Consider the following 541,231-nt stretch of genomic DNA (forward strand, 5'->3'; position numbering starts at 1 on the left):
TCAGTGGTTAGCGCACTCACCTTGGATGTTTGGAGACTCATGTTCAATTCCCTTCTCTGCCTGCTGGAGAGAAAGGATTTGAACTGGGGTCCCACATCTCTCTGTACTAGCACACCACTGTGCTATGAGATATTCTGGTGTGAGGTTTCCTCAATCTCTCCTATTGAAGCTGTTCCACTGTGCATAAATAATTAGAGTCATAGCAGCAGGAAGTCTGGGTCTCCCACTTTCCAAATGGGTGTCCTAAACCCAGGCTATAGAGTTGCTCTCTTTCTGGCCTAAAGACTAAGTATGTATTCACTTTGCAGCAGCTGCAACAGGAGAAACTCATCAGAATATCCCACAGTTCAATAGCTAGCCCACTCTCCTGAAAGATGGGAAAACCCTGTTCAAATCCTTTTTCACCCTCAGACAGAGGGGACATTGAACATGGGTCTTGTATATCTCAGGCCAGTGCTCTAACAGCTGGGATAAAAGTTATATGGTGGACACCACCACTGGATTTTGAATGGGACCTGATCCAGTAGGCAGCCTCTGAGCACACCTTCCAGATCTGGCTCTGCAGGTGAGACCGGTGCACTTCTGTCTATCTTCCCCCAATTCGTGGATCACACTGGGGCTTAGGAAGGAAGAGGCATCCCAATGCCTAGAGTAAGGCAGCAGTGTGTCTGCCCTGAGGAGAAACTTAGGCAGCTAGGGGACTTTACAGCAAAAGGTAGGTGCCGAATGAGTTTAGATGCCTACAGTATTAGGTGGAAGTCAAGTGGGGGCTGTATAAATTGCAGTGGTCCCTAAAACTGGGATTTAGATGCCTAAATATTTGAGTTAGCCATTTTGTGCTAAAATTAATATTTAAACAACCAGGAAGAAATGTTAGAGAGACAGGCTGAAATGAGGGATTGGACAGGAGAGACAAATGAGGAGTGAACAGGCATCATAAATTTGTAAGCTCTCAGCACAGAGATGATAGGTGAAACTAGGAGAATGGATGAGGTCTTTTAGAGATAAGATTGGGGGCCAGGAAGGAAGAGGAGTTGCTCAAGAACCAAGTTCTCCTGCATAGTGAGGGTAAGAGAAGGATGCACCAAATATGAAGGATCAATCAGGGACGTAAGAAGAGACTCATGAAAGACCAAGCAGAATGCAAAGCTGATGATACCAAGTAGTGGACAGATGGCAGAGGAAGCAGATGGACTATAGCTCTCAGAATTGGCCAGGAAAAAGTAACTAATAACCTTGGTGAGAACAATGGAGGGTGAAACTCAGTTGGAAAAGATCCAGGCTGCCAATAGAGATAAGAAAGCGAGGGCAACAACTGTAAAGGTCTGATTTGTTGAACCGAGAGGTGAAAGGATGAACAGAGTTGAGGGAGTAGCTGAAAAGACAGCAAGGACAAGAGTGATGTTTTTGACTATTGGGAAATCCATTGTATGTTTGTACTTTGAAAGGAAGGCGCTAAAGGAGAGGGGGTGGTTCAGAGCTGCAGAGAAAAAAATACTGTCTTTGTTATATTACCTTTTTTAAAGTATTGGTTGTTATGCTGAAATTCAGTGTGAAAGTGTCTGTATGCGTGCCTGGGAACACTCAGTAAAAATAACGACAGCATGCAAATTTTATATGTTCACTTTACTTTTTAATGACCTTCCAAGCTCTCTTTTGCTTTCAAGTCTTTGAACGTATATTTTCATTGATCTCTTACTCTCGCTTTCCTCTTCTGCAAAAGGCCTTTACAATGGGAAAGAATTTAAAAAAAAGAAATATTTACTAAAACAAACACAACTGGACCAAATGCATAAATATATTCCTGCAGGAGCCAACAACTTTCAGATTTGCCACTAAAGACTCATTAATTTATACAAAGAGGCCTTCTCAGAGGAAAGAAAAAAATCAATTCCACATGTCAAGAGCAAGAACTCAGGACAATTTTTTGTTAGTTTTGCCATTCAGCTAAAAATGTCACTTTCAGATTTTTATTAGCCATTTAACCCAAAGCAGTGAAACCTGCTGTCTAAATTTGATCTTTTGATCAGTTTGTCTTGAGGTCAACAAAATGCCAAACTCAGCCTATGATTTGGTTTTTCATGTAAATTTCATGTGAATCCGGAGTGCTCCCAAACATCATTTGAAATCCCAGAAGCCTTGGAGCACTCAGTAATAATCCTGGTGTTAATATGTAAATTGTTGGGGAAATATCACACACAAATATTTTGTGTTAATTGCTTATTCTTCCGAGGCTCTTTACATGGCTTTATTATGGTGAATTATGCCAGCAATACAAGAGTGGTTCATTTATAAATGATGGTCTGGGAAAAACAGTTTTTGTTCTGGTTGATAAAACTTAATCAAATGCAAAACAGCTAAACTCATCATAAATTTGCCATGGAAAGTAACTAACTCCATTTAGGTAGGAAAAATATTTATCTGGATATTTCGAACTATTCCTACAAATATTTAAGGCAACCCACTCTAAGAAATTGACTAAGATATTATTTGTATAGTTGTTTTAGTAAATAAAGAGAGGTGTAGATCTAGCAGTCAGCACACAGGAGTGGGAACTAGAAAAGATGGTTTCTAATCCAAGTTTTGAAACTGACACCTAAGAACATAAGAACGGCCAAACTGGGTCAGACCATTGGTCCATCTAGCCCACTATCCTGTTTTTCTACAGTGTCCAGATGATCAGAGGGAATGAACAGAATAGGGCAATTAGCAAGTGATCCATCTCCTGTTATCCAGTCCCAGCTTCTAGTGGTCAGAGGCTTAGGGGCACCCGGAGCAAGGGATTGCGGCCCTGGCCATCTTGGCTAATATCATTGATGGACCTATTCTCCATGAATTTATCTAATTCTCTTTTGAACCCAGTTATACTTTTCCCCTTCACAATGTCCCCTGGCAATGAGTTCCACAGGTTGTCTGCATTGTACGAAGAAGTATTTCTTTATGTTTGTTTTAAACCTGCTGCTTATTAATTTCATTGGGTGACACCCTGGCTATTATGTTATGTGAAGGGGTAAATAACACTTCCTTATTCACCTTCTCCACACCATCATGATTTGATAGAACAATATCATATCCCCTCCTTAGTTGTCTCTTTTCCAAGCTGAACAGTTTCTGTATTTTTAATCTCTCCTCATGCGTAAGCTGTTCCATACCCCATAGCCATTCTCAGTATTATTTTTTTTTTCAATTCTAATATAGCTTTTTTGAGATGAGGCAACCAGAACTGCATGCAGTGTTCAAGGTGTGGGTGAACCATGGATTCATATAGTGGTATTATGCTATTTTCTGTCGTATTATCTATCACTTTCCTAATGGTTTGCTAACATTCTGTTAGCTTTTTGGACTGCCACTGCACATTGAGTGGATGTTTTCAGAGAACTATCCACAAAGACTCCAAGATCTCTTTCTTGAGCAGTAACAGCTAATTTAGACCATATCATTTTATACATATAGGCAGGATTATGTTTTCCAATGTGCATTACTTTGTATTTATCAACAGTGAATTTAATCTGCCATTTTGTTTAATGAGATCCCTTTGTCAGTCTTCACAGTCAGCTTTGGACTTAACTCTCTTGAGTATTTTCGTCTTGTCTGTAAACTTTGCCATCTCACTGTTTACTACTTTTTCCAGATCATTTATGAATATGTTGAAAAGCAATGGTTACAGTATATATCCTTGTAGGCCCCACTATTTACTGCTCTCCACATTGAAAAGTGACCACTTATTTCTACCCTTTGTTTCGTATCTTTGATCCATGAGAGGACCTTCCCTTTTATCCCATAGCTGCTTACTTTGCTTGAGAGCCTTTGGTGAGGACCTTGTCAAAACTTTCTGAAACTCCAAGTACATTATATCCCCTGGATCACTGTTGTTCACATATTTTTTGAATATGCAGTTATGTTTTCATGGAAATCATGTTTTCAATTCTCAGCCTTGGTTTCTCCCATAATATGAGGATGATAATAATATATGATTCACATTGGCTTTGTAAGGAGTAGTTTGCGTGAAAACCACTCAGAAGCAAAGAAGTGCCAAGTTTGAGCAATAAATGTATGGTGAATAACATTTTGTCTGGATCTATATGCTATAAAAGCACATTAAAATCCTATTTGAAAACCAAAAGTGAGTCAGTGGAACACAAGCTTGTTTCTATGTCAGTAAATAAACAAATCCCTCCCTGAACTTCTTGATCTAAATACTAGAGAGCACCATTCTGCTATAGGCATTAGGCAGACGGTGAGCCAGAGTTGGGGGGGGGGGGTCAAGAGGGGGCATTGGTTGTTTTTGTTTTTTGCTTTGATTCTTTTATTGTGTAACATTTCAAAGCAATCAAGATTTTATTTCCATTTCAGCTGCATGGGGGGATTTGTATAAATGAACATGTGCTTGCAAACAAGATAGGAGAAGAATTATAGCTGTGACAGTTGGGCATGCAGCAAAGTGTGGAGAAAAAGCAGTTGGGACCAAACATACTTAGCAAAACACCCTTTTCAGATAGATCCAGGTTTAACTGGAAAATAAACTGGCAACTGTGCACGAAAAGATGGGCAACATCATTTCAGTTTCAGTAAGCAGTTTGCAAGTATACACTAACATGGGGAATATTTCATAGGCTTATTGCAATTAGAGATGAAAATGGAAAGGACCTAGAACACATTGTTCATTTCTCCATCAAGGAAAGCATTCTGATTCTGGAAAGCATTTAAGTGCATGCCTAAAGGTAAGTGCTTTCCAGGATTGAGGCCCAAGGAAAGATTTTTATCTTCAGTATATTCTCAAATGCATTGGCCAGTATAATTTTCTATCTTTAATTTAATCCCTTCTCCCCCATCCCAAACTCAAGATATTCCCTCGACTCTACCCAGGTTGTTCTTAAAAAAAAAAAATGAAAACTGATATCTGAACTAAAGGTGGCTCCAACTCACAAATTTCAAGACTGGCTTTTCCCATGATTCATAAGCATTGGAGCTGGTGATTCAGTTTATGAGTAATCTGTATTTTACGCTTGACTATTTTGCTCAGTTATCCATTCTTACAATGCACCTCTTTCACTGTATTTAATTATTTTCCAATTTACATTTTTAAGCATTTGTATGGACACACTCAAAGAGGGGATAAAATATACACATATAATTAGGGCCAAAATCTATCTATCTAACCTAGACTATAATAGAATAGAGGGCGGAACTCATAACAACATACTCGTAGCTAAAAGCCCATACTGGTGCATGGGTGTAATTCGTAAAATCTTATGTATAAAATAAAGGAGAAAATGGCTGAGAACTTAAAAATTTGATAGTAATAGAGAGCAAATGCTAGCGATGATTGAAACTGGTGATATTCTAAACAAAAAGAGTGTTCAGCCATGTTTGAAGCTGTTTCCATTGATTCACAATGAATCACCAGGCTGTCTAGGTGTCAAGGGGACACACGGAATGGTGACAATCCTGAAATCTTATTATATTGGTTACTAAATGGGGTAAAGATGGCCTCTTTTTACACTTGTTCGGCACCTAGCACATTGTGGGCCTTATCAGGACCGATCTAAACAATAAATAATAATACAGTGTCCCATGCCAGCTGGTATCTTAAATTAGCATTTGTTTGACAGCAGTACTTAGAGTCCACCCTCTGCTAGCAGATGAACAGACATAGTTAAAAAAAAAAAAAAGGCTGTGCTCCAAAGAGTTTACCATCTCAATTTAAGAAATGGCACAAGTAGTGAGTGAAACAGAGAGGAGGAAGACAAGAAGTCTGCGCAACAGTGATATTGACTTTTTCTTAAAGAGCCTAGCTGTACACATAACTTGAAAGCACAGAGGGTTTTTTTAAACTGACAATCAATTAAAATGACTGTATGTCATATTTTACATTAAATATACATCTCTAAGATGGAAGGCAAGATTTCTTGAAATTTTTGACTCTTTTTTAGTTCCAAATTGCCTCAGACATGTAGGCCCACTGGGCAAAATCCTGAACCCATTGAAGTCAATGGCAAAGCTCCTACAGACTTCAATGGGACCAGGATTTCACCCACTGTGTATATCATTCTGCCACTAAGTTCTTCTGCATATTTTCATGGCTAGAGGATTAACTGTTTTGCAGTTATATTAACTCTCAGCAGAAATTCCTTTTGTTCTTTTGTTAATATTTAATGTGAAATTTAAATCTTCAAGGACAAAGATCTTTTGATTCATGGGCAAACCTAAAATCATTATCATATTTATCCTCTTCATTACTGCTTCTCTGATAAGCATGTACATATGCACAGTTCCATAACAAGTGGGGCTGTTTCCCACAGCTCCAGTTGAGGGCAGCTTTTATAATACAAGATGGAGCCCTTCATTTCAGACCTGAATTTACCTTCTCCCAGACCTTGTGTTACTTTTTTTCTCCCCCCATCTTAAATTATCTACATCACAATTACAGAATTGGGAAACTGAGGATATAGAAAATATTACAAGTGCTTAATAATTTAATCTCACACAACATTTCAAATCTCATAAATGATTATTTTTGTTTTGCCACTGTCGGATCATTGCTCCTTATTTAGTTCAGAGGTCTCAATAGGGTAAATTCCATCCAAAGCTTCACAGGAAGGGCTTTCTCCTGCACCAACTAATAAGAATGGTAGTGAGACATAGCCTGTAGATCTGTTGTCCCCACTACCTTAGTAACTGAGCACCTTACAGTCTTGAATGTCTATAGCTTCACAACAGCCTCCTGAGGCAAAGAGACCTTCATTTTACAGATGAGGAACAGAAGCAAAGAGAGGCTAAGCAATTTGCCCAAGGTCACAGAGCATGTCTTTGGGGGAAGCAGTGATTTGAACTAAGGTTTCCCAAGTCCCATACTAGTGCCCTAACCATTGGGACATCTTCTTTCTATTCATGTGTAGATCTCAAAGTACTTTATAAAGGAAGGTAAGTATCATTGTTTCCATCTTACCAACGGAGAAATTGAAGCACCAAGAGGAGCAGTGACTTGCCCACTGTCATAGGGCAGGGCAATAGCAGAGCTAGAAAGAGCATCCAAGTCATTGTCTCCCAGGTTCATGTCAGCAGAGAATGTGTTATATTTCTACCTCTGTCATTCAGATGGACTCCACCAGTGATTAGGTTTCGTGTGTAGGGTCAATTTTTAAGGGGTGTTACCAGATTTGCCTGTTACTTTGGGGTATGCTCATTATTAGGATTACTCTTCTGGAGGGCGGAGGGTTCTGTAATTCTATCAATGTACTGTTTGTGTCACTTGTGTTCTTATACGGAGCTCTACTTCTCCCTTCTGCAAGTTACATCCCAATGGAGCTATCCTGCAGGACCTAGGTTTCCCAGGGTTGGGCTTTTCCAGGCGAACACACACACACACACACACATTAACAGAGTGCATCTGAGAGGACCGGGTAAATCAGCACTCCCAAGCTGACCCCTTATATGTCCCTGGACTCAATAGGCTGGGTCAAGCAGCATTTTCAAGCTGTCACCTTCATATGCCCCTGAACTCAGCAGCCAGGGTTGAGCAGCACTTCCAAGCTGACATCTTCGTATGCCCCAGGTTTAGCACATTCCTATCCCCACTTTCACGTTACAATTGTTCTGATAGTAACCTACTTGATGAGCAAACACCACAGGAGTTTTGGGCACTGCAGGGATCTTTAGCTTAGGTACAAGGAGCGTTACTGCAGAGCGAATGGGAAAGCCAAAAAATCACCCACAAGGGAAAGAGAGAGAGAGAGAGAGAGAGAAGCAACCAGTTTAGCCATGAAATTTATTTATTGCCAGGTAATAACCATACAAGGGGAGCCAAACAAACAAAACAGTTATAATATTAAATGTAACTTAAATTTGATTATAAAAGTCAGGTTTAGAAAACTATAACTGATCACACTAGTCAGGGTCAGAAGGCTATACCGAGAGAGAGAGCTGGGTTCTCACCATTCCATGAAGTTTGAATCAATCGGGGTTCCCAGGTGGTGGTGGCAGATGAGGGGCCAGAGTGCTGGAGACAGGCAGAGCCCCCAGCACAGTCAGTCAGGCAAAGATGAAGTCCCAATGGAACTGATGCAGATTTTGGATCCAGGCATCAGAGCATTTACTTGAGCATGGGTAGGGGTTTTCGTAGGAAAAGAACAATGGTTCAAGGGAGAACACTAGATCTGTTTGTGGGTAAACTGATGGCTCAAGGGAGTATACCAAAGTTGTTTTGTTCAGGCTAGACAATAGGAACTGATTATTCCTGGCTATGGGCGGTGCTCCTTCGAGGGAGCTCACAATGCAATTAGGCAGCTTCAGTATTTTGGATACCAGTAAAGCATTTATTACTAGAATTGGTCTGATAACTACTGAGCTGGGGGTGTACAGGCATGGATTCATTAACATCTGGAACAGAGATTCCCCATCATGCAATGCTTTCCTGCTTTTCTGGTCCCAGAGTTCAGTGAGGTTCTTGCCTTGAAATCTCTGTTCTCCTCTGTTCTGTATGTTAAAGGAGATACCTCCCTGTCCCATCTTTGATGCAAATGGGGCCTGAGGAGTTTCCTTAATCCTGTTACCCTTGTCCGAAGGGATTTAGGTGTGTCTTCCTCTGCCTTTTTGTTGCTTTTTGTAAGTCTTGCTTCTGGTTGGCTTTGGTTCAAGCAGAGGCTGGTGGGAGGGGAAGATCTTTTGTGAGTCAGACAGGCTGGGTATTGCACCCTAGTTCCCCAAAAACACAGAGCTGATAAGTAACAGGGGGGCCACCATGACTGGAGCTATGCTGGTGGATGACTCAGAGGAGCTGCACATTAGTGAATCCTGACTTCCCTGGTCATACGCCCTTTTTTGGGTGCATCACTAACTTCTAGTACTGCCAGTCAGGAAAGTTGAAGCCCTCTTTGCATAGCTACCGCCTGCCATGAATTTTTGCCACTGTTAATGCCAGAGTATCACTAACAGTAAATTAGCCCATAGTGTTTATATGCCAACCTATCAGGGTTCATTGATGATGAGTGTTCCCCACAGGTAAATCATTCATCAGATATTAATTCCATTATATTCCTTTTCAAGAGGTTGTCAGCATAAAAATAATCCCATCCGCAATAAGAGAAAACATGCACTTTGAGCTATGGTACTTCTAACAGAAACAGAAACAACTGTCTGATTGAATCAGGATTTAAGAATGCTTGGGGAAACAACTGAGTTAATCCATTGTGTTGCCTTACAGGCTTCTCCAACATGCACTTTTGTTTCAGGAGAAAAAAAGAATCTGAAAGAAGAGAGGCACTAATAAGAGAAAACTGAGCATATCTGAGAGGCAGAAAGGAAAAGTTGGGGCAGGTCCTCAGCTGGTGTTAACTGGTTTACCCTCATTGATTGCAGTAGAGCTACACCAATTTACACCAGTCAGAGATCTAACTTTGTAGTTTTTCCACCCCTTTATTGCCTTTTCTCATTGCAAAGAAAGAGGGGTCTTGAGCTTAAGGCATGGGACAGAAAATCAGATGTTTTGCATTCTATTCCCAGTTTGCTTCAGACCTTGTGAGACCCTCAGGTAAACCATGAGCCCACTCTGGCATCAGTTTTACTAGGGGTAAAATAGGAATAATAATATTTACCTAATGACAGGTTTCAGAGTAGCAGCCGTGTTAGTCTGTATTTGCAAAAAGAAAAGGAGTACTTGTGGCATCTTAGAGACTAACAAATTTATTTGATCATAAGCTTTCATGAGCTACAACTCACTTCATTGGATGCATTCAGTGGAAAATACAGTGGGGAGATTTATATACATAGAAAACATGAAACAATGGGTGTTACCATACACACTGTACCGAGAGTGATCAGGTAAGGTGAGCTATTAACAGCAGGAGAGCAGGGGGAAAAAATCTTTTGTAGTGATAATCAAGGTGGGCCATTTCCAGCAGTTGACAAGAACGTCCGAGGAACAGTGGGAGTTGGGGGGGCAGGGGATAAACATGGGGAAATAGTTTTACTTTCTATAATGACCCATACACTCCCAGTCTCTGTCCTGTAGTAGGTGACTTCTGGGTACTCTTCTGGCTCTGTCACCTACTACAGAACAGGCCCAACAAAGAAAATAACAGAACGCTACCAGCCATCACCTTCAGCCCCCCAACTAAAACCTCTCCAACGCATCATCAAGGATCTACAACCTATCCTGAAGGATGACCATCACTCTCACAGATCTTGGGAGACAGGCCAGTCCTTGCTTACAGACAGCTCCCAAACCTGAAGCAAATACTCACCAGCAACCACACACCACACAACAGAATCATTAACCCAGAAACCTATCCTTGTAACAAAGCCCGTTGCCAACTCTGTCCACATATCTATTCAGGGGACACCATCACAGGGCTTAATCACATCAGCCACACCATCACCGGCTCGTTCACCTGCACATCTACCAATGTGATATATGCCATCATGTGCCAGCAATGCCCCTCTCCTATGTACATTGGTCAAAATGGACAGTCTCTACGTAAAAGAATAAATGGACACAAATCAGACGTCAAGAATTATAACATTCAAAAACCAGTTGGAGAACACTTCAATCTCTCTGGTCACTCTATTACAGACCTAAAAGTGGCAATACTTCAACAAAAAAACTTCAAAAACAGACTTCAAAAACGAGAGACTGCTGAATTGGAATTCATTTGCAAACTGGATACAATTAACTTTAGGCTTGAATACAGACTGGGAGTGGATTGGTCATTACACAAAGTAAAACTATTTCCCCATGTTTATCCCCCCCGATCCCACAGGGTTCCTCAGACATTCTTGTCGACTGCTGGAAATGGCCCCCCTTGATTATCACTACAAAAGGTTTCTTCCCCCCCGCTTTCCTACTGGTAATAGCTCACCTTAAGAGATCACTCTAGTTACAGTGTGTATGGTAATACCCATTGTTTCATGTTCTCTATGTATATAAATCTCCCCACTGTATTTTCCACTGAATGCATCCAATGAAGTGGGTTGTAGCTCATGAAAGCTTATGCTCAAATAAATTTGTTAGTCTCTAAGGTGCCACAAGTACTCCTTTTCTTTTTGCAAATATTTACCTAGGTCACAGGGCTCCTGTAAAGTGTAATTCACTAATAATGTTTTCAGAGCCTAACCCAAAGCCCACTGAATTCAGCAGGAAGTGGGTTCTATTGACTTTAGTGGCCCTTGGATCAGGCCCACAAGGATATGTCTATACAGCCCACAGATCTATGCAGACTGGGTTGACAGACTTGAGTTAGCAGGGCTCGCATTGGTGCTCTAAAAATAGCTGTGTAGACAATGCTCTGAAGTTGCAGCCCCCCCTCCCTACGCTTCAGAGGCTGAGCTTCAGCCTGAAACACAACTTCAATGTTGGGCCTAGTAATTGATGAGGAGATGTCAATACCAAGAGAGGGAAAATTGCTTTTGTAGTGAGCCAACCACTCCCATTCCCTATTCAATGGTGTTAAGTTTGCAAATGAATTGTAGCTCTGCAGTTTCTCTTTGAAGTCTGTTTTTGACGTTTTTTTTGTTGAAGGATGGCTACTTTTAAAGCTGTTATAGAATGTCAGGGAGATTGAAGTGTTCTCCTACTGGCTTTTATATGTTACCATTCCTGATATCTGATTTGTGTCCATTTATCCTTTTACGTAGAGACTGTCTGGTTCGGCCATGTATATGGCAGAGGGACATTGCTGGCATTTGATGGCATATATCACATTAGTAGATGTGCAGGTGAATGAGCCTCTGATGGTGTGGCTGGTATGGTTGGGTCCTATGATGGCGTCGCTAGAGTAGATATGGGGACAGAGTAGGCAACGGGATTTGTTACAGGGATTGGTTCCTGGGTTAGTGGTTCTGTGGTGTGGTGTTTAGTTCCTGGTAAGTATTTGCTTCAGGTTTGGGGGCTGTCTGTAAGTGAGGATTGGCCTGCCTCCCAAGGCCTGTGAGAGTGGGGGATCATTTTCCAGGATAGTTTGTAGATCACCGATGATGCACTGGAGAGGTTTTAGTTGGGGACTGTACGTTATGACCAGTGGTGTTCTGTTATTTTCCTTCTTGGGCCTGTCCTGTAGTAGGTGACGTCTGGGTACCTGTCTCACTCTGTCAATCTGTTTCCTCACTTTCTCAGGTGGGTATTGTAGTTTTAAGAGTGCTTGATAGAGATCTTGTAGGTGTTTGTCTCTGTCTAAGGGATTGGAGCAAATGTGGTTGTATCTTAGGGCTTGGCTGTAGACAATGGATCATGTGATGTGTCTTGGATGGAAGCTGGAGGCATGTAAGTAAGTATATCGGTCAATAGGTTTCTGGTATAGGGGTGGTGTTTATGTGACCATCACTTGCCTGCACTGTAGTGTCCAAGAAGTGGGTCTCTTGTATGGACTGGTCCAGGCTGAGGTTGATGGTGGTGTGGAAATTGTTGAAATCCAGGTGGAATTCTTCATGGGCCTCCTTCCCATAGGTCCATATGACGACAAACTGGACTTCTACATAGAGTGCTTCTGCAGACGTGCACAGGTTGAAATTGTGAACAAACAGGATCACTTGCCCCATAACCTCAGCTGTACAGAATTCAACGCCATCCACAGCCTCAGAAACAACTCTGACATTATAATCAAAAGGGCTGACAAAGGAGATGCTGTAGTCATCATGAACAGGTCGGATTATGAACAAGAGGCTGCCAGACAACTCTCCAACACCACATTCTACAGGCTACTATCCTCTGATCCCACTGAGAGTTACCAAAAGAAACTACATCATCTGCTCAAGACACTCCCTGCTACGGCACAGGAACAAATCTACATGGACGTATCCCTAGAGCCCTGACCAGGGGTATTCTATCTGCTACCAAAGATCCATAAACGTGGAAATCCTGGATGCCCCATCATCTCAGGCATAGGAACTCTTACAGCAGGATTATCTGGCTATTGGGACTCTCTCCTCAGACCCTACGCTACCAGCACTCCTAGCTATCTTTGAGAGACCACTGACTTCCTGAGGAAACTACAGTGCATAGTTTCAGAGTAGCAGCCATATTAGTCTGTATTCGGAAAAAGAAAATGAGTACTTGTGGCACCTTAGAGACTAACAAATTTATTAGAGCATAAGCTTTTGTGAGCTACAGCTCACTTCATCGGACGCATTTGGTGGAAAAAACAGAGGGGAGATTGATATACACACACAGAGAACATGAAACAATGGGTTTATCATACACACTGTAAGGAGAGTGATCACTTAAGATAAGCCATCACCAGCAGCAGAGGGGGAAAGGAGGAAAACCTTTCATGGTGACAAGCAAGGTAGGCTATTTCCAGCAGTTAACAAGAATATCTGAGGAACAGTGGGGGGTGGGGTGGGGTTGGGAGGAGAAATAACATGGGGAAATAGTTTTACTTTGTGTAATGACTCATCCATTCCCAGTCTCTATTCAAGCCTAAGTTAATTGTATCCAGTTTGCAAATTAATTCCAATTCAGCAATCTCTCATTGGAGTCTGTTTTTGAAGCTTTTTTGTTGAAGGATAGCCACTCTTAGGTCTGTAATTTAGTGACCAGAGAGATTGAAGTGTTCTCCAACTGGTTTTTGAATGTTATAATTCTTGACGTCTGATTTGTGTCCATTCATTCTTTTACGTAGAGACTGTCCAGTTTGACCAATGTACATGATAGAGGGGCATTGCTGGCACATGATGGCATATATCACATTGGTAGATGCGCAGGTGAACAAGCCTCTGATAGTGTGGCTCATGAGATTAGGCCCTAAGATGGTGTCCCCTGAATAGATATGTGGACAGAGTTGGCAACGGGCTTTGTTGCAAGGATAGGTTCCTGGGTTGGTGGTTCTGTTGTGTGGTGTGTGGTTGCTGGTGAGTATTTGCTTCAGATTGGGGGTTGTCTGTAAGCAAGGACTGGCCTGTCTCCCAAGATCTGTGAGAGTGATGGGTCGTCCTTCAGGATAGGTTGTAGATCCTTGATGATGCGTTGGAGAGGTTTTAGTTGGGGGCTGAAGGTGATGGCTAGTGGCATTCTGTTATTTTCTTTGTTGGGCCTGTCCTGTAGTAGGTGACTTCTGGGTACTCTTCTGGCTCTGTCAATCTGTTTCTTCACTTCAGCAGGTGGGTATTGTAGTTGTAGGAATGCATGATAGAGATCTTGTAGGTGTTTGTCTCTGTCTGAGGGGTTGGAGCAAATGCGGTTATAGCGTAGAGCTTGGCTGTAGACAATGGATCATGTGGTATGATCTGGATGAAAGCTAGAGGCATGTAGGTAGGAATAGCGGTCAGTAGGTTTCCGATATAGGGTGGTGTTTATGTAACCATCGCTTATTAGCACCGTAGTGTCCAGGAAGTGAATCTCTTGTGTGGACTGGTCCAGGCTGAGGTTGATGGTGGGATGGAAATTGTTGAAATCATGGTGGAATTTCTCAAGGGCTTCTTTTCCATGGGTCCAGATGATGAAGATGTCATCAATGTAGCGCAAATAGAGTAGGGCATTAGGAGACGAGAGGTGAGGAAGCGTTGTTCTAAGTCAGCCATAAAAATGTTGGCAAACTGTGGGGCCATGCGGGTACCCATCGCAGTGCCGCTGACTTGAAGGTATACATTGTCCCCAAATGTGAAATAGTTATGGGTGAGGACAAAGTCACAAAGTTCAGCCACAAGGTTAGCCGTGACATTATCGGCGATACTGTTCCTGATGGCTTGTAGCCCATCTTTGTGTGGAATGTTGGTGTAGAGGGCTTCTACATCCATAGTGGCTAGGATGGTGTTTTTAGGAAGATCACCAATGGACTGTAGTTTCCTCAGGAATCAGTGGCGTCTCGAAGATAGCTGGGAGTGCTGGTAACGTAGGGCCTGAGGAGGGAGTCTACATAGCCAGACAATCCTGCTGTCAGGGTGCCAATGCCTGAGATGATGGGGCGTCCAGGATTTCCAGGTTTATGGATCTTGGGTAGCAGATAGAATACCCCAGGTCGCGGTTCTAGGGGTGTGTCTGTGCGGATTTGTTCTTGTGCTTTTTCAGGGAGTTTCTTGAGCAAATGCTGTAGTTTCTTTTGGTAACTCTCAGTGGGATCAGAGGGTAATGGCTTGTAGAAAGTGGTGTTGGAGAGCTGCCTAGTAGCCTCTTGTTCATACTCCGACCTATTCATGATGACGACAGCACCTCCTTTGTCAGCCTTTTTGATTATGATGTCAGAGTTGTTTCTGAGGCTGTGGATGGCATTGTGTTCTGCACGGCTGAGGTTATGGGGCAAGTGATGTTGCTTTTCCACAATTTCAGCTCGTGCACATCGGCGGAAGCACTCTATGTAGAAGTCCAGGCTGCTGTTTCGACCTTCAGGAGGAGTCCACCCAGAATCCTTCTTTCTGTAGTGTTGGTAGGAAGGTCTCTGTGGGTTAATATGTTGGCCAGAGACCCAAGAGTGGCTATCCTTCAACAAAAAAGCTTCAAAAACAGACTCCAACGAGAGACTGCTGAATTGGAATTAATTTGCAAACTGGATACAATTAACTTAGGCTTGAATAGAGACTGGGAATGGATGAGTCATTACACAAAGTAAAACTATTTCCCCATGTTATTTCTCTCCCCCACCCCACCCCACCCCCCACTGTTCCTCAGATATTCTTGTTAACTGCTGGAAATAGCCTACCTTGCTTGTCACCATGAAAGGTTTTCCTCCTTTCCCCCCCACTGCTGCTGGTGATGGCTTATCTTAAGTGATCACTCTCCTTACAGTGTGTATGATAAACCCATTGTTTCATGTTCTCTGTGTGAGTATATCAATCTCCCCTCTGTTTTTTCCACCAAATGAATCCGATGAAGTGAGCTGTAGCTCACGAAAGCTTATGCTCTAATAAATTTGTTAGTCTCTAAGGTGCCACAAGTACTCCTTTTCTTTTTACAGTGCATTGGTGATCTTCCTGAAAACACTCTCCTGGACACTATGGTGAGCTGATGACCAAAATCCTTTGTGTTTGCCATCATGTATCCTCTGATTTGTGTGTTTAGTTTTTTGGGTCAAAAATCCTGCCACATAGTAGTCTTGTAGCTTCCTATGTTTTGCTTCAGTAGAAAGCAGCCTGTGCTCTGAGGACTTTGCCCTTTACCCGAAACTTTACAGAATAACCATGATGGCTACTCATCTTGTGGACTCCATTTCTCAGGATAGTTTTTCCTACATCAAGATGTTGTAGGTATCCCGATACATGAATCTCTGCACATCTTCCTAGCAAGCCCTCAAAACAGTGGTCACACACAGCATTGTGCTAGGAGTTTTTTATTTGACTGTGTGACTTCTTTGGATTACAGGAAGTTTAGAACTGAGAGACCCATCCAATGAGACTGTCCTCACCCCATTTGCTGCCTTTTTTGACATTATCTGTTTTACTTTGCCTTCTACCTACAACCCCATCATCTATGTTAGATGGCGCGAGTTCTTGAAGCTGCTGAGGAGGCAGTATCTTCTGGATGCCTCTTCTCTTGTTATGGGGACCAAAGTGCAAACCATGACTTCCATTGGTGCAGCAGCAAATCAGAAAGGCTTGAAAAGGGCACATAATGGCTTCTTGCATATGAAGCCACTTGACCATAGGGCTTAGGGTAAAAAACCAAACATTACATGTATTTGTTTAGAGCTGCATGTAAAGAACTGCACACAAGAGATCATTTCCAATGCAAAACCATGACAAGTTTCATTCGTCCTATAAGGCCTGTGGTAAACCCAGGACAAACAGTGACAAAAGGGGGGTAGTAAATAGTCCCAGAGGTTTAAAAGACCCCTCCCTATCCACTGAGGAGAGAGAACCGCGGGGCAATAAGGTTCAGCTGAAAAAGGGGTTACTAGGGAACCAATTAGGTTCAGCTGACTCCAACTACTTGGGACCTTTTAAAATCCTCCCCTGGGTGGAAGGAGGGGGAGAGTGAAGGAGTGAGAGGAGCAGGGAAGCTGCCAATAGACTGTTTGCAGCTCGACACCAAACCTTCCCAGTAGGGCATATCCTGTATGCATGGGGATGTCAGTTACTACCCGACCATCCCCTTAAAAATAAAAGTTCTTGGAAACTCCCACTAATGTGGGAGTAGTTCCAAAACTCCCCAGGAGGGAAGGAAAATAAGCACAAGGGACTGACTGAGGAGAGGAGTAGCAGGACCCTGTGCCACCTATAAGGATTCGCCTTGCCCCAAACCTGAGTCTCCAAGGCTAAAAAGGACCGAGCCTACTGAGGCGAACAAGGTATTTTGCCAAAGGCCCAATGTTAAATATTCTTCAGTGACATCTACTAGCACTTGATTAACTATTTACATAGAGAGAGCATTCCCATAACAGTTATCATGCTGGCCCACCAGGGTTTATAGAGCCCTTTCTTGAGATTGGGTAGAGTAAAAAATAATGAGTGAAGCAGTGACAGCCAGTTAGATATGTCTGAGCCTCGTCTGCAAGATGCTAAAGCCATTAGTTTCAAAGGGGAGTTTATGGGGGTACTCAGAGTGCAGCATGCACCTTGTCGGATTGGGTCCCTGAGAGAAGCCCTCTCAAGAAATAGCCCACAAAACAGCAAAGATGGAGAGCCACTGGAGAGCTATAAAATGACCACAATATCTTCATTTTGTGATTTAAAGAGGAGCTGAAAAGAACTAGAATACAGGTCTCTCTCCTCCCTCCAGCAGGGATAATCGACATACAGTATTTGCTACTTCCTTTTGTTTTCTATTCTAATTTTCATAATAGAATCATATATTTTAAGGCCTGAAAGGATCATTTTGATCATCCAGAGAAAACAGATTAGAACTCATTGAATTCCACCAAGCAATTCCTTCATCAAGCTCAACAACTTCTGGTTGAACTGGAGAGTATCTTTTAGTAAGACAGCCAATCTTGATTTAAAGCCCCTAGGTATGGAGGCTCCACCCCCACCTAGATAATCTGTTACAACAGTTAACTATCCTCTATGTTAAAAATGTGCACCTTAACACTTAACATTGGCACTGGGTTTTGATTGGGTTGCAATATACACGGAGAGTGAATGCTATAGTTTAGATTGATTCTGGGCCCCTCCTTCCAGTTGCTCATTACTATTTCAAGTTATATGCATATGGCTGAATATACTTTACACATACAGGAGGGAAAAAAAGGAGAAATAAAGACATTTAGAATAAAACATTAATTGAATAAATCATTATAGAACAAATACAACATTTATAAGGATTTACTTGAATTTTTATTCTAGCAGATCTATTCTGTTCTAGATAGTGTTTATCTTCTATACAAACTCTACTATTTATTAAATATTTACCTTTAGTCACTATCCAGCAGAAAATGGTAACTATGGTCCAGGTACTGTAATATGATAAACTAACAAAGACATTGCACTCATAAATTTCCAAGAAAGCTGCCTACACATCTTAACAAAGTTTAGTTTATTAATTATTAGACATGTTATCCTTCTGAAGCCAGATAATTCACTTACATTGAACCTACCAATGTGCTAGGTTCAGCTGAGCAAGGGACTTCTAGTTTTGTAGGATTTTGCTTTTGGCAGCTAATGTTGCTGGTAGCTGGATTTTTCTTTGAATGTGAGTTACCTAAATCCTTGAGATTCTTAATATGTCCTAGAATATAAATCAGTGGGTCTCAAGGCAAATCTGGTTTCTTTATAATTATATTGAGTCTCTCTATAACTTAACTCAGAAATATTTAACTAGTTGGAATTTACAGAGCGCACTGAGCAGTGTGTCAGTTTGCTATATCACATTTCAACCATTTATGGGTTAGATGCACAACTGGACCGAATTTAAAGTTGGCACAGCTGAGAGGAGCAGAGGGGAAAGTCAGCTCTGTACCCCTGATATGCTCCATATGGTGACTGGAGGGCAGGAAAGTGTGGAGTAAAAGGCTCAGCTTCCCCTTTAGGACAGTTTTCTGCCTGCTTTGTGTTTCCTAAGATAGCATTAGGCAGGTGCAGAACAGGGTGGGAAGATGATATGTCTCAGCTCTCTCTTCCAAATCTTTTTTGGTGTCCAGTAAGTGTGTGTGAGAGACTATATATGTCTAAATAAATGGATTCATATCCACGTGCGTGCACATGTGTGTTCCAAACGAGGCTCATTGGGCAAGGAAAAGGGAACTTGGATGAGGAGTCTGGAGGGTCGATTGATTGGGGCGAGGAGCCAATGGTGGGGAAGAGACAGGAGTGGAACATGGACAGACTGGAGGGGACAGGGCAGAAAGGATTAGGTTAGGGTGAACAGTGACAGAAAGGTTTGCTAGTACTAGAACACAGTCCTCTCCAGAACCTGGAATGGACACCAAGATTTCTGAGATTCATCATTCATAGAATCACAGAATATCAGGTTGGAAGGGACCTCAAGAGGTCATCTAGTCCTGGTCAAAGCAGGACCAATCCCCAATTTTTGCCCCAGATCCCTAAATGGCCTCCTCAAGGATTGAACTCACAACTCTGGGTTTAGCAGGCCAATGCTCAAACCGCTGAGCTATCCCTCCCCTCATTCCTCTGCTGTCAGGAAATGTCTCGGAACCCAATTGGTAAAGGGTGTGTGCTTGAATTCAATTGCCAAATCTGGTACAAAAACTATCCAGGGGATAATGGATTTTTCAACGCAATTTTGCAGTGAAAGATTTCATTTCTGCTCTCATGGTTGAGAAGAAATCTTTGAACATGTGACCTGACTGTAACAAATTTATTTCTCAATCATCAGAGCCTAAAAGAACACCAGTCCCTTAGCCATGACAATTTACATCAGCTAAGAATATAGCTCATACTAAATATAAGAGCAAGATCCTCAGCTGGTACAAATAAAGAAGTTCCATTAAGTCAATAGAGTTATGCCAATTTACCCCAGCTGAAGATCTGACTCAAAATGAATAAAAAACTATCCATATTGCAATTAAACATTCACATAACTACATATCCCACAGGTACTTGTAGTTGCAGTTTTACCAACAAAAAAAAAAACCCCTAAAACTGAAGATGCTATGTATGGACTTTTTTGCTTCTTAGTGGGATAGATATCCCCCAAACCTTAAAATTGTTTGAAACAGTTCTAAGTACTGTATCACAATCAATGGACCAAATTCTACTCTCAGTTACACTGGCGTAATGTGGAATAACCCCAGTAGTCCACCACCTTCAGCCATGTACACACTTTCTCCAAAAGTTCTGGGCCAAAGCCCAAAACGTGGCCCAGTGCTGTTGCAGTCTACTGACTATTCTGATTTTTGTACATTGCATCAAAACCAGGGAAGAGAGAGGAGTAATGGAAAAGGAAAAGTGAAATATTTTTCTTGGTGTATATGCGCCTCCACTGCTTAGGGGTGAAGCCCAAAGACTTTATTTAAAACTTAGTGGAAAATGAATAGATGTTAACTTTTAATCTTCTGAGATTTTCAAAGGCAGAAAGGGGAATTAGGCACCCACCTTCCATTGTAATTCACCGGGATTTAAGTTCCTAAAACTCTTAGTCCCCTTTAAAAATCCCAGGATTGAGGTTCATTTCCCATTTTAAAGGAAGTATTTTCTAATGAAAAAGAAGATTGATTTCAAAAGGAAGCTCTAACTATTCTATATTCTTTATAAAAAGAAAAAAAAAAGTTTCAAGAATAAGAAAACCTGATATTCAACCAAAAATTGATCTTTCTTAACTTAATACTTGTCAGTTTGAAAACACCCACACACTATACAGCTTTCTGAATCTTCCACCTGGTCCCATCCAGGAGGTTGTAGCAATTTCTAAGGCAGAAATCTATTAGGCACTCTGACAGGTTTCAGAGTAGCAGCCGTGTTAGTCTGTATTCGCAAAAAGAAAAGGAGTACTTGTGGCACCTTAGAGACTAACAAATTTATTTGAGCATAAGCTTTCGTGAGCTACAGCTCACTTCATCGGATGCATGTGAGCAGTAGCTCATGAAAGCTTATGCTCAAATAAATTTGTTAGTCTCTAAGGTGCCACAAGTACTCCTTTTCTATTAGGCACTGTGTATGACTCGACTAAGTCCCATGATCTTGTAGCAACTTTTCCTACAAAGTGCACAGTTGTAACCTTATTGATTACAGAAGTCACAGCCAAGGAAGAAAGGTTGGAAGGAGACCACATGTCAAATCTGCAAATGTTGCTTCTCCAAACCAAACATATATATTAATGGAGAGCAGCCCAACAGTTTCCCTTTTCAAAAATAAACAGGATGTGTGCTATTTCTGGAGACACACACAGAAAACACGCAAGCAATTTGCAAAACTAAGTGTTTTCCTCCAAATTACACAGGACACACCCCATAGGGGGAATTTCAAATATATAAAAATGTCATCCTTTTTTGTTCACAAATGCACAACCATATGTTGGGAGGAGTAATAGTCTTGGTGAATAGGAAAACCTGAAGGGATATTTATAACTGCAGCCACCCATTTTAGGTGCACTTCCCCCCCCTTTGCAGACTGAATATACAAGGCCACTAACTAAAATCAACCAGAAATTCATAGATGTTACAATTTAAAAATTCCAAAGATTTTTCAAAGGCACAAAGTGCACTGGGGCACCCAAAACCTAGACACCCTCTGGAGAAGGGAGGGAATTAGGTCTCTAAGACACAATGCCTCCCAAAGCGATCACTGGGGTGATACAGCTTGCTGAAGGCACAGTGACAGGTTTCAGAGTAGCAGCCGTGTTAGTCTGTATTCGGAAAAAGAAAAGGAGTACTTGTGGCACCTTAGAGACTAACAAATTTATTAGAGCATAAGCTTTCGTGAGCTACAGCTCACTTCATCGGATGCATTTGGTGGAAAAAACAGAGGGGAGATTGATATACATACACAGAGAACATGAAAAATGGGTTTATCATACACACTGTAAGGAGAGTGATCACTTAAGATAAGCCATCACCAGCAGCGGGGGGGGGGGAGGAGGAAAACCTTTCATGGTGACAAGCAAGGTAGGCTATTTCCAGCAGTTAACAAGAATATCTGAGGAACAGTGGGGGGGTGGGGTAGGGTGCGGGGGAAAAATAACATGGGGAAATAGTTTTACTTTGTGTAATGACTCATCCATTCCCAGTCTCTATTCAAGCCTAAGTTAATTGTATCCAGTTTGCAAATTAATTCGAATTCAGTAGTCTCTCGTTGGAGTCCGTTTTTGAAGCTTTTTTGTTGAAGGATAGCCACTCTTAGGTCTCTGGCCAACATATTAACCCACAGAGACCTTCCTACCAACACTACAGAAAGAAGGATTCTGGGTGGACTCCTCCTGAAGGTCGAAACAGCAGCCTGGACTTCTACATAGAGTGCTTCCGCCGATGTGCACGAGCTGAAATTGTGGAAAAGCAACATCACTTGCCCCATAACCTCAGCCGTGCAGAACACAATGCCATCCAAAGCCTCAGAAACAACTCTGACATCATAATCAAAAAGGCTGACAAAGGAGGTGCTGTCGTCATCATGAATAGGTCGGAGTATGAACAAGAGGCTACTAGGCAGCTCTCCAATACCACTTTCTACAAGCCATTACCCTCTGATCCCACTGAGAGTTACCAAAAGAAACTACAGCATTTGCTCAAGAAATTCCCTGAAAAAGCACAAGAACAAATCCGCACAGACACACCCCTAGAACCGCGACCTGGGGTATTCTATCTGCTATCCAAGATCCATAAACCTGGAAATCCTGGACACCCCATCATCTCAGGCATTGGCACCCTGACAGCAGGATTGTCTGGCTATGTAGACTCCCTCCTCAGGCCCTACGTTACCAGCACTCCCAGCTACCTTCGAGACGCCACTGACTTCCTGAGGAAACTACAGTCCATTGGTGATCTTCCTAAAAACACCATCCTAGCCACTATGGATGTAGAAGCCCTCTACACCAACATTCCACACAAAGATGGGCTACAAGCCGTCAGGAACAGTATCGCCGATAATGTCACGGCTAACCTTGTGGCTGAACTTTGTGACTTTGTCCTCACCCATAACTATTTCACATATGGGGACAATGTATACCTTCAAGTCAGCGGCACTGCGATGGGTACCCGCATGGCCCCACAGTTTGCCAACATTTTTATGGCTGACTTAGAACAACGCTTCCTCACCTCTCGTCTCCTAATGCCCTACTCTACTTGCGCTACATTGATGACATCTTCATCATCTGGACCCATGGAAAAGAAGCCCTTGAGGAATTCCACCATGATTTCAACAATTTCCATCCCACCATCAACCTCAGCCTGGACCAGTCCACACAAGAGATCCACTTCCTGGACACTACGGTGCTAATAAGCGATGGTCACATAAACACCACCCTATATCGGAAACCTACTGACCGCTATTCCTACCTACCTGCCTCTAGCTTTCATCCAGATCATATCACACGATCCATTGTCTACAGCCAAGCTCTACGCTATAACCGCATTTGCTCCAACCCCTCAGACAGAGACAAATACCTACAAGATCTCTATCATGCATTCCTACAACTACAATACCCACCTGCTGAAGTGAAGAAACAGATTGACAGAGCCAGAAGAGTACCCAGAAGTCACCTACTACAGGACAGGCCCAACAAAGAAAACAACAGAACGCCACTAGCCATCACCTTCAGCCCCCAACTAAAACCTCTCCAACGCATCATCAAGGATCTACAACCTATCCTGAAGGACGACCCATCACTCTCACAGATCTTGGGAGACAGGCCAGTCCTTGCTTACAGACAACCCCCCAATCTGAAGCAAATACTCACCAGCAACCACACACCACACAACAGAACCACCAACCCAGGAACCTATCCTTGCAACAAAGCCCGTTGCCAACTCTGTCCACATATCTATTCAGGGGACACCATCATAGGGCCTAATCACATCAGCCACACTATCAGAGGCTCGTTCACCTGCGCATCTACCAATGTGATATATGCCATCATGTGCCAGCAATGCCCCTCTGCCATGTACATTGGTCAAACTGGACAGTCTCTACGTAAAAGAATAAATGGACACAAATCAGATGTCAAGAATTATAACATTCAAAAACCAGTTGGAGAGCACTTCAATCTCTCTGGTCACTAGATTACAGACCTAAGAGTGGCTATCCTTCAACAAAAAAGCTTCAAAAACAGACTCCAATGAGAGACTGCTGAATTGGAATTAATTTGCAAACTGGATACAATTAACTTAGGCTTGAATAGAGACTGGGAATGGATGAGTCATTACACAAAGTAAAACTATTTCCCCATGTTATTTCTTCCCCCCCCACTGTTCCTCAGATAATCTTGTTAACTGCTGGAAATAGCCTACCTTGCTTGTCACCATGAAAGGTTTTCCTCCTTCCCCTTCCCCTTCCCCTCCCCCCCCCCCCGCTGCTGTGATGGCTTATCTTAAGTGATCACTCTCCTTACAGTGTGTATGATAAACCCATTGTTTCATGTTCTCTGTGTGTGTATATCAATCTCCCCTCTGTTTTTTCCACCAAATGCATCTGATGAAGTGAGCTGTAGCTCACGAAAGCTTATGCTCTAATATATTTGTTAGTCTCTAAGGTGCCACAAGTACTCCTTTTCTTTCTGAAAGCACAGTGTATTCCATTGAGAGATATTAGGCTCATAAAAAATCCATTATGCCAATCAAATCAGGGTTTTGATCTGTGCCCTTTAGACTGCCAGAGAATAGAACACCACCCTACAGAATACTAGTTAGGAGCATTTATGCTGCACTCATGCCCTTGCAATTTTTTGCAGACACTGCAGCTAGCTTCTATTTCTCAGGGGCCATGCTCAACGAATTCATCTGTAGGTGCTTCTCTGGCTCACTTTTCAGGACATTTGGAAGGGAGGAGTAAGAAGAAAGGAGTTGAGTACAATCAAAACCGAAGAGCTGGAAAACCCATCATAAATTGTTAAAGAAATTAAGCACAGCTGGGAATGCTGGAACTGCAGGCCTCCTAATCAAGCTCTGCTTTTTATTAATAATTCATTAATTTCACCAATGTGTGGGCTAGTTGCTCAATGGCTAAATGAAATAAGTTCTGTTCCAGGAATTTAGAATCCAATAAAGTGCTGAGACAGGGAAGCATAGTTTGCAGAGGGAATGGCTAAGAACACAATCCTTCATGCCTCCAGTCCCCCCCCCCACACACACACACACGATGAGTCACACAGAAAAACGTTGACTAGGATCATTACCTCCAAATAAAAGTATGCCTGTTTTATACAGTGGAGGTTCCTGAGGGTAGGTTTGAGTCTGAGAAAGCATGCTTTATTTGTATGCATCACTGCTGTAAACTATCTCTGAGCATACCTCATCTACATGCCCCCAAAGTACAATGCTGTTCTGTAGCTGCAATGTTTGCTACAGAATCTATCCCTTGCTACCCAGTCATTTTCCAGAATCTCAGTTTTCATTAGAAAAGAATGTTTCTAGCCCTTGTGGCTTACCCTGAAAAGGCGAACAGAGAGTAATTGATGGTGTGGTTGAATCTGCAGACACCCTGCAAAAATAGCTCTGAGGGTGCAGAGTTCATGGCAGCATTAACCCAGGCTCTTAGGCGGTTTTGGACTAAAACCCAGGTAACATCCACATACAAAAATCTTTTGCCCATGTTTATACATGCTTTGAATCCAGGCTTACTTACACAGTTGGGGATGTAGGTTAGGGGTTCGCACAATTTTTTTGGCCGCTTCAGAGTGTGGCCATTTTAGTTTTCTAACTCTTGCTGGTGGTCGCCCAGACAATTTTTCCTAAAATACTTAATTAACTTTAGGAAAAACAGATAAATATGCACATATACGTGTCCAAATCATAGTAATTTATTTATGGAGGATTGGTGGGGTTTTTTGCAGACTCCATAAAAATTGTCTCTATTCTTTACTAGACCGAAACAGACTAGAAACACAAATAAAGTGCTTTGCATGTTCTTGTCTTTTTATTGTCGTTGTTTATTTTGCTTTTTTGGTTACATTTTTTTAGACTTGCTAGCTAGTAAGACTGCTTCTGTGAAAGTGATATCTGTAGGTTTGTTAATATCACTTTTCACAGCCCCAGACTTGTTGACTAACTGGGAGGCAGTGAAAAGTGATATTTACAAAATACACAAGTATCACTTTTCACAGCAGACTTACTCAGCCCTGGAAAGCCGGGGGACAATTAAGCCTTGGATGGAGAGGTGGGTAGGGAGGCAGCAGAGATGATGAAGGGAGTGGTGAACCTGGGGAAGGCAGCGGGTTCAGTGGTGATGGGGAGAGGGCGGGGGTGAGCCTGGGGATGGAGTCCTGCGATTGGGGGATGGATCCCACTGTTGCACAGCCAAAGCCCAGAGCCCAAAGCCCCATAGTTAGAGCCCATGGCCGGAGCCCACTGCCGCCATCAGGGTCCAGGGCTGAAGCCAGAAGCCTGAGCCCCACAACCCCCAGAAAGGTGAGGAACTCACACTGTCTGCACCTTCGGTGTTCGTGGCTCCAGAAGGGGGCAGGGCCCAACTCCTCCTGGAAGCCCCAGAAGAGGGGCTGTTGCTTTGCCCCCTTCTCCCAATCACCAAGTAGGAGGCCGTGGCCACAAGAAAAGCCTCTAGCGGCCGCATTTGAGAAATGCTGGGTTGGTGCTAGGATTTTGCTGGGTTGGAGCTAGGGCTCTAATCCACCCCACATTGCAGTGTGAATGCAGGATGAAGCCCAGGTTACAGAACATGAGTTCTGATAGACCTCCAATGCCTTCCCACGATTCCCTGCAGGCTGTATTTTCCTGCCCTTCTACGTCACTCATTTTCTTTGCACCAGAAGTCACCTGCTAATTTATATACAACTGGGCAGTGTTCAAGATAGTGCAGTGGACTGGGACTCAGGAGCCCTGAGTTCAATTTCTGACTCTGGCACTGGTCTACTACTAGGTGATGTTGGGCAATCACGTCTTGTTCTTGCCTCAGTTTCCCCATCTGTAAAATGGGGATAACGACACTGGCTTCCCTTGTAAAGTGCTTTGAGGTCTTAACATGAAAAGTGCTATATAACAGCTAGGTAGTATTATATTCTTCTGCATAACCTGCTGCATTTCTGCACAGTTCACTCAAACACTGCTAGAACAATAACGCCTTATCACCATTACCACCTTATCACCATCCACCATGCTATTAGTTGGACAGAGGTGCACACCAAGGTTCTGGTGGACCGTGGTTAGAGCAGGACAAAACTCAGAAATTTTGATTCATGGAAAATTTAGACTTTTGGAAATCTCCCACGAACCGTAAATTTTAAAAAAAATCATTTAGGAAACACCACCATATGATTTTTCCACAATGAAATAAGTTCCCTGAGCCTGACAGCTGCTGACTGAAATTGACATGACATGACTGTCAGTTTCACCACTGCTATTCAGTTGTGGACAGCCATCAAACTGACAAGAATCACGTCTATTTCACTCAGTGGATTCCAGGGTCTATGGCTTCAGGGAAGTCCACAATGCAGACAGGCTTGCGGCTAGGGACCCCAGAGCTCCCACATTCCCTATCCAGCTGGTTTCCCAGGCTTCCCAATTCTCAAATCAGCTGGTTTACCAGGCTGCAGGAGTCAGACAGCACAGGGAAGTGGCTAGTCCAGGAGCCTGGAAGCCCTGGGATCCCCAACTCATGGCAGGACTACGCTGAAGCCACAGACCTGGAAGCCTGTCCCAGGACTACCGGGCTCCAGGATCTATTGCAGGAGCCTGGAGGACCAAAAGCCTCCCTGAGAGTTCAACCTAGGGCACTCAGGACTTCCAGGCTCCTTGCTGTGGAGCCAGGAATTCCAGGGCTTATATGCTCCCTATTGGCTCCTTGTTGGCCTGTGGCCTGAGGAAAGTTCTTTTAACCTGACATGTTCCTGCAAGCAGTCCTATCTCTGGTGTGAGTTCAGCAAGCACCCACATTTGAGCGATGTATCCCAAATCGTCACCTGTACAAGAGCATCTATGATCTCCAAGAGACTGGCAGAGGAGGGGATTAAGTGGATGACAATTCAGTGAAGGGAGAGAGTTAAAAACCTAACAGGTGCATGTCGCAAGGCAACAAACAGCAACAGCAGGTCTGCAAATGAAGGGCATGTCTGTACCGTGAGTTAGTGTGTGGCAAGCTGGAGTGTAAATCTATAGCACTCTCATGAACTTTGCAAACCATTGTTTCAAATACTTTTAATGCACGTCAGCAGAGTCCATAAGGACATTTAGTCCATGACACGCTACAGCACTGTAGATTTACACCCCAGCTTGCCACAGACTCACTCACTATATATAGAAGCCCTAACTTTTAACCCGCCCCACTACAAGGAATTTGATCAAATGCTCAACACTGCTTCGAACACAGAGCCCAGTGTCATGCATGATGGGCTTTTGAGACTAAATGGTCTTATTTTTGGACAGGGGGAGGAATTAGCAGAGCTGAAAGAGACCTTGACAGCAGAGGAACCGGCGAAGCTAGAACAGATCCTGAAGCTACAGCAGACCCTGTAGGCACGGGGACCGCAAGATGTCCTCAGCCTGGAGTCCAAAGACTTGTTCAGGGAAGGGGCCAGAGAACAGAAAGGAAGGAATATCAGAGCCACAGCCAGGTAAGAGGACATTGGTATCTTTATTACTGTTTGGGGGGGAATTGCAGCATGAGTGGGAGGGTTTCACTGGTTTATGACCAATGCAGTTATTGTTGGGGAGGATATTGTGGGTTGTGGAGAGGCTTTTGCTTCAGTTGAGGGCAGAAGCTATGGCATTTCCCTGTCCCATCTTCCTTCCCCTCCTGACCATGTGTGATCCACAATGGATTACAAGCAGGGGGAGGGGGAGACATTGAATTGTCTTGGGGAGGGGCGGTGGAGGTTGAAAAGGCACATCTGTGGAAACGGAAGTTTCTGCATCTGTAGTCAGCATCCTACATTGGAATAGAATCATAGAATATCAGGGTTGGAAGGGACCTCAGGAGATCATCTAGTCCAACCCCCTGCTCAAAGCAGGACCAGTCCCCAATTTTTGCCACAGATCCCTAAATGGCCCCCTCAAGGATTGAACTCACAACCGTGGGTTTAGCAGGCCAATGTTCAAACCACTGAGCTACATTGGTGGCACATTTACATTTACATTTACATTTACCTGTTTACATTCACCTGAATTTCACTAACCCTCTTCAGTCACTGAGTTGCTGATCAGTCTTCAGGCAGCAAAAGATCACCTTGTCACAGACAGAAGGTCTTCTACCAGAGGCCTGGAAAATTTCCAATCTCCAGTAGATCTAACTTCTATGTCACCACTGTGCCAACTACTGTTAAGATCATCGCTGGTAAAAATTCCCTGGCCGGTGGATCCCAACATCCACACACACACACCCCAGCCCCAGTAAATAAATAATAATAATGTCTTGATATTTTTCCAAGAGACATATAAAATATTTACCATATTCTTGGTGGGCTAGTGGCCTCCGATTCAGCCAGCGTGGAGCAGACAAAAGTCGAGAGATGAAATAAAGACATTCCAAGGAGATCAAAGTACCAATTTGTGGCCTTACTGTGACTCAGAATGTTAAATGGGAGAAACTTTTGTCTTTCTTTCTCTGGACAAAAAAAAACGGGGGGGGGGGGCTCTTTTGTTGCCTTTGCAGCACCTTCTGCCGCTTTTGGACCAAACACAGCCACCCCAGGCCTCTTGGAAAGAGGCCCCTGAACCAGATGAAGAAAGTAAAAAGGGTCAGGGATGACCTGCTGCAGGACATGCTGAATGACTTTGGCCACAGGTCAGATCTTCAGCTGGAACTCCAGAGGCAGCTGTTGGAGCAGGACAGGGAGAGGGAGGTGAGGGACAGGAAAGAGATGCCAGACTTGTGTGAGACTACTTTGTGCATGACAGGGCAATGAGGCAGCATGACCAACAGTAGGACGCAAAGGAACTCTTTGAGCACATGCTTAGTCTGATGGCCGGCGAGCAGCCAAGCCCAGCACCAGTACCTGCTTCATCGCCAGTGGAAGTTGCAGACAGAAGTGAGGAACAAGCAAGAGCCGAAAGAGCTTTACTTGACTCTATTGACAGGCTAAGAACACTTCTACACAGTTGCCCAGGAAGAACAGACAAGTTCTCCCACTATACACAACAAAACTATTCCTAGAGCAGCTCAACTTAATGCAGTTCTAAGAACCATGGCTATGAACCCAGAAATTCCAGTGTCTAACTCAGGCTTTGGCAGCATTAGTGTGGAAGTGGCTACCTGGGTATGAGAAGTGTCTAAAGAATGTGGACACTTGCAAATGTTCATGGCTAACTCAGTCACCCATATCTGAGTGCCCAGACCTGGGTAAACTCTGCAGTGAAGACATACCCTGAGAGACATGGCCCCATTCACCTCAATGGGGGTTTAAATTTGACAGTTTAAATGCCAACATTGCCAACTATTTCACAGCTGATCATTTTAGCAGAATCCCCAAGCTAATGTGCATATGCCACATTCCCCAACTGCCTTTCAAGGTACCAAAAGCTCTAACTGTCCTGGCCACTGCCATGATGTTCTATTTATTTAGATTTATGAATATCTTCCTAGGCACCCATACTATGCACTGCGTACCCATCCGATAAATTAACATACATAAATACAATAGAAAGAGTTCTTCTCATATCATCAGTAAATAGTCACCTACTCCCTATAACCTTGAATCCACATCCATCTCAAAAGTCTGGAGACATAAAGCGTACCTGAATAGTTAACAAATCTGGCCTGTGGCTGACTAATGGCACAAATGAGTTCCAAAGCTGAGGACCCCCCACATAGAACATACTGCTGACTCCCCTTTATAGTGAGGAACTCCAACTCAAGCACTCCCATCTGGAACCGTCTGGCACTGGAAGGGACAACCCCTTAGATAAGCAGATACCAAACCATTCAGGACTTTATAGGTTAACATCAGTAACTTGAAATCCACCTGGCAATTTACTGGCAGCCATTGCAGATTCCAGGGGCCAGGTGTAATTTGCTCCCAACATGGAATTCCACTTAACAATCAAAGAATCACAATTTATACCAGCTTCACTTTCCAATTGTCCTCCAGGTGTAACAGCTATGATGCAGCTGTACATTGTCTTTACAAAAGTATGCAAAAGCATAATGAAAACTGAAAATGGCAGGAAGGAGCAACATAAAATAAATTGAATTAAATATCCAAATAAATAACCTAGGGGCTACAGGGAAGATAGTAATATTCATATGCAGATTTAATATATTAAAAACCTAAATTTTAAAATGTAAATGAACCTGCCACAGAATTTTGTCTGCCACACTGTAGTGCTGCTGAATCCAGGAAACTTGTCGCTGGAATCTAGCCGGTTATGAAAACATGGAGGCTTTGGCCATGTGTCCCTTTCAGATGTCACAAGTTTTCATAAACAAGCATATATCAAGTCTAACACTCAGCCTGCATAACCTTGCAATCCTCTTCATTTGGCTGTATGTGTCAGACCAGTGTTCTGACAATGAATCCAGTGTTGAATCTGGCAGTACTACAGAGACACCCGCCAAAGACCAGGCCAGGGATGATTTCCCTGATGTCCTTATTTCATCTGCAAATTCCTATTGCTGGCTTCTTTCTTATTTTTCTCACACTCTCATTTTTTTCCAAAGAATACCAAGCATCAATTCTTACACTGCTGTATCATCTCAATTCCTTTCCCCCTTATTTTGCTTCTTTGTTCATTATTTATTAGCTGCAATGTTTATGGAATATCTTTGGAATAATATTTCTCCCTCTTTTCCTTTTTCCATGCCTCATTCCTCAAACATGAGGAAGCCTGGATGCTCTCTGATATGTATAAAGTAGGAGCTGTTACAGTTGGCTGTTTCCAAGGAGTACAGTTACTTCTCCATGTGAGAGAACACACATCCCGCTATATTATCTCATTATAATTTTAAGTACATTCAATTCCTATGACCAATGGATCTCCCACTCACCTTACAGCAACTTCCAAAATACAATGGAAAACACTTGCATGAATTGTGTCATGGCCACTTACATTCAATTGCATTTTTGTCATTCAGGTCCAGATTCTGATCTCTCTTCTTACCAGGAGGATCTTATATGGCAATTAGTGCCACAGAGAAAACTCATAGAGTAAGGTCCTACTTGATATAAGGGTAGCAGAATCTAGCGCATCATGATCATTTTAGCAGCATCTCTGATTTACTGACCTAGGAATAAAATGCTTATTGAAATGCTAAAGAAATGTAAACGTTACTACCTTTAGTCTCATTTAAACTAAGCCTCCTTTACAGTATTTGGGCAGTGTGAAGCTGGTGTAAATGGATCCTAATGTAATAGAGAATCAGGTCCTAAGCTTCTTATTCTATCTCACACGTTAAGCAAGGTTGGACCTGTTAGCATGGGATGGGAGAGCCCTAAGATCAAATCCAGGGTGCTGCAGAAAGACTGACAGTTCAGTAGGTAGAAAAGAAAAGGAGTACTTGTGGCACCTTAGAGACTAACAAATTTATTAGAGCATAAGCTTTCGTGAGCTACAACTCACTTCATCGGATGCATCTAAGGTGCCACAAGTACTCCTTTTCTTTTTGCGAATACAGACTAACACGGCTGCTACTCTGAAGTTCAGTAGGTGTCACTCTTCCTTCTCCTCAGGATCAAAGCAGTGCTTCAAAGCTGTGCTGCCAGAAGTGTTGTCTTTCAGGTGTGACATAGGTTGTAAGGTCTTTGGGACAGAGATGATCTTTTTGTTCTGTGTTTGGACAGTGCCTAGCACAATGGGGCCCGGATTCCCAACTGCAGTTCCAAAAAGTGCTACTGCAATACTGCAATATAAATAATAAATAGCAACAACATAACAACCACATCCCATGGCATGTTCAACAACAGCACACTTTAAGCAAATGCATGGGCATAAGTGTTTGCAGAACTGGAATCTTGGCTTGAAATTGGACTTGGGATCTTTAGGCTTAACAACCTCACATAAATGTCAGATGATATAACTATTTATTGTTTGCAGACATTGTTCTAACACTTGACAAGCTGCTGAGTGCATGCAGGCGGCAGGATTACTTTGCAAGGTAATTTCTTGCACCTTATCAACATTTGACAACAGAACAGTTACCGATACTAATCAAAAGCAGATTGTAACTGAAAAATGAACAAAATGAAAGTTTTCACTATTCATGTATTTTAAACATATTATTGCATGTTCAGGTTACAGCTCTCACTGAAAGGCAAATGAAAAGGCTTGGTAATTACAAAGTTTTAAAATTTAAACATATGATTCATGTATCTGTGTCTTCTTATGTGTATGCACAGTTCCTGTCACGAAGAGGTCCTGATCTTAGGCAGACCCCATAGGTGCCATTTTAGGAAAAATAATAAGTAATATGCATAAAGATAATATTTCTACCCTTCCCCATCCCCAAACAGCAAAGCACTTAAACACAGGTGTAACTTTAAGCATCTGAGTAGCCTCAATGACTTCATGTGCTTAACATGCCGACATGGTTGCTGAAATGGAGCCTTAGTTTGTATATCTCACTTCAGATTGTGAGGTCCGAGGCACAGGATCATGTACTCTTGCCGAGTGCATCGTGGGTAATACCATAACAACAAAGAGAGATCACAGGCTCTCACCTTGGTATATGTGGAGAAATTAACAAAACAAAAACATTAGAACAGAAATAGCTGTTTTAGCTTATAAAACCCTATATGAAGTGTTTTCTCCTCAACTTTTCACTTTAACAGTTCATACAAATGAAATTTTGGACATCACAAGCCATATTTAGCATGCTGTAGTGTCACCATGGTAACGGGTTTTGCTTAAACATAGCAGTGTATGTAAGTATGGTCTAAATTAGCTGAAGGAAAGAGAGGCAATACTGAGAGCTCACAGAAAGATTGCAATTACAGCTTACCATACAATGAGATTTCAAGTATGTGTATTTAAACATTTCATTCTTTTCAAAAATAATTTCCTGGACTTTTTGACGGTATAATTGAAAAACAACTGGAGTCGTTAACAAAATGTGTATGCACATATGCACTGTAGTTTAACAGTGCATTTCTTTGTACATACACTGTACTGCTTGTTGACACTGGGACTATCTTACCCTTAGAAGGGTAAATTCTTCTAGTGCATCTTGGATCACTCTTTCAACTAATCTACAGGTTGAGAGTCACTTAGAAGTTGTTGCAATTGTATTTCCTAACTAAGGATGGGTTAAATTAATTTGGAAGAATTTATCCAGAAGCATGGGGATAAACACAGACCCTTACCTTATATAGACCATATGTAAACTGAAGCAATAACACCACATACCCTGTAACTTAGCCCTGGTCTACACTACAAACTTATGTTTATATAACTACGTCACTCAGGGGGGTGAATTTGCTGACCTAACTCCTGGTGTAGACAGCTCCGTGTCGACTGGGGGCGGGGGGCTTCTCCCATTGACATAGCTAGTGCCTCTCGGGGAGGTGGAGTACCTACACCAATGGGAGAAGCTCTCCTGTTGGCAGAGGTAGCGTCTTCACTAAGAGCTATAGTGGTGCAGCTGCGCCACTGCAGCACTTTAAGTGTAGACAAGCCCCTAATTCTATCCAAATAAAAATAGCACTTTTAACCGGCCCGCTGTGCCTGAGCCCGTTTCCTGAAAGTGTGCTGTAAATCATGCCCTACTAGAACGAAATTCTAGGTTAATCTCTGATCACGATTGGCTCTGGCACTGAGCAAATTCAGTCTTCACTTTGCACTAAAATGAATTTGACCTGGAAAATAAAACTTCTTTTTTTGTTTTCTTCCGAAAGGCCTATACTTAGCAAAACACAGTCATAGGGAAGATGGGTGAACAATGCAGCACAGCGTTCCTGTAGGACACACTATGGGATTATAATGGTGATTTCACAGATTTTGCAAATCTGTCCTACAGTCCCAGCATAGAGATTGTTGTTTTAAGACTGACACGATGAAAAAAAAATTGGGAGAGGGGAATAAATGGTAAAAAGGAAAAAAATAAAGCCAGCAGAAACAGAGAAATGCGACTACCAAGATTGCACATGCTTTTGTGACTTGAGCATTTACTCTCACAGTATTTGCCAAGGCCTGGAATACTTTCCCTGGAAGTAATATAAAGCGTGTGTGCGTTGTGTGGGGCGGGAGAGGGAATGGACTAGATGACCTCTCGAAGTCCCTTCCAGCCCTACATGTCTATGATTTAGTCTCCAATACCACTCAAATCATGTTTAAATTCTACTGAGTTTTCTTTTTATAATGTTTCCATATTGGAGCTGATGGCATGTACATATCCATGCTTTCCCCAGTATAGTTACTGTTCCTTTATTCAGTATATAAAAGTATGATTATGGTTTCCATAAACAATATGATGCTAAGATACCAGATAGGACGATAGGCAGACAGGCAGATTAGAACAGATCAGATCTACCTTGATCTTGTTTCCATTTAGAACAATTCTTCCTCGGCTTTTCCGGGCAAGCTCAGATTTTCCATCTGTTCTGCTTCTTATGGGATATGGATTCTTCATAAAAAGCAACAAAATGCTCCCATATGCCCTTCAACTGTCTTTAAATGAGAAACATGAGAGGGAGGCAACTACCTCTAAATTACTGGGTATACTTCCAAGGACAGTATTCCTGCGTTTGGCAAACACGGGGCCAGGAGAGTAAATAAAACAAAAAAATCCTATGTGGGGGAGGCAGAGTACTTGATTGCCTTTTCTTATGCCCTTTCTTTATTCTGGCTTTTTTAAAAAAAGTGTCATTTTGCAGCCTAAGAGGTTTGCAGTGAGTGGATTATCTGTTACTCTGCATCTTGGGCAGGTCATTTACACCAATGTAAAGCGGGTGTAAAAAATTAAGGTACAGGGCAACAGAAGAGAAGGAACCAGTGATCCCAAACCTCCAAGGCTGCAAAACCAACTGGCCCAGCAAACCAAGGACATGTGGCTGTTATTCTCCAGAACTGGCAGACAAAGACCCAATGCTTTATGTCATCAGAAACCTTGTAATCCCAATATAGCGATGTCCTTGGTTGGGACAAACACATGAACATCTGCTGCTTGGACTAAAGGACTAAAAACTTAGAGGCAGCAGCAGACCCATTAAGCTCTTACATGATTCTGCCACCCGAAGAGGCCAGTGATCAACTCTGTTTTAATGGGGCTTGCTTACCGCAGCTTTCAAATGGTAAAAAAACATTCACCTCAGCTTCAGAGAGTTTGGGTTCATGCTACTGGATTATAATGAGCAGAAGGAAGCAGGGGAGAGGGATCGCTGCTAAATTTAAAGCTCCATTTAGTTCTCAAATGACCGTTTCCAGTATTTTCAATGTTGGTGCATGTTAACTCCGTAGGTGACATTTTTTCAGTCATTTCACCACACATAAAGACAAAGTATTTTCCCCCTTGGCTATGTGGTTCCTGGTCTCAGCACAAGCTGAGAAGTGCTGACATTAAAAGCATTTCCTGTTTTCATATGCAAGAGGGGCTAAAACTGCCCAATGAAGTTAGGAGGAGAACAGCCCAGGGGAGAAAATGTTAATGAAGTGTAATATTTTCTCCAATTGACTCCCATAGACATGAAATCGCTTGTTATGTCTGCAGCGCGGGACTCAAACAGGCTCTCCAGCTTGGCTAGGAAGCACAAATCACAGCAGAAGTACAAATCTTAACAGGATTTTAAGTTTGAATGAGCTACTGAGGAGAGTGACACCCGCCCGTCAAAGTTCTGGTGCTCAGTTTGGTATTTTGGCGTAGCTCTGCTCACTGCTGAAAGGCCTAATTGACTTTGAAGTCTGTCTCATTTTTGGATGTGACTTACGCATTGACTTTCAATGAGACTCAGGCCTGATCTGTATTAAAAAGTGGGGGGATTGGAGCGGATTATTTGCCAGTATAACTTACTCCATTCAAGGAACTGGTATAAACTCTCCCCCCCTGCTAATTTAGCCAGTCTACTCTTCCAGTACATCTACACCAGCAAGCCTTTCTTATATAGACAACGCCGCAGGCTCCCAAGTGCCCAAGTCAATTTTTGAAAGGGAGATGGGCTCCAAAGTCACCTAGGCCTTGAAATGCTGAGCTGAGTAACCTTAAATACCTTAAAAATTCAGCACCCTGGGGGTCTGAAAGAGAAGAGAACCACTTTGGCAGAGTAGTACAGATGCTTTCAGGAGCAATCAACTTTTCTAAGCATGGGAACGGAGCCAGTACTCAGAAGGAACATTTGTTGATACCCGAGTCTCATTTTTCCACCCCCACTCACTGCCCCGCCACCCCCACCCCAGCACCTTAGCCATCTGTACATAAGACCCGTCCTTGGGGATGTTGTCTCCTCACACTGAGATATAAACTGGGATGGATAAGATTATCAGCCTATGATGAGGACGTGAAGGAATGTATGTTGTCTGCAGTAGGAAGGACCCATGTCTAACAATAATACTTGGCTGGTTTTTGATAGTGCTTTTCATCTGTAGAGCTCAAAGCACTTTACAAAAAAAAAAAAAAAGGGTGTCATTAGCCTCATTCTGTAGATGGGGAAACTGACACAGACAAGTGAAGTCACATACCCATTGTCACCAGCAATCAGCAATAAAACCCAGGTCTCAATTCCCAGTTGTGTGCCGTATCCTCTCACCCATTCCTTCCTTCCTCCCTTTGTGCCCTAAGTTTCTGGAATAGAATCCTGGTACGTGACCAAGCCAGTCCACCCCTGGTTCTTTTCCTAAAGGGTTAAATATCCAAGCAAATCCTTTAGCTTTTGGGTTTTACTAGAACATAAAATGTCCATATGGGCATAGTCTAATTAAATTTTTAGCCTTCTGTAGAATATATTTTTCTCTGTTCTTTAGCTGCAGCAAGGAGATAAATTATGCACTGAGACTTTTGACAATTTTATTAAAGTTTCATTCCCATTTGATTTCTTTCAAATAATCCATATTTCAGGGATTTAAATCTTAGTTAATCTTGGTGATGGTAAGAAAAATGGGAATGTGGCTTTGGAGAAAATGATTTCTAACATCTATTGAAATCACATTCCCCCATCCCCCTAGCTTTGGTCTTTCACTGAACTTGGAAACTAGAAGGATGACACAGACACTCTAACACTTGTGACACAGTAATTATAGAAGCCTAGCATCAATTCTGCTCCTGATAATAACTACAATTATCTCATTAGATACAAGTTTATATCTAGGAGCTGCCTAGACATGGACTGGAGCTATCCTACTCCTTGCAGCCCAAGAGAAGGCTCAGGTTTAGGATCAGGTCTCAGAGAAGGTAAGAGAGAACTAATGGGAATTTGAAAGGAGCTTCCCAAAAAGGGAGAGTCCAAGATTTTCAGATGTGGGTGACTAAAGTCCAGTAAGTCTTTTGAGTTGCTGTTTAGGCAAATAAATGGTCTAACTGCTTAACATCCAGCTGACCCAATGGGTGCTCAGCAGTTTACAAAATCAGACCATTATTTCTATGACTAAATGTAATTAAGCATAACTAATAGCCTAATTTTAGTCACCCTGTTTTGAAAAGTTTTGCCTCACTTTTTTCCTTTATCAGAGTAAACAAACTTTATAAGACATATATTATGAACCATATCCTTTAGCGGGCACAGCTATTAAATCTCTGGCCTTCTCATTTTAAATCTTAAAAGTTGCCTGTTTTAAACTTTAGTATAATGAATCATCTCACTCAGTTTCTATGAGTCTAGCTTACACCTGCTATCAAAGTTAGGTGTATTGTTTGTCTCCATAGAGTAAGGACAAAAATATTACTGGAACAAACACAATAGATTTAAAACACTGGTTCAAATACAGTTTGATCAACTCCCCCAAGTGTCATATGAGCATAGTTAGGCCAGAGAATACACAAAAGGGACAATGAACAGAATAATGGAAAAATCTTTTGGACTTTATGGAAAAGATATCTCCTGTGCTCTCTTGCTTATTATAAATCTCATTGGCATAATATTTCCCAGGAATAACTTGAGGTGCTAGACTCTGGGTTGTGGCTAAAATCCAAATCAGGTACTGTAATTATATTCTGTGACGGGGCAAGGCCAGATGGCTATGGAAAAGTAGTGGGAGATAGATATATTAGCTCCAGGCTAAACAAATCCCTGGTACCAGGTAAGTGAAATGGCAGCTGCTCCAGGTCAATTAAGACACCTGGGGCCAATTAAGAACTTTCCAGAAGGCAGGGAGAAGGCTAGGGACTAGCCTGAAGGGACACCTGAAGCCAATCAGGGGCTGGCTGAAACTAGTTCAAAGCCTCCCAGTCAGTCAGGTGGGTGTGCATGTCAGGAGCTGTGGGAGGAAGTTGCGCGGTTGGAGAGGCTGAGTAGTACACACCATATCAGGCAAAAGGAAGGAGGCCCTGAGGTAAGGGTGAAGTGGAGCTTGAGGAAGTGAGGGCTGCTGTGGGGGAAGTAGCCCAGGGAATTGTACATGTCATGTTTCTAAAAGGTCAGCTACCATAGCTGATACTATTAGGGTCCCTGGGCTGGAGTAGAGGGTGGGCCCGGGCTCCCCCCCACTTTTGCCCCCTGATGAATCACTGAGACTGGGAGACAACAGAGACTGAGCAAGGAAGGATAACTTCTCCTCACCTCCCTCGCTGGCTTATGATGAAAATGGCTCAGTAGACTGTGACCCTTGTCTCTAGAGAAAGAAGGGTTATGTGGAGGGTCACAGTGAGCTGCTGAGGCTAGCAAAATCTGCCAGGAAATGCGGGACCCACGGAGGCAAGGACAGAGCTTTGTCACAATTCCCTAAAATCCCCCACATAGTTCCTGTTGGCTGAAATATTATTCAGCTGTTCTCACACCATGTTGTGTAGTGCTGCTGTGTACTGTTTAAATTCTCCTCCAGAGGTGGCTTAGTTTCAGCTAAGGTCTTGTAAAATATAGGTGACAGGTGTGCTGCTACATACATTGTGACTGTCACTTCAATGAACATAGAGTTCAGCCAGACTTCAGCGTGACCCAAAGAGGGGGTGTTTTGAAACATTCACACTCTAACCTATTCTTCCTGGGTGATGTAACAGTCATGGCTATTAGCTTTGGTACTTCTCCTACAGAACGCACCCAGCAGTGTTGCTATATATACACTGGACAAATTATAGCTTACCACTTCAGCTGAGTTCAGTGGAATGTTAATAGGGAATGGCAGCCCAGAAAGTGCAAGGGAGGAACAGCAAGTAAAAGTGAACAGGGCCCAGTAGCACTGTTGCTGGAGAAATGCTACCATCAGTCTTATTACTGAAATTTTGCTCACTGCGATAGCTTCTGGTTTTCATGAGGCTCTGACGCTTGGGACCGTAATACCTATGAGACCCAGTACAGCAAGGATGGCAGCAAACAGAGTAGGGGAAGAAGGTGGTAACAGTGAAAGATCTTGAGTTATGCTCAATGCCGCAGAGACACCTTGACTGAGATTCTACACTGTGTGTCTAAGAGGAGCAGCATAAAACTCACAGCCGAGCAGCAACTGTGAAGCCACCTTTGTGCCTTCCCCATCCTCAGCTGTTCTGGGGGCTGGAGAGGCCCTGAAGTAATTTAGAAAATGCTGGGTCCTATTCCTATCTAAGTTATGGGAGCCTCCCTGACCTGGCCTATGGGCTGCAGTGCCACCCAGAATCTCCACAGTGCTTCATCCTGCAGCCCCACACTTGGCCTGTGTTGCCATTTCTCCCAATTTCAGCGAGCAGTGCGATTTTGGCCCCTATTGGAGCCAGTTTCTAGATGAGAGGAGTACTGTAGCTGCAGTCCACAAAGTTTCCAGCCCTGTCCATGGGAAAGCCCCTCTGATTGGCTGCCTCCCCTTGTGCCCACCACCTGGGGAAGAGCAGCCAATCAGAGCTGACATAGGAAGTGGGTGACCTCTCCCCTAAGGAGCCAAGAGGAGTTTTTGGGGTAGGGGAGCAGCCAATGCCATTCTCACAAGGAGCGGGAGCACAAAAAAATGCCCGGGAAAGTCAGGGCAGGTCAGCTCCCTCCTGTGAAAAATGGGTCTGCTCTTTGTAATAGGAAGAGAGCCTGAAACATAAGCCCCTGTATTAGAAGCCTGGTGTGAGACAGGATCTGCTCACAGAATCTGGCAAGAACAGGACTGATACTGCAGAAATACACATTCCTAAGAAGTGCTAAGCACAGAGTATTCACGCAAACACATCCTGATATCAAGTGGTACTAAAACGTCCCAATATCAAGGATGGCACAAAAACATTCCCCAAGGAAAACAGGAACACACTGACCCCTTCTAAAAGATAAGGTAAGGATGACAGTACATTATAGAGATGTTTTAATTGAATCAACGTGCACAAAGTGATAGATGATAACTAGCCACGTCAGGGGGCAGTAACTAATTTTATCAGAGGGGCAATACTAACTTGTTTGTTTTGGGATATAAAGATGTATTTCAGAGGGAGTATTTTTGTCCAGCCAAAGGGGAGAATAGAAAGTCCCACCATTCACTGAACTGCATCCATTGTCACGGGCACATGTTTTAGTATTCTTGTCGAGTCTGCCAGGTGCTATTACCATGCTTTGTCGACAATCAGCCTGGCCTGGTGTCCTCATTCTTTAATGGATCTTGTGATCATTGAGTGGTTCGCTCAAGGTCTACTGTGCTGTCTGTTTGCGCAGAGCTGAGGCAGCACTCAGGGAGAACACATACACACGGCCAAACCACTAACCACTCCTCTCTGTTCCCTCACCATCCTCATTCAATCCCTTCAACACCAGTCACAGGAAAGGGCAGGGGCAGGTGCGAAACCCTGGAGCTGCAAGAGGAGCCACTGAGGAACAAGGAACACATTTAGAGCTGGGAAGAGGTGCAGAATTGATGTGGGAGATGCATACACATTCTGTGCTGGACAGGGGAACAGGGAGATGTGGGCTTGGCAGGACACAGAATGAATGAATTATAATTTGGGGAGAAACTGAAAGCTCGACACCAAGAGGAGGCTAGCAAGAACTGTTACAGCAGCAGCCAAAAATCACCTGAGAAGTATAAATCGGGCAGAGCTGGCAATACAGGATAATATTTTGAAATAACCTCATGATTTTGGGGGGGTCTGACTCATCTTTTTTGGACATTTGCAATCCTGAATGTGTGTGCCGGTCCTAGCATGCCGCCTCTACCACACCTTGGGAGGGCAGGATTGCTGCCTGCACCAGTAGAATCCTCCCCCAGCTGGATGGATGGCTTCTCGGGCCTCTAAATGCTGCTCTAGACCTTCTGAATGGCATAAGGGGGCCTGAGGGGGGAGATCCACCCCTTGTTAGTTTTTTATTTTATAGTTCATTAAGGGGCTAGGTCAGGGATGGAAGGATAATTTGAAGTACTGACTTTTAAGGAAGGATTTGAATGAGAAGAATGAGACTGCATTGTGGGGTTGTGATACATTGTGAAGATTTGAGGTACGGAGCCTAATCTTCTACTCCATTACACCATTTTTAGGCTGGTGGGTAACTCTGTTTAATCAGGCCTGTTATTTCATTTAAACACCACACATACAACATGCAAACAAATAGATTTACTTTTTTGTTAGTTTTTAAGTTTTGGGGTCTGCTTTCCCTTCAATGTAGCCCATGCCCATTAATTCCCCTTCAAATTAATGAGAATTAGGTGCAGATTCCAAGAAAAGTCTAGAGACCTTTGGGAAATGTATGCAGGAAACTGAAGAAACAATGGCAAGAACCTTTAGATATTTTGATACTTTGGGCCAGATTCTTAGTTACACTGATGGAGTCACATTGATTTACTCCAGCTCAGACTCTTACCCCTCGTTTTTGGTTAAGTGACTAGAAAAGTCTAAATTAGTAGCGTTTAAAACTAAAAGACATTGTTAGATTTTCAGATGTGTTCTCTAGTAAGTTATTGTCAGTTCATAATATTACATGCCCTGTGCAACCACAGTATAGAACTATACCCTTTGGCAGTGAATTAATCACAGAAAAGGCTGGCCATCTCTGACACTCTGTATCTTGGGGGAACACCCTCCACCCCCATGTTCATCCTTATAAAATGATTCTGTGGTATCCAATGCAAAGTTTGTCATATCGGGTATCTTCGGAAGGCTCATGATGCACTGAGCATTGTTGTTATAGTAATGTTATGTTATAGGTTGTAATTTCATGTATACAGTTATGAGGCTGAAAATGTGTCCTTGTGGCTTAAAACAAGCCCAGGCAAAACTCTCCAGAACAGAGGGGCAGTTCACACCTCATCAGGGCATGTATAGGACAAACCCAGCCCAGCCTCACAGAAACAAAGGACACTGGCCTAGGCAGCAACAAAGGATCTGTTGGACTGTCCAGTGAGTCACCCCCTTCCCTTGGTCAGTCAGGGACTACGATGAGTAATGCTCACCTGACCCTGAAGGTGGGGGGGGGTCAAAGCCAAGAGGGAAGAAAGAACATGATAAAAGGGAAAGACATTTGCTGTGCTCTTCCTCTCTCTTCCACCTCCATCTACAGACATCACCACCAAGTGACTGAAGCGCTGATCAAAGGGGAGTACCTGGCTCAAGGGCAACCAGCCAGCCTGTGGTGAGAAACATCTAAGTTTGTAATGGCACTGAACGTGTTAAGATCAGCTCAGAATGCCTTTTGCTTTTATTTCATTTGACTAAATCTGACTTGTTGTACTTTGACTTATAATCACTTAAAATGTATCTTTTGTAGTTAATAAATTTGTTTGTTTATTCTACCTGAAGCAGTGTGTTTGGTTTAAAGCATGTCAAGTAACAAGCCTGATGCATATCAATTTCTTTGTTAAATTGACGTACTCATATAAGCTTGCAGCATCCAGTCGGCATAACTGGACACTGCAAGATGGAGGTTCCTAGGATTGTGTCTGGGACTGGAGATTCGTTTGCACAATCGAAGCAGTTTACATGCCAGAGGCTGTGCATGAGCAGCCCAGGAGTGGGGATTCTCACAGCAGAGCAAGGTAAGGCTGGCTCCCAGAGTCAAGGATTGGGGTGACCTAGCAGATCACCGGTCCAGATAACATCAGGGGAACATCACATCATCTTTGCAGGCAGCAACATTTTTAGGAACTTATGAGTGCAACACACCTAAAATAAAAGCATAGTGTAATGTAACACACAATTATCATCAGCCTGTGTCTATACAGAATTCTCAACTTGGAGTTTTATGGAAACCAAGGCGTTTCCTATAAATATTCCCCTTCTTCCACCCACTTTGTTCCTGCCAAAAAGCTGAAAAAAAATATAGCCCTTGAAATACTGAAATAGTTGTCATTTTTTAAAAAATCCTGGGAAGTGCAGCTTCTCTCTGGTTCTTACCCATTGCAGCTAGGACTGGGCTTTTCAACCTTTGACTCACAATGCTTCCATTAAGGCCCAGGAAACTGCTCAGGCTGTCCCAATTCCTCACTCTTTCTCTACAGAAGCATTCTATTGCGGGGGAGGGGATACGCTGGGATTTTTTTTCTGGGTGGGGGGAGGGAAGGAGGTTTAATATTGTAACCATAAGGGCAGAGGCAACAATCTGTTCCTTCTACTGCTTTGTTCCCTTTTAAAACTTTGCAAAAACAGCAATGCATCAACTGGATTTTCTATACACAAAAGACTCTTTGATCCCCTAAGGGAAACCAAGTAAGCAGGAGAGAAGAAAAAAAACATTTATTTTAATTTTCCCTTGACTTGCCGGAGTTGCTCTGGTAAGAAACTGTTGCCTCTCACTTTGTGGAGCACTAAGGCAAACCATCCCACTCATTCCCAAACGGGATATAAGCTACAGCACAGTGCATGGGAGCCAAGCCCAGGCTGTTTGGCTTAATGCAAAATACACCATTGAAAAACTATAAATGAGAAAAATTCTTCAGGCTGGTGCACATCCTGTTACAAAGACCGTTCTACTGTGAAATGATCAGAAGAGGAAGAAAACTGAGCAACCACAGCTCTGCTTTACACAGTTAATGATCTGGCACCCACTGCATCTTCATAACACACAAGTCTGAGAAGTTCAAGAGCTCATGTGTGCTAATACTTCTGACAGCAGGAAAGTACAAAAGCTGTCTGAAGAGAAACAGGCATGTGGCAGAGCTGACTGTGTGTGTGTTTATCATCAGACCAGTCTAATGTAGAAACTATTTTGTTTTCACTGTGCTTTCAATGGGATTACATGCAACCTTTAACTGGAGGTTTTAATTTGCCACATACATCTATAAAACTCATCAATCAGCAAAGCCAGGTAAGCTTGTAGAACAAGGAAATGTTATTATCCAGGGCCTACCCTTAGCCTCCGCTGAAGTCTAAATTTGCTGGCACTCAAGTGCTGCTTTGTATTGCCAAGTGTAAATGGGATTAACTGCAAGTTTCACACAGCTTTAAATGGCGAAGCCCTTTAGAATAGTCACCTGCTAACTGCAGTCACCTTTTCTACTGGCCAGTAAAAGCTCAATCCTCAAGAGAGTTTCTCCATATTAATAGCAGTCTTATGCTTCACCTTTTACAACAGCTACAAAAACAGCACGCTAATTGGTGACCATTATTAACAATGTTCTGTACAGAGCACACTGCTCTGTATAGTACATGCTGCTCTTTAATAGTGCAAGCTGGCCTAATGTGCTATTACTCTTTTAATACCTCTTATCTTGGCTTTGGCTGGTATTATGGGGGAAATAATTCAATAGGCTTCTACAGCTAACCACATGCCTGAGACCCTCATGCATCTCCCCTCTGCTCCTTCCCCATTGCCAACACAATTTCAGACTGGTAAGTCTCTTCTCCCACCACCAACACACACTGTGTGAGAGGGAGGGAGGGAAGAGACTCAAAGTCTCACACTCCTTAGTATAGCCCCATTGTTCAATTGTGTAGTAGTTACATGCTAAAAATATAGTCTGTACGAGAGCGTCGTCCTCCAAACTGGGTGCCTACCACAGTTCATGTCCTCTCTTACTCTCTCCTTTCACAGAAGCTTAGAAACTAGAGTTTATTTCTGGAAGAAAGGGAATAGTGTTACATCATCCTCTGGGTGTACTCTAAGGCAGAGTACACTGCGCCTGGGAGGTAGCTTTCTAGCCCAAGTCCAGAGACTTGTGGTAGAGGGCTCAAGTTAGCATAGTAAAAATAGCAGTGTAGATACTGTGGCCCAGGCTGGAGCTCAGACTCAGACACTCCATCCCTCTGTCCTTCCTTCCCTCCCCGCCAGCTGTGGTGCCCAAGGTGCAAACTCAAAGCACTGGTTTTCAAACTGCAGGTCGTGACCCAGTACAGGGTCACGGAATGGAAGGTGCTGGATCACAGCAGCTCTGCTCAGCACCGCCGACCGGGCTGTTAAAAGTCCCATCAGCGGTGCTGCCCAGCTAAGGCAGGCTAGTCCTTACCTGTTCTGACACCGCGCTGTGCCCTGGAAGCAGCCAGCAGCAGGTCCAGCTCCTAGGTGCAGGAGAGGGGGGCATGGGGCTCTGCATGCTGCCCCCTCCCCAAGCACTGGTTCCACTCTCCCAGCCAATGGGAGCCAGGAGGTGGGGGGGATGATGCCTGCGGGCGAGACCTGTGCAGAGCCGCTTGCCCGCCTCCGCCTAGGGCCAGACCTGCTGCTGGCCGCTTTCAGGGTGCAGCGTGGTCCATGGAGGACAGGCAGGAAGCCTGCCTTAGCACCCCCGCTGCACCGCTGACTGGGAGCCGCTCAAGCTCGTGCCCCAATCCCCTGCCCCAGCCCTGAGCCCCCACAAACCCAGAGCCCTCTCCTGCACTTCAGCTATTTTTAGTACAAGTATGTGGACTCAGGCTGGGAGACTCACTCCCAGACACACCCTGCCACTTTCATTGTTTGGCAAATGCTGCAAAACTATCTATTTCCATTTGAAAGCACATGCATGACTCACTCTTTGTAAAGCAGAGCTACAGAGGTTAAAGGATTGGAGTGTGTGGAGGCTGGAAAGAGGAGGAAGGGGAAATTAACCCAATTTATTTGTGTCCCCCCCCCAGTAACTGAAATCATTATGTAGACATTAGTGACAATTATTTAGGAGTTTGATCCTCTCCACTAAATCAATGCTATGGTTTATTAATGGTAGCTTTCAGCTAGGCTGACCTTAACATTTCTTGCCAGCAATGCAAAAATATGTTACTGATGCACCTTCCTTCCGTGCCAACAAATAAACAATTATAACTGCCTTGTCTAACCTTTCCCCATACACCTTGTTCCCAGGTACACACCCATATGGTATTATTGTGAACAAACAATACAATCTGACCATGTGTCCCTGAAAACTGGCAATGTCCCTGTTTTCAGGATCTCCACAGTGGAGTTAATAGAAAACTGTTTTGTTCCAGTTGTTGTAAAACCCCCACAAACTGATTTCCTGGAGGAACCACTGGTCACCTGAGTGGCTGACATCACACAGGCTAGGGGAGTTCATATGGAATTCAGGGACCGCTCACCAGTCTATCATACAATAATGTTCCTACCCTGCCTTCCATGAAGTCTCCCACAGAGGATTCCCCTTGAAATTGTCCCTCCCCCTCACACAATCAGATCTCTGTAGTTTCTGAGACTCTGGGCATAGTTGCATGTGGGGAGCCTGAATAGAGCTCCCTGCACCATCACCTGTTGGCAGATCCTGACTTACACTAGGAACCAGCATCCATGCTTCTGCTCATCTACCCCAGGCTGGGGGAACAAGCAACAAAGGGGAGCAAGAGGGAAGACAAAGGACCAAGTGGATGTGACAGCAGGAAGAGGAAAAGGGGACAAGACTGAAACAAAGGGTAGAAGGAAGGAGAACAGAACACAGGAGAAAGTGAGGAGACAGAAAAATTTAAAACAAAAGTACTTAAAATATAGAGGAAGAAAGGGCCCCCAGCTGGCAAAGGGCCCCCAGCTGTGTGTATCTCCATGCCCTAATTGAAACCATCTCCTATCAACATGTGCTCCTTCAGGAGAAGACTTCCAGCTTTTCATTGTGAGAATCTGCTCTCTCTCTCTCATATATACATATTTTCACTGTTTAAACCAACACTATTTCCATCTATTAAATATTTTAAACATTTGTAGCTGAAAGTTTCAAAGGGGCTATACTGATTGTTTTTAAGTCAATGGAAGTTGCAAGTGCTCCAGATTTACTTTTCACACTCAAGTGAGAAAATTTTGGCCTTTGCGACTTTACCAAGGTCAGAGTGGGTCAGCATCATACCCATTGTCAGACCATTCTGTCAGCCATGCTACTGAGCTGCTTGCCTTGCGGCCAGAGTTCACGCTGACTGTTCAACTGCAGACAGCCAGCTGACATGGAACATGCCAGAAGAAGAATGCCGTCAAGAGTAGTCCACCTGTAGTGGTGTAGCTGTCCTCCCAAAAATCAAGGGACCTATCAGTGTGATTTTACAAACCCTAAAGCCCAGTGGCTGTTAGGACACTGTGAGGAGCCTGTGATGTTTAGGAAAAATAATCAGTTTTCAACCCTGGTGATGGTCTTACATTGCTTTATAGTTACAAGTCTATTTTTGCTAGCAAAAGAGGTAGAAACTTTTTTTTTTACATGAGAATTTACTGGACATTTCTAAGTACCGCCAAATTAAGGAAGTTTGTAACCACAAACCTGCAGAAGTTAGCGCTGTCTTTATAGACAGGATAGTAGCCATTATGCTAGCTATTGGTATTGAATGAAAAAAATCTTTGCAAAATGTTGTCCTTAATTAAGCAAATGAAATGCCCCACAACCACCCTCTCATTTAGCATTTTTAGTGCCTTTGTAAAATAAAGCATCATATAGACTATCCCCACAACTCCCTCCAATGATGAGCCCATTCCTTTATCTTGGGGATCTCTGCCCCCTATGGCACTAGATGCCATCGGAGCCCTGAGAATTCTGAGTGTCTATACTGCTGTCCAAACAGCAGATGTCAGATATACAGGTCAGGAAGTCCATTGATTGGCCAGTTAAGCTGTGTAGACTCTGATGTCATCATGATTTGGGATTGAGAAGGTGCCACTGGGAATGGCCATTACCTTATCCTATATCTTTTCATACTCCTCCACTCAACAGTCAATATTCCAGTCTTACACAGCAGCTGTCATACAGCCTAAGAAATAATTATTCCCCCTCTCCCCCTGCAAAAAACCAAAACACCCAAATCGAGCTTCTAATAAAATAGTAGAGATCTTAGTAGAGATTTTAATCTTCAGCATGGCATCCAGAATCATTATTAGGGCCTTATCAAATTCACAGCCATGAGTGGCCCATTTCCAGCGTGGATCTTCCCCTTGAAATCTGGTCTTTTGTGTACTTTTACTCTATACCAGGGGTCGGCAACCTATGGCATGCGTGCCAAAGAGGCACATGAGCCAATTTTTAATGGCACGCTGCTCTCTGCCAGATCCCGGCAGACAGCAGTGTGCCATTAAAATTCCTGCCCGGCCCGGCCCGCAGTTTTCCGCCCACCACTCTCTCCTTGCAGGGCAGGCAAGCTTCCCACTCCCCCCGCCTCTTCCCCCAGCATGCTGGGTTCCTGCCCCTCCTCCCTTCCTCCCTGTGGCCGATCAACTGATGGCCCTTGCTATGGAGAAGGAGAGGGAAAAGTGGAACCGCAGCATGCTCTCTGCTCCTGGGACCTTGGGGAGGGGGGGTGGAATCAGGGCATATCGCCTCCAGCCCCTGCCATGAGCCGCTCAGGGCAGGGGCCTGGGAGCACCCCCACGACCCAAGCCCACATCCCCAGCCCTCTGCCCTGACCCCTGCACCCCCCTCACACACACTCAGCCCTCTGCCCTGACCCCTGCATTCCCTCACACACCCCCAGACTTCTGCCCTGACCCCTGCATCCCCCTCACACACCTCCAGCCCTCTGCCCTGACCCCTGAACCCTCCTCACACACACCCAGCCCTCTGCTTTGACCCCTGCACCTCCCACACACCCCAGCCCCGTGTCCTGACCCCTGCACCCCCCCCACATACCTAGCCCCCTGCCCCGAGCACCAAACAGGAGCTCTTGCACACACACACCCCCAGATTCCCACCTTCACCCCTTACAACAAATGGGAGCTGCCCAGGTAAGCACTCCATACCCAAACTTCTGCCACAACCCTGAGCCCCCTCCCTCATTCTAGCTCCTGGCCAGACCCTGCACCCCAACCTGCTTCTTCACCCCCAGCACTGGTCTCAGCACACTCCCACCCTCATCTCAGTGCAGAGAGAGGAAGAGAATGGCTAGAACCAGGGAGAAGGTAGGTACCTACTCTATGTGGACAGGGCCAGGACCCCAGACCGGCAGCAGGCTGAGCAGAGCCAGCAACCTGGACCCTGGCTGGCAGGAGCCAGCGGACGGAACCCCAGACCAGCAGTGGACTGAGCGGCAGTGGGCTGAGCCGCTCAGACCAGTGCTGGTCTGGGGTTCCAGCCGCCGGCCCCACTCAGACCACTGCCGGTCTGGGGTTCTGGCTGCCGGCCCCTTGCCAGCCGGGGTCCTGGCCGCAGGCCCCGCTCAGCCTGCTGCCGGCCTAGGTGAACAGAACCCCAGGCCAGCAATGGGCTGAGTAGCCGGCGGTGTAAGGTCAGTATTTTAATTTAATTTTAAATGAAGCTTCTTAAACATTTTGAAAACCTTCTTTACATACAACAATAGTTTAGTTATATAAATATATAGACTTATAGAGCGAGACCTTCTAAAAAACATTAAAATGTATTATTGGCACGTGAAACCTTAAATTACAGTGAATAAATGAAAACTCGGCACATCACTTCTGAAAGGTTGCTGACCCCTGCCCTAAACTATACAGATTTCACAGGGGAGACCAGCATTTCTCAAACTGGGTGTCTGGACCCAAAAGAAGGTTGGGGGGGGGGGTTTGCAATGTTATTGCAAGGGTGGTATTACCACCCTTACTTCTGCGCTGCCTACAGAGCTGGGTGGCTGGAGATCAGCAGCTGCCCAGCTCTGAAGGCAGCGCCCTGCCAGCAGCAGTGCAGAAGTCAGGGTGACAATACCATCCCATGCCACCCTGATTTCTGTGCTGCTGCCTTCAGGGTAGGGTCAGAACCCCTACAGCTATAACACCATGAAATTTCAGATTTAAATATCCGAAATCATGGAATTTACTACATTTAAAATCCTATGACTGTGAAATTGACTAAAATGGACCATGAATTTGGTAGGACCCTAATCATAATTCTATTATTTTACTCAGAATGTAAAAGAACCCTACAGCTTTAGCCAAAAGTGCAAAAATTAGGTAACACACAGAATCTAAGAAATCAATATCCAAAGGAATATTGCTGTTTCATAAACCTAATTAGGAATCTAAGTTCGTAAGACAGACTCTCACATCTTCTTAATAAAAAAAAGTACAAATTCGTACCTTTCCAGAGTCTCAGCTCTGCTAGAAACAAGACAGTCTCAGCAAAACCCAGAGAGACAAAATCATCATGCAAAGTAAGGCCTTGCCTATATTGGAGAGGTGCACAAGTATAACATATCAATATTTGGAACCCATTTAGTAAAACTATTGCAAATCCCAGTGTAGACGCTTGTATTTATTTAGGAGTAGCTTTTTATAACTTACCTTAAACACACTGTCAATTGGTTTATGCTAAATTAAAAAAAAATTAAGTGAAATAAGAGTGCCCACACATTGGTTTAACTACACTGGTTTAAATTCACTCTCCTCTGTAGACAAACTCCAAGTAATTTCTTTTTTTGTGAGTTAGAACAGCTTTGGACACTTCTAGGAAAACATACTTTTTGCCCAACAACAACTGCCCTTTCTATTTCTTGCTCAGGTTTTTATACTGCTGCCCATCACAGTAGTATCTGAGCTCCTTCTACATAAAAGCAATAACAAAGACCTTAGCGGACTTCAGAGTTTTCCCACTTTTCAGGATCAAAACTCTGCTTGGGTAGGGATTTTTGAGGGGAGGATTGGTGGCAGTTTAGGAATGGAGGGGTGTATTCATAGTTCGAGCGTCACTTACAGTGGATAGCCTTTCTCAAAATGTCCACACTGCCTTAGGGAGCCTGCAGAAAGATTTAAAGCAATAGATTTGAAAAGGGCAAGAACTGCTTCCATTCGACTAAAGCTGAAGTCCAATGATTACAGTTTAAATGTCAACATAATAAATTTCACAGAAACATTCTGCTACTTTGGGATTGAGGGCAGAGCTAAGTAGACCACCGCCGTTTAGAAAGCATTTTTCTGTATCTTCCTTCTTTTGCTTTCCTTACTCTTCATTGTTTTTCCCTGCCCTCCTGCTTCCTCCACTCTCCCTGCTCTCATCTATGGTCAAACCTGTGCTGTTGGATCACCATTTCTTTTGTCCTGTTCTAAGTATCTCTTGTAACATACCTTTTGGCCTTCTCAATTTCACACATGATGTCTTGCTCCGTTTACCAGCTCCCATAGCTTTCCATAACTGTGGATCTTAGTTTCCTCTTGCTCCTCTGTCATCTTGTACACCCTCATGGCTTTCATCTCATTGTAATCCCTCTGAGGTCAAAAGTGACCTAAAAGAAAAAAGACCTAAAAGTGGCAATTTTTCAACAACAAAAACTTCAAAACCGGACTCCAACGAGAGACTGCTGAATTGGAATTAATTTGCAAAGTAGATACAATTAACTTAGGTTTGAATAAAGACTGGGAGTAGATGGGTCATTACACAAAGTAAAACTATTTCCCCATGTTTATTCCCCCCCACACACACACACACTGTTCCTCAGATGTTCTTGTCAACTGCTGGAAATGGCCCACATTGATTATCACTCCAAAAAGCTTTCTCCCCCCTCACTCTCCTGCTGGTAATAGCTCACCTTACCTGATCACTCTCATTACAGTGTGTATGGTAACACCCATTGTTTCATGTTCTCTGTGTATATAAATCTCCCCACTCTATTTTCCACTGAATGCATCCGATGAAGTGAGCAGTAGTTCACGAAAGCTTATACTCAAATAAATTTGTTAGTCTCTAAGGTGCCACAAATACTCCTTTTCTTTTTGAGGTCAACGTTAGTCTGAGTTGTGTATTGCATCATTCAGATTGTTGTGTATTGAAACCAGTTCAAGCCCCTCCTTTCTTCCAACAGTAGGGTTAAATTTTAGCTTTGGGATAAGTAGGTAATGCTTTGCTAACTTCAGTAATATTGTACTTGCTTTTACCATAGCTGAATTTGGTACTAAATGCCTGAAACCATTAAAGCCAATGACAAAACTTACACCGACTTCCACAGTGCAGAATCTGGCCTTCAGGTTACTAAACCATAATACACCAGAAACAAGACCATTCAAAGTATAAGCTGAAACTCCTTTGCTATGTCTCTGTGCCCTCAACTCAAATTTCCTTGCTTCTAAGTGTTGTGAGGGAACCTTTAGGATATATTCTAAATTTTGAAACAAGAGGACTTGAGCATGCAAATCTTCATTCACCAAGATGACAAAAATCCATTTAATGGTACCACAATATTGTTCTATTTTTAAACAAATGGTTTTATTCTTGTTGTGCACAGGATTGGGTAGCTTCCCATTAAATAATTTGTGGGCGCTTTAGGGCATTGGCTTCTATGGTTTAGAAATCAGCCAAAGCAGCAGTGAAACTCAACCTTGCATGTTGTGTATTTAGTAAACATGGTCATTTGGATCCCACTGTTGTCCCTTTCGTTTCATTATATTATATTTTTTTGTAGAAAAGCAAACACAATAATCGGCAATGAGAATGGGATCTTACCCCAGAAATACAGTGAAACAAAATGACTGCAAGTACCTAGTGGAAGTGAAACTAAAAAGGAAAGCAAAAAAGAACGAGGAGTACTTGCGGCACCTTAGAGACTAACAAATTTATTTGGGCATAAGCTTTCGTGGGCTAAAACCCACTTCATTGGATGCATGCATTGGAAAATACAGGAGGAAAATATATATATATATATATATACACACACAGAGAACATGAAACAATGGGTGTTGCCATACCCACTATAATGAGAGTGATCAGTTAAGGTGAGCTATTATCAGCAAGAGAAGAAAACCTTTTGTAGTGATAATTAGGATGGCCCTTTTCCAACAGTTGATAAGAAGGTGTGAGGAACAGGAGGGGGAAATGGATGAGTCATTACACAAAGTAAAACTATTTCCCCATGGTATTTCTCCCTCCCACCCCACCCCCCACTGTTCCTCTGATATTCTTGTTAACTGCTGGAATTAGCCTACCTTGCTTGTCACCATGAAAGGTTTTCCTCCTTCCCCCCCCCTGCTGCTGGTGATGGCTTATCTTAAGTGATCACTCTCCTTACAGTGTGTATGATAAACCATTGTTTCATGTTCTCTGTGTGTGTGTATATAAATCTCTCCTCTGTTTTTTCCACCAAATGCATCTGATGAAGTGAGCTGTATCTCACGAAAGCTTATGCTCTAATAAATTTGTTAGTCTCTAAGGTGCCACAAGTACTCCTTTTCTTTTTGCGAATACAGACTAACACGGCTGCTACTCTGAAACCTGTAGGGGGAAAATTAGCATGGGGAAATAGTTTTACTTTTGTAATGATCCATCCACTCCCAGTCTTCATTCAAGCCTAATTTAATGATGTCCAGTTTGCAAATTAATTCCAATTCAGCAGTTTATCGTTGGAGTCTGGTTTTGAAGATTTTTGTTGTAGTATTGCCACTTTTAGGTCTGTAATCGAGTGACCAGGGAGACTGAAGTGTTCTCTGACTGGTTTTTACATGTTATAATTTTCGACATCTGATTTGTGTCCATTTATCCTTTTATGTAGAGACTGTTCCGTTTGGCCAATGTACATGGCAGAGGTACATGTATTGCTGGCACATGATAGCATATATCACATTGGTAGATGTGCAGGTAAACGAGCCTCTGATAGTGTGGCTGACGTGATTAGGTCCTATATGGAGTCCCCTGAATAGATATGTGGACACAGCTGGCAATGGGCTTTGTTGCAAGGATAGGTTCATGGGTTAGTATTTTTGTTGTGTGGTGTGAGGTTGCTGGTGAATATTTGCTTCAAATTGGGGGCCTGTCTGTAAGCAAGGACTGCCCTGTCTCCCAAGATCTGTGAGAGTGATGGGTCATCCTTCAGGATAGGTTGTAGATCCTTGATGATGCGCTGAAGGTTTTAGTTGGGGGCTGAAGGCGATGGCTGGTGGCGTTCTGTTACTTTCTTTGTTGGGCCTGTCCTGTAGTATGTAACTTATGGGTACTCTTCTGGCTTTGTCAATCTGTTTCTTCACTTCAGCAGGTGGGTATTGTAGTTGTAAGAACACTTGATAGAGATCCTGTAGGTGTTTGTCTCTGTCTGGGGGGTTGGAGCAAATACGATTGTATCTTAGAGCTTGGTTGTAGACAATGGATCATGTGATGTGGTCTGGATGAAAGCTGGAGGCATGTAGGCAGGCATAACGGTCAGTAGGTTTCTGGTATAGGATCGCTTATGAGCACTGTAGTGTCCAGGAAGTGGATCTCTTGTGTGGACTGGTCTAGGCTGAGGTTGATGGTGGGATGGAAATTGTTGAAATCATGGTGGAATTCTTCAAGGGCTTCTTTTCCATGGGTCCAGATGATGAAGATGTCATCAATGTAGTGCAAGTAGAGTAGGGGCGTTAGGGGACCAGAGTTGAGGAAGTGTTGTTCTAAGTCAGCCATAAAAATGTTGGCATACTGTGGGGCCATGCAGGTACCCATAGCAGTGCCGCTGATTTGAAGGTATACATTGTTCCCAATATGAAATAGTTATGGGTAAGGACAAAGTCACTAAGTTTAGCCACCAGGTTTGCCATGACATTATCGGGGATACTGTTCCTGACGGACAGGAAAGGAAAGGGTGTCCCTGCACCACTGAGACTGGAACTCAACTGCTCATTTCTGGGAACGGGGGTGAAGGGGGCAGAACAGGGGAAGGTTAAAAATGTCTCACTGTTTGGGGAAAAATGGACTTGTTTGATATCTCACCAGTATCGCGAGACTAGAACAGTACATAAGAGCAAATGGTAAGAACGAGGAGGCAAAGATGGTGATTTTGCTGGGAGTAATGGAAGCTAAAATTTCTAATCTGCCATGTCATTTATCACCTAATGAATGATGCCCGACGTTGTGCCAAAGCTGCTTGGCATGAAAGGCAGGAGCTGACCCCAGTTCTTTGTGATAAAAATATGCCACTAAAGTTAAGGTGTAGAATGTAGAAAACTATAATTTGACCCCCATCCTAAAGCACAGAAAAGAGACTTGACCAACCACAAGAAAATAAATGAGTATGCTCTCCACCATTGAAATGAAGATGGAGCCCTGAGAGTTATATTGGTAGGATGGTCCTTGCAATGATCATGGATGAAAGTTGACCAAGAAGAAGACCAACGACTTGGGGTACATGGCCTGGATTAAGCAAACCTCAGAGAGCAATTCAGATGACAGACAGGCATACAATCATGAGTTCTGGAGGAAGGCTATCAAATTACTGACCCCAAATAGGGAAATGGCAAGAAAGTATTAGTAGTGTAACACCACCTTTAAAACCAGCAGATGACAGAATTGCAGAATTGTGTAAATTCTACAAAATCACCTGCTCCAAAAACCACTGATTATGGAGCATTTCTGGTTTTATAGTCAAAAGCAAAAAGCAAATGGGAAAAGGTCTGCAGATGTGGCTACATTTTGGAAATTAACTGAGCATTGCCAATTTGGAGACAGCTTAGATGATGCATTAAGGGACTGGTTAGTTTGTGGATTTGCAAAGTGAAGCAACCCCAAACCAGTTATTAACTAAGGCTGATATAACCCTAAAACATACACTAGAAATCCCTGTATCAATTGAGACGGCTATTAAAGATGCCAGGACTGGCTGCAACATATAAACTGGGGGTCAAGCAGAAAGCACAGTATAGACAAAACTCAAAGCCTGCGTGCTTTCACTATGAGAAACAATTTTACAATGCAAATGTGTTTGTTTGTTCAAGGGCAAACTCTGTAGAAATGGCAACAACTTGGGACACACACATAAAATATTAAAACAAGTAAAAATGCACAACCCTGACGGCAATACCAGAGGACTTCAGATTCATTAGCTCACAGATGACATGGGACAACAGGGAATGTTGTAGAATCTCTTAAATGGTTTAATTTAGAAGGCAATACACGTGTTGTTTGGATTGCTTTACTAGTGGAAGGAGTATGACTTAAAGAGGAACTTCACACTGGGTGTGCTGTTTCTGTCCTTTCACAGAGGCTACTTAAAGATGTGATGTACAAAACCTCAGAGCCTTTAAAACCATAGATAGGAGAAATAATCATTTCCTTGGGTGTTGTTATAGTGAAGGTAACCTAATTGTACATAGCATATGTTAAACCTTTATTTTTTTGAAGCAAGGGCATCCTGCATTATTTGGCACTGAACGGCAGAGAGAAATTCAGCTGGCCGGGGGAAGCATAGAATGTCTGGAGGTATCATATATATATATATATATCAACTCCAGCCCAAAATAAAAATTAGCTTAGCTTGCTGTTTTTCCAGATGGCACAGGAACCTTAAAGCAAATGAAAGCAAAAATTGTGCTTGCAGGGAGAGCAGTTCTGAAACTTTGTAAAGCTTGTCCAGTACCATTTGTAATGCAGACAAAAGTTGAGGCAGAACTTCAGCACAATAGGATTCAAATTTTATTCAGGGTTACCTGGAGGAACTGGGCCAGCTCTATAGCGCCAGTAACGCAAAGTAATGGGGCTGTCCATATCTGTGGTAAGTTCAAGGGTACCTTTAACTCAGTATGGCATTGGATCAGTATCCTTTGCCTAGAATAAAGGATATATATGCTGGATTAGCTGATGGTCAGCATTTCTCCAAGATCAACCTCACTCAAGCCTACCTACAAATGAAGACTGAAGAGTGTGACAGGAAGTACCCAATGATTGACGCATATTAAGGCTTATTTCACTGTAACAGGCTAGTGTTTGGGATAGCATCCACACTCGCTGTTTGGAAGCAAGTCATGAGCTAAATATTACCAGGTGTTTTGGGGTATTTCTAGCACTTAGTGTTTCTTGGACAATATGCTAGCCACGGGAGCGATTGAGGAAGAGCACACTGAGTGCCTCTTTACTTGGAAAGCTGGCTGAGCTTGGACTTGGAGCAAAATGGAAAAATGTGAATGTGTCAAAGACTCAGTTACAGATTGTGACCACACAACTGATAAAGAGAGGTTGCATAAGTCACAAGGCAAAGCTGAAGCTAATCTCAGGGAATCCCAACCACAAAACATTTCACAATTATGTTGCTTTCTGGGGATGGCCTGTTACCCTGTGTTCTAACATCGTGACAGCTACGAACACAATCGACAGAAGTAGTGGTGGTTCACAAAGTATACTGTTACTTTTGTGGAGGTCAAGAGGTTATCGCATCTCTTACTCAATACAATGCATCTTTGCTTTTAAAGTTAGTTTGTGATGCTTCCCCATCTGGACTAGGAAAAGATGGACGGAAGATCATACTGAAAGGCCTAGTGCCTTTGCTTCTAGATCTCTTATCCCTGGAGAACATAACTTTGCTCAAATTGATTGGGAAGCACTGAGTTTAGTCTGGGGAGTTACAAAGTTTCACCAATATCTGTGCGGAAACTGATTTACTCTTGTTATAGGTCATGAACCACCAGTTTCAATTTTTAACCCAAAAAAAGGAGCTCTGACAATGGCTGTAGCGTGGTTAGAAAGATGGGGGATATTCTTGGATGCTCAGTATTAAGATACCACAAGTACCAACCAACAGGTGAATGCAGATTGCTTTGTCGTTGGAAGTAGGATGTAATATTATTGAAGGGGAACTGAAGACTATCACTGTGTTCTGCATGGTACAAATGAACCCTTGTCAATGACAAATGCCATAGTACAGTACAAAACTAAAATGAGCCAGTTCTGGCTAAGTGTGACTTTATGCGTAGTGGATGGTCTTATACATGCAAGCACCTGTTTCCACATTTCTTTATTCTAAAGCAATGGTGAAATGTATATTGATATTGCCTGATGGGTTGCACCAAACTGCTGATTCCTATGAAGCTCAGGTCACCTGTACACCAAGAATTACATAAAGGCCACATGGGAATTGTAAAAATGAAGGCCCTGGCTGAGTGTTGTGCGGCAGCCAGGGATAGATAATAAATAGAGAAAATGGCAAAACAAGCTCCAGGTTGTCAGCATATACAACATAAGCCTAAACATGCTCCTTTGCTTCTTTAGGAGTGGCCAATTACTCTGTCAGTGAATCTACAGCGACGCCGCTGGGCCATGTATGTGATCTTATGTTTTTGACTTCAGTATACTTCCATGGCCTGAAGTGTTCTGTGTGAATTCAGCTAATTCAGCACAAACAGTGGAAATGTTCAGACTATTGTTTTCAAGGACTGGGGTTCCTGAAAATATTGTCATAATTGAACTATTCACATTAAAAAAAAGTCAAAAGAAATGATACTGTACACATCAAATCATCTCTTTACTGTCCTGCCACAAATAGATTAATGGAAAAAAAAAATGTATCCAGACAGTCAAACAATTGATTCATGCGATGGGTCCAGACAAAGGTAGCTTGCAAACCAAGATTGTGAATTTTCTCTTGGTCTACTACAAATCAGATGCCAGAGCTATTTTTTATGGCTGCAATTTAAGGTCTTGCATGGACTTGTTAAAAACCACATCTACAGAGGGTCTTTAAGAAACAGTTTGATCAAATGGCTACCAATAGTCAAAATGAACTGGGAGAAAAATTTTGAGTAAGAGATTGCAGAGATAATTTGTGGAAACCTGGAGTGATTATGTCACTGGATAAGCGAATAGAAGTGGCAACACAATTTTCATGGAGAAAGTACATAGTCCAATTTTTAAGCACAAGTTCCTCAGGATGTTTTACCCTAGGAACGCCTACTGAAAATACTGAGTCTGTAAAAATAATGTAATTGCAGAGATGTGATGAGTGACCCTAAGACTACATAGCTGGAAGATGTTGCTGATACTGCTACACGAGAAAGTACAGACACTCTTCCAGATGCTATTGTTGGTATATCCACAAAGTCATCAACCAGAGTCAAGTTATAATCCCCCTCCCAGACCTAATCTGTAGCATGTTTTACATTTAATTATAGGAATGATTATGTAACGTTTTAACAATGTACTTTTACATTAAAGGGAAAAAGTTGCAGCATACAGGAATTGAGTAAAATCTCTTTAAATAATTTGTGAGCCCCCTCTAGTGGCACTCGGTGTTCTGTGTTTGAGGGCTCATCTACAGTGCTCCCTGTACATTTTAATTGGTTCTAGTGTTACGTGTGAACTGACCTGTGTGGATCCTGTTGATATGCACTAAAACTAAAAGATCCCTCGTGTGCGTTAACAATAGTACTGGTTGAGACAGGATTACATTAACAAGCCTTAGGGAACTCACACGGCCCAGAGAGTGCACTAATGTTAGTGCAGACTAAAATTTAAACCCTTCTGATGTAAACTAAAAGATCGTGTAGACAAGTCCTTAGAAGCCAGCCAGAGCAGCAGTACGTATTTGTAATTGGGCCTCACATATTGTATATATTTAGTAGTCATGATTATTTGGACACCGTCATGCCTGTGTGGTGGCTTCATACTATATTTGTGTGAAGGCCGTAAGAGACACCAGTTTTGTTCTGCTATATTAGGACATTTGAACCAATAAGAAAAGGAATAAAAACCAAATGAAAAAATAGTGGAAAAGATTAAGATGACCATGGGCAGAGGGAAAGAGAGAGGGGGGAAAAAAAGAGGAGAGAGAGGAATAAAATTATGCATACAGTATATGTTTCATTAAGCATTGACCACACACTTGGGCCAGCTTAGCATTAGAGGGATACTTCTAATGCTAATACACAGCTCCCATATTATCTTTTCTGACATCAGAGCAGCCTTGAGGAAAATAGGTTTAAATTACAGGAGAAGTGGTTTGTGGACTCATACTAGTTTTGTGATTCCAAAATTAGTTGATGCCAAGAATACTGAAAAAGTCTAACTGCAAAAAATTTCCCTGTCTCTCGTTTTCTATACTACAGTAACTGGACACTTCAATGTACTTTTAAAAAATGTTTAACAAAATGCACATTATCCCAGCTGTATCTGTTCTACTAGTAATTGTGTATTTCATACTGTTGTCCAGTAAGTTTGAACATGTGAAACTAATTGTCTTCAATTGTTAAAAATGAACTGTGAAGAAAAAAAAAACCCTCCATAAAAGTAACTTTATCCAAGAGAGCTGTAAACTATTTTAAAAAAAAGTTTTCTGCTTGCTTTTTAAAATTTGAAGTTGCAGGTACTCTCTGTGACAATTATTGCAGCCACATGTAGTATCTTTAGGAACTGTATTATATTAAGTTTATGAATGTTCCGTGTATCTCTGTAGATTAGGGATTATATTTCACTCCATGGAGCTCCTCCAAGAGCTAAAAATCTGTGGGTGGTGATTACTGCAGTTCCTGGGAAGTACCACTCCCTGTCGTGGTTTGCACATACTGGTCCAAAAAGGTACCAGAAGCCCCAGGAGACAAAGAAAGGACTTCTAGTATAAAAAGCTGAATTTAATCAGATACAAGGGAGTTTTGATTCAGCAAATGCACATAAGCTTTTGTCCAAGGGTGGACCCAGCCCTGTTGAAGGGTTGGAAAGACAAACCAGCCAGGATCTCCATAGGACCGATGAGGAGCTACTGATAAAGTGTTTAGATCCTATTATTTTTGTGTTTTCTCTGTATTGTTTTGTTTGTAAAGAAACATAACTCTGCTTTGAAAGAGTTGTAAGACACTGTCATTGTCCTAGGAAAGAAAGCAAAAAGCAGGGACTGGACTTAATTGCAGTAAAATGCAAGGAGTTGCAAACCTAAATCCCTGGTTGGGAAGTAGTGGGATCCAGGTCCCTGCCCAGAAAGAGGTGACAACTGAAGGCCTGACACTGGAAGGGGGCATTCCTTGAGTAGACAATGGAGGGGGATTAAAGGTGCAGCTATCCTGAAACTGAGACACTCACATCCTTCTCTTTACAGGAAGTGATACAATTTGGCAGTCTCGACTGTAAGCTGAGCTAAGGTATCATCTTGGAGAGGAAGGAAGGAAGGAAGGACACAGATTTTTAAGAAATCTCCAAGCTCCAGTAGAACCTCAGAGTGACAAACACCAGAGTTACGAACTGACCAGTCAACCATACACCTCATTTGGAACTGGATGTATACAATCAGGCAGCAGCAGAGACCAAAAAAAGTGCAAACAGAGTACTGTACTGTGTTAAACATAAACTACTAAAAAAAAATAAGAAAAGCAGCATTTTTCTTCTGCATAGTAAAGTTTCAAAGCTGTAGTAAGTCAAAGTTCAGTTGTAAACTTTTGAAAGAACCACCATAACATTTTGTTCAGAGTTATGAACATTTCAGAGTTACAAACAACCTCCATTCCCAAGGTGTTCAGAACTTTGACGTTCTGTCGTAATTTTAAATCATTTTAAAAATGTATATAGAAATCATCCTTAAAAGGATAGTTTCTGGGTTTGAACTTCCTCTTCGGTTTGCTTCCCAAGCAGCAAAGTTAGGCTCTCACCACATTGGAGCAGACCTATTTTAACAAGCACTGTTAATGCAGCTTTCCTGACCATGATTTGACTAGCATTAGGGTGACAAGATAGCAAGTGTAAAAAATCGGGACAAGGAATAGGGGGTAATAGGTGCCTATACAAGAAAAAGCCCCCCAAATTTGGACTGTTGCTATAAAATTGGGACATCTGGTCACCCTAACTAGTTCTCAGAAACTGTATCCACACTGTTCAGGGAACTCATACTGGGTCCTTGCTAGCAACAAAAGTGACCCTGCGCCAGAACACTCCAAATTCTGGAAAAGTTGGATGAGATGTTTGCAACTCTGGCCTAACAAATATGACTGTGGCAAGCAGAGTTCTGTGGGGCCACTGGACAAGGTTTAGAAATAGTTAACACCTAGTAGTGACCTCTCAAAATGCTGAATAATTTACAAAGCCTATTACTATGTTGTTCACAACATCCACATAAAGAGCATCAGGAGAAACAAACCCTTTTCCCTATAGAAGACACACGGTGGTTGGAAAAAAAAAATCAAATTTTAAATCTTGCTGTTTGCATGAGCCATTTGTTTTACTGTTTTATTATGGCTTATGCAGTAGAGATGAGGAGTACTTATGGCATCTTAGAGACTAACAAATTTATTTGAGTATGCTCAAATAAATTTGTTAGTCTCTAAGGTGCCACAAGTACTCCTTTTCTTTTTGCGAATACAGACTAATATGGCTGCTACTCAAACCTGGCAGTAGAGATGAAACTACACAGGGCCATACCATGGGTATACTGCGGCTGCTTTCTGCCACACCAACATAATTCAATCCTAAAGCCAGTGTAAACAGCCTGTCGAGAATCATTTCACCCTAAGGGAATCCTTCAGTGGCGCAGACCTCTTACTCCAGGCACTCCTCTGTGGCAGCTGGTGCAGCAGGGAAAAGAAAACATGGCTGGAGGGAAGGGGGTTGTCAGGCCGATATGTACCATGCTGATCTTTGAATGGCATTTTTAGCCCCTTGGACATGTTTGCAGGTGGCATATACTAGAGTAACTCTCAGACTGCTCTAACCTGGTGTGGAGGGGAACCAATCCTGCACAGAGCAGAAGCTATCTTTGTGTGAGCCTGCGCACATCCTGAGACTACACTCTATGCTTTGCTTTATGCCACATTCATTAATTTTTGTCTGCTTTTGATAAATAGCAAGAATTTAAAACACCTCCTAACAGAGAAGTGCAGGGTTTTTGAAATAAACCTTCACTACTCTACAGTTCTTGGTTTCCCTGTACTTTCATTGTTAGTTAGATAAGACTTGTAAACTCACTGACTGATTGGGGCATTGGCTGTTGAGATTAAGCTCACTGATAAGGTCCACAATCTGGTAAATAAGCATGACTAGTCAGGCCAAGAGCTATATTGCAATTTCATGCAAACTTTCATATAATTTTTTTGTAAAGACCATTTGATAATATTATTCCTTAGAACAGATGGATAACTACCCTCTGTTCCCATCTTCTTTGAAGGACTTATTTTTTTCTTATGATCTGCGAAAACCAATTATAGATTTATATTAGTCTCTTTACCTTCTTATCACCGAGTCCTGGATATCATGGAACAGCTGTGATTTTATCCTATGTTTTATTCTGCCAAATCAATAGGAAACATGGTGAATAGGGAAAAGACACTCATTAACAGACCTTTTAGTGTTAAGTGAGACACCAAATCAATGGTTAATAATGGCACCTCAAAGGAGAACCAATGCAATACTGATGACCATTGCTGTAGTGAGCATTTCCTGCTCGAATAAGAGCACAAGAGACTCGGAAGTAGAGGAAAGATGAAGGACACAAAAAGGAGTAAGAAGCCACACAGAAGGTGTTAAATTTCATGTTTGAACAAAATGAAGGTTTTAAATCTTAGCATCTCGAAGAGTTCTTAAGTGTCATTAGAAATTACGCTATTTCAGCTGTCTAAGTGCAGAATAGAACTGACTAGGAACATGTCCACGATTTGTCTGTTCCACTTGTTCATTTCTAATATGAGAGAGAAGCTCTTCACCACCTGCAATTATATCTTCACAATTTACAAGCCAGAACAAAAAACCAAAACCAAGAATTTAGGATTTCAACTGGATTTTTTTTTAAAATAATCAGAACAGAACAGAAGAAGAGTATCTCCATATTCTACTTCAGGGTTAATTCCATAAACTTTCTGTCAATGTGAATTTCTATTCAGAAATCTAAAAAAGAAGTGTTGCTTTGCTTCAACACAGAAGGCTTTGGAGACCTATGTCAACAGAGTGTAATCAGAACGTCCAGCCTGGATACAGTGCAGAAATACACTACCTGTTGCTGCAAGCTAAACCTGCAATTAGGGTGACCAGATAGCAAGTGTGAAAAATTGGGACGGGGGTAATAGGATCCTATATAAGAAAAAGACCCCAAAATCAGGACTGTCCCTATAAAATTGGGATATCTGGTTAACCTACCAGCTAGAAAGAGGAAAGTGTATGGGAAATATAAGACACTAGAAAGAGCACTTAAATAGGGCACACAGTCAGCTTTTCACATTGTTTGTAAGAATAGTTGCAGTACATGGTACACAGTGTAGGAGAAAAACAACTTGGCTTGGAATTTGGGGAAAAACAGAAATACTGGCCGTTTTCAGCTTTTTATTACAGTTGAAACATCCAATAACTCTGAAACAACTTGGTAATAAATTATTTTGTCTTTAGTAAAAGGATGACCTTTCACTAGAAGTTTCAAGCCATCCTGTGGCATTTATCTCCTAAATGGTTGTCTTTTCTCCTGTCTGAAAAAAGAGGAAATAATGAGAACAAGGTGTGTGTAGGAGCATGCATGCTTGAGAGATTCAGCCAGAGAGAGAAAAGCACCGTAAATTCATGCACATTTTTATTGAGTAGTAATATAAAATGCTTTTTTCATTGTTACAAGTGCATGCTTTGATTGCCAACATTTCAGAAGTCAAATTACAAAGGCAAGGCTGTAGGCTGTAGTGAATTACTTGGGCACTTATACAATTGTTAAAAAATATCAATGGACTGTTTTGTTTTTCTTTTTTAAAATGAACCAGTTGTAACCCGTAACTGATATACAAAGGGAAAAAAGTGAAAAAATTACACATTTTGTGGCACATGACAGAACATAACAAAATGACTAAACCATTATGACATTAACAGTTATCATGCATTTAGAGTTTCACATGTAACTACAAACTTATTTAAATTTCACAAGGTTTGCTAAACATGCTAACCATCTATATGTGCACTGACAAGCTTATGTTAAAAACTTTTTAAGAATACTCTCCCCCCTAAATTTTTCAAAGCTCTTTTTGATTACAAAATTTCAAAGGCATTAAGCATTTTTTTTTGTAGAGAATATAAAGTACGCCAGTATACATACATTTCCAGTATAAGTCAGACCACTAAGCGCATTACAGTCCCATACAGGCCTATACAGCCAATTTTTTCTTAAAAAACATGCATAGGCAGATTTTTACAGAATATAGATGCTTTTCACTGCACTTAATATGGTGTCTTGTTCACTATACTTAAAAATGCACCACTCATAAATATTTAAATTCAGCAAGCCACAACCAAGACTTGATTTACGAAAAACTGCCCCCCAAAACAAACAACCCCCCCAATATAAACAGCAAAAAAAAAAAGATAAATGTTAGCATTATTCCAGTTTTTTTTTAAGTTGAAGAAAAAGATACTTGCTGCCAAATTAGTAAGATAAGTGTTATATTTAAAGAAGGGCATTTAAGCACACTAAAGAAACCTGAGGTAAGCATAATCTGTACAAAATTAAACTGTCTTTTTTTTTTCTTTTTTTTTTTTCCTTTTTTGGCATTTTTAACAAATTTGCAACATTCTGTTTTTATATTTTTAAAGACTGCCTAATTTATTTTATAGCCATTGTCTGACAAGAGTAGCAAAACATTATCAATAAATAGTCCTTATTTAGTTTGTACATCATTTTGTTAAAAATGTTTTGATGTCATCCATATTTAGTGCTGCAACTGTAAACGTACAATAGTTAGTAAGAAATTAGACAAAGTTTTCATGTCCAGTAACATAATAAAAGGCCTTTCAGTAACATATCTAGAAGTTCCCAATGCAGTAGGAAAACATGTTCAATTCCCCTAACTTTGCAATATATACCAGCATTAGCTTTCATATTTCTATAAGCATTTTAAAGGCATATCCAAAGGAGGTGTTTAGCCCCCACCCCCCACCCACCAAAAAAAAGTTTACTATCTCCTCTTAGATGATATTGTAAACTGACTCCAACATCTGGCTCCCAGAGCAAGTAAGCTATTATCAGAGGCAAGAACATCCAACCGTTGATGTGCAGCAATCCCATCATGCCCTGCAGCTAAAAAAACAGGAAGTGGTCACTGAATATTACTGCTATTACTGCCATTGCTGTCAGTGCCATTAGTCTCTGAGGAGATTGCCTTGTTGATGGAGTTAAGGTTGGCATCAGATGGCATGGCATCTCTGCGTGGAGGCATCCTCTCATTAATTCGATCTAAGCCTTTGGCTTCTTCAAAACTAGTGATCTTATGCTGTGGTGAGAATCCTTTGATAGCTAAATAAAGGATTATTAAAAAAAAAAGAAGGAAATTAGCAAAGTCAAACTGTTAGTATTTTATCAATTTATCAACAGTCAATAACTGAGAAATTCCCTCATTGTGATGAACAAAATGACAAAATCTGATAGCACAATAGACTTCTTACCGTATTTGGAAAAAACTGAAAAATTAACAACCAATGTCTCTCGCAAACCAAATGTCTTTCAACAAGATTAAATTCTAATATCTTTTTGTCCACTTGAGTTTGGCTTAAAATATTATGAAGCTGACATGAAGCTACAATTTGTAATTATGAGCTGAGCTCAAGGCAAAATGACTATCTATCTATACTTTGTTGTAATAAATTAAAGCCTTACTAACCTTGTGTCCAACCTTAGCATCCTTACTCTGGCAAACTTTCAAGGACTTATTTTTGAAGTAAGGACTGAATAAAGACTTACATACTGTGCCAATCAGAAATCATGTATGGCACAGAGTGATCAATTTGATGGATACACGTTAAAGATATCGAACAGGGATAGTCCTATAATCCTTTTGGAATGCCTTACAATTTTTTAATCACGAATCAACTGCTCATGTGTTACTCAAGAGCAGTAACTTTCCCTGTCATCCCCTGGGTCCTAGAAAGTAATTTGGCTAAACTGGAGTAATTCAGTATGACATGGACTAAAAATATCATTCTTCTGGCATATTTGTTCCTCTTCACTTTGAAAATATATCAGCATAGGACCCAATAACTGAATTTAAAAAGTCAATGAATCTGTCCTTCAGCAATGACATTTTCATTGATCTCAGCAGGTGTCCACAGATTAGGCAAAACTATCTGTAGAATCTGATACAACTATTTTATTACAGGACTTATTTTTGAAGAGACATCTATTTAAAACAGAAGAAAAAAAGGCACTGTAGGCAAAGAGTTGACGACAGCCATTAATATAACTTTTTGTAGCCTTCCGTGCATTTTTCTCATCTATTCAAAAGCAAATCAATTTACCGTATTTCCAGAACGTTGGTTGCGTTTTTGTTATACTTCTACCTTAACATGCCACATAGCAGAGATGGTGTGTTAGTACCAGGAACCCGCAAACTCGCCGGAACAACAAGGTAAAGGAGTTTGAGAGATAAACATTTCTCCTCCCAATCTGACCCAACAGAACCACACCCTACCAAAAAGAAAAGTTTCTGTAAATTCAGCATCTTCTCCCTACTCTGAAGTGGCTAGCACTTTTCTTCTTAGTATCTCTTAAAAAAAAGTCCCTGGTACCAACATACCACTCACTGAATTTTGTGGGGAGCGTGGAAAGCAGCTGTCATGCTGAAATTTTGCCAACCATTCCTGTGCAAAGGTGTGCACTAATTTGTTCCTCAGGATTAATTTCTTTAACCAATTTAATGGATGTTTCATATTTCAAGTATACTTTGATGTGCATGGTTTTTTTTTTGCATATACTATTTTAACATATACTAATTTAACATAATGGTGATTACTCAATTGAAGGGGGAGGAGAAGTGGAAAGAGGGCAAGGCCCACAGCAAAGCTTCTTCTTTAATTCCACCCCTAAAATAAAGATGTCTAATGAACACCAATGCCAAACCCTTAAAGAAAGTTTAACAGATGGTGGCTGTGTTAAGCTGGAAATCTTGTCTCCTCTTCTGCAGGCTGACCCTTCAAGGTTCTCAGCCCATTGGAAGTTGTGGATGCTGATCATCTCACAGGATCAGGCTCCGGTGAACAACTACAGTGATGATAATTTTTAGCTTATAAGGGGAAATAACCTTTTATCTGGCATTTGTTTGCTTTATTTAGTAAAAATATGTATGGTTATAGTGGCTAACCAGTGATAATGGCAAATGAAGGAATAACTTGAAGAATGAATATTCCTGGAATGGGGCTTGCATTCAATCAGTTTTATTTCAAGCAGACATATTATAAACCTTAGTGCTGAAGAATGTGCTCTGCTGTAGTTGCTGGTCAGACAACAAGTATTAGCAGTTGACATTGAGAGTTTACTAAACACGACACATAGTCACAGAAATCACAGAAAACAGCCAAACTGTCAACGAGAATGCACACTGCAGATTAGAATTTGCCAATAGGAATAGATAATTCCAACATAAATAGCAGCTCACTCACTGCTATTTAGAAAGCAGTTGTATTTTCTCTTACTTATTTTGTTCTACAATTATGTTCACTGCTTTATACAGATCAAAAAAATTCAAATGGCCAAAAAAGGCACTTTTAACATCATACCAAACAACCATGACAATGACCTTTTTTTTTTTTTTTTTTTTTTTTCTAAAAAGTCAACTATTTTTTTTAGGGGGGCAAGAACAAAATACAACTGAAAAGAATTTTGTTTTAAAGGGGAACTTTGAAATTCTTCTTCCAAAACTTTACATTACTGATTGCATACTGTGTATATTTATTTAAATATAAAGTTAGATCTTAATAGTATGGTTAATAAAATTGCACGTGGATTAAATTAAAAGGATCATCAATAAAGCACCAAAGTTTGCAATACTGAGCATTCATAAATCTTCTGAGGCAGCCATTCTCTTTAGATCTGTAGCTTAGATGGTGCTGGGGCTAATGGTTGCTCTAATATAAATACCCAGCACGTTAACTGACACTACTAGAAGAAACGGACATCTTGCAGACAAATGTCTCATGTTTTACTTTTAGAGAGACATAAAAAACATGTTGAACTGTAACAAAGAACTATTCAAAATTACTTCTTTACAAGTGACTTCAGCCCCGCCACCTCCAACCATGTTTATAAAGTTGCCTGTTTTCTTCTTTATCAATGATAACTGAAAATGATTTGAGGCAGAGAAATGATTCAGCCCTAAGAATACAGCTTATGAGTTATGTGTCAAAGAGCATTTACTAACAGCTGCCGTGTCCCCTTCTCTTTCAGCTAAAAGTCCCCTCGTCCCCTTGTGACGCTACTCAGTACTTAGTTTAATGTACACAAATTAGAACATCATTGTACCTTTAAGAAAAAAAACAACACAACAAAAGACTTTCCCCTTTAAAGCAAGTATACTTTGGTTAATACCGAGCCACAACTGTTAGCCCAACACCCACACAATCTGTACAAGCTACAGCAAAATGAATACACCCAGCAGAGCCCTTATCTGTTGCAGCAACAACAGAAAGGGGACTGGCCAATTTACCTTCATCAGCCTCAATAGCCTCAACAGTCGCTGAAGGGAAGAAAGGGGGTAGCAAAACGAATGAGAAAAATGAGCAGAGGATTTTAACTCTAAGAACAAGTCAGTGAATAGCAAAGGAGCTAATAACTAATGTTACTGTAAGTGCTGGATTTCAGCACAGAAGACAACACAGAAATGCTACACAAGGAACAGAATAGGTCTAGTTTGCAGGCTGGTTTGAGTGGTAGAAAATGGTTTGGGAAGCTGAAGGATTCACAAATTAAACTTTAAGGAAAAAAAACAAATTTGACAAATTTTCTATTAACTCAAAGAAGCTGACAAAAATGTTTTCTGTATTGTGCATCTGACCTACACAGTGTGCTGTAAAACTACTGCAGCACTTACCAAAAAAGTGTCAAAAAGGGCGGGAGGGAAGTGGAATAAAGCCAGCAGAAGAAATTCACACCATTTATTATCTCAGTTTGGAGAACACTAGTTGCTATTAGTACTGAACAGGACTGAAAAGTCATTTAAGAGAAAAGGGCAAAATTTACAACTAGCAATATAAACATTCGTTCTCTTTCCTGACTTAAAAAACCAAAGAATAAGACAGAGGGTTAATACAAACTGTGTCTCTTTTACTTGCAAGTTAGCTCAGTATCAATGCAGCTGTATCTGCATACCTCCCTCATTATACCATCATCTTTGAAATCCAAGCATTTTTAACATTTTAAATCAGATGGTATTTAACACACGGAAGGGATAAATATGAGATTTAAAGCTGCTGGTAGCAAAAATATAACAGCTTAGTCAGAAACTTTTATGGTTAGGAGGTTGCTGCTCTGTAATGTACACCATTGTTGATCAATTATTTTAAAAAATATCCCTATTAAAAATAACCAGTCAGTTTGAATTTGTTCTTATAGCCAGAGACTCTGAAGCTGAAGGGGTCAGGAAATGCAATCGAACTTAATGATGGCACAGCCAAGATATTTATTAAGAAATTTTGATAAAAAACCTACTACTTTAGCTTTTAGCTTTTCTCCTTTTCTTCAACTTGAGATGATTTTTTTAAATAAAAAAATAAGTTTTTTGTAGTTATGTTAAATATAGATTGAGATCAATGCTAAAAGATGTATATTGTCATCCAGTAGCATGGAGAAGTCACCCATGGGAATCCACACACAACACAGTGAGCCTATATCTTGCAGGCTAAAAAGTAAGAAGATGGTAAATCAAAGGACTTGAAAAATAGAAAAAAATGAAACAAAAAACTAAAAGAAATATAATGACTGTGGTTAGAAATTAAGATGACTAACTGGATCCAAAGTAGCACTGGCACATTAGAAATAAATAATGACTACTGAAATGTATACTTCCACAGAACTTATTGGTCAAATTTTCTGTTAATACATATAGTGCTGTTAAAATGTGCTAACAAACTATGTAGATATCAGAATAGTTGGTGAATGGTGTACTCTGTGTTAACTAATGTAATGGGTTGTGTATAGGAATGTTTTACTAAGCCAGAATGCTGCAGTATGAGGGGATTTTCCTTTTAGTCATTTTAACTAGAACTTTTTGGCAACATTCTAAGTTAGTTCGGTTCCTAATTTTTTTGACTAGATGTCAATAACATTTTCCTTGGACCAAATTCTCTGACAAGTCTAAAGAAATGATAATGAGAAGAGTCTGGATAAATATCATAATTCTGCTGACACACTGAGATGGGCATTCTGGTGAATCGTATTGCAGCATTTTCAAAGCAGAACATTACTCTCTGTGTAATACACAAGTCACAACCTCCTCCCCTCCTCCCGCCCCCAAACAAACAAACAAACACAAAAAAAAAAACCACACCACAGAATATCTGAATCTTCTAGGTAAGAGAAAAGAGACAGTAAAGGGAAAAATACAAAGAGAAAGAATACTCCAGAAAGGAAACAGGAAAATAAGAGGCTGAGACTGTGTTAAAAATATAAAGTGAATTTCCATTTCTCACATGTATTGACAACAGAACTATACTACAGAAATATAAAACATTCTTGGCTGCCTGGCATATATTGAACAATAAACAAAAAAAAGAGAGCAAATAGTAATACAGTATTAAACACTCTTTTGCAACTCCAAATTCCAAGAGGAATATTACATCAAATGTATCCCTGCTACATACTTACAATATCCCTGTAACGTGTCTTACTACAAAATTGGAAAGAAAAAGTGTATTGTGCTTGCATACATAGCCACCAGAGTATTAATAAATCCCTTACTTCAGATTCATGCAGATTGTGAAATTGCTTTCTTTTATGTATCTCTTACATCATCATTTAGAATCGTCAGAAGATAAATTCCAATTCTAGAACTATTTTTGTTGGTGATTCTCAATGAGGAAGGAGAAGATAACAGACAGAATACAGTTTGATTGTCATTATTTATGCTGAATTTGCAGTACTGGGAATAGCAAGAGTTTGTATAGTCTCTATTTTATCATGTTTGTAAAGTTTATTTTCTGATTTCTCTCTCTGAAAATCAGTGGGACATAATAAGACTTGAAAAGTGGCCTTATAAGAACTACTCATACATGAGCAAATATTACAAACCATCTGTTTTATTTTGTACTTTAATTTTTTCCATTGGAAGATTGTGATTATTTTTCCTTGGCTTCTGTAGTTCAGTCTATTGTTTTATACATGGAATGGCACACAAACATGCTTACCGCTTTGCAGAGTTTGCTTCCCTCCAGAGAGTACACCACTGGGCAGCATTCCTGTTGGAGTCAAACCTTTCAGTGTCAGCACGCTCTCACTCTCTTCTCTGTAGAGAGGAAAAAGAAAATCAGTATTTTTTCTTTTCTAGGATTGGAACACAAGCGGTTGGATTGAGGAAAATACATTCAGCAATACGAGTTGCATCCTCATCTTAGTGCCGTTTTAATGTTTAGGCTGTTTTTGCAGGGGGCAAAATTCGTCCTTGTGCAAAGGGCCTGCATGAGGCACCACTGAAGTCTCACTTATGCCCTCCTTGAGGTTTCAAGTTGCCCAGGTCCTCTGCACAGAAGTGAGTTCCCCACTACACAGTACTGGATATGGGCTGTTATTCAGCTAATAATGCAACTTGGGCCTGTAGAAGTAAGTATGCAAATATATACAGACACTGTAATGTTGCTGTAAACCAGGTGCAACGCTGAAGCCCTGAGCCTTGGTAGGTGCCTCCCGCAGGGCAGAAGCCCCAAGCCCTAGCAGGCAAACCATGGCTCTCGAACGTCTGACGATTGTTGGATGTGGCTTGGAGAGTCAGTACATTTGGCCACCCCTGCTCTAAGCCATCAACATGGGAGCAGTGGGACCAGAGGAGTAATAGCATTTGTTAGCAACACATTTAACCCATTCCTATGTCACATTTTCCAAAATCGGGTTTTGTTTTTTTTTTAAAAACCCACCATCTAAACTAATAGCCAGGTACATAATTAGTTGATTGTCAATAATGATAAGGTACCCAGCAATAAGCAAAGCATTAACTTGATGGGAAGTTTGAGTCTTAACTTCACTACTGCTACTGTGAAAATGACAGTAAATTAGCTTAGTTCATGCCCTCAAGGAAAATCATTTTAGGAAATGTGAGGAGTAATTTTTGCAGGTTTCCAAATACAGAAGTGTAAAATGTATCATTTTGAATGCATGAGGAACAGCATACGGAAGAACAACTCATCACAATGACTGAACAGCTTGAAAAGAATCTCAATATTGCTTTAAAGAAGTATAATGTTGTTGGAGTTGATATTTGCTTTTCAGCAAAAACTGAAAACTGCCCCAATTTCTTTAAGAAAAACAAATGTTGATTATTTTTCTTTGAAATGTGAAATTATGTTAATCTGATTGAAGCCAAAATGCACACACACAAATGCAGAATTTGGCCCCAAGTGTACGAGATGGTAATGTATTTTTCTCCACTAACACCAAGAGCTGTCAGGTAAGTATTGTTTTTATTTAGTAATAATGCAAGGCCCATAGATTTCTGTATTTAAGAGCTTATCTCTTTCCCCTGCAGCATATAAATTTTAGATTCTATTTACAGCTTGAAGATTATGCAGATTGTTTTCATGATTTAAGAACCCAAGTCAGATTCTCTCTTCCTCTATACTCCAATCAGGCCACAAGCAAAAGGTCTGAATGTCAAGCAGTATTAACACTGCATTTCTATCACATTAGAGGTTATTAAACACCAAGCAAGGTTGAGAGCCCTTAGTTGATCTATTTCTGAGAGTAAATTCATAACCTGCATTTTGAATTGTCACTTCACCTAATTTGTGATTGATCTTGGAAAATGATTCCAATATTTCTTACGGATTTACCATTACAGGGTATTTGTAAACAGTATTTTTCTGCAATTTCTGTTTTGTTAAATTAAGAATGAATTCAGTATTTCCCAAGCACCTACTGTAACAGTTTTTTTTAAAATATATATATATTTGGCTAACCCTGAATTTCAGCATAGCTTTCTTGACCCTTTTCTTTTGCTGCTCAGGTATTTTATTTCCACCATAAAAATACGATCTCAAAAATATAGTTCACTTGAAATTATTTATGTAGTCCTATCATGAAGCACTGATGTCATGCAGAAATGGTGTCACTTGTGCCATTATGTGATGTATCCTAAACCTACCTTTGTATGATGACTTTTTCTTAGGGAAATTAGCAAAAGAGTGAAATGCCATTTTATCCCCTGATTTTGAGGTGTTAATAGCCAATGGATCTTATACATTATGAGCTTCACATATGTGGAAAGCAGCTTTCTATCCAAATTATGTCAAAATGGAAATGTGCCAACTCACCTTCACGGTGTATAGCTAAAGAGGTTATGGCTATTCTGGCTCAGAAGCTGATGATCTAGACGTGTTCATACTGTGAGTGAAGTGCAGTAGTATATGATTTTCTGGATGTCTAAAAAAGGCTTTTTTGGGAACAAGCTAAAAATAGTTTTTAGAGACAGCAGAGGCTTAAATAAGTAGAAGTGAACATCCCTATGCAAAAGACACCTGAAATCGGGGGTGGTTCCAGGTCCTAGTCTGACCTCTACCAACCCATGTCCACAAAAGTATGGCAAACCTGAGGCAACTAGGGAAATATGGTCTGGAAGACATTACTATAAAATGAGTACACAATTGGTTAAAAAAACATATTCAAAGAATAGTTATCAATGGTTTGCTGTCTAACCCGGGACAATGAATCTAGTGGAGTTCCACAGGGGACGGTCCTGGGTCCAGTACAATTCAATATTTTTCATTAATGACTTGGATAATGGAGTGAAGAGTCTATTTATAAAATCTGTGGATGACATCAAGCTGGAAGGGATTGCAAGCACTTTAGAGGACAGAATTAGAATTCAAAATGACCTGGACAAATTGAAGAATTGGTCTGAAAACAACAAGATTAAATTAAATAAAGACACGTGCAACGTAGTACATTTCGGAAGGAAAAAAAATCAAATGTGTAACTACAAAACAGGAAATAACTGGTTAGGTGGTAGTACTACAGAAAATGATCTTGGGGTTTATAGTGGATCACAAATTAAATATGAGTCAACAATGTGATGCAGCTGCAAAAAAGATTAATATCATTTTGAGGTGTGTTAACTGGAGAGTCATATGTAGGATGTGGGAAGTAATTATTCCACACTTCTCAGCACAAGTGAGGCCTCAGATGGAGTGTTCTGTCCAGTTCTTGGCGCCATACTTTAGAAAAGATGGGGACAAACTGGAGAGAGTCCAAATGAGAGCAACAAAAATTATAAAAGGTTCAGAAAACAATCTATGAAGATAAAAGAAGGGGTATGTTCAGTCTTGGGAAAAGAAGACTGAGTGGGGACCTCATAACAGACTTCAAATGTGTAAAGGATTGTTATAAAAAGGATAATGATCAATTGCTCTCCATGTCCATTGACGGTAGGACAAGTAATCAGCTTAATCTGCAGCAACTGAGATTTAGGTTAGATATTAGGAAAAACTTTCTAACTATAAGGATAGTTAAGTATTGTAATAGGTTACCAAGGGAGGCTGTGGAATACCCAGCACTGAAAGATTTTAAGAAAAAGGTTAGACAAACATCTGTCAAGGATGTCCCTGCCTCAGCCTGGAGGGAAGATTTAGATGATGTTTTCAGACCCCTTCCAGCCCTACATTTCTAGGATTCTATGCATACAGACAAATTGACTTCCATATGCCGTTTATTGCGACTGGGTTATCCTAACAGGACCTTAAAACACAAGGTGGTTGTTGTGTTCAGGGCTAGATTCGCAGAAGGATCTAGGTGCCTAACTGCCACGTTAGGTGCCTAAATCCCAGAATCAAGCCCTACTGATATTCACACAAGCCTTCTCAACTACTAAGAAACTATAGGCACCTAAAGTCACTAGCTGCCTAAATTTTTCTAGTACAAGATCCTCAGGTGCCTACGTTTCTGCCTGTGCACAGGAATGCTGCAGCCTCACTTTAGGCATCCAGATGCCTAAACCCCAGTAGGATGCATGGACTGGGGAAATAGGGGCATTCCTCTGCTTAACTTGCCTGTGGGGCCTGATCCGGTAAGTGTGCTCTCAGTTTGCTTACTGGATCTGGCTCCTGCAGGTGAGCTCACCCAAAAATGGCTGGTAGAAGGAAGCAGAGGGATTAAGAGGACATTCCTCGTAACTTTTTAGTCCAGTAGTTAGGGTACTCACCTGGGATGCAAGACACCTTCGGTTCAAATCCCTTCTCCGACTGAAGGGGAGAAGGTAGTTGAACAGGGATCTGCCCCCTCTCAGGTGGAGTGCCCTAATCTATAGGGTATTCTGATATCTCGAGCGGCTCCACTGTAAATAAATAATGAAAGAGTGGTTGGGGGGTGGGGGAAGAGCGCACACGTGTAAGCATGAGAACTCACCTGGGAGGTGGGAGACCAGGACCCAGTCCCTTTTGCTCCAATGACTTCTTAAATTATTTATCTGCAGTAGAACAGCTTCAACAGGAGAGTCTGAGGAAGCCCGAAATCAGAATACCCCATAGCCCAGTGGTTTGGGCTGCTCCAATATCTTTGCCCCCTCAGCTGCAGAGAGGAGGCTTGAACTGGGGGGGAGGTCTCCCATATCCCAAGTACGTACTCTAACCTCAGGGCTAAAGGTTATGAGGGAAATCATCGTTGTCCTCCTCCCCTTCGCTCTTGGCCAAGAATCCCAAGCAGAAGGAGGCACCTTCCTGCAGCTCAGACTTAGGCACCTATCTCCCTGAGAGGGGCAGGGCTTAGGACACACTACTCTCCTCGGCATCGCCCATGCCAGCTGAGGCAGGGAGCTGGCCAGCATACTGGTTTTTGTGGTATTCTGAAAGACCTACCTCTCCCTAACCATTGTATAGGGAGCCTAAGCACCTATCTCAGGTTTTGTGGATTACAGTGGTTTTCTACATGCCTAAAAACATTAGCTGAGAACCTAGCCCTCAGTGCTTAAGGTGCTTAACAACAGATCTGCTTTATGACGACTCTGGTTCCAATTGGCTGTGGATAACAGGAGCTTCACAGCACCCCACCCAGATTCTCTGTCTAGGAAGCTCAGCCCTTAAAGGCATAGTCCTCAATACCAAAGTTGTGTCTGCTTTTTATGGATATTAAAGGTCCCGTCCTGCAAAGCACTGAATTGCTCCTGCAAAGAGCTGAGTGCCATCAACATCCACTAACTTCAGCATGCTCAACAGCCTGAAGGATCAGGTACCATGATTTCCCACCCTTCTGTACCAGTATGCAGTGTGTTGTGATCTTCCAGAGATACAGAAATGCAACCATCTCTGATGCAGAAGGCAGTAGTAATGAAGGTTGGTCCTGCTTTGAGCAGGGGGTTCGAACAGATGACCTCCTGAGGTCTCTTCCAACCCTAATCTTCTATGATTCTGTGAAATCTCTTGTGGATATACTTCTTTTAAAGTAATTTGGAATCTTTGTGATGAAAGCTGTTGTACACATAAAGCCAGGATTTTCAAGGGTGCTTCAAATTTTGCCCTAATTGAAATACAGTATTTAAAAGGGGGCTGGTTTTCAGAAAGTGTTGAAACTGTGGAAGTCAGAAGTCTTTAAGGGGTCAGATTAGGTGCACAAGAATTGAACCACCTCCAACAGCACCCCTAGTTGCTCTTGAAGTCTGTGCCAAACAGTATAAATTGTTAGTGTATTATTAAATACCAAATAAATCAGATGAGCAAACTCTTTTGTAGGTTTTAGTCTAGATTTTTATTTAGCCTGTTCCATGTTAAAAGATGCTCAGAAACACTGGCTGCCACAGAGTCTACTCTTGGAGGTTATGGTATGAAGTCCTTTATCTCTATATGCTATTTAAGACCCTGATTCTGAAGTCTGCAACATGTGGACCACCAGCTCTGCCCACACTGCTCACTCATTGGAAATTGCAGTTGTCAGGTCACAATCAAGCGACTCCAGTGAACTTCATCTGTAATCTTGAGCGTAGCCTTCAAATAACGTTTGAATGTTTTTTTTGCCAATCATACTCCTTTTACTTGGAAAAAAAATCACATCAAATGACATTAAGAAACACACTTGAAAAAACTTAAACGTTTTGCATTAATTGCAGTAGCTGTGAAAGGATTGCAGAAGAGCAACATTAAATTACACGAGGAAAAATGCTTTCTGCTGAGAGGAAAAAAGTGAGTTTTCCAGAAAGAGCTGTAAGAATAGCACTGTACAGTATTCAGAGTAGCAGCCATGTTAGTCTGTATCCGCAAAAAGAACAGGAGTACTTGTGGCACCCCGAAAGCTTATGCTCAAATGAATTTGTTAGCCTTTAAGGTGCCACAAGTACTCCTGTTCTTGTAACTGTATAGTATGTTTTCTATTCTACTTAGAAACGTCCGTTAGAAAGTTCTAAACATTAGGCAGCAATTAGTTCCTCCTGCTCATGTGTTATTGGAGCAGTGGAGATCAAGGTTAACAAGTTGCTATTGTTTGTGTTAATTTCCTGGAGTTTTAGTTAAATGAACCTGATGCTTTCATCCTTAATCATATTCACAGTAGCAGCAACTGAAATGGGTGACAAAGTGTGACAGCAGGCTTCCTCTTTAATGAGACACGTGTTATGCCTCACATACTCTCGCCGCATTGAACTCTCATAGCCGAGCAGCTGACAGAGTGAACTGTACACTTGTAAGAAAGGTTACTAAAAAAACTCTGGATGTTGAGAATTTTCATTTTAAAGCAACTTTTTTTTAAAGGAAGTTTAACAGAAGTGCTGCGGAAGGGACTTAATATTTCAGAATATTAGCAATTGACTGTTCACAGATAACACTGTATAGCACTTTGCCAAAGGGCTCAGTGCATCTTGTTTAATTGGCATGCTGTAGCATCAAAAAGTTACTAATTGAGCAACGATACAGTGTTCTGGCAATTTAAACAAAGAAGTTCTACCTTAGGACAGAGAACACTCTGGCCATCTTTCCTATTGCTCGGATCTTGTTCCTAATAACCTCCTTTCGAGCTGCAGCTGTTGCTCCTATGTAAAAAAACAAACAAAACCATTAAAATAAATGGAAGTAACTTATAAGCACTATATCACCACTTTGTATTTTGAACACAAATCTTCTGCAAATCTGACACATTTCACTGTATACTGATAGTAATTGGCTCTATCTTACCACAGTTTGCCCAACTAAAGAGCCATCTCTGTAAGGGAAGTTTGAAATCCTGATTTTGGTAATTTACCATTGAAAATATTTCCATCACTTCTGGACATTCCAGCCATCGTATTATAAGTCCCCTGAGAAATGCATGTGATTATTTTCCTGCTACCTATGAAAGCAGCTTGGTTCTGACCCCGGTAAATTAATTTTGTGCTTCAAAAGTTGAGAACTTCATCAAATCATGGTAAAAACAAGGTCCTGAAAAACGAGTCAATCAAGGTGCTAAAAACAGCATTGAATTAATAACAGTATCTGCACCTTGAATTATCTTCAAGGTTTTATTTAGAAACGGTTAACAAATATGACACACCTGAAATGTAATTCTTAATCTTGCCACTTAAAATGAGAACAATAGACAATTCATAATTATGGCTTAGCTTTATTAGACATAGCAAAATATATCATACAATATTAGGCATATAGCACATATTTCAATTTGTGGCATCTGTCCCTGGGATAAAGTCCTTTCCTTTGCTTTTGGCCATCTATAACTCATTCACTCTCTATTCTCTTTCCTTCCTTGCTATATCATCTAATATGTTGCTACAGAATATACTTTTGGTATAATTTTGGTACTCCAAATCCTGTTGCCAAAACCTATATGCTCTCACAATACCAGGAAGTACTAAGACGGAGCAGGCTCATTCCATTGTTACATATTACAGCATATTACATTAAGGGCTTATCTACACAAAGAGTCCATTGCAAGCTGAGGTGGAACGGATGATTTCTTCTATAAGCGCACTTTACGAACAGACAAGACAAGAGGGATACAGGTTGAGCCTTTTGGGGCCTACTGATGAAGAATGGGGGAAGGGAAGCCTGTCTGCATTCATTGCCCTTCTCCTTCCCCACCCATCCAAAGTTGCACCCGCACTCAGAAGTAGTTACTGAGGGGAGCAGACCAGCAGCTTACACCTGAAGGCATGTTGGAGGGGAAGGAGAAGGTCACAAAGCCACCACACCACACAAGGTGCAGGAAGGAAGGTCTGAGTGTGCAGACGCGTTCAGTTCTCATGTAAGTGTGCTGGCAGCACCACTACAGTTAAGGTTGAAATGAGTTTGCCGTTTAACAGCAGATTTACCTAAGTGCTCTCACATCCATGTACATACTGAGATTGCCTGGAAAATAGCTGTTCCTCATTGGGGTCAGGTTAGGGTTAGTAGTACAAGTTAGGGGTAATTTGAGCAAAGGGACCCTGAGATACAGTGCCCCTAAAAAAAAAAAAAGACAGTATAATTTCCCGTTTGCTGCTGCTGCGGCTTTTCTTTTCTTTTTTTTTTTTGTGCTCCTCACACCTGCGGTTCAAAGTACAGCACTGGTCCACATCACCTGATACCGTCCTATTAGCTGTGATCTCCGCTAGCATCCAGTGTCACATTGAGGAAGCCATCTTTTAAAAGTTAAAGATAGCTCTAGAAACGGACACGAGCCTGGGTGATGTGCTACACCGAATGATTTGTGAACGCGCTGCAGGACTACTGCTCCAAGATGGACACATGTGTTTACAGGGGCCCTCATGTCGGAGTCACTTGGTGGCTGAAGGCAATGTGCTGTAGTCGCAGACCCCAAGCAGTACTCAAAGACTATGTATTTGAGTCCTGCCGTGGCAGAGTTCTGAGAATGTCTGCTGGGCACATTACTACTTTTTGCCTGTCTTTTGCTTTGGGTTACGATGTGTTAAAGAGCTTCTCTGGAAGTTTTGCCCCAAGAACAGCTGTCAGGGTTCCCTTCCCACTTCGAACTCTAGTGTACAGATATGGGGACCCGCATGAAAGACCCCAAAGCTTATTTCTACCAACTTAGGTTAAAACTTTCCCAAGTCACAAATCTCTATTTGTCCTTGAACTGAGGTATGCTGCCACCACCAAGTGATTTAGACAAAGAATCAGGGAAAGGACCACTTGGAGTTCCTATTTTCACAAAATATCCCTCCAAGCCTACAACCCCTTTCCTGGGGAGGCTTGAAAAATAAACCAGGTGAGCACAAACCAGACCCTTGGGTTTGTAGGACACTAAAAACCCAATCAGATTTTTAAAAAACAGAACTTTATTATAAAGAAAAAAAAGGAAAAGAAACACCTCTGTAAAATCAGGATGGAAGGAAATTTTACAGGACAATCAGATTTAAAACAGAGGATTTATAGATTCATAGATACTAAGGTCAGAAGGGACCATTCTGATCATCTAGTTCAACCTCCTGCACAGCGCAGGCCACAGAATCTCACCCACCCACTCCTACGAAAAATCTCACCTATGTCTGAGCTATTGAAGTCCTTAAATCATGGTTTAAAGACTTCAAGGAGCAGAGAAGCCTCCCTCAAGTCAACCATGCCCCATGCTACAGAGGAAGGCGAAAAACCTCCAGGGCCTCTCCAATCTGCCCTGGAGGAAAATTCCTTCCCGACCCCAAATATGGTGATCAGCTAAACCCTGAGCATATGGGCAAGATTGACCAGCCAGATACTACAGAAAATTCTTTCCTGGGTAACTCAGATCCCATCCATCTAATATCCCATCTCAGGGGATTAGTCCTATTTACCCTGAATATTTAAAGATCAATTAATTACCAAAATCACATTATCCCATCATACCATCTCCTCCATAAACTTATCAAGTAGAATCTTAAAACCAGATAGATCTTTTTCCCCCACTGCTTCCCTTGGAAGGCTATTCCAAAACTTCACTCCTCTGATGGTTAAAAACCTTCGTCTGATTTCAAGTCTAAACTTCCTGGTGGCCAGTTTATACCCATTTGTTCTTGTGTCCACATTGGTGCTGAGCTGAAATAATTCCTCTCCCTCTCCTGTATTTATCCCTCTGATATATTTCTAGAGAGCAATCATATCTCCCCTCAACCTTCTTTTAGTTAGGCTAAACAAGCCAAGCTCCTTAAGTCTCCTCTCATAAGACAAGTTTTCCATTCCTCGGATCATCCTAGTAGCCCTTCTCTGTACCTGCTCCAGTTTGAATTCATCCTTTTTAAACATGGGAGACCAGAACTGCACACAGTATTCCAGATGAGGTCTTACCAGTGCCTTGTATAATGGTACTAAAACTTCCTTATCCCTACTGGAAATACCTCTCCTGATGCATCCCAAAACCGCATTAGCTTTTTTCACAGCCGTATCACATTGACAGCTCATAGTCATCCTATGATGAACCAATACTCCAAGGTCCTTCTCCTCTTCCGTTACTTCTAATTGATGCGTCCCCAACTTATAACTAAAATTCTTGTTATTAATCCCTAAATGCATAACTTTACACTTCTCACTATTAAATTTCATCCTATTACTATTACTCCAGTTTACAAGGTCATCCAGATCCTCCTGTATAATATCCCGATCCTTCTCTGAATTGGCAATACCTCCCAGCTTTGTATCATCTGCAAACTTTATTAGCACACTCCCACTTTTTGTGCCAAGGTCAGTAATAAAAAGATTAAATAAGATTGGTCCCAAAACCGATCCCTGAAGAACTCCACTGGTAACCTCCCTCCAACCTGACAGTTCGCCTTTCAGTAGGACCCGTTGCAGTCTCCCCTTTAACCAATTCCTTATCCACCTTTTGATGTTCATATTGATCCCCATCTTCTCCAATTTAACTAATAATTCCCCATGTGGCATGGTATCAAATGCCTTACTGAAATCTAGGTACATTAGATCCACTGCATTTCCTTTATCTAAAAAATCTGTTACTTTTTCAAAAAAGGAAATTAGGTTGGTTTGGCACGATCTACCTTTTGTAAAACCATGTTGTATTTTGTCCCATTTACCATTGACTTCAATGTCCTTAACTAATTTCTCCTTCAAAATTTTTTCCAGGACCTTGCATACTACAGATGTCAAACTAACTGGCCTGTAGTTACCCGGATCACTTTTTTTTCCCTTTCTTAAAAATAGGAACTATATTAGCAATTCTCCAATCATTCGGTACTACTCCTGAGTTTACAGATTCATTAAAAATTCTTGCTAATGGTCTTGCAATTTCAGGCGCCAATTCCTTTAATATTCTTGGATGAAGATTATCTGGGCCCCCCGATTTAGTCCCATTAAACTGTTTGAGTTTCGCTTCTACCTCAGATATGGTAATATCTACCTCCATATCCTCATTCCCATTTGTCATTCTACTATTATCCCTAAGATCCTCTTTAGCCTTATTAAAGACTGAGGCAAAGTATTTGTTTAGATATTGGGCCATGCCTAGATTATCTTTAACCTCCACTCCATCCTCAGTGTTAAGCGGCCCCACTTCTTCTTTCTTAGTTTTCTTCTTATTTATATGGCTATAGAACCTTTTACTATTGGTTTTAATTCCCTTTGCAAGGTCCAACTCTACTCGACTTTTAGCCTGTCTCACTTTATCCCTACGTGTTCTGACCTCAATTAGGTAGCTTTCCTTGCTGATCCCTCCCATCTTCCACTCCCTGTATGCTTTCTGCTTTTTCTTAATCATCTCTCTAAGATGCTTGCTCATCCAGCTTGGTCTACAACTCCTTCCTATGAATTTTTTCCCCTTTCTTGGGGTACAGGCTTCTGATAGCTTCTGCAGCTTTGATTTAAAGTAATCCCAGGCCTCCTCTACCTTTAGATCCATAAGTTCTTCAGTCCAATCCACTTCCCTAACTAATTTCCTTAATTTTTGAAAGTCAGCCCTTTTGAAATCAAAAACTCTAGTTGCAGATTTATTTTTGTTAATCCTTCCATTTAGTTTGAACTGAATTAGCTCATGATCACTTGATTTCCCTCTAGGCAAAACTTAAAAGAACAAAAACCAGGGATAAACCTCCTTCTAGCACAGGGAAAATTCACAAGCTAAAACAAAAGATAAACTAAAGCATTTCCTTGCTTTACTTACAATTCTAATGGAGTTGGATTGCTTGCTTCCTTGATTTCTGTCTGGCAAGCACTCAGAACAGACAGACCAAAACCCTCCCCCCCCCAGATTTGAAAGTATCTTGTCCCCTTATTGGTCCTTTTGGTCAGGTGCCAGCCAGGTTACCTGAGCTTCTTAACCCTTTACAGGTAAAAGGATTTTGTGCCTCTGGCCAGGAGGGATTTTATAGTACTGTATACAGGAAGGTTGTTACCCTTTCCTTTATATTTATGACAACAATGCTTTCTCTTTATGAGTCAATATTTTAAAGTGCTCTGAAATCCACTTACAAACCAATGTTGTTTTGATAATTATGGTTCCGCCACCAGGCCAAGGTTAGTGTTAGTGGTGCATCTTTGGGGTCATTTAATCAAGTGGTTCCTGAGAAACAGCTCCCTCCACCAAGTAGCTGATTTTAATATTTAAATTGCTCTAAAATCCCCATACGTAGGGAGATTGTCTTGAAAACTCGTATGTAGCAACAGGAATTAATGTAGCTATTGTAGTGCAAATTGAGAGTCACTTGATCAACGGGTTCCAGAAATGCAGCCATTTGCCTCCTCTTCACTACCCCCTCCCATGAACTCTTCATAATTTTCAAAGTGCTCTAAAATCTACATGCAGAGGTATATTGCTTTAAAATTGGTATGCCACAATCAAGGCTGGAAGAGAGCTTGTGATACAAATTTGGGGTAATTTGATCAAAAGGTTCCCAAGACAAAGCCTCTAAAGAATGAACTTCTTTTGATTTTCCAAGTACTCTAAAATCCACACACGCAGTGAGATTATCTTGAACACAGGTAATACCACAACAAGGGTACAAGTATGCTATATGATTCAAATTTGGTGTCGTTTGGTTAACGAGTTCCTCAACTACAACTGCACTCAAAAGATCTGATGTTAATATTCTAATTGCTCTGAAATCCACATGCTTAGGGAGCTGGTCTTAAAATTAATATTTCACACCAGAGGCTTGTGTAGATTTTTGAAGATGGGGGAAGAGAGCATGCATTGAGATGAATGGGGCAATTCACAACTATGTTGCAGTGGGTCGTGTAAATTCCTGACCCCCTACAGTAGCCCATGAAGTAGATTAAGAAGTGTGGGGCTACCCTCCTGTCTTCCCTGGTATTTCCACCTGGCCAATGTGCTCTACAGCCCTTTGGTTACCACTTTCTCTCCCCCACCCATGACCCCTCCAGCTCCAGTAGGGGCATGGCAGAACCAGGAGGACAGAACTAATAGCTGAGTGGTGGTGAGGTGTTCCCAGGAAGAGCTTCTCCCTTAAGTCCCCCACATACAGATGCCACTCAGTTATGTCCCCCTCACCACCACTACTTCCTCAAAAGACAAGGGAAATTCACTGCTCCAAAACATCATTAAAACAGAGGTTGGTCGCCAATGCCAAGTACTGTTCCAGAAGCTGAGTGCACCTACATTAAAACTCTAATGACCTCATGAAGTAGTTAAGGTAAAACAAACTTAAACCTCCAAAATGGGGAAATACAGGATTAAGGCAATGTTTCCTACATCACCACACCCACACCGCATTCTGCCCCCTTTCAGCAATGCCCCAATGAGTCCCTAGGAAAGATCATATAACTGTACCCTTCCCAAATATTTGGAGGACAGTGTGAAATATACACAGGCATAATGTGGGGGAAAACTCTCAGAACTTGTCTTTGTGGCACCTTAGAGACTAACAAATTTATTAGAGCATAAGCTTTCGTGAGCTACAGCTCACTTCATCGGATGAAGTGAGCTGTAGCTCACGAAAGCTTATGCTCTAATAAATTTGTTAGTCTCTAAGGTGCCACAAGTACTCCTTTTCTTTTTGCGAATACAGACTAACACGGCTGCTACTCTAGAACTTGTCTTGATGAGGATAAAGATCAAGATTCGGTACAACCCATTTTCAACCACTTTGCCTGATCCAATCAAACCACCAAAGACTTGCCTGATGCTAGCACCTGTTCATCTTTGTCTCAGGGATTGCCTTTGGGACATCATCTTTGGATAGTCCTGACTGAGCCTTTGGCACAGGGTCATGTGTAACACCAGACAGCTAGAACTCCTCAGGGCAAATGCGCAGCAGAGGGAAGATAGGGTGCATGGCACTGTGTGAATATAATTGTAAAAGTAGGGTTCTGCTGAGCATTGACAACACAACACAGAAAATGGCAGGTTTTATCTCAGTGTTCCTATTGCTGATTGCAGAGGGCAGAGTTAAGGTTGCATGGCAGTAGCTGTGTGGTCCCATGGGACATTGTCTTAGCTCCATATTTCCAGATTTGTAGAGGCTTACGTACAGATGCATTTGACATTCTGGAACGACATGAGTCAATGCAGTCAACCCTAACGCTACCTTAATAAGTGACATTTATGGAAGTCTTGCACACTGAATTAGTTACAATTCAGCATTACCACAAAAGGACAAATACCGTATGCACTTCCAAGGAAAATAACCACTTGAGTAAGGCAAACAAAATTCCGGTATCTTAAAAAAATTACCTCCAGTTTATAAAAGTCCCACATTATAAAAAAGTACCAGCTCTTCAAATCATCATCATCATCTTAGGAGTTCACTCCTATAGAGCTCTGAGTGAAAGAAAAATTGAACTTGCTGAAAATCCGAGAAACAAACAGACAACTTCTATGTAAACTGAAGTCTCAGCTGTCCAAGCTCCGAATGCAAAAAGAAAAATACTCCATAAAATTAAATGCTGTTCTTTCAAGTCCCAGAATTCAAGAGGAAAACTAAATGGAAATTCCTATTTACAATTCACATTAAATTAATGAAATACCTATCAATACTTTAACCACCCACCTATTTCCTTCACAGATGCCATAACAGTGGTGGTGAGGGGAGGAAATAATGCAATTAGGTGGGAAAAGACAAACAGATACAGAGAACTTCTTGCAGTCACTTTTGTAGATGAGTAAAGTGCTCAGATACCATGGCGATGGGTGCGATAGATGGAAACCCAGCAAAACGCAATACACCCCTAGCCTCTAACATGTATCTTGTTTCTCTACAGTTTGAGCATATACAGTGACTACAGCTAAAAGCATTCAGGGTGAAATCCTGGCATCACTGAAGCCAGTGACAAAACTCCCATTAAGGCCAGGATTTTACACTCTTCTCTGTGTTGTTATAAGTATCCTATGGAGAACTGGAGAATTTTGATAAAACTACACAGAAGATTTGCTGAGCTCTTTACAGAGTCTGTAGGGAGATAATTCTCCCAATTTGTGAGTTTTCCACACATTTCAGTTGATGGCAATGCAGTTGTTATACAACCCAGCTCAGCTCCCTATCTTGTTTAATAAGCTAGTGCCAATTTCTCAATTGCAGCTAAACTCAGGATGGACTAAAAGCACCACTGAAAACACAAAGTTTTATAAAGATGGTGTTCACTAGTATTAATAAACTGTCTAGGTGGCAGGACTGTTATTTAGATGGGTTAGAAATTGTGACAAGAGTCTACAATTTTTTCCCATACTTGTGCTAGTCTATTTTATTTTCCATGCTCCTATGGACAATAGCTCAACGCTTTCAGAACCAGAAATAAGACCAACTCTTTCATCCTTCGTTAAAGAAAATTACATGACCTCAAGAACTGTACTATGTAATAACATAGACAAACTCAGTGTGATTGACACAGCAACATGTCATGCAGTAGGTGGAAATTAACCTTTTACCCCAAATACTGCAAAATTTCAAAAAATGTAGGCAAGGGATCCACACACAAAATATCATTCATAATTGGTGCATATAATTTCACAGTCATCAGGTAAATACATGTGCAAGTAAGTAGTTATGCACCCAACCAAATACATGTATTCAGTTACCACAGTTTGTGTGCTCAAGTGTGGTAACTGTATGAACAAGCACAGGTGTGCTTTTATGTACAGCCCCTGAGCCCCATCATCAATCATGAAAATGTTGCCTTTTACTGTTTTGGGACATCTATTAAAATGTTGCTCATTTTTTTTTCTCAAGTATTTTTAATAAAACAGAGTACCATTTGACTTGTCCTGAAATCACAAGTCTGTATCTTAAAATGAAGATGAATGTTTTAGAACTGTCTTTCCAATAAAAGACTACCTTTTGTACTGTTAAGTGTTAAAGAATCATTCTAAACAATAAGGAAGTGGGTTAAAAGTCATCATCATGAAACAAGGATGACCTAATATTAGAAATAGTTAAATGGAAGATTTAAATGACAATTTAACAGTAGTCAATTTCTCTTCTTCAGGAAGTAAAGGGGTTTATTTCTACCTGAACTACTACGTAATCTCAGTTTTATTCAACTAGAACTGAATTATCAAGAAAGACAGTTTTTATTCCTTTTTTTTCTTTAAGAAACAGCCTCCACCTACTCTCTTTTTGTCTTTAGACCTCTAATCACCGGAGAGTATCCCTTTTCTTTTGTGTTACAAACCTACACTACTTGATTTTACAAGTACATTTATTTCTTCAATCACTGTTTAAAATTCAATTTACAGAACAACTACTTTTCAGAACTAGAAAAAACAGCAAGAAATAATCTTATCTGTAAATATAAAAATAAGTATAAAATGTACTTAAACATACCAGATAATAGGCTCAAAGTAAAATAAAGTCATTTTGGTAGCACATACATAAAATAGTGTTAAAAAATATTAACTGTGAGAAGTTTCTGACTCAATCGCACCTTCTAATGAATGGTAAAGGCAAGCAAATAGTTTTAAAATGTATCTTTTTCTGTTTGCAAATTGTCTACAAGTAATTTATGTTTTTGAATATTTATTTGCCATTGAAAATTATTTCCCAAATACTTTCTGTGAATAATTCTTGTGTCTGTAGCTTATTCAAGAGCAGTTTTGAGTATATAATTGTAATTTAAGATTGTTTTGTTAATTTTGATTGGGCACCTAGGTCACATGGTATTATTTCTATTCCCTGATTAGAAAAGCAACTCTTAGAATCAAGTTTCTGGTGTAAATACATTGGTTTATGAGTTCCAACTTCATCCCTGTAAAAAGGGACACATCAAAACCTGTGTGTTACTTCAGCTGGACTTAAATCCATGCTTAAGTAGGAATTAAATGGTTCAGAGACTGCAAGTTAGCCATCTGCAGAGGTGAATTTCATCCTTTACATACATTCTCTAATATCACTTAAAATTTACTTGTTCTTTAGACATTCCTGCCAGAAAATTAATTTGCTAGAGTATTTGAATAAAGGGGGTCAGGAACACAGCTAAAGTTAAAATCTGTTTTTTTATTCAAACATGTTGAATATTATTTTGTAAGCAGCTATTGCTCCTCATATAGTGAACAGCAATCTGCACAGGTAGCTTGTTTGACAAGCTATGATATTTTACTTTGCCTGCATATGTGATTTATACCTTCAGACTTAGAAGCAGTGCAACGAAATATCAGTATAGTCTCTTAAAATATTCTGTGAGTGCAGGACTAAATGGATGGATAATGTTACTGAATGACAAAAAACCAATTAAGTCCCTCTTGATGTTATAGAAAATCGCAATAACTTAAAAACTGTATTTAGCACTAGGAAAATAATACAACAATTAATTAAATGTAAGCCCTTCTAACTAATTTAATACCTTTCTTCTGTGCATAAATAGGATCTTCTTATGAAATTCCAGGGGGAGGGGGAAGAAACAGATCAGTGAAGTTTGGAGAATGAAAAAAAATAAAGAACATTTGACAACATCAATGGAAAAGCAATATTTATGTAAAGTCTGAAAAACAGAAAAGAAACAAATTAGGTAGGGAACAGCCAAAACGAAAGAAGCAGAACTTAATGATGAGAAGAAAAGAAATACTGTGCAGCTTAATCTGAACTTAATGTTAGCAAATTGTGCAGTAAACTAAAATGCAGCTAGACAATCAGAAACTAATCCTAAATTTTGAACCTGCCACCCATACATGCAATAGTCACTTTTTAAATCCTCCTTTAATGCATCTGCTGATTTGATATTCTCATCAGGTTGAATAGGCTGGAGATGCCACTTCTGGGAAAGCCACATAAACCATCCCATGTATCAGACTAGCAGCCGTGTTAGTCTGTATTCTCAAAAAGAAAAGGAGTACTTGTGGCACCTTAGAGACTAACAAATTTATTTGAGCATAAGCTGTCGTGAGCTACAGCTCACTTCATCTGATGAAGTGAGCTGTAGCTCACGACAGCTTATGCTCAAATAAATTTGTTAGTCTCTAAGGTGCCACAAGTACTCCTTTTCTTCATCCCATGTATACCATGCTGAGATGTCTCTTCTCCGCAAGTACTGAGAGGAGATACGTCCAGTCTATATCAGAAATACATGCACACCCCAAAGGCTAAAGGCAGTTCAGGGAGTATTAAAATATGAGTCACCAACTGCCCTGTTTCTGAAATTTCAGAGTGAAAGCAAAGGTGATATCCCCCTGGTGAGCCTTCGGCTTTGATCAGCATGGGAGATGTGCCTATGCTATCTCCACCAAAGTCAATGATGCATGCTGCATTTATGGATTTCCCAGTATGGTCAGACCGGAGAATTTCGCACTAAGCAATTTATAGTAATCAAATAGAAGCAAATATTATGGATGCAAATATTTTAAATAAAAAACAGCTCATTTTTAATGCAATTTAGTTGTAGCCATCAGGTCCAGGCATATCATTTCCACTGGAGCACTCATTTGTCACATAGTTTAGGAACTGCTCTCTACACACCACTGCTAAATAGTCCCGTAGGGATAGCATCAATATTGTCAGGAAGAGGTGTGAAAATCTCAGTATTCCTCCAGTGAATATTCTTCCAGAAATGAAAATAAATACATAAAATTCTCCTTTCTCATTCACCCAAGGAGAATATTATGCAATATCTATTTTTTTCTCGTTTGCTTTTATGGAAAAAAATGGTCCTTTGTTACAGCTAAGAGACTGATTGACTTGTGATGCTGAGACTACTATATATGCAGCTAGTAATACACACTGTCTTACCAACAATAGGTTTAGCTGTGACATAAGATGGTGGCTTCTGCTAAAGGTAATTCAGTCTCCTTGTCAGCTCACTTCTGAGTCTGCCCCCAAATAACGATCACTGTGTTGATCAGTGTCCAGTGGGAGTGTTTAATAGATTACTGTCCACAGTGAAATGGAAGTTTGATCACCAAAATGCATTTTACTTAATAATTCAGTTTAGTCTTGAAGCACACTGCTTTATTCACCAAGCCCCATGGCTCCCAAATGATGACTAAATGCAGCACTTAAAATTATGACTGCTGCTTTTTCAGTGGCAGGGCTTTAAACCTGAGCTACAACATTGAAGGTGCTTTGTGACATGAAAATTAAACCAGGTAATTAAGAAACCTCTTTGTGTCAGATCATGAGTGTGCAGCACACAAAGCAAGCACTACGTTTGTGTCAAGTTGTCTATTATATTATTGCATCACTTTAATTAGTAGCTCATAAGGTTTTTAATTATTTCAATCAAATATATTAGTCCTGAAATGCTGCTAATTAAAATATGATGGTACTCTGGATGTATGCTGGTTAGGCAGAAGTACTCCTGTTGCTAGGTGATATGTATGATGTGCAAACCATACAACACACTAGTTAGCATTCACTGAAGACATTCTTTGATGTAACAGGTTACATACCAATTACCATGACAAGCAGGAAAGAAGGGGAAAAAAAGGATGGCAAGGGAAAATGATCCAAGTTTGCTATATTATATTATATATTATATTATAGATTTAACTTTTTTGTCTCTTTAAAGCAGATAAAATTAAAAAGCCAATGCAACCAGCCAATGAAACACAAGCACTTTGGAAGGGTATTAAAAAGATTATTTAGACCCCCCCCACACACACACACAATTAACAGACACTGCCTACAGTGAATGAGGATCAGGACTGGATAAATATCTCCTTTAAGCAAATGAAATATACTGCGTGCTATTTCGCATCAACATCCTCTGATGGCAGACTGGAACATGCATGACCCAGATCACTGTTGCTGATTCACAAGAACAGCATGCAGTCAAGTTGGGTGGGTTTGTGCTTTAATTTTGGAAGGGGCTGGTGATGTGGGAGGGGTAGAAGGTAAGAAAGGAGAATTATTGGATGCTGAGAGCTCAAATATTACAAGAGATCATTCTCCTTCCTCCTGCTCAGTGCTTTTCTGTCATTTTAGCTCTCAATGTAGATAATGAAAGTCAACGAGGAAATGCAAAGAAAAACACTGAATAGCCTATGTGGCTCTCACTTCAATTATGTGGGAACCAGGGACAGTGCTTGTAGAGATCAAATGGAGAGGAACAAAATCAGCAGCCCTGGAAATATGGCAGTAGTAGGCTCTGAAAACTACAGATGGTGCAAAAGAATTCTGAAGTAGTCATGTTAAAGAAAACTATTCCATAAACCAAAATGCATGTGTTATTTTAATGATTAGGCATTCTTTTCCAAGGCACAATTCTTTTAGGAGGCTGAACAGCAAATGAAGGAAGGAAGAAACAGAATATTCAGACACATCATAAGGGAATGAATGCAAAGACCCAAAAAAGTGTAGTAACAAGGGGCTAAAATAATCATCAGCTTACACCAAGGACACAAATGAAAGGAAAATACCTCCCATATTACCCTAGAGGCAAGGGTACAGCCTTTCCTAGGGATGGAACTCAAGATATTTCAGAATTAAAGACAGGTCACAATACAGTAGAAATCATTCAGAATGCATTGTGAAATCATTAGTAAATAAATAAACAAAACAAACAATAAACAAACCCCACACAAATGCACACATAAGCCCTGACCCTGCAAGCCACTCCACACCGGCAAACTCCCAATACCTACAAAAAGCTCCAGTGCCGTCACTGGGGCTAAGTACAGGCATACGGGTGTACCCAAGCGGAATAGCTTGCAGGATCAGGGCCATAGTTTGCATTTTACAACTTTGAATGGATAACAATTTCAATCAGACATGAGCTAATCTGTGTTTTAGTCTCATCTATACTTTCTTCCTGTGAATTTATTGGGTATGACATAGTATTTGATAGGGACAGAATTATTCTAATATTTCTGGGGCTCAGAGGGACTATGGCAATAGAAAGAAAGAAAAATCCTCAGTAAATTTAGACAATAACTTAAAAACCTATAGAAGTGGGAAGTATTTAATTGCTCCCATTTGGAAACTTAATATGAATGCAGAAAATAATTTTGCGTACACATCAGCAAGCCAAAAGACTTTCAACTTGTTTTCCCTGCTTAGACACTGATGCTGCTGTGAAATAGCTTAAAACGGGAAGGGTGGCAGGATATACCTCTCTGCAAAACAGATGCCTCACATTCCCACTTAAAAACCAAGTAATGTAAAAGAAACAGTGAACATAGAGCATTTTTACTTCTACAGTGAATTCATTTTTATAAGCATGGTAGAATTTCAGGTCACAAAAGTACTTGCACTGCAAGGCCTATGAAATCTCTCCCCTGTACTTGTGGCCATCATCTTGGTCTCTTTCTGTTAAGAAGTAACTTTTGCATAGACACTTTTAAACATTTAGGCTGAAATTTTCAAAAGCTCCCAGCATTGGTCTAACTCTGGTCTCGTTAAAGTCAGTTGGACCATTGACTTGACAGAAGCAGAGTTAGGCCAATGCTAAGTGTTTTTGAAAATCCCACCCTGAAAGGTTTTGTCGTTGGTGCTGAAGTCAATGGGACTTAGATATGTGCTTATGTGCTTTCCTGAACCAGAACCTACAAGAACACGGCTCTCCAACTACTATATTCATATTTGATATATCTGTAGGTCTTCATACATCATCACACACTGTTTTAACTGCAAAATAGCTGGTTATTTACATTTCACAAGCAAAAGATATCAAGTAAAATAGTCAAACAGGTGTTTCTTCTCTGCATGGATTACCAGTTTACATTGAAGCACTCTCCCTGCCTGATCCTCAAGGAGAACTATTGTGTAGCTGTTCCAGCAGTGGAATTTCTATTGGCTTCAATGGCAAAACAACTTTCAGAAAAGAGAGGAAATAAACTAATTCTTTTCCCCTTCCTTTGTGTTTGTGAAATGTAGAAGTCAATGGCATATTATCGTCATGTAAGAAAAACAGAAACTTTTTAAAAGATGCCTTTTTAACTGAGAACTGTTAAATTCATAAAATGTTTGTCTCAGCCTAATTTATTGATAAACTTTAACCCCCCCCTTTTGCTCTTCTCCACAATCCTATTGCCAAATTCCTTTCAGTTTATGTTCTGTAGTGATATATTTTTCATACTTTGAGTTCTGATTTTCTCTCTTTCCCTCAAGTTCTAATGTTTCCCTCTCTTTCTCTTTAGTGCCTAAGTTTGTGGTGTGTGTGTGTGTTTTTTTTAAGGAGATCAAGGAACCATGGAGCATTAGTTTGAAGATAAAAAGTAGTACAGTACAGGTTTGCTCAGTTGACAAGGACTGCTCTAGGGGATTATAAATATAATGCGAGTATTCACTTTCCATGCACTAGTTCTAACAGGAAACAATGGATAATAGAATAAGTTAATTTACTTCCATGGGACCAAATCCCAAAGGCACTGAGCACCTTTTACAATGTAGACAATGGGATCTGAGGTCACTCATCATCATATAGTATCAATTCTATGGAGCACTAATGGAGATTTTTCTCTTTTCTGTGCAGAAGGAATGGGTCAGCAACATGTCCCTTTTATATCTGTGTTTGCAATTAACCTTCCTAAGCCAGTGACTGTGTTGAAATTGTTTTCTAATGATTCAAGGATCCAAAGTAGAGTTTTCTGCAGTCCTGGGTATCATTCTTCCAAATCCGCAGTATCTAGCATTCCAGAAGCAGCAGAAAGTCACTCTGGGCCATATATGCCATTGATTCTAAGTAAAATCCCCATTGGAAACATTGGGTAGCTATGATTAAAAATCAATAGCACTACCTGGTCCCTTATATTCAGCAAAACTGGGTTTTCATGAAGGGAGTCAAATTATTATTTTCTTTCTTTAAAACGAGGACAAGTAAAATGATTTTTTCCCCTTTTGACTTGGGTGGGAAGTGGGCAAAGGGGAGAGTTTAATAAATTCTCTCCAAACCATGCACTATGCAAATCTATTGACATCTAGCACAAACTGTTGTTTTCAGCAGCATGACAGAACTTAAATGAGATCCAGAAAACCAGGACGCTAATGTTAGTAACTGAGACTTACAAATAATTTCAAAGCAAACAAACAAACAATCTCAGTGGAGGGCAGAAAGCTCTTACCATCAAAACCATCTTCCTCTGACCCTAATTCATCATCTGAACAGATGTTCAGCACATTTACCAGCATCTCTGTCACTAGAGAGGAAAAAGAAATGAGAAACATGAATGGTGAGTTTTCCTCATCAGTCTGAGAGCAGGCTGTAGCGTAGTAGTGTTAATGAATGTAAATAGTACCTCATCCAATTTTTCAACTGTTTGCACCTTATATTATATTTGTAGTAATATAAACTTGGGTCCAAAGATCCCATGTGATTAATAAGGGGTTGTTGATATGGTTTCCTGGTAAAAGCTGGTCAAATTTAAAGGCACACTGCAGCAATAAGACTCTCATATTTAAAAAAAAAAGCAAAAAAAAGCATGCTCTCTCTGAGTCACTAGCAGCAACCTAGATTACAACAAAACAAAATAAATTTTAAAACCCTGCTTTACTTTTCCCTGGTCATGGAGTTTTAGTTTTGTCTTTTCATTCAGGCTGGACAATGAAACTAGACTGGTCTGTTTTACTCTTCTTCTCATGCACTGGGTAAAACGCTGTAGTTTTGGGTTCCCAGACCTGGAGGTTTTATAAACAACTCAGATATCCATACCGAATAAATAATAAAATAGATCATGAAAATGTTCCTGTTCATATTAATGTTTTGTAATATTTATTTTATTTTAACAAAACCTAATGGTCTATGGCTAATGTAAATTGACAGTATCTTTAAGGTCAGGACTTATTATAGATATTTTATTATTGCTGAAAGAGCAATATTTTTAATTTCTTTATTTTGTAACTTGCACTCCAAGCAGTCTACCTCAAGCTGTTCCTAAACCACGCTTAGCCCATTTCAGACACGGTGGCACTGAAAGACTGACCAGAGAGTGTACAGTGTAAAAACAGCCAAAACTCACCCCGGACATGGGATTTAGAATTCTAGAAAAGACAGACTTACTACATAAAAATGTGAAATCATTACCAGATAGATAAGTGAAAAACTCCACTACATCTACATGCATTAAGCATCGTTAAAAGTGTTACCAGATATGTTTGGACTTGCACTAGCTATAAAGGTTGGAGATTTAATTTCAAAATGGGAGGTTACAAATAATTATCTTCTGTGATAGCTACAGTGGTTTGACACATTAAAAGGGTGAACAGAATTCTGTTGTTCATAAATTAATCAGACATTTTTCTTTTTCATTTAACACTTCCACATTGACAAGGACTGGTACAACTAACATTGTATAATATATACAGCTTCCTACCTTGGTTGGCCTTATAGGGGAAAATAATCTACTAAAGAAAACAAAACAAAACAAAACAACCCGGTGTAGAGCACAAAAACATGTTCAACAGCTTTATTTTGCTAGATTCGTCTAATACCCATTTTGGATTTTCAGGCAAAGTACCAGAAGTATCACTGAGGACTTGAACATGGAGTGGGACATGGAAAATAGGGGAGAGAAAACAGGAACAGAAGGAGAAATCCTGTGCTCAGTGTGGATCTTTACTACATATTCTGCACTCCTGCCTCAAATAGTTTCTTACGGTCAGTAGGAGTTTTCTGGGGGAATCATGTGCAGAATATGCAACAAAAGTCTAACATGTGACCCAGAAAGCATGATTTGCCTGAAAAATGGGTCTGGACACATTTATGGCTTAACAAAATGAATTTATTTTACGGTCTTTTAAAAAGCTTTAAAGACACATCAGCAAGGAGTAGAGAACTTCTTCTATCAGTGGAAACATGCATGGAGACAACAAATGCCTTGCTAGCACACCCTACAGCATCAATGAAGACTGTCCTCAGTATTGCCTGTCTTGTTCACACTCGCCTGGGGCATCCCACTATTGGCTTTACCTCAACCACTCTTTCAAAGAGCCACTGTTTAGAGTATAAATAAGTAACTGAAAACTGAGCTGATCATGACTGTAAGTAAAGCCATAGCAGGCTGCATTTTCAGTTGCCTATTAAGATAAAATTTACTACTCCACGCAGCTTGTAAGAGTTCATTTTAACTTTCTGGCAGTAACTGCTGTTGCAACTAGGCATTTTATCACATTGCAAGGATCAAAGCAAGTTTCATAGCTCTCTAGTTTTAAGTCAGATGAACTGGTGCGTTTTAAATACTCTGTCATTATATATGAGCTTCATGTTTTGGACCAAAGTGGTATCGCCTCCAGTTGTATACTTGCCAGTCACAGCTTAAAGTGGTCACAAAGCCCCTGTATCATTGTCCAACAATGACATTTCTGTAGTATGGTAAGGCACAAAACTAATGACCTTTTCAGGGCTGGGACAGCTTAGTGAGATGTCATATATTTCAGGGTATTCCCCTGCTCCCAGAAAACCAAATGAAAGAGAAGAGCACAGCGGGTACCAAAGTGTCATGATCTTAATTTACTGATCAAGGGAGAAATGTATGACTGCATCAGCAGGTTAGAGACCAGCTGATGAAGTATATATAACAGTGACACAATTGGTGTGGTCTTCTCTAACCAGCAAATGGCAGTATCACAATGCCCAAAGAGTTCAGCAAATAAATTGAAGAGAATCCATGACTTTTATCTCCAGCTGAAATGCAAACCTATTTCAATAGCATTCTGATCATGGCACAGCTGTTATTCCTGTGCTCTGAAAAAAGGAAAAATCTTCAGAGATGCAGAACGTGGGAATGATCAAGACTGCACTCCCTGAAGTGTTGCTTCAGATGTAGCCTCATCACTACCCCCTCAAAAAGCCTCTCTCTTAAATCTACCTCAAGCTATTTACAGCCATGCAGCCCAGCCTACTGAAACTGTTAATGGTAATGGTGCTTGGGTAACTAACTCTCAATCCCTATTCATGTTTTAGCTTCCACGAGCACAGCAAGTTACCAACCTTTCTCTCCAACAAATGGCAAGGACCAGGTAAACACATCCATGAAATTTGGAAGCCAATATGGGTGAGGGGAACAGTTGAACTGTCTGATATTCATAACATTGTTCTCATACTTCAATACTGCAGCTAAGAGGAAGGAAAGAAAAAAACATTAACTGCATGTGTGACAATCCCCACCAGAGGTCAAAAATAGCGATAGAACTTACGTTCTATAAATGTGCTACAGTATATAAAACAAAAAGGCCATTATAGAGATTTCTGAAATATAAAAGCTAAATGTTTCTGTGCTTGTGGAGGAAAAGTTATCTTTGAAATGGCCAATATAAAATAACTTGGTTATTATTAGCATAACACAATGACACACAAGCCCTGAACAATTAAGTTTAGAGGAGAACACAGATGAAATATTTATTCAATATGGGACTAAGATTCTACATATTATTGGAATCACCATTCATCACAATGATGACGCTGCGACACGTCCATTCTGATGGTGTATTTATATATATTTTTTTAAAATCAGGGCCACTTAAAATTGAATTTATAAAGAAAAAAAGAACAGGGTGTCTTTAAAAGACAACTAAAAGACCTTTTAGATAGATTTTACTTGTATATTATGTGCTAGCATTTAAGCATAGTTCTGAACGTAATCCTGCTTATGATGCTTACTGCTTGTGGTTAAAGTGGTTAAAACTACGTCACTTCAGTCTGTTCTGCTAACAGTAATCCACTTTCATGGTGTATTCAGTGGCATCAGTACAATGTCAGCAAACAATTATTAATCCGGTGACACTATATTGTACTCTGGTAATTGTGTGGGAAATAAAACTACCTTTATATGAATTAATTTCAATTTGCCTGAAAACCAGCTAAGTCTTTAGTGGTGAATTTTGTTCATAGTGGGCAACTTTGTTCCAATAGCCAGTGTTAACTTAGGGTAGGTCTACATTTAGGGTGGCATATAGATTACAGACACTGCATGCCCAGCTAGCATAAGTATAAATAGAGATGGTGAGGCACTGTTTAGGCAAGTGGAGTACAGACATGACAAAACCCCTAGTGTATGTATCCTATATGGCTCTTTACATGTCCGAGCAATGCCTCCCATGTGCACACTGCTATTTTATATTTTATTTTATTCCCCACTGCAGTGAAAGATTCTGTCTGAGGGGAAAGGCTCTGGCAGGGGAGAGGCAGCAGGAGGAGACTCCAGCAGCTCCCCACTGCCAGAGCATTTCACTACCACATGTAGCTATACGCTGCAGTGGGGATGCAGCGTGTCTTTCACTGTGGCACGTAGCTACACAGACCATACATGCTACCACAAGTGTGGACAAGGCCTTAAAGTATGTCTACGCAGCAGCTGGGAACAAGCCGCCCAGCATGGGCAGACAAACTCATACTAGTAGGGCTTGAGTTAGCATGCTAAAAGTAGCAGTATGGATGTTGTGGCTTGGTCTGAAGCTTGGAATCTCAAGCCTAGGGGGATCAGGTGAGCTTGAGAGCCTGAGCCATGACAGCCACATTGCTATTTCTAGCATGCTAGTTCGAGCCCCTCTAGTACCTGTCTATCCAGGTTGAGAGGTGTGTTCCTAGCTGCAATGTAGAGATACCGCTAAAGTCAATATTTGCACAAGATTTAATTACTATATTATATTTCAATGATATTTATAATTTACATCTGTCAAAATACAGTATGCAAGTGAGAAATAATTCCCCCTTGCCCCCCATTCACTTTCCCACACCTGGTCTGTATAAAGCAGATAAGGTATTGTTGCTTTAATACATTCTATCTTTATTTCCTCAAAGAAATCATCTTAAATCCACATTGTAAACAAGGGACTATGTGACCTTCAGATGTATTAAAAAGAACCCTTCTCTCTCTCAATCCCTCCATTTTGTGCCAACCAGCATGATACATAGGTGGCCCAGGACATTCCGGAGCCTAATCTCTCAGGGTTTAGAAGGCGGCTGACATAATTTATGTAATCTCCTTGCCCAATCAGACAATTTTCGTTTAACAAATCATGTTTGACTCTTGGGCATTCCAAAGTTACACAGTTGGCTACTCCGCTTTCCAGTAAAATGAGGTGGCTAAGCACTGCTTGTCTGACTTCAACAGAAATGGGACAGCTAATGGCTGTCCTTTCAATAAGCATTCTTCATATTTTGCCTGAGGTCACGAAAAGGAGATGAAGAGTCATTCTCTTCATATGTGGAATAGCATGCATTTCATGACTGGCTGTGCAGCAAGAATGAATCAATGCTGCTTTTGAAGCCAAATGAAAAAGGCGTATTTAATTATTTGAAGATGTATTTAATATTCTAATGCTCACAAATATTCATTTTGCTGGGTTTGGCTGGTTTCCCTCCCCCACTTTTCTTTTTTCCATTCATTAAGAAAATATTTAAAAATTGAGAAAGTTAAAGAAATAATTTTTACAAGTAACTTTGGGAAGAGGTCTCTAGAAATGCCTCTGATTCATTGACAGGCCAGTACGAGAAACATCCGCCAAAATATGAATGCTTTTTAGTATTCTTTTAAAAAAGTGAAGGAAATTAATAATTGATTTTGAGATCATCTAAATGCTACTCTCACTTACACCCCATTAATAATGTATCTATTTGAACTGCACATCCTTATGAATTAAATTTAAAATAACAATTGACACTTCATTTGAAACTTTTCCTCCTGGTTAAAGGCAGTGGTGAGCTGGAGCCGGTTCCCACCAGTTCACTAGAACCGGTCATTAAATTTAGAGGGTTAAAAGGGTAGTGAAGTTACCTATAAATTACCTGAACAGCAAACGAGAAACACACTGTATAACAGATACATGTCAAATAAAGTAGAAAAATTCCCTGAGGTAACATCATACAGTATTTACAAAAGAATAAAATACCACACAGTGGTTTCAAAGTGCCACACGAACTTTTCTGAATTTGTAATTTTAAATGTTTTCAATTTCCAAATGTGATAGAGAATATAATTAGTTTTTTGTGTTAAGCAACCAAGCAAGATGACTTGTAATGTAATCCCAATAAGAGCTGGTTTATTCATATAATTCAGACTACAGTTTACAAGATGGTAGTCTGCAATGCTTTAGGGAGGAGCAAAATTGCAGCTGCATCAAGAATACCACACTTCCTAGCAACATTACCAGTTTACCTGACCTTTTTAACCCTAGAGGGTTTCCCCCACCACCTCCAGCAATGGGTATTTTGTTTCTTGAAATGAGATATTTAGCCTCTTTCCCTATAGCTCTAATGGTACTTCCCTAATTGAAAGGAGAACTTCTGAACCAACAGAGAAGCTCTCACCTTACCTGATCACTCTCCTTACAGTGTGTATGATAACATCCATTGTTTCATGTTCTCTGTGTATATAATGTCCCCACTGAATTTTCCACTGAATGCATCCAATCAAGTGAGCTGTAGCTCACAAAAGCTTATGCTCAAATAAATTTGTTAGTCTCTAAGGTGCCCCAAGTACTCCTTTTCTTTTTGCAGTTACAGACTAACACGGCTGCTACTCTGAAATTTGTAATTTCAGTGTATCAGGAGAGATTCTGTCTCCCTCATTCCTCCAATACTCGGTGCCAAAAGTAGCGGGAACATTAGTCGCTGCAGGTGACCCAACTGTCCCGGAAGAACATTTATCTTCGGAAGTTTTCATGAGCACTAGTTTGCAGGGTATCTGATCACTGGGGTAAAAAAAAAAAGGGGGGGGGGGGAGCCACAGGATGCATTCCTTCAATTATAAAACAATCGAGGCAAAATAGAAAATTGAATCTCTTGAACATCAGCGATGTCACTAAGTGGAAATCATGCTGGTCCAAAGTTCTGGCATCTGATACATTCACTCCTGGATCAGGACCGACAAAAGCACTATTATATCAAGAAGCCAGTTGCAGTTTTAAGATCTATTATAATCAACCAGAGCAAGAAACTTATGGTTTTATTAATAGCCAATATGATTCTAATTCTAATATGAATTTTAATATGATTTTAGCAATCACTATCCTAAGGAACAAGGAGATTTAGGAACCAATATTTTATAACATCTTATATAATCTAACCATGTGGAATTGCAAATTGTGTAATATTGATTACTAACATTATTAATTTGTGAGACATCAACTGCTAATAAAGTAAAATATACTACATGTACCCTCCTCAAACTTTAATTCTGTTTTATGAAGACAGAATTTGTAGCCACCTGCAGGGATTTTTTTCAATAAATTATTTTTGGACTTTTTTGTCAAATGGATAAGAAAAACACGATCAATAATAAGAATAGGTTTATGGGATGAAATCCTAACCCCACTGAAATTAATGGAAAACTTTCCAGTGACTTCAATGGGGGCAGGATTACCAAAACTTATTCTTCATGCATGAAATCAGACTTGAGTATTTTTTTTGAAAGATCAACAATTACTGGATGAAAGGAATTGTATCTTGATTTTAGTATAGAATTTGATATAATCTCTCACAAAATTAATTCGTATTGATTTGAACATGTTAACATTGCCAATGTGGGCTGATGACTGGCAGCTCAGTAAGCAAACAGCAAAGATAAAACAGCAATGATTTGAGTTAAGGAGAGGTATCTAGTGCAGACATGATTTTTGGTGGGTTGGTAGGGTGTAATTGACAGCAATATCTAGTAAAATGCTGCAAGAACTGATGTAATATACTTGGCAGTAAACATCTCCATTTATGATATGGAAGAGGGGGTCAACAATACTAATGAGACTGGATTTGTGGATCCTGAACTGGGAGAAACTCTGACCACCAGTGAGGGGAAAGAAATGTAGAGAAGTTGTAAAGGGCAAAGCAAACAAAATGAGAATCAACTTGAAAAAACGCAGCTCCACAAAAGAGCAACAAAAGTCATTGGATGACCTGAGGTATTGATTTATGAGGAAAGACTCAAAGAGCTAAACTCTTAAAATGAGAGTTAAGGTTGCAAGTACAGTAAATTTATTGTAACATACATTACAGGGATGTAGCAATTATTCCAAAATCAAAAGTTATAAATCCAAGAAATGCAGAGTTAAGGTTACCCTTAAATTCACACATATTAAGGTACAGAAATGCAGAGTTAGGACATCCAGAGTTAGGACATCCAGATAACCTTAACTCTGCCCGGTAGCAACATCATGCAATAACCAAATAGATAAGATTAAGACATTTTAGAGTTTGTGGCCCCAGATTAGATTTAAATGATTTTTAAATATATATTAGATTTTCTCTTTTTTCCTTCATTGCATTACTCTTACAAAATGGTCACTGCTTCCTAGTATTTCCTAAGAGAGCGAAGCCAGCATCTTCTGGCCTCAGTGCCCTTTAGAACAATAGGAGACTGGTGGTGAAATTGAGACAGTCATCTAGTTGGGGGCAATCTATAATCTTGGTCCCACTGAGAACAATCAGGGATGGCAACCACTTTAAAATAAGGCATTTCTCAGTGGAAATCTCTGTAGTGGAGCATGATTCTTCAGCCCCCATGAAGGAGAATCTTTCAGTTATGAATAATAATGAGAAAATATGACCATTAATTGTAAAAGAAGTCTTCAGATGTATCCTATGCACAGAATTTCAGTGAGTTTTGCTATAAAGGACATCTGAAGCACCTGTGTAATTCGAACACTAAGATCATTCAGGAAAAAAGCAGTCTGACATTGGGTGCTAAATTTCTTAAAGGAAACGTTTTAAAATTAATTTTTATAAACTAATCAATCAGCCTGCTTGTAAATTATCAGAAAATTCATTCTGTGCTGAGAGAATAAGTTCTATAATTCTGGGGAGGATATACTGCATTCTACATACAAAACAAAGCATTGGAATCCCTGCTTTAAGTGCAAAGCTCACTCTCAACTTTAACAATGGAACCATGAGTTATGCTCCCACATAATATAACAGGTTGGCTACCAAGTGACTACATTTCATGCATGAGGTGACAGGCTGGGGAAAGGGGTTGGTAAAAATACTGAGGGGGTGGAAATAGTAACAAAGGGAAAGGAAATATTTAATGTGGTACACAGGGTTATGACTAGAGTAACAGGATGAATTGTAGAAAGGAAAAATTTAGGTTGAACATACCAGAAAAACCTTCCCTAAAAGTAAGTTCTATTTAAATCGTAGAATAATTTCTCCCAAAGAAATAGCCGAATTCCCAGTTCTTGGGACTTGGATCAGTAGATCAAAGAAGTCACTTGTAGTGAACATTCCTACATTGACAATGATACCCTAATTGTTTTATCATCTTTGTTGCTATGATAACAAGTGGCCTTTATATAAGTATAGTGAGGAATGCTAGAGAAAACTGATAGGTTTGATAAGATAAAACAAAGATGATAAACAAATCAGATTATTACATCATTCCTCTGTCCCTTATGGTACTATTTCCCAAGTATCTCTATTTTAAGATATGCTACTGGGCACTTTTCCAAGGTGAAATTAATTTTTGTTATTGTCTTTCTATATCCCTTTCGATTACTTATCTTACTCAGCTGGTGTCTACAACACATCCCTTTCCGCTGTCTTCTGCAAATTTCTTAAACACGCTATTTACCCCTTTTTCCTAGGACATTAATGAATGTCTCACAAATAATCAATGTAGAAGCTGTTTTCTTGCTTTTTATAGTACATTAGATCCCCTTGCATAATCTGTTGTTTCTCTCTCCTGGTCTGATTTTTTGTCTTAGCAAACACACTGGACTTTAAAGGGTATTGGCAGAGATATCCTGTTATTCTTGTCAAAATGTTCCAACTCCCCAGTGAATATATCAGCGTTATAAGATGTAACCTTTAAAACAAAAAACAAACGAACAAAAAAACCCACCAAGATGAGCATTTGCCTTCAGATAGCTAGTTAAATTGTTCATTCAGCCAAAAAACCTCCATTTTTAAAAGTGACAGACACTAAAATATAAACTTATTGACAATAATAAACAGAAGTAATTGACTACTACTGAGTAGTGTAAAGTTTTCCACTTCTGTATCCATTGTCCCAGCAAAAATAGCACTACTGTACATCCTGATGTCTTAAACAAATGTAAAAAACAAAAGTGAAAAATATTGTGATAAGTTAAAATACTTACATACTGTACATGGGCTACTGATCAGCGAATACTGTATTCTTTAGCCGCCGTATACTGATGCCATAGGGAATTTCAATATTGTTCAAAAATAGGCATGACTCTTCATAAAAGTTGTTATATAGTACAGCAGCACTGTTAAGTGCCTCATTTGATAAAATCTTAGCTTGGCTTCTGTGTGTGGCCTCGGGAAAAACAAATCGCGATAGGCTCATTGCGATTCACAGAAACAGCTGTATTCACCCATGCAACCTGAATGGAACTTTTGTTTCAATATACCTTGTCCTCAAGGCCTCAAAAAACCATCATATTTAAAATACCACTATCAAGTCAAAGTTTATTTTCTTGCAATTGGGGATCTGCATATCTTATCAAACAAGGGTTATTCATTAGAAAAACATGAACATGCCAGTATTTCCTATCAGAACATTTTTCTTTATATGCAACAGAATGCACTAAAGAGCACTATATAATTCACTAAAAAATTTACTTTTTTTTCTATCATGCTTCTCACCATAATATCTGGCACTTCAACAACCTTAAAGAATTCAACAGTATTTCTGTGAGGGAGGGTAGTCCTACAGTCCATAATGTTTATTCCCTTGCAGTAACTCTATATGGTAGAATACTACTTCTGGCACTGGCTCTGTCCTGAGAGCAGCAGTATCTTGCACAGTCTGCACTCTGGAGAACAATAAACTTGGGACACTCTTTTAGGGACTGATCCTGGAAAGTGATGACCTCTCCTGTGAGCTGTTGCATGCCCACAATTCCCATTGAGGTTGATGGATATTGAGGGTGCCAAACAGCTTGTAGAACTGAATCTTTGGTGTGGATTTTTTGTTTGGCAAAGTTCAGGTGAGAAAGGTTTAACCTTTTATAATAAAAGTGTGACTAGGTGAAGAATAAACAGAGGAGAAAATGCACAAGGGGACATCCTTAATATCCTTCTTCTCCACCAAGAGACATCTCTCTCCACTAAAAAAAAAAATGGTTACTCACTTTTGTAACTGTTGTTCTTCGAGTTGTGTTGCTCATATCCATTACAATTAGGTGTGCGAGCACTGCATGCCTGGCCGTCGGTAAGTTTTTCCCCTCGCAGCATCCATCGGATTGGCTGTGGAGCCTCCTCGAGTGGTGCTTCCACGGTGCTCAATATATGACCCTGACGACCCAGCGCCCACCTGGTTGCTTCAGGGATGCACCATAGAGCAGGTGCAGTCCGAACTCCACCTGGTCAGGCGTACATTCGAACGGCTGGGTTTCCTCCTCAATGTGGAGAAACCGACCCGAGAACCGACCCAGAGAGAATTCATTGGGACAGTGCTGAACTCCATTCAGGCGTGGGCCCTCCTACTGGACTCCTGCTTCCGGGCTATCGTGGGCATCATTCAAGGCCTTCAGCAATTCCTGACCTCGACAGCCCAAGGGTGCATGAGTCTCCTCGGCCACATGGCTTCGTGCACATATGTGATCTGACATGCCAGACTCTGGTTCAGGTAGCGGACAGGATGAAAGGCCTCCTTGCTTCCTCTCAAAGAATATCCTCCTGGTTTATGTCCTGTATCCGCACTTCCTATGAGCTGGCCAGAGTGCTGACCCCAACTCTCACCACACACTCCACTAGGACCCAGGCCTCGGTGGTGGCGTTCCTGGCCTAGGTGCCTATCTAAGAAATATGCAGGGCGTCAACTTGGTCCTCTGTGCATACCTTCACCACGCACTAGGCCATCATCTGGCACGCCAGAGATGACGCAACCTTCAGTAGAGCGGTACTTCAATCTGCACTCCTTCACTCTGGCCCCACTGCCTAGGTAAGGCTTGGGAGTCACCTAATTGGAATCTATATGAGCAATCACTCGAAGAAGAAAAAAACGGTTACTCACCTTTGTAACTGTTGTTCTTTGAGATGTTTTGCTCATATCCATTCCAAACCCACCCACCCACCTTTCCCTCTGTCAGAGTAGCCAGCAAGAAGGAACTGAGGGGGCGCTGGGTCATCAGGGCAGTTACGGTCTGACTGGCGGGGTCCCAATCCGAAGGCCACGACCCCATCTCTGAACCAGAGGAATGAGACTGGGACCACGAGGGCCAGGGTGGTGCTGAGCGAATCTGTGCCAACGAGAAGGAGAGCAGTGCTGCGAGGCTGGGGAGCGGTGCCGGGACCTGGATCAGTACTGGGACCTAGATCGGTACTGTGGCCGGGAGCTGCGCCAAGATGGTGAATTGTGCCAGGACCAGCGTCAGGTCCGGGATCTGCTTCACAAAGGCGACTGGCGAGCGGAGCAGTGCTGCGATTGGGAGCACTGATGTGATCCGGAACGGTGCTGTGAGTACAACCGGTGCTGCAATGGGGAGCGGTGCCAGGACTCTAAGCTGTACCGGGATCTCAAACTGTGCTGAAGCTTGCCCAACAGAGCTAGTGGTGCCGACGGATGGATCAGTGCCAGCTTGCCTCAAGACAGTGCTGTCCGCTGAGCCACCGCAGGTTTGATGTGGAGTGGATGAGTTCCCTCGCAGCCACAGACGTGTCCGGGGTAGACAGTAGTTGAACTTCCACCACGCTGAGGGAGAGGGAGTCCAACAACACTGGACTCAAAGGCTCCCCCAGTGGGGCTGAAGTCAACAGTGCTGCGTCCACGACCTGCGCTCCTCCGCAGGATGCACCACAGAGGTCAGCGCCAGGGGCCCGGGTCTCTGCTTAGGAGAGCCACTCTTCTCCGGCTTCCGGTGTTGCTTTGGTGCCGTGGTGCTGCAGTGGTGCTGCAGGTCCTGGCCAGAGTCCACCACCGCCGCCGGGACTCTGCGCACTGAGGAACTCAGTGCTGGGTCCTGCCGTGCTGAAGGAGGCTGGGGACTAAGTGCTACCTCCATAAGGAGCTGCTTCAAGCGAAAATCCCGCTCCTCCTTAATCCAAAAACGAAATCCCTGGCAGATCCTGCACTTCTCGGCTTGGTGAGCCTCCCCCAGATGTTTCAGACAATAGTCATGGGGGTTGCACTTTGGCATGGGCTTGGAGCAGGATTTGCATGGCTTAAATCCCGAGGATTTGGGCATGAAAGCCCCGAAGACAGCCAGTTAGGGTGGAGGGTAACCCCCCCCAACCCAATTGCTACTAACTACAACAAAACAAAGAAACTACCATCAAAAATCAGAACTACTATCTAAATGAAGCTAGGGACATGTGGAGAACTTGCTGAACAAGATGCCACAGTTCCATCATGGGTGGTAAGAAGGAACTGAGGGGGTGCCGGGTCGGCAGGGTCATATGTTGAGAGCCATGGAGGTACCACTCCAGGGGGCTTCACAGCCAACCTGACGGATACTGCTAGGGGAAAAACTTTCCGATGGCTGTGCACGCAGTGCGTGCACACCTAATTGGAATCAATATGAGCAATCACTTGAAGAAGAACACCCTATACTAGAGACAGCATGCACCTCGCAATCTTAATCCTGCCCCAGTACGAATGCAAACCTTCCAACCCCCCTTTCTCAATACCACAGTACCCCATCACATTCACTCATTAGAAAGATAAAAATATATCTGATCATTACTTCCAGTTTGCTGGCCAATCTCTTTAGTTTCTTCAAAATCTTACTGTATTCGTCTACAAGTGGCAAACAACAAACCACACATACACCCACACCTGCATATAAAACAGTAAGTCAAAACTGTGTGCAAATTTCTGACTTTATTACAGTAAAAGCTGTTATCCGGCAGTTTACCAACCAGAAAGCTCTATAAACTGGCATTTCTGATCTTCATTTAAAGTCGGGTTTATAGTCCAGTTGGCGCGGGGCCGGCAGGCTCCCTACCTGGCTCCGCATGACTCCCTACAAACGGCAATATGTCCCTGCTGCTCCTAGGTGGAGGAATGGCCACAGGGTTCTCAGTGCGCTGCCCCCACCCCGAGTGCTGGCTCCGCAGCTCCCATTGGTCGGAAACCGTGGCCACGGGCGGAGTCAAGGCGCAGAGCCGCCTAACCACGCCTCCACCTAGGAGCAGCAGAGACATGTCGCTGCTTGTGGGAAACCGCCCTAAGTGAGCGCTGCCCGGATCCCCAAAAACCCCTCCCGTGCCCCACTCCCTGCTCGAGCATCCTCCCACTTGCAAACTCCCTCCCAGAGCCATGCCCCACACCCCCTCCTGCTCTCCAAACCCCAGCCCTGATCCCCCTCTTACACCCAAACTCCCTCCCTCTTAGTTAACTGGAATTTTTGATTTACCGGCACCCCCCATTCCCCCAACATGTTGGATAACAAAGCTTTTACCGTAGTTTGTAATGTGTAAGCCAGAGGTGCCTGAAAAAAATCCTGTGATTCAAAATCTGAAGTTTTAAGGGCAATTTCTAACTGATTACAGCTAGGAAGCAAATTAGAATTTTCTGAAGCTCCTCAAATAAATTGATCATCTTTACTTAGAGATTACATGCTGTAAACTTGGGCAAAGACTAGGCTTGTAATTGAGAAGGTGTCCTCAGTCAACATGATCTGCTCCAAGAGAAAAATGGCATATGCCTCCTCGGATCCCAATCTCCTCTGATGTGGACCAGACATTCCCTCACGCAGTTTCTGTCCCTTGAGCGGACATGCTGGTAAGTCACTAGTGGCAGTTCTGTAGGAAGCCTTTACTAAGTCTTCTCTCACCTCTGACGAAATTGGTCAGTCAGAATCATTACATTATTAAAGGATGGATCTGCTGCATATCAAGCTACAATTTACAAACAATATCCCAAACCATAAAATTCAAAATCATGGCATTTTCTTTCCCTGGACTGAGTCAGCAGCAGATTGCAGTCAAGACTGAGGTGCACAAGCAATGCCCTGTGAAAAAGTTTCTATAGCACACTTGGAATGCCTTACCCAGTCATCTCAATCTCAGAAAAAAAGTTTTTTTCCCTTGCAAGAAATTCTGACAAAAATTCATTAGAAGGATATTTAGGGTCAGCCTTAAATTCACTAAAAGCAACACACTAAAGGGAGTGATTCTCTGTCATATTGGAGCTGATCTTAATCCATTGTTAATTTGACGTTAGCTCACTTGGCCCAAATAGGGAGAGGAACTGAGCACCTGAATGTCAACAGCAGCTATAGATAATCAGAATTTGCAGCAGTAGTAGTATTGCACATAAGGGTTCTTTATCAGAAAGGGTAATCTTATCTAATATATGGTCTGTCATACCTTGGAATCATGGAACAAATAAGATGACTCATTTCTGAGACTGATATGATAAGGGGCATTCTTCTGTCCATCCCCTGACATTTGGGGATTTAAAATTCAGATGCTGAGCTCTATTTTTATCATTGTTCTTGTGTGTCAAATGCTTGTCACAGTGACAAAAGCCTATACTGCCAACCCCCATATTCCTAATATAAACACTTTAAGAAATACAATTACAGGCAAATCTGAAATGCTGGTCCAACCTACTTTACTACTATGGACCTGCTAAGGGCAACTACTGGTATACGCTCAATCAGAAATCTCTCCCCCACAAACAACACTTTTCTTTCCCCTGAACTGTTGATGCTGCAAAACTGCCGTACGCTGTCTTTACTGCACTTGCAATTCCTAAGTCTCTTGTGCTGATCTATGTTGCTCGGACTCAAAATATATTTGCTTAAGCACAGTTCCTACATGCTTTACTTTCTGCATAAATAGATACTGGTAGCAAGGCTTTGATGTTGCTGGTATTGTACCTTTAATAATTTTTTTGCACGTTAACATGCATTTGTATGCCAAAATATGCTAAATCTAGCTTCTAGCAGTGAACCAATTTCTTCCCTCACAAAGACTAAAGCATTTGCATAATAGCTTTTTAAAGTGCTTAGAAGTTTTATACAATAACCTATTAAAATCATGCTAGTTCTGAAGTCTTTTTTTTCTTTTGCACATTTTATACCAAATACTTTCTTTGTCTGTGGGCAAGGACTGAAAATCCCATCTGTCCCCTTAGGAAAGCTAAACACCTTCTAATGGGTTTAATAGGTTGGGACCATAGAAATGGTAGTTTATAATGAAACTATCCTCATTAACAGGGTAAGGAAAAAGTAGTTATGGAGGTCTTTATATTCCTCATATTTTCTTTCACCTACCATAACATACTAGTTTTATTCAAACTGGAGTAGCAGAAAGCGAGGATATCCTGCTGTGTTTATTGGATTTAGCAGTAGGAGTTATTGGAATGCTCTGATTTAGAACAGTTTTTTTTCTGCAACTCATTAGGGAAACTTACAGTCACTGTAAGTGCTGTAGTGACTGTTGCAGTAACTTCATGTAAGCTGCATCCACTTGTATTTAGGTTGTGTTGAGTCTTCACAGAGTGGCTAGTATATTATTTAAGCAGCAGACTTTTTTGTTTATTTATGTATATTTCCCTCTCTTTGCACTACATGTAAAAATGATTAACAAAACAAAACATGAAATAGGATGCTCAGATTATTGGGCTGTATAAGAACCTAGATGATATTATGGCTGAGAGTTTGCCATATTACGCCCATTAATCTTACAAAGTAACAAAGGGCCAGACGGCCTATTTTAAAAAGTAGCAGAGGGCTTCGAAAATCTCAACCATAAGATTTTACAAAGTGCTTCCTTCGGTTATTAGAATTGTTGGCAATTTAATTCTCCAAATAAGTTTTACTTAACAACCAACACTCAAAATCCAAATGTATCCAAGGATATACAAGACAGAAACATAAAAGTATGTAGCTATCAGTATATATATAAAATGTGTGTATGTGTATACACACACACACACACACACACATACACACACACACCCCTGATTGGTATTCATCTCATTATATTTACATGGTGCAACAACATAAACAAGCATGAACTAATAAAAGGACAAAGTCAACGCAAAGAATCAAAAATGGAAAACTGCATAAAACGTTTGAGTAAAGAGATAATGCTACTACTGTGCATCAACAGAAGGAAGAGAGCTCTCTTACCTTTGTTATTGTACACATCTAGATAATTTGGTGCTGAAAAAATTGTAATTAGTGAAGGGAAGCCTGTTGTTTGGCTTTTCCTGTACATACGATACCTAAAGGAAATGACAGGTTATATTATTAATTGTACTATTAATCATTTGTACAGTGCTCTAAGTGTACAACATGTCACTGACTTATCTCAGGCCAAGAAAAGCAACAGGTCACTCCCAATGGTTTTAACATGTGAAGTTACAAGCCACAACAGAAATAAATTATCTTTAAAGCTATGCATGAAGGATTTGCTATAGATTTAGAACTTGCCTATAGTTGGGATTATGGTGATTTCAAGCAGAGGTAAACTCAAATGGCGCAAATTGTGACTTTCCATGTTGTTTGTACCAGTGCAGCTACACTGTTGCTGGTTCCTAACGATTGAAACCCAAGTGTGGTAGGAAAGAAAATACTAATGAGGAGCACTAGACCTTCCTGGTGAAATCTTGGGTTCCCTAAAGTCATTGGGAGTTTTGCCACTGACTTCAATGAGATCAGGTTTTCGCCCTTCATCTATTGATAGAGGGTTCTTCTCAAAATAAATTTGCAAAGGGATTAAAAAAATACTCAGAGATAGAATAGGTAAACTAATTCAGAGGTCTTGGAGCACCATGGGACACAGGCATTACTATAGTAACCTCCCCCCAACAGAGTGTTATGCTTCAAAATCAGTATTAATAAAGTATAAAGCACATTCATGAAATTACAAATTATATCATTTGACAACCATGCAAAGCAGTATCACCCAGGAATATACTTTCCTCTATGGAAAAAAAGCTTAGCTTCACAATGGAATGTCAAATCTTGTCCAGTCCATGGACTAGCATGCTAATGCCTATACATTTTCATTACTCAACCCCGCTGGCTTGTGCAGACCAAAGGCATATTGTCCCAGCAGAGCAATATTTAATCAATCAGTAACGGAATGGGACACCTGCAGAATTTGGAAGCAAACCAACAAAATGGAATTTTCCCCATAGCAAGGGCACAAGTAATACCCAATACAGCACACTAATTCTCTAATAATTTCTAATAATTGGCAATTGTCCACAAAAGTAAGGAAAAGTATCACACCGATTCATTGTAATAGCTTTTCGGAATTTCAGTGTGCATATTGCACTATGCTTTACGATAGCTTAGCTCTCTCACTCCTGCAGGCTTGTGGAGAGGTGGGGGTGGGAGTGGTCAGGGCTATGGGCTCACCCCACTCCCAGACACCTTGGGACGAATGATGAGAGTGGGCTGTGTGTAACAGGGTATGAGAAGGCTTCTCGTGCTATTCTCCCCACCCTGTGTACCAGTATAGGTGATTCCAAAAGGTTGCTCTGTGGTATAAATTGGAAACATATATTCTTTTATATATTCTTATAATATATATATTCTTATATAAAATATATTCTTTTCCTAATCAAAATGACACCATTTCCTCTTAGGGTGCAGTGATTTTATCTGATAAAATATGATCATGTAGAATAGATCATAGTTGCTAACACTGTTATATAAGTGCAACAAATCTTGTACAAAGTGCATCAAGTAAGGTGTCTATAGAAAGGATATGATTTGCTGGTTATGATTATGCTATTTGTATGCATGTATCATTTTTGTATCTGAAGTTATGAGTATTGGCTCTATACCTGTATTTCAAATATTTGCTTCTGGGTAGCACTCACAAGCCAGCACATTGTGAAGGACCTATTCAAGTTGAATGGCACATTAAAGAACACTTAACTCACAATGGAAGACGCCCATCTACACTTAATGGACTTTCCTGCTATGACTAAGTGAAATCATGCGTGGACATATGACTTGCCCATGTGACTCCAAACACCATCTTGTCACCTGTAATTTTACACAGTGAGAACAATGGGTTTTCCTTCACTGGAGAGAAGCTATAAAAGGCCCTGGAAACATCGCCATTTTGTCTCTTTCTTGCTCAAATCTCTGGACTATGAACTTATACTCATGGGAGCATTCTAACGAAGGGACTGAGGACCTTCTAATGGTTTGGAAGCATCAGAGACTTAACAAGCCAGCAGTTTATTCCATCACTGCTACAAGCCTGATCCGAGAACTTTCCATTTATTGTAATCATTTGATTCCTTCAACCAATTTTAACTTTCACCTTTCTTTTTATAAATAAACCTTTAGATTTTAGATACTAAAGGATTAGCAACAACCCGGTTATTTGGTAAGATCTGAGTTATCTATTGACCTGGGTATGTGGCTTGTCCTTTGGGATCAGAAGAACCCTTTTGTTTGATGAAATTGGTTTTAAAGAACCACTCATCTAAGTCTAGTTTCTGGGTGTTGAATCCAGGACTGGAATGCCTAAGGAGACTGCTTTTCCGACTTCTTGTTAGCTAGTGTGGTGAATCAGAAGTTTACTTTTGTTGCTGGTTTGGTAAATCTTATGGGAGAATAACCATCAGTTTTGGGGTGTGTTGGAGCTATTTCTCAGCAGTTTGTCCTGAATTTGGTATTCTCAGTTGTGACCTACAGTGACATGGTGATAGGTGCACACTGAAGTTTTAAGAAACCCATGCTGGAGTCTGAAGCTTCTCTGTCAGCCTGGACTTCCAGGCCATAGTGTGTCCCAATGTCATGACACATCTCTTTGTCCACCGTGATGTTTAGGGGTCTGTGACAGTATAAGGTAGTAGTTTTTAGTGACAGATGAGGCCTCAGGGTTTTTTTTCCTTTAGTCATGACTCAGAAGAAAGGTATACAAGGCCAGCTATGTTTGAACTGTTTTCAGGCAGGTCAGAGGAGGTGGTTTAGGGAATTAGCAGCAACAGTGAGATTTTTTTTTTCCAGGACTTTAATTAAAGAACATCACCCCTAAGTCTGCAGATATTTTTGTACACATAGGGGGCTTTGTTGCAATAGCCTTTGCAGAAAACCCCGGAAGCACACAGCTGCAGAGTAAGACTGATCAGAAAGTGCCAGCACTGCTGCAGACGATTTACAATTGCCGGCAACTGCTACATATTTTTCTCTCTTCCTGGTAGAGTGACCCCTCTTCCCTTATTTTAAAGAGACATCCCCTATTTGAAGTCTCATGTTCCACTTTCTGAAATAAGATCAAATGTGTCTGTCTTGTAATTCAGCTATGGTTGCATAAAAGATCAGACACTGTAATCCTAGTGTTTGTTTTTGTACCACTAATAAAATATTGTGGTTCCTGACACTTAAAAATAAATTTCCAAAGTCATGTTTCACACAGTTGTCCTTTGTCTTCTTGATATGCAGTTGATCACCTTCTACACTTCACTACTACTGGTGAAGTACAGCTGCTTTTCAACAAATTACTGCAGGAAAGCAACAATCTTACAAAACCATAATGAAATAGTCATTATGGAAAACATATCTGAGATGTGCACATTCTGGCTTTCATCTTGTGTTAAAATAGCTTATATTTTAAAAGGCCTATAAGTGCTAAATAACAACACTAAAAATATAAAATAATTGAGGGAATTTACCATTTTAATTTGGAAGACTGCTAAAATGGATTATTTTACTTACTGATTCAGGGAAACTCTTTCCTACAAAAGCCAATGGGTATGAATAATGTTTATTTATTAAGCAAGAGTCCCCCTCCTGCTCCACACACTTACCCAGCATCTTGAGCTTCGTGGGCTCTGAGTATAGATAACAAGTTATTGTGCTGGAGGAATTCACATACAGCCGGGTAACTGTTGGAGGAAAAGAAAAGCTCCTGTTATGGAATTATCAGAAGCAGTGCATTCATCTGACATTCAGAAATACCGTATTTGATCAAGCGTGATCAAACATGCATCATTCATGGAATTAACTTCTGCTCTGAAGACAGGTTTTTTTCAGTTTCACATTGGAAACAGTACCAGAAGCTGTACTTTTTACATAATTGGGTGGAGGCAAAGCATAGAAAAGCTGCAGTTCATTACATAGTAACAGCTACCTGTCAGAAAGAAAATAATTTACTTTATATTCTGAGCTTCAAAGCGCCCAGAGGAGAATAAATGAAACACAAGGATGGGCTGCACCAGAAAACTTGCCCACAAAGTACAGTATATATTGGTTGGTTAGGGAAAGCATGTATGGTGGTGGTGTACAAAGGAGATATAGAGGCAGAAGGAAGAAAGTGAACCTATACCCAAATTGAAATTGTTTCTAGGTTTCATCTCACCATTAAACAAGACTTCAATTATTTGTCCTCTTGGTATCTTCAAAATTGAATTCTAAAAATGTGTTAGTCAAACGTATTTCACATGACCTCTCTACTGAGCTGGGTGTTTTCTATTGCATTGGTGAAAACACAGTCATTAAAACAAAACAATGAGTTTTACTATAATTATATTTTTCACTTCCCATTGATAATGTTGCCTTAGAAGATGAAAGAGGACTCAGCTCTATATTTCTTTATATATAAAATTATCAGTCCTCTGAAAACAAGTTATAGCAGCTACTTCATTTGTAGAGGCACTGAGGGTTTTATTAAAAGCACAGACACAATAGAAGTACATAGACTGAACATGTTTACAAGATTTAAAAAGCTAACTTTTACCATGACATTTTTTAAATTCAAACCCTATTATATCTAAATATAGAAACCTGGGATACAGTCCTGTATTACGGAAGACTGGTCAGAATTCCATTGTGAAGGCTGAGGCTATGGCTTCACAAGACTTCTGCCAGCTCTTAGTGTGGCTGCAGACTATATCAGCAGAACTTGCCAGTCTAGCTTATTCCACCACCCCAAAGGAAAAAAAACCCGATTCCTGTGAAGAGCACATTTTCACTGGTATAAATGAGCCTATATCAGTCAGGGATTACACTTCTTTATGCCCTGACTGACAGCTGTGCCAGCAGAAGTCTGTAAGATGGACATAGCAATTTATGTATGAAGAATACAGTGTATGCTCCTCAAACTTCCAGAACTTAACTCTTTGAATTTTAAAGGGAATTTGCAAGGACATCTGTGAATTAGTTTATGAATTAAAATGAATTTAAAATGGTCCCTTTAAGGTCAGCATATAGAATTGAGATTCATTATCCTCTATACTTTTTTACAGATCAAGATAGCCCTAACATATACATTATATACTGTCCATACACAATTTCTCTTAAGTAAACAGTTTTGACTTTCAACAGGTTGGAATTCCCTTGCCCCATTTTCTGATTTCACTGGTGAGTGAAATGTCACCATTTCACTGGTGACTCGCCACAGCTATCAGTCTTCTCCAGTTTTAGATGATTGTATTCTCTATAGCTTTCATGGCAAAAAGCAAGAAACCTTCCCCAATGACATCACAGCCTCAGTATGGAAGAATAGGAGGCCCTCTAGCAGCAAATCACCTACCCCCTCATCCCCAACCACACCATCAGCGAAACGAGATTATTTCCTTGGCATAGGAAATTTGAGAGTCAGAACACAGTGGATCAGAACTAAAGAAATTGCAAATCTGACAACTTGGGCTATGTCTACAATAGGAGATTATATTGGCATAATTATGGTGCTGTAGCTATAACCTGATAGTGTAGTCACAGCCTACACAATGGAAAGGGTTTACCCATCTCTGTAGGAAAACAACTTTCCCGAGCAATTGTAGCTAGGTCAAAGGAAGCATTTTTCCTTCAACCTAGCTGCATCTACACTAGTTATGCTGCTCAGAGGTGTGGATTTTTTGAATTTTTTGGGTGCTGTACCTATGCCATCCTAAATTTTAAGTGTAGACCAGGCCTTTTACCGTCCCATATAAAACCTATAAGGGACCCTGAATAGACTCTTCATTCAGGTGCAGATTATAGAATCTCTGGTTCTCCTCTCAGTCTGCTCGTTTACAGTCTGGCAGTCTACTTCCCCTAACAGACTGATTTCCCACCCAGGTAAGCAAGGCGATCTTGGACTTAATTGGTTTGGCTTCATTATCTTTTCTCAGGGCAGGCAGGCCATGTCTTTTGCTCTGACACAATGTTACATATGGGCCCCACTACAACCCTATTGGTCCTGCATCCCAGCTAATGAACTAATACCGTACGTGGGAAAACAATTTTAAAACTACATTACTATAAACTTGCTAAAAATGATACTCATTGTTATAGGTACAAAATTATGATTGAAAAATCAATAAACCAACCAACCCTTTAATGCCAAGGGTCAGTCTGACACATACAGGCTAATATTTGGAACATACTCTGGGGCAAGAAATTTACCTGAATATTCTAAAAGTCAGAAATAGAGAAACTAAGTTGTTCAGGAGATTTGTCAAGAGAGATAAGCCTTAATTCTGCAACTTGATCCATGTGGGCAGAACCCTGTGCTCCATTGACCTCAGTGGAACTCCTTAAAGGCAGAAGAGTCAGTCCTTGCAGAGACTGTTGCAGAATTAGGCACTTTCATTTGTATGTGATCAGCACAAACACAACAAAGGTCAGCAACAGCAGAAAGCACTGCTTAGTGGCCCAATGGAAACGACTCCAACAGCCCTACTGTAGTTTCTGGTACTGAGTGGTCCAATGAAAACCATTTGCACATGTTGGCATCCTCAATGAGCATTTCAGGCAGAGACCAATTTATTCTCAGCAAGCGATTGTCTCCAAAATCAGGAGCGAGACAAATTGGCAGGGTAGTGAGAAGATGCTTGTACCAATCCTGTCTTGTGCTGTACTAATTATAAGGAAAACGAGACTACATTGGATTTAAGGGCTGTTAAGCCAGAACTTGTCTTAAACTCTAATTTGACACTTTAATTTTAAATACAAAAAAAGTGCCAGTAACTATGGCTTACACTTTAACTGGATATGTTTTAATAATTAAAGGAGCTGGGTTAATAAAAGTACATGTTTTTCTGCTGGTGCAATTGTAACAAATAAATGAGGTTCATTTTCATTTTCTAATTATATTTATACCTAGTCTTTCCAAATTTCTATGATTACATGAAACTGGCACTTCATAAAGATCACACTGTGCTGTCAACTTGAATTATTATAGAAAATCCAAATGATCTAAATTGTTAAACATGGCAAGCAGGCAGATATCTAGGAATCCAAATATACAAAGAAGAGTAAGTTTAAATAAATTACTCCTCCTCCGAAGGTGCTGTTAGCACTTCATCTGAAAATTCATAGAGTGGCACTATGGGTAACATTCTCTCTCAGCTCTTCCATATAGTCCAGTTAAGTATATGCGGAGAAGTGAAGTACGAGATAAATCAGCGGCTTTAACAGCAATTTTGGAGGAATTGCTGTTTAAAGCATGCTAGCAATCCTATTTTCAAACAATCAATCACAAAAGATTCTAAGAGTCTTTAAATAAACATATACCTTTTTGTACGACATTTACCACCTCTGGATGAGGAATTAGCCATTTCACAAAATTTAATGGAGAAGTGACATTTCAGAGATGCAAATGGCTCAGAATTTTGTGTGAGAGACATTTTGTGAAAAATGTCAGTTTCACTCAACTATATTTGTAACAGTTCACAATTTTTAACAAACTGGAAATATGTGTGTGAGATCCTTTGCTTTGTATTATACACTTGCTAACAGCTGAGTTTGTTGTTTAGGGAACAGCTTAATATTTGTATTGCACTTGAAAAATGTAAAATACAAGGGACCAGATTCTGCCACACTTACTCACATGGATTAGTACTTCAATCTGCCAGTAGTCCCACAAATTTTTATAACTTTCATCTGACTACCGGTGAGAGCGTCTGGTTTTATAAATGTAAGTATTAATTAAGTACAATGCACATACAACATTTCATCTGAAAATAGTTTAGTAATGCTAAGAATAATTCTCAAAATATATGAACTTGGGTCAGTAAAGTCACACAAACATTCTAGATGGCAATTTAAAGCCAAATCCTGCAACTGTTATTTAGTCAAATTTCCATGCAGTCACTTGGAGATTTGCTTGAATAAGGACTAAAGTACTGGATCTTTAACTGGGTGCTACTTTGTACTTGGATTACAATTACAATCTCCAATTAGAGAGGGAAAAAAAAGAGCACTCAATAAATGGAATTAAAATCTGTAACCTGGCTGTTACAGTCAAACACACTAGCTTTCACTCAAGGTGTTAAAAGTAAAATATCAGGTGTGGTTGATTAAGACCTACCAGCCAGATTTTAAAGATATTTAGGCCTCTAGGTGCCATTGATTGGGAGTTAGACACCTAGGTGCCATTTTCAAAAGTGCTATCTGTATCTTTAGGTCCCTAAATACCTTTAAAAATCTGGCCCTAAGCCATTATAGTTCACAGGCTTCTGTATGGAATCACAACAGACCCAATTCTGCCACCCTCATTTTTTTAGCAGTATGTTACTCCATGAACAGCCCCCCAAATCAGATGCTAAAAAAGTTAACGTATTACATTAGAATCTCTATATATGTGGAATACCAACTTTTTGGAACAAACAACATATAGCTGATATGGGCTTTCTATATCCTCACTGATGAATATATCTGAATAGGAAAGTTACACATGTCTATGATAAATCTGTTTTGGTCTGGGGAGAGATTAAGATTCCACCAGGCCTACTTTTGAGAGGAAAAAAGAAAGAAATATTTCTGTATTTCACAGACTTAAATCTGGTGGCCCTTTTGGCTTTAAATATTATGACTAACCATGGACAGAAATTCATTCCAGGTTTTGCATCCAACAAACAATTCTACTGTCTTTACATTTCTAACAACAATACAATGACAAACTCATTAGATTGCAGGGAATTTAATATGCTGTAATATATAGTAGACTTTCATTGTCTTTTCATATTATTATTATTCTATAAAAATATCTAGAAAACCCAATGAGGTCTGATTACCTACATAGCTCTCTTGTAATTATAACTCTACCAGAATATGTCTAGTCATCTCAGTGATGTAAACTCACCAGCTGGACAAAGCTGCCACTTGGAAGAACAAATCATATACTTTTCAATATAAAGCTCTTTACATAATTTAAATGCTCTAAAAGTGATTGACTTTGCTTTGGACTGTAAGCAAAACGTGTCATAGCTGATAGCAACATTTTCCTTTCTAAACTCCACAATAAAAATATGTTCCAAGCCACACTAGCGTGAGAATGGGAGAAAGAGAAATTCAGAGGATAGTATATGGTAATGAATACTGATTTTCACAAATGTGATTGCATATGTAATATTATAGAAACAGTTATTGGACTTTAATAAGATAACATGCTGATTGACACCATCTCTTTTGCTATTAAAACATGAAACAAAAGGGATGCATTCTAGGTGGTTGTTTTTTAAACAAGGGTCAATGAAATAAATCTTAAAATATATTAAAATGTTATTTTGGGTACCTTAATTTTATTAAAAGACATCTAAATTAGATAAGAAAAGAGGACTTAAACATTTACTCTTGCTAAGTCTTAGTTTAGTTCTAGAATCTTTTTTCTTTTTTCTCTCCAGACTGGATACACAATTTGATCCACGCAGATAGGACTGTCAAAAATAATAATACTTTGCACTTGTATAAAACCGGTCAACAGAGGATCTTGAATCCCTTCACAAAAGGTGGGTAAAGGTCATTTTAAAAATTTCAGTGTCACTTGGTCTCAATTAGTACAATTACTGAATTTTGTTAATACATTATTTGGATTAAGGAGAGTCATATTAAGATTACATACATTCTTTTAACAAAAAGAAAAGGAGTACTTGTGGCACCTTAGAGACTAACAAATTTATTAGAGCATAAGCTTTCGTGAGCTACAGCTCACTTCATCGGATGCATTTTCGTGAGCTGTAGCTCACGAAAGCTTATGCTCTAATAAATTTGTTAGTCTCTAAGGTGCCACAAGTACTCCTTTTCTTTTTGCGAATACAGACTAACACGGCTGCTACTCTGAAACCTGATTCTTTTAACAGTTTTGTTTCAGTTTTCAGTACACATATTTATATTCCATGGCCTAACTTGATCTGGGAGTTTGTACTGGACACTGGACTGTGCAATTTTCTCTTTTGCTCTCTTCTATGAGCTTCTCACACTGAGAACTGAACCTGCTTTTTATTCTTAGCTTAGAATCAATATTGGGAAGTTCAGGTGAAGAACCCTCAAATCCTTCTGCACCCAATGAATATGCAAAGGAACTAGTGTGAAAAAATTGTGAGTTAAATTAGAGGCCTACCTAAGCTTCCAACACAAATCACACCACCACATTCAAAAAGGAACCTGACACCAACATCTTCGCTGACGGATGTCATAATAACCAAGAGATGACTGCTTTGTGCCTTCTGGTCATGCGGTCATCATTTGGAACAGCAACTACTCATACTGGACCCCAGTGGTACAACACTCTGCTCCCACCTGAAATTCTGGTGAAATATAGCTAAAGATAGCAATATTTGGGGTCTATAAAGTACAGCATGCAACAGTACATATAGGATTGTGGAGCGAGTTCCTGGAGCATCAGAGTATCAACTGTCAAATAATCAATAGCAATGCTTGGCAAACTTTTTCAACCAAAATATTTTGTTGGAAAAAACACAGATACAGCAACACCAAAATGTTCTGTGAATTCAGATTGATTTTGCCAAATTGTTTTAGATAGAAAAAAAAAGTTAAAAATGCGAAAAACAGCAAAAGGTTTCATTTTGACATCTTTCTAACTAAACATTCCTATTTTTGATTCAACACAACTTTGACTTGAACTTTCCTTTTATTTTTAAAATGGTTAAACACATAACAATATGCTAGCAATCCAAAGAAAATGCTTCATTCAACCCACAACAAAATGTTCTTCATATTTCAATTTGTCAGAAATTTCATTTTTGGTTTGACCAGAACACTTTATTTATTTATGTGGAATTGCCAGCTTACTGAAAAATCTGTTATTTACCCATCTCTAGTCAATAGCTTAAATATCCAGTCTGTAGCCTGTATTTATTGCATTGTAATTTAGTCTGTAATGTGTTCTTCACTATTATTTGAATAAATAAGACCTTTTAACCTAAAAAAGAGAAGTGATTTTCAGCACATCTTTGCTTCTTAGCCCTAGTCTACACTGGGGGGTGGGGATCAATCTAAGTTACGCAACTTCAGCTATGTGAATAACGTAGCTGAAGTCGACATACTTAGATCGACTTACCGTGGTGTCTCCACCGCAGTGAGTCGACGGCTGCCGCTCCCCCGTAGACTCTGCCTGAGCCTCTCGCGGCGCTGGAGTACAGGAATCGACGGGAGAGCGCTCGGGGGTCAATTTATTGCGACTAGACTAGACGCAATAAATCGATCCCCACTGGATCTATCGTTGCCAGCCGATCCGGCAGGTAGCGAAGACATACCCTTACTGTCTTAAATGTCAGTATACAAACATACATATTTACCACTGCATGAACTGCATAAAACAACCAGTCATTCCAGAAATAAAGGCTTAAAAAGGGCACTTTTATGGCATCATTATTTATCATAAAATGACCTTTTCATTATGGCAATTATGGACAGTAACAAATAAAAATAAGGGAGACTAACTTTACAGAATAAACTTGAAATATTTTTTAGAAAAGCTAAAGAAACCCTTCACCTTAACTGTTGGAAAAACAAACCAAATAGAGTGAGCACTACTAAAAAGTGAACATTAGGCCTCCATACCAATTCCACTTTCCACAGTATTTCTCACTCTTAGTTCTCACTAACCCTTATTGCCATAGCAGGATGAAGAACACAAATACTTAGAAAAGTAATCATGAGGTGATGGGAAGGATAGGGTCAAAGAAGGGCATTCTAATCTGTTTGATTCCAATCCTGCAATGTGATATGCTCATGGGGAACCAAACTGAAATCACTCAGCCCACTGGGCCTCTACACGGATATCGGGGTTCACCCATGTGCATCACATTGCAGGAGCAGGTCATTATTGAGGGTTCTGGTAAGAGCAGAGTACTCTGCAGTAAGTTGGGGCAGGAAGCAGCTGGCTAACAGCACAGCTGGGTGAAATATTAATTCAAAATTTTTGTTTTTGTTAATTATGCAGGGGTAAAGTTCAAGGTACTTTTTCCCATAACATTGCCATGGTTTTACCAAGGTTACTCAAAATAATGTAGTCATAAAGTACACATTTTTGAGGAAGAGGCAGCAATGCTCTAGAGGACACATGACTAAGAAATCAGCACACAACTGGGAGCCTGGAACGCCAGAGTTCTCCTCCCACCTTTGACAATGACTGGCTTAAAAAAATATTTTGCAGTCATACAGCAATTAATAAACATTATTTATTTAGGCTTTACAGCATTCCTATTAAATATTATATGTAAATATAATTATCTCCTGTGGTCTAGTGCCAGGGTTCTCAAAACTTTTCATAGTATGGGCTATGAAAGAGATTGACTCATGGGACATCGCCTTCCATTGTGATTTTATGGATCTCTTCAGCTTCCATTTACAACAACAAAAGAGCCCATGGCAACTACAGCATTTTTTTCTCTAAACAAAAGTAATATAATGGGAAGCACTAATTTTTTTTTATTGTCTTTTGTCTTTTGCAATTTAGCAGCTGGAAACAAAGACAAGAACCAGCACAATATGGCTAGCCATTTATCCACATACAGCTAATTATTCAGGGACCACAGTTTCCAAACCTTTGGTTTGCTGGATTAAGCAAACACTAGCAGTAATACCACTAGTATTTTAATCCTGGTTCTGGCAGTGACTTGCTACATGACCTTAGACAAGTCAATTAATCTAGCTGAGTTTCACATTTCTTTCATCTCTATTATAAGCATATTTACCATTTACCTACTTCACAGGGTTGGTTGTGAGGTGAAGGTCCCTACATTCAAAGTATTAAGGGCACTGTGATGTGAATGGGTGAACAGGATTCAGATGTGTTCAACACCATAATTTCAAAAATTCATCATGCCCCTCCTAGTCAATATTTAATCTTCATAAGGGCTTTTTGAGTTCTCTCAGGTTTCACAGCAATGCATGATCAGTCTCCCATGATTTTGCGTATAGGAGACAGAGTGAAAAATCATACTGGTGAAAACTTACTCATCGTCTCCTTTCAGGTCTCCCCAAGGGAAACACTGATACCAGTTTCTAATTTAGTACAGAGGAGCTGATGGATCTGCCAGGAATCTTCAGCTACCTTGATGATGAGCAACTTCTGAGCTGAACATTCCTCGGATCTACTGCCCAAACAGAACTGGTACGTTACCTGCTTCAGACACAACTCTTGTGCCTTTCATTCCCCTCACAGAAACAAGTCTCATGTTTTGTATTTAAAAAGGTCTAAAAAGAGTACATTTATAAAGGAGCTTAAATTGCTGAAATCCAATAGGATTTGGAGAGTGAACTGCCCTATAAATGCTGACTGGCTGCCACTCAAACCAGAGGTGAGGGAATACATTTTGTTTATGAATTAGACATTAACCCCTGAAAATTGGTGTTTATAATGGAAAATCTGACAGTTGAATATGGTCATTATCAGTGCAGTTTATAATTTCTTGCCTTTTTATTTTTATAGTATTTCTTTCATCCTAGTATTAAATATTGCATTAAAAAGGATGTACTGAAAACAGTAAAAAGTAAAATAAAAATATAATATAAAAAGACAAAATAAACATGGTGGGTCCCTCCTTCCATTTCAATGACATTCAGAGGAGTTAAAAAGCTATAACTAATTCATTTAAAATATTAGCCTTTCATTAGCTGCATATGGCTCCTCATCAGTATCCACAGGGTCAAAAACTTACAGAGTGGTGGAGCTGCTACATTGTTAAACTGTTCACAGTGCTTTCCCTCTTGAGAGAGAAGCTTGTCTCCTTGCATAGTATACATTGCTAAGGCCCAGTCCTGCACTCCTTGTGAACTCAAAACTCCCACCAAATTCAATGTCCCTCAATACTAATGGGAAGGCTCATGTTGTGAACGGTTTTAGGGCTCATTTTCTCTGTGTCTATGAGAAGTCAGTACACAGTTCCTTCTGGGGAAATACCTTTTTGTCTTTGGTGAAGTAAGTGATTAGACCTATTAGATAAGTGATCACATCACAGAAGCCACTATCTGAATTAACACTACTGTTTTCTGTCTCAGGTCTATACAGAAGCTGTGACATGCAATCTCCCGCTCAAGAACAGGTTTCAGAGTAGCAGCCGTGTTAGTCTGTATTCGCAAAAAGAAAAGGAGTACTTGTGGCACCTTAGAGACTAAGAAATTTAGTTGAGCATAAGCTTTCCTGAGCTACAGCTCACTTCATCGGATGGCCACAAGTACTCCTCTTCTTTCAGCTCAAGAAGGTATCTCTGCATTAGTTCTCATTGAGTTAAAGCACAAAAAATAGAAGTGTTGTCGTTGTGGCATGAACAGTGGGAGGGATACGTACCTATGGGTTTGGACGGGATCACACTTGGGCATCTAATCCCTCCCTCTGCAAGTATCGTCAGAGCTACCCTTTTAATTTTAGAACGCTAGCTTGATCAGAGTTAGTGCAAGCACATCTACTTGAGCTGGACATTAGATGTTCCAACTGCAGTATAGACATACCCTTGAAATCATTCCATCACTTCTAGAGTCATCTTCTCACGGTTAAGGCACACTTGGGGGAGCAATATGTGGAAAAACTCTATAACGTGCTATATGGGACTTCAGTCGCCAGTACCAAATTGGCAACAATTTGTGTGTGTGTGTGTGTGTGTGTACACGCACGCACTTGTACACACACACACACACACACACACACACACACACACACACACACACACACACACCCCCTTAAATGTTTAGATTTCTATTGGTTTCAGGGCTACTCATATCCTGTCTTCATGTTAACAGAGTCTTCAGTTGTAAATTGAGGAGTATAAAAGTTTAGTCCCCAACAACAGAAAGTGTAAAGGTATGTTTCCCTCCCACAAATCCTATTTTAGATTCTATATCCTTTTCTCTGTCAAGAGGAATCTTGTTTCCTAGAACATACTGTACCACTCAGTAAGATCCCATCTGTATTCTTAAATTCAATGGAAATTTCCATAGACTTCTAAAAATCAATTTATACCAACTTCAAGAGGAATAAATTTATGCATATTCAGTGTCTACTTAGCGAAGATTTTTTTTTTGTTTAGCATGCTATTATGAGCTTTACTCTCTATGGCTATTAAGGTATAATTGACTTTTTTTGTTTGACTGAGAGAGAAAATTAATTTCCCTTGAGTGTAACCTTTGTTACTGATTACCAATGGAAGATAAGGCTCTGTAACCTTCTCTCTTAACAATTGTCTCATTGGCAATTCAAGAGGCCTAATTTTTCAGTACTGTAACCTTTCTTTCACTCTGTAGGATTAACTGACTGTGCAAATTTTCCCAAGTTAAGCAATGATCTCTAAAAGGAATACCGTTAGAATCATTCTCTCTAATGCTCACAAAAGGTGAACTAGAGAGATTTTGTTATCCTCAGAAGTTCAATTTCATGTTAACAGGTAACTTAACAATAACTCTGACCATTTTTCTTCTCTTTCTGAACACACTGCATGATATTAAATACAAGTATGTTGGAAAGCAGTTAATGTTGCAAAGTCAAGCACTCAAAAGTTAGGAAAATGCCAGACTTGAGGTTGCCATAATTTGTCCCCATGAGCATATGTATTAGGATACAGTCTTTAATTACAGAATCACATATTATTTTCCACAGATTTTCTGTCATTCAATGCACAGGATGTATGGTGTACATCACAGTTAGAAATTCAATATTTCTTTTAATCCTCATCGATCAATATGTGGCTCTAGACTTTATTTACCAAAAAACATCCAAACCCTGTAGTGAATATAGAATTATTATTTCCTCTTGGGCTTTTCTATGGTGCTCATCACCATAATATCTGAGTGCATCACAGACAAATTCATTTATCATCACAACACACCTCTGAGGTGAAGAGGTATTAATTATTACTACTTTACATATGGGGAACTGAAATACAGCATGATCAAAGCCAACAGTTGAAAATGCCCACTACTTTTGGGATTCCTACTTGCCTGCTATTTGCAATATCTCCAAAGGCCAGAGATGGGACACTACATGGGGAGAGCTCTGAGTTACTACAGAGAATTCTTTCCCGGGTGTCGCACTGGTGGATCTCACGTACATGCTCAGGGTGTAACAGATCACCATATTTGGGGTTTGGAAGGAATGTCCTCCCAGGTTAGATAGGCAGAGAGCCTGTGTTGCTTTTTTGTTGTTGTCCTTCTCTGTAGCATCGGCCACTGGTCACTTACTCGTTTCAATTAGAGTAAATGGTAACTTGAAGTATTTGTAACTTGAAGTCTTTAAATCAATGTTTGAAAACTTCAGAAATTCAGCCAGAGGTTATGGGACTATTACAGGAGTGATGGGTGGGTTTCTATGACCTGTGGTGTGCTGGAGGTCAGACTAAGGACAGAAGGGACCATCATAATTATCTAAAGCGTATCAGATACCTAGTGACTAGTTTTTCAGAGTACTTGGTATTTTTATAGCACTATGTATTGTGATACAGCATGGCCAGAGGGCAGCAGGAGAGTGTTAGAAGGGAGCCTTATTCCCTGTAGAGGGAAGAAAGTTTGCTATAAATTAAAGCACCTGAAGCCAATTAAAGCACCTGAAGCCAGTCACATGATTAAACCCACCTGCTTCAATCAGACAAGAGGAGGAGTTGAAGCAGAGTGGATTGGTGTTGGAGCAGGAGCAGTCTGGAGGAGTTGAAGCTGAGTGGACTGGCACTAGAGAAAAGAGCAGTTTGGGGGAGTTGAAGCAAAGTGGATTGGTGTTGGAGCAGAGAGCAGTTTGGAGGAAAGCAGAGGACAGTTTGGAGAAGTGCTGCAGTGGGCTAAGAAGACCAAGACCCCAAGTAAAGGGACACCTGGTTTGTGCAGAGGGAGGGCAGGAAGCCCCACAAGCTGAAGGGCAGGAGAGGGAAGAAGCCCGGGGAAGGAACTGCTAGTTCTAGTGGTTTACCGCTATCCCTAGGGCCCCTGGGCTGGGACCTGGAGTAGAGAGTGGGCCCGGGTCCCTCCCTCTCCACTCCTCTCCTCTAGGACACGAGTGGGGCAGTTAATACCCCAGTTCAGGGGCAAGAAACTGTGCCCTGAAACCCCCCCACCTGAAGAAGAGAAAGCACCAGACCCATCATAGTAGTGCCAGCAATTTGCCACAGTATACTCAACTCACAGCTCCCATTAATGTCACTTGCAGTTGTGCGTGTTCAACACTTCTGGAAATCAAGCCACAGATGTTTCACCTTGGGTTCTCAGAAAATGAAGTCAGTAGCCACTTGTGAAAATTTTTGTTTAAGTGACTTCCCCGTTACCCAGCATTACCTACTATACTCTATGGCAGAGAGAGGGAGAGAATCCAATTTTCCAGAGTGACATTCAACCTCTAATCCACAAGACCATTCCTTCTTTCCCTGCAGTCCCCCGCCTCATTTACTACACACCTTATACTTTCTGCCACAAAAGAGGCAGGGCTCGCTCGGACAACAGCTTCATTCACTACACAACCTTAATTCAGTCTCTGACCACCACCCGTCTTCTAATGAACGAGGCAGGCTCCTATGAAAAAGAAAGTGTGTGATCATATAATTAAAGACTAACATAACGCATGTGCAACCTTCATTTTTAGCATATCCTAAACTTCTCAGTGCTTCACTTTGCAACCTCAATATTCTTTTAACCTAGGTTATTTTTTAAAATATAATTGCTGACATTTTTAAGACTACAATGTGAAGAAACAAATTCTAAGGCCCTATGTGGAGGAATAGAGCTGGAAACTTTAGATCCACAGCACAGAAAAAAAGATCGGTTTTGAAAAACACTGTTGGTAAAAAAAAAAAAAAATTCTGTGCTTGGTAAACATTTTCTGTGAAAATTTTTCACTTTCCCACCAAGAAAACAGAACTTTTCTTAAAATTTCCTGTGAACATGTTTTGTTTTTTGTTTTGTTTTTTGGGTTGAAAAATGGCTTTTCATCAAAAATAATTTGCTGAAATTTTTTTTAGAATGCCTCTATTATAACCTCTACAAATTGCAATTAAAAAAAAGATTTCCACAAGCTAAATCCCAGAGTTTTTACTCAGGTACAACTCCTCATCCAACAACAATGTATTCCCTACCCTCTCCCCCGCCGGAAAGAATGTAGCACCCGGTCCTATAAATCTCTTAACATTTCTACTCTTTCCTCCATCCAGGAATAAAATGAAGGACAATGTGGATGAGGAGAACAAGAAGGCAGGAAATCATTTTAATAAAATAAAGTCTATGGGAAGGCAGTACCCCCTTCCTTTGCTACTGCAGCCTGATACATATTACTCCATTTCAGAAATGCTTTTTCTCTTTACCCTGCCTTGCAGAGTCCAACCTGAAATTTAATCAGCCGAACATAAAACCCAGTTGGTCAAGAGAAAAGCCAGCAAGCATGATCAAGCATTCTGACTGCATCTCATGTGTCATGTAGAATCAGGGAAGAGTTCTGTTTCCCTGGTGAGTCAGAACAGGCTAGTGACATGTTAGAAAGGATTTACTCTTCTTGGATCACATGACTATGATTTTCCTTTCTTTAAAACCTGTGTTAGGTTAAATCCTTTTATACAATTTATCTTAGTAGAAGTTAGATTTTGGATTACTATGGTCATCACCTTTATTTATGCAACTGTGACAGGGAAACCAGCACGGTTTACGTTAACTAAGAAGGAAACAATCTTCTCATTAACTGCACTTTGTTTCACCAATGTTTGGGAAAGCCTAAGAAATTCTGCAATAAATGCATGTTTCACATGTCTCCCATCTGGCTTTCCTAACTTGCCTATTGGAAGGATCAGCCATTCTAAAAGAAGAAATATAATATAGAAGAAGACAGAGAGAAGACCAGAATCTATGCATGATAAATGCTTTGATTTAAAATATTGTGATATTTAAGCTGTTTAGATAATATTCATTATCATTTAATATTGTTTAAATATAAACTATTGTAAAATGATATTGGACTTACAAATGTTTCTGTTCATTCAAACATATGTACTATGGGGATGAGCATCTTCTGGTCAGGGACCGTCTTCTGTTCTATGTTTTTGTCTAGCACAATGGGTCCTCAGTCCTGGTTCAAGCCTTTAGATACCACCAAAATACTTAACAGTAGCAGCTCCTGTGTCAGACTCTTTCAGACTCTCACACCCAGCATATGGGGTTTAATCATACATTCTTATGCCCTAGTAATATCCAGAGGCTGTCATGGCTTATGGGAACCTCTGGCAACCAGGCATAATTTAGAGAAGAGTTCAAAACCAGGGGAGTGAAAAGGTGGAGTAAAGCCATCTTCCCCCCTGCATCCTTGTCATGTGCCAGGCATAACTTAAACAGCCAAGAGAATCTGGCTCACAGATACTGAAAGGTATTAATTATATCAGGATTTTACTTTGAAGTTTATTCTACTGAATAAATTACTTTTGTGATACATTTGCACTTACAAGTTACAGGGGGCACAGAGGAAGAGATGACAATCAACCAAGGTAGCCTTTTAAAATGGCTTTATCTGGAAGTTACACAAGCTGTCTTCATTGTAGAACAACCACAGAAGTTATTAATGACCTTCTTAGCTCTGCCATCTGTCAGGTATTTACCCAGTTATGTTTACCTCGAAAGACAACGCAGGTAGCTTAGTGTCATGGTAACAACTTCAGCTAGATAGTTTACATTAAAATACTCAAACTGATTTGCTCAAATCTCTCTGGAATATTTCAGAATTCTCTGACTGATTTTTAAACTTAAAGTTCCTTGCAGCATATGAATGAGAAAGCAATTTTTAAATTAATGACCAGTACAAAAGAGCAGCTATACTCACATTAATGGCCTCTAGGCATTACTGGAATACAAATATTAAACAGTAATAATTACCAAATAATTAGGAGGTAGAGGTCAAACACTGGGGCAGGGGGAGAAGAGAAGGAAATCCCTGAGCATTTACTCAAATTCTAAATGACTTCTGTTCGCCCAGGCCCAGACCCCCTTTGTGCACTCTTCCACAGTCATTAAGTATAAACGAGTCTTACATGGCAAGACTCACAAAGTGAATTTGAACTTGCACACATATATACTTGCAATAGGAAACATTTGATATATTTTACATGGGATGGGACACTGCTTATTAAACACAGTGCAACAGAGCTCCCAATACTCTCTGCCAGACTGCTGGCACAAAGGCAATTAAACAAGCTGGGCAAGGATTCAGTGGCAATTTTCACAGCTAAGGCCACACACACTCTTAGTGGCTTTGTATGAAAGTGATGAGAGAAAAAAAATCATTTAAATTCTACCCCATCCAGTAAATGACACACATTTTAAAGGAATGCTGACTTGCAATGCCAGTGTGGACCAGAATGAGAAATTGTTTGAATTGTTCTAAAAATTTCCTAATGCTACTTATCTGCTGCACCTCTTGGTACCACTTGCTGAGAGATGCAAAAGTCAAGTGGCATCTTCAAGACAATTTAAGTACACGAGTCACTCTCAAGAAACAGGAACAACATATTTTCCTAGAGAATCACAGTATCATAGAAATGGAAGGGACCTAGAGAGGTTATCTAATCCAGTCCCTGTACTCATGGCAGGACTAAGTATTATCTAGACCATCCCTGACAGGTGTTTGTCCAACCTGCTCTTAAAAATCCCCAATGATGGAGATTCCACAACCTCCCTAGGCCATTTATTCCAGTGCTTAATCACCCTGAGAGGAAGTTTTTCCAAATGTCCACCCTAAACCTCCCTCGCTGCAATTTAAGTCCATTGCTTCTTATCCTATCCTCAGAGGTTAAGGAGAACAATTTTTCTCCTTCCTCCTATACGAACATTTTATGTACTTGAAAACTTATCTCCCCTCTCAGTCTTCTCTTCTCCAGACTAAACAAACCCAATTTTTTCAATCTTCCCTCACAGGTCACATTTTCTAGACCTTTAATAATTTTTGTTGGTCTTCTCTGGACTTTCTCCAATTTGTCCACATCTTTCCTTAAATATGGCACTCAAAACTGGACACAATATAGTAACTCCTCACTTAACGTTGTAGTTATGTTCCTGAAAAATGTGACTAAGTGAAACGATGTTAAGTGAATGCAATTTCCCCATAAGAATGAATGTAAATAGGGGGTTAGGAGGCACAGCCCACTGGCACTGGAGACAATGAGGCAGGCAAGGAGGCTGAAGGTGCTGTAGGTTAGGAGAAGCACATTGTGCAGCAGAACAGGCAGCTTCCCCTACTCTGCAAGCACTGGGGCGGGGGGCTCAACCCTCTGCCCGCCCATCCACCCCTTCCTCCAAGCCTCCACCCTTAACCCGCCTCTTCTTCCCCCACTCCCCCTTTACTCCGCAAGCCGCATCCTCGCTCCTCCCCCCTTCCTCCTGCCCATGGCAATCAGCTGGCTTGCAGCATTCAGGAGGGATGGGAGAGGAATAAGGACATGGCGCGTAGGCTCCCCCTCCCTCCTGAATGCTGCAAGACAGCTGATTGCCGCGGGCAGGAGGCAGGGGAGAGACTGCGCACCATGTCAGGGGGCAGGAGGGGGGGAGGAGCGAGGATGCAGTGTGCAGCCTCCTCCCTCCCTCCCCTGCCTCCTGCCCACGTCTATCAGCTGGTTTGCAGCATTCGGGAGGCAGGGAAGGAAGGAGAAGCCGAGTCCTCGCTCCTCCCTCCTGAATGCCGCAACCCAGCTGATTGCCGCAGAGTCTGCCGGCGGGCGGGAGGTGCTGGAGGGGGGGCATAGGGGAACTGATAGGGGGGCTGCCAGCTGTGGACAAAGCAGGCAGCCAAACGACTTATAGTGAAGCACTGCACAACTTTAAATGGAGCATGTTCTGTAATTGAGCAGGGACGTAAGATCGAAACAACGTTAAGCAAGAGGACTTTAAGTCAGGAGTTACTGTACTCCAGTTGAGGCCTATTCAGTGCAGAGTAGAGCGGAAGAATTACTTCTCATGTCTTGCTTACAACACTTCTGCTAATACATCCTAGAATGATGTTTGCTTCTTTTGCAACAATGTTACACTATTAACTTATATTTAGATAGTGGTCTACTATGACTCCCAGATCACTTTCTGCAGTACTCCTTCCTAGGCAATCATTTCCTATGTGTACAACTGATTTTGTATGTGTACAACTGATTGTACCTTCCTAAATGGAGTACTTTGACTTTGTCCTTATTGAATTTCATCCTATTTACATGAGACCATTTCTCCGGTTTGTCCAGATCGTTTTGAACTTTAATCCTATCCTCCAGAGCACATGCAATCCCTCCAGCTTGGTATCGTCTTCAAACTTTATAAGTGGACTCTCTGTGCCATTATCTAAAACACTAATGAAGTTATTGAACAGAACTGGATCCACAATTGATCCCTGCGGGACCCTACTCGATATGCCCTTCCAGGTTGACTGTGCACCACTGATAACTATTTCTGGGAATGGTTTTCCAACCAGTTATGCACCCACCATATAGTACCTCCATCTAGGTTGTACTTTCCTAGTTTGTTTATGAGAAGGTTATGCGAGAGAGAACCAAAAGCTTTATTAAAGTCAAGATATACCACATCTACCACTTCCCCCCATCCACAAGGCTTGTTACCCTGTCAAAGAAGGCTATTAGGTTAGTTTGATATGATTTGTTCTTGACAAATCCATGCTGACTGTTACTTATCACCTTATTATCTTCTAGGTGTTTGCAAATTGATTGCTTAATTATTTGCTCCATTATCTTTCCAGGTACTGAAGTTAAGAACAATCAAGACCAATCAGTTTATTTCCCTTTTTTATAGATTGGCACTATATTCGCACTTCTTCAATCCTCTGGAATCTCCCACATCTTCCTATGACTTTTTGAGGATAATTGCTAATGGCACAGAGATCGCCTCAGTCAGCTCCTTGAGTATTCTAGGATGCATTCCATCAGGCCCTGGCGACTAGAAGACATCTAACTTATCTAAGTAATTTTTAACTTGTTCTTTCCCTATTTTAGCCTTTGATCCTACCTTATTTTCACTGACATTCACTATGCTCGACGTCCAATAGCTAACAACCTTTTTGGTGAAAATTGAAACAAAAAAAGTCATTTAGCACTTCTGCCATTTCCACATTTTCTGTTGTTATTCCGGAAATGATAACAGAAGCAAGTCTTCTCCTCTTGCTTCTAATGTATTTGTAGAATGTCTTCTTGTTACCCTTTATGTCTCTAGCTAATTTAATTTCGTTTTGTGCCTTGGCCTTTCTAATTTTGTCCCTACATACTTGAGTTATTTCTTTATATTCATCCTTTGTAATTTCACCTACTTTCCACTTTTTGTAAGGCTCTTTTTTGAGTTTCAGACCATTGAAAATCTCCTGGGTAAGCCAGGGTGGTCTCTTACCATATTTCCAATCTTTCCTACGCAGAACCATGTGAATATAGATTCATAGATACCAAGGTCAGAAGGGACCACTCTGATCATCTAGTCCGACCTCCTGCACAGCGCAGGCCACAGAATGTCACCCACCACTCCTATGAAAAACCTCACCCATGTCTGAGCTATTGAAGTCCTCAAATCATGGTTCAAAACTTCAAGGAGCAGAGAAGCCTCCCTCCAGTCAACCATGCCCCATGCTACAGAGGAAGGCAAAAAAACCTCCAGGGCCTCTCCAATCTGCCCTGGAGGAAAACTCCCTCCCGACCCCAAACATGGCAATCAGCCAAACCCTGAGCACATGGGCAAGATTCACCAGCCAGATACCCAGGAAAGAATTTTCTATAGTAAATCGATCCCATCCATCTAATATCCCATCTCAGGGGATTTGGCCTATTTACCCTGAATATTTAAAGATAAATTACTTACCAAAATCCCATTATCCCATCATACCATCTCCTCCATAAACTTATCGAGTAGAATCTTAAAACCAGATAGATCTTTTGCCCCCACTGCTTCCCTTGGAAGGTTATTCCAAAACTTCACTCCTCTGATGGTTAAAAACCTTCGTCTGATTTCAAGTCTAAACTTCCTGGTGGCCAGTTTATACCCATTTGTTCTTGTGTCCACATTGGTGCTGAGCTGAAATAATTCCTCTCCCTCTCCTATATTTATCCCTCTGATATATTTATAGAGAGCAATCATATCTCCCCTCAACCTTCTTTTAGTTAGGCTAAACAAGCCAAGCTCCTTAAGTCTCCTTTCATAAGACAAGTTTTCCATTCCTCGGATCATCCGAGTAGCCCTTCTCTGTACCTGCTCCAGTTTGAATTCATCCTTTTTAAACATGGGAGACCAGAACTGCACACAGTATTCTAGGTGAGGTCTCACCAGTGCCTTGTATAACGGTACTAAAACCTCCTTATCCCTACTGGAAATGCCTCTCCTGATGCATCTCAAAACCGCATTAGCTTTTTTCACAGCCGTATCACATTGGCAGCTCATAGTCATCCTATGATCAACCAATACTCCAAGGTCCTTCTCCTCTTCCGTTACTTCTAATTGATGCGTCCCCAACTTATAACTAAAATTCTTGTTATTAATCCCTAAATGCATAACCTTACACTTCTCACTATTAAATTTCATCCTATTACTATTACTCCAGTTTACAAGGTCATCCAGATCCTCCTGTATAATATCCCGATCCTTCTCCGAATTGGCAATACCTCCCAGCTTTGTATCATCTGCAAACTTTATTAGCACACTCCCACTTTTTGTGCCAAGGTCAGTAACAAAAAGATTAAATAAGATTGGTCCCAAAACCGATCCCTGAGGAACTCCACTGGTAACCTCCCTCCAACCTGACAGTTCGCCTTTCAGTAGGACCTGTTGCAGTCTCCCCTTTAACCAATTCCTTATCCACCTTCTGATGTTCATATTGATCCCCATCTTCTCCAATTTAACTAATAATTCCCCATGTGGCACGGTATCAAATGCCTTACTGAAATCTAGGTAAATTAGATCCACTGCATTTCCTTTATCTAAAAAATCTGTTACTTTTTCAAAAAAGGAGATTAGGTTGGTTTGGCACGATCTACCTTTTGTAAAACCATGTTGTATTTTGTCCCATTTACCATTGACTTCAATGTCCTTAACTAATTTCTCCTTCAAAATTTTTTCCAGGACCTTGCATACTACAGATGTCAAACTAACTGGCCTGTAGTTACCCGGATCACTTTTTTTTCCTTTCTTAAAAATAGGAACTATATTAGCAATTCTCCAATCATTCGGTACTATTCCTGAGTTTACAGATTCATTAAAAATTCTTGCTAATGGGCTTGCAATTTCAGGTGCCAATTCCTTTAATATTCTTGGATGAAGATTATCTGGGCCCCCCGATTTAGTCCCATTAAGCTATTTCAGTTTCGCTTCTACCTCTGATATGGTAATATCTACCTCTATATCCTCCTTCCCATTTGTCATGCTACCATTATCCCCAAGATCCTCTTTAGCCTTATTAAAGACTGAGGTAAAGTATTTGTTTAGATATTGGGCCATGCCTAGATTATCTTTAACCTCCGCTCCATCCTCAGTGTTAAGCGGCCCCACTTCTTCCTTCTTAGTTTTCTTCTTATTTATATGGCTATAGAACCTTTTACTATTGGTTTTAATTCCCTTTGCAAGGTCCAACTCTACTCGACTTTTAGCCTCTCTGACTTTATCCCTACATCTTCTGACCTCAATTAGGTAGCTTTCCTTGCTGATCCCTCCCATCTTCCACTCCCTGTATGCTTTCTGCTTCTTCATAATCACCTCTCTAAGATGCTTGCTCATCCAGCTTGGTCTACAACTCCTTCCTATGAATTTTTTCCCCTTTCTTGGGATACAGGCTTCCGATAGCTTCTGCAGTTTTGATTTAAAGTAATCCCAGGCCTCAACTGCCTTTAGATCCATAAGTTCTTCAGTCCAATCCACTTCCCTAACTAATTGCCTTAATTTTTGAAAGTCAGCCCTTTTGAAATCAAAAACCCTAGTTGCAGATTTATTTTTGTTAATCCTTCCATTTAGTTTGAACTGAATTAGCTCATGATCACTTGAGCCAAGATTGTCCCCTACAACCATTTCTTCTATGAGGTCCTCGCTACTCACCAAAATTAAATCTAAAATGGCATCCCCTCTAGTCGGTTCAGCAACTACTTGATGAAGGAATCCATCAGCTATCGCATCTAGGAAAATCTGAGCCCTATTATTATTACTAGCACTGGTCCTCCAGTCTATATCTGGGAAGTTAAAGTCTCCCATGATCACGCAGTTTCCATTAGTATTTACTTTATTAAAGACATTAAAAAGGGCTCTATCCATAACCAAATTAGATCCCGGAGGTCTATAGCACACCCCAAGCACTATCGCAGGAGAGGCTTTACTAGTTTTCTTCCCCAATGTAATTTTTGCCCAGACAGACTCTGTCTTATCCATTGCATCGCTTCTTATTTCTTTACATTCTAACTCATCGTTGATATACAATGCTACTCCACCCCCTTTACCTTTGTTTCTGTCTTTCCTAAAGAGCACATACCCTTCAATACCTGTAGTCCAGTCATGACTACTATTCCACCATGTTTCTGTTATCCCTATAATATCTGGTTTCACTTCCTGCACCAGTAGCTCTAGTTCCTCCATTTTGTTACCTAGACTCCTCGCATTGGTGTATAAACATCTTAATTTTTGCTGTTTGGCCTCGCTCACATTTTGTACCCTATTAGGCACAGTCATTCTACAGCCAGTATAACCTATTAGACTAGTATCCACACCGCCCTCGCTCCTTATATACATTCTCCTACCCATGGCTGTATCCTTTCTTACTTCATCTTCTTCCCTCTCAATGCTAAAATCTGGCGTGGAGATTTTCTGGACATCTCCCATCCATCTCCCCCCAATTCCTAGTTTAAAGCTCTCTTTATCAGTTGTGCCAGCCTCGATCCTAGAAGTCTATTTCCTTCCCTACTCAAATGAAGTCCATCCCGAGAGAACTGACCTCTGTCCGTGAATGCCTCCCAGTGGCCATACATCCCAAAGCCCTCCTTATAGCACCACTGCCTAAGCCATCTGTTGACAGTCATAATCTTGTCACACCTTTGTTGCCCTTCTCTAGGAACAGGAAGGATCCCGCTAAAGATCACCTGAGCCTCAATTTCCTTAAGCGTCTTCCCCAGCCTAGCATAGTCTCCCTTGATACTTTCCAGCGAGAATCTGGCTGTATCATTTGTTCCCACATGAAGGATAATTAGGGGATTCTTTCCCGCTCCCTTGAGGATCCTTTTCAACCTCAGGTCTACATCCCGTATCTTAGCACCTGGAAGACAGCACACCCTTCTATTCTCAGGATCAGCTCTAGTTACAGGCCTGTCTATTCTTCTCAATAAAGAGTCCCCGATCACATAGACCTGCCTTTTCCTGGTGACAGTGCTATTCTCCAGTCTCTCCCCTGTTCCCTCTGGCTGCAAGTTCTTTCCATTCCTATTTTCCCTTACAATTCTCTTCAACCCATCCTGTATCCTCCTGGGGCTCATATTTGGTGTAGTCTCCCTTGACTCTTCCCCTTTTTCTATAGGGCTAGCCTCTCTTCTCTTCTTCCTTACCCTTCCACCTTCAGCGACTACCTGCTGAGCCCCTTCATTTTCCAACTCTGCAAACCTGTTCCTAAGCTCTATTTCTCCTTCACTAGCCCGTCTTTTCCTCTGCCTGGTTCTTTGAGTCACATGTTTCCACTGACCACTTTCCTCATCCAGTCTCTCCTCAAAATTCCCCAGCCCTGCTTCCATCCGTGAGTCTGAGCTTTTCCCTTCAGATACCTCATATCTTTGCTCCATCATCTGCTCAAACCCCTTCCTAAACTCAACCAGACTTTCCACCTGCATCTTTTCCTCCATCAGCTCTATCAGACGGCATTTCATGCAGACAAAACTCTTACCGGTTCCCCCCTCCAGGATCATGTACATACCACAGCTTCCACATCCAGTCATCCTCAATGTGTCTTTCACTGCAGGAGTCACTCCCACAGCTTCCTCTGTATCTGTCATCTCCTTCCCACCTAAATCCTGTTAATCTGGGAAACACAAGCCACACCAAAAAGACCACCCCCCCAGCAAAAGCAAACCCCAAACAAGCACAATCCAAACCCCCCTTCCAAACTCCCACTCAAACTCCCCTGTTTAGAGCTCTGTTTGCTAGCTCCTGTGCCGCTGCAAGACTGGCTGGCTACCTTTATAGGGCCCCTAGTCAGAAGCCCCACCCCCTAGGCAGGGCTCAGCTGCTCTCTCAGCACCAAGCCCCACCCCCTAATCAGGCTCAGCTGCTCTCCCAGCACAAAACCCCTACACACACACAAATACAAATACTAAAAATACAAAACCAAGTACAACTACCTTCTCCTCCAACAGAACTCCCACTAAAAGAAAAGGAGTACTTGTGGCACCTTAGAGACTAACAAATTTATTAGAGCATAAGCTTTCGTGAGCTACAGCTCACTTCATCGGATGCATTTGGTGGAAAAAACAGAGGAGAGATTTATATACACACACACAGAGAACATGAAACAATGGGTTTATCATACACACTGTAAGGAGAGTGATCACTTAAGATAAGCCATCACCCACAGCAGGGGGGGGAAAGGAGGAAAACCTTCCATGGTGACAAGCAGGTAGGCTAATTCCAGCAGTTAACAAGAATATCAGAGGAACAGTGGGGGGTGGGGTGGGGGGAGAAATACCATGGGGAAATAGTTGTACTTTGTGTAATGACTCATCCATTCCCAGTCTCTATTCAAGCCTAAGTTAATTGTATCCAGTTTGCAAATTAATTCCAATTCAGCAGTCTCTCGTTGGAGTCTGTTTTTGAAGCTTTTTTGTTGAAGTATAGCCACTCTTAGGTCTGTGATCGAGTGACCAGAGAGATTGAAGTGTTCTCCAACTGGTTTTTGAATGTTATAATTCTTGACGTCTGATTTGTGTCCATTAATTCTTTTACGTAGAGACTGTCCAGTTTGGCCAATGTACATGGCAGAGGGGCATTGCTGGCACATGATGGCATATTTCACATTGGTAGATGTGCAGGTGAACGAGCCTCTGATAGTGTGGCTGATGTGATTAGGCCCTATGATGGTATCCCCTGAATAGATATGTGGACAGAGTTGGCAACGGGCTTTGTTGCAAGGATAGGTTCCGGTGCTAATAAGCGATGGTCACATAAACACCACCCTATATCGGAAACCTACTGACCGCTATTCCTACCTACATGCCTCTAGCTTTCATCCAGATCATACCACTCGATCCATTGTCTACAGCCAAGCGCTACGATATAACCGCATTTGCTCCAACCCCTCAGACAGAGACAAACACCTACAAGATCTCTATCATGCATTCCTACAACTACAATACCCACCTGCTGAAGTGAAGAAACAGATTGACAGAGCCAGAAGAGTACCCAGAAGTCACCTACTACAGGACAGGCCCAACAAAGAAAACAACAGAACGCCACTAGCCATCACCTTCAGCCCCCAACTAAAACCTCTCCAACGCATCATCAAGGATCTACAACCTATCCTGAAGGACGAGCCATCGCTCTCTCAGATCTTGGGAGATAGACCAGTCCTTGCTTACAGACAGCCCCCCAATCTGAAGCAAATACTCACCAGCAACCACACACCACACAACAGAACCACTAACCCAGGAACCTATCCTTGCAACAAAGCCCGTTGCCAACTCTGTCCACATATCTATTCAGGGGATACCATCATAGGGCCTAATCACATCAGCCACACTATCAGAGGCTCGTTCACCTGCGCATCTACCAATGTGATATATGCCATCATGTGCCAGCAATGCCCCTCTGCCATGTACATTGGCCAAACTGGACAGTCTCTACGTAAAAGAATGAATGGACACAAATCAGACGTCAAGAATTATAACATTCAAAAACCAGTTGGAGAACACTCCAATCTCTCTGGTCACTCGATCACAGACCTAAGAGTGGCTATCCTTCAACAAAAAAGCTTCAAAAACAGACTCCAACGAGAGACTGCTGAATTGGAATTAATTTGCAAACTGGATACAATTAATTTAGGCTTGAATAGAGACTGGGAATGGATGAGTCATTACACAAAGTAAAACTATTTCCCCATGGTATTTCTCCCCCCACCCCACCCCCCACTGTTCCTCTGATATTCTTGTTAACTGCTGGAATTAGCCTACCTGCTTGTCACCATGGAAGGTTTTCCTCCTTTCCCCCCCCTGCTGTGGGTGATGGCTTATCTTAAGTGATCACTCTCCTTACAGTGTGTATGATAAACCCATTGTTTCATGTCCTCTGTGTGTGTGTATATAAATCTCTCCTCTGTTTTTTCCACCAAATGCATCCGATGAAGTGAGCTGTAGCTCACGAAAGCTTATGCTCTAATAAATTTGTTAGTCTCTAAGGTGCCACAAGTACTCCTTTTCTTTTTGCGAATACAGACTAACACGGCTGCTACTCTGAAAAAAGAACTCCCACTCAAACTCCCCTGTTTAGAGCTCTGTTTGCTAGCTCCTGTGCCGCTGCAGCTGTCTGATAATAGATAAGCTCTCCCAGAGTTACACTTGAAAGTGATATTGTAATTATGCATGAGATAGGAGATGTGATGGACCATCAACAGAACTGACTATACATATACGTAAAAAACAAACAAAACAAAAACAAAAAAAAACAACCAACCAAAGTAATATTTTGCTAAATAAACAGGAAATTGTTCTTCTCCCATAGGGACAATTGAGGTATATGTTTCCAAACAGCATCAATTCATCAATATTAATGCCGGATTGCATTATGTAAATTTTGTCACTGACTGACAGGTACAGAAAAGATATACAAACATAGAATACCAGGCTTTCATATAAACTAGGAACTCTAATATTGATGCTAAGGCCAGATTTTGTCATTTTTACTTAGTACTATTCACAGAGTGAGGTACTATCAGTGTGAGTAAGGGTGGTGAAATCTGGCCATGACTTATTCATTTTTAAAAACAATACTTGAATAAATTTTAGTCTGCATAGGTAACACCTCATTAAATCAGTACTTTCATTTCTCTTCAGCTGACATTAGCTAACTTGACAAGGCCTGAAGAAGACATATATGCTGAAAGTTTAGAAGGCACAGAAGAAAATAAATCACATTAGTAGCTGTTTTTTGGAGAAGGAAGAAGAGGGTGTTAAAAGATGCAAAATGCAACATATTTAACATTTAAGGGCTTTCTGTATTTGTGGCTACAATGTCACAGTAGCTACTTTCCATTCATGTTTCCACAGTTTCTAAAAACCACACATTAACCAACATACAAAAATTTGTTGGATGCAAAATATTTATTAAACGTCCCCTTTGCCGAGGGAACTGCAGGTGCTCAGCAACTCTGCAAAAAAGTCAACTCAACTTTGCCTTTTTCCACATAAGTGGATTTAAGTCCTGAGTTATAGACACCGTCGTTTGACAATGTTGGCTGGAGTGATTTTAAGATCTTTTACACTTGAGATTTTCTAAAGGAGAATGTTGAGCAGTTTTAACCATTTGTCCACTTAATAAATGTGGAAAGAAAGATTATTAGGCTACTGTAAATTTATCTCTTTCAACTTTTTCATGCGCATTGAAATCATTTCCTAAGATGACTAAAGGCTTGATAAGTGCACAGCGTTTGGCTGAATATAGTAGATTTACTGGGCTACAAAGCTACATTAATTGCTAAGGTCATCTATCTCATGTTATTTCACTGTGGGAAATAATCTTAAATCACAGAAAGGTCACTTGAAATTGACATTTTAGCAAATAAGTTGTAAGAAATTCACATTTATTTAAATATTATTTCCTATCATCAATGAACATTTCTTAATAACCTAGAAGAAATTATTGGGCTCACACATCTTTGAATTCTTCTTGACTTTTATTGTTCAATTTCCATCCCTGGCCTTTGCAGCCAAAGTGGAACTTTTGTACAAATTAGATTTACAATGAGGAATCCAGAAAACTAGTTCTGTTAAAAACTGATATTGAGCACTAGAACACAGTCACATTCTTCAAACACACAAAGAGGTTTAGAAAGGGACCTGGAAGGATATGTCTACACTGAGGCTCAGAGTGAGCCTCCCAACTCAGGTAGACAAACTCATACTAGCTCGGCTAAAAATAGCAGTGTGACTGTTGTGGCATGGGCAGCAACTCGGTCTCAAGCCCACCTGACCCTGGGCTTTGAGCTCTAGTGGCTAGCTCAAATCTTTGCTGAAGCTGCAACATTCACACTATATTTTTAGCATGCTAGCTTGAGTCGAGATAGCACGAGTCTGTCTACCTGGGCTGGGATGCTCGCTCCCAGATGCAGCATAGACATAATTGAAGGGTACAGACTCTTCTGAAATATGAATCTGTGAGATTGGGGGTAGTGACTACAGAATCTAAAACCATGTTTTTGTAACTGTGAAGTTGGTGTTTTGGAGAGATTCTCACTTCTTCTTGGAAAGCTGCAACAAAACACAGGTAAAATTTGACACAGCCCATAACTTTCATAAGAAATTTACTGCCACAGGTTATCACCGGGCTTAAACATCAAAAAAGAATTAAATGCTTGTGACAAAGTTACAGGAATGGTAACTACCATTACACTAGCTTGGATACAGATGACACCTGCTTGTGTTGGGAAGAAGTTTCCTTTCCATTGTATAGTACTGCACAATTAGGCACCGTATTAGTAATTTTCACCACTACTTAGAACATTTAGCATTGTTGAAGCCAGGATATCAGAGTAGCCAGAGCCTAGGTGTGTTCTTCTGCAACTTTATATTCCTAACAAGGCTGGGGGTTGGAAAGTTCAGCATGAAATAGGCTGAGTCCCAAGAAGAAATTCATAACCAACAAAGAAAATTAAAGAATTGCTCTTATAACATGTTGAAAGTTATCTTCCCAATTGGTACTATTTTTCTCTCTTCAAACAATAGGAGCAAGACTTTACTGAAATTTTAATAAATATATATCAATATTGTGACAAAGTTCCTCCTCTACCTTGATGGGTCTTGCACTTATTGGCGGATTTCCTCGCCTTGGAGCTTCATGGCACCCCTCAGTTTGGCTGTTTTCGTGAACCCACAATCCAGGTTAACTCTTCCTGTGTCAGACCAGGAGTTGGGAAGTTTGGGGGGAATCTGGGCCCGCCCCCTATTCCAGATTCCAGCCCAGGGCCCTGTGGAATGCAGCTGTCTAGAGTGCCTCCAGGAACAGCTTTGCGACAGCGACAACTCCCTGGGCTACTTCCCCATAGCCTCCTCCCAACACGTTCTTTATCCTACCATAGGACCTTCCTCCTGGTGTCAGAGAATGCTTATACTCCTCAATCCTCCAACAGTTCGCGTTCTCACTCTCAGCTCCTAGCGCTTCTTGCTCCCAGCTCCTTACATGCACACCACAAACTGAAGTGAGCTCCTTTTTTTTAACCCAGGTGCCCTGATTAGCCTGCCTTAATTGATTCTAGCAGCTTTTTGATTAAAACACCTGCAGCCAATCAGCCTGTCTTAATTGTCTCCAGAAGGTTCCTGATTGTTCTGGAACCTTCCCTGTTACCTTACCCAGGGAAAAGGGACCTACTTAACCTGGGGCTAATGTATCTGCCTTTTGTTACTCTCCTGTAGCCATCTGGCCCAACCTTGTCACAATATCTACATCTTATCCTAGGGGAGAAATTTTACATCAAATTTGAGAAATTTTGATCTGAAACAAAAAGTGAAAACTATAGATTGTTAATCTGCGTGACAGCTCGCTTACCCATGTGGAGTAACATTTCACAATTGTTTAAAAAGGTCAGTGTGACCCAGGGACCTCTTGGTGCCAATTGGCAGAGGGGTGCATAAGAGGATCGGTGTCTGAGAGTCTGGTATTTACATACTAGTTCACCACAAAGTGTCATGTAAGGTCTCTAATGAAAGCCTGTGTCACACTGGTCATCATAATAATTACGAAATGTATATACTAATACATGAGTTACGTATATACACTGAAAATCATGTTCTGAAGGTCTATGAGTTAAGGCAGGTCACCGTAAGATGATCCACCTACTCCTGTCAGGCAGGAGGGAAGAGATGCCTATCCCTCTTTGTCTGGTCATGTGCGTACTGTCTGCTTCGCAATGGAAGCCTGCCTAGAGTCTGAGCTGAATGTTAATCAAGAGATTGTAAAAAACAAGAAAGAACCACACAGGAAAAATCAACTTGCGGAGAGGGGGGAGGGTTGTCATCCTGTTTATAAGTCATCAGAATGGATTTTTGGATTAAAACTGTAGAGACAGAGACAAACTCTGCATCTTTCACCTAGGAAGTAAGCTGACAGTGGGGTTGCTTCATGAATGGAAAATCTCAGCCAAACCTGGTTGTAATAGAGCTTGATTAGGCCTGGAGGGATGTGATTTTGTTGCCAGTAGCTGGTGGAGTCAGGGAGATGACCCGGACAGGCACAGACAAGGTTTCCTCATGGTAAGGACAGGAGATGGTGAGGTGCCTCACAACCCTGGGTATCCCCAGGAACCATCACAGGTCACATGGGAATTATTATTATTCCTTTTGTATTGCAGTAGTGCCAAGGAGTCCAAGTCACGGACTAAGACCCCGTTGTGTTAAGCACTAATCAAACACAGAACAAAAAGACCCCAAAAGACCCAGACCCATCTGCATTTGGGCTGATCCTCTCTAAAAGCAAGACATCTGTATGAATATAGTAGTTCTGGGTAGTGTCAGAATTTATAGACATGAAGACTGCAGCATCAGTTAATCACAGAACCAGAACAGCAAGGGCAGCAGCAGTTCAACCTTTCTGATACTGGCCCACCCTGGCTCTAGGGTTACACACTGGGCGGGATTGGAATTTAGTTTCCATAGTGCAATCCATCTTTCACCTCTTTGCCACAAAGGATCCTGGCTGTGGCTTTTAGATATGGACTGAGGCTACCAATTCACTGCACAGCTGTGAGATGGGAATTATGTTTGAAAAAGGGTTTTCAAAGGAACTTATGGGAACTGAGTGCCAAACTCCCATTGAGCTTCTTTGGAAAGCCCAAGCTTGGACACTGCTAACGCTGGGGTGAAGTGAAACTGGTCAGCCAGGATATGGAACCTTTCATTTCAATTAAAAAAAGAAAAGGAGTACCCGTGGCACCTTAGAGACTAGGTGCCACGGGTACTCCTTTTCTTTTTGCGAATACAGACTAACACGGCTGCTACTCTGAAACCTTTCATTTCAATTAACAGTCATCTGAGTAGGGAAATCCCATCCATCTCCTGGTAAAGTTTAAATGAAATACACCATTCATACTACCACTTTCTCCTTCTGCCAAGTTTTGTCACTGATATATTCATGTTCTAAGCTGCACCTAGAGAATTAATGCTACTGGAGCACAACATGAGAGTTTCACAAAAAAGAAGTTCTCAGAATCGAAGCCCAGTGGTCATGGCATTGGTGACATGACAGAAAAATGAAGACCCAAATACCATGGATTACCCAGAGGCTTGAAGTACAGGGTCTTGAAAGTTTCAACAGGACAATCTCAAAAGCATTTCTTTAGACTATTTTCGGTAGAAAAATGCTTCCAAGAATACTCCATGCCATAAGGTCTGATGCTGAGAACAAATATATAGTTAGCAAAGCACCTGCTCTGACAGAGGATGTGGTATTTTTGTGGCCCATTACACACCATGGAAAGGGAAATGGAGAGACAGAACCCCTAACAAGGCACCCTTCTCTTCATAAGGAGAGAGAATAAGATTCCACTGGCCACCTTAAACAGGCTAGGAGTGGGGAAAAAGACACCCGCCCCACCTTGTGTAAGAACAGGAAAGAAGAACTCTCCAAGAAGGGAATAGGAGGATTAGAGCTGAGAAAGCACCGAAAATATTTTTCTTCAAATATTCACTCTGATTTTCAAATGAACTGGCTTTGGCTGCATTTGTACCCCTTTTGCAGTCACCTTCCAGGAATAGTTGCACACTTAAGTTTCACTGGCATGAACATTCCTGGAAAGCCAATTTCAAAGCTGTATGCACAGAAATCAAAATTTAAGTTCAAAACCATGGACAAGTGCACCAGAAGTGCTGGTGCACTCATTCGGCCAGGGAAGAAAAATAATATCCTGTACTGTATCTGACCAACCACGATTAACCAACACTCATATCATGAATTTCTCACAGAGAACTATTCACAATCAAATTGACAGTGTTAAAAGTTTGCAAAATATTTGAGAAAAATCACAATTGCTTATAGATATAGAGCAGATTCATTGACTAAATTATTTGCTCAGCTCAGAAGTTGACCAAAGCAGCAAAGTATTTAGTCCTAAACTTAAATTATCACAACTATGTCAGATTCCTAGTATAAAGTCTTAAGTTTAGGAGCCGCATGCATTTCGTATCAACTCTCTATCATCATTTCAGCACAGTGGATGGTGAGATCTTTCAATAACCAACATTCCTCATTCAAACCTATCTTAAAACTTCTCGAATTAAAAAGTCAACATTATTTCCAGAAATTGTAGAGCAATTCAACAATGGCAAACAAAGAACTGAAAATAAAAGAAAGCCCATGCAACAATATAGGCCCCACTCCCATACACACACTATTATGATGAGAAGAACGATGCAAATTGCAAGCAAGCACATAACATCCATGATTCCAAGTAGTTCATCTAGTTGGTAGAGAATCATTAATTAATAAAGTGACCCTACCTGTAGAAGTATGAACACCCCCTAACTGTGTTGTGAGTAAAATGTTCCTGAGTCTTCTCATTTCCAAAGTCCTCTAGGGGATCTGACCACAGGATATCACACATAGGTCCATATGCAGGTGGTTCCTTGAATCGATCTAACTAAGAAAAATAAGACAGAAATACTAACTTTTTACACTTTATTATTTAGGAAGTTAAAAAAATATACATAGATTGAATAGTAATTTGTTAATAGTAGGCATCCAGAAAACATCCATATAAAACACATTAGTGAAAGCCTGTATTTCAGGGGCTGCGAAATTGAGGCCCACAGCATACACAATTTGGGTCCCAGCTGCTCTCATCTTTAATATTGTGGATACTTGGATGACAATGGAGCTGGCACCTACACCATAAGTGAGTCATATCTCTGCATTTAAAAGAGAAGGAGGGCAGATACATTTTGATTTATTCTGTGCAATTGAAGTGCGACTCTTTCGTTCCTGCCCTGCCCTGGACAAATATTGGGTGACCTGCTGTAATTTAGGACCACTCATCCATCATGAAACTTGACTAAAGAAGCTAGGAACTTGTTAAGGGAAAATGACAATAGTCATACTGGAACAAATTTCTTTCAATTAAAATATATCTAATATCAAATTTTAAAGTACTGAGGCAATGTCTCTGCACTGTAGCATCTTGCTGCGATACTATCATAGCTTTCATTAACTTCTACTTTAACCTTATTTAACTGCAGCAAAGAATCCCTCTTTCTTTCAGACAATCTGTTAAAAATTAGAAAAATTATACAGTCATACTGCAAACAAGACAAAGCATAAAAAACTAGGAGAAACATTAAAAATTGATATTTTTCAGCACAAAAACTATATATAAGAACTCTGTAAAAGATACGTTTATAAATCAGTCTGACAAGTCTATCAAATTCTCCACTCTTTCTTGGAAGCAAAAGGCAGTAAGTGATGTTTCATTTTTTCCACACTCAATTAAAAAATTTTTAATAAGAGAAGGCCTCTAAATTTCTACCTTCACATGAAATATTCGTCGCAAACCCACACTTCTAACTTGTTTCAGATCTCTAAATAATTCATGCCTTTCTAACTATAATACATCAAAATAAAATAACACACATGCATAATTATGAAAAAACCTGCTAATTGCCAAGGATGAATAGACTTGTTAATGAAAAGAATTCTGAAAATGTTAATGACCCTAACCTGAAATTTAAGCATTAAACAATTTTAACCTACCATTTTACTATGCTGTGAAAACAATGAATTTTTAGGCAGAGAGGATTTTTGTTTAATCAAAACTTTAGCTTGTAAATACAGCTTTACATTCATTAATTAAAATGCAGATAATGTTTTAATCAAATTGGTGTAAATGAAAAAGCTACTACCAGTGTATACATTTCTCACCATGATACAAAGTAATTCTGGCTATTATAATAATTTATTTAGTAGCTTCAAAGAATGAAGAAAATTGTGTATTTTTATTTAGCAAGCCCCTTCAACAAGTGTTACACATGTGAAAATCCCTAAGTTTTAAATGTAAAATGAAAAATATTAAATTTTAAATGGTTTCAATGTACACATCTGTAATATAAAATACGGTATAAGATTTCTTTCAGAGCTGTATTACTGGGGGGGGGGGAATCTCCCTTGACTAAAAAATAGGTAACAATGGAATTATGGTATTTAAACAGCGTAAGGCCTGTCTTCATAAACCTTTATGAGGTTTAAAAACAAAATCTAACAAGATACTTAAATATAGTTTAGTATCTGTTTCAATGTAACATACCTCACCTGAAATGTTAAAAATATTGGAGATGTTTTCATTTTGGGAGCCTATTCATCTCTGTGTAAGCTAATCATGTTTCTACATCTCTAATACACCACTATGGTAGTGATTGGTTGTTGCATTAATACTTCCTTCGCTGGACTGATGCAGCACCACTAAAGGGACAGTCAGATTTAGACAGATCTGATCTTCTGTCTCATTTTGTTAAAGCTGTCTGTCTGCAGGCTAAGCTTCCACAGGTTGAAATATGTATATATTTTTCTTGTATGACAATCAGGGTCCAGACATCCCAGAGGGAAGAACAAGGGGTCTGAACCATAAAAAATAAGCAACTGAATGAACTGATTGTACGTTACATTATTGTACTATATAAAAGAATATCAAGTAAGATCTTTTATGAAAGCCAGGGACCACTGGTGATTGACGATATTCTGAAATGTATGCGTTAACACTATATGAGGAATTATGAATACTTACTGATATTATGCTTTGAAGTCTGTGATCAAACAAAGAGAAACAGGTTCTTTCCCAGCCAGGAAAGAAGGTTCTATTCTCTCAGACAGGAAAGAAGGATCAGTAATAGGTCTAAAGTTCAGCCAGTGGCTAACCCTCCTGCAGCATTATAAGAAGGGAGGTGTGACTCTGGGAGCCCCTGAATGCCAACTGGCAGAGGGATCCCCATATTGTAACTTATATCAAGCCTGAAACACTCACTGCTTCATAGTATGCATCTCAAATGTGTAAGCTGGTCACACGCTGATCCTTAAAATCATGGTATAATACATGTACAGACTGTATACAAAAAGTTACAGATGTATGCTGGAAATATGTTCTTAAGAGGTGTTTGGGAGGCAGAGCATGAATTCAGCCTGTCCTAGACAAAGGAATGTCTGTTCAAAGCCTTGACTGTGCCTCCTGTGTAAATTAAGCAAGATGTGACCTAATACAATGAAAAGCATATTTACATGCAAGGTAAAACAAAGCCATCAGACAAGCAAGTGGGCGGAAGCTGATCACTTAATCTCAACAGGAGATGCAGCCTGCACCCATAAGAAGCCTTCCTGCCTTTTGAAACAGGGTCAATACACTTTGGCAAAACATAAACTGAGGCAAAAAGCCCATTTGTCATCCTTCACCTGAGAAGGCAAAGAAACCAAGCACTTTGGGCTCTATATTGGATCCTGGCTAAGGACTGGCCAGCCACGTTGCAAGAGTGACCACGGTGAGAAAACGTCTTTGGACAAAAGACTCTAGTTTGTCAAGTGGATTTTAGTCTTAGGTCCCATCTACACTGGCAAGTTTGTGTGCCGTAAACCAGCTTTGAGCACTGTAACTCCCAAGGTGTACACACTGCCAAGCCACTTAAAGCGCAGATGCAGCACTCTAAAAAAAAACCACCCCGGCGAGAGGCATAGAGCTTTTTGCGCCAGGGCTACAATGCCGCAGTGCCAGGTAGACACCATGGTGATTACAGCGCTGTGATTGGCCTCCGAGAGGTGTCTCAGAATGCCTGTTCTCACCTCTCTGGTCATCAGTTTGAACTCTACTGCCCTGCCCTCAGGTGACCAAGCGTCAGCCCCACCCCCATACATTCTTTTGCAAATTTAAAAGTCCCCTTCCTGTTTGCTTGGTGACGCGTGTAGTGGTCTCAGCGCATCTTTCCAGGTGGCCATGCCTGCTCCACGCACCAGGGGATCCCCCGCTTGGAGCAATTCCGAGCTCCTGAACCTCATCAGCATTTGGGGAGAGGAGGCTGTCCAGTCCCAACTGCGCTCCAGCCATAGGAATTCCGATACCTATGGACAGATTTCTAGATGCATGATAGAAAGGGGCCATGACCAGGACACAATGCAGTGCAGGGTCAAAGTGAAGGAGCTGTGGAACACCTACCTAGTGGACTCCCACTACCCACTGCACTCAATATCATCCTTCTTCAGTTTGGCCCTGCTGAAGTCCAGCACCCTCTGCATCGTACTCCAAAGGAGAAGGTTAGGTATGATCCCGGAACATACACAAATCTGTAGCCAACCTGGGACCCCTCCTCCTCTTGAGACCTTCCCTTCTCCCATCATCTTCCCTGCTGATTTTTTTCGTTTGACTCTCTCCTCTGGTTGTTGTCTTTCAATAAAATAATTGTGTTGGTTTGAAAGCAATCTTTATTCTATTAAGTGAAAGCAAAAAGAGCATTGCAAAGCAACATACAATTATGTTAAGGTCCCTTCTTGCATCATGTGCACCAATCACCTCCTAGCATTACAAACACTGCAATCCTGAGCATAGCAACAAATATTAGTGGCTTTCAGCTTCGGATTGCTGCCTCAAAGCATCCCTGATCCTTATGGCCCCGCGCTGTGCCCCTCTAATAGCCCTAGTTTCTGGCTGTTCAAACTCAGCCTCCAGACGCTGAGACTCTGTGGTCCAGCCCTGAGTGAAGCCTTTACCCTTCCCTTCACAAATATTATGGAGCGTACAGCACACGGCTATAAGCATAGGAATATTGTCATCGGCCATGTCCAGCTTCCCATATAGGCATCGCCAATAGGCTTTCAAATGGCCAAATGCACACTCCACAGTCATTCTGCACTTGCTCAGCCTGTTGTTGAACCGCTCCTTGCTGCTGTCAAGTTGCCGTATGTTTGGCTTCATGAGCCACAGCATTAAGGGGTTGGCGGGGTCTCCCAGGATCACAATGGGCATTTCTACTTCCCATACGGTGATCTTCTGGTCAGGGAAGAAAGTCCCTGCTTGCAGCTTCTTGAACAGGCCAGTGTTCCGAAAGATGCGTGCATCATGCACCTTTCCGGACAAGCCTGTGTTAACGTCTGTGAAATACCCATGGAGATCCACAAGCACCTGGAGAATCACTGAGAAATACCCCTTGCGATTAATGTGCTTGGTGGCTAGGTGGTCTGGTGCCAGAATTGGAATGTGCATGCCATCGATCGCCCCTCTGCAGTTAGGGAAGCCCATGAGTGCAAAGCCATCCACGTTACCCAGAGTTATGGTCTTTTGGAGCAGGATGAGATTAATGGCCCTGCACACTTCCATCAATACGACTCCAACAGTCGACTTTCCCGCTCCAAACTGTTTAGCGACTGATTGGTAACAGTCTGGAATAGCCAGCTTCCACAGTGCAATCGCCACGTGCTTCTCCAATGGCAAAGCAGCTCCCATTCTCGTGTCCTTTCACCGCAGGGCTGGGGAGAGCTCATCATACAGTTCCATAAACATGGCTTTCTTCATGCGAAAGTTCTGCAGCCACTGCTCACCATCCCAGACATGCATGACGATGTGATCCCACCACTCAGTGCTCGTTTCCGCAGCCCAAAAGCAGCGTTCCACTGTGGTCAGCACCTCCGGGAATGCTACAAAGCTATCTCGTGTTGTAGCTAGTATGCCTGGCGAGATCAATGTCACGCTCCTCCTACCTTTGTAGTTTAAGGAATAACTCCACTGCCACTCGTGATGTGTTGGTCAGTGTACGTAGCATACTGGTCACCAGCATGAGATCCATTCCTGCATTACATTCTGAACGAGGCAGGGCAGGGCGTGCAGTATACAAACCATTGAAAGATGGTGCCAAATGCGGACAGAAGCACAGGGATTGCTGGGATCTGAAGCACTGCATCACGGGGCATTGGGACAGGACCCAGGATGCCCCGTGACCCCTTCTGCCTTTCCCACAAGTCTTAGCGACAAAAGAGAAAGAGGTGCTCTGTGGGATAGCTGCCCAGAGTGCACCGCTCCAAATAGCGCCGCAAGTGTGAGCATGCTATTGCGCAGACAGCCGTCAGTGAGAACACACAACAGCGGTTTTCCTTCAGCGCTCTCTGAGCGGTGCTGTAACTTTGCAAGTGTGCCCTTGGAAGCGTATTTTTACTTTGTTTGTAACCATTTCTATTTCAATTCTTTCTACTTGGTATCACTTAAATACCTGTTCTTTGTTAATAAACTGTGACAGACCCAAACCGGTTGGGTGCAGGAGTCTGGTAGAAGGAGAAAACACTGGATGAATAGTTTTCTGTTTCTTGAGTGACCTGGGCAGGGGCTACCCCAGAGAAGTCAGGAAGGTGCTAGAAGCAATTAAGTCAGGCAGACTCCATAAGACACCTGGAACCAATTAAAAACTGATTAGAAACAATCAAAGGAAACAGGCTAATCAGATCACCTGAAGCCCATTTAGAATCATCTGGGAGTAGTTTAAAAGGAAGCCCCTTCAGAGAGGCTGGCTGGTAGGAGCTGGGAGCAGGAAAGTGTGTTGTGGGAAGACTGGGAGAAAGAAGGTGCGCAGTAAAAGACCCAGGAGAACAAACGTGGTCAGGTACCAATGAGGGTGCTAGGAGGTGCCATTTGGGGAAGTATTCCAGGGAAGGGCTAAAGCTCCAGTAGTATAGGAAAATTACACGTTTCCTTTGCCAATTAGGGTCCCTGGGCTGGAACCTGTAGAAGAGGGCGGACCCAGGGTCCCCCCTAACCCCACCCTCCCACAGCTCTACAATAATGCTCCCTGAGTAGGAAGACTGGGACTAAAGAGGGTTCTTGAATGAAACCTGTTGACTGGCTGATGAAGGTGACTCAGTAATCTGTAAGCCTTGCCTCTCGGAGGGGAGAGAGGCTACACTGAGGGTCACAGCAAACCTCTGAGGCAAACCCTAACCGCCTAGAAGCGCAGGACCCACCGAGGCAAAGCCGGTGCTCTGCCACAAAACAATCTTGTTTTATTACAAAACCATTTCAGTGCACTGTTTCGAACTGAAGAATAAAATCCTCGGCCAAACTAACAGGCAGGTGCTGTGTACTGTCTCTTTAAAGGAGTAGCAAACTTGATAAGGTTTGTGAATGCTACAGTGAGAGGGGCTGAGCACTGCAGGGGAGATGGGGGACCTCAGGAGGTCATCTAGTCCAACCCCCTGCTCAAAGCAGGACCAATTCCCAACTAAATCATCCCAGCCAGGGCTTTGTCAAGCCTGACCTTAAAAACCTCTAAAGAAGGAGATTCCACCACCTCCCTAGGTAACCCATTCCAGTACTTGACCACCCTCCTAGTGAAAAAGTTTTTCCTAACATCCAACCTAAACCTCCCCCACTGCAACTTGAGACCATTACTCCTTGTTCCGTCATCTGCTACCACTGAGAACAGTCTAAATCCATCCTCCTCGGAACCCCATTTCAGGTAGTTGAAAGCAGCTATCAAATCCCCCCTCATTCTTCTCTTCCGCAGACTAAATAATCCCAGTTCCCTCAGCCTCTCCTCATAAGTCATGTGTTCCAGTCCCCTAATCATTTTTGTTGCCCTCCGCTGGACTTGTTCCAATTTTTCCACATCCTTCTTGTAGTGGGGGCCCAAAACTGGACACAGTACTCCAGATGAGGCCTCACCAATGCCGAATAGAGGGGAACGATCACGTCCCTCGATCTGCTGGCAATGCTCCTACTTTTACAGCCCAAAATGCTGTTAGCCTTCTTGGCAACAAGGGCACACTGTTGACTCATATCCAGCTTCTCATCCACTGTAACCCCTAGGTCCTTTTCTACAGAACTGCTGCCTAGCCACTCGGTCCCTAGTCTGTAGCAGTGCATGGGATTCTTCCGTCCTAAGTGCAGGACTCCGCACTTCTCCTAGTTAAACCTCATCAGATTTCTTTTGGCCCAATCGTCCAATTTGTCTAGGTCCCTCTGTACCCTATCCCTACCCTCCAGCATATCTACAACTCCTCCCAGTTTAGTGTCATCTGGTTACAGGGCACCCGGTGACACAACCCCTTAACTGATCTGGGTGAAGCCCCAAAGCATCACACATGGCTCCCTCACTCTTGCACCTGAAGGCCTTCCAAGTAAACTGAAATATAAGCAACATATTTCTCTCTCTCTCTCTCTCTCTCTTCCCCCCTCCTTAGCCTGTAAGGGTATGTCTGCACACCCTGCAGAAATAAGCAGCCAATCCCTGGTTAAACACTCAGTCTCTGAAGCCCATCCTCCTCCCTGGGCTTCAGAGCCCAGACTCCAGCTCATGCCACAATTTCAAAGTGCAGTCTACACAGTCATTTTTAGAATCCTGGTGCAAGCCCCACTTGCCTGAGTCAGTTGACCCAGGCAGGGAGGATCGCTTCTGCAGGCTGTGTAGATGTGCCAACAGGAAAATAGCTTGATAAATGTAGAGAGTTTTGTGCATTTGTGTAGCTTAGTGAGAAAAAGTGAAAAATAATTTTTGCATTTAGTTAAAGTGGATGCATCTGCAGTCATTTTTTCTCTTGTGGGAAGTGAACTCCACATTCTGGGTCCAGCTCCTATCCAAGTTCTGTGTCTGACATGCCAAAGCCTTCTCTCCTATTGCCATTGCCGTTTCATTGTTCCAGTGGAACTTAGTTGTTGTGTGAAGTCATAGTCTCAGAAGGAGAACAACAACTCAGGAAACTTGGATCAATCCACGGAGGCCTTGGAATACCGGGGAAAGATCTTGAACTGGAATCTGGATTCAGCTGGGAATCATTACAGATAGTTGTGAGCCTGATATGTTTATAACAACCTTAGATTCTTCACTTGGTTCCATTGAGGTAGGGTGAAAAATTCCTAGCTCACCTCCTCAACCCCAGTGGTTATTTCTGAATGGCCTCAATAGCTTCTAAGTGTGATCTTTTAGATAGTGAATCTAGACTAGAGACAGTTCACAATACAAAGCGTCTTTTAAAAGTAGGATTTTCCAAAGTGCTCAGCATTGGCCTAGCTCTGCTCTGCAATGGAAGAGGAGTTAGGCCAAAACTAAGGTCTTTTGAGAATCCCACCCTAAGGCTTAGGCCAAGAGAAATGAAATTACCACCTTTAAAAGGAAGGGGGGGAGGAGTAAATCTCCATTGCAATTCACATGCAAGGCTCTTTCTAATGCCAGCAACAGCAGATCTATTACTGATAACAAGCAGAAGACATCCTGCACTACTCACATTGGAAACAGAAAGAAAGGTCACAGAAAAATCACCTTCCAGCGAGAATGGCTGGATTTCTTGCAAGCAGCAGCCAAAAAATTCATTAAGCCACATCAGGAGGTCCATGGATGCACTCAAGGAATAGACTGAGAACAGGCAGTTTGGAAGGATTTTTTCCAAAAGCATTATTGACCTTGCCTGAGAGGGATATGGCCCTTCAGGAAAAAATAGGCTTGAATGGCACAGTGGATTGTAACTAAAAAATAACCTTTAGAAAGAGCCTTTGAATCAGGGAATCTGCACTGTTTATTCAAATGATGGCTAAGGAAAATGTGATCATCAGCTGTCACATATTACTCATCAAGCACTGAACACTGAATAAATGGTCTGCCATGCTATGCAATTAAAAGACAGCACACAGCAACATTTTCTTGGGAGAAAGGCACAAATGAAAAGTTTTGGAAACATTTTTTCAGAATTGGGGCAGGTCTTCCAATGGACAAATGTCAAGAAGAATCAGTATCATCTTCACTGTCACAGCAGAACTGGAGACTGTTCTACTTGGAAAAAAAACGCAAGACAGGAATCACAAAGACTCTGTCTCTCCAAAGACAGGACTCTTGTCCAGGTAACCCTCACCATCAGACTCCCCAGTTTACAGAGAGAAAATTTTACAGGGTAATTCAAAGCAATACTGACAGATAGGTAGGGAACAAAAGTATATGAGCATTTCCCCCCTCTATGGTAGAAAATCAACCTCCTAAAACATATTAAGTGTTCTGCGGACACTCACATGCAACAAGGCAATTCCTGGTTCCCCTTTTGACTGCCTGAATTTAGAGTTCAGAGTAGCAGCCGTGTTAGTCTGTATTCGCAAAAAGAAAAGGAGTACTTGTGGCACCTTAGAGACTAACAAATTTATTAGAGCATAAGCTTTCGTGAGCTACAGCTAAGGTGCCACAAGTACTCCTTTTCTTTTTTTGAATTTAGAGTATGTCATTAGTTTCACTGCAAACACATTGCCACTGCATTAGTATGATGGAGGTAAGACATATGGAGTGAGGCATTTCTTGCTTTCTCGGTTTGTTCCTGTCCACTTGTCTCAAGAAAAACTGGTGCACTCTGAATTGAAAGGAGGGGAAGGAGGAGAACGCTGCTGCTTCTCTGCTCCTCCATAGCAGAGTCATACTGAAACCAGTGAGGCACAGAGCAGGTTACACAGGATACAGCTTGAGGCACGTCTAGCTGTCTTTTCACTGATTCTGCTACCCAGCCAATGAGATTAGCTTACCAGGTTCAGTTTTATATCGGAAGGTGCAAAAGTCCACACAGAGCCAGAATTCAAAAAGCTCTGGGACAGATTTTCACATGCCAAGTACCCACTATTGCAACCAGATTTACAAAATAGCTCCACTCCCATTAAGGCGCATAAATGAGGGCCAGATTTTCAATAAACCTCACGACCCATCTCAGAAGCTATTTTAGTTGCCATATAAAATGCTGTTATTATGTTTGTTGCAAGTATAGTTATATAAAAACCCACACATGTACACACGTGTTTTGTTTCTCCAAATAAATGCACAACTCTCAATTATTTCAACCCACAATAAATGATCAACAGAATGCTTAAAATGTTCTAAAAGAAAGGAATTATCTAATGATTCTACATTTGACTATGTTTCCAAACTTATTTACTTTACATTAATTTTTCAAAAGGCAAAGATGATGAATCCTACGTTTTATTACTGACAAAGATTTTGGCGGATTCAATAAAATAAAGATACAAATTGTAGCTATTTCCCTTTTTCCTGTTTTAGAAAGGCCAGAAAAGGACAACAGTGTTCAAGATTAGTTTGAATGCAATGTGACAATGAAAAACCCAATCGTTTTCCCTATAAATCTTAAACAAATTAACTACATTGAAAAAAAACCTCATCTTTTGTTAATACATGGTTTTAGCATTTGTTAGATTTGAACAGTACCCAGACTTACTTTTCTGATGTCATCTAAAGTGTTGATCTCTGGAGACAAGCCACCATGTACACACAGGAATTGTTGGTTCATCAGAGCAGCCAAGGGAAGGCAGTCAAAGGCATCCATGCAGGCATCATATACTCGTTCTGAATACTTTATTTTACCTTTTGGATAGTAAGATAGTATCAGAAGATGGTGTTCGATATTTTAAAGAAAAAGATTCCTATAATTTAAGGACTTGGTCCTGCTCTCAACTAGAAAGGGCCAACAGACTTCAATGGGAGTAGAACTATATTGTAAAATCCTAAATAATATTTTACAGAAAATAAATCATTGTACATACTGAGTCCTGAGTCCCGTCTCCCCTGCCCACACACACATTTTGGGCACTAGAGATCAGGGTTACTTCTACATGCTGTGGGAAAAATTCTACATAATTTAATAGAGATGAAATGACTAAGATTCTATATAACTTCAACAGCATTCCATCGAAGTTAGTCTAAAAGCTTATAGAATTTAATACAGAATTTTTTTTTCTACAGAAGTGTTAAACCAACAAATTTAATACAGAATTATATTGCTATTAAGAAATTCCATAGCAAGCTTTGAAATTCTGTAGAAAAGTTATTCTTCTCTAGTAAATAATTTCCCATAAAGAACAGCTCTATGCAAAGGAATCTGAACTTTAACCCACATTCTTGTAATTCATTATCTGAAGAAACATCACTGTGAAATGAATGAGCTAATACAATGAATCCAAAATGTTAATTTACCAATATGCATATTAAACTCAGTAAACCATGGAGCATTCGAGCCAATTAACATTTTTTCCCATCCTTTATGCTGAAGTGGGAATGTGGACTCATGCAATGGCTTCAGTTTATACTACTGCAGACACAGGTTATTCACTGTGCAAATCAATAATCTACAGCCAATAATCTTTGAAGTATCCCAGTATTCTTTAATACAACAATAATCCTGGTGGAGGACTACAATCCCTCTCCTTAACATTACCTTTCCAGGTAAGCTAATGTAGATTGAAGTGTTATTTGTTCCGACCCCAAACTGAAAGAAGAGATGGTGCACAGTTGTGCACTAAGAGACCAATAGTAACAGAGACACCAGGACAATCATGCTTTTTGTTTTGCAGGCACAGGGGCCTGGAAGGAGTACACAAGTGCAGAAACTGTGGCTTCCCCAACATCTACAGTATTTGATGAAGTTTCCCCAGATATCTTTAGATTTCCCATGACTACAAGAACACAGTCCTTGCAACACCTTTGTATTACCAATCCTTTCGCCTGTCCATTTTGCCATACATCGAAACAGAGATTTTTGTATTATATTTTTTCCTTCTGTGGGTTTCCCTTCAGAGAAGGATGGTTTAAGGATGCAAAATCATTGACATTAAGTACTACTTGAGTACTTACTAAGTAACAAACAATTACAATGTAATATGGAAGAGGTTGTGAATTTAAAGCACACTTACATTCTTGTTTAAATGTGAAATACTCTGTTAAATGTCTACATTCATGATTCCCACGAAGTAAAAACAGTGTTTTGGGATAAAGGATTTTCAAGGCCCACAAATACAGCACGCACTGTAAAACAAACAAAAACATGAAAATAGTGACAGTGATTGACAAAGGTATAAAATATTTTAGCATTGTTTCAAAAGATATACCCAGTTGTTCACATATTTTACGCAGACTGTTTCCCATGCTTGAAGGTAGCTTTGTAGAAATTATTAGGCATCAATGTAGTTTTATACTCTTGTTAAGTGACATTTTCTTTTTACACACATTTGCGTACCACAGCTCCTGAGAATTATTGTCTTGCATATCCAGGGAAAATAAGACCATTCTATCTTGGGGGGTTAGACAGAAATCTGCCATGGAACCCATTTCACAGGAAAATCTGTATTTCATGACGGAAGTAACAAAATATTGTCCTGGAATAATTTCATAAGCACTTGTGAAAAATCACTGAATTCATGAAATTGAAAAATTTGTATACAAAATCTTGTAGAGAACACTGGCAGTTTTGCACAAGTCTGGAGTCAGTCAGTCAAGCGGAGTTAAATCACCCATGGTTTGTCTAGCTCCATCAATCGGGTGGACAGTGCTGGCAGGTTTAGACTCTGGAGCAACAGGGTTTGGCAGGAAGCTTTCCAAAGTCTGGGGTGAATTCATCCTACAATCTTTAAATTAAGGTGCTCAGCACCATTGAAAATTAGGCCCTTTTATAACAGTGCATAACCACAGGAACACAGATTTGAAAATGTTAGCCCAATTAAGTAATATTTGGGTTTTAATGAGATCAATGTCTGTTGCAGGAGAAAAAGAAAGTGCCTGAATTTAGGTTTTAGCATATACAATAAAAAGACTGATTTAATCTATCAAATGCATTTATTATACTTTTTTTAAAATCTCACCTATACTTTAACAGTATTTGGTTAATGATCTGGGATTTGAGAGAGTTTGGTTTTTGAAGCATTTCAATTTACACTTTGAAACCCTCATGCTTTTAGTGAACCATTTTGAGTGATTTCATTCTCTCTCATAATTTGGCATTTCTTGGTCATAAGGAGGAAGAAGATGAGGCTATTGATGATCTTTTTAATCTCTGAATGTTTCAGTTTCTACTTTGTTCCCTCCTATGTTAAAAATGAATTTAACTCTTTCATGCTTGTTGTAAAACACTATTTATCCTGTATCTATATTTACATATAACGCAAACACCAAAGCGAATTCTCTCTTACTACATTTTCTCTTGAGTTTAGGGCTAAGTATGTGTAAAGGTCTGGAAGCTTTGAGTTTATACACACAAATTTTCCTGCTTCCATTCCGGAGGTTTGGAGTGCAGTAAATAAAAGGAGCAGAGAATGCTACCTAAAGACCCAGTAGATCCTGGGAATTCTGGCACAGACCAACTCCCTCAGAGTGGAGAGCCTGCAACAACACAGCATGCTTCTCAGCTCGCCCAGCCTCCTTTCATCCCCAAGACAGTACTACTACCACCACCACCTTCTTGGGGGTGGAGGAACAGGAAAGGATGTCAAAGTGCAGAGGCAGAAACCTGGTAAATTAAATCAGACATAAATCAGTATTAAATTACTGTGGACATCCGGAAGGGTTATGTGCGTATGGGGAGGCAGAACTCAGCTATCCTAGGGTTCACATCTACCCACACAGAGAGTACCTGTGGGGAGCCTTCTGCAGGTTTCTGCATCTGCAAGGATTCTTTGAGCATTATACTTTAATGAGGATAGAGGTCTGATCTCAATGGATAAACATTAATTTTATCTTAATAGCTTGACCATGACTTCATCTTTTGGCTTTATCATGTGTTCAGGAGTTCCTGAACCCTTTGATCTCTTTGGGTGCGTTACACTGCTTAAATCCCAAAATATCAAGCAGTGGTAAGAAAAGGGGTTGAATATCACACACTTCTAGATTACAGTGAAAGAAAGAGAGCTCTAGCTTTTGAAGTTAACCTCAGGCTATGGGTCTTGCTGAGTTATCTCATCTTTTTTGATACTTCAAAAATTGGGACAAATGCTGCCCAGAGACTTTATTTCATATGAGAGATGCTTTGTTAATAAAAAGTAGAGGAGTGTAAGCCTTCTGGACCTCTTCCATAAATCTATCTATACTATAAACAGGGTTTTCAATTTATTTATTTATTTTGGAAGAGGCCAAGAAATTTGCTAGATTCAAAAAGTAATTAGACGCATACACACAGCGAGATAACAGAATATCCAAAGTTATAACAGATAATGCTAAAAGATGAGTTTTGGGAGGGAGATAAAAATTGTCTTAAGCCTGGAAGCATGGAGATTTTAGTTATTAAGGATTAGGGGGAGACTTCCTTGAGGCGACAGATTACCCCAGATTTACCAGTGGTGTGGTTTCTTGCATCTTCCTTTGCTCTGTCTGGTGCTAGCCAGTCAGACAAAATACTGGACTAGATAACCTCCTGATCCATTGGGAAAGTCCTTTGTTCCTCCGATACTGTCACGCAATTCAAGCCTAATATTTAAATTATATTATTTTAAAATTTTTTTTACAATAGCTAATAGGGTTTGTTTGTTCTTTTTAAGGCCCAAGTGATATTTTTAGAGTTAAATTTCCTCTATATTATGTGCACCCCAAACATTGTAGCACTGTTCTAGTGAATGAGAACAACTACTTGATAAACCCATTTTCTTTGTACAGACTAAATGAAATACAAACTGAATAAATGGTTTAAAAAAAAAAGGAGGGGGCCTGATTCTCTACTGCCTTGCACTTGGTGTAATCATTTACATTTCAGCACAGTGGATCACCATTCACGTGGCACTCCACGTTAGTACCCAACCTGGAGAAGCTAATGATCCAACGGGCGGACCAAATTCAGTGAAGATTCCTGGTTACGTGCCACTTGAGGCATGTTGCACGTATGCTAAAAAGAACAGTGACTCCAGAGAACATGTAAAAAACAACCATTCTGATTTCATAATGTTTTCTATCCACTTTGCAGAGCTGTTAATTATTCCAAAAGGTGCAAGACTGGAGAACTCATCCTCATTTGGTGTAGATCAACATAGCTCAATTGAGTCAATGAACCTATGACGATTTATACCAGCTGAGGATCAAACCCTAGATATTTAAAATTCCTTTCAGTTTTAATAGTCCACAGTATTATTAAGGAGACAAAATAGGAATTTTGTTTTTTGTAAACATGATTAAAAAAAATATTTTTTAACAAAATCATATACTCCCTTTTGGGGTTTTGCATGGAGAATATTCATTATTCATATTGATTTTCCTCTGTGGTCCTCTATGACAATTTATAGCAGCGACCTCCCAGTCTGGTCACTGCTAACAGATCTCTGAACTGTTTTTATATGGTCGCACACTGAGTTTATCAATAATGGTCAAGTATTTAAAATATAAACTCAACAAACTGCATCATGTAGTTTATGCTTAGTGTATTTCAGTTTTTTCCATAAGAGACATGCTGATTATATAAAAGTGAAACGGTGGCTTTTCTACCAACAGTCAAGCTGTTTTTCCCCCATCATATGAATCATCATCACTAATAATAAATTCTGCAGTAATGAAGCCAGGGGTTTGCACAAGTTTAAATTTTCACACCACTAGTGCTCTTCAGTGCCCAACTTGAGACACCTTAAAAGGGGCTTGATTTGGTGTGCTTAGCACTTTTGGAAACTCGGGTCACTTTAAGGCATCTCAAGTTAGGTACCAAAGACTACAAAAGCCACCGTTAAAAATGTAGGCCAGCATATTAACATTGTGCCCTCAGAGACATTTGCGTAACACAGTGTCTCAAAATTCTAATTTAGTGTGCTATTCTATTGATTAGTAGCCAGCTCACTCCCTCTTAGCTATGTTGGTTCTACTGTAGCAACGGAAGTAAAAATCTTTTAGCCAAAGTAGGCAGTTATGTCTGAACACACAAACAGGAAGCAGGTCTCAGAGTAGCAGCCGTGTTAGTCTGTATTTGCAAAAAGAAAGGAGTACTTGTGGCACCTTAGAGACTAACAAATGTATTAGAGCATAAGCTTTCGTGTGCTACAGCTCACTTCATCGGATGCATTTGGTGGAAAAAAAAAAAATTTTTTTCCACCAAATGCATCCGATGAAGTGAGCTGTAGCTCACGAAAGCTTATGCTCTAATACATTTGTTAGTCTCTAAGGTGCCACAAGTACTCCTTTTCTTTTAGGAAGCAGGTCTGTTGAACAAGGAAGTACCATATACAAAGTCACATTTCAGAGTAGAAACACACTTTAATGTCACAGCATATACATCTGACCTTTCCCCTCTTAGTCACAATTACATTTACGAGTTAAATTTTGTTAATATAAATCGGTCATTAAATGGTGAGACTCAGGTTTCCTATCAATCACTGAAATCTGCTAGAGTTATTCTTCTGTTAAAGAGGCCACTTTTCCCCATTGAAGGTTTGTGTTTTTTCTAAAGAAGACATTTTATTCTAATTATAAGCCTGGTGATTTTTCCCTACGCAGGTACCAGGCAGATCTGACCACACTTTATACAGAATCATAGGGTTAGAAGGGACTACAAGGGTAATCTAGTCTAAACCCCTGCCAAGATGCCGGATTTGTTGTGTCTAAATATGGTTGATCACAAGGTTTTAATTAAAACCTGAGCAGCATCTTTATCTTCTGGGCATTTCCTTTGTTTTAGTCACTCCTCACCCACCGTGCTCCCTCAGCACCCCATATGCTACAGTGGGTGGCAGTGTTGCCCCCTGGTTAGAACGCAGCATAATGGAAGGACTCCTCTGTTTTGCTCCTTGTTTTGCCACAGACTCAGTGTGTGATCTCAGGCAAATTCCTTAATGCTTTTGTGCCTCAGCTAACAAGTCTGCCAAATGTAAATCACAATATTGATAGTGATATATTTTTAACCATCAGAGGAGTGAAGTTTTGGAATAGCCTTCCAAGGGAAGCAGTGGGGGCAAAAGATCTATCTGGCTTTAAGATTCTACTCGATAAGTTTATGGAGGAGATGGTATGATGGGATAATGGGATTTTGGTAAGTAATAGATCTTTAAATATTCAGGGTAAATAGGCCAAATCCCCTGAGATGGGATATTAGATGGATGGGATCTGAGTTACTATAGAAAATTCTTTCCTGGGTATGTGGCTGGTGAATCTTGCCCATATGCTCAGGGTTTAGCTGATTGCCATATTTGGGATCGGGAAGGAATTTTCCTCCAGGGCAGATTGGAGAGGCCCTGGAGGTTTTTCGCCTTCCTCTGTAGTATGGGGCATGATTGACTTGAGGGAGGCTTCTCTGCTCCTTGAAGTCTTTGAACCATGATTTAAGGACTTCAATAGCTCAGACATGGGTGAGGTTTTTCATAGGAGTGGGTGGGTGAGATTCTGTGGCCTGCGCTGTGCAGGAGGTCGGACTAGATGATCAGAATGGTCTCTTCTGACCTTAGTATCTATGAATCTATGAATCTATTGATTTTTCTCACAGGGATGCTGTGAAGCTCACTTAATGTTTGCCGAATGTTTCCAGTTCTCTCGATGAAAGGTGCTATAAAATGCTAAGTGTTTATTACTATTATGGTGAAGTAGTCTCACGAAGGTTCTTATTAAATGTAGGCATATCATGCAGAAGTAATTTAAATTAAAAAATCATATTTAAAATCTAAAGTTTTGACAGGGTCATCTATCACCGATATCTGTGAAGCCTACTTAACGCCGCTTTTATTTAACATTGTGGTTATTCCTGTGGATTATTCCTAAATCTATCTTTAAGGCTTTGAGAAACATCAGAAAGACCCAGCATTGCCTGTATCAAGCATTCAAAATTCACAAGCGAGATGCTGAAAAATCACAAGCTTGTTTTCATCATCGGGGGAATTTAAAAAAAAATTGATTATTTTTATTTGCTTCAGGTTTTTGAGACTTTAAGGATCATGTTTTCTAGTTTTTCTCCATAACCATAAGGGCTAGAAACTAACTCTTTTAAAAACAAACGCTGAGATTCTCACGTAACATGACTCTAGGAGCTGGAGTTTTTAAAAATATCAAATATCAAGACTTGTGACAAAATCATGAGAGCCGGTAACACGGAAGAATTCACAAAACTAGATAAATGGGCAACACAGTGGCAGATGATAGTCACTGTGGATAAATGCTAGGTATTGCACATTGGAAGGAATAATGTGAGCTATACTTGCACTTGTCTTTTTAACAATCCTTTATTTAATCTCTAAATGACTGTGGACAGTATATTATCAGCATGGCCCCTTAATTCTAGATTTATATGCAGACAAAGCCCAGGTTAAAAGGTGTACCGTTTTAAGTATACCAGTAAAAGTGGTAAACACCTCTAGTATGGAGGCAGTTATATTGGTATAAAAATGTTTATACTGGTATAAGTTAAGGAAAGGGGAATACACTATACCAATATAAGGAACCATTAAACCCATAACTGTGCCAGCACTATAAATAGTGCTGGTATCACTATTTTGATTTTTAAAAAGAAAATTAACACCCCTAACCAAAATATTTATACAGATACAAAATGTATGTGTAGACCAGCCTTCAGATCTTGTCCTACAGAGGAAGAGGGTGAAATCCTGATCTCGCTGACGTTAACGGCAACAGTCTCATTGATTTTAATGGGGCCAGGATTTCTGTGCACCTGTGCATGTGCACACAGGAGTGGGGGCTTGGGGCTTTCAGGGTATGCAGTAGGGTCTGTCTCTTAACTCAAGTTCTGCCTGAGGTGGTGGAGGGTGGGGGGGCCATGTAGGAATTGGTGTTTCTCTAGCGACATAAGTTCTTGTTGCGTTGCCTTTTTGTGAATTTCATTCTGTTTTATCTTGTCATTTTATATCTGATGCACAAGCATCCAGAGGTTACATGAAGCATATTTACAATTTAAAAAGGCAAAAGAATTGCGTTGCCGCTGTTGTGGAATTTTTAATCTTCCCTTGTGGAATCTACAATGTAGCCATTCCTCCTCCACGGGCCAGAATCAGAGTTGTTTTTATTTTAATGTGTTATTTGAGAAGCATATTTTAGACATTAAGTTGTCTTTTTACCATCTGTTGAATATTCCCAGGCTGCTTTATCATCTTGTTTTGACACTTGCATGCTCCTTTATCACCTCTAGGCTTAGTTACTGAAATGCTTTCTTCTAACTGGTTTCCCATATGACTTTATTTTAAATACTGCTGCTATTTTCCTTTCTAACTGCTCAGCTCATGCAATCCCTAGTTCATTCCTTATAGAGACTCTCTTTTTAAAGCAAAACAAGGCGAACTAACAAATAATACAATACATTTTCTGAAGTGCTTCACTTAGTTTTTTAAACAAATACTTTAGGAACTTCAGTTTGAAGTTAGATTTCAATCTGAACTTCTCTCTCTTGAATCAGGCCACTTTTTTATTCTGTAATCCCAATATTGTGCAATTAGGACCATCTGGTCGGGCTCAATTTGTCCCAGGGTCATCTCTGCTTCGGCACATGGATTTATTCTGCAAACCAGAGTGGGGGTGATGATGGGGTGGTCAGCTTCCTTCATCACATAATCTCCCTCCCTTTCCTGCGGCCCACAAAGGGCTCTCTGTGTGTTTGCAATCTGCTCAGAGGAAAGCGGTAGGAAAAGCAGGCAGGCTATTAGGACTGCATCATCCTTCCACCTGCTCCCATGGAGATTACCTGGAAATCATAAGAGCCCCATCTGTACCTTTTCACCCTCTGCACGTGGGAAGAACCCCTTCTCAGGAGGCACTGTTAGCATAACTCCAACAGAGCTGCACTGCCAGGAATTGCAGGGAGTGGTGGGGGCCCCAAAAGATGGTGGAGACCGCATGGGGCCTTGGAGAAAGGGAGCAGACTCAGAGTTTTGGGGACACACCTGACACTCAGTCAGTAGGTGTGGAGAAAGCAAACCTCCTCCTCCCATTATTGGGGGAGCTCCACGAGGAGATCTTCCTGGAGATGAGTCAGGCTTCATTCTTTGCTTAGGCAAAACTCCCATTTGATGTCAGGCTAATTGAGAGCCTGGTGCTGCTTCTGTTATGTACAGCAGCATGGTGATATTATTGTTACCATACCCTGCCCTGGAATATCAGAATTGAGTCTGCTATTGCTCAGCAATACAGAGGACATCGACTTGCCTGAAATAAAGAGGTGTTTCAATCTGGGCTTCAGTGCAATTTGAAAATAAACCATTTTGGATCTAGGCTTCTTCACAAAACTGGTGAAAAATAAGGCTTCAGGGAACTAGAATTGTAGGCAAGGGGAAAGATCTCTGCAATATGCAGAGGAGAACCTTGGATATTTAAGGTATTTCAAGAACAGCCTTATTCACTCTGCCAGAAAGAATAAAATAAACTCACTTCACACAGGAACTCTTACCTCCCAGCCCAAAAATATTTATTGAGAACTAAACTGTTTACTGGAAAACAGATTAGAGAATTCAGGCTACTAGGAAATGTTAAAGGCACTTACTGCCCTGCCACCTCCATGGAACTGGGAAGCGGGTAAGGGAGGGATTTGGGAGATAATAAAATAATCCTTTTTCAGCATTCAGTAACAAACTTATTCACCCAGAATGTACTTGACAACAGTATTTACTTGTATGTAACTTATTTTTTGGAAGCTATTGATAAATAATTTTTAATAGGATGAGTTCACATAAGTATTTAAAATTTCAGATGCTTCTCTAAACCAAATTTTGGTCTGAAAGTCAGCGTGGAAATTTCTGAAGATCAGACTCTTCTCCAAGATTTCCAGAACTGCTTGAGTCATGCTGGAAATACCAAGAGCCAGTTTCTTCTGAAATTTTAGGGATTGTGTTTCCAGATGATATAACAGCAAAAGCAGAAGTATGTAAATTTATGAACCTCAAATACTCACATTTTGTTTGTTTTGAAGTTTGAGACCATTCTTATTTGGTCTGAACTGTTTTGCCAAACGTCAAAAATACTTAAAATTTCTCTCATGAAATTTGATGAAAGAATTAAGCCTCTATATATTTCTGAATGAGGGCAAGGATGGGCAATTATAAAATCTTATTTAAATAAGTAAACAATATTACTGCATTGAATTTTTTGTACATTGTTGTTGTCAGGGTTTTTTAAGAGTTTGGTGAAAAGCACCATATACATATATGTTATGGCATAGGCTACTAGGGGTTTGACCTTCTGGATGATTTAAGAGAATTAAGAGTTTTCAGATCCATATCAAAACTTTTGACCTATTACCTGGCTGCAGAGTCACTCATGTCACCACTATATTTTGGATTTAAAAATACTGGCCTGTGTTATTTATTTGAGTCAGTTTTATTCATGACTGGACTGACTTTGCTTGAAAGGGCAAATTGAGAGTTCCATACTCCACTGTTAAAAACCTGAAACATTCCACAAACATGGAAAAGTTATGAGTAGATAAGAGCCTAGGAAATGAGTTTACCTAATCAGATGTTCTACTTTGCAAAAGATTGTTATTCTACGTAAAGCAGCACGGAGGAGCAACCGAGGGAAAAGAAAAGATAGATAAGTGGTGGAAAAAGTCTCAGTCAGTCACAAGAGGCTATGCCTTGTATCATTCTATCCAGAAAATAAACATGCTCGTTTGTTTCATCTGCCTATGATAACTTGTCTTTTAGGCCTTGATCCTGCAAAATCTTAACTGTGCTTAATTTTGCACATGTGAACAGTCTCACTAACATCAAAAGAAATACCAACATGCCTAAAGTTAAGCATGTGCGTACATCTTTGGAAGATCGGGGTCTCTAGGCTGTAAACTTTGTGGGGTGGGGACTCATAATTTAATACACATCTTTACAGTACCTAGCATAATGAGGCCCTAATTTGGTTGAAGCCTTTAGGTTCTACTGAAATAGAAGATTAATAAATAGTTGTTGTTGTTGTTAATAATAACTATTGTAGGAAGCAGCAACAATTTCACACCTATACCATAACTCTTATCTCTTGGTATTTGCCTCTCCTAGGTTAGTTTTTAACTCATTCTCTCATCCCTGCATCCCTTCACTTCAAAATAACCATTTCCTCTGAAAACATTGCAAATGCAGAAGGTAGAAGGAAAATTTAGATTGAAAAAAGCATATCTAAAGACGACAGAGAGAAGAGAGAGAGAGCGCGCGCGTGCGCGAGCAATAGCTGGACAGTAAAACAAATTTTAATTGTTTATTAATATTTATCTTAGGTGGACGCCAAACTCAAGCAGCTTAATGGGACCAAATTGGAGGGCCCAGATAATCTCCATCCAAGAATATTAAAGGAATTGGCACATGAAATTCCAAGCAATAGGAAGGATTTTTAACGAATCCATAAACTCAGTGGTCATATCCTATAACTGGAGAATTGCACCTATATTTAAGAATGGGGAAAAAAGTGACCAGCAAGTTTGACCTCAGTTGAATGAAAGGTCTTAAAACAAATGTTGAAAGTGAGAGTAATTAAATAGAAGTAAAGACTAATTGGGACAAAAAACAACATGGTTTCATGAAAGATCATGCCAGACTAACCTGATCTCTTTCTTTGAGAAGATAACCGATTTTCTAGATCTTATCTACCTGGATTTCAGTAAAGTATTTGGTACAGTTCCACATGGGAAATTATTAGTTAAACTGGAGAAGATGGGGATTAATATGAGAATTGAAAGGTGGGTAAGGAACTGGTTTAAAGGGGAGATTATAAAAGGTCATGCTGAAAGGGAAACTGTCAGGCTGGAGGGAGGTTACTAGTGGAGTTCCTTAAGGATTGGTTTTGGGATGGATTTTATTTAGCATTTTCATTAATGACCTTGGAACAAACAAACAAACAAAAAAAAGGAAAAAACCTCACTGTACTGGTTGATCACAAGATGATTTTGAGCCATCAATGTGATGTGGTCATTAAAAAGGCTAATCCAATCCTAAAATGCATTAGGTAAGTATTTCCAGAACAGATAGGGAAGCGTTATTACCATTAGAAAGGCACCGGTGAGACCTCATCTGGAATACTGTGCACAACCCTGGTCTCCCATGTGTGAGAAAAAAAGAATTCAACCTGAACCAAGTTCAGAGGAGGCCTCCTTGGATGATGAGAAAAATGGAGAACCTACATTATGAGAGGAAACTTAAGGAGCTTGGTTTGTTTAGCCTAACAAAATGGAGGAGGAGGGAAGATTGAGTGTTCTCTATGATTAAATCAGAGGGATAAACACCAGGGAGGGAAAGGAATTATTTAAGTTAAGGGCCAATGTTGGCACAAGAACAAATGGATATAAACTGGCCAATAAGTTTAGGCTTGGAATTACATGAGGGTTTCTAACCATTGGAGGAGTGACGTTCTGGAACAGGCTTCCAAGGGGAGTATCGGGGTCAAAAAAATCTAAGTTGCTTTAAGACTGAGCTTGATAAGTTTATGGAGGGGATGGTATGATGAAATTGCCTACAATAGCCCAAGGCCTGTCCATGACTACTATTAGCAAATATCTGGGGGATGGGGCATAGAGAGGGAGGGTTCTGAGTTACTATAGAAAATTCTTTCTTGGGTGTCTGGTTGGTGCGTCTAGCCCACATGCTCAAGGTCTAACTGATTGCCATATTTTGGGTCAGGGAGGAATTTGCTCCCAAGTCGGATAGGTAAAAAACAACAAACAACAAACACAACAACAACAGTGTCTGCCATCCTCTGAAGCATGGGGCACAGGTCATTTGCTGGTTTGAACTAGAGTAAATGGTGGATACTCTGTAACTTGAAGTCTTTAAATCATGATTTGAGGACTACAGTAACTCAGCCACAGTGCATTGGTCCTACTACAGGAGTGGGTGGGTGAGCCCTACAATGTGTAGGGGGTCAGAACAAATGACCAGGATAGTCTCTTCTGGCCTTACAGTCTATAATATGCCGAGAGATTTTATTGTGCTAAGAAGCATTAACTATATTTTAATCAACACAAAATGTCTATTTTTATTTATTCTACATTCTCACATTTAAAGCAATGTACATTAATCTCTTCCCTTTGCATTTTCAAATTCCTTCCTCCTACCCTATGCAATTTCCATTGTGTTTGTAATGATAATGACTTACATTTATATAGCACCTTTCATCCAGAAGGATTCTAAATGCTTGGCAGCCTACAGATAGGGACAATTTCGCCCACTACAGAAACACAGCCAGGTCTGAACTGCATTGTGTCTGTTTCAAACTGCTGTGTGATGTTGTACAGTGGAAGGCAGAAAGTTGCATGTTTTATTTGTATTTCATTAGTTTGTTGGCCCACCTTTTTATTCTATTTGGAAACTGCAAGAAGGCTTAACAGCCCCTGATCTGCACTGTCCAAAATAAAAGGCAGGGGGAGGGGGATTGGTGTGGGTGGGGAGGGCTCAGCAATGATCTGTAGCACTTACAGGCTTTACCATCATGTCATCTAAGCCTGCTCCCAGTTGCACTGGCAGGCACCTGTGGTGAATGATAGGTCCTAAATTTGCCACAGCAGATGCAGTTTCAGTCTTCGTTACTTAACTGGATCTGTGACCGTGTGACCTACGTCACATTAGATAGGCTCCATCTTCTATTAAAGCTTATTCAATGAAAACGATCCTCTTGAGATAAGAGAGCCGATGCTCATCTCGAATGGTGTAAGGCAGCCAGAGCTTGCTTATATACTGCAGTTTTTCATATCTTTCTAAAATTTGCTATATTAGTTACTGTTGATGCTGTCTCTGGAAGATGGGTCCTGTATGCTGCAGTTCATTAGTCTCAGACCTTTCTCTCTGCATCCATCCTATCTATGAGCACTAGATACTGTTGAAATTCTAGCTATCTAGACTGGTTAATTTGGTGACTACAAGATAGGCACGACACTCCACACTGTTTTTTGTCGTGAAGTGGATCAGCACAGATTCGGAGTGAAGACTGCTATCTACTGAATCACCAAAGTCACTTCTGGCAAGACTTGTATTTTACCATAGGGCTCCTACCCAAGTATTAACCTAATTCAGCACTGCTTAACATAAATCTGATGATAGGCCAAAGCAGCATAAACCAGGTTACTTCTTTTCCTTGTTGACTTTCCAGTTCTATTTGCCTTAGAATGTTGTTCTGGCACCTTTCACCATAGTATCTGAATGCCTTCCATATTACTAGAGCAGCAAAGTGAGGTAGCTAGTAGATTTGACAGTATCTTTGGCTCTTCTCTTGTTGTAGGGAAGCAAAGGGGAAATGCCATTCTGGTTAGGCTAGAAAAATTCTCTCAAAAAGAGGAAGGTCTTGCAGAATGACCTAAAGGTGGCCAGAGTCTGTTCCTTCTTCATTTTTGTTCAGGTCTCCCAATACGTTGTTCCTGTGAACCAATTTCCCTTCCTTGTCAGCAATTTACTGAAAGGGGAGAGCGGAGAATCTGCAGTGTTTACTCCTGACTGAACAGCCCTGAATCAAAAGATGCTTGTGATTCAGGAATGTGGCTTTAAAACAAAAGTTGGTCCCTAATAAAAGTGACAGGAGGAGGGGAGTCAGTCAGGTGACCAGAAAAAATGTATTATATTTTTAAGCCAAAAAAATAGAGTGAATCCAGATTTTGCCTTACTTTTTAAGGATGAAATGAGTAATTTCTGAACAATGCAAGTGTCAGTTCACATATTTTCTGTGTGTTCATGGTAGCGTCCTATTTGGGTGTATAAGTGGTACATTGGGATGGAAACACAATGTAGAATAGGATTTTATAAAAAGGACATTCGCTGATTGGCTGACTGTTTAGTTAAGTCAGAAGTTTTTTTAATCAACTCTTTCATATTTTAAGAATCATTCTTGTCTTGAAACTTGGGGGGGGGTTTGGTTTTGTCACTCAGTTGTAACATAAGCAGTTGAAATTTAAGGCAAATACATTTATTCTAATTGTTACAGGTAAAATTGAAGGGAACTGTAAATAAGATGTTCAGCAACCAAACAGTAATGGGTTTAGGCTCAGCCCAAGTGCCTAGGATATATCAACTAATCAAACATGATTCAAGGTGATAAACTGCTATATTGATGGTATATGCAAGAAAAGTGGTTTTTACAGTAGATGGTCTAAAAATTAGCATTGTTTAAAATATTATGGTATTACGTTTTGGATAATACATTTTTTATTTACAAAATGCCTCATGATTGAAGGATTTTGTTACTAAAATAAATTTTAAGATGGACTAATAATGCGAACTATTTTTACAGAATCAAAAAAGGAGCCCCCTCAAATAAATCATACAATAAAAATGTAAACTGGTGAGCAAATATACAAGCCGGCTTTGCATACATTCTCTGCAAATGTTTTAGCTCTTTGTGACAGCATATTTCCAAAATGTTAGAAGATAACAGCCTATTGTTGCAGGGACTACTTACTGAAAACATGTGAAACAGTGCTGTGCATTGGGTGAAATGGAACACAAGGCTTCTATGTAATCATATTATAATGAACTGGCCAGTGTTTATGCACGTACTGCTTCCTTCTAACCACTGGAATCAGAACTGCTGAAATGTGCATCATAGGGCCTATACTGCTAGTAATAACAGATAACGGAGAGTCTCCTTTAATTCAAATGATAGGGGTTTGAACTTTTGGCAAAGGGGGATCTCATTCGTATGTCCAAAGTTACTGTCATTTTGAATAACCAGTTATTTCATGGTGACTACATCTGATCTGAATTCGGATTAGATTAAATTTAGCCATTTTAGATTCAGATAAGCATTTCCCAATTTGAAAAAATAATCACTTTGCGACTTGTCTAATAGCACACCCTCATCCTACAACTGGGTGCAGGAGGATGGACCCTTGTATCTGCACAAGGTCCCATTGTCATCAGTGGTGCTCTATGGGGCTGCAAGGGTCCTCCTGCATGGGAACAATTACAGGATTAGTGCTCTAGGCTGCCCACTAAAAGGCTTGTAGTTCAGTTCTCTCCAAAATTTGGTCATAACTATCTCTCCCCTGTGCTGATTGCCTGACTCCAATAGCCTCCCAGTCCTCCCTTCCCTTCCTTTGTCTTTCCATTTAGCTAATTCCCACCATGCACACACCCCGCTTTACCAAAGGAATTTAAAAACAAAATAAAAACAAAACAAAACAAAACAAAAAAACAGAGGTGGGCAAACTACAGTCTGCGGGCCACATCTGGCCCACGGGACCCTCCTGCTTGGCCCCTGAACTCCTGGCCCGGAAGACTAGCTCCTGGCCCCTCCCCTGCTGTTCCCCCTCCCCCCCACAGCTTCAACTCACAGTGCCACTAGTGCAATGCTCTGGGCGGTGGGGTTGTGAGCTCTTGCTGGGCAGCGCAGCTGCAGAGCCACCACCTGACCTGGTGCTCTGTGCTGCACGGTGGCGTGGCTGGCTCCAGCCGGGTGGCAAGGCTGCCTGTCCTGGTGCTCAGGGCAGCGCGGCTGTAGCGCGGCTGTAGCGCCGCCAGCCACCAGTGCTCCAGGTAGCGTGGTAAGGGGGCAGGGGAGTTCAGGGTGGTGATCAGGGGGTATGGGTGGTGATAGGAGTCGGGGTGGTCAGAGGGTGGGGAACAGGGGGGTTGAATGGGGGCAGGAGTCCCAGGGGGGAAGTTAGGAATGAGGGGTTGGATGGGGCGGCGAGGAGCAGTCAGGAGTGGGGGCTCCGGGGGCGGTGAGGGGACAGGGAGAAATGGATGGGGCAGGGGTCCCAGGGCGGCCATCAGGGGACAGGGAACGGGGTGGGGCTTGGATGGGACAGGAGTCCCTGGGGGGCCATAGGGGGCGAGAACCAGGGGGGTCGGATGGGGGCAGTGTCCGGGCCATGCCTGGCTGTCTTGGGAGGCACAGCCTCTTCTAACCGGCCCTCCATACAATTTCGAAAACCCGAAGTGGCCCGCCCCTGAAATAAACCATTAAACATTAAAATAAATCATGGAACTAACATAACATTTGCAAACCATCACTCTGTTATATCTCTTTGCCAATCCCTTTGTGTCCTGTCTATTTGGATTGTCAGCTTTTCAGAATATGAAGTATCTCTTATTCTATGTTTGTGCACAACCTAGCGCAAAGGAGCCTCATTCTCAGCTGGCCCATAGATACTACTGTAATAAACGTACTAAAACAAAAATAATTTGAAATTCAGACAGGTGAAATTTAGATAAGGAAAAAGTGTGAAATGCATTTTTAAACATGCAGTGCAAGGTGGATTGATTTAATTAAACTATTTTAATCATAATTTAAATCAGCAAGCAGGACATCTCGATTTACATCATCAGTTTTAATTTTGTTTTGAAATGTTTAGTTATTTTCCTAAATAAAGGTTGATTCTTATTACTTAAATAGTCCTAAAACATTTTGATTTGCCCAATAACTTCTTTTTGCTAACCAGGAGGATACATTACATCTATACACAATTTATTTATAGCTTAATATATTTATTCAGATGCTTAATTTTTAAACGTTTTATTGTGTTAGAAAATGGTGAATGAAGCAGTTCTTATTTACCAAATGATTAATTTTTTTTTCTTGTGATTTGTGTAAAGCTCAGTTTGGATGCAAATTGGAACTCAAAAATGCACAAAACAGCATTTTAATATGTGTTTTATTAGTTAAATAAACTACCTTAAAATGTGCTGGATATACAAGATAAACTATTTTTTCAAAACATATTTTACATTTAAAACTAAATGATTAAAAAACATTATAACCTGGCCATGACCAACACTCCGAGGCACTACAATAATACACGTAAATAAATAAGTGGATAAATAAACAACAACAATAACAATCTGTAGTTGGTGATTGAACTGGTTATTTCTGGTCACTATGTCTTTTAAGATTTTAAAACTAGTAGATCTCATCCCCTCACACCTGGTGTTTATTCACAGAGTTGAACAGAAAAACAAGTATTCCTGCTTTTTTAGCTCCCAATCAGTTTCTTAAACGTTGAATGAACTAGTCATAGAACTAATTTAGCTGAATAAACAAAAGAAGAAAACATTCCCTCTGCACCTGTAAAAAAGACTACTGCTGTCAAATGCTGGATTAGTGCTTCAATTAATTCTGTTTAAGGTGTTTAACCAGTGACTTCCACCAGTTCAGTAATTTGATTTTCTTTAAAACTTAAGCAGCATACAATTGCTTATTTTTTAAAAAATTCCATTTACATTGTTTGAATATATTATGGTAAATATAGGCCTTAACATAGATGATTATAATTTCAAATTGTTTTATTTTAAAATGTATTTTTAAACTAATAGAGGACTTTATGAAAAAAAATTCCACCCTAGCACAGTGACATTTTATGTGAAACAAATTCTGTCCCCATGCTTGCCATTCATATCTATTAAGCTCTCAAGCAGCCATGCATTTGTCAAATTATTATTAAAATCACACTGCAAGTAGCCTTGTATTTAAAAAGAGAAGTAGCAAACTTACTTCAATACTGAAGTACCCTCTGTCCACATAGTCCCCCAAGAAGAGGTATCGTGTGTTGGCAGGAGAACCTCCTACTTCAAATAGCTTCATCAAATCGAAGAATTGTCCATGGATGTCCCCACAAACTAGGAGAAATTAAAATAGTTTGTTACATCATCAGTTCAATTCGTTTTACCAGATTAAGCACACACAATTTTACAGTGTTTACCTTCATAATAAAAATGCTGTATTATATTCTATTGTTCACCAGCTATTTTGTTTGTGCCAACTTACAATTTATATCTACATTGACATGATTGGTGAGGGTGGGCTGCCAGTCAGCAGAAATTGATGACAATTCCTGAGTAAAAACATCATCATTTTTCACTTTTGCATGCATCTACATGTATTGTACAAAAGGTTACCACATGATTAAGTAATGTTTTTAGACCAGAGTTTTACAAATGACTTGAGATTTTTAAAATATATTTATACATATTTTATTTTTTTTAAATGCCCATCCCTTGCTATGGCCACTTTGTGCAAAGCATAAAATATTGATAATTAAAGGACCCACCAAAATATCCAGAATAAGAAAACACACTAAACAAATTAGTCCCTTCAAACAGTCTCATTCCCTCCTCCAATAATCACTATGCCTACCTGCCCTGTCCCCAAATCCATATAAATATCAGCAGACCTTGCAGCATAAATGGAAGGTCAACCAACAAGATAGTGCAACATAACTGACTGGTTAATTCACACAAAAGTCTCTCACTTCTTACAGAGTCAAAATAGGAAGAAACATGACAGAAAATAATACACTACTTCTCTCAGTGCATGCTTCCAAATAGTTGGGCACACTTTTGTGCCTAACAAGCAATAAATTCACATAAGCTTTTGCATCAATTTCTGCATAAAGGTCTTACTTTCCTATTGAAAATCATGCCTCAAAATTATTTCATGCTGTGAAGAAGCTGTAATCACTTCTCCACACAGATTCAATACTACAGCAACTGTAATGAAGTTCCACCAAATTAACAACCCCACAACAATGCAAACATCAATAATATCTCATTGTCTCATCACAGTATAGTGTCACATATTCTTTACTTTTAGTTAAAAGAAACCAGACTCTCTTTTTCAAAGTACAGTTTGTAAGCCGGTTTAGGACAGCTCCAGCCAAAGCTCTCACCCCCTCCCGCACCCCAACACTGTTCCCCAGCCCGGTGAAAGTGAATGAGGGTGAGGGAGAGCGAGCAACAGACGGAGGGGGGATGGAGTGAGTGGGGGCAGGGCCTCAGAAGCGGCGGGGCAGGGAGGGTTCATGGGGAAGCTGTGGGGTAGAGACAGGGCAAGGGTGTTTGGGTTAATGCAATTACAAAGTTGGCAACCCTAAGTAGAGCAAATAACAAAATATAGCAAAGGTGGTGATCACGCATACCTTACTCTCATGAGTAACCAACGTGAAGTTAGAGGTACCACTTATGAGTTAGAACTGCAGGATCAGCTTCTATGCTCTCTTTTATCCTTTACTGTGCATTGCTGTACACCATGAAGTAAAAACTGCATAACTACAGTCTTATAAAAAAAAATATAAAGTTTCTTCCATCAAATAGCGCAACTACCTAAAGACTAGTGCTCTTTCACCAGTTTTGTATTACATTGTGTAATCTTTTCTTTCCAGGTGACATTTTATTTTCATGAGTTTTGAGATGCGAATCTTCAAGTGTTAATTAAGATACCTTCATCTGAAAGTGATTTCCAGCAAAGGATAACAACTATCATTCTATAACAATGCAAAAATAAAGTTTACATTTAAATCCTCACACAACATGATGGAAAAGCTGTCTTTGTAAAGTCATTTTTTTAAATATGAAGCTGTCATTATCTGCAATGAAGGAAAATTCTGGATCAACTTTATTTATGTAATTGGTTTATCTTGCAAACTGCTTCAAATTGACTCTGTTCCTCTGTGTACATATACTGAGCAGAGAAGAACAGTGAGCCAGAACACCTGCCCTCTTCAATTCAGACTGAGAAACTTTTTAGTATTATAAAGCAGTACAATTCTAACAATTAACAATACATGTAAATCTGAAATGTAACATGCTTGAGAGATTCTGAATGTACTTAACTTAGATTTATCATGACTACAGGAAAAGGCAAAAGCTACTTCATGTTAACAGGGGTGTGTCTATATGTATGTGTTTGCAATGGTCATTTCAGAGAAATTCATAAGTAAGACTTGCTTAGAAAGAAATCTTTCTATTTCCATCGATTTGTTATAAGTGGAAATGGAGAACAGAGTACAATTATAATCAGGATGGAGAAAAAATAAAATTTGCAGAACCCTGTCCACTCAAGTTCTATTATTATTATTAAGCAGGTAATGAAAATTCCTGTTAATTTACAAACACAGGATCCAATTCTCATCTTATTCATGACTGGCTTCAGAAAATGTCTATCCAGAAACTGCTTTCAGAAAAGACGCTTGAAAACCAAAAGGAAAAAAAAAATTAAAGTAACAGTTTACTCCTAAATAACAGGAACAAGCTCTGAATTATAAGCATAAAACTAGCAGGGAATCCTGTCCGCAGAAACTGGAAAGATGTGGCTTAAGAACAGATGACAACAGATGAGTTATGATCATATATTATGCCCATGTCCCAAAATTTCATTAATAAGGTCAACATTTTACATATAGATAATCAGATCTGTATTTTATATGGACTATCATAACGAGGGCTGAAGAACTTTTCATTTTCATGATTTTAATATATACTTTTAAAATATCCTGTCAGCATCCTATTTGTGTCCTAGCTTTTCGTTGGATGTTAAGGTTTGGAACTAGAGAATGGAATAGGAATTTCCAAGGAACTGTGAAAAAACATAACTGATTTGATAGGTTATTTTTTGGGGTGCTGTTCACCTACCTTCACCCCTCAGTTATACTTTTCAAGTTTTGGAGACGCTTGCACAACAACAATTATTTCTGATTTTCATTTGGGGGAAAGAAATGTTTACTTGCTATTTTTACCTACCCCGTGCTCCCCTTTTTCTCATAGGTGGTCTCCTTTCCTGGTTGTAAGAATATGGAATAGAGGGTCAAATCTGATGGGGGGATGATAAGGACAATTAGCAGCACCTATTGGCATCTGCCACCTGCTTCCACCGTCAAGAGGAATCCAGAACATGAAGAGGTCTGGAACCTGTACGGGCTACTCGTACAGCTCATTCTTTCCCACTCCATTATGAGAGGAGCACATGAAGAGAACTAGATGGGAGGCTCACAGAATGGATTGAGGCTGGGAGAGTAAGCCCAAATAACAGCACTAGCAATTCTTTGGGAACGGAGGACCCTCCGACCCCCTCCTCTGCTATAAAAGTGAATTGCCTTAGGCCCTGCTAACTGTCTCTCAGGGTTTGTCTATACTTGCAGTGCTGCAATGGTGCAGCTGTGCCGCTGTAGTGCTTAGTGAAGAATCTACCTTCACTGATGGGAGAGCATCTTCTGTCGGCAAAGCAAGGAGTGGTAGCTATGTCAATGGGAGAGTACCTTGCGTCGATATATCACTCTCTACACTGGGGGTTAGGCTAGTATAACTACGTTGCTCAAGGGTGGGGATTTTTTGACGTAGCGATACCAACGTAAGTAGAGAGTGTAGACCAGTGGTTTTCAAACTGCAGGTTGCGATCCAGTGCTGGGTTGAGGAATGGAAGGCATTGGGTTGCAGCGGCTCTGGTCAGCACCACTGACTGGGCCATTAAAAGTTCCATTGGTGGTGCTGCTCGGCTAAGGCAGGCTAGTCCCTACCTGTTCTGACACCGTGCTGTGACCTGGAAGTGGCCAGCAGCAGATCCGGCTCCTGGGCGGGAGGGCCACAGGGCACCGCGCGCTGCCCCCGCCCCAAGCAATGGCTCTACACGATCGGGGGGGGGGGCCCTTCTGACCTTAGTATCTATGAATCTATGAATGCCTGCGAGGGAGAGCTGCACGGAGCCGCCTGCAGGCGAGAGCCAAGTGGAGCTGGACATGCTGCTGGCCACTTCCGGAGCGCAGCACAGTCCGCAGCGCCAGGACACGCAGAAGCCTGCCTAAGCGCCCCTGCTGTGCCACAGGAAACCCCGTGCCCCAGCCCACCCCCAAACCCAGAGCCCCCTCCAGCACCCCAAACCCTCATCCCCAGTCCCACCCCAGAGACTGCACCCCCAACCCAGAGCCCTGATCCCCGCCCCAGCCCACAGCCCCCTCCCACACTCTGAACCCCTCATTCCCAGCCCCACCCCGCAGCCCCACACCCTAACCCTCTGCCCCAGTCCTGAGACCCTCCCATACCCCAAACCCCTCATCCTCAGCTACGTTGGGTTATGGGCATCAACAATTTTCTTCAACTGGTTCACCAGAAAAAAAGTTTGAAAACCAGTGATGTAGACCAAGTCTCAGATTCTTATGTCTACAGCAAAAATCTATGAACCTGAGCAGATGCTCGTGAAATAGACTGAAGATTCCATATCCCTGTCCATATCCATATCCCTGGATAGCTTTTAAAAAAAATCCCCCACCCAAATTGACGGAGGAATATCAAAGCCTAATAAAATAAGGAACAAACTCACTCTGTTTCCTTCTCAGAAGTTCCTCAGCTACATTTCTAAAATGTATAGCTGTAGAAGGAAAAAGCTGCCACGTATTCTATTCATATAAGATTTCTCAGGGAAATCAGTGGCCATTAGTTTTGGGGTATGTCAGGCGTCGTATTTTGGCAAAGGAGACCAACCCATTTATAATTGGTGGATATGGCAAGAATAGAGAAAAAAATGAATAAAACACCACAAAAATATTTTCCATTCAGAAAGCCGGCAAAACCACTAATCAACCACTACCATGTCTTACAATTGCCCTCTTATGGGACATGACAGGGCTAGCAAGATAACACTCTGATACTATTAGATCAATAAGAATGATGCAGCAAACATTATTCCGCATCCCCTCCACAGTCCTTTGCATATTTGCATATTTGAAAATATCCCCTTTTACCATTAAAGAGCCACTATCAGGTATCAGTCACTATTCAAAATGTGATTATATAACTTTTATTATGATTAAACACAACATAGTTCTTAGTGAAGCTCTCCCACATCGAAGTTATGCACTTGTGCTGTGAGCACACATCAAAATGGTACAACTTGGTTTCTGTTTGAGACCTACACTCAACATAGTTGAGGGTCTGTATAGTAAGGAGGGGTGTTTTTCCTCACCAGCGCTGGAATGCTATTCTTCAGGTACACAGAGAAGACATAGCACCATATTTCTTATTGTTATTATTTCAAACTCTTTACTTATATCACAGCATCACCCAACTCTCCAAACAGGGTCAAGGCCTCATTGTTCTAGGCTGAATAATCAACTTATCTTTACAGTTGTGTATGGGGACTAAACATCTGGACAACATCCTTGTATTAGGATTCTCTATCTGAGGGTTAGTTTAGTTTATTGTTGGTTACCTTACAGCTAGTTTTCTATCCTTAAACAGCCAGTTACGCCACTGCACAATATGCCCAATACCAAGAAATGCGGCGATTAGCTTATTGGCTCTAGTGAGCAAACAGTGATCACTCTCTATTACTGTACATGCATGTTCATGAAATTCAAACAGAGATCCTGGAAGTGAGCTGAAAGCGCAATGTTTTGTTAGACATGCGCCTCAGCAACTTTCCCTGATAGTTCTGGCCCCCTCCCCTGCTGCCTTCATCAAAGCTTCCATTTACTTCCAGTTTTTTATTATATTTGTGGTTTTCAATCCAAGAATGAAGAAAACGAACTTTCCAAGTGTAGCTTACTACTTTTGTCCATAAAAAAAGTTAACCTCATTGCAAAAAATAAAATCTCCAAACAGAAACCCTTCATTAGAAGCAATCAACTATATATTTTTATCTTTCTTTTTGTGTGTGTGTGTGTGTGTGTGTGTGTGTGTGTGTATATATGTGTGTACGTACCAGATTTTTGACACTGTGGCAATGACTATTTAAAACAGTAAAAATTCTACTAAATTAAAACTGATTTCAACATCCTGTGGGACATCAATGATGTTTCTGTAAAATGTTTTTCATACAAACCCATCTTAATTGCCAATCAATTAGTATGTTGCAAAAAACGGAACTGAATTCAGGAACAGAAAGGACAGTCATCATATTGTCAAAGTATTGTGTTGGCAACAGAAAAAACACTATCTTTAGATTCAGAGTGTTTCTATATTAGTTGTTACTAACGGGTTAGGAGATCCTATCTGTTGAAACCAGTCAGGGGATCTAAGGAGGGTCTACAAATCTGTAAAACACTCTGGCAAAATCTGCCAGAATTCTCCTTCCCTCAAATCTAGCAAGTGCTGAAAAATATTCAATTAATATTCAAATACTTCAAATATGTGCCTGTGACCCGGAATGTCAAATGAAAAAGGGCTCACTATTCTATAAACACAGCTGTTACCAGATACAAACTCACTACATCTAACATAATGACAGGTTTCAGAGTAGCAGCTGTGTTAGTCTGTATCCGCAAAAAGAAAAGGAAGACTTGTGGCACCTTAGAGACTAAAATTTATTTGAGCATAAGCTTTCGTGAGCTACAGCTCACTTCATCGGATGCATACAGTGGAAAATACTGTGGGGAGATTTTATATACACAGAGAACATGAAACAATGGGCGTTACCATAGAGACTGTAACAAGAGTGATCAGGAAAGATGAGCTATTACCAGCAGGAGAGCAGGAGGTGGGGGGAGAAGGAACCTTTTGTAGTGATAATCAAGGTGGGCTATTTCCAGCAGTTGACAAGAACAGCGGGGGAAGGGGAATAAACATGGGAAATAGTTTTACTTTGTGTAATGACACATCCACTCCCAGTCTTTATTCAAGCCTAATTTAATGGTGTCCAGTTTGCAAATTAATTCAAATTCAGCAGTCTCTCATTGGAGTCTGTTTCTGCAGTTTTTTTTGTTGAAGAATTGCCACTTTTATGTCTGTAATCAGTGACCAGAGAGATTGAAGTGTTCTCCGACTGGTTTTTGAATGTTATAATTCTTGACGTCTGATTTGTGTCCATTCATTCTTTTACATAGAGACTGTCCGGTTTGGCCAATGTACATGGCTGAGGGGCATTGCTGGCACATGATGACATATCACATTGGTAGATGTGCAGGTGAACAAACCCCTGATAAAGTGTGGCTGACGTGATTAGGTCCTATGATGGTGTCCCCGGAATAGATATGTGGACACAGTTAGCAACGGGCTTTGTTGCAAGGATAAGTTCCTGGGTTAGTGTGTCTGTTGTGTGGTGGGTGGTTGCTGGTGAGTATTTGCTTCAGATTGGGGGGCTGTCTGTAAGCAAGGACTGGCCTGTCTCCCAAGATCCGTGAGAGTGATGGGTCGTCCTTCAAGATAGGTTGTAGATCCTTGATGATGCGTTGGAGAGGTTTTAGTTGGGGGCTGAAGGTGATGGTTAGTGGCGTTCTGTTATTTTCTTTGTTGGGCCTGTCCTGTAGTAGGTAACTTCTGGGTACTCTTCTGGCTCTGTCATTCTGTTTCTTCACTTAAGCAGGTGAGTATTGTGGGTGTAAGAATGCTTGATAGAGATCTTGTAGGTATTTGTCTCTGTCTGAGGGGTTGGAGCAAATGCGGTTGTGTCGTAGAGCTTGGCTATAGACAATGGATCGTGTGGTGTGGTCTGGATGAAAGCTGGAGGCATGTAGGTAAGTATAGCGGTCAGCAGGTTTCCAGTATAGGGTGGTGTTTATGTGACCATCGCTTATTAGCACCGTAGTGTCCAGGAAGAGTATCTCTTGTGTGGACTGGTCCAGGCTGAGGTTGATGGTGGGATGGAAATTGTTGAAATCATGGTGGAATTCCTCAAGGGCTTCTTTTCCATGGGTTCAGATGATGAAGATGTCATCAATGTAGTGCAAGTAGAGTAGAGGCATTAGGTGACAAGAGCTGAGGAAGCGTTGTTCTAAGTCAGCCATAAAATTGATTGACAGAGCCAGAAGAGATTAACAGAGCCAGAAGAGTACCCAGAAGTCACCTTTTACAGGACAGGCCCAACAAAGAAAATAACAGAACGCCACTAGCCATCAGCTTCAGCCCCCAACTAAAACCTCTCCAACGCATCATCAAGGATCTACAACCTATCCTAAAGTATGACCCATCACTCTCACAGATCTTGGGAGACAAGCCAGTCCTTGCTTACAGACAGCCCCCGAACATGAAGCAAATACTCACCAGCAACCACACACCACACAACAGAACTACTAACCCAGGAACCTATCCTTGCAACAAAGCCCGTTGCCAACTGTGTCCACATATCTATTCAGGAGACACCATCATAGGGCCTAATCACATCAGCCACACTATCAGAGGCTCGTTCACCTGCGCATCTACCAATGTGATATATGTCATCATGTGCCAGAAATGCCCCTCTGCCGTGTACATTGGCCAAACCGGACAGTCTCTATGTAAAAGAATAAATGGACACAAATCAGACGTCAAGAATTATAACCTTCAAAAACCAGTCGGAGAATACTTCATCCACTTTGGTCACTTGATTACAGACGTAAAAGTGGCAATTCTTCAACAAAAAAAACTTCAAAAACAGACTCCAATGAGAGACTGCTGAATTGGAATTAATTTGCAAACTGGATACAATTAACTTAGGCTTGAATAAAGACTGGGAGTGGATGTGTCATTACACAAAGTAAAACTATTTTCTCTTGTTTATTTCCCCCCCGATTGTTCTTGTCAACTGCTGGAAATGACCCACTTTGATTATCACTACAAAAGGTTCCCCCCACCCCTGCTCTCCTGCTGGTAATAGCTCACCTTTCTTGATCACTCGTTACAGTCTGTATAGTAACACCCATTGTTTCATGTTCTCTGTGTATATAAAATCTCCCCACTGTATTTTCCACGGTATGCTTCCGATGAAGTGAGCTGTAGCTCTTATGCTCAAATAAATTTGTTAGTCTCTAAGGTGCCACAAGTACTCCTTGTCTTTTCACTACATCTTACACACTGATGTCATAATATTTATCCAAAAAAGTATCATGTAAGGAATTAAATGGAAACTGGTGATTCTCTGGACATTAACGATATTGCGTGGTGCATGTACAGTTAGTGTGTCAAGAGTTATGTATATCTGCGTAAAATATGGAAATATCTGCGTAAAATATGTTAAGTCCAATTTAAAGTAGAGTGGATAAACAGGTTTCTACTAGACAAAAGGTATGTGGATTTGCCAGTCTGACTGGTTTAAGCTTTGTAAGTAAAAAACAATATATTTCCATTTAAGATAAACGAAGTGAACAAAACAAGAGAAAGAGCTAATTAACAAGAGGATGGGAAAAGGGATCTGGAACCTGCACCCAAGGAACAAATATCAGGGGAGAAGACTTTTGTCTAGAGTTACTTTGCAAAAGTATCCATTACAAAGGTTTTTGGAACTATAAGAGGGGAGAAAAGATCATAGAATCATAGAAAATTAGGGTTGGAAGAGACCTCAGGAGGTCATCTAGTCCAACCCCCTGCTCAAAGCAGGACCAATCCCCAACTAAATCATCCCAGTCAGGGCTTTGTCAAGCCATGCCTTAAAAACCTCGAAGAATGGAGTTTCCACCACCTCCCTAGGTAACCCATTCCAGTGCTTCACCACCCTCCTAGTGAAATAGTGTTTTCTAATATCCAACCTAGACCTCCCCAACTGCAATTTGAAACCATTGCTCCTTGTTCCGTCATCTGCCATCACTGAGAACAGCTGAGCTCCATCCTCTTTGGAACCCTCATTCAGGTAGTTGAAGGCTGCTATCAAAGGCTACTCTTCTCTTCTGCAGACTAAACAAGCCCAGTTTCCTCAGCCTCTCCTCATAAGTCATGTGCCCCAGCCCCCAAATCATTTGCACTGTCCTCCACTGGACTCTCCCCAATTTGTCCACATCCTTGTGGGGACCCATCACCTAAGTGACAAAAGGACCAGTGATCTTTGAGTCTGTAAAAAGTGGATCCTCCCCCAGCCATGTGGATTGAGGATGAAAACTAACTGAAAAATTCTCTGAGGCCAGGATTGTAATCTGTTAAATTTTACATACGAGAAAGCGTGTTTTATTTTTGTTTTCTTTGTAACCATTTTCTGCTTCTACTTTCCTAGTTCACTATCACTTAAATCTCTGTTCTTTATTAATAAACTTAGTTTTGGTTTTACCACAAAATTATCTCAGTGCTGTGTATTAAAGCAAAGCATGGGTCCTCAGCTAAACAGTTTTTAAAGTAACAATAGTGAACATGAGCTTCTTTTATAAAGAGACATAATGATGCAGGGAGAATGTTATCCATCGTCTGAAAAATTGTTTCTTTCATTGAAAGCGAAGGTTGACTGAATTAGGGAAATAAGTTAATGCCTTAAACTGTATTACAAACAAGGTTAATAGAAAGCAGGCTTCAGCACACAAATGTGCAATAGCTTTTAAAAACTGTGGAAAATATACCCACTCATTTCATTTTATTTCAGAAAGATCTATTGTTAATAAAGAAAAAAAATCTGAAACGTCCTTTAAGGATTGCACCAATTCTCTTAAACAAAACTCACACCTACGGCCAGATTTCTAAATTTTCTGTTCTTTGGCCCCCATTGCCAGTTACCATTCCACACGAATTGCATATTGCAGGAACAATATAGTATTCAAATTTTATTAAGGACCAGTGTGGAGTGCACGAACTTTCAAGGACTATCATCTGCTGCCACACCAAGCCAAAATTATTAAGAAGCTGAAGGTTTCCAAGCAGTTTCCTTGAAGGATCACAAGCAAATGTGGGGCCATATTTTTTTTTTTGTACGAGACACAAATGACATCCATAGGCAGCCGGTCACCAAAACCACACCTGTGCTTTTCACCCCCAGCGTGTACATGATCTTTTGAAGGCTTCATAAACCTGTGATTAAATTTAAATATGTTTATCATTTATATACAGGCACATATGTGTAAATACATATTCTGTCTGTGTGTGGGAGAAATTTAAAACACTTTCAAAACTCTTTAGTTCAATCAAGAAGAGTATTTCAAGTCTTAGATCATTCAGACTGCTCACGAAGTAACACACGGTCTTAGAAAAATATTAATCTCTTATGCTTAAGATGATGGAGCTTTATTTGATTTGTTTATTTGTTTGATATGTTAAGTGTATTGCACAACATAGCTCTGTGTTCCTGCTAGACATACTCTACTTGGTGATATTCGTACTGGTTAGCTAACATGATCATTGCAATAAGCTTTCTTTTGCCTTCTTTCTTGTCACTGAACGCAAAGCTGGTGAATTTACACTATCAAGGTGAGGCAACATCAACGAAGAATTGCAATTAAATTTTTTCACCGATGATAAAGAGGAGCCAATTAGAGATAACAGGTGTAAGTGATGGAAAGGAAAGCTACCAATGGATTATTTATATTTCAATGCTCATTGATTTTCACTTTCGAGAATTATTGTGTTGCAACAGTCAAAGGCACCGGAACTTCATGTGAACAGTAATAATTGATAACAAATGCAACACACACATACACACTCACACACCCTTTGATAAAGTCAAGTTAAGGTTGCAGGCACCTGCTGCCATCAGTAGTTTGAGCACATATTATTTGTTAAGAACATTAAAGTTCAAAACAAAGCAAACAACATGCCCACATTCCTCGTAAACATCAGGAAACTAGAAAATGCACACGAAAGATGTATTTTTCAAGCAAGGCACTCAAAACTAACAGATGTGCCTGTAGTGATGTCAGCCTATCATCTTCCCTTTTTCCTGAGATGTCAAATGTACATTGCAGAATACAGTTTTCTATAATTTGTTTCATACAAACATGTTTTTAGTTCTAAGCATATGATGTGGTCATTCTGTTCTGGGATGGATTAAAATTTTACTCTTTTGATCAGCCTGAGTGCTTGTAATGGCCGTCAGTGTTCTTTATGACTCTATTTTGTGGTAAAACCACCTAGATCTAGTTACATTAAAGGGGAGAAAATGGGGTGAAGGAATAGTAGGAAGTAGAAAGGATGCAGTGAAAAGAAAAATAGCGATGGTTCTGCAGACACCAAATCATCTCATGGTTAAGTGGGAGGCAGTACAGGCCCAAGTCTTGCATCTGCAAACACTTCAGATGTTAAGGCCAAAACGATATCCTTAGTGTTAGTTTTTCAAAAGAGATTTCAAATGGCCCTATACAATTACTTTATTGCTTATGTCAGCAGAATTTTACTGTGTCTCTAAATCAAAAGCATTTGAGTAAAGACTGGCAGAGCAAGCACACTGCTTCATTCTGTGAAAAGCAACAGAAAAAACAGGGTTTGGGGAAGAAGTCTCTTCATAGGACAGGACAGCCTCCAATTGTTGTGAAAGTTAGAGGTGGAGGGAAAGACCCACCTCCAACTCGCCAAATTGAATCTTTTAGGACTGAGAGTTGATATAATAACAGTGTGGAGACAAGGGGGCTGTTTTCAGCCTTAGACTAAGGTTAAGCAGCAGTAGAAAGGGGACTTTTGACTGCTGCTGTTGCAAAATCTCTGGGGGAAAAGATCCTTCTTGAGTATTTGGAAGTGGAGAGCAGGATGTGAGTAGATATAACTTGCTCTTCTAAAAGTTCCCCTTCCCTGCTACCCAGTGTCAGAGAAGAGAAGTCACTGGCCACCACCCTTTCTTCCAGAAGATGGACAAGGTAAATAAATAATTACATAGTAAGAAAGACTGGATCTGGCACTAATACTGAGCAGTTCCTTACTCCATCAGCAAACCTTATGATTTCAGTGGGATAAAGTACTTTTGGAGTAAAGTACTACTTAAGCATAAGGGGAGGAGGGGGAGATTTCTCATTCATATCCCTAGATCTCAAAATACTTTGTAATGGTGGTGAAGTATTATCCTTTACAGATGGGTAAAACCAAGGCACAGGAAAATTAAATGACTTGTCCAAGATCACATAGTGAGTCAGTGGAGGAACAAGGAATGGCATTCAGATCTCCTGACTCCCAGACTCATTTCCATTCATTAGAACAGCTGCTCCTCGATGAAGGAGGAAGGGCCTGAAGAGGAGGGAAGAAAGGTTATACTATTAACAGAAAACCAAATAAAACTTGTCAGTTTCTAAAAGTTTGGTATAAAATATGTTTGATTTAAGTTTTGTTGGGTTCAAGTCCAAAATTCAACTGCAATTCAGGGACTTTATTTTATTTATTTATTTATTTTTTGGAGGAGGGAAGAAGAAATGAACTGAGGTAAACTGAAAACAAAGCCAAAAGGCTTGCAAACAAATGCAGATGAATTTTGCACAGCTCTGAATACTATACACCTTTTTTAAAAAAAATCTAAAAAATAATTTGTAATACTACATTTTATTCTGTGATTATCTTCTGAGTCATGGTTTAAATTTTAATATAGTCCAGCACATAAAATATATGATTTTATAATTGCAATTATTCAGAGTGTTACATCTTTTCTGGTAACATGAGACAGAGAGACATCCATTAATATATTGTTGGATAATATTTTTTCAGTCAGCTATTCACAGTTAAAAAGTAATTTGTAGTGTGTCCTTCCAAATGTAATGAGATAATCTTTTGTGGAGGATTTAATTGAACTCTTAATAAAACCAGGTTTCTTCTATAGTTAATGGGTTTCTGTCGGAAGTACAAAGTCCAGCCACTGTAACTTTAAAACAAAAGTCACGAGTATCTCACAGCTAGTAATAATTATATCAATGTTTTTCAGTAAATTACTGACTTCTACAGGTTCTTTCACGTTTGTCAAAATGCTGTCCTCATTACTTAGAAGGGCATTTTGTAGATTGGGGCTTTGCTTGCTTTTCTTTCCATACAATTTTAGACCACTATTTCATTCAGACATTTATTTCATGTTACCTCTTGGGCAGCCAGTAGTTCATAGATACTAAGGTCAGAAGGGACCATTATGATCATCTAGTCCAACCTCCTGCACAACGCAGGCCACAGAATTTCACCCACCCACTCCTGTGAAAAACCTCTCACCTATGTCTGAGCTACTGAAGTCCTCAAATTGTGGTTTAAAGACTTCAAGGAGCAGAGAATTCTCCAGCAAATGACCCATGCCCCATGCTACAGAGGAAGGAGAAAAACCTCCAGGGCCTCTTCCAATTTGCCCTGGAGGAAAATTTCTTCCTGACCCCAAATATGGTGATCAGCTAAACCCTGAGCATATGGGCAAGATTCACCAGCCGGATACCCAGGAAAGAATTTTCTGTAGTAACTCAGATCCCACCCCATCTAACATCCCATCACAGGCCATTGGGCCTATTTACCATGAATATTTAAAGATCAATTAATTACCAAAATCATGTTATCCCATCATACCATCTTCTCCATAAACTTATCGACTAGAATCTTAAAGCCAGATAGATCTTTTGCCCCCACTGCTTCCCTTGGAAGGCTATTCCAAAACTTCACTCCTCTGATGGTTAGAAACCTTCATCTAATTTCAAGTCTAAACTTCCCAATGATCAGTTTATATCCATTTGTTCTTGGGTCCACATTGGTAGTGAGCTTAAATAATTCCTCTCCCTCTCCGGTATTTATCTCTCTGACATATTTATAGAGAGCAATCATATCTCCCCTCAACCTTCTTTTAGTTAGGCTAAACAAGCAAAGCCCCTTAAGTCTCCTTTCATAAGACAGGTTTCCCATTCCTCGGATCATCCTAGTAGCCCTTCTTGGTACCTGTTCCAGTTTGAATTTATCCTTCTTAAACATGGGGAGACCAGAGACCAGGACTGCACACAGTATTCCAGGTGAGGTCTCACCAGTGCCTTGTATAATGGTACTAAAACCTCCTTATCTCTACTGGAAATACCTCGCCTGATGCATCCCAAGACCACATTAGCTTTTTTTCATGGCCATATCACATTGGTGGCTCGTAGTCATCCTATGATCAACCAATACTCCAAGGTCCCTCTCCTCCTCCGTTACTTCTAATTGATGCGTCCCCAGCTTATAACTAAAATTCTTGTTATTAATCCCTAAATGCATAACCTTACACTTTGCACTATTAAATTTCATTCTCTTACTATTACTCAAGTTTACAAGGTCATCCAAATCTTCCTGTATGATTTCCCAGTCTCTCTCTAAATTGGCAATACCTCCCAGCTTTGTATTATCCGCATACTTTATTAGCACACTCCCACTTTTTGTGCCGAGGTCAGTAATAAAAAGATTAAATAAGATTGGTCCCAAAACTGATCCCTGAGGAACTCCACTGGTAACCTTCCTCCAGCCTGACAGTTCACCTTTCAGTAGGACCCACTATAGTCTCCCTGTTAACCAATTCCTTATCCACCTTTTGATGTTCATATTGATCCCCATCTTTTCCAATTTAACTAATAATTCCCTATGTGGCACGGTATCAAATGCCTTACTGAAATCTAGGTAAATTAGATCCACTGTGTTTCCTTTGTCTAAAAAAATCTGTTACTTTCTCAAAGAAGGAGATCAAGTTGGTTTGACATGATCTACCTTTTGTAAAACCATGCTGTATTTTGTCCCATTTACCATTGACTTCAATGTCCTTAACTACTTTCTCCTTCAAAATTTTTTCCAAGACCTTGCATACTACAGATGTCAAACTAACAGGCCTGTAGTTACCCGGATCACTTTTTTTTTCCTTTCTTAAAAATAGGAACTATGTTAGCAATTCTCCAATCATACGGTACATTCCCTGAGTTTACAGATTCATTAAAAATTCTTGCTAATGGGCTTGCAATTTCAGGTGCCAATTCCTTTAATATTCTTGGATGAAGCATATCTGGGCCCCCCAATTTAGTCCCATTAAGCTGTTCTTCTTCTGTAGTTTCCAGAGTCATGTGCATGATGAATAATAGCATGTAGAGAAATATTAACATTTAGCATCCAAAAACTTAAGTGCAAAAGCCGGATGGCTGTAAAAAACATTTTTAATGTGCATAATATTTGACGTCACTGTTTTCTCATGTAATAGCACATGCAGACTTGTTATATGGCTCTTCACTCCTCCTCCCATTCTTTATTTTTTTTTAAAGGATCAGAACTTATTTTAAAACAAAAAAGCATCTTTTCTCGTTCTGCTCCTTGCTCATTAACAGAGTAACTTGCCTGAAAGTGGAAAAAAAGATTATTTATTTGGCATATAACTATGTATGCATGGAAATGTCCTTAGCCAGTTATAAACTGATTCATTACAAGTCCTCTTTGGTATATTCTTCCTCTTCAATTTTCCCTTTATTATTTGTTTTTACGTAGTACTACCCTTCACACTTTTGGCTCTGTTCATAAGAAATTCACAGCATTTATATGAGTATTTGTATGCAACTTGATTGGAAGAGCAGCATAGAACTGGTCTTCTCAGCACCTTATGTGAAATGTAGTATTTATATAGGTTTTTGATCCAATGTTAACAGCACAAAACTGGGAGCTAAGAACGCCCGAGTTTTAATCATCACTCTTACACCAATTCCCCTTATGGCCTTAGGCAACTCACTTAACCTTAGGACTTGGTCTGGACTAGAAAATTAGATCAACCCTGTTATGTCACTCGGGGGTGTAAAAAATCCACCCCCCTCTAAGATGTAGTTAAGCCGACCTAAGTTTCCATTGTAAACATCAACCTAGCTACCACTCTTGAGAAGGTCCATTACCTACGCTGAGGGGAGAACCCTCCTGTCAGCGTAAGTAGTGTCTACATTGAAGCACTTGTAGCGTTTCAAGTGTAGACAAGTCCTTTGTATCATTCAGATGTCCATATGTAAACTGGAGATAAGACTACTTGCCTATCTCACTTGCCTACTTGTTGTTGGAGTTAGTTAATATTTGTCAAAATCAAATAATCTTAAAGATGTCCAAACTGACTTGAGTAAATTTTCATATTTCTTTAGGCTTCTTAGTTTGAAAAGGTCAATCTTAAGATTCTCACTTAAATCCATATTTAAACACCTACGTAATAATGGACTAGTTATTCTAGAATGAACATATCCTAGATAAAGACACTTGTTGAAGTCAAAGCTTCCCAGCTGGAAAAATCTAATTCCCAGTGAGAAATGATTAGCCTTGGAGGAAGGTGATTTTGAAATAAAGCTCTCTATGGTAATTAAGTTATATAAAGGTTCATATCTGAATCTCTAGTTAGGGATCAGAATGTGGGGATAAGACAATCACATTAATTTCCTCTGCTGACAAAAGATGCTTATGTAGTATCTTTAGTAGGGAATAAAGTTCAAATGCATTATTGTTTAAGTCTCAGTGTTTCTGGTTATTAACCAAGTGCAAGGGCCTCCAGAAGCTAACATGCCTGAGTAAAAGTGGGTAGCTTGTTTTATGGCAAATTTCATTTTTTTTTCCCCATCTTTGTACCAGATGAGTTTGAAACTAGGGACAAACAGGGTCATAAAATTGTTAAATTTATTCTTGAAATAGCTTTTCCAAAGCAACAATTTTTATTTTCTCAGCAAAGACCTATTTCAAAAATATATGTCTGCTGAAAACTGGTTTCAAATATCAGAACCTTCCGTTCCTCATTGCTGCTGCTGAAAATTACTGTAGTAAGTCAAGGTCAAAAACCAAGTCCAACTAACAAGTGAAATAATCTTGCTTGTGTGTATTTAAAAGCTGGAAACATTCAAAACTGATGCAATTTGAACAGGACTATGGGCCAAATTCTGAAGTGACATAAATGATGGTATGCATTTAAAAAAAAACGGTGTTTGAAGCCGTTGGGAACATTGATGGGGTTCATCCTGAAAAGGGTTCATGAAACTCAAAGGGTTAAGTAACCTGATAGGCCACACCTGAGGGAGAGCTAGGCTTGATAGGCAAGCACTAACTGAGGATGGAGCCCAGCTAGACAGGAGCAGATGGGGCTGGTATAAGGCCCAGAAGCTAAGACAGAAGGAGGCTGCAGTGTGGATGCCTGTAGTCACTCTCTGGGCGTAGAGAGGGAAAAGGAGGAAACGAGGCAGAAAGTAGAAGTCCTAGGATCCTAGCCCTGTGTGAAGGGCTTACCCAGAGGAGTTGTGGAGAAAGAAGCCTGATAGAGGTGCAATAGGAAGCAGCCCAGGGGAACAACAGCAGGGTTTGGGGATAGAACAGACCTCAGCTAGTAGGGTCCCTGGACTGGAATCCAGGGTAGTTCACGGCCAAGGTTCCCCAACTAGTTACTGGGGAAGTGGCATAGCCTTGAATTGGAGAACTGTTGGGAACGATAGCCAGTCTAGTGAAACTCTGATTCTCTGGAAACGGGAAACCCCATAGTGACCTGACTATAGGGCTGAACCATGAAGAGGAAGCATTGCAATTCCTGGAGTGTGAGAGAGAAGGAAGGGAGCATCAGACTGGGTGGAGCTATTCCTCAGACAGCGCCACAATGGGGTGCTGCAGTGGTAAGCGGAACCCCAGAACAGCAACATTAAGAATGAATGCAGCTAGGACAAAACTTTTATGGTTATATATATATATATATATATATATATATATATATATATATATATATATATATATATATATATATATATATATATATATATGGCAGTTGTTGTGACAGGGCATAAAACAGCATAAAGATCATACAAAAGGAGGGTAGCAAGTCAGTCTTTTAGCAGGGAAGATAATTCACAGTACAGAAGAGAGAAGATAAAAAGAAATGACCATTTACAACTCCTCTGAGTTTGGCCCTATTTTATGTACACTCAATAGTGGTCTGAAATGTCATGCTCTTCAGATTTCTGATGCAAGGTTATGAGATATGCTCTTTAATGATCAGAGACTAAATGTTCCAGCAGAAAGATATTAAGAAACAGTTTAAATATTTTACAGCCAAACAGACTGGAGATTGAACAGGCACAATTTAAAATGTAAACGAAATCTCTACCTGAGTGAATATCCTCTGTCTTACCCTCCATAGCAGCATTATAAAGGCTTCTATAGTTTGGCCAAAGCTCAGCTGAGCAGAGTACCCATGAGGTTGACCAGAAACCATGATATCCAAAACCAGAAAAGAAGAGCCCCAAATATAGTACTGTATAGAGCAATTAATCTCACAGAGAGGAGGATTTTAATTAAATCCTCTATATGCACCCAGGATATAGAGTCTAAAAGCAACAACCACAGAAGGGGAGAAAAACAAAAAATACCTGATTGAGTTGTCTCTAGTGGTTCGTACAGTAGTATTTTATAGATCTACGAGAGATTTTCAGAGCAGTCCAGAGTATCTTGCCACACATGTTCCGTTAATTTTAATGAAAGTTATGTGGCTAATTGGATTTGGATTTCTCTGAAAAACTGCAACTCCAAGATGTAATCCTTTGCATGTAATCTTGGGGGACAGAGAGTTCCTCCAGGTAGGTAAAGCAGTATATAAAGAACGGCTTGTGCTAGATTACATATTAATATAACTGACAATGAGACTTTTATCTATTTGCCATAATTTGCTAGTCACAAAGCATTTTTGTGTTAGGGAGACTGGACTCATGAATAACGAGCTGCTATTGCTACATCCGATTCAGCCCATTGTTAATTGACCATATTAAGGACAACTAGACTAATAACTGAAATCCTATACTGAACACAGTCATGGATCAAGTCAATAAAAACCATATCTAAATAGCTTTAAAGGAGTAATGTCTATATTTAAAAAAAATTCTCAGACTGTTTGCAGATGCACTGAGTCAATAAACACAGGACTTAGAAGTTTCACTTTTGAATACAGTTTAAAATACTAAGCAGACTGCACTGTACTAGTTACTGAATAAAATTAATGAAGCATTTATCCAGCTTCCCAGACTACTGTTTTGTGACCATGTGTTGTAATGAACCATTACTCACAGTGTTAAAAACAGTTCAGACAACAAATTAAAGGCGTGGAAAGATGGCACATCCATTCAAGAGCCAGATATTCAGTTGTTTTTACCTTTCTTTACAAAATTAGCTTTTATCTTACTGAGCCTTTAATTTCTTATGTTAAATCTCAGCCCAGAAGCAGATTTGGAAATGAGATAAGAATCTGTTGAGCCATTTTGGAGTTAAGTGAAGATGAAAAGCATTTTACAACCTAAAGAGTTTGCGGACTCGTTTTCCACTCTAATGCAAAAAGAACTTGCTGTAAACTTCATCCTCGACACATACATAATCCTGAGCAAGAAATATTCTTTGCCTTGTTTGAAGGCACTTTGTTTTAAAATGTCCACAACTTCATTTTAAAACCATGTGCTAAACAGGTTCATCCCCTGAATTTTAAACACATGGCACAATATGTGACAAATTTTGCATGTTTTTTGCCAGGAGTTGGGAGAGGAGACAGAAACAGCAATTTATTTATTCCTCTGAAGAAACAGGACCTTTTACTGAGGCCAAATTCCACACTGTACAGGATATGAATAAATCCCATTGACTTAAATGTGAGTTATTTGTATCCTGTGGCAGGAGAAAGCTGCCCAAGATAGAGCACTGATCAAGCAACAACCATCGTTTTCAGTTTCTGTACAGAAGATTTTAATTTCAACAAAATAAGGATGGTGTTAGAAACTCAAATATTAATGAAGAGGCAGTGGTATGAATGCATCCTAAGACATTAGTTGACGGGGCAGTACCTGGATCCTTAACCAAAGATGGAAGTGCCAACGTGAATAAGGTCTTATCTAGATTTAAATGTCACCACTCTACATACTAGTACAATGGAGTGTCTGTAACTGGAATATTTTGAACAGTTGGGGTACCTTACTAATTAATTATTATTGATTATTATTATTATACAGCATTCGCTTCTAATTATTTAGGCCTAAATCTACAAAAGCTTAAGCACACGTAACTTTACATATGTATACTAAAATACATTACGATAGTTATACTATGAACATATGTTGTGTTCCTATAAATTCTATTTTAAGCCAAAATATGTATATTCTTTTTGAATAATGGTGTATTACTATCCTACCAAATCATATAGGAACAATAATATGAAAAAAGAAATGAAACTTTAATTTTTTCATATTGTATTGTAAGCAATTCAGTATTTGTGATATTAAAAAGCGCTTCTTTATTAATATAGTGTTTGAAAAAAATTAAGCTTGGTACATTATACCACATGTTCCTCCCAAAGTCTGTCACTCAGCTGAATGAAAAGGAGTACTTGTGGCACCTTAGAGACTAACAAATTTATTTGAGCATAACCTTTTGTGAGCTACAGCTCACTTCATCGGATGCATTTGGTGGAAAATACAGAGGGGAGATTGATATACACACACAGAGAACATGAAACAATGGGTTTATCATACACACTGTAAGGAGAGTGATCACTTAAGATAAGCCATCACCAGCAGCGGGGGGGGGGGGGGGGGGAAAGGAGGAAAACCTTTCATGGTGACAAGCCAGGTAGGTTATTTCCAGCAGTTAACAAGAATATCTGAGGAACAGTGGGGGGCGGGGTGGGGTGGGGGGGAGAAATAACATGGGGAAATAGTTTTACTTTGTGTAATGACTCATCCATTCCCAAGTCTCTATTCAAGCCTAAGTTAATTGTATCCAGTTTGCAAATTAATTCCAATTCAGCAGTCTCTCGTTGGAGTCTGTTTTTGAAGCTTTTTTGTTGAAGTATAGCCACTCTTAGGTCTGTGATCGAGTGATCAGAGAGATTGAAGTGTTCTCCAACTGGTTTTTGAATGTTATAATTCTTGACGTCTGATTTGTGTCCGTTTATTCTTTTACATAGAGACTGTCCAGTTTGACCAATGTACAAGGCAGAGGGGCATTGCTGGCACATGATGGCATATATCACATTGGTAGATGAGCAGGTGAACGAGCCTCTGATAGTGTGGCTGATGTGATTAGGCCCTATGATGGTGTCCCCTGAATAGATATGTGGACACAGTTGGCAACGGGCTTTGTTGCAAGGATAGGTTCCTGGGTTAGAGGTTCTGTTGTGTGGTGTGTGGTTGCTGGTGAGTATTTGCTTCAGATTGGGGGGCTGCTGTCTGTAAGCAAGGACTGGCCTGTCTCCCAAGGTCTGTGAGAGTGATGGTCGTCCTTCAGGATAGGTTGTAGATCCTTGATGATGCGTTGGAGAGGTTTTAGTTGGGGGCTGAAGGTGATGGCTAGTGGCGTTCTGTTATTTTCTTTGTTGGGCCTGTCCTGTAGTAGGTGACTTCTGGGTATTCTTCTGGCTCTGTCAATCTGTTTCTTCACTTCAGCAGGTGAGTATTGTAGTTGTAGGAATGCATGATAGAAATCTTGTAGGTGTTTGTCTCTGTCTGAGGGGTTGGAGCAAATGCGGTTATATCGTAGAGCTTGGCAGTAGACAATGGATCGTGCGGTATGATCTGGATGAAAGCTAGAGGCATGTAGGTAGGAATAGCGGTCAGTAGGTTTCCGATATAGGGTGGTGTTTATGTGACCATCGCTTATTAGCACCGTAGTGTCCAGGAAGTGGATCTCTTGTGTGGACTGGTCCAGGCTGAGGTTGGTGGTGGGATGGAAATTGTTGAAATCATGGTGGAATTCCTCAAGGGCTTCTTTTCCACGGGTCCAGATGATGAAGATGTCATCAATGTAGCGCAAGTAGAGTAGGGGCATTAGGAGACCAGAGCTGAGGAAGTATTGTTCTAAGTCAGACATAAAAATCTTGGCATACTGTGGGGCCATGCGGGTACCCATCACAGTACCGCTGATTTGAAGGTATACATTGTCCCCAAATGTGAAATAGTTATGGGTGAGGACAAAGTCACAAAGTTCAGCCACCAGGTTAGCCATGACATTATCGGGGATACAAGCCGTCAGGAACATATATTGCTATATGTAAACCATCTCTGACTAAAAGGTAGACAGGACCCTGCATTGCCAATCCCAAGCATTCAAAAATTTTGTGTCAGGCCACACACAAAAAAGTCCTGAGACTGGCTTTAAAGTAATGAAATTTTTAGAAACAATAAACTTTGTGGTTTTTTTCATTTGCCTTATAGTTTCTGAGAATTTACGATTCATTTTGTCCATCTTTTCAGATGTTTTGCCAGAGCCATAAGGGCTAAACTTTTTATTAATAATTACAGAAAGCCAAGATTCTCATGTAATCTCTTACCTCTAGGAGCTGGGGCTTTAAGACAGACACCAAATATCATAAGATTTGTGATAAAACTGCAAGGATCTGTTGGGAAAAACTTTGAGCCCTAGTAGCTGGTATGAAATGAGAGCTCAAAAGCCTGAAATAACGCAAGCCTTATTATGGTAGCTGACTGTTCAATTGGCTCTCCTCTGTTTATCACAATACATATTTTAATTAAATAAGCAGGTCACTGTAGGGACAAGTTAACTGTTTCCTTCCATTTTGATAACTGAAACTGACAACAATCCCAGCTAAGGCAAACAAGCAAATCTTGTTCTGAAGAGTACACTATCTTCTTTTCATGAGACAAACTCTTCATGCCTCTTCTAACAACTAAATTTTGTAGTGTGGAGTCTTCTTTGAAGGAAAAGCAAGTACCTTCTCCTTTGCCTTCATCAGTCCAGAACTCAGGAGGAACAATTCTCACAGATTGAACACTGTCAATGAAGTGAAAATGTGCTTTCAGAGTAAAATCCACTATTTCTGTCCCAAAAACGTTTAAGGACTACTTCCCATTTCTTTAGTTCCCAACAGTACAGCCATTTGTAATGGTTTTAGGGGACAGACCTCGATATTGATGCAAAAATAATTATTATAATTTATTATTATAATGTTAGATTACTACAAATTTGCCTTTACTGAATTTTTAGGAAATCCCTGGGACATAATTATGTAAAAGAATGTAAAGCTAGTCTCTATTCAAGAGAAGTGATGCTGAGGAATCTGTTATCAAGAATCATAAGCTAAGACATAAGAATGGACTTCTTTCGTGCCTTCGCCTTGTCAAAAGAAAATCAGTTTAAAACTACACAAAATTCTACAACTGTTCCTATTAAGATTAATTTCTTTTATAAGCACTCTAACATCTTCATTCATTTAGCTTTCAGAATAACATGTATAGTTAGGAAATGTTATCATTACTTCTCTGACCTCATGTTTCCACTTAAAGGTGAAAATCTTTGTTTATTCCTTGGGTAACTAAGATGGCATATGATTATTGCAAATATACATCTCAAAAGATTGTATCTAAATGTAAGCCTCATATAATAAACTTCCTGATGTCAACACTATGAGAGTAAAATGTTTTATGTACAAATACAGCAAGGTGATTAGATGATACAACCGGTTACTAATGTAAGTAGCAATCGAAAGTATAAAATGCTGCCATTAACTGGGAATTAGTTATCTGGCAATGCTTAAGCAACTTCTTACTAAACTCAGAATTACACAAAGAACTTCTCCAGAGATGGTTAAGAAGAGACAATGCCTTTTTAATGACTATCTGTTAAGTTTGAAGACTAAGTTTAAAAATATGACTTTGAGAGATCAAATATCTCTCTATAGAAAATAGGAGTATTTGGAATAATTGGAAGCAGAATTTCAACTCTGATTACACCCAGAGACACTGATCTAGAGTTAAACTCTTTGGCTTATGCAGATGACATCGTACAACTGGCAGACACATTCAATTTAATGATGATACATTTCACTACCTTGGAAAATTGGTGTAGTCGACTTTGACTTACAACAAATGTCAAGATGACAAAGGGGTTGGAAGAGAGACAATAGATAAAGTATTGAAATGTACCAGCGGTGCAGTCATAGAACAAGTAAAATGCATACTTAGGAAGCTTGATCAGTACCAATAGGTCCATCAAGAATGAGGTTAAAAGGAGCTTTAGCTACAAATGCTGCACAGAAGTTGATAAAATTATGGACTTATAAAAACATCCTTGGTACCAAAATGCAAATTTATCAAACCAGTGTACTAATAGTATTATCTATAATCTGGAAGCAGCTGCATTAAATGAAACAGCCAACCAGTAAACTGAAGTCAGTAGAGATACAAGTTCTTCAGAAGATGCAGATGTAAAATGGAATGATTTTAAGACAAATTAAGAAGTTAGATGGAGAGTCCAATGTGAAATCAGGCTTCATTATTGGCTGCAGTCAAAAAGATTACAATGGTCGGGACCTGTAGAAGACAAACAAATGACAGGATGCCAGACAAAATAATGCAAATGCAACTAAGATCAGTCAGACTTAGAGGCTGACACTGACTAGATGGTGGGACATTATACAGGGACATGACCAGGCTGGGCTTAATGGAGGAAGAAGCCATGGACAGGAATGAATGGGTGACAATGTACTGCTCCCCATATCTGTAAAGATTCTTTGGGATGAGATGAAGATAAAACCCTGACAGAACTAAAAAGGTATCTCAGAAAATGGACTCAATAAAAGAAAGAGTTAAAAATTTACTATAAAGACATTCTGAGGGTTTCCCACCCCAGAGACAGAGGGAATTAGAACCTTGCTGTACATGCCTTCACACGCTACATACTAATGACCTGAAGTGCTTTTAAGCCTATCCCATGAATGCGCTCAGTCAATGCAAGGCTTACAGCAGGGGATATCTGAATTTAGTCAATCCTGGAAAGAGATGTGCCTTCCTCCTCCAGTGAAACTACAGAAGGCTAGTATAAATCTCTCTGAAAACACTCTGCTCCCTTTCCTCCACTTCACATCGCTCTCAGCTCAGCTCATTCTGTTCCTCTCATCCCTATAAGCAAACAAACACAGGAACAAAGCAGCAGCAGCCTTCCAGTGTAGCACTGTTTGTGCTGTTAAACATCAAAATGTTTAGACTGTGTATTCCTGGAACAGAGCCATCGGCAAACCTGGGTAAACAGAGAAATAGTGGGATTTAATTTGGATTTAAGATTCTTAATTTTCATTAAATTTGCCTGTCTCAAGATAACTTCTTTAATGGTTTCTTTTAGGTTGTTGATTTAAATATTTTGTTGGGTTTTGTAGGACTTAGTTCACTCACCTTTGACTATTCATAAACTATTTAAGTTATTCATGATAAACCAAACAAGATCCACCTATCTTTAAACAAAATTCCTTGTTCATCTATAAACTGTTTTAGTTATCTATGGTACACAAAAACAAGACTCACTACTAATTTTGGAATTAATGTACTTTCATTTTACTTTACCTAGAAAAGAGCATCTCCACCAGAGCTGGCAAATCTCAAAAGGGGTTATCTCTGTTGGAAACTCTCCACAGAGAGACATACTGAAGAGACTGTAGCTGAAGTAAGCCTTTATTGTTTGTGTTCTATTTTGTTTTGGTTTTCTTTTACTTTCATGAATAATAATATAGCCATAGTTTATAAGTGTGATTATTTTTCTTGTTTTTAATTGCGGTGTCTTCGAAGGCATGGCAAAGAATTTGATGTGAACAAAACAGTGGCAGTCTCATTCCTGAATTAGCATGAAGAGAGACAAATATTAAAATTTGGCCTACCATTTCTTGTTTCTCTAGTTTCCAAATTTTAGTAATTTTGGGGATAAAGTTACTTGAGACTCAACTGAACACACTTCTTTCTGTCCCATCCCTATAATATTTTTTTCTAGGGATGCTTTTGCCAACTGTGACAATAACTGTCCTATCTCGGGGCCTCTCCTTTTGCCCCTCCACCCCCACGAACATGATACAGTTCTGTGGTGACCTAGAATCCTATTTTCGACGTCTCAGACTCAAGGAATATTTCCAACACACCTCTGACCAACATATTAACCCACAGAGACCTTCCTGCCAACACTACAAAAAGAAGGATTCTGGGTGGACTCCTCCTGAAGGTCGAAACAGCAGCCTGGATTTCTACATAGACTGCTTCCGCCGACGTGCACGAGCTGAAATTGTGGAAAAGCAGCATCGCTTACCCCATAACCTCAGCCATGCAGAACACAGTGCCATCCACAGCCTCAGAAACAACTCTGACATCATAATCAAAAAGGCTGACAAAGGAGGTGCTGTCGTCATCATGAATAGGTCGGAGTATGAACAAGAGGCTACTAGGCAGCTCTCCAACACCACTTTCTACAAGCCATTACCCTCTGATCCCACTGAGAGTTATCAAAAGAAACTACAGCATTTGCTCAAGAAACTCCCTGAAAAAGCACAAGAACAAATCCGCACAGACACACCCCTGGAGCCCCGACCTGGGGTATTCTATCTGCTACCCAAGATCCATAAACCTGGAAATCCTGGACGCCCCATCATCTCAGGCATTGGCACCCTGACAGCAGGATTGTCTGGCTATGTAGACTCCCTCCTCAGGCCCTTCGTTACCAGCACTCCCAGCTATCTTCGAGACACCACCGATTTCCTGAGGAAACTACAGTCCATTGGTGATCTTCCTAAAAACACCATCCTAGCCACTATGGATGTAGAAGCCCTCTACACCAACATTCCACACAAAGATGGACTACAAGCCGTCAGGAACAGTATCCCCGATACTGTCACAGCTAACCTGGTGGCAGAACTTTGTGACTTTGTCCTGACCCATAACTATTTCACATTTGGGGACAATGTATACCTTCAAATCAGCGGCACTGCGATGGGTACCCGCATGGCCCCACAGTATGCCAACATTTTTATGGTTGACTTAGAACAACGCTTCCTCAGCTCTCGTCCCCTAATGCCCCTACTCTACTTGCGTTACATTGATGACATCTTCATCATCTGGACCCGTGGAAAAGAAGCTCTTGAGGAATTCCACCATGATTTCAACAATTTCCATCCCACCATCAACCTCAGCCTGGACCAGTCCACACAAGAGATCCACTTCCTGGAAACTACGGTGCTAATAAGCGATGGTCACATAAACACCACCCTATATCGGAAACCTACTGACCGCTATTCCTACCTACATGCCTCTAGCTTTCATCCAGATCATACCACTCGATCCATTGTCTACAGCCAAGCGCTACGATATAACCGCATTTGCTCCAACCCCTCAGACAGAGACAAACACCTACAAGATCTCTATCATGCATTCCTACAACTACAGTACCCACCTGCTGAAGTGAAGAAACAGATTGACAGAGCCAGAAGAGTACCCAGAAGTCACCTACTACAGGACAGGCCCAACAAAGAAAACAACAGAACGCCACTAACCATCACCTTCAGCCCCCAACTAAAACCCCTCCAACGCATCATCAAGGATCTACAACCTATCCTGAAGGACGAGCCATCGCTCTCTCAGATCTTGGGAGACAGACCAGTCCTTGCTTACAGACAGCCCCCCAATCTGAAGCAAATACTCACCAGCAACCACACACCACACAACAGAACCACTAACCCAGGAACCTATCCTTGCAACAAAGCCCGTTGCCAACTCTGTCCACATATCTATTCAGGGGATACCATCATAGGGCCTAATCACATCAGCCACACTATCAGAGGCTCGTTCACCTGCGCATCTACCAATGTGATATATGCCATCATGTGCCAGCAATGCCCCTCTGCCATGTACATTGGCCAAACTGGACAGTCTCTACGTAAAAGAATGAATGGACACAAATCAGACGTCAAGAATTATAACATTCAAAAACCAGTTGGAGAACACTTCAATCTCTCTGGTCACTCGATCACAGACCTAAGAGTGGCTATCCTTCAACAAAAAAGCTTCAAAAACAGACTCCAAGGAGAGACTGCTGAATTGGAATTAATTTGCAAACTGGATACAATTAACTTAGGCTTGAATAGAGACTGGGAATGGATGAGTCATTACACAAAGTAAAACTATTTCCCCATGGTATTTCTCCCTCCCACCCCACCCCCCACTGTTCCTCTGATATTCTTGTTAACTGCTGGAATTAGCCTACCTGCTTGTCACCATGAAAGGTTTTCCTCCTTCCCCCCCCCCGGCTGTTGGTGATGGCTTATCTTAAGTGATCACTCTCCTTACAGTGTGTATGATAAACCCATTGTTTCATGTTCTCTGTGTGTGTGTATATAAATCTCTCCTCTGTTTTTTCCACCAAATGCATCCGATGAAGTGAGCTGTAGCTCACGAAAGCTTATGCTCTAATAAATTTGTTAGTCTCTAAGGTGCCACAAGTACTCCTTTTCTTTTTGTGACAATAATAATATTTCCCAGATCTTGCTTCTTTAAAGAAAAGAAAAAGAATGACGAGAAACCATTCCAAATGTTCTCCCGATTAGGTATAGGATTGCTTTCCTCTGTTAGATTGCTGTTAAACCTACCTCACAAGGGTAAGGAACAATCAGTTCATTGGCTGTGAAAAGGTAAAGTGCTAAGTATTATTACAATATGAAATGACATTGAGCTTTCAGTGCAACGTCTAATGACAATTCAAGCAGGAGCTAGGCAACAAAACATTCCCCCGTCCCCTTGAGCATAGAAAGTCACTATATTCTGACTTGCAGTGAAATATTCTGCAAGTGACAGCAAAGCCCATAATACTATTCTCTTACAGACTATAGCCAAATTAGGAAATGCTGCTGCATAATAACTGAATTGTAAAACAGTGTATTGAGCAACTTAAAAGGCAATTTGAATTTCTACATTTAATAATTTTATTCCCTACAGCCACACTTTTATTTCAATTTTCCATCACTTATATGTAGAGTCCCATAAATAATATTTGTTATTAAGGAACACACATTTCAGTTTTGCCAAGTTTTTGAATTATTAATAATGGTACAATCATTATAACAGCCTCTGTAAACATAAGAATGCCATTCCACCCAAGAGTGCCTCTACTTTTGTAGCTATATCTGAATTCAGTCTCAAGCAGCAATGTTTTACATTTTGTAATTTCCAAAGCATCTGTTGATCAAGGAACAGAAGGGGAAGCGTAGGGAGATAAGCAGGAAAAGCAACTAAGACATAGGTGCAAGATAAAGCAGCCCTCACCCTCCCACTCTAACTTACTTCACATTATCCCCAACACTCCTGGGGCTGAATTCAGTGACTAAGTGACCAGAACTCCTAGTGACTTTGTGGAGAGTGACAGCTACCCATTTCAAAGTGAATTTGATCCCCACAAAATACCAAAATGGTGTAAATTACAATAGTTTTAGACACCTACTGAATGCCAAATCAGCACAAGCCATGTAGATTTTTGTTATATTCCCATTTTCTACACAGTATGCAATTCATTCTAACATCTGCATCACCACAAAGTTAGGCCCCCAGCCTCCTTCATCCACTGTGAACATTTGTAACAAGACCACCGTTGAAACAGTGCTACAGTATTTGAAAAGCATTACCTAGAAGAAGCTATAATAAATAACAGTACTTTGATAATATGAAGGAACAAGAAGCAGGCTAGGACTCAAATAATATATTTCACTATGAAAGCACATTTTCATTTGACACTGATCAATCAAAGGAGACCATTCTTCTGAGTAACTGGACTGGTGGAGGCGGAGCATGCAATTTATGATTATTCTGACAGAGCAATTATCTAAGCATGCTGGCTAGCAAGTCAATTGTACTAACCACAGCAAAGGAAGGTATTTGCCAGCTCTTCAGTACTAAATTATGCGGGAAAGTCTGTGATGCGACTTTGCAATAATAAAGCAGTGGCTTTCTTCACCAAGACTCGGAACTGGGTTTTTCATCACTGAAAATGGGCTTAACATTCTTAAAGCAATTGAGGATGGGAAGTATAAAATTTTAGACACAATGTTCACATTGTCTCACTCCTGTGGTTTGGGAGATTGGGAGTCTTGGAGAAATAGCACAAATACAGTATTCTTTTTCAATGGCTAGAAAAAAGCTGTTCAGTTTTTTTAGGCATTCTCTCAAGCCAGTGAATATCCTGCTAGAGTTTTCGTCAAAACAGAGAGGGAGAGAAAGGAAGGAAAATGAGGCAGGTTTTTTTTATCTTGATAATTATTTGAAGATAGTGAAGAGCTGTCTATTTAAATATTAATAGAAAAATCTAAGTAGCAGGTTTAGCCCAGTGTTAGTTCTTTGCTTGCTAAATTGCTTGCCCAAAAGGTGGTTAGGTACCAAATGAATATTTAGCAAGGTAGATCCAGACTCTCTCTAGAAATTGCAGAATAAATGACATTTTTAAACATAAACCTGCGAAGATATAATTAAATACACAAATATACTTCAGCAAATGGACACTGTATCTATGTTTAATTCATTGTAAAATTACAGAAATACATAAATCTGGTGATTTTATCAATTTATGCTTTGTACTTCATTTTTGCTCTCTGTGCTGTTCAGCCTTACTTTTCTTAATGTCAGTGAAGTGGGGAATCACAGTGGGGGAAGAGAGGCATTGCAGTCTAACTATTTTCTATCGCCATTGTACCAAAATCAGGCATGGTCATGATGGATTGATTGACACAACCTGTTTCAGGACAGATGAACAATTCTGTTTTTAGGGTTGTAATGATTTGTAAATTAGATGAATCAAAAAAACTGACCAATAGCACAAAGCTTTTCCATGCAGTACCACAAAGAACTTTGGATGAGAAAAATGTGTTTAGTGAAGTGCTGGGTCACGACTAGCACTGGCTAAGACAACTATGAACATTCATTACCTATCCCCTATTTGACAATCATTTTTAAATACTATAGGTGAGTAGTTTCCAATATATCCCTAAAAACTTAATTTGATGCCTATTTAATTATATTTTTTGTGTGGTACATTAATTTCCTCTACAACACAATAACTACCACTCCTCTAGGGCACGAGTCACATGCCTGAATTTTAAGTCCTTTGCTAAACCTCAGTTATCTTCTTTGTTTTTCTTTCTTGTTGTTATAGTGCAGATTTGGGAATGAGTGACAGGGAATGGATCACTTGATGATTACCTGTTCTGTTCATTCCCTCTGTGGCACCTGGCATTGGCCACTGACAGAAGACAGGATACTGGGGTAGATGGACCTTTGGTCTGACTCAGTACGGCCGTTCTTATGTTCCCCTGGTATTAAAAAGAGGAGTTGAATCGAGTCTCCCTTGAAAGCCATCCTGGGCGCGTGAATAAAGAAGAGTCGCAAAATACCAATGCTTTGTAAGTTTGCAAAATGTTTTTAAAAGCTTGAGCAGCACCTCAGACCTTTAACTCCACTAGGTTCCTCCATCCTGAAGTAAAGACTTTCAGTCTTTCGTTCTGTGTCTCTATAACAGCTAAATAAACTCAGACTCGGATTAAATATTGACAAGGTTACATAAAAGTCACCATGCAGGTCTCATCAGCATTAGGGCTCCATCCTCCCCTCTACACAAATTTGCATCACCACATGTTTTTGTAAAGTTGGCTTTATGACGAATTAAATGATGGCACCGTACCAAATAGCCTACAGCCATACCACTCATCTTGTGCTAACAAGCTGAGTCAGAACTTGCAGGTCTTCCATTCAGGAAAGCTCTGGTGCTTTGGCAAGTGATTCAGTAGGTGGCAATCCTCTCTGGGAGTCAGCACTGACACAAAGATCAGGACTATCTTACCCATGTGAATTTAGCGAGAATTTCTTTGCAAGGACATCATGGAGTTCAGTTCTCCTAATAGTAGAGCAGACATGACAGACTTGCCAGCATCATCTCAAATTAACAATGTATACTGCATGACCATACTTTTGTTAGACCCAGTTCATGGAATTTACTGCCTTCGAGATGCAGTAAGCTTTAACAATACATGCACATGCATCCAGAAATTCACAGAGTGTTTCTTTCTGGCTAAGAGTCCCCCATTTCTCCCACTCCATTAGCTTTTGGTTTACCATTGAAAGCTAACTCCATTCTCTATTACTCCGTAACTTCAGGGGAAACGGCTATTGTGTTATTAAATGTAGAAAAGTATGTCTGTGGTGTTAACATTACAGGCCCGGGTGGAAGTACATTTGATAGTCACAAACTATTTGTCAAGTATTTACTGTGCTCCTAATACAAAAGAAATTTTGTCCAGTTTGTCATGGACAGGAAACCACATGCAGTAGAAAACAAGACCTATTTTAAGCTGTTTGAGTATGCACAAATGTTAGGAATTATACCTGACGTACAGTCCATACTGATATTTTTCCAACAGTTTCATTTAGTCTTTATGCTTTACTTCGCCCATCCCGAGATGGAAAAAAACCAAAAACCCACATATTTAATTGGAAATAAATACCAGAAGCCTACACTCATGATTGCCTTTACTGCAGAGTGTACTAAACTAGCCCATTTATATGCTGGAAAGAAAGGAGGGGAGACATATCAGGAAAGATTTCAATTTCAAGTCATATTCCACAGTGTGTAAAAAAACAGTCTTAACAGAATATCTTCATGTCCTTTTTAAAAAGGATGTATACCCTTCATTTAACCTTATTCTATAAAACACTATTAGTAATTGGAAAGATCATTCTTACAGGGCCTGAATCTGCCATGCTTACATAGTATAGTATGAGCAGCCCCATTAAAATATGTGGGACTACTCCTGTATTAATGTACTTAGTGACATGAGTAAGTGTGGCAGAACTAGACCCACATCAAAGCGGTACAGGTATTCAAATGCACTACGTGCAAGTGTCACATGAAACATCCTCTTTCACTTTAAATGCTTTCCTTAGAAGTCTTTAACATAGGTACTGAACACAAGCAATAAATCAGAGTTAATTAATTCCACGGTGCCAGCACTCATCCACCACTGCAGCAGAAGACAGCAACTGCAGATCTATTGACTGTATTGTGAGAGAAATTCCATCTGGAGTGTTTGGGAGGAGAGGGGGAGGAAATGGTGCTTCCCCCCCCCCCCCTTTTGTTTTCAACAGCAGTTTTTCTTTTTATAAAGAACACCAGTGAATGCAAGATTGAACAGGTGGTTCAATATGGTGAACCATCCAACTGGCAAAAACTAATCAAGTCTGTGAGAGACTGGAGGTCCCCTGCCCGCTCACCTTTTCTAATATTACCCTAGTAACACAGGCTATGTGCCAGTCTATGCAATGTTGCAGGATGATACATTGTATCTTACAGCTCACCTTCCTCCATACAAATTGTTTATCGTATATTCTGTCAGCTTAACCAGGATCAGAGGGTTAAAAAGGAATACTAGCTCTGGCTTAGTGAGTCCATAACATTGTATCTCTTAATGAGACATTCTGCATCTTCCTAGGCTCTCGATTAAAAGGGATCCAATTCTGAATCCTGGAGTTAGTAAGCATGAATCACCACCACAAAATGTGTCTAAAATCTTTCTGTCCCAATTTCACCCTCCACCCATTTCTTTAAGCAGCACAAAGTTATAATAAATATGCCTACAAAGTTTACAGATGTGGGTATTTCTTTGTGATTAAACACAACAAACAGCTAACCTCAAGCTAGCTACCACGTACTACAGCCGGGTTAGCAATTCATCATTAATACTCTGAGCCATTCTATTTCCTCCAATTGCAAAGTGCCTATATGCCTGCATTTGAATAGCAGAAGAAGGAACGTGTCGGCAACACTAAGTACATGCCAAAAAAGTAATACATTCAGATATAATATAACGGCACACACTCGCTCTTTTCATGACAACATATGATCGAAGACACATTTCAGAAATACTGTCTCATACTCTAACCTGATTAATTTTTAAGTAATTGTATGCCTCCCTATGCAATAAACCACAGTTTGGCAGATTTGTAAAGAGAATCGGGGCACACTATCCTGCTCTTCCGAAACAGCACTTTCCATTATATTGGGGGATTGTTAACAGTATCAAGGTCATATAAGTGACTCTGTAACTTCACACTCTTCCAGGTGCCTGACATGAGCAGCTAGAAAAATAAGCAATAAAAACAATGTTCAGCATTTGGAATATTAACATGAAAGCTGATTTGCAAGCTTATGATTTTGTCATCCTAGATCAGTGTCAGCGCAATAACAAGAGAAGAAAATAATTTAAAACTGAAATGTATTAACTATTTTAAACAGTCCATCAATATGCAGCATTTGTGAGAGAGAAATAAAGGCTAAAATATTTCAGTAATACCAGTGTGTAACATTTTAATGCAGCTAACAACCATTCAAAATAAGCATCTTGATAAAGCAATTGTTGCCCTACTCAATCAGACTCCCCTACAAAGTTAGGCACCAGAGTTTATGCTCTGGGTCTGTTCATGACAATGTATGGCAGTATATTGATGACAGAAGACTGACTCCTTGAGCAACAATATATTAACGCCATGTCAGGCCTGCAGATTGTGGAATACTTCTATTACATGGTTTGTGACAGAATTTTAAAGCTACTAAAGCCACAAAGAAAAGTATAGACCAGCAGAGTCCTCGAGATATGTATAGTATCCATTTCAAATCAGTTTCCTGTAATCCTTCCTGTGCATTATGATAGCAAGATTTGTACTCTCAGCACGAGTTTTACGTTAATAAAAATACATTTGTCATATGGCAAGATTAGCTGTAAAAACAAGTCCATTAGCAAATGTGAGACCTTCAATTATCATGTTGCTTAGAGTAAGATATAAAAACATTAATATTAAATATTTTACTGCGAAAAGTGGAAAAATCAAAACAAGGGTCACTTCAAATTTGAGAGGCTAAAAATGATGTTCTCAGTGTAATATAAGTTTTACAATTTCCAAATCTATAGCAGCGACTTCCAACAATGCTCCTTTGCAAGATCCCAGTTTTGCTTCTTGTAGTGGCAGAAACTATTTTTTATTTACCAGAGTTTCTCCAGCCAAAGAATCATGTACATGCAACCCCAGTACACAGAACAGATGGACATTCCCAAATGAGACTTCTGTCCTCCTCAAACATACTTGATATTCCTAAATAATGTGATAGAGTCTTGGCTGCCTTCACTAATGCTCTTGTGTTTGGCTTGTATCATGCCCACTCCAGAGTTATTTGGCCAGTTCAGCCATGTCACAGGTGCCAAACATTGATAGGTTTAGATACACAGCCCACTTTGCTCTGAATTTGCAATTTCCTCTGTCAAATATACAAATATTCCATCCCAAAGACAGACAGATACGTTAAGAAAGAGCAATGACACCAGCGAAGGCTGAGTCCCAAAAAAGAGTCAAGCCTATACATCGCTGGTTGATTTCAGCCAGGAAGGCACAAGCTGGCTGAAGGCACATACCAATCCAGCTGTGATATTAACAGAAGGAGGAGAATGGCCCTGTTATTTGGGTGACAGTCTGGGACTTCAGAGATCTAGATTCAATCTTCTTTTCCACCACAGACTTCCTGTGTGATAATGGGCTACTCACTGAGTCTTTCTGGAACTCAGTTTCCCACAATGGGGATATTAGCACTTCCTTACCTCACAGGTACATTGTGAGAAGAAAAGCGTTAATGATTACAAGGTGCTCAGATATGATGGTAATGCGGGCCACAGATATACATACACACGCATGCACAAGGAGGACTAAATGTACAAAGCACTAATGAAGTTAAAAGCAAAGATAGGAAATCAACAGCTTCTTAAAATCGGAGGAAAATACTATATAAAGACTAATTAGCACAGACTTGGGAGGTCTAATGAAAAGAAACACCATTCTCCGTTTAAGTCAATGGCCTGTGGATTTATCGGTTTTGTCCTTTTCCTTCCTTTGTGTGTTGTTGGTGGCTCAGTCAGTAATATGTTGTAAGCATGATCTAAGCTTGATATGGGTACAAGAGAGAACTCAATTTGGCCTCTGTGCTAATTCTGAAGATGTCCGTATTTGCCTGTGCAACTTTAATTCACCCCCCGCACACACACCTCTGACTATCTATTATGATAGTTTTTAATTACAGGATCACATTCCCCCCCAACAGAATCTCTACCTCCTTCAGTGCAGAGAAGGGACCATGCTCACTGAAAGAGCAGATATTCAATATTTAATTTTCTTCTTGCTCTTCAATGCATGGATCCATGGCTATACTGCACACTATTAAAATCCTTGTTCTAAGGACAGAAATGTTAATTAATTTTCTATGGGGCTCATCACTACCGTATTGGAATGCTTCACAAACATTCATTATTTTCACAGCACAGCTGTGAAGTGAAGGAGTAATATTATCCCCATTTCACAAACGGGGAACCAGGGAACAGAGAGATTAAGATCAAAAGTCTGATAGTTTTGGGTGCCCAATTTGAGACACGTAGGACTTGATTTTTCAGAGTACTTAACATTACATAGCACTTTGTCTGTTCAAAGCACAGTCCCCATTGACTTCACTTGCAGCTGTGAGTGCTCAGCACTTCTGCAAATCAGACCCCAAGGTCTCAAGTCAGGGATCAAGAAAATTAGGAATGTACATTTAGTTGACCACCTGTGAAGTTTGATTATAGTGACTTGCCTAGGATCAAACAGGAACTCTGTCAGAGGCAGGGATAAAATTCAATTCTCCAACTGTCTTATCCATGAGACCATCCTCTCTCTTCCCTGAAATCCCCTGCCTCATTCCCTACCCATCTTCCAAGATGGACAGCCATCATTTCAGGAGGAAGAAGATGGATGAAGGTTAACTGTGACAGTGGGGCCTATTTCTGATCCCCTGTGAAGTCATGCCTTTAAGCAGAGTTCCTCTGAGCGGTATCCACTGACCCCTTAGATACCTTTGAGAAGCAGCAAGTGTTGTCAGGGGTTCTCTGCTTGGTGTCTCCTTCCGGTTCCCTGATTTTTGCCCTATAACCTTCAGTCCCATCCTCATTTTTCATTTTTTGCCCCAGTATTCAGTTGCAGCCCAGATCCACTGGCCCCTCCCCGCCACCTAAGAAGGGGGGGAGGGGTCCTTTAGCTATGGCAGGCCAAGGCCTGCTGTCTCCTGGAATTTACAATAGGTACCCACCTTCCAACGCCTGCAACAAATGAGGGCAGGGAGTCCTGCAGACAACAGTCTCATTCATTACACAACCCTGATTCATCCCTAAGGTCTATCCACTTGGTTTTGTGTATGCACTTTCCTAGGTTTTAAAAATAGTAAATTATGAAAAGATAAATTCCACCATCTGGCATCATATCAAGACCCACATGGTTCATCAACAAGGTTGTAACCTTTAGATTCACTGCACAGTCCTCTGCCACTTGACCTGAGTAGAGGATGATAACCTATGACTGCTATGCGGACGAGCACTAGAAGGAGATAAGATTTATATTTTGTCAATGAGTTTCAAAGGTATTTGCTGACAGCAGAGGAATGGTGAGATTCTGGAATCTTGGTTCCATTCCAGGATCTGGCAGGGTGTGTTCTCTTGTGAGAAAAAACTCACCAGTCTATTTAATACATTCTGTCTTATTCCCTCCAACTTGTCCCTGTCCTTTTTTCCTTCCCCAACCCTGGCTACTCATTCCAGTCCCATTCTCCTCACCATGTCAGTCCCAGTCTCCACCCCTCAAGCTTTTCATTCCAGTCCCAGTCTCCTTGCCCAGACAGTCATAGTCTCTCCTTCCAGAATTCCCTTATCCTGAAAAATATCCCCTCCCGCACTCTTAGTCCTATTCTTCCTGCCTGGGCAATTCCAGTCTCTCCCCCCTATCCCCCCTCCCTCCCATTCCCCAATTATTCTTCTGATTTTTGTTTCTCCTCACCATTGGCCTCCACGTACCCATACCCACATTCCCAGTCACCACTGGCTCCCAATCCCAGTTTTACTCTCCCAGCTCTTCATCCAATCTCAGTCTCTCCCAGCCCTCTGGCTCCCTGTCCCATTCTCCCAGCCAGTAAATTAGTTCTGATGAGGAGCCAGAGTACAGGTGGGGGAGGGATAGCTCAGTGTTTTGAGAACTGGCCTGCTAAACCCAGGGTTGCGAGTTCAATCCTTGAGGGGGCCATTTAGGAATCTAGAGCAGAAATTGGAGATTGGCCCTGCTTTGAGCAGGGGGTTGGACTAGATGACCTCCTGAGGTCCCTTCCAACCCTGATATTCTATGATTCATCTCTTTCCTTCAGTCCTGTTCCCAATACTATCTTCTTGCCCAACCAGTTCCAATCTGTGTGCCCATCCAGTCACAATCTCCTACCTTAATCAGTCCTAGTCTGCCCATCTCAGTGCCCAGGCCTCATTTTCCTCTCCCACTTCTACTCCTAGTCCCTCCCCATCCAGGATCCTTGTCCAGCTACTCCCTCCACTATCCCACCTCCCACAGGGCTGGCTCTTCTCCCCTTTCCATTTGATTCAGGCAGCTTCCTCCTCTATGCTGCTTATGAGCAGGGTTTCACTGACAGCAAAGGAGACACAAGCTCCCGACTCTCAGTTCCTGTTCCTGGTGCACCCTAGTCTGCCCCCGTAGGGAAAGTCCAGCTCAGTCCCAGACTGGAGCATGCTCAGATTCTTAACACAGTTGTTAGATCTCCATATCCCAAGTCTGTAATAAGCAATGCAAAGTGCAATTTTTCAAATGCTTGGCTGAATTGGGGCAGTTTTGATGTGGAAAACAAAAGGCACATCTGTGACACAAAGGCCACCCCCCTTTCAAACTTTCAAGTTCCTGCTCAAAGCATTAGAGTGCTAGAGCTTCTCAAATAAAAGGTCACCAGATTTTTTTTTTTTAAAAGAACATGGGCAAAACATTTTTTCCCTCACCTAATTCTTGGAAAAGAATGTACCTTTGTGGCTGAAATTTCAAAATAAATAAATAAATCACCCTGAAGCAGTCACCCAGGCACATAAAATTTCAGCCCAAATGGTCAAAGTTTGACAAAGTTATAAGCAATTGAAAACAGGGTCTGACAATGGGAAAGATCAAGGAACCTATTTAACAGGCAGGGTTACCAGTCTATTAGGCTCTCTTTTACAATTCTGCCAGTTGCATCTGTGGTGCCCACCTGCCTAACATTAACTTGGTCATGCTGTACATCCTATGCATTCTATATGTCATACATCTAACAACATGACTGGAAATGTATTATTGTTTTCAGTGAACAATGGAAACAGGAATTACAAAAGTCTTCTCTAGCAATGTAACACTGCCAAATTAATATTATGATGGGAACATTAGCTTTTGCATACCATCTTCTTACATGTCCAAATTTAATAATGTATTTTTATAGCATAATAAATCTGGTGACTGGAATGCGACTTAAAGGGCACCACACAGTAATGACTGGCACAGTCCCTTTTCAGGAAAGAGGGAGCCCTCCCCTTCCACAGAGAAATCAGAAAGAATATTGCCAAAGATGCTTTAGAGGGATTTGCCTGCCCATTTTCAGATGTCACGAGGATAGCTAGCAAATTGCTGCATCCCTCAAGCTTTCTAACCAATAATAAATCTTTTTAGCCTTCTATATTACTAAATAAAATTTCAAGCCTCTGAGGATAGCTAGTCTTTTGTCTCTGGGTTGTTCTCCCTTGCCCCCTGCCCACACACACTTATTTTAAGTTCCATCTCAAGCAAAGTAAACAAATACAAACTGGAAGCGTCATTCAGCATCGAAACCCTCCAAGAATAAGTGTATTTAGTTTGGAACAAGATTAGTGCAGCCCGTAGGAGAGGTTCTGTTGTTATTGTTTTTTGAAAACAGGGATTTTCACTCATTAAATTTTTGTTTGACTCTGAATTAAAAGTAAAGATACAAACAGGATCTAGGTAGGCAGAGTCATTATGATCATAAATATGCAAGCATAGGAACTGGAGGTCTGCAATTCTCTATTGTGAGGAAGAGAGCACAATCAACTAATTTTGATTTTACATCTACAATGGATAAAGAAACACATTAACTAACTTTCTAGAAAACAAAGTAGCCTGTATCAGAACTGTACCGATAAGCACCTGGCCTGAAATGGTAACCCCATATCTTCATATAAAAGGAGCTTTCAGAATTTGTTTACCAGATAGCAGAAGTTTTGCAATTAAAGAAACAATCGTTACAGTAAATGGTTGGCAAGGGATAAGATGCATCTTTGTTTATTTCATCAGTTTTACAGAACATTATTTGACCTTTCCACAGCACACACGTGACAAAAAGTATCTTGGAGATGTAGTGCATCAATGATCAAACAAACTGAGCTCTAGATAACAGGATCTGAAAACTCGAGTTGTCACAGTTCATCTGTTTATAGAGCTGCCCCTGTTTCCTAGGAAAGTATTTGAGCCTAACTCAGAGATTTGGTTAACTGTACATATAAAGGGAGTGGATCGTATTCTGAGTGAACCCATAAGCAATGCCTAAAAAAGATGTAAATTTATACCAGACACTTTCAAAAACACAAGATCAAAGGCCAGATGTGCCTTAAACCAGCTAACAACTGCAGTTACCCAGCATACTCACACTTCAGTGTTACCTCTTTTATTACGGTTTAAATTGGCAAAATCCAGGGTGGGGAGGCTATTTGCACGATCCATCCACAAAATAAGGTTCACACATCTGTGATGTAAAATGAGACATCACTCTCAGTAGATTTTGAGATTCTTCATGTATCCATCTATTTCCCTTTTTCCATATTTGATCAGCAGCAAAACAGTTAGTGTTGACATTTACATGACCATTACTAAGTCTTTGAGTTAACTTCTTACCAAGATAAATAGGGCAGTTCACACTTGAGCATTTGTCTCAGACTCTTTGTAGACTTAGAAAGATATCACTGTAACAGTTATAATCAGTTCACATATCAAAACAAATCTTCGTAGCCAGAACAGCTATAGACTTAGGCTCTATGCTACCATATATGTCCGGATAACTGATGTTGCTCAGGGGTGTGAATAAGCCACCCCTTTGAGTGACAGAAGCACTGATGTAGACAGTGCTACCACTGCTCCCGTCGGCTTAGAGCAGCTACACTGCAAGCTCTCTAGAGTAGCCATAGTCTTAGTTAAAAAAACCTGAGATCCTGGAGCACAAGGTGGCAATTTGGGAGAGGTAGTGGCACTCTATGCCATCATGTATGCCACTCATTTTGAATCCTAGACAATTTCTAATGAAAGAATTACAGAACACACACACTCTTATAATTTTGTTTAAAAAAGCATTTATGTTCTGTCTTGAAATTTAATACGTCTGTATCTATCTATGAATTAAAAAAAAACCACTGTAGTAAAACCAAAAGGTTCAACTTTCCCCACAGTGGATAAAAATCAATGATTTTAAATAAAAAAATTGGATTTTTTTTTAAATCGGATTTTTTTGATAAATGCTTTTTGAGGAAAAAAACCTAGCTAAAGATAGTTTTAATTAAGATACATTATAGCTCATCAGATATCATGGAATAGGGATTATAAATTCTAATTCTATAGTGTGAGACAATATATTCATGTAATGTTTAAGAAAAGTTTTGTAAATGAGTTCCAATAGTTCGTGGACTAGGGACCCAATCTTACAGGGCTCCAGAAGCTTCTGTATAAATTACTTAGGTTAATCTTTCTATCTAGCCAATGGGACTCAGTGCTAAGTCTAGAAGATACCATCAGAGATGCTTAGTTTTGCAGTTCTCAAACTGTGGATTTGTCTCCAGAGGTAACATGCTTGTTAACAGCAAAAATGTTTTAAAATAAATAAATAAATATACAGAGGTGAGAAATAACAGACCTCAACTCTATTGTCCCTCTGCAAATTTGTGTACACAGAGTCAATTCCTTACCTCTCTCTAAAAGCTCAAAGTTTCAAAAAGTTCAGTGAATAGAAGATTGTTGGGGGCGGAATAGATCTGGACAAGGAGACAATCCTATGAACCTCCTGAGAGATCAGCCCAGGGCTAGGACAACCTAAGTGGAGGACCTAGGCTTCCGTGCTGGCTCTGGATCTCTTATACCCACATTCCCCCCAGCTTTCCTGGCAGGACAGACCCAATGGAACTGCACTGCCAGGTCCAGGACTTCCATAGTTAGCTGCTCTCTCCAGAAGCAGCTAAAAAGAGGAGAGCAATGGGATGGAGGGGGAATAGAAAAGTTATATAGGCACTGTCTGTATTTCCGACCTGAGATTAGCAATGCGAGGCTGGTGCAGGGACAACACATGTGCTCCCCACCCCTGCACTATTTTGCTAGCCTGCACCTTCCCCCCATGCAGATCTCTGACCAGCAGAGAGCTTCCCTTTCGTACAGAAAGAAAAGATGTTTTGATAAACTGAGATGGAGTTTCTCTCTGTGGATTTCAATGCAAAAGAAGTGTATTTTGAATTCTTTTAATGCAAGTTTCAACCTTGAGCTTAAAGAATATTTGGGAGCGGGGGTTGTGTACATATAAACTTAAATTGTTTATTTAATGTATAAGCAGTTAAGATCCATGAAAATATGAACAGCAACTGAATGTTCCAGTCCCTCAGAGTGCTACGTTATTCAAAATTAATATTAATACTCGGGGCTGGTAAGACATGTGGCTTATGAGACAAAAGCAGCTAGGAGACTAAGAGAGATAGCCAGCTGAGTGCTCTGACAGAGGAAGGCAGGATATTTTCCCTTAACTTACTCTACAAGGAAGAACCCACAATGGGAGGTAAATGGCCTTCCACCAACATCACTGCTAGCTCCTTCCTGGCCTATACCTGTCGGGACCCTGGCCCGGCATCCTGATCCTGGAGGCTTCCACCTGGGGTTCTGATCTTAACTTGCTGGGAATACTGCCTACATGTCATAGAATCACAAATACAGGGCAGGAAGGGACCTCAAGAAGTCATCAAATCCAGCCCCCTGTGCTGAGGCAGGACCAAGTAAAGCTAGACCATCCCTGAAAGGTGTCTGCCCACCTGTTCTTAAAAACCGCCAATAATACGGATTCCACATCCTCCCTTGGTAGCCTATTCCAGAGTTTAAGTCCCCTTATAGTTAGAAAGGTTTTCCTAATATCTAACGAAAATCACTCTTGCTGCAGATTAAAGGCCATTACTTCTTTTTCTCCCTTCAGTGGACATAGAGAGCAATTGATCACTGTTCTCTTTCTAACAGCCCTTAACATATTTGAAGACTTATCAGATTTTTCCGTCAATCTTCCTTTCTAAAGACTCAACATCCCTAGGTTTTTTTTTTTTAATCCTTTCTTCATAGGTCAGGTTTTCAAAGGCTTTTACCACTTCTTGTTCCCCTCTAGATTCTCTCCATTTTGTTCACACCTTTCCTAAAGTGTGGCACTCCAGCTGAGGTCTCATCAATGACAAGTAGAGCAGAGCAGATACCTCCCATGTCTTACATACAACACTCCAATTAATACACCCCAGAATGATATTGGCCTTTTTCACAACAGCATCAACACCGTTGACTCATATTCAATTTGTGATCCACTATAATGACCCTGGGCAGATCAGCAGTGGCTACAGAGCTCTGGGAGCAAGGTGAAGGAGTTGGGGGGCAGGGTTGTGTTTTTGTCTCTCCTCCTGATTAAAAGGTAAGGGCGCATCCTGGCGATGGAATGTATGGTTGCACAGATGGTGTTGATAGGAGGGCTTCAGCTTCCTCTATCATGGGATGCAGGAAGCAGGACTGCTGGGCAGAGATGGGGCCCACCCAATGAAGAAAGGGAAAAGCATCGTCATACACCTACTCACCAACCTAGTGAGGAGGGCTTTAAACTAGGTTCAAAGAGGCAGGTGACAAAAGCCCACAGTTAGCATAAAAGAGGCGACCTTAACAGAGAACTAGATGTTGGGATGGGGGAGGGAGGGGCGCGGCATAGAAAATGCCAACATAACCATAAGAGCAACAAGAGGGAACTCAAGGGGGGGAAATCTGCTCAATATTTTAGATGTCTAGACACAAATGCAAGAAGTATGGGGAATAAACAAAGTATTGAAAGTATTAGTATAAAAGCTAAATTAAGACTTAATTGGCATCACAGAGACTTGGAGGGATAAATCTCATGACTGGGATACTGGTATAGAGGGGGATAGCTTATTCAGAAAGGACAGGTGGGGGAGAGGGGAAGGGAGGAGGTGTTGCATTATACATCAAAAAGATACACACTCCTTTTGAGGTCCAGATGGAGGTGAGAGGCAGACCAGTTGAAAGTTTCTGAGCAAAGACAGAAGGGGGGGGGGGGAAGAGAAACAGGGACAATGTCAAGTTAGGAGTCTACAACAGGCCACCAAATCAGGGGGAGGTGGATGAGGCATTTCTAAAACAAATAGCAGAAATATACAAAACACAAGACATGGTAGCAATGAAAGACTAACTATCCCAGAATGTGTTGGAAAAAGAATATGGCAAAACATAAAATGTCCATTAAGTTCTTGGAATGTATCGGAGACAACTTTTTTGTATCAGAAAGTGGAGGACGTAACCAGGGGAGCAGCCAAGGAAGAACTGCTTGTGAATCTGAAAATGAAAGTGATCATGAAACAACAGATTTCATGATTCTAAGGAACGTAAGGATTGCGAGCAGCAGCAGAAAAATAGACTTCATAAAAGCAGACTGACAAACCCAGAGAACTGGTAGGCAAGGGACCGGGAAGAAAATATACAGAAAATGGACATTCAAGAGAGCTGGCAGTTTCTCAAAAAGAGAGACAATATGAAAGGCAGAACAGCACACTATCCCGATATGAAGGTGTCAAGGTTCCCTCCCCAGTTTGAGGTACCGATGTGGGGACCCGCATGGAAGGCCCCCTAAGCTTATTTCTACCAGCTTCAGTTAAAAACTTCCCCAAGGCACAAATCCTTCCCTTGTCCTTGGATGGTATTGCTGCCACCACCAAGTGATTTAGACAAAGATTCAAAAAAAAAAAAAAAAGGACCACTTGGAGTTCCTATTTCCCCCAAAATATCCCCCCCCCCAATCCCCTTCACCCCCTTTCCTGGGGAGGCTTGAGAATAATATACCAACCAATTGCTTTTAATAAAAAGTACAGACCAGACCCTTTATGTTTAGGACACTAAAATTAAATCAGGTTCTTAAAAGAAGAACTTTATTATAAAGAAAACGGTAAAAGAAGCACCTCTGTAAAGTCAGGATGGAAGGTAATTTTACAGGGTAATAAAAATATTTAAAAACACAGAGGATTCCCCTCTAGACTCCACTTCAAAGTTACAAAAACAGGAATAAACCTCCTTTTAGCATAGGGAAAATACACAAGCTAAAAAAAAAAGAGATAATCTAACACATTTCCTTGCTATTACTTATTTTTGTAATTTTAGATGCATCATTTCAGGATCTTGTAGGAGCTGGTTTACCTGCTTGGTCTTTCTTTGTCCTGAGAGGGAACCAACAAAGAGTACAAACAAAACCTCTCCCCCGCCCAGATGTGAAAGTATCTTCTTTTCCCATTGGTCCTTCTGGTCAGGTGACAACTAGGTTAATTGATCTGATTAACCCTTTACAGGTAAGGGAATTCTGTGCCTCTGGCCAAGAGGGATTTTATATTATTGCATACATAAAGGTTGTTACCCTTTCCTTTATATTTATGACAGAAGGAAAGATAGGAAGAATAGTCAGAGGCAATATGGCTCCATCAGAAGCTACTCAATTACCTGAAAATTAAAAAGGAATCCTACAAAAGTGGAAACATGGATGAATTGCTCAGGAGGAGGACTATAAAAGAATTAGTACAAGCATGTAGGGACAAAATCGGAAAGGCTAAGGCACAAAATGAGTTATTCCTAGCAATGGACATAAAACGGCAATAAGAAGAGTTGAGCAAGAGAAGGACAAAAGAAAGCATAGGTCCCCTACTTAATGGTGAGAGAGCTAATAATGGATGACATCAAGAAGGCTGAAGTATTTAATGCTTATTTTGTGTCAAGCTTCACTAAAAAGCTAAATTGCGACCAGATGCTTAACACAATTAATATTAACAACAATGGGGAAGGAACACAAGCCAGAATAGAGAAAGAACAATTTAAACATATTTAGATATATTCAAGTTGGCAGTATCTGATGAAATAATAAGAAAAGGAAGGAACTTAGCTCAAATTATCCTGGAACCATTAGTGAATACCTTCAAGAATCCACAGAGGACATGTGAAGTCCTAGAGGACTGGAGAAGGGATTGTTCCCCTTTTTAAAAGATGGGTGCTAAGAGGACCCAGGGAATTACAGAACAGTCAGCCTAACTCCAATTCCTGTTTAATAATTTTGTTCTGGTATCTTTCCAATCAATTTGTAAGCACCTAGAGGATAAAAGCATAATAAGTAATAGCCAACATAGATTTGTCAAGAACAAATCATGCCAAACCAACTTAATGTTCTCCATTGACAGAGTTATTGGCCTAGTGGACAGGGGGATGCAGAAAACATTATATTTCTTTATTTTTGTAAAGCTTTTGACAGAGTCCCACATGACAGTCTCATGAGCACAGTAGGGAAATGTGGTCTAGATGAAATTACTATGAGTGTATATGTCAAGGTTCCTTCCCCACTCCGAACTCTAGGGTACAGATGTGGGGACCTGCATGAAAGACCCCCCTAAGCTTATTCTTATCAGCTTAGGTTAAAAACTTCCCCAAGGTACAAACTTTGCCTTGTCCTTGAACCGTATGCTGCCACCACCAAACATTTTAAACAAAGAGCAGGGAAAGAGACCACTTGGAGACATCTTCCCCCCAAAATAGCCCTCCAAGCTCTACACCCCCTTTCCTGGGGAAGGCTTGATAAGAATCCTTACCAATTGGTACAGGTGAACACAAACCCAAACCCTTGGATCTTAAGAACAATGAAAAATCAATCAGGTTCTTAAAAGAAGAATTTAAATTACAGAAAAGGTAAAAGAATCACTTCTGTAAAATCAGGATGGTAAATACCTTACAGGGTAATCAGATTCAAAACAGAGAGAATCCCTCTAGGCAAAACCTTAAGTTACAAAAAGACACAAAAACAGGAAAATACATTCCATCCAGCACAGCTTATTTTACCAGCCATTAAACAAAAGGAAATCTAACGCATTTCTAGCTAGATTACTTCCTAAATTTACAGGAGTTGTAAGGCTGCATTCCTGATCTGTTCCCGGAAAAAGCATCACACAGACAGAGTAACCCTTTGTTCCCCCACCTCCAGATTTGGAAGTATCTTGTCCTCTCATTGGTCATTTTGGGTCAGGTGCCAGCTAGGTTAACTTAGCTTCTTAACCCTTTACAGGTGAAAGGGTTTTGTCTCTGGCCAGGAGGGATTTTATAGCACTGTATACAGAATGGTGGTTACCCTTCCCTTTATATTTATGACAGTATAAATGGCAGAAAGACCATACTCAAAGAGTAGTTATCAATGGTTTGCTGTCAAATTGGGAGGACATATCTAGAGGGGTTTCATAGGGGTCTGTCCTGGATCCGATACTATTTAATATTTTCATTAATGATTTGGATAAATGGAGAGTATGCTTCTAAAATTAGCAGATAACACTGAGCTAGGAAGGGTTGTAAGCAATCTGGAGGACATGTTTAGAATTCAGTATGACCTTGGACACATTGGAGAACTCGTCTGAAATCAGTAAGATGAAATTCAATAAGGTCAAGTACGAAGTATTACACTTAGGAACAAAAACAAAATCAAATGGACAAATACAAAAGGGGAAATAACTGGCTAGGCAGTAGTACTGCTGAAAAGGATTTAGGAGATATAATGGATCACAAATTGAATATGAGCTACCGATTTTAAATAATGGTAAATTGATTCAACCTGATATCAATGTAAATAAAAAATAAAAACAAAAACTGTATCGTTGTGAATAAATGTTTGTATTTAGAAGGTACTTCTATGTATCACAGCGTGTAAGTGGAGTTTCTGGTCATGAAACAAATAATAATGAAACTTAAAGTAAAAAAAAATCTAGTCAAATACCAGACCATTACTGTACAGCTGTAGATAAGATTCAATACAGTAATAATCAATAGGGACCCTACTCTTCCCACAATTAACCAAGGGCCCAATTCTGTTCTCTGAAACATGTGCAGTGGCTAGCACAATGGGACTTCAAATAAGATTATATCAGGCTGCAAAGGAAACCAAAGTTGATTATGACTATTTACGTCCCAGAGATTCTCACGAGCTCTCAGAGTGGAGTCTGCAGACAAAAAATTTATCTTTCCCTGACATTAAAAGCATATTCATCACAAAGATACCTATCCCAGCTTTCTCTTTGCAAAACATACGTGTGAAAACTGTACGTGTGGTGGTATTTTTGTAATTTACACTTACAGTTTAGTGGATGATTTAGTGGAGCCAATCCCTGTCAACAGACTTCCCAGAGGTAAAGTAAATGGTAATACCACATTAAATCCATTTTATGATTAGACTTGACAATATTTAAAAAAGTTTCTGCAGAGGATATGATTAGCAAAAATATGCTGTCTCTTTGCCACTAACCAGAAGAGTGGACAAGCATTCTTCTACAAGAGTTGAAGCTAATGATTTCTGTGGATGTTTTGCCAGCTGAAGAGTGGTGTATGGGCATCCTAGCCTGGAGATGAAGCTCTGTGATGCGATGCATCCAAGATCTCAAAACCACTCCTCAAGCCACATCTTTGCAGATGGCAGAACTATAAGCTGCCACCATGTCTCCCAGGCTAGTTTCCAACAAGAACATTCAAACAAGAATGTTTACTCACTACATTGCCAAAAAACCAGCCACAAATGGGGCCACACATATAACATTTCCTAATATACGTTTTCAGTCTGCAAGATATGAAATGTTTCATTAACATATTACATTAGCATACAGAGCTAGAGGCAATGTGAGCCAATATACCTTATAACGAAAGTCTATTTGTCCTTCAAATTCAGAAATTCATTAAGTCAGTATTTTAGTGTATACATTTTTGTCAAAGAGACCCTGTTTAGATTTTTTTTTTACTGTATTTTACAAGACCATTCTGACTGAGTATTACTAATCCCACCTCAGTTAATGAAAACTGGGGGGGGGGCGGGGAATGTCTTTTTCTCTTTATGCTAACTGCTCCATACCACTCTGCTGGGACAAAAACTAAACTGGCTAGTTTTGTTTTCTGGTTCTGCTGTGTTTGGGTTTCCAACACTAAGACAGTACATCTGTGACTGAATCCAAAATCATCTTTTTTCATCTGTTAGCCCCTTCACCTAGGCAGCTAGAAAAAAAGAAAAAAGTTTGCTGGAAGATGCGTATGTCAGTACTAGAAGGTTCAACCACGAACTTCTCCTCAGTCACTTCAGATTCCAGTTGTGCTATGCATCAAGTTCCAGTTCTCATTTCTTGCTTTCAAGGCTTCTATGATGTAGCCCGTACCCACATCTCTGACCTGGAGTTACTTTGTATTTCTCCCTCCATTCTCTTCTCCACCAGCAATGTCAGCCTTGCTTAAGATCTACTTACATAAAATTTTGTTTCCTCTTCCATGCTGCTCCTGATGCCCTTCCAAAAATTTTTCACAAGCCTGTTCCCTCATCTCAATCAAATCCTTCCTAAAACTCACTTGTACAACAAAGTTAGGCATGTACTTCAGTGCGTTCCTAACTTGGGACCCATGTTAATAGCAAAACGAACCTCATATTGTTATATGACTAAAATTAACACTGAGAATTACGGGGGGAAACAATAGAAATGGAATATGTGTAAGATTCACAGTTTAAACAAAGAGTCAGCGCCCTCAGCCAATACATTTAAAAAACAGGTCTTAAGTCAGACTCAAATTTACCACAAGTTTGGTCCTTTATGACTGGAATGGCAATGCTCTATTTCTTGTTTGGTTTTGACTACAATGACCCTCAAGCACAGTTCCTTTTCCTTCTCTTGAACTTTGTTGATACTCTGTGCAAACTTCTATCAGGTGTTGCTGCTTTAGACCAAGAGAAGCAAGCTCTATGCATGTTCCAACCCCCCTCTCTATTCTCCAGAAAAAAAAAGTCAAGTCTGATGAAATAACGAACAGTCTTTAAGAAGAGCAAAACCAGACCAACAAACACACTATCTCCCCAGTGCCTGCACAATAAACCTGAAGCAATGCAGGTACCTCAAAAAGGCAGACACCGCCTACCAAGCTTCAAGAGCAACGTGAACTGAACAGCAGACTTAAAACACATCCTTTTAAAAGTAATTTGTAACAGAAACAGAACAATTATTTTCAGCATGTCCTGAAAAAATAAAAAAATAAAATAAAAAAGGACTTATGACAATATAGTAATCTAGCAGCATTCCTCAAGGAATCTGTGGTAGATTAGATAGTACATTACAGTGTAGTGTGATAGAAAGGTTTTGCTGGTGTGAGTTTGGGATTCAGCTCAGGTTCTTATACAATACTGCACCCATCACCTGTAGTGACGGTCAGTTATTATATAAAAGACAAAAGAAAAAACAGAGGGGGGATAAGGAGCAGGTGAATGAGGGTGCATCCTTGAGGCAGAACCTCTCTTTTTTTCTATAAAAAGAAAAGGAGTACTTGTGGCACCTTAGAGACTAACAAATTTATTTGAGCATAAGCTTTCGTGAGCTACAGCTCACTTCATGCATCCGATGAAGTGAGCTGTAGCTCACGAAAGTTTATGCTCAAATAAATTTGTTAGTCTCTAAGGTGCCACAAGTACTCCTTTTCTTTTTGCGAATACAGACTAACACGGCTGCTACTCTGAAACCTGTCTTTTTTTCTATATGGCTTTACAGCATCTAGCACAATGGCACCACCATCTGAGAGGTGTCTGTTGGCTCTACTGTAAATGAATAAAATTAATAATGAACCTTTAGGAGAAAAAAATAAGCATCAGCATGAATCCTCACTCTCTCTCACCCATTCACCACAGTTGCCAACTTTCACCTGGTAAATAAGCACCCCGACTTGCACAATAAGCCAAAAATCAAGCTAATCCCATTTCAAAACAAGGCCAAAACAAGCCAATCCCTAAGAACTCCAACACTCTATGTGACTAGATCCGCCCCTGCGTGCAGTCTGGGACTGTGATGGGCTCGCTGTGCACCCCGACTTTCTCCTCCCCTTGCCCCTGCTTGCTGGGGGCCGATCAAAAGAAGCAACAAGCTACAACAAGCTATAAGCCAAAAAATAGCCAACAAGCAATTCACAAGCCAATTAACCCCAAAACAAGGCCAATTTCTGTTTTTTCTCCACAGGTTTGGCACATCTGCCATTCATCCATCCCTAACACTCAAGAGATGTGGAGGGGGCTATCTATGGCCAGCTAAATAGGATGCCAACAGTAAAGCTGTGATGAGAAAACCATTTCCACACTGAGAGGAAGACAGGGAACACCAACAGCTGGTCTCTTGAATTTACTTAAATTGACATCTGCTCTCTTGACATTTCAGCAAAGGGGTATGGGGAAAAATGGCTTATTCTAAACAAGAAAAGAAGAACTCAGATTTATTGTATGTGAATTTTTCTAAAAACAAAGTGAGCAAAATAGGGAACACTGGAGGCAGAAAAACAAAATATGGAAAAAGCACAATTAGGAGGCAACACATGCTTTTTAAATTAACCAATTAGATTCTCTTAACATGATCTGTCTTAAAAAGTATTATTGTGCAGATCAAAGCACTCTGTTACATACAAGAATATTTAGTCATGCAACAGAATTTTTTTTAAAAAAACCCCACCCCATTCATGTTTGTAGGTTTTTATGATGGAACAACAGGCATGGATCATTCAGAGAACTTAAAGGAACATTTAACAAACTTGGAAAAAATTATTCTCTCCAGGCAATAAAGCTGCCATATACCTTCTCATTCATGCCTAGTGGGAGTCTCCATCTGCCACCACACTTCCATTCAACACAGCCATTTACCATAGGCATACTGAAGCAATACCACTTCTGCCTTGATAGCCTATTCTCTCAGAGACAAAATCATCACCCTATCATGATATCCCTGAGATCCACAAGACTATCATGGTGTTGCTGCGCAGAAGGGGCAAAGTATATGAAGCTTGTGCAGTGAGCTTGCATCCCCTGTGCAGCCCAGGGTACAGCTCCTTGTGGACTCCCCACTCTGTAGCACACATGAAATTTATTGGCAGGGTAGGCCAGAGGAAAGGTAGAGCTGCCCCCGCCCAACTACGGGGATCCCTCGGTTTCATGCTGGGAGGGCAAGCATCTGAAGGATTACTGGAGCCCTGAAGGTGCCACAGCAGTGGGAGGGGAAAGAAGAAAAGGATTCTTGGAGCATTGAATCCATGACTGCATAAATCCACTGGCCAGTACCCTCAAGGAGGAGATAGGTAGGAGCCAGAGCAACCACAGGGGTCCTATTACCATACTAAAGTATTGTCTGAGGGTGGCAGGTGGCCAGGATTCTTTCCACTTCTGCTCTTGTTGATCTTTACAACAAAACAGCCCAGTTACTTAGCTATGCTGGGAGAAAGGAATCTGGCCCTTAAAACATCTCTTTTCTCTCTAAGAATAGAGATATCTCGTTAGAACTCTACAGGTGAGTCCAGGAAACTTATCTCAATATCACTACGTATTTAAATCAGTTCTCTCCTCCTTCTGGTGTATATTTCCTTTTTTTAATTTCAGCCAAACATAGTCCAACAAATTACATTCTGCCTTACAAGGAAAGTGAAGACATTTGCATGTGAAAGTTTCTTTCAGACATTCGCTGCTGTCTCTTTTTGCTTGTAATTTAAACTCATTGACCAGATGACACTGCATGCCCTGGCACTACTAAACCACACTCCTTTGACAACCATCTGTTCCATGGGTTTTATATACTAGTCACCTGGGATGAGCCAACTTTGAAAAACAAAATAAACCTAATATTTGAATTCCTTAGGCTCATGCTGAGTTATCAAAACAAAATAACCTTCAACATACAATATTGATTTCAAGGATCCCATTCCCTTAACTACTTCAGTTCTTATTTCCTGATTTACTGTGTTATCTGTTTGTCTGTACTCTTCATTTTCTTCAATCCACCATGACGAATTGCATGTCATTGCTCCTTGATTCTGTTTTAAAGTTTCCATAATATCTAATACTTTCTCCGTTTTTTAAAAGATAGACAAGCCCCAAACAATTTATGTTTAGTAAGTGACAACATGGCCAATTTTTTTCCCCCTTAAACACAAATGCTGTGCGTTATTACTCTTGTCTGCTACTGCCTAACATGCTGAAGTGCAATCTTCTCTTTTGTTAGACCTTATGTAGCTGAACGTTACAGGAGTCCCACTTGTGAAGCAACTGTTCAAGACCCTTTGGTTTGAAACAATGCTTGCTCAGTTCTTTACTCCCGGGAAAGTACAGTTTGCAGTTGTTGTGTTATTTGGAGGATGTGGAAAGAGAACTAGAGAGAAGGGGAGAGTTATTTATTTACAGGTGCATTTGGTGGCATCTACTAACAGCTAAGTACACAAAAGTTATAGCTCTCTTTTCACATCTATAACCTTCACCTTTTAAAAATAATTCTTCCTCCTCCCTCCCCCACAGCACTTGAGGCCAAATTCTATGTTGACGTAAAGTTACACCAGCAGCTAACTTGGTCTTTGGTCAATCCCAAACATTCCCTACCCCCCAAGTCTGCAGCAAACTTCAGTTATTTTTCAGACAGGGTTGGGGGAGAAAGGGAGAGAATTACACTTTTCACCCTTATACAAACATCTCTCTCTCTCTCTCTCTCTCTAAAAAAAAAAAAAAAAAAAAAAAAAAAAAAAAAAAAAAAAAACCACAGAACACACACGTACAATTTGAAATGTGGCATAGAGACAAGATTTCACCCTGCACTCTCTGAAAGACCAGAAAGAAGGAATGCCCTAGTTAATAGAGCACAAGCATAGGACTTGAGAAACCTGGGTTCAGGTCCCTACCCCACCACAGACTTCCTGTGTGACCTTGGGCAAGTCACTTTGCCTCACTGTGCTTCAGGTCCCCATTTATAAAATAGGGATAACAGTTCTTCACCACGATGAGATGATTAAAAGATAGTGAGATAATCAGATACTACTGCCCATAGGGCAATATAATTTCCTAAAACAGATCCATCAAAATCAGTGGGAACACTCCCATATATCCCCGCTCACCAATATTTTGCTTAGGTATGAAAGGAAAATGGCATGACCACTTCAGAATTGCATAGTTCGCCTTTAGAGGAACAAGTTTGTAGGTACGCATTTACATATAAATACACAAGTGCATGCTTTCTGGTTCAAAACATTTATGAAGAGCTTATAACCTACAAAAAGCAATTATACCTCCAAAATCTTTTTCCCCTTAAGAAGAGCTTGAAGATTAATTGTGAAAAGTTAGTGTTTACGTACCACCCAAATTGCAAGGTGTCACACTCAGAAATCAGGGAAATTCTAGCAGTTAACATTGCCGAAGCAACATTAATTCTACCATGCTGCATATCCTCCCTACAATATTTTTTAAATGGTTTAATATACTAAGGTTTTCATTTAACAAAGGACAGGGGATTATTTTTTAATTATGATTTCTTTACAAAACTAAACACATTTATCCATAGCACAGAAAATGTCATATTTCAGTTTATCCAGCACATATATAGCATGTGTATATTTATTCTATCTGTACCCTTTAGAATCACTGTTAAGGTATACCATAAAATATGCATCATGTGCCACACTGATGAGCGAACATTACTATCTCCTAACCTTTGAGTGCTCGATCCTGCAGCCTTTATATAATGTTAACACTAGTTTTTCCACATTTCATGTAATGCCATAGGTACATTTAAAAATGCAACACGAGTCTAACAAAGAAAAACTAGTCCTTGACCCAAAGATCCAACCCAAGACACACGAATACAACACAACGCAAACCACTGCCATCTAGGAGTGATAACACAAATATGATATAACTAAACAGAGTTGGAGTTATCGTACCTGGATTGTTTTACATTAATATGAGGTACTTCTTGATGTAGAAGGAAGCACAAAAAAAGATCTGGAGGTGAAAAGTGCAATAAAAAGGGAAAGGGTGCAAAAGGGAGCAGATAATGGTATAAAACAGGAGATCATTTACAGCAATTTGGAACTCACCCACTACTTTACTAAAAGACTAAAGCCATATTTGAGTGTCATCTTCAGCAGCAGGAATTCTCAAATTCACAATCTGTATTTACAAGTGTAATTCAGATTGGGGGAATATTTTCAAAACCTTTCATCATCTGCCTAATTCAGATCCCATTTTAAATCAATCTCACTTCAAATGGGGAGCAAAGTCATTCCAATGTCAAGTGCTTTTAAAAATTATTTCCTTGAAAAGCTGTACAGGAATGTATCGTACACTGAAATCTATAAATCTTTTTCTTCCCCTCCGCCAAATCACTTCTTCCCTCTAGCCATGTAGGTAAGGCTACCAGAAAGCTAGGATTATCTTGAATCCTAGTATGTTATAATGATTCTGAGTTTCCATATTTGTAACTTCAACTGTTAAGGCTGTGAGCTAGATAAGCTTTTCCATCTTTGATTCCACAGCAAGCTGATATTTCAGCTACCAACATACTCACATACAGTATTTACTTTGGTTAAAAAATATTCAACATGAAGCCTTACTAAAAACAACAAAAACAAAGGCGTGATTGTACAGAATGCTGATTTAAAATAAAATAGTTGCTTTATCTTTTATCTCTGCACCCATCAACTTGAAAGACACATTTCCATCAGTATTTTTCTTACTGGTAACTCAAAAGATGACTAACTGAAAGTTTGTTTACTTAGCTCTTTTGACAGCACTTTGTGTACTGTCAGTTTTACTCTTTTGTTGAGGGCCAGCTATGCTTTTGATCTCAGGCACTGGCACAAGGACATTACCTGTTGTCATGGTTACTTGGTGACATGTGCTTTAAATCCCTTGGCAGTCTCTCTGGAGTGGCACCCATCTGGTGACAAGGCTTGGTTTCCTTCACCTTTCTCCAGGGTAGTACCTCACGGTTCAACTACTTTGGGGCAGGATCTCTGAGTTGAAGCCCTCACCTACCAACCGTGGCTCCTCTAGCAGGTCCAACTGGCCTTGCAAGAGACTTTCCTTTGGGAAACGTGACCAGTGTCCAATTAAAGTCACTCAAAAACGGAGGTTACTTACTTGTAACCAGAGTTCTTTGAGATGACACTGCCTATTCACACTCATAGGATTGCACTGACTGGTGCAGCCCAGAAGCGGAATCCACTCTCCCAGCAGTGGGCGTTGGAGTGCTCTTATGCCCTCTTGCCCCTACCTTCTGAGCTCCCAAATGTTATAAAGAAGTACTGCACTGTCCACCACCACAACTCCTTTCAACAGCCACTGGTTCAAACCTAAAGTATTGCTTATTCAACCAAAGGTACATAGCAGACAGAGAAAAAAGTTAAAGCAATGAAAGATGTACAATGCCTGGTTCTTACCTTACACCTTATCCTTTCCTTGCAAGTTTTGGTAAGTTCCATTTACTCCTGGCACTCCTAGTTTTGCACTGGGAGGGACAGACAGCCCTGCTACAATTTCTCTCTCTGTATCTCCTGCACCATCTCCCCACAAGCAACTTCCAACCTCTCACCCCCACTTTCCTCTCTAGGCCAAGGTTTTCAATGGTTTTTCTTTTGATCTTAAGCTCTGACCATGAAAAAATAAGTATTAATCTGGCTGGGCCAGGCAGTTAGGCACTTCCCAGTTAGTAGCCTACCCATTGTTTTCTTAAGGACCTTCTCTGGAGACACCTCATTCCTAGTAGTCACCGTTTCATTTCCTGCTAGCTTTTCCTAACAGCTTTGGATTTAACTGCAGTCAGTAAGACAGAATAATATCAAGCAGGTAAATTGAGATAAATAGAATATTAATAAAAAAAATGCAGCTATCTCCTATGTTCTCCACACCCTCATATACTATTTCTGGTGGGAATTCACATACCCTTGTTTTACCCAGGCCATGCAAGAGGATAATTACCAGTAACATATCAACAAAACAAACTGAAGAGGCAGCAGACAGGCATATACACAGAAAAAAAGAACAAAAATAAAGGGTGCACCTAAGCATGTTTGGGGCTGTTGCTCTTGGTCCCACTTCCCCCTCGCACACACACCCCAAAAAAAACTTTGGGAATTTTTTTTACTCAGTAGACACTATTTCAAGAGTGTTCTATCACATTTTTTCCTTTTAATTAGTCAGTTTCATACAATTCAAGTGGGCAGTCTCTCTTTGCATATATAAACAATCAAAGTATAAGCTTTCTCAACTTTTTGTTTTTCTCAAGGTTGTACAGAGTGTCACCTATGAGCTAAATATGGCAAGTCTTTTTGATGTATGCAGCTATCACATTAATTAAAAACAAAAAACAAAAGGAGCACCCAATCAAGGACAGTAGAATCAGAAAAGAAAGTAAAGTTGCATGTAATTCTCGCTATTACATGATTTCATCTGTAGCTTAATGATTCGGCATCAGCATATTTTACTATGCTGTAATGTGATCGTGTTCTGCTGCTCCTTTAAAAGCCTTTTGTTTTCATATGGATGTCCATCCTCCATCAGCAATCCAGATAATTTCTTAATATTTCTCCAGTGAAAGACTTAAATGTGATGTAAAATTTGAAATGTTCTTTTGCATATTGTTTTTAAAACAATCCTTTTTACCTCCATGATCTTCATACATTTTAACAACGACAGCTATGACAAAAAAAAAAACCTTCAATTTACACAGATACCTCAACAAGTAATGGATTTAGGTACCTAAATTTATACCACCATTTTGGTATAGTTTTGATTATATACACAGAAGTGTAATTATAAACCATGCTAAATTGTGTGCTTACAGCATTTCTAGTAATGTTGGTATCATTATCTACAGTAGTTGGGAGTGTTGCAAGAGCACAATGAGTTACTGTACCAAACAGCTGTTTATAACCTCAGGCCGTACAAAACTTGAGAGTTTAATGGGCAAATTTCTACCAGCTTTTGCTATCATTGATGTAAAAGAGCAAGGCCTACAACACATAGAAAATGAGATAAACTCTGCAGACATTTTTGTCAAAGCAGTGAAAAACCAGGCTGTGCATATTTGTTTCTCTTTTATAAATTAATGGCACCAATTAAATATTTTGCTCTTCAGTAGCTCCTGTAGGTAAAAGATCATCAAAGCATTTTACAAACAGAAGCCTCAACTCATTCTAATGAAGCAATTATTTTCACTATTTTAGGGCTCAGGAAACTGAGATGGAGAAAGGTTAAGTGATTTGTCTGAGGATGCAAACAGTAGCAGAACCAGGAATAGACCCAGAAACCCTTGCTCCTGGTCCCCTGCTCTAATAGCTTGTGACAAGTTACAAGAGCAACACAAAACCCAATAACCAAGAGGTTAACTCATCATCCAGAAACTATCTGGTTTCCCTTCCTTCTTTCTTTGAGGGAAGATCAAATTAGAAAAAAAACCACTGGAAATTTAGCAACTTCAATCTTACTACAAAAATAAAAGGAGTACTTGTGGCACCTTAGAGACTAACAAATTTATTAGAGCATAAGCTTTCGTGAGCTACAGCTCACTTCATCGGATGCATTTGGTGGAAAAAACAGAGGAGAGATTTATATACACACACACAGAGAACATGAAACAATGGGTTTATCATACACACTGTAAGGAGAGTGATCACTTAAGATAAGCCATCACCAGCAGCAGGGGGGGGAAAAGGAGGAAAACCTTTCATGGTGACAAGCAAGGTAGGCTAATTCCAGCAGTTAACAAGAATATCAAAGGAACAGTGGGGGGTAGGGTGGGAGGGAGAAATACCATGGGGAAATAGTTTTACTTTGTGTAATGACTCATCCATTCCCAGTCTCTATTCAAGCCTAAGTTAATTGTATCCAGTTTGCAAATTAATTCCAATTCAGCAGTCTCTCCTTGGAGTCTGTTTTTGAAGCTTTTTTTGTTGAAGTATAGCCACTCTTAGGTCTGTGATCGAGTGACCAGAGAGATTGAAGTGTTCTCCAACTGGTTTTTGAATGTTATAATTCTTGACGTCTGATTTGTGTCCATTCATTCTTTTACGTAGAGACTGTCCAGTTTGACCAATGTACATGGCAGAGGGGCATTGCTGGCACATGATGGCATATATCACATTGGTAGATGCGCAGGTGAACGAGCCTCTGATAGTGTGGCTGATGTGATTAAGCCCTATGATGGAATCCCCTGAATAGATATGTGGACAGAGTTGGCAACGGGCTTTGTTGCAAGGATAGGTTCCTGGCTTAGTGGTTCTGTTGTGTGGTGTGTGGTTGCTGGTGAGTATTTGCTTCAGATTGGGGGGCTGTCTGTAAGCAAGGATTGGTCTGTCTCCCAAGATCTGTGAGAGTGATGGCTCGTCCTTCAGGATAGGTTGTAGATCCTTGATGATGCGTTGGAGAGGTTTTAGTTGGGGGCTGAAGGTGATGGCTAGTGGCGTTCTGTTGTTTTCTTTGTTGGGCCTGTCCTGTAGTAGGTGACTTCTGGGTACTCTTCTGGCTCTGTCAATCTGTTTCTTCACTTCAGCAGGTGGGTATTGTAGTTGTAGGAATGCATGATAGAGATCTTGTAGGTGTTTGTCTCTGCCTGAGGGGTTAGAGCAAATGTGATTATATCGTAGCGCTTGGCTGTAGACAATGGATCGAGTGGTATGATCTGGATGAAAGCTAGAGGCATGTAGGTAGGAATAGCGGTCAGTAGGTTTCCGATATAGGGTGGTGGTTATGTCACCATCGCTTATTAGCACCGTAGTGTCCAGGAAGTGGATCTCTTGCGTGGACTGGTCCAGGCTGAGGTTGATGGTGGGATGGAAATTGTTGAAATCATGGTGGAATTCCTCAAGAGCTTCTTTTCCACGGGTCCAGATGATGAAGATGTCATCAATGTAGCACAAGTAGAGTAGGGGCATTAGGGGACGAGAGCTGAGGAAGCGTTGTTCTAAGTCAGCCATAAAAATGTTGGCATACTGTGGGGCCATGCGGGTACCCATCGCAGTGCCGCTGATTTGAAGGTATACATTGTCACCAAATGTGAAATAGTTATGGGTGAGGACAAAGTCACAAAGTTCAGCCACCAGGTTAGCCGTGACAGTATCGGGGATACTGTTCCTGACGGCTCGTAGTCCATCTTTGTGTGGAATGTTGGTGTAGAGGGCTTGTACATCCATAGTGGCTAGGATGATGTTTTTAGGAAGATCACCAATGGACTGTAGTTTCCTCAGGAAATCGGTGGTGTCTCGAAGATAGCTTGGAGTGCTGGTAACGAAGGGCCTGAGGAAGGAGTCTACATAGCCAGACAATCCTGCTGTCAGGGTGCCAATGCCTGAGATGATGGGGCGTCCAGGATTTCCAGGTTTATGGATCTTGGGTAGCAGATAGAATACCCCAGGTCGGGGCTCCAGGGGTGTGTCTGTGCGGATTTGTTCTTGTGCTTTTTCAGGGAGTTTCTTGAGCAAATGCTGTAGTTTCTTTCGGTAACTCTCAGTGGGATCAGAGGGTAATGGCTTGTAGAAAGTGGTGTTGGAGAGCTGCCTAGTAGCCTCTTGTTCATACTCCGACCTATTCATGATGATGACAGCACCTCCTTTGTCAGCCTTTTTGATTATGATGTCAGAGTTGTTTCTGAGGCTATGGATGGCACTGTGTTCTGCATGGCTGAGGTTATGGGGTAAGCGATGCTGCTTTTCCACAATTTCAGCTCGTGTACGTCGGCGGAAGCAGTCTATGTAGAAATCCAGGCTGCTGTTTCGACCTTCAGGAGGAGTCCACCCAGAATCCTTCTTTTTGTAGTGTTGGCAGGAAGGTCTCTGTGGGTTAATATGTTGGTCAGAGGTGTGTTGGAAATATTCCTTGAGTCTGAGACGTCGAAAATAGGATTCTAGGTCACCACAGAACTGTATCATGTTCGTGGGGGTGGAAGGGCAAAAGGAGAGGCCCCGAGATAGGACAGATTCTTCTGCTGGGCTAAGAGTATAGTTGGATAGATTAACAATATTGCTGGGTGGGTTACGGGAACCATTGTTGTGGCCCCTTGTGGCATATAGTAGTTTAGATAGCTTAGTGTCCTTTTTCTTTTGTAGAGAAGCAAAGTGTGTTTTGTAAATGGCTTGTCTAGTTTTTGTAAAGTCCAGCCACGAGGAAGTTTGTGTGGAAGGTTGGTTTTTTATGAGAGTATCCAGTTTTGAGAGCTCATTCTTAATCTTTCCCTGTTTGCTGTAGAGGATGTTGATCAGGTGGTTCCGCAGTTTCTTTGAGAGTGTGTGGCACAAGCTGTCAGCATAGTCTGTGTGGTATGTAGATTGTAATGGATTTTTTACCTTCAGTCCTTTCGGTATGATGTCCATCTGTTTGCATTTGGAGAGGAAGATGATGTCTGTCTGTATCTGTGCGAGTTTTTTCATGAAGTTGACAGATTTCCACTCTATACGGCTAAATTCAGTGCCTTGCATAATCACAGGTTTCAGAGTAGCAGCCGTGTTAGTCTGTATTCGCAAAAAGAAAAGGAGTACTTGTGGCACCTTAGAGACTAACAAATTTATTAGAGCATAAGCTTTCGTGAGCTACAGCTCACTTCATCGGATGCATTTGGTGGAAAAAACAGAGGAGAGATTTATATATACACACAGAGAACATGAAACAATGGGTTTATCATACATATCATACAGCCCCCCAATCTGAAGCAAATACTCACCAGCAACCACACACCACACAACAGAACCACTAACCCAGGAACCTATCCTTGCAACAAAGCCCGTTGCCAACTCTGTCCACATATCTATTCAGGGGATACCATCATAGGGCCTAATCACATCAGCCACACTATCAGAGGCTCGTTCACCTGCGCATCTACCAATGTGATATATGCCATCATGTGCCAGCAATGCCCCTCTGCCATGTACATTGGCCAAACTGGACAGTCTCTACGTAAAAGAATGAATGGACATAAATCAGACGTCAAGAATTATAACATTCAAAAACCAGTTGGAGAACACTTAAATCTCTCTGGTCACTCGATCACAGATCTTAGAGTGGCTATACTTCAACACAAAAGCTTCAAAAACAGACTCCAAGGAGAGACTGCTGAATTGGAATTAATTTGCAAACTGGATACAATTAACTTAGGCTTGAATAGAGACTGGGAATGGATGAGTCATTACACAAAGTAAAACTATTTCCCCATGGTATTTCTCCCTCCCACCCCACCCCCCACTGTTCCTCTGATATTCTTGTTAACTGCTGGAATTAGCCTACCTTGCTTGTCACCATGAAAGGTTTTCCTCCTTTCCCCCCCCTGCTGCTGGTGATGGCTTATCTTAAGTGATCACTCTCCTTACAGTGTGTATGATAAACCCATTGTTTCATGTTCTCTGTGTGTGTGTATATAAATCTCTCCTCTGTTTTTTCCACCAAATGCATCCGATGAAGTGAGCTGTAGCTCACGAAAGCTTATGCTCTAATAAATTTGTTAGTCTCTAAGGTGCCACCGGTACTCCTTTTCTTTTTTCTGATATTCTTTTTAACTGCTGGAATTAGCCTACCTGCTTGTCACCATGAAAGGTTTTCCTCCTTTCCCCCCCTGCTGTTGGTGATGGCTTATCTTAAGTGATCACTCTCCTTACAGTGTGTATGATAAACCCATTGTTTCATGTTCTCTATGTGTGTGTATATAAATCTCTCCTCTGTTTTTTCCACCAAATGCATCCGATGAAGTGAGCTGTAGCTCACGAAAGCTTATGCTCTAATAAATTTGTTAGTCTCTAAGGTGCCACAAGTACTCCTTTTCTTTTTGCGAATACAGACTAACACGGCTGCTACTCTGAAACCTGTGATTAATCTTACTACAGCCACTTTGAATTTTACTGAAGTGACAGTTTGTAACATTGTTATCCCTATGGTAGTGAATCACACATTGCTACAATTAAGAAAGCAGCAACAGGAGCTCAAAGCCATCTAAATACATCACACAGCTGCCAAAATAAAAAATACCCAAATAATTTATTCACTTGTGCTACTGGAAGTACAATGTACAAAGCAGAAAAAATAAAGGGGATGGGAAGGAACGGAATATTATAAAATGAATTGACAGAAAAATGAATAATAGTTCTTTATGTTAGTCTATTTGTGAACACTTCCTTACCCAGCCACAGGTTAAAGAGTTCTCATAATAATTTCATCTGCCCTTCACAAACAGCAAAGTGTTCGTTCATTTTGGGGATGTAATGCCTTCTGAACACAATTAAAACTACAGAGCGCACCCTTCAGCCTTCCTCGCAAGTATTGTAGGTCTGAGATAAAAGGGCCATTAAAAACTGTTTGCATAGTGATTGACCCTTAATGTAAACCTTAAAATAAATCAAAATACAATTTTTAGCTCTGAAAGAGAATTTGCACTTCTTCTCTGTCAAAGCACACAGAGGCGGAAAGCCCTTAAGCTCTTCCTGATTCAAAGGCTCACTGTATTACAACCAGCCTGAGCAAACACCCAGACAGTGTACAGGCTGGTTATGAAATATTAGCACCATCTAGAATCATTAGTCAAGCTTACCAGCAGCCATCCATTAGACAGACGGCTGACTTTTATACTTCCTCCCACTGATAACAATTGCAATCAAATAGACAACAAATCACCACCACTTACAAAAGGAATTTGCAAGAACTGAATCAAGAGTTGATTCCTGTACAAATTTTAGGGGCACATACGTTCTGCCCCTTTCTCACCCCCATTTTGAAAGATTTCACAGATGTTTTTCCAATCTGAAGACCTATACAGCATACAGGTAGATTAATACAGAAAACTAGTATTGCCACTATTTTGAGAACTGATGTCTAAATTAACCACTGTAACAGAATACTGTGCTGGTGATATAGCTATAATATTACTACCAGTATTATATTGTAGCAATGATTACAGAATTAGAGAGGGTGTAGAAAGATTTTTATTTTCATATTAAAACTACTGTATTTTCTGTTCAAAATCCCTAATGTAAGTTTTTAAACTTAGAAAGCCACCCAGTAGCAAATGCATTACATCTGTTGCAATTATATTCTTATTTTTGGGTTTCATAAAAAATGTTTCATGTCAGAATGGGGTAACTTTAATAAAAAATGTCTACAGCAAATGGGAGTCTGGTTTTTGTAAGACAAATGCACCATGTAAAGATAGCAGAGGTACAAGAAACTAATGACATTTCTTTTAAAGTCATCCCATTATTCAAATAGGAGACTATATTGCATATTCAATGGATACAGTTTTCCTTTCAGATAAAAATTATTCTGCTCCATTAATCTTATATAGTACTGCCATTTTTCCCCCTCTAACCCCCTCTAACATTTGTTAAAATGATATTAAGTACAACCGTCAAAACAAGTATCATACAAACACATGCAAGAAGAATATCATGCCTCTCTAATTGGTTAGGATTCTTTTGAAAGAATCCTAATAATAGATTAGATTAAAATAATAGATACAGGAGATCCAGAAACAGTTTCTTTGACTTTTCAAAAGGCCTACGGTAAAGTCTTGCAACAAGAGGCCACTAAAGAAAACTAAATAGTCATGGGGCAAGGGACAAGAGACAAAATATGGTCCTGGATCGGAAATTAGATAAGAGACAGAAAAAAAAAAACAAGTAAGAGGTCAGTTTTCATCATGCCCCCCCTCAAAAATGGAAAGTAAAGAACATTACAGGGAATAATTTGAACAATTTCTACCCATCCCTAGGTTCTAGATCAATTTTATGAGCTCCAGAAAAATATTTATTCTTCCAATCACCATTTTTACCGAGTAATGTCATTATTTTGTGGACAACATATTATAATTTTACAGGTTTAATCTAGTGATTGAACCAAAACCTTAGATATTAATAACTATGGAATAATTCAGATCCACTACTGAATTTTGCTGCTTTGGCTAATCTTTATTTTAAAACCTTTAAGGTCAGCTCTACATACCCTTCCAGAGTGTATTTATTTTATAGATTTTTGCAATGGAGTTTCCATGTAGCATCATTCAGTACTAAATCTTGTTACATAACAGTCAAAATAGAATGGTAAACCACCCATTAATTTCATGGGGCTTTGCATCAGGCCTCCGAAGAGACGGCCTTCATTTAGTAAGAGGAAACAGTCAGAAGAGCCAGGACTGGATGTGTGGAGAAGCAGATGAAGAAATGAACATGAGGTCACAGACAATTTGAAGGGCTGGGGACAATTTTGACTGGGATCCTGAGAAACAGAAGAACCAAGTGAAAGCAACGGAAGATTATAGTGATTGTTTTCTCTCTCCTGGAGTGGCAAAGCAATAAACAGGTATTTCAATAAAGGCTGAACTGGGATGGGGAAAATGTTTCAGAGAAGACTGTATGCAGATTTAAAAAGAAGAAAATAAATTCCTGGGTAACTAAAATTTCTAGCCTTGGGAGTAAACTCTCGGTCTAAGCTAAGGATTGTATAGCTTAGTTAGAGAATGGGCTAAAATGGCCTTTATTCCAGCTTCAAAGATTAAGACACATTTAGTGGGAAATTATAATGTAGCCACGATGTGATGGAATCAAGACAGGCAGATTGACTTTAGATATTTTTAAGACCTGTGTTACTATAGTATCGGAGAACTTCCCAATCAGACGTCAAAAATTCCAAACATGTAAAAACATTTAATGTTGGGTATCTACTACATGGAAAATATGAGTAAAGTTGAGCGTAGCTATTAAATAACCCAAAAGGAGAAGAAAAATGGAAGAGGTAAGAGTTCCAATGACAGCCTTGGGACATTAAATCGCTGTCTCCATCCAACGCTGTCTCCATAAAGTCTCCACCAAAAGAAGGTAAGATAATAGAGGCTGCGTTTGAGCCAGGATAGGAGATTACTAAGGATGCTGGCTAACTAAGGACTTAAGTCACTGGATGACTAGAATCAATAAAAAAGGTGCGAGTCAGAGTTTTATATTGGCATTGTAGTAGCATCAAGACCACATCAATCAGAATTGTGGCCTCATCATGCACTGTACAAACAAATGGTTTTACAAACATGTTTACGAAACACAAGAAGCAGGTGTAGACAAACATAAAACATCCTTGAGCCTTCCAGTGCCAATGTCTATGCACAAACATCTTCAAAAAGGAGACATTTCAGGAGTGAAGGTTCAAAATATTTCTTGAGGAAGATGCCGCTCTATTGGCAAAGTCGCTTTTTGAGATGCTGGAATGTGATCAACAGTGCTATATTTCTAAGATACATCCTTCTCTTCACCCAGCAGCATGGAAAGTCAGGTCATTTAAATTAGATTCCCTTTGCTAGGAGATTTATTAGTATTTATCTATATCTAGTTATATGCACTTCTGTAGGACTATTTAAATAGACTCATGTAGGCTCAGCAGTTAACTAGGGAAGGGCAGGACATGATTAGTGTTTGCTAAATAAAGAGATAAAAACAAACATTTTCTGTGTCTCTGGGCTAACAAGGTAGCAATCTATGTCATAACACCTTCAGAAAGTGGCAAGAACTGTGGAATGTTCACAAAATTACTGAATCTAATTTTCTAGTATCTCTGTCTATTCCTATTTGTCATCGTGGTTTGTCCACTTCTACCACCCACTTCTACTTTAAGGAAATTAAGTACGCTTAATAAAGTATACTTGGAGAACAACAGTGCCTACGTAGTGCTTCAGCCATAATGTGGGTGGGGTATCATTTCAACAATGTCTAAGTGAAATATTTCGTGTTATGAGACAGTGATTTTTTTCCCTGACAAATTTTCTTGTGGAGTCGAAACGATGTTCCCTGCAGTATTACAGTAGAATGGGATGGATTTACAATCTCTAATTCCAAATCCATATGTAATACTGTAAGCAATGTGTCCTTGGGGGACATGAGGGAAACAAGTGTAACTATAAAATGGCAGGTGAACTGCATGATGTTATACGTTTTTAAATTATGTTACCTCTCTGCAAAGCAGTTTCATGAGATGATCAGTTTATTTAAAATGTATTAACCTACATCATCTTTAATCTTCAAGCAAATGTCAAATTACAGTACATAGCTTTATAAAATGGATCACTAGCACTCTAAAATTAAAAATCTTATCAGAAGCTGTTGTCTGCAGTTATTGAAAATGCAATAAAAGTCATAACTAAGTCACAGAATTAAAAAATAAATTTTGGTTTTCTACTGCTCATTATTTCAGAAGTATTTTTCTTTTTGCAACAAATTTTTATAAAATTGGACTCCCTTTCTCAGGCTCTCTCTGCCTGTTCCTAAATGACAAGCATGATATGGAGTAATCTCTACTGGCAGAAGATGCAACTTATTTTAATTGGAACTGAAAAATTGTTTCAAGGGTGGCAGGAGGAAACTGTTCCTACTTCCTGCTATAGTTCCCTCAGCATCTAATTACACACATAAAGAGGGACAATGGGAATGCTGTGTGTTATTCAGTCTAATGTGGTTAATTACAAGATTCTCTGTGTGCATGAAAATATACCAGAGCCTCATAACTGAGATAGCACCCACACAGTATCATTTATTAGCTATGTGCTTTGAGATCAAGCACAGCACATCCACTATGCATGTGGATGACATGTTTATTTCCACATTGCAAAATGGTTTCCTAGTTCACACAGCGGATAGCATATCTACAATATAGCAAACATGTACCAGACCGAAAACTCTACTCTCAGCTACTAGTTTTTATAGCTTCTGTAGAGTTCTCCATACTTTAAATAGGATTCTCAGATTATCAGACTGGAAACTGCATCACTTTTATTTAAGTCTAACTCCCTTTCCTTTATGGAGAGATATACAGTTTAGAATGATGCCTTTTTATCTTTTTTTTCTAAATAATATGAGCTCAAAAGCATCTAAAACAATAAAATGGTGCAAATTATTTTGACTTAAAAATTGTAAACTATACATATTGTAGAATACTGTTGGTCCTATACTGTGTGAGAGGAATCTACCTGTTTTGTGAGGATACAGAAAATCATTCACTATTGACTATCATTTGCCTGGTTAAGGCATCAGATGGCACAATGATCCATCTAGTGCAGCGGTTCTCAAACTGTGGGGTCGCCAGAGCTGGCATTAGGCTTCAGCTCAGGCTTCAGCTCTGGGTGGCTGGGATCAGGTTACAGGTCCTCTGCCTGAGGCTGAAGCCCTTGGGCTTTGGCTTTGCCCTCCCCCACCCCCCCAGGGCAGCAGGGCTAGGGCGGGCTGAGGCTTCGGTCCCCCTTCCTGGGGTCATGTAGTAATTTTTGTCGTCAGAAGGGAGTCATGATACAATAAAGTTTGAGAACCCCAGATCTAGTGCTTTCATTTTAAGATTATTCATTATAGAGAGGGTCATATTGTAAAAGTATATGCAATACTTTACAAAACACTTATAAAGGCAAGATCCCTGCCTCAAGGATCTTACTGACAATGTGTCAGAAGAAACAACAGGTCAGAGTAACAAAGTGTGAAGACAAAAAACAGAAAAGTAATTGATGTACAGTTGTAAAATCTGGATTTACTGATGACCACATAATTATTTCCTATTCCTACTCCATATAGGGAAGAAAGGGTAGCAAGCAGACACCACCGCATGGTAACAGTTTGCATATGCTTAAATTTTTAATGCTGACAATAGAAGGAAGAATTCCTGAAAAGGGATGGGTCATAAGGAGAGCAGGATTACATGGTGTCAGGAAAGTGGGAGGCTAATCCAAGCACACAGGCATAATGAATAAAGGTTTCAGAGTAGCAGCCGTGTTAGTCTGTATTTGGAAAAAGAAAAGGAGTACTTGTGGCACCTTAGAGACTAACAAATTTATTAGAGCATAAGCTTTCGTGAGCTACAGCTCACTTCATCGGATGCATTTGGTAGAAAAACAGAGTGGAGATTGATATACACACACAGAGAACATGAAACAATGGGTTTATCATACACACTGTAAGGAGAGTGATCACTTAAGATAAGCCATCACCAGCAGCGGGGGGGGGGGGGGAAGGAGGAAAACCTTTCATGGTGACAAGCAAGGTAGGCTATTTCCAGCAGTTAACAAGAATATCAGAGGAACAGTGGGGGTGGGGTGAGGTGGTGGGGAGAAATAACATGGGGAAATAGTTTTACTTTGTGTAATGACTCATCCATTCCCAGTCTCTATTCAAGCCTAAGTTAATTGTATCCAGTTTGCAAATTAATTCCAATTCAGCAGTCTCTCCTTGGAGTTTGTTTTTGAAGCTTTTTTGTTGAAGGATAGCCACTCTTAGGTCTGTAATCGAGTGACCAGAGAGATTGAAGTGTTCTCCAACTGGTTTTTGAATGTTATAATTCTTGACGTCTGATTTGTGTCCATTCATTCTTTTATGTAGAGACTGTCCAGTTTGACCAATGTACATGGCAGAGGGGCATTGCTGGCACATGATGGCATATATCACATTGGTAGATGCGCAGGTGAACGAGCCTCTGATAGTGTGGCTGATGTGATTGGTCCCTATGATGGTGTCCCCTGAATAGATATGTGGACAGAGTTGGCAACGGGCTTTGTTGCAAGGATAGGTTCCTGGGTTGGTGGTTCTGTTGTGTGGTGTGTGGTTGCTGGTGAGTATTTGTTTCAGATTGGGGGGGCTGTCTGTAAGCAAGGACTGGCCTGTCTCCCAAGATCTGTGAGAGTGATGGGTCGTCCTTCAGGATAGGTTGTAGATCCTTGATGATACGTTGGAGAGGTTTTAGTTGGGGGCTGAAGGTGATGGCTAGTGGCGTTCTGTTGTTTTCTTTGTTGGGCCTGTCCTGTAGTAGGTGACTTCTGGGTATTCTTCTGGCTCTGTCAATCTGTTTCTTCACTTCAGCAGGTGGGTATTGTAGTTGTAGGAATGCATGATAGTGATCTTGTAGGTGTTTGTCTCTGTCTGAGGGGTTGGAGCAAATGCGGTTATATCGTAGAGCTTGGCTGTAGACAATGGATCGAGTGGTATGATCTGGATGAAAGCTAGAGGCATGTAGGTAGGAATAGCGGTCAGTAGGTTTCCGATATAGGGTGGTGTTTATGTGACCATCGCTTATTAGCACCATAGTGTCCAGGAAGTGGATCTCTTGTGTGGACTGGTCCAGGCTGAGGTTGATGGTGGGATGGAAATTGTTGAAATCCTGGAGGAATTCCTCAAGGGCTTCTTTTCCATGAGTCCAGATGATGAAGATGTCATCAATGTAGCGCAAGTAGAGTAGGGGCATTAGGAAACGAGAGCTGAAGAAGCGTTGTTCTAAGTCAGCCATAAAAACGTTGGCATACTATGGGGCCATGCGGGTACCCATCGCAGTGCCGCTGACTTGAAAGTATACATTGTCCCCAAATGTGAAATAGTTACGGGTGAGGACAAAGTCACAAAGTTCAGCCACCAGGTTAGCCGTGACATTATCGGGGATACTGTTCCTGACGGCTTGTAGCCCATCTTTGTGTGGAATGTTGGTGTAGAGGGCTTCTACATCCACAGTGGCTAGGAGGGTATTTTTAGGAAGATCACCAATGGACTGTAGTTTCCTCAGGAAATCGGTGGTGTCTCGAAGATAGCTGGGAGTGCTGGTAATGTAGGGCCTGAGGAGGGAGTCTACATAGCCAGACAATCCTGCTGTCAGGGTGCCAATGTCTGAGATGATGGGGCGTCCAGGATTTCCAGGTTTATGGATCTTGGGTAGCAGATAGAATACCCCAGGTCGCGGTTCTAGGGGTGGGTCTGTGCGGATTTGTTCTTGTGCTTTTTCAGGGAGTTTCTTGAGCAAATGCTGTAGTTTCTTTTGGTAACTCTCAGTGGGATCAGAGGGTAATGGCTTGTAGAAAGTGGTGTTGGAGAGCTGCCTAGTAGCCTCTTGTTCATACTCCGACCTATTCATGATGACGACAGCACCTCCTTTGTCAGCCTTTTTGTTTATGATGTCAGAGTTGTTTCTGAGGCTGTGGATGGCATTGTGTGCTGCACGGCTGAGGTTATGGGGCAAGCGATGCTGCTTTTCCACAATTTCAGCTCGTGCACATCGGCGGAAGCACTCTATGTAGAAGTCCAGGCTGCTGTTTCGACCTTCAGGAGGAGTCCACCCAGAATCCTTCTTTTTGTAGGGTTGGTAGGAAGGTCTCTGTGGGTTAATATGTTGGTCAGAGGTGTGTTGGAAATATTCCTTGAGTCGGAGACGTCAAAAATAGGATTCCAGGTCACCACAGAACTGTATCATGTTCGTGGGAGTGGAGGGGCAAAAGGAGAGGCCCCGAGATAGGACAAATTCTTCTGCTGGGCTAAGAGTATAGTTGGATAGATTAACAATATTGCTGGGTGGGTTACGGGAACCACTGTTGTGGCCCCTTGTGGCATGTAGTAGTTTAGATAGCTTAGTGTCCTTTTTCTTTTGTAGAGAAGCAAAGTGTGTGTTGTAAATGGCTTGTCTAGTTTTTGTAAAGTCCAGCCACGAGGAAGTTTGTGTGGAAGGTTGGTCAGCCTGGACCAGTCCACACAAGAGATCCACTTCCTGGACACTACAGTGCTAATAAGCGATGGTCACATAAACACCACCCTATATCGGAAACCTACTGACAGCTATTCCTACCTACATGCCTCTAGCTTTCATCCAGATCATACCACACGATCCATTGTCTACTGCCAAGCTCTACGATATAACCGCATTTGCTCCAACCCCGCAGACAGAGACAAACACCTACAAGATCTCTATCATGCATTCCTACAACTACAGTACCCACCTGCTGAAGTGAAGAAACAGATTGACAGAGCCAGAAGAGTACCCAGAAGTCACCTACTACAGGACAGGCCCAACAAAGAAAACAACAGAACGCCACTAGCCATCACCTTCAGCCCCCAACTAAAACCTCTCCAACGCATCATCAAGGATCTACAACCTATCCTGAAGGATGACCCATCACTCTCACAGATCTTGGGAGACAGGCCAGTCCTTGCTTACAGACAGCTCCCCAATCTGAAGCAAATACTCACCAGCAACCGCACACCACACAACAGAACCACCAACCCAGGAACCTATCCTTGCAACAAAGCCCGTTGCCAACTCTGTCCACATATCTATTCAGGGGACACCATCATAGGGCCTAATCACATCAGCCACACTCTCAGAGGCTCGTTCACCTGCGCATCTACCAATTTGATATATGTCATCATGTGCCAGCAATGCCCCTCTGCCATGTACATTGGCCAAACTGGACAGTCTCTACGTAAAAGAATGAATAGACACAAATCAGATGTCAGGGATTATAACGTTCAAAAACCAGTTGGAGAACACTTCAATCTCTCTGGTCACTCGATTACAGACCTAAGAGTGGCTATCCTTCAACAAAAAAGCTTCAAAAACAGACTCCAACGAGAGACTGCTGAATTGGAATTAATTTGCAAACTGGATACAATTAACTTAGGCTTGAATAGAGACTGGGAATGGATGAGTCATTACACAAAGTAAAACTATTTCCCCATGTTATTTTTCCCCCCCACCCCACCCAACCCCACCCCCCACTGTTCCTCAGATATTCTTGTTAACTGCTGGAAATAGCCTACCTTGCTTGTCACCATGAAAGGTTTTCCTCCTTTCCCCCCCCTGCTGCTGGTGATGGCTTATCTTAAGTGATCACTCTCCTTACAGTGTGTATGATAAACCCATTGTTTCATGTTCTCTGTGGGTGTATATCAATCTCCCCTCTGTTTTTTCCACCAAATGCATCTGATGAAGTGAGCTGTAGCTCACGAAAGCTTATGCTCTAATAAATTTGTTAGTCTCTAAGATGCCACAAGTACTCCTTTTCTTTTTATAATGAATAAAGGCACAGAGCAAAGAATGGGGGAAGGAGATAAAGAGCCTGAATCCAACTTCAAATGCAAAGACAAGATTTCCATTGCCTTCTGTGACTTCGTTGGGGCCCAAAATCAGCAGCTGAGAGCCGATGTTGAGCAACATGGGCAATTGTCTGATGAGATGAGAGCAGAGATGCAAGTGAAGTAGTGCAGATCCTTGAAGGAAAGGCAAGGAGCCTTAACTCTATGTGGAAGAACAGTGGTTGACACTGAAAGAACTTAAAGGAGGAGATAATATGGTTGCATCAGCAAATGAGTTTAGCAGTGGCATTTTGGACAGACCTAAGATGGAACAAGTTGTGTGTTGACCAGGAGGAGGAGGAGCAGGAGTAGTTGAGCAATGAAGTGACCAAGGGAAGGACCAGTGTTTTTGTAGCGGGTGTGAAAAGGAAAAAAAACATTTAGATGAATTACAGTGGATAAATCAACATGACTGAGCAAAAGACTGCCTTCAGGAAAAAGCTGCAAGAACAAGTAGTCACTGACCACTGAAGAGCTAAGGAACAGATATCATCATCATAAGAAACACGAGTTTAAAAAAAAAAAAAAGAAGCATTTCAGAGAGGGAGGATTTTTTCTGCCTTACAGCTTAAAACTTTTTTTTTTAAACACCTACTCAACTCCAAAAACTAATTAACATATTAGATAACTTAAGTCATCATTAAAAGGTTTTTTAAAATTTCCCCTTAAAGGGGTTAGAGCCCACAATAAACGAGCTCAGACACACACCATCCCCCCAAGAGGTCTTCAAGAAAAACTAGGTTTCAGAGTAGCAGCCGTGTTAGTCTGTATTCGCAAAAAGAAAAGGAGTACTTGTGGTACCTCAGAGACTAACAAATTTATGTGAGCATAAGCTTTCGTGAGCTACAGTTCACTTCATCGGATTCATATGCTTATATAAATTTGTTAGTCTCTAAGAAAAACTAGGAAGATGACACTTGATATTGTTGATAACATTAAGGGAGAGAGAGAGAGAGAGAGAGAGAGAGAGAGAGAGAGAGAAGGAAAATGTTAAGAAAAATAGAAGGAAACTTGTAGCTGAATTCTCACTTTTTCAGTGGGCGAAGACAATTCCTGAAAATTTGCAAAAAACAAACAACTTTCAGATCTCCCTTGCCCCCCCATTCCAAAAACATGCTCAGTTGTTTTTTTTAATTGTGTTATTAAAACCTTTGCAAGTTGCCCTTAATATAAACTTACTGTCATTTACAAAAAATGAAATCAGACTTTAATAATACCTGGTTCACTTCATGATGTGTGTACCTGTGAATGTCTGACTCGCACAGAGTTTTATCTCAGTAACAGTTGGAAATATCTATGCCAGTGTTCTTGCAAGGGAACTCTTGCTCTTCAAGAGCAAAAGGGTATGTGGCTCTGATGGCCTCTACAATAGAAGTAAATGTAGATGTATCAAATGCATACAGCCCGCTGGCATCTTTAATGAGTAAAATGTAGAAAGGTTGATGCCTTCAGAAGCAGCTCTTGTGAAGCAGCTTTCAAAGAAGATTTTCTGTGTAAAAAGAATACAAAACATTTTTTGCACTTCTAGGCAACCATTTATCTGCAAACTAAAGTATATTTTTGCATTTTTTAAAAAAAATCAATTTTCTGATAACATTAACAGGGGGCTGAGTGCCTGAAATCCCCACTAGCAATATACTACCATTTAACAGGTTATCTACAGAGCCTGGTAATGTGCTCTATGGCAGAGGTGCGGGGTGATTTCGACACTAACTTATTGCATATTAATTGGTCCATGTAGACCCTGCTGTTGTGTACTAGAAGTTCCCTAGTGCGATTTCATGTGTTGCTGTTTAAAATGCACCGGGAAACTTCTAGTGTACACTGGTAGGGTCTACCCAGACCAATTAACGTGCAACCAGTTAGTGCACTTCAGAAATCACACTCCTGTAGTGTGCATTGCCACACAGTGTAGACAAGCCCTAAGAAAGTATTACTCTATGTCACAATAGGCCAGTATGACAGATGTGACCTGTGGAGAAATTCAACACATTTAAAAAAAAAATCTATGCAAAAGATTGCCTGGCACTATTTCCTTTTAATCACAACACTATCCAGAGATAGTATACATGTTGCCTTGTTGTGTAAAGTAGAAGGTACTCTCTGTAGTTTTGCAAAATCTATTGATTTTGTTAGAGCAGAGAAGAAAGTGTTATTTCTTTTGTTCAATAAAACCGAAGTCCATGAGCCTGATTCATTCTTGCTTATACCAGTTTTACACTCATACGTTACTGATTTCCACAGAGCTATTGTGAATTTACACTAGTTTAAGTGAGACGAGACTCTGAACCTCTAATTTAGGAAAATTTTTTGACTATGAATAATCTCTGAACTGTATTTGAAAATTGTGTAATTAGCAAGTCTACTTCCAGAAGCAGACATCTTGTTTAATACAAAAAAGCCAGGCAATTCTGACACTGATTTCAGCAGTCTACAATCTACTGACAATCAGTAAAACAACAGCGTGTAATATATAAAAGCAAACTTCAAGTTCTTGTTATGATTGTTTTATTGGAATTAAGAGAGAGCTGTGGCTTGATAAGTAGTCTCTCGCGTTTGGCTCCCACCTTACTTTCAGAACAAACAAGATTTAAGTTAGTTGGCTCATTTACATTAATTGAAGTTTTTAAAGATAATTATTTCCTAAAACAGTTCAGAGTATTTAAAAGTACGTCTCTGTATAGAAGCTTTACCTCCTTCAAGACAGGTGTCTGAGGCCATGTCTAACTAGCGAGCTTTCAGCCACACTGTTGTGCTGATGCAGCTGTGCCACTGGAGATCGCTCACGTAGTCACTCTGTGTTGGCAGGAGAGACCTCTCCCGTTGGCATAAATAAACCACCTCCATGAACGGTGGTAGTTGTGTCTGTGGAAGAAGCAGCGTCCATACCGGCGCTTCTGTCGGTGTAACTTATGTCACTCAGGGATGTGTTTTTCACACCCCGAGTGACATATTATACGGACAAAAGTGGTCGGTAGACAAGACCTGAATGTTAAGAACAGAACCTCACTTTCACTACCTATGGCATTGAAATTATCTTCCAAGTAACACTGAAGATTTGTAGTCAGTGTTTATTTTTAATTGTATAAGCTACTAAATGGATTTATTGTAAGTGTGTAAGTTTGAGTTTAAAAAACAAAAGAAATGTGAAAAAAGTAACCCTAGTTTTCATGATTTATTGTACTAGAAAATCCCGGCATTTAACAGCCATCATTGTCTCTGACAGAGGGTAAACCAAGCAGAAGGAAAATGGAACTACTCCTAAATTGGCACTTCACTGAACACAGGGTTGATTTCAATAATGCCAATGGTCTACTCTTGCAGTGCCTGCAACCGTGAAGTTCCAAATCAGTATTTGTAGGGGACCATAAACAGTGAAGAGAAAATGCATGAGAAATAGAGAAGCTGGAATGGATTTTTAAAATGTTTCCACATCAAAACAACTTTAAAAAACTTATTTCATTAATAAATGTTATGGTTGAAAGAATAAGTCATAACAAATAACATACTTAATTTCATCCCCTTTTCTCACTGGGAATTGTTCCCAGTTATTTTTTTAAATGTGTTTGTTATTTGACATTATTTGCTAAATAAAGATACTTAGTCTATAGCTCATTCATGAGCAGTTAATTCTGAATTATAAGTGTGAAGCACTCCATCTGTTCTAACTGGATGCAAAACTCACATGGCATGTTTCTGTTCTTTGGTTAAGTGAAGTTTTAGAATCAGGTGTTCAAGTGTAAATAATCAAAATCAATTTAAAGTTTGTTTTCTTGAATATTCTGAAAGATTTGCGTAAAATTCAGTTTCTCAAGGCTTTTCTGCCAGTAATGATGTTCATTAAGAAATCTGCTGAAAACAAACAAAACAGGGCTCTGATTGTTCTCAGAGAAAATTTGTTCTAAAATTTCAGTGAATATTCTGGCAAATACTGCAAAGAATTTTCCACATCTAATAACTGAACTTTACATGTTTTTCCTTATGAAACAGAATAATTTGGAAAGCTTGATGCCTATTTATTCTATTTGGGCCAACACTGACTGCAAATCATTCCAATTTGAGTAACTTTTGGAGAAGTTGTCTGCAAACAGTGAGGCTGTTAAATTTATGGACTTAACCGTAGGGCTCTTTGCAACATATTTTGTCTTCATGTAACCTGAGAACCTGACTGTGTTCAATTTTTGAAAAATTTTTGAAAAATTGCTAGTCCTTAGAATCTGAAAAATTGAAGTTTTGTAAAGTAGGGTGATAACAAAATGACAGAAGGTCAACTTGCTCGTGGTCACAAAGAAGAGTGGGGGAAAAAACACTCTCCTTTAAGGCCCTTTTATGCTTCCTAACTCTTCTTCAGTGAAACAGTGTTGCCCACAAAAGCAAGCAGCATGTTTGTTTGCTTTTAAATGCATCAGTTTTCAACAATCTTACAGAGGTGAAAATGAAAGTGAAAATAAAAAAAACAAGATTTTCTGCCCCCATCAAAGGAATCAAGTCTTCTACTGGTGGTGCACACACCTTAGCTAGCTTTTGCCCTGCAAGTTTTGCTGAAGATAAAGGCAATAGCCAATGAGCAGAAGTTCTGGAAACAGTGGTGAGGAAGATTTTTGAAGCTATAATTATCATGTAATAGTTTAATGTCCCACAAATAGGCACAGCAGCGGTCTACAGGATGTTATATGTCTTGACATTTTATCAAAGTAAAGAGAGCTCACTATCTTCAGAACCCTTTGAGGTGAAACATTCATGACAATTTTCTGAAACTAACTGCAACTGTAAAATACATCTATAAGTAGCATAAGGAATCCTAATGCTTGGTATCTTGATTTTAAACAGCATGGCTCCTCCAGAGTTTATAGCAAGTTTTAAAATATGAAATTAGAATTTTAGAATCTAATTAGAGAGATTGTTTTGAACTGTGGAATACTTTTCATTCAAACCACGGAAAACCCTATATAGAACTTTACACTCTGGAAAAAGAACCCTGGAAAACAGAAAATACAGTGTTCTCAAGATAAACTATGGAAGATTGAGCAGGACAAAAATTTGTCAGCTCAAGGAATAGTCCCTATAACATCTATGATGTTAACACTGCGAGAGATGGGCTCTTTGATGGAGAGAAAGGAAGGAGATTCCCTTTCCACAAAATAAATTATTTTTTTCTTCCTCAAAGCCCCATTTATGCCACTTCCAATGTTACCTGAGATGCACTCTCCTACAATGATGACAGATCATGCTTCTTTCCACTGAGAGGGAGTGGGCAATAGCTGAGATCTGGCAGTAGTCCCTTCTTTGCAACCGCCAATACTTCACACCCAGGAATTGAAAACAGGGGGTGGTGATTAAGGTGAATACCCCCAAGGAGGACCACCTCCCGGAAAGGACTGCATACACTAGTTTACACTGGGTTACCAGAGACCAGGAGACAAAGAAAGGACTTTTGGATAAACAGCCTGAGCTTAAAATGACTCAGGGTTCTTCTTCCCAACCCAGTAGACAGACAGGACTTTCTGTCCAAGGAGCCAGGGCCGGCCTTATGGATGGGCGACCACCCAGGGTGCCATGGTCAGAGGGGTGCCCTGGTTAAGAGGCAAGGAGGGGGGCAGGTTTGGGGTGCAAAGCCACAGAAGGGAGCTCAAGGCAATGGGTGCGGGAGGCAGTGGGGATGAAGGCCAGGAACACCAAGGTACCATTTTCCCTAAGGCCAGCCCGGCAAGGAGAGCTCTAATCCTTGTAGAGGGATTGGAAAGACTTTCATCTACTAGGGCTCGATAAGACTCATAGTTGACCTCTCGTTATATTTTAGCACGTGTACAGGAACATTTATTGATTTTTAGGTTTTCTCTGTAATGCTTTTACCTGAAAAATAAATGTGCCTGCTTAAAAACCCATATGGTAACTTGTAATGCTCACAATGCACTGTTCGTAGTTTCTTTCAGAGAAAGCAAAGCACAGGTGGTGGCCTTTTAGGCAAACAGGTTTGCTGGGGATATCACAGTGTAGATCAGAAAACTGTGCCACCTTAAAACCCCTTGTCAGGAGAGAGGGAGACTTAGGGCTTGTCTACACTGGCAATTTACAGCACTACAATTGTCTCACTCAGGGGTGTGAAAAAACACCCCCCAGAATGCAACAAGTTTCAAGACTGTAAAGCACCAGTGCAGACAGTGCTCCAGTGCTGGGAGCTGTGCTCCCAGCGCTGGTAGCTATGCCCCTTGCGGAGGTGGTTTTTTATAGCACTGGGATTCCCAGTGCTCTGCCACGACCACACAAGCCATGTTCAAGCGCTGCCGTGGCAGCACTTTAGCATTGCCAGTGTAGCCTAGCCCTTAGATCTCTGCCCAGGAGAAGTGAAGGCTGGGAACCGGGAACTTGTAAGTGGGTGCCCCCCAGAGACCATGGAGGAGGAATGCAGGTGCAGTTACCCTGAAAGTGACAGTGACTACCAGAAACGTAACACACTTGGTCTGTGCTTTTTCGTCTTTGTTCCCCCTGTCTTTCCCTGACCGTTTTTTTCCCTTTTCTATTTCTCCCAGTGCTTTGCTACAGCAAACAGCAAAACAGAAGTGACAAAAAAAAATATCTCTATTCTCTGAAGTACCACTACACAAGTTAAAACAGTTGGCAGTATCTGTTCAGGAAAAACACAAGATTAGAACTGTGTGTCCCCCTTCATGAGATCAGCAGGATTGCTTTTTTTTTTTCTTCTAAGTCTTGCTCCTGGATTCATTATGTATTTACATTGGATGATCTGGCAATGGACTCAAGCCCTACAGAACACGATTGTATCTGCACAAGTTTTACACAAAACAGGGCCTTTCTTCTTTGCATTTCCTTTTTCGTTGTTGTTTGCCAATTGCTACATTTCAATCTTTCTGGAGCAGCTCCATATCTACAAATAAGATTGTGCTGTGGGAATCTGAACACTGGCGATTTTTGTCCCTTCTATTTCATGTCCATTTAAACAATTCTTTCATTCAAAACTAGACAGGGCAGAATTTAGATGACTAGACTTCCAGGACACCAAGTTCATGGATTTTTTTCAGCACTACCAACATAATATGACCAGGCACAGAGCTGAGTGTATATGAATCCAGGACCAAGAGGAATAATTAGGCAATGCTTGCTAGGACACAAATGGTACAAACTAAGCACCTTGCCACATTCGGGCAAGTACAGGAGAGTACAGTGTGCCTTGGAGCATTATGATTATTTTAGGAAAGGAAACTCAGGCATTGGAATTCCATGTTCTAGTCTCAGTTCTGCCATGGACAAGTTATTTACCTATTCTGTACTGTAAAATGGGGAAAGTACCTGCTTCACTTGCTTTATTTTTGCAAAACAGAGTCTCCGATGAAATGTGTAGTATAAAGTTAAGAAACCAAGTGTCTTTGTGAATTATGGGGAGGGAAACATTAAGGTGCTGCAATGTACTATAAACATTCTAACATGGTCACTATGTGCCTGTAAAACTTCAGTGACACTCCTTAAACTCAGCTGAGGAATTGCTTTTTCAGGTGTACGTATGCATCAAAAAGGACAAAAAGTAGGGATTTCAGAGTGGGAGGAGAAGACGATCAGGGTGCAGACAGGATGTGCAGGCATCTGAATCAGATGCTTTCTAACGTTAGCAGCACCACAAGTTCGATTTCTGGATTTTTGTATATTTCCATGAACTTCCTCCAAGGGTCAGGATCAGCAATGATGATGGTTCCCTGCTATTTCTGTAAAATCTTGGACTGTCAGCAATCCTTGGTAACACCTGTCTGCACTATGCCCAGATTTTACAAGGATTATTCTGTCATTAATGATTAAAATATCCCTACATTAAAAATATGAAGATAAATGTAAATGTCAGAATAAAACCATAGATGGTAATTCTGGATCTGTGCACGAAAGTTTGTGTTTTCAGTCACTTCAGGCTTCTCCACTCCACATACTTCGACTAGCTAATACCACAGCATCTCTCATCCTCCACTGCAGAAAAGGTCTCGTGTTGTATCACATAAATACAAGTTTTATTTCTAAATAGAGGAAGAGATTGTGACAATTTGGGGATCTTATAAAATTGCTGTATCACAGAATGTCTCTGTGTCTGTGGAGTCAACCATATGCTGTCATGACTGTCAAACATCTCCCAGACCAGGGACAATGGAGCACTGTTAATCTTTGATGGCTGCCATTCAAATCAGATCATCTTGGAATGATGGGATGGCCACATCCTAAGCAAAACCAGTTTTCTTCAACTCCTCTGCTGGGGGCTAGGGATTGGAAAGTTGAAAATCCCTCAACACAATAAAGAAATCAGGTGTTAACTCCTGGTCTTAAAAATCAGGGAGCCTGAGAGACTTGGGGAGAACTCCAAGGGACTCTCAGAGATAAAGGAAGCACGGACAACGGGAAAAACAGAAGGGCCTTCTTTTGTAGCAGAGGGGGTCTGTTTAACTGTGGTATCAGCCAAAGAAGAAAAGAAACAGAGATTGCATGATCCAGAGGAGATGTCCTGTGAAGGCGGAGATGCTGAACTCCTAATTTAGAAGACTGACCTAAGCCCAAAAGAACACTCATAAGTGGTGAAGAAATGAAGGCAGGTAAATGAATACTGTTATATTATTTTGTCCAGCTCTGTGTATTTTTTGTGCTATCTAGAGGAAAGAGATTGGTTTTGGGGAACCCTTAGAAAGTGTGTGTCTGTTTTCACCTACTCCATGTCACTGAACAGGCAAACTGTGAACCAGAGCACCCACGAGGCTGAAGATGTGGGAAAGGGTGTACTTAATCTACTCGGGAATAGGAGGTTTAGCACTGGTCCTGGGGCCCAGGGCAACTGGGTTGCAGGTTCCCATCTCTATAAAGCTGTAACCAACCTAGCTTGGCCTCTCGTGCACAGGCTATAAGATGATACTTGCAGCCTACTCAGATCAAAGGAAGCTTAAACAACACATAGTCCCAGTGGGGTGGGACCCAAACACAGCATTCTGGTGAGAGTCCAGCGAGAAGAGCTATACCAGGGCTGTGTAACAGAGGGCCAATCATTTCATTTCACTTCACTTTATATGACTACATGATTTTCACTCCAAAGGAAATGGATTATTTGTAAGGAGTAACAAGCAAGGTAGCTGTAAAGAATACAGGCTGCAGCATCCACTGTCTTGGCATTCTGACTGATTCAAGCAGCTGCTACTAGAAAACGTCAGCTTTGCCAGAATGTCAGATGCTGAAGAAACTAATATCTGAAGCAGGCTCAATTAAGCCAAGAGAGACAATCATTTAGTCCTCCTGAGGATCTAGGCAGATGCATTTCAATCCATATCTGGAATGGACAGAAGTGCTTGGGGAAGAGATGAACCAAAAAAAAAAAACCCACTAAACACATGCTGCTTTCCATCTTCACCTCCTTTGGAAGCCATAATCTTTAACCAGCCACAAATGATTCAATAACCATATATTATCATATTTCAGTAATGCATGAAAAACAGAAACAGCAGCATCAATCCTGATCAACTCTCCAAATATTTTTGTACAATATATTCAGCTTAGTTTACTTCACCTGTTAAGTCATTAACAGTAATTATTTTCAAGGCTTTCTATTGGAGGGAAAGAAAATACTGAAATAGTGAGGAGTGATTAGAAAATTTGTTAGTTAGAGACTATGCTATATAGCAAGATGTTTTAGGTTTACTTTTATGTTAGTGTGTTGACACATTGTGACACATCCTTACATCTTTGTACAATCTATTAAATTGCCAATTACTCTCAAAAGGACCAGGGAATTCACAAGCAGGTAGCTGTAATCAATGCAATATCGTTAGGTATCACAGGTGGTGTAAGCAGAGTAGATGCAATGTGATGCTCTTCACTCACTCTCTCTCCGCTCCTTCCTCCAACATACAAATATATACACTCTGGTAATTACTTATTATTTACATAGCTGTATAGTCAGAATCAAACATACAACCTTAATTCTGACTTCTGGTGTTTAAAAAGGTAGAAAAGATATTTTTCGAGTAAAAGTTTGTCTATTGGTAAACATTTGTCTTGCTGAGGTCAGAGTTAAAGTTGTGCATTTGAGTTATTTTAGGGAAACAGGTGTACACACCACAGGTGGAAGTGAACGGAAGTTGGCTGGACTGTGACAGATCCATCAGCTTCTCTTGGGGCTTGTCTACCCAGGAAAGTTATCCAACGTAAGCTATGGTGTGAACTTAAACTGATATAGTTTTACTGTGTAGACAGGCTTTCTGCAGTATAAAGGGGCCTTTTTTGGTTTAACTTATGTCACTTTGGAAGGGGTTTAAGCTAATGTGAAAAGCACTCATCTTTTTACTAGAATAAATGTTGATATGGGAAATTATACGAGTAGAAGAGTTAACACTTTCCCATACAGACAAGCCCTTATGATAATAAGCTATGCTACGGAAAATAACGGGAATAATTTTTCTTCGGGTTAATTTTTAGGTTTCAAAAGTGGAGTAGGTGTTTGAGATTTGATGCTAATGCTGAAGTGGCTGAAATTTGTTAAGATTGTGGTTATGTAACTATTGTGAGGAAAAAATACTCCAAACACACCACATATTCACGACTAAAGCTTGGAATTGGATCTTTTTTCCCTGGATGTTAGTAAGTATTTTATCCACCAAACTGTTCTGAACATTTACCCGTCTCCTCAACAATAACTGTAGTACAGCAGGAGTATAAATTCAATCACTGAAGTGTGAAATGGAGAAGTTTTAATCCTGCTTTAAATCAAAAAAGTTAATTCAAATTTAAAACTACTGAGTCACTACTGACGCCTCACTAATAGGAATAAATTATGCATTGCTTGGAGCTCCGAGTAAGCAATGCTATTTAATTTTCACATTATGGCTCTATATTAGTCAATACCTGCTTCAAATTCAAAAAAGCAGAGAAAGAACTTGCTTTGCTTGGTTCCCTAGCTGGAACAGATCATTTCAGTGTGTGCTACTTTTGGATGTAATTTGTAATTTTATTGGTTTTTACTGTGATGTTTGCATGTTTTAACAACTTGCCTTAGCATTGATCAGTTTAACAATTCTTGATTCTGTCAAAGTTCTAACCTCAACTTCTAGCTCTGGTAGCCTGTTGATATCAGTTATTTTTATGCTAGCAATGAAATTAAATTGAGCAATGGGGGGGAAAAAAAGGTGGAACAATCAGGAAACAATTAGACAATAGGATCTATTAGCCCATGGAATAACTTCCCAAAGGAACTGCTGGAAGCCTCAACAAAAGCCATTTGAGACTAGTATGCCTAAAATAGCGAAGAATAATCCTTTGCTGGCAGCAGGAGAGGGCTTTTCCATCTCCAGTTTGTGTGATTCTATAAGCAGAAGAGTTTTTGAATGCCACTTTGGGTTTCAAATTTTACACACGCAAGTTTAGATAGCCCAAGTGTATTTTCTTATAGCAGTACAAACACTAAAGAACAAGGAAACCATGAGTTAAAAGGCAACATTTCCACATCATCATGGTACTCAGTCAAACCAAGGCATATTATTTCTACCACACTCAGGCTACCTCTGGTCCTTGAGCTAGGAGTGCGCTTCTCCATGCTCACATACATATACTCGCGCTAGCTCTCATCAGGAGTAGCATAGCTGCAGTGGTGGCAGAGGTGGCACGGCTTAGCAATGCTGAGTACAAACCTGCCTGAACCCCATAAGTATGTACTTGGGGCACAAGAAATCTGTGCCTCTACTGCCACTATCCTGGCTACCCTACTATTTATACTAACACAAGCTCCTGTATGTGTAAGCTAGCACCTGTATGTGTAAGCAAGCAGAAGAATCGCACCCCTACCTCGTGGCATAAATGTAGGCTCAATTAGATTACATCATCACCCTCCATACATACATACAAAGAATTTATAATCACATGCTAGTACACAATCTCATCACCAGTCTTGCAGCCCTACATTCCTTAATGACAATTATTTTACGGTTACAGGGTATGATTCTTCTCTCAGTTTACACCAGTTTAAGTCAGATTTAATTCCAATGAAGTAAAGGAGTTACTAAGTGAAAGGCAAATCAGGTCCACATCTCTGTATTCACATCTCTACAGACACAATGTTTCACAATCATATTCATAATATGATACATGAATAAGTAACAAATGACCACACCAGAGTTAAGATAGCTCTGGGGTAAGTTACACTGTCTTTGATATACTTTGATATATATATATTGACGAGGACAATATTTATTTTTTGAACTGCAGTAGCACCCAGATTCCCCAGTGAAGGACCAGGGCTCCACTGTGTCCTGAACCAAAAGCAGGTTTGTTTGAGAAGGATAATAGTATGTTGGGGTGGTTGAGTACCAAGATGATAGTAGATGGTCTGATTGGGTGTGAATTTTGCCTTAACTTGCTTTAAATATTCATATTGCTGTAAAGGATATATGCTTAAGTCACCTTAAGCAAAGTTTGGGGTTTTTTAAATGTATGTAAATATGGGAGCGGCAGAATCAGGGCTGGAGTCTGGTAAAGGAGACTAGCACGAAGGACTGGCCAGAGAATGGCGATACACAACCGATCAAACAATCATTCCTCTTTCATTTAAAACTTTTTCAGTAAGTTTTCTCCATCTAATACTCAGATCTCTTCAGATGAAGCTGCTGGAACCTGGCATTCCAAAAAGCTTTGCTGGATAGACCCCGAGTTAAAGCTATCTCTAGTAGGACTGAAGAGATTTAGATAGGGCAAATACAATTGTTTTATCAGCTCCCAGCTCCCTAATCGTGCTCCACTCTTAAGATCCCTCTAGTGTAAGGGCTAGGGAGACATCTTGGAACAATTTACCAAGTGTTGTGGCAGATTGTTCTTCACCGTCAATTTTAAAGTCAAGATTGGATGGTGTTTTTTTAGTTTTTTTTTTTTTTTGTTTTGTTTTGTTTTTAAAGGATATGCTCTAGGAATTATTTTGGAAAAGTTATACTGGCCCTGGGAATGAGAGGACCTGACAAATGTAATTATAAGATAACAGGCGAAAGGAAAGGGACTACGTGGAAAAAGGCCCAGGGACTAGCAAAGTGAACTGGAGACAGAAGTATATGGCTGCTGTGTATAGCGTCCCTGGATTGGGATCTGGAGTAGTGTGCGGGCTTGGCTCCCGCACTGTGGGGAGGCCTAAAACCTGGAAAGTTTTAAAAGCCCAAGAAAAGGGGCTAGATTTGAAATATCCATAGAAGGTCTAAAGACTGTTGAGGGTAGACCGACAATTCTGGCTGGACTTCTACTAAAAGCCTGAGAAAGGGGCTAGACTGAAAGGGCTCAGAGGCAGATCTGAAGACCCTAGTGAGTTTTGTTAATCTCTTTGCTACCCTCTAGAAGAGATTCATTCAGGTTTGATTGTGTGACTTAGCTGGATGCCCAAGCCACTGAAGACCTACCTAGCAAGGCTGGCAACCTACGGGGGCACCAGGAGCGGGGGGAGGGTGGGGGGAAGACTGCAGCACCACACCCAGCCAATAGGAGGCATGCAAAAAATAAGTCACAGGGAGGAATTTAGGATAAAGGCAAAAGGAGATCTCCTTGTGAAAAATGGTTCACAGTGGATCCACCACGAGTGCTCCCATCTTGCTCACCATTCTGACCAAAGTAACAGCAACTAAAAATGTGGGATATAGAGCATGTGGTCAAAGATTCAAATGGTGGTCTGGTAAATAATGACAGCACAAAACTGAAGTTCTTTTGAGGTGTAGGCTTGACCACAGGCAGAAAGGCCATGACTAGGCCCTGCAGAAATCTAACTTGCATTGGCAAATAAAAACAGAAGGCCTGTGTACTGGAGGAAGGAAGGCACTGACTGCTGTGAGATGGACCCACAATGAGCTATTTGAGAGACCCAAGTTCTTCAATGATAGGAAATAATCTAAAACATCTGGGATATCTAGACTCTGAGAAAGTGATTGTGCTGTGCCCAGGTAGAGAAAAATCTCCATTTAGCTAGGTAGCAGTTCCTAGTTGAAACTTTTCTACTCTGCGTAAGAATGGCTTGGAGAGCTTCCAAACATGGCTATTCTAGATCTGACACACATCCACACACCAGGCTGTGAGGGGTCTGGACTGGGGTGTCTGATTTTGCTATCTTCCTGACTTAGAAGATCCAGGAAGGGACAGGAAGGGACAGGAAGATCCAGGAAGATCCTGATAGAAGGACAGGTTGATATTCTCAAAAGTTCTGTGAACCAAAATGTCTGGGCCAGTTGGGTGCCATGAAAATGATTCTGGCCCCGTCATAACAGATCTTTCTCAAGACCTGTGGTAGCAGGGGGATGGGCAGAAAGGCATACCTCAGCTGGTCTGTCCATGATAACAGGAGAGCATCACCCTGGGAGTCGTGGCCGATAGCTATCCGGGAGCAGTACAGGGATAGTTTCCTGTTCCTTTGGAACATAGCATAATCCCATGGGGTGTTCTCCACTGAGTGAATATTTCCCTCAGGACACAGCTGTGTATTTCCCACTCATGCAGAGACGTGCCTGCTTAGGTTGTTCCCTAAAGAATTCTGACTACCTGGTAGTTAAGTGGCTTGAACAACTGGTGTGATTTCTGATGCACCAATTCCGAAGCCTGGCTGCTTCCAGGCAGAAGGGAAGGGATCTTGCTCCACCCTGCTTGTTTATATAAAAGACCATGGTGATGTTGTCCCACATTATTTGGCTCTGGAGTCAATATATGGGAGAGGAAAATGCCCTTCAGGCCAGAATGCTCTCAGTTCCAGCAGACTGATGTATAGTCTGGCCTCCTGTGAGATCCAAGTGCCCTGAGCACTGTGGCCATACAGGGGAGCGCCCCATCCCAGAAGAGACACATCTGTTACTATGATGGCACTGGCAGTGAGAGTGCTGAAGGGGACTCCCACTTAAACTCATTCCGGATTCGACCACCAGGTGAGAGAGAGGCAATAAGCCTGGCAGGAACAATCACACTAATGTTCACATGGTCATTGTCTGGTGAGTAGACAGACCAGAGCCAGCCTCTAAGGCAGTGTAAATGAAGTCTGGCAAATATTGCCACATAATTACACAATATCGTGTGACCTAGTAGAGAAAGGTATACTTTGATCATAGTCTTTGGTCTGTGAGTAACCTGAGTTATCAAATAGCTCATTGACTGCAATCCTTCTGTGGTAATCTTGCTGAAGTTGAGTCCAGTGTCATTCTAATAAAGTTTATCCACCATGTGGTAGTCAAAATGGATTTTTTTTGGGGGGGAGGGGGGTTCACACAGGCACCCAGCACCACTAGAAGAGGAAGCAGGGACAAAGTCACCGACCTGACCTCTTGGCTGGAGCAACCTGTGAGGAGCCAGTCGTCCAAGTCCGGGAAGACTGTGTAGCCGTCACATGTCATTTGGGCTGCCACCACAGAGAAAACCTTTGTGAATACTCTGGGTGCTGTTGCTTGTCCAAAGGGAAGGACTCTGAACTGGCAGTGATCCTCAAGGAACCAAAGAAACTTTCTGTTGGATGGATGAATAGAATATTTACTGAATAGAGTGGGCATCACACACGGGTTTTCTTTTCCTCCTTTCTAGATTTTTGTCTTCTGTTAGTGATTAGTTTTGCTATTCCAGCTCTCAGTTTACAGCTAGGGTTTGTTCACAGAACATATGAACTATCAAATTACCTCAGTAGCAGGCATCAGGATACAAGCTTCACCATGTCAGCTTCCAGGTAAACAGCCATTAGCCAAACCGAGGAAATACAGTAGTACTGAAACCCATTGCCAGAAGAGAATATACCTGAATGATGGTCAAAAGAGATGTAAACTCAGATAAGAGCGAACAAGACTAAAATTGGCTAAGGCCTCCAGGGATTAATCTGGAAGGAGGGAGAAAACATCACTAAATTACTCAGAATAATTAACAAAAAAGATATCTAAGAATGTCTATCTCGGAGTTAGTGGTGAACGTAAAAAGGAAATGATAGCACAAGTCACACAGAACCACTCCTTGAGACACACTACAACCTCTCTGAAAGACCCAAATGTGGTGAAGGAAGAGGTGGCATCCCTTAATTCAGGAGAGAGTGCTGCATCCCTGTAGAACTTGTCTTCCTCCATTTAACCTACTTCACAGCCCGTATCCTCTTTTGCAGGAAAGGCTTACAGACTTTAAGACTCCCCTCAATCATCCAAAGGGTTCACCTATGGAGCTACATGAGGCATATTTCCTCCCAGGAGAGTAACAGAACATATGACTGACTCATCTCAAGTAACGAAATATGGAGACTTACCTAGGGTTCCATGTTTTGATGACATTTCAGAAAACAGACTAACAAATTATGCTACATTTGATGCTTAAATGTCCCACTTCATGTTATTGGTTTCAGAAGTAGCTTTTCTGAAAATGACAGAACTATTAAGGCACTTGCTGAGTTCACATAGTATTTGGTGGACACCACCAATGCTAATTATGGGTCTTGGTGTTCTTCTTTCTGCATTTACTAAAATAACTTTTCTTTCCACTCTGGCTCTCCTTTTCTGTTTCTGGTAAAACTACCAAGAGAAGGGACAAATCCTCCAGTCTCCTTGAAAAAAAAAAACCCTATATGTCTAGGATTTATACTAGGAGGAAATAATGTTTAGCTCTGCAACTAACTCTCTAAGCCATGGATCAGTTTCCCTGTCAAAGACGCTTCAACTTCTCAGAAAAGCAACTGTATGTTTGCAAAAAATATTTTTTTAAATAAAAATACAAAAAGAGTATTAAAACAAGCAAATGCATTCCTATGCACAGAATGCAGTCAGAAGTGTGAGACAATTAGAGAAGGAAGATCAGGCACAAGTCATTTCCTGAGAATTAATGAGTGAGTGAAAATGTTTGATAGCCAACGGCAAAATGGGTTCTTTAATCAGAACAATTCATTAATTCCGTAGACAAATAATATGCGGAGGTTCTTCTAGCTTTTTCTTTTTGCTCATTTGTTATTGCTCTGACCACTTATAATGAAGTTTCCTTTCACTACAGTATCATTGTTCCTTCAGAGAAAGGCTGACTAAGTTTGAATGGTGCTACTGAGGTGAAGGCCATCTGTAAATGTACAGCATTAACATGTGGTAAAACAGGCAGTTATCTTTTATGAGGTTTAGAACACACTTTTAATCTTATCACACTTTTAGTCTAGAGAACTCTCCATACTTTAGAAACAAAAGTTTTCAGCCCCTAAGGTCCTTTCCTCTAATATCAGTGGAAGTTAAGGATCTCAGCAACTCTTCGGATCAGGCCCATTGTGGCAGTGGATTCAGAGATGCAGAGTTAAAGTACTGAGAGCAGTCAGTGGAGTAGAAAACTTTCACCGAACTCTCAAAGGAGTAGCATATACCTGAATGCATGTGTTTGCATGTTCCGATTTAATATTGGCACTTACCTGTGACTGGGGCATCTATGTCCAGCAAATTTTTTTCCTGACGGAGAATTGAAGCACCCTCTGTTACTATTCTCAAAGCAACAGTTTCTTCCAGCCTCCCCTCCTTCATAAGGTGTGCCTTTAAGATATCCACACGGGGTTTTCCATCATTATCAAACACTTCCTTAGATGTGAGCCGGTGGCTTGGAGGAAATGGAACAGCTGGAAATCACAAACAAAAAGTATCTGGTCACTTTACTGGGAAAAAGCCACTAGTCTCAAAAAGATAATCTTTCAAAGCTCTGCTGGCCATCAGCTCTGTCTGAAAACACTTTTGAGCATATACGTATTAAATAATATGAATCTTCTATTCTTTCTTTTTAGCTTGTGGCTATACCATAGACAGAAAATTAACAGCAGCTGTTCAACATGCACATGTGCCCAAAATCTATTATTCAGACATTTTTTAAAAAAAAAAAATCTTGGACCTAGTTTTTATATCCCTTACACATGATTAAAAAATGAGTCACTGCTTACAGAGAATGTTAAAAACAGGGGTTGTTGTGGGAGAAGGGAATGGAACTAAATATTGCTTTAGTAGTATTGCAGAACCATGACATAATGCTCCTTTCCCAGGAAAGGTCTTAATATACATTACACTACATCTCAGATATTTACTGCCCAAGTGTCTACAGACATAGACCTATCTAGGTTAAACCACAAGAGTTTGCAGACAGCCCGTTCTCTTTAATTACTGGCAGCGTGTGTTTCAAAAATCCCTTCTTTTTTTGTATTTATAGCTTTGCTCTATTAGAAATCATTATTTACATACAATATCCCACAAGCAGTCTGTCTGTCTCAGTCAAACATTAGTGAAAGAGCTCTAAAACTGTTCTCTTGGCATGTGGAAAAGTGGGGGATATTTCAGATAGAAGTAAAAAACAAAATGGGTTGTCCCAGCAATGGTCTAATGGATAGTATTCTGTGTATTGCCATTATTCAAAGTTCCAGGTTTCGAGCCAACTTGAAGTACTCTTGCTTTCTCTCTCTCCTTAAGGCAGCAGTAGTTAGAAGCTCAGGTGACGCTCTCAGCTTCCAGGATTAGGTTGCAGTATTATCCCCGCTTAGCCCCCTTTCCCTAGCAGCTAATTTGGAGTGGTATTAGAAGCTTCCTGCTTTGCCAGCTGCAGGGTAATTATATTGATTCTGGCTACTGCCAAGGGTGGGTCAGATTGAATGGATGCTCAGCGTGAAGAGTGAATGGAAGCTTTAGAAATGATTCAGGACATCTACATCTACAAAACTGTATTATTGAGACATTCCCTCCCTGATACCCCTCATATTGGGGATCACTGGTGTATCTGGAAACATTAAAGCAAGTCTTTCATACGTAAAGATTTCTTAAATTTAACAATCAACATACTTTTAAAAAGACACCTATTTTGTAGGTTAAAAGGTTTGATAAGTTAAAAGTCACACACTTTCATTTTTTCATAATTTGTTAGTCTAAGGTGCCACAAGTACTCCTTTTCTTTTTACACTTTCATTTACAATAAAACAAAAAAAAACCAAAACAGAACAAGGAGAATTCGTAACTCATGTTACTAGGTGATGAAAACTGAATTAATGTTGTCATTTTAATTTCTTTCCATCTATTATTCCACTTAGTTACTGCATCAAATCCAGCCTGAACATTTGGAAAAAAAAATACACCAGTCCATTTTATTTGTTTACAACAAGTTTTACTTTCTGGTTCATTCTGCATTAGCACAATGCTGAAATTTCTGGGTTGCAAACACCGCAGGAAATTTTAAAATCTAAACAAAAATCTCTTTTTATTCAAATAATTCTATTAATATTGGGAGAATATAAGAACAGCCATACTGTGTCAAACCAAAAGGTCCATCTAGCCCAGTATCCTGTCTTCTGACAGTGGTCAATACCAGGTACCCCAAAAGGAATGAACAGAACAGCAATCAAGTGATCCATTCCCCATTACACACGCACAAATTCAGTAGAGACACTGTCTTCAGACTTTAAAGAAAAATAGTCTAGTGCCAAAATTTAGGTTTTGCTTTTAAAATTAGGCTTGGAAAGCCAGTCAATTGACCAGTCAAATAATGCCAATTATTTGACCAGAGTCAAATATTACAGCAAGAATGCCCTGCTGTAGGTGGCGGCCTATCTTTTTGATTGCACCATGGTGCCATCTGTTACCCATATAAATGTCTTAATCACTAACTTTACTACATGCTAATGCCACGTGTTGGGAAAAAAGGTTAACTAACTGAATGTTGGGCATTTTGATTGGCTGGAATATTTGAACAAACAACATATGTAAGTATGTATAACTTCATTTGTATACAAGGGTATCAATATACATGGAAGTTTACAAAGCATATTAAATAAGTTAAATGACACACTCCTTCCCCTGAAGAGCTTACAATCAAAACTGTCTACACTGAGAAATTAATTCTGAAAGCCATGAGGGATGGAGAGGAAGGCTCCCAGTCACTGAATGTTCTTCCCACCACAAGAGAAAAGACGCATGTAAGGGTGCTGGAACAATGTTGAATGGATGCCAGCAAGTTAAAGTAGTATGGATTGGGTGAATGGACTATAACGTGGATAGAAAGCTGGCTAGATTGTCGGGCTCAACGGGTAGTGATCAACGGCTCGATGTCTAGTTGGCAGCTGGTATCAAGCAGAGTGCCCCAGGGGTCGGTCCCAGGGCCAGTTTTGTTCAACATCCTTATTAATGATCTGGATAATGGGATGAATTGCACCCTCAGCAAGTTTGCAGATAACACTAAACTGTGGGGAGAGGTAGACAGGCTGGAGGGTAGGGATAGGGTCCAGAGTGACCTAGACAAATTGGAGGATTGGGCCAAAAGAAATCTGATGAGGTTCAACAAGGACAAGTGCAGAGTCCTGCACTTAGGATGGAAGAATCCCATGCACTGCTACAGGCTGGGGAATGACTGGCTAAGCAGCAGTTCTGCAGAAAAGGACCTGGGGATTAAAGCAGACGAGAAGCTGGATATGAGTCAGCAGTGTGCCCTTGTTGCCAAGGAGGCTAATGGCATATTGGGCTGTATTAGTAAGAGCATTGCCAGCAGATTGAGGGAAGTGATTATTCCCCCCTATTCGGCACTGGTGAGGCCACACCTGGAGTACTGCATCCAGTTTTCGTCCCCGCACTACAGAAGGGATGTGAACAAATTGGAGACAATCCGGCAGAGGGCAACGAAAATGATTAGAGGGCTGGAGCACATGACTTACGAGGAGAGGCTGACGGAACTGGGGTTATTTAGTCTGCAGAAAAGGAGAGTGTATTGGGGGGGGATTTGATAGCAGCTTTCAACTACCTGAAGAGGGGTTCCAAAGAGGATGGAGCTCGGCTGTTCTCAGTGGTGGCAGATGACAGAACAAGGAGCAATGGTCTCAAGTTGCAGTGGGGGAGGTCTAGGCTGGATAACAGGAAACACATTTCACTAGGAGGGTGGTGAAGCACTGGAATGCATTACCTAGGGAGATGGTGGAATCTCCATCCTTAGAGGTTTTTAAGGCCCAGCTTGACAAAGCCCTGGCTGGGATGATTTAGTTGGTGTTGGTCCTGCTTTGAGCTGGGGGTGGACTAGATGACCTCCATCTCTTCCAACCCTAATATTCTATGATTCTATGAATGTGTATAGTGGGGGTGCTGCGAGCCATTGAACCAAACTGTAAACCCTGTATATAATGGAAACCACTTCAAGCTGAAGGATCCTCCAGGACCCCCAGGACCCCTAGTTCCAGCACCTATGGAAGCATGGTCATTGAGCTGCTTGAAGAGTTGGTTTGTTGCCTACCTAGCATTGATGGACTTTAAAAACAGACTTTACTCTTTCATAGTTCCTAGGTGTTTGTTTTATTTCTATTCTATTTTCTCTTTTCTAACAGTTCAGTCTTGAATAACATTCACATTTAAATGCTAACATTGTGAAAAATTTCTTTCATTTTTAAGAACTTCATTGAGTTTTGTATTTTTCTGAGTTAAAATAACTCATTTAAGTAACTCTGTTTTTGTAATTAGATGCAAGTATTTATGGCTAAGAATATTGGAGACCATAAAGTCTTAGACTTTGTTACTGTTCTAATAAATTAGTGTGCTTTAAAATATTGGACCACTTTTGACATTATCTTGACAATATTTCACCGATCAATTGACCTGTCATTTTTGTACCATTCAAATGTGCAACCCTATTTACAATATATATTTTCTGAAAGCAAAACCAAAATAAATTTTGGTCCTAAATTACTATATCTTTAAATGTCTGAAAACAGTGTGCCTGCCAATTTTGAGCAGGTGTGTGCACATATATGTATTTAGTTGCATTTCTAAAGAAATTTAAAATCAACTGCTTCACTTTTCATCGTATCATAGAATATCAGGGAATATCGAAGGGACCTCAGGAGGTCATCTAGTCCAACCCCCTGCTCAAAGCAGGACCAATCCCCAAATAAATCATCCCAGGCAGGGCTTTGTCAAGCCTGACCTTAAAAACCTCAAAGGAAGGAGATTCCACCACCTCTCATCTCCTGTGCTGCCCCTCATACTAGGTACATTATCTATACAAGACATTTCAGAGTACCACCCCCACATTCCACTGTGGCAGTACAGGCTGGAAAACAAGTTAATCATTTGTTTCGTTTTCTGTTTGAGTACTAGCATCACTAATGTCCTTGGCGCAGCTCCGGGAATAAGATTATTATTTTAACTGCTGCTGCAGTGCCATAAGAGGGAACACACAACTGCTCTTGGCTCAGTAGTACAAACACAAAATATGAGCTATTATTTTTCCTCTTTCATTTCTTAATGTTTTAACAGAGGCTCTGGATTCTAGTCATCATATTTATGGGGGGTGGGGGGAATCCAACAACACTTTCAAGGTTTTAAAATATTACATATACAAAAGAGGGTACAAATAGGTAACATTTAGGGATTAAGTTACTTGCCAATGTTCTTTAAAGTGAAATTTTGGGGCTGCCTGGAGGATCAGAGGGCTTGACGGTACAGAACATTACTGCATAAGCCTATCACCTCAGGAAACTCAAGTTCAAATCCTGTGAAAAGGAATTACGGTGATACTGGTAGGATGAGATCATCAATCGGCATTTGTATCCAAAACCATCTGCAATTTGTCATGATTACTTCTCTCTCCTCAGAATAGGTTTAGGAATAACAGCAAGGGAATTGCAGGTTGCCAATGCTTTTAGTGCTAAATTCACACATACAAGTCACTATTCAGAGCTGAACCTACAAATCCATCTAATGTCACTAGTAACATCTAGATGAGTTTTTATTAAATTTGGTTTAGTTTAAGTTAACTTTCAACTTTACCTTCAAATATGACAAAGCAAGGAAGAGAAACGATGATGGTACCTCAATTGAGTAAAATAAGTGTGTTCATATGACAAATTCGATTTATCAACTTCTGTTGCCATTTGAAGAGCCACGGACTGTAAAACTGAAGAACTGGGAATACGTAGTCTGTCTGCGTAAGTTTTTTATGCCCTTTACCCGTCATTTCTCAGACAATAGAAAACAAGTAAGCTGTGCACACATATTACATATGCATCACATCCATAAACCATTTTCTTCCCTTGCTCCTCTAGTCTTCACTAAGAAAACAGAAGCTGTGGTGTCATACTCCTCTCAGCTGGGAAAAGGCCACAATAATAATAAATAAAATAATAAAATAGTAATAATAATAATAATAATAAAATAAAAAGAGGTCAATAACCCAAATAAGCAAACAAAAATAAAATTTACATTTCTGTCCTTTAATATCAACATGACACCGTGAAAATGCACTAATACAATTTAGTTTTAAGAATTAGCAAAGGGCTATGGCTGCTGCTAAATTCTACCCAACATTCAGTTGAGCATTTTTGACCAAATTTTATTCCTCTAAATTTCTTAAATGAGGCTTCCGATTTAAAATTTAACTCTCCAAACCAGGAGCATCCCTATAATGCAAGTTGGCTTGCATTTTGGAGCAGGTCTGGAAAACAAAATTTTTGCTGCCTTAACCCACAAAGTCAAAACCAATGCTCATCCACCACCATCACAATACCATGCACAGGATTAGCTTAAGTATTTTGGAGAGCATTAAAGAGATGAAGACTTGGAATACACGCCAAACTTAAAAGTTGATCCCTTTCATATTGAGAAAAATCATTAGGTCCCTGCATCCCCCTCCCACTGCACCTCCACCATCCTCCTATAGAAGTGGAGCCCAGGTAATTCCTCTTTTCCACTCGGAATGGTCACCAGGTGAAAAACATTTTTCATGAAAATTTTCAGAGATTTCCCCAACCCCTGAATTTTCCTCCACATCTATTTTGAATCCTAGTAACTGGCTTATATCAGTTCACTTTTACCAGACTAGTGTCACAAGAAGGATTAGATCATTTTTAAAATTAAAGCATAATCTTCTTTACATTTCTACTGTAGTTAATCTTCCCTGAGAAACTTAACTACAGTAGAAATGTAAACAAGGCCAGAGGCGATGTGCTTTGTGAGACCCGTGAAGATATACACATTAGTTGTCCAGTACTTAAAAGCAAGTCAACCCCAGTTTTATGAGCTATTAACTATTCATGATATTCAGGGAACAAAATAATCATGGGATGGCATTAAGGGGAGAACCCAGCTGAAGCAGCATGTTTATTAAGCATGTTTATGTATGGTAGTGTACCCAACATGGTACCCAGTCTTACAAAGAGTCTTGCATCTATAAAAACAGAACAAAAAAACTAAACATTTTTACCTCTTGGTTTATAGAAGACACAGTGCACAGTTTCTGTGGCTCAGCACTGTAAGTGCTCTGAAAGCAGGTTTTTAATAAACAGACACTAATTAAAAAGCTGTTGTTCAAGCTGCAGGTGATTAATGATTAATTAGTGAAAACATGATTCACTGAATACACTTAGCACAAACAGCACCTTCCATTATCAGAATCTGAATATTGTGTGTATGAACATATATATTTGCATACATATACAGGCATAAAAATTGTTTCATATTGAACTCTGTTAACATATGTAGTTATTGAAATCACCAACAGAGGGCAGGAGCAATCATTACAACATGTATAGCAGAGCCATATAATTTCAGCTTTATCACATATTACAGTAATTCTTCTAGGTGAAAAAACTTATACCTATATTTCAGTTTCCCTGCACCTGGCTGCAAATGTGTGGCTATTTCATTTTCACTTGCAGCAGTAACTGAAAAACACAAATTTAAAAAAGATTATATTTAAAAAGAAAAAAAAGGGAGCAATTAAGGGCCTAGTCTGGTATAAACAGCCCACACAGTATGAAGAAATATGTTAGCTGCAAAGCAGTTGCGAACTAGTGAGGATTAAAATTACTCATAAAATCTGTTTAAAGGGGGACTTGCAATTGCGGTTTCACTTGTTTATGGAACCTTCCCTCCTACTGGTGAGGAAATATCATCCCTTTGGCAACTATAGCATTTGGATACTTGGTAAAGTAATATTACCAAAGTATTTTCTGTATCCTAGCCGATATTGAGATTTCCCAAGTGGAAACAAAGAGAACCAGCACCATGTGACCATCCAGCATTCTGCAGCCCAAGAGTGGTCTATAGATAACACCTGGAGTACATCTAACATAGATAAATTAGGTGCAATAGACAATGCAGGAAAGATAGTGATGCGAGTCTAAACTGACATCAAGGGTATGTCTACACTACGAAATTAGGTCGATTTTATAGAAGTCGATTTTTAGAAACTGATTTTATACAGTTGATTGCATATGTCCATACTAAGAGCATTAAGGGTATGTCTACACTACGAAATTAGGTCGAATTTATAGAAGTCGGTTTTGTAGAAAGCGTTTTTATACAGTCGAATGTGTGTGTCCCCACACAAATGCTTTAAGTGCATGTAGTCGGCGGACTGTATCCACAGTACCGAGGCAACAGTTGACTTCCGGAGCTTTGCACTGTGGGTAGCTATCCCACAGTTCCCGCAGTCTCCACCACCCATTTGAATTCTGGGGAGAAATCCAGTGCCTGATGGGGCTAAAACATTGTCGCGGGTGGTTCTGGGTACATATCGTCAGGCCCCCATTCCCTCCCTCCCTCCCTCCGTAAAAGCAAGGGCACACAATCGTTTTGCGCCTTTTTTCTTGAGTTACCGGTGCAGACGCCATACCACGGCAAGCATGGAGCCCGCTCAGCTAACCGTCACCATATGTCTCCTGGGTGCTGGCGGACATGGTACTGCATTGCTACACAGCAGCAGTTTATTGCCTTTTGGCAGCAGATAGTGCACTGCCAGTAGGACTCAATGGCCATGAGACGAAACAAGGGAAATGACCTGGCTGAGTCACTCCCATGTTTGCCCAGGCGCCCGGTTAAAAGAGCACCCAGGACTACACCGACGACAGCTACCAGTCATACTGCACTCTCTTTTAATCTGCAGCTAACAGAAGACGATGGCCAGCAGTCATACTGCACCGTCTTCTGCCGAGCACCCAGGAGGTGACGATGGCTAGCGGTCATACTGCACAGTCTGCTGCCAGCATGATGTATAAAGATAGATGAAGTGGCTCAAAACAAGAAATAGACTAGATATGTTTTGTATTCATTTTCTGCTCCCTCCCTCTGTGAAATCGATGGCCTGCTAAACCCAGTTTTGAGTTCTATTCTTGAGGTTTTGAGTTCTATCCTTGAGGTGGCCATTCAGTTTCTCACAAAGCCACCCCCTTTGTTGATTCTAATTCCCTGTAAGCCAACCCTGTAAGCCATGTCGTCAGTCGCCTCTCCGTCCTTCAGGGCAACAGCAGACAATCGTTCCGCGCCTTTTTTCTGTGCAGACGCCATACCATAGCAAGCATGGAGCCCGCTCAGACCACTTTGGCAATTAGGAGCACATTAAACACCACACGCATTATCCAACAGTATATGCAGCACCAGAACCTGGCAAAGCAAAACCGGGTGAGTAGGCGACATCAGCGCGGTGACAAGAGTGATGGGGACATGGACACAGACTTCTCTCAAAGCATGGGCCCTGCTAATGTGGGCATCATGGTGCTAATGGGGAAGGTTCATGCGGTGGAACCCCGATTCTGGGCTTGGGAAACAAGCCCAGACTGGTGGGACCGCATAGTGTTGCAGGTCTGGGACGATTCCCAGTGACTCCGAAACTTTCGTATGCGAAAGGGCACTTTCATGGAACTTTGCGACTTGCTTTCCCCTGCCCTGAGGCGCAAGAATACCAAGATGAGAGCAGCCCTCACAGTTGAGAAGCGAGTGGCAATAGCCTTGTGGAAGCTTGCAACGCCAGACAGCTACCGATCAGTCGGGAATCAATTTGGAGTGGGCAAATCTACTGTGGGGGCTGCTATGATGAAAGTAGCCAACATAATCAAAGACCTTCCGATATCAAAGGTAGTGGACCCTAGGAAATGTGCAGGTCATAGTGGATGGCTTTGCTGCAATGAGATTCCCTAACTGTGGTGGGGCCATAGACGGAACCCATATCCCTATCTTGAGACCGGAGCACCAAGCCAGCAAGTACATAAACCGCAAGGGGTACTTTTCAATAGTGCTGCAAGCACTGGTGGATCACAAGGGACGTTTCACCAACATCAACATGGGATGGCCGGGAAAGGTACACGACGCTCGCATCTTCAGGAACTCTGGTCTGTTTCAAAAGCTGCAGGAAGGGACTTTCTTCCCAGACCAGAAAATAACTGTTGAGGATGTTCAAATGCCTATAGTTATCCTTGGGGACCCAGCCTACCCCTTAATGCCATGGCTCATGAAACCATACATAGGCAGCCTGGAGAGTAGTCAGGAGCTGTTCAACTACAGGCTGAGCAAGTGCAGAATGGTGGTAGAATGTGCATTTGGATGTTTAAAAGCGCACTGGCGCAGTTTACTGACTCAGTTAGACCTCAGCGAAACCAATATTCCTACTGTTATTACTGCTTGCTGTGCGCTCCACAATATCTGTGAGAGTAAGGGGGAGACGTTTATGGCAGAGTGGGAGGTTGAGGCAAATCGCCTGGCTGCTGGTTATGCACAGCCAGACACCAGGGTGGTTAGAAGAGGGTGCGGTGCGCTTCAGAGAAGCTTTGAAAACCAGTTTCATGACTGGCCAGGCTACGGTGTGAAAGTTCTGTTTGTTTCTCCTTGATGAAACTCCCCACCCCTTGGTTCACTCTACTTCCCTGTAAGCTAACCACCCTCCCCACCTCCCTTTGATCACCGCTTGCAGAGGCAATAAAGTCATTGTTGCTTCACATTCATGCATTCTTTATTAATTCATCACACAAATAGGGGGATAATTACCAAGGTAGCCCAGGAGGGGTGGTGGAGGAGGGAAGGACAAGTTTAAAACTTATTGAATGCCAGCCTTCTGTTACTTGGGAAATCCTCTGGGGTGGAGTGGCTGGAGGCCCCCCCACCATGTTCTTGAGCGTCTGGGTGAGGAGGCTATGAAACTTGGGGAGGAGGGCGGTTGGTTACACAGGGCCTGTAGCGGCGGTCTGTGCTCCTGCTTCCCTTCCTGCAGCTCAACCATACGCTGGAGCATATTAGTTTGATCCTCCAGCAGCCTCAGCATTGAATCCTGCCTCCTCTCATCATGCTGCTGCCACCTTTCAGCTTCAGCCCTCTCTTCAGCCCGCCACTTACTCTCTTCAGCCCACCACTTCTCTTCCTGGTCATTTTGTGCTTTCCTGCACTCTGACATTGTCTGCCTCCATGCATTTGTCTGTGCTCTATCAGTGTGGGAGGACAGCATGAGCTCAGAGAACATTTCATCGCGAGTGTGTTTTTTTTGCCTTCTAATCTTCGCTAGCCTCTGGGAAGGACAAGATCCTTTGAGCCTTGAAACACATGCAGCTGGTGGAGAAAAAAAAGGGACAGTGGTATTTGAAGAGACACATTTTATAGAACAATGGGTACACTCTTGCACGGTAAACCTTGCTGTTAACATTACATACATAGCACATGTGCTTTCGTTACAAGGTCGCATTTTGCCTCCCCCCACCACGTGGCTAACAGCGGGGAACATTTCTGTTCAGCCATAAGCAAACAGCCCAGCAGGAACAGGCACCTCTGAATGTCCCCTTAAGAAAAGCACCCTATTTCAACCAAGTGACGAGGAATGAGATCACTCTCCTGAGGATAATACAGAGAGGTAAAGAACGGATGTTGTTTGAATGCCAGCAAACATACACTGCAATGCTTTGTTCTACAATGATTCGCGAGTACGTGCTACTGGCCTGGAGTGGTAAAGTATCCTACCATGGTGGATGGAATAAGGTTGCCCTCCCCAGAAACCTTTTGCAAAGGTTTTGAGAGTATATCCAGGAGAGCCACGAATGCCAGGGCAAATCAATCATTAAACATGCTGGCTTTTAAACCTTGTATAGTATTTTAAAAGGTACACTCACCAGAGGTCCCTTCTCCGCCTGGTGGGTCCGGGAGGCAGCCTTGGGTGGGTTTGGGGGGTACTGGCTCCAGGTCCAGGCTGAGAAACAGTTCCTGGCTGTCGGGAAAACCGGTTTCTCTGCTTGTTTGCTGTGAGCCATCTACCTACAACCTCCTCCTCATCATCATCATCATCTTCCTCGTCCCGAAAATCTGCTTCCGTGTTGCCTCCATCTCCATTGAAGGAGTCAAACAACATGGCTGGGGTAGTGATGGCTGAACCCCCTAAAATGGCATGCAGTTCATCATAGAAGCGGCATGTTTGGGGCTCTGACCCGGAGCAGCCGTTCGCCTCTCTGGTAGGCTTGCCTCAGCTCCTTAAGTTTCACGCTGCACTGCTTCGGGTCCCTGTTATGGCCTTTGTCTTTCATGCCCTAGGAGATTTTCACGAATGTTTTGGCATTTCGAAAACTGGAACGTAGTTCTGATAGCATGGATTCCTCTCCCCATACTGCGATCAGATCCCGTACCTCCCATTCGGTCCATGCTGGAGCTCTTTTGCAATTCTGGGACTCCATCATGGTCACCTCTGCTGATGAGCTCTGCATGGTCACCTGCAGCTTGTCACACTGGCCAAACAGGAAATTGAAATTCAAAAGTTCGCGGGCCTTTTCCTGTCTATCTGGTCAGTGCATCTGAGCTGAGAGTACTGTCCAGAGCGGTCACAATGGAGTACTCTGGGATAGCTCCCGGAGGCCAATACAATGTAATTGCGTCCACAGTACCCCAAATTCGACCCAGCAAAACCGATTTCAGCGCTAATCCCCTTGTCAGGGGTGGAGTAAGGAAATCAATTTTAAGAGCCCTTTAAGTTGAAAAAAGGGCTTCGTCATGTGGACGGGTGCAGGGTTACATCGATTTAACATTGCTAAATTCGACCTCAATGTCTAGTGTAGACCAGGGCTAAGTTAGCAGAGTGTGTCCTCACTACCGTGGCTAGCATTGACTTACAGAGCGGTACATTGTGGGTAGCTCTCCCACAGTTCCTGCAGTCTCCGCTGCCCATTGGAATTCTGGGTTAAGCTCCCAATGCCTGATGGGGCTAAAACATTGTCGCAGGTGGTTTTGCGTACATCAGGCCCCCCTCCCTCCCTGCCTGCCTGCCTCTGTGTAAGCAATGGCAGACAATAGTTTCATGCCTTTTTTCCTGGGTTACCCGTGCAGACGCCATAGCACAGCAAGCATGGAGCCCACTCAGCTCACTGTCACCGTACATCTTCTGGGTGCTGCTGGCAGACACAGTACTGCATTGCTACACAGCAGCAGCTCCTTGCCTTCGCAGCAGATGGTGCAGTAAGAGTGATAGCCATTGTACTCCTGGGTGCTCCTGGCAGACATCGGAGAGGTCGATCAGGGACACCTGGACAGACATGGCTATCCCCCTTTTAGAGCACAGAATGAGAGCCAGAGCCTCCAGGTCATTCTCTTCTTTATGGTCCGTCTCATGGAGATTCAGTCCTGCCTGGAATCTCATACAAGCTGGAGGCTTCTGCCTCAGGCTGCTCTCCCAGCCAGCAGCACCGCACAGTCGTGCCTACCCTTGCTCCCATGGCTCATGAAGCCTGGACAGTAGTAAGGAGGAGTTCAACTATAGGCTGAGCGAGTGCAGAATGGTGGTAGAATGTGCCTTTGGACATTTAAAAGGTCGCTGGCGCTGTTTGCTGACTAGGTCATACCTCAGTGCAACCAACATTCCCATTATTATTGCTGCTTGCTGTGTGCTCCATAATATCTGTGAGAGTAAGGGAGAGATGTTTATGGTAGGGTTGGACGTTAAGGCAAATCACCTGGCATCCGATTTTGAGCAGCCAGAGACCAGGGCAATTAGAAGAGCACAGCAAGGAGCGCTGTGCATCAGAGAGAGACTTTGAAAACCAGTTTCATGACTGGCCAGGCTTTGGTGGGACAGTTGTGTGCGTTTCTCCTTGATGCAATCCCACCCCCTTTGTTGATTTTAATTCCCTGTAAGCCAACCACCCTCCCCACTTCAAAATAAAGTAACTATTGTTTTGAAACTATGCATTCTTTCTTTATTAATTTTTTTTAAAAATGAGATAACGGACAAGGTAGCCCAGGTGGGGTTGGGGAGAAGGGAAGAACAAGGCCACATTGCTTATTGTAGCCACACTAAAAATCAAACTGTTTGAATGACAGCCTTCTGTTGCTCGGGCCATCATCTGGAGTGGAGTGGCTGGGCACCCAGAACCTCTCCCACACACACACCCCCACTGTGTTTTTGGGCATCTGGGTGAGAAAGCTATGGAACATGGGGAGGAGGTAGGCGGTTATACAGTGGATGCAATGGGGGTCTGTGCTCTTGTTGGCTCTCCTGCAGCTTCAACAAATGCTTCATCATGTCTGTTTGCTCCTCCATTAGCCTCAGCATCATGTCCTGCCTCCGCTCTTCGCACTCACTTAATTCTTTCCTGGTCTCTGCCACTGAATGTCTCCATGCATTAAGCTGTGCCCTATCAATGCAGGAGGACTGCATGAGCTCGGAAAACACGTCATTACTAATGCGTTTTTTTCACCTTCTAATCTGCGATAACCTCAGGGATGGAGATGATAGGGGGAGCGTAGAAACATTCTATGCTCTACGTTTCTGGGGGCACTGCATGGTCACCTGTGCTGCTGAGTTCGCCACGCTGACGAAACAGGAAATGAAATTCAAAAGGTCCCAGGGCTTTTCCTGTGTACCTGGCTAGTGCATCGGAGTTCAAAGTGCTATCCAGAGCGGTCACAATGGAGCATTCTGGGATAGCTCCTGGAGGCCAATACCATCTATTTGTGTCCACACTACCCCAAATTTGACCCAGCAAGGTCGATTTTAGTGCTACTCCCCTCGTCAGGGAGGAGTACAGAAGCCAATTTTAAGAGCCCTTTAGGTCGACGGAATGGGGTTGGTTGTGTGGACGCAGTCATTTTTAAAATCGACCTAACGCGGCTAAATTCAACTTAACCCCGTAGTGTGGACCAGGCTAATTGAAATGTGTCTAAGATTTTGTTTCCTGTATGCTGCAGTCCCCACCATCATCTAACATGTTCTTAGCATTCTACCTCAGTAACTGCTCATTTCTTTTGGTGGGTATTGAGAAGACCCAGCATAAGGAATAACATTCAGATCTTAACAATAAAGGGTTGGCATACATTGCACATAAAGAACAGACAACAAGATAAACATCTCAATACAGCCAGTGGCATCCTCTTGAGAACTGACAAGGCACACACCAGGGGATTGTCTTGTGTTTAGTTGCTAAGGGTCCCCTGCCTTGTGCTCTCAGCTCTCCTGAGGACATTCCAAATGGTGAAGGAAGACCTCAAGACTTCTCTCTCATTGCTCCTGTAAAATTTATTTTACTGAAAACATGGTCACTCTAAAGACCAAGCATGCAGTCATTGGCTTCTCTTTTGAGAAATAGATAAACTACCAAAGCAAATAAATACATTAGATGAGCTATGCTTAATTCCAGTTGCTCCAAGTCGACACTGTATAGAAATTAGCTGGAGGAAATTTTAATCCTTTGTTAATGGATTATTTGCTTAAATCAAATTCTATACTATAGTAATAATAGTCTCACAAAGCAAGTTTGCAATAGAAAAAAAATCATTTTTCCTGAATTTGAATTCATTGTAATTTAATTCCCTCTGTAATAAAACTATAACATTTTACATTTGTGATCTGTGAAACTACTGCAACAATTGCTCTTTTTTTAAAACCATATCTTTGTTTATAGTTTTAGGGACCAGGTATAATCAACTGTCATTTCAATATTATGATATAGGTCATTTACCTTTGATATCAGCCTACTATTTTTGAACCTCCCAAGGATCATCATAATCAATTGTTTACATTACAAGAGCATCTTGAGGTCCCAACTGAGAATTTGCTATGAACGCGTCAACTGCAATACTGGGGCCTAAGTGACTTATCCAAATTCACACAGGAAGTCTGTGGCCAAGCAGGAAAATGAACACAAGTGTCTTGAGAAGCCCAGCACGTCAATTGCAAGACCAGTCTTCCTAATTTTTACTGCATAACTCCTGTTACGTGAATATAGTTTAGTGGTAACACTGCCAAATCAAATAATCAATTATATTTTATTTAACAAACTAGTTCACAAGAGGTTCATACATTTAAAAAGAATAATGCACGAATTTTTAATCACTATCCCACTGTAATTATTCTTCCTTTCACCCACTCATGCGGTATACTCCTGTGGCTTAATGGTAAAAAGCTATTAAATAATCAGTTCCTAAAACAAGTGTTACAAATATAAAGTAGGTAAAGAACCACTGATCAAATGGGTTTCATATTTTTAGATTTTAATAACCATGCCAGTGCTTTTCACTTCAACAGCAAATCTTAAAAGATATTAGATACTGACCATTATCTTAGGTGGGGAGCAAATCCACATAAGATCTTTTCCAAACTGTAGCAAGGTACACATTCTGAAATCCTTTCCCAGACTGAGTCCTTAATTTATGCTTGCACACATGTACACAAAAGGTATGCGCATACACCATGGTCACTCTCAGAATCATAACTTATGATCAGATTACCATGTATCCATAAACTTTACACAGGAGGGGTTGTTCCATTTGTTTGTTTTGCTTTTCAGATATTTACATTATACATAGACGATACAGGAGCTAAAATGAATCACTTTTTTCCTATAGAGGCAAAGGAGAAGGGGGGAGAAAGAAATGTTTTTCTTTCAACCAGGAGAGGAAGGTATTATTTCTCCTGACTCAGGAGGTAGCACTGCAAGCTCAACTCAAGACTTCTGTATCATACCTCTGCTTTACAATATTCTTCAAGACAAAGTCTGAACAGTAACACTTCAGTTTTACCACAGTTCTTTCCTGAATGTGTCACTGGTGATAAGATCTCAAAAAGCCTAAAAGGAAGTCAGTTAGTACTTTCACACTAGATTAAGAAAAAAAAGAAAGAGAGAGAGAGAAAGAAACACACGAACAGGCTATGGCAACCAAAGCTCTATTTTTAAGTTTTATTTATTCTTACAATTTACACTTTCAAACCAACACTAAATGTTTTTTCTTCTAGATCGAAAGCTCTTTGGAGCAAGAACCAAGGCCTCCATTTTCAAAAGCAAGTAGCAGTGTTGGATGCCCAAATAGACCCATCTTGCAAGGGCCTGATTTTCAGAGGGTAGATGCTTGCCGCTTCTGAAAATGAGGTTTCCGAAAATGTCCAGGTTGACCACCCAAAGAGAGGCATCCAAAGTTACTGATCACTGGCGAAAATTTCTGCCCATGTCATTTTATATGTTGGTTCAATACCCAGCACATTTTGGACATTACTGTGATACTACTACTAATAATCTCTATGGAAAATACAGAAAGTTTAATCTACACTTCTTTTAGAGAGTGCTGTATTTTTCCATCATATTGTATGTGATCATGGCTACAAGCCAACACATGGAAAGGTAGCCAAAGGTCAACCCTTTAAGTCACATAAAACATCCTCATTAAACATATAGATGGTAAGTAAAACCAGATTTATGTATCTACAAGCTTTTCACCTGGATGAATATCATAACATCACCAAGGAAAGATATATGAGCTTCTACAGGGCAAGAATATTGCGAAGTAATAATAATTGTGGACTTGTTTTGTCTACTAGTTTACAATGACGTACAATAAGCAGAAAGTGAGTCATTACTATCAATGGTTGCTAAGAGGCTATACAGTAAAACTTTACATACAGCAGAGAGACTGCCTTAAAACATGTTATGTGGGAATTGCACTGCTAAAAAACAGCTGGCATAAAGTGGACAATTCAAAATATAAATAGTGCTAAGAAAACATGAAATGGTTGTATGTGACAAACACCATTTTCCAGAGTTTCTTGCAGGCATCACATAGTCAATACTTCAGTGTCCAAAATTCTCGCGTGCAACAATTCTTAATGTGACACAGTTTGATAAGTATACCCATACACTCACTTGCCTGCATACAAGTACATTTACTCAAAGAAAAATGAAGCTAAATTGACTTTTAAATGGTTAAATCTGCCATGTCTATATGGATAATTAACTCCATGACACAGCAAAAAGGCAACATCATTACAACCATAAAGTAAGATATGGATCAATATTTCATACAGCTGAAAATTCATGACCAAGAATATTTTAGAGATCATATTAAAAGACTGGTTTCAGAGTAGCAGCTGTGTTAGTCTGTATCTGCCAAAAGAAAAGGAGTACTTGTGGCACCTTAGAGACTAACAAATTTATTTGAGCACAAGCTTTTGTGAGCTACAGCTCACTTTGTCAGATGCTGTAGCTCAAACAAGCTTGTGCTCAAATAAATTTGTTAGTCTCTAAGGTGCCACAAGTACTCCTTTTCTTTTTATATTAAAAGACTGTTGTTCACCTCGCCTCCCTCCTCCCCCCCACCCTCATCGCTCTCTCCCTTCCATTGCCATCTCTAGGGAAATCCTCTGAGTCCGATGTCTCCTAAAGGCATAGGTTGCCTGAAAGGAGAAAGCCACTTTAAAATTCATTATCTGTGATTTGCTTATTTACCAAAGAAAAAATAATCTATTTATCCTAAAAGGTAAAGTAAAACACCTGAAATACGGGAAAGCTGGAAGATATTGAAAAGACAGACTAGGTTTTTGGTATGATAGTAACTGAAAAGCAAAATAGAGTATGAATATGAATTAATCCCCTATTTTAAAAAAAGCCTTAATTTTTTTTAATCTGATGAAAACTGTTCATGTGGCAGCTGAAGACTGTGATGTAAAACTAATCTCAGTATTGAGGTGGGATGCATATTTTGACAAGAAGAGTTAGTCACATTCTATGTTAGCTACTTTTAATATTCTATTACAGTGGGCACACCAAGTTCTTTATAGTTTAGAACTATAATTGGCTCCAATGGTAATGGCCATTTTAAGTATAAGGAATACCAGTGGACTTATGTTATATGTTTTGGAATGAAACCTGTAAGTGTGGCCAATGTAGGATACAATAAAATTTAACTAATGCCATTTGGTATTAATTATGCTCACAAGGTATTTCAGAATAATTTCACAAAAGGATTTTGTGAGACTGAAATGTGAAATTATAGAAGACAATGTTTTCATTTGGTCCATGCACTGTAAGGAACTGACCTCGGCAAGTCTTGCAGACAGCAAGAGAACACAGACAGACATCTTACATGGAACTTTTATATTCAGTATAGATAATTTCTGTTTAACCAATTTTGACTTGAGCAAAGATGGGTTAATTGCTGATGCATATGAAATCAGAGAGTTTTAAAAGCTCAAATACTCACAATATAAAATGGATTTACAACATAAAGGGAGAATAAACTATTTTACAGGGATAACAACTATCTAGAAAAATTTATTCCACAAATCTATCTATGGCCAAGATACTCTTAAGGGTATCTGAGCATTTAAAATGCCGACCACTAATCCATCTATCCTATTTTCGCGTATTAAGGATCAATTAAAATCAGTTCCACTCTCTGCAGATGCATCGTCTTAAGAACAAAGTGCATTCCCTTATGCAGGAAGGAGAGGCAGTAATGTGTGCATCAGGAACCCTAAACAAGGCATTAAGAAATTTCTCAGATTGAAAAGGAGAAGCTAATAATTGGGTTTGATGTCTTAGTACCACCAGTAGAGACAAACTAAAAGAAGAAACAGATGTCAATGAGCAGACAAACAAGAGCTCCTTTTCCCATGACGCCTGTACCGTGCAAACCGAAGCAAATTTCGGACTTATAGATACAATTGAAAGAAGACAAGGAGGTGTGTTTACTACTCTGAGGGGCACACAAAACTACCATCTAATCTGTCAATAAGGCAACCAGTGCTCCTGAGAACAGGCGATAACAGCTGGAAGCCACAAAAAGTTATTACCCATGGAAATAGAGAGCCAGATGTATTGGAAAAAATGGTACAGAATGACTTAAATATTTGGGAGAACCCAGATTCCTCTTGATACAGGTGATATAGGGAAAAGGTAGATTTCTCAAGGGACAGCTGGGGCTATGAGAGAATCTAGATCAGCATCAGAAGAATCATTACGGATGCTGGCATTGCAGAGGTTAACCAATTGTAGAATAATTTCCACTATCACCATCGAAGTCACCAAGTCCGTATAGCACACAATGAAGCTGCGTTAGCAGCAGCCTGGGATGAGTTTTGTTAGCTATCATGTCCGAGGAAGCCATCCAGATACATATCGGACTGAAATAAGATATAATTGACTAATGAAGTGAATTTGAAAAAGCATTCCAAAAATCTGTTGAGTACGTCATTCCAACATATATGACCAAAGAATAATTAAAGTAGCTAAAAAACAGAAATGCACAGAGACGCGTCATGTTACTTATATGGGACAAAAAGAACGAGGAGTACTTGTGGCATCAAGGTGCCACAAGTACTCCTCGTTCTTTTTGCTGATCCAGACTTGTATGGGACAGATTGTGCTAATGAGAACTCAATATTAGCACGGGTATAGCTATGCTAATTACTTAAACATCTCAACATTCCCATTGTGAAGTAGATGTTTTCGGACATCACAACACTCTTGTTCTTATTAACTGCACAAGCACCCACTGAACCTTCCCTCCAACCAACCCGGTTCCCCAGTGCTCTCTAAATCACCGCCCTATCAACCATACCAGCTTTTTTAATATGCAGATAAGGGATATGACAGACCGTCTACCATTTACATGCACACTTGACACACGAAGCAAGCTGAAGTGATATAAACAAAAAACAGCCACTTTGCTCCCACTTCTTAGGAGGCTCTTTTCTCCCCATCAGCTGTGGGTGAAGTGAGTGGAAATCATATTGCTGACTATCATATTACTATAGCAAATTAGAACCCTTCATAGTTCAAGTAGGTCTGGGCAACGTTGCCTGCACAGCCCAGGTTAATGCACTTCATTCTACACTCAAAATACCCATCCTCAGCCAGTCTTTTGAGCATACATTAACCATTATGGGGCAAGGTAATTCTGTGGTACAGACTGTCCAGAGGGACTAAGTTGAGAAGCAACTTTTGCTTTATGATCTTTGCAGGATATGAATCTAGTATTCAAGAGCAAGAGGTTAGTTCGCCAACTCACTAGAACATGCTACTCCAAGGGTGAGGGAGCTAGAGTACTTTACTTCCAGAATTTATTAAAGCAGTATACTAACTGTGCTTTGTGCCTTGAGCTACTTTATTACTTCTCAATAATGGAGGTAAATTCTTGACAGGATAGTCTCACCACTACCCATCAAATCAATCAACACCTTTTCATAAACAGATTACCAAAACAGACAATAAGGACACCAAGAGTCACCATTACCTTGGAACACCCAGAACAGGACTGAAGTTCTGTCAATTCTGTGAAATTATTTGGCTCAGGTATGTAAGAATTTTTAGTGCCTTCATACCTGAATTCTTTGCATTATCTTGCCACTGTAGTTACCCAACTTTTGACCTATTGGATACTGTGGACAAGGTCACCATTACAGTGCTGCCTTATTCCTCCAGACTACCTTTTCTGCAAGTGGGGATTCTACAGCATTCTGAACAATTCCATATTTACATTAACTATTTTAAAAAGTAACTTCTCCAAATTTGAAATTATGCATAACAATACTTGATAGTTTTGTATATTATTGTTGTTAATAATAACTACATCTATTAACACCTTTTCTAGTGTGATCACAGAAAAGTTCCAAGATTTGTGCCCTAATTTCATTCTCCATTTTCTTTAGTTTGCATTGCATGCTCTCTTCCTCACCATCAAGCTCATTCTGTATGCACCATATAAACAAGTTGCTTACTGCATGTTGTCATCTCAGAGATGCCAGTTTGCATCCTGTTACATTCAATGACACTACAGATGGCCTTTTTTCTATTTGGGGTTTCATGGTGGTCTTTAATGTGGTCACCTTTGTACGCTAAGAGAATAGCCAGTGGAAGGCTTCATATAGAGTAAACAGGTTAATCTGTCCATCTTCATTTTCCCTTGGTATATCTGCACATCATATGGAATGCCTTTAGGTTTTAAAGAATGGCTCAAGTTGAAATATAATTTGTTATTTTGAGACAGCAAGGGTAGAAGTATTTCCATAACCTGTCAACTATTTCTGGAAGCTGGTGTTTGCTCCACTCCCACTGGCAAAGTAACATTGAGCCGCATAGCCAAGAGTCATTGAAATATTTCCATTCAAATTCTGACAGCAAATAGTAGTTTACCTAACTGAGAATTAACTGAAGTTTGTACAGTAGTGACTGACCAATTACTTTATTCATCATATGTACTGCTGAAATAATATACCGAATGCATTTTCTCTATAATATTATAGATTTTTATATTTCCTTATATCTAATAGTGCGGTATAAGTGTCCTAATGGCTAAAATTTGGGATGGCTCCATTACCCTTGAATGGAAAAAACAAAAGGAACTTTGTCACCTTACATCACCCCAGACAAATATCAATAAAAACCTTTATATCATCACACACATATTACCATGCATATATATAGCATAAAAGCACATTTTGATACATGTTTTAGAATTTTTTAAAGAAGCATATTAGGACAGTCACTATCTCCTTTCAAACGCAGCCTAAATATACATACGTACACACATTTATAATTTTATTGAAGATAAATGTGTTCATCCAAGCTGTTCTGGCTGCTTTTACTATAATTAAAACTTAAGTATAAATTTAGAGAATTACCACAATCTTTACCCCTTCTCTAAAAATAATGCCTCGCCTCCCCTTCCCCCCAAGACACAATCAAATTTCCCCCTGACCTCAACTCCCAGTCTCTTACTCATCCCTACTCCAACACCCGAACTACAGATGAGCTTTGCACGGTCTGTAACATTAAAAACCCCAATAATGAACACACATTTGCCAGCATATTCATACATATGTGTACATGCGTGTGCACACACAGACACTCACACACATACACAGTGGAAAATGAAAGGTTGAAAAGAGTTAGATAGTTTAAAACAAAAACTTTCCTTTAAGAAGGTTACTTTGAAATTCCAAAATTTTTGTTCTTTACAAAGTCCAGATGATTTTTGTGGAGGGTTTTAATCTGAAATAGAAAAAATTGTAGGGGCTGTGAGTGGTCTTTTCCAATGGCTGCCCCAAGATAGTCTTTTTTTTCCAGCCTACTAACAACATACACAAAGCCCCAGAGACTTGCAAAGTGCAAAGTAATTTGTGTCCCTGACCTAGATTAGAAAGACCATTTGTTTCCCCTCCTCATATACAAGATCCCTCAAGATTACACATACATATCTTTGGCCTTTATTATCATCCGAACTAGACTGGAGCATAGGGTAACAAAACAACTACAAAGAAAAATATAGGAGGGGAAAAAAGTTAAACTTAAAGCAATCCCTTCCGATGAGGACTAATGCATGTACATTTAGAACTGGAAAATCTTATCAGAGTTTCCTGGTCTCATCAGCAAAGTTTGTTTTTCTACTTTTTTGTGTGTCACACCCAACTTTTTCCAAAAGCCTCAAAATGCATGTGGTCAAGCTTTGTTTTTATTCACTTTTGGAACAGAGAACAATAATTATACACCATTTAAATTCCTTTACAGGAACAATTCATTTGGAGAAAATAAAGTCAGGAAAAAGTTATAACAATGGAAAATAGCACAGCTTTTCCAATGCCTAGATAAGGAATGCACGTGCACTAGAACATTTTAGTGAAGGATAAATTATCCTGTATTACTGGCCTTAACAACTGTTCCCAGTTCAGAGCATTTGTAAACTGATTAAATTTAGGTAAAAATACAATTTATTTAAATCCATTAAAATAAGCACATTCCAGACCCTGCATAATTTAAAGTATTAAACAATAGCCTATGGAGCCATTTATTTCTAAGTCACTGGTTCAAATCCAAAGTAGGTTAACATAAGAATGGCCACACTGGGTCAGACCAAAGGTCCATCTAGCCAGCATCCTGTCTTCCGTCAGTGGCCAATGCCATGTGCCCCAGAGGGAATGAGAATGAACAGAACAGGTAATCATCAAGTGATCCATCCCATCGCGCATTCCCAGCTTCTGGCAAACAGAGGCTAGGGACACCATCCCTGCCCATCCTTGGCTAATAGCCATTGATGGACCTATCCTCCGTAAATTTATCTAGTTCTCTTTTGAACCCTGCAATAGTCAGGTTGGTAGATAGTATCAAGCTTTGGTCTGAATTGTTATTTGGCATCCTATGTGAAATAAGGAATTGGTCTCATTCTAAGTGATACTTTAGAAAAGAAATAATCACATTTAGGCAGTTTATAACAGGAACCATGTCTGATGTGTTAGTACAGCACCACACACAACAGAGATCTTGGTTAGAAGCCTCTCAGGGCTCCTGCAATGCAGCCATCACAACAAAACAAGCCACCCTTGTAGACTGCCTCAACAAAGAAGTCAAGGACTTATGGGAAAGTGTACTATCTATTCCATTTCAAAACTGGTCCCTTTAGAACAGGGTTGAAGTACAATGAACACATAGTGTGGGGAAGTTCACTTTCTGTGTATTTTCTTGTACCAGCCATATAAATAACTCTAAGGTGCCACAAGTACTCCTTTTCTTTTTGCGGATACAGACTAACATGGCTACTACTCTGAAACCATGCCAAATTAGTCACTCAGTGGGAAGAAACAAAGGTCAGCTATGGTAAACATCTAGGGCAAGGACATTTAAAACATTTTCTCCTTTAGTTGCACAAAAAAACCTGTGTTAGAATGATGGAGCTGTACCTTTATGCTATAATAAAGTTACTTCCTAACGGAAGATGTTACTGATTGAAACTCCGTATTGCCATGCCTACTGTAAAACCATAGTTGGTGTTCCACATAGTTCAAGAAACTTCTACTCGTCAGAGGAAATGCTATGTTGCTAGTACTACAGTTATTAAAATAGAAGTTAAAACTTTTCTAATTCATTATATTCAAAATACAATTGCATTCACACAAATAGTAAGTCAGTCCATTCTCCAAAGAGCTTACTATCTAAAGAGACAAGATGTTGATATTCTACGTTCTCTAAGCTTGCTCAAGTTTTTATTCACCAATTGTGACCACAGGACTTTAAAGAGGAAATATTTAAGTGAAGTGGACAAGATTTAACTACATGCAATAGCTCTTAAAGATGATCGGAGTTGTGTTGTGACCAGAAGGCCATATCCCAAATTTGTGTAAATTGGTGTAGTTCCATTTAAATCAGTGAATTTATTTTCACAAGATGAGGATTTGGCCTATGGAGTTTATTGACGTTAATGGTAATGGCAATATAAATGTTTTCAGCGTATACTTCAACACACATTAAAGAGGTCAATTTAAACCTTAGTCCCGTCCCCCCCACCTCACCCCCAGGATTGAACTCTACCATTTTAGCATACTAAAGTACAAATTGCCTCATCTTGAATAAGGTTTTAGAAATTGTTAGTTAAAATCGAGCTTCCATGGTCTAACATTACATCTTTAAATCCTACTCAGGATTTGAGAACCTCTGCACTAAGGGTAAAATTCACCCCATAATCTTAAAAATAGACTCAGTTGGTATGCAATGGTACATAAGCCTCTTCCTGGTCCTCTGAATGGTGGTGAATTTCACCCTAGATTAACAGAATTAGGGCTATTTCAGGATGTTTGTATTGATTATGATTCCTTACAATTGCTAGATCTTTCTCTACAATATCTAAAAATTATTTTCTCCTGATGTTGTTACACTCGGCACAGATCAATGCTAAAAGAATTATGAGCCATATTCACCACCGTGTTATACCAATGCAGTTCCATTAAACAAAAGGTTCTTTGTAATCCAGCACTAAAGGATTGTACAGTGGGCTCTGAAATAGCATTCACTGCTGCTCTGTAGATGCTCAAATAAAACTAACTGAACTAAATGGAAGTGAACTGACATAACACTCGAGTAATACAGTGGTAATCAAGCCTTAGATTTAGGTTTTTGTTTTTACAGATCACCTGTAATGGGAATCAAGGTAAGTATCAACAGAAATTTAGCCTTTGAATATTCCTCAAAGAAGCACGTTTTACAATCTTAATTTTTTTCAGCTACTAATCACTGCCACAAAAAATAAAAAGCTCACTCATTATGAGTGGTCTTGGTTGGATAGGTTCTTAGCCCCACCTTCCTCCAACAATTAGCATATGTATCAAACATCCATATGGAGAACACACATCAAACATCCATATGGAGAACACATCTCCCAAGAGAAATACTTCTCCCTTTGTCTTATTTTCATATTTCCTTTTTCAATCCCTAACAAGCAACTGCCAATGCAAGGCTGGAATAGAGCCAACTGAGGTAAAGTTACACCTAGTTTATTAACAAGGGAGAATTTCCCTTGCTTTCTTCTACCTAAGGCACTAAAGAAAATCAAGTCTTCATGCCACAACATGCATTCACAAGTCTACATGACACAAGGCCATCAAAGATACTTCTTGCAATCACGCCAAGAAAACCGGCTTGAAGGTGCTTAAGTACCCCGAAACAATCAATTTTAATTGTTTTGAAATCCTGCTCTTTTAGGATTTCCTAGTTGGTGACTCATAACGATGGTGTCCTTTCATTCCAGTCATGTTAAAATCATCACCTGTAGTTTAATACAAGTGTTATGAACACATTTTATTTGTGCCAAAAAAGAAGCAATTCCTGACTCTCGGTGTTTTAGGCACCCTTGTGGCTTTGTTCAAAGCTAAATGTTTAACTTTGCTTTTCAGAAAGGTTTGGACAGTGTAAGCTAATTACATGCCCAAATTATCCTAGTTAAATTCCCACTGAGCATTCCAAGAGCGTGTGGGCAGTCCAGTGTAAGTAGTAGCAAAGTTGTTGCTGATTTGACCACAGCATGAGCTTTAGAAACTTGCTGCTGTTCAATAGTGAGTTGTATTTGGACATCTACAGCAGCAAAGAAAAACGTTTCCTGTGATCCTTTAGTCCTGGACAAAAAAGGGATATTTAATTCCTATCCTTCTGTATGAAGGTCCCTCTACATGTTTGTAGAGTATGGTTATTTCCTCTTAGTCTCATTTGCTTTATACAGAACATACTGAAACATTCCCTATAGGTCTTACTTTCCAAACATTTCATCATTTTTGCTTATCTCTGTACATCCAGTTTTTAAGCATAGCAATTAGTAACGAAACAAAAAACAAAACACACACCACGCACAAAACACTCCTCAGTTGGCAGGCTTATATTAGACCATGAAAGAATGAAGAGGACAACCTAGAATTATGAAATGTGGTCCTATAACCTGAACATATATTTAGCCAGATCCCATGTTGCAAAAAGTCCAGGAAACCTATTCCTCCACACCCAAAAAGAACAAATCATCAATTCTGAAAATTTCAAGGAGACATCAGCATGTGTTTAAAATTAAGCAAGGGCACACACTCCAGCAAAACATAATTTAGAGTAAATGACTTGTACTCGCTTACTATGTCCACTTCTGTGTTTAAAATATAACAAATCTGCATGTTCACACTAAGTTTTCTGTTGTATACCATATACAGTACAAGAACAATGGTACCTTTCTTCTAATAATCAAAATGACTGGTTAGTTTGTTCGCTGGCTGGTAAAAGGCAGCAAGGTGCAGTATACAGAGTAATGGAGAGGGAGTCAAGCTACATAGGTTAATTTGCAGCTCTGCCATTGGCAAGCTATGAGATTTTCTACTAGTCACTTAGGCTCCTAAATCAGTATAGATGTTGTAACGCCGAGCACAGCAATGTCTAAATATCTTTAGAAATCTGGGCTTCAAATACCATAACTCAGTATAATATTGCTACATTTAACTTCTGTTTAGGGTTGGCTGAAAATTTTCCATCACAACTGTTTGACAGAAAATTGGGTTTTCAACTAAAACAAAAACATTTTGTGTGAAGTCTCAGTTTTCTGCTGAAAAAGGAAAAAAATGTGGCTGAAAAATTTCAGTTTACACCTAAAGGCAAATATTTCCATGGGGGGGAAAAACGTGTAAAAAAGCTTTTTGTAGAGAGATAAACTTACACGGAGCTAATATAATTATTTAACATTAAATATGTAGACCATTAAAACACAAATTTACTTACACTACCATTTCCACCACGTTGAACTCTGAATGCATGTTTCCAGAACAGGGACAGTAACTCAAAAGCAGATGGGTAATCAAGTATCTGGCATGGCTCTCCAGCTTATAAGATGTTTTCTTTGAGACTTCAAACTATAAATGAGTGTTGCCATCATCAGCCTAAGGAGAGGCTGCATGCAAGTGGGATCCAGTTACAAAAATAGGTCATGGGAATGCATTTGTCAGGAAGTAACTAATGCCAAGACTATCCTGCAGACTTATCTAACTGGATCTCTGCTTCTCAAAACCATTCACTTACTGTATTAACAATAGATGAGCTTATTTTCAGGGTAACCTATTTAAATAACTTTATATAGTACCTATTCCATCCATTACTTAAATGACCTCATTTTCATGAGATCTTGATTAATTTTTAAGCAGCTCAAATCTAAATTCATCCATTTTTACTTTCAATTGCCTTAGTCTTTAACTTGGTTCAGGAATGTATAAAAAAGCAACCATCAACCAACATGCAAAATACAGTTCTTTGCTAGCCTGCTTAATGTACTGTTGACATCTATAGCTCCCAAACTGTAAGCTGTAAGTTGGATCTGTGCACTAAGGATCCCAGCCAGGTGGGTTGGGGACTCTGGGAAATTGCTTTAAGTGAGAACCTACTTTAGACAAGGATTTTAGCCTAGTAAAGCTAAGTTTAGACTTTAAGAAGAGTTTTATACTTATTTTGCATATGTAACCCTTTCTGTTTCCACTTACCCTTACTCACAATCTCTTAAATCTTAATCTTCTATAATAAGCTTATGATTATTTCACTATAAGTATATTTCATTGCTACATCATTATAAAAGGACCTGATCCTGAGTTGTATCAATCTCTGTGTGTGTGTACACATACACTGTCTCTTCGGGATAGCTTGCCTGGTAATTTGTGTGTGTGTTCAGTGATCGGGGATGGATATTGCAGGGAGTGCTCAGAGGACTCAGGTGCTGGTGCGTGTCTAGCACTAGCTTGCACAGAGACAGTGAGGTCTGCAGAAGCCTGGAAGTCAGTGCTTGGGCACAGCCAGAGGCTGTTGGTTTGAGGAAGCTGAGCTACAGCAGGACCAGACAAGTCTGCTTCACACTAAGGGCAAGTAGTAGTGAGATACCTCCCAAACCTAGGTACTCTTGTGGAGTGTCACAATCCCCAATAGGAGGTGAGGTGGCCTGTACAATGTAGCCTACACAATGCAAAAGTTTGAGGACTATAGCATATAAAATGAAATCCATGCAGTAGGAAAGTACCTGAAACTACATAATAAAAATACTAAAAACTTACTCAGTTTCAAATAATAAAGGCATTACTAGGAACACAGGTTAGTATTGTTCTTAATGTCATTTTATTTTGACAAGAATACCTTGCCACTGAATTACCACACAAGCAGCATTACTTACAGCATACAGCTTTACAGAGTTTCATTAGGGAACATCTGCAACAATTATGAGAGGACACACAAACGGAATCTTACCGACAAAAAACAAACTTGTTTCCTTGAGACTCCAGTTTGTCAGCCAGAGTTTAACCTAAGATTTAGTCCTTTTAATTGTACAGCATTCTAAGTACCTCAATTTCTTGCTCCATATGTTATGCAACATCTTTAATGCAGGCTACCTATGAAATGTCAACCTCTCTTCTGTCAATAGAACTTTGAACCATTTTGTTTCCAGTGTTAAAGATAAATAGCATGAGAAGCTAGTTGTTTATACGTAGAGTACCTAAAACACACACAGATATACAGAGTTCACCACATGTTTTTGTTCACTAGCATTTTCATCAATCTCTTCTTTATTTGAAAGTCATTCACAACCAGACTATGAATTCTTGGAAGATAATAATAATGAAGAAGCAATATTTAGGTGAAATTTCATTGTACTTATCTTTGTATTATTGATCTGAAGAATACAGATTAGGTTAAGGAGTCTATTATTACTACCATAATGAAGAGAGCAATGTGATGCAAGTAAGTCAGGGTCAAGCACCCAGTACTGATAGGAGACCAAGCTATTACATCCACAGACCCAGCGATTTGGTTTTCCTCTTCCCAACTGGTGCTGTGCTGTTTCACCTGTCTTTAAAAAGGTTACCTCATTTCTGTACATCTTCCCTCAATGAAACCATATTTGGCCCAACTGGAACACAGAGTATTAGTATTTTACTAGCTATCAAGAGAGTACTGCATGTTACTGATAAAGGAAGAGGTTTTCCCAGATTATAGTTTAGTTCCTTAAAACTGAAGCAAAGTTCCCTCACACTGTGCTGCTACTTGGCAGTGAAAGAGCTTAGTGTGTACTGTGCTGTGTTCTATAAATGGATTGAGGGGCTATTCTGTTTTCTTCAAACATTTATCTTTGTTCTGCATTCCCCCTCCAAGAATCCTGAAGGAGACAAAAGGTTACGAATTCCTGGGCTGCTGCAGAGAATCAAAATGCACAACAAGATAATTCCTGTTTGCTTTTTGATGGATTTTTTGTTGGAGACGGAATTGAGGAATTTTCCCTTTTTTTTTTTCCTGGAAGAATTTATGACATCTAAATACTCACTTCTATTGACTGGCATGCATCCTGTTAAATCTTTCAAATAAATCTTTCTCCCCAATCTCCAACAGAGGTAAAGGCTGAGAGGGAAGGCCTAAGCTAGTTTAAATAGAAATTGATTCGGGGAAGTTCTAGGGTTTGTATTAAACAGGAGGTCAGATTAGATCAGGGATTTCAAACTCAAATGACCACGCGGGCCACATGAGGACTAGTACATTGGCCCAAGGGCTGCACCACTGACCCCCCCCCACCCCCGCTGCCCTGGCCCTGCCCCCACTCCATCCCTTCTGTGAGGCCCTGCCTCTGCACTGCCTTTTCCCACCCATTCCCTGCCCCCATTCCAACCCTTCCCTGAAATCCCCACCCCAAATCTGCCCCCTCCTTGCCCCAGGGAGAGGTACCTGGAGGTGCAGCAGGGCAACACAGACCCCTGTGCACGTCAGGCTGGAGCCGCTCTAGGTAAATGCTGGGGGGGCAAGGGAGCCACGAGGAGCTGGCGGGCCTCAGAAAATAACCCCGCGGGCTGCATGTTTGAGACCCCTGGACTAGACGATCACTGTAATCCCTCTGTCTTTATAATCTGTTAATGGATTTATGGTATGGTGCTGCATTTCTGAAATATGCAATAGGACTGAATGATTTGAAAATATGTTACTACTTAAACCAAGTCTTAAACCATTGAAAGGAGATGTAATCCACCAATGCTGAACTAAACTAGCATTCATCAGAGGGGAAAAAAAGGGGGGGGAGAAGAGGAATTAACCATTAGTATATGTTGCCCAATGATACTGAAATTAGCATCAATACTTAGCAAGAATAAAGCAAATGTAGGCAACTTTGCAGTGCTGGAGAGGATTCTGGTTCTGAATTATGCCTACTTTTACATGGGATTAAGAGGCAAATTTGTGATGTATTGTGCATTTAAATCAATACAGCTACACAGTGTTATAAGAAAATTCTGTAATATGTTTATAAACATTTAATATCTGAGATGCTGCTATATTCTGACCCTTAACAGCAGATGATCTAACTCAGTCTTAGACTAGGTGAAAACAGCAAGGAAGGATCAAAAGATTTACAGCATCTTTCAACTGAGTCTACATCTGGGAACCTGCATCTGTTTGATGAATATTTACTCACAACATGGCCACAGTCCCAGCACTTCACAAGCAGGGTCAAAGGCTTGTTATTCTTCATAGGGATAAGAATGACGGCCTTTAAAGTTTTTGTTCTGTCACCCTTTTCAGAGAAAGGGCACACCCCAAGCTTTCAGTATGCAGAAAAGTTTGCCTACAAGAAGGGCGCACAGCTTCAGAATATCACTTACCATAAAATTTCACCAAAATACAAACACTACCTACTTGAAAGGCAAGTAATGTGTTGTGTCTCATTTCAAGCTAAGTTTATGGATCACCAGAACCAATACCATTCAAGACAGAATAAGGACCCATCGTTGTCAACTACAAAAAGTTGATTATTCTCCTCCTGGAACCTATTTTAAGCTACTCCACTGCTATTTAGATAAAACATATCAAATTACAAAAAGACGGTAATGACTTGGCTATAACCTTTATTTCTTTTCAACAGACGAAAAATACAAAACATAGTTATTGCATTTAGTAGTATTATTTACAGGGTACTTTTTAACATGCCCTTCAGTGTGATGCCCCAGTAACCTATTTAAACAGCTTTGGAACAGTTTGGAAAAGATTCAGATATTAAGCACAACTCACACAAAGTCTCAAGTAGAAATGTTCAGTTAAATTTAAAGAGCAATGAAAGCAAACTACATCTCCAGTGGCTTTAAAAAAGCTCTCAAGGAATATGCAACAGATAACTATTGAATAGCTATAGCTACTGTAGTGCACTGATTTTTTGCTACATACAATCAGCAATATACATTCAAGCGCAAAACACACTGGACCACATTATCCATCCAATGTACCTAATAGTTCATTTCAAAGAGGTTTTTCCCCCCACCCAAAAAGAGCATAAACTTTTGTTTAAGTAAGATGGACTAATTTTAGCATTCAAGGATTCAAGGAGGTACTTCAGCATGTGCCTAGTATTGAGCACACAAGTAGTGCACTGCTCACATGTTTAAAGTTAGGCATGTGCTCAAGCACCTTGCTTAACTAGGGCCCATATCATTAAGTTTGTTACAGCATTTCTAATATAAACCATTATTTTCTGGGTTATCTCAGTCATATCAAGATAAAACTGATCTGAATCTTGATACATTGTTGGATATTAAATTGAATTTGGAGGACAAAACACAAACTAGCCAAACCATTTAGATGACTGCCTTAAGTTCTCTTTTCTAATTTAGAAATATAGCTGAAATGGTAACACTTGAAAAGTAGCCTACCATTGTGCAACACTTTCAAAAGATGAGCCTGGGAGCTTAAATTCACAAAACTTTGCTAGTCACTAAAAATCATGGTCTTAATAAAGACACTGAATTACAACAATTTGTAACCCACTAGCACCTCCCCACATTTTTTGTCCTATGACTACAAAGGCCACTTCACTTTGAATGGTCTCTTGCAATATGTTACCTACTTATGCTAAACAATCCGTTCCACCTTGTGTATAGCTGTGACATAAGTACCTTTCCCAGACCTTAAGAAGAGCGCTCTGTAAGCTTCTCTCTTTCGCCAACAGAAGTTGGTCCAATAAAAGATATTACCTCACCCACCTTTTCTCTCCGATATTAAAAAAACCCAGTACTTTAAATAACATAAAAAGGGTAGAGTTGGAATAACCACCATATTTTCGCATCTGTTTTTAATACCCATCTATCTAAAAATTACATATTTTTGCCACTTGATAACAATTACTCTTCATTACACAGATAATATAAAATAATATTGCACTTAACTCATGAGTAGAAAAATTCAGAAACACAAGAATTCTGAGAGAGCAGGTGAAGAAATGTCTCTTCACTAAAAGTAAACACATCAAGACGGAAAAGATGCACTATGGAAATATATATTAATTTACTGTACTATGTCATGTATGACCAAAGCCTGGCAAGACAGGATGAGGAAGGCTGTTCTGAGGTTGTCATTGCTCACTACATCTGTGGAAATGTTACCCATAATCCCATGTCCAATGGTTAATGAGTCTGAGTATGATATTGCTCAAGCACTAATGCCCCAGGTGCAGCAATTCACATATGCACAAAGATTCACTTAATTCTTCTTTAAGCTGTGCTGCCCCAGGAGAGGCTATATGTCCTTATTATAGCTGACTAGCTCACAAGGAGTCACTTGATGCCCAGCAGGGCACAATTACAGTTCATGACTCTCAACTCCAGGATGTTGATATTTATCATCCATTTCCTTTAGAACCACCTGTTCTGAGAATCTGATGACTCAAGGTAATCTCCAATTAGCTAGTATCTGTTGTAACCTGTATGAAACACCTCTGGACCCAAGAGACCTTGTTATCCACCCCAGAACAGATCATTTAGTTGTATTCAACAAAGCCATGAACTAGTCCAGATTTTCATGAATACTACCTGTTTCTGAAATGAACAGGCAGGGGTCCTGAGATGCAGCGCCTTCTTTATTTCCTCTGGTGGCTCTCCCACACACTTCAAAAGATACACAACTTAGATCATTTTAATGGTCATCTCAAACAGTCTGAGGGATGAAGAGGATCATGTTCTGCTGCACAAGTCACTGAGACAAGCAAAATTCCGCCATACAACCTATGTGCAAAAATGTCATTGTACTTTAGTGGAAATTGCATGTGCATACCACAGGGCATGATTTGGGCGTAAGTGATTTGCCTCTACATTTGTTTTGGAATAAAGTCAATATGTTTCTTCTGCACATTAAAGTCTAGAAACCTTTTAAAAAAAACAAAAAAACCCATCCCACCTCATTTGATCTTTACAAAAAAATTAAGTACACGCTGACATGTTTCTAAACATATTTGCCTACCCTACAGCCAGTGGGGAAAAAAAGGTGGCCTTTGTATATACAGTTTATGAACTTCTTAATCCACTTGTATTTCTAAAAATAAATGAAATTTTATTAAAGGGTGTCACACCAAATACAACATGTCCGTCTTTAAAGTACATACTGCAATTTAATTTCACCTGTCTCCTTAAGACAAATTTCACAGAGCTCCAAAAAAATAGGTTTTTGCTCTTCACTTTGCTACACCTGACTGCCTTCTGTCTTAGGAATCCATTCCAGTATGAAAATTTCAGACAAATAAAGCATGCAGTGCACAGAGCAGTACATTTTAGCTGCATGGAGAAAAATCTACTATACAGGTGTTTTACCTATATATATCAAGATCATCATTTAAGGACCGCCCTCTAAAATATTCCAAAACAGAATTTATTATTAATTTTCTGGGTGAAGGTATTTCCCTGTGAAAAAGAAAACATTCTGTTGCTAAGAACAGCAGCAACAGTTGTATCATCACATTCCCTCAATCCTGAGACCACGTCACTTTTGCAACATGCCTGCTCTCACCATGCTTGTGAAGAAGGATCATCAACGTGGCTCTTAATCCTCCTCACCTACAAGGTGCTGCTACACTAAACAATCAGCACCACCTGAGCTGTACAAGAAAACTTCACCTACCCAATTTTCCTCAGCAAAAGATCTATCAAATCACATGGCAACTCCTCACCACACTCTATCTTTAATTCCTGACAAAAACTGGTACTTGTGAGCCTTCTGGTGGTGGTACCTCTCTTTCTGAGCTGTGATGTGACCTGTATATGCAATCATCCAGTAGAAGTCAGAGTCCATATTGTTAGAGAAGTGCTCTATAAAATATTTCTATATACATGTAAACAGCCAGCTAACAGACAAGGTGCCAGCTGGTGGCAATCAAGAATATGAAGTAGTATTCTTGGTTTTGTAGCACCAGTAAAACACACTGCACTGCCACTAGCTTTGTGTGTGCATCTCCTAATATTTTCATGCAGTTCCTAATATTTTGAACCAATGTTCAACCTCCTTCACACAACAGAAAATCTGCATTTATAAACATTTTAAAACCAAGAAAAATTACCATTTCCTCTACTGAATCAATTTTTAAGCAAAAATGAAAAAACAAAACTGAGAAGCCAGCCTAACTTCCCTAAAAAGCACCCATTCTTCATCTTTTCTAAAAGTCACAAGTACAATCTCACAATTGCCTATCATATTCCTTCCAAGTTCAATTCCCAACATGCACTATGCTGGCAATATCATGGCACCACAAAGAGAGGTACAACTATGGAGAAAAAAGTTAGAACTACCCACCCTACTTCCACATATTAAAATAAAGCATTTATTGCTATCCAAACCATTTGATATTGAATTACACTTGCTTTTCTCCCTATTCAAATGCAGACTCTACATGCACTGTGCTGATGTCCATCACTAAGCATAGACGAGCAGTCTCCACACTTTTTCCGCTCCCCAACCCCAGAAGCCACAGTCGGGGGCCAGGGCAGAGCCATGGTGGGGAGCCAGCACGGTGGGGAATGGGGCCAGAACCCCAGTGGGGAGACAGGGCTGAGAGTGGAGCCACGGCCAGGAACCGGGCAGGGAGACGGGGCCAGGAGCGGAGCCACCATCGGAGCTGGTGCCAGGAGCAGAGCTGGGGCAGAGCAGGGCTGGATAGCATTCCCTCCCTGCTCCACCCCATGGGGGCTGGCCTACCCCAAACCACGTTCACCCACCCTGAACATTCCTCCACACACCCCAGGGGACCACACTCCACAGTTTGGGGACCACTAGCATCGAGATATTTCAGTATGGTGGGGGAAGGAATAGCAACTGAGGTACTTAAACTTCAGTGGCTTGTAAAAAAGGGGAAAACATAATGATGTAAAAATTTGTTGAAAACGGTCTCTAATCTTGTTTACTAGGACACTGAGCAGCTTAGCGAAAATGTGGAAAGGATTATTTTTTGTATTCCTTTTTCAAGTTTCAGTTTACATTTAATGCATGATGGAACCTGGTTTACAACTGTTTTATAGTGGAGGCAGTGTTGCTTAGTGGCTGAAGTAACAAACTCACTCAAGAGACCTAGGTTCTAATTCATGGCTCTGCCACTGGCCTGCTGTGACACCTTGGTCAGCTCATGTCACCTTTCTTTTCCTCAGTTTCCCTATCTGTAAAATGGTGATAACAATACTTGCCTTCTTTGCAGAACACTCCGAGATCTACACATGAACCACTCTATAAGAGCTAGGTATTACTACTAGTAGTCATCTTCTGCACCATTAGTATCATGAATAATACCATTTTCCTGCAAAATGGCTATCACCCGTATCTGAAATATCAATCTTTACTCAGACTTTGTTCTTCTCATCTAGTGAAGGAAGCATTTTTCAAAAAGCATGTACTCTTCTACTAAACAATCTGGCTACAGTTTTCTTTTTCAAGTTCTTTAAGTATGATCTGTGGGAAAAAGTGGAGGAGGAGGGAAACACTGCGCCCTATTTGTTTGTTTAGGGGGACCTGAAAAAGTTCTTAAAACCATTCTGCTTGGCTTTTCTTTACATTAGAATTTTAGATCTTCTCTACTATGTTTTGCATGGATGATATTATGGACAACCAGAGAATCAGTAGGATGACAAATTAAACCTGACTGAAAGGGGAAGAGATATTTAATACCACTGTTGAAAGTTTTGTTCTGCTTGTTGTTAATGCCAACATAACTGTGATGCCCAAAAGACACCTGGGCAAAGGGAGTTTATGTTACAGATCTGACACTGGAGCCTCTTTGTCAAGTCCTCGATCACAGCCAGAGATGATGAGACTTCATTCTCCCAGTGTCTGTAAGTTAACAAGCACAAGAAAAAAAAATCTGCTGCCATGAAAGCTGTGGCAATCTTTATATAGATAATTGATTCTAAAAATAATTTTCTTCCTTTAAAAAAAATCTTAATTATTGGTTCAAGGCTATACCATTACAAAAGAATAGCACAAGCATATAGGGACAAAAATCAGAAAATTGAATACGAGTGGAACAACATGATGCATTTGCAAAAAAGGGTAGTATTCTGGGGTGCGTTAACAGAAGCGTTGTATGCAAGACAGAGGAGGTAACTGTCCCACTCTATTCAGTGCTGGCAAGGCCTCAGTTGGAGTAGTGTGTCCAGTTTCGGGCATCACTCTTCAAGAAAGACGTGGACAAAACTGGATAAAGAGTTGAGATAGTAACAAAAATGTAAAAGGTTCAGAAATGTAAAAGGTTTCCTGACCTATGAGGAAAGATTAAAAACTGGGTATGAAAAGACTGAGGGGAGACCTGATAATCTTCAAATATGAGAAGGGCTGCTGATCAATTGTTTTCCATGTCCACTAAAGGTAGTAACCAGCTTAAGCTGCAGCAAGGGAGATTTAGGGTAGATATTAGGAAAAACCTTCTAACTAAGGATAGTTAAGCACTAGAACAGGCTTCCTAGAGAGGTTGTGGAATCCCTGTCGCTGGAGGTTTTTAAGAACACGTTAGACAAACAGTTGTCAGGGACGGTCTAAGTTTACTTGGTCCTGCCTCAGCACAGGGAGCTGAATTAGATAACCTCTCCAGGTCTCACAGTCCTACATTTCTATGATTAACAACAATATGCCAGTACATTTATGAAGTGCACATGTAGTCTAATAAAGGTTTACTTTTGCAATGAAGTTCATATTACAAAAAAAAGTTAACTGACATTACAAGTTCAGTTAAACGATAGACAGAGACAGATAGATAATGAAAGTGCCAGTTCAACTGCCAGTGTATCTTCCTGGAACACTAGTCTAGATATTCTCAATTATCTTTTACTAAATACTTACCTACTCCATTTCACTGAAATAAATTACACATCAAGTAAATGTTTTTCTGCCAAATGAAACAGTCCCAACTTGCTTGGCAACTTGATAAGGAATAGCAAATCCTACCTTGCTGTCATTCAAATAAAAGGCAAGTACAAGTATTATATATATTATACATGAAACAAAAGATTCTTCTAAGATTAATATTAATCTTAGCATTAAGAACACTAAGACAGTGTTTAGTGAGTAGGATTTACTGCACAAGAAACAAAATCCTTTATGGTTAATTTCCTGAACATGAACATCCAAAACCTGCTTTGGGAATTTGTGAAAGTAGCAGAGAATGAGTCCATTCCAATTCCGATAAGCCAGCAAATACTACTATTGGGAAAAGGTCAGACATGGAGCAATAAGAGGACAGACTGTCCAGGAGGATTTTCAGCCACTTCTACTGACTGCCGTTTTCCAAAAAGAACATAGACTAGCAGTAATGTCACGAAGGGTTGGGTTGATCCAAGTCAGTCATAAACCAAAAAGAGTTGTAGCATTAGTCTGCAATGTCACTTGGACAATCTGACTTAAAGCCTATAGCAGTGATTCTCAACTAGAAAAGGGAGTGCAGCACCTGCAACCTGGATCTACAGAGGTTATTTTCTTGTCTTTATTTCCTACTCTTTTCACATAGCTGAAAATGTTTGTGCAGCTCCATGTGCAATATTAACATTATAATACAGTTTAATAGCATGACTGTGTACTATTTCCCCCATCACATGAATCGCCAGCAAGGTGGCACAAACAAACCTAAAATAACCATGGAGACCTTCACCATTTGAGCTAAAGGAGTAACTGGTATTAGAAGTAGACTGTTACCCTCTATATGGATAAGCCACTAGAAGGCGTGCCACACTAACAAACTTGGCCAATGGGCAGCACAACTATTTGGGAGACAACCGCGTAATACTGGGTAACAGGATTCCTGGGTTCTTCTTCCAACTCTGGAATGAGCGCTTCCTATAGTGGTTAGACAAAGCATAGTAAAATACCCGTATTTGGCACTTTCATTCTGGCAGGCAGGGTGACTAAGTGGATGAGACTTGGGTTTGGCATACTGGAAACTTGGATTCCTTTCCCAGCTCTATCTGAAATGACTTTGAGATGTTGCAGAATTATGTAATTTGTAAAAATGGATGTATAATATTTGCTTGCCTCCTAGGGGAGGAGTTATGAAGCCTTAATCCATAATAAGGGTTGTGAACTGCAGAGAAATATTAATATTGGATCAAGGTACAAGACCAGAAACCATGGTCACCTGGCTTCCGTCCCAGTGCACCAGAACCTAGAGTTAAAAGTAGTTTGTGAAGGCAGCCAACGCTCTCTAGTCTTTACCAGTTATCTAGAGAAGCGTGACACTTGGTAGGTCTGCTTTCAGGATACAGTGTACTAAGCAACAATGCTGTAATGAGCATGAATGGGACAGGGTGGTCATGTGTATGTTCAGGCTGCAAGTAAGCTCCGCAGGTTAATATTCTGATGCATTACCTTTTTCTGTCTGGAAGTACTGTCATGTGCCAATTGAGGCAGGATTAGGACAATCTCCTAACTTCCACCATCAGCTGCTCTGGGACTAACTTCTGTCAGCTTGATCCTGTGGAGTGCTGACCACCTGCATACCCACTGTTATCAGAAGGGGGGGCAGGGGGGAGTTCTGAGCACTCGTCAGAGTCAGGCACCTAAGCAGGCTGATTAAACAACACACTGCAACCTGGCTGACAAGTTTAAGTCATTTGATCTGGGTATGCATTGTGTTTCTACAGTGTAGCATTTAAAAGCTACATCCCTGCCCCAACCTGCAAAGGAAGGTAGCCAAGTCCTAACAGGTTATGAATTACAGTAATTAAAAATGTCATTGTCTGTTAGACATGATATTATGCTGAAAGCACCTGAAGCCCTGAGTAAAATACAAATAAACTTGTCCTGAATGATATTTTTAAAAGGGGGCAAAACTTTAAACTAAATCCTGTATTTAGTCCCAACCATCAAGGCTAGACATGAAATTAACTCACTTGAAAAGGCCCCAAATTAGAAATTCTCAATATAAAACCATACAATTACATTTGTAATTTCTAAACTAGCTATTGCATCTCAACAAATAAAGTGCATTTTAATTTAGAATTCGTTGCTTGGTCTGATGGGATTGTTCCTTTATAGTATCATGTTGGTAAAGGTGGCAACATTTTTTGTAGTGACACCCCGTTTGACATGGTAGCCATATTAAGGAAATTATTACGAGGACTTTCCCTCTCCAGGTATGCTCATATCTGTCAAATTCATCCCTAAATTCTGGCACTGAAACCATAACTTTGGAGTCTGTACCTTTGGCCCACAGGACAAACTGGACGTTACACTATTCACAATTTACAAATTGCACTATTCTACCACTAGCTAGAATAATCAAAAGCCCTTCCCTGTGTCAGTTTCTGCAGCAGATATACAAGTTAGAGCAATCTGAAAAACTGCACTATAACTTAGAGACTTAAGAGGAGGAAACAGAATTTTGAGACATTTAATTACTGATGTTAAACTGTGTAATCAATCTATTTTGTATACAGAGTGGTGTTTGGCCTAGTCTAGCAGGCTAGCTGTAGAGCAATGCCCTACAACCCAAGTTTCAGACCCCAGCTTTGCCCTTTACTGCCAAGTACTGTGAAGGCAGAGTACTTACTCCTTGAACAAGAAGGAACCAGTTCCTAGGTCACTCCAAACAGTCCCTCTGGCTGATGCAAGCACAGTGTTAGCAGCTTCTGTAAATTGTTCCATCCAGCCCTTTGTGAGCCGGAAGAACAGTAGCTGCTCCACACAATATGGAGTGAGTAAAGAGACGGTGAACTGGACATTTGAGGTTCATAGAATGGGTGGATGAAGACAAGGAGGCACATAAATCCATTTTACAACCTGAGATTACCCAGTCTATATCCATGGCTTCCAGGGCACTACAGTGACAGTGCTTTATTTCAGGATACCAAAGAGATGATAAAACAATCGCACGCCTCTGCAGATAAAATTATCAGCAAGAGTCCTGCAAAAACACCATTGCCTTGATTTTTACACTCCCTTTTCTCAAATCCCATCATGCCCGTCATCTCAACATATTACAGTCACAAATCACAGAAATACACATTGCATGAAACATCTACAAAGCACAATGTTACCAATTTGTTTGATAGAATAGATATTTTGTTGCAAATGCAAAAGAGTGGCTTTCCAACAAACCCAGTCTATAATGTCTCTGTAGGAAAACATTCCTTTTCATGGTGTGTAGGTGAGATTTAATATCATTTGTGTCAGCTCACGCATTAGAATTAAGTTTATGTAGTTTCCAGCAGAAGTAAAGAGAAGCAGCATATTTGAGATGCATTAGCAGCAGGAAAAACCCACACAACAAATATCAGAAGCAGAAAATGTTAATTAAGAATTTTTGTCCCTCTTTGGGGATTTAAAACATGCAAAGACATGTGGTTACAACATATTTTCTTGGCAATGCTATCAGGAATGCAGTTCTGCAGTAAACAGCATTTAACTCTATTGGATCCTTTGAAAATGACAATGTTTCAAACCCATTCTGTCCATCATTTTTTGTAATACGGAAAAAGTATCTTCGGAAAGCCTAATGGCAGAAGCAAAGAATTTTGATGAAAAGTATTGAGGGTTTGCATGTCTGGAAGGGGAAGACATTTTGCTGAGTATATGTTTTCTATTGTGGACCGATATAGTTTATTCCAAAATGCAAAACTAAATAATGAAAAAAATAAAACCACCCAGAAAAATAAAACCTTCAGCAGTACCAACAAGCAGGATGTCATTCCCAAAAGTACTGAACTGGAAACAGTGATCATTTTCCTCTAAAGAGCAGTGGATGCATAACTTTTTGGAATACATAAATACTCTCTTTCCAACAAGTTTATGTAATGTATGCTGGGATAATACTAATACATACACACATTTGTTTTTACATACATACATTATATAAATGAAAAAAAAAAACTAACAATTCCTTCTCATGAAACCTTAGGCCCAAGTTTCCACTAATGAAAACACTCCATGCACAGCTGGTAGCTTGTGTTTATTGAGCACACCAGGGCTTTGGCACCGCTACACAAGTATGGCAATAGATATGTTGACACTGGGATAAAAAAGAAAAACCCACTGGGTTCGGGCTAAAAATTGCTCTGTAGATGTTTGGGCTCAGGCTGGAACATGAACTCCAGACCCTGTCAAAGAGTCTTGCCTGAGCCCAAATGTCTACACAGCCATTTTTAGTCCCGCAGCCTGAGCACGGCGAACCAAAACCAGTTGACCTGGGCCAGCCACAGCTGTGCCACGGGGCTTTTATCCCCATGCAAAGAGACCTAACATCAACTCTAGTGGGACTCCTCAGAGGAGTCCTATCTCAAAAAATCATTTAAAAAAAGAATTTTCTATTCTTTTGGAACATTTCCTTTGAACCTGTAAGCATACATCTATTATATCATATCTCAGGTTAACTACCAAGCCAGTCATACATACAGTATCCATTATCAGACACATACTGACATTTCTGCAGGAGTCCAGCTGAATTCCTATTTTTTTAAAACTTAAAATAAAATAGAAATTCGCATTTCATTTTCAGCTAAAATTGTTTCTTCATAGATCAGAAAGTTTAATTCTGCCTTTTAAAACACACAAATACAGATGTAAATGTGGAGACCCCAATCAAACTCTAGCTTTCTTCTAGAGACTTTTTTTAAATGAGGCCAAAGATCAGAACAGGGGTTCTCAAACTCCACTGCACTGCGACCCCCTTCGGACAACAAAAATTACTTCAAGACCCCTGGAAGAGGGACCAAAGCCTGAGCCCATCCAAGCCCCACTGCCCTAGGTGTGGGGGCCCAACTGCCTCCTGAGTCCTGCAGCCCAGGGCTGAAGCCCTCAGGCTTTGGCTTCGGCCCTGGGTAATGGGGGTTGGGCTTCAGTCCTGGACTCTTGCAAGTTTAAGCCAGCCCTGGCAACCCCATTCAAAGATCCCACGACCCACAGTTTGAGAACTGCTGGATTAGAACATTCCCTCCAGGTCTATCATTTCTAGGAGCCATAAAGTTGCAAAGCCAAAATGAAAGTCTTTAAATCAAGAACTCAGAAGAGGTGTGAGAGATACCGAGTCAGAAACTGATAAGAACATAAGAACAGCCAAATGTCCATCCAGCCCAGTATCCTATCTTCCAGTAGTGGCCAATGCCAGGTGCTTCAGAGAGAATGAACAGAATAGGTAATCATCAAGTGACTCACTCACAGTCACCCATTCCCAGTTTCTGGGAAACAGAGGCTAGGGACACTCAGAGCATGGTTTTGCATCCTTCCCCATTTTGCCTAATAGCCATTGATGGACCTATCCTCCATGAACTTATCTAATTCTTTTTTTTAAGCCCATTGTAGTCTTGGCCTTCACAACATCCTCTGGCAAGGAGTTCTGCAGGTTGACTGTGTGTTGTGTGAAAAAATATTTCCTTTTGTTTGTTTTAAACCTGCTGCCTATTAATTTCATCTCTTGTTCTTCTATTATGAGGAATAAATAACACTTCCTTATTTACTTTCTCCAAACCAGTCATGATTTTATAGAACTCTATCGTATCCCCTCTTAGTTGTCTTTTTTCCAAGCTGCAAAGTCCCAGTCTTATTAACCTCACCTCATATGGAAGCTGTTCCACACCCCTAATCATTTTTGTTGCCCTTTTCTGTTCCTTTTCCAATTCCAATACATCTTTTTTGAGATGGGACGACCACATCTGAATGCAGTAATTAAGATGTGAGCATACCATGAATTTATATAGAGGCAATATGATATTATTTATCTTGTTATCTATCCCTTCCTTAATGATTCCAAGCCTTCTGTTCGCTTTTTGGCTGCCGCTACACACTGAGTGGATGTTTTAAGAGAATTATCCACAATGACTCCAAGATCTCTTTTTTGAGGGATAACAGCTAATTTAGACCCTATCATTTTATATGTATAGTTGAGATTATATTTTCCAATGTGCACTTTTTTCTTGATCCAAACACACAATTCCCAAAGGAAATATATTAATGGCTGCCATCAGGGTCTCAGATGCAGGACAGTCAGAGACTTCAGCATTTTTCTCCGTACCCTGCTATAGGAGTAATAGGCTGTGGTAAGTCACACGTCTTCCCAAAGAGCAAATGCAGAGGGCTGGAAGCTGAAACAGGGCAAGCCAGGAGATAAGGAGCTACAGGATGACCCTGTAAGGGAGCAAAGGCAAAGAGAGAATGATTTCTTGGGCACCAGGCCGGGATAAGTAGCTTGAGATTCTGCAAAAGCCTGAGTGCTGTACATTCCTACAGTCATTGAGAGAGAAGCAGGAGTTGGTTTAATCCATTTATTCACAGCAATATACATAAAATTAAAGGATATACCTAACTCATATAATCGATTTCTCATCCAAACAGAAACAATCTTGCCAGGCCACATATTAGAGTTTTCCATGTGGTCTATGAGGCGACAATAGTGCTTCCTCTTTACACATTATCAAATTCATTAAACAGTTATGCGGAAGGTATATTTTTCAGTACCTGCACCAAGGAATGAAACCGGGGCGGGGGCTCTTTGTTTGTGTGTTTGGGGCCGGTGAGTTGTTCGTTTTTAAACAAGAATGTAAATGAGTTCTTTTCAATATTTGAACTACAGAAATTGGTATAGTAGCAGAATTTTATAATTCTACTTATGAAAGAGCCATTCCCAAGGAATAATAAAACTACAGAACTCACTAAAACAGGAAAGAATTATTTTTACTCTAACTTTTGCCATTGTGGTTATATGGAGGCTAGCTCACTAATTCAATTCTTGCTTCCTACTTCTGCTGGGGTCTGCACAGCAGAAGACCTCCTTTCCCCCAGCCAGGAGGGGATGTGCTGTTTTCACATACACCCTCCCTCAGCCGGGAGGGGGATGCACTGCTCTCTCTCTCTCTCTCTCTCTCTCTCTCTCTCTCTCGCTCACACACACACACACACACACACCCTTGACCTGAGGGGGACAAGCTTGCAAGCTCATGCCAGGGCTGAGTAGAGAACTCAGCTGCAGCTGAATCCCGGCCTCGAGCCTCAGCTGCTGGATCTGGAGCCCGAACTGTTCTTTGTTCAGAGTTACAAACATTTCAGATATCAGGGGGTAGCCATGTTAGTTTGTATCCACAAAAACAACAAGGAGTCTGGTGGCACTTTAAGGACTAACGGATTTATTTGGGCATAAGCTTTCATGGATAAAAACCCACTTCTTCAAATCTGAAGAAGTGGGTTTTTTACCTATGAAAGCTTATGCCCCAATAAATATGTTAGTCTTTAAACATTTCAGAGTTATGGACAACCTTCATTCCCAAGGTGTCCATAAAACTCTGATGTTCTACTGTAGTACTGTAATGGCTGGCATCACCAGATGGCACCATTACACAATCTAATGAGTTTTTCTTTTCTTTTCATGAAAAGACAGTTCAGTCTTTGAAGAAATGCCGTATTGTTAAATTTTTTGATGTCAATACTTTTTGGGAATGCGGTTGCAAACAGCAAGAGAGTTTGCTCTCTGCCTTAATCTCTCTTAATAGAGTCAATTCTCGGTGCAGAATTGCTTCCTGGGAATTAAGACACTAGTATTAGGTTTCAGAATTCTGAAAGAGGGATTAGCCTTCACAGGCGAACTTGTGTCCAAAGGCTGGTGTAAACAGTATAAATAAAACAAGTTACACACACACAAAAATCAGACTCCATCCAGATTTATTCTCCAATAGGAAACTTATCTCCCAGGCCACAAAATATTCTATAATTCAGCAGAGGAGTGACAGAAATAAGAATTCTAGCCGGATATTTCTGGAAACAATCAACACTTAATTCCCTGACCAAAATCAGGGCACAGTCTACATTATCTCAATTACCAACTTCTTCTGAGAATTTGCTCAGTTCCCTTCACAGTCTCAATACCTTCCTTTCTAGAATCTTCAAGTTTTTGAATCCTGCAGCTCTCCTCGGCCTCAGGCACTGGATTACTTTACACCCTCTCTATGCAAAAAAATGTAGTCAGTCAATAATTCTGACGTGGTAGTGAACAGCCCTCTCTCTCACACCATGTCTCCACATAACTGAAGCTGCGCTGCTGCTGATTGTCAGGTAAAGATGCTCTATGCCGACAGGAGAGAGCTCTCCCATCAGCATAATAAAATCACCTCCGCAAGCAGCAGAAGCTATGTCAGTAGGAGAAGCTTTCCCATCAACATAGTGCTGTCCACAAAAGCGCTTTTGTTGGTGTAACTTATGTCTCGCTGGGGGCTGGTTTATTCACTCCTGTGTGACATTAAGTTTTTCTGACATAAGTTGTAGTGTAGACATAGCCTTAATTCACACTATTACTCTTGCGAGAATTCTGCCCCACTGCGCGTGCATGTTTTTAATTATTATTTTGCAGAAAATAGCTTCTGATGAAAAGTTGCTGCAGTTCTGCCTTTTGCCCACCAGAGGGTGCTGTGGCAATAGCACACAGCAGCCACTCTTGGCCAGCCTCAGCTAGGATAGGGAAGAGAAAGAGCCTGCTTTCCTCTCAGTGATTGTCGGGCCAGGTCAGGCATTATGGGAGAACAGACCGTTTGGGGCTGCTGGGAGGTCAGACAGGAGTTCATAAGGGCTAGTGGTGGAGGACAGATTGGGCAGGGGCTAAATTGGAGTGGAGATGCAGGGCCACACGGGGAGGGAGGTGCAAGGACATGTGGGCAGAGCTACAGGGGGATGGCTGAGGGGGTGTAGGGCCACATGGGGACAGGAGGGTGGATGAGTGGGGGCACAGAGATGCATAGGGACTGGGGGAGGGGATAAACGGACACACGGGGATGGGGTGTCTGAGTGGGAGTGAAGGGACATGTGGATAGGAGCAGATGTACCTGACTGAATGGGAAAGGCAAGGGGTCAGCCAAGGTCTGCATGGGGGATGCTCCCTAACCCCTCCCAGGCCCCCCACCCAAAAACCTGTTCCATACTTTTCCCACCCATACCCAACAATACTCTAAGTTCAAATCCAGGCTCCTTCTCAGCAATTACTTCCCTCTCCCTTGGCCCCCCATTACCCTTAACTCCCCAAAGCCTTTGCACTGCTTGTGAGGGGTGCAGGAAATAGTACGGTTCTGTACTATAGTTTAAATGAATTATCACTCAGAGTTCTATATTAATATGCCTAGTAAGGAATCCATTTGTCAAAAAACATTTCCTGAATCTTTTTTGTTGTCTGTATTATGTGATGCGGTCGGGCCAGATGGCTATAGGAGAGTGATAGAAGGCAGATATATTAGCCCCAGGTTAAGTAGGTCCCTTTTCCCTGGGTAAGATAACAGGGAAAGTTCCAGAACACTCAGGAACTTTCTGGAGACAATTAAGACAGACTGATTAGGCTGATTAGAACACCTGCAGCCAATCAAGAAGCTGTTAGAATCAATTAAGGCAGGCTAATCAGGGCACCTGGGTTTAAAAAGGAGCACACTTCAGTTTGTGGTGTGCATGTGAGGAGCTGGGAGCAAGAGGCACTAGGTGAGTGAGAAGGTGTACTGCTGGAGAACTAAGAAGTACAAGCATTATCAGACACCAGGAGGAAGGTCCTATGGTGAGGATAAAGAAGATGTTGGGAGGAGGCCATGGGGAAGTAGCCCAGGGAGTTGTAGCTGTCACACAGCTGTTCCAGGAGGCACTCTAGACAGCTGCATTCCACAGGGCCCTGGGCTGGAACCCAGAGTAGAGGGCGGGCAAGGGTTCTCCCCAAACCTCCCAACTCCTGATCAGACACGGGAGGAGTTGACCTGGACTGTGGGTTCACAAAAACGGCCAAACCGAGGGCTGCCGTGACTCTCCGAGGAGAGCAAATCCGCCAATAAGCACAAGACCCACCAAGGTAGAGGAGGAACTTGGTCAGAACTCTTACAGACATACTTGCTGACAGGTATTTTGAAATAAATTACCAAAATAATTGTAATCCATGTGATTATATTGTGTTAGTTTGACAAATAAAATGTGCAGAATTTTACAAAATTTTAAAAATATTGTGTGCACAATTTATTTTTTGGCACAGAATTCCCCCCAGGAGAACACTGTGCTTCTTTCACCTTAAATTATACAGAAAATGCATTCTAGTTCAGTTATATTTAAAAGTAAAAAAGAACTAAGATCAAAACCACTTCATGTCAACATCACCAAACAGAAAACTGTTCCATCACTAAAATAACAAACCAACCATTAACAAGGTTGCCTATTCACTAAACCAACCCATTCAGCTATGCCATTACTGAGTGTAGTATATTACAACCAAACTTCTAGTGCTTTCCCAATAATTGTTATATTCTAAGCACCATCTAAATCATAATGTTACTCAGGTTCCTGGACCCTAGTGATATATGTATACATCTCAATTTAAATCCTTCTTAAAATTCTATCCTGTAATGTGGATACTCTACCATTAAAGTCCCAGAAATTTGATCAAAAAAATTTGTAGAATGCACTGGGAATTTTTTTTTTTTACCCTTTAAAGAGAGTGCTGAACATGTCTAGAATAGGATCTAAAAGGGATCTGATAAGCAAAGATGCCTTTAAAATTGTATACATAATTTATCAAATAGAAAATGACTGAACTATTCTAACACTTAGCTGCGATACATTCCCATTCCATGAAAAGCTACAGAGACAAATTAAGGTGATACATGGGATTAACACAGATACATTTTAGACCCTATAATAAATTGGTTGATAAATGCCTGAAGAGGGAGAGAAGAAAACACACAAAATGAAAATATTATTTATTGGTTGGGGCCCTGTTGTGCAAGGCACTGTACAGACGTGTTGGGGAAAAAATGAGCCTGTCCTGAAAAGCTTAATCTAATTTATATTCACATAACAAGATCACTGACCTTCCTGTATCAATCTAAGAAAAAAATATTTAGGTGGTAGTGTTTGGTTGGGGAGAGTTAAGTTTTTCAAATTAGTATGAAGAATAATAATAAACTACAGTGAAAATATGGTAGCTTGATTCAGGATTGAAAGCAAGCAGTCACAATACATCTGCCCTGATTCTGCAACACTTGTATAACTTCTCTCACTGTGAAGCCCCAGAACTTGAAGCAGATATGAAATTGGGCAAGGCATCTTGTTTTTTTTGGGAGTCACAATTTTAAGATCTGATATCTTGCCACCCACCAAGACAAAAAATAAACACTTCACACAAATGGAAATACAGAATTCCCAACTTTCAAATGGCAGGGTCCCAGCTAAGGACAAAATGTGAGAAGAAAGGGATTACATTTAAAACCATCATGCTCCAGTTTTTCTTATTTAGGTGAAATGATTTAATCACCCTTGCCATTTCATGCTATTTCACTGGGTTTTCTGGCATCACTTTATTTGGACGGACAGGAGGCTCTCTCTCTACGATAAAACACAGCATCTTCTTTTCTGCTTTTGCCTTTTCTCCTCTTTTCCTCCAACCATCCCGCTATACTACTTCTCTTTCATCCCCGCTTCATTCCCTTTCCCTCCCTCCTTTCTCCTTGCCACTTGACCACAAGCCCCCTGACACATCACTGTCCAATAGCTATCAGACTCAAGGGCCTGATTTTCAAGAGGTGCTGAATACCCACGACTCCAAAGAAAGTTATTGTGTGCGTGCCGAACACCTCTAGCAAATAAGAGCCTACACATCCAATGTTTCTAACATCTTTATGTACATATCTTTAATAACCAGGCATGGATATAAACAATACACTATTATTGCTGAATTATTCTCCAGTGACATGAAGAAGAGCTCTGTGTAAGCTTTCAAGCTTTTCTCTTTCACCAACAGAAGATGAACCAATAAAAGGTATTACGCCATCCACCCTGTCTCTCTGGGAACAGCACGGCTATAACATCACCACAAACAATTATTGCTGTGACTTTTTTCGAACTGAAGAGTCAAAGAGTCAAGTTTTCATTTAGAAGTGAAAAAATAAGATGATGATCTCCCACCCCCCAGTACTGAATTTTTTAAAAATCTTCTGACATAAAACCAAGGGAAAATTACCCAAGGCTGATTCATGAGATTACTAATGATACAGAAATGAACATCATTTTAATGGATTGAAACGTCACTTAAAAACTTCATCAGGCAAATGTCTTATACAGGCCTCTAAAATACACTGCAGTAGGAGTATGAACAAAAAGAGCAATTAGGCAAATGATAGGTATTGACAGAGCACAAAAGGTGTTGCACAGGTTCTCTCTTTCTGTAATTAAACGGAAGCTAGAAAGGAAGTTAATGGTGTGAAAAGTTAGACCAAAACGATCTGAGGTATCTATAACTCAGGCCAGATAAAATAACCCCTTCCTTAAAGTCTGTATGTCAATCTGAAATCAGAGTACTCATTACTCTCATATAATAATAATTAATAATAATGTCCCTTGAAATTCAGGTTCACAAAACCTCGTGAAATCAAAGCTGAGACTGCATCCCTAAAGAGTAGATACTCTGAAAAGAAGTAATCATATTCATTCTTAAAATTTAGAACAAAAGAATGTCCATACTGGGTCAGACCAATGGTCCATCTATCTCAGTATCCTGTCTTCAGACAGTGGCCAAGGCCAGATGCTTCGGAGGGAATGAACAGAACAGGGCAATGCCCCCTCGTCCAGTCCTGGCCATTTTTTATGTTTGATACTGATATTTAAGTACTCCCCCACCCCATCCACAATATTTTCCCATTTTTAAGCTTTTTAGGAATTGTTAATGATAACATAAGTGATTATGATACACTTTGGGGGAAGGGATATTAGACTGCATGCTCAGGGCTTAAACCAATTTCTAACTACTAGAGACCAGGATGAGATCTAACCTAGGGGACAGATTTTCCCACATCTGCCTACCGTGCAGTTCTTACACCTTCCTCGGAAACATGCGGTGTGGGCAACTGTTGGACACAGGATACAAAGAAAAATTATGGAACAGTTTTTTGATACTTTGAGGGCAATATCTTTGATAAGTAGCACTATCACTGTAGGTGGGGCAGCTAAAAACTACAGTAATTAAGGTTGCATAACACTTTCCCTTATAAAAACCCATTTTCAGTTGCTTACAGTTTTGTTGAACTTTAACCATGCAGGCTGAAATTTCACATACCACTCTCTGCCCCAAGCAGATTTTTTTTTTGTTTTTTTTTTTATTTTAATTTTCAGCTAAAACATTTCAGCTATTTCTGGGAATGAGATGGGGGCCGGGGAGAAATACATTTTTAAACACTGTTAAATCAAATTCTTAACACCATTTCATCTCATGCCCTATGCTTCAGAGTAGGGACTTGAAATTTGGCAGGGAGACTGTCCTGGGCTCAGACGTGTGCCTTTTGATATCCCGATCAAAATTCTCCCAGATTTGGCTAAATTATAAACTTCTGAATAGTCTTAATGCACAAATGTTCTGCAGATATTTTGTACAGTTTGGCATCTAAATTCTCAGAAGATTCCATATGCACTGAATATATTCCAGCTCGGACAGGTGACCAGATTGCACATGTGCCATCACCACAGAGCAACTGAGCAAGCTCCATCTTGGGGCTGCATATGCTCAGCAAGACTTTGCCCTGTAATTGCTACTCCTTGCAATAAGGAGCCACTGGGGCAGCAGGCATAGGAACCAAGAGCAGGGAAACATGTGCCCTTTGTGCTCTCAGTCCTCTGGCTGTCCAGGTAGTGGGGATGAGAAGATAGAAAAAGCCTGATTCTGAAGGTAGAGAGGTGAGGAATGAGGGTGGGGAGCGCGAGTTAAGAAATTTGGGACAAGAGGACGGGGCAGGAGCTGAAAAGGGGAACAAAGGGAGGGAGGTGGGATGAGTGTTATGGGTGGAAGCAGGGGGAGTGGCCAAAACATGGCCAAGTCAAGTTTGCGGTGCAGGAGACAGGAGTGAAAGGGGACAGGGAGCAGCTGGGCTGGTTGGGGGGGACGGGGCAGGTGGAAAAAATAGTATGTGATCATGTATTTGAAGACTGTATCATCATGCACATACTCTAGGGGGGGCAAACTGTCAATCTGTTTCTTCCCTTCAGCAGGTGGGTATTGTAGTTGTAGGAATGCATGAAGTGAAGAAACAGATTGACAGAGCCAGAAGAGTACCCAGAAGTCACCTACTACAGGACAGGCCCAACAAAGAAAACAACAGAACGCCACTAGCCATCACCTTCAGCCCCCAACTAAAACCTCTCCAACGCATCATCAAGGATCTACAACCTATCCTGAAGGACGACCCATCACTCTCACAGATCTTGGGAGACAGGCCAGTCCTTGCTTACAGACAGCCCCCCCCCCCAATCTGAAGCAAATACTCACCAGCAACCACACACCACACAACAGAACCACCAACCCAGGAACCTATCCTTGCAACAAAGCCCGTTGCCAACTCTGTCCACATATCTATTCAGGGGACACCATCATAGGGCCCAATCACATCAGCCACACTATCAGAGGCTCGTTCACCTGCGCATCTACCAATGTGATATATGCCATCATGTGCCAGCAATGCCCCTCTGCCATGTACATTGGTCAAACTGGACAGTCTCTACGTAAAAGAATGAATGGACACAAATCAGACGTCAAGATTTATAACATTCAAAAACCAGTTGGAGAACACTTCAATCTCTCTCGTCACTCGATTACAGACCTAAGAGTGGCTATCCTTCAACAAAAAAGCTTCAGAAACAGACTCCAACGAGAGACTGCTGAACTGGAATTAATTTGCAAACTGGATACAATTAACTTAGGCTTGAATAGAGACTGGGAATGGATGAGTCATTACACAAAATAAAAATGCATCTGATGAAGTGAGCTGTAGCTCACGTAAGCTTATGCTCAAATAAATTTGTTAGTCTCTAAGGTGCCACAAGTCCTCCTTTTCTTTTTGTGGATACAGACTAACACGGCTGCTACTCTGAAACCAGACCTCTTACTATATTTCTTTTCTAAGAGAACAATGAATCCCAGTGCAACTGCAACATTCAGACCAAGTACAGTATATTAATCATGGTGACCAATTAGCAAAATATCAATTTGTACAATACCTCTTTATGTCTGCCACAAACAAAGAAAAATCAATTAAGATCTCTCCCTAGAGAGGTTATAAACTGGTTTGGCTGTTCTGCAAAGAAATTCACTCTTGATCCAAAAGCCCTATGGAAGAGTACAAGAAAAGGGTATCTATATTTCAGTTAGCCTATAGAGAGACAATATGTAAAACATCCGTATATTTTAGGAATACAAAGAATCAGTACAAAATATTTAAAGTGACTTATTACACACAAATATAATCCTGAAAAGTAAAACAAATTGGAGCCAATTAGTTTAATTAATTGCATTACATTTCAGGTACGACATTACTTCATCAAAAATCTGGGATGCAGACTGTGAGTTGAATTTTTTTTTTTGTGAATTGAATAATAAAAGTTATTTTTTCCCATTCACACTTTTCAGTGGGGAAAGGAGAGGGAGTGGAAATGTTTTATTTTTCCAGTTTAAGGAGCAAATATTCAGCTTCTTATCTCAGCAAGCACAAGAGATGTAGTGCAAAATCATGAACATGAAACTGAAATCACTACTGTGCTCCATTTTCAATGAGGCTGATTCTGTAGAGTTATAAAAAGGGAAGAAAATGGCAAACCCGTTGCCAAAAATCTGATGTAAAGTTACACTGATGAGTACTACCCTGATAATCTGTCTTAACAACTCACCAAAAAAACCCCAGCATTAACTATTTAATAGTGAGCTCCCACATACTCTGTTCTGTATCTCAAAAACAGTGACCACTGGTGCCCTTCCAATTCGTGGTTATTTCATTTTGCTGTCCCTATGCAGAGATGTTTTGTCAGAGTTGAAGAGATGGAGGTTAGACGCTGCAAATGTAGCCACTGAAACCATTCTCATTTAGTCATCACAATTACCCCCAGTTTAGATCTGAACAGGAAGAAAAGTCCACACACTAAAGGTGACCTATGCTCATTGGCATTAAGAATAAAAAAATATATAAATCAAATCATGTATCATTCATATTGTTAGTGTCATAAATTAACCTGGGGCTAAATATCAGATATTTACCTCCCATTCTGAATGCACAACTCTCAATGCAAGAACTTCCTCTAGTCAGAATTCCATACACCAGCAGCACTCACTTCAGGCAATAGCCTCCCTGTCTACTTTATAAAGTTAGTGGAAATTCCAGTCACAGGGATTACACAGCTTGTATCTGGTCTACAGCAAACAAAGCACTTGTCAACATAAAGGCATTGTGCACAACCCAGCAAGGTTACACACATACATACAAGAGCAAACTGCAAAGGTAAAAGGGATTCCAATTTAAAACAAAAGCTAAAACAAAAAACCCCCACTATCCTCCCCACTCCTCCAACTTATACAAGGCAATCATTGATGGCACTACAATCAGATAGGAGGAAAGTCCTTCTCTCTCCCTTCCCTCACCCCCTGGAAATGAAGGCTTCAGTTCCTAATAGGCTATATTTCTTTTTCCTTCCTTTGTATTTCCATATCAGCTTAGCAAGCAAGCAAACAAGATGTTATGTCTACCCTCATTTATCATCAACTGCCATTGCTAAATATCATCATTGAAAAAGGTCTAAATCCCATAATAAATTACAAGGAGTTCAAACAGCTTGTATTTCATTTTTATACTGTTAACTCCATCTTATTTTGTTTTAATAAGCCAAACCCCTTAACTGTCTATGAATCTTCACCAAGAAGTCTTTTTCTACCTCTTAACATGAAATTCATCTGTCATTTATCGCAGAGATTTAGAGAGTAAAATCTATGTCAGTAGTATGGCTGGTTTTAAAATACTTTCATCAATGTAAATCTGTTTATTTGAAGCAGTCTTAATTACTCCTTCTCAAAGGCTGGTTCTCAGTTTTGTCTCATTTTCTGAGTGTTGGCTGCTTTCTCCATTGGATGAAGAGATACAGAATATCATCATAGTAATCTACAGAATGTAAGAAGCGCATTCCATCCCTTCACAACACTGGGGAAAAGATAGGTTGGAAGTGGTGACCAGTCATCCCTCGCGCCCAAGCAAGTGCACAGTGGTTGAAGTGACATTTTGGTATACATTTCTTTAGTTTGTTGGGTGGGCAGAATGCTGCCTTCTCTCCAGGATCCTGCCTCCCAATATGGGTACTCTCCTTTAAGAGTATGTCTACACTGCAGTTAAAAACCACGGCAGGCCTGTCCCAACTGACTTGGGCTCGCAGGGCTGTTTAATTGTGATGTAGACATTCAGGCTCAGGCTGGAGACCAGGCTATAGGACCCCTCAGGCTACACTGCAATTGAACAGCCCCTTAGCTTGAGCCAGCTGGCCCAGGCCAGCCACAAGTGTCCAACTGCCTTGTAGACATATATTAAAGACGCCATGTTTTACTGCAGTTTTCTTGTGACCTGAGGTCTGCAGTGTTCAGCATGCCAAAGCTACCATCCAGGATAGGCACTCTAGTTTTGTCTGACCCACTTCTAAGATTATATTCAAGTAGCATTCAGGTTTCAAGGTATCATCTAACTAGGACTCAGGAGACGTGGGTTGTATTTCTAGCTCTGCCACTGATCAGCTGTGTGAATTTAAGCAAGTCTCTTAAGCAAGTGCTTTGTTTCCCTTCCCACCCTTTGTCTGTATTTTCTACCTAGGTCCAATTCAGGAAGTCACTTATACGCAAGCTTAAATCCAAGCCCCTCAGAGCAGCATCTGAGGAAGTGCTTAGAACAGGAGTGGGCAATCTACAGCCCGCTTCCGGCCCGTCAGACGTTTTTATCCAGCCCTCAAGCTCCCGCCAGGCTAGGGAGCGGGGTCGGGGGCTTGCCCTGCCCAGCGCTCCCCAGGCCTGGACTCACAATTCCCTTGATGAGCACCATCTTGTGGCACGCAGAGCCACACTGTGCAGGCACAACTTCACCACGCTGTTTCCGGGAATTGGAACCCCGCCTCTACACAGCAGCAGAGTGCCCAATCCCCTCCGGGTCTCCTACGGCCCCACCCTCGAGAGCCTCAAAACCGCCCAGGGGCTGCACCTATCCCAGCTAGGGTGCCTCTGCCTGTGATAGTGTCTGGTACAGCCACCTTGGTGTCACTGCTGGCAGTGCCTGTAGTAGTCCCCAGTACCATCCCTGTAAAGCCCTCCCCCCTCATGCCATACCCCATGGTTCCCTCATTCCCCCCCTGCTCAGTAACATCCCTTATAAAGCCCCTCCATAGATTTTCCCACCCCCACTGGGCATTCATGGCCCACCATACAATTTCCATACCCAGATGTGGCCCTCGGGCCAAAATGTTTGCCCATCCCTGGCTTAAAAAGTAACAATATTCTTAAATGCTATCCTGAAGTATTTAAGCTTTCCTGAATCAGAGCATTCGACTGTAAGCTCATCAGTGCAGAGCCTGTCTCTGTTGTATGTTTGTATTGCACACCGCACAATGGGGCCCCAGTGTCAGTTGCGGCCTCTAGCTGTTAGTATCATTTCAATAGTGTTTGTTGAAGTTGGAAGATTCAGTTTGGTAAGTCCAGTCAGCTGTCATATAACGAGAGAAGCACATGCACACATACATAAGTGACTATGCATGTATTATATATTTAAGTGTTATGGTGGTAAATATGTCAGAAAAGGGTAGTGATAGTTGAAGGGTTTTATCATACAAATGCATTTCCTGCTGCAGCAAAAGCTTTTTTTCAGAAATTCTGAAATCCTTTTTGCCGTATCTACAATGTGAAACACAGACCAGTTCCATCAACCTTTAGGTCTCTCTAACAAGACTGACCGTATCTGAGTTCATAGCCTTATTCGGATACAAACCAACCCACCTCCTGAACCAAACTCCACCAAATATTTTACTGTCTCCATCTCAGGAACTCCATTTGTCCCTTAATGCACTCAGTCATTCCAGGCAACATATTCCTTTGAAAACAGATTTTTAAGTGATGTGATAGACAATGATACAGAAAAGTGGCAAAATGGATTCCTTCACTTCAACTCATACGCTCAAGATGTAACTTTTCATATCTCTTATTACTGGATAGCAAAATGTGTATGAAAGCCTGACAGCATGACTAATATGAGTTAGAGGTATTGGGTACAGACTAAATGCAAACTTCATTAGAATAGAACTGGAAAGTTAAAAAGGCATAAAAATCATTAATGAGACATTGCCAAAAAGAGTACAGATAATGGATTGTCTACCAAATTGCTCATTTTTTCCCCTCAAGTCTATCCCAAAAGTCTGTTGCCTATGCAGAAGCCTATACTTCGCGTGGCTCAGAACATGAAATGCTGTATGAGCATTCAGGCTCTGTTCTTCCAAGCTAAAACCCACTACTGTGCAGCAGACTAGCACAATACATAGGCACCACTTAATTCCCACTTAAGCCTTCGAGCACTTAAGTGGTGTATAGGCTTTGCTCCGGCCTGCACAAGGGTGAATTCAACCTTATATGCACACATGAATTCTGATTCTTATAACATAAATGGGTTATCAACAAATTAGTTGAAAGGAGAATACGCCCCTTTAATGATACTGTACTTGGAGGGTATTATCATCCAAAAGCAACAACAGCTTTCAAATTAAGAAATGCTACTGCAAATAAAATCCACATTTCAGGTTAGATTAAGGGTCTTTAACATTCACAGAACACGCAATACCAAAACACTATCCTTGTTAAATCCTTAAAAGTTCACTGATCCATGGCTGACAAGTATTTTTTTTCTTTAAAAAGAATACGTCAATTGAGAAATACACCCATGCAGATCAGCAACGCAAGTTACCTTTAAAATGAAAAAAATACATGTCCATAGAAATAGGCAGATGTGTTATTGAAATACAGTAATTGCAAATTTCTGCATTCTATATATGCTATAGAACCACCATCCATTCAGTATGTAAAGGATACATAATCCAATTACTAGCACATTTTGTTCTGTAGTTAGTTCTGCATTAGTTTTTTTATTCTTGTTTTTCATGTGAAAAACAAAATGTTGGCAAACAAACATGATATTTAGGCCTGTCCACTCCCCAGATCTATTGCTAATATTCAACTGAAGATGGTCTCATGCTGTGATAGCATCACTGGGTCAAATTCTGTGCTGCATCTCTCAGGAGATACAACACAGAAGGCATAACACAAGTATGGGGACAACTTTTTGGTTTCTTTTTACACCAGATTCTGGTCTGCTCTAAGAGCTGGAGCAGTATGAAGGGGGAAAAGCAAAGGCAAGATTCTGGCTCATTTTCTTCACATACTTGGAGCTCTATTTGTAATAAAGTAATTGATGCCAACTATCTGTGTAATTTTATGTCATCTAGGTAGCTTTGACGGGTACATTAGGAACACACAAACCAAGATTCCATTCATAGAATATTATTGTCCTCTTCTTATTCATATTATGCTTTGATTTGTTTTTGAAGCATACGTGAGCATGGTTTCTATTTTTTATATCTAAAGTAATGTTCCTGGGTTATTATACAGGTGTTGCTATCACAGGAAGTTTTGTGAGAAGACAGGAGTCTTACAATTTGCTCTGGAAAGGGTAAAATGGAGGCTAAACTTGATTTCTGGTAGAAAGGAACTGCACAACCAAAATACCTCCACAGGAGAAAGCCATTCTCCCTCCAGGCCCTATAAGCTTCACGGTAGGCTCAGTCTACTGCAGGGTACCTGCATAGTCCATAGCTGACATAATGCATCACAGGAATGAGGCCATCTTTGGAGACAGCAGGACCAAGGCCACTCACAGTTTTTAAGAGATAGGATCAGAGCCCTTTCAGAGAATCTGATATTGTAACCCCCCCCCACCCCAGCCCTGCAACCCTTTTAAACCTAAGTCAGGTATAATAACAGTTTGTCTTTGGATTTTCTTGGGTCACATGGACTATCCTTCCAGTTTTTTGTCTGTTTGTGTTTTTTAAAACTACAGGTGAGTGGTTGGAACTGGAAAATCTATTCCTGCAATTCTTCCCTACTTTCTACTTTTCTCTTTTTAAACTTGCATATAAAGTCCTACGAAATGAAAACCATTACGAAGAAAGCCGTCAAAGAAGCAGCTTTTGGCAAACAGGATAAGGTTTTATTTTCCTCTGATAATTAAAGCCAGGAATTTCCTTTCACATACAGCACTAAGCAGAGGCAAATGTCTCAGTTTTCACAGCACACTGATTTTATTTATTTAGTTTTAACAAGGGATTCTGCTTTTGATAGTCCATTCCTTCCCTTTCATCAACCAAGTTAGCAGAATGCAGTGATAGTTCAAAGGTGCCACTTCAAGTAACAAAAAATATCTCATTTATTAACACCAATAATAAGCATAACACTTCACCCCCAAGACACAACATTCACTATCGGTTTCATATGTACCGTGCACCACCAGGAGACTAACATTTAACTGAATTTGTTTGTACACTGCGAAGTTTTAGGACAGCTACATATTATTTACTATTCTTCCACAAAATGTATCATGAAAAGTTACCTGTGCATATTCAAAATGTTCAGTATTAAACATTCACACACAAAATGGAAGGGCGGGGAGGGAGTAAGCCCAGCTCAGCTTCCTATTATCTGCAAATACTGTTTTGTGGTCTTTGTTTTCTTTTTACTTATATCCCACAATTATACACGTGAGAAACCAATGATGAGCTGCAATCTGCAAATACTTTACCATCTGCTATTTGCAGATCCAGGCAAATTTAGAGTTAAAGATTAAAGACAATCGAACAACACTGCTGGAGCAAAGACCCAACTTCCTTCCTGTTAGGACTGCATATAAATAATCTCAGTTGCTTGCTCTCATTCACTCCATACCATCATAAATTCATGGCATCCTAAGGGAAATGTAACTTGGATCTGTGATATACTCGTATTTCCTTAGTTTTAATGAACAAAACCTCAACTTTAGAACCACAATAGTAATTGGGGGGAGGGATAGCTCAGTGGTTTGAGCATTGGCCTGCTAAACCCAGGGTTGTGAGTCCAATCCCTGAGGGGCCCATTTAGGGATCTGGGGCAAAAATTGGGGATTGGTCCTGCTTTGAGCAAGAGGTTGAACTAGATGACCTCCTGAGGTCCCTTCCAACCCTGATATTCTATGAATATGTTACCCACAGCTATTTACTGGGACCAACAAATGTACAGCTCTCACTGCTAAGTATAGGGATTTAGAATTAGAAGCATTTTTCAGAAAATCCCAGCTATGTGAAGTATTTTTAATTGGTTTGAACTAACTGCCACATTACTGTGGCACACATTTTCACAGTGGTGGCAGTTCTCCCTTTCATATCTATCTCTATCTCACCACATCAACCAAGTTACCACACCCACAGCTTTTTATCATGTTGCTTCCTCCTCTAAAAGTCCACTCCCCACTGTGCTGCCTCCTTCCCCCTCCCCCCCCAACACAAATGCACAAACTCTACCCCATCTTAGAATCCACTCCTCTACAGCACTTCCACTTCCCCTGCCTGCAATCCTCTTCCTGCTGCCTTCATTTACTGTGCTTGCCCTGTGAGGCCTGAAAATAGAAGGTAACAAAAGTAATTAAGTCTGTGGCTGTTCCAGCCCTAGGGTGACCAGTTGTCCAGTTTTCAACTGGAACACCCAGTCGAAAAGGGATCCTGGTGGCTCCAGTCAGCCATTGACTGTCCCGTTGGCGGCGCTGCCCTCCACACGGTTCCCAGGAAGCAGCCGGCAGGTGCCCCCTTCCGGTTCAAAAGGATCGGGCAGGGGTGGGGAACCGGGGACCTGCAAGTGGGGACCTAGGGCCCGTGGGCTGGATCCAGCCCTGTGGTTAATTACATCCAGCCTGTAGCACCCTCCACCCCCTGTGGGGCAGGAGCCATAAGCACCAGCTCATCCCACTGGGGGAGAAAGCCCCGAGCCTCCACCCCCCACACACACACCCCGGTGGGGCTGGAGCCCACAAACGCCAGCTCGACCCCTTGCAGGTGGAAGCCCTGAGCCTCCTCCCCATCCTTCCTCCCCCGACCCGGTGAGTGAATGGCCTACAATTTATTTTTTCTTAGGTCAATGGTGACAGAAAAAAGGTTCCCCGCCCAGGAGCCCTCACTCCCCCACCACCCCATGCCCTAACCCCATCCCTGATCCCCCCCCACCCTCTGACCCCCTCAGTCCCAGCCCAGAGCACCCTCCTGCACCCCAAATCCCTCATTCCCAGCCCCACATCAGAGCCCACATGCCCAGAGCCCTCACCCCACCCCCACACCCCAACTGCCTGCCCCAACCCAGAGCCCACCCCCCCCCACACCATGAACCCCTCATTTCTGGCCCCACCTCACAACCCATACCCCCAGCCCAGAGCCCTGTACCTCCTCCCACACCCAAACCCCCTGCCTCAGCTCGGAGTCCCCTCCCATACTTCCAACCCCTCAGCTCCACCCCCAGCCCAGAGCCCCCTCCTGCATCCCAAATCCCTCATCCCTGGCCCCACTCCAGAGCCTGCACCCCCAGCCAGAGCCCTCACCCCATCCTGCACCCCAGCCCCCTGAGGCGACCCAGTGAAAATGGGTGAATGAGAGCGAGCGATGGGCAGGGGGAGGAATGACTGTAGGGAAGGGCCTCGGAGAAGGGGCAGAGCAAAGGTGTTCAGTTTTGTGTTAGTAGAAAGTTGGCAATCCTATCTGGCCCTTTTGAGATGATGCCTGTTGCTGTAGGAAACAGGGTGCACACGCACAGGGCCTTTTGCTTTCCCTTTTAAGTGGGAGAGGGATAGTCTCTGTAATTAGCCCCTCAATAGCCTGAGAACCATGCTGTTTCCCTGTGCCAAATCCAACATGTCCACCTGCACGAAGTCTCCTGATGCTAGACCATGACACTGCACCTTCCAATAAACCAAAGCAGGGCTGGACTTTTGACCACTGTAAAAATAAATGGTCAATTGCCCAGTCAAATAATTATTGTTTTTTTTAAATGGACAAAAATTTTAAAGCACTAAGTTATTGGAAGAGTATCAGAAGTAACGAAAGGGGAAAGAGTAAGACATTGTGGTATCCAATAGGCTTAGCCTTAGATATTAAGGCCTAATTACAAAAAAAAAGTATATTTTAATTTAAAAAAAAAGCAAAGCACAACAAAATTAAGTTCTAAAAATGAAATTATTTCTGTTTTCAGCAAAATTAGGTTAGCATTTAAATGTGAACATAATACAAGACTGAACAGTTACAAAAGAAAAGAAATATGAACTTAAGCAAAATACATATCAACTATAAAAGAAGAGAGTCATTTTTAAATGCACTTATGCTAGGTAAGTAGCAAGCCAACTCTTCAAGCAGTTTAAGGACTGTGCATCTTTTGTGTCGGGGAAGAAGGTTTAATGACTACGAACACTTCTTTCATCCCACTCCCTTCTGAGTTAATTTTTGTATGTTTTGTCAGTTTAGAGAATAAAAAACCCAGTTCCTGCCTCAAAAAGTTTAATTTGTTTAACATGCTTTCTAAACCAGTGGTTCTCAACCAGGGGTCCGGGGCCCTTTAGAGGGCCACAAGCCAGTTTCAGGGGGTCTGCCAAGCAGGGCCAGCATTAGATCACTTGAGCTGAGGGCAGAAATCCAAAACCCCACCGCATGGGGCTGAAGCCCAGGGCCCTGAGCCCCACCACCCAGGACTGAAGCCAAAGCCTGAGCAATGTAGCTTTGCAGGACTCCAGGCAATTGCCCTGCTTGCTACCCCCAACACGGTCCCTGGCTTTTATATGCAGAAAACCAGTTATTGTGGCACAGATGGGCTGTGGAGTTTTTATAGCATTTTGGGTGGGGCTCAGAAAGAAAGGTTGAGAACCCCTGCTCTAAACCACCATGTATACTTATGATCTCTTACACTTTCAACTGGTTCACCTTTTACTAAAGTGAGCAATCAAGATATTTAATTAGGCTTGGTAACAGATTGCACCATGATGCAATCAAAAAGGTAGGCTGCCTACATCAGGGCATTCTTGCTGGAATATCTGACAATATTTAACCTTCATGCAGGAGTACATGTTGGATTTGGCACGGGGAGTGGTATAAGAAGAAGTGTTCATAGTCATTAAACATGGTTAAATATCAGGCAGTCAATTGCCAAGCTTACACCACACACACAGGTTACGCATCACATCAACTCATCTGGCTGTCCATTACAGCAACACTGGTGGAACAGAGCTCTATGAGGCTCCATTTACCAGCTGCCCCGCTAATATTCAGAACCTTTTGGACAGCAATAGAACAATGAAGAATCACATCAAGATCACATTGCTGTAACAGAGGCAATTACTGAAGTTATTCGTAGTTGTGGTACACACTCAAAAGAAGAGGCTGTGGCTGAGTAATGGAGAACCCTTTCCTTCCCTTTTCTTGTAGCAGCGGGGATGGGGAGGTACAGTAGCAAAGAGGCAGCGAACTAATGTTGCAGAAACCCAGTACTTCTGGAGACTCTAAACAGCTGACTTTAAAAAAAATAAAAGCATCCAACCCTAAGAGCCTGTCACAAAAAGCAATTCTCCCTGCCACATTTCCTCCAGCTATTGAAACATTCAGACTGGGTCACAGTCAGCTTTTTGGCCAACATCTCACAATTGGCTAAAGCCAGAAACAGGTCTTTTAAAACATTGAAAAGCCAGGATTTTTCATGGTAGAATTGCTAATGGGAAAACCAAAAGAATCTGTCAGTTTAGTCTATTCTAAAACAAATACCCTAGCTAAAGAACATCATCTGTTAAAGTAGGTTTATTATACAAGTCAGTTATGGGCTTACAGCTACTATTAACTAGTGGACACAACGTAAGTATACATGAAATAAATTTTATCGGTACCGTACATTACGTTTATCTTCTAAATGAGAGACTCATTAAGTGTTCATTGTGAACAGAATATTCAGCAGAGAAGTCAGAACCATCAAGCAAATGTTCTATCAGCCTAACCTTAATTTGCATTTTCCCCTCAGAGATGTGCATCTGTACTAATTAAAAGGAAATTTACAATTTATCTATCAAGTACCTAGATTTCAGTAAGGAGTTTGATACCGTGCCACATGGGGAATTATTAGTTAAATTGGAAAAGATGGGGATCAATATGAATATCAAAAGGTGGATAAGGAATTGGTTAGAGGGGAGAGTACAACGGGTTCTACTGAAAGGCGAACTATCAGGTTGGAGGGAGGTTACCAGTGGAGTTCCTCAGGGATCACTTTTGAGACCAATCTTTTTATTACTGACCTCGGCACAAAAAGTGGGAGTGTGCTAATAAAGTTTGCAGAGGATACAAAGCTGGGAGGTACTGCCAATTCAGAGAAGGATCGGGATATTATACAGGAGGATCTGGATGACCTTGTAAACTGGAGCAATAGTAATAGGATGAAATTTAATAGTGAAAAGTGTAAGGTTGTGCATTTAGGGATTAATAACAAGAAGAAGTTAAGTTATAAGTTGGGGATGCATCAATTAGAAGTAACGGAAGAGGAGAAGGACTTTGGAGTATTGGTTGATCATAGGATGACTATGAGCCGCCAATGTGATATGGCCGTGAAAAAAGCTAATGCAGTTTTGGGATGCATCAGGAGAGGTATTTCCAGTAGGGATAAGGAGGTTTTAGTACCATTATACAAGGCACTGGTGAGACCTCATCTGGAATACTGTGTGCAGTTCTGGTCTCCCATGTTTAAAAAGGACGAATTCAAACTGAGCAGGTACAGAGAAGGGCTACTAGGATGATCCGAGGAATGGAAAACTTGTCTTATGAAAGGAGACTCAAGGAGCTTGGCTTGTTTAGCCTAACTAAAAGAAGGTTGAGGGGAGATACGATTGCTCTCTAGAAATATATCAGAGGGATAAATACAGGAGAGGGAGAGGAATTATTTAAGCTCAGCACCAATGTGGACACAAGAACAAATGGGTATAAACTGGCCACCAGGAAGTTTAGACTTGAAATTAGACAAAGGCTTCTAACCATCAGGGGAGTGAAGTTTTGGAATAGCCTTCCCAAGGGAAGCAGTGGGGGCAAAAGATCTATCTGGCTTTAAGATTCTACTCAATAAGTTTATGGAGGAGATGGTATGATGGGATAATTTTGGTAATTAATTGATCTTTAAATATTCAGGGTAAATAGGCCGAATCCCCTGAGATGGGATATTAGATGGATGGGATCTGAGTTACCCAGGAAAGAATTTTCTGTAGTATCTGGCTGGTGAATCTTGCCCATATGCTCAGGGTTTAGCTGATCGCCATATTTGGGGTCAGGAAGGAATTTTCCTCCAGGGCAGATTGGAAGAGGCCCTGGAGGTTTTTCGCCTTCCTCTGTAGCATGGGGCACGGGTCACTTGAGGGAGGCTTCTCTGCTCCTTGAAGTCTTTAAACCACAATTTGAGGACTTCAATAGCTCAGACATAGGTGAGGTTTTTCATAGGAGTGGGTGGGTGAGATTCTGTGGCTTGCGTTGTGCAGGAGGTTGGACTGGATGATCAGAATGGTCCCTTCTGACCTTAGTATTTATGAATCTATGAATAAGTAAAATAGATATGCTGCCAACATACACTCCTTATTAATATTACAAGGTCCAAGTGTCATTATCAGAGTAAATACAAATCCACAAGTACCATTTCCTAGACCATATATTTAATTTTTTCACAGAAAAACAGAGTTGACACATGCCAATACATCTTTTAAGTCAGCTGTTCACTCCAATGAAAGTAGCACTCGTAGTTGTTCACCCCGTTCCCAACACGCATACAGTATATGGAACAAAATGACTTTTAGAAATTCTCAGAATTTTCTAACCATAAATTTATTTCTACTCAAACATAGTTTGAGGAAGGAGAAATAAGTATGGATGACTTCAAACCCATATAGGGCCCAATTCTTCAAACATATACATGCACATGCTTAACTTTAATGTGTGCAGAACCTGGGCCTTAGGCATTCCTAGGACTCGAATGGTTATCAAAGTGGCAGCTACTTGATCCCTTTAAACAGTTGCAGAAAACAAAATTTCACCTTGCTATTAATTTCTTTCTTCTCAACCCCAAGAGTTATTTTAAGGCATGGGATGTCATGCTCAGAAGATTTGTTCAAGGAATGTTTATACCAACCATCAATCTCTGCTTATTACAGAGGCGTCTTTACCAGCTCCGAAGTTAAAATCACATTGAGTTTTTCATCCGATAAAGTGAGCTGTAGCTCACGAAAGCCTATTCTCAAATAAATTTGTTAGTCTCCAAGGTGCCACAAGTACTCCTTTTCTTTTTATTAGAAAATATAGATATCAACTGATAACTTACATAAGTATCGTATTATCCTGACAGGTCACATGCCTTTATCCACAAGGCACAAACATAACATTTTAATTTTAAACTTTCCCCTAGTAATATTAACATTGAACCCACAGAGAAAATGCACCTACAAACCGTGCTGATGGAAAAAATATCCATTAATATTTAAGACAATTCCCCCCTTCCCCAAGTGTCAAATTATCCATATGCAATTGTTCTCATTACTTGATGAGCTCTATTTATAAACGGTTTTAAAAAATATCCAAGCCACTATATACATATACACTTGCAAGATACAGGTTTTCAATGGAATTTGAAGCATGTCTTGCAGGTTAGCCTTCACATTCATATCGAAGTATTTACAGTACAGTTTGAGAGGTCTATACCATTAACAGATGAATGCACGATCTCTGTAAGTGTAAGTAATTTGTTATTCATCATTTCATTTTTTTAAATAACGAGAGGTTCTCATGTCATTTTAATTTTTTTTATATATATATAGATAGATAGATAGATAGATAGATAGATAGATAGATAGATAGATGTTAGACAGGTTACCATAGCAACTCTAATTTTTCCATTAGAAAATTTTGTGTATGGGAAGTATAACTGGGCCATCTACAAAAATGATGGTAAAGCAGATGTGTATCTTCATATTTCCCATAATATTTTCTGAAATATCTTGAAACTCCAGAGTTGATGAGATTTATTTAAAAATAGATAGCACATGCTACTTTTTCTCCCTCTCTCTATGGAAAGAGTGGCATATTATTTGTATAGTTCACATATTTTAAGTGTGCAAAAACATGATATGACAGCTTTTTTCCTATCAGGAAACAGGGAAAAAATGCAACTACCATAGTTATGAACCCATCTGAAAAGTCAATTTGTATAGTTTTTAACTAAAACATTCTTATTTTCCATTTACTGCATCTTTATGTAGATTTAAATATAGAGGAAAGAGAGAATGAAGACTTATTGATCATTTTATTATTAATTTCACTGGCAAATATATAATCATCATCACAACAAAAAAAACTGTTAAAAGAATATTTGTATATACTTCTGAACTTAACAGATTTAGTATTCCACAGTTAATTGTTTAATAGATATTTTTAAAGCGTTTTGGGGGGGGAGGGGTTGGGGGTTTTTTTGGACTTGGTGCCTCAAATCCAACTATGCTTTGTTATGCTGCATTTTGTACATTAGGCTTTATTCAAATCCCCTTCCTCATCTCACAATTCCTCCTTCCATTATTTTCCAGCCTATACAGTAGATTTCAACTGTATTTAATAGAATCATCGAAGTCAGAGATGGGGAACACCTATCATTTCACCCAGAACATCTGTCAACGATGGATTTTTGTTCCCTACAGTTGGGGTTCTCAACCTTTTTCTTTCTGAGCCACCCCCGCCCCCCACGATGCTATAAAAATTCCATGGCCCACCCATGCCACAACAGCTGTTTTTCTCCGTATAAAAGCAAATGCAGGCATTAGGGGGTAGCACGCAGGACAGTTGCCCAGGGCCCCATGCCATAAGGGCCCCCACGCAGCTACACTGCTCAGGCTTTAGCCTCAACCTCAGCCAGCGGGGCTCAGGGACCTGGGCTTCAGCTCCATGGGTGGGGATTCGACTTTCTGTCCCGTGCCCCAGCAAGTCTAATGTTGGCACTGTTGGAGGCCTCCCTGAAACCTGTTGAAAACTACTGCCCTACAGTACATTTTCTAATTTTTTGTCTATTCCATTTCAAAAGTGTCAAGAGCGTCCTTTGAAACCAATAGATCTCAATCTCAGGAATTTTTCCTGAGACATGCCCTAAAATTTTATTTTCTGAATTTCTTCCTACTATTCCTAGTTATTTCCCATTTCATTCATCAATTTGGATTTACACTCTTCAAAAACAGGTGTAGTTATGTCCCCTTCCCACAGTCTGTCCTTTTCTACCTAAATTACATATATTCAGCTTTTTTAGTTACTAACTTTTTATCAAAGCCCAAAGAATCATTGACAGCACATTTTATTTGCTTTTAACTGTTCTTAGAAATCCCTCCACATTATATTTTACTTATAATGTAGTAGAGCTCCATGTAGATGGCTGCACAGAGGAAGCCATTTGCAGCGTACAAGTTTTTACTGATTCTACCACAGAACATGAACAACGCTACATAATATGAAGCATCATCTACTGCATGTTATCTGTTAACCAATTATTTACATACAGACAGAGCTCTCTTAACAGTACCCATAAAAAAGGTAGTATTACACAGAGACAGGTCGACCACAGCCACATTGAGAAAGATGACACTTCTCAGATCTGTTATGCAATGCCTCTATATATACAGATCAAAAGTCGCATTGGCTTTTGTTGCAGTCATGTGACAAAGTAAACTCATGTCTAATTTGCTGGCCGTTATCATCTCTAAATCTTGTCTTCTCTTTTCTCTTCCTTGACTATCATGTGCATGTGATTAGAGTATGGCTTTTTTCTCTCCAGATTTAAAAACTTGCAGTTTCCCCAAGATGAATCTCATTTTATCATTTGCTGACGCTACATGCGTCAAGGTTTCTTCCCCATTCTGAACTCTAGGGTACAGATATATGAAAACCCCCTAAGCTTATTTTTACCAGCTTAGGTTAAAACTTCCCCAGAGTACAAGTTATTTTACCCTTTGCCCTTGGACTTTATTACTGCCACGATCAAGTGTCTAACAAATATATAACAGGGAAAGAGCCCGCTTGGAAACATCTTTCCCCACAAAATCCTCCCCAAACCCTACACTCCCTTTCCTGGGGAAGGCTTGATTAAAAAACCCTCACCAATTTGCATAGGTGAACACAGACCCAAACCCTTGGATCTTAAGAACAATGAAAAAGCAATCAGGTTCTTAGAAGAAGAATTTTAATAGAAGAAAAGAAAGAATCACCTCTGTAAAATCAGGATGGTAAATACCTTACAGGGTAATTAGATTCAAAACAGAGAATCCCTCTAGGCAAAACCTTAAGTTACAAAAAGACACAAAAACAGGAATATACATTCCATTCAGCACAACTTATTTTATCAGCCATTTAAACAAAACAGAATCTAATGCATATCTAACTAGATTGCTTACTAAGTTTTAAGACTCCATTCCGGATCTGTCCCTGGCAAAAAACAACACACAGACAGAGAGAACCTTTGTTTCTCCCCCACCCCCTCCAGCTTTGAAAGTCTCTTGTCTCCTCATTGGTCATTGTGGTCAGGTGCCAGCAAGGTTATCCTAGCTTCTTAACCCTTTACAGGTGAAAGGGTTTTTCCTCTGACCAGGAGGGATTTTAAAGGTGTTCTCCCTTCTGTTTATATTTATGACCGATGTCTAATCTCTCTAGGATCCTCTGTATTATTTCTGTCCCGACAGGCATTAAGAATTCCTCCCAATTTAGTAATATCTGTGAAGTTCATTGATGTGTTTATCTCTCTTACACTTCATTAATGAAGATGTTAATTATGACTCATCTTAACAATGAATCCTGTGTTAGCATACTAGATACCTTCCACCAACTCAATACGTTGGCTTGTATCACTACCACTTATTCATGGTCTCTTAGCCAGTTTTCCCATCCATATAACAATGTACCTAAACAAGCCAATTTGAATGAAATGTCCAAGTAATATACTGTTAAACAGTAACCCCTTTAATAAATATTGAAGATATCTTAAGTGTTTTCAGGTATGTCTACACTACTGGCTTTACAGAGACACATCTACAGTTCTGCAGCTGTACCACTGTAGTGTAGACTATACAGCAATGGAAAAACCCCTTCAGTTGCTGTAGTTAATCCACCTCCCTGAGAGGCTGTAGCTAGGTCAATGGAAGAATGCTTTTGTTGACCTAGCCACATCTACAGTGGGGGGGTTAAATCAGATTAACTACATTGCTCAAGGGTGTGAATTTTTCACACTGCTGAGTGACACAGCCAGGTTAATCTGAAGTTTAAGAGTAGACCAGATTTATAGACAAAAAAAGATCCATTGAAGTACATGGAATTAGGCATGATCATAAATCTTTGCAGAATCAGTTTAAAATATAACATGACCTTTATGCCCATAATATATTTATTTTGCAATGCTGTCTGAAACAAAAATCACTTCTCTGGCAAGATTTAAACCAATGCCGCTTATTGCCGATGATCCCATTACTCTCTAGGTGCTTTTTAACCCTCCCAATATTTAGTCCATTATTTTCATAGTTATGGTCAACAGTTTCCATTATGAGGTCCTCCTGCACATTAGGCCCCTAGAAAATTTAAACATATTTTTGAGACACAGATCACTAAAAACATTAATGACTTGAAATATTTTCTGTCGTTTCTTCTGGTCATCCTGCTACACATGTAGAAGTGTTTTCAAGAGTGCCTTCGCAAGTGCTTTGTTCACCATAGATCTGAATTGTCTGAAGTGATGCACCACTTTGCTCATAAGACTATTCCAATATCTAACAGTCTATCTCACAGCATGTTGTTTTTTGCCCAAGTTCAATTTTATTAATATAGTTTTATTACTCCTAGTTCTACTTTTTGGGGCCTTGTTAAACAATTGCCTGGTTCATATAATCAAACAGAGCTATAAAATACAACATTATTCTAATTCTCAAGTGCACTAGTAAACTTCTTTGGTATCCATGCAACTGAAATGTTGTGAGAGACTATTTGATTAATCCCATATTCAATTTACGATCTTAATGCAGCGTCAGTGTTTTGACACTGGTAATGTTTGCACAGAGATTGCCCTATAACAATAATAATAATCTAGCTCGATTACTTGTGTTAAAATGCACATGGGGAGATGGGTGGGGGCTTGCTCTTAATTAAAAAAAAACACTTTCCTTAAAATATTTCTTTAAAAACTTAAAGAAAATGATGAGATGCCCTGTACATTCTCTGAAGCAGCTGGAACTGGTCACTATTAGACAGGATACTGGACAAGATGACCTGGGGTGTAATCCTGTATGGCAATTAATGGGACTAAATCGGGGGTCCCGGATAATCTTCATCCAAGAATATTAAAGGAATTGGCACATGAAATTGCAAGCCCATTAGCAAGAATTTTTAATGAATCTGTAAACTCAGGAGTAGTACCGAATGATTGGAGAATTGCTAATATAGTTCCTATTTTTAAGAAAGGGAAAAAAAAAAAGTGATCCGGGTAACTACAGGCCAGTTAGTTTGACATCTGTAGTATGCAAGGTCTTGGAAAAAATTTTGAAGGAGAAATTAGTTAAGGACATTGAAGTCAATGGTAAATGGGACAAAATACAACATGGTTTTACAAAAGGTAGATCGTGCCAAACCAACCTAATCTCCTTTTTTGAAAAAGTAACAGATTTTTTATTTAGATAAAGGAAATGCAGTGGATCTAATTTACCTAGATTTCAGTAAGGCGTTTGATACCGTGCCACATGGGGAATTATTAGTTAAATTGGAGAAGAATGGGGATCAATATGAACATCAAAAGGTGGATAAGGAATTGGTTAAAGGGGAGACTGCAACGGGTCCCACTGAAAGGCGAACTGTCAGGTTGGAGGGAGGTTACCAGTGGAGTTCCTCAGGGATCGGTTTTGGGACCAATCTTTTTATTACTGACCTTGGCACAAAAAGTGGAAGTGTGCTAATAAAGTTTGCAGATGATACAAAGCTGGGAGGTATTGCCAATTCGGAGAAGGATCGGGATATTATACAGGAGGATCTGGATGACCTTGTAAACTGGAGTAATAGTAATAGGATGAAATTTAATAGTGAGAAGTGTAAGGTTATGCATTTAGGGATTAATAACAAGAATTTTAGTTATAAGTTGGGGACGCATCAATTAGAAGTAACGGAAGAGGAGAAGGACCTTGGAGTATTGGTTCATCATAGGATGACTATGAGCTGTCAATGTGATATGGCTGTGAAAAAAGCTAATGCGGTTGTGGGATGCATCAGGAGAGGTATTTCCAGTAGGGATAAGGAGGTTTTAGTACCATTATACAAGGCACTGGTGAGACCTCACCTAGAATACAGTGTGCAGTTCTGGTCTCCCATGTTTAAAAAGGATGAATTCAGACTGGAGCAGGTACAGAGAAGGGCTACTAGGATGATCCGAGGAATGGAAAACTTGTCTTATGAAAGGAGACTCAAGGAGCTTGGCTTGTTTAGCCTAACTAAAAGAAGGTTGAGGGGAGATTTGATTGCTCTCTAGAAATATATCAGAGGGATAAATACAGGAGAGGGAGAGGAATTATTTAAGCTCAGCACCAATGTGGACACAAGAACAAATGGGTATAAACTGGCCACCAGGAAGTTTAGACTTGAAATCAGACGAAGGTTTTTAACAATCAGAGGAGTGAAGTTTTGAAATAGCCTTCCAAGGGAAGCAGTGGGGGCAAAAGATCTATCTGGTTTTAAGATTCTACTCGATAAGTTTATGGAGGAGATGGTATGATGGGATAATGAGATTTTGGTAAGTAATTGATCTTTAAATATTCAGGGTAAATAGGACTAATCCCCTGAGATGGGATATTAGATGGATGGGATCTGAGTTACCGAGGAAAGAATTTTCTGTAGTATCTGGTTGGTGAATCTTGCCCATATGCTCAGGGTTTAGCTGATCGCCATATTTGGGGTTGGGAAGGAATTTTCCTCCAGGGCAGATTGGAGAGGCCCTGGAGGTATTTCGCCTTTCTCTGTAGCATGGGGCACGGGTCACTTGAGGGAGGCTTCTCTGCTCCGTGAAGTCTTTAAACCACGATTTGAGGACTTCAATAGCTCAGACATAGGTGAGGTTTTTCGTAGGAGTGGGTGGGTGAGATTCTATGGCCTGCGCTATGCAGGAGGTCAGACTAGATGATCAGAATGGTCCCTTCTGACCTTAGTATCTATCTATCTATCCATGATCCTAAAATAAAACAACACTTTTTAAAAGCAAAGATTGAATTTAGATCTTCATCCAAAAAAAGTTACAAAGTAGGTTACATATTTAGAAAACTGAAACGGAAAGTAATTTACAGTATAGGCGAAATGCACAGCCCATAGTATCATTTAGCACTTCTTCCATAAAATCAGCATAGTTCTGTTTCGATCATTATATACAAGTGAATATATTTTGCTTTCATTTATTCCAAAATATGGAGAAACCTTCCAAGACTAATGAAGAGCAACGCGCACTTCTGTAGCTGAAGAATTCATAACAGCCCTTGAATGCTGCAGAATTATTTCCAAAGCGTCTGTCTTTTTTCTCCAAACAAACAATTAATAGAATTTCTGTGTAAATCGATACTATAGTCAGGGGTGAAAGGAAGTTAGAGGACTTACCGGTACGCCGGAGTCCTGAGCAGGGGGCGTGGCCTCAACCGGAAGAGGCGTGGCCTTAAATCCCCAGGCCCTTTAAATCTTGATTTAAAGGGCCAGGGCTCCAGCTGCAGTAGTGGCGGCTGGGAGCCCGGGACCCTTTAAATCACCCCCGAGATACCAGCTGCAGAGGCAGCTGGGAGCCCCGGGGCTCCAGCCACCGCTACCGCCCCAGCCCTTTAAATGCCCGCCGGAGCCCCACCACCGCTACCCCAGGGCTCAGGCGGGGATTTAAAGAGCCCCGGGGCAGTAGCGGCAGCTGGAGCTCCGGGTCCCTTTAAATCCCCACCAGAGCCCCACCGCCGCTACCCCAGGGCTCACGCAGCAGGGCTCAGGCCAAGATTTAAGGGGCCCCGGGGAAGTAGCAGCGGCTGGAGCTCTGGGGCCCTTTAAATTCCCACCGAAGCCCCACCGCCACTACCCCAGGGCTTTAAATTGCCCTCTCTGAAAGCCGGCCCTGGTACGGCGCACCGGCTCTTACCAGTACGCTGTACCAGGGTGTACCAGCTTACTTTCACCTCTGACTATAGCACAGACAAGAACAGACCATAGACATCTTTGAGAAGCAGGCAGGTAAGCAAAATTCTTGCACTATTTTACTTAATACATTTTTCAGAATGTAGATTAAATAGTACAGTAGCCAAATACTGGGCAGAGATTTACGTATTTGTTTAGAAATGCATGATTAACCATGAGATTTGCTAATTCCCAGCTCTATTATTGAAAGAAATATGGTAATTTCCAATATCATTAAAAAAAATCAGATTCAAAACCTACTTGCAAAAAAAATTCAACAGATGTCAACTTGAAATTACTATTACCAGAAAATAATTTTGATGTTTTAATTTTTGTTTGGGAAAATGTAATGGGCAAAAATGTGCATGCTTCAGAGAAATTAAAAAATTTTAAAGCTTGTATCTCGATCTTACCTATTAGGGTAAATGAGAAAAGAATGTGAAGATACTGTCGTTTGTTCAAGTTCAGTCTATAGTCCTGGTACTAGAGTCTGATCCACATATGCAGCATTGAGGCTAGATCAGGGTCTAAATCATTGTCAAAAGCTTTACTGCTGCTTAAAAATCACCAGTAGACTAGATACTGACGTGATCCTAGTTAGTTAATGTCTCTGTTAACAGGCCTACCTCCGTTTCTGTGATCACTGCATCACTAAAGAATGAGGTTATAGCATGCCGTACCTTTTGGGTCTTCATTCCTACTGAGCAACAATATTATATTTAAAGACCCAGAATGGCAAACTTTTAAGTACAAGTATTTTGAGATGTACTCTAGAAGAGACAGACATTTGTGGAAACTTTTATTTTGAAAATAGGTCAACCTTAAGTAATGCTTTCATCTCTGCAGAACCAGAGACTTAGGTCATTTGACAGATATTGAAATCAATGCCAATACTGAGGCAGTATTTGAATCTGTGTTACAGAATATTGGTACCAAAAAAAAAAAAAATCACTCTTTGGGCCAAATTTTCCACCAGAGTTCAGTGAAAGCAGAAGCAGGATCTTTATGAGAAGAGGAAACATTAACAGTAGACAAATACTTTCACAAATTCCTAATTCTACTTCTAATGTATCCCAAAACATTTCTCCATGAACGTGCACATCCCTCCCTTCTTCTGTTCTGTTTGTTCTACTTTTCTGAGCCAGCAGAGTATCACAAGGGTATCTTTACACTACTTTTTTGTATGGTATAAACAAAAATTAAATACTAAACAGTGCTTTCAAGAGCATAAACTTCTTGAAAATGCCCAAGATATTGAAATATACAGGAACTTAGCAGAGCAGCAGAGTAGATTGATCACATGCACACAGCAGAACATAGCAGTAATGTCCAATTTGGAGCTTATCAACATTAATATATCTTCATATTAAGAGAAAGCATGTTCAGAACATATAATTAGCCATTTTTTTTTAAAAAGGAAACCACCACACAAAATTTCTGAAAAATAAAAATAGAAAAATGTATACATTTTCACCCTTAGCAGGGGATGTCTATTACAAATCACCTTCCAACGGATAAGGCTATACACTCGATCTTGCAAAGATGAAAAGGTAACTGCATCAACGTGTACAAAATTCTAATACAACCAAATGGCACAAGATTACTCAAGTTACTCTAGTCAAACACAAGAGGGAAGAACAAATCTTAGCTAAGAAAGCAGAATACTGGGTGTGACGTTGCACCCCATAAGGCTTTATTTTTTTTTTTTTTTTTTTTTTTGTTTTTTTTTTTTTGGGAAATAGCTTATGAATTTATATATGACATAACTAGAATATGTTTTATGCTACACATGCCACGTAACATATCTCTGTAAAGGTTACGATCTACTGAATCTATTCCTCCTATTTGTATGTATGTATCATTTCTGTGTTCGAAGTTATGAATATCAGCTGCGATACTCTTGCTTGATTTCTAAGTAGCCTTAGTAAAGCATTTGGTCAGCTTCCTGAGAAAGGAATGTGCAAATTAAGTCCCCAGTCAAGGAACACTTAACAGACAATGGATCTTGGAAGGCTCCAATTCACATAAGTAGTCTACTTGAGGACTTTCAAGGTAGCATGTGAACCATGGCTGCTACCTGTAAGTTCTGAGTCATGCATGGACATGTGACTCCAAAACTCCATCTTGTAGCTGAAATTTATACAGGGGGAGGGAAGGGGTGTCCACCCACAAGAGAAAGTCTATTTAAACCCCTGGGAGATCCCTCCATTTGGTCTTCAGCTGGCTCAAGAGATATCCTTTGGGGGTGGAGAGGCTACCTGAAAGAAAATGGAACAAATAACAGTAACCACAGGGGGTGTGAGTGATTGCTGGACCCAGACTAGAAGGAGACTAGTCTATAAAAGAAAGCTTATTGGAACACCTCTGAGGGTGAGGTTTTATCTGTATTCAGTTTTCTCTCTTTGTTAAAGCACAGGACTTGTGTGTTTTAATTTTATTTTGTTTGGTAATTCTCTTTGTTCTGTCTGTTACTATTTGGAACCACTTAAATCCTACTTTTCGTATATAATAAAATAACTTTTTACTTATTAATTAACCCAGAGTATGCATTAAACCTGGGGAGGGCAAACTGCTGTGCATATCTCTCTATCAGTGTTATAGAAGGTGAACAATTTATGTATAGCTTTATACAGGGTAAAATGGATTTATTTGGGGTTTTGACCCCATTGGGAGTTGGGCATCTGAGTGTTAAAGACAGGAACACTTCTTAAGATGCTTTCAATTAAGCTTGCAGTTTGTGGGACGTGGTTCAGACCTGGGTCTGCGTTTGTGGCCGGCAAGCGTGTCTGGCACAACCAGGCAGGGTTCTGGAGTCCCAAGCTGGCAGGGAAGTAGTCTTGGCCTATCAGCTGGCAGCCCCAAGGGGGTTTCTGTGATCCAACCCATCACACTGGGTACTAACTATTCTCCGTGTAAAGAGCTAAAACAAACCAAAACACCTACGCATATTCTCCCATCTTCGTACATGTACAATATGTGGTTGTTAATCTGACGTTAAGAAATCTGGAAGCTTTTTGGTTTATTTTTGGCATGGATCCTACCAGGGATGGATAGCAAAATTAAACTCAACACTGGATTTCAGAAAGCAAAACAAAACGTATTAAAAATTTCAGCTACTGGCTGTCAGAAGCTCCTCCGAGGAATGAAAATCACGGCGATCCCACTTAAACTCTATTCCTTTGTCAGAAAAAGGGCTCCCAGTGCCAACAGCTGTAATCTGAGTGAGCTGAGAATGACACTTTTACCTAAAAGCTTTCCTGAAGTAATTCTAAAATAGAGGAACCATTCCAGGAATTTTGGCTTAGGTATAGCAGTAGATATTTGAGGTACCAATATGTGCTCTTCTAGAAGTGTGACTACAACTTTGGAAAGAGAAATTTCTTCCCCCACAGAAAAGATAAGTCTGCATGGCCAGTTGTCATGTTGGATTCTGCCCAAGATAAAAAAGAATGGCTGTTGATATGGATACCATGGTACTCCAAACAGCAGAAAGTACCGAAGAGATATTTAATAGCTTTGCTAGGGGGATAAGATTCTGGGTAGATTTCTTGTAGCAATGTATCATTGAGAACATCTGATTTAAGAATACCACAAGGCTAGATTCTTTCAGAGATAAGGTCTTTTCAGCAGGTGGCCATTTTTCAGAAAGGGCACTCTGATGAGAGGTCTGTTTTAAGTAAACTTGGCAGTGTGTTTAAGTAAATTCATGCTCGTTTATTCCAATAAAAAAACAATTGAAGCACTAAATCTTAAGTAAAACGGATGAAAACCAGGACAAGGAATCTTAAAAAACAGTCAAAAGAGAGGGAGGTATTCATTGTTGTAGTGCATATGAATCAATATCCCCCCTTTAAACAGTTTGTACGCACTCCCAGGCACTCAGAGCATACTAGGTTTTAGAAATCACTCAGAGGAGCAGTGTTTATGTAACTAGGCCCTGCACGTCATGTATAGTCAGCAAACATTTATTTGGACCCAACCATAAAATATTAAATTAACTAAGGGCTCATCAATGCAATTATCAAATTCAGGTCAAAATTAAGGTAAATAGGCAAGTTAGAAGAAATATTGAAATTAATAATTTAATCACCCAATTAATACAGCAGATAATGAATCCCTGTAAGGCCTGGTCTACACTACAAGTTTAGGTCGAATTTAGCAGTGTTATCTCGATTCAACCTGCACCCGTCCACACAACGAAGCCCTTTTTTTCGACTTAACAGGCTCTTAAAATCCATTTCTTTACTCCACCCCCAACAAGGGGATTAGTGCTGAAATTGGCCTTGCTGGGTCGAATTTGGGATACTGTGGACGCAATTCAACAGTATTGGCCTCCGGGAGCTATCCCAGAGTGCTCAGTTATGACTGCTCTGGACAGCGCTCAACTCAGATGAACTGGCCAGGTAGACAGGAAAAGGCCCGTGAACTTCTGAATGTCATTTCCTGTTTGGCCAGCGTGGCGAGCTCACCTGCACAGGTCACCATGCAGAGCTCATCATCACAGGAGACCATGCAGTCCCAGAATCGTCGAAGAGCTCCAGCATGGACCGAACGGGAGGTACGGGATCTGATCGCTGTATGGGGAGACGAATCCATGCTTGCAGAACTCTGTTCGAAAAGACGAAATGCCAAAATATTTGAAAAAAAAAAAAAATCTCTAATGGCATGAAGGACAGAGGCTATAACAGGGACCCGCAGCAGTGCCGCGTAAAAATTAAGGAGCTCAGGCAAGCCTACCAAAAAACGAGAGAGGCAAACAGCCGCTCCGTTTCAGAGCCCCAGACATGCCGCTTCTATGATAAACTGCATGCCATTCTAGGGGGTGCAGCCACCACTACCCCAACCCTGTGCTCCCAGCCAAGGAGTGGGAGGCAACATGGAAGCGGGTTTTGGGGGCAAGGAAGATGATTATGAGGAGGAGGTTGTAGATAACTCACAGCAAAAAAGTGGTGAAACCAATTTCCCCAACAGCCAGGATCTGTTTATCACCCTGGACCTAGTACCCCCTGAACCCACCCAAGGCGGGCTCCCGGACCCTGAAGGCAGAGAAGGGACTTCTGGTGAGTGTACCTTTGTAAATATTATACATTGTTTAAAAGCAAGCATGTTTAATGGATTAATTTGCCCTGGCATTCGCGGCCAGTACAGCTACTGGAAAAGTCTGTTAATGTGTCTGGGGATGGAGCGGAAATCCTCCAGGGACATCTCCATAAAGCTCTCCTGGATGTCCTCCCAAAGCCTTTGCAAAAGGTTTCTGGGGAGGGCAGCCTTATTCCAGCCTTCATAGTAGAACACTTTACCATGCCAGACCAGTAGCATGTAATCGGGAATCATTGCAGAACAGAGCATTGCAGCATATGGTCCCGGTGTTTGCTGGCATTCAAACAACATCCGTTCTTTATCTCTTTGTGTTACCCTCAGGCAAATGATATCATTCATGGTCATCTGGTTGAAATAGGGTGGCTTTAGTAAATGGACATTCAGAGGTGCCCGTTCCTGCTGAGCTGTTTGCCTATGGCTGAACAGAAATCTTCCCCACTGTTAGCCACGCGGTGGGGGAGGAGGGGTGAAGCCATCATTCCAGAGAATTGGGTGGGTGTGGAGGGGGGGGAGGGGGTTAGTTGGGTTTCTGCTGCACGTGAACCCGGAAACCACAGCCCTCCTTTTAAATTGCCAATCCATTTTTAATGACCAAACCAATGGCTACTTCGTATGGGAAATGAGGACGCTGCTGTTTGAAACCATTCCCACGTTAGGAAAGTTAAAGAAGCCAAAAGACTGTGGCTTACCATGGCTGCCTGCAAACCGAATTCTACTGCCCGGCCCTGCGTGAGTGATCTCTCATGCCAAACCAGCATACCCTCAATAAGTGGCAAAATGCAACCTTGTAACCAAAGCACATGTGCTATGTAATGTTAACAGCAAAGTTTACCGTGAAAGAGTGTACCCATTGTTCTATAAAATGTGTCTTTTTAACTACCACTCTCCCTTTTTCCCCCTCCACTAGCTACATGTTTCTTCTTCCCAGAGGCTAGCAAAGATTAGAAGGCGAAAAAAATGCACTCGTGATGAAATGTTCTCTGACCTCATGCTGTCCTCCCACACTGACAGAGCACAGCAAAATACGTGGAGGCAGACAATCTCAGAGTGCAGGAAAACACAATATGACCGCAAGGAGAGGTGGCGGGCTGAAGATGGTAGGTGGTGTCAGCTTGCTAAAAGAAGGCAGGAGTCAATGCTCAGGCTGCTGGAGGATCAAACAACTCATACGCTCCAGCGTACTGTTGAGCTGCAGGAAAGGCAGCAGGAGCACAGACCGCCACTACAGCCCCTGTGTAATCAACCACCCTCCTCCCCAAGTTTCATAGCCTCCTCACCCAGACGCCCAAGAATGCGGTGGGGAGGGGGGGCCTCCGGCCACCCAGCCACTCCACCCCAGAGGACTGCCTGAGAAACAGAAGGCTGGCATTCAATAAGTTTTGAAGTGCTGTGTGGCCTTGTCCTTCCCTCCTCCACCACCCCTCCCGGGCTGTGTGATGAATAAATAAATAATGCATGAATGTGAAGCAACAACGACTTTATTGCATCTGCAAGCGGTGATCGAAGTGGGGAGGAGAGGGTGCTTAGCTTACAGGAAAATAGAGTGAACCTGGGGGGGTTTCCATCAAGGAGAAACAAAAACAGAATTTTCACACCATAGCCTGGCCATTCCTGAAACTGGTTTTCAAAGCTTCTCTGTTGCGCACCATGCCCTCCTGTACTCTAACCGCCCTTGTGTCTGGCTGCACGTAATCAGCGACCAGGCGATTTGCCTCAACCTCCCACCCCACCATAAACGTCTCCCCCTTACTCTCATAGATATTGTGGAGCGCACAGCAAGCAGTAATAACAATGGGAATATTGGTTTCACTGAGGTCTAACCGAATCAGTAAACTGCACCAGCATGCTTTTAAACGCCCAAATGCACATTCTACCACCATTCTGCTCTTGCTCAGCCTATAGTTGAACAGCTCCTGTCTACTGTCCAGGCTGCCTATGTATGGCTTCATGAGCCATGGCATTAAGGGGTAGGCTGGGTCCCCAGGCATAACTATAGGCATTTCAACATCCCCAGCAGTCATTTTCCGGTCTGGAAAGTAAGTCCGTTGCTGCAGCTGTTGAAACAGACCAGAGTTCCTGAAGACGCGAACGTCACGTACCTTTCCCAGTCATCCCATGTTGATGTTGGTGAAACGTCCCTTGTGATCCATCAGTACTTGCAGCACCATTGAAAAGTACCGCTTTCGGTTTATATACCTGCCTTGGTGCTCCGGTGCCAAGATAGGGAAATGGGTTCCGTCCATCGCCCCACCACAGTTAGGGAACCCCATTGCAGCAAAGCCATCTACTATGACCTGCACATTTCCCAGAATCACTACTCTTGATAGCAGAACGTCAGTGATTACGTTGGCTACTTGGATTACAGCAGCCCCCACAGTAGATTTGCCCACTCCAAATTGATTCCCGACTGACAGTTAACTATCTGGCACTGCAGGCTTCCACAGGGCTATCACTACTCGCTTGTGAACTGTGAGGGCTGCTCTCATCTTGGTATTCTTGAGCTTCAGGCAGGAGAAAGCAAGTCAAAGTTCCATGAAAGTGCCCTTATGCATGCAAAAGTTTCGCAGCCACTGCGAATCATCCCAGACCTGCAACACTATGCGGTCTCACCACTCTGTGCCTATTTCCTGGGCCCAGAATGAGCGTTCCACACCATGAACCTGTCCAATTGACACCATGATGTGCACATTGCAGGGGCCCGTACTTTGTGAGATGTCCATGTCCTCATCACTCTCGTCACCGCGCTGCAGTTGCCTCCTCCTCGCCTGGTTTTGCTTTTCTTGCAGGTTATGGTTCTGCATATCCTGCTGGATAATGCGCACGGTGTTTACAGTGCTCATAATTGCTGCAGTGATCTGAGCGGGCTCTATGTTCCCAATGCTATGGTGTCTGTGCTGAAAAACGGCGTCAAACGATTGTCTGCTGTTGCTATGACAGAGGGAGGGGTGACTGACAACATGGCTTACAGGGAATTAAAAATCAATAAAGCAGGTGGCTTTGCATCAAGGAAAAACAGAATGGCCCTCTCAAGGCTAGAACTCAAAACCCTGGGTTTAGCAGGCCATTGATTTCACAGAGGGAGGGAGGGAGGGAGGGAGGGAGGAGAAAATGAATTCAAAACAAAATCTGGTCTATTTCTTGTTTTGATCCACCTATCTATCTTTATACATCTTGCTGGCAGCAGACAGTGCAGTACGAGTGCTGGCCATCGTTGTCTCCTGGCTGCTCATTAGAAGACGGTGCAGTAAGACTGCCGGCAGGACTGAATCGCTATGAGACGAAACTTAAAAGGGAAATGACCTGGCTGAGTCACTCCCATGTTTACCCAGGCACCCCGACTGACCTCACTGAGGTCGGCTAAAAGAGCACCCGGGAGTACGGCGACGATGGCTACCAGTCATACTGCACTGTCTGCTGCCAAAAGACAATGAGCTACTGCTATGTAGCAATACAGTACCGCTCCTGCCAGCACCCAGGAGACATATGGTGACGGTGAACTGAGCGGGCTCCCTGCTTGCCATGGTATGGCGTCTGCATGGGTAACCCATGAAAGAGGCGCGAAACGATTGTCTGCCATTGCTTTCACAGAGGGAGGGAAGGGTGGGCCTCATGATATGTACCCAGAACCACCCGCAACAATGTTTTTGCCCTATCAGTCATTGGGATTTCTACCCAGAATTCAAATGGGTGGCGGAGACTGCGGGATAGCTATCTACAGTGCAATGCTCTGGAAGTCGACGGTTGCCTCGGTACTGTGGACACACTCTGCCGACTAAATGCCGACTAAATGCACTTAGAGCATTTATGTGGGGACACACAATCGACTGTATAAAAACACTTTCTACAAAACCGACTTCTATAAATTCAACCTAATTTCATAGTGTAGACATAGCCTGAGTCCCAAAACAAATTGAAGGAGGTGGTCTGTTTAGTCCTAAACCCAAATCAAAGGGCCTCACTCACAACAACACAATCAACACTTAACTGGATGAATGCCTGTAATCCAGAAGCCAACACACTGTTAACATTTGCGTAAATCTCAAACACTAATTGAAGTTTCCTCCTTGTATTTCACTATGATGTACTAACTCCAACACCAATACAGACCCTAACAGAACACTCTGATAAACAGACACAGGGCGTCTGGGTCCCGCCCCCACCTCCACTCACTCAATCTTCACCCATCCCGCAATCACTCCCTATCCCCACCCTCACTCAGTTGCTCATTTTTACTGGGGCGGCTCAGGGGCTCGGGGTGCGGGCTTCAGGGTGGGACCAGAAATGAGGAGTTCAGGGTGCGGGAGGGGGCTCCATGCTAGGGCAGGGAGTGCGATGGGGTGGGAAGGCTTCAGATGGAGATGTGGGCTCTGACGTGGGGCTGGGGATGAGGCATTTTGTGTGAAGGAGGGGGCTCTGGGCTGAGATCAAGGGGTTCAGAGGGCGAGAGGCAAATCAGGGCTGGGGGGTGATGGCTCCAGCTAGGGGTACGAGCTCTGGGGTGGTGATGAGGGTTTTGAGGTGCAGGAAGGGGCTCTAGGCTGGGACCAAGGGGTTCAGAGGGCAGGAGGAGTATCAGGGCTGGGACAGGGGATTGGGGTGCAGGAGGGGGTCAGGTGTGCAGGTTCTGGGTGGTGCTTACCTCAGGCAGCCCCCGGAAGCAGCAGCCAGTTACTGGTCTGGCTCCCACGCAGAGGTGCAGCCAGGCAGCTCTTTGAGCTGCCCCATCTGCAAGTGGTGCTGCCCCCGCAACTCCTGTTGGCCACGGTTTCCAGCCAATGGGAGCTGCAGAGCTGACACTTGGGGTGGGGGCAGCGTGGGGAGGCCCTGTGGTTGCCCCTATGTCTAGGAGCCGGAGAAGGGACAGGTCACTGCTTCCGGGAGTTGCGCAGAGCTACGGCAGGCAGGAAGCCTGCCTTAGCCCCCCCCCCCGTGCCTCTGACCAGACTTTTAACGGCCTGGTCAGCAGTGCTGAACAGAGCCACAAGGGTCCCTTTTTGACCGGGCATTCCCATCAAAAAACGGACACCTGGCAACCATAATCAGTGTGGAAAGTCCCACTTAAGCCAACAACTTCCTCAAAGTATCTGCTGTTACAACCACATGCAATGTGAATTCCCAAAATATCAAGAATAGGAAAGATACAAGACCAGTTTTGAGGAAGCTGCTCTAGCTTACCCCTTTAAGATAAACAATCGTAGGGTTACAGGGCAACAATGTCTAGAAAAGGGACTTAAAGGTCCAAAAAAAATAACAAAACCACTCACACTCCATCATGCATCCTTTAGCATTTCTTGAAATAAATGTATATCTTTCCTTTGTCAACAACAAAGTGGAGCACTCACTCAGGAACTACTGGTTTCAGAGTAGCAGCTGTGTTAGTCTGTATCCACAAAAAGAAAAGGAGTACTTCTGGCACCTTAGAGACTAACAAATTTATTTGAGCATAAGCTTTCGTGAGCTACAGCTCATTTTATTGGATGCATGCACTGGAAAATACAGTGGGGAGATTTTATATACACAGAGAACATGAAACAATGGGCGTTACCATATGGTAAGTTAACTTAGAAAAAGATCACCCCTTAGTAACTTTACATCTTCAAGCAGAAATTGACATTACAGCCCATTAATATTAATACAATTTGAAATAGAAATAATTAAAGTTTTCACCAAGTGGATGTTCTCACACATGCTACTTCTCAACACTAGTGTGAATTACATTATGATGGATGGATTTATGTACACAAACAACTGTTTCCATCTTTCTTTGCTTTTAAAGAACTAGGGCTGTCAAACGATAAAAAAATGAATCACAATTAATCATGATATTTTAAAAATTAATCATGATTAATCACAGTTTTAATTGCATTGTTAAACAATAATATAATACCAATTTAAATTTATAAATATTTTGGATGTTTCTACATTTTCAAATAAATTGTATTTTGCATTGTAACTGAAATCAAAGTGTGTAGTGCTCACTTTATATATATATATTTTTTATTACAAATACTTGCTCTGTAAAAAAGATATCTAAAAGACAGTGCAATCTACAAGTCAAAGCATGAGGGGCATACAAATGTTAGGTATCTGGCATGTAAGTACCTTACAACGCTGGGTACAACAGTGCCATACAAATGTCTGTTCTTACATTGTAAATAAGAAGCGGGCAGCATTCTCTCCCATAAATTTAAGCCAACTTTTTTTGTCTTAGAGATTGGCTGAACAAGAAGTAGGACTAAGTGGACTTGTAGGTTCTAAGTTGTACATTGTTTTGTTTACTTGTATGAGATTAATTGAAAAATAGTTTCTTTTGTTTATCTTTTTTACAGTGCAAATATTTGTAATTAAAAAATAATAATGTAAAGTGAGCACTGTACACTTTCTTGCTCAGACACCTCCACTACACTTTGAGTCAGCACCAGGCAACTGGAGAGCTTCCTATCAGTTAGTGAGAAGCAACAATAGCCCCCTTTAAACCAGTCAAAGCAGCAACACTTTGGATCTTTAAAATATTAAAATAAAATGGAGTTAGTAGAAAAACAAAAAAAGACAGACCTATGGAAAAAGGAACAAAAACAGAAAAGTCGGAGGAGGGGGAAAAGAGGAATGAACCCTTTTCCTATAACTCATGTATAGAGATTCCCCAGGAACAGTTGCCCATGTTTTGAGAAGGGTAGAGTGCGTCACAAAAGCAAATCTTAAGGCGTTAATAGAAGCTGCATTATCCACCATGGCTCAGCACTTCACAAATCTTGTGATCTCAGAGTTTTTATATATGCAGAGAGATATCCTTTCAAGTTTCCTGCAGCAAGTGGTATTGCACGTTTTACATAGCAGTTTCATGCCAATAATATACTCAACCAAAACCAATGCAATTTTTGGCATGCTTTCCAATCGCAGAAAGAGAAAGGTAGGTAACCAAGGAAGTAATCTACTACACAGTGCCTTAGCAGAGAAAAACAAACAGGGTTATAAATGAAGGCCTCGCCATCAAGACAAATATTACCTTCCCCGTTTTGTCTGTTTAAATTATCAAAATTTTCTGACAGAGGTAAAAGATGTATTATGCTCGGCTAACAAATGTACCCAGATAGTGTTAGGGGAGCAGAGGATATCCATTGGTTTAAGAGTGGAATGTTCAAAATCACTAAGGAGCAGAGGGCAGCCAGCACAGAGCGCTTCTGAAAATCTTACTGAAATCTAACAACAAAGCAGTTGGCTCAGATACAGAAACTAGCCTCACCCAAACACTGTACACTAGATATTGCTGGCTTTTAAAGTCTTAATACAAACAAATTTTATACATTCAACTGTTCAGTGCACCAGAGTTCAGAATCAAATGGCCTTGTTGGATTCCTTGTTGTTTCAGAAATTGTTTCTTTGCATTTAGACTTAAGTTTGCATAGTTTGGGAATTCTCACCATGTACATAATTCTATTCAGCATCACAGAATGTTGACAGTTCATCATTGTTTGTAGATGTATGACCTCACATTGGCTGTGCTACAAATGCATGGCTGGTTGTTCTCATTTCTGAAGCTTCCCCAATTTCCCCCAAAATCATTAAAAATGACCAAGAGAACCCTTTGGCAAACACTTAAGAATACCTGGGTGCAAGTTATTCAGACCTATGAGTTTTAATAAACTCATCTGTCAAAGAAAATATAACACATCCTCCTTAGTTATTGTTGGAAAATATATTTTCCATCATTATAGAATATGAATACATCATCCAGCTTCATACAAAATGCAGAACAGGAGTATTGAACATCTTGCCTTTTCTGCATTATTGGCAATTTTATCACCTCTATGTAGTAATGGAATGATACTGTTCAATATTTCTTTACACTACACTTACATCACACACTATAACTGCTTTTTCAATCGTTCATTCGTTCCTCCTTCTGCAATAGTTCACACTAACTGTAGCACACAGGAAACCAATTTTATGCTTGCAGACGTGTGTAAAATTGCCGACATCATTAAAAACTTAATCCAGCAGCACTATCAGTATTGAGAGTTTTCTTTCTTTCATGTTCTGAAATATGCTTCATAGTTAGTGAAACTTTTAAGAAAATAGGACAATAACTAACCTACTTTTTCAAAAGTGGTTCTAGTCTGAAAATGGAATGATAATTGAATCTCTGCAATTTCCAGAACAAATTTGCTCAGTTTTTAACTAAAAGGTTGGTTTGTAACTGTAACTGCTATTACTGAAAATTCCACCCGGACTTTGAAAGTCAAGTCATGTTCTTTCTGGCTGACTTACCACCAGCAGTAAAGATTCCGCAGCTGAAACTTCATTTACAATTCTGATCATCATTTCTGAGCCACAAAAGAACACAGCTAACTTTCCCAGACCCCTGTTAGTTCTTCAGTGCTAAAAGGAGTGAAAAAAATAAATAAATACATAAAATTTGATTTAGCAGTAAAAACAAGTCGATTCAACTATGAAAAAAAACCCAAAACACGTGGAGCTGACCTACTGGGGAAAAAAGTGCAATTTTTATGGAGTCACTTTTCTGAACATAACAACAATGCACTTTGATATACTGTTTGCAGCTTTGCTCCTCCCACTCACAGTTTTGAATACGTATTACAAGTAGTTTTAAAATTTAGCTGCACCCTTTAAAATTTAGCTGCACCTCTACAGTAGCAGAAATCCCATATCTGCTACTGTAGAGTGACCAAAATATTGTACTGAACCCTGGCATTGCCCCCATTCTACTCCCCTCTTTGCAGCTTAACTTCAGAGATCAAAGATTAACGTCTGTCTAGTTCCCACTCAAATGAGCATCTGCATGGTGAAATCCAATTTCCTAGACTTGGGTTATCATCTTCTACTAGAAAAAGGAAGTGTGGGGAGAGAAGGGTTTTTTGGGAGGGGTGGAGGTGCAGCACGGGGAATTTCACACCTCAAATTCAAGGTAAAATTAAAGGGATCTCTATACAAAAATAGATTTGCTTAGTAGATTTGCTACTGTACTTCTGCTACAGAGATGTTCACCTACACTTTGCTTGTATATTCATTATTGATCGATTACCTTGTCATCTCTCACTTTCTATTGAGTGTACACTCCTGTTCTCAGTCTTATGCTGCTATCTATCCCACATTCCACATCATACCATTCCAGCCTCAATTACATTGCAAAATAAAAGGTACTAGACATTCTATCAAGTGCTTAGTAAAAAATACTTGAGAATTTTGTGTGCGCGCGCGCGCATGCAGAACTAAAAACAGAAACACACACATCTCACCTCTTCCACCATTAAGGAAATGTTAAGTGTATTACATTTTAGTGTAGTTGCGCTGTCTTCAATGGAGAAGTTTAAATAAACTTACTGAAGAGTTTAATTTACACATATTAGAGGGTGACTATTGCAAAATGAGTGGATTTTACAAGTTAGCAAGACAGATAATACAAACACACACATATGGATTAAACATCATTTTGACCATGATCATTTTAATTATTCATGGTATTATTTCATGATGATGTATTAGTGGATATTTTATATTTTGTCATGTTAGTGACAACTTAGTAATAAAATAGTCCTTACTGCAATACTCTGCTTCAAAGCTTTGGCACGTGGGAAGACCATTATTTTGTGAGTGTGTTTAAATAAAAAAAATTTACATGATACAGAGTAGAAATATTCTACCGCATCTATTTGCAAAGGCACCACCTGCCCAACTCTTTGCAACCGTCTAAACAACTCATGACTTTCTGATTTAAAAAAGCCTCAACCACCAGGAGATCATCCTATTTGAAAAAAATTTCCTATCCACTTGATGAACAGTGGAATGGACCTTTAGATAATGTAGTGCAGAAGCCATCTTTTTAGGAAATAGGGTATCCGAACTTTCACTTGCACAATCTGATGCTCATCCTCCTCATTATTTTCTACTCTATACTAAATTAACAATTATCTGGGTTGAGCTGAATTCTCTTTACATATCATAAGTCATGTTTCTAAAACTGGAAAACAGTAACTATTTGTCTACTAATTTACTTAAGTCACATTTTGTTGTTTGATGCTAGAACTGTTTCAGAAATATATTTTGAAATTTTCAGCCAAGATGAACCTTGAAGAGGATTGTGCTAAATCATGTGATCAGATGGAAAGTTCAAAATGATTAAACAAGTTATGCAATGTGTTAGTGAGTTTCATATCAGATAAGTTCTGAGACAAAACAACCACAGCATAAATCCCCAACTGTTCAGAACTCCATAGCCTCTCTGACAACCATCAGATTGTTAACAAGTGTTTAAGTCATGCTGCAGTAACCTTCCGTAGTACAATTCTTATGTGCACAATGCTACAAAAAACCAATAATACACCTACAAAAAGGGACAGGGGGAGAGGAAGGGAGCTGAAAAGCAATACAGGGGCTGGCAGGGGCTACTGTATTGAAGAAGAAAGGAGGAAAAATTCTATGAGGCAAACAAGATTGTTAAACAAGTTTTCCCTCCCCACAGCCTTGTAGTAATACAATACCATGTTTGGGGATTTTTGTGCTACCTTTTCAGTGTGTCTGAATTACTAAGGGGGAACCTAACTTATTTTAGGTAACTAAAAACCATTAGGTTCCAATTTCAATCTGTCAATGAAAATTATTCTTAAAAAAACTAAAAGGAAATTTATGAAAATATCAAGTTTCTTATTATGATTATTTGGCCTGTTAGGACATAATACAGAAAGTTACAAACTTACCTAGAAACCTAAAAGGAAAAGGATATAGAGAAGTTTGTGAGACTGGAGAGTGAGATATGTACAGAGTGTTGAATCAATCATCTTCAGATGTTTAAGGAGAGATGGTGGAGTTATGAACCATTAGGAGAGCACAGTTTGCTAGCACATACGTATTTCTGGAAAGCAGGCAAGGCATTTGATAACGTGCATCTACACAGAACTGGGTAACTTGTCTTATTTTTCAGTTTTCGCAGTGTTGGATTTACTACTTGGTTGCATCTTCTGTAAATGTAGTAAATGTGAAAGCGGCTGATCAACACTGCAGATGGGTGATTAACTGTTAGTGATTACTAAGCAGAATGTATCTGATTCAACCTAACTAAAGCTAAAGAAAGCAGGGGGCAAATGACTAGACTGAAGTAATTAAAACCAAATTTTTCACATTTAAAAAAAAGGTAAACGTGGTCAAGAGTTGTTAAGTAGCAAGATAAAAAGGATTTGTGCTCATTTTTAAAAAGTACAGAAAACTAGTTTCCCTGGATTCCCAAGGTCTAATGTGCAATGAATGAAAACTTTGCCTGGAGAAGTAGAAGAGCAGAATACTAACAATTTTGATGAACCTGCAAGTGTGATATTTTTGATGCCCTCATGATCATCAAAACAAACTGCAATAATTTAAGTATTTATTTTAGCAGATCTTGGACATCTGCTTTATTCAAGAGCAATCTCTGTTCATCAGCACCCAAAAAGCGGCAAACAATTAGTGTTTACACTATAAAAGACAACCACAAAAGTAAGAAAAAAAACTTGATGAGAATGATAAAACATTCTTTCATATTAATAACCAAGTGTACCAAAACTTAAAGCACACTTCACTCTGGATATCCTCTTCTAACACATTTGGGATTTACAAGTCTACTGCTACATACTGTAGGAAGTAGACTTAAAAAAACAAAGGAAGAATTGAAGGATCATCATTGATATCAAATGTAAAATGGCCGGTAATGGCGATAATCTGATAACAGCCACAAGCATTGATACAGGGATAGTGTGTTAATACTATTGATCCGACTGCTGAAAAGAAAACTGCAAAAATATTGTGTCCAAGTTGTTGAAGAACCCATCTAAGAATGCAGAGAAAAGGAAGGACAAAAAATTCTTTGCTGTTTGCTCAGAGACCAAATATAAAAGATGAGGTTTAATGATTCTAAACTTGTGTTGGCATTCACCCTATAGTTTAACGCTCTGTGAGACAACAGTAGTATCTGCACATTCCTAAAGCACATTGTGAGGAGTTCAAAAAGTATCCCATAACTAACATCAACTTTTGTTTGCTGTTTTGTTTTTAAGTCAGAAAAGGAGGTTGACATCTTATGATCTCCATACTACTTGGAGAGCACTCGGGAAGACTGTGTCTCTACTGTAGTTGCATCCAGCTACCATAATGCACACTGAAATCAAAAAAACAGAGAGAGTATTTTATTACAATAAGAAACTACAAAGTCTCACTCAGTTTACAAGAGTTACCAAAGGTGGTTGCAAAGGGGTCTCAGATTACAAACTGATGACATTGTCGCAGTCTCAGGATAGCTCAATCTAATTAATGAAGAATTGAAACCACACAAGGACAAAAAACAATTCAGAGAAGCTACGGGACATTTTCATCATTTAACCACTACAACAGGACCCACATAGAAAGTCAGAGGTCGAGCCCAGAACTGGAAGAGGAGACTGAAACGTGGCTGATGGAAACAGAGTTCCTCCTTCTCTTCCAGCAGTTTAAAAAAAAAAATATCAAAGATTCAGATTTTGAAACCACATTTATGTTCATAGAAGAGACGTCACAGTTCCTTTAATAAAATGGTGAAAAATTGCACAGAAGACTGGTCAGTTGAAATCCAAATCCAAATTCTGACAAATTTAAAATAACTGCATTCACGTTCACGTTAGCATCAAAATCAGTGCGTTTTTTTAGCACATTTGAACTTGGGTTGAAGTAGCACATTTGAACAGACGCTCCTGACAGAGCTGGGTTAGGCACAAGCCTCAAACATTAGCAGTTTTCCATATTAGATTAGAATGTAAACAGGTGGGACCTTTTCTTATTGGTGTTCTGTACAATGAAAAGAGCACACTGTCAACAAATTAAGTATTCCACATGTAAATTGTTTCTGATTAATTCATTGCATCTGGAATACTTCAAATCATACTGAAGAATACCCATTAGAAGCCCAAAAAGCGTTCACTTTGTAACAGGTAACTTGCACATAAAAAGTGGCAGCAGATGTCATCCGGTCAACAATCCATTAAGTGTGTAAAGAAGGTTTTCACAAAAAGAAAAGGAGGACTTGTGGCACCTTAGAGACTAACAAATTTATTTGAGCATAAGCTTTCGTGAGCTACAGCTCACTTCATCGGATGCATTTGGTGGAAAATACAGGGGAGAGATTTATATACACACACACAGAGAACATGAAACAATGGGTTTTACCATACACACTGCAAGGAGAGTGATCACTTAAGATGAGCCATCACCAGCAGCGGGGGGTGGGGGGGAGGAGGAAAACCTTTCATGGTGATAAGCAAGATAGGCCATTTCCAGCAGTTAACAAGAACATCTGAGGAACAGTGGGGGAGAAAACATGGGGAAATAGTTTTACTTTGTTTAATGACTCATCCATTCCCAGTCTCTGTTCAAGCCTAAGTTAATTGTATCCAGTTTGCAAATTAATTCCAATTCAGCAGTCTCTCCTTGGAGTCTGTTTTTGAAGTTTTTTTGTTGAAGGATAGCCACCCTCAGGTCTGTAATCGAGTGACCGGAGAGATTGAAGCGTTCTCCGACTGGTTTTTGACAGACTGACAGAGCCAAAAGTCACCTACTACAGGACAGCCCAACAAAGAAAATAACAGAACGCCACTAGCCATCACCTTCAGCCCCCAACTAAAACCTTTCCAACACATCGTTAAATATCTACAACCTATCCTGAAGGACGACCCATCACTCTCACAGATCTTGGGAAACAGGCCAGTCCTTGCTTACAGACAACCCCCCAACCTGAAGCAAATACTCACCAGCAATCACACAACACACAACAGAACCACTAACCCAGGAACCTATCCTGACAACAAAGCCCGTTGCCAGCTTGGTCCACATATCTATTCAGGGGACACCATCATAGGGCCTAATCACATCAGCCACACTATCAGAGGCTCATTCACCTGCACATCTACCAGTGTGATATATGCCATCATGTGCCAGCAGACTAACACGGCTGCTACTCTGAAACCTGTCATTATAGAAGGTTTTTGTTTCCTTTTACTGTATTTACTTTTGAAATACACAGTTCACTGATTCACCTCAAGCTTCATTCTACAGTTACCAAGTATTAATGAAAGCTGGCCTTCGGGATAATCCCTACAAAGAACAAGATAGTTAATTTGAATTTGCCACACATTAAGCAGGGACAGACAAGGAAAATCACTATACAATTGATCCACTGTAACAAAGGCTGCAGCACATGTGTATTGAGTTACACTGCTCACCTCCTTCCTTCCACACTCAGGACACCTTGCTCATGCATGCCGTTATGGGAGGCATCACTAGATAGCACTGTTAGAAGTCTCAAGTTCTTTGTCTTGACATGCAAGTAAAGCTCAGTCGGGGGGGGGGGGGGGAAGCCTGTATTGTTGTCATCAGTATTGGGGGGGGACAAGGGTGGGACTGTGGCAAACAAGAAGGAAGTTTGCCTCACTGCCTTAATTTATCTAATCAGTGTCAGTTCTTGAGACAGGAGGTGTTCCCCTGGAGACAGACATTGGTGTTTAGACTAATTCCAGAAGGGGTTTACCTTCATATTTGTAGTTTGCACTATATACATCAATCAAACCAAGTTGCACTAAGAGTATAACCAGATTCCACATCATTGATTTCTCCTCCAATGGAGAAACAGGCCTGCAAGGCCCCAAAAATCTGTCACCACTCAACAAAGGAGCCACATGCATCTATTCCTCATTAATCCCATTCAGGCACTCACATGAAATGGGTTTACTATTCCCCTTTAGTAGGATCATCCATTAAAAAGACAGGTAATACACAACATCCCCTCCTCTCCTTTCCTCTCCCTTCCCCCCCCCACACACACAATCATTAGGACATCCATCCCAAGTTACTGAAGTCAGCAAGTTACCAAAGCAAGAATACATTATAGAGGAATATTTTGTTTACGTATTTGACAAAGGCAGCTCAGTTATAATTATTTAGGGTAATATTTCTTGCAGATTACTGAATTATTTTGGGGGGCAAAAGAGGCAAGACCTCTCTTGGAAAGCAGGGTGAAACGGATTTTTGTGAAAGAATTGAAGTCCAAGTTAGGGAGGGTCTATTTTGGCTTTTAAAAAGAGAGAGAGAGCAAGCGAGCAAGCACGCGCTGGTTCTTCCCCCCTCTACTTACCATTGTATAATGTTAAGTATTCAAGAAGTGAAAAGGAAGTATTCAAAGTTACAGTGACTACAGCACTGAATAGAGGAAAGTGCTTTTTGAACTACTGTAGGGCTTTAAATGTTTTTTGTTTTTTTTAAAATACAGGTCTAACTCATCTACAGGAAAAACAGTAGTAACCCATTTCTAGAAGGATGTCAAAGCCTTACTATGTTAAGATTTAGGTAACATGCCCAAAATCATTTTGATTTAGAATGATTAATATTGTTTGTGTCTACAAGATTTTTTTTAAAAAGCAAAGCTATAGGAATGTTGAGGATTCATGGCTGAACCTAAGAGGAAGTAGAAAGGTGGCGGGGTGAGGAGGAGGGAGAGCAAGGGGAAGAAAAAGGAGATAAAAGGAAACAAGTCTCATGTTTTAAACAAGATTATTCTGCACAGACCGTCAATTCACAGCATGACACCAACAAGCTGTACAGTCAGGTCTGATTCAGAACCACACAGACCTAATACATCACTTTTAAATGGCGAAATGGACTTGATATTTGTGCTTCGACTACCGTGACAACCTGCTGGGATTCCCAGAATTGTAACCCGCTGTGCATAGGTTTGTGGGATACCAAGTAGAAAGAATAAAGGTAAAAATGGATACAAGCCAAAGTAAAACACGCTTCTAAGACTAAAACAAGTCATCAGCTATAGTTTATTTACAAACTTCTCCAGTGTGACGGGCTAAAGTTCTTTTCCACCACTGGGTGTAGATATCATGCTGTCTGGTATAGACTCCATGCTGGTCCCTCACCCGCTAATGATTTTTACAATGTAAATGATCTCTTCCTGCAACTGCCAATACAAATGATTAGCCCACTGAATTTGGCTATGCCTGGTATGAGGTGCTGTCTTCATTCATTTTGTATGAAGAAAACCTGTTTATCAATCCCCCCGACATGCCTGGTTGAAAACTCATTCCAGTCACATATTTCCAGTGCATCTGTAAAGATCTTTGTGGGTTAACCGTATGTACATCATTAAGAATATTAATGACCAGTGAGTTATTAGCTTTCCAATGATTTATGATATGCCCCCTCATGGATAAATATCATGACAAGAGTGATGAGAACCAGGCATTGATGAGAACAGTGAGGTGATGCACCAGTAATATATCTAAAGGCCCTGAATCTGAATTCTACTAAAGAAAATTGAAAGACTCCCAGTGAGTTCAATAGACATCGGCAGAAACTTTAGTTCTCAATCCCATTAATTTTATAGGATTAAGTTTTTCCTGTGCCTGAACTCCGCTCTCAGAGCGAACACAAGTTAGAGCTCCTTCCAAGCACCTCAGACTTGCTCCAAGAACACAAGATCCTTTATTGAGTGCATCAGTGGAAAAGTGACGCTGCCACACCTACCCACCAGGCCCACATGTCACAGTGGAGGTGGCTGGCAGACGCAGAGCCCAAATCCAGCACACCTGGGCCAGCCAAGATCTCTCCTCTGACAAGTCCATTCCCTGCTAGCCAATTGACGTAGAGGGTCTGGTTCTGAGTAGAGAATCCAGCCCTGTATGTTTCAAGGCTTATGCGATCTGGCTTCCAGAAGTTGTCAGAGCATCCACACTATAAGGCTGCCAAACTCTTAAAATACCACTCGGCAGTTGAAGGCTTTTTGATGTGTGATTCCCCCCCCCCCCCACACACACACACACACACACACACACTGTGCTGGAAACTGGAATATCCAAATATTCAGGAGAGTTAAAATATACTTGCTGAAGTCTTGGCAACATATAGTAACCAGCAGCATGCAAACATTTCAGTTTAACCCATACTGTGAACAGAAACACATTTCTCAGTTCAGAGACTCAATTTTAGAATCATCCTTAAATTATCAGGTATCTGGGAGCTAAATACAGAAATCACAAAGAGCAGAGGAAGCACTAGTACTAGCTAATTAAAGCCACTGAAGTCATGACTACACCTAGCAGTTAAAAAAAAAAATACCCAAATATGTGGTTAAAAGTTTCAAAGCGAAAAGAAGAGAACACTTCACTCTAAATGTAATACTGCAAGGAACGAGGGGTCCACTAGTTTGAAAGCTGACATATTTACACCTCAAGTGCTTAAAAAGCACTGCTATCCCAAGGGACCACTCAATGAATTATGTTTTGAGAACAGTCAGGCATAGAAATGAATAATAAGTTACGTATATTGGAAAGCTAAGAATCAGAGCTTTCTAAGGATACAGAGCAAGTGGTACATACTCAGGCTCAGATCCATAAAAGGACTTAGGCACCTAACTGCCATTTTAGGTGCCTACATCCAACTTTTAGGTGCCATTGAGAACCTCAAAACTACTGCTCAGCTGCCATCCAGCACACCTAGGTGCGTAAGGGTCTGCTGGTTAGTATGCACACAGCTGCCTCAGTCTAGGCATCCAGGCCACCGTCTCATGCTTAAGCCCCACCGGGTCCTCAAACTAGGTATTCCCACAGGTAGTTGCCCAAGATGTAGGAGACCCAGGTTCAATTCCCCCTCTACCCGATGTGCACGGATGTGCATCAGAAATTTGAATCTGAGTTTCATACTTCTGAGTTGACTGCCCTAACCAATGGACCATGGTATATTCTGGAGTAGTATTCCTTCACTCTCTCCTGTTGACACTGTTCTGCTGTATATAAATAATTGAATAGTCAATGGGCTGGGAGTAGAGTGAAAACTCCTCTATAGTCCAGTGGTTAGCTGTGACAATTCTCAGGGAACCCTGTACTGCGAGTCATCTTGTCAACCGCTGCCTCAAACAAGGCAGGCTTGCCCGTGGTGATAGGGATGGTAGCTCCCTAACATCACCAGTCTGTTAGCCACTTACGCACTTTCCTCTGGGCTATGGCAGCCCTGTCTTTGCTTTGCAGGTTACAATAGGTGTGCCCGCTCCCCGAGTCCCTTTCAATCATTTCCATGCGATATCCAGCCCCTGGTTACTCACAGAAACTCCAGATCCTCTACACCCAGCTAAGCAGTACATCCCCGTTTAAAATCACTGCTCATGTGTTAAAAAACAAACACACCCCACAACAGCACTTGTGAGCACTTATAAATAAAACAAAAGTAGGTTTATTTAAGAAAGATTGGAGAGTTAACTAAAACCAAGAGAGGTGGAAACAAAGGGTTACAATTCAAAACAAAATCATAACACAAACCTGGATCTACACTTACCAATAGTTTACCTTTCCTATCTTAAAAAAAAATAGCTCCCCACCTTCAAAGCTCAGTGTATTACAGAGCTAGCTGGCTTCATATGAACTAAAATCCAATTTTTCCATGAGAACATGCCTATTCCCCAAGATGTCTCCTGAGCAAAAGGATTCAGAGTGCCTTTCCCCACTCTGTGGCATACTAAAACCATCTTTTGTCTTTATTCATAGGCACAGTGATCATCTGTTGTACAGGTTTCAGAGTAGCAGCTGTGTTAGTCTGTATTCGCAAAAAGAAAAGGAGTACTTGTGGCACCTTAGAGAGACTAACAAATTTATTAGAGCATAAGCTTTTGTGAGCTACAGCTCACTTCATCGGATGCATTTGGTGGAAAAAACTGTTGTACTCTTCCCTTTTTACCTCCAAATGGCCTTCATTGTTTGTATTTGTCTCTGATGGTTTTCCATTGAAAGTCTTGGATAAAGCAAGGCAAGAGTACTGAGCCTTTCATTAGATCACCAACTAACCAGGGTGATCTACGTCCCTCCCGCTTGAATGCCCATCACCGAGATGTGTCATCCCCTGGTGACTAATTTTTACTCCAAATGCATAAAGCATATTTCAGATTATATTATTCCTTAAATAGTCATAAATACATCTTACAATGATAATGAATCTTAACAAGTTATGAGCTTTCTGTAAAGGCCTTACAAGTTACTCTTTATGGATAAATATCCTGTAAGACACATGTTTACTGTAGCGAATTGTCAGATCTGAGGTGAGAGTTGCTTGCAAAGAACAAAGATCACTTTGCTAAGGAGCCTCTGGGTCACATTAGGGCATGCACTTGACAGGTGCAAAACCACATTCAAATCTCTGCTCCACATCAGGCAGGAGCTGGGGGGGAAATGAAGTGGATTTCCCATAACCAGGGTGAAAACCCTAACCATCGTGGCTCCTCCGCACCAGCATTTCTTGCAAAAACAGGTTAGGTGCCTAACTGCAGAAGAGGGATCATGGCTAGAGACTCCCAGCTGGAGACAGGAGCTCCCTTCAACCCAGGGGTAGGCTGCTAACTTTTTGAGAGGAGGAGGAGGAGGTCTTATGCCAAACCCCCTCTCCTCCGGATTTTTTACTGACTACCTTAGGCAGCTCCCCACTTAGCGTGCTGGCTTTTATGAATCCCATTCTTAGACACCAAACTCTACCCAGGCGTTGTATAGGAATCCTGGGCACCACCTAGAAGTTGGGCATTATAAAACACAAGTCCTGTGCGAGTCTAGAGCTCAATATTTGTTTACAGCTTCCCAGATCTCAAGAAACTGGACATTAAAATCATGTTCTTCTGTTTACTGGCTTATCTCTCTACCCTCCCCAACCCCACCATTCAACATGATTGTAGTAGCTGCTATCTCAAAAACTACTAGACTGGGAACCCCCAAGCCAATGCTGAAGCTGTACATCTTCTGAAAGCTTAGAACCCAGTATCACATAATTAAGAGTTAATAGCAGGGTCAGCTTTTCATACAGATTCAACAGCTCTCTCACTTAGGCATCTAAATGAAGAGGCTGGATTTTCAAGAGCACTCAGCACCCATCCCCACAATCTAGCCAGTTAACTTAGATGCCTAACCAAGAGCTGAGCTCTTTTGAAAAAATCTAGTTCCAAGACAGAGACAGACAGACATACGTCAGCTACTAATATTATGTCAGCATTTAACTGAGGTGGGTATAGAAAATGAGATCATAATCAGAATGTGGTTTAAAGTCCTGTATCTCTTCACCTACAATATCACAGCTAGGAATACTTTCGTGGACTAATACAAATGTTTACAGGACTAGAAAACTTCCGAGCACTCATTCCTTGAACGGTAACCAAGAAGCAATATTTACTATCCTTATATTATAAGGATGTCTGAAAATTGGAGCAGTTGGAGCGATTACCTCTAACAAAAGTGTTGTTTGATGAATGGCTAGACTATACTGTACCACTTTCAAGTCCCCACCAGACAAAATTCAAAGCTTCTTTAAATGTGTTACTGTGTCTAACAACCTTAAAACTACATCAAGATCACATCAAAGCATGGTACTCCTACATAGATACCACGATACAGGAAGAGATGGGTTTTGTTAAATTTCAAATCATGAATAAAGGGGGGTGAGGGAGAGTATTTACCTTAAAATGTTAAATTCAACCTGAAAACTAAAGCTGTGATTTTGAAAAGGAGTGGTGGGGGAGGGGGAGAAATCAACAGCTTCACTTTGTCAGGCTCCTTAGAAAATGGGAGCTTAAAAAAGGTCTATATTTACAGTAAAGTACATTTCCTTGAAAGTTATCACACATGAAACTCCAATATTTTAAGTATTATTTTGTCTAGATCATACAAAATAGTTCTTTGTAATTCTTTAGCCAGTTTTATAGACTAGGCAATGTATTGATTAACACAAATCTATTTCTTCATTATTTCTTATAAAGATCAACGTTATTACTAAAATATTAACATTTAATGGGACTTAATCAAGAAAAAAACCCACCTTTTTTCTCAAGTGGCCAATATATGTAGTGCACATGTGGTCTAAAAGATGTAAAGCTCACTACATCATAACACTCCAAAAAAATCTGAGAAAGCAGGAGGTCTCATCACTTCACCTAACAGGCACCTGTCTTGTGTGCAGCTGTAAGCTGGTACTATTCTTCTCACCTGTTCTGGGCCACAGTGCTCAAAGCACCACAGGTCCGGCAGGAGTACTCTGAGAAAAACGAGGCTTACACACAGCTGTGAGTTATTGGCTTTACTGAAGGTTAGTGACCCACCTGCAACAGGGACTCCCAGCGTTGCAGTCACAGAGGTGGGGAACCCAGCACACCGGAGCTCTGCCTGGGATGGAGTCCAACGGAGGGGCAGACAGTCAGCGTTAATAAGCACTACACAAAAACAGCTCATGAATATAAAAAGTTAGGTGCTTCTTAAAGGGGGGCTTTCTACTACCTGGCGAAGGGCCATGCAAAGCAGCTGTGTCCTTCAAGAACTATCTCCTACAATAACAAAGCGGCTGTGTCCTTCAAAAACTAACTCTATCCCAAAATAACGAAGCAGCTATCTATGTCCCACAGTAACCTCTCGGCTCGAGAAAGCGGAAGTTCCCTAGCTAGGCCGTAACAAAGTCTTCCGCAGTCCCTTACATCACCTAAACTTAAACTTCAGAATTTCTTTGTTAAACCCGAACATTTAAAAAAAAAAAAGGAGAAGGGTGGAGAAAATTACTCCCTGGCAATTTTAAGTATTTTCTTTTAATGTGCAGAGGTATAATAGTCAGCTGGTCCCATGTGCATCTGTTCTAGTAATGGGGATATACCATATTTGGTTTACATTGTCTTTATATTACTCTTAAGAAAACAAACAAACATCGCAAGTTTGAAACTGGTACGTGATGGTGGCTAAAAACTACACATGTATATTGTTATAAGAACTTGCTGTCTGATCACGATTCCTAAAGACAGGCCTCAGGGTGTCTTACTGTATACGGATTATGGAAAAAATTAAAGGTTGTAACATATTGTTATCTTTAACTTTTTATTTCCTTTCATTTAGTTTTGCAGACTGACTCATTTCAGACTGGCAGCTCATGACCCCCCATGTAACAACTTGGCGACCCCCTGAGGGGTCCTAACCCCCCAGTTTGAGAATCCCTGTTTTAAGTGCTATAATGATGCCACTGATTTGTACCAATAAATAAATAAAAAATAAAATAAAATAAAAAGATACTTCCCAAAACTTCTGGAATGTTTTACAAACATGAAATAGCTTTAGAACAACCTTCCCAAATGTACAGTGGGATTCTGTGTAAGAGCTTGTGGCACACCTTAGAGACTAACAAATTTATCCGAGCATAAGCTTTCGTGAGCTACAGCTCACTTCATCGGATGCATACAGTGGAAAATACAGTGGGGAAATTTTATATAAACAGAGAACATGAAACAATGGATGTTACCATACACACTGTAACAAGAATGATCAGGAAAGGTGAGCTATTACCAGCAGGAGAGCAAGGGAGGTAACACCCATTGTTTCATGTTCTCTGTGTATATAAAATCTCCCCACTGTATTTTCTACTGAATGCATCCAATGAAGTGAGCTGTAGCTCACGAAAGCTTATGCTCAAATAAATTTGTTAGTCTCTAAGGTGCCACAAGTACTCCTTTTCTTTTTGTGAATACAGACTAACACGGTTGCTACTCTGAAACCTGTGTAAGCGCTGCGTTTAGAACGAAGGGACTTCCTGGTTTCCAATCCTGTGCTCAGACCACAACCTCCAACTGCACACAGAGGACTGAGGGGCACTTGAGGGGCAAAATCCTGACCCCACTGTACGGTGACCAGATGTCCCGATTTTATAGGGACAGTCCCAATTTTTGGGTCTCTTCCTTATATAGGCTTCTATTACCCCCCCACTCCCGTCCTGATTTTTCACATTTGCTGTCTGGTCACTCTACCCCACTGAGAGTTTTGCTTTTGACTTCAGTAAGTCCACAGTTTCATCCCATATTTTTGTGCCCTGAAAATACTCAAAAAAGAGCAATCTTTTTGATTTTAGAGAGGAAAGTTCTAGCCATTAAGGTTGGGATTTCCTCATTTATTCAGCCAGCAACCCCTATTTTGATCATAATTTCAATTTTAGTTTAGTGGAGTCAATTAAAATAGCAGGTGCTTAATAAGAGAGTTGTTATTTTGTCTTCACAAGACAAAAACCATGGTGAAATATGTTTTCCTCTCTCCTGGAAAAACCCATCCCACAGCTAGCCAAGCACAGAAAGCAATTGCCTCCAAATTCACTCTGGAATCATTTTCATTCTGACCCCAAGCACTCAAAAATCTCCTTTTCCTAGAAGCAAACAAAGCAGAATTGGCTGCCTCTTCAAATGATGAATGACAAACCATTACAGACTTGCATTTGCCATCTCTTTTCCCCATTTTGTTTCAGAAAAAAAAAATCTGGGTTCTAAAGTACTAGGTCTCCACTAACATTGGAAGGGGAGTAACTATTAGTTAGCAATGAATAAGACAATAAAGCAATTAGATATTATGAATCAATTGCAATACCAATGTCTGCACGCGCGTGCGTGCGCACACACACACACACACACACACACACACACACACACACACACACTTCGCCTTCAAATAATTTAAAAAAAATCTTAACTTTTTGAAACACAAAATGAAGTCATGCAGAGGGATGCGTGTATACATTTTTTGTTTGTAACCTTTTCACAATGCAATTTCTTCAGTGTTAGTGGGAAATCCTTAAATAGTAAAGACTGCAAAAATAAAAATTTCCTTTGAGCAAAAGTGACTGCAGCCTCTTGTTAGAGAGCCACTGGAGACACTCTCCTGCTACAGACTTAGAACTTTAAGCCAAAGGGTCCTTGCAAACCCAGCTCCCCCTGCTTCCCGCCCCTTATGCAATGCATTCACACATTGCCAAGGTGCTATTTTTAACACTGCGACTATACTAATTACACTAAAAGACACAGAAGATTTATTATACAACAAACTGTTTTGCTAGGAGCCAGTTTAAGCAGCTTCTGGAACACTGCAATGGCAGCCATGCATGTCACAGTACTTGAAGGCGGGGGGGGGGGGAAGGGGGGAGAATAGTTCTCTTCCACAAGGTTTGAGTAAGTAGGTCAGCTGTCACCAGTGGCAGGGTTCAAACTGCTCACAGAAGTGCACATTATCCGCAGTATCCCAGTATCAGGTTTTCGACAGCTGAGACCAGAATCTTTTTTCCTTTGGAGTCCCTGGTATATTTTTTAGCTGAGAAACCCGCTACTTTTTCAGAGTTTAGATGCAGAAGAGCAGAGAGGCACATGGACCCCCAAAAAGGGGATAATCAAGCTACGCAGGACATGCCTTTAAAAAAAAAAAAAGAAGAAGTTTTTGCACCTTTGAGGTTTACAAAAGCATTTGATGAAAGACTCAGACAACGCTTTCGTTAAAAAAAACAAGATGTTCTAAGCCCACTATTAAGTCTGTAAATGGAATCATAACTATTACTCATAGCTGGATCTAATTCTCTTTCCTTTTAATCTTAAATAGTGGACTGTTTCAAGTCTCTGGACCAAAATGCTTTTTTGTAAATCCCAAAACAAAAAACACCTCATTCTCTCACCACAGAAAACTCATTCATTTTTTCTCCTTCTCCCTCACATACACACACAGTTTTAACCCATCTTCACCCTGACAGAAGCAATGCAGATAACAAGATCCATTAACAGCTTTCATGTTTTATTTCTCAATCAGAAAACAGAAATAACATGTTCATACATTTCATTATGACACCATTTACGTTTCTTAGGTGAATTTTAAAGAAAACAAAATGCTATAAAGAGTAGGATTCTATTTACAGCTCTATTTTGGCTTATTGTGTGATGCATGGAAATTCGTTTCAGCTCCATGCCACAGTTTCCCAAACTGTAAAATGGGATAATGTTCATGCATTTTATAAAATACTTGGAGGTCCACAGAGAAAGAACCCTGTATGTGTGAAGTATTATTATAATCGGTTTTTTGTACGGTATAATTGTGCACGCTATTTAAGGAAAAAATAAGTATTCTCCCCTTAAAACCACACGTTAGTTCTCCTGATCACGCATTGCATTTTGATTCTCAGATGCGGAAGGCTGCTGACGAGCTACCTGTCAACTTCAAGGCTTCCATGTGAGCATGTAAACAGAATGTTCTTACTTCTCCTCATGACTGTTTTATTTATTCAGTTCACATGGATAGGGGGTAATAATTCAAGTATGCTGAGTGTTCAAGTGAGCAAAAAAAAAAAAAAACAAAAAAAAAAACCCACCCCTTCCCCCCTCCACATACTCAGCCATTGTTCTGAGGGATGGGGCTCTTCAAAAGCAGGCACATTATTTGGAATAGAAATTTTTTAAAAAACCTGTTCTCTCCAGTTGCTTCCAGAATCTTTTATGCTCCAACTTAAAAAAGCATAAAAGGAGCCTTCTATAAACTGGTAAATGCCCTTAAAAATAAATAAAGAGGAGGAAGATATGCAGTTCAGCAATCTTTAAAAGCGGTTTGAAAATGTTTGACTTATGCCAGTAGTTTTGAAATACTGTATCTGCAGATGAATGCATAAGTAACAGGGAATAAGGATACAATACAAATTTGTTGATGAGTTTGTCAAATCCAGGAATTTGGATTTGGATTCTCCCAGTCTTGCCAGTTGAGAGACTTCCCCAGTAGTAGTGATATTTGCTATGAATAGGAGCCTCCGGAATACAATGGGGAGTTAAGGAATTCTGATGGAGACTTAGGAAAGGTAAAATAAATCAAACCCCTTGGGCCACACCCAGTCTATAGAGGAGAAGGATAAAAAGAGAATGGGCCAAAATGGCAAGCAGACTGGTTTCGAAGAAGTTTGCAGAAAAAAAATTGAGAAAATGCAGCTCTCAGTTTCATACTTAGACCGGTTTATATTGAAGGGACTTAAACAAGAAGTTCATTATGGGTGGAAGAGTCTGAAGAATACATTTGCCATATGTTGTATCTGAAGAACATCATTTATCCAACTCATGTTTGAGGTGAGGCAAAAATAGACAGAGGGAATATGGACAGAATACCAGGCCGAGTTTGGACAGAAATATTTCTGCCCTTTTGAGCTGCTATGTAAAATCAGCTCTGATGAAAACAGGTTCTTATCAGACTGGGTGGTATAATATTCTGTGTTTTACAGACTTGCAAGATGGCAAGCTTTAAGCTACTTGTCCATAGTATTTTGATATCAACAAACATCTTTTTTACAGCACTCCATATTTGCCAAACCCTACAAAGCATTAGGAGTTCTGAGAGTGCATATTTTGAAAGCTCTATGGACTCTCACACACATGGAATTCTCTCTCATAAAATATGAAAGGCTGCATTAATTTGGGAAGCTCAGAACTGCATGGTGCAAAGAACTATTTAGCTTGCATGGAACTGCCGGTAAAGAAAAGACTCCTACCCAACTGCTTTGTTGAACAAATTGCTATTAAGCACATGATGTTCAAAATGGGAATGACATTGATTCATTCCACCATGTTCTCAAATCAGGGAGTTTAATGACAGGTTCATGGTCCATTGGATTTGTCTGACTTTAGGACCCGCAAGAATGCATCTATTCTGAAAGCCCTAAGCATATTTAGTCCTACCAAAGAAGTGGGTATAGCAGACACATTAAACAACAGTATCAAACTAAGACACAGAGTAACATATGTTTCCTTGAACAAAAATGTTCTGAATATTTTGGGTAGGATTTTCAAAAGCATCTGAGTTACCTAGAAGCACAAATGTAATTGGAAGTCCACAGCAGCCAACAATGGAGACTGCCTATAGGATATGGCAACTTGTAGATTACCCAAAATAAACTCGATTTTGAAAGCATTTTCAATAAAATATTTTATAAAAGTTAGTTTACAATATTTAAAGAGACCCTACTGCATTCCCCCCCCCCACACACACACACACGTTAAACTCCAGTACTCTTCAATACCACATACAGGTGATGTCATTGGCAAAATGCATACTGAGGTGTCACATGGAAAGAAATCCATGTGGAAGAGATGGAAGGATGGCCTGCCATAACCCCGTTCTCTTGGCACAGAGAGAAAGGAAAAACCAGGGCAGATGGATAAATTAGTTCGTTTAAGGGCCTGGAGTCATGGTAGTAAAAATATCCTCTTTAGTGTTGGACTGAATGGAGGAAGCAACTATCTAAATATTTTAGTTTTTCTTCAAAAAATATTTACACACAAACTTCTTAAGCAGAGAAGCAGTAGAACAAATAATTTCACCTACAAGAGAGAGAACACGCAACTCACTGGAACTGAAAGAAAACCTAATGGCGATGTCACCCAATTAACAAAGCCACCTCCCGTTGAAGATGGGACAACAAAACCTCTGTGCGTAGTCCACTGAGTAAGGGAGTGAAATAAAGCTGGATTAAGCCAACACAGCTGGTTAATTTTTGCCATCTTAATTAAAGCCAGTATCACTGCTGACAAACTACAAGACACAGCCCATTATAAAGTTGCTGCGGCTGCTTCAGGGTTGAATCGTGACCCCAGTGATTTTAATTGGTGCAGGAACAGGTGCTAGATGAGAAGAGTGGTTTGATGCAAATTGTGCTTTTGACAATAAGATGGATTTACCACACAGTCCAAAATTAGCTAAAGGGTGCACACAACTGCATCATTATAGTCGGAACCAAATGGAGATATAAACAAGTAAATACCTATAAAACTATGGATTATAAATTTGGTATCTCATGCCAGAAATCTGTCAAAAATATAATTCCTTGACTTTAATGGGGACAGGATTTCAGCCACTGTGGATTATGCAAAAAGAGTTAAAAAGCTTAAGTCACAATTTGAGTTTTAAATGCACTAAAAAGGAGCAGAAAGAAAGTACTATATAAAAGTGAAGTGATGATATTCCATCTCAAGGATACCCCAGTACTTAAGAAATGTCAACAGATTAAGCTGGACCTCACCCATGAAATAGGTATTCTCTCCATTTTGCAGATGGGAACTAAATTGAAAGGTGTCAAATGACTTGCCCAAGATTATAAAACAAGTCTCAGGCAGAGCCTGGATTAGAACCGAGATCTGCCAACTTCCTGTCCAACTCCTCTTCCATTCCTTTTTCATAAATGTTTGCTGTTATCCTTTTATGTGATGGTCTACTAAGAGTTAATAAAGTGACCCGCAGATTTAAAAACTAACAGAAAAAAAGACTCTAAAGTCTCCCCATGGTAAGAGAGACACCATTGTTTAATATCCCAGATTATTAACAAAAAATATTTCAGCACCAATTGAGATTTGAATTAATCATTCTATATTCATCTTGGTAGCAGGGTTATACTACTTCACACCTACTCTGAACAGAAAGGGTATTCCCCACTGTTGTTTTAGGAGTTTGTGACATCAAGTGTTGCAAGGCAAGAATTAAAGGTCTTGATTGGAAACTTTACAAAAAGGAATTTAAAATCTTAAAGCAAATCGAGCATGGTGTCACCCAGGCATTTTATTCCCTATAAAAAGGGTGGGTTTTTTTCATGTTTTTAACATATATTATTTTATTCCTTTGGGGCTATACTGTGGCCCACTGTACACACCTGTGCAGGGGACCAACATGCATAAATCCATTCCCCTTATCCTCCAGTGCAAACAACCCACATTATGAGTCACAGCACAAGGACTGCAGCCTCTACAGAGCGAGTATGACACAGATAGGAAAGGACAGGGAGTGAATGGAGCCTTGATTCCCCCACCAACCCCATGCTCCAAACATACCAACCAGCACAAATGAACTGTCTTAAAGGGGAAGTAATCCATGCTGTGTACAGGACTGGCAAAGATTACTTCCCCTGCCTCCAGGAGAGGGAGGCAAACAGCAACAAGACAGGCTCAGGATCCAGATCTGGTCCATGGCCTACTCGCAGAACAAGCACAACTACATGCTGCTCCTTACTTAAGGATTGCTTCCAATCCACTATCTACAGGTTTCAGAGTAGCAGCCATGTTAGTCTGTATTCGCAAAAAGAAAAGGAGTACTTGTGGCACCTTAGAGACTAACAAAATTTGTTAGTCTCTAAGGTGCCACAAGTACTCCTTTTCTTTTTGCGAATCCACTATCTAGTCCTCAGTATTGCTTTTTATAAAGCTTTGAAGTTCACTTTTATTCACAACTCAACCATCCCAAAAAAAAAAAAAAAACATACCCAGCGCTACTTAGGGAACGTACAAATGATCTCATTACAAACACAAGGAAAAACAGAGGTACATACTGTACTTTTCAGAAGTAAGTTATAAAAACCACCACTCCCAACAGAACTCCACTGAAAAATAGTGCTGTGCTATACCAGAGCCCGAGTTATGGGATTTTATTATTTTTCTTTTTTTTAAGTCAAGGTGAACAGCCCATTAGCCTTAAAGAAACAGAAAACAAGCAGAGCTATAGAATATATCTGCCATAATATTATGCCTCAATAAAGGAGTGCAGTTTAATGCTGGACTGATTCCAAACTAAGAGCTTCAGGTCAGTTCAACCAACTGAAATGAAATATTTCAAAATTTCTTCAATGGCAAAATGTTTCTTTTCTATTGAAAATGCCAAAATGAAACCTGCTGACATTTCCAAAATAAAATTTTTGAAAATATTTTGTCCCATGAAAATTTTCCAACTTCTTACTTTTCATCTCAACGTTGGGACAAAAACCAAGTGTTTCTCACAGGATGGAAACTCCAAGCTCTGCATACACCTTACACCAACATAATAATCACATGTTTTTCTGTGTGACTCTGAATATGGGCACTAAAAGTGACTATGTAAAAAAGTCTTACTGAGATCTGCCCCCGGGTGAATTTGGAGTCATTTTTATATTACAATATTTATTTTAGTCTTGTTGGCCCTGCAGAACCAGTACAGCCAAGACTGAGTTCACATTACACCAGTGCAATTACTCTAACGGGCATTAAAAATAAACCTTGCTGAATGAGTTATCGGTTTTCTTAAACAGAGATAGAAAGTTGTCTGCTTCTCCATTTACAAGCCTCCAAGTAAAAGTCCCTCAAAATAGATCAAAATGATGCAGAGGCAAAAACGGATCCTAAAAAGGAATTAAGAATTGTACCGGAAAGGATCAATCATTCACTTATTTTGCTATTCAAGAACGGTTTAGGAATTTGACTCGGGGGACTGCTTGACTTGGGACATTATTAGTGGGGACAAAGCCTATTTAAGCCAGATTTTGTAAACACTGCTCTTTTTTGCATCCACAATCTGCAGGAAAAGTATAACTATAGGGACCACCATAAGTAACTTAGATGTCTACCCAGCTGCACCAGAAAATTGGATGCTTCAACATTTGCATAAAAATGTTTCATCCACTTGCAAAACTGTGGGCAAGAAAAGAGAGACTAGGCTGGGGCAAGACTGGTAAAATTCTGTGAGCCCCAATTTAGAAGTAAAGGATTTAATTTTCAGACACCCGCTATTATCCCAAGACCTAAGCCTTTTGGCCCTGAGTAACATGAAAGGCTGGGTGAGGAAGAAGCAAACCACCACAGAAGTCTAGTAGCCAGTGCTCTGGTGAGAAACTCAGCTATCAACAACTCAGATGGGGAAGGGTGATGGGATTTCTTACTGGGTGAAATTAACATGGATTACTGAGAGTGGCACTGGTGCCACAGGGTTCAGAGCAGCAGCAGCCATGAAAATGACCAGTATTGTTAATTTCATTTTGCTGCCTTTATCAACAAGTGGTAGAGGTGCTGCAAGCTGTCTGCCTGCCAATTTAAGGGAAAACAAACACTCCCCTTTGGTTTATGTTTGGATTCACATTTGGAAAGTTATCTTTGCAACCATAATAGTTAGAACAATTTTTAACTAACAATTTACATATTGTCTTCACTTTTCCTAAAATTCAGAAGAAGATTATTACAATTTCATACACATGATGCTTAGAGAATTATAGCTCATGGGCTTACATTTTTAATTTTTTGGGGGATGGGGGGGAGAATTAGTGAAATGTTCAAGGTAATTTAAAAGTTAATTGAAAACTCTGCTTTCTCCTAGTAAGAGACAGGCATAAAAAGCTTTAAGGAGAATCTCTCTTCCCTGGTTATAAATTAGTATTGATCTCCTCCATGTGTGATTGCACAGATTCTGGAATGCAGCTTTATAGCTTCAATTTTGCTTTAATATAGTTTTATATTTTGTTAGGGAGAGATATCTAAGTACTAATGATTGTGGTTTTTGCCTTGAATAGAACGTTTGGTAGGACTATAACTGAAGCTAATGTAGACTGTCACAACTAGCCAACAGAAGTGCCTTCTCAAAGAGCAGGACACCTTTAAGGGATGGGAAGATATTCTAAGATTTTACACACAAGTGATTCATAGTACCTGGTTTTAAAAATCGACAAAAAGGGGAGCAAGGAGCCTCTTGTTACTTTCTCTTTCCCACTTCTCTCTTAATTAAAAAAAAACCAACCCCTTCAGTTTAAACCCACACAGAGAATTCTAGAAATATTCTTATGGAAATTGAATTGTTTTATAAAGTATTCTAAAGTCTTTATTTAACTTTATGAAAAACCCATATACACTGTATATACTCGTTCATAAGCCCAATTTTTTAGTAAAAAAGGAAGCATCAGAGAAGGAGGTCGGGTTATAAATGAGTATAGAGAGGGAGAGGTGGGACACAGCCCCTCCCCCCATCAGAGGGGGCAACGAGAGGTAGCACAGCCTGCAGAACCAGAAGGGAAGAGGCAGGGCCAGAGTCTCTCCGCTTCTGGCCACACTGTTCTCCCCCCAGCCTCCGAAGCAGCTTTAGCTCCGGAGCCCGAGCAGGCTGCGGCCGCATCGCCTGGCCTGGCCCACCCGGCTGAGCAGGCTGCAGCCAGGCCAGAGACATCCTCCCCTGGCCTTCCCCAGCTAAGGTGGGAAGGGATGGGATGGGGAGAGTTTGGGGGGGGTCCCGATCTAGGGGTGGGGTCACGGGGGTTACTCCCCAACCCCCAGCTTCTCCCCCACAAAAATTTCCCCACCAGTTGCTGTCTCGGCCCATCAGGGTAAGCAGCTGGTGCACCGGGACACTGTTAGTCTCTAAGGTGCCACAGGTACTCCTTTTCTTTTTGCGAATACAGACTAACACGGCTGCTACTCTGAAACCTTTGTTTACTTAGGTTTACCTCCGTGCCTGCGGATGCTAAAGGTAAACAAACCATCTTGGCCCGTCAGCACCTTATTCTGATGGCCTGGGAGCCAAAGTTTGCCAACCTCTGAATTATAGGGTCATATATTATATGAATGGGTCATAAAAATTTTCCGTTTTTACTTATCCATCTTGGGGTGGGGTCGGCTTATAAACTAACCAGTTTATGATCGAGTATATATGGTAGTTGGGAAGTGTTTTGGTTACTTCTAACCTCTCATTTCCACATAAAGGTGAAAACTTTCATTTGTTTATTCCTTAAACGCTTAAAAGTGGTGTAAGTTCCTCTTATGATGTTCATTTTCAAATACATTGTATTTAAAATACAAGCCACTATCACCCAGGGTATTAACTGACTGTTAATGAAATTGCCTTTGTTTTAGTCATCACCGATACACTAACACAGAATTCATTCCATACTTTCGTCTTAGCTTAGCTAGAGAATAGTGACTCCACCTCGGGTAAGCCTGCTCTCAGAGATTTAACCTCCATGGAAAAGTTCCCCACAGATACGTACAGAAGAGAGTGCGACTTAACTGACTGTTTGTTTTGTTCCTTTTCTCTTTCTTTTTATTAATAAAATAATTCTGAGTATTTTGCTCGTCTTGAATGATGGTGTCACCCATTATAAAAATCTAATAGACTAGACTAAAATAGTGGGGTCACATCGCTGAATTGGCAGAGAGAATTAGTTAAGATTTACCCAACTGTTTCCATAGATTATGAAATGTTCAGTAATTTGGGGGATAAAGTTATTTGGTGCTCACCCCCTTTTCATCTCTACACCAGATTGGCAATAAATATTTTTTAACCTAGTGACAGCTAGTTGGTGACACATGTGAAAAAGAAATTGCTGTTCTTTATCCATTACCAGCTAAAAATCAGAAGGTATTTTTGACAACCAAAAAATCATTATAATTGTCACCCAAGTGAGCAGTCTCAGCAAAAGGCCCAAGGATTGAATCGGCTTTATCGTTGACGCGTATCTGCTCTACGTACTGCTGAGGTGGGCGCTGCAGTTTGGCTACTGCCTGGGTGTGGGCACCTTCCCCTTCAACTCCTTCCTCAGCGGCTTCATCTCCGCCATGGGCGGCTTCATCCTGGGCATTTGCCTGAGGATCCAGATCAATCCACAGAACAAAGGCGACTTCCAGGGCATCTCACTAGAACGGGCCTTCGCCGACTTCCTCTTCACCAGCACCATCCTGCACCTCGTCGTCATCAACTTCATGGGTTGAGCCAGGGGACCATTCGGTCCTGACTACCTCTCATGGTCGGCTGATTCCAGGCCCAGGGGACAGATGTGCCAGCCCCCGCCCACCATGGACATGGGTCCTGCCCCTCATGGGGAAGGGCTGCAACAGTGCAAACTGATGAGGCCTCTTGAGAAGATGGCAGACTCTTCCCCCCACCGCCTGTGACCCCCTCTCCCAATAAACCCCATTGTGCTGGGGAAAAAAACAAACAAACAAAAAAAAAACCCTCCAACCTTTAGGAAGAGGTTTCTCTGTCACAGGATCGAAGCATGTTCATGTTAAGCAGCTAGACAATTTCATTTTTCATGGCTATCCAACTGGTATTTTTAAAGAACATTAATTTAATCTGATTTAAACACTCCCTCTTCGTGCCCCCCCACCAAAAACAAAAAAACAAACAAACGATCAATTGTCATGGTAAAACAACTTTGTTCTAAGGAGACCACCTCTTCTGTTTGAAAGGATGGGTCCATTCGCAACCAGTCAGTCTTTGGGGAAACTCTAAAATGTCTCAGTAAAAAAAAAAAAACAAAAACAAACAAACAAAAAAAAAAAAACAGTTGAGTGTGCTCAAAGTACAGCTAACATAGCTGTTTGGAATTTTATTCCTAGCTATATACAAGGTACTTGATAATGTCAGTGGAAAATAAGAGCAATTTAGACGAGAAATGGCCATATCCCTCTGCTCACTTTGAGCCAGTTACTAGTATTCTTTGAGAATTAAGCATTTTATTAAATACACACATACTTGTGTGTTTTAAGTTTATAGACACAAACATTAAATTCCACCTCACAATTTTTAAATTGTATCACACACACACACACAAAAACAAAAAAACCCCAACCCTAGCAGCCAAGAAAGGCATTCATTACTACTTCAGAGAATGAAGGATGTGCTTTATTGATAAAACTTGCTCTGACTTCTTGTACAAGTTACAACTTGGCATTTTTCAAAACAGTTCTGCTCTGGAGCTACAAGCCAGGGGTGCTAGAACTCAGAGCACGTTCACCTGTCAGCACAACTCGTTCTCATTGTCCTGTCAACCACATCAAGAATCAACACGGTTCAGTAAATTTATGTAAAAGACAAGATGAAAGGGAAAAAAATAGGAATGGGTTTCACTTCTGAATTAAGCTTTCCCCCCCTCTATGAAGGCTCTACCTCCTGTCCCGAGTAGAACCTATTGTATAAACAAATAAAATCCCCTCAGTCCCTATTTTTGCTAAAACAGCAAGCTGTATAATGTTATGAAAAGTTAATTTAAACACTTGCACAGGGTTTCTCAAGCATTTCCATGAGTCTTTAAAAGGAAGGCTGCTCTTTTAAATTCTTGCCTCTACTCCAATGAGTGAGTTTATTAATCTCCCTTCTGGATGCTGTAATGATTCTCTTGTTTTAACTAAATGCACTCAATTTCCTCAATTTGGGGCACAGAGGAACATATATTTTCAAGGCTGAACTTTTCAAAGAAGTCAACGTAGACTTGTTTTCAAGCGGGTGTCTCAATATGTGACTCCACAGGGTAAAGCATCTGTGCATTGTATACTCTTAACAAAAACAAAAATATTAAAAAGCTTCCTTTAAAACAAAATGATTTAAGAGCATGTAACTATAGTTTTTGTGTAATAATTCATAATCACCACGAATGTGTCCCCCTTGTGTGTGTGTGTGTGTGTGTGTGTGTGTATACACACACACACACACACACACACACACACACACACACACACACACACACACACACCGTTCAGCCACAGTAAAATACAGCAGTATGTACCATAATGGGATATAACCATTCTTCAAGGACTGTTATTCTGTTTGGCTGTGCACCTAACACCACGCTCAAAGCCTGAGGATATTCCAGAGTGACACACACCCTGTCTGTTTTAAGATATAGTAAGATCTACAAAAGGCTTTAGGGAATCTTTGGGGAATAAGTGGCCGTGGCCCTGCCCCTGGGTGGTTGTTCAAATGAGGTGTTTCAACCTTTCATGTTTATTTCCTGATGCTGGAAATATTTTGGATTTTCACCAAAGTTTGAATGAAAATTTTCATAGAGAGACAGAAATCAGGGAAACACCAAGTTGCAGATAAGAACAAAGCAAAGCCCCAACTCGCAGCCTCCAATGTACATAACACACTTGGATACTGCACTATGACTGGCCTGCCCACTTTCTAAAGATCAGAAGCAACTCTAGTACAGCTTTGTTACAGCTGGTAAATACTCCCCATCAGAAAAGGGAAGCAGCGACCACCTATGTGAAATACAAATTAGAGAAGTCTTACACCCAAGTGCCAGATCTGGAAGGCCAAATAAATACATCTGAAACCTAACCAAACTCTATTGAAATTAACATTCAGCCACATAAGGCAACCCATCTCACTTAAAGAGTGTTTGGAAGTTTGGCAGGTAATGAGATATGCTTGACGCAACCGACCTTCCCACACAAGCAATATCAGAATGACCTAGAAGACAACTCCCTCCGTTTTGAGAGGCAGCTTGATGTAAAGAATAAGGAAGTGGATGGAATCAGGAGCCCTAGGTTTTTCCTAACTATGTCAACCTGCCAGGTGATCTTGGGCCAAGGACTTAACTGTGTGCCCAGGAATGTTAAGTTATGCTTTCTCATTTCTCTGCCAGGATACAAAATTTGTTTGTGTTGCAAACACAAATGCCAGTGAAATCAATGTGGATTTTCTCTAATTTCCATTACCCCTTTTAAGGAATAGTGCAATCAACCACAGTAATTTACACTGTTTCCACTAAAAACAAAATCAGCTGTGGAAAGCGGTGTCTTTGTTAGCAGCCAACAGTACTTCCAGATCCACTTCTCCCTGCCGACTGCCTTGCTCTGAAAGGCAGAATGGGAGAGTGTATCCAGGCTGTGCCAGTGACCATGACCAGAAAAGCATGTCAGTTCTCACCATTCTTGGCCTGGCAGGAGAGAAAAATCAAGAAGGCTCAAAATATCCCTTGGTCCTCTCATCTCCCTTCTCTCCACCATAATTCTCATCTTGAGAAGAATGCTTTAAGTGTGTGTGGGGGGAAATCAATAAAAAACAGTTGGCTTAAAATCACTGTTAATGTAAACAGTCTCTTTTGTACTCAATTTCTGCATGTGTATTATGCACACACATTCATTTGTAACAGCCCACTCGGATAGAGGTGAGAAATTGCAGAGTCGTGCAACAAGACTTAAAACAGGACTAAAGTGCACGATAAAACGCAAATCTCAATGCAGCCTTAAGGTGAGAAGTAGACGTTTGGTCTGAATGAGCAGTGAAGTTCTCTGAGACCAGCTCCACCTTTTGCAACTGCTATGCTGATGTAAGGGGACTGTTGCCCCCTTACTAACATTCAGTGGGGGCGTTTTAGTTGCTAGCTCCCAGTACTAAAAAATGGGGAATCAAGACCCTGAGACTGACAGTCCCCAGGAACAATGGGGAGAGGCCAATGCTCCAGGACAGCCTGAATGACAGGGCGAACAGGCTAATCAGGGAGTCAGGAGGCCAGGGAGGTCCTGTCCTCCGTGTGAGCTGGATTTGCCTGGGTCAGAAAGTGGGGCCGAACTAGGGAGAAAGCAGGGGCCCAAGCTGAGCTGGGGAACAGAGTTGTGCCAGATCCAGAGGGACCCCAGAAAAGCAGCCCAGAGAGAGCAGACCCTGTCCTGGGAGCAGAGCTGCAGCCTCAAAGCCAGAGGCACAACCCAGAGAGAGTAGACTTGCCCTGGGAGCAGAGCTGCAGCAATCAGAGCCAGAGGGGCCAGAAAAGCAGCCCAGGGAGCTGGAGGCGGCAGCAGCAGCGCAGAGACAGAGTGGTGGAGCTGGGGCTGGGGCAGGAGCAGTCTGGAGCTGGGTGCGGTGAGCAGCCAGGGAGACAGAGGGGGACCCGGGCAGCAGGCCCAGCACAGGGAGACACCTCAGCCAAGAGGCTCTGCAGGCCAGGCTTGGATCATAACCCCGTCAGGGCGGGGGCGATACTGGGAAGAAGATCCTACCACTTAGAGCCCGAGAGCGTATGGCCACCACCAGAGCAAGTGTCCAACCCACAGCATCCCTGCAGCACAGCCAGGGCCTGAGAAGGCAGCCTGGGACTTACAAGGAACAGACTGTGAACTGCCCTGACATTGCAGAGACACTGTTTGTGAAGTTCCCTGCCACAGAGCGGGTTGATGCGTTTCCTTTAACCTTTCCCATTTTTCCTTATTCTCTTTAAAATTAATTATTGATTAAATAACTTGCATTTGCTTTAACTTGTATGTAATAGTCAGTGGGTCAGAGAAGTGCCCAGTGCAGAGAGAGTACCCCGGAGTGGGGATGCCCTAGCCCGTCCTAGGTGATCGCAGCAGGGTTGGAGGTCGAGCCCCCCTGGAATCCTGGACCCAGCCTTGTTGGGGTTATGAGGACTCTGCCAGACAGGAGTGGAAGGGGAGTCCTCAAGGGCAGGGAGGCCACTGGGTAAAGGAAGTGGGAGCGAAGACTCAGATCCTTTCACTAGCCCACTTCACCGGGGTAGTGCAGAAGCCAGGAAAGTTCCCCACAAGAGCGGGGACTATTCCCCCGCTTACACTGACATATATTTTGGCTGATAGCTTGGCTACAGGCTCCAAAAAAAAAAGGGCACACATCTCAAAGGATGGACAGGATTTATGAACAGAAGGATAACTTCTGGTAAGCCAGATCATGAGACTAAGCCAAATCCCAAAATCTTAGAGAGGCCCAGTTTTCCGAAGTATATGATCGGACTATATATATATATATATATATATATATATATATATATATATATATATATATATATATATATATATATATATATACATACACATATATATACACACACACACACACACACACACACACACACACACACACACCCCCATCCATCCAGGAGCAAGAGATATAAAACAAAATGTCAATAACTTTACCAGCTTGACAAGATATGCAAACATTTCCAAGGTATCTGGAGAATATTACATAACGTGGAGACTTGGTTTGTAATGATGGCTGGATTCAATAGAATAACGGAGCCCAGGAGTGATCTTTGGGTGGTGTTAGAAGCCCTTTTTATTAGAACTAATGCAATGCATTTCTTTTTCATACCCCTTCTATTCATTGTTACAGGTTACTGTAACATGTTATGAAATGTCACCAGTTTTCCCTGTAGTTTCACTTCTTACTCTAAAAGATAGGAAACAAGTAAAAGTCTGATATCTGCAAAAAAGATGTTTGCATAGTTAACATTTCCACGGGCAACAATATTACTGGAGATATTTCAACATGTTTATTTCAAAGAAAAAAAAAAGAAAGTTTTAGTGGCATGCTTTCCATTTTTCAGTTTTCTTTGGGGATGCCTGACTGCTCATAACAAAAGATTTGTGTATGGTTTAAGAGTTTCAGCAGCAATGAAAGAAGAGATCTTTACTACTTGAAGAGTCCAAGCAAGTATGGGGGCAAGTACATCAAGCAGAGTAGACTCATCAGGTACACTTTTCAGAAGCACCCAAATCTCGTGTGACTTATTTAGGCCCTTAGGAACCCTGTCTCATTTTCTGTTAATGAGACTGAGAAGCCTAAATCATTTCTGAAAACGTGACATAAGTGCTTTCGAAATTTCTACTATCTAGCCCTCCAGCATCTGAGTGTTAAATGTTACTGCTGCCACCTGCATAAGAGAGATTCACCTGGCAACACAATGAGCATATGACCATCAAGGTCCTATGTTAAGGCACAGATGAATGTTCAGGTCAGAGAAGGAACTATTTAATGGGATTAGGAGTAGAAGGCTAACAAGAAATAATCTTCCCCCAAACACGTTGCGGTTCAAGAAACCTTGTGTTCCAATTGGCAGATTACATCCTGTTGTATCTGTTGTATTGATGGAATGCCAATAAAACGAAAAGGAAAAAAAAAATACAACATATTGAAAATGCTTCACATGAGTTAGCAATAGCAACTTATCTGCCTTTATGAAAGTGCCACAGCACCAGAGCTATATTCTGCATGGTTCACATTTTCAAGCTATCATAAATCAAAGTCTGATGCATGCATTCACCCCATTAAGAACAACAGAAACTCTAAACTAAGAGGATAACGTACGACCAAAAAGGTTCCAAAATAAGGAACACGCACCAGCACATCAGCCACATGAATCTCTGCACTCTTACCGTTACCCCGTGGTCTGCCACTAAGCCGAGACCACAGCAAAAAGATATCCACAAGAATGAAGACTGATTTAAATATTCTACCACAATCTATGAAACTGTATAGTAGCTAGATAATCACTGATTTATTAAAAATTAGGTAACCTGCAGTAATAAAATATCAGACATTAGAATTAAGGTCCTATTTAATAAAAAGGACTACATTTATCTCCCCCAGAAACACTTTCCCTACCAGCTTGTCTCTAGATGTATAGAAGTGCACGTTACAGAAACCAAACAGATATTTTCTTTGTACTAAACAGGCACAAACTCCTTAATCTTGGAGAAAGGTAAACGAATATGAAAGCCAATACTTCAGTTAGGATACAGATTTCTATAATTACTGCGTAACAAAAAAAAAAAACGCATCTTTTCAAACCTGATTGCTTCACCATGCAATTTAAACATCACAAACTGTACACTAAAGTGGGGAGGAGACGGGGATTTAAAGTATTTCAATTTACTGTTGACATGGTATTCAGTGGCAGGTGACTACCTGGCATACATGTCCTCGTGACAGTGTCTGGTGAGACTTCAAAATGCTTCAACCTGGCTGGTGTGGTCTGTATAGTGCTGATGATTTTCTTTTAAAAAGATTAGTTTTAAAATGAAGCGTGCATTGTGACTTTCCTGTTAACAGACGACTTTAACATGGCAACCCATCCTTAAAATGTTTGATGTTACAACCCTACTGGCTAAGGTTACAGGTTTATCCCAAAAACTTTTTGAAACTAAATGTCTTCAGCCCCTCTATCTTCCTGGCTTCCCTCTATTGTACTTTCTACCTTTGCAGAACATGCTAAATTATAAAACGAACCAGAGCAACACTAATTTAGAAAAAAAATTCTGCCTCACAGTCAAGTTTCACTAGCCAAGTTTAATCTCAAACTCTGTTGCGTTGGATCCAGCACACTCAAGAGATTTCCATTGTCAGCCCCTTTTACTGGTAAAAGGTCCTGCTAGATATACTGGGATTCTGAACAAAAAAAAAAAAAAGTGTTGTTACAGGGGCTTCTATTAAAAAGGGAGCAGTGTGTCAGCAATACTGCAGGAATAGAACCTCCCCAGACTGGTGGAAGAATGAATAGGAGGACATCACTATTAAGCCCACAAAACAACCCTAAGGAAAGAAAACACCATTCACTTCACATCAGTGTCAAGTTTAAGGAGAAAGTTGTTCATGTGCCATTTGTATATTTTTCCTAGTTCGGACTTAATACACTTTTACAGACCACTGTCGGATACAGCACAGTTGCAATTAATCAATTCAGTATTTTTTCTGAACACCCTAAAACTGTATTTGATGTCAGTATTGTCTCGGGTAATTCTGAAGAATTGGCTAATGATACAAAGTTGTGCTCACCACGCAGGGTACTTGGCACACCCAGGACATGCAAAGGCACATTTATTTTAAGTGAGGACCCCAGTGACTAAGAGCTAGGTGAAAAAGCAAGTTTATTTCTACCCATGAGTTATCTTCAGAATGCCCCATTTAATAAACAAAAGTTGTCTTAAGGGATTGCATGAAAAGAGTTATTCAGCAATTGTAATACTTCTAAATACAAGATTGTTTTTTAGGAAATGGCATGACTATATTACTTGACCAATGGATTTTATTCACTTATTTATAAATTCCTTTCATGGGAAAAATAAGAAATTCTGCTTTTAAAAAATAGGAAGATTTTTCAGAAAACGTGAAACTCGTTAGCAAAAAATATGAGCCCTGAAAAGAACGTTTCCATTTTAGAAGAAATACAAAGAGGTATGCACCACACTTTTCAATCCAAGCCCAAAATAAAGTGATTCATTCTGTAGCGGAAACACTAAAAATGTTTTCACAAATTGATCTGTCTAGACAACACCTAATCTCAACTACTATAAAAGTTGACTAGCCTTGTTGTGGTTGAAGGCTTGGGGGGGGGGAAGGAGGGGGGAAATCAGTGCTTCTAATACCAATGATTTTCCTTTAGCAAAAATGGTAGAGCTACTGCGTTTGAAGCCAAGAGTCTCTTGTTATTTCATTAAGGTGATCTCTATGGCCCCAATCCTGCAAAGAGATACACACAAACAAACAGACTCCTGTGCTCACATAGGTCCCCACTGGGGTCTACCTTCTTGGAAGTCATCGTGGGATCAGAGCCTAGTTTTGCATATGCTCATTCATGTGCATAATTACTACGTTTATGATCAGGGGCTTGTTAAGGCAAGTTGAGTAATAAATTAGTCCACCTACCCAATTTACCCTATACACAAACAGGGTTCAACTCTTCACACATTGAAACCTACAAGTGCAATTCTGGACACTGGCTGAAAACCTGATATATTTTATACATTTGCAGACAACTGTTTATTTGAGGCAGCTTACACAGCAGTTTCAGATGTTAACCCATGGCACAAATTGACAACTGCTTTCAGTTACAGAGCTCAGGATATCAGAGAGCATCAGGATATAATAGCTTCTCTGCATCAACGGGGGTGGCGGGAGAGGGAAGTCTACAAATCAGTCTTCGGGGAAAAAAATCCCATGCTTAACATCTTCACTATAATGTTCACAGATAAAGCCATGTTCTAATAAACACAAGATAAAAATAGCATCTCCTCTAAAGAAGTTAACACGTGTTGAGCGGGTCCTTCAGAACATCAAGAAAGGTATTTTTCCTTGGAGGCCTATCAATGATTGGATTTAAGAGCAACTTGGGCTAAAGAGCACTGTAAAGAACACCATAAAGATACTCTCTCTGAGCAGTCACTTATATTAAAAATCACTTTCAGCTATAAGATCTCTTGGAACTATTTCAACATGGGCATATTCATGGTAGAGCACCATAATCTATCAGTGCATCCTTGCTACGAATGTCATTGATTGGCTCTGGTCAGCAGACATGCTTAAAAAAAAAGTCTACTGGCCTTTGAGCGTGAAATATAGGTTTGATCATTGTATTCAAATTATCAGCATCTCCAACAGTTAAGTAATACACATGAGGAATATATTTTTAAAAGTTATGGAAGAGAGAGAGAGTGACTATTTCTACTGCTACCACTATAGAACCAAATGCTCCTGTAACGTTTACAGACAAACCTGTAAAGTTTCATGGCATCAAAAAACAACCCACCCACACACCACAGTAACTGGATAATACTCAAGATAGCCACAGAATAGCCTTCTACTGTGGTTTTACTTGATGCAGTGGACACTATTTCTAAGGTTTGTCTAAACTAATAACGTACTGCAGCAATCCAGTGTCTGAATACAAGCTGTGTGATGCTAATACCACAGAGAAATTAAACACATTGATAGAGTTTAATGAGAGCGATATCCCTAATCTCTATTTAGTAAACAGCAAATACTGTTTACTTGCCAGGCAGCTGCCACCTGAGGTTCCTGGCCTTAGGGAAATAATACCAGGTTAAAAAGAACTGAGATTTGGTGTTCCCTAATGTACAGTTCTTTATAGTCATGGATTAACTCTTCGTGTTCCTTTGGATTTCAAATAAAAAGTTCTTTACCCGCTTTGACACTTAAACCAAAAATGCCAAATGACCTTACGCTGCTACTATACCTGTCAGAGCTCTCGATACTTTCTGTTCATGCAGGAGTGATATGGGACATTTTTTAATAAAAAGTCAAGGCATCAAAATTATGGGTTTTCTATTCTTAAATTTGAAGATAATTTAAAGCATGCTTGGCATTCAAAAATGCTTGGTGTGTGTGACAGGAGATTGAAACCTTCCAGCTACCCGCAGCGCAGGTAGGCCACAGAGTCAGCCAGCATCCTCCAGTGACCCGAGACAGACTGGGAGTCAGATCTGCGTTTTACTTCCCAGATCTGCCACCAGCCTATTTTGTGGCTTCCACTTCTCTGTTTCCCCATCTGTTAAATGAGGATAATTTCTACAGCCCTTTGTGATCTACAGATGAAAATGTAATAGAAGATTATTATGTGCACATACTCAGTCTACCAGCATTCTTAACCCTGTACTGGAAAGACTATATCTAGTCATGAGAGTGCAGGTCAGATTCCCCTTCAATCCTTTGTGGAGTCTGCCAACTGACAGCATTTTGAGTATGTTGAGACACCTGCCCACTGGGAATTTGACAAAGGGCTTGTCCACATGAAGACTTAGTGTGCAGCAAGGCGGGGTGCAAATGTACAGCTCATTAGCCTGCCAGACTATGTCACCATGCGCACCCTGCTATCGTGCACTACATACAGTACTTTTAGTGCATGGCAGCAGGGTGAACACACCGATGTAGTCCACAGCAGGCTAGTACACTGTACATTTACCCCCCAGCTTGCCGTACACTAAAATTCTAGTTAGACACGGGCCCCAAGAATCAACTCTAGTCACATATTACAGACAAAGCAACTGAAATAAATGGTAGTCACAACCAACATGTGTTAGCTGTGAACTAGTGAAGTAGGGATAGAATGTTTTGTACCCAGGGCCTTTTGGTTTTGGTTTTTATTTTATTTAATTTTTCCCAGAACTTCACTGATGTTTATTACTACAACGACAAAAAGAGGTGAAAAGTCGGTGGAAAAAAAACCTTCATTTTTCTGAGTAACTATCAGGGGGTTTTTTTGGTGGACGGAAGGACAGGGAAAAAGTATTCAGTAGATTAATGTTCGGATAAATGGAATTCAATGTGGTTTGTTGCCGAACTCAAAATACGCCACCTCTGAGTTTAAGAAAACAATACATCTCTAATCCCCAAATAAAACTTTTCATTTGAATCAACAGTTTACTGTTGTAGACTTAGAACTATTAGCCTATAAATATTTATAATATTAATAATTGAGCCACATCATTTGCAGCACACTCAAATTCATCCTTTTCTCCTGCTTTTGTTTTTTTAAAACTTTTGAATACTTCCTTGTGTTCTGAAACATATTCTGATAGACTTTTGTTTTCTTCCCATTTTAGCGTGTCAGATCTTTAAACAGTTATCTGCTAATAGTTTGAAACGTGTATGTGGTAGTTATGAGATTCAGCAGTACATTCAGATGTGCATGCACTTCAGAGCTTGCATGCGTGTGTGCCTGTTTATGGTGTGTATCTTCTAGACTAATACATAGCCTTATTTCAACGGGCAGCTTTGCATATACACACAGACTAATGTATTATCATAATACATATGTCTCATGGAATGTATTAAATAAAACAAGTTGTTCTCATTTGAATGACACAAAAGTAGGGTGAAAATTGGGGCAGGGGGGGAAAACAAATAATTTGTTTTTTACAAATACAATAAAAAAACCTGGGATTTTTTCAGTAAAAAAAATCTATTTAAACTGAAAATGAAAGGGCCTATTTGTACCATAATGCAAATCTCAAATATGCATACCTTTAAACTAGGGAAACTATTTTAAAATTCTTTACCCTAAACTCTATAGAGAACACCTCAGATTCTTGATTCTCCCTCCTCCAACTTCAGCTTAAAAAATAAATGAATGTGCTAAAACCAAGACTAGTGTAGTGTAGACAAAGCCTTTTTGTCGGCAAAATTTTTGCTGCTCAGGGTTGTGGGGGTGGGGAAAAGCACACCCCTGAGACACACAAGTATCACCGGTGTGGACAAAAAGCAAAAACTGGGTGGTGCTGACAGCATTTTGAGTATGTTGAGACATCTGCCCACTGGGAATTTGACAAAGGGCTTGTCCACATGAAGACTTAGCGTGCAGCAAGGCGGGGCGCAAATGTACAGCTCATTAGCCTGCCAGACTATGTCACCATGTGCACCCTGCTACCGTGCACTACATACAGTACTTTTAGTGCATGGCAGCAGGGTGAACACACCGATTTAGTACACTGTGCATTTACCCCCAGCACAAGTATCACAAGACACACAAGTATCACCGGTGTGGACAAAAAGCAAAAACCGGATAGTGCTGACAGCATTTTGAGTATGTTGAGACACCTGCCCACTGGGAATTTGACAAAGGACTTGTCCACATGAAGACTTAGTGTGCAGCACTAAGGGGTGGGGAAAGGGTTGTGGGGGTGGGAAAAAGCACACCCCTGAGACACACAAGTATCACCAGTGTGGACAAAAAGCACCGGGTGGACAATGCTATGCCAATGGGAGACGCTCTCCAGCCGACATAGCTACTGCTGCTCATTGGGAGTGGTTTAATTATGCTGGCGGGACAGCTCTCCCCCCGCCGACACAGAGCTGGTACAGCTGTGCCACTGTAAGGTCCGTGGTGTAGACATAGCCCAAGTTAACTTTAAGTGTAATAGTAGAAATTTTCCCACTAAAATCTTTAAAGTACATACAAACTTTCTGTAGAAGCTGGGCTGGATTATTCTTGCTCAATAACTTGTACTGCTGAGACTTCTCCATGTTCAAAAGAACCACAGAAGAAACTTAACTACCATTGGCCAAAGTTAAAATTCTTTCACTTTAACCTAACCTATAAAACAAAGGCAGGTTTGCGCCACCTTCGGGCATGCTTAACTGTATTTCAACATGGACCCAAAGGAAACCTTGTTTAGCCAGGTTAGTAGGCATTTTTTCTCCTTTATGAAAAATTAATTCATTAAGATGTGCTGCGGGGAGCAGAGATCTTTAAAGGTTGTATTGTTTAGATGCCTGTAGGTAAATTGGGGATAACATTTATAGATAATCAGAACACAATTTAAGGTAGCTATAAGGGGCCTATGTATCCAGCAGCCCCAATCGATTTTCTTTGTGAGCTTTTCTTCGTACAATCAAATTCAAGCTCCCCACCCTCGAACACTGTCTCCCTTCCCCATGCTTCTCCACATTGTCTCTTCCATGGTCATTCTCTCAGTATTGGCTTCACACCTTACTTTAAACTGATCCATATGCTTTTAACTTTCCCTTGCTACTTGTCCAAGAAGCCTTCCTTCTTTCTTTCTTAAAGCCCACTTCTTGCATTCATCATTTTTACACTTCTCTCCTCATCACTAATCCTCTCCAACTGTTGTACTGTGCCTTGTCTGTCTTAAACTGCAAGATCTTTGGGGCAGGGAATATGCCTTGCTCCAATGTGCTATCTAAGTTTATGGGGCTACAGATGTGATTTTTAACATTAAAGTTTTCTTCATGTATAAAATCTAAAGGATCAGGTAACAGCTGGAAGTTACATACATTAGGAGAGTTTACATGTTTAAGGCAACCTGACTGCACTTAATTATGAATGCTCAGTTCTAAAATGGATAGTACATAGAAGAACGACATACAAAAACAACAGCTAGAGAGTCCACCGCTGTCTTTCAAAACAAATCAAGCTAAAAGAGCAAATTTCCTCAAGTTTGAAAAAAAATGGTTTACATTTCTCAGATATGTTGAGAGAACATGCTCCATTTCCTACAAGGAGGGGAAATATTTAAACACACACAGAGGCATGTCTTATTTGTATTCCAGGAGCGTCCAAACCCCAACCGTCATCAGTAATGCACCGGACGTGCTACTGTAACACCGACAGATCCCGGTCATCAGCGGGCAGGATCGAACCTGGGATGTCAGTGCATGAGCCTCTACCACATGAGCTAAAAGCCAACTGGCTCTTAGCTAAGGCTGTAGAGCAGACTCATTTTAACTCTCCAAGTGGTTTTGGTGCCACTGGATGGGACAGAACACCACACCCAGAAGCTGTGTGGGTTACATTATATAAACACAAGAGGTTTACAATCTAATTTAAAACAAGATACAGAAGTGGGGAACAAATGATAGAAGGTAAGGAAGAAGAACAAAGATGGCAATCAATCATAAAATTATGCAATTCTGGCCCGATTCAAAGTTTACTGAAGTCAATGGAAAGACCTTTTTTGACTACAATGAACTTTGGATCAGACTCTTAAAAAGGAAAATTTTCAAAGTCAAGTGCCAAATGGTACCTAACCGCCAGTGAAATCCAAAGGGACTTAGGCACCTTTGACCTTCACTGGAAATTTGGTGCCTAAGTCCTTTTTCAAAGGGAACTGCCAACTGGCACGTAAGCCCCTTTGACTTTCAATAGCCGAATTGCCATCTGTGTCTTAAAAAAAATCTCCGAAGAGTCTCACAAAATGCAAGACTATTCCTGTATCAGTGCCCTGAATTTAAAAGAGCATGGAAGAAACATTAAGGATAAAAGTTACTACATAGCATAACATTGTTCCCATTTGCTATCATTAATTATGGCTGCAAGTGTCACTGTAGTTAATTGCCAGCTGCGCTATTTCAGGTGCTCCAATAGAGTAGGACCATTGTAATTTACATCAGACTGAAACTTAGAGAGACAAGGTGGGTGAAGTAACATCTTTTATTGGGCAACTTCTGTTGGTGGCAGCAACAAGCTTTCAAGCTTACACAGGCCTGGGAAATGTACAGCTAAATACAAGGTAGAACAGATTGTTTAGCGTAAAGTAGTTATCATGAATTTCCAGGGACCATTCAAGACCATGATTTTTAGTATCTAGCAAAGTTGTTAATTTGCTGTGACACTCTGCGTACATTTCCTAGACCTGAAGAAGAGCTCTGTGTATGCTCAAAAGCTTGCGTCTCCCACCAACAGAGGTTGGTCCAATAAATATACTACCTCATCCACCTGGTCTCTCTAATAATACCCTGGGATCAACATGGAGACAACAACACTGCATGCATCAGATTGAAACTTAGCAAACATGAGGTGGAAATGGTGTGAAATGATTCAAAATGTTTTTAGAAAATGCTTGGACTCTTATTTTGAATAGTTTCAGATTCAAGTTCTCTTTGTTCCCCTCATCCCCTAAAAAATGATGGGAAAGGAAACATTGCAGGCCTTTGGTCATTAGAATGGGATATTACAGTTGCCATCTTGAAATAAAAACAGACAAGACAGTCCCAGTTTGTTACTGAAAAGCATCACAAACTAAGGTGGCTGACAAAGCAGCTTTTCATCTGAAGACAGCAAGAGCACTTCCTCAACCACACTCAAGCCTTATAAACGTCCTCTCAATAGTACCAGATGTGTCGTACCTTCGATTTCTCAAGAAGGTATGAGGGGAGTTGGGGGGAATAAAAGGGGGGGAAGGCACCAGCAGGAGCCACACATATGGATGTGTGAACAGAGGATTTGTTAGTGACCCAGTATGGCCCACCTTCTCTTCTGCTGAGACACTGTTTGACATCAAGACAGAAAACTTTAAGGGAAAAGTAAAGGTGTCCATAAGGACTCACCCTGGAACCTAGAATTTACTGCCCAGAATCAACTCTTGCTGTTTCCAGAATAAAGTGCACTAGTACAGCTCACCCACCCACTCAGCAGTGCAGAGAATTGACAGATGCCACTAGCACACATGCACACCTTGAGAGAACTCCTAGTAACAACAATCAAACTGAAAGGTTGAGAGAAGAAAAAGAGAGAAGTAGAGTCTCAAAGAGCTATAACTCAAGACGAGGAAATCTTTTTGGGAACTGCATTCACATATATTTTAATAGGGCTAAGAAAGCCACTGAAGACTGCAAAATCAGAGGGAGGACTAAAGAGATGGTATGAATGAGGACCCATACCTTAACAGTTTTGCAATATGTTTTATAATTAATACGCTTGAGCTGGATGTAGAATGGAAACACATCTCAGACTCTCCCATACATTTTAGAGATACCATGGGTTTCCAAGCAGGGGCATAACACACGCTCCCAAAATAAATAAAGCGTTCCTTATATCTGTAACAGAAAGAAGTAAAGGAAAAGAGGGTAGAAGATTCAACAATCGTCTATCACCCATGGTGTGGCTGCTGGAATGTTCATGCTTTGAAATGCCTATTATTTTGGAAGGAAATATTTTCTAGCCCAGATAAATGGTCCTAAGACAGGAAATAAACTCAAAAGCTTTAAAATAAAAGCCAAATACGAAAGTCACATGCAGAATTGCTAACTAAAACTGAACGATACTTTGTGGGAACCCGAAGGTCTATCTGCAATACCACAATCTATATTTGTCAGCACATGCTATTTTCATTATTCGAATCAGAAATTCAAAGTATGTTTCAATTTCATGGCAATACTGCATAGATGTGGTGGCTTCAGAGTCAAGCATTTATGCAGCACTTGTTCCATTACAAATTTATGTTTTAAATAGTCATAATGATTTCTCCAGTGAAGAGTACAGCCCACGCCATCTGTAGATTTTGGATTTTCATCTCACCTGTGCATAGCAGAACTCACGAAAGAAACCAAAATACAACATGCTTGTTCACAACAATTCAGCCAATTCAAGGCAAGTACTACTGTATTTTGATCTATACAAGTAATCAGCTGCTATAAACTGGCTAAGCTGCATTTCACAAAATGATGGATGTGGAAATTAATAAGATATAATGTAGATTTTAAGACTGACATGTCACATTATCCCAATAATGGTTTGAATGATCAAATATTTTATATTAATACTGCACTTTTCATTTAGACCATTCTATACTGCATCAGATTTTTTGTTCTATTCGTCTAGATATGCCCTTTTGTATTGTTCTGCCTCTTAAAATATAAGGGATACTGGAAAAAACAGCTGCTACTTCATCAAAAAAAATCAATCCCTTAACATTCTTTTTACCATAATTCCTCCTCCCCATCCTCTTTGGCTGCTATACAATATGTTCTTTACCAAGGATGTTTAGAAGTGCAAGAAGCAAGACTTGAAAAACCCACTAATCTGTGGTGATGAAGAAACTTTTCTGGGCGAATACCATCCATTTCAGCAGAATGTAAGCATCCCCTCCCCATCCCCCTGCCAGTTAGAGTATATCCCTTTTTGTCGCCCAGGTGAACTTCCAAACATGAGCAGAGTGTAAGCCACAGCAGTGGGATCTTCTGACGTATGCAGAAAGTCCGCTCCAGTGCCTAGGCTGTTGCTCAGCACTTTTCCAAGTTTCAAAAACTGACAGGCACGCTGTGAGTTTTCAGAGCTGCCACTGAGCATCTTGCAAGCAACAATGAAACCACAAGAGTCAAGTCAACTTTGCTCCATTAGATCCTGGGAAAAGCTATGGGCACCAGCAGAGGTAGGCACCAGAGATAGTTATTAGGAGGGGAAGATAAAAAAAAAAAAAAAAATCAGAGGCTGCAGGAAAAGGTAGCAGGCATTCACACCCAAACGAGCAGCACCCTCACAGTAGTCAGGAGGCTCTGGGAGTAGGTGGATTTGTACGTGGGGGCTGGATAGAACACAGAAATAGTGATCTTGTCTCTTGTAGCCCTTACCTGATGTTGAAGGCTTTAATGAGATTAGAGACCTATTAGCCAGAGGTAACAAAATAAACAGAACCCTGAATAAGGTCAACAGACAAAACCTGGCAGGTGTTCCAAGGTTGAACAGATAGCAAGTGTAAAAAAAAAAAAAAATTAAATAAAAATAAAAATTAAAAAAAATCGGGATGGGGTGGGGAGGTAATAGGTGCCTATATAAGAAAAAGCCCCCAAAATCGGACTGTCCCTATAAAATCGGGACATCTGGTCACCCTAGGTGTTCCCCATTTCACAGCGGGGGTGGTGGAGGGGCAGAAGAGAGGGCTTAGCTTCTCACCTGACCATCATCATCACTGGATCTTCATCTAGTCCTCTGGCTATTAGGTGTCTGGCATTAAGTTCCAAGCCACACATATGATTGGGTGCATGGATGGGGGAGACTGACAATTATTACTTTACAGAACATACACGTGTGCTAAGCGCTTCGCAGAAGATACAACACATATCACACACCTGGGCCCTGCCCCAAGAAACCTACAATCTAATCATCCAATTCTGAAATATTTACAATTCCGCCCCTAACTGCCCCCCAGGACCTCACCACCTATCCAACCCCCCCCCTTCTCCCTGTCCCCTGCCTGCCCCAACCCCTATCCACACCCCTGACCAGCCCCCTGGGACTCCCACACCCTATCCAACACTCCCTGTTCCCCGTCTCCTGACCACCCGCTGAAAACCCCAGACCCATCCAACCCCCCCTGCTCCCTGACTGCCCCCCCAGAACCCCCGACCCATCCAACCCCTCCCCCCGACTGCCCCCCTGCTCCCTGTCCCCTGACTGCCACCCCCCAAAACCCTTGACCCATCCAACCACCTCCTACTTCTTGTCCCTTGATTGCTGCCCCGGGACCCCCCCGCTCCTTTACCATGCTGGAGCCAGCCACGCCGCTGCGCGGCCTGGCAAGAGTAGCGGGCCAGAACGCTGTCGGCGTGGCATGCTCAGGCTGCGGGGAAGGGGCCAGGGGCTAGCCTCCCTGGCCGGAGCTAAGGGACTGAGCAGTAAGGTCCCGCGGGCCGGCTGTGGCCCGCGGGTCGTAGTTTGCTCACCTCTGGCTTAAAGGGAAGCACACGTAGAAGTATTTACAAAACTGAGGTGCATACATGTCTACAGCATTATCAGGGAAGGAAAGAAGTGGGAAAGGAAAAGAACACAATGTAGGGACAGAAAGAAAGAAAGAGGGGAGGGAAGAAGCGTGAAAAGCAAACTGAAAACAAAGGTGGCTGTGACTAAGTACAGCACACAACGGCTTTATTTTTTTAAATTGCAGGGGGCATTGCTGCACAAGTTCCTTCACCCTAGCTAGCAGGGGTAGTCCTTAGGCCAGGAAGCATCAGGTAATTTTTTTTCAAGCTTTGGTAAAAGGCTTTGTACTGTATAGGAATCTAATATTTCAGTTCCCAAAACCCACATATGCTCAAGGCAGAATTGGCGTCTTACCCTTGGAAAAAAAAAAGAAAAAAAGAAACACACACCTCACATAAACTATCTAATAAATCAGAAACAGGATTTGTGTGTCTGTCTTTTGGAATTTTTGCCCCAGGGTCCACAGATAAATTGCGTTATTCCCAACTCATGTTGGCACCCTGGTTAAATCTGAAATAAATAAGAGTCACGTTCTCTTCATACAGCAGGGTTGCTATGCCAACGTTAACATGCCTAACCTTGCCTATAAAAATAGATCTAGTCAGTTCCAAAATGCATGCAAATTACTGTGTCGAAGAGGTACCACTCTAGTAGTGTTATTCCAACAGTGGCAACTTTTTGGTGGAGGAGTAAGCAGAGAAAAAAAAAATAAGAGCAGCAGTACAGGTTTTTAGCAATTAGAAGTAATTTTCACAATCAGAGCATTCTTCTGCTTACTCTGTTTCTCCACATATGATGTCCTACCTCTGCAGCACAGCAAGTGAAGAGAAAGAAAGTAAAAGAAACAGAGCTTTGTACTTCCCATTAATATATGTTTGATCCATAATCTGAACAGCTGGTTATTCAATGCAAGACAGATCATGTGAGTAACTTTACTCACATGCTTAGTTATTTGCAGGGCTAGGGCTATACATTTTATCATGATTACATAATTGACTAACAGGCCATCGATGATCTTTTATGGGAGAAAGTGAGGGAGGTATTGACTCATCAGAAGACGAAACGGTTGTTAAGTGTTCAACTTCAAGAACACATGTGATGCATAGCAACATCTTAAATTCAACTCATGTAACCACATAAAAAAAAAAAGTTCATTCTCAGATTCTTTTAGCTGACGTCTCCTTGAAGTGGGTTTCTCTTTAGAAAGTTGTGGCTTCCTTTAGGGCACACTTTATAAGTTTTAAGAGCCTTCAATCATATTTGTATAAATATCCCTTAAAATAATTTTTAGAAATAAATAATGCAGAAAATGTGTCTCCTACACTTCTTCGCAGGTACCAGAAGGAAATATAGCCCTAAACATGAGATGTTACTTCAATTTGCCTGAGCATTCTTGACAGAACTAGCATTGATATTTAAATGCAGTACCAAACCCAGATTTTAGGCCTTCTTTTGTCCTTTTTAAAAATACAAAAAGTTACTACACAGAAACTTGTCACAAAAGGGCACTTTTTAATTTTAAAGCCACATTGGAGAATTGAAAAATAAAGCAGTTCAATGAAAAGTGCCACCACTTACTTATTAATAATGGCTGAACTGAATTTTCAAACTGGTATTTCTAAAGGTTTTTGAACGATAGGGGCTTGCCTAAGATTCTGAAACTTGTGCGAGCGACTGAAATACTGTGAACCCAAAGACACCCAGTGAAGGATAATCTCACTATTCATGCGCTCTCTCTCGCTGTTGCATGGCTTATACTGGAGCACAAGACAGTAAAGGTGTCTACTTGCACCAAGAGAGAAGCATGCAACAAAAATAAGTATGGCCTGATTTAGGGGTGGAGAAGAAGAAATAGAGAAGAAAGTTAGAAATAGCTGCTCTGTGCTATGCAGCGTTCTCCAATGGAAAGTGGCAGAATAGGTTACAATTTGCTGCATACATTAAGGTTAACAACACTAAGCATTAACTCCCTTTTCACAGTTCCTAACACCACTGATGGGAGCAAAAGCATGCACCCTCTGCTGTCTGAAACCAAGCACAGAATAGGAGAGAGCATGGGTCACCACAGAGCTATCAATTGCATAGAAAGCTTTCTATCCATAGTTTGACCAAGACTTTCCCCAGAAAATCTTTGGCTTCTAGGCATTCACAAAGCTGCCCGACAGTTCTTCACCATCCATCACAGACCTCTCCAGACAACAAAGTTCTAATTAAGATCAGTTGTGTTTCCCTTCAGTGGGTTTGTACAAGAGAAGGTCTTACATGGGAGATGTGAAAAGTTTATTTGATTACATTGATTTTATTTACAAAAATGATGGTATTCATGGCTGAACAAAGGTTAAGCAAATTAATGACTAGCTAAGTGAAACAACATTACTGCACAAATAAAATTCTAGAAGGATATGTGTTTTGATTAAATTTGTTCAGATTACTGTTTCAATATTATTATAATAAAAATAAATACTAGTTGTATATATTATGTACACACAGTGCAAGTTCTACACATACTGGATCAGTCTGAAAAAACACACACACCAACCAGCATTCCACTGATGGAATTCACTGAGTTAATCCTGTTTTAGACCAGTGTGGGACCACAATCAGGCCAAATACATATAAGAACCGAAGCGAGCCAAGATATTTTCTTTGACTAACTGTAGTGCAGAGACTATGCAATATGCAGTTGTCATTCTTTCCTCAACTGTAGTTTACATGGCCTGTTTTACTGAGTGAGGACAGAGGGGTCAAGATTCTTTGTTCTTTTGAAGAATGCAATGGGATCTTTAATTTCCCACTAAAAAGTTACCAAAACAGAGGCACAGAGCATGTTTAATGTCTTATATGAAGTTTAAAGAATAGATCAAGAGCAGACAATCCCAAGTGACAGCAGTGGTACAGTTTTTCATACTGCTGAATGCTGATTATCTCCTGCATCTCCTCCCTCCAAACCTGACCCCACACTTTCTGTACAGAAAGTGCAATCCTTTATTACATGCAAGTGTACTATTATGACAATATTAAGGAGACAACATAAAAAGCCTTCAGGATTAATGTCACATCAGCCACCAAGTGACTCCCTCCACACTCCTTGTTCATGTGTCTACTGTTTCCTATTCAGGGAAAAGAAGCATTTTAAGTATCTAATCTCCCTTCTTTGGGGTCACTTAACAAGATTAATTCCTAATGTGTATTTGCTAATTCACCAGTTTTGAGCATCACTCCCCATTCACACCAAAGCAGCATCAAATAAGACATACATGAAGCAGCTGCAAAGGGTGGAAAGTCTTATTTTTAAAAGTTTAGTTGTTTTTTAAAAAAAAAAAAAAAAAAAACTGAAAACAAAACCTAATAAAATATCCTTGTGTTAACTCTAAACAGCGAGAAGCATCAGTGCTTGAAGACTTACATTTGCTTCATCAAAGGGAAACAGTTCAGCAATACACCTGGGAGGGCTCTGGATTCCAGTTTGAGGCACTGCCCTACAAAAAGCGCATACATTTTTCTAAGTACTGAGGTTTAGAGTTTCCACTGAGCCATATTCTCTTGCTCATAGCAATATGAACCAGTCACCACTACCCACAAATATGAACCTAAAAATCAAGACTAGCCACAAAGTGTACTGATTTGATGAACACATGCTAGTGTAACTATACATGCTACTTTATTTGTTTGATATTTTATCCCTCAATACCTAAGAGATTATATTTAAATACAGAGAGTCAGGGCCAGACCAAAAAACAAATAAATCTATCCATATATTTTAGAAACATAAGCATTTCAGGAGACTGTAATGCAGAGCATTCTGAAGAGACTAGTAATGTGATATAGAGCCTTTCCCTTCTAGGTCACTGGTTCAAATCTTGCCAAGTGATCAAAAGGTGTTGCCATCAGAAAACTGTTCTGTGACTTTTGTGGAACGAGTTAGTACTCTCAGCCCAGTTTCCAGTGGCAGATATCCCCAACTTAAAATCCAGTGCCAAACATAGCACATGGACACCCCCCATTGGCAAGTTTCAGAGGCTTCAAGTGGTAAACTAGTGTGGATAATTAGCCACATTTTCTTCCCAAGGGGTGGGCTAGAAGCTGATAAGCAGAATGACATGGAGAAGCTTATCCAGTCAGCATCTGTGTCATACCTTTCTATGGGCACATGAAGGACTTCAGCCTACAGGGTTCTTAAGCCAGCACCTTTCATCAACACTAAGGTTTTAAAGGGCCTCAATCCTGCAAACACTCAGGCTCGTGCACAGCTTTAGGCATATGTGTAATCCCACTGAACTAATCATATGGGTGTTTGCAGAACAATACATTTTAAAATAGTATTTTCACATGTTAATTCCAACAGTCTAAAGCTAACTTGTCTAGATTACAGTTGCAAGAAGTTCTTAACCCTCTTTGCATCAGAATGATTAAGGAAAAAAGAAGTGGAATAACCACTGCTTGACCGAAGTACAATAGTATCCTTCAGACTGACATGCAGGATACTCTTTCCCTACCATTCCCAAGAATACACTTTTGTCAACTCTTACAAAAAAGTGAATTTGCTTTTGAAAATTTGCCATTGTAATACATGGGCTTGAATTACTTCTTCATATTGCTCACTGTACAGTAATTTCAGACAAGTGAGTATTAAGATTTCACTCAATAAGCTGTCAGGTGCCATTGTGAACAAATGACGTAACGCAGGTAGGAGAAAGCCAAGATCTCACAAAGCATTCAGTAACACATCCGATCCAATGCATCCGATGAAGTGAGCTGTAGCTCACGAAAGCTTATGCTCAAATAAATTTATTAGTCTCTAAGGGGCCACAAGTACTCCTTTTCTTTTTGTTATGTAGTAGTACCTACCTACGGTTCAGACAAAACTTGGAGATCTTGATATAACAAGACATCTTCGGTCATGTGTTGACCAACTGTGATCTTTCAAAACTAAACTTATAACTTTGCAGTAGGTAAATTATCAGATCCTGACTGGTAAAGCCACTGCTTCTTGTACAGTCAGAAGAATCAATCAAATCTAAAGCCTACATACATGACCAAAAAATGTTTCTTCCCCAAATAAGGTTCCATTTTACTATTTATTTATGAAGCTTTATATAACCCCCCCCCCCCAAAAAAAAAACAAAAAAAAAAGCCACACCTCTCAGTTTGCACTGGTTATATCTGAACATGGTCCAGAGGATTCAAATAATTATGCATTTTTCTTTGTTACAATTTAAGGCTCACTGATTATCTCCATGTGTGTTTTAATATTTGATTTTTTATTAATTTTACCATTGCAAGGCTATTCAGCTTTTCCTCTCAAGGGGATATAGATAATGACCTATGAAAAAGAAACACTACAATATTGACTAATGTAATATAGGACCTGGGATCCTACAGCACTAAATTAAGTTAAGAATCACATTTGGTTTGTTATTACAAGTGAAAAAAGCTACATTACTATCTTTCTTCATTTATGCTGCTTTTTTATTGTTTTAGAAGTTCAGTGAATGCAATTTAAAATGAATATGATACAGTATAAAAGTACTCCTATTAAGAGTTCACTGTGCATTACTCACTCCAGGTTCTGCATTTAAGCATTTAACCGGATTTTGGTGTTTAATAAAAGAATGAACCAGTTAAATGAATCCAAATATTAACTACAAAATGTTGACATATAACAACTATCAGGCCAGATGAATGAATAAATCTTCTAAGCACAATTTAGGTAAATTTCTGTTCCTTCCTTCAATTCCTCTTAATGAATACTTCACAAAAGGAATAAAATCTTAAATGTTTGGTGGACTGAATGTTCACAAAATCTACAAAAAGAAAAATGTAAGAAATCCCAACTATATGTGCTATCAAGGTATCTTGGAAATAGTGTTTCTGGGAAGTTTGAAGCCTATATACTTATTAACACAGAATGAAGTGTAACAATGTGAAGAGTGATTTAAGGTTAAGAGTCATAATGAGACTAAAACCTCACACTGTGTTTAAAAAAAAAAAAAAAAGACACACCACCCTAGACTTATTATAGTACCTTTAAAGACAACAGTAACGGAGTCTATTATTAAATGCAGGAGTAACAATTTTATTTATCGGCATTCATAAAAGCAAAGATGATTTTATTTTAGTAAAAAGATCAGGTCAAATACAGAATATCCACTGAATTTACGTTTTCCCTGAGTAAATCCATAGAATTTGGTCCTACCTTTGCACATAGTCAAACACAAAATTTAAGAAATCTTCACTCAACCCCCAATTACTAGTGTACTCCAGACATTATGCAAAATATTTGTAATGTATGAAATGTTTGTGATACCTATAATTGAAGGGTATCAGAAAAGTCCATAGTCATATATTACAAAAACTTTTAAATCCTTCCTCTTTTAGTGTGATGTCACAGGAGCATGATTCAATGTTATATTACCTAAGTCATGCAACAAATATTTCTTATTTCACAAGATAAAGGCAAACTCCATTTTTTAAAACTCTGTTACTATGGTGCATACAACCAAGTTTCTTTAAAAAAAAAACCACACAACCCAAAATCCTCGGATAGGAAAACAATCAGAAAAAAAAAAAAAAACAGAAAATTAAAATACAGAAAGATTTAAATGAGGTGAATCTCTCAATAAGATTTACATTTGGTTTTGGTTGATGCTCAAGTAAATACATGAAATTGTGCATGCTACAGAGCCAATTTTTTTCTCAGTTTCTTGGATTCCGGAAGCATTCACAGCCCATTTGGGGTCCGTATTTCACCAAAAAATCTGGAGATAAATACAGGTTTATAGCCGGTGATGGATACATTGTATTACACCTAAGTAGATACACAGAAATACGCACATTTGCTGTAAGCATTGTACATGTATTAAAATCACACACATTTGTTCCATACAGGAATAAACATTCTTTTATTGCTGTGCACTGTGTTTGTGTGGCTAACGAAAACTCTCAGATGTTTTTCAACAAATGAGTGGCTCTGGAGCATTCAAGCTCATAGAACATATATGTATGTTTTTACAATGGAGCGAAGTCATCGAGATTATACTCATTTGTGAGAAACACCAACACGCAGATATGTGCGCACACATGCAAAGATACAAGGGCACACAGTATCTCTGTTGGATAACTTCACATTCAACCAGGCCAAATCATAAACAATAACCATGATGGGGGAAGTGGCTTGGACTGCCTTCTACTGTGCTTAACGTTCAGCATGTATTATGCAGCTAGCACATGCATTTTCATCTCCAAAAGAGGATGATCCTGGATAAATATTCCACATTCTAGAGTCACGTCCCCCTCCCTAAAAGAAATTCATTTGGCTACTAGACTAGGTGGCAGCGCCCAGAGAAAAAAAGAACTTCCCACTGCTGCTGCATAGGCTCTTCCTCACCATACCAACACTGGTGGCTGGGTGGATAGGCTAGGGGTGTACTGTGTATACAGAGAGAGAGATCGGTGGATTCTCCTTCTCCAAGAGTGGAGAAATAGACCATAAAGGACCCCCGGCTCTTACACATTAAAGCAACGTCCCCGCCCGAATAGAGATCGCTGTGAATCAAACCCTGGCTCCAGGTGTCACCCCCAGCAAGCAGCACGTTTGAGAGAGGGAAGGGAGAGGAGAGATGTCAGCGAGGCGAGGGAGGAGTGGGGGGGGGCGGGGGAGGGAGAGCCCCAGCTGTCAGGATCGGGGGATTTACGGGCATTTTCATGCATGCGGGGAGCTGAAATGCAGTGACAAGATCTGCCTACAGGCAGCGGAGTCTGCGTGCGAACCCAGCCACCCAAAGGGGCTCGGATCAGGCGCGGGAGGGGGAAATGCCCGAAGAAGTAGCCAGAGGAGGGGAGGGAGCCAGGCTCTTGGGCTTCGGTCCCTCCCCTCCCTTTTGCCTCAGACACTCCAGCAACTAAGGAAGCTGGGGCTCCCCCTCTCTCTCGCGCGAGCCCTGTGCAATCACTGAAGGCAGAAAGGGGGAGGCAAGGAGGAGAAAATGCTGCAATGTAGCCCTAGGCAGAGAGATCTCCCGAGCAAACCCAAACCCGAGTCAATAGTGCAGAGATACCCATCAATCAAACTACCACCCCCAGACACAACCCTGACCAACAGCCACTACTTCCTATATCTATCACAGCAGTTACTCCCTGTTCACTCCCCAACCACCGCCTCCTCCACCCCCCTCCAAACACGTCTCGTCCATTTAGCAACTGCAGCCACAGTAAACAAGCAGACCCCGTTCCTTGAAGGGGGGAGAGACGTACAGTATCTTGGAGGACGGTGGTAGCCACATTTTTAAAAAATGGAGGAGGGGCAGTGCAAGCAGACAGCTGGCTGTGTTGTCTCCGTCTGTGCACGGCACAGCACTTACCTTTCACCACCCTGTCCGTCGTTGATAACTTCGGATCAATTGCCTTATGCTCAGACATTTCCAGCAGCCGGGGGCTGGAGGGAAGGGCTCTGTCCCTCACACAGCGCAGACACAAGGCTGAGACGGCTGCTGCAGCAGCAAACGGCCAGTCAGTGTCTCTAGGTCCTTGGCTGTGGTTAAAGTTACGGCCCCTCTTGCCTGCTGCTTGCTTTCCTTTCCTTTCCTTTCCTTCTTTTTCTTTTCCTTCTCCTTCTCCGCCTCCTCCTCCTCTACTTAATTATTTATCTTAATCACGCCACTCGCTTCCTTATTTATATTTTTTTTTGCATAAATGACAGGCAAAAGCAGCCAGAAAAAAAATAATCAGGGTACAAATGCAGCAGCCCTGGGTTTCCTTCCCCCACAGCAGCAGAACGGCTGCTGCTCTAGCTCCTCCGGCTGCTGCACTGGATCTGGATACGTCTCTCCCCCCTCCTCTCTCCTTTCACTCACATAGACACAGCCACTAAGCTGCACACGGTCCAAGGCGCAACCTACCCTCCGCGCCTAGCCTTACACCCGCATCTCCCTCCCAGCTCCCTCTCCCCCATCTCTCCCTCGCAGCCATTGGCTCAGGCCGGGCTGCCAATCACTGTCAGGTAACTGCCGCCCGCCTCTCCTCCCAGGTGTTCTGACGGCTCTCACCATTAGCCGGATTGGGGGCAGGGGAGGGGGAGCCCAGCAGCAGCAGCTGGGGGTGGAATTCTCCCCGGGGCGTTCTAAAGGCTTGGTTGAGCAGCAAAGAGAGTAGTAAAGCGCCTGGTGTGCTTTGCCCTGGGGAACGGGGGTGGGGGGGGCAGGACCGTGGGACGGAGGGGAGCTCTAAGCTGCAGCCGGCTATTGCACTGCTGCTGGCGAGGAGTTACCGGGAGAGCAGCGGTGGAGGGGTGTCTCCCCTTTTACTTGATAAACTCCAAGGCAACAATAGCAGCAGCAGCAGCAACAACAGGGTGAAAGCGCGCGTGTGTCATTAGCTGGCGGGGCGGCCTCCGCCTGTCACTCACTGTAGCTACTGCTACACAACAGGAAAAGCTCCAGGGTGATCGCGCCTGCGTGTGTGTCCCTTGCAGCAAGGCACAGACACGACAGGCTCGTCTATGCACCGCTGCAGCCCCTTTCCCTTTGGGGTTAGGGGCAGCCGTCAGTTGGGTTTCCTCTTGCTCCGGTGCCTTTATCAACCAAGCTCCCTACAGTAGCTTTTCCGTGTTTTTCCTTCTTTGCTTGTAGTGCTTCTCTGCGAAGGCAGGAGGAGGGGCCTTGGCTCGTTGGGATGGGTGCTTTCCAGTCGGAAGATTGATGGATGGGTTTTCACGAGCAGCTGCCATTTAACAAACCAATGTATTATTAATTAGAGTAAAGTCACTGTAGCGTTTGGGGGAGTGGGGAATAACCTTACAATCAGGAAATGCCACAGTGCTGAGCTAGCTGTGAGGGCTGTTGCAGATTCTGCACATTAGATTAATGTGAATGCATCCACTGAATGCATCTGATGAAGTGAGCTGTAGCTCAGGAAAGCTTATGCTCAAATAAATTTGTTAATCTCTAAGGTGCCACAAGTACTCCTTTTCTTTTTGTGAATACAGACTTACACGGCTGCTACTCTGAAACCACACATTAGATTATTATACTGTGTGTCCTTTTACCTTTCCTCCGCTTTGTACAGCAAAAAACACAGTATTTCAATAAGTAATAATGGGGGTGGGGAAGGATGGTCTTGTGAGGCATAGGTCTAGAAGTTCCATGGACTGTGCCACGCACTTGTTAGGTGATCTTGGGGAAGTCACTTGATATCTCTGTGCAGAGCTGGTGCTAGGCTTAAGCAAACTAAGCAATTGCTTCAGGCCCCAAGCAGCTAAAGGGAGGGGGGCATTTGCTTTTTATTATAATAACTTGCCTGTTTTAGTATTGGGTGGGCAAAAATATTCCTGCTTCGGGCCCTCAAGGGGATAGCACTGGCTCTGGCTCTGTGCCTCAGTTTCAGGACATTGTATGTAAAGGGGCTATTAATGCACATCTCCCGGGGGTGCTGGATACCTAATTCATTAATATTACGAAGTATTTTGAGATCTTCAGATTGAGGGCACTGTGAATGCAAAATGTTATTATATAGTTTTAGTTTCTAGAGAGAAATCATTTTCAGACTCAATATTTTTGTTTCTGTTTTCTGATGATGGCATTGTAATTCAAGAAATACCATTACATATATTTCTTAATCTGCCTTGACTTGATTAAAAATAAAGTTATGCAAATATTGTAAAATCTTTAAAGAGTGTGTGCACATACTTCCTTTTGAGATATTATCACACATGCACAGATTTTTCAAAAGAGCTCATTATGACAGATATTGTAACTGCATGCAATATCTTTGGGGGACCATACTGTATTAAGTTTATGAATAGCTGATGTATCACTCTTGGTCAGGGATCATATGCAATTTGGGGGTGGGGGAGGCCACAGTGCCTCCAGGAACTATAAAACAGTGGGGACGGGGGGCAGGGAGGGTGATTAGGGTTGTAAACACTTCCAAAGAGATTCCACTCCCCTGGGTAGGCTTGCATAAAGTGGTTCAAACTGAGTTTTCCAGAGACCAACAGACAGAGAAAGGGCTTCTGGTATAGAAAGGCTGGGTCTAAACTGGCTAGGGTCCTTCTTTCTGAACCAAAACACAGACAGGACCTTCTGTCCCAATGGTTGCAGAAGGGATGGAAAGACTTTGGCCTACTAGGGCCCCCATAAGGCTGATAGGTGACCTCTGTTAAGATTTTAGCATGTGTATAGGAACTTTCATTGTTTTTTATGTTTTCTCTGTAACTTGTAATTGTTGGCAATATACAGTTCATAGTCGGAGAGAAAGCAATGCATAGGCACTGGCTGTTAGGGTCCAAATTGCTTGCTGGGGATATCACAATGTGAGGCTGGGAGCTGTACAGCCTTAAAATGCCCAGTCAGAAGGGAGTGAGACCAGGTAACTGGTGGAGTACTGAGACCTGGCTAGACGTATATGGAGGGGACTCCGAAGGGGGGGTTAGGGATGCAGTTACCCTGAAACTGAAACACTCAGCACCTAGCAATTTCCATTGTCCTTAGTGGGAATTGGCAGATGCTGAGCTGTTTTGAAAATCTCACCCTGAAGTGAGTTTTACATGGGTGGACCATTGTAACCCATGTACCCATACATAGCACCATTCCAGTTGATCCTCCATCCACCTCCACAAAGCCCATTGCAGCAGCAAGGCCTTCCTCTTTCCACTGTGTGAAAAGAATTTAGTTTTCTGGCCTTCACATATAACAAGCACAGAAGACAGCATTTAATTGTAGGAGGGTCTGTGTTAAAGAATGATTTAATGTCAAAATATCTCACTGGCTTTGGAACAAAAAATAATAGAAAAAATAACTACCGATAATCAGGTAACTTGATGTTGCTAAGGTTCCTACCCAAAATGTGTTACTAGAATAATCTAGAAATGCCTGTACCCTCTTTCTTTTACTTCTCAGTATTAAGAACCTTCAGAGATGAAGATATAAAAAAATACAATAAGAGAAAAAAGGGAAGACAGGAATAATAATGCCTAAATGTGTCATTATTAAATAATAATGCTTAAATTGCATCCTACTGTATGTCAATCAATAGGCATGGCAAGATCTGTAAATGGATCAGCAATGCTGCACATATTGTGCAGCTGTCCATTGAACTTTGTTTACTTGCTAGCCAAATTTCGTTGGCTGCTGAGGAAACCCTCATCGTTGTTCCATAGAAAGAGTTATTCATGTCCACTGGTACTATAATTGGAGTAGTAATCTCCTTCCTTAATAGACTTGGTGCTTGAACCGGAGCCACTATTATCTCCTAACACTTTAACATCCCCACAACTGGCTGACTGTTTGCTTGGACTGGAATGAAATGGGGCAGCCTAGCTGGTAGCACCTGCTGCAAGTTATTTATTTATTGATGCCAGTACAACAGCTCTGGCTTAATTCATTCAGAAAGGGGAAGGAACATATCCAGTGCTACTATTAATAGTTTTCAATAGTGTGTCATTCTTCCATGTGGAAGCCAGCAGTAGGACTGTCTGACACCTGCACCCGTGCTCCAACTGCTCATGTTGTCTTGATCTTTAGACTTCTTCCCTGAAGGCACCTAATCACAGCCCTAGGTAACACACCTCAAAGGGAAATGACACCATTCTACACCTCTCTCTGACTGAGACCTTGAGCAAGTATAGGATCCCCACATACCCCTGTCTGCTCTTAGAGGTGCAGGGGTTTGCTCCCTTTTGGGACAGATCATGTGAAATTTCCCGTGCCTTATTCCTATTTAGTTTAATGCAGTGGGTTAAGCTAAACAGAAACAAGCCAATCTTATTCCTGAATAAGAATGTCTACCCGTGAAGTTATATAAGAGTAACTATTCCTGAATAACTCCGTGTGTAGACAATCCCTTATTGACAGATGCCTGCCCCCCTTTTGCACCATCCTATACTGTGATTTTGGTGGGTTGTTTGCTTGTTTTTTAAATCTATTTTCTTTGTTGCTGTTTAAGGATGGTATAGTGACGGGGATAGAGCACTACTTGTAGAAGAAGAATGCCTTGGTTGACAAAACAAAAGAACCTGTACAGTCTGTGCAAGAGGAACCATATGTGTGGCTGTGGCACATTATTCATGTGTGTGAATTACCATTCTTTGATTTGTTTGATGTTTTTGAAGCTAAACTTCGTTGCTTGCTCTTAACCCATAGCTGTGAGAATGTGAGATACGCATTCACTGCACTAAAGAAAGACAATACAAAAAGGGTGACTCTGATGGGGTTCCCAGGGTGCAACCTGAACTGTGGGACCGCTGAGCCCTCTGTCCCACCATCCTGGGATATCCCTCTCACACGGTGATGCTGTGACAAACTACAAACCTCTGGCAGGTACTGCACGTACACAGACATCCACAGCCAGGGACACAGCCAACTGCGTTACATGAATGCTTGTCTCAGCCACTCATAAACCAACAATAAAGACGCTCCAGCCAGTTTCCCCCAGCTCCCCAGTCTTGCACCCCTGAAATACACTGTCTTGCCCTAGTCAGAAGCATGACCAGTGTAAGTTTATTACCTGTGGAGAGGACACACACTAACTTTTGTAATCTGAACTGAGATTTCCCAAGCATTTAAACCAAAACCCACTGTTTTAGGTAAAATATAAAACAGATTTATTAACTACAGAAAGATAGATTTTAAGTGATTATAAGTAGTAAGCGTAGATATCAAAGTTGGTTACCTAAGAAATAAAATTTGAGTTCTATAAACTAGACAGGATTTGAATCAAGCAGTGTCTCACCCTGATAGATGGTACAAATGGGTCACAGATCTTCAATACATAGACTGGAACTCTCCTCCACACAGGGCCACCCTCCCCAGTTCAAAATCTTTGTCCTTCAGATGTGTTTCCAGGTGTTGAGTTGTGGGGGGGAGTGAGGCCAAGTAATGATGTCACTTCCCTTTCTTTTATAGTTTCTTCCAGGTTGCTGGAAAAATCTATGCTTGTGACGTGGGGGTCCCATTGGTCAAATGTTCTCCATTGTCTGCGTTCTCTCTCTGAGAAGTCTTCTGGGATGGTCGCTGGGGAATGTGGATTCCCTTTAATGGGCCATCAGCATGTCTGGCTACTCCATTGTTGCACCTGAAAGGCTAGCTGTGGGCATTGCCAGTCGCACAACATTATTTTCAGTAACATACACATAGCAAAACTTCATGACTTGTCATACGATAGCTCAAACAATCCAACAGGATACTAATGTTCAACAGATCAAGACTTTCAAAATGATACCTCATAAGGCATACTTTGTACAAAACATATCATAATTATATGACAGTGCTGAATATGGGGGTTCCAGGGTATTGCTTTGGGGTACAGAGTGCCACAGTGACAAATGCAAACTACAGCATGGATTTTTAGCTTGTTGGGATAGCAACAGTAGTTGTGGGAGTAGCTACTATTGTGATTTAATAAAATGAAGTCAGTGCCCAAACAGTACAAAATGTTCAAACACAACTATGTTCCTTCTGTTACTCTTTGATTGAGCAAATCCTCAAGCTACATACAAGATGCATAAGGCTACGAATGCAGTAGATTCCACAGCTACCTCTGTGCTCCGGAGTAGGACTCCGGCAGCATTCTGTTCTGGAAGAGGGAGGGAGAAGTACGTTAGGAATGTGATGTGGCCAGTGGGTTCATGCACAGCATAGATCTGCTGTGACTTCATGTGACTTCATGAAGTGGGGAGCATCATTATTTTGGATTGAAAGTTATCAAAATGACATGGGAAGAAGCTAAGATGGCAGCAAGAGACCATCAAAGATCGAAAGCAGTGATGAAGGCCCTACATTCCTCTTGGAACAGAAAGGCATAAGTCAGTCAAGTCATGCTGCCCATATCCACAGTTGTCATTGTGGGCTCCGTGCATGTATGTCCTGGGTTCTACTTGGAAGGCCTCATTGGGAGGTAGGAATCAGTCCTCCCAGCCTATACTTACTATACACAGGCAAATCCCATTACTCAGACTTTGCCCATGAGACTAAAATTAGGTCTTATTTCATAACAAAGATACATGATTGCCACTAATGCTGTGTGATGAAATTCAGGGTCAAATAGTACTCTATATGCCTATAGCACTTCTAGAAACTGCTAACGTTTTTTGTTGTTTTTTTTTAATCTTTTCTTCTCTTATTTCTATGGTTTTGACCTTACTATGTTCCCCCCACACCCATGCCCCATTGTCATCCACTCAGTAGGGGTGTTTGTTTATGCTGCTGCTGCATAAGCTTGATCTTCCCTTCCAATGGACAATTTCAGTTTTCAGGTATTTTTTTTAAAAGTCACAAAATTCATATTTCATAGCACAAGAGTAAGTAAAAACCCCATTTACCAGATCTATCATCTTGCTACACAATGTGATACAAGCATGGCAGGGTTAAAATGCATGACTACTCTATCAAGGGTGCAGCAAGGCCTTGACCTTGTGACTTGTTTCTATTTGGATATTACTTCAGTTCAGTTTCAAGTGCTCCCGATAGTTTCAACACCATGCTATGAAAAGGAGGGAGATGTAAGACTCTCTTCTCTGCTTCATTTTGATCATAACATGGATTTTAAATAGATAACTTTCTACTGGTTTTTGGTAAGATTTACTGTTATTTTGGCAGTAAGAGTTGCATAATAGCTATTGATTATCGCTCATAGGGACATACTGTTTTCTGCCTACATAAGTGGTCCTCAGACTTTTCCATATTGGGACACCTTTTCCAGACCAGAACTAAGATCCTTCTCACTTGACCAGATCCCCATGTGACAGACTGACAATATCCCCTACTATACTTAACAACGTTATGGAAATAAGGTAAACATTACTGAATTAGTCTTAATACCCTTGGGGTACATTGTATTAAAATGCAATTGTTTATTTGGTGTGGTGTTGTAGCATTGTATGTATCTTCTCTAGCAGGGCGGGGGATGCTAATGTGCTTCCTCCATTATCAACACTTTGAAGCCACCTCTCTGGAGAGAGAAATGCATATGCCAGTTCAAACTGGATTCTCTAGGGACCAATAGACAAAGAAAGGATTTTTGGATAAATAGTCTGGTTTTAAACTAGTGCAAGGCCTTCTTCCTGGTTTAGCAAATGGACAGGACCCCCGGTGCATGGAGGGCCCCAAGCCTTAGGATCGGATTAGACTGACTGTGTCCTTGTTCTGAGATGGACTGCTACTGCCAGAATCCATGTTAGGGTTGGGGTTATCTGTGGTAAACTTATTAGCATACTCGTACATGTAGGTTCTTTTAATAAAGTAGGCTGGCATACAAAGAACTGTGTGGTACCTTATAATTGTAGAAATTCTAATTGTACAAATTATACCTTTTAAGCATCTCTTAAGAGAAAACAAGCAGGTGTCCTTGGGCAACCTGTCTGTGCTGGGAAGTGTGCAGTGAAGGCAGGGAACTGAACAGCATGGACATACCCCAGGCAGAAGGCAGTGAGATGTGGGTCTTCACACAGAAAGGCAACAGCTGGGGAACTGGAAGGCTGAGAATGGGTTCCCTTGCTGGGCCACTAAAGAGAAATACAGGTGCAGCTGCCCTGAACTATGATGCCTCACTCCCCTTTAACAATATGGGAGGAGGATCATGACAATTAGGCTGAGAACCCATAGTCTATATATTTCAAGCAAAGTTTGTGAGGTTTTACCTTCTATCTTGTTTAAGGCCTATAGGGTAAGATTTCAGAGCAATGGGCCTGCACAAAGTCCCATACACCCGTTGAGTCCCTCATTAACAAGCAAACCAATTGTCTTCCACAAATGTGGGGGGAGGAGGTGCCTTGTCAAGCAAACCAGTACTGCTCCACTGCACAAAGGAGAGCTAGATGAAGGGCATACAGGAAGTGTGTGGGCATGGATACCCACTCTGCCCTATGGCTACATGGCAAGTTCCAGTATGCATATCCTCACATCTTTCCCATTCCCCTAGTAGAGGCTTCATAAGCACCTCTTGTGACTACTTCTGCCATTGTACTGAAGTAGTCTTGGCAGCTCATAGTTTCTCCATGACCTGTGAGAGGATTTACCCCTTGCTTGCACGTGTCTGGCATCTGGCTCAGCTACTTATGTGGGCCCTGAATTTGGCCCTAAATCTTCTAGTGGAGTTTAAGTGCTGCTTATGGCATTGTGGGGCCCTGTGCATTTCACACAAATGCAGGCAATAGTTTAAATAAAGAACCGGATAGTGTACAGACGGCCTAAGGGTATAATAATGGAACTGTGTCAATATTGAGGACAGAATGAAAGCAACAGCATCAGAAGAGAAAGCCCTGAAAGGAATGTTGGCTAACTTGGAACTGTGTGGCTAAAACAGTGCAACAGGGTAATAATAGTAAGAGTGACATGGGCAATATGTACTCATTGTATGTGACCATACAGAACGGGATAGACAACATTTGAAAGAAATCCAGGAATAATCAGAGAAGGGAAGACATGAAAGAAAAATATTCCAAGAGTGACCGTTTTTAAAATAACCCCACTATGCTCTGTTGTGAGAGTTGGACTCGATAAAACCAATTCTTGACCAAAAGAAGCTCTGATTGTAGTCATGTGATGTGAATGAATAGCTGCAACTTGAATAAATCTCTAGTGTAAAACATCCATAAATTGGGTCTCTAGCCTAGACGGGTGTGCAAAGTTGAGTGGAAATGTGCAAGGAACTTTCTCACTGCACAGAAGTCAGGCAAAATCTCCATCCTTGAACTCTCTGGGCACACGCATATGCACTGGTTTAAACAAACCACTGCAAACCCCTATCAGTTTAAAACTGGTTATAGACATTTGGTTTGCCCCTATAAGGGGCAATAAGTTCATGAATGCAAGCTAAACCAATATAAGCCAGGTTTAAATCAATTTAAGTGTTCACACAGAAAGTTGCACCTATTTAACTAAATGGGTTTAAAAAATAAATCACATCTTTAATTAAACCAGTGGGAAAGTATGGGTAGACCAGGCTTTGCTGTGCCAAGAATGCGGAAGTTTGGTGCAGACAGCAGCACTAAGATCCCCAGAGAAGGAAAGGCAACATACTGCCTCCCTTTACTGGTCTGCGGAGCAGTAAAAGGGCTATTAAACAGCAAGGGCGGCTTAGGTCTGTGCTTCCAAAAGCATTAGGGAGAAAACCTCCAGGTGGCTGCCATTACAATCTTTCCCCAATGCAAACAGTGGCTTAAAGCCACAATCTTGTCAAGAATAGTTAGCATTCCTCAGGGATCAAATCCTGCAATCCTTAATCAGGCACTGATTTCAGTGGGATTTTGGCGTGTGTAAGGGCCACAGACTTTCTGAAGGGCTTTTAAAATATCATCATCTAAATGAATAATAAAGCCTTCCAGGAATCAGTAAGTAAAAAAAGAAATGGGATTATTTTTATAGAAAGGAGCAACCATCATGGCTAGCAGATATGTGTTGAGAGAGAAACAGACAATACTTACGAGAAGGAAATAAGTTTGGGGACATAACTTTGTATTATAAACTTTCTAGTACACGGTCTGACTTAATCCCGCTGCAGTGTTAAACTTGGTGCGGCAACAGCTGCAAGAATTCTGAAATAAAGTGGGATGCTTAATGTGCACATTACCCAAAATCCTTTTCTATCCCCCCCCCCGATCCCCCTCTCCCAGCAATGCTGTGATCTAAGAGCCTACAACAAACTGAAACATTTGGATGTGTTTTTTTCCAAGGAAGGGAGGTTTAGTTGGTTTTATTAACATGCAATAAATTATTTATGTTTGCTGGCTTTAAAGCCAGAAAGAAATATAGATGAAATCCCATTAATTTCAGGGTAATGTGTGTGGAACATATCCTGGAGGAAATGATTTATTCAGATATCCTCACTGCCAACTCCAGCCTCAATAGTAACAGCAGACCATAATGTGTGTCAGAAGTGAGATGATTAATCAAAATAAGTTAATACCTAAGGAACAAACATTCAGAAGTTCAATTTAGTTGCAAAATAACACAACACACCTCTAACCAAGCACAAAATGTGTCCTATGATTTATTATTTAGAGAATCAGAGTGAGTATGAAAAGGAGCAATGGAATAGAACGTGCATTCTGCTAAGTGATCTCCCATGCTATGCCTTTTCCAAAGAACTTTGTAATGGAAGAAAGGACAGAACAACCTGATCTCTGACTGCAGCCATAAAATACTCATATTTACAAAGCAAACCACTGAAGCCTGAAGATTACCATAAAAATCTAAGGAGTTTTAATGAATATAATTGCTCTGTAACTTACACACGTTGTCTTAGTGGGGACATTTAAAAAAATCATCAGTTTTCAATACTGGTAGTTTGTAATTTATATATTTCAGGTCCTGATTCTCATTTACACCCAAAGGGGCCTTAAAAAAGGTGTAAGTTACATTTACACTCACTTTAAGGCCCCTTTATATTGCCAGAATGAGGTAAAATACCTTAGTGTAAATGAGAATCAGACAGCTAAGTGACCACAAACTCTAAACAACTAATGCAAATTTAGGCTCCAAACCTGTAAACTGCTCTTTGCATACCCTGGAATGTCCTGGGAAACCTCCAATGACTTCAGTGGGACTCTGTGCAGGTGTAGTGGTCTTGCCATGCAAAACAGCTTCAGGATCAGGATGTCAATATCTCAAACAACAACAACAACAACAACAACAAAAGTAGATGTCATTTAAAAATCTAAATCCCCAGGCATGCCAAAGAACTTGTCCTTCAATCAAACAGCTTTTTCAAATGGTTTTCAGCATCTTGTATTTAATCTAAGAATCCTATGACCTGCAGACCATTTTCCTCCCCCTTCAGTGTTCTGTGCTTACTTAGAGACATGAACACACACATAAATCTTTCCCACTAGATGAGTTGTTAAAAAATTTATCCAGTGGTTCATACAATCCAGTAGGATTAGAACTGTTCATAATGTAGCACCAGCATAGTTGAAAAGCGTTCAGTGGGTACGTTTTTTTCAAAAAATAAAACATTTTATTGGTTGACTGCACATTCATCCTATAAATAGCCTCATTCTTCTGCACTGCACTAACCATCTTTACACAGTATATTTCAACCAGCCATTCTCACTGTCTTACCATTTCTAATAGACAACGCTAGTTAGGAGGAGCTAATCACACTGCTTTCTGACTAAGACGGAAATATTTCTCTATCCTTCCCTTGAGTTCACAAGTATCCCAACATGTAATCACTTCTTGCGCTGGTTGTCTTCCAAAAGGATGTTGTGAACTCCTCTACAGTTCAGGAGTACTCCTTTTCTTTTTTCTTTTCTTTCTCCTTTTCCTTTCCTTTTTTTTTTTTGCGAATACAGACTAACACGGCTGCTACTCTGAAACCTCTACAGTTCAGCTAAGGTGAATTTCACCCTTGTGCAGAGGGCAAATACAAGGCCATATACCAAATAAGTCTCATTTAAGTCTTTGGTGTAAGGGCTAAATAGGATTTAAACGGTGCTTTGGCCTCATGCTGACCTTCTGCACTGGAGTGAATTTAATTCTTGTCATAGAATATCTGTACAAGGAGTCAGGTTTTGAATTAAGTAGCAAGAGTTGATGTCAAAAATAAAAAAATATTAATTAGTACTACATTCAGCTGATTTCTGTAAAGACAGAAGCATGTTAAAACCTATTAATAATAAAAGCTGAATCCATATTTCACAGTATGCCGTAACAAAACATTTTGTAAAATATTGGTTAGTTAGAGAATGTGTTTAAAAGATGGATTTAAGAGTCTACAATGCCTGCTATACCATCTTGTATGATTTTAAAACAAGAAATAACTTTAAAATATACCTTAATATAAAGTTTTGTTAAAATGTATTTTCTTTTTTAATAATTTTATTGACTTTCACATAAACACAAGTATCCCCAGCCTGGGAAAATGTGAAAAGAAATTTGCAAAATTCCTTATGACTTCAATAAAGGAAAAGAAGGAACTCTGCTTTTCATGTATCGTTAAATAAAATTCTAAGGGATTGAAAACAGGAGAAAGTGGATAAGAAACAAAGGGAGGGAAGAAGAAGTTTATAACAAAAAAGGTAAAAGCCAAGAACCACTAAAGTAATCTAGAAAAAGTCCCCAAATGGTCTCCAAAATAGTTAATTTGTAATTGGATATGATTATTCATAACAGGATGCTTCTGTTAAAGATACTAAGCAGAAACTCCACTGGGTGTAAATTGTTATAACTCCATTGAAGTCATTGGAACTATGACCATTTATATCAGTGGAGGATGTGCATCATAGAATCTCGGAAATATTGCATCCCATAGAAGAGGAGGGAAACTATGATTTGAAACTCATTTCTACTCCATCCCTGCAGAATAGGAGTTTTTCTGCACAATCACCTTGCGCGCTCCATTACCCTGGGTAGCACCTTCATGCTGCCATTGTCTCACTCCCCGTACACTTGTGCTGTAGGAGCTATGCAAGAGAATGTGTGTCTGAATTAACACTTGATCATATAGTCACTCTGATAGCCACAACTGAGCCCATGGAATACACAATGAAGAATGGCTGCGCCAGTCCTGGTCTTTGCCTTCCCACTCCCGCACCCTCAAAACTTATGGATGCCCAATACTATAGAGCTCTGGATAGGAGCCAGAGGTGAGAGGAAAGCAAGCAGAGCAGACACTCTTCCCCATACCCCCTGCGATCTGATTGTTTGGGCTCTTCTCCCACCACTGAAGCACAGAGAAGAATATTAAAGAAAAGTCCTGTTACAGTAGGTCACTTAGGCTCCCCTTAATATGTAGGATTGTCTCCTATAACACTGTATATTGTCTCTTTCTAGCGGAACAATCTCAGATTTCTAGTACCTGTTTAGTACAGTGGTACTTTGGCTGTCATTAAAGATGTACTGAACCACGTTTAACTTTTTTTTTAATTCTTTATTTTTTCAATCCCTTTCTCAGTTCAGTAGTAGCTCGCAGCAGGCAGAAATTGACAGAAAAAGGGAGGGCCATGTGAACACATTTTCCAAAGATTCTTTCCTACAACTCTGCCATTTTAGGACATTCCCTGCACATATGCTCGGAGTATCCAGAAGCACTTTCCAATACATTCCAGAGTCTCTTAATTCTAAACTGCCTTCTCTCAAGTGGAGTCCAACTTTCCTAGTAGGAGGATATTTGAGTTGCCTTTAACTTTGCCTTTGAAGCATCCACCCAAATATATGCCCAAATAAAATCTGATTATGCAGCTCTCAAATAAAAAGGTTTGAGGTTTAAAAAAAAATCTCCTGATTTTCCTAAATAAAAACTCAATTTTGATTGCCGCTCTAAATCTATAATTCCTGCCAACAGCAACACACACACACAGCAGCCAGCTTCCATCAGCATTGAGACTTCCCAGACAAGCTGTACAATATCACTCCAGAAACTGCTGAGGTTTGGCAATAATTGTAGATCAATGGGAAGAAATAACAACAATGGAGGACAAAGTTAATTGGATAGGACCATATGGTAAATATTAGAATACTAAGGCTCTAAACTTTTAACTCTCGAGTCCTGGGTATAAATCCTGTCTTAGGTCATCAGTGGAAATTTAGTTGAGGCAACATTGGAAGTTGTAGGTATCTAATTCCACTATACACAGATTCAGCTTATGCATGTTATTGCAATAGCTGGACATACAGTAAAAAAGTTTGTATGGTCCTTAATTCACACTAAAATGGAAGAAGAGAAAGAAGAAAAGATAATTGCTAAGGAATTAAGTGGATTTGCTTCTTCAAGTTTTGAATCACAAATCTAAGGGGAAAAAGGGGTATGGATCTTTAGTGTATGGAAATTGTTGGAAAAAAGTCAAACATAGCACACGCCTCTCTTTTCTTTCATTTATTTTATTTCATACTCTTAAAAGTAAAAATTTACTTTAGACAGGCCATTTCCTATTGCTTCTGCAACTTTCTGGTATGTCTTTTTCAGGTTATTTGGAGGCAGTGTTGTGTTTGACAAGAGACTTTCAGTCTGATTCTTCTTTGCCTTATATCTTGAGTAGTCACCTGGGCAGAGGGAGAGCAAAACATCGCCACATCAGTCTTCTCCACTCCCACATCATAAGGAATAGTTTTGTTTCCCTGATTAAATGAGTTATGTAATTTAAAAGTATGCATTTCAGATTTCAAGTTATTAGATGCAATGCCTGGAAGTTGAAGCCAGCAAAGTTCAAACTGGAGATAAAACACATTTTTAACAGTGAGGAACAGCTTGCCAGGTAATACAGTAAGTCCTCCATCACTTGGAGATTTAAAGCAAGTCTAGATATCTATCAAAAGATATTGTTTACTTCATCCAAAAGTTATTGGGCTCATTGCAAGAATAATTGGCTTATTTTGTGCATAAGGTTAGACTCAATCATCTTAAGGGTCTCTCCAGGCCTTAAAAAGCTATGAAGTGTACATTCAAGCATAAAACTGGCAATTTGAAATTTGCATTCACCGGTTAGTTATGCAATTTTGAATTTACTTTTGCTGAATATCCAAGCATTCAAACTTCAAATTACCTTTTTATATGTACTCACATGTGTAAAGCTGGAATATGCACAAGAATATTTGCAAACAGGAACCCTAAAGTGGTGCAAGCACAGCCAAAGCAAATTGATGCAAAATGTGAACAAATATTTTCAGATTAATTTTAGCAGCAGTTATCTCCAATGAGCTGGTTTAACCTTGACCATGAACTCTTCGGACTCCACTGAACACACTCTGCTGCTGCATATAGTTGTAACGTAAAGGGGCAGATGTAAGGCCAAAGACAGAGTGCTTAATTTTTGTAGTTGAACAAGATGGGGGTGCTAATGCTCCAGAAACATTGAAGCCTGTGAACTTCAACACTGTTTCAACAATTCCTTTCTGGAGCTGCCTCCAAGTATCCTGTTGGAGATATACCCACTATAGATGTAACTGATGTAATTTCTCCCTGGAGTGCAAGCCACCCCAAAATGGGCGGGGATCCATGACCCAGCACTTTCTAGGGTCGAGCTAGAGTGGGTCAGCTCAGTCATAGGCTCATGCCTAACAGGCACAACCTGGTCTTCAAAAAGGAGGTTGACACATGTCAGCTTCTCATCCATACAAGTCATAGACCTGAAAGCTGAATATCACATTTGTCACTGCCTCCTCCAACAAAAGATTCCATCTGATGCAGGAGCAAACTTGTCATCACCTCCCGCTGACCATGTGAATCCTTTTCCCAGCTCCATGCTCAGTAAGTATAAGGAAGAAAAATGTGCACGCTGTGGAGACACTACAGAATTGTGTTTTTGAGAAGCTAGGTGACAAACAGCTAATAGTAAAACAATGGACCTCTCTGTCTTATGGCCCTGCAACAGTAGGACATCTGCTTGTGAAGTGAGTCCAGGTCACTTCTCGTGGTCTGTTACTGCTAGGCCAGGTTCTTGCCAGTTATCTGTTTGACTGATGGGTGAATGTCAGCCATTAAGCAATTGAATATTCTTGCCATAGGGAACCTGGCCATAATCATAGTTATAAAACATTTTATCTTATGCTTTATCAAAGAGCCTGGGCCCCATTCAGCCTTGGTATAAAGTTCTGAAGCCATTAGTTCACCCCAGACCTTAATTTAAACCATAAATTTCAGCAGAGTTGCACATGCACAAAGCTGAATTAATTTTATGTATTTTTTAAACCCTGGGTAGAATACGGTCACTGCAATCAGTGGCCTTGGCAATTCAGAAGCTGTCACTCTTCTTTGCAAGTCAGCACTAAAGTAATGCTGTAGGAACCATGTTGCTGCCTTTTAGATGAGATGTAAAATTGAGATCCCCCTTGTGGTCATAAAAATCCCATGCGCTTTTCATGCAAATACTTAGTCCTACTTTCCTGGCTTAATTCAACTGGGAAATCACATTCTGTCTACATGAAGCTCCTTGTTGTTTCAAATGAGTAAGACATTCCTGTTCACTGTTGCTATACCTCTCATAGGTTTCAGAGTAGAAGCCATGTTAGTCTGTATTCGCAAAAAGAAAAGGAGTACTTGTGGCACCTTAGAGACTAACAAATTTATTAGAGCATAAGCTTTCGTGAGCCACAGCTCACTTCATCGGATGCATTTGGTGGAAAAAACTCTTTTTTTTTCCACCAAATGCATCCGATGAAGTGAGCTGTAGCTCACGAAAGATTATGCTCTAATAAATTTGTTAGTCTCTAAGGTGCCACAAGTACTCCTTTTCTTTATACCTCTCATAGTCAGCCTTAGTGGGGTGCGGGGAAGTCTCTGGTTTAGTCTTCCTCCATAGAAGGGTAGAAATACCAGTACCCTAGTTATCCACCACATCAGTACACAAGAGGAGGCAAGTCCTGAGCTTTTAGTTTCCCATGTCAGGGCAGCCAGCATCTAGATCATAATTTGAATCCAGTTGTAATAATTGTTGGGTTCTTTGGGTGAAGAATGCTATCTGTACATTAGTATATCAATGTTCCATATTAATGCCAATTGTTAAGTATGTGTAGTCACACACACCCCACTGAAACTGGACATGGACTTCATTAGAATCTGCACCCCTTTGGCCCCAAAACCAACATACAGGGATTTAAAGTTATGAAGCACAATGCCATCCCAGATCATACTCCCTTATGGCATAGCATGACCCTGCAGACAGCCCGCTCTCAGTTTCCTCCTGGATCTCTTAACAACGGTCCAGCATATTTAACGTAACAATCTTCTTCTTAGGGTCTAATTTATTAAATCTTTACAAAATATAGTCTCCATTGGGCCTCAGGCCCAACCCCATCCCTCTTGGGTCTTCCAACTCATCTCTTGCTCCAGGACTTCAGGTTCTCCAGTTCCTTCTGGGTCTGGGAGCTCTGCTAGTCCCACTGCAGCCCTGGCCTCTCCGGACAGTCTTTCCTCTGGGTTCTCTTCCTGCTCTGGTCTAAACTCCCCCTCCTTTGGTTAAGGAATTCCACAGCTCTCCCCATTGTGGCTGTGTTGTGGTTCAGGCAGGCACCCCCAGCTCACCAGTATCCAGTCCTGCTCCACAGAGCCTCCCTTTATCCTTGGACTCACACACTTCCTCCCGCTGGTTCAGGGCCCTTCACAGTCCTCCTTGGGGGTATACTATGATTCAAGCAGGCTTGCAGCCCTAAGCCAGCTTCTTCCAGCTAGCCCCTTTAAATTACTGCACCCCAAGTCCACCCAGACTGCCACCAGCCTTTCAAACAGAATTCAAAACAGCTTCATAACAAAGTCCTTCCTCCTACCCTCAACCTGCCTGCCCAGCCTCTCTGCTGAGGTGCATTCTTCCAATCATCCTCGCCACCTGAAGGCCAGGTCACGCCGTCTCACTGCTTTCCTCCTGGGTTGGATGAGGTCAGAAAGCAGTAGTCCTTCTCCTACTAGTATCTATCCCATTACAAGAGAGGAGGCAGACTATATACTGTCTCCTAGCTAGAATTGGTCCCACTTGGCTGAGAGAGAGAGAGAGAGGAGCCTTGTCCCACCTTACCCTATCAGGGTCTTGGTCTGAGGAACAGTAGCTTGGATTTTTCCACCCAGCCACACCAGGATCACTTTCTCTGCCCCACCATCTGCCTCTGCCACTCCCTAAGCCCTCTGTCTGCTCCAAAAATTGCTGTAACCGTAAAGGGGCTGTATCATGGATCAGAAGTAGGATGACCCTAGTCCTCACTACCCTTTAAATGGGATAGACACCCTGTTACATTATCCAAAAAAGTATTTTTCTGTTGACTTTCAGGAAATTTCATGACACAGCAGAGATTTACACATGTATGACGGGAACACGGGGATGAAACAAGCCACATTTTATTTTTACTAATGTTCTTTCCTTTTTGCTGCCTTCTCCCAGGTAAGGAAAGCTTTACCTATCTGTAGTGGTAATTTAAAGGAAAAGAAAAGCCTTTTTACAACAGTGTCATGTGTCAGTGCTGTCTGAATCATGGCTGTTGGTGCAGGGCTACAAGCTAATGGGGTGGTATCCTTCCACAGCTGTTCTGGCAACCAAGTATTGGTGTCTTAAGTGACATGATTAGATTTACTGTGCAAGCTAATTGAAAAGGAGCTGAACAATTACTCCAGGTTTTGAGATAAGATTTTTATGCTGATGTTTTTCTACTTGCTGTGTACCAAAACTCTCGAGGTGGAGTGAGTCGCAGCAGCAATAAGTAAGTGTTGACAGCTATTTATGTCAGGTCCTTTTGAATTTGTAAACAGAACTTGACAAAACTAAAGCAAGTGTCAAGAGGTTATTTCACACTCTGTTACACTACATAATGGGATATGAAGACATTTCAGAAAAGTTTAATACAGCAGCAGAAAAATACCTGTGCTTTGTGGGACAAACAGCCAGATCACATTGGGGAAGCAAAAAACAACTTGACATACAGTGAGACTTTCTTCTTCTAACATTGCACTGACAGCAGTAGTCCCACTGAAGAATGCTAGATTTAAAAGAAGAGGTACTTAGTGGCTCAAGTGTGTATAGTGTATATGTGTATATATATATAGTGGAGAAGGGGTGCCAAAGCATTAAATCATCTAAGAATTTTTTATTTATGTCCCATGGTGGCTGGGTATGGGTGAGAATATAGAAAGTTTCATACTTTACCTTCCCTGTATTTAATTTTTTTTAAAGGCTTTAAAGATGTGAAAGATTTGACCTAGCCACAGGCAGGATATAGTTTGCACAGCATGTGAGAAGTCAACCACATCCTCTTCCACTGTTTCTTTTTTAGGTTTGATGGGAGCCCTTGGGAATCTACATGTAAGCAATACTCATGTCTTCATTCTGCTGCCAGCTTCTCTCAGCCTCCCCCTCCACTATAAATCAACACAGGGAGAGAAATAAACGAAGAATGGGGAAAATGGCTCCTGGGAAACTGACTTTGTGGAGCAAGGTCTGCCAATGAATAACCTGGCCTTGTGCATATAACTTTAGAATTAGTATCTGCCAGGATTCTACACAATGTCCCTGTTCTGTTTTTATAAGCATCTGATTGCACGGAACACAAGCTTTTATATCTTTTTCTCGGCTACATTTCTATTTTGTAATACGTTTCAAATCGAAGGGAAAAAGCAGTCTCACACAATCAAGCTAGAGCTGCCATGAGATGATTCATTCTCTTTCAAAGAGAATTACTGGTCAAAGCCACCCAAAAACAATCTCAGGATGATCTTGCAATTTTGCTGGGAGGATATGCCCAAAAAGAGTTAAGTAGGCCTGCAAGATTAGTCAGCAATACCTGTTTTACTGTCTGCATATTCAGTTCTCTATTACCACTGCCCATAAACCTGCTCTTTTTCCTCCTCTTTAAGAATTTATATGAGTTTGGTATAGTAAGACCAAACAGTGCATTACAAGAGTTGAACACTTTGGTATACTTAATAGGTACCTACTCCCATTATAAATTATGTATACTGTATGAAAACATAGGGCATTCTTCTCTCACTTACTCTAGTGTAAATCAGGAGTAACTTTGTGGAAGTCAGTGGAGTTACACTAACATACGTGAGAGAAGAATCTACCCCAATGTAGCTACCAGAGTTGCCACATCTAATGATTTATTGTGAGTCACCTGATGTTTGATTTTTTTTTTAGCTTATGGGGCCATGTTATTTTGTGAAAATATCAGCTTTCATTTACTATTTAAAAAATTCAGGGAAAAGCTTGAATATGCGAACACTTGACTCAAAAAACCAGAACCACCTCCGGATTTTATATTATTTAAAATCTCATTAGTTTGAAGCCAATTGCATGATTTTTCGGGGGGCATGAGTTAAGGTATTTGAACACTTAGGGTTGCAACACTGAGCTTCCCTTCAATAAGGCAGGTGTAAGTGATAGGTAAGACAGACCAATAAGGAACACACATGCACAGAACATAATGCATTAGTCTGTTGTCCAGACTGGTTGCCCTCTAAATAGTATCTGAAATTCTATATAATGAATTTTGTGTCTATATATCCTCAGCAATATGCCAGTGTCAATACGTCTGCTTGTAGTAACACGACATGTTGTGAGCCATATTATTTAAAAGATGAATTGGTCACAGAGAACTTGATGAAGGCTGGAAAGATTGAGGGAACAGATAATGTTTGCAGCAGAGAAGCTGTAAGAGATGGAAAATTTTACTTATTTGGGCAGCTGAGCACAACAGATGGCAAGATCTTAGGGGAAATAAACACAAAGTTTGGGAAAGCAAGCAGTGTGTTCTAGCCATTGTCAATGAGCTCCTACAGTAGAAAAAAAATCAGTCAAAAATTAAATAGAAGCTGTTCTGCTCCAGTGTTTTGTCAACAAGTTCAGACCAAACAGGCACTTGGCAGATAGAAAAGATTGGACAGAGGAGGTTGATGGGTTTCAAGGGCCAGCATTTGAAAAATAATCGTAAGGATCAGATGGTATGACTACTTTAGCAACTAGGAGATTTGAACAGAGATCCACCAATTATGGGTCAAAGCACATTCAGCTAGAAAACTCGGCTGTGTATCTGACAGGCCTTTAGTCTCAGGCTAGCAAGACACACGATTGTCTGCTGAGCAATGAAAAGGTGAAAAAAAGTTGATTATATTTATGTGAAGGGGGCAAATGTTACAATCCAATTTTCCAGTTAAAGTGATTTATTAAATCTTGTGATTCAATTAATAAATCCAGGTTCATAGCTGGTATAAATTCATATAGTTCCATTGACTTCAATTGATCTACACTGATTTACTCCAGATGACTTGCAGGAATACTTTACAAAATATCTTGGGGTTCATTCTGCATTTGTGCCTTCCCAAAATTCACATCTCTGGGAATTTTGGGTGGGTAAGAAAGGCAGGATATGGACTATTACATCAAAGCAACTAATGAAGTTATCAGAGATATGAGAATTCACATTTTTTGTGATAACCAGAGCTATCATGCCGATCAAATTCCACTTCTAAATTCCCATTGCAGTTCCATTCATACATGGTGTCCTGCTACAGTCTCTTAAACTATTGTGGAAAGTGTAAATTCTGTGTAGTGCTATTGTGTGCAGTCATAGTCCATACACAGATGGCTGTATGTATGTGGTGGATGACTTGATCATATAGAAAGTATACATGATTGTGTGGTGTACTCTAAAGCTTTTATCAATATGAAATGGAGATAGTCCAATTATTCACAAGCTGTGAAGCCACAATCGAGTTATGCAAGATCTCAAATGAGTGCCAACACAATCGTTATAACATCCTCCATACCGTCATAGGTCAGTGACAAATGCACAATAGAGTGGAAAAAAATGTAGATACATAACAAACGATATTGATACTTTGGGTTTTTTTGTATCTCTCTGCTTACAGAGCCTAAGCCACCAAAGTGCTGAGTGACCTTTAAATCTTTTCAACATCAATGGAAGCAGACAAGAGGAATCTAGAGCACTGAATGGCATGTGAGAAAGCAATGATTTAAAAATGATAATGTACTTATAATTGTACTATTTTTCTGATTATCTCCTCGACATCTATTACTACACACCCAATCCCAATTATTTGTTCTTTGGCTCAGATAAGCTTCTGAACTGAGAGGACTGGGTGGTCTAGTGTTCTGAGCATAAGAATGGAATGTAGGAATTCCTAATTTTAATGTACACTCTGATACTGACTGCCTTTATGGGTTCAGGAAAATCCCTACATCTGTTAGATGGGATCAATGATATCATAAGAATGACCATACTGGGTCAGACCAAAGATCTACCTAGTCCAGTATTCTGTCTTCTGATAGTGGCCAATGCCAGGTGCTTCAGCAGAAATGAATAGAGCAAGTAATCATCAAGTGATCCCATTACAGATTCCCAGCTTCTGGCAAACAGAGGCTAGGGACACCATCCCGGCCCATCCTGACTAATAGCCATTGATGGACCTATCCTCCATGAATGTATCTAGTTCTTTTTTGAACCCTGTTATAGTCTTGGCCTTCACAACATCCTCTGGCAAAGAATTCCACAGGTTGACTGTGTGTCGTGTGAAGAAATACTTCCTTTTGTTTGTTTTAAACCTGATGCCTACTAATTTCATTTGGTGACCCCTAGTTCTTGTGTTATGAGAAGTAAACAACAACGCTTCCTTATTTACTTTCTCCACACCAGTCATGATCTTATAGACCTCTATCATATCCCTTTAGTCGTCTCTTTTCCAAGCAGAGAAGTCCCAGTCTTACTAATCTCTCCTCTATCTTTTGTTGTGGTCTGGAAGCTAATTAAGTGAGGCACATGGTCTGTCCAAAGTTAATTATTTTACTTCAGACAGGCTGCCTGTCACTCCAATGGCAATTTTACTGGATGCTGTTAGAATGCCTGAATAGCTCTGTGCTGCTTTCTGGTCTCTGTTGGTTTCATCTGGAGGAACAGTTGTCTTCGTGACCAACAAAAAAACAAAAACACTCATTACTGTGATCCAAAATCTTAGGTGGCCAACTGGAACCTATAGGAATTCACTGAATTTTTTTAAAGTTGACTTTAAAGTGGTCTCCCCACATCCAAATTCCTTCTCAAAGACTATTGGTGATAATCCATTATCTGCCTTGCCACACTCATGCCTTTTATCAAACAAACAAAACACAATTTGCATGCAGATTTGATCCTCAACCAATGCAGGCATGAGCTTAATGTGTATATGAAATTGTATGGACTGACATATTTTTGTCCATGTTAAAATCTGATCCTTGAAAGGTGCTAAGGATCTTCCGAAAGGTGCTGCATTCTGTCCACTCCCACTGACAATGGGAGCAGAAGTTACTCAGCACCTTGCAGAACAAACCCTTAGATTTTTAAACTCCTTTGAGCCATGAACACATCTTTATCTGTGTACAGCACCGCACCTGATAAATATATATATTCTGTGGGGACATGATGTAGTGAGTGCAAGCAAAATCTGAGGTGTTTATGGTAATCAGTATTGCTGCATTCTGTTATGGGTTGTAATTTCCTCAGAATTTCATCTTTCATTTCCAGATAGATTGCATTTCTATAGTATTTAACTGTGAAGATGCTCTAGATAACTTTATAATGTATATATTATATTCCTGCTAAACGAATTAAGCTGTATATCTCTGTCACTGATCAGATGTTAAGTTATAGTCAATACATACAGCTTTAGAGAGAATAGAGTCAGCTTACATTTATTTTAGCAAAGTTCTATGTTATTCTGCTGTCAAATGTCAGCCTAACTCCTAAGAATTCAGATGTGTTATTCCCTATTTTGTAACCTAATGAAATTTAAAATAAAAATACTTGGCAGGCTTCTAACTATTTTTACTTGTGGTGGAACTCCCAGGCAAATGAAGTGGGTTGTAGCCCACGAAAGCTTATGACCAAATACATTTGTTAGTCTCTAAGGTGCCACAAGGACTCCTCGTTGTTTTTGCTGATACAGACTAACACGGCTACCACTCTGAAAGCTATAAAAATAGAGTATTTTAAGAAAGGAATGAAATGTTATCTCTTCATTATAATGAGAGGGAGTTTTGAGAAAAAAATATCTATACCATGCCTCCTGAGTGGTAACACCGTACATGTGGACAGCAGTGCAAGCCAACCATGGCAGGAAATGAATGTAGCCTTTTCATTGTCAGACCAGAACATCAAACATAGGGTATTAAAGTAAATCCATTTACAATTCAGGTATTTGTGCTTTTGTATTTTCTATCACAAAAGAGTTTGCATTTATTTACACTCAGATTTCAGCTTTGTTCATGGGGGAAGGAGGGAAGAAGTCCTATTTTACATCTGCAATCCATTTTAACTTGTCACAAAATTAATTTAAATCTTTCAAATGGATCCAGGAGTTGTGTCTGCATAAAGATTGTTCACATCAATACTCCATGGGCAGGCCTGGACATCTTTTCACCAGTAAGAACAATGGTATGTTATAAAAAATACAACTTTGGATTGGCAACCCTATTTTTGGAGTTATTAATTTGCCTTTTGAACATATTTAAACTTCGAATTTGTGCTGATATTTCCCAGTTCAAAGCTAGTTAGTAAAAAAACCACATGAGTTTTCAGAGTAACCTTCATAAAGGCCATTGATCTGCTTTTGTGTATTAGTTAGCCTATCTTTTGCCTCTGAACACCATATAACCTAGTGGGCTATTTCACTAGCCCAGGAAAGGAAGCAAACACCATGCCCTATTCCTTTAAAGGCCCTCATCTTTGAGCACTTAAAAAAAAAAGACATAATACCAAAATAAAACACCTCAACTGACAAATATTGGCTACAATCCCCAGAAGTTTTCCCTTGCCTCCATCAACCTGGAAGAGAAGAAAACAGCCTGAAGGCCCAGTTTCCTCTTCCTTATATATATCCCACTCAGCCATGTGATCGTTGGCTATCCCTCAATACAAGGATGATGTCTGCCGGGGGGAAGAATCACTGATGAGACTTAAGGTGGCTGAGGAGTCTAATCTGTGCTCTACAGGTTTTTCCACAGAGCACAACTCTCAGCCAGCATACTGTATACTTTCATTCCTCCTCTGCTGTTTCTTAGCCTCTTGAGCAAGGTGATTCTCTTCAAAACGGGCTGAGGCTTGATGTGTGATGCAACACCATTGCGGTCTATTGCCAGCCAGCTCCTCCCAATTTGTAGGGTCAATGTCTCCCCTCTTAAGATATACTTTCAGAGTTCCTTGCACTGTTTCCTCTGTCCCCCACGAGTTCTCTTACGATGACTACATTGAGAAAAGAGGACTTGCTTCGGAAGGCGAGTATCTGCCATCTGTACACAATGGCCAGCCCAGCGAAGTTGATGTTTCATAATCTTCGCCTCAACTCTGGTGATGTTAACTGCAGAGAGAATGCTGGCATAAGTGTGATGATCTTCCTATCTTATATGGAGAATTTTCCTAAGGCAGCGCTGTTGGTACCACCCCAGATGCCTAAGATGGCTTCACTATGTCACCCATGTCTAGCACCCATATAAAAGAGTGGGGATAACTACTACATTGTAGACCAGGATCTTTGTTTTCATCTGCAGCTCTCAATAAAGAATGATGAAGCAACTTTCCAAAGGCACAATGGAGCCTTCGATCTCCACATCAAGACTGGCTGTCTGGGAGAGGTGGCTACCAAGGTAAGGGAAATGCTGAGCATTTGCCAAGAGTTCACCACCGATGACGATTTGTGGGAGATGGGGGGCAAGTACAGTTTGTGGAAAAAGTGAGGGCATGTGACAGGCAGGGATCATTAAACCTTGCAGGGCTGATACATTACCTTTTTCCACATACCTGGACTCAGCTCCTTAACTTCAAAGGAAATTAGATTAAAACCAAATAGCATGTAAGCAGACATCGCATGGATAGTCCACTTTGTTTTTAAATGGAAATACGGGGCTATGAGGGGAGCCCTCTGAAGTCAACATAGTTCCTTTTCCTCCCCAGTATCTATATAACACAACAGTAATACAATCTACAATTCTCTACTATGTTTGCACTGGCTGAAAATGTAAAGGTAGAAAAAAATCACCCATTAATTATTTGTTTAAAGTTGGAGATTTAAATTAAGATCAATATTCATCCTTTTCATTCATAATGTGTTACTTCAATTACATGAGCCCACAAACAGGGGTGATGTGTAACTCACATATTTGATATGAAATCTCAATGGCTTCCTGGGAGGTGATCATCATGCTGGAATGAGCAAGTCTACTATGGAATGCTACACCTGCCTCATTCTGTTAATAAAAAGTCCTCTGCATTCTAAGCATTACTGTGAGGTAGAGGTAGCATTTCAAAGTCACTAAATATCTTTAATTTTATTGTGACTGGTACTCCGAGGCACTCCACTAATACAAATAAAGATACATACAACTAAAAACACATTGAAAGTTGTCTAGTTACTAGTGATATAAAATGTCAATGTAGGTACATTCATATGCAAATGAGACCTAGCACTCATGCTCCAGTCCCAAGGAATCAATAATATTGCAACATATTGAATTTTCCTAGCCTAAGATGAAAAATACTGCAGGATGCATAAAATTACTTTTTAAAAGGAGCATGGAGCAGTTGTTCAGGCTAGCTCTATCTGGTCATGATTCTTTAGTGCAGAGCCTTCCCAATATCTTGGGGAAGGGAGTTGAGAGAGATGCAGTCACTGTATAATAAAATTGACAAAATGTCAGAAAAGTTCACAGCAGCTAGGGGGAGGAAACAAAACCTAGGGATGATAACATGGAGTGCTCTGACTGCTGCTTAATCCAGAATGAGCAAAAGTTCTGGTAAACTGAGACATGGTTACTCACACTAGTTAATAAGTATTTTTGAAACTGGAACGGGGAATCCAATCTTGAAGAGCTAGAGAGCCACTTCATTTGTAAACAGCGAAAGCTATATATCCCAATTAATCACATAACAACACAATTTTTGAAAACTGAACTCACTTTCATGAGGAGACATTAGGGTGTGATTATTTTGTCTCTCTCTGGGTTCATTTGATGCATTTTTCACCTCTTTGAGGGAGAGAGTTTTACCTACATTCTCTTCTCCAGAAAAGTTTGCCATTTCAGCTTTTATACTACCTGCTGGGGAGGATATGGTTCACACACCACTCCTCTAGTTTTTTAGTATTCCCATTGTTGCTTAGTATTCATGTAGCTGAAGTTATGTAACTTAGATAAATTCCGTGCCCCCCTACCCCGCCCAGTGTAGACCAGGCCTTAGTATTTAGCATTATTCTCTCACAAGCGCCCCCGTTGGTCAGGTATATCTGCAGGTTTTCAGTGATCCAGCCCTCCAGCCGAGTCTCACACACCATCTGTATGTGAAACAGAAGAAACCCCTTCCAGGGTTTACAGTCTTTAACTTGTCCTGACCCTTATATGGGGCCATATCCCCCAGGCTTCCTCCCTGGAGACACTGTCTTCCTGCAGCCCTCCCTGAGCTCAGTTCCAACAGCCAGCCAGAATCTCTCTCTTGCATCCTTGGTCCCTGCTGGCAACTGTCTTAGGCTCAGTCCCAGCAGCCAGCCAGGAGCTTTCTCTTGTTCCCCCGGTCCCTGCCAGCACTAGTCCTGCTGCTCTTTCAACCAGGCAGGAACACAGTTCTCTCTCCTCCAGCTCCAGCCAGCAACTGATTGACTCTGGCCCTGCCACTCCTTTTATGGGAGCCTGCTGGGCCCTGATTGGCTGCTCCCTGCAGCCTCCCTCATTGGCTACTTCCCTGCAACCACTCTCGGATGCTTAGAGAACTTCTCTTCTACTCTTTTCCTGGATCAGGTATGGTAGGACCTTGAGGCCTCCAGCAGGGGGCCTCTGAGGCTACACCACCATCACACCGGGAGTGCTCACTTGTTAGTGATACTTAGCACAACAGCTGGTTGAATAATAAAAGATACCACCACTGAAAAGCCCTGCTTTGTGAATTTTTTTAAATGAAAGAACAAATTCTTTTTGTAATAATGCATGATGTATTTATTTATTTGTAAGTATTCATCTTGTTTTTGGATTTACAAAATGCTTGTGAATACTAAAAACCACCATGAATTTTAGCAAATAGATTTGTCTAAAAATGTCATATCCCAATGTGAAAATGATATGAAATAATATAACACTGTAAGAATGACCTGCACCATTACATGTATATACTCACTCTGATCTTGGGGAGAACTCTACGGGTTGAGGTAGATCCTAGTCTAATTCTGGTATTCCAATTAAGAACTCCAGCAGATCTACCTAAGACCAGATGTTTTATAGGCCTCGATGTTCTATATGTATATGCATGACTAGCTCCTTCCTCCATCACCATATCTTAACTTCCTCACCCTCATAATGCTGGGGTGTCCTTATCCTATCGGTTAATCTATTAATTAGGTTAAGGTCATTAAAAGATATCCCCCTCCAAAAATTCTCTAAACCAGTACAACTGCCTTCTTGCAGTTACCTGTCAATATTTTCAGCACTTGTGATTATTACAAAATAAAGTTGTGTGCCAACTTGTAACTTAAGCCCACTATTGGTTCACTTATTTATGCTAACTTATTAAGCAACTACTCTACTCAGGTTATGCATTATGCTTATGCTAACTGCTCAAGCTATTTTTATAGGTCTAGTCCTATAGGTCTCTTGCGTTTCTGCAGACAATTCCTTACCCATTTGTCTCAGAATTATTCCTTGGCTACAGAATGTGATCCAAAAAAGCCACCACACTGGATGTGTAAGCTAACTAATGGGAGATGCCAAGGACAGAGGTGTGCCATAAGCCCCTCTCCTCTCAGAGAGATAAGTATCTCCTTGCAGCCTGTACTTAGATGCCTATCTCTGCTAGTGATCCATAACTGAGAACCTCTCTCCTAAAGCCAGGTGGCTTAGGAACCTAAGTTGTCTTCTGTGAGAATGAGTTAGGCATCTCCATCAAAAAAAATGCAGGGGAGGAGGTGCCCTCCCTACAGCTTTTAGCCCAGTGGTTAGAGCTCTCATCTGGGAGACCCACCTGCGATTCTGCCCTCTGCCAGCAAGGATTTGAACAGGAGTCTCCCACACCTCTCAGGGGGATTCTCTAATCACTGGCGTGCTGCCGCTGCCAAATTTTGAATGGGACTCAATCTGGTAGGCATGCTCAGAAACGGGCACCACACCACCTACAGTGTTAGGCAGCAGCTGAACTGGAGTTTTGCACCTAAAATTTTTTGGATCTGGGCCCAAGAGATAGAGAATCTAGCACTAAATGGCTTGCTCAAGTTTAAACTAGCTTGGTGACAGAGCTGGTTTTGAAAAAAATAAATAATTAAAAATAATCATGAAATCTTGGCTCTCAGATTACAGAAAGCTTTGAATGAAGCAAGTAGTTCCACCCTATCCCTAGCCACGTGTCAAACTTTAAGCTGCACTTAGCTTAAGGAGTATTATTTGAGTTTTGATTGTTAAGATATTATGTACATATAACACCAGGGAAAGAGTAAACGCTGTTCTGATAATATGACTTTATGCACTTTCATTTGCCATAATAATCAGGAAAACACTTGGTGTTTTCCTTTAAATGAAAGTGATTTGGTTAGTAACTGAAGGTCCTACTCTTTGGTTTGTAGCTTGGATTTTTCTATTTTGCCTGCCTCTAGAAGATTTTTCATTCATTGGCCCTGATTTCTGATATGACTTGCACCGTTTCTCTTTAAAATAGTGACTACTGTATTTCTCCCTCCTGCTCCCCAAATCACACAGTTTCAGAAGCCTAGTTATGGCATAAAAGTGGGAAGAGAGTGTCCTAATACTACCTTGTTTATGGAAACATTCCTATCAAAAGCATTTTGTTAGAATTTAAAGGATGCTCATTTTAAATTTAAAGGTATTACCAGGTTCTTACAAGAAGACCATTGGTCAGTACCAGTTCAGGAGTTTTGCCCTGTTAGATTGTTGAGACAAGAATAGGATATTGCAAGTGTAAAGGAAAAATAAGAGCTCATGTTTGATTCCAGTCCAAGGCAGAATCAAATCAATGCCTCTATCACTTGCTCTACTATTCAATAAAACTATTCATCCAAATATCAGATTGAGGAAGCCCTGTAGACAAATAGTCCTGGATATTATTTACCACCTAGTAGAGGTACCCATCAGGAAAAAATATATTGGGATGCCCACATTATCATGACATTAATGTCATGAAAAAAAATACAAGACTTCATTGAAAAAAAAATCTATAAAAATTATATATGAAATGTCATATGGCATTCAGGTCAACTCAACATCCTGCAAGGTGTTCAAGGTGACCATTCACATGTTCATAATCTCTTGCATATACAGTGATTATAAGTGAAATCTGACACCTTACTGAAATTCTAGGGAAGACAGCCTTGCCAATGACATATGGTGTGACCTTCAATTCCTTGTAGTCCACGAGGAGTTTGCTTCCAGCTGTTCATGCAATCAGAATCTCTAAATTGTATATAGGATTGTGCTGTGCTTAATCCCCTGCCTGTAGCCTCAATTAAACTATACTATATAATTACTGACCATGGCATTGATTTTCTTCCATGGCCTTTTAATATACTGAGTGTGTCTTCAGTCTCTCTCGGGCGTGATATCAAATTAGAATTCCACTCCACTGCCCGTGCTACTGTGCTCAATAAGCTTTCCATTTAAATCAATGGAATATTTAGCACATACTTGGTCAAATTTCATGGTGACAAGTGTGGTACAAGACACTGTACATAGCAGATATAAGTTGGACAGAAAATGGGCTACAGTTTGAGCTCAGTGAGTAACTGATTTTTTGGTTCTCTGGCAGTTCTGAAAAACAAACAATTGGTTCGACCTGAAGAAATGCCAGAAAATGCCAAAAATGTTGGCAAATTGACAAAGCGTTTCAGGTCAAATTAAATATTTGAGCATTTTTAAAGGGTTAGAGTCAGGAGACAGCGGGAGGGGATTCCACCCTTACAAATTTTAGGTCAGTGGTTAGCACACCCACCCACCCACCCAGGTTATGGGAGACCTAGCTTCAGTTCCCTCCTCTGCTTGATGTGGAGTAGGGAAAATTTGAATGTGGGTCTCTCATCTCCCATGAGAGTGTCCTAACCATTGGTCTATGAGGTACTGGGGACAAGTGTGTCTCAACCTCTCCTGTTGAAGCTGTTCCACTTTGTACAAAGTACTTGGATAGTCACAACGGGGAGAAAGAATGACTCTGTAGCCTGCTGGTTACGGCACTCATCTGAGAGGTCAGAGGCTCAAATGCGAATCCCTGCTCTACATGAAGGTTTTCTACATGAATTCACTTTAAATCCTCTCTCCTTTTGTTAATAAGCTTGTTTTATTTTTAATCTAAGTTTAATCTGAAGTGAACATTAACTTCAGATAGCGGAGCCAGCTGCTGAGTATTTATCTTTAAAGGAACAAACAAACCTTAACATCTCTCTGAATAATGCAGGAGAGGGCAGGACATTGCAGAGCACATGATTTGGAGAAAATTTGGGACTGGGGGTTTTGGTGTCATCTTGCCAGGTGTAACCAAGGCTAGTGGAGGCCAGAGCGTGGCAGGGGTGTGACAAGCAGGCTGCTGGAATCAGAATAGCCGGGTCAGAGCTGTTTAGACACGCCCTGCAGGATTGTATGCTGGGTGAAAGCAACCAGACAAGAGAACCACAGCAGCAGAGCACTTTGAGGCACTCAGTGTTACAAGGAAGGCACAACCCCTCACTGGTCTGAATTGCACCCCAGAATGTGACACCCAGCTCTAACCCTTTTCCAGCTGACCACATCCTCTCCTTCAGTCCACCCAGCCAAAAGAGAGGCAACCTTCCCAATTGTGAGCAACCTTCCCAATCCCTTGTAGACTTTATTTAGAGTTGGGGCCATAGTCTGGGTTTGCTTGCTATTAGTGAATCTGGAGAATCATCTCTTGCTTTCCTTTTCTGATTAGGATTTGTTGAATAGCAGACTGCTCTGGTCAGTGAAAAAGAGGGAAATAGTGTAGGCTAGTTTTCAGAATCAAACACTTATCACCTTGTTATTCCCTTATCTAATGGAACAGTAACAGTATGTCTTGCTTTTCATCTGGGCTTAAAAATGAGTGTGTGCAGCCTGTGTGTCAGACAGATGTGCACAGGATCAATTTAAAGCAGAGGTAAAAGGTCAGTATCTATAGACGTGTTTGTGACTGGGCATGCTTCACCCAAAACATCTGAGTGCACTGATATGATGTGGGGCTTGGGGTGACCATATGTCCTGATTTTATAGAGACAGTTCCAATATTCAGGGCTTTTTCTTATATAGTATCCTATTATCCCCTACCCCCGTTCCAATTTTTCGCACTTGCTATCTGGTCACCCTAAGTGGGGCAGAGATTCAAAGAGCAAACACTTGTTTTATTTTCAGGGTGGAGGTATTTGGTAGACAGAGGTTGTGGGGTACAATTTAAGAATGGCACACAGCAATTTAGTTACCTGACTCCCATTAGCATCAGTAAGATCTGTGGGCTAAATTCACAAAAAGAACTTGTGTTTCAATGCCTAACTCCTACTGTGGGTCTCTCTCAATCCATCCTGTTGAAGCATTTTCACTTTCTGTAAATAGTTAAATTCCCACAGGGGAACAAAAAAACAAGACCATGACTCTATGGTCCTGTGGTTAGTGCCCTCAGCCTGGGATGTGGGAGAATCTGTTCAAGTCCCTGCTCCAATGAATATTTAATTATTTATACAAAGTGAAACATCTTCAGAGGGAGAAATTGAGAGGGGTACTCCCCAGAATAGCCAATGGCCTCATTAGGGCACTTTTCTGGGTTAAAGCCCCTGCTTCAAATAACAGGTTTCAGAGTAGCAGCAGTATTAGTCTGTATTTGCAAAAAAGAAAAGGAATACTTGTGGCAACTTAGAGACTAACAAATTTATTTGAGCAGAAGCTTTCGTGAGCTTATGCTCAAATAAATGTGTTAGTCTCTAAGGTGCCACAAGTACTCCTTTTCTTTTTTGCTTCAAATAAGGCATAGTGGATATTTAAACCTCAATTTTCCATATCTCATGAGGGCCCTAGCTGCTGGGCTTGTGGGTATATGAGGACATGCAAGTAGAACAGGTAGGAGGGAAAACAGCAAACTAAAGACAATGGATTTCAAGAAGGCAAGCTTTAGCAAATTCAGAGAACTGGTAGGTAAGATACCTTGGGAAGCAAGACTGAGGGAAAAAGAGTTCAAGAGAATTGGCAGGATTTTAAAGAGACTTTATGAAGGGCACAAGAGCAAACTATCCTAATGCACAGAAAAAATAGAAGGCATGTAAGAGACCACCCGGCCTTAACCAAGAGATTTTCAATGACCCGAAATGCTAGAGAGTCATACAAAAAAGTTAAACTAGGTCAAATTATGAAGGATGAATATAGAAAGACACTGCCAGCATGAAGAGACAAAATTAGACAGGCCAAGGCACAAAGTGAGATTAAACTAGCTAGGGACACAAAGGGCAACAAGAAAACATTTTACAAATACATTAGAAACAAGAGAAAAACCAAGGACATAGTAGGCCCATTATTCAGTGAGGTGGGAAAGATAAGAATAGAAAATGCATCAACGGCCTTTTTTGTTTCAGTTTTCACCAGAAGAGTTAGCAGTGATTAGATGACTAATATAGTGCACATCAGTGTAAATGGGGTAGGATCTGAGGCTAAAATGGGAAAGAAACAAGTTAAGAATTACTTAAACAAGTTAAAAGAAAAGGAGTACTTGTGGCACCTTAGAGACTAACAAATTTATTAGAGCATAAGCTTTCATGAGCTACAGCTCACTTCATCGGATGCCTAACACAAGTTAGGCATCTTCGAGTCCACAAGGCCTTATGAAAGACATCGTAGAATACTTAAGGAACTGGCTGAAGAGATCTTTGAGCCATTAGCGATTATCTTTGAGAGCTTGTAGAGGATGGAAGAGATCCCAGAGGTCTGGAAAAGGGAAAATACAATATCTATCTATAAGAAGAGAATTAGGACAACCCAGGGAATTATAGCCCCTCATCTTAGCTTTCATACTCATAAAGATAATGGAGCAAATAATCAAACAATCAATTTATAATCACCTAGAAGAAAATAAGGTGATAAGTAACAGTCAACATGGATTTGTCAAGAACAAATCATGTCAAACCAACTTAATATCTTTCTTTGACAGGGTAACAAGCCTTGTGGATAGTAGGAAGCAGTAGCTGTCATACATCTTGACTTTTTAAAGACATTTGATACTGTCTTACATGACCTTCTCATAAACAAACTAGAGAAATATAGCCTAGCTGAAACTACTATCAGGTGGATGCACAACTGGTTGGAAAACCATACTCGGAGTAGTTATCAATGGTTCACAATTGAGCTGGAAGGGCATATTAATTGAGGTCCCACAGGGATCTGTCCTGTGTCCAGTTCTATTCAATATCTTCATAAATAATTTAGATAATGGCATAGAGAGTACACTTATAGATAATACCAAACTGGAAGGGGTTCGAGCACAGTATTAGAATTCAAAATGATCTTGAGAAACTGGAGAAATGGTTGTAATGTTGCACTCCATATGATTTTATGAAAATGAGTGTGAATACAATGTAACTGGAATATGCTTCATGCAAAAGGTCTCTGGTAAGGTATCATTACAAAGTTTGTAATCTACTGAGTGTGGTCATCCTATTTGTATAAATGTATCATTCTTGTATCTGAAACTAGAAAAATGAAATACATCTCTGAGGGCCTATTGTAATTATGCAAAGTGTGGGCCATTAATGGTGGTTTGGAATCTTGATGGCTCCCATCAACAAAGATAATTGGTTGTAAATGGCTCTGTTTACTTGCAAGTCTTCCTGTGAGTCAGGCCAGGAAGAATGAAGGCTTGGGATCTCACAGGACATGTGACTATGTCACCTGGTACTGGAATCCATCTTAAACCTGGTGCTTTTCCATTTAGGAGGAGGAGTGGGGACCCACAGAGACAAAAGATTCCCACCTTGTGCCAAAGCTATATAAGGGGGTAGACTAGAACACAAGAGGTTACAGTCATGAGAAATCCCCTAGCTACCACCTGAGCTGGAACAAGGACTGTACCAGGGCAAAGGATTGGGCCCAGACTAGGATGGAGTCTCGTCTGTGAAAGAAGCTTATTGGACCATCTCTGAGGGTGAGATTTACCTGTATTCAGTTTCTTAAATGTATTAGGCTTAGACTTACATGTTTTGTTTTATTTTGCTTGGTAACTTGCTTTGTTCTGTCTGTTATTATGTGGAACCACTTAAATCCTACTTTTTATACTTAATAAAATCATGTTTTGCTTATTAATTAACCCAGAGTAAGTAATTAATACTGGAGGAGTAAACAGCTGTGCATATTTCTCTATCAGTGTTATAGAGGGTGAACAATTTATGAGTTTACCCTGTATATGCTTTATACAGAGTAAAACAGATTTATTTGGGGTTGGATCCCACTGGGAGTTGGGTGTCTGGGTGCTAGAGACAAGAGCATTTCTTAAGCTGTTTTCAGTTACGTTTGCAGCTTTGGGGCACGGGTTTTGTGTTGGAGCAGACTGGTGTCTGGCTCAACAAGGCAGGGTTCTGGAAGTCCAAACTGGGAGAGAAAACTGGCTCAGAGGTAGTCTCAGCACATCAGGTGACAGTCCCAAGGGGGTTTCTGTGACAGAAACAGTCACAATGTTATGAAATAAATAGGATGAAATTCAATGAAGACAAATGCAAAGTACTACTCTTAGGAATGAATAATCAACTGTAAAAAGAAAAAATAGGAAATGTCAGTCTAGGAAGGAGTACTGCAGAAAAGGATCTGGGGATTATAGAGGAACACAAATTAAATGAGTCAACAATGTAATACAGTTGCAAAAAAAGCAAACATCATTCTATGATATATTAGCAGGAGTGTTTTAAGCAAGACATGAGAAGTAATTCTTCTACTCAGTGCTGGTAAGGCCCCAACTGGAGTAGTGTCCATTTCTGGGCACCACACTTCAAGTAAGATGTGGACAAATTGGATAAAGTCCACAGGAAAGCAACAAAAATGATGAAATATCTAAAAAAGATGACTTAAGCGGAAAGAGTGAAAAAAAATAAGTTTGTTTAATCTGGAGAAGTTATGACTAAGGGCGGAGCAGGGAGGGGACATCAGAAGTCTTCAGGTACGTAAAATGTTGATAAATTGTTCTCCTCATCCACTGAGAACAGGACAAGAAGTAATGGGCTTAAATTGCAGCAGAAGAGACTTAGGTTAGACATTAGGAAAAACTTCCTAATTGTAAGGACAGTTAAACATTGGAAAAAATTACCTAGGGAGGTTGTGGAATCTCTATCAGTGGAGGTTTTTAAGACCAGATTAGACAAATGCCGCTCGAGGATGATATTAGGCAATACTTAGTTCTGCCTCAGTGCAGGAGACTGCACTAGTTGATCTACTGAGGTCCCTTCCAGTCCTACATTTCTATGATTCTGTATATGCACCAACCAATCACCAAAATTCTCACCCCAGCTGTTTTTTGTGCTAAGTATGCCTCCCGGATCAGACCCTCCGGAAAAGATAGGCAGGGAAATGTCTGAACAGAGAATCTCTTATTCATGAGTGAGGTGCTGAGCAGCTTGGCAGCATCGGGGCTTAGGGAATTTTGCAAGTGTATACCAGTGGAAACTTAGGTGAGAAGGGTATTAACCTGGCAGAAACTTAGGGAGCTTACAGGGTTAGGTGGCAACTGAGCAGCAGCTTTATGAAAGTCAGTGGCACATAAATGTTTAACTTGGGTGCCGAATGAGGCTTTTAGTCTCCTTGTGAATCTAGCCCTGTGTAGTTAAACCACCGCCTTATAGTTTGAAAATTCATTCATTTATGTTCATACTCCCATTTTTAAAAATCTTTGCCTTTATGTGATTATAGTCTCTCTGTATTAGAAGGAGACTATAACAATTAGTTGTCATTCCCACTTATTGTCTATTTTGTATATACATCTATATTGCTCTCTTTCAAAATTCAATGCTACCCTACCTGATTGAGGTTTGCATCTTTTAGGTGTTGAAGGCATGTAGCACCTAGTGGACTGGATTTATTTAGCCAAATCCTAACAAGTGTGAATTTCACTCAACCAACATCCCTGCATTCTTTGGGGCAGGGACTGTGTCTTCCTCAGTGAGTGGCAAGGGCGTAGCACACTGTGGACACTACTATAGTCTAAGGGCTTGTCTCCATGGTGGAGTAAAGTGCACTACCGGGTTGTAATTTCTAAAGCATGCTAACTTTACTAGTAGTGTACACTACATTAAAGTGCACTAGGAAACCTTTAGTGTGGAAAAGCAGGGTCTATATGGACCAATTAATGTGAAACACCGTCACATAGTTGGTACACCCCATTATTGGGTGTCGGATTGTGGGGGTCATCAAAATGGCTATTTGGTGGACCAAATGACCTGGATCTGGGTGGTGGCCCTGCTGCTCAGGGCAGTATGGCCCAATGGCCAGAATCAGTAAGGCTGTCCTTCCGCTCAGGGCAGCACAACCTAGTGGCCCAAATCTACATAGTGGCCAAATAGCATATTTCCCCTGAAAGTTGCTCAACCATTTTAGCTGAAGCATATTTTAAAAATGCAGCAAGAGGTAGAAACCTGGCATAGAAAATTTCAGCCCAAATCATTGTTTGGCATTTATAAGAAATTGGGAACAGGGTCTGTAGGGGGTTGGTCACCCTGCTCTGGTGTGGCAGGGGTTAAAAACAGCCCTGGGAAAGGGCTGCCTTGGGCAGCCAAGCAGGGCTGGGCTGGGAATATGAGAAGGCCTAAAGGAGAAGCTGGGTCAGAGTCTCTCTCCAGCCTTGGAGGGAGAAGGATGTAGCTGCCTGGGAAGAGGTTACTTGAAGCAGAGCAGTGCTGGGTAAGCGCAAGAGGAGCTGGGGAGCTCCAGCCTGGCAACTCCCAAGGCTGAGGCCTTGATAAAGGCCTATGCAGGTACCAGGGCTGCAGAGGTGTAGCCCAGGGATAAGCAGAGGCAGCTGGTCTGACCCCCTTGCCAATGATGAGTGGCCATTACAGACTGCAGTCTGCCCCAGTGAGAGGGGGTGTAGCAGAGTGAAGACTCACCGGCGTGGCACCTCCTGCTGGTCATTTGGGAATTAGCTCACCCAGTACACCTGCTTCCTTTGTCTCTTCAGGTGCAGTGAATGCAATGGACAGAGAGAGATAGAGGGGTGCCCTGGGGTGTTTGTCCCTCGTTTTTATAGTTTCAGTCCCCCTCTTGAAAAACGATTTCCAACTGGGCATTAGAAGACAAAATGCTTATTTGGAAGGATGTTCCCTGCTAGCTTTTTCTCACCTGTTTGAGCTTTCTTTTTCCCCTCCCTGCTTGATGACTCTTAAATGCAAATTAAGGTGAGCATGCTCCTTTGTCTAGGACAGACCTGGTTACCAACTTCTGATTGGGTAGGGCGGTGGGGTTTGGAACATGTGTTAACAACATCATACAGAGACATCTTAACTTCCATGTTGCCACACATTTTATCAAGATGACGTTGACCAGCAAATTATACCTTACAAGACATGCCTTGTATATTGTGACATGACATTAGTGTGTAGAGTGTGGACACACAGATATATTCTGCTGCAGGTTAATCAGAGGAAATGTTTTTAAGTCAGTGGAGTTAGTTATGCCACTATAATCAGGTCCTGTGGCTTCTGTACACACAATCTTAAGGACTCAAACAGAAAATGACATAAAACCCACAAGTACAATGTTTAGCATGCAGTTAGAGGTTAGACTGAGACCCCTTTGAAAATCTAGTCTTTAATGCAGATGATGTTCAAAGGAATCAGGAGAGTTACTGTAATGTTGGCTTTCACAGTTAACAGCCAAGCAGAGAGATGGGGTGAAGGAGGAGGAGGTGGCAGTGGCAGAGAAGCGAGCTGATAACCACAATGCAAAGGGAGCAAGTCCTTATGTTGCAATGGTGCCTAGCCTTTGTGTGTGAAGTCTGAAGAAAGCAAAAGGAAGGTTCTTTCCAACACTTCCCAGGACCATCTACCCACATAAGAATCAGGCATAGCCTGCTACTACATCAGTAATAAAGGTTTCCTATATCTCTGAAAGATAGCTAAGTATTATTATCCTCATTTTATAGACAAATCATAAGCTGTCTAACTCAGTCTGCACAGGATCTCAAGGCACATCATCCTCACTTCTGCAGCTGCCTCCATTTTGAAGTAGAATCAGTCCATCCAGCTTTGAGAGCAGCAGAACATTTTTCCGAGCTGCCTCCACCATTTGAGATTCTTTTCTAGAGGGTAAGTGACAATCCTCACATCCGATCCTATCAGGGACCTAATCCCACTCATACTCAGAAATTACTCTGTCTTCTGGTCCCCAGAAACTTGCTATGTAATAAGCACTTAGACTAAAGCAGTACAGCACTCTGAAGAACTATTAATTTTGTGGTGAACTGTGTGCAGTTAGAACTTAGCTAGTGTGAGACAATGTACTGGTTATTAATTTGTATTACTATAGTACCTAAGAGCTCTAGTCATCAACGCAAATGATTTGTTGAATTCAGCTATATTTTTCTGCTTTTTGAACTGCGAATGAACAGATCAAAGCTACTTCCATGAAAGTATTTATTCAATATGTGCTTAATGTGAACATATTTTAGGCTACAGATTTTTCACAAAGTATTCACTGAGAGTACTGCTTCAAGTATTTGATATTCACAAATCGGATCTTGAGTTGTACTGATTGCAAATTCAATTAGTTTGGGCATGGTAGATGGGCATGGTATTTTTCTATGCCCTGACTAGATGAGCACAACTCTTTGAAGCAGATTCTTTATGCAAGAACTAGATATTGCAAAGTTGAAATGTGCTTTCTGTGAATATTCTGTGACACTTAAAATTAGCCATTTTCATGAATCTTCCAGTAAACTCATTTACTAGAGTATTCACAGCAATAACACAAAAAGGAGTACAAACACTGAAGGAAATTAATCTAAAAGTTTGAATAAATATATTTGTATAATTTTGGTACTATTTGCTAGCTCGATTCCTAGATACCCTAATCTCTCTCTCTCTCACACACGCACACTTACATTGCTGTTTCTTCTCTCCTTTTATAAAAACAGCACTCTGTGCAGAACAAAACACAACTTGTTAATCATATGAGTATCCCACACCTCTGCTTGCTTTTATGTGATCTCATATTTTAAAATATGCCAACATTATATTAACAGCAGCTCTTGCAAAGTTTTATTCCTTCCCAGGACCAAAATAGTCAAATATCAGGCAGCATGGCTAACCTTCCTCTTGATCCCCTGCCACAGCCCACCAAAATTAACTCAGTAGTAGCCAATTATACTTGCTTATCTATTATTTTCTTACTAATCCATTTCAAATATCAGCTTTCTGACTGCTTTCTTATGAAGACACTTCTATACTCCCTCTTTAAATTTCACTGTTCCTCGTCTGACATCAGGTAATTATTCCTTGCTGTGCCAAAGGTATCTCAGTTTATGGCCAGATGCATGAAAGAGTTATACTGCTTCCTAAAATTTATATACAATTTCCTATGCACGCATGTTATTTTCATATAAAACACATCATAGCAGAGTCAACTCAGCCTTTCATTCTTCCAAGATAAGTAGCTTGCAGTCTACTGTATATGGTGTAGCAAAGGAGATGTTAAAGGCAGAGATTCTGTCTGCTCTGAAAAGAAAAGGAGTACTTGTTAAAGGTCTGAGGTACCTTTAAAAAATTGGCCATCATTTCTCTTCCTTTGCTTGCTGTGTGATCACTGATTGCCCCATGCCATGCCAGAGGTGACTACTTCTGAATGTTTGTGTGTACAATTTGTGAAGTACTTTATGACCCTTTAGGATGCAAGGCACCATACAAATGTAATGCAATGTAATCTACTATTATGTTACTGGTTTTGTCTATTTTTAACCTTGAACATTTTGACTTCACCAACATTTAAGCATGCTACTGACTGACCAGATTACTTAGGACTTCCTACATGCATCTAACTTGCACTTACTCTTAACTGATGACTGGCAGGGGTTTTATCCTACTGTCCTATCCTTATCCTATCCTTTCAATTAAGAGTAAAGTTATTTTTTCTACTCCACTTAGTAGTGCTCAGTTCTGCAACGTGGTTCTCACTACATGCATGGAACAGCCATTTGTGTCAACTTCTAGGAGCATATGTATCTTCTGTTAGTGTCAGTGAGAGATCTATGGATATATGGTAGGGAGAGTCAAGTATCAGAGTAAGATATTGTGCAGATAGCAGAGGGACATTTTTGACATAAATAGGGAATATGCACTAACTGTACTGAAGTCACAGAAAGTAAATGTGTCAATAAGTGGTGTAGCAATGAATAGTTCTCATTAAGGCTTAAGGTCCGGAATCTGGACACTGTTTTATTTTCATAAAAGTTCCCAATCGGTATATTTTTCAAATATGCATTACTTAATTTTCATGCCTTTCCTTTATTTTTAAAGGAAAGGTTGTTTATACTCTACACATGGTCCCTCATCACAGTATCAGTTGCTCTGCTCCAGTGGTAGGTATGCAATAAAAATAAGTGAAAATAACTTTACTAGACATCTGAATGCCTTTAAACTCCAATCAACTGAAGTACAAATACAAACTGAAGTTAAATGCTTGGGTTTATGATTTAAAAGTACTGGTGACTGACAAGCTGATGCAGGGGAGAGGTCCCCTCCTGTCAAACTCCAGCAGCCATTCAAGAAGGGGGAGCAAGCACTCCTGATAACATGCTGATGAGGGGAAGAGAGGAATGGAAAGGGGAACACTGTCTCAGAGGCAAATGCCATGTATACATCACTAGTGATGTTAGAGGCCCCACAGAAGACCAGGCAGGAGGTGCTTTGAGGCACCAATCAGTGGGAGACTCTTCTCTCTCCCTCTACATTTTTCTCCCTGACGGGCTGTTGCCTGCCCAACTCCCTGAGAAGTAAGATCCCAAAGGCTGTATTCTGGCCCTGCCCTTTTTCTACACAGAGCTCAGAGAGCATGAGATGCTCAATCCCCAATGGGGATGTATCCCATAGTCCCTACCTGCTGAGGTCTGGCTTCTAGTCTCTGTTTTCAGCTATGCGACTCCACCCATCATTTGGAACAATCTAGTTTTGACCATAGAGATGGAGAATGTTTGTGGGTAGAGGGCCTCACCTCCTGCTTGAGGCCGATTCAGGCTCCAAAATGGAAGCCTGTGGGAGAGGTGCCAAAATGGGGGTCACATTCCAATCCATATGTATCATATACTGTACTAGAACACCTCCATGCCTCTGAACTGCTCTGCCTCACATTTTGCAAACACACAGAGCTCATCCTCTGCTAGCCTTTGCCAGTACAGTATTGCCAACCCCAAGCACTCAAAAATCATGACTTTGGTTTGAAAATCATTAGCACTTTACAAATAACTTTTGCATTCTTCTTATATTCCTTCTGGTACCATAGCCATTAGGGTTCTGATTTTGAAACTTTCCTCTGTAATCACAAGGGCTAGAAACTTACCTTTTTTTAAATGAAAGATTCTCTCCTAGTCATATGAATCCAGGAGGCTTGTGATCAGCTTGTGAGTTAGCAGCACTGTGTGTACTGTGATGACTGGACCCTTCTCAACACCTGTACAAGAAAAGAAAAAAATGGATAAATGATTTCAGACAGGAAAGTTAGAGAGCGAAACAGGAGACTGATGACCAGAGACTGAAGAAAAGAGTCTTAAGAAACTGTACTGGTGATATATTTATTTGCTGAGGTGATCCGATGAAGTGAGCTGTAGCTCAGGAAAGCTTATGCTCAAATAAATTTGCTAGTCTCTAAGGTGCCACAAGTACTCCTTTTCTTTTTGCGGATACAGAGTAACACAGCTGCTACTCTGAAACCTGATTTATTGATACATCTTCAGATCTCTGACATTTTCCTACATTCTTGCAGTATTTTTGTCAGTTTTCTTCTTAGGGTAACTCAGGTTTCTGTGCTATGTAAGAGTTGAATAAATGATCAGTTTATGATTTGCTTGTCTTTGTGAGAAACAGCTAGCTATTCAATATCTAACGGCATTTTTAATATCACACTACCCATATGCCACATCAGCTCTGTGATAATTCCTGCTAGAAGCTGCGTATTGCAAATAAAAATCAAAGCAGGAACTATTTTTTAATGTTATGACAAAAGACTTTATCTCACAGAAGTTTCTCATTCAGATTTAAGCTCAACATGTTTGTTTAGTCATAGGTTACTAACATTAGATTTTAGAACTAGATTTTGTATATTTGTGAGGGTATAGTTCTGTAGTAGCATCAGCCATCTCCTGAATGCCCCCTCACAGCCAGATGTCACTCTGTGGCATCCTGCCACTTTTTCCCCTCTTGGTTCCCCAATAACTCAGTCCAAAGGTAATTAAAACATTCCCCTCTTGGGGTCTATTTTATTTAGCTTAGTTTATTTATAAGGTCCTAACCTTAGTTCAGTTTGAAAGGGAGTCCCCACCGTGTCTTTCTAAAGCTGGCTCCCAATCCATAGTCTCTCTCTCTCTCAACCTCCAGTTCACACCCCATCATTCAATATATTTTTCTTTTAGGTGGGGAATTCCCTGCCCTCCTTCCAAGAGTTGAGTCCTAATTCAACATCCATTCTCAGCCTTTACTTGGCTGGAGTTCAGCCTTCTGGCTCTGTCCTCTCAGCTCCCCTAGTATCAAGGTTTTCCATGTAGGAGCCTGCCAACTCACTATAGTGCTCTGAGCTGTACCACATCCCCCCCACCTCCCGTAGACCATCCTACTGCCCTTTATAGGGGAATCAGTTGTTATCCATCAGGCCCCATCCAGGCTGTTAATGAGGAACAGGTGAGCTGGAGCAGTTCCTTCAGTGATCAGGATGGGCTGGCCCCAGCCCTCCACCCTTAAGGGGCAAGCCACCTTATTACAAATTAGTACAATTATTATATTTGATTTTACATTTTTATAAATAAATTTAGTGTTTGCAGAGGGTGGTGGGTTGAGAACAGAAAGTACAATCAGCAGTTATCCATAGACAGGTACATCATGGGAAGTGCAAGCATCCCCCCGTGATCTAGACGACACATTTGGAAGGACTGTCTCTGAAGACTTGTATAGTTCTGCTTTCATGCCATTTTGGTACTTGGCCTATCCACTAGGGAAGCCCAAAAGGCATCTATTAGTGCCAGCTGTGGTAGCAATTTCTATGATTGGACACTTTTTCCTCTAGAAATAGACTTAGACCACTAGCTTATTTTACATTGGCCACCAAACAGGCCAGACTATCACTTTAGGCTGGATCTGAGCAAGAAGTAAAAAGATTATGTGGTTTTTAATTCCCTGAACCTCCTAGCTAGGTTCTTATCTATGTACCTATCATCTAACATCTCTCTTTAGTAAGGACAATGTATTAATCTAATCCAAATGCAAAAACCCAGTGTCCATTTCGCTTCGTGGGCTGGACATCTTCATATTGGGGACAAAGGTGAAGGAATTCTTTTCTGAAGCTGGGAAGCGATTGTGGAAAAACTTCAGGCTAGTGACTGGAGGAGCAGCGTTCCATTGATGCATTGTGACTTGTTGCAAGGGGATGAAGACCAGAGGATTTATACAGCAGCTGCTCCTCTGACCTTGCCCCTGCTTTCCAACTCAATCCACCTCACTAATTCGCCTTGTGCAAAACCTGGCTCTGCTCCATGCCAGGGTGCAGAGGATGGTGGGCTCCCAAAGCCAACCCCTTTACAATGTATTTTTGTTTCTTTAGATTTAAACAATAATTGAAAAGGTCCATATTAAGAGCGCTAGCACCCTAACAATAAGACTTGTAATGACCACCTGTAACAGGGTCAGCACTCACCTTTCACAAGCACCCCCCCTAGTGGGTGTGTCCATGGTCTTTAAACCAGTCCAGCCCTGGTTTGGGGCTGTATCCCCAGTACTTTCTCCCTGGAGACGCTATCTTCCTGCAACCCTCCCCAAGCTCAGTCCCTACTTAATCCCTACAGCCAGCTAGGAGCTCCTTCATTGCTCCTCCAGTCCCTGCTAGCAAACTGTCTTTGGCTCTGTCCTAGCAGCCAGCCAGGAGCCTCTCACTCCCCCAGGCCCTGCCCCCACTTAGCTGTCCATGATCCTGCTGCTCTTCTAGCCAAGCACACAATCCCTCCTTTTCCAGCTCCAAACAATTACTGACTGCTGCTCTGTTCTGCAGATCCTTTTTATAGGGCCCTCCTGGCCCCTGATTGGCCATTCCAGCAGCCCCCATTCCAGCAGCTTCCTCACAACCACTCTAGGCTGCTTAGAGGATCTCTCCACTGCTCCTTTCCTGGGATGGGTCTGGCAGAACCCTGAGGCCTCCAACAGGGGGCCTTTGGGCCTAGTCCATGCCATCACACCATCCATCAGCAATTAATACTCATATGTAGGTAACACTAACTCAGGGTAACAGCATAGATGGTGCTGTGGAGCTAAGAGATTAGATTTGTCCCCAGTGACAGAATTTCTTAAAAGTCCTAAATATGCACTGTCTTGCTTCTACAGTTCCTTGTTATACATTGAATGTTATGCTGACAGTCCCACTTTCAACATGATTAACATTCAGAATTTATATGAAGTTCTAACACTATACCAGGTTTTATCCAGGTTTTTATATGTCCCCCATTACCATAGCATTTGAGCACCTCACAATCTTTAATGTATTTATTCTCACTACAGCCCATGAGGTCGGGAAAATTTTACAGCTAGGCAACTGAGGCACAGAGAGGCCAGGTGACATTCCCAAGGTCACACAGGAAGTTTGTGGCAGAGCAGTGACTGACAGCATATCTCCCAACTCCTAGGATAGTGCCCAAGTCACTGGACCATCATTCCTGTCTACTCTGGTGCTCATATCGTATTAGCATTTGGAGTGCCTCCTAATAGCTGGTCGTGTATTTGAATGAAATAATTGGAAAAAATAGCAAATAATATCAGGATTTCCTTTGGCACTCTTTCCTTCTATGAATGGATGTTACACTGGTCCAGCAGAACACTTTGTATACTCTTTAGTTTCAAGAAGATTAGAGGACAAAGAAGTCAAAGAAAAAAATTATAGTAGATGAAGTCAGTGTCAGTTCATTTTGACTCAAGCTTGCAAACACTTTGTACGTGGGACTCTCACGTTGGGCCCTAACGACAGATGATAACTTGCCACCTCCATAGAGATTATTTGGCAAATAAGAGAGGAAGGTCTCATAACATTAAGTCACTGCAAAATATCTATGTTTCTTCACCAGCAGCAAGCGGACAGCTTTAGTGTATGACAGCTATACAACAGAACACAATTCTTTCTGCTCAAGGCTCAGAGGTATTTTATGACGTCTTCCCTCTAAAGGCTTCTTTGTTATGTGAACTCTTGGAATCAGAAGGACAAGCAAGACATATACATGGAGGTGTAGCTGCTTCTCTGTGCACATTTGTTCCATATATAGGCAAAGGTGGTACAAGTGACAGGGCCACTCAGTGTTCTCATTAACATCTCTGCAAATCCAGAATAATTCTTGACTTCCGGATTTGCACCAGCATAACCAAGAACAAAATTTGACCCCTAGTATCACTTTCTTTCATTTGCTGTACTCTGACTCTTATGACTAAGTTTTTGGAACGTGTCACTTCGAAGAATGTGACTATAAAATGTAAGAAAATCTTGGTAAACAAAATGACACAGGTTGTGCTGATAACTAAGGCTACTATTTAGTCACAGAGGTCAAGGCAGTCACAGATTCCATGACTTTACTGGACCTCCCTGACTTCTTCAGCTTCCACTGTCAGCAGCTGAAGCCCTGGCTGGAGCCATGGCAGGGGCTGGAGCCAGGACTATGCTCCCCACATAGCCCCACGGTGGGGGTCGCAGTCAGGGCGGTGTTCCTCTGCCCCACGGTGGGGGCCAGAGCCAGGGTGGTGGTCCTCTGCCCTGCAGCTTCCACCGGGCCCACCTCTGGGGCCATGCGCCCCTGCCCTGTGGCTTCTGCTGGAGGCCGCCACTGGGGCCGTGCACCACTGATCCGTGGCTTGTGGCAGGAGCCGCCAGCGGGCCAAGCACCCCTGCCCTGTGGTGAGGGCTGCAGCGGGGACTGTCCACCTCTGCCCCAGCTTCTATGGTTATTTTTAGTAAAAGTCACAGGCTCCGTGAATTTTTGTTTGTTGCCAGTGATCTGTCCATGACTTTTACTAAAAATAATCATGACAAAATCTTAGCCTTACTGATAACTGCCAGAAAGGGCAGAACCAACTTTATAAGGGGACTGACGTAAATTCGCAGTCCCAGGATCTAAAGCTATATCTATACTGTAATTAGACATGCGTGGCTGGCCTGTGCTGACTGACTCAGGTTTGCAGGGCTTGGGCTGTGGGGCTGTTTAATTGCAGTGTAGATATCTGGGCCCAGGCCCTATGACTTCGTGAGGATAAATGCTTTACAAGTTTTCACCTACCTCAAAATGCACCCAGTAATGAATGTGAAGCCAATGTAAATCACAGAACTCTGGTAAAGGTGATTCTTCCTGCAAGAATCACCATCAAACAAGTAGACAGCCATATTCTGCACTGGCTGAAGTTGCTGAGATGCTCTAAGACATAGGCCCATGGAGGATGTATCTAGAGAGTCTTACAGAGGGTCAGTCCTGGGTGTAGTGCTATGCAATATCTTTATTAATGTCCTGGACAATGGAGTGAAGAATAAACTTATAAAATTTTCAGATGACACCAAGCTGGGAGGGGTTTGAAGCACTTTGGAGGACAGGATTAGAATTCAAAATGACCTTGACAAATTGGAAAAGTGATTTGAAATCAACAAGGTAACAGTCAGTAGAGATAAGTGCGAAGTACTACAATTAGGAAGGAAAAATCAATTGCACAAATACAAAATGGGGAATAACTAGGTAGTTCTGCTGAAAAAGCCTGGGGAGCTATAGAGGATCACAAACTGAATGAGTCACTGTGATGCAGTTGCTAAAAATGCTAATACCATTCTGGGGTGTATTAATATGAGTGTCATATATAAGTAAGAGAAGGTAATTGTCCTGCTCTACTCAGCACTGGTGAGGCCTCAGCTGGAGTACTGTGTCCAGTTCTGGGTGCCACACATTAGAAAAGATGTGGACAAGTTGGAGAGAGCCAAGTGGAGAGCAACAAAGGTTTCTAAAAGGTTTATACAACCAGACCTATGAGGAAAGGTTAAAAACCTGGGCATGTTTAGTCTTGGGAAAAGAAGACTGAGGTAAATGGGACGTGATAATAGTCTTCAAATATATTAGGGACTGTTATAAACTGGACTACAATCAATTGTTTTCCATGTCCACCAGAGGTAGAACAACAAGTGATGGGCTTAATCTGCAGCAAGGGAGATTTAGGTTACACATTAGGGAAAACTTTGTAAGCTCTGGAATAGGCTTCGAAAGGAGTTTGTGGAATCCTCATCATGGAAGGTTTTCATGAACAGGTTAGACAAACACTTTTCAGGGATGGTCAAGGTTTACTTTGTCCTATCTCAGTACAGGGGACTGGACTTCATGACTTCTCAAGGTCCCTTTCAGCCCTACATTTTGAGGATTCTATGATTTAAAAGGGACTGACTGCTTTGCTTTTGAATCTTCTTCAGTGGGAGCATTAAAGTTTTAACAACTTTTGGAAAAAACTAGATAACCTTATTTGTGAAGAAGCCATGAAATAAGGCTGGCGTTGAGGCCTTCTATGGTATTTCGAGAGTGTCAATACTGCAGTCAATAGAGTCGTCTCCACTACCCTTTTACATTTAAGTGCCATGTGAAGGCTGGAATAAGGTGACATTCTGAGAAAATGAGTTACAAAAGTATGTAAGATTGCAGTGAGCATAAAATAGGAAATCTGCTCCCACAGCAAGGTTGAATAACGTTACATTTGAATTGAAAACTATAGGATAGGTTCAATCTCCTAAGGGTACTGTACTCAGGAATGAAAATTAACTCAATGTGTACAAGATGGAAATTAATTAAAAAGAATTATGTATTGTAATTAAGAAGGATTATAGCCCTATCAGCAATTTAGAAATTGTTTTTTAAATCAGAGTCAAAGAATGAAATATGAAACAACCTGCCAAGGTCAGCAATAAAATGAACATTCAAAAGGGAGGTATGCAAAAATCACTAAGCTCAGCCTTTATCACAAAGTCTGGGTTAGAAATAATGGGGATGCAGATTGTCTTAAATAAATTGGAAGCCCCAGAGCAGCTGGTTTTCCTCCTTATCCTGGGACTCTTGAAAATGTTCTCTGTTGCCTCTTGGGATATGTCTACACTGCAATTAAAAACACATGGCTGGCCCAGGCCAGTTACCTTGGGCTCGCCGGTCTCGGGCTGCAGGGTTATTTAATTGCAGTGTAGACATCTGGGCCTGGGCCCTAAAACTCTTTGAGAAACTCTATTCTAGCTTCATGAATACTATACTGCAAAAAGAGCATTGGTTATGTGCATATAATATATAATCAAGTCCAACTAAATAAAATAGTTTGTGCTAGGGATTTTTGTAAGCATTTACATTTTGGTTCATTCTTCATAGAGAAAGCCTGCTTAGCCTGATAGTGTCTTATCTGAAGTCATTGGGAGGTTTGAGTTGGTAAGGAATGCAGGCCCCAAGAGGATAACCATCCACTTTTTATCTTAATGGCTGTAATATAATAATGGAACTTGGATATTTTGCCACAGTATGGTAGAGCATGGTCACCTGCCATTCCAAAGGTTTTCTAATGTGGGATCTTATTTCCAGACAGTGGTTATGACTGATAAAAACCAACTTTGCTGACTCTTAGCCCCATGATTTCTGTTTCTCAAGCCATTTTCCTTCTACTGGTTGTAAAACAAACTATATTTCTGAGTCTTTACAGCCCAAGGTTAGTGATGGTGCATTTCAAAATAAATTTCAATTACCATGTGTTATAGTATTTAAATTAATGATGTAAAGTTATTTTGCTGCGATATTTGATAGCTGAAAGCTCAAAAATAGTTTAGGGGGTTTCAAAATGCCTGTGATAAAGAGAATTCCAGATGTGTCAGGCAGTAAAAAGCATAAATAGCTGGGAGGATGGCCTCCTTCATCCCATCCCTCACTCCTCCAGAAACATAACCAAACGTACAGTAGATAAGATACAGGCTTCAGTGATTTACTGGCACAGAAGCAAACCACCACATAAAATTACTTAAGAATAAACTTTGAGGATATTGGTCATCAGGGTCCTCATTAGGACACCCAAACACTGAAAGACTAAAGAACTGCTCATTAGTAGAGGGCTTTTTTAAATTTTTATTTACTTTTTTAAGAAGTATGAATTGCTGGAAGAGCAAAGAACCCTCTCACATAAAAGCATGATGAAAGCAAAAAGAAATAGTGGCAAGTATTTGCTCTATTCAATAAGGAGAAGCTAGAACACTGCCATGCTGCCAAGTAAAGGCTTGTTTGGTAGTGAAGATCTAGTATATTACATTGCCATGTGGGGGTGAGTGTGTCATGTGAATATACAAGGAGTTGGAGATGAATCTCAGCTGCAAAGTTCAGATCTAAACGTTCAAGGTAGTTCAGATCCAGTATTCCAGTTTGGATCCATTTTAGAGAGGTAGGCCAGAGCTGTGCCAGATCCCAGTTTCAACTTCTGTAAAGTTGAAAGGGGTTCCAATCTCATGTTTTTTCTTTTAAGTGAAGTTACAGTTATTCATCATCATCTTCCAGGCACTTTCTCACCCACAAGGTGCATGCACCACCGCTCTTTCGCCCCAACAAAGGAATGAACTGAAGATTTCATTACCCCCAGTGGTTAATTGATAAAAATTGACCATCCTTATAGTAGAGATCTGCAGCTATCGAAACAACTCTTACCCATGTGGAGCCAGATTGTGATTCCATAATTTATGCTGGTGATCAGTTACTCATTTGTTTATACATTCTTAAATAAAGTCTTTTTCCTAGCATATCTATAATTTCATACCCTTCATGTGTTTGACACATTTAGTTCTACTGACTCAATAGTGCTCCTGAAGATCTACCCATATTTTCTCTGTTCTAGTTCAGTACACATGTCCACATTCAGAAATCAACAACACTGCAGTTATTGTCCTCTGATTTGTGGAGAACTGGATCTTACCCTCTTTGCAGCCAACCACTAGGGCTTCTGAGCTGGAGAAATCACTCTCAAAGAGTGAGAGTCTGAGTGGACTGTCTCTGCAATGTCATAATCCTCTGGGCATGTGGGAATCTGAACCCCAGTCTCCCTCATGGCAGCGCAGAGGAATACTTTAATGTAGCTGGGCTGTAAATCTTTTTATATATAATTTTTAAATGTTATTTATATAAAAAAGAGCAAATAGCTCAAGACCAGCTTACTCCTAAGTCATCGGTTACCCCCTTGTTTACCAAATTTCCCACAGATGCTTCTGTCCATCTCTATACAGAACTCAATATAAATGACCTTTGTAACAGAGATTCAGATCATGTATATATTTACACGAATCATCTTACAGACATGCTGACCCTTACTGCTAGGGCCATGTCAGGAAGAATTCCATACTTACACCCCTTGTACTGAATGTCAACTTAAGTGGATTCTTGTCTCATCCTCAGGCATATGCAAGAAGACATGCATGTGTCAGTATCTGGGAGGGCAAGAAAGCTCTTCTCTATAACCTAGACTAATCACACAGATTATTATGCATTCATACAGAGTAAGCACACATCATATATACTATGTTGTGTGCACAGACAAGGGCAAGAGTCTTAAAAGATTGCATCATGTACCACCACCTGCTAGGATTTACTTTTAAAAAAATCAAAACAAACCACAGCTAATAAGCCTCTGCATTTGGGAACTATTGTCATTCACCAATTGCAGTTGCCATATGAAGGATGAGTAAATCTGAATGCATGATTTTAAAATTCCTACACTCGAAGGAACTGGAATAATGCTGAGACAACTTGAGGACATTAAAGTCAGATTGTAAAAGTAACAAAAACAAAACCAGAACAAGTTATTCTCTTTATCTGAGGAGAATGTCACATTTTTCTTTTTATAGGTGTGTAAATCAATGGCAGGTGAAGGCTCTACTGCCCTCAAGCCAAAAATCCCACACTCTCCTCTTCTATAAATAGGCTGACTCAGTGCCTATACAATTTGAACCAGATAAAATGATCAAAAAAAAAAAGACTAAAGCACCTATATAACATAAAGAGAATTTTAATATCCCCAAAAGGGAAAAAAGAGTTTAAGAAACATATTACAAAAATAACCGTACAGAGTTATGAGTAATACAAATAAAAACATTGAAGTGGGACAACAGTTCTCTTCCACACACTAACGTAAGGAATAATTAGATAATATATACATATGTTGCCAAGAACCGTAAGATTTCAAGATACAAAACACTCCCACAACCCATCAAAATACAAGTCTGCAAAAGAGATCGCTGCATAACTCCGAAAAGGTATAAGGGAACTTTTTCCTTTCTTCTCCTGTGACTGGGGCATACTTTCATTAGGAGCATTGTTACAGCACTCATACCCATTGTATATTCTCTGATGCGATATTCCTTCCAACAGGAAAAGAAAAAACACCTTCACAAGCTAAATGGGATCAAAAGTGGGAAAAATATATGTACGTATTTCCAAGATCTATTTATGCTGGGAGAATAATAAGTCAGTATTCTCCTCAAATCAACAGAATGAGCTGTTCTTAAAAGTTAATCTCTTTTTATACTTCAGGGCATACTGCCATGTTATTTTTCACTTTGTGTGAAGCATCACCTTCTAGTCTGCCAGTTGTACTTGCCCACATTTAAGGGTGTGCTGTCTTGTTAATAAAGCCCCTGCCACAAACCATTTGCATTGCAGATAACACTGTGGATATGTGACATCCCTGGCAGATTCAGCTGGCCCTCTGATCAACAGGGCTTAAAAACATCCAGACCTGCTTCATATATGTGACTACACCCCAGCTCTAACAGCATGGATTCTAAATGACTTACATGTATGTGTATCCTATATCCAACTCCCTTGTAAGAGAGTTAATTTTCAGGATGACTTAATGGGTGGATTTTTTTTTATCCCAGCAGTGCCAGCTCCTCTCCAGGACCCCCATTTTATAGATGGGGAATTAAAGCACAGAGAGGCTAAGCGATTAGTCCAAGGCCATGCAGGAAGTCTGTGGCAGAGCAGGGAATTGAATATAGGTCTCCTGTGTTCTAGGGCAACCATTGGGCCCTTCCTCTCCTTAAGGTGTTTGCAGGGAGCTCTAAATTGTACAGATTCTATGCTGACTCTTCTATCCATAGCCCTTCAGGTGTATTTTCTCTGCAAAGGGAATGAAAAATTCATGGGTCTAACTCATCTATGATCAAACTAAGCAGACTAGGGTTGCAAACTCTTTGGGTTTAAAAAGAAGACGCACATACTTTTTGGATTTTCTTTTTCATCAAGAATTCATGGGGTTTCAGGAGACCATGTCTTCAATTTAGCAGATACAAATAAATCTCTAAAAGCAGCAAAAAATTGAAGAAGAGGGTTATTAATTTAACAATTCCTTAGTATCCCCCCCAAAAGGGTCATATCTGGGATAATTGGTTTGGTTAAGGAGGCATCTCTGGCCAGAATACCAGAATCCCTTATTCTATTGACTCAGGGTAAAAAAGAGGCAAATACCCAACTATATGTTCTTATGCTGCCCATGCAGTTCCCTCTGGCACCTTCTTTGTATCATAATAAATTATTAGAGACTTAACTCTTGAAAAGATACGTTTTATTAGCTTGGGTTGGTTATACTCACGAACACAATCCCAATAAATCCTGGTCTACTGGTTGAACTCTTTCAACTTGAAAGCAGGAGTCTGACCCTGTGCTCCTGAAATCCTGCACTTTGCAAGAAGTACCTGATGACAACTTGCGTTAATCAGAAAATCCTTGACAGTGGAGTTGTCTCTGTTCCCTCTGCATACATCTCACTGTGCCCCAATTCCCTCAGGACTATCAGAAAGTCTATCAAGAACTGCAGGTTAGAGTTGACAATGATCTGAGAAATCCAGCAAGGACAGGAGGTATCATTTCCTTAACATAACAGAAAGGTGTTTGGGAACCCATAGTGCTGCAGCACATCCCACAGATACTTGTGCCACTTCGAGTCAAAGGCCTTGTTTTGATCCAAGGAACATGCATACCCTCTCAGACCCCTGCATCAAACACCTTCTGACACCGGCACAGCAAGTCCGCTAGCAGCCTACCCTTGACTGCACTAGCCTGCGCCCCATAGATCAGCATTGGAGCCACCCCACCAAGCTGCTTCAGAAGCACCTTGCCAAAATCCTATAGTCTGTATTAAACAGGTTGAGGGTGTCCAGTTTCCTAAGAGCAACTGAAGATTGTGTTAGTGATACAGGCACCTCCACTGCCTGGGGAATAAGAGTCAAAAGATGCATTTCCACCATTGGACACTTCTGATCTCCAGTGACCAAGCCAGATGTTCCAGCTGATGCCCCCAGTCCCTTTCCCCAACCATTTTTCTCATCCTCCTTTCCTTCCCCCTCTTGATGACCTGCCAATACCTCCACATTTCCAGCCCCTTCCCCAAGATCCACCACTGACTCCAGAGCCTGTATTGCCTCGACAAGGGTGCAATATGTCCCTGCATCCTTGGCTAGCTCCTGGGCCTCCATCTCTCCCACCCAACTGGCCAGAGATGAAAATTTATTGCCCAACTCTATAGGTAAGGAAACAGATCCTGGAAGAGGAGGAGAGGAAAAATAATATGAGGCCACCTGCCCTAGAGAATCCCCTTCACCCAGGCTAACCAGGTGCACACAACCCTAATGTATACCACCACTCCTGATAATATTGACCTAACAGATTCTACCAGGAACACACCAAAGAGTGCAGCAGTCTCATGAAATGAAATATCAAGCAAACAAACATGACATTGCAAAGTAAGAAATATAGGCAAGGTACGTTTTGGACCTGCAAGGTGATTGTGTCACTGAATGCCATGGTGGTTCAAAACTGGAGCACCTAGAAAACTGTGCACTTGTGACTGGCTCAGCCAGTGCATCCCCAACGGGTTCCCAAGTTGAGATGTCCCACCACTGCTAAGATGAAGTATACTGCTCATGGTCAAGTGCAATATCGGGTGAGTTCAGGCTGTGGCCTCCCTTCTCCCAGACAAGGGGCTGAACTGGAATTCAACCAATGATACCAAAATCGCTGCTACTATGTTCAGCAATTACATATTGAACAATACAGACAATTAGATTTTCATCATTAGATTTCAGAATTTACTAAGTCTTTTTGCATCCTTTGAAGTTGCTGTTTCTGTTTGTCTGCCTATCAACTCTTTAAAACAACACTGCACCAATTTGGGAGGTTATCTTCACAGCCCCAAGGAGTAGAAATGTAATCTTTTAAAAAAAATGAAAACTGAAGTACTAAAAATACCTGATGAGACCATGAATGGAGTGCTGGTATGGCACGTTGAACAGTGATGGCTCAGTCTGACCTGTGTACCAGACTGCAACCCATGTTCCTGTATGCACTAGGAATTGTATGCCCCTGTTGTGTATGCCTACACTGTTACATAGACAAGGGCCAGTAGACTGGTGTGCCATTTCTGGTTTAGCATATTCACATTCTCCCAGCACATACTGCAATTTTTGCTCTTTCCCAGCTCTGTGAACTGTACAAAGGAGTGGAGACTCAAACTCATACATTTAATTTAAAAATCCCAGCTGAGTCTGGAAACATCTGAGCTACTTTATGTGTCTTCCAAAATTGCTGACTTAAAGTTCATTCAGTAACAACTCTGGATAGCTGAAGGTATCCTTATACTGTGTATTAGATACAGATCGTATATGCAGGTGTGACTAACATCTGAAATTAAGTATTCTGAATACACAGATAATCTGTAAGGAAAAACCACACTGAATACACTTGTGATATCTTTTTTTTCCTTCAGCCTAGGTGTAGAAAATGAGAGGGCGTCTATTTGAATACATCTCACCTTTTTCCTGACCTTTATTGCATAATAAGACACATCCTAATTAAGTCTGTTCACCCTTTTCTCTTCTCCCTCCAAAATTCAGTTTATTAGAGAGAACAATAAATGTAATGTTACAGAGATTAGGTTAGCCATGCATTTTTGGTATTAATACATTCTTACAACTGAAACAGGGTGACATAGTTTTATGATCTGGAGAATCTTGATCTCTTATTAGCATATACAGTTACTTTGTGAGTCGTTGCCTGAAGCTAAACTGTTGCCTTGGTAGCAAAGCATAAAGTATAGCTGCCCTCTAGGCCAGAAAAGCTAAAACTCTTATTACTGCAGTATCCTACACACTTGTGAATGATTCTCGTGTTAGATGCTAACACATACAAACCAGAAAAACAGGATAACAAATGCTGACCTCCTTGAGCTCATATTTTGTTTTAACATCTACACAGAAGAAAGATTTTAAACTGAAAGTGGAAATCCTAAAATGAAAAGCATTAGATATGCCTACAAATGAAACACGTACTGTATTGGTATTTCTCTGCATTTAAAACCTAACAGAGATCAAAATACATGTGCCTCCTGCAGTCTCTGGCCAGGAATTGTTTCTGTTTATGAGCTCTGTTGTAATATTGTGAAAAAATATACTGAGGTGCACCGCATAACCCTGTGCGGTGACACAGAACCCCACTGCGTGTGATGCGGACTAATATAAAGAATTAGAAGGCAGTTTTTATTGCTAGACTAAAACAAATTTAACATCACACTGCAGGTAATCATAAACCATACTCTGTCATTCATATGTACATACCTCTGTCACATACTGATAGGGTTCAGTACATGGCTGTATTACTATGGATTGCAATACAGGAATCAAAACAAGAAGAAAATTGATTTTAAAAAAGGTCCCATTCTGATATGCCTGTGTTCAGAGGGCTGATAATTTTATTCATGATCAGATTTTAGATACAATGTTTGTATCCAAAAATGTAGAAATATAAATTAGCCTGAGTTTGAGTTTGCCTGAGCAAAGCAACACGCAAGGTGTAGTTTTGGTAGTTCTCACTAGTCCCATAAGATATTATGGGGGTCTTGCCTCTTTCCTGGATCTGATGGTGGAAACAGAAGCCCTTCAAAAGTTTTCTCGTGGTTAAATGAGGAAACTGTTTATCTTGTGGCTGTTTGGAAGGATGATAATTACAATTTCCAGAGTACTGCTGGGACATACAACGTAAACTAGCCTTTGAAGGTAATGTAAAACCCAAGGGTGCCACATCATGGCCCCTTTCAATATACAGAACTGTGTATGTATGCGTGTGTTTAACACTTTAGGATACCAGGCCTACAACATAGACCATGGCACCAAAGAACTTTGTGGAGGGTAGATAAATGCAAAATAGGATTCTGAGGGTCTTTGACTGTAAACTCTTTGGGAGCGGGAAATTCATTTTCCCATGTGTGTGGAAAGTGCCTCCTGCACTGTGGGTGCTACCCGAATGCAAATAATAAAGTATGTAACTAAAGCCTTTGATGACAGTTTGGCTTGTTCTATTTTTGTTTGAATTAGCCTAATGCAACTTTTCATCTGGGCATACTGTCAGAATGACCATCTGAATGTACATTTGGAGAACTGCATACATTCAGCTCACCTTTGCTTCCTGGACAAATACAAAGTCACCCTAATCCTTGAGTCAAATTCAGTCAGGATCCCAGATCGGTATACAGATCCCAGAACGATGCATAGTGCTAGAAAATGTTCAGTCAGTATGTAAGACTGATTTTCATTTAAGTTACACCGGGGAAAATTATACAATATGCCTCTCCCGTAGACAGTGTTAAATAGATTTTTTTTGACTCCAGTTACTCTGGGTACTACTCATACTAATACAGACTTATTAAATTCATATTACACTCCAATATGAGGTGAACTAACAATGTTCAGATGCTATGCTACAGATATGTATCCCAGATGTTGTTTTTGATGAATGACATGAAATGGGAATAGTGAATAATTTTCCCCAGGAAAACAGCTAAAAAAATTCATCTGCTGTCAAATTACAGTAGCTCAAAGATGTTTAAGACACAGCTAGAAAGGTTATTAACATTTTAAGCATACTGTATGCCACGACTCCTGCATATTTTCTGACATTCCTGTAAAATTTCAAGCACTTGGGAACTTGATGGCTCAGGGGTTTGCTAATGTGATACAGTCTCTTTTATCTCTAGGTCACTGGTCTGAATTCAGTTTAATCTGGCAGGAGCCAAAAATTGTTGGTGACCAGTGGTGTATATGAACTTAGTTACTTGTTGATCTCAATCAAATTCAGATAAGTATCCTCATCACAAAACATCAATTACCCTCTCCACCTCTTCCCCCTACATCCCACACAGCCTTAGCAGTAGGGCTTGCTGTGTCTGGGCCAGCAAGGAAAATAAAACCATTGGCTCCTTTAAGGATTGTACCCCTCCCCATCTCCTTGTGGGTAACCCAGCCTCCTCGTGGACTTCAGGAGGGGGACGCTGCAACTGATTAGTTGGACAGAAGGGTGTAGCATAAATCTGTTGGCTCCCATGTACACAAGGGCAGGATTTATAAGCCCTTGCCACTTCCCCAGGCCACCATTCTGTATTGGAAAGACCCCCCTTGGAATTAGGATAGGGCCAAGGTTTCTAGGCCTTGGTGTGGACATCATGCTAGATGCCTTTTGCGGTCTGGGAAGGAATTTTTCCCTCATTGCCAGAGTGGCCTGGACAGACTGGCATTTTTTCATCTTCTTCTGAGCAGTCCATGAACACAGTAGGAAGGTTAAGTTGCAATATTCATTTTGTCACAACTCAGCAGGTGCCCAGTGCATAAGGATCAAGAGGTCTAGAACCCAGGGTTGCAGTGGCCTGAGAGTCCAACACCTTCCCATTGGCTCTGGTGAACTGGGTAAAGCAGCACCCAACAATTGCTGGATGGTTAGGCATTGCAGGAAGTACTGTTCAAAGAAGTCTGTGTCACAGAACCCTGCGGTTGCCTGATTGGCCCTTACCAACTATTTCAACAAGGAAGTTGGCCCAGGGAGCTGTCTGAGCAACAACGCAGACACTGAATTGCAATAGACCTTGTCTTTTGGCCTGTCTTTGCCCCTGGTACCCATTTCCTGACTTGACTTGGTAAGTAGTCTTGACTTCTGCCTTCAACCCTGACTCAGCACATGCTACTGGCTTGGCTTCCTATGCTCCAGCCATTACATAGAATAGGTAATCAATCAAGATGATTTCTGGTATCCTGATAAAATGCAACTGGAATTGGATTAATGATCTCCTAAAGTGCTGTGGGGAATACGGTTGGAGCTACTAATGTCTCAAAACCCCTTCTTCCTTACACCCTTAACCCATGTACAGGGCAGGATGACGGGATCCCAGCAACAGTGCTTGGACCAGATTAAAAGGGTGGGTGTTGGGGGGGGCACCAGTTGTACAGATTACAAAAGAGAGATGAGTTGAACAGGACAAGTTCCCAGATGTTACTTAATAAAGTTATGACCTAGTTAAACAATATTCCTGGGGTCTTGTCTGTCTTCCAGCAATGTCTGCAACAATAATTCTTGTCAGCACACTTGTGAAATACAGTGCTCCTGCAAGGAAGTCAAAGACTGAACAAATAAAAAGTCTGAATTACTGGAGGAGCTCCTTTCAACAGAAAATTGAAACACATTGGCTGGGGGTGGGAGGGTCTGGAAACATCTGAGTGCTAAGTTAATTCAAACGTGCAAAGAAAACAAACTTCACCTGTATCTCCATCTCTAAACCTGGCAACAAGAGTTCTTTAAGAAAGTGTATAACAAATTATTTTGAGTATCAGATAGAATTTTGAATACTGAGGGTGACATCCTGGTTCCACTGATGTCAATGACAAAACTCCCATTGACTTCAATTGGATCATGATTTCACCTGCAGTGTGTTACCAATGTGCTTTTTCTGGAGGCTCCACTCTGTGCTTCTTTGATCCACGAGGAGCTCCTGTGTAAGGGGATGAAATAAGTGGAATAAAATGTTGCTGAGTCTTGTTGGCAATGCCAGTGATGTCTATTTCCTTCCCACCCTTTCTTAATTACACCTTCTGTAAAAACGGCATGCTTTCCTCTAATTTCCTTCCTTCCCTTCATCACACACAATTGGCTTTTAAAAAAATCACACACCGGGTAATTAGCAATGTGTCAGTGTCAAACTGCATCCAAATAGGGGTCTGTTCTTGGATTAATACTAATGAATACTTTAAATTTAGGATGGAGTGGAGATTATGATAACAAAATTCAAAGAGGTTATGATTCTGGGGGTGGGGAAGAAGGAGAGATCACAAATAGTTTGAGGAGTAGTTCAACATTACAATCATGATGAACTTGAGAAAGAGGCTGAAATCTGATGCAATAAATACAATGAGATTCATAAAGGCTAACATCCAAACAGCAGGAAATAATTCAGGGCACACAGATAGGAGGGAGAAAATACTGGTTAGGCAGTGGGACCACAGAGAAGTACCTGGGAGATAAAGAAGATGATAAACTGAATGTTGTGTGAAGAGGCTTCCTAAGAGTCTAATACTATATATAGTATTATAAAAGCCTTTCCATCATAAGAATAATAATCACAACACTGACACCGCCTTCTATCCCTAAACCCTATCACAACCTGCACTCTAAATAAAATAATATATTTATTTTAAAAAATAAAAATAAAAAAAATCTACTGCAAGCAGAGTTTTGGAGCAGGAAAGGAAAAAAATGTCAATAACTCCAAGAGTATACTAGGGACTTTGCTATTGATTTTTTTTACATGGAAGATACTCAGGTACCATGGTTATGGGCAGCAGTAGAAAAATAGATTAGACAGACGGACAGACAGACAGATAGAGCTGTATTAAACGGCCAGTGTCAAATGAATTGTGATATAGTTATATAAAGTAGTTTTAAAATCCCTCTCCCCTGTGTCTACATTTAACATGTACCTTTTGTTCCAAACTGTATACATGTGGTGGTCAAACATCCCACGCTGATATTTTGAAGCTCTTTGGTTGATGGGTTTAGTGTGTGGCTGCTGGTGGCCTGTGATATACATATGATGATCAGCTGGTCACTTCTGGCCTTAAACTCTATGACTAAACACTAGCATGGGGGAAAGCACATGCGCCTGGAACATAATGTACTGGAACACACCAGGCCTGGCCTGCTGCCACCGGCAAGAGCTTCCCAGGAGCTATTCCTGAGAAACGCCACGGAGTTAGGAGATACTCAGCCTTGAAGCATTCCCCAATGCTTTGTGTACTAGGGAGGCCCCTTACTCATTATTATTTGTATTATTGTAGTGCCTAGGACTCCTGGTCATGGAGCAGGACCCTATTGTGCTAGGGGGTTGTACAATCACAGAACAAAAGATGGTCCCTACTCCAAAGAGCTTACAATATTAGTATAAGATGACAGGTTTCAGAGTAGCAGCCGTGTTAGTCTGTATTCGCAAAAAGAAAAGGAGTACTTGTGGCACCTTAGAGACTAACAAATTTATTTGAGCATAAGCTTTCATGAGCTACAGCTCAAAGATGAGATAGTGTATGCACACAAACTGACTGATGGGGAAGTACCAGGAAACAATGACACAGTATTGGTCAGGATTATAGGCAATAGTCTCACCACACAGCAGCCTAATCCTTGTCAAGCTGTTTTGTAGGCATCGCAGAAAAGGAGAGTTTGAAGGAGGGATATGCAGAGGAGTGGCTTTGCTGATGTTTACAGAGAATTCTTCCCGAGTGTGAGGGGAAATACAGGATAAAGCACAAAGGTGCTTGTTTGAAAATTTGACAAGTGGGTGAGGAAGGCTAGCATCATGGGCTGATCAGAGGCAGGAATTGACCTTCTTATACTCAATAAGAAATGACAGATAGGGTGGGGATAGGCGATATAGGGCCTTGAAAATGAAACCAAGTAACTTGTCTGATGCAACAGAGAAGCTGGAGACAATGGAGAAATGCAAAGAGAGGGGACACTTGGTCAAAGCAATGGATTAGGAAAATGACCTTTGGAGCAGCATTTTGAATGGATATGAGGGCGCATGATTGCATACATAAAGGCCAGAGGAAAGGATGTTCCACTAATTGAGAGCTTGGATGAGAGTTTTAGCCATATGGGTGGATAGGAAAAGGCATATATCAGAGATGTTACACAGAAGAATTTGCAAGACTCAGACATAGCCTGGATGTGAGAACCTACAGAAACGTCCAAATCAAGGATGACACCGAGGTTATAAGCCTGAGTGATGGGCAGGATGGTGGTGGTGTTGTCCACAGTTGATGAGAAATGAGGTCTTAAGCAGGGCTTCGGGGAAGAAAGATTAAGAGCTGTATTTTAGCCATGCTGAGTTTGAACTGAGGGCTAAATGCCTATGAGGAGAACTCAGAAAGAAAGGCTGAGATTTTCATGTGGGCACAAGGAGACAGGTCTGGAGTATAGAAGTACATTTGAATTATCTGCATAGAGATGGTAGGTGAATTTGTGTTTGCAGATGAGATTTTACAAAGAAACATGTAAAAGAAGAGAAGGGGACCAAGGACAGATCCCTGTGGAACTCCACAAAAAGGTGATGGGGGATGCTGGGGATCCTCTGAAAGAGATGCTGATTAGAGATGTAGGAGTACCAGGAGAGGACGAAGTCATGGAAGATATGAAAAGACATGATTTCAAGAAGAAGAGCATGGTTAACTGTGTCAAAGATGGCTGATAGGTGAAGGAGGACGAGGATGGGGTACTGGTTCTGAGCTTTGGGTAGGAAGCGATCATTAGAGACTTTGACAAGAGAGATTTCAATAGAATGCAAGGGCCACAAGATGGATTGGAGAGGGTCGATGATGGAACTGGACGAGAGGAACTCCAAACAGCGATTGTAAACAGCACATTCAATGAGTTTAGAGAAAAAAAAGGAGACGGGGCAGTAATTGGAGAGGCAGGTGAAATCAAGGGAGGGTTTTTTAAGATGGAAATAACTAAAATATGTTTCTATTGTGAGAGGAAAGAGCCCAAGAGAGTGATAGCTCGCTCCCCAAAAATGCGGCATGGGCGAGCTCGCCTCTGCCTGTGTGGCATCCTTGAAGGGATAATTTGGGGTTGGAGTGGGAAGTCCACCTGTATAATTATTATTTTTCTTTTAAAGAAAATTTATGATTGGTTCCTTGAAGGAGTTTCAGACAGTGTGGTGCAAGAACCTTTAAGAGTGTTGGGCCCTGGTTAACTCAGAGATTGTCTCTCTGCACATGTGATACCACAGCAGTTGAGATTAATTTAGTGGTCACGTTACCACATGAGCTAGGTAGGTGTGAGTTACATACTCCGTCTGGCTAGGAAAGGTCATCCTGAGCTTCAGATGTCCACCTATTTAAATCTCCATTCAGGCTGCTACTTGTTACCCAATATTCCTGTTGTGGTCATCAAAATCAGGGATTGAGCCTCAGATCTCTAAATCATAATGCACAAGTCTCTACTGCCTGAGATAAATGCGCTCTCTTAGTTAAGGCTGTAGCTGGGTCATCAGCTTCTGTATGTTGCCCAGCCACCTTTAGAAGGGGTCAGAGTGCCACACTGCGTGGGTGGCATTTTACAAATACTCCCTGGTTTAATCATCAGAAGGCTCAAGGCCCTTGTCTTTGACTATAGAACTCACTTCCTCTCTCATTTCCCCAGCGCCTGTATTTGTTGACCTTTAGGTCCTGCTCCATGTTTAGTTCTTGTTCTCCCAGGAATTTAGGAGGGCTGTGGGGGTGGGAGGGAAGGAGAAGGGAAAAGTAAAATGGACAAAGTTTTGTCTTAGAAAGGTCTTTTGGTTTTGAGCTGTAGGGTTTTTGGGGGTCTTTGTTTTTGGGGTCACCATTTTTGTTTAGGGGCAGGGTGCATTTTCATAATGTATCTGGAGAATAATATGGGTATAGTTTTTAGCCTCTTTAAAGGATATATATTTTCCTGTTAAATTCCACTACACTTTCAAAAAGCACAAGTGCTTCTGGATAGGACAGAAGACATAATTGTATAAAACCTCAATTTGTTTCCTTCGCCCACTCCCAGTTTTATCTCATCTTTCATATTGGAACAGCCTCCCTCCTCCTCCTCCTCCAAATAAACTTCTGACATCTGTTCCCTTATAGCAACCAGCCTCCCCTCTGTAGTTGCCTCTTAGCTTGTTGTACCCACTTGCTTATCTAAACTATATGCTCTTTGGGACAGGGAATCTTATTTGTGTGGCATTTCTAACCCTTTGTACAGTAGCAATACTGTACAATATATATTCTTACAGCACTTATATAAATAAAAATGAAATTAGACTAGAAAGGCAATTCCCTAGTTAACATCTCCCACATGTGGTGATTAAGTACTAGGCTTATGAGCACACAACAAACCCAGTGAAGATACATTTCTAGAAAGAAACTGAAAATTCCTGTTTCCCAGATGGTTACCAGGTTGTTGGGTGCTCCACTAATCAATCAGGGCAGTAAAGGGGAGAGGGTGCCTGTCTAGGTGAAAAAAAAACATATTTTGGGTAAATCCTGAGTTGCCACTTTATGCATTTGATCCGATTGCCAAATTTAGCCTTCGTTTTCTTGTCTTGCCTTACTCTGTAGATTATCCTATAAAGGATGAATATGGAAGTTGAAATACAAAAAAAGGAAGTTGAATAGCACCAAGATGAGTCCAAAGGTAATGACACTACAACATCAAAGCCTGGAAAAATTCTATGTAGGATCTGCAGTGGGAGTGGATTAGCACAGACCTCCTGTATGTGGTATTGGACACCATGAAGCATTTTCTGACCCGAGCTGTTGCTGTATAAGTGTAAAAATTGGAAGTTAAAGTGCAAATCTGAAGACGTCTGCCTCTGTAGTTGAGAACTTCATGCATGGTAACAAAGAAAACTAACAGTACTCATCTAACCTGGACAACAGACAACTTATTTGGAGACGAAGGTTAGCTGATATCTCAGATGGAGCTATGTTTAAAGACAGACATTTTTGCTTTGCTACTCTGATTTTATCCTTTGTGTGAAATAAATGCATGAAAAATCAAAAATTGATGTTTTTATTGAACTAAATACTAACATGAAAAACAGAGATGCGGGATTATACTATAATAGTATGGAGTCCACAAAGCCAAAACTTTCAAATCGGTTAACAGTAGCCAAAACCAAGAGTAATGACCTGTTTTTCTTGAGGGACGTGGCAGGCTCTTTTACAGATGTACAGCTACTGAAAAGTCCAGAAGTACCGTGAACAGTAATGAACTTTAGTGGGTGTTATGTTCATAGCAAATACACAGAGATAGAAACAAAACATAAATACTCTTTCTAGAAAGTTGCAACATAACACTACTTTATTTCTAAGAATCCAAAACTCTAACACACAACAATCAAATACAAAGGGAAAGACTAGAGATAGCAGGCTGCTTCCTAAGGCAGAAAGGCACAACATAACCCATGTTGCTCTAGGCTGGCTTTTTTGCAGACTGACTGCTGAAAACCCAGTTTGCATACTTCCCAACGTACTTCCCCCTAAACTGCAAACAAGACAAGGAAACCCCTTAAAACGTGAAGTGATAGCTTGTAATTTTAACACAGTGTTCAATATGCCACAGTGGGAAGCGATGAGTTCCCAGTGGAGAGATCTTTGTTGTCCTCTGTGGTGCTTTGTAAATTAGTGGTTTCAAATTGAGGTCTTCTACAAGGCCATATCAGAAACCTTCATCTTCCTCAACCAATTCTGAGCAAAGGAAGAGCATGCTAGAAATGAGATGAGAAAGATAAACTGCATGGCTCTTGCTCAGACTGTGGACAAAATATCAGTAAAGATATGGCTCTATATTTCACTCTGGCTGAATTTTTCATCAAATAAGTTGATGAGAAGGCAGGTGGTTACAACAAAGCAAGATTAGTCTTCAATTAGTGTAGGCATACTCACAGAAAAATACACGTGAGCAACATATGAAAGTTGTGAAAGCAGTGAGGCATAAAGTACAGAATAACATGAGTTCCAAAACCTAAAATTGCAGAAGATTCACCAATACTCAAGCTAAATATTATATGACTCTATATGTTACCTCACAAGAGTCCTACAGCAGCATTCCATAAAGCACAGAAAACACTCTTGTTTTTCCAAGAAGTACAGTTATAAAGAGTGTACAGAATATTAAAATGATACCTCCTCCTAGTACTAACCTATGCATTTCAGAATGATACAGATACTGCTGTTGGAGGTACACTCATTGACGTTGTTGAGGATATACCTGAAAATGGGCAAAGATAACACAGTTCTGATTCAGAATACGGTAGGTCAGATTGAATAAACTAATTTTAATATGCTATATATTTTCTAGCTTGGACTCAAAAAGAAATATGACTGGAAAGAATTCTTAGACATAGGCTTCCTTTGTGTCACTGCCACATTATTGCTCTAACAGATTTCAATCTTAAGAAAGTATTTTTTCTGTATGTGGTTCTCTCAAAGTCATTGGTTTACAAAATACATTGATTTATTTTTATATAGTGTCCTTTACAAAGAGAAAATAAATCATAAACTAAATGCCAGTGTTTAGTGTACACAACTCATTGGCCTCAAGATGAACAAGAGTTGCAGATAGGCCAACACAGGTGAAAAGCAACCCACAAACAAGGAGAGTCCAGGAAAGTAGAAAGGGCAGCAGAAGAGTGGAATGTATTGACTTGGGAATGGGTGGATATGAGATCATAAATACTGGATGAAGTCTGCCTATTGAGCATTTGAAAACCAAAAGGACAAGTTTTAATTACCATCAGGGGTTGATAACAGATAGGTGTAGGACAGATAGGTGTTGGTGTGGTAGGTGCTGCTTCCTTGAGTTAGAGTATAATTGGAAAAGCCTCATGAAATCTCTGAAATGTAGATGATCTCTTTGAGGTCTATGCTCTACCACAACATATATCTTATAATAATTGAGATGTAGACAGTATATGGAGACTGAACGTTATTATCTCTAAATGTAAGAGAAGAGGAATGATTCTGTGGTTAGGTTGATAGTCTGGGTCTCAGAAGACTGGAGTTCAACTCTCTTCTCCACCACTGACTTCTTGTGTGACTTTGGGCAGGTCATTTAGGGTAAAATTTTTAAAAGTTCCTAAGTCCCCTTTTCAGAAGAGATTCTTATAGGTATTTAGGTACCTCTCATTGATTTCAGTGGATGTTAGGCACCTCAATATGTTTAATGATCTAGTACTTAAAACCCTAAGTTTAATTGAAAGTCAATAGATCTTAGGCTCCTAAGTGCCTAAATCTCTTTTGAAAATGGAACTTAAGTGCTTAAGTAACTTCGGAGCCTCTGAAAATTTTACCCAAAGTCTCTCTGTGCCTCAGTTCCCCATCTGTAAAATGGGGATATTAGCATTTTCCTACCTCGTAGTGGTGCTGTGACGGTAAATATATTAAAAATACCTAGTTACTATGATACTGGTGGCCATATAATAGATGGTAGTTATTTTTTCAAGAAAAATAAACATTTATTCAAAATAAATTATATAATTTAATTTAATTACATTACATGATACTAGATTCCCAGTTATTGGAACTGAAGGTATTTGTGATGTACAAATCATATGGGGACAGATAAAGTGAGGGAGTAAATTGGTTTGCATTCGGTAATTAATTATGCTTATTATATCCAACTGAGCAGGAGATATTGTGCCCAATTCTGCCTTTGGAGAACAAATGGATAATAAAACATATATGTATCTCCCAAAGCTGCTTAAACAATATACAAGTTAGCAGGAACAAGCTGGGGATCAACTGCACCGGTGCTATGAATATCAGCCTTGGCCCTGGTACACCCAGTTGCACCCTCGTGCACTCAGTCCACAGGTGTGGACAAGAAGCTGCCATGCCCAACTTGTAGATAGGCAGCTGAATCAGACCATGTGAATCATCATGGGAACTTTAAAATCAACATCTCTACAGTGGCTTTCTGTATTAGCAAACATCAAACTTCCAGTTATCTGTCGAGACATAGCCATGGCACAAGAACTTAAGCACGTCAAAGATTACCCAGAATGTCCCATCCAGCAGGTTATGGATAACATACCCCAACAACACCTGAAATTGCGAAAACCACTAGGGACCACACGTGACCACCTCATGTCTCTGGATCCAGTCAGTGAATGGCGAAGTGTCTGGACCTCATTCCAAACAAGCACATTTTTTCCTGACCCAACAAGCCGCCCTCCCAGTTTTCACCTGTCACGCAGACTTTGGACCACACTGAACCACATCCAAATAAACTATGGAAGATGTGGCTACCTGATGCACAAGTGGAAAATCCAAGACTCCCCTTCATGTGACTAGGTGAGAACATCCAAACCATTGAACACATCATAATGCAGTGCCCCAAATATGGATTCAAAGGTGAATTGGATGACATACACAATGTCACAGAGGAGGCTTTGAAATGGCTTATGGACCTACAACTGCATTTATGGAATGTTGCTCTGCAGATGCCATACATGTACAAGAGATAAAGACAGACCCAGTTGTAGGTTACAAATAATGCCCCCTCAAAAAAAAGAAAAAAGAAAAAGAAAAAACAAAGCCCAAGTGGTTTCTCAAACATCATAACATCTATAGAAATAAAGTTGTTTTTGCAAGATTGGGACAAAATGAATCAGAAGTGAACAATCAGGGTTCAGACACCCCAGGGTGAAAACAGGGGGTCTGAACCCCAAAGAATAATCAATTGAATAAACTGATTGTATACAATATTACTGTACTATAAAAGTATATCAAATAAGGTCTTTGCTGAAAGATAATGACCAACAGGTGACACAAAGGTGATAGATATCATTGTAAAATGTACATATTAACATTATATGAGGAATTATGGATACTTACTAATATTATGCTTTAAAGTCTGTGACCAAATAAAGGGAGAAACAGGTTTTCTCCCAGACAGGAGGGATGGTAGCTATCTACCAGTCACCAATTTAAATTAAGCATTATAGAATCAAAACAATTGAAGTCCCACTTAAATATGAATCAGCAGAGGAATGGGAAGTCAACAGGAAGAAAACAGCAGCAGAAGGTCATCCTGACACTGCAGAAAGAAACTGCAAACCAGGAAGCCTTCCTGGCTCTTGATTTGGAGACAATGGACTTTGGGAAATATAAAGACAATCACAAAGCCATTATGGTTTCCTTCACCTAAAGAGTCAAAGAAACCAAGGACTGTTGGCTCTGTGATTGGATCTTTGCTAAGATCTGGCCAGCCATGCTGGAAGAACAACTGTGGTGAGAAAAACTACTTTGAACAAAAGACTTTAGTTTGTTATGTCGGGTTTTAGACTAAGAAGTATATTTTTACTTTTGCTTGTAACCACTTCTATCCCAATTCCTTCTATTTGGTATCACTTAGATACCTTTTCTTTCTTAATAAACTTAATCTTATTTTATTATACAATCATCTCAGTGTAGTGTTTCAAACTGAAGGGTAAACCCCTCAGCCAAATTAACAGGCTGACACTGTGCACTATCTCTTTAAAGGAGCAGTCCAATTGATAAGGTTTTGCGAGTGCTGCAGTGAGCTAGGCTGAACAGTGCAGAGGAGACAGTTTGGGGGAAACTTGAGGCAGGAGGAGCTGTTTTTCCTGCAAGGAGTAACAAAGCTAGAGTAAGCAGGCTGTTGGTATCAGAGCTTTGAACCAAAGTGCACAGTACAGAGACACCTAGGGTTACAGAGCAGGTGGTGACACAACCCTTTACTGGACTGGGTTGAACCCCAAAGCATTAGGATAGTCCATTGTTTTGGGGGCTGGTACTTATAAGTACACTCACCTTCTAAAGGGACTTCATAAACAAGAAAGTTGCACCAGTTTAATTTAAAGCATGAATATAACCTAATTTATTTAAACTTCGGCAAATCCCTATGTGGACATTGTTAATTTGATTTAAGGGTGGCTTATTTTGGTTTAGCTTAAGCTGTGGGGAATAAATTTCTTAAACAAAAATAAGCCACAATTAAAACCAAAATAAGACATACACACAGGAGTTTGCATGGGCTTAACTAAATGGGTTTTAAAAAGTGACAAGTTAACTTTCTCATGTAGCTAACTCCTAAGGTAAGGTCTATTAAAGGTACCCCAAGCAGTGATTTGAGAAGCATAGAGTCTAAAGAGGTCCGTAAGATGACATGTTATTCAAATTAATGACTTACATAAGCTTGGGGACTTTGTAGGTCAAGCAAGCAAGTGAGCTTTGAGTAAGATGTCCAGGATCAAGCCCCGAGTTTACAATTCGCGTACCGGTATTTTGGTAGCCAAGACAAAGAATGCAAAGTGGGTGTAATATATTCTTGAATGCTTACCATGGTAAGTAAACAGATTGCCACATTTTGCACAAGGTACTAGTACTAGAACTGTTTTACTGGTAAGCTGAAGGAGAGAGAGTAAAATAGTTTATGACACTGGCATGAGTAGCAGAGGCAGGATCTCCTCCAGAGAACAATATATAACTGATAGCAGTATCCCTGCCAAAAGGAACTTTTCTTTACAAAACATTTGCCAATCTGAGGGAACTCAACTTTCTACTCCCGAAGGGAGGCCTTCTCTATCCTTGTCAAAAATGAGAGGGCCACTGCTTGTGAAGCCTTTACCACCCACAAGAGGCACAGATCCACCTTACATCAGATGGGTTTCATGGATCACAAATGATAGTAAATTATGCTTTGCATTTCTGTAGCACTTTCCATTCAAGGATCATAGAGCATTTTACAAACATTAATTAAAACCCACAAAACGGGAGTAGGACAGTATTCTTATCCCCATTTACGAGTGGGGAAAGTGTTTAAGTGACTTAACCAAGATCACACCAGGAAGAGAACTTGGATCTTTTGATTATTAGGCCTGGCCTTTAATCACAAGACCATTCTTCCCCTCATTGTGACCTTCTACTTAGAGAAGGGCATCAAATGTCCCAGGCTAAGAACAATGACTGATAAATTGGGCTTGACCACTTCATCCACACATACAGGCCAGACCTTGACAAATCCCATTGTTATTCTCCACAAAAAGAGTTGAAAAATTCTCCTGGGAAGCTACTGAAGAGTCAGTTTGTCTTGGGTCAGTGACAATACAAAGTTATCAGTTTCTCTCAGCCCAAACCATTCCTGCTATTCCTATTTATTCACCATGCCAGAAACACTTCCATGACCTCAAAAGTAGGCTTCTATAAACCAATATAAATTGTTTATAGAGAGATCAATAAGATTTGAGAAAGTTTGTGCCAACATCTCCTTTCTAATCAAACTGTTTTAATCCCAGGATATCATTAAGGGGCTGAATTTAAGCACCCTTAACTCCTGTTGATTTTTTAAATGATAGTTGAGGGTGCTCTGCACCTCTGGGAAGTGCTAAATACCATAGATCAGAGGTTCTCAACCTTTTTCTTTCTGAGCACTCCCCCGCAAAAAATTCCACAGCCCACCACTACCACAACAACCTTTTTTTCTGAATATAAAAGCCAGGGCACACATTAGTGGGTAGCAAGCATGGCAATTGCCCCAGTCCCATGTCACAGGGGGCCTTGAAAAGCTAAGTTGCTCAGGCTTTGGCTTCAGCCCCAGGTGGCAGGGCTCCGGGCCTCAGGCTTCAGCCCCACATGCTGGGACTTTGGCTTTCTGCCCTGGGCCCCAGTGAGTCTAACACTGGTTCTGCTTAGCAGACCCCTTGAAACCTGCTCACAGCCCACAGAGGGCCCCGGACCCCTGGTTAAGAACCGCTGCCATATATGATTGAGCCCTAAACTATGAAGTTCTCCTAACCTGAGAAGTCACTCCACAGGTCAAGCACACCAGTATTAAAGATATCAAGCCATATCAAAGACTGAACACTCCAGAGATCCAGGTATAATAGCCCGCAATGAGTTTATCAACATTCAGACCTAGAAAGAGATTGGTATGGGGATTGGCAGCACCCAGAAGTTAAGGGGACCTGGATAGCTAAGAGCGGGAGTGGTGTGGGGGGGGGGATGAGAGGGCAGGAATTATTTCAAAAACTTTGGGGAAAATTTAAATCAAAGCAGATCTATACTAAACAAAAAGTGTATGTATCTATGGAATATTGCAGATGCTATGTGGGAGTGTTGTAATATTATTCCATTACGTGACATATTTATTAAATATTTTGCTTCAGGCAACATTCAGATAAACACTAGAGCTGAAAAAAAGGTAAATAAAAAAAGTAAAGAAATGTTGTACAATTTGCCTGAACAATTTTTGAATCCTATTAGAAAGAATTATGCACTGAATAAAATGCAATGGAGCTGCTCCCGAGATTAAAAAATATCAAAGTAAAAACAAATATGGTTAACGTTACCTTTCTCATCAATTCTCTTTCTCTCTGCTATGAAAGATTCATATGAGAAACAGTTGGATACATTGAGCCTGATTCACTGATTTTTTTTCCACCAGTGAAATGTGAGTTTGAAATATGAAATGCTACCATTCTGATTTGGCAATATTTTACAGCCACTTTGCACCAGTGTTAATTACTACACCAGGTGCAGGACAATGGTGAATTGAGCCCACTGTGTCTGATTTTGAGTGGGTATGCATGCAAGAGGGGGAATGCTTACAGCCTTCTTTCCTTTTGCATGGTTATGCCTTTAGGAACAGACATTACCACAGTACCCCGCTCCACTCCACTCCCCCAACCAAGGAACTGGTTTAAAGATATAATTTTGATCAGTGATACCAGATAGGCTGTAATGTATATTTTAACTAGGCTGGAAGGATTATATTTTTAATGGTAAATGTCAGTAAATATCATTTTCACCATATACACAAATTGGCAAAAAATATTTCCTTAATGCCATGTTGTGTAGCTCAAAAACTTGTCTGTTTCACTAACAAAAGTTGGTCTAATAAGAGATATGACCTCATCCACCTTGTATTTTAATAATAATAGAAATTTACAGATAGGCAAAGTAAGAAAAATGTTGCTTGAGAATTTGTTTGATTTAAGGATATTTACTATGTATGATTTGATATGTGATGTTGTCAATTTGTATTTTAATGGTTATAAAGTTTTAATTTTTTGAATGTCAAAATCTCCTGTCATCAAATAATTATTGTCTGACTGCCCCTCCTCCATAATTTCTTGAAACATGGAAAATTTAAATCAATAAAAATTTTAAAAATGCTTAAAATCCATAATTTTACACAGCAGTGAAAATTTAAATAGCTAAAAATCAAGAGTGCTTAAAAATAAACATCAATATTATCTGTCAAAAGTATATAAAAAAAGAATTCTGCCAACACCAATTTTCACTAAAAAGTCAGCTGACTCATGTACGCAGCTGATATGCAACCAGTGAGAGTAATATGACAAAAGTGCCAAAACGAATAATTTAAATATGACGACATGACCATAAAATATATTTAGATAACAAAGGTGCAGAAACAGTGTCTGTGTAGAGCAGAGATTCTCATACTGCAGTCCATGGAGACTTTTCTGATGAACTTCAGAATTAAATATTTTGAGAATTAAACCTCTCTGTTCTGTAGTGCTCTGGAGAATTATTATTATTAAAATGAGGGAGAATCCTTGTTGTAGGCCATTTTTCATAATAGCCCAAAGAGACCTATTTTGATAGACATTCCCATGATCAGATCCTGAAGTTCTTACTCAGTATTTAGTTAGTCTTCAAACTTCAGTGAGGGTTATACAGAATAAACTAACCCTTCAGGATTTGGCTGTATATTTTTAGATATAAAATGTGCCCAATGTAATGTAGGAAATAAAATGTTAACAAGGTTGGTATGGCAAAATGTAAAAAAGTGAAATTGAGCCAGTAGAAACTAAGGACATAGCGAGCTTACAGCAAGCTTACAGCGGCACAGCTGTACTGATGCATAGAGCCCTGTGCAGATACAAAAATGTGGATCTGCATCTGATCCGCATCCTCCAGGATCAACCCGTGATCCGAACCACAATCCGCTAGCCGTCTTTTACCAGTATCCACATCTGCACCCGCAGCAGCAAGCCATCTCACCAGGGCTAGTGACAGGGGAAGGGGGGAAGGGAGCAAGTGGGGTGGCAGGGTCTTGCAGAGAAGAGGCAGCATGAGGGTGGGGACTGGGGTTAAGGGGCAGGTCTCGAGGAGAAAAGGTGGCATGGACAGGGGAGCTGGGGGGAAGAGGCATCGTATCATGTGCTGCTCCTGGGGGCTCACGAGCGATGGCACATGGCAGCAGCAGTGCGTGTTGCATCCCAGTGGGGTGGAGGAGTGGGGTGCTGGGGCCCCGCCCGCTCCATTCCCCATGGTCAGAAGCGGGCCCTGCTGCTCAGGAGCCGGCAGGCTGAGCCTGGGAGCATGGCCAATGTTGCCGGGCCGGGCCATGGTGGGGACACTGGCACTTCCCAAGGGACCTGAGCTGCTGGAAAGGAAGTGGTGCTGCGAGCAGGTGTGGGACAGCCCTGACTCCGACCTGCCACTGAGCCCCAGCCACTGGCTGCTGACCCTGAGCATGCTGCACCCCCGGTCTGCCCATGCCAAATGCCGTGGGCCAGGCACCACCAGAGAGCAGAGCCCCACACGATTGTATCTGCAACCAATCCACTCTCCGCAAAATGGTCTGTGGAGATCTGCAGATATAAAGCAGATATCTGCAGATTTGCTGGGCTCTACGAAGACAGCTTAGCCACTGTAAGATTGCTCATCTAGCCACTCGATGCCAATGGGAGAGAGCTCTCCCATCGACATAATAAAACCACCTCCATGAGCGGCAATAGCTATGTCAGTGGGAGAAGCTCTCCTTTGGACATAGCACTGTCATAGAATCATAGAATCATAGAATATCAGGGTTGGAAGGGACCCCAGAAGGTCATCTAGTCCAACCCCCTGCTCAAAGCAGGACCAAGTCCCAGTTAAATCATCCCAGCCAGGGCTTTGTCAAGCCTGACCTTAAAAACCTCTAAGGAAGGAGATTCTACCACCTCCCTAGGTAACGCATTCCAGTGTTTCACCACCCTCTTAGTGAAAAAGTTTTTCCTAATATCCAATCTAAACCTCCCCCATTGCAACTTGTCCACAACAGCGCTTCTGTCTCTGTAACTTACATTGTTCAGAGGGGTGTTTTCCCCCTCTTTTTTCCCCTCTTTCAGTGATGTTAATTCCTTGAAGACTCAGGCAATGTCTACACTTGGGATCGATGTTGCTGCGATCGATTCAGTGGGGGTCGATTTAGCGGATCTAGTGAAGACCCACTAAATCAACTGCAGAGTGCTCTCTGGTTGACTCCGGTACTCCACTGGAACAAGAGGAGTAAGGTAAGTCAATGGGAGAGCATCTCCCATCAACACAGCGCAGTGTAGACACTGCAGTAAGTCGACCTAAGTTACATCGACTCCAGCTACGCTATTCACGTAGCTGGAGTAGCATAACTTAGGTCAACTTACCCCAGTAGTGTAGGCAAGACATCAGTAATAAGAATTATGTATCCAGTGAGAAAAGAAAGGAATGTGAAGGGGAAAATGATTCATGATCACAACTCAGAGTAAAAGAATAACCCATTCATAATTTGCAAGGTCATCTCTTTTTCTATATCATTGTTCTAATGAATCACTCTTTCTTTACATATGGGGAGTAGCACGTTACAGTAATTAGAGGAAATGGAGAGACTATTTGCAGCAGTGTTTTTAGGAATTATGCCAGTAAATTTTGTGAAACATTCTAGTTCCCAAACACCTGGTTAAAGAAAGGACTTCATTCATGCCTAAACCTAGAGAGACTTCCCTAGTTCCGTAAACTGCAAAAGATTTTAATGTGCTTGTCTCATTGCCAGCCTTATGGGCAGCTGATTTGATCCAGGATCTCACAGTGTGGACACTGATACATTTGAAACAGCCAAAGGTATGAATCAGAAGGTATAATATTTGCTGTTTCTCCCTGGTTTGAGAAGCAAGAAAAAACTGAAAGGCTTAGCTCAATAACAAGGGCTAACTTTACTGACAATGTTACTGATTTATGCTGTTAATTTTCCATCTAAAGACTTCAAGAAATATGTTACCTCAACCGTGATCCATTTATTCTAATAAATCTTTATTTGGAAATTTAGGTGTTTAAAGTGAATATTAAAAATGTTGCCAAAGAATCTGAACAGAAGGAATCTCTTAGCCTAATTCTCCTGAGAGCATAGCTGGATGTGACTGGACAGTTTCAAGGCGCTGCTCTATGCAGATGATGTTTTCTGAGTTATTTTATAAACTTAGAGCCCATGTAGAATCATATGGCTTGGTTATAGAAGTACTCTATTCTCACATCTGGACGTTTTACCTGGAGAAAAGTCAATAAAGCTTTAGGGTTTTTGTTTTTTTATAAATCCTCAATTTCTTTGATAATGTGATACATTTCTCAAACTGTAGGTATGACTTTCTAGTCAGGGACCTGATAGAATCTTTTTCTACAGTTCAAAATGAAAATGCCACAACTTAGCAAGAGTTTGTGGTTAAGTCTAGCTAGTTAGCTGTTGTAGTTACTCAACCTACAGCTCTTCTGTGTGAAACACAGAAACAGCATCTGCTGCTTGGCATGTTTTTAAGATTTAGCCTTAAATTATGCCAAGGATTCTGGCCAATGTGTGGATATATATAACATTGTTACTAATAAGGTCCATATTTTTTGTGTTATCAATACAGATGTAATCAAAGATGGGCAAACATCAAAAGGCTGGAAGTTTGGGTTTGACTGAATTTAGCATCAAAATGTATGTATGCTTATCCAAAGCTTATTTGAAGGACCTGAAGTATTTGAGCATTGGTTCCACAAAACTGAGCTGAAAATATCTTGAGAACAGACAGACAATCTAAGGAGATTTTAGGCACCTCTGCTTCTGCTGTGTTAGGAAATATCACAGATTTGGTGAGGAGTAGGTGCAGGTGCCAGATTTGTATTTTTCACAGACTTTTGAAATGCCACATAGTCATTTATACTGCTCAGTTAGAACTACTTGCCCCCTTTACACAGTATTTCACCTCCTACATTGCATGAATAACATGAGACCAGCTCTCCTATTGCTTCAGCCTTTTAATAGCTCTTAGAGGCCCCCCCCCAAAAAAGCCTAGGAAAAACAGAGATGAGTATTGAGATATTTGAGTTTATTGAGGTTCCATAGGAACCTGAACACACAGCCTTAACGGCAACACTTCTGCTTTCAGCCTCAGATCAGTGCACTAGGGTCAAAAAACCACCACACCTGCAGGAGAGTGGGGATTTAATTTGTAGCTGTCTGCTATCATGTAGTGCAGAGGCACTAAGAGTTTGTCTACACAGCTAGGAAAAACACACAGCTGGCCCAGCCAGCAGGGCTCGGGCTGTGGGGCTGTTTCATTGCTGTGTAGACTTCTGGGCTCAGATTGGAGCCCATGGTCTAGGACCCTACAGGGTGGGAGCCTGGGTTTTTCTTTGCTGTGTAGACATACCCTAAGAGGCAAAGCTTTGTCACCTTTCCCTGACACACTCCTGGAACAGCCAAGCACTATCCATCTTTTAGTGATGTAGCAATATGCCCCCACCCCCACCATTCCCCAATCTGGACATAATTACCAGGAAGCAGTTTATATAGTTCCCCTAGTTTTTCCATGTAAGCCTTCAGTTCTTTTTCATTACTCCATTCTTTACACACGTGGGACATCTGAGAGAGGATTCAACTCCCTGACTCTTGTGATCAAATAGGACATCATCTCACTTAGGTTTTAGAGGGAGAAATGTGGATTAGACAGTCTCTATTAAAAAGAAAAAAGAAGTTATTTCCAGAAAGAGAAGGTTTAGGTTTCCAGAGTTGCAAGCCAGGGTTGCAAACCTGAAGGAAGCAGTAATGATCACTCTTTCATTTCAGTGCAGAAACTGAAATAATACAGTTAATGAAATTTAGAGTTAACATCCAAGACAAGCTTTGTATGTTCTAGTACTAAACTAAAGTCCTTTCTCAGGGTTTAAGCATGGTTTATGGAGGGGCAGAAAGTGATAGAGCATATGAGAAAGTTGTAACAAATAAATATTAATTGTGTCTCCTTCAGGAAGTAAGGAACCATGGATGCTTAATTACGTTGGATAGTAAAATGGTTAAATTATGGTATTATAATATTTTCCTTATTATAAATTGATTCCAAGCAGATATCTAAGATTAACAATGAATCCATCTGTTTCCCTGTTATTTTCTCTAAAATTACAGAAAAGATTATTTGGCATGCACTTTCTAACTGAATAAAACACTAGTACAGCAAATTTGTTACTTGAGGACTCTACCACTAACTAGTCATATAAACTAGTTTATAAACTAATTAACCCAGCATAATATTTAGACCCTTAGAAAAATAAGTATATGATGTGATTTCTCTCTCTCTCCATCCCCCACTTATATTTTACAGATACCTGATAAGCATCCTATGTTAAACTATTTTGGACCTCTTCCTCTCCTTGTGGACTAGTAACTTTTTTTATGAATAGCTTGTACAAGCTTTCCTTTACCGTTTTTGTCAGACTGTCTAGCCTATGGTATGATTGCCAAATCAGTTCAGAATGTGAAGTCAGAAACCCATAACGGTATCTTCATCTTTTAATTCATGGAACGTGAGGAGGAGAATACATAATAGAAGACAGAGTAGCACAAAATGACCATATAATTATGAAAATTATCCAGCTTATTGTTATAAATTCAAAACATATTGGCTAAAAGCTACTTGTTTGAAATGTCAGACTTGCATAATAATCTGTAAAAAAAAACGGTGGGGGAGGGGGAAAAGGTGATTATGGATCAAAATGTGCCTAGTCCCTCTTTGGGAACAAGAAGCCTTCCCTTCTTGGAAGGCCCACACAGGGGCCAGTCACAACTGCTGTCCTTCTCTCTGTACACAAAGACAGCTCCCTCTCAGTGGCCCCATAAACACAAATGTAATGACATCCATCCCCCAATATGGATTGGACCATCCATGGGAATTGACTCCATGGACTTAAATGCTAAAAGCTACCTTACCACTTGAGCTAATCAAGTAACTCTACTACTGCTAGTAGTAACAGTAGCAGGGTCTTAAACCTGGATCCACAAGGGGCTTAGATGTTGCAATGCTTAGCATCAAAAGTTATAGGTGGGGAGGACACACCTCCTCCTCCTTGATTTTTGAATGGAGATAGGTGGGCCAATGCCTATCTTCACCTGGTTTGTGGATTCTACCAGTACTTAGGCATCTGGATGCCTAGAGTGAAGAATTTAAGCTCCTAGGGGATTTTTACAGCAAAAATTTAGGCACTAAGCAAGTTTAGACACCAACAGGGTTAGATGGCAGCCAAGCAGGGTTTTGTGGATTGCAGTAGTGCCTAAATCTGGGATTTAGGTGGCAAAATCCATCTGTGGATCTGGGTCTTATTCTTTCACGTACACCACGACAAGAGGGAGTCATGTAACACACACTAAAACAATGGATTACACACACCACCCCAAAAAGAAATGAGGAGGGACAGGAAAGAGATGGGAACATTTCTCTACACCTGCATCCCCACATACACCAGCCAGTGCAGCGGCTGAGTCCCTGCCGAAATATGTGGCTGCACACTACACCCAGTCTGGCCAATGGGAAAATTAGAGTCTGGCTCTAAAGTGTAAGTAGCTGCACACAAGTATCTTTTTTTCCAGTATCAGAGCTTAAGCAGGTATACTGTGCAACGGAAATCTTTGAGAGTTTGCTACAACTTCCAGCAGATAATTAAAGGAATCATGAGCTCAAGAATGGATGGTGAAAATATTAAGAGCCCACTCAATCCAAGAATACAAAAAAGACAAGGTGAGTTAAAAGTAATAGTCATTGCCTTTTGGAGCTCAGAAAAGAAAACATTTCCCAAAAGCAAGCTTAGAAGCAGAACACCTAGGATCTTTTTGAGGAATGTAAAGGAGTCTTCCATGGTCTGATCTACAGACACCTTCTTTACTTTATATTTATAAAAAGCCCATCTGCTTTTTCTTTTTATAGCCATCAACTCCAGAAATGAGGATTACTAGGTGCTTTTCTAAGGAGAATAAGTAATTTTTGGATCCCATCACCAAAACAAACCCCACACAGTATTGCAGTGCCTCTTTAGAGGTGTTGTTATCTTAAAACATTAAGTTGAGATTCCCCTTTACTAACCATTCTGACGATCCAAATCAACTATTGGCCCAGATCCCATGTTCCTCTTCCACACTGTAACAGAGTGTGCTGACCTCTTTACCCTGTTTTGACAGCAAGACATTCTGGGCATTGTGGCTCCCAGGGATACCAGAGTATTTTAGGGCTTGCAGCAATGCATGCTGGGACTATGGAAGGGAATATACAGAGCTCTCTCTCCCAGTGAAGGAGAGAATAGGGATAGAACAGGGACTGATGTAAATCTTAGTACTAAAGGATCAAGAGAAAGATTAGGAAAGGGAAAAGTGCTCTTGGTCTCTCTGAGCAAAGGACCAAAGAAGACAGCCAGGCTAAGGTATCACAAGAAGTGTTTGTGTAGGGCAAAGGAAGTATTCTTGGTGGGGGAAGAGAAGTGGGGATGGGAAGGCAGGAAGCTAATGGTCAGATCTGACCCCTGGTTTATTCTTGAGTGCCCCAAGGCTTGTGGAAGAGGGAGAGTGTGACCATAGATGGTACCATGTTACTTTTTGAAAAAAGTAGGGGATAAGCCCAGTATCATGACAACATTCCCTGCTCTAGAAAAATAGACTATAGGGGTGGATTTTTTAATAGAATTTAGTGTTGGCCTTACTTTACTTCCATCATTGGGAGCAGAGTTAGGCCAACACTGATGGCTTTTGAAAATCTCTATGCTAAAGCCCCAGGCTATGTGAAACCTTATGTGAGCATGTAATGTTAGCAGTATTTATCTGCACAGCCATGGCTCCACTAGTATTGAATTCACTTTGCAAAGAGCCAGGTTCTGCCACCCTTACTCACTTTGAATAATAGCCTACCCCATGAGAAGTCGCACTGAATTTATATGAAAAATGCTACCAGATGAAAAACTGCATTCTGACTCAGCTGGGCCACATGTTCCTTTTATGTTCCTTATTAGGTTTTTTTTTCATATTTTCCTTTATTCTTCTTCCAAACAGGTGTACATATCTCTCTCTGTCTATAATAATTTTCTAATAGTTCTGTTAATTACATATGTCAGGGTTCCTTCCCCACTCTGAACTCTAGGGTACAGATGTGGGGACCCGCATGAAAGACCCCCTAAGCTTATTCTTACCAGCTTAGGTTAAAAACTTCCCCAAGGTACAAACTTTGCCTTGGCCTTGAACAGTATGCTGCCACCACCAAGCATTTTAAACAAAGAACAGGGAAAGAGACCACTTGGAGACGTCTTTCCCCAAAATATCCATCCAAGCCCTACACCCCCTTTCCTGGGGAAGACTTGATAATAATCCTCACCAATTTGTACAGGTGAACACAGACCCAAGCCCTTAGATCTTAAGAACAATGAAAAATCAATCAGGACCTTAAAAGAAGAATTTTAATTAAAGAAAAGGTAAAAGAATCACATCTGTAAAATCAGGATGGAAAATACTTTACAGGGTATTCAGATTCAAAACACAGAGGATCCCCCTCTGGGCAAAACCTTAAAGTTACAGAAAACAGGAATAAACCTCCCTCTTAACACAGGGAAAATTCACATAAAACAAAAGATCAACTAATCCGCCTTGCCTGGCTTACCTATACTAGCTGCAATATTGGAGACTTGGATTAGGATGGGTTGGAGAAGATGGATTTCTGTCTGGCCTCTCTCAGAGAGAACAAACATATAAACAAAGACCACAAACAAAAGCCTTTTCCCTCCCTCCCAAGATTGGAAAGTATCTTGTTCCCTTATTGGTCCTTTGGGTCAGGTGCCAACCAGGTTAGCTGAGCTTCTTAACCCTTTACAGGTAACAGGATGTTGCCTCTGGCCAGGAGGGATTTTATAGCACTGTATAGAGAAAGGTGGTTACGCTTCCCTTTATATGACAACATGTATGTTAATTACTGTAGACCCAATTATAAAATGGTGGTGTTTTCACTAGGTGCACATACACCTCATTTGGGTACCTGAACAGGACCGAGCCATTTAGGTGCTCATATGCTCTCACCCCAGTTCTTTCCCATTCCCCTCAAGCCTGACAGCTGTATTATTGTGCAGGGTTTGATAGTGCCCTGCAGGCATGTTTATGGAAGGAAGAAATCTCTGACACCTCTGCTTCTCTGTGATTGGCTGTTCCCTCACACTGATAAAGTATTTGGGGGAGGGGTATTTTTGGTACCCCAACTGAATATAGGAGGTGCCAAATCCTGCCCCTCAGCCCTCTCTAGCTGTAGTGAACCCTGATCAGACTGTCTCCTCGCAGTAGCAGACACTGATCTGCCTGTCCTTGCCCTGCTGCTACCAGGTAGAAGCTCTAGGTAGCAAACAAGAGTGGCTAACAGGGGATTTTGCAAGGGAGTTTACAGGCGGAGTGTGAGAGGCAGAGCTACATACACTTAACATTCCTTAAACTTTTTAAAACTCAAAGCCCAAAACACTCCCTGATAAAAACAAAACAACAACAAAGGAGCAAGCTTCAGGAGAAAAAAGAGAATACAGGCAGAAGTCCAGCAACAAAGTGGGGGCTACCCAGTTTATTGCACCCAATGCAGCATGTATGATTACCTGCCCTATGGGCAGGTGGCCTATGTGTGCATTCGGTGCAAGGAGCTCTTGGCCCTCAGAGACTATGTACAGGCTTTGGAGACGAGGGTGACTGAACTGGAGGAGCTAAGGGAGACAGAGAAGTACACAAATGAGACTTTCTGGGACACAAATGGTCCTAGCCCCAGTCGGATAGCCTCTGTGCTGTTGTTGAGGATGAAAGCCTCAGGGAAGGAGAACATCCAACTGGAACATAGCGAAATGATCCCATAGCTGGGACCCTCCTTCCAGATGATGTTGTGGTTTCCTCTCGCACTGAGGATATCTCTCCGGGGTAGGGAACTCCAGTTATTAGGAAGAGACAGGTATTAATAATGGGCGATTCGATCATTAGAAACAGAGATAGCTGGGTTTGTGATGACTGGGAGAACGATATGGTGACTCGCTTGCCTGGTGTGAAGGTTGCGGATCTCCCGAGTCATCTAGATAGGCTTATGTGTAGTGCTGGATAGGAGCTGGTAGTCGTGGTACATGTAGGTACCAATGACCTACGGAAGGATAGGAGAGAGATCCTGGAGGCCAAATTTAGGCTTCTCGGTAAGAGATTGAAGTCTAGGACCTCCATGGTAGCATTCTCTGAAATGCTTCCAGTTCCGCGTGCAGGGTCAGTTAGACAGGCAGAACTGCAAAGTCTCAATGCATGAATGAGATGATGGTGTAGGTAGGAGGGGTTTAGATTTATTAGGAACTGGGGAAACTTTTAGGAAAGGGACACAGGAAGGATGGGCTAAACCACGTAAACCAAAATGGAACCAGATTGCTGGCACTTAAAATTAAAAAGGTCGTAGAGCAGTTTTTAAACTAAGAGCTGGGGGAAAGCCGACAGGTGCAGAGGAGCATCTGGTTTGGACATCCCTTAGGGGAGGATCTATAAATGGAGATTCCCTATGTCCTAATAAGGAGGAGAGGTTGAAAGATGATAAAATATAGGTAGGATCTGATGAGAAAAGTCAAAAGAAAAAAAGTCCCATTCAATTACATCATATAATGGCAGACAGCTAAAAAGTGACAAGTTTTTAAAGTGCTTATATACCAATGCTAGAAGTCTAAATAATAAATAGGTGAACTAGAGTGCCTCATATTAAAGAAGGATATTGATATAATAGGCATCACAGAAACTTGGTGGAATGAGGATAATTAATGGGACACAGTAATACCGGGGTACAAAATATATCGGAAGCACAGAACAGGTTGTGCTGGTGTAGGAGTGGCACTATATGTGAAAGAAAATGTCCAATCAAATGAAGTAAAAATCTTATATGAACCAAAATGTACCATAGATTCTCTATGGATAGTAATTCCATGCTTGAATAATAAGAATATAGCAGTAGTGATATATTACCGACTACCTGACCAGGATGGTGATAGTGACTGTGAAATGCTCAGGAAGATTAGAGAGCCTATTAAAATTAAAAAGTCAATAATAATGGGGGATTTCAACTATCCCCATATTGACTGGGTACATATTACCTCAGGAAGGGATGCAGAGATAAAATTTCTTGACACCTTAAATGACTGCTTCTTGGAGCAGCTAGTCCTGGTACCCACAAGAAGAGAGGCAATTCTTGATTTAGTCCTAAGAGGAGCACAGGATCTGATCCAAGAGGTAACTATAGCTGGACCACTCAGTAATAGGGACCATAATATAATTAAATATAACATTCCTGTGGTGGGGAAAACACCACAGCAGCCCAAAACTGTAGCATTTAATTTCAGAACTACACAAAAATGTGGAGGATAGTTACACAGAAATTGAAAGGTACAGCACCAAAAGTAAAATCCCTGCAAGCTGTAGGGAAACTTTTTAAAGACACCATAATAGAGGCGCAATTTAAATGTATGCCCCAAATTAAAAAAACATAGCAAGGTGTTGTGAAGGCCAAAACTATAGCAGGGTTCAAAAAAGAACTAAATAAATTAATGGAGGATTGGCTATTAATGGCTATTACCCAGGATGGACAGGGATGGTGTTCCTAGCTTCTATTTGCCAGAATCTGAGAATGGGTGACAGGGGATGGATCACTTGATGATTACCTGTTCTGTTCATTCCCTCTGGGGCACCCGGCATTGGCTACTGTCAGAAGAAAGGATACTGAGCTAGATGGAACTTTAGTCTGACTCAGTATGGGTCTAGTCCACTATGTTCTCTAGTAGTGTAGGTCTTATTGATTTGGGGATGGGGCTTCCAGGAACATTAAATAAAAAAACACCTGTTAAAACTATGCCAATATTGGATAATTGCTGGGCCTGACCCTCACTTTTTTTTTTTTTTTGTAAAGTGAAGGCCAAGGAGAGAGCAGTACTTTAAGGGAATGATTTACTGATACAGTGAATCCTGTACATCTGGATAGTCATACAAAAATTATTTGAAAATGATAATGTCTAAGGAATTTGTAATGCATCAATGAATGCATGCAGGAAACTCCATATGCATAGCCATACACTTTATCACTGTCTCCAAAACTACTGGTAAAATTAGCACAACCTTTGAAAAATTACAGCAACTTCTCTGTAAGTACAAACATGCATGTCCCTTATCCATAGCCTGGACAAAATGAACAGCCCCCAGATGTTTATATATTTATTTCACAGCTGTTAAATTCTCTCAGCCATTCCTGCAGAACCCCAAAGATGAAATATTTATTTCAAGCAATATAATGCTGATATGCCCTTTCCTGGATATGATTGACATAATGGAGCCATTAGTGCTGCATTTGAATTTATATTCAAGTTTTCAAGACATGTGAGTTCAGACTTCATTGAATGGAAGTCTACAGTGTCCTGCAGTACTGTATGTCTAAAAGTTACTCAACTGCAACGTAATAAAGCTTAATAGGCTAACGAAGCATAAATGTTTGCTTTGTTAAAATTAGCTCTTTAAAGCAGGATAAAATAAATGTGCAGTTGCTCAAAGAAACACACCTACAGTATTGGAGGATCTGTTCAACTATAAATTGATTGAAGGAGATTGTCTTAGATGTCAGTATATTACAGTAATTCTATTCAATGGCTGAATTCTTCAATTTTATTTCACTGGGGATGTTAATCAGTTCCTTGATGTGATATTAGTTACATTTAACCTGAAAGGAGATGGATTCAGTCAGACTTACATGGCTAACTCTGTTAAGACCTCATTGAAAGAACAGAAAAATGAACAGCTAGATGTTAATTGGACTATACAAGCTATACAACTAGCAAAGGCCATGCTTTTACACTTTATTATAGATATTTTTGGACCATGAATTAATGTTAAGGCTGTGAACAATAAAAGCCAGGAAATGGAAGGATGACACTTCTCTTAACTTACACTTAATGAAAAAGGAAAAAAAAGACAGTACCCTTTATTACATTTCAGTCCAGTATTCTGGTAGCTAGCTACCACACAAATCTCAGTGATATCCAAACAACTTCAAACTTTACCATAAAAAGGGACAAATTCATGGATATGTAATTTGTCACATATTTTACCAGAACTGCTCTTCTGAATCTCAGCTTCATCATGTTGTTATTATTATGAGAGTCATTGCACTTTGTCTTGAAGGCTGTGAAGTAGAAAACCATTCCTTACTCTAGGAAGAAGGCTGTCTCACCCCGATCACTGAAAGTTCCATTGTTCTTGAGATCATGGGGGGAGAGACAGTTTCTGATATAGTATAGATACAGCCAACAGAGCTGTACAGATCAACAACAAGAAGATTTTAAACTTCATGCAATGGGCAGCCAGGGATGTGATCAGAACACCAGAATTATGTGCTCTTCTTGATCCATAACTGTCAGCAAAAGCCTGCTGTATTCTGTACCAAGGGAGTTTCGTAAGGGTTGATAGCTTCAATCCTAGGATGGTGCATTTATACAATTAAGCCTGGAGATAAAAAATGCATAGATCACTATGACCAAAACTGCACTTCACAGAATAAAGTATAACCCTCTTTGTGGCTTGAGATGGAAGGCAAATTTTTCTGCTGTTGCTTCTTCAGAACCAAAAATAAGGATTTCAGTAATGGTACATACCTTGAAAATAATGCAGTTATGCATCTGATACACATACTAGTCAGCCAAAATTACTTGCCTGCAATTTGCTTTCAATATCTATCCCTCAGTCCGTTTGCAATTATTATTACAGTAAATGTGAAACCTATCAATCCAATTTAACACTTGTTTGTCTGGAAATTTAGCAACATTCAAGACTGGGAGGTGGAGGTAGGGGGTGGAGCAAGAAGGGAAAACTACCTAGACTGCTAACCCAGATCAATACAGTGAAAAACAGGCAAATAAAAATATTCTGTTCTACTCAAATAATCTGCTCACTTTCCTGTTATCTAAATTGGTATTCAGTATTTAATTGCACACTCATTTCTAGTTTTAAGTTTGCCCAGAATACATAACTCTGGAACTCCACCTCTTGGACAGTATTCTACACTATGGTAATAGAACTGTAAGAGTTCTCCCTCTGTTTTTGTTATAAAGGAAGGCACATCCCATAATACTTTATATCTGCACTACAGTATGTCATCACAATGCATTTATTTTTTTAAATGTCTTCCCTGATACGATGTGAAAAATGATCTTTACAGATCTATGCAGTGCTCAGTAGCCATTTTTTTGCTGTTGAGGATTCAGTAATGCTATTCTATCTATTTTCTTTTCCGCTCTTTCTTCTACCAAGAAGCTGCACAGAAGCTGAGCTCCTAGGAAGTCATAGAATATTGTCATTACTAGAGTTGAAGCAAAAGAGAGGAAATATTTGGGGGGAGCCAACTGAAAACCGCTTCCATAGCACAGTGTATTGTCCATAGGGGGGAGCAAGATCTGTACCAGAAACAGAAGACTGAGACTTCTCCCTCTCTCAAGCTGCTGACAGCAAACAGTGATCAAGCTGCTAAAACTCCATCTAACTACTTAAAAGACACTTTCAAAGAGGAGTTATTTTACATTCTTGAAGGCTAGAAATTTCATCTGCTCTACAAGGTGAATTTTAATAACATTGGGTTCCTGGAAAAGAGACTCTCCCTTCCTGATACAAAGTTTATATTTGTTTAAATAACTTGAATCCAGATGAGATATTATGATGCTTTTAGCCATTTAATTTAAATAGGGGATTGCAGCTTTGTATAAACTGGCATTTTAACCGGAGTTTAAGGAAAAGAACTACTGAAAACTTAAAGTTTGAGCTGGGCTTTAATTGAAAATTTCCATGGGAAAGAAAAGCCCGAACTTAATCAATGAATAATAATTTTTTTTATGCCAGAGTTATGGGAGTTGCTTCACCAAAGTGCAGTTCCACTGCAGTTACTAGAATTACACTGATATAAAATTCAGTGTAACACAGTGATGAATCAAGCTCATGAAATGGGAAAATATTGCTAACAGATACAGGGGACACTCAATCAATCAATCTACTAGGAGACTGGGTGCTTGCAATTTCACCTGGGTTGACTTGCCTCCACTCAAAGGACCCCTAGAACTTTATAATGAAGTGACTGTTGTAACTTTGGATTGAAGGTCAATTTCTACTGTATAACAGACACATCTTCTTGCTGTAAACAGATGAAAACCAGCCAAATATGACAAAAGTGACAGTACAATGTGTAACACTTCTGCTGGTTGGAGCAGAAAGCAACAAGAGCCAGGTTCAGTATCTAGGGGTTCTTTTTCAACAATACAACAAAACCAGCTAATCTGGGCACCTCTAAGAGGCAGTACTTCCCCTCTCGCAAGCACAGAGTTTGAGTGTGGAAAAGAAACTTTTAATAAAAGGAGGGAAGTAACCCAGTATTAATTTGGGAAAATGCCACAAGCAGGATTCCAAAACATAAAACCATGAGCAAAAGACCCACCCCACCCACCCCATTGGACAGTGTCCCTTTGCCTCAGGTTCTTAAATCCAGCAACCAAAAGTTCACTCCACTGCACCCCATTCACAGTTGTCCTTGGCCATTGAAGACCCAGAGTTCAGAGGTGCCTAAGCTTGCCTCCCACCCTGGTGGTGGGGGGAGGGGAGCACCTGGTATGCTCTACTGTCCAGGCACTCGCTCTAGCATCAGCTGTCCTGACGGCCACTCACCACTCTGCTCTGCTGGCTGCTCGCCGCTCTGCTGCACTGGCTGCCCTGCCAGCAGCTCACCTCCACTCTGACGACCACTCTGCCAGTGGTTCACCTGCACTATGCACCCTCTGGGATGTCTTGAGGTCCCACCACTTAATACAGTGATTTCAGCAGTTAGTGCGGGAGCTTCACTGCTAATGCAGACTGGGCAGCCTCTTGCATCAAAGACACTCTCCCAAAGCAGGCCTTAAAGGCCTAGTTACCAGTGATTTCAGCTCTATTGGTGTGCAACAAAACTCCCAATTGAATCTTAACCAGCTCTCTTATTACACAGTAGAGAGAAAAAGGTGTCTAGGACTCTTAGGCAGGGCCCACAGCACCAAGTACACCATCTTCTCTCAACTCCACTGGATTTTGGCACCCATGTCTCCTGCCTAGCAAGTGCAGTTTAGTTGAGGGTGAGTCCCTTAATCACGGTATGCCAAGCACAATTCTGATGCCCTTGATATACACAGCAAGGATACAGAACCCTTTAGAACCATTGCCCCAATAACAAAATGACTTGTGATCCAACACCAGCCAAAAGTGATAATTTGAGCAAAGCAGTCCCATCATGCTGAGCACCTACGCAGGGTGGATGTGCCCATGCAAACAAGGTCGGCTCCTGAAGTCCTCTTCCCCAGCTCATCACTAACTCTTTACATGACAGGCGAGAGCTCATTCAGACTCTGCTTACAAATGTAAAGAGTAAGCCCAGGCGATGCGGGGTTTATCATTGTAAGAGTTAGGCAAATCTTGTAATGGTATGTGTTTTGGTAAGCAATGGAGAGAAAACTGCTAAGAGCTGATTTTTTAAAAATAAAGTTACTCAATGTTTTTCTTACACACTTCTTTGATAAAAGAAAATATCGATTTTTATTCTGCGCTTCTATCTTCTTTCCTGACATCTGAACAAACCTGTGGAAAGGGAAATTAAGATTATGAACATGCCACTTAAATCTGAAGTTCAGGAATTTTCTAACTATTCCACAAGTCTGGAACTATTTATTTAAGTCTTGTATTTCTTCCCACAGTGGATGGTATCCTTTCTTCTGACTGATAACCAGCCAGGCTTCCCATGGCCCAAATGTTGGTGTAAGTAACTATTATAACTCTTATCTGTGTATTATTATTTATATTACAGTAGCACCTAGAGGCCCCAACTGTATGCTATGTGTTATACACATACTCTAAATAGACATCATGGAGTGGGAGGACTCCCCATTTTATACCTGAGGAATTGAGATACAGAGGGATTATGTGACTTGCCTAATGATGTCTATGGCAGAACTGGGAACTGAACACAGGCTGCCTGAGTCCAGTTTTCCAGACTTTTGAAAGTTGAGGCCCCTTCAGGAGAGACACACACACATACACATACACACACATACCCCTCCTCTCTCTCTCTCTCTCCGATCACACACTTGTTCTTTTCTTGTTTTCCTTAATTTAAAATAAGGCATCCACACCGACTTCCATTTGTGGGAGCTGCTACGGGGAAAACACTGAATCAGGGTATCTGGCTCCACAAACTCTCATCCTAGCCACACATGCCTCCCAGTCAGGAGTTAGCTTTTCTGAGTGCCCAAGCAGAAGGGAGGTTGTAATCATTTTGTACCACTACTGTCTTCTGCCTGGTGGACGTTGCAGCTTGGGGGACTATGCACCTTGGTTCACTCTGGTAGCTTGGGTAAACTTGAGCTGAAACTGAACCATCATCTACACCATAAATTTTGTGTGTTATTTTTTGAACTGAACAAATAAAGTTATTGCTACTAATGTCCATTACAGTAGATCTGTAGATCACCATGCTTGGTATCTGCTTACGCCAGTGATATTATTTGAATACCTCTGTTGAGATGTGTGAGCAAATTATGAGATATTGTTGCTAAGGAACCAACCTTCTTTGTGTTCAGTATTTCAGTACCACATTAGATGTAATTGTAAGTGTGCCCTGGGCAAGTCAGTGTGCCCAGTAAATATGTGTAATGCAGAGATACACACACTTGCAAGTCCAAAGACACTGTTTTTTCTTCAAAGATTGTATTAGTACTGTCTATTTTGTCGCTGTTTTCATGTCCCTATACTTATTTGTGAAAGCAGCTACACTGCAATCATGTGTCATATCATTATATGTCTCTACAACCATACAATTTTACACCTATCAGTGAGCTGTGCTTTGATTTTCTAGCCATTTTCAAAAATGAGTACAAATGGACCGGTACTCAATCCCTGGTTCTGAATCCTTGCCAAACTGTAAGCAAAGATCAGATGCAGGCTAAGAGCTAATGCAAACTTCACAACCCCTTAATACTTCTATATCAGGTCAAAGGGACTGGATTAAAAAATCCCTGAATTTTGGGACAGTTCTGCTCTGAAACTGATCTCTCCAAGTCTGGTCCATCTCTAATGGTGGTATGCTTTTCTATTAGCATATACATTTAATCCGACTACTCATGCTTAAAGTTGCTTATGTGCATATTTGGTGGCTCAGGACCTTCCTTTGTAGTATAAATAACATTAAATATGAAACAATAATCAATGTGTGTGCAAACAAAAAAGGTAATTTTAGATGTTAATGATGTACTGTAATCCTTTTAAATTATCTCTTGTGGGAGTTTCCTATCTCATTTTTAAAGTCCCCATCTTACTCTTCTGAGGCCTAATTTTTCAAAGACCCAGTTTTGCTCACATGCTTATGGAAGTGTTTTCTGCCAGAATCTGTACTGTGGATCCTTTCAGGAGCTGCAGAAAGGCTCTGCAGGCTAGTCAAACTGCCCAAAGTTCCAGCACATTGATCTGGAGCAAGGATTCTTTCGAGGAACATAAATGAAGAGTAATGAGAGAGAACTGAGAGGTGGTTGGGGCTGCTCTGCCTTTTATGTCCTGCGGGGAAGCCTGGGGATACAAAGGGTGCAGGTGCAGCTCCAGCAGACAATATTGATCAAAAGATTCCAGTCTCTTATGAGTGAATAGTGCGATCTACATAGACAAAGACTTAAAGTAGTCCTTAATTAGTTAGGACAATAACAGTACTTTTCATACTGCTTTTATTACATTGCTTGTTGAGACACTTTATTATTTTTCTACTAATCTAACCCATAGATCTATATCTGTATTATATTATCTACAAGGTCATAATATATAGAATTAAATCAAAATTCCATATCCACTTTAGCCACTTCGTGATATCTCTGCCTCAATTTTTTGATCCCTAAGTAATATGTTTCTGCCAAGTATTGCTAAATCCGGGGCTTTTAATTCTTCCGTATCTATTTTTTTTCCAGAAGTCCTTCATGTTCCATGTTTCCAAGCACAGCCAGCCTTGGATTTTCATTTCTTTGCAATTAATCTAAGACCAAGAATACAGACTTCCACATTGTGAAGAAATGTGATAATCCCATATCATATGAAGTCACATTCCTCCCCAGAGAACATTACATCATCTGTAACAATTTTCTCCAAACACAGCTAATTTTTGCGGAGTAACATATGATTTGTGAAATATTTTATAGTTTGCTTATTGAGATACGACTGAATGAGTGGTTTGGATTGCCATTTTCTACATTCTTTTCTATTGTGTTTAGTGGGATATTCAGTTCTGTGCTTCTTTACGAAATATTAATATGTATAAATCCATTTCATTATTCCAAAATTAATAAGTTGACATATTTACCATGGGCCAGAGTCTGTTACCCTTCCTCACATTCAGTGTTACTTTAATCAGAGAGAAGTACCATCAAAATCAACAGTGCTATGTATCCAAATACACTCCGCAAAGTGGGGCTTGATCCAGCAAGCAGATGATCATCAAGCCCTAATCCAGCAAAGCACTTTTGCATGTGCTTAACTTTAAGGACATAGATAGTCCTATTGAAGACAATTGAGAATTGAGTGAGCCCTTAGCAACAACAGATACAGTTTTGGAGAGCCAACATTCTAAAACAATCCACAGAAAGGAGGACAAAAATCAAGGTTTTCTTTTTTTTAGAACTAAAATATGTCCTAGATTGAGAATAATGCTCCAGGAAACTAACTTATTACATGAGCCAAGATGCTGTAGAAAGATACCAAAATAGATAATTAAAGTCTCAAAAGGAATCTCTGGTTGATAGAAACAGCAGATGAATGGTTTCTACAAATAATAAATAAGTAGCCATTGTTAAAGTTTGGTTTCTTGGTTGTGGTATTTTTTTTTTATTTTTTTGAAGGAGCTCTAGGTATGAGTTGGCTCTGATAAGCAGGAAGATGTGGTCAATCCAAGATGTGACAAGTGGGGATGGTAAAAGTCTAGAAAGGTAACACCAGAGAGAACTCTGATGAAGAGTGAGTTATGGATGAATCCTTAAATATGATTTATGACTTTTTACTTTTTTGTTGGAATAAATCAAGTTCTAGTCTCAAACATACCATGGCTGCAATTTCCCCCTGCTCTGGCCTCCAAACTCTACTTTGGCTGTGCACAGGGGCCACAAAGGAACTGCAAGAAGCCAGGTGGGAACACTCCTGGCACAGAAGCTGAGTAGAGCTGATGGAAGAGGCCTCACAATGTGGGGCTCAGGGCTGACTGGAGTGGAAGGAATACGTTGGAAGAGTGTAATAGACTGAGAACAATGGGGGTTTCTGGGCTGTTGGACATTCCATAGGCAGTCCTATGAAGTCTAGGATATATTACATGTAAGCAACCCATATGGTAAAACTGTCCTTGGCTTCACTGGGTGTATAGTCTGGTCACCACTGAGCACTTTTGAAAATCTTTCCTGTTGGCTTCAGTGGGGCTCCATCTGGATGTAAGAGTCTGTCCGCATGGAGTTCTTTGCAGGATCAGGACCATACTTTGCAAGTCCAGACTTCTTCTGATTTTAATTGTGCAGCCTTATTACATTAACATCTTTTTTGAATTTAATTTGACAAATGTTATTTCTTCACATTTCACATTACATAACAGCAATAGTGTACATATTGTATTTAAAAATACAAGTGTTATAGACTTTGAGTAGCTTTTCTCCGCAGCCATGATGATGTAATAAGGAATACAAGCATAGTAATAAAGCCATAATAAACATGAGTCAGGCACTTTAAGAATGTACTTAAGAATTTATTGCCCCAATCTTGCAAACAGATAACATAGTAACAGAGGTGCTTAACTTTATACATGTGAATACTCCCATTGAACTCAATGAGACTACTCACCTGTGTAAATTTAAGCAGCTGTGTTTACAGGATCTGATCCTTAGTTGGTTCTATTTGAAATTTGTAAAAATATAATTTTCTAGATGCACACACATCAAGGGCAAACCAATAAGAAGTGTGCAAACTGAAATAATTTGATTTACAGTAATTGACTGCAGCTACCTGCTGTTTGTGTTAAATACGAATCATTACACAGCAGCACCATTGGTTGTGGAACTAGATGAGAAAGCCATTTTTTTCTGAACTCCAGAGCAGGCATAAATGACCAAAACATATGATATGTTTGTTAATTAGTGACAGAATGCCAGTAGCACTACTCTGATGTTTATTATATCAGTTTTGCAGTCTAGTAATAAATGGTAAATCATGTCTCTTTACCCAGTTTGTTAAAAATATATTTTTCCTTTTATTACTGAAATATGAGAATGTTTTCTGGTGTTTAATATTTATGGATAAAGAATGAACAAATTATCTATTCCTTGTCTGCTTGTTTATGAAATATACATTGAAATTTAAAAGCTTGTTACTGTATATGATGAATTGTCTTTTTTTGTATACTTATTCTGACCCTACTGTACATTATAGTTAAGTGTACGTGAAACATTTTAAGGATTCACAGATACTGTAAATTCATTTAAGTGCATGGAGAAAAGACTAGAGTAACAAGATGCAAATAGGGTAGCTGTCAGTGTGCACTTCAGATATAAAACATGCTTTTAGCAACTGTTTAACGGATTACCTATACTACTTTTCTTGGGGGTCTTTTAATTTTGATTGCCTAACTAAAGAGAAAGGACTCGAGCTGAAACTGGGTTTTTTAAAATGTATTTAATATTCTTACAACAGCCACCAATAATAGCATAGGATATAAGAAAGCAAAAATGGTATTGCCTATGGTTTAGTTACATAAATTAGAAAAGTGGTCAATATAACCATTTAGGTTTTGACTCAAATTACACAGCCACAATAGAAAATAACACTTATATTCTATTACTACCTTAGGAAGGTGACTTTGTTTAGATTTTTGATTCAAAATCCCTCAGAATAGGGCCTCACTAGTGCCAATTATTTATCAGCTATGGTGTTGCTAACACAGGGAAAAAACAATTCAAAGCCAGATCATAAAACAATTTGGTCAGTTACTTACATGCCAGTTCAACAAGGGTTCCTGCACAATAGATCTATAGTTGTCAATCCTTTTAACCTACTTCCCTATGAATAATGTTAGCCCCAGGATCTAACACTCCTAACTACCTAAAATAAATGCCTACATTTTTGACAGACTGTATAGACAGAGTGCAGTAGAAAAAGCTTGACACATGGTCTCATTTTCAGGCTGTAGAACTTGAAAGGCAGTATGAAACCATTAACTATTGTACAGTTCTACTATCTTAGTTAACCACAGTAACTTGTTTGGTATTAAAGCTACTGTACAACAATCTTGACCAGAATCTGTTCCAAAATAGAGGCATAAACAGCAACTCTGACAATATTTAGAGCATATATACAAGTGTCATAAATATAAAGGGAAGGGTAAATACCTTTAAATCCCTCCTGGCCAGAGGAAAAAACATTTCACCTGTAAAGGGTTAAGAAGCTAAGATAACCTCGCTGGCACCTGACCAAAATGACCTCTGAGGAGACAAGATACTTTCAAAGCTGGGGGGGGAGGGACAAAGGGTCCTCTCTGTCTGTGTGATGCTTTTGCCTGGACCAGAGCACGAATGCAGGTCAGAACTCCTGTAAAGAGTTAGTAAGCAATCTAGTTAGATATGCATTAGATTCTGTTTTGTTTAAATGGTTGATAAAATAAGTTGGGCTGAATGGAATATATACTCCTGTTTTTGTGTCTTTTTGTAACTTGAGGTTTTGCCTAGAGGGATTCTCTATGTTTTGAATCTGATTACCTTGTAAGGTATTTACCATCCAGATTTTACAGAGGTGATTCTTTTACTTTTTCTTTAATTAAAATTCTTCTTTTAAGAACCTGATTGTTTTTTTCATTGTTCTTAAGATCCAAGGGTTTGGGTCTGTATTCACCTATGCAAGTTGGTGATGATTTTTATCAAGCCTTCCCCAGGAAAGGGGGTGTAGTACTTGGGGGGATATTTTGTGGGGGAGATGTTTCCAAGTGGGCACTTCCCCTGTTCTTTCTGTAACACTTTGGTGGTGGCAGCTTTTAACCTAAGCTGGTAAGAATAAGCTTAGGGGGTCTTTCATGCAGGTCCCCACATCTGTACCCTAGAGTTTAGAGTGGGGAAAGAACCTTGACAACAAGTGTGTACACTTCCTTACTAATTAGGTACTCAGTTTCAGGAAGTGGTGAATTGACTGATCCGGGTGGTCAGCCAAGAACAAATTTGTGTGTTACTTATCAGCTCAGCCATAAGTTTACAGCTCAGCTATTTTTCATAGCAGGAATTGCACTGCAAACACAGGTAGAGTGAAGAACAGACACACTTTTCCCACTGCCCAGCAGGCAATCCAAGTTGCTGGAAAACTGAAAGAAATGGTTGAAAGCACCTATCTGAGATAGATACTTGCTTTTACCAGACAACTCACAGATGGTCGGACTAGGACCTCAATCTTCTCCCTTCCCAGTGTCTTCGGCTTTCAGAAATTAATGTGCTGAAGGAGATAGGCCATTTTATTCTATTTCTGCTGGTTGGTCCAATTTGGTTCCTCTTCTTGGAGATGCAAGCATAGAACAATAAGATAGCGACCCATATTTCTTTAAAGACTTGAAATATCCAGTCAAAATGATAGCTGTTCTCTTTCACCATCCAATCAGAGAATGAAACAGCATCTTTTGGGTTCATAGATTCCAAGGCCAGAAGGGACCATTGTGATCATCTTGTATGACCTCATGTAGAGCACAGGCCATAGAACTTCCCCAAAATAATTGCAAGAGCATATCTTTTAGAAAAACATCCTATCTTAATTTAAAATCTTGATTTCTTGCCACCGGGACTAGAATTTTTCATTCTCTTTATGTAACACATCCTGCCACATCAGCTTGTGTAAGACAAGTTGTGCGATAACTGTTGGTACAAGCATGATGGGACATACTTTAAACACAAGCTGGTTTGCATGGGTCAGAAACTTACTTCTGCTAGTTGCTTTCTACGGGTCCCTTTGTCATGCATCCCTTGGCCAATTTTGCATTTATGCTCAAGTTGCAGTTTCTCTATCAATACTCTGCTAGGTGCTGAAATGTCCACTTTAAAGTTCATATAATTTATACAAAGTTCCTCCATATGCTTTGATACTCTTGAAATTTGTTTTAACTGTCTGTTATACAATGCAAAGCCACTTCAAGAACTATTGTTCTCCAGCAAGGCAGAACAGCTATATAACTCTTCTATTTCTGTTCTCCTGGCTTTAACAATGGTATCTCACTGAGCTGAGTCTGTAGCTTATTAATCAAAGAGTTACATTTCCAATTATTCCACTCTGTGGTCAAGTGTTCTTATATACACACTATTTGATTTCAGTTCCTTTTATTTACTACCTCTTTCAGCTCAGGTGTATTTCATTAACTTATACCGTACAAATGCTTGACTGCAAAACTTAGCCTGACTTTACCACTTAGACGAAAAGAAATCAATATGAATGCAACTTCTTTCTTTTCTAACTGGATTGCCTATGATGTACTGTAACTGCTCACTTAACGTTGTAGTTATGTTCCTGAAAAATGCGTCTTTAAGTGAAACGATGTTAAGCAAAGTACAGTACAGTACTATAGTTGGGAGGTGCCCCTGCCTTATCCCACACAGGTACAGCCCACTGGCACTGGAGACAATGAGGCAGGCAAGGATGCTGAAGGTGCTGTAGGCTAGGAGAAGCACGTTGCACAGCAGCAGCGGCAGCTTCCCCTACTCTGCAAGCACCAGATGCAGGGGGCTCAACCCTCGGCCCGCCCACTCCACCCCTTCCCCCAAGCCCCCACCCTTAACCCACCTCTTCTCCCCCCCCTTCCCCCTTTACTCTGCATGCTGCATCCTCAGTCCTCCCCCCTCCCTCCCCTGCCTCCTGCCCATGGCAATCAGCTGGCTTATGGTGTTCAGGAGGGAGGGAAGAGGAGCGAGGACACAGTGTGCAGGCTCCCCCTCCCTCCCCTGCCTCCTGAACACTGCAAGACAGCTGTTTGCCGCAGGCAGGAGGCGGGAGAGGGAAGCGCGACATGTCCTCACTCTTCCCCCCTCCCTCCTGCCCGTGGCAATTAGCTGGCTTGTGACATTCAGGGGGCAGGAGGGTGAGGGGAGGAGCAAGAACTCAGCATGCAGCCTCCTCCCGCCCTCCCCTGCCTTCTGCCCGCAGCAATCAGCTGGTTGGCGGCGTTCGGGAGGCAGGGGAGGGAGGAGAAGCCTGCGTGCTGAGTCCTCGCTCCTCCCCCCTCCCTAATGAATGCCGCAACCCAGCTGATCGCTGCGGGCAGGAGGCAGGGGGAGGAGGGTGAAGGCACTGATCCATGGGGTCTACCGGCAGGCAGGAGGTGCTGTGGGTGGGGCACAGGGGAACTGATAGGGAGGCTGCCAGCTGTGGACAAAGCAGGCAGCCAAAAGATGTTATAGCAAAGCATTGCACAACTTTAAATGGAATATGTTCTGTAATTGAGCAGAGACGTAAGATCAAAACAACGTAAGCAAGAGGATGTTAAGTGCGGAGTTACTGTAAACCCTGTCACTAAAATTTATAATGTTTTGCCCAATGCTGTATCATTTATAGTTAACTTCCCTTTCACACATTTGAATTACAATATTAGATTCCATCAAGTTTGCCATTTTACAATTGTATCAGGTACATTTTATAATATCAATGTTTGATATTAATTTAATATTATTTTTTATTAATTCACAGACAAGGAAAAAGGGGAAATCTCTTTAGGTCAATGGTTCTCAACCCACAGCCTGTGGGCTGCTTGCAGCCCAATCAGCATGCAGCCGAGGCCCATGTGACATCCTCAGGGTTATATGGATAGTATATATAGTGTGTGGATGTGGGCCATAGAGAGCTGCATATGCTGCCCACAATGGTAAATAGGTTGAGAATCACGGCTTTAGGTGCACCAGTAATATTCTCTCACAAAAGTCTGCAACAGCTGTGAGCTTCCTCAGACTATTGAAAAAAATCCAGCAGATAGACCTTGGGTTTTTATTCTCTCAGCCTGTGTTCTATTTTTTTGAAAAGGCCTTGCTGGCTTGGCAATTGTTAAGCAGTCATAACTGAGAATTTTAGGGCCTTAGTTACTACATCAGGTATGAAGCTGAAGGCTCAGTGCTTTAACCACTCAAAAAGTGCCCCACTTTTACAAGTAGTAATGCAGGTATACACTTGCAATTGATGATTGCTACTAAAGTATGGTTCACTCATTTTCAATGTAATTGCCCTGGACACTTCAGGAAAACAAGACACTGTGATTGTGGTTTAACTTGGCTGCAACTCTATTAACACATTGGGAAAGGTATCGGGCAGTAACTTGTCCAGTGCAGGTCATCCTTCTAATTTATCCATGCCACCTTTGGAAAAGCTGCCTCAGCCTTGCTCCCTTTCACACCATTAATCTGGGCCCAGCACTGTTGCTGGAAACCCACCACTCTTCCATCATACAAGGCTTAAGAGTATTTAGAAAATAGGTTGGGCACCTCACTATACAGACATCAGGAACCCTACTGTCCCCCACCTTCTTTATTTATTACATCTGCACTAAGATGCCGTGGGAGCAGTCTCTCCTTATGCGTTTCGATAGATGTACTTCTCCACCTTCTCAGTGCTGTGTAAGCTGTCAGGCTAACTCACTGGTCAGGACCCAAAGAACTTTCCAGCTACACAATTCCCCTCTTTGCTATTCAGAGCTTACATTTTATTTTTTCAAAATAAAACTATGTAACATGAGATCAGCATACTATGTCCTTCCCCCTTGACCTCGGGTTTTCTAAGGAGCCTAACTACTTCTTACTGGATTACTGTCTGCCTGGGAGTAAAGGCAAGCCTCTCTTCTCCCTAGATTGTTCCCTGCGGTACTACACTCTACAGAACACCTGCCTGAGAATCATAAGCTGAGTTTTCCCTTGTTCTAGGGCAGCGGTTCTCAAACTTCTTTGCACTGTGACCCCCTTCTGACAACAAAAATTATATGACCCCAGGGAGGGGCCAAAGCCGAACCATCCTGGGTGGAGAAGCTGAAGCCCAAGGAGTTCAGCCCCAGATGGGGGAGCGATTTTCAGTCTATCATCTGATCTCTGGCCTCACAGCATCAATTGAGAGGCAGCTGATTAGGTTACAGGTGTGGTTGTGCCCAGCTCCTCTTAAAGGGACAGGCAACCTGAGACATGCCGATTTAAGAGTTTTCTTAGTTCATTTTATGTGGTTCCACCAAACAAAAGAAACAGAATCCACACAGCCCACCACATGCTAAACATCACTCACATACCCTCCACGGTTTTGCTCAGGAAACTTGTACTCAGACAAGTTGCATGAAGTAAACAGACTGTGTCTGGTAAGAAATACATCTGACCTGTCAGTCATGCTGGTTGGTCCTTAATGTACTATTATAAAAAAACCTAAAAGCTACCTTTTGTAACCATAATCTTTCAATTGGTGCCCGGACATGTGAGTTTTGAATGAGTGTTGGACATTTCCAAATCAGTTCATCAAGATAAAGGTTTTCAATAGTTTTCTAGTTTCATTAATATCTTATAAAGGTATTATAACTGTGTTTGACAAAATACTGTATGCCAACTATATGCTGAAAGTAAACGCTTAAGCTTCCAGGCTTTTATTAATTGTTTTCAAAGACAAGTTATTTAACAAATTATTTAAACACAATGACAGGTTTCAGAGTAGCAGCCGTGTTAGTCTGTATTCGCAAAAAGAAAAGGAGTACTTGTGGCACCTTAGAGACTAACAAATTTATTAGAGCATAAGCTTTCGTGAGCTACAGCTCACTTCATCGGATGCATTTGGTGGAAAAAACACAATGTACATCTAGGGCATGTAGCTCAAAAAATTAGACCATCTCTATGTGTTAAGAGTTGATTCATAACCAGGGAGCTTTTACATTATGCCACCTGTTAAATATCAAGCTGGATACTTACATGGCCCTTATCATTATTTGAGCATCTTCCAGGTACTAAATATTTATCTCCTCAAAACAGCTCTGTAAGATAAAGAAGTATTATCATTTTCATTCCACAGATACGGAATTGAGGGACAGAGGAATTAAGTGACTTGCACAAGAAGTCTGTTGCAGAGCCAAGATTTGAAGCCATGTATCCGGAATTCCAGTCGAGCACCTTACCTTCTTCATCACTTGATTAGCACTTAAGCAGCTCTTTGAAAGAGATGTAGGTATTACATTGTTGAGTTTTGTGGCACCTAGAAAGGTCACAGGAACAACACTTCAATCCACATAGTCTGAGTTAGGCTCCTTAGAAGGCAATCCACACAGCCAAGAATGCTAGGCACCAATTGAAAGATTATGTTTAGCAAATTCGCAGATGACACTAAGATGGGGGGAGAGGTAGATATGCTGGAAGGTAGGGATAGGGTCCAGAGTGACCTACACAAATTGGAGGATTGGACCAAAAGAAATCTGATGAGGTTCAACAAGGACAAGTCCAGAGTCCTGCACTTAGGATGGAAGAATCCCATGCACTGCTAGAGGCTGGGGACCGTCTGGCTAAGCGGCAGTTCTGCAGAAAAGGACCTGGGGATTATAGTGGATGAGAAGCTGGATATGACTCAACTGTGTGCCCTTGTTCCCAAGAAGGCTAACGGCATATTGGGCTGCATTAGTAGGAGCATTGCCAACAGATCGAGGGAAGTGATTATTCCCTTCTGTTTGGCACTGGTGAGGCCACACCTGGAGTACTGCGTCCAGTTTTGGGGCCCCACTACAGAAAGGATGTGGACAAATTGGAAAGAGTCCAGTGGTGGGCAACTAAAATGATTAGGGGGCTGGGGCACATGACTTACAAGGAGAGGCTGAGGGAACTGGGGTTATTTAGTCTGCAGAAGAGAAGAGTAAGGGGGGATTTGATAGCAGCCTTCAACTACCTGAAGGGGGTTCCAAAGAGGATGGAGCTAGGCTGTTCTCAGTGGTGGCAGATGACAGAACAAGAAGCACTAGTCTCAAGTTGCAGTGGGGGAGGTCTAAGTTGGATATTAGGAAACATTATTTCACTAGGAGGATGGTGAAGCGCTGGAATGGGTTACCGAGGGAGGTGGTGGAATCTTCATCCTTGGAGATTTTTAAGGCCCGGCTTGACAAAGCCCTGGCTGGGATGGTTTAGTTGGGTTGATCCTGCTTTGAGCATGGGATTGGACTAGATCAGTAGTCACCAACTGGTCAATCGCGATCATCCTAGAGGATCTCCCAGTTAATCGCGATCTCTGGTAGTGGAGCAGACCTGCCGCTAAGGCAGACTCCCTGCCTGCCCTGGCCCCACGCTGCTCCCGGAAGTGGCCAGCATGGCCCCACAGCCCCGAGGAATAGGAGTCTCTCTCTGCAAACTGCTCCTGCCTGCGAGCACCACCCCCGCAGCTCCAATTGGCCAGGAACGGGGAGCTGAGGTCAATGGGAGCTGTGGGGATGGTGCTTGCAGAGAGGGGCAGCGTATGGAGCCATGTGCCCCCCTCCCCTGTCCCCAGGGGCCGCAGGGCACGTTGACCCCTTCCGTGAGCAGTGTGGGGCCAGGGTAGGCAGGGAGCCTGCCTTAGCGGCAGCCATGCTGCATCACCAACCAGGAGCCGCTGGAGGTAAGTGCTGCCCAGTGGGAGGCTGCACCCCAACCCCCATCCCCGAGCCCCCTCCCAGAGCCTGCACCCCAAACCCCTTCCTGCACCGCAAGCCCCAGCTCTGAGCCCCCTCCCAGAGCCAGCACCCATACCCCCTCCTGCATCCCAACCCCCTGCCCCAGCCCAGAGCCCCCTCCTGCACCCAAACTCCTACCCAGAGCCCACATGCCACATCTCCTCCTGCACCCCAAACCCCAGCCCTGACCCCCCTCCCAGAGCCAGCACTCTACACGCCCTCTTGCACCCCACTTCCTGCTTCAGCCTGGAGCCCCCTCCCGCACCCAAACTCCCTCCAAGAGCTTGCACCCCTCACCCCCTCCTGCATCCCAATCCTCTGACCCAGGCTCAGCCTAGAGCCCCCTTCCATATTATGAACCCCTCAGCCCCAGCGGGGCTTTGGGGAATGTGCAGGGCCTCGGGGAAGGGGCGGGATAGATCCTCTGTTGCCTTTAAATTCAAAAAGTGATCTTTGGTGTAAAAAGGTTGGAGACCACTGGACTAGATGACCTCCTGAGTTCTCTTCCAAGCCTTTGATTCTATGATCATGCTCCCTTTGTAACACTTCCTTCCTGGCTTTTATCAGGTTAGTCAGTCTCTCTTTTTGATGACCCACCTGTCACATCTCAGCACTCGATCACAATAATCTACCCTTGCAACTCCCACAGATCAGACCACTCCCTCTACATAAGCTCCCACAGCCACCATTAAGGATATTAGGGTATTAAGGATTCTCTGCTGCCGCTGTCCAGCAAGTAGAGGTAAGTTGCAAGAAGCCAGAGAGTCTATTAGTCAGTTACAGGGCACAGGCTCTGAGATCACTGAGGTCTGGGGCTGAGAAAGCGCTGCTGGGTCTGCCTATCTTTTACACCCCTTTCCCAAACAGCCCAACTCCACAAAACAGCTCAGAGTCTGGAACTATATTCTTTGTGGAGCACCATAAACTGTAAATTCCAAAGTTTGAATATCAAACCTTTAAAACTCATCATTCCTTGCTATTCTCTTCCTAGTGCCCAAATCTATTTATGTATTACAGCAGCAATATACATGCAATAGATTATGTGCTATCTTCAAGCTTTTCAGTGCACAACATGGACTCTTGAAAAGATGAAAGTAATTAGAAAAATAAATGAATGCATGCAAGCAGTTTCAAAACTATCTCAGTTTTCCTGCTGTTACTAAAAAAGAAAAGGAGTACTTGTGGCACCTTAAAGACTAACAAATTTATTTGAGCATAAGCTTTCGTGAGCTACAGCTCACTTCATCGGATGCATTCCCGTGAAGTGAGCTGTAGCTCACGAAAGCTTATGCTCAAATAAATTTGTTAGTCTCTAAGGTGCCACAAGTACTCCTTTTCTTTTTTGCGAATACAGACTAACACGGCTGCTACTCTGAAACCTGCTGTTACTGATACTTTTGATGTGGCTTTTTCCCGTCTCTCTCCTTTCTACCACTTCTCCCCTCTGAGTGAATAGCAATGGCCATGCAGTGTTTCCTTTAAAAAAGCTTTTACATAATCCAGATAAGAAGAGAGCTTTCTTCAGTATAACTTTTATACAGGTTTTCTAATCTACACTGAGAATTAGTTTTATATTAGATTATTAAGGAAAACATGCTCAGTATACCTGGAGACTCAGTTTGAATTTGATTTAGGTCACAAGTGCAGTAAAATGAAAATATTGTTTCTGGCTGAGTTGGAGTTGATAGCATTCTCTCTCTCTCAAACAATATGAATTAGATACAATTCTTCACAATAATAATTTTTTTCTGTTAGAAAGAAGAGGAGATTTGAAAGTTTACTAAAAATGTCATCTCTTCAATTGAATATAAAGACCTTGGGGTGACTGTCAACCACAACTGACTTACAGCTTTTCAGAGTTCATAACCATTGTCTTTTTAGGCCTTCTAAAAGATAAATAGAAAAGGAGTACTTGTGGCACCTTAGAGACTAACAAATTTATTAGAGCATAAGCTTTCGTGAGCTACAGCTCACTTCATCGGATGCGTAGCTCACGAAAGCTTATGCTCTAATAAATTTGTTAGTCTCTAAGGTGCCACAAGTACTCCTTTTCTTTTTGCGAATGCAGACTAACACGGCTGCTACTCTGAAACCTAAAAGATAAATGTGTGGGAGTCTTCCTTCCACATTTATTTTAGGCTAATCATTAATGAGTTTGTTGATATGAAAATGTAAATCTCATTGACAGAGCTGTGGATTTGATACAAAGGCCATTGAAATCAATGGGAATGTTTTCATTGATTTTATTGATCTTTGGGCCAGGCTCTATCTGAGTGTGTAGCTAGGGCATCCAATAGGGAATTGCAGGTCCCAATAATTGTTCATATTCCCTTCTTCATTTTAAGGAAAGGAAAAGTGGCAGGTAAATGAACTAGAAAAGAAAGGACACTCAAAACTGAGGAAAAACATCCATACACATCCATCACACTGAACCTAGGTATTGCATTGGTTTCCAAGCAGTTTGTGAGCTGACAGATTGTCACAGTTCAGCCCAAAATCTATGACACCTTGCTGGGTTTCTTGTGAACAAAAATCGCAAAGATAGTTTATTATAAAATGTTTATAATGTTTCAAAATCTCAATTATAGATCATAATATACAAGGGAATTATTTTGCACTCTTGAAAATGAATCATAGGCCAAAAGAGCAGACTACAATCCTGAGTTTTTCATAGTTCAGATACTATTTTGATATTAAGTAGAATTCTTGTAAATTATATCTGATTGCATAATCTGACAGAACTGAAACCATTTAAACCACTTAACAAATATAGAAAATAATAGCAGAGAGAGAGAGAGTATATTGCACTGTACCTAGTGGTCTGGGCTTTCTTTTCATACACGTCCCATGACCTTAATTTGATACACTGCGCCAAATTCAGTCCTGGTTTAAGAGGGTGCATCTCCACTGAAGTCAATGAAGTTGCCTCTATTTATATTAGAGCTAAATTTGTTTCCAGATACCTCACACATGATGTAATAGATCCAATTAAATAAATGTATTCAGTATTCCAGATGAATGAAAGAAGAAATTAACTCGTCTTTGCTCTTCTAGACAGAGTAGTAGTGTCTCCTTTGCTCTTATTTGCTGCAAAGGGGAAAAGAGCCAAATCACTGGGATTATTTGCAGGTGTAAGAACAGCAGGATTGAGCTCCCAAATCCTGAGCTGCTATGTAGGTATGGTAGGATTCTAAACAGGTAAAAGCTGCATTTTCAGCATGGAAGAAGACCAACTAGTACCATGTCCCTGTAAAAGTACTTCATAGATCCCACTTGCAGTGGATCTGATCTCTTTGTTAGCCAATACATATATGTTAGGCAGAGTATACAGCACATTAATGGCTATCATGTGCACAGTGTGTTTGTGTTTGTGTGTGTGTGTGTGTGTGTGTACGTGTGTGTACGTATATTTATCTATCTACATATTAGGCAGTATAAAAGGGGAGGAGATATTACATTATACATCAAGAAAATATACACTTGTTCTAAGGTCCAGAAGGAGCTAAGAGGCAGATGAGTTGAAAATCTCTGAGTAAAAACAGAAGGAGTAAAAACTAGGGGTGACATTATGGTAAGGGTTTACTATAGACACCGAATCAAGAAGAGGAGGTAGATGAGGCATTTCTAGAACAAATAACAGAAATATATTAAGAAAAATCCACAAGACCTACTAGTGATGAGGGACTTTAACTACCCAGATATCTGTTGGAAAAATAATATGGCAAAACACAAAATTTCCAATAATTTCTTGGAACATATTGGGGACAACTTTTTGTTTCAGAAAATAGAAGAAGTAACAGGTGGACAGCCATTTTAGGCTTGATTCTGATCAACGGGGAGGAATTGGTAGCAAACCTAAGATCAAAGGCAATTTCTTAATTCTAAGGAAAGGAAGGAGTGAGAGCAGCAGAATAAGGATATTGGATTTAAAAAAAGCAGACTTTAACTAACTCAGAGAACTGGTAGATAAGGTCCCAGGGGAAGAAACCCCAAGGGAAAAAGTAGTTTCTCAAATAGATAACTGCAAGCCATCCCAATGCAAAGAAAAGATAGGAAGAATAGTAGGAGGCCAATATGGCTCCATCAAAGCTCTTTTAATGACCTGAAAATCAAAAAGAAATCCTACACAAGTGGAAACATGGATGAATTTCTAAGGAAGAGTACAAAGAAATAGCACAAGCATGTAGGGCTAAGGCACAAAATGAGTCACATCTAGCAAGGGACATAAAAGGTAATAAGAAGAGGTTCTTTTAATATGTTAGGAGCAAGGCAAAGATGAAAGAAAATGTAAGTCATCTGCTTACTGAGAAGGAGAGCAAATATTGGATTACATCAAGAAAGCTGAGGTATTTAATGCCTATTTTGCTTCAGTCTTCACTTAAAAGATTAATGGTGACCAGATACTCAACACAATATTAACAACAAGGGGGAAGGAACACAAGTCAAAACAAGGACGGAACAGGTTAAAAAATATTTAGATAAGTTAGATGTAGTCAAGTCAGCATGGCCTGATGATATTCATCCTAGGGTATTTAATGAATTAGCTGAAGGAATTTCAGAACCATTAGCAATTATCTTCAAGAACTCAAAGAGACCGGGTGCGATTCCAGAGGACTGAAGAAGGGCAAATATTGTACCTATCTTTAAAAAGGGGAATGAAAGGGGGAATTATAGACCAGTCAGCTTAAATTCGATACCTGGAAAGATACAGGAACAAGTTATTAAACAATCTAATTGTAAGCACCTAGATGATAATTGGGGTATAAGGGATATCCAGCAAGGATTTGTCAAGCACAAATCATGTCAAACCAATTTAATTTGTCAAGGTTACTAGCCAAATGGATAGGGGACAAGCAGTAGCAATGATGTATCTTGATTTTAGTAAGGCTTTTGATACATGACATTCTCATAAGCAAACTAGGAAGATACAGTCTAGATGCAATCACTGTCACGTAAGTGCACAAATGGTTACTGCAATGGGTAGTTATCAATGGTTCAGTGTCAAACTGGGAAGGCATATATAGTGGGGTCTCGCCAGGGTCAGTGCTGGGTCCAGTACTATTCAATATTTTAATTAATGACTTGGAGAATGGAGGGAAGAATATGCTTATAAAATTTGTGGATGACACCAACCTGGGCGGGGTTGCAAGCACCTTAGAGGACAGGATTAAAATTTAAAATGACCTAGATGAATTTGAGAATTGGTCTAAAATTAGCAAGATGAAATTCAATAAAGACAAGGGCAAAGTAGCTCACTTAAGAAGGAAAATCAAATGCAAAACTACAAAATGAGGAATAACTGTCTGGGGGTAGTACTGCTGGAAGGAATGAGGAGGTCATGCATCACAAATTGAATATGAGTCAACAATGTGATGCAGTTGTGAAAAAGGCTAATATCATTCTGCATGTATCAACAGGAACTTTGTATGTAAGACATGGGAGGTGATTGTCCTGCTCTGTTTGGCAACGGTAAGGCCTCAACTGGAATACTGTGTCCAGTTCTGGATGCTAAACTTTAGGAAAGATGTGGACAAACTGGAGAGCAATAAAAATGTCTAGAAGATTTAAAAAATCTGTGAGGAAATGTTGAAAACACTGAACACATTTAGTCTTGAGAAAATAAGACTGAGGGCTTGTCTACACTACCACGCAGGGTCGATCTAAGATATGCAACTTCAGATATGTGACTAGCGTAGCTGAAGTCGACGTACTTAGATCTACTTACCGCATGGTCTTCACTGCGGTAAGTCAACAGCTGACATTCTCCCGTCGACTCCACTTGTGCTCCTCATTCTGGTGGAGAGCGCTAAGCGGTTGATTTATCACGTCTATACTAGACAAGATACATCGACCCCCACTAAATTGATTGCTTCCCACAGATGTGGTGGGTAATGTAGACCAGCCCTTGGGGGGGACATGATAACAGTCTTCAAAAATTATAAGGACTGTTATAAAGAGGATGGTGATGAATTGTTCTCCATGTCCACTGACGGTAGAACAAGAACTAACAGGCTGAATCTGCAGCAAGGAAAATTTAGGTTAGATATTAGGGAAAACTTTCTAACTGTAGGGATAGTTGAGCTCTGGAATAGACTTCCAAGGGAGGTTGTGGAATCAGCATCTTTGGAGGTTTTTAAGAATAGGTTGGACAAACAACTGCCAGGAATGGTCTATGTTCTTTCTTCCCTCTTGGCTTTGCTCCCCCTTCAGAGTCTAGATTTACTTGGTCCTACCTTATCACAGTGGGTCTCTTCCTCCACCAGTCAGTAGCTGTTGCCACTCCTCCCTCTTCCAGACCACCCCCTTGCAACATGAGTGAGGACTTTTGGCCAGGTGCTGCTTGGATTGTGCAACTGAATGACATTAGCTAATATCTCTGGTCCCAGACACAACCCTAGGAACCTCCATCTCGCAGTATCTAGTTATGCCCACTGGACGCTGCAAGCTTATATGAGTTTGTCAATTTAACAAAGAAATTGATATGTACCAGGCTTGTTATCCCAAGGGGGAGTCTCTGACACCCTTCAAACCAAATGCACTGCTTCAGGTAGAATAAACAAAAAAAATGATTACTTACAAAAGATAGATTTTAAGTAATTATAAGTCAAAGCACAAGAAGTCACATTTGGTCAAATGAAATAAAAGTAAAACACATTCTAAGCTGATCTTAACACTTTCAGTGCCCTTACAAACTTAGATGCTTCTCACCACAGGTTGGCTGGTTGCCCTTCAGCCAGGCTCTCCCCTTTGATCAGCACCTCAGTCACATGGTGGTGGTGTCTATAGATGGAGGTGGAAGGGAGAGAGCATGGCAAATGTTTCTCCCTTTTATCTTGTTCTTTCTTCCCTCTTGGCTTTGCCCCCCCCCCTTCAGAGTCAGGTGAGTATTACCTCATTGTAGTCCCAAACTGACCCAGGGAAGGGGATGACTCACTCGAGAGTCTAACAGATCCTTTGTTGCTGCCTAGGCCAGTGTCCTTTGTTCTTCTGAGGCTGGGCTGGGTTTGTCCATACATGCCCTGATGAAGTGTGAACTGCCCCTCTGCTCCTGGAGAGTTTTGCCTGGGCTTGTTTTAAGGACACAATTTCAACCTCATAACTATATACATGAAATTACAACCTATAATGTTACTACAACAACAATGGTCAGTGCATCATGAGCCTTCCGAAGACACTCGACATGACAAGCTTTGCATTGGATACCACACAATCATATTATAAGGATGAACGTGGGGGTGCAGGGTGTTCCCCCCAGGTACAGAGTGTCACAGTATTTCATAGCAAGTTTTCACATGAAGCTGCATGACAATCAGGAATAATTTTCTGTTTGTTTTATTTCTTAAATATGGAGAAAAGAGAAAGAAATATAAGGATAAAGTGCATGGAGGCAGCAATACAAGTGCTAAATTACAATAATCAGGTAACTAGTCAGAGTGAATATAACAAGATTAAAGGGGTAAATAGTATAAAATAGTGATGGTTAATTCATTCCACCACTTTTTTGTTTTTATATTGTCCCTTTAGGGCCTGATCTAACTCCCATTGACTACAGTAGGATTTAGATAAGGTGCTTAGATTAGAAGTTCTTTGGGAAACGGATTGGTCTTATTTTATGTCTGCATGCTATATAAACAAATAAAGAGGTGGAATTTTGAACCATGTCCTACAAACAGGTCTGTGAAATGTCAAACTGAAATTTATGAAATAGATAAGATTTATGAAATTCTCCTTCAGAACAAATAATTAATTTCCCTCAGGTGACTATATTGGAAAAAGATCAAGGATGCATCTTGCTAATCATGTAAACTTAAACATTATTATTCTGGTAACTGTAGACTTTTATCCAAAAGTCATAATGGGGACAAAGGGGGACCTGGATTCTGTACCTGAGCCCATGGGGATTCTGGGGAACAAAAAGACACCTGGGCCATCTATATAGACCACAAGTCACCTGTGCTGTTAATAAACAGGTACCTATCAGGGATCCCATATCCAGCCTGTGGCTTCTGTGCAGTCCTGTGAAGTCTAATGTGTAGAATTTCTTCAAGTCTAGAAAAATACCCAGTGGCTATTAGATAAGTATGCCCCTTTTCTTCACACACATCCTGTGCTAAATTCTTTTCCAAGGCCTCTCAAGCAATGCTGTGGGTATGAGAGGTTTGTTGAGTTGTGTCATGGACTCGCATGTTTTCACCTGGTACTTTAGGTCCTGCCCAATGCTAGTTCATCACAATCACATTCAGGCTCACTCCCAGAATTTTGTGAGGTCCTGATGTCCCTCATTTATCTTTTCCAATATTTCATCCTTCAGGAACTGTTGGATGACAATAGAACTGTCACAGATTATCAGAAAAGATGTAACAGGTCATAGAAACATTACAAGGCACGGTTTCTCAATTTAGAAGAAAGAGACACTGAAATGGACTAGTTTGCCAGTTATGAATTCCAAGCTTTTGGGATATTGTATAATTTAAGCCATATTTCTTCTGGTTCCTACCAGCTACAAAAGAATAGCCTAAAAGAAAGAGCAGTACAATGTGCTAAGAGTTTCTACAAAAAAATAATAATCTTACACTAGCTTTTACTAGCTATAGAACAACTCCCATTTGAGTATGACCCCCATGTGAGTCACTGGAGTAGGCTTAGCTTAATTGCTTATGCGGCATTACTAACTCATGATTTTATTGCAAGTCTTGCAATACTTGGGTTTTTTCTTAAAGCTTCAGCTCCTAGTATTTGTACATTGCATAAGAACAGCAGCTTTTTAAAAAGTATGTTTCTAATACTCATGGTTGCACCCTAAAGGCTCAGAAACCAAGAATCCAACTGTGACGGGGTTTCCACCCCACATTCACCTGAAAGGGTTAGTGGACACCAGTTGGGCCAATTAATCTATTAGGCTGAAGGCTGAGAGGAAAGTCTTTATTTGGGGAAGCGGGAAAAGGCAGGGCTTCTATAAAATTAGGGAGGTAGTCTGCAGTCACTCCCTGGGAAAAGGGAGTTGTGTTTGGGTACTATATCAACAAGTAATCTATGGTTGCTCACTGGAAGGAGGGAGTAGAAAGGCTGGCAAACCCCAGAGAGAGGAAGCAGCCCAGGGAGTAAGCAGCATGGTTGAGGACTGAACAGACTATGGCGGTATGTTGTAGGGTCCCTGGACTGGAAACTGGAGTAAACGGCAGGCCCTGGCTCCCCTACCCACCACTGAGGAAGTGGCACTGGTGGGGCAGTGAACTGAATGACTGCCTGGGTCACTGTGGGAGCAACAGAGATTTTGAAGGACTATACCCTGGAAGGGGGGAACACCACAAAGAGAATGCTGTGGTTCCTGGAGCAAGAAAGGGGCTGCAGACCAGAGAAAGAGAGAGAGATGGAGTAACAGTGTGCAACCACAGGAAGGGTTTGTCGATCTCATGAGCTAATCCCCAGAGCGGCCTGGAGGAGGTGCCAGCCTAGCAGTGAGTGGAGTACTCGGTGACACTAACATTTATTGATTTTTTTAAATCATGATTTTTAAGTCAGTCTCATGATTTTTGAACATTGGGGCTGGTGATAATGCTTATTGGTCAACATATCAGAACAATGCTGACAGCCTCACAGATAAATATTCATCCTAATGGGCCCTAGTAAGCATGTGATGCTGAGAGATGCTAAATCTAAGATGTCTCCAGCTTTCTTCTTTAACTGTGGGAATGAAGCCCTACGGCATCCCAAGCAAAAACATGGAGACCAAGTCTTCTTAAAACTGCATGAGGAAAAATATTAATAGCATCGGTTGTTAGTGGATGTAGTTCCATGTGAAGTCCTTTCATGGTTGAAATGAATTCAAATACTCTGTACAGAAGAGACAAGTGGCATCTTCAGCTGTTGCTAAATCCTCATAATAAAAGTACTCACAACAGCTTTGATGAAGGAACATGATCCTGTTGAAAAGAGTCTTAAACCTGTTGAATATAAGTCTGTACCTCTGGGGTCTGACAACTTGGCCCTGTAGTCCCATTATACAGTGACGAACTAATGAGTTTCATAGTTTGGTGTCTATGTGTCCACATGAATAGCTGTACATACAGGATGCATTCGACAATCCCACATCTACATGCTTCTTTGTGCATCTGCTGAGTACCACAAAATCCCTCTTTTCACTCCTCTGTAACAGCCCATTGAAGCATTTGCCCCCCATTTATTTTTCTTCCCATCACAAAACATTGTAAGTGAAGCTCTGTTGATCTCTACTAAGTAATATAGGTTTTGGAGCCTACTTGCTTCACAGCTGTCTTGATAAAGCAGTGGAATCCACTTATAATAAAAGCAACAGCTTTAAATGCAAAAAAAGGCAAGAAGTAAATTGAAAAACTTATTAACTCAGCACTTCAATTTCATATTCATCGGCACTTGTCATGTTTGTATAATCAGATTATCTCTTGGCCCTCCAGCATTTTCATATTATTAATTTTACTGGTAGCTTGGGGTTCAGGATGGAGTTTTTAACTTGAGTGCTTGACTTTGGAACTTTCTAATCCTTAACACGGTATTTCCCAATATTTTATGGTTTAGTTTATTGATGAGAGTAACCTTAACTAACATTAAATGGAGTGTTTTTTTGTTTTTTTGTGCATGTATCTGTAAGAGAATTCTACATTTGTTAGGAGAGAAGTAAACTTTTCTAACAGGAGTGGTTTTTTGGAGGGCAGGGGTTGTTCTCTTTCATGTTTTAATGGCAAGTCTTTGAAGCTCCTCCAGAGGTTTAGTATGTTTTAGGTAACCAAAGATGCATTATAGATACAATTTGTCATGTGGGTCTACAATACATGATAAATATTGTCTCAAAATATGTGGCCTGTAACACAAATACATGATGGTGTATTGTGGTATGAAGGTTTTTTGGTATGAAATAGGGATTGCAACATTACTCATGCATAGTTAGGTTATCACAAATGACTGCTAATAAAACTATTACTCTGTATATGCCACGTATTTTGCTAAACTACTTCAGAAATGTTTTAAACTTAAAGAATTTTAAAAAGATGTATTAGTCCTTTTTTATTTTGCATCCTTCTGCCGCTAAAGCCAGGTGGTTCAGTTATCATAGGACCAAGGGTCTGATCCAAAATCCACTGCAGTTAATGAGTGTCTTTCCACTGATTTCATTTGGGCTTGGCCAAATGCGATGGCCTCAGAGGGAGAGAAGAATCATTGATAAAAATTTTACAAGCCTCTAAAAGTTATCCACAAAAGCTTTTTCATACATAATGTCATGATTTTATATCTGCTATCTTAGACCTTCCGGAGCTACAGACTCTGTGTCCTATTGAAGAGTTGGAAAACGTCTCTTTCCAATGGTATTAGCCAACCACTAGCTCATGAGAACTGGATGAAGACACTTCCCCTGTAGGCAGGCTATTCCATTACTTTGTTTCTTGCACCTTCCTCTATCGCTGCTTATTCCTGGTCAGTCAGAGGCAGGATATTGAACTAAAGGGAACATTGATGTGATCTGTTATGGCAGTTTCTTTATAGATATGAGATGTGCCAGTGTCTAGCCTAGATGGTTCACAAGATATCAGTCCATACAGTAGTCACTGCTCAGATCTACATATTCCCCATTCTGGATCTCAGAGTTGTATAACTGGGGTGAGGATGGAGGAAAGGGAGCAAAAGGGGAGGAAAAATTTCTATAGTAGATTTTTTTTTTATTAATAAAAAGTGGAAGATGTTTAAAATTGCTCAGAGATCTGGAATATTAAAAGTCATCCCAGTGGAAATGGGTGCCATTGCGGTGGTCATGAGATATAAGAAATACATATTACCCTGTGGCTGTGTATTTTATCATATTCCTTCAACATATTGTGATACAGCATGGCCAGAAGGTAGAAGGAGAGTGATATAGGAGAGATACGCAAGTCCCAGGATGAGGAGAAGCCTTATTCCCTATAGAGGGAAGAAACGTTTCTATAGATGAATTAAAAGCACCTGAGTCCAATTGTAGCACCTGAAGCCAGTCACCTGATAAAAAAAACCTGCTTCAATCAGCAAGGGGAAGGTATTGGAGCAGAGAGCAGTTTGAATGAGTTGGAGCAGAGTGGTTTGGAGTTGGAGCAGAGAGCAGTTTGAATGAGTTGGAGCAGAGTGTAGTTTGGAGGAGCTGAAGTAGAGGAGAGTTTGGAGAAGTGCCATGGCTGGCTAGAAGACCAAGGCCCTTGTGCAGAGAGAGAGGGCAGGAAGCCCCACAAGCTGAAGAGGAGGAGAGGGAAGTAGTCCAGGGGAAGGAAGCACTAGTTCAAGTGGTTTACCATTATCCCTAGGGCCCCTGGGCTGGGACCCAGAGTAGAGGGCGGGCCCGGGTCCCTCTCTCTCCACTACCCTTCTCTGGGTTACTAGTGGGACAGTAAATACCCTAGTTCAGGGGCAGGAAACTGTGCCCTGAACCCCCCGCCAAGAAGAGGAAGTGTGGGACCCATCATAATCGTACCGGCAATTTGCCACAATATATTGACATCTAGCTATCTGTCTTTATACAGAAATGTATACACAATACATATAATAGAATTATAGAATATCAGGGTTGGAAGGGATCTCAGGAGGTCATCTAGTCCAACCCCCTGCTCAAAGCAGGACCAATCACCAATTTTGGCCCCAGATCCCTAAATGGCCCCTCAAGGATTGAACTCACAACCCTGAGTTTAGCAGGCCAATGGATAACCACTGAGCTTGATCTTTCCCATCTGTCAGATCTACAATCCTAGAGAGTGACTGCAGAGTTCCATTCCATTCTATTCTGTTCCTCTCCTCCCTGCAACCCCCTCCGCTCTAAACTTTCCTTCTTCATAGTCACCACCCAGCTCCTTCTCCAGCTGGGGCTTCACCTTTAATTAAGCCTGGCCCACCGTCCAAGTGAACCCAGGCAGCATCATTAGCCTCTCAAGTCCACATTAACTCTATCCTTGCCTGTGTGGTGCACACCCCACCACTGTCCAAGCCATCTTTGAGACTTGCTAAGTTCTTTGCCTCAATGACATCTTGTGGCAATGAACTGCACAATCTAATTACGTGTGTTGAAAAGTATTTCAGTTCACTGTAAATTAACAGCGTGTCCGAATCACGATGGTACTACTGGGTTGTGCTGTTATCATTTGTTATTAATACAGCAGCAACTGAGATCAGGGCTCCATTGTGCTGGGCACTGTATGAAGAGATAATAAGAAACAGTCCCTGCTAGGCCTCGGTTGGTAGCTCTTACACATACTCTTATTCAGGGCTGTGCCTAAAATCAAAATGTAGCCCTATATATACACTGCGTATTAATATATATTTTATAACTATATAAGCTTGAGCACTGTAGGTATGCATTGTGGTTGTTCCTGGGCAGAAAAAAAAATAGAAATAACAAACTGATAGCTAACTAACTATGGTATCATTTATATGCCACAAAATGATAAAGCTTCCCTTTGGAAACTTTTTGTCATTGTCACTTTATATTAAAATAATACACATGCATCTATACTACTCACAATATGAGGACCAATATCATTTCCCATACTTCTGAAGAAATAAAGATGGTTAAATAAAAAATATATAATCAGTCTGTACAATGGATGTCGTACGACTATTGAACTTCATATCATCTAATCCTACTGGCTTTAAACTAATTATGACTGTTTAGAAAACATGATTTTACAAATCTCAGCAGAAGCAGTTAAATAATTTCGAATACAATTCTTGGCTGTCAAGAGACTAGATGGCACAAAGGATTGGTAGCAAGTAAAGGCTGAATTGTGTCATAATTTCCTTGAGAACTAGATTGATTATGGATTTCATGGAATACGTGTTTGTTTAATTAAATCTTTGACCTTTGATGTTTTAGGATTTCTGAGTGAGAGAATGGCTAATGGGTGAATGTATTGGTAAAAGGTTGACCAGAGATAGTTGAGAGCTGCAAAGTTAAATGGGGGGCTGAATGTATTAACAGAGAGATGAGGCTCACTCACTAACTGTGCAGCAACACAAAGGAGGACAAGAGGCCCAATCCTGCAATTGGTTTCATACAGGCAGACACTATACCCTGAGGTCCGCAAGGGTCTTTCATTGCAGATATGGCTACAGGACTGGGGCCATAACAGGAACTTAATTCCCTATAGGGAGATAAATTTCACTTGTCATAAAGAAGGTACCACGTGTACTGTGGAAGAATTTCACGCTATGTTCAAGGTCTTTCATATTATGAAAAATTACTCACTTATGTATTTGCAGAACTGGCCCCTCTGTTTGAGATTGCTTTTAATTTCCTTTTTTTCCATGGCTTTTCTATGAAGACATAGACCACCAGACATTTATCCTTACAGAAACAGATCCCTAAGCACAACCTTTACTATGTGCATTACAGATGAGTGGGGAAAGCAGTTTGCCTTTTTCTAAAACCTCAGACAAGAAAGGCCAGAGGGCTGCTCCCACATACCAACTCCACTTTTCAAAACTGGCCATTGTTTATAAAAGCACACACACTTTTTTTATTTATTTGTCCTTGAATGGGATTAAATCAGATTATTTTGGAGGAAATGTTTTACATTTTTATAGTATTTCCAGGGATTTTGTTATTATTGTCTTTAAAATGGTCATAATCAACCATATCTTTAGGAATACAATACACAGCCTTTTCAGCTCTGGGTCTTTAGTTGGAATCCAGTCCAACTCAATAGTGAATCTGGAAGCATAAGGTAACTGTTTGGTAGCCCTAGAGTATGTGAAATGAGTTGGTTGTCTCAGTCAGGTTCCTAACTCAGATGCCCCACCAAAGTAATCATTATTACAGTAAAAATGAGGAGTCCGGTAGTACCCTAAAGACTAACAGATTTATTTGGGCATAAGCTTTTGTTGTTTTTGTGGATACAGACTAACACGGCTACCCCTCTGATTATTACAGTAAGAGCTAATTGGCATTTTTGTGGGCAGGCTCAGCAGAGAGGCCAAGGACATAAATTCAGTCAGGGTCAGAGTTAGGTGCATTAACAGAGCATTGTGGGATGATTCCAACATTGCTACTTTTACAGTATCTGTTTTGAGGACAAGAGGACCTGAGCCTCCACAGCTGTCAGTGCAGCACTGTTAGCAACCACTAATGCTTAGCGCTTGTCGGCATGTATTAGCTCTAGAATTACCACAGTTATCCAAGTAAGGGTTGGAGCGACCAAAGGAACCATAACTGATTTAATGAGCCATTTGCAGTTTCACTGTACCGGCCATGTGTACTTAGACATGCATGGCTTAATCTTTGAGACAAGCATATGCAACTTTCTCTAAGAAAAAAAAATCCAAGCAGACTTGCATCCTAGCAGCCATCCCAGCATGGTCTTACACAGTAAAAAAGCTTTTTCCTCTTCACATGGTTTTCAAGAAGTCTTGATGGGCTTATTCAGCTAGAACATAATTTATTTCGATATTCCTGTGATGACCATTTATACACACAGGAGCCAATTCACTACAGAGTGTCCACATATAATGAGTGATTCAGTGAGACAGTTACTTCCAGCACAGAGAGCATTACAAAACAGAACATTACTCTTTTTATTTATTTGAAACTTCACTTATTTATAACTGCATATCAGTATAATGGTTATTTTAAAAACCAATATACTGACTAACCACAAAACAGATGGCATTCATTTTACCTTCTCACCACTAATACAAAATTAATGGAAATCATTCACATTTGCCAGAAGCAGATTCTATGGAGTGAAGTATTTATTATAAATGAGTCAAGATGCTACTAGGCATATAGATCCTACATCCTTCCCTCTGCTGGAAGACAATTATTGAAATGTCCTTTATCTCTTTTAACTAATAAATACTTAATACTGTTTTATTAGTTTTATTTCTTAGACCTTTGTCATTTCAATCTAACTTGCAAAAAAATCTACACAACGGGTTTTTCCCTTTTGCATCTGCAACTTAATTGCAAAAGTCTTCCAAAACAACTTTCCTAATTCTAAACAGAATTTTGGGCTCATTCCTCTGAGACACAGAGCACCCTAAACTTCAAAGAATCACATCCCTGGTCCCAGAGGAACAGCTTTGGCTATGTCTGAAGGTTAACTCCCAACTTAGGGTATGTCTACACTATGAAATTAGGTCGGTATTACAGAAGTTGATTTTTAGAAATTGTTTTTATACAGTTGATTGTGTATGTCCACACTAAGTGCATTAAGTTGGCGGAGTGCGTCCTCACTACCGTGGCTAGCATCAACTTACGGAGCGGTGCACTGTGGGTAGCTATCCCACAGTTCCCGCAGTCTCCGCCGCCCATTGGAATTCTGGGTTAAGTTCCCAACGCCTGATGGGGCAAAAACATTGTCGCGGGTGGTTTTGGGTACATGTCGTCAGTCGCCCCTCCCTCCGTGAAATCAATGGCAGACAATCATTTTGCGCCTTTTTTCCGTGCGGACGCCAAACTGCTTTCAGCAAACAGTGTAGTAGGACTGCTAACGGTCATCATCCACTGCTTCTGCTGCAAATCTGCTCTGATGCTACTGTCTCAATAGTGAATTTCTCCATGTTGTCTGTCATGGGCTCCCGGGTACATGTGTTCTTCCTTGGGAAATGTGCACAGTGCTAACCGTCATCCTCCACCACTTCCGATGCAACTTTGCTCTCCTACTCTCATGAATCCACCTCGCAGGTCCTCTCGTCATTCTCTATAAATATCTGTTCTCATGGCATCTGTCGTCAGCCACTGCTTCCACTGCAACTCTGCTCTCCTGCAGATGCCATACCACAGCAAGCAGGAAGCCCACTCAGATCACCGCGGCAGTTATGAGCATTGTAAACACCTCACAAATTATCCTGCAGTATGTGCAGGCGAGGAGGCGACGGCAGCATGGTGACGAGAGTGACAAGGACATGGACACAGACTTCTCTGAAAGTGCGGGCTCTGGCAATTTGGACATCCTGGTGACAATGGGGCAGGCTCATGCCGTGGAATGCCGATTCTGGGCCCACGAAACAAGCACAGACTGGTGGGACTGCATAGTGCTACAGGTCTGGGACGATTCCCAGTGGCTGCGGAACTTTCGCGTGCGTAAGGGCACTTTCATAGAACTTGTGACTTGCTTTCTCCTGCCCTGAAGCGCAAGAATACCAAGATGAGAGCAGCCCTCACAGTTCACAAGTGAGTGGCGATAGCCCTGTGGAAGCTTGCAATGCCAGAAAGCTATCAGTCAGTCGGGAATCAATTTGGAGTGGGCAAATCTACTGTGTGGGCTGCTGTGATCCAAGTAGCCAACACAATCACTTAGCTGCTGCTATCAAGGGTAGTGACTCTGGGAAATGTGCAGGTCATAGGGGGTGGCTTTGCTGCAATGAGATTCCCTAACTGTGGTGGGGCCATAGACGGAACCCATATCCCTATCTTGGGCCCGGACCACCTTGGCAGCCAGTACATAAACCGCAAGGGGTACTTTTCAATGGTGCTGCAAGCACTGGTGGATCACAAGGGACGTTTCATTAACATCAACGTGGGATGGCCGGGAAAGGTACATGATGCTCGCATCTTCAGGAACTCTGGTCTGTTTGAGCAGCTGCAGGAAGGGACTTACTTCCCAGACCAGAAAATAACTGTTGGGGATGTTGAAATGTCTATAGGTTTCAGAGTAGCAGCCGTGTTAGTCTGTATTCACAAAAAGAAAAGGAGTACCTGTGGCACCACAAGTACTCCTTTTCTTTTTCTGAAATGCCTATAGTTATCCTTGGGGATCCAGCCTACCCCTTAATGCCATGGCTCATGAAGCCATACACAGGCACCCTGGACAGTAGTCAGGAGCTGTTCAACTATAGGCTGAGCAAGTGCAGAATGGTGGTAGAATGTGCATTTGGACGTTTAAAAGCACGCTAGCGCAGTTTACTGACTAAGTCAGACCTCAGCGAAACCAATATTCCCATTGTTATTACTGCTTGCTGTGCACTCCACAATATCTGTGAGAGTAAGGAGGAGACATTTATGGCGGGGTGGGAGATTGAGACAAATCACCTGGCTGCTGATTACGCGCAGCCTGACACCAGGGCGATTAGAAGAGCACAGCAGGGCACGCTGCGCATCACAGAAGCTTTGAAAACCAGTTTCATGACTGGCCAGGCTACGGTGTGACAGTTCTGTTTGTTTCTCCTTGATGAAAACCCGCCCCCTTGGTTCACTCTACTTCCCTGTAAGCCAACCACCCTCCCCTCTTTGATCACCGCTTGCAGAAGCAATAAAGTCATTGTTGTTTCAAATTCATTCATTCTTTATTAATTCTCCACACAAATAGGGGGATAACTGCCAAGGTAGCCCAGGAGGGATGGGGGAGGAGGGAAGCACCAGGTAGGGTAGGGGAGGACGGAAGGACAAGGCCACACTGCACTTCAAAACTTATTGAATGCCAGCCTTCTGTTGCTTGGGCAGTCCTCTGGGGTGGAGTGGTTGGGTGCCCAGAGGACACCCCCCCCCCGGTGTTCTTGGGCACCTGAGTGAGGAGGCTATGGAACTTGGGGAGGAGGCTGGGCGGTTACACAGGGGCTTCAGTGGCAGTCTGTGCTCCTGCTGCCTTTCCTGCAGCTCCACCAGACACCGGAGCATATCAGTTTGATCCCACAGTAGCCTCAGCATTGCATCCTGCCTCCTCTCATCATGCTGCCGCCACATCTCCTCTTGCTCCTGCAACCTCTCCTCTTGCTCGTCCCTCCTGTCCTCATGTTCATTTTCTGCTTTTCTGGACTCTCCCATTGTTTGCCTCCATGTATTCTGCTGAGCTCTTTCAGTGCGGGAGGACTGAATGAGCCCAGAGAACATTTCATTCTGTGTGCGGTTTTTTTGCCTTCTTATCTGCGCTAGCCTCTGGGACAGAGAAGATAGGGGGAGCGTTGAAACATTTGCAGCTGCAGGAGGAAAAAAAGGGAGAGTAGTATTTTAAAAGACGCATTTTAGAGAACAATGGGTAGACTCTTTCATGGTGAACTAAGCTGTTAACATTACATAGCACACGTGCTTTTGGTACAAGTATGCATTTTGCCTCTTATATTGAGGGCCTGACGGTTTGGTGTGAGGGATCACACACGCGGGGCCGGGCAACAGAATTCGGCTTGCAGGCAGCCATGGTAAGCCACAGTCTTTCGGCTTCTTCAACCTTCATAACATGTGGGAATGGTTTCAAACAGCAGCACCCTCCTTTCCCATACCAAGCACCCATTGGGTTGGCCATTTAAAAGGAGGGGCTGCGGTTTTCGGGTTAATGGGCAGCACAAACCCAACTAACCCCACCGCACCCCCCAATTCTCTGGGATGATCGCTTCACCCCTCCTCCCACCGCGTGACTAGTATCAGGGAAGATCCCTGCCAGCCAAACGCGAACAGCTCAGCGTCAACAGGCCGCCCCAAACCATGTGGCTAAAAGCGGGGATGATTTCTTTTCAGCCACAGGCAAACAGTCCAGCAGGAACGTCTCTGAATGTCCCCTTAATAATGTCCCTGGAGATTTCTGCTCCATCCCTAGACACATTAACAGACTTTTCCAGTAGCTCTACTGGCTATGAATGCATCCCAAGTTTTCAGGGCAAGTTAATCATTAAACATGCTTGCTTTTAAACCATGTATTATATTTACAAAGGTACACTCACCAGAGGTGCCTTCTCCGGCTTCATGGTCTGGGAGCTCACCTTGGGAGGATATTGGCTCCAGGGTGATAAACAGTTCCTGGCTGTTGGGGAGAACGGTTTCTCTGCTTGCCTGTTGTGCGCTATCCTCCTCCTCCTCCTCTTCCTCTTTGCCAAAATCCTCATCCCTGTTGCATTAGACTCCCCCCTTGCAGGTGTCCATGGACAGGGGTCGGGTTATGGTAGGGGCACCCCCTAGAATTGCATGCAGTTCATCATAGAAGCGGCATGTCTGGGGCTCTGACTTGGAGTGGCCGTTTGCCTTTTTGTTTTTTTGGTAGGCTTGCCTGAGCTTCTTAATTTTCAGGTGGCACTGCTGCGGGTCCTTATTATAGCCTCTGTCCATCATGCCCTTGTAGATTTTTTCAAATATATCGGCATTTCATCTTTGGAACGGAGTTCTGATAGCACGGATTCGTCTGGCGATCATATCCAGTACCTCCCGTTCTGTCCATGCTGGAGCTCTTTTCCTATTCTGGGACTGCATGGTCACCTCTGCTGATGAGCTCGCCAGGCTGGCCAAACAGGAAATGAAATTCAAAAGTTCCCAGGGCTTTTCCTGTGTACCTGGCTAGTGCATCTGAGTTGAAAGTGCTGTCCAGAGTGGTCACAATGGAGCACTCTGGGATAGCTCCTGGAGGCCAATACCATCGGATTGCGTCCACACCACCCCAAATTCGACCAGGCAATGTCGATTTCAGCGCTAATCCCCTCGTTGGGGAGGAGTACAGAAATAGATTTTAAGAGCTCTTTAAGTCGACAAAAATGGCTTCGTCATGTGGACGGGTGCAGGGTTAAATCGATCTAACACTGCTAAATTCGACCTAAACTCGTAGTGTAAACCAGGGCTTAGTCCATAGGCGCCAACTCCGTGGGTGCTCCGGGGCTGGAGCACCCACAGGGAAAAATTGATGGGTGCGGAGTACCCATCGGCAGCTCCCCGCCCCACCCCCCCCAGCCCAGCTCACCTCCGCCTCCACTCTGCCTCCACCTCCTCCCCTGAGCGGGCTGACATGTCCTGCTTCTCCCCGCTCCCTCCCAGTGCTTGCACTGCGAAACAGCTGTTTTGCGTGGCAAGCCTGGGAGGGAGGGGGGAGGAGGGGGAATGCAGCACACTTGGGGAAGAGGCAGGGCCAGGGAGGGGATTTGGGAAGGGATCCAATAGGGGCTGGGAGGGGGCGGAGTTGGGTTGGGGCCAGGGGCATGAGCACCCATCGGCACCAACAAAAGTTGGCGCCTGTGGCCTAGTCTGCTTAGAAACTGTTATTTTGTGTCTTGTATTTGCTTGTATTGATATTGTCATTCTTTCTGTATGTGGTTCATACCCCTTTGTACGAAATGAATGATTCCAACAGTAAAAGGGAAGTTTCTATGCGATAGAAACAGTTTTTGTAATAAAAATAATAAATGATATATACTACATCAGCAGGTTTGTGAGCCTCTGTACTCTGAATACATAACAAGTTCAATATGTTTGTAAACAAGTATAGTTTGAAGAAATGGGCAGCATATTTGCAGATTGTTAAAATGTGACTATTTGCTTTAATTATATCTTCCCTTACATGATGAATTTAATGCCGTCTGGTGATTTGAGCACATCTTCTTCAGATTACAGTATAGAAACCCCAGTGGCAATGGGCATTCCCTAAGTACACACTTTAATAGTGCTTTGTAATCACTAACCAACATCTTAGCCAGCTATGAAAGACTGTTGACATCTTAACATAAAAGAGCATAGTAGCTGAATGTGGCTTGTAGGTTTGTATGCTTTGTTATGTAAAAATCTCTTTGATTTTTAGTTCAGAAGCTTAACTATAGGGAATATCCGACAGTTATGATTGTCTTCATCAGCTGTCCTTTGAACCCCTAAGTGGGAAAGGATCTAATGGGTAGCCACAGAATCCATAAAATACATTAAAATCTATTGTAAAGAAAAAATATGTCCTAGAGTAGTATATGCCATTTGAGAAATTACATAATCCAGAGACGACATGATATAAATGTTTCTTCGTTTCTTTGGTAAGAACATTAAAATATCAATTTCACTCTTGTTCAGTCCTCAAAAGCAAGCAAGTGCTGTCCACTGTGGTGAAAGGAGGTGCTGGACATGTCATATATTGAAACACTGCCAAAAGTGACAAAGCACAGTTTTATTGCATTCTGTCAACTGCTATTTAATTCCTACCATTACAACATGTACTTGAGTGACCTAGATATCTGGGTGTATCTTGAGCATAGATGAAGATCTTTAGCTTTAAATTAATAATACATAGCTGCAGAATCTAAAAGGCTATGTATAATTTATATATCAGTGTCTCAAAACTAGTCATTCATGCATTATATATTCTGACACAAAATTCTTTTTCTTTTATTCTAAGTTATATTTCAACAGAAAATGTATTAAGATGTTATCATGCATCCTCTAAAATCGAACAGAGCTACCCTCAGTTTCACACTTCTCAAAGATGTCTGCTTGCATCACATACTCAGCTAAATGTTGCAGAAAAAAATCTGTCAGTACTCTTTCTTTTTCTTGATGGGTTTTTAAAAGTGATGAAACCATTTCTTGTGTGGGTGTTAATTTACTGCCAGAACTAAAAATAATTCAAAGAAAGAGAGTTTAAAAAACATGGACAGACACATTCTTCAATTATTTACCTGGGAGGTTTCTGAACTGTGTTAGTGAAAATGGAGCAGGATTTTATAACACCCAGGTCTTGTGAAAAAAAATCCATTTTTATACAACACTTTATGTAAAACACTTATAAATTATGTATGCAGTCGCACTGTAGCTGTGTTGGTCTCAGGATATTAGAGAAATAAGGAGCATGGACCAATTTCTGTTGGTGAGAGAGACAAGCTTTGGAGCTACACAGAGCTCTTCTTCAGGTCTGGGAAAGGTACTGTGAGTGTCACAGGTAAATACAAGGTGGAACAGATTGTTTAGCATAAGTAGTTAACACGTATTAATTTAAGGGACCCTTAAAGACAGAGTGGGCAGTTAACATCTCTGCAGTCATAGCGCACAAAAAAAAGTGTGTGTATGGGGAGGTGTGGGGGTTAGTGGATTACAGATTGTTCTAATAAACCATAAATCCAGTGTATCTTAGTCCATGATTTGTACTAGCAGAGTATGAATTTAACCTCTCAGGCTCATCTTTTGAAAGTCTTGTGCAGGTTTCCTTTGAGGAGCGACAGATCAGATAGTGATTGCTTTGTGAAAAGTGTTCACCCACAGGTTATAGGCTGTTTTTGTCTTTTAGCATTTTCCTGTGTGAAGTTAAATGCTACTGTGGTGGGTTCTTTGGAATTTCTCCCCCCCTACAAGGATGTTAAATTTAATTATATTATGTTTGCTGTATCCAAGTGGTTCAGCTATATTCACCTATTGGTCCAGACCCTGTGCTCCACTTAAGACTAAATCAAGAATTGCCTCCAGAACAAGCAGTTCCAGGTCCAGCTGCTCCAAGAAGCAGACATTTAAGTTGTCTAGACATTTTATCTCTGCATCCCATCCTGAGGTGACGTATAACCAGTCAATACAATAGTTGAAACCCACCTATTGTCTGCCTTTGTAGTCTCTCTAATCTCCCTGAGCATTTCACAATAACCATACCATCGTGGCGTGGTGGTTGGTAGTATATTCCTAGTGTTATGCTCTTTTTATTCAAAAATGGAATTTCTATCCATAGAGAGTCTACTGTACTTTTTGATTCATTTAAGATTTTTTACTATATTTTGATTCTATATTTTTCTTTCACATATTGTGCCACTCTCCCACCAGCACAGCCTACTTTATCACTCCTATATATATTTGAACCCTGGTATTACTGTGTCCCATTGATTATCCTCATTCCACCAAGTTTCTGTGATGCCTATTATATCAATATCCCAATTTAATTATAGGCACTCTATCTAGTTCACCAATCTCAGTATTTAGACTTCTAGCATTCGTATATAAGCACTTGTACATTTTGTCAATATTTAGTTGCTTGTCTTTGTGTGTTATATTTAAATGGAACACTTTTATGATTGATTTGTTTCTCACTAGCTCTTACCTGTACTTTATCCACTTCTTTCTTATCCTCTTTACTAGAAATAGAGTTTCCCCTTTAATAAATTCATCTGTAAGTGATGTCTCTGTCCATTCTGAGTGCTCCTCGGCACCTGTCGGCTTTCTCCCAGCCCTTCATTTAAAAAATCCTCTACACCTTTTTAAACTTACATCCCAGCAGTTTGATTCCAGTTTGGTTACTTCCTGTTATAGGATCCTCCTTTCCAAAAAGATTCCCCAGTTCCTAATAAATCTAAAACCTTTCTCTCTATATCATCATCTCATACACGCATTGAGACCCTGCAGTTCTACCTATCTTTCTGGCCCTGCACGTGGAACTGGAAGAATTTCAGAGAATGCTACCATGGAAGTCCTGGACTTGAATCTCTTATCTACCAGCCTAAATTTGGCCTCCAGGACTACTGTCCCTATGTCATTGATACCTACATGTACCATGACCGTCAGCGCCTCTGCAGCACTGCACATACATCTGTCTAGATGTCTAGTGAGATCTGCAACCTTTGCACCTAGCAGGCACTTCATCATGCAGTTTTCCCAGTCATCACAAACCCAATTAGGAGTAGAGAGGTTATTTTACCTCTCTATTTGGCACTGGTGCAGCTGCTGCTGGAATAGTTTATCCAGTTCTGGTGCCCACAGTTCAAAAAGGATGTTGATAAGTTGGAGAGGATTCAGAGAAGAGCCACAAGAATGGTTAAAGGATTAGAAAACAGGTCTTAGAGGGAGTGACTCAAGGAGCTCAATCTATTTAGTTTAACAAAGAGAAGGGTGAGGGGTGACTTGATTACAGTCTGAGTATGTATGTGGGGAACTAATATTTAATAATGGGTTCTTCAATCTAGCAGAGAAAGGTATAACATGATCCAGTGACTGAAAGTTGAAGCTATACAGATTCACACTGGTGTGCATTTTTGATAGTGATGGTAATTAACCCTTGAAACAATTTAAAAGTCATTTCCAGCATGTCCTAATTTCAGAATGCCCACCTGTTTCTGTAACAATTTACCAAGGGCCGTGGTGGATTCTCCATCACTGATACTTTTTAAATCACGATTGGATATTTTTCCAAGAGATCAGCTCTAGGAGTTATTTTGGGGAAGTTCTGTGGCCTGTATTATACAGAAAGTCAGAGTATATAATCACAGTTGTCCCTTCTGGCCTTGGAATGGGAGCAGATCTTGAATACAGTAGAAACAAAAATGTTAAAATGGAAGCTTGAATTTACAAGGATGAACCACGTTTGGAATGAATGAATTAGGGAAGTGTGAAGATGGTACCAATTATAGAAAAGCCAAAGGAATCCGGGCTTCAGTGGTTTCGGAATGTGAAAAGAAGATAGGAAGAATACATAGTAAACAGGGTATTAAATTTAGAAGTGGAGGGTAAGAGAAGTGTTGGAAAACCTAAAACTAGATGGATGAATGTTATACAAAAGGATTTGATTAGCTGCAGAGTTTCTGAGGAACTGCTTAAAACAGAGTGGAATGGAGAAGGAGAACTCAAAGAACCAAGCCCATATAGATGGGACTAAGTCTAGAAGAAGAAGATCTGCAGGGATCAGGCTGTATATCTGGGGAGGGGACAAGCTGGAAGATGGGCCAGGAAGACAGACATACTTCATGTCATTGCCCCTTCCTTCAGCCAGTGGTGACCTGTTGATGTTTACTAGAGCAGCATTATATTATGCCAGTCTACCACAGAACACTGAATTATGTTCTCCCCATATTGAACTAAATTCATCATGGATTATTCATTTGTAGGGGCAAGATAATGCTTCCAATCTACACTGGTGATATTCCCTGGACTGCTTCTTTATGGGGATGGGTTCCCCTAACCACAGAACAGGAAGAGAGATCAAACCAAAGAATCTGAAGATCCTTTTAGATCTCTGTGCTTCTTGGAGGATTCAACATAGGCGAGGGCCATCAGTATGAAAGCCATTTCTCTGCCCAACATTCCTGTTTTCTCTGGCCCATAGCTGCCTCCATGACAGCTCTGTCCCATTGGTTTTGCTACTAGCTGCTGCCCTTGGAATCTTTCACAGGATGGGGAGCACAATCATGTATTGAGGAAAATCCTTCCCTAGATGAATTCTGAAATATTTTGTCTAAGTATAAACTGGTTGTCTCTGGTTACCTGCTCACTGTATCTTTGGTGCTAATTTATTGTTCCTGTTCTGTGTATTTGCCCCGGTTGTTATTTAAAAACATCCTCCCATGTTTTTCTCTTGTCACTCTAATGACAACTGGCTTGAATAGAGACTGGGAATGGATGAGTCATTACACAAAGTAAAACTATTTCCCCATGGTATTTCTCCCTCCCACCCCACCCCCCACTGTTCCTCTGATATTCTTAAAAAGAAAAGGAGTACTTGTGGCACCTTAGAGACTAACAAATTTATTAGAGCATAAGCTTTCGTGAGCTACAGCTCACTTCATCGGATGCGAAAGCTTATGCTCTAATAAATTTGTTAGTCTCTAAGGTGCCACAAGTACTCCTTTTCTTTTTGCGAATACAGACTAACACGGCTGCTACTCTGAAACCTCTGATATTCTTGTTAACTGCTGGAATTAGCCTACCTTGCTTGTCACCATGAAAGGTTTTCCTCCTTTCCCCCCCCTGCTGCTGGTGATGGCTTATCTTAAGTGATCATTCTCCTTTACAGTGTGTATGATAAACCCATTGTTTCATGTTCTCTGTGTGTGTGTGTGTGTATATAAATCTCTCCTCTGCTTTTTCCACCAAATGCATCCGATGAAGTGAGCTGTAGCTCACGAAAGCTTATGCTCTAATAAATTTGTTAGTCTCTAAGGTGCCACGGGTACTCCTTTTCTTTTTGCGAATACAGACTAACACGGCTGCTACTCTGAAACCTGTAATATATGTGAAATTATCTTTGTCTATTATGAAATTAATGGGAATCCTGAGAGTATTATGGGCTGGGTATTAGTCATTCTGACTTGGAAAACACTGAATTTACTCAATTGAGGCAGATTATTGAAATATAATTTGAAACAGGTAATTGCAATTATTTGGCAATATAATATTCCAATATGCTTTCATAACTAGATCATAATATTTTGTGCATCTGTTGAGAAAAGTAAAATACTGGCAAAATAGATTATAAAATTGCAAACAGCATAGCAAAGACCTCTTAGGTTATCCAATCCATTCCCCCTGCCATATGGTGGTTTATACTGCTCATTCTGAAATGTTTTGTCCAGCCTAGTTTTGGGTAATTCTAGTAAGAGAATAGTAACAGGATAATTAGCTTATGGTTTATCAGCCACTTATTAACAACTTCTATTTGAAAACTATTCCATAGACTTTTTGAAAACATTCCCTGAAGTATAAATGTTTTCATGTAATTGCATCTTATTGCTTAATAATAACTATATATTGGCCTAAATACATTCCAAAGTATACCCTCAGTCACTGGCTTATTACTGAATTAAAAGGGAGCATCTGTATATAGTTGTTCTACTGAAATGTATACTCAATAATCTTGCTATTAAAAATTCCCTTTTCTTTGACTGGCTACTGCTCTCAGAACCCTTTCATATATGTTCACACCAAAAATGGCTTTTGGTAAGAGTAATTTATTTTTGATAACTGTACTACTTCATTATACAATGGTCAACCTTAGAAGAATGAAAACTTTGCCTTATTCAGATAAACCTTCCCATACTTTCGATAGAAAATACTAAAAAGAATGTAGTAAGCTTAAGGATTACTGCATCTATTTATTAAGGAAAAAATCGAAAGTTTTTTAAGAGCAACCACTCGTTTTAATATCTGGGGTTTGGTGTCATAAGAGGATGAAGAGGTGGGCACAAGTTGAGACTGCCATGTTTCCATACACAGTGGATGCAAAATGCTGAAGGCAAAAGAGTGGTCTGATTTGTATGGTTAAGGAAATGATTAAAACAGTCTGTCTGCAGTGACTAAAAATGGTCCTCAACAAATCAAAGTTCAGAGACTTGTATGCTGTATGGCTACTGAGAAGAAACATACATGTTGATGACAAATCAATCAGACCTCTCAACCAATCAGAATACAGGGGCTTTCATAATTGAGAAATAAGTGCTCGTTATAGTTCAGTAATTGAACAGCATCCCCGCTTTCTGGTTGGAACAATTACATTTCATTTACGATTCTGGTTCTCTCTTTTTGCCACCCCAAACATTCCTCCTCGTTGCTTATTTCTATCTGTTGTTCCACTCCCAATATGTGCTCTTGCATTTTCTATTCCTGTCTTCCTCTATGTTTACAACATCCTACCTTGTTTTCTGAAATACAAATTAGTTTCTTCCCTCACCCTCCAGATCATTTATGGGAAACCGAAATCAAAATACAATGCAACAATCATCCCTTTGGGACCTCAGCTGGCACTTCATCTCAATTAGGGTACGTCTACACTAGCAAAGTTACAGCACCGATAGTTACAGTGCCATTCAGAGAGCACTGAAGGGAAATCGCTGTTGTGTGTTCACACTGTCAGCTGCCTGCGCAATAGCATGTTCACACTCGTGGCACTTGCAATGGTATTTGGAGCAGTGCATTCTAGGCAGCTATCCCACAGAGCATCTCTTTCTCTTCTGCCGCTAAGAGTTGTGGGAAGGCAGAGGTGGTCACACGGCATCCTGGGTCCTGTCTCAGTGGCCCATGATGCATTGCTTCGCATCCCAGAAATCCCTGTGCTTCCGTCTGCATTTGGCACCATCTTTCAACGGTTTGTGTACTG

General features: G+C 40.8%; 1 protein-coding gene and 3 long non-coding RNA genes across 7 annotated transcripts; 1 reads left to right on the forward strand and 3 right to left on the reverse strand.

Annotated features, from left to right (window-relative positions):
• Positions 1 to 65,372: 65,372 nt before the first annotated feature.
• Positions 65,373 to 410,380, reverse strand: PPP3CA (protein phosphatase 3 catalytic subunit alpha). Of its 2 annotated transcripts, XM_038399269.2 has the most exons (14): positions 409,793 to 410,380; positions 270,240 to 270,440; positions 179,335 to 179,459; positions 161,904 to 162,015; positions 160,433 to 160,578; positions 149,725 to 149,864; positions 116,674 to 116,751; positions 113,027 to 113,121; positions 98,973 to 99,098; positions 96,109 to 96,183; positions 79,699 to 79,783; positions 72,975 to 73,072; positions 70,280 to 70,309; positions 65,373 to 67,098 (listed from the first exon to the last, which is right to left on the reverse strand). In XM_038399269.2, exons 1-14 carry the CDS (start codon positions 409,848 to 409,850, stop codon positions 66,902 to 66,904), a joined length of 1,566 nt encoding a protein of 521 aa, XP_038255197.1. In that variant the 5' UTR covers positions 409,851 to 410,380; the 3' UTR covers positions 65,373 to 66,901. The 2 variants fall into 2 exon arrangements, with proteins under 2 accessions (XP_038255197.1, XP_038255198.1); XM_038399270.2 differs by lacking the exon at positions 70,280 to 70,309 and having other exon boundaries at positions 409,793 to 409,909.
• On the reverse strand, positions 368,282 to 383,399 carry LOC122459781. The gene is made up of 3 exons (XR_006280687.1): positions 382,837 to 383,399; positions 370,912 to 370,917; positions 368,282 to 368,292 (listed from the first exon to the last, which is right to left on the reverse strand). It is a non-coding gene; the product is annotated as an uncharacterized LOC122459781 (long non-coding RNA).
• Positions 410,381 to 410,496: 116 nt separating the features above from the next.
• Positions 410,497 to 432,178, forward strand: LOC122459780. Of its 3 annotated transcripts, none has more exons than XR_006280686.1 (4): positions 410,497 to 410,593; positions 414,372 to 414,494; positions 417,060 to 417,216; positions 424,329 to 424,610. It is a non-coding gene; the product is annotated as an uncharacterized LOC122459780 (long non-coding RNA). The 3 variants fall into 3 exon arrangements; XR_006280685.1 differs by lacking the exon at positions 424,329 to 424,610 and adding an exon at positions 420,425 to 421,644; XR_006280684.1 differs by lacking the exon at positions 424,329 to 424,610 and adding an exon at positions 429,116 to 432,178 and having other exon boundaries at positions 410,498 to 410,593.
• Positions 432,179 to 448,320: 16,142 nt separating this feature from the next.
• Positions 448,321 to 455,037, reverse strand: LOC122459782. Its single transcript, XR_006280688.1, has 3 exons — positions 454,708 to 455,037; positions 452,365 to 452,475; positions 448,321 to 449,113 (listed from the first exon to the last, which is right to left on the reverse strand). It is a non-coding gene; the product is annotated as an uncharacterized LOC122459782 (long non-coding RNA).
• Between the last annotated feature and the right edge of the window lie 86,194 nt (positions 455,038 to 541,231).

Source organism: Dermochelys coriacea, chromosome 4 (assembly GCF_009764565.3).
Source record: "Dermochelys coriacea isolate rDerCor1 chromosome 4, rDerCor1.pri.v4, whole genome shotgun sequence".
NCBI classification, from domain to species: domain Eukaryota; kingdom Metazoa; phylum Chordata; order Testudines; family Dermochelyidae; genus Dermochelys; species Dermochelys coriacea.

What these genes read in the sequence shown, in the direction of transcription:
- PPP3CA (XM_038399269.2), bottom strand. Translation starts at nt 409,850, where the DNA reads ATGTCTGAGCATAAGGCAATTGATCCGAAGTTATCAACGACGGACAGG. An exon ending in AGAGGAAGATGGTTTTGATG is followed by an intron (nt 79,784 to 96,108) that starts GTAAGAGCTTTC and finishes TTTTTTACATAG; the next exon opens with GAGCAACAGCTGCAGCTCGA. An exon ending in AGAGTGTTCTCTGTCCTAAG is followed by an intron (nt 73,073 to 79,698) that starts GTAGAACTTCTT and finishes TCCTCTCTACAG; the next exon opens with AGAAGAGAGTGAGAGCGTGC.